At 43.8% G+C, this 523,499-nt stretch overlaps 4 protein-coding genes across 10 annotated transcripts; all 4 read left to right on the top strand.

Annotated features, from left to right (window-relative positions):
• Positions 1 to 100,419: 100,419 nt before the first annotated feature.
• Positions 100,420 to 101,535, top strand: LOC127220683 (glyceraldehyde-3-phosphate dehydrogenase-like). Its single transcript, XM_051182603.1, has one exon. The coding sequence runs from the start codon at positions 100,607 to 100,609 to the stop codon at positions 101,486 to 101,488; it is 882 nt and encodes a 293-aa protein (XP_051038560.1). The 5' UTR covers positions 100,420 to 100,606; the 3' UTR covers positions 101,489 to 101,535.
• Positions 101,536 to 117,821: 16,286 nt separating this feature from the next.
• Positions 117,822 to 402,280, top strand: Trio (trio Rho guanine nucleotide exchange factor). 4 transcript variants are annotated; one of them, XM_051182600.1, is made up of 57 exons: positions 117,833 to 118,074; positions 217,974 to 218,048; positions 224,027 to 224,141; positions 232,959 to 233,151; positions 235,141 to 235,653; positions 236,804 to 236,926; positions 239,746 to 239,937; positions 247,518 to 247,649; positions 255,282 to 255,512; positions 262,453 to 262,575; positions 270,573 to 270,764; positions 286,016 to 286,185; positions 287,147 to 287,321; positions 289,516 to 289,711; positions 290,360 to 290,526; positions 292,310 to 292,429; positions 293,855 to 294,046; positions 294,483 to 294,632; positions 296,113 to 296,227; positions 298,174 to 298,289; positions 302,113 to 302,235; positions 306,800 to 306,994; positions 307,090 to 307,205; positions 307,887 to 307,953; positions 308,466 to 308,575; positions 309,175 to 309,244; positions 309,724 to 309,813; positions 311,529 to 311,621; positions 313,198 to 313,309; positions 314,709 to 314,899; positions 316,715 to 316,816; positions 318,583 to 318,725; positions 319,397 to 319,496; positions 330,535 to 330,778; positions 364,354 to 364,646; positions 365,378 to 365,548; positions 368,030 to 368,125; positions 370,373 to 370,521; positions 372,896 to 372,962; positions 374,661 to 374,764; positions 378,012 to 378,081; positions 379,910 to 379,999; positions 380,816 to 380,908; positions 381,709 to 381,759; positions 381,934 to 382,011; positions 382,835 to 383,026; positions 383,950 to 384,127; positions 385,238 to 386,040; positions 389,840 to 390,087; positions 391,207 to 391,333; positions 391,748 to 391,775; positions 391,963 to 392,125; positions 392,331 to 392,452; positions 395,785 to 395,863; positions 397,399 to 397,599; positions 399,352 to 399,490; positions 399,934 to 402,280. In XM_051182600.1, exons 1-57 carry the CDS (start codon positions 117,918 to 117,920, stop codon positions 400,480 to 400,482), a joined length of 9,294 nt encoding a protein of 3,097 aa, XP_051038557.1. In that variant the 5' UTR covers positions 117,833 to 117,917; the 3' UTR covers positions 400,483 to 402,280. The 4 variants fall into 4 exon arrangements, with proteins under 4 accessions (XP_051038559.1, XP_051038557.1, XP_051038555.1 ...); XM_051182598.1 differs by having other exon boundaries at positions 117,835 to 118,074; positions 391,207 to 391,345; XM_051182601.1 differs by lacking the exon at positions 117,833 to 118,074 and adding an exon at positions 119,026 to 119,105 and having other exon boundaries at positions 391,207 to 391,345.
• Positions 402,281 to 437,818: 35,538 nt separating this feature from the next.
• Otulinl (OTU deubiquitinase with linear linkage specificity like) lies at positions 437,819 to 462,704 on the top strand. The gene is made up of 8 exons (XM_051182597.1): positions 437,819 to 437,985; positions 454,643 to 454,802; positions 454,889 to 454,920; positions 455,025 to 455,116; positions 456,578 to 456,727; positions 458,980 to 459,108; positions 460,322 to 460,591; positions 461,467 to 462,704. The coding sequence occupies exons 1-8, from the start codon at positions 437,925 to 437,927 to the stop codon at positions 461,638 to 461,640; spliced, it is 1,068 nt and encodes a 355-aa protein (XP_051038554.1). The 5' UTR covers positions 437,819 to 437,924; the 3' UTR covers positions 461,641 to 462,704.
• A 25,184-nt stretch (positions 462,705 to 487,888) lies between these two features.
• Positions 487,889 to 512,488, top strand: Otulin (OTU deubiquitinase with linear linkage specificity). Of its 4 annotated transcripts, none has more exons than XM_051182593.1 (7): positions 487,889 to 488,088; positions 495,601 to 495,677; positions 499,155 to 499,249; positions 502,024 to 502,167; positions 506,671 to 506,796; positions 509,043 to 509,312; positions 511,724 to 512,488. In XM_051182593.1, the coding sequence occupies exons 1-7, from the start codon at positions 487,937 to 487,939 to the stop codon at positions 511,916 to 511,918; spliced, it is 1,059 nt and encodes a 352-aa protein (XP_051038550.1). In that variant the 5' UTR covers positions 487,889 to 487,936; the 3' UTR covers positions 511,919 to 512,488. The 4 variants fall into 4 exon arrangements, with proteins under 4 accessions (XP_051038550.1, XP_051038551.1, XP_051038553.1 ...); XM_051182596.1 differs by lacking the exon at positions 487,889 to 488,088 and adding an exon at positions 488,904 to 488,922; XM_051182595.1 differs by lacking the exon at positions 487,889 to 488,088 and adding an exon at positions 494,305 to 494,373.
• Positions 512,489 to 523,499: the final 11,011 nt, after the last annotated feature.

Here is a 523,499-nt window from a genome sequence, read left to right as displayed (position 1 = left end):
CTGGGACTGTTCTAATGCAAGAAAGAAAAAAAAAAAAAATCCACTCTCCCTTTCAACCCTTAGCTGGAATGTAGGTATGATATCTGAGGCATTTTTCTTCTTTTGCTAACCACCATCTAAATCACCTTTTATATTTGAAGAATTTCCTACCAACTAGAACCTTCCATCCCCTACATAAATTAAAAGTATCCACTGTTTTCACAGACATTCTTGTAACTAGGGCAACCAGATATATGCAATCAGACACATTGACCTTGGACTTGAATTGGTAGCTTTTCATGGCCGCCTAAACGTGAGCTGAACAAGGACAATACCAACAGATATGCTGGAGTGGTTGGGAGAAAACCCAGAGTACTGCAGGTAACTAAAGAATACTGAGAGCGGGAGAAATAGTCTGCCTCAGGGAAGAGCTCACCAAGTGGTTATCCAATACCTAATGGTCAGCCCTGAAAACATACACACAACTGTGTGTGTATACAGTGTGTGTATACAGCACAGTATACAGACTGTGCAGGTTATATTCAGGAATGAATACACATGCATTTACATATAGGCATGTAACAAAACAATTAATGGAAAAAAGGAGCCATGAATTTGAGAGACAGAAAGGAAGAGCATATGGGAAGATTCTGGAGGGAGGAAAGGGAGAAGTTATATAATTATAGTCTCAAAAATAAGAAAAGTTGGGGTTTTTTGTTTGTTTGTTTGTTTGTTTAAAGAAGCTAACCACAATACAATACAATAGGCAATTCATTCTGGCAGAGTTGCCTGTGGAGGCCAAAAGCATCAGATCCCCCAAGAGCTGGAGTAAGAGGTGGTTGTAAGCCACAGATGTGGATGCCTCAAATCGAACTCTGGTCCCCTGAAAGAGCAGTAAGCACCCCTAATTGATGAATCATCTCTTAAGCATCCAATAAAATTTTTTTATAATTAGAATATTGGCTTTACACCAAAAATAAAATCTTATGTCACAGCAAGCTAAACACACTAGGTGACTCCTTGGTCTCTCTAAAAAAAGTTTTACTTGTTACAGAAGGATTTAATGAATGGGAAACCTTCCAAGAGGCTCTGGGGGCTTTGCCACCTTGCTGTATATGGCTAGAATCAGAGCTTACCAGAAATCCTATAGCTAAGGTCAGAGAATGTATTATCCACAAAGGGTGTGTCAAGATTTTAAATGTCTAATAGAAACTGTTAATTTCTAATAGTAACACATAATTTCTAATAGTAATGTGTGTGTGTGTGTGTGTGTGCATGCGTGCGTGTGCGCATGTGTGTGGATATGGTAAGATTTATCTGAAGTTGCAATGTTTTAATAAAAGTTATAGAGTTGAATTTACTATGAGTACTTATTGTTTAGCAAATGTTTTCCATCTAAATCTACATATAAACAATTTATTATTTGAATAGCTAGAAAGTGCTTAGTGATTTGTTTTTAACTTGTATGTCTGGTGTGTGTGTGTGTGTGTGTGTGTGTGTGTGTGTGTTTGTATGTATGCACATGTGCACATGAAGGCCAGAGATGGATGTCAGGGGTCTTCTTCAGTTATTCTTCACCTTAATTTTTGAGAAAAGGTCTCTTACTCAACCTGGAGTTCACTGATTCAGGAGGGCTGAGTGGCCTCTGAGTTCTGGAAATAATCCTCCCAGGTTCTTGTATTACAATACACACCAGGCAGTAGTGGCTCAGAGACAGCCAGATTTCTGTGAGTTTGAGACCAGCCTGGCCTACAAAGTAAGTTCTGGAACATCCAATGCTACACCGAAAACCCTGTCTTTAAAAAATCAAAACAAAAACCCACTTACACTCACACACACACACACACACACACACACACACACACACACACACACAAACTGCACCCAGATCTTTTACGTAGGTGCTGGAAATCCAAACTTAGGCTCTCATTCTTCTGCTTACATACTTTATCCACTGAGCCATCTCCTCCTTGCCCCAGGTTGATTTTCTTTAAATAAGGAGTAAGTGCCCAAGTTTCTGATTATATAAATTAGTCTCACTTTGTATGTTTTAGATTGTGCCTTCAGGTATAGTCTCAGATTATTAAAACAAACAAACAAACAAACAAAAAAGTAAAAAAAAAAAATCCATCCACCTACAGCCTGCTGGCACTTGGATAACCTTGTTAATATTTTTTAGAAATGGAATATTAAAACAATCTGTTGGCCAAATTGAGAAAAGTCTATGTCAAAGTTTTATTTTGAAATTTCTGTAGGAGAAAAAGACAGCCAATTCAAAGATGTTCCTTCTGTTGGAGATATTTATAGAAAAGCAAAAATTGACAGTTAATTTAAAAAGATCCAAATTTTGGAAATAAGAAAGAACACTTAAGATTTCTGAGCCTTGGAGTGCAGCAGGAAAGATTGATGGAACAGAAAGGTTGGTTCTTCAGGGACATTATCTTATGAAATAACATCAATCGGGCACACATTGTCCTCCAGCAGGCCTTCTGTCCAGTGAAAATGGAAGTGATTTCTGCCTGATCTATTAGGTCACTATAAGCGTTTTGTTGTTGTGGAAAACAACCCCCCCCCCGCCCGCATTACACATTGATTAAAAATACTTTGGAAACCCCTGTAATTCTTGCCCTACCTGTATCTTCACTCACTGTTAAAAGTCATTCATGTATTATTTCATGTTTATAAAAGTATCATATTTTTAAAATTATTATGTACAATATTATGATGCAATATAAAACATGTCTATTGGTGTTAGAGCCCCAAAGGCTGAAGTCAGCTAGGAAGGTGTCAGGCACACACAACCTTTCAGAAAGATTTCCTAACCTTCTTCAAGGGTACCAGAATCCAAACAGGAGTTACACATTCTATCTTCAGGAGCTTCTGTTCCAGTCATAACAACAGATATATGGGCTCTTAGAATAAAATAAAGCAACACAACTCCAGCCTTGCAATGGTTTACTAAGATGCCAAATATATACATTAGAAAAGAAGACAGTCTCTTCAACCATCAAATGGTGCTGGAAAATTTGTGTATCCACATGTAAAAAGGTGACACTAGATCCCCATTGCCAACCCTGTACAAAAGCAATCAAATATCATAATATGACCTAAGATTTAGAAAATATTGTATCAGGCAGTAGTAGCACATGCCTTTAATCCCAGCACCCTAGAGTCAGAGACAGGAAGATCTCTGAGTTCAAGTCCATCCTGGTCTACAGTAAAGCAAATGCTGGTGAGGATGCAGACAGAATGGAGCCCTTACCAAGTGAGAATTTTAACTAATCCAGCTACAATGGAAATTAATATAGGGGTTCCTCAGAAGACTAAAAATGCATCTACCATATGACCCAGTTACATCTTACCTGAGTGTTTCTCTAAATAACTCCAACTCAGGATGTCACAAAGACACTGCCTCTCGATATTTATTGAAGTGGTACTCACAACTGTTCATTTGTGGTGACAATCTGGTGCCCAACAACAGAGGAATGTAAGGAGAGCATGGTGGGGGCACACAATGGAATTTTTTATGCCATAAAGAATGAAGTTATTGGAAGGAAAAAAATGATATTATCTCAAAAATGAAAGGAAAAGAATAACAAAGATATATCATCCTAAGAAAACTGGCAGCTGGGGATGATCACATCAAGTCAGTCCCAGGAAGACAAATGTGCCTGTTCTAATGTGTAGTTCCTTGACTTTGTATAGTCACATAAACCTGTCTGTGTGCTCATATGAATGAATTAAAAGCAAACTTGTATAGGGGAACAAAGGGAACCAACCAGAGGGGGAGGAAGGATGGAAGCGAGGGAGGAAGGGAGGGAGGGTGAAGGAGGCGGGGATGAGAATGTGCTCAATGCACTATATGTGCTTGTATGAAATGTTCTTTCACACAGCATCATATACAATTTATATATGTGTTGATTTTTAAAAAATGTTACCAGATCTTGTTTGGGATAGTTTTCTTTCTCAGTTGCCATTTCAAATTTTGAAACTATGTATGGCATCTACCACCACTTGACAGAAAAAAAAAAAAAAAAAAACCTGTAGAAATACAGCCAGTCTAGCATAGGATTAAACTGGGAGAGGACTATCAGAAAGAGAATATGCCAGCGAATTACTGGAATTGGGCACTTAGAAAATTATCTCCTGCCAACAAAGAGGAGACTTTATCCACAGTGTACATGTTTCATAGTCTATATCATCATTGCTAAAGACTCAAGCCAGAGAGGGAAAGTGAACTTCAAAAGGCCTCACCATTGTCCAGATGTTTTATGAAAAGAAAGTGAGGCCCGCTCTGCGTGGCTTATGGGAAAAGCAGGTACAGTGAGAAACAGAAGTGTCTCAAAAAAGGGACCGTCAGAGTGTCCTAGAGGCAGGGCAGAGGCATGCTGGCACTCCCTGCCACCCAGATGTGCCCTGCTTTGAGCTCCTGCTCCTCTGTGTGGCTCTCTATAGCCCTTCACTCATCCATGCACAAGGCAAAGGAGCTGCTCTGTGATGTCCATGTTGACAAAACCTTAATTTGAACAGATGGACTGTCAAATGTAACCCTAAACCCTAAAGAAATAATCCTGGGTCTAGTACTAAGCTTGGTTCCATCGTCTGGGACCTGTAAGGCCAGCAACAAGGACAGTCCCACCTCTGTGGGAAGAACAGTCCGAAAAAAAGCATGGGAGAGGCAGGTACACAAAACAGTGGTGTCCTGGCACACCCCAGCTGGCATTCCAGAACACCGCAGCCTGGGGGCCTAACCAGCCATATTCACTTGCTCACAGAGAGTCATTGTAGTCAGTTCAGAAGAGGGCCATTTTCCTGGCTCACAGATGGCCTGATGGTACATCTCCTCACAGTTTTCCCCAGTGCATGTGCATATACACGATACATTTCTCCTCATTTAAAAATAACAAAGCCGCCACTGCCAGTCCTGGCAGATTACAGCCCTATATTTATGAACTTGCTTACCTTTAATAACTAACTCTCTGCAACTTCTGTGTCCAAATACTAAGGGCTAGAACTTCCAGATGAATTTGAGTAGGACACATTCCTACTCAAGTGTCTCGATGGCAGGTGTCTTTGTTTCTTTTCTGTTTCTGTGATGTGATTTTTAAAAAAAAAAAAGCCTGAAAAAAGCACTTAGGGCTTGGGGTTTATTTTAGCTCACATTTCAAAGTATACCATTGTGGCAAGGAAGTTCAGCCATCAGGAATTTGAAGCTGCAGGCACATTGTGTCCCCAGTCAGAAGGAAACAGTAATGGATGCATGCATGTTGTTCTGTTACCTTTCTTCATTTACACAAGTCCAGAATCCCAGGCAGGGAATGGTTCCACCCACAATAGACAAGTCTTTCCATGTCAATTAGCATATCAAGATAATTCCTGACAAATATACCCAGAGGCCTATCTCCCAGGCAATTCTAGATCACTAGACAATTAACACTAAAGACCAGAGCAGGTGTCTAGTGCAAGCCAAAGGGGTGGCTGTGGGGATGTAGAAACTCTCCCTCTGCCTTCCAATCTCTGCTTCACGCTGCCAGGGTTTTATTCATCCACCCATCCATCAATCAACCAGAACCAGGCACTGCACACGGAATAAAAATGAATGAGATACCTCTGTCCTTATGGGTGCCCTTAGCTAAAAGAGGAGGGCGATGGGAATGTACAAAGATGCAGTGCAACACTGTGGCATCATGAGGCCTCTGTGCAACACTTCCTGGATTAATGGGACCAAGTACCACTGGATATGCCAGGGACCAGAGATGTGCCACAGAGGCCTTTCTTCATAAAGAGTTAAGACCAACTTCCCCCTCCACATTTCTTCAGAGTCCTTGATAATTCTGTGTTGTCAAAAGTTTTTTTTTTATTTCTTCTTTCTTTCCCTCCCTCTCTCCCTCCCTCCCTTCCTCCTTCCCCCCCTGCCTTCCTTCTTTCCTTTTAGGAAAATTGAAACCCCTCTTCACCCTGCTAACATTGGTTGCATTCCATTTGACTCTGTAACGAGGAGCACTTGTAAATACCACTGATCTTTGTGAGCAAATCACAAAGGTCACAAGGTCATGGAACATCCAAACATGCCTACACAATCCATCGGCTCTTAACTGAAAATCAAGTTGCCATATTGTCGTTGTTCCCAAAACTCTCAGATTAAGAGGCACAAGGACAATCTGAGTTTAAAACAAAACAAAAACAAAAGAAAAAAAAAACATTTAAGTAATTTAATTACCAGGCTAGAATTTGAGGGAAGCCCAAACAATATATAAAGACTTAAAATAATACTTTGTTTTAATACAATTTTCACACCTTAAGTTCATCTTGGGCCCATGAGATGGTTCAGAGGGTAAAAATGCTTGCAGTCAAGACTGATAACCCGAGTTCAAACCCAGAATCCACTGTGGAGAGAAAGACCAGCTGGTCCTCCTCTGACCACTACACGCACACTGTGGCATGTGAAAACTTAGGTAGTTTCACCTTATGGCATTTGTCACTATTCCTAATGAGACAAACAAACACAGGTCATTGTCTTGGTTTTGTGGCCAGGCTAAGGAGATGAGAACAGGTCACTGGGAAACCCTTTCCTCCTGGGGTTCCTCTGCAAAGCCGTTGTTTTCAGACCAACACAGGACAGTTCAGCTCAAGCTGTACAAAGTCCCATAATTGCAATGTCCTAAGAACTAGGCATTTGTGAAAACACCAGCAGGAGCTGGGCTCAAGTGTATCCTTCCCTGGTTTGGAAAGAAGGGATTTGCTAAGTAAACAAATGGTGTCTACAACATTTAGTTAAACAGAAAAAACTTAGCTTGTTGAATCCTTCTGTAAGTAATTATGTTTTTCAAATATTTGCATGCACTCCAGAGGACTATGTATTCATAAATCATTGATAGGATAATTGGAAAGCATTCTTATGTATTCATCAAGTGAGGATCCCCGTGGGCTCCTGCTAAGCAGGGCTTTGCTATCCTGGGCAGATTACTGTATTTACTTAAAAGTAATAAATATTGTACCTCTTCTCTTAACAAGCTGAAGTTTCTTCCCCTGGATTAGTGATAAATGCTTTTTTTTTTTTTTTTTTTGTATATTTGTGTATATATGTGTATATATATATATATGTATATATATGTGCACATATATATATATATATTTTTAATTTCATTTCATTATCTGACTTCCTCTTACCTCTCCCCTGCAATTTTTCAGGAGTAAACACAGTGGGATTCCCTCACAGCTATCAGAGCCTGCTGTCACATCACCTTAGGGGTTAAACTCCAGCCACCAAGCCCCATTGTTCATCCTAGGAGGCTTCATCAAGTAGGATCCACATCAAAGTGAGCCCCTGAAGGAAGAAGTTGGCCAGGGAAGCCATGGCAATGTTGTTCATCTCAGTCCCTGTTTCACACTAATCCCGCCTTTCCCTGGTCACATTTGAAAAAGGGTAAATAAAGGAATGTTTCTTTTTTTGTGTGTGTTAGGTATTCTTACTTATTTCACTTTTGTTCTCCAGCATGTCATGAGTAAATCATTTATGAGTGACATCATTGTTTGGGAAAACTCACTGCCAACAACCACACACACCATGCTCCTTCCCATTTCCAAAATGTTCATTTCTTTTCTTCCAAGTCATTGAAAAGGTGGCTGTGAATATTTTGTTACAGATATAATCAATAGTAACATTAAAATCTTGGGAAAATTGCAGACTTGGTTCAGGTTAATGAACACGATGATCATATTTTACTGTTTTCACTGGTGGAATTTATTAAATGGGTATTTAAAGCATTATAAAGAAACACAACTCCGTGACTATAAATAATAATTTTGTTAATATAAAATGGCACATGTTCCCTACAATGTGGCATAGTATACCTTCTGGATTAAGTGAGCAGAAGGTACTACAAGGTTCCGTGTTCTCAATTTATTGCATTATGATTTCCATTCGCTTAAATCTGAGCCATGATAGGGGGTGTAATGAAGAGGTTAATGTTCACACTGCTTTGAGTGTGCATATTTTAACAAGATGTGGTTTGAAACTCTGCAGAGCACAGATGGTCGATCAAGTGAAGAATTGTGATGGATGGAAGATCATATCAGAATGCTGAGCCCAATTATAAAATCAAGGAGCAGTTGGGTTAGCACTCACCATATTGTTGTTTTGCTCACTCTGCAACCAAAAGTTAACCACAGATGACGTCACCACTCAACAATATATCCATCGATGCTGTGAGGACTCATCTTCTCTGCATTCTTTCTTCCTTTTTATTTTTTTTTAAGAGTATAAAGTGTGAGAATCCAGTAGCCTTCCCCCATTCATGTTAGAGAATATTTCTAAGACCCTTCCACACTCAAGTCTGGCAACATGATGTTCAGCCAGTCATTGAGGCCCTTGGAGTTACTGGCTTATTCGGTTTCCATCTTTCCTTATCATGTGGCAATACTTCCAGAATTCTCAGAGATGGATAGAGCATCTCTTTTTGACAACTAGTCTGTTACTATCTTAAGTTTTGCTTTTGTTTTTTCCTGTTGCTGTGATTTAAAACAAACAAACAAACAAACAAAAAATGACAAAAACAACCTAAGGAGGAAAAGATTTATTTTCAAGGGACCTTCATGGTGAGAAGCCAGGCCATCAGGAGCTTGAAGCAGCTGGTCACATCACACCCACAATCAGGAAGCACAGAAGACTGGATGGAAACTACTTGTTCTGGTGGAGGCTTCACCCCAGCCCCTGGCATCCATAGACCCAAAGAGTCTGGAATGTTCTAGGGGAAGTTCCACCCAAGCCCCCTCTTCTATCTCTCTCCACACCCTGCTGCATTTCAGAAAGCATGCCAAATGATGACCCCCCCCCCCCAGGGATGTTCAAGGCCTCTCCCACAGGGTATTTAAACTGCCTCCTAGAAAACAGACTCCTCTCTGGGGGCTGGATGGCCATCCAGGAGCACTGTATCCATTAAACCTGGGCTTTTTCTAAATCGGTTTGATTTGGTCTGATTTGGACTGCTGCATCGGTGGAGAGGCTTATCGGGTGCAGAAACTTTCCACTACCACCAGTTCTTTTTCCCCATGTATATGGTTCAGGACCTTGTCCAGGGAGTAGTGCCACTCACTTTGTGATGTTCTCACCACTTCTATTATTGTAATCAACATAACTTCCCACAGGCATGGCCAGACACAGGTCTCCCGGGATTCTAGGTACTGTCAGGTGAAAATTTCCACTAAGCATCCCACGTTCCCTGCTTATGGAAAGGGCTCACTCGTGGAGCTTGCTCTTTCCCAGACCTTGACATCACAAGAAGGAAAAGTACAGGAATCTCCAACCAGACCAAAAGCTCTGCTTGAGACCTGGTCAGCTGGAACTCTCTTGTTCTAGACATGGGGTTGTCAGCTTCATGTCTCACCTTGCTTTGCACAAGCCCTGGTCTGGTAAGGTTCAGCTTGCTATCTCAGGAACTTCAGTCCCTGGCTCTTGGATATTTACATGGGAGAAAATAGGAACTTCACATGATCATCTATGTAACCACAAGCTAAGACATGGGAACATGTTAGTGAAGATAACCTGATACTCAGAACCCAGGAATGTGAATTTCCTATTTGACATCTTCCAGAAATGATCTTTTTTATTTTTATTTATTTATTTTTCCTGGAGACAGAGTTTCTCTGTGTAGTTTTGTAGACCAGGCTGGCCCCAAACTCAAAGATCGGCCTGCCTCCACCTCCTGAGAGCTGGGATTAAAGGTGTGAGCCACCAATGCCCAGCCAGAAATGATCTTTAAACTGTGGGGTTCGCTATGGAGAGGATGAATAAGAGTGGGAATAAGGGAATAAAGTTTCTACTTCATAAGGTCAAGCTGTGTGGCACCACACATACCTACCTACCTACTTCAGAACGGAAACACAACAGGCCAAAGTAAAAAACAGCACCAAAGTCCAATTTGGTGAAACAATGAGTATTTATTGGAGCTACTAACAGGTGCAAGGGGGGAGGGATTACTTACAGGAGCCAGGATAACTCAAAAGAGCTGATGTTTCAGCAGAAAGCTGATGGGGCATGTTTTTCTGTATATATGTTTCTCTTATTGGTTGATAGATAAAACACTGTTTGGCCAATAGAGGCAGGAACATAGGCAGGGCTAGGAGAGGCAGAGAGAGACCATGGGAACTGCCATAGGAGAAACAGGTCTGGACACTCTCTGGTAAGCTAAGACCACATGGAAATATTTAGACTAATAGAAATAGGTTAATAATTAAGGCAGAGCTAGCCAACAAGAAGCCCTAGTAACGGGCCAACAGTTTTATAATTAATATAGCATCCTTGTGTTTATTTGGGGCTGAATCAGCAGCAGGACTAAGCTGGAAAGAAATACCAGCAACAAAAAGCAGCTTAGGTAGTGACTAACAAAACTGAGGTCCGAGAGAACTCTGCACAACTTACAGGCAGCTCTACACATCCTAGACAGCTAATCTCCTCCCCGGTGTTGTTTGTGCTTTTATAAAGCTGGGAAGGGACTTCCAGAATCTTCTAAGTTTTCATTTTTCTATACATTAAAGTCTCATGAGCTTGCTCATTATGTTGGGAACCAGCAGTCTGCTGACCCCGCACCCCGACGATGGGCCACATGCTCATGGCCATGTCTTCTCTACATCATGACTTATCTAGCTGCTCAAGCTTTACCTGACTGCCAGGGAACTCAATTATGCACGTACCAAGCTTGCCTCTCTCTTGCTCTCTTGCTCTTTCTCTCTTTCTCTTTCCTCTCTCTCTCTCACTCCCCTGCTTTCGGTTGGCCACCGGCTACCCCCCTTTCTCTCCCCTCTCTCAATAAACTCCACGTGGGCACTGAGTCTCGTGTTTGTGTTTGATAGGCAATAGTTGTAGCAAAAGAACAACACATTCCATCTGAGGGAGGAACTGCCACATAGACCATGGGGTCTCCTGATACTTCTTTTGCTAGAATAATATATCATTGTGTTGGGTCTCCCCCCCCCATAACTCAGGCATGTAGATTTTAGTTTCCCATATCTAAACTCTAAATACTAAAAATACTCTATTTAAGGAAAAATTAGGGACATTTATTTCACTCTGTGTCTCTGCAGGTATCCTATGCTTTTCTTGCCCACTATCCCTCTGCAATTTGGGGGTGCTCTGTTCTCCACTGCTCATGAATCCTAAGTCCCTTACCTCCTGAGGCTTTCACTTAACTATATTCCTGTTTCATAACAAGATACTGAAGTCACAGAGACATGGTATTTTTCCCATTGTACATTGAATTCTCTCTAGAACTGTGTAAAAAGTGAGGAGGGAAATGAAGAGAGCAGGATCTAAAGATAGAGACAGAAAACCCAACACAAACTCTATCTCTCCTACTAAACACAACCCCATCAGTTCTGATGCTAAATGTCAGGAGGGAGGTAAGAAAATGCCTTAATGCCTTGATTTCCAACTTTCTCATCACACCACAACAATAAGCACAGCTAAAGCTCCTGTGACCTCTGGAGGTGGGAAATCCTCCCGCCAGCAAACAAGCAGTAACTTCTGCAACTGACAGCAGCGGGCTACTTCTGTTCAGTTCTCACCTCTCCACATGAAGACACTGTCAGAACCCAGAGACAGCAACTTAGTCCTAGGAATCCCCCTCCCCACTGGGACTGCAGATGCCCGTCACCATACTAAGTTGCTTCACCAGTTTCTGATTAGCCAGCAGGGAATTGGGGTTCCCTTGAGCCACTCTTTGAGTTGAGTTCATTTGTTTGCGTGGCCCACAGAACTCTGCAGAACACTAACCATTTCCGGTTTATTTCAGAAGACACAAATGGAGACATGTGTAGTCTGAGACACTGTGTCTTCCCCAAGCATGCCAGCCTCAGCTATCTGACAGATTTCCTTGCACCATCCTTTGCAGTTTTCATGGGAAATTCATTGTATGGTCACGATTCCTAATGATTCCTAATAGACTGGAAAGACAGCACAGTCTGTTGATACAGATCCTTCTTGGACTCTATGTGCACTATTCTTTCCCCCCAGGGCATAAAGCACTCCTCTGGAATGAGGGAAGTTGCATGGCCTACTGTGCACCAGGAAACTTCTCCATGTACAGATACACAAACAAAAAAATGCTGTACATACTTGGTCGATAGTGAAATGCAGATCATAACCACAATAAAATAACACTTCACAGTCACTGGGATACAAAAAAGAATTTTGAAAAAGCAAGTGTTTGCATGGTGATATTCTGTTTATGTTGTAACAAATTAAGCTTGCCTGAAGATCAGAGTGCAGAGTCAAGCCACTAGTTAGCCATAGAGGCCACACAGTGATAGCATACACCTTTAATCCCAGCAACAGGGAGACAGAGGTAGATGGATCTCTGTTAGTTCAAGGCCACCCTGGGATATACAAATTGATCCAGTCTAAAAGAGAAATAGAGCTCACACAAAGGCGATCCTAGCAGTTGGGATCACATGCCTTTAATCCCAACCCTAGGAGAAGAAGACAGGAAGTGATATGGCTGGGAGGAGAAAGGACTATAAGGCAGGAGGAGACAGGAGCTCTGTGCAGTCTGAGCAGTAGTCAGTCTGAAGCAGTCTAGGCAGGCAGCCTGAGGATGTAGTCTGAGGAGGCATTCTGAGGGAGGACAGCATTGGTAGAGGTGAGAATTCTAGTGACTGAAAGCTCTGCTTCCCTGGGCCTTCAGCCTTCACACCCCTGATAGCTGACTCTGAGTTTTTACTATTAAGACCACTTAGAATTCATGCTACATGTTTGTAAAGGCATTCACAAATTAGAGCTCTTGTTCATTAGTGCTGTAATTTAAAGTCAGTGCCTTCACTTTGGCAGGTAATTCAACAGTTCCTCAAGATACTAACTGTAGAGTAATCAAGTCATGATCTAGCTATTCTTTCTTGATAAACCAAAACATGTTTCATAAGAACTTAGACTCATATGTTCATAACAGCATTATTCACACCATTAGAAGGTAAAAAGAACCTAAACTGTTAAATAACACTCCACTGTGTAGATGTATCATATCACCAACCCACTTGATGAATGAATAAACAGAATTCCAGCTATGCAACGGAATGTTCTTCCCTTTTCATCCCTGAAGAGTGGGCATAGAGTGGGCCCTGTATGGTGACTCTGTGACACTTTATTGAGTCAGGGCAATAGGGACAACTGGGTGTTGTGTCCTCCTACTTCTTCCTCCATCTGTTTCTCCCACAAGCCATTTTAGAAAACCATGAGCCACCACTTTGGGTTGGCAAGATGACTCAGTGGGTAAAAGCACTTCCCACACCAGCCTGACAACCTGTATTTGATCCCTAGGACATACAAAACTCCAAGTGTGGCAGCTTGCATCTCTACTCTCAGCACCTCTACAGGGAAATGGGAAGTAGTAACAAGACAGCGGACCAGAAGCCAATGAGTCAGACAGCCTCCAGTGTGTAGAGCAGCACAAACAAGAAAGACATGACCCTAGCAAGAGGAGAGGAGAGAACCAATTCCCCATAGTCACCTCTGACCTTTACATGTGCACCACATGTGCACACACCCTCATGCACACATGTGCACGCATGCACACACACACACACACACACACACACACACACTTGAGCGTACACACAAAGAAAAACAAAAGAGCCACCACACTAACCCCTGACTCCACAGGTAATGGAGCCTTCAGTAGTAAACTGACAACCGAAGAGCTCAGATTTCTTACCTCCTTCTTCAGGCTTTGGGATGGGAGCAGAGAACTAAATGCCATCCTTGCAGAAGGAAGGAAGGGTGAAAGAGAGTGTGGACCTGAGAAGCTAATGGGGCACTAATGCCTAATACCCACAATGCACAGGGAGAAAGGAGTTGGGCCCAAGACAAGTGATTCTGCTTTGTAACTGCCTAAGTGCTGATGGCCAGAAAAATCTTAACTAAGCTGAATGATTCCACAACAAATTCCTACTTTCCTCCCACAGCTGGGTTCTGAATGCTGCTTGACAATCGTTCTCCTAATCACCACATGATTTCCTTTCCATCCCCTCTGCAGCTGTTAGAAACCTCCCCACCTCCACCCTACCCTCCTGTTCCTTCACAGAGGATGTTGTCTCTGGAGCAAGGGGGAAACCACAGGCTACTACCACCATCAGCACCCTCTCTTCAGCTAAAAAAAAAACCATTGCTTATGCTCTGACTTGGCTCAGCCTTTCTCTTGTTTTCTCTCAGGGAATGTTCTAAAGAAGGTTCCTAAGAATCACCCTCCAACCCTGGTAATAAATGTACATATGTCCTGTTCAAATCCTGGCACCATCCCTATCACCTGGATGGGCTTGCTAAAGAAGCATGAACTCTCTTTGGGGCTAGGGAGGTGGCTCAGTGTATAATGAGTTTTCTGCACATTCACAAGGACATGGGTGTGGTGACATATGCATGTAACTTCAGTGCTTGGTTGAGAGAGAGAGAGAGAGAGAGAGAGAGAGAGAGAGAGAGAGAGAGAGAGAGGTGGATCATGGAGGCTATGAAACAGTGAGCCCTAAGTTCAATCACAGACCCAGTGTATTAAAATGAAGAACAATAGGGGCTGTGGACCTATGTTCAATTCCCAATACCCACATAGCAGCTCACAACTGTCTGTACTTCCTGTTCCAGGGGATCCAACACCCTCACACAGACATACATGCAAGCAGAACACCAATGTCTATAAGATACAAATAAATAATTTTTTTAAAAAATATAAAGAACAATAGAAAGAAAACACCCAACAGCCACCTATGTCCTCCACACATGCATACAGGGAGAGCACACAAATACATACACCACACACACACACACACACACACACACAGGCATGCATGCACATGCACACCTCTGTTTCATTGTTACTAAAACAAGTTAAGAGGACCTACCTATCTCATAAGACACTTGTAAGGACATCATCTCTGCTGTCTGTGTTGTAGGTTTGAAATATTTCCCAATGAAATGTTTAGGCAGAGAACACACATCCAAAGCTAATGTCTCTGAATTAACAATTATGTCTTAAATAGCTACCGCACTAAGCACTGGGGATTGTACTGTAAACAGAGTAAACAGAAAACAGCGCCTACCTTCATGGAGTTTGAGGTCTAGTTGGGTAGACCACAAAACAACACCTGAATTGTAGATATTTAATTTGAAAGGAGAGGTTATGAAGAAAAAGACAATAGTGTACAACAAATGGGACCTAAGTAGGGATACTTCCCTGAAAAAGTGGCAAACAGAGGTTACAGCATCAGGGGAGTGGTGAGTCATTAGCCTTCAGAGGAAGTGAGTCAAGACTCATACATCTGGAATGCACAAAGCAAGGGGAAATCAGCAGGGACTGGTCATCCGGAAGCTGTGATGGAGAGATGTGGCCCCGTGGATGGGGCAGGAGGCAGTTATAGTCACTCACAGCAGAGTCTGGGGAGTGGAAAGGATGCAGAAGCCAAGAGCATTGCTTAGGACAGGAGAGGCAAGGTAGGAAGAAGATGTATGATGGTAACTAGAGGCCACAGCTCCCTTCATCCTATAGAAGAGAGATAGCAACCAGTTTCTGGAACTGTTAGGGACCCAGGCCCAGAACTCAACCAGGAAGATCCAAGCAGGAAGTTTTCTGTTTAAGTGACTGTAAAGCATCATGGGATATCCAAACCTTTTTACCCCCAAAGACTCTCCCACATCCATGTCCCCTTCAAAATGCATGCACATCTAGTGACCAAGCCATGCCACCCACCCATTGAATCTGTGTTGTCTTTTTCATTTCTTTCAATGCTGTTTCTAACTTCCCATCCATCATTTCATCCTCATTCACTCTGACTTTGACCCTTCTTATTTGTTTATCTATTTTTCCCTATACTGCCCAAGGCAGTCTCAAACTCCTGAGCTCAAGTGACTGTCCCACTTTAACCTTCCAGGTGCCTTGAATCATAGACACATGCCACCACACCCAGCTTGATCTCTGCCACCTCACTGAAAAGACTCAGCCTACTGCCTTCTTGCAGCTGATTCCTTTCAGCCTTTTTCCTACCTGGCCTGGCCACACTGGTCATCTGAGAATGTTTCATCAACTTCCGCACACCAGTTTCCCTTGTGTCCCTCACCTTCCCTTTCCCTAGTTCCTGTATGGGCTTCTCTTCCAGTGCCCTTTCCTGGTATTCTTACAACCCTATAGGCCAGTGGTTCTCAACCTGTGGGTTGCAACCCCTTTGGGGTGGAATGATACTGTCACTGAGGTTGCACATCAAATACCCTACATGTCAGATACTACAACTGGTAACAGCAGGAAAATTACAGGTATAAAGTAGCAACAAATTAATGTGATGGTTACAGATCACCCCAAAGTGAGCACTGTATTAAAGGGTCACAGCATTAGGTTGAGAACCACTGCTCTATGCACTTCTCTGTCTCCCCATGCCTGCTTTTAAGTAGTCTCATCTATTCCTATGCTTTCTGCTTCCTTCTCCCCCCCCCCCCCCCCGACTCTACACCAATGTATTCAACACAATTTTGTGGTTATTACAAAGAGAATTGTGTTCCCCAAGAGACTTGTGGGAGTCATTACCTCCCACACTTGTTAGTGGGGTTTTATTTGGAAACAGGATCATTATGGATATAATCATTTTTGTCATTCTGAATTGGGGAAGGCCTAGAAGTCAAGGGACTGCTCGACTTTTAAGAACGGACACATCTGGCAACATGTGACCCACTGGGTAATGACAGCAGAGATTAGGCAGATATGTACATAGCTAAGGAAAGACAAACTCACAAGCTAAGAGGTAATCATGAAACAGACAGTGTGCAAGCATCTCCAGAGGGAACACAGCCCTACTGACGCAACGGCGCCAGGCTTCTAGGTACCCAAACACTGAGGAAATGAACTTCTGCCCTTCCAAGAAACTGAAGTTCAGCGTCTTTCGTTTCAGCTGCCCTAAAAACAATGTTTTATGTCTGCACTACCCAGTATGACAGACAGCCTCTGGGCACAGGTGACTCCCTAGTGGAACTAGTGTGAAAAGGAAATGCATTTCAGGTTTTATATCCTTTTGATTAACTGAAGTTTACATAGCAACCTGGGACTGGTGGCCTACCATATTGGACAGCCTGCAAAGTGCCTACAGAAGGATCTTATTCACAGCTTCAATGTGGACAATTCCCACTGAATGTTCTCCCCTCAAAGCTTCCCCTCAAAGATGTCTATTCTAGCAAGTGCTCCAGCTAGAAAGTATAGGCATCCCCTGTTACTCCCACCTCCAGCTCTACCAGGACCCCTTCCTATGTGTGCCTCCCATTTCCTGCACCATGAAGCTCTTTCTGAGCTGGTCTTGGTTCCTTCCTCCTGCCCCAAACATAACCCATTTGCTCTCTACAACCCATTCTTGTCATCATTTGCTGTTCGGTTCCTCATTCCATACCTCATCCTAGCCAAACACCAGTCACTCCTTGGTATTCACAATTTTAGGATCTCACAAAGGTACAAAGACCCCTTATGTAGAACCATGTACCATTTGTCAATAACCTAGACACATCCTTCCATGTACTTCGAATTGTCTCTAGATTGCTCATGGTACCTGACTGAAACTAAATACTATGTAAGTAGTCCTGTGATGCTGTATTGCTTAGCGGGTGGCAACAAGTTACAAATAGGTCTGGCCTCTATGGAGGCACAACTTTTTCTAATGTTGTCAGTAGACTGACGATACAGACAGAACACAGAACTCATGGAGGCAAACAGTCAGCTGTACTTATCTTTCCCCTAGCTGAAACCTTAAAATACTATAACCTCTTTTGTATATGCTTATGCTGCCTGAAGTGTCCTGCTGGGGTCCTAAGTAGAAATGAAGCCTTCTGTCTTCTCTGTCTCACCATAACCTTTTGAATGACAGTCTATGGCTTCTATTTGGTATACAGTCAGTACCCTGTAATTATCTCATGAATGAATGAGTGAATGAATGAATAAATGATAAGAACAAAAACAGTATCCGTTGCTAACAATGGTAACCCACACTGTTAGTTGGGGTAATTGTTAACATTGTTGCTGATTATGGGTACTAGAAAAGATAACAAAAATATAATAAATTAAAATTTTCCTGGGGTAACACCCAAGTGCTACTAATTACAGTTATTTACGTGAAGCCTTACTTTAATGCCCAATTATCAGACAGAGCAAGTAAGGATTATGTATATCATTAAATGTAGTGGATCCACTCAATTGAGTTTTATTTCATTATAATAATGAATTATACATATGCTCAGATTACGTAAATTATAGTTATGTCTGCTGTTTGTTCCCTGAAAAAACTTAGACTCCTAAATTTGCCCTTTTTCACACCCTAGTAATTTTGATTTTCTTGTCCCTTTTTGTGGCCTAGGCAACAGAAAGGGAATAGTCAGAAAGGTTAAGTTAGTTTGGTCAAGGTTTCAATGGCAGTAAATGATGACTTTTGAATGAGGTCCTTTCATTCTCCCTAAACTTGGTTTATTCCTAATGAAGCATGTTCATCTGGAAAGCACATATAGAGGCCTCTGGTAGTTCAGAGCTACAAGGCTTGACAGTATCAGACAAGAAAGGGGTCAGTGACAAACAGTGCTGTAGAGTCCCCTCCAAAAGCAGATTACCCACTATAGCCTGGTGCCTTAACTCCCCTCCTCTCCTTCCCACCCCTCCCATGCTAGTGAGCCCAGTATTGGCACTGAGTCAACTCCCAGCTGAGCCCAATCTTTACCCCATCCCCACTGAGGTGCTAGACTTCTGAGTGAATCTGTCTCCGACCCTTCAGACCAAACCAGCCCATCTGCCAACCAAATACCACAAGTGCCCTCAGTCAACAACACACATCACAGAAGAGCTGAGCAGCTGAGCCTGACCTGAATTCTTCACCCACAAAATCATGAGGCATAAAAATGGCTGCTGTTGTAAGCTTGGAATTCGAGAGATAGATAGCCAGCGATAGACCACAAGCCACAAGTTCATTTTATAAAGTCTCTCGCTTAGGAGTGCCAAACAAATAACCAAGGACCAAGCTAATAAACTATAGTAATTAACAAAACAAGTTCCCTTCTCTTTCATATGGCAGTCCCCACACAGAGACAATGACAGCAATTTTGAATTTCAAGCAAATAGCCTATCTGTGGACCTATCTCAAATGTCAGCCATAAAATAATTTTCCCTTTGCAATTTATAAGCCCTGGCAGAAAGGAGCTGTCTGTGAGAACCCAGCCAGAAAACCCTTGGACAGACATTCTGTTGATAATTCTCCCGTTTCCATTTTTAACACACAGAGCCTTTCACTATTCAAGTCAACTTTGAAAGGAAACAAGATAACATCCGTTTCCACCGCTGTCCTTCCATGCATTTAATAGCACCCAGATACACAGGTCCGTTTCCCTGGAGTTTCATGTCATTCAAGCCCACCTTCTGGTGATCCTAAGACGCGATGGCATTTTCTATAGCACTCCATCTAGCAGTGCAGGCCAGGAATGCAAAGTAGCTAAGGAGGGATGGACAGCAGATTCCTGTAAGTAACCTCAGTGGACCAGTTACCCAAACTGCACAGCACAAATGCTGCAGCTGTCTGCCTGGGCACCACGGTATTTCTGATGAGGCAGATAATGCTGATGATGTAAGAGTCTTTTCTTAAACAGTGAAATTCGAGAAGGTGAAAACGTGGCGCTGTTGGAAGATGCTTTTCCTTGTTTGGGGAACCATATTCACAAATGACTAGGTTAGCCACAGTTGTGGGTTTCCTCAGCTCTTTGAAAATCCACATTCCTGTAGAGTTCTTCGTGAAACCTTGCAGTTGGCTCCCTAGGCTCTTGGTTAGCTCACCAGTCTGCCATGTAAGTAACTGAGCAGGGAAAATGACTCAGGGCTCTAAAGAAAATCTAATTGATTGGACTAAACCTTGGAAAAGAACCTAAATGAGTCATTGTATCCTTCCCCCTGCCTCTGGGCAGCACCACACCTTAGATCGTTTGAGCCAAAGGAAAGGTAATCACATTTTTTAATAAAGCAGTCAGAGAGGAGTCACGAACAATATTACTAAATCCCACTTCTATATATAACTTCATCCAAACGAACCAACACGACATTACAGAGTTGGCCCCAACACCCTAAGGACAGAGCCAAGAGCCCAGCTCACAGGGTGCTTTGGTTTTTAAAAGATGGCCCTTGGAAGCCAAAGAGCTAGGGAAAGCCATTCTCCAGGGGAAGCAGCTGTCCAAAGCCAGGGTATGGTTTATGAAATAACAGATGGGTCTGTCAATCCAGCCATTCTGCCTTCCACACCTCACCTTTAGTGCAGAGGAGTAACTGCAGGACCACATGCAGAGACTTGGGAAAAGGGTGATAAAATCATACATGAAACTTCCTCCTCATTTTGGTTTGTATTTTGTTTTGTTTTTTAATCTATCTTTTCCCTTTCTTTTTCCTAGTGTTGTGCCACACTAGGTAACAATGTTTCACCGACACTAGGTAACAATGTTTTACTTTTTTGTTTGTTTGTTTTTTGTTTTTTTAATTTAATCTGCTACCCTTTACTAATAAACCTACCCTTTCCAGATACCTGGCAGGTGCTCAGTAACCATTAACTGGCAGCCCTAGACCACCAATTAGTAATGAAGGCTGTGACCTCCCCTTCCCTGAGGACAGCAATGGACCAGTTGAGTAGCTGATCTTTAGAGCAGAATCCCAGGCTGTGGGATCAGAGTCCCAGGCGGGGGGGGGGGGGGGGGGGACCACTCTGCCCTTACTTCCTGTCTGGGAACTATCTCTAACTAAAGACCACGAGAGACCTACCACTGAGAAGAGCATTCATACTGTTACTCTCAGCAAAGAGGCTGCCACTCTTTCTTCCTAGGGAGAAGTTTGAATCCCCAGAACGGTCCTTTATCCAGGACACAACTTCCCAGCCTGTACCCTACCAGTACCCTCAGCAATCTGACAGGCCAGCTCAGTCAGTAGCAGAGCATGAGATTCTTAATCTCTGGGTTATGGGTTCAAACTCACATTGGGCACCAATATATAACATGAATAATAAAAACCCAGAGACAGATATTGGGGTTCAAGCTGAAGACTGGAAAAGCACAGCCGCCAAGCCACCAGAGAGCTCTGACCTCTGCCAAGGCTGGGGTGATCCTGTCCTCAATGTGGCTGAAGACTAATTTCCTGAAAATGAATGTAAGCTCTGAGACCCTGCTCCTGTCTTATATACCTTTCTAGTGCTGATATTTAAGGCATCCACCACCACTTCCCAGCTTCTATGGCTAACTAGTATGGCTGCTGAAATTAAAGGTGTATACCACTACTGTCTGTCCTCTATGGCTGTGGCTAGCTTTGCATTCTGATCTCCAGGCAAGCTTTATTAAATCATAAACAATATATCACCACACATATTCTTACCATGGCCAAGGTCAAAAAGTTGCAAGTCCAAAGGCCAGCTTATTTGCTCTGCATTTATTGTTGTTAATATTTGAAAGTTGTCAGAATGACGACGGATCGTGCATGAAAAGTTCCAACAAAATTAATAGAGCTGGGAGGCTGAGGAGGGGGTTGCACATGTAGATGACCTGACAACAAGAAGTGTCACACACTGCTGGGGTATGGCCAAAAGTCAGAGTGTTTCCCTAACACTCAGGAGGCTCTGGATTCAATTCCCAGAACCATGAAGAAGGGACAGTCAGAAGGAGGAAAGCCCACCGAGACACCAGACTTGTACAGAGGCCACCACAACCTCACATAGAAAATGTTTTTGCAATGACATCTGCCCAACTGCCTATTCCACCGTGAACAGCTGCTGCCCTTGCAGTTGCAATTGACTTAAGGGTCAAGGGTTGCCATTTCAAAACATGTAGTTCTTGTCAACTTGCCCTCAAATAATCCACCTTGTTCTTAAGCTCCTTGAGTAGGAGCAAGGTTCACTATGACACCTATATTTCCACTAAAATCTATTACTTTGTTTGTTGTTTGTTTGGGGTTTTTGTTTGTTTGTTTGTTTGTTTGTGAGACAGGGTTTCTCTGTAGCTTTGGAGCCTGTCCTGGAACTGATGGTCATGTAGACCAGGCTGGCCTTGAACTCACAGATATCTACCTGCCTCTGCCTCCTGAGTGCTGGGATTAAAGGTGTGCGCTACGGCCACCTGGCAAAAATATATTACTTTGAGAGATCATTTTCCACTTGGCATTTAGGTTGATATTCTTAATGGCATGGTTTTTTAATATGAAATATCTAGTAATCATTCAAAGAAAGGTTTGTAGCTACTGGGTCTGGGGATAGGAAGGAATTTGGAGAGACTTCCTAATAGGGATGGAGTGTTTTCCTGGAAAATGTTACAGCACTGAGTGACAGATACAGCCATACAACACTGGGCCTATGCTACATTCACAGGAACTCCATCAATGAGTGGCTCACTTATATAACTTCACCTTTATTATTTTTTAAACAAAAGCAAGTTACCCTTGAACTATTGTTCCTCCGCCTTAGCCCCCATTAAGTTTTTGTAAGAAAAAAAAAAACTTTTAATTGATGGTTTCAACTATTATATTTCTGGCTTCTCTTGAGGAACTGGAAGACCTTCGAAGCTAACCTTACCCCTTTGTGTGGTAACCTTCAGCGAGTATTGAGCAACAGCCATCTGCTGAGGAAGGGGCATTTGCTGTTCCTGCTGCCCTTTTGCCTTTGGAATTTCTGACTCCTGCTCCACCCACAAGGAAGCCACTTATTTACTCCAGAGAGTAAGCCAAGTCCCCACAGAGCTGCTATGTGTGGAAGAATGTAAGGCAAGATCACAAGTCAAGACTTGAGACTAGCCAATGCAAAATGAAACAAAGAGGCCCCAAGACTGGGATCCGAGAGTCACAGACACAGGGAGACCAGTGTGTTCCTATGTAAATGACTGGAGCAGTACCTTTCTCACTTTCCAGCCCATTCCATCCTCTAATCTGCCTTTGTTTCCCTTTCCAGTTCTTCCTACATCCTGACTCATTGTGTGTATTTGTTGATTAGGGCATTCTTACCAAATCATCTCAAGATGGCCTAAACAACAGAAACCTATTGGTGGAGACTGGAAGTCTAAGATGAAGGTGCTTTCATGGCCGTGTGCTCTCTCAAGGTCCTCAGAGAGCAGGCTTCCCTGGTCCTTCAGCTTTTGGTTCATCCAGGTAGCTATGCCTTGACCTGTAGCATAGACTCTCCCATCTCTGCCTCCATCTTCCTGTGGCTTCTTTCTGTCTGTCCCTGTGTCTCAAATCTCTCTCTCCTGTTTCTCCTAAGGACACAAGTCACTGGGTTTTAGAGCTACCTTAATTCCAGGATGATGTCGTCTAGAGATCTTTAATTAAATCTGTAGACATTGTTTTCAAGTAAAATCACATTCACAGGCAGATGTCAGGACACAGACATACTTTGTGGAGACATAATTCAATTCACATTGATGTTGACCTTTGGCATGTTAAGTAGAGACTTTGCCATTTGATTCCATGTTGGTTCCCCACAAACAAGGCCTAGCACATGGGTGCTCAATAAATATTCCCAAATGCAGAATGAGACTGTAGTTAGAAGCATGTTTGGCTCAAGTCAGCCAATAACCGATTCCATGAGAAGGCACAATGATAGCAATCCAGTTCTGATAAGGCAAGGATGAATATCAACTGTACTCAGGAATGAAACTGCTATGTATTTATTGTCTCCTAATGGAAGCATTTCTTCTTGGAAGGAGGAAGGAAGGCCATAAGAAATCAGGAAACTAACAAAACTTACAAGTCTCACTAAAGAAACAAAAATCTCAAGTCCCATTCCCAAGATTTTACATATGTTGGGACAATTGTTAAGGAAGGAGAGAATCTTCAGTGAATACCCATAGGTTGGACAGGGAACCCCAAATTACTCACGCCAAAGTCATGTAAGTGATTGTAATAAACTCCTCATGGTCTCTGATTGATTCTGAGTTAATTGCATCATATCTTTGCTGTTAGTATTCAAGGCATCTGTACTGTCCTGCCCTTGGGGGTCTAACAGGATAAGCCCTCAGCTGCAGACACTAAGAGGTCCACCTGTGCACATTCACTATGTTCCCTTTTAAAAGGGCCCTTCCCACCTCCCGTCTCTCTGTCTCTCTCCCCTCCCTCCCCCCTCTCTCCTTCCCTTCCTTCCTCTCTGCTTGTCTCTTTGTCCCCCCCACATGTCTCTTTTCTCTTCTGCTGCTCCTGTCCCCAGAGGCCAGTCTCCCACCTCCCCACCCTCCTTTTCCCATTCCCTTTCCCCTATTTTTGTTTTTAAAAGACCCTCTACAAGAGCTCTGTTGCATGGTGCCTTTCTCTCGAGCAGTGCTTTTAAAACTACAACAATTGCCATTTGCCAGAAATTTATTCAGCTGCAAGAAGGTGACTCCCTTGTGCTCCCCTTGAGTATGATCACTACTTTGGTTTATAATCAGTGCCCTATATTAGGGGAATGGATACTTGTTCGTGTCTCTTCAGGAAAAGTCACCCAGTGCATTTTACCAATTATACAACAAGGTACCAGGCAGCAAGAGGAGTGGCCTGGCATGCTTAAGAATTTTGTATTAATGGAGATTCCTGACATGACAGTATGACAGCGTACACCTAATCTTCATTGAAGGCAGGTTCTAGACAAAGGAAGAGCTTAGAAACTTTAGGAGGAGTTCAACTTGTCATGAATTCCTGCTGGGGTGATGACAGAGTCTGCTACAATGCCAGCTCAGACTTCTGTCTTCCTGCAGGAGTGATGGTCAACCAGCCACCTCCTTCAGAATCACTGAGGGGGAGGGAATTAGAGATGCACACTCATGGGTCTTACATTCAAACCAGAGTCCCAGGGATTCCTTCTCAGAGCTTCCTCTTTCTGCCAAGCTCACCTCAGAACTTCCAACATTCTGATCTCTGAGACTATTAAAGCCTGGGGATGGAAGAAACATAAGATCTTCCTATGGTAAAAAGTAGGATTCTGTTCCTCCTGGATTGAGAGCATCTCACAATACTGAATATTGGCTCTAGCCACTGCCCTTAGCTCACACAGGTAATTGGCTGACATACCCCAGTGTCTTCCTCCTTATTTTCATTCTCATACTGTCACCAGAGTTAAATTATAGCAAGGATGGCACTATCTCTGCCTTTTATGGTTTTTCCATCATCAAAAATTGATTGCCTGCCATTGATTGCCCACCCAACATCTGCCTCTTCTTTGTTTTGTAATGATTTCATGCAGTCGTTGAGGAGAAAATGTGTTCATAGAAGGGTGAACCCTACTAACTACTGTAAGGAACTGAGATTGAATACAAATCCAGCAACTGGTTTGGTGCTTCTCAAATGGGACATGAAGGGCATCTACTGAGACCATCTAGGGAAGACTCTGTAACACAGAGAGCACCTCCCCTGGTGCTCTGGTTTAGATGCATAACACCACTAAGGTTCTTTAAGGGCACTAAGAAGATTCTTAGTTATCTTGATTGTCTTCTCCCTATTCTAGGGCCATGGGGGAGGCTGAATGGTCAGATCTAACTCTAGAAGGATGAGATTTATAACAGCTTATTAGATGTATATGCTCACAGTCTCAGCAGAAAGAACACCATACCCTGAGGAAGACATGTAAGTGGTATTGTCTGAAACGGTGAAAGAGGGGCTGTAGGTGGCTGCCTTTGTAGCACCAAGAAGCAGGAATGCCCTGGTGCCCAGAGGAGAATGATGTTCTCTTCTTTGGACAAGTCTGGGGTCTAACAAGAAACTGGGACATTCCTTAACTGGAGATTAGCAGTAGTAGTCCCTCCCCCCATGATAATGTGAGTGGCTGGGCTGGAAGGGCTTATGCATGAAGCAGAGCAGAAGGGGGCACTTCACTTTGCTTCTTACTTTATATATCAAAGCAGCAGATAGCACTGGACCTTACAAAGACAGGCATCCTCAGAGAGCTCAGATTCACTTGAAAGGACAGCATGCCAATCAAGCCCACCATTTCATTTCTGCTTGAGAATCTTCTCCCACTGTGTTCCCCCTACCACCCTCTATGATTGAACTCACAACACTTCCAGTGCAGGGAGAGGGATGGTGGGAAAGGCTTGAGATGCTCTGTCTTCCAGGTGGATGCTTTGCCTCAGTCTGTGTGCAACCCAGTAGATCCAGGCAGGGGAGGTACCCAGAGGTACAGCCTCAAGAGCATCCCTTTACATTGACTTTTTCTGGGTCAGTATCTCATGCTTCCCAGTCACTCACTTCTGCTTCAAAATCAGTTCCCAAGTAGGTCATTTGAGACCTCGGGTTTTATGGAAACCCAAAAGTAAGTTCCTATATGGAGACACAATTCTATGAGGACATGACATCTTGTGAGTTTGAGAAAACAAAGTTGAGGGTGAAAACAGATATGCTGAATAGGGTAATATCAGAGCATAAGAGTTTTTGGGATGGGAGGGGGTCCCTGGTGAAAACACTGAGTGTCTGCTTGCTTGCTTGCTTCCTTCCTTCCTGCTTTCCTTTTTTCCTTCCTTTTTTCATGACGGGCCTCCAAGCTATCTTCTAGGAGACTTTCTATGAATCATCCTAAGTGATCTTGATGATGATCCAGGACCTCCACATTAGTCACAAAAAAGAATCTTAAGTAAAAGCAGGATGTGTCCGTAGTTGTGGTCACTTCATTGCGCTGGAATCTTGCAGAGGAATGCCACAGAAGTCTTGCTGGTACATCACCTGTCAAAGCCACCCTGGAGTCACAGCGTGTGATGAGTGTAATCATTTCATCTCATCTTTGGCCATTGTCACCCCATCTTCTTGTCTCCAGCTGTCACCTGGATCTCAGTAACATAACCAGAGATATGAAATTGTGAGGCAAATTCTTTTTCATAGCTATAGAAGGACAATTACAGTCACTAACAATGAAGTTCCTCTTTACCGCAGCCTTTTAGAAATCAGCCACATTCAAGTGTCTCAGTGGTGTGTCCGCTACTGCCATGCAATTGTCATGTGAGATTTTTATACAAAATATGTAAAATGAGGAATGAGATTCTGAGACTGAAGAAGGCAACTCCCAGTTACTCTCTGAGCTCAGACAATAGGGCATCAGAGGCTTTTTCTTTTTTTGCTGATTGGACAATACTAATAGTTGTTTAACAGAAATGCTCACAGATGTATGTAGATACCTCTCTTCTTGCTGTAGTGAAGGTCTGAAGGGGTATAACCCATCACAAGGGAAGCACAGAAGCTGGTGTGGCTCTGGCGGCAGACTTGTGCAGCTGGGATGATTTACCCCCTCACCTTGGTGGGACAGGAGCAGACAGGAAATAGGCCTGAGCTATAAAAGCTCAAGACATGTTTCACTGACCCAGTGGAGGTTCTACAACTTTCCAAACAGTACCGCTAAACTTCCAATCATTGGGAGCTGTCCACATTAAACCACAAGAGTCAGAGAGCTCATGTAACCTCCCCGCCAAACTTCTACAAGATACCCCTCCTATTTCATATCCTCTTTTTTTTTTTTTTTTTTTTTTTTTTAATGACTCAATGAGTACAATAGCAGCTGTCCAGATGCAGTTGGGTGTAAAGCCATCCACAGGAGCAAAGACAACCTAAAACCGGCAATGATCTGGAGAAAACTGGCTCCCTCTCTCACTGAGCTATCGATTGGTAGTAGCTCTCAGCTACAGCTGCGCTTCGTGACCCCTTCCCCCTGTTGTATTAGTTCTTACTGCTGCTATGACAAATTATTGCTATTTTGTGGTTTTAAATAATACAAATATGTTTTCTTGCTATTGGTGTAATCACAATCTGAAATTAGTTTCACTGGTCTGTAACCAACCTTTCATCAGATCAATATTCTTTCTGAAGGCTCTGTTGTTGTGTTTTGTTTTTTGTTTGTTTGTTTGTTATTGTTTTTGTTTTGTTTTGTTTCATTTTGTTTTTCAAGACAGAGTTTCTCTGTGTGGCTTTGGAGCCTGTCCTGAAACTCAATGTGTAGACCAGGCTGATCTGGAACTCACAGAGATCCACCTGTCACTGTCTCCTGGGTGCTGGGATTAAAGGCATGTGCCACCACCTGGCTTCTTTCTGGAGGATATGAACAAGAATTTGCTTCCTTCCCTTTTTTGTTTTGTTTTTTGCTTGTAGAGGTTACTTTCATCTCCCTCCTGTAGTCCCTTTCTCCAACCTCAAAGCACATCATCTCAATACAGCATCCTTCATTATATGCTCCTCTCCCACTGACTCCTCATGTGTTCTCTCTCTTACAAGAGCCCTGTGATTACAACTAGAAGTACCCCCACCTAAAAAACTTATGCTAAAACCCCACCTAAAAAACCATGCTAAAAACTTATTAAATAAAAATTGCACTTATTTAATTTCTCTCTGTGTGTATATGTATGTGTACATGTGTGTGTAGTCACACACATGGAGGTCAAAGGAAAATTTACAGGAGTCAGTTGTCTCTCATTCTCCATACAGGTCCTAAGGTCAAACTCAGTTCACCAGACTTCAAAGCAGGTGCCTTTATCCTCTAAGCCCTCACACCAGGCCCCACCTTCAGATCCCTAATCACATCTGCAAAACATCTTAGCCAAAAACACTGGACATGGGATCCAAGGACTTTATACTTCCGTGGGCCTCTCACTAGAAGGAAGCTATTTTGTCAGTCTGGTGTACCCTAGTTCATATTCCAAATGAGCACAAGCTAATGAGTTCTTGAGAGCTGGGAGAAAGTATGGAATTCCTCTCTGTTAGTTGCAGGGTATGTAAAAGAACAATGTATAAGAGGACAAAAATTCTTCCCAGGCAGTGGTGCTTTTAATCTTAGCACTTGGGAGTTTGAGGCTAGCCTGGTCTACAGGGAGAGTTCCAGGGCTATACAGAGAAACCATGTTTTGAAAAACCAAAATAAATAAAATAAAATAAGACAGGACAAAGATTCAAGCTGTAGAGAGGTGCAGGTGCATTGTAAAACCAAGGATGGATTTGGAGACAGGGGTAGGGGTGGGGGGAGAAGACAATGGACAGGTCTCTTTTTAGCACAGCAAATAGCTTCAGCATCTCCTCTCTACCATGCTCCAAAGAGTGGTGAATCAAGTATGGCAAATAACTTTTTCAGTCATAGCCAAGTTCTTAAGAAGTAATAGGAAATTCCATGGCTAAAAGGTAAAACCAGAACCTAAAAGTCACAGGTTTAAACAGGAGCTGATGCAGACAGTGCTTTGAATGGGAGAGGAAGTGAGGCTTGGGAACCATCGAAATTGCTTTATGATCTACACATGGAGAAGTCAGTGAGACTTGGGTCCTTCCCAGAGAGAGGATTTTACATATCTCTGGAATAGTCTAAGAAACAATGGTGCCATTGTCTCAGCAAAACTGTAAGGAAACTTACTGCATAACTGAACTGATGAAAGAATAGTAAGAGCTTTGATAATGAATTTTAATTGGGTTTGTCCTTGCTGTGACTCAGGGTCTAAATTTTGCATGATTTTTATGACCCCAGTAACTGAGCCAAAAAAGCAATTAATGTAACAAGTGGAATCCGTCTTCTCCAAACGTACTCTACTTCAACTGATATTTTCTCTGCCCAGATTAAGACATTGTTCTTCAGAAGGAACAAATGGAAATGCATAAAAAAAAAAATCCAAGGGTATTATATAAACATGACGTAGCAGACAGAACTGGCTGTGAATATAACACACGATGGCAAAGAACCAATATCTTATAGAATAATTTTGTTTTGAATTCCAAAGAACTTTCCTTGAAAGCATAATGTTTACAAATATTTGTTACAGAGCTTAGAGAAGAAATTAAATATCTACTTGGTTTGGAGAAAAGCAACTGGACAGAGGAAAAGAGAGAAAGAGAAACATACTCACAGACCCCAGGGGGAATTAAGAGCCTAGGAGTGGAACACAGGAATGATAGGTACCACCATCCCACAGACAGAGATGAGGGCGTTTGCAGTAAGAATGTCTAATTCTGAAATATTCTTTAAATGAAGAACAAAATACAGAGGGGTTGTTTTGCTTTGGGGTTTAATAAAGCTATGCCAAACATAAGTCAGCAATTACTACCCCTTTCGATAAACTCTGTTTATTTCCTAGGAGTGGCAGTAATTATCCAACATGCAGAGGCCTCAGTTTAATCTTCAGCACTGGACAGGGGTTTGGAGCTCAACCTCCATCTCAGGCCATACACAAAAGTTAATGTATACAAATGTAAGACAAAAATGCAAAACTTAAAATTATTAAGAAGGTAGATAAAAATCTTTGTGATTTTTTTTTTTACTTCAGGTATAGATCTCTTGGCCCAACATAGGAGGTATTAATTACAAAAGGAAAATAAAATGGGGGCTGAAAGATGACTCAATAGGTAACAGCCTGGGCGATTCTTGCAGAACCTGAGCTTGGTTCCCAGCACCCACACCACACAGCTCACAACCACCTGTAACTCCAGGTCCAGGAGGAATCCTAACACCATCTTTTGGAATTTTTCAGGCCCTAGCACTCACACATTCACAGATGCAGATACACACATACACACATATTTAAAAGTAAAAGCTAACAAGAAAGAGATGATAAAGAAGATTTTATGAGAATCTAAATTTTCAAATATTGAAAAAAAACACTAATAAATCTTACAACTGAAGAAATATTTGAGCAAACAAACCACTGAAGAATGTATGCAAATGCCCAAGCAGGGAAAGAGAACTGAGTTCTACAGCGAGGTGTTCAGGAGAGTCACCAAAGTGTAAAAAGATTGATGGCACAAGGTGATGGGGATGACATGTTGCAAACAGAACTCTCACAACTTCCTGGAAGAAGAATAAAATGTCACAATCACTCTTTAAAACAGTGTCTTATGAACTTAAGAATAGGTTTAACCATAAGACCCAGTGATTACACTTTCTAGATATTTGCTTAAGGTAAAGAAAAAGATGTAAGGACTGGAGAGATGGCCCAGCACTTAAGAGCACTGGCTGCTTTTCTGGAAGACCTGGGTTCAATTCCAAGATGGCAGCTGACAACTGTCTGTAATGCCAACTCCAGGAAAACCAATATCTGCTCTGACCTCTAGTCACTGAACATATAGGGTGCACAGACATATATGCAGACAAAAACATCCACACATGTGTACATAAGTACTTTTTTTTTAAAGAAAGGGTATATCCACATAGTGCCTTTACTTGAAGTTTCACAGTAATTTTACTCAGAATTGCCAAACCCCAAAAGTATCCATCCCTCAAAAGATTAATTAATAAACAGATAATGATATAGTCATTAAACAGAATGTACTAAAAAGACTAAAACTTTCCAGTATACTCAACTACGTGGGTGAATCTCAGAAACATTATACTGAATAATCTACTATTGCAGTTAAATGAGGATCAGGATAAACAAATAGGCCACATAGATGTTTATTCAGGGAGAAATAACTTACAACCTAAACAAATAAACACCAGCAAGTTCCACGGGATGCTCTCCTCTCCACGACCCGCCAGCAAGAGAGCATCCCCCGGCTCCTCCTCAGACCTGCTTCCATAGGTCATTTCCGCCCCTGGCTCCACCCCCCCAACAGGCATGGTCAGTGCCACAGAAGGAGACAAATATCCCACTACAATCTACATCATGAGAATATATACCATATGATTCCATGTATTAATTTTGATACAGGAAAACCTAATACAGAATGGCAGAAATAAGATGAACTGACTTATCAGGGATATTTAACAATATAGGGCCTAACGGGAAGTTCTAGAGAGATGGGATCAATCAATTGTACAAGTTGATACAAATACTAGAATTCAACAAATAAACATCCCTCATACATTTCATTCTGTGTAAGTAGTTTCTCTATAAACATGAGTTCACTTTTTTAAAAGAAGGAATGGAAAAACCAACCAGTGCTGGTGGTTTGTACCTACAGTCCCAGCAATATATGCCTGCTGGATTGGATGTAGAGTGGGAAAGAAAGCAGAAACTTGATACTGACCCTTTTTGCTTGGGTTTTTAAAACAAGGTCTTTCTATGTAGCCTGGCAGAGCAAGTTGGTGCTCACTGTGTGCCTTGGGCTGATTTCAGACTTGCAGCAACAGTCCTGCCTCCAAAAGATTCTGTTTGTATCTCAACAACTGGAAGGACAAAGTTGCAATTCATAAGATGAGAGAGGCTTTAGGAGAACCCATACATTTTGAATGAATGTGTGTTTATCTTTAATGTTGAACAGGTTAGAGCTATGACTGACTGCTTGACTGACATTCAAACATCCATGCTGTGTAAGAACAGGTAAGACAGGGGTGTAAAGAAGAAGACATCAAGGAGGAAGTAGAATGTGAGCGGTGTTTATACCAGGGACTGAGATCACAGTTGGGGAAGGTTTGCAGGCGCACACTCCCACAGCAAGCAGTTATAGAAGAAGAAGCAGAAAGGAAACGGAGAAGAAAGGGAAAACCTAGAAAGTGTGTGGGCCAGGACAGGCAGGCCAAGCAGCGGTAACCTGAGTCAGACAGAGGTGCTCACTTCCAGTACCTGCACTTATGGGGCCTTCTCTGGGAAAATAAAGACTTCTCAAGGACAACCTAGGAAGGAAGGAGCCACAGAGGTGAGGGAGGACTGATAGGAACATGCAGGCAGCTGAGAATTAGCTGAAAAGAGGCGTTTGTCATCACCAGAAAACACAGCATCACCTTGAGGAGTGAGATTGCTTTTCTGAGTGGAAATGGAGCATGATAGCAACAGAGATTGTTTCCAGCAAGCAAAGACTTCAGTGGCAAATTGCAGAAGTCAGATTGTCCTTCTGCACATCTAAGTAATGATTCTGAATTTTCAATCTTCAAGGCAGTCAGGGGAAGATTTAACCAAAACATACCATAATCACATATGAAAATCCTCCAGGCAGTGAGGGGGAGATTTAACCAAAACATACCATAATCATGTATGAAATTCTCAAACAATGAATTACAAAATAAATTATAGATCCTTGACCTTCAAATGAAGCAATATTATATGAAGTTGGCCATCTTGACGGAGTATGATAGCATATGATATGGACAGAACAATGTCCAACCTACTGGTTCTCCACCAGGAGTGGCTTGCCTACCCAGAACACATTTGACTTCATCAGGCAGCTATTTTACTTCTTACAACTGGACAGTTGCTACTGACTGTGGTGGGAGGGAGCCAGGCTGTAGCTGAACATGCTACAGTGCACAGGATGAACCATCTTCAGGAAAGAATGATGTGGTGTCCAGTATCTAGAGCACTAAGCTTGAGAGATCACAGGCAAATCCAAAGTCCTTTCTAACCACTCATTTTCTTAGAGAAATAACTACCTCTTAGCTGGCCCACCTCAAATTTTACATTTCCAAGGTCATTGGCCTGTTGATTCCTTTTTGGTGGCAGAGCAGCCTGACCCCATAGTCTGTGCCTGTTAAGTAGGCTGTCCTGTGCCACATGGTCAGTCAAAGCAAAAACATGAACTTTTGGGTATCCAAACCCCACGTAAGAGGCTTCAAGGAGTTCTCATGAGAGCTTCTCTTCCTCCAAACTCTCCCACCAACTATTCTCAGGAGAATGACTACATTATCAACCCTGTTAGATTTTCCTTCCCCCAGGGAGCAATCTTCGGAAGGACAGGTAGGCACTCTCTAGCACGAAAAATAAAAGACCCACAGACAGGCATTGGGGTTCAATCTTCAAGCTGAAGGTCAGAAAAGCAAAGCATCCAGCCACTAGCTTCTTCCCTCTACCTCAGCTCAGACTAAAGGGGCGATCCTCAAACTGCTCCCGACTTCACTGCTACTCAGATTCACTCAGACTGCTATGCTCTCCTCAATGTGACTAGAGACTAACTCTCAGACTGAATGCCTCTATACTTTTTATACCTTCTCAAATCCTGGGCTTAAAGGTGTGGGCTCTGATTCACTCTCTAGTAGCCCAGGGTGGTCCTGGACTAAGATCCATCTGCCTTCCTCCTGAGTCCTGGGGTTAAAGGTGTATACCACCACTGCCTGATCTCTATAGCTTGAGTCTGGCTTTGCTTTCTGAATCCTCAGGCAAGTTTTAATAAATAGTAAATAAAATATATCACCACAGCACTCCATTCTGTTTTTTTTTTTTTTTTTTTTTTTTTTTTTTAAGATGGCTCTGCAACATAGCCTACCCCAGTAGTGTGCATTGCTGAAGCTGGACAAGGAGTTTGACTTCAGTATATCTCACCATGCTCGTCTGTAAGATTCACTGTTCACTGTGCATGTGTTACAAATTGTCGAGAATATTAAATGATTTTATGGAAAGCCCTTAGAATGTGCCTGTCACATAGTAGGTACAGTATATAGCTGTTTCAAACATTCACAGGAAAACTCTGAATGGACCCTTTAAAAAACCTGGCAGAAACCCAGCTTCAGAAAAATTAGCAACAGAAGAATTGCAGCCTCTGCAGTTTCTTTTCAAGGGACACAAACCATTTGAAACTGAGCAAGCATTAATAAGAAGTTGAGGAGTTGAAAGTATAAGTGACTATTAACTTGGTTGCCAAGGAAACAATCCAGGTTGGGGTGTGGGGGGGGAGGGAAGATTGTTATGGAGGTCAATTTGGAGTCAGGAAGCAGCCCGCAGGACTCTGTCCTTCTTCCTGGCCACAAGAGGAGCAAAGAAAGCAAAGAACCCCACATGGTGTGCAAAACACGAGCATGTGGTTTAGAAAGAAAGTCTCACGTTATCAGACAGACAGACAGACAGACAGCCTTGTGAAGCTCGGGATGTCCCATTAGCCCCATAAATTAGCTACTTTTCACATTTCTATGGCAGAGTATCTGACAAAAGCAACTGAAGAAAAAGTGTTTTTTGTTTGTTTGTTTCGTTTCGTTTTGTTGGTCACATTTTAAGAAGGGATGTAGCCCATCATATGAGGAAGGCATGGCAGGGGACCCCTGAGGCCACAGGACCCTGCATCTACAGCCAGGAAGAAGAGACTGATGATGACTAGTGCTCAGCTCGCTTTCTCTTTTTCCGTGTTTTTTATTCAGTCCAGTAGCGCCCCAGCCCATGTGGTGGTGCTGCCCATGTTCAAGCCAGGTGGAGTGGATTGTTCTTTTGGAATTTTTGGCGGGCACCACCTAGCTCCCAAATAAATCACACGTGAAGGCTTATGTTTAGTTATGGATGCCCGGTCTTAGCTTGGCTTGTTGCTAGATAGTTTTTCTTAATTTTAATTATCCCATCTACCTTTTTCCTCTGGACTTTTATCTTTCTTATTTCTGTATTTCTTACTTTCACTCTGATTTCATGGCTGGCTGGGTGTCTGGGTGGCTGCGTGGCTGGTGGCTGCATGGCTGTGTGGCTACGTGGCTGGCCCTTGACATCCTCCCCTCCTGTTATCTCATTATCTTCCTCTGCCTTGGTTCTCCTTCTCTTTATCCTCTCCCGCCAGGCTCCTTCCTCACTATTGGCCATTAGACCATGAGGCAGGCAAGGCGAATCACAGCTTCACAGAGTTAAAAAAAAAAATCAGCATAAACAAAAGTTATGAATCTTAAAATAATATTCTACCATAGTCAGGCCTGCCTTTCTCCCTTAAACTTCCCTGGAAAACACTCTCTCCGGTGTGTCCCCTAGGCCAGTAGACCAAACAAAGAAGGGTGAGGTGGAACGCTGCAAAGCAGTGAGCAGAAGCTCCGGCCCAAGGAGGCTGAGAGGAACACAGCCAGCTGTTGTCTCAAGGCCCCTCCACACACAAACGCCAACTCAGAGAAAGCTACTGTGTGAGATGGTTTTCTTCTTGCTGCACGGAAATCCCTCACAGGAACAACTTGAGGGGTGAAGGGGAGGATTGATTTAGGTTTCAGAAGTCTTGGTACGCAGTTGTGGGGACGACATGGTGGAGTCCGTGGTACTAGAACCATGTGACTTCACATCCCAGCCACAGACAGGAAGCAAGGAACACAGACTACAATCCAAGATGGGTTAACACTCCAAGCCCCACCCTAAGGGGCCTAAGTCTACCACTTAGGACCCATCCTAAATGTTCCACAAGCTCTCCAAACTGAGCCTCTAGCTGAGAATGAGGTGTTCAGATACATGAGCCTGTGAGGGCCATTTCGCATTAAGGTCATGGTAGCTGACTATTTCTCCCAATATTCTTTAAGAGAAGAAAAAGCATAAGATGAGTCATGATAAGAAAGTGTTATGGAGTGGTAATATTTCTGAAAAAAAAATTTTAACACATTATTGATTTGGTGTGGATTTTTCTATTTTGATAATATGTATACTATAAAATTTACTATTTTAAAGTGATTCAAGTCATTAATACATTCATTAATACATTGGATGAGCATCAACTAGGTCCAGAGCATGCTCATAAGTAGGCACATTAGCCATCACTGATCCTAGATAGCTTTCAGTGACCTACTCTCTGTTTTGATGAATTTACCTATTCTGGACACTTCATGTATGGTCCAATGGGTCTACTTTTTCTATTTAGCTTGCATGTCAGATTCTAGCCTGTATTTGGATGTTGATCCTTTTTGTAGCAAATTTAATATTCTGGTACATACATACACTGAATTTGATTTGAGCCATTAGAAGCTATTGCCAAACTCAAAATGAGAGACAGTGTTGGTTTGCCTGGGGCAGGAGAACAGAGAGGGATACAAGTAGACAGATTTGAAAGTCACAGTTGGTGAGAGAGGAAGGTGTCAGGCTGGCACCAAGGTAACTGTATTGCTTCTAGGACTTAGCTCTGGGTTTTGAACTAGAACAATAGAATCTGCTGTAACTGCTTTGTAAGGAGGGCATTGTAACGAGGAGTCTACAAGATTCAAAAGATCATAGTAGACTCCAGGCTTCAGAAACAACTCCCTCCAGGAAGTGACAGGAAGGCTCCAATGCAGTGCTGACTCTGTCATGTCTGTCCTGAAGAACACAGAAGGGACCCTGTCCCGCTCTTCACCTCCCTTTACACACAATCAGTTACATCTGATTAGCAAGCTATGTCACGTGTCTGAGTCTTGGCAGTAATCGGGCCTGGGAAATGTGGTTGGTTTTATTTTGTGCTTTGGCTTTTATTCTAGGGGAGATAGTATCCTTGAGATCTGTGGCTGTTTTAAAGGGTACATACCTGCTACAAAGGACTTACATTTCATCTAAAATATAACTGAAAAAGAAAGAACATAGTTAAAAGACCTGGATTTCAACACTTACTAGAAAGCACTCGTCATCAAGGGAATGGAAGTGACAGAGGACAGTCAAGGAAAATGGAGATGAAGGAGTCCAGAAATGAAACCACAGACATAATCAGTTAATGCTCAAGGACAGCAGCAAGAAATCCAACAGAAAGAAGTGGGTCCTTCAACAGAGGCTGCTGGACCAACTGAGCAAGCATCGTAAAGAAAAAGGATCTACACTCTTACCTCATACTACAAATGAGTCGTAAACTGAAAAGTAAAAGTTAAGCCTGGAAAAGAGAGAGAGAGAGATCCTTGTGAGCTTGAAGTAAACAAAAACTCTTAGCACACACACACACACACACACACACACACACACACACACACACACACAGCAGAACCACTAACCATCAAAGAAATTATTGAAAAATAGATTCATTGAAGCTGAAGGCTCCTCTTTTTTTTAAAAGATACCACTGAGACAATGAAAATTCAAGCCACCCAAGAGTAGAAATTTATACACATACATTTCTGTCAGTGGACTTGTATTAAGAACATATAACACGTTTATAGCTCAACTACAAGAAGAGAAGCCCCTCAGATTTTAAATGGGCACAAGATTTCAACAGACTTTACTAAAAGGGATATGCAAATGGACAACGGGCACATGAAAAGATTCTCAACATCATTAGTCATCAGGAAAATGCAAATGAGAAAGACGAAGTGAGCTCGCAGCATACACCCACTAGAGTCTAAAATTAAAGAGGCTGGCACTGGAGTGCTGGCGAGGAAGCAGAGCAACTGGGGGTGGGGATTCGCTTTGGAAAACAGTTTGGCAGGTTCTTAAAAAGTTAAACATACACTTAGCGCATGACCCAGGAATTCTGCGCCTGCATACCTACCTAAGGAAAGTGAAAGCCTGTTTGTTCAGAAGATCTGAATACAAATGTTTACAGTAGCGTTCTTTAATGAAGTTGTGCTAATCCCTACACTAAAATGCCCACATGCAATAATATTATTAACATCTCAGTAACCTTTGCATAGTGACTCTAAGCTACCCTGCCATTCTTCTCACAGAATCCGTAGGTCTGAAAGAATTTGTCATAGTAGTCCTCTAATGTCTCAGGGTTTCCCTTAATCATTTAAAACATCCAGCTGGACATGGTGACACATTCCTGTGATCTTAGTACTAGGAGGAGGACACTGGGGACCCTTGAGTTCAAGGATAGCCTAACACCCCTTTATCTGTCTTGTGGACACAGAGAGAGAGAGAGAGAGAGAGAGAGAGAGAGAGAGGAAGGGAGGGATGGAAGGAGAGAAGGAGGGTAGGAGGGAGGGAGGGAGGGAGGGAGGGAGGGAGGGAGGAAGGGACAGAACTCACTAAATAAATGAAATGAAACATCCACAGTACTTGGACAGTTGTTAGACTGTGCCAGAAAGCCATGGCAAAATTGGGAAACCATGAGGCTAAAATTACTTTCCAGTGACTGAAAGAAAAGTGATGGGCTTTGGATAGGCCATCAAGGAGTTTTCTAGGTGATGGAGTTCTTCTAAATTTTTACTATGGTGTTAGCTACATGTGTGTATAAATTTATCAAAACTCATCACAACATACTCCCAAAATTTTATCGTATGTGAATTATATCTCTACAAGGCTGACTTAAAAATAAAATTCAAAGCTTCCATCTTGGGTATGAAAACATATCTTTTGAACACACACATCCAAAGGCACACACACACACATACACACACACACACACACACACATACACACACTCTGCCAGTTCCAGACTCTCAGATGGCCCCATGATTGGCCCCATGAACTGAGAACTAGCATTACCTCTATCCTCGCCTCTCTCCTGACCCCACTAGTACTCCATTAACACCAACTGAAGGTATTTTCACTTTTAGTCCATTTGTGTTCAACGTCCATTGGCTTAACTGTATTGAATTTGTTGAGACTCAGTGTTTTCTGGGATAGGATGTCATTATTACTAAATTATTACCTTGAGTACACCTTCTATACAGCCCACAAGGCAACCATTTTTATTGGACATCTGCTTTTCTGAAAACAAAAACAAAAAAACAAACTGGCAACTGCTTTTCAGTTTTACTTTGTGTAACCCCTCAATATGGCTCAGATGGCTCAGAGGTTAAGTAAACTCACTTGTTACATGGGTACTGGGGAGGGGGAACAGGTACTCAGGGAAGGTACAGGTACTGGAGGGGACAGGTATTTGGGGAAACACTAGGATCTGCATTTCAGAGTACCTGCCAGAGGAGCTCACCTCTCAGCCATGGCTTCGTGGTCCTGATCTAATTGATACAAAGGAATAGAACATGCTGATGGGAATCTGAATTTATCATATACCAAGTGTGCAAGAGTCCTCTCTCCTCCCTGGGGGTGACAGGTGATAGCGAATCCTCTTAGCTGCCCTCTGGCTGCACCATCACAAGTACAATTCAGAAAGATTTTCCAGGAAGGAAAATCAAGAACCATGTACTCTTTTTGGTGGGCAAAGATGAGACACCCGATGTCTGCTTTTTATTAAATGACAACTAATCAGTAAGTATCTAAGTACTGGCAATTCATGGGCTTAGATTGTGACCATGTACCAGGTATTCACATGACACCAATTTTCCCGAACACCACAGCTGTCCTCATCAGGTAAACACCGTTGATGCCATATCATCTACCCAATGCCATGCCGATAATCTCTCTGAGCTCATCACAGTAACCTGTTCTTCAAGCTGGTGGTGAAATTAGTAGTGACATGTGGCCTGCCTAGCCAAAGAGACATGAAGAGGCAACAAGATCAAGGCTGTGGAAAGAAAGGGGCTCTGTCCTCTCTTTTGGTTCCAAGCCTTGATGGGAGACCTGGAACTGCTTATAACCTCCTTGTTCCCAGGTCAGCCAGCAAATAATGACAAACTAGATGACCATGAAGAAACACAGAGAGCAACGGGCCCTCCATAGCTGTCAATCTTCTTCCCCCACCCCCACCCCCAGAGCTGTCATGCCTCCAACTTTCCACCCAGGCACCACAGCAGATGTTTTTGTCACTAAGCCAGTTTGGTCCATCACTCGAAAGAGAGACCTTGCTGATGCCTTTGCTGTCTCTGTGCTACTTGGAACCACGAGTGAGTAGGCAGCATGCTCTATTTCACACTGCAAGATTGACTCAGGTTGGATTGGGGTAGCTATGTTGAGCAACCAGGTCACATCTTTCACCCCACAGCTGGTGACTGGTTGAAATGATCTTATCCAGTTTGGTTAGAGGAACATTAATGAAACACTCTAGTTTTTTTAAAATAAGAAAGTTTAAATTTGGCCCATTTAAAAGAGACAAGCAGGAAATAAATGCCTGTTGAGTGTGACAATGTGTGACACAGATGTTTTGCAGCAGCGGTCTTATCATGACATAAAGTCCAGCTGAGTGCATCTGTTTGCACATATTACATGAAACAGCAACATCTTCAGATGCATGCTCAAGCAAAACTGGTCCTTTTCAAGTAAGACGCGTGAAGAAGAGCTTCTGAGAAAGATTGCTTCCCTTACAATTTTTCTTAAATTCCAAGCCAGTAAGATGTGAGATCATTTCTTTCTATATTATAGTCACTAAATGTTTGGGTTTGTGGTTTCCCCCATTAAGGTCTGTGTTTTAAGGACACAGAGATTTGGGACAATTTCTTAGCTAAATGATTTTGTCATCTTTGGAATATTTTACAGCCAATGGCTTTATCTTTGATTGTGTTCTGGGGCTAAAGGGGCTTAGACAGCTGTTAATTCATTACACTCTTCCAGCAGGAAGCTCTCTGCTTTTAGTACCCCAGAAGCACTTGCACGCTCATCTTTGAGATGTCTTCTCTGTGCCAGGGAACTCTTCCTGGATCTTATATAAACCTTGAATTCTTCAGTTTAAGCTAATTTTCTCTTTTCATAACCACACAATTGGCCAAATCATCTTTCAGCCTGCATTAAACTGCAGGGTCCCTATATCAGAGCCTCTGGACAAACATCTCTGTCCGTGCTCACTGGACACCACAAGCTACTGAGTGACTCCTTCAGTAACTATGACCTCAGGGCCATGGCCTAAACCTCTACTGATGAAAATCTATAACTAAAGTGACCTCTAGTCTTTGTCTGCCAGTAGGTGCTGGTGAATGTCTGTTGCCTATACAATTATTCAGATTACACTCTTCCTGTCATCCTGGTAGCATTTGGTTTGTTTAATAAACTATAGAAGTATATTTAGGAAATGAAGAATAAGGATTTCTCTTGACCTCCCAATATAGTCATTACATCAGAGGAATACAGGGGTGAGATAATTGACACAGCAATTCAGGACAGAGCACTTTAGAACTACACTACAGCCTGGGAGCCAACATGAACAGGGCTAAGGGGCCACTTGAGATTTAGAGGTGTTGAAAGTTTAAAATATCTTCCAGATTATGAAAGTGTCATTTCAACATACAATGTGAAATGGGTCATAAATAACTTTTATATTGAGTTTGTGTGTAGTTTATTGGTAAAATGCCTTTTTTGTGTGTGCAAAACTATGGGCTCAATACCTTACATAAAAATAATAACCACTACATTAAAAATATATCTTGGGTCCATTGAATTAAAATTATACTTATTAAAATAATTAATATATGTGCCTGCAAGATACCTCAGCAAGTGCAGGCTCTTTCTGTCACACCTGATAACCTAAGACCAATCCCCAAGTCCCACATGGTAGAAGAACTGACTCCCACAAGTTGTTCTGTTATCTCCACACACACACACATACACACACACATACACATAGGCAAAATAAGAAAATGTAATAAAAGAAGTTAATAATTAATATACTATTAAAATTTAAATATATTCTCAAAAGTATTTATACTTTTAGAATAGCTCCTTGCTTTGGATTGATATGATTTAGTAACTTCAAATATGCTGTTTCAATGTGGGGTCTTTGGGGAATGATTAGGAGTAAATAGGACCATCTTGGGAGAGGCCCCATGATTGAATGCCAGTGTCTGTCTAAGCAGATAGGGATCCCAGAACACACTCACAGTCACTGTCTCCTGTCACATGATGCTTAGCAACTCTTGGAACTCTGATGTTGAAAAGGCCAACACAAGATACAGCTAACTGATCAACCTTAGACTTTCAGAACCAAGAGCATTGAATATGTTCTTATAGTAACAAAAATGACTAATACACTTGTGATTTGAATGAGAATGCCCCCACAGACTTATATATTTGAATGCTTGGTCCCTAGTTGTTGGAACTATTTGGGAAGGATTAGAAGATGGGGCCTTGTCAGAGGAAGAATATCACTTCAGGTAGCTCAAGGGTTCAAAAGTGCATGCCATCCCCAGTTAACGCTCTCTCTCTCCTCTTCTCTCCTCCTACCTCTCTCTCTGTCTCTCTGCTGCATCTCAAGATGTCAGCTCTCAGCTACTACTCCAGCATCATGCTTGCCTCCTGCTGTCATGCTCCTTGGAATGATGGTCATGGACTCTAACCCTCTGGAACCATGAGCCCCAACAAACTCTGTCTTCTGTAAGTTAGCTTGGTCATGTTGTCTTCTCATGGCAATAGAAAATTAACTAAGAAACACAAAGAAAACACTGCTTGGAAATTGAAATTCCATATGAGGAATTTTCTTCTGGATGCAGCAGTCCTACACCAAGCACATCTCTCCTGGGAGTGATGCTAATTTTGTTCTCCTACCACACACTGACCTCACTGTCCAGGGGTGGATGGTGAAATCTTAGATATTACTCCCCCAAGAGGGTGTTTGCCTAGTGACCATGCCATTACCCTGTAAACCAACAATGCCTGGCATACACAAAGGAAAGACTGCTGTCTATTCTCAGCACTGCTGCAGTGTAGTCTTAGTTAAAGCATCACCAACCTCAGGAGGCTCCAGATCTCCCATCTGTTAAAACAATCAAAGGCTGCAGCTTCCTGACTACTGAGGCCCTCTTCCTGCTCTTTCTAAGAGGCCTGAGCCGCTAATGAACCCTGTGGCTATTGTGTGGGTGCTCATAGTCTCATGATTTGGTAAGCATCCTTTGTTGCCTATTAAATCATACCCTGTATGCCCAATCCTCATTGATATTGTCCTAGAGCACCACCAGTTCACATCTCTTCCCACCAAGGCCAACATAGAAGCTGTCGGATTAAAACTGTTTATGCAGGTGACAATGCAGGTTGGACTAAAACATATAGGATTAAGAAGAGCTTTAAAACTGAGCACTAATGGATCCATTACAAGCTATTAAGCAAAGTAAGAATTACCTTGAAACAATAATTGTTTTCTCTTTTCTTGCAAATGTTTTCTTGGAAGCCATGCATATATTTCCATACTGGCTACACTGTGGTTAGGGAGATATACGTCTCACCAATGACCCCACACCATAATAGTCACAGTGCTGAGGCAGCACTGGTATACATGAGTCTGCATGCCTTGCAGCTATTTCATTTTTCAAAGAATAACTTTAGTGGATTTCCTACAGGTGGCTCATGAAAGTCATGGCTAGAGCCAACTCTGTGGGTCAAAGGTGTTTCCTAACACTCCTCATGTTTCTAAGGCTTGCCAAAGACCAACTACATGACTGACTCCCTAAACAGCATGGAAAATCTGTGAGGAAGGAGGATGGGTGTTCAATGACCTGGATGCCCCAGAGGATGTAGGAAATGGCATAAGGAAGTGGGAGTCCCAGACACCAGGGGGCAGAGTGGGGCTCAGACAAGATGAGCTGGCTAAAGGCAGGTAGAAGCCTCCCTGGAAGGAAGATCAATGGGAGACAAAAGCAAAGACAACACAACTCACTTCCTGTCCATCCCTGCTGCTTCCTGCCCGTGCCCTCTTCCTTTCATCAGAGTTATTAAGTAAAGGCCAGAAATAATCTGAAAAATTTGTATGTCTATAGTGAATTGTTTCCCCCTGTGTCACGTGGAAAGGATTACTCCAGTAAGAACCGCGGGCCTCGGTCTTGCTACCTTTCAGGTTTTTCTGACCACTTGTGAGGATGCAGGAAGGGGGCTACAAATGTTTGAAAAAGGATACCCTGCTGATTGGAAACCAGGTATCAGAATGAATAATGCAACAGGAAAATATGATGGATTGAGAAGGGGAAACATACTGTGAATCAGAAAAACAGATGGATAGAGGAAAGGAAAACATAAAAGGGAAGAGAGGCCAGAGGGACAGAGGCCAGCAGGTCTTGGCAAAAGTAAATAGTTCAGGTCACACCTTGTAACTGAAATGAGAGAGCCAACCATTTGTGCCCATGTGTTCTCATTCTAGAATAAAGTCCCCTGGGGAGGGAAAAGCTAGAACAGATGTCTTGGCAGTAGCAGGTACCTCTGGTCAAAGGCTGTAAACTCAGCCACCCAGGAATTGAGGGCCCTGTCCAGTAACTGAAAATGGGAATGTGCTGGGGTTTAAGTCAACTTGACACAAGCTGGAGTCATCTGAGAAGAGGGAACCTCCATTGAGAAATGCTTCCATAAGACTGAGCTATAGGGATTTTTTTTAATTTAGTGATTGATGGAGGAGGGCCCAGCTCAATGTGGCTGCTGCTGCCCCTTGTCTGGTAGTCTTGGGCCCTATAAGAAAGCAGAATGAGCAAGCCATGAGGAGCAAGCCAGTAAGCAGCACACTCCATGACCTCTGCTTCAGCTCCTGCCTCCAGATTCCTGCCCTGCTTGAGTTCCCACCCCGATTTCCTTCAGTGATGAACAGGATATGGAAATGTAAGACAAATAAACCCTTTCCTCCCCAAGTTGCTTTGGTTCATGGTGTTTCACCACAGCAATAGTAACCTTGAGTAAGACAGACCTATTCAGAGCCAGGTCTGGTGACACACACCTGTGAGACCAGCACTTGGGAGGTAGAAGCAGGAGGATCAAGAGTTCAAGATCAACCTTAGCCACATAGCAAGTCTGGGCTACCATGTCTCAAAATCAAAAGCAAAGCAAAAGGTCCCTGTTCTTACCGCACTATGCTGCACTTAGATGCATGCCTTAGAGAAGCTTTGCAACATATACACAGTGAACGCAGGGGAAGATGCAGGAAATGAAGTGAAAGCAGAAACCTTGTGAAATATTCCTTATTAGGAAAATGGGTGAACAAATCGTGGCACATTCCTGATGTACACCTTGCAACAACTGGAAGTACTGGACTAGATTTACACATATAAATGAGGGCAAGTATCAAACACAGGTGCTCCTCAATTTGCCATCTATGTCCTGATAAACCCATTACAAGTTGAAAATACTATAATAAAAACACATTTAATACATATCACCTACAGAGCATCCTAGTTTAGCAAAACATACACACACATGCACACCGACACACATGCACACACACATAAACATGCACACACACATATGCACATGTACACACATATATGCATACACATACACATGTACACTATATATACACACATGTACAACATACACAAATACCCATAGACACATGCACACACACATACACACTGTAAAGCTTCACTCATTTCCTGTTGTGACTGTGTAGTTGATCAGGATCTGTGGCTTATTAGCCACAGGATATCAAGAGAGATTCATAGATACCCAAAAAGATAAATTTCTATTATATATGGATGTTAGCTCTTGAACTTAAGACATGTGTATTTCATTCAGAATAACCATAGAGGAGAGGCACCTAGTAAGGGACCAGAAGGGAGGAAGGGTTATTCCAAGGAAGGGGAAATAGAGTCTAGTGTTGTGAAGAGGTAAAAGGAAAACTAAAATAAAAGAATTAAACTGAAGGGGTTGGAGGGCAGGGTATAAAAGTGAATATGGGGATGGAAAACTTACACCAAAGGCCTTTTAATCAGCCATATAGAAACCTATTATTGTAGAAGGATATATATATATATATACACACACACACACACACACACACACACACACACACACATACATATATATATATATATATATATATATATGTAAATGGTGACTACATTTATATATATACATGTAGTCACCATTTAGTGGGGAAAACAATGTCCCAAAGTAGACATCTTATGCCATCAGGTAAACAGCCAGTACCAGGAATGGGCTACATCTTGTTGAGTCATTGGTTAAAAGAGTCCCATAGGCCCCACCCTCAGCCCCCAAACATCACAGGTTATTGCCAAGGCTTTTGAATGCTCTCTGTAATCTGATGCTAAGACTCTATTGATGAAGACAAACAAGGTGAAATCAAGACAGAGCCCAACTGGAAGCTTCAAGCCTACTGACCAGCATCCATGGTGCTGAAATATGTTTTGCATGCATCCAGAGGAGAAAAGTAATCATCAGTATCACCCAGATTCATACCCTGTGCCCTACATCAGAGACCTGCCTGCCAGAAACACTGATGCACAAGTTACTCATGACTTCTATCTGTGCTCTTGTGTATTTTTAACACTTCAAATCATCTAAAGAAATGAGAGAACTTAAATTGGAAACTTGGCCTGATGTCTGAGTGGTAGAAAAGTCAACAACTCCCTGGTCTGCAGATCCCTTAGAAACCCACTCTCACTCTTCTTCTGTTTTCTCTCTCCTTTTATACACACACACACACACACACCACTAACACACACACACCACACACACACCACTAACACACACACACCACTAACACACACACACCACTAACACACACACACACCACTAACACACACACACCACACACACACACCACTAACACACACACCACACACACACCACTAACACACACACACACACCACACACACCACTAACACACACACACACCACTAACACACACACACCACTAACACACACCACTAACACACACACCACACACACACCACTAACACACACACACACCACACACACACCACTAACACACACACACACCACTAACACACACACCACTAACACACACACACACACCACACACACACCACTAACACACACACACACACACACCACACACACCACTAACACCACTAACACACACACACACACCACTAACACACACACCACTAACACACACACACCACACACCACTAACACACACACACACACCACTAACACACACACACACACCACTAACACACACACACCACTAACACACACACCACACACACACCACACACACACAACACACACACAACACACACACACCACTACACACACACCACTAACACACACACCACACACACACACACACCACACACACACCACTAACACACACACACCACACACACCACTAACACACACACACACCACACACACACCACTAACACACACCACACACCACACACACACCAACACACACACACCACACACACACCACTCACACACCACTCACACACACACACACACACACACACCACTAACACACACACACACCACACACACACCACTCACACACCACTCACACACATACATACACACACCACACTAACACACACACACCACACTAACACACGCATACACACACCACACACTAACACACCACACACACACATACCACACTAACACACATACACACACACACCACTAACACACACACACACACACACACACCACACACACACCACTCACACATATACACACACACACCACTAACACACACACACACCACACACACACCACTCACACACATACACACACCACACTAACACACACACACCACACTAACACACACATACACACACACATACCACACTAACACACACATACACACACCACACACACACATACACACACACTACTAACACACACACACATACACACACCACACTAACACACACATACACACACTACACACTCACACACACCACACACTAACACAGCTCACAGAGAGAGGGTGGGGGGCATGGGTAGAACATTAGCTCTTTCAGCCACCCGGTGAGTCCAGGTATGTACAGAGCACATGAGACTCAGGAGATGCAGCACACCTTCCTGTAGTAGACAATGATCACCAGGGTAAATAAAGACTGATTACTTTTATACAACCTCAGTAGCCAAGGAGGCCAAGGCACAAGCTGGCCATCACTTGAAATGGGGGGGGGGGGTGAGCTTAGGAGTTTCTTTGTCCAGGATAGCACAAGTTCTTCTAAATTAATAAATTTCACAAATACCTTTAACTCTTCTTGAAGAAACTAATATCTGAGCTAGTATTTTACAGACATGATTTCTTCTGATTAAAAAAATAAACAAATAAAGAAAATAATAAAAATCTAAGAGCTGCCTGAGTTTGATTCCTAGGACCCAAATAGTGAAAGGAGATAATCAATTCTCCTCTGACCACTGCATACACACAGACAATGGCAAATGTGCCCACACAAATACATGCACACACATACATACACACACATTAAATTAATTAATGAGTTTTAAAAGCATTCTAAACAAAATCAAGAACCCACAACAAAACTCAGAATCATTGAGTACCTTTCTGGAGAACAAGGTAGCAAGGAAATGATGCCTAGAAGGTCCAAGCAAACTGGTTCTTCTAGAAAAGGCTACGATTGTTGCAGTAACAGCTACATCCTTAAATCTCTGTGTTCCTCCTCAGAAAGCACAATGCAGCAGCATCTTATTACCCCTGTGGCCTCTGCAAACTGATCCTCCCTTAGGTCCTCCAGAGTCTGGTGGCCCAGCTCTTCTTAGACTGAGGCAGCACCTTCTGATCTGTGCTTTTGCCTTCCCTCAGTCTGCCTGTGTCTTAATTTCCCTAAACTTATAAAGACATCAGTCTTAGATGTAGGCCCACCTCCAAGCTCTCACCTTAGTTGGATTACATCTACAGTGATGCTATTTCCACTCAGTGTCACATTCACAGACAGACAGGTTCAGAATTTCAACACAGCTTCATAGCTGCAATTTTGCTACTGTGACAAATTGTAATGTAAATACCTGATATGCAGGATACCTAATAACTGACCCTTGTAGGGTCCAGACACACAGGTTGAGAACCACTGGCTTAGGGTGACAAATAACTGTGCTCCAAGCTCAGTCCCTTAAACAGTTTTCTTTTTCACAGGCTTTCTCTGTGTAACAGCCCTGTCCTGCGACTCACTTAGTACTGCTGGCCTGGAACTCACAAAGTTCCACCTACCTGACTCTGCTTCCTGCATACTAGTACTCAATGTGTGTGCCACCATACGCAGGCACTAAACAGTTTTCTAATCTCACCAAAGTCAGAGCTGAAGATAGTCCCTGGAGTTATTTGTACAATACCCAATACTTTGAAAATGTTTCTGCTGGAATTCTGTCTGGTGTCCCCCATCTCCCTCCCCGCCCCCTCTACTTCCCCTATTCAAATATTCAAATTTCTACTAAATCCCACCACACCAAGCACAATCAGGTCAGGAAAATTACTGTAGAGTGAAGTGTTACCGTGTAAGGTCAAAGGCAAGTCAGATGGAAGGTAGGAGGGCAGTCACTCGCCTGCAGCCAGCAGGGCCGTCCTCTCCTCCTCTGCTCTCAGGGGTAAAGACTTTCTCAGGTGCCCTTCATCAGCTCAGATCCCCAAATGCACATTGTGGATATTTGCTAAGTGGCTCGTGACTAACTGAACGCTTTGTTACGCCTCGGCTGACTTGAAAGCAGTTAATTAAAGGCAACCTCACTTATCACAGAACTCGACCCTTGTGTGCACCCACTGGAGAGAATAGTTGGGTAGATGTTTCTCTCTAGCAGAGACTGTTGGAACAGATTGGAAATGCCCCGTTAGGGTGAGTTCTCCTTTCATAGTTGCAGAAGTTCCTAACATATTTTAACCGCACACACAAACACACATTTGAGGTTAATGATTTCTTAAGACCTGCTCTGACTTGGAACTTCTCTCCAGTGGCTCTCCACGAGTTGGCAAGGATACCTAAGGCCTGCAATCTTCAGGTTTTTACCTCAGCAGTTTGCAGAAATTTTAATCTCATAATTTGTTGATACGGATCTGGGGTGTAATCCGGTAGCTCCAGGCATGCTTAGGATGCCTCCCATCTCTAGAGGGTCAGAGGGAGGCTAGGAGAAAAGAAGGAGATGGGAGCAGCCATTGATACCCATACAAGATTTAGGAGCCCAGAAATTTTTATGTAAGTGTTCTGTGTCTCAACATTAACCATGTTAAGAATTTAAACTAAAAATGTTTTTAATTTTGTTATCCTTTGAAAATAACAATTATAAAACCACTCTGAGCACTCAGGAGACAGAGGCAGCCGGATCTCTGCTAGTTCAAGGCCACCCTGAGATACAAGTTATTGATCGAGTGCAAAAGAAATACAAAGCTCACACAAAAGTGATCCCAGCACTTGGAGAGATGCACCTTTAATCCCAGCACTAAGGAGGTGGAGACCAGAATGCATATGGCTGGGTGGAGAGAGAAATATAAGGCAGAGGGGACAGGAGCTCAGGGTAGTCTAAGGACAGGATCACCTCTTTGGTAACTCTAGTGGCTGGCCACTTTACTTCTCTGATCTTTCAGCTTTCACCCCCGATAGCTGACTGAATTTTTAGTATCAATTAGAATTCATGTTATAAGTTCCTGCCCTAACTTCCCTGGATGGTAGAGTATAGGCTGTGTGAGAAAATAAACCCTTTCCTCCTCAAGGTGATTTGGGTTGTGGTGTTTTTAATCACAGCAATAAAACCCCTAATTAAGATACCACGAGCCTCACACATGTGACCCTAGAATGAGAAGGAAAAAAAAATGTCCCCCCCAGGAAAGATGCTTTGGGCAACCATGATTCTGAGAACCACCATAGCCTTGAATGATGTGAATCACAAAAATCATGAAATCCAAATGGACAACAGATGAAATTTAAGAAAGATAACAGGAAGCTGGGTGTGGCAGTAAACATTTGTAATCCCAGCTTACAAAAGGCAGTCAGGAGAATCAGAAGTTCAAGTTCAGTCTTGGCTACATAATGAATTCAAGGCCAGGCTGGAGGCTACCAGACCCTTTCTCAAAAAGGAGGTGTGGTGGTTTGAAAGAAAATGGCCCTGAAAGGGAGCGGCACTATTAGGAGGTGTGGCTTTGTTAGAGTAGGTGTGGCCTTATCGGAGGAAGCACGTCTCTGTGGAGGCCGACTTTGAGGTCTCATACAGGTTCAAGATATCAACCACCCAGTACACAGACCACTTCCTGTTGCCTGCAAGATGTAGGACTCTCAGCTCCTTCTGCAGCACCATGTCTGCCCACACACTGCCATGTCCCACCATGATGACAATGGATTGAATCCCTGAACAGTAAGCAAGCCCCCGCCCTATTAAAAGGTTTTCTTTATAACAATTGCTGTGATCATGGTGACTCTCCACAGCAATAAAAACCCTGACTAAGACAAGTTGGGTGGGGATTGGAGGGAGAGAATACGGTTGGAGGAACCTTCCTTTCTAGATCTCACACACACTCTACTTTCCACAGCAAGTCACTGAAACATTTGGACTTGTGGAAGATGGGTTATGGAAGGGGGTGGGGAGCTGCTTCTTTTCAGCCACAGACAGCATCAACCAGAAGAAAAACTTAACAGAAAAAAACCCTTACAAATCTTCTCAAAACATGTCTCGCATTTTGTGTCTGTTACAGTTTTCCAATACTTGCAGGCACAATAGAAATCTATATAATCATCCCATTCATTCACATGCTACTAATGCCACAAAGCTCTGTGATGGACAGAGAGGGCTGGTGAGCCCTTCTCCGGGGTTATTAAAACTGCTGCTGGGAAAATGCTAATTCTTCAAAGCCATTTTTCTAGCTTGAGTTTCCTGTTGGAAACTCAATCCCATGTTTAAATGCCCAGGTGCATGATTTCGTATGTGTGTTGAATAATGGCCTCTGAGCGCGGAAAAATCAAACAGAATTAGGAAAAGCAATTGCTGGCAGAGATTTTCATTTTGTATTAGTGACATGAGATCATTCATATGCCACGGCCCTTCAACAATTCAGCATTGTGGAATTAGAAACCTTTCTACAAGTCCACCCTAGAATTCAAAGCGTTCATTTTCTCCCTATTACTCAAGGTGAAGGAAAGAGCTGGTTTGAAATGAAGGCAATAACAAGGTAAATGCAGAAGCCATTTGCTCAGTGAAAGACACGTGTATTTTTTTTCCTTACAGGAGGGAGCAAATATTTGATTTTAATTACTTATGTAGTATAGAGGTGTTGGGTCTGGGTCAGGAAAACCGAATAACATCAACAAAACACAGTGAAGCACCAGAGGGAAGCAAACAAGTATAACAAGGGAAAGTATAGCACAATAAATGAGCAAACGCAGCCTGTGCTACTCAGTCCCCACAGTGCTGTCCTTTCCTAGCTCCCCAACACCAACCCTGCTTTCAGGGTTCTTCTTCAAATATCTGGAAGCCCCAAGATCCCAAGAGTGGCATCCTTAGGCAGGCTATACATTGCAAATTGTCTATTCCCAATGAAATACACAATAGACACCAGGAGGCTGCCCCTGGCCCTGTGGCATACAGAAACCGTTTTCAACGTGGGGATTTCTTTTTGCTCCTGACTTACCAAGACCTTTGGGACACAGTCAAATGAGCCCACATTTGGAAAGCCCAGGGCCCAATGTCATGTCTGCAGAAAGTTAGTAAGTGGTCTGGAGCCCTTAAAATAGCCTCTACAGCACTCCTGAGACTCTCTGCCCTCGAACAATAACACCCTGGCATCTGTCTAATATATACCCGGGCTTCTGAGTCCAGCTTTACAAGCTTGAACTCCCAGCTCTAACAAATAGCATCTTGCCACCTCCACTAAGAGCCTGCCATTTGGTGCCTTGGTCCTCCTTCCTCTGTATTGTTCTGTCTTGTGGCTATCTTCCTCATGAGTCCCCTGTTCCTAATACCACACACACACACACACACACACACACACACATACACACACACACCGAACCTGCCCCTGCTCCCGGATGAGTGCTCTCAGAAGTCAACTTGCCTATTCACAGGCAGTTGCCAGAATGTCACAGCCACTAGGAACTCTCAGACCCAAAGGATGGAAATTCGGTTCCATAATCCTTTATCCTCAAGTCACAAACATTCCCAAGCCTCAAAGGGGCTCCTCAGCCTCTTCCCTGCTCAGAAAATCAACAGGGCTTTCAAGGTTTTATTGGTTTTTTATTTTGTTGTTGTTTTGTTTTGTTTTGTTGTTTTACCATTAAGAGAATAACCAAAATGTACACCTCAAGTCCAGCGTTACTGGTCGGAACTTTCTATGCACCTTTTTTCAAAAACCAATCCAGGGTCTCAACCGCAACTTAAGCACCCGTGCTAGCTCTGACTGATCTAAGCCTCACAACACTGTCATGGGGGCTCATGAACCATGAAAATGCTGGGTTTAAAACTAAGGAACTGGAGATACGGAGAGGTTGAGAAATGAGTATGGTTAGCACAGCAGAGTTTGAATTTCAAACAGGCCAGGGACTCTGGAATCAGAACCAGCCCACAATGAACGTATAATGAGGCAAGGGAACAAACGGCTTGGATTTCTGGTTTATGCTAATCCATTATTTCTTTGAAGAAAAGCTCAGAGGGTTATTTTAATCATTCATTTATGTATTTAGTACTTATGGTTTGGGGTTTACGTGCCTCACAAAATTAATCAAACAGCTATAAATAAATATACTCTGTTCTGGAACCATAAATGAGACATTTAATTCAGAAAGGTGAAATCTGTGAGCCTCTGTGGGAGCTTCTTTTCCCCCAATAACTGATAATTACAAATGGACACCTCCAGGCTGCACCCCAAGGATCCTGCACCATCCCTGGTGAGGATGAGCTCCAATGTCTAATCCCTATGCTTAAAGCAGAGCAATTAACCATGAGTGATAAGGGTCTAAGCCAGTGTGCTGCCTGTTTATTTAGAAACTATTTTTGGCCCCTCCTCCTGGGATCTATACTAGGGTCCTTGATCCTGTCAGACTTAGAGGAGACCAGGCTGGTCCTAGATACCCCAGGTAAGACACTGCCCGCTGCCCACCCCTACCCAATAACCCCAGACTGCACACACCACCTCCCGACCCCACCACCCCTGACTCCATATTCTGATCTACAATTTCAGAAGAAGACTTCCACTTTTTTCAGAAGCCAGGTCAGATCTATGGACCCCGAGTCCCCAAAATCAGAGGGGACACCCTACTGGTCCTGAACACACACCAGTCACCAGAACCCTTGGCCATTTAGGCCAGAAGACCAGAGACGAAAGAGAAACCAAGGAATAAAATACCCATCTAACAAAGACAAATGCAGGAATCAACACCTAGACATAGAATCATCCCAAATCCAGATGCCTACATGCCAGGTCAAGAACATAGTCAGTAACGGAAAAGGCAATGTAACTGCACCAGAGCCCAGCTATCCTACAACAGCAAGACCTAAACAACCCAACACAGCCGAAACAAAAGAAAAGGACATTAAAAATGATTTTGTGAGGATGATAGAAGATAGAGATTAAAGAAGATATGAAAAAAAAACTCTTAAAGAAATAGAGGAAAAGACATAATAAAAATTAAAAGAAACCAACAACCCCCCCCCCAAAAAAAAGCCAAGAAAAAAACAGATAAAGGAAACTGTTCAAGACCTGAAAAATGGAAAAAGAAGCAATTAAGAAAACACAAACAGAGGGAATCCTGGAAATGGAAAATCCAGGTAAGCAAATAGGAACTATTTGCTATTAGAAGCAAAACTGTCAATCACCATAGATGTAGAAAACAATATATTTCATAACAACATCAAAATTAAGCAGTATTTATCCACAAACCAAGCCCTAGTATACTAGAAGGAAAATTCCAACCCTAAGAAGTTAACTACCCCCACAAAAACACAGGCAATAGATAATCTCACACCAGAAAAACCCAAATAAAGGAAACACACAAACAGACACACACATAAACATGTATACACGCTACCACCAACAACAACAAAATAACAGGAATTAATAATCACTGGCCATTAACATCCCTCAATATCAATGGACTCAATTCAACTAATGAAAAGACACAGGCTAATGGATTAGTTATGAAAACAGGATCTGTCATTCTATTCTACTGCATACAACACACCTTAACATCAAAGGTAATGTCCATTACCTCAGAGTAAAAAGTTAGAAAAAGATTTCCAATCAAATGGACCTAAGAAGCAAGCTGGTGTAGTTTTCCTAGTATCTACCGAAATAGACTTCCAACCAAAATTAATTGAAAGAGAAGAGCACTTCATATTCATCAAAGGAAAAACCCACCAAGATGCTGTCTCAATTCTGAACATCTATAACCCAAATGTAAGGGCACCCATATTTGTAAAAGAAACATTACTATACCTTAAATATAGACACATAGAACTCCACACGATAATAGTGGGAGACTTAAACATCTCACTGTCACCAATGGGCAGGTCATCCAGACAGAAACCAAACAGAGAAATAAGGGAACTAACAGATGTTATGACTCAAATGGACCTAACAGATATCTATAGAATATTTCACCACCTGGAACTGTCTCTAAAACTGACCATATACTTGGCCACAAAGCAAGTCTCAACAAATACAAAAAAATTGAAATAACCTCCTGTATCTTATCAGACCACTATGGATTTCAACAACAATAGAAACAGCAAAAAAAAAAAAAAAAAAAAAAAAAAAAAACTACAAAATCATGGAAACTGAACCACTCTATACTGAGTGACCACTAAATCAAGGAAGAAATAAAGAACGAAGCTAAAGGCTTCCTAGAGTCAATGAAAATGGATTCAAAACATCACAAACTTATGGGGCACAATGAATGCAGTGCTAAGAAAGTTCATAGCACTGAGTGCCTTCATGAAGATTTTGAAGAGCCTTCATTCACACTATCGACTTAACAGAGCATCTGAAAACTCTAGAACAAAAAGAAGCAGACACACCTAAGAGGAGTAGATGGCAGGAAATGATCAAACTGAGGGCTAAAATCAATAAAATGGAAACAAAGAGAACAATACAAGGAATCAATAATAAAAGGAGTTGGTTCTTCAAGAAAAATCAGCAAAATAGATAAAACCTTATCCAAACCAACTAAAAAAAATCAGAGAAAGAATGTCCAAATCAATTAAATCAGTAGAGAAAAGGGGGACATAACAATAGACTCAAATGAAATAAGGAGAATCATTGGATCATACTTCAAAAACATGTACTTCACAAAATTGGAAAATCTATAAGGAATGGATAAACTCCTTAATAGATACTACTTACCAAAGTTAAATCAGTATCAGATAAATAAGTTAAATAGACGGGCAACTCCTAAGGAAATAAAATCAGTCATTAAAATCTCCCAACCATAAAAAGCCCATGGCCAGATGGTTTTAACCCAGAAATCTACCCAAATTCCAAAGAAGAACTAACACCAGTATTCTTCAAATTATTCTACAAAGTAGAAACAGAAGAAACATTGCTAAATTCTTTCTACGAGACCAGCCATCCTGATACACAAACCACACAAAGACTCAATAAAGAAAGAGAATTACAGACCAGTTTCACTCATGAACATTGAAGCAGAAATGTTCAATAAAATACTAGCAAATCTAATTCAAGAACACATCAGAAAGATCATCTGACATAATCAAGTAGGCCTCATCCCAGAGTTGCAAGGGTGGTGGTTCAACATATGAAAATCTGTCAATGTAATCTACCATACAAAAAAAAAAAAAAAAAAAAAATAAAAGAAAAAAAAAAAAAAAACCCATGATCATCTCATTAGATGATGAAAAGACCTTTAACAAAATCCAACACCCCTTCATGTTAAAAGTCTTGGAAAGATCAGAGATACAAGGATCATACCTACACATAATAAAAGCAATATACAACAAGCCAATTGCCAACATCAAATTAAATGGAGAGAAATGCAAAGCAATTCCATTAAAATCAGGAACAAGACAAGGTTGTCTACTCTCTCCATACATATTCAACATGGTACTTGAAGTTCTAGCTAAAGCAGTAAGACAACTAAAGGACAAGGGGATACAAATTGGAAAGGAAGAAGTCAAAGTATTTGCAGATGATAAAGTATATGTAAGTGACCCCAAAAACTCCAATAAGGAATGTCTACAGCTGGTAGACACCAGTCAAGTGGCTGGATACAAGATTAACTCACAAAAATCAGTAGCCCTCCTATATACAAATGATAAATGGACTGAGAAAGAAATCAGATAAACACCCTTTACAATAGTCTCCAATAATACAAAATATCTTGGTGTAACTCTAATCAAGCAAATGAAAGACCTGTGTGACAAGAATATCAAATATTTGAAGAAATAAATTGAATAAGATATCAGAAAAGGAAAGATCTCCCATTCTCAAGGATCTAGAGGATTAACGTAGTAAAAATGGCCATCCTACTAAATGTCTAAATGCATTCTACAGATTCAATGCAATCCCCATAAAAATCCCAATACAATTTTTATAGACCTTGAAAGAACAATATTCAACTTCATATGGAAAAACAAAACAAAATCCAGGATAGCTAAAACAATTCTGTATAATAAAAGAACTTCCAGGGGTATCACCATCCCTGATTTCAAGCTCAACTACAAAGCTATACTAATACTAATAAAAACTGCATGATACTGACATAAAAACAGACAAGTGGATCAATGGAATCAAACCTAAGACTCAAATTCATATACCTATGGGCACCTGATTTTCAACAAAGAAGCCAAAATTCTACAATGGAAAAAAGAAACAGATCAGTGGTGGCACACACCTTTAATCCCAGCTATCCATGAATTATAACACAAAGTCGCTGAAGTTTCCATGCTACATTCAGATGGACGATGCCCTCTGAAAGAGAAGAAAGGGCTTGAACCTGAATCTTCTATCAATTCCAAATGACATCAAACACAGGAATTATTGCATTTTGCTGTTTTGTTCTTGTACATTTTTCTCTCTGGGAGCAAAGATCTTCCAAGGGTAAACCTATTATGTGATAGGGTGTTCCTGCCTTGTTTAGAGTAAGCCTACTACTTACATGGTTTATATTGTGTTGATGGCTTGATGCAATCAGTTGATAAATAATGAGGTCCAAAGTATGATCATTTACAGTATCATCAACTTAAATTTTTATATAAGAGTCAGTAAAATGTGTTTCAGCAGAGTGTCCCTCGGAGTGCTCATGATAATGTTATTAAACCTGAGTTATTGAGCTTGTGGGCAACATTTTCATCTAAATTAATATGATTCAGCCTAAAGGAAAAAGAACATATTAACTAAGACTCTTTGGAAAAATAGCAAATTCCAGGAGCAGAAAAGGAAAGTACAGCATGAGCCTGGGAACGCTTGATATGCCAAAAGCTATAGCAAGTAAAAATATGATTCAAGGACCCAGGAGCTAGCTTTCAGGGTTTCCTGGCTTTCCCTAATATGGGGCAAATTGAGCACCAAAATATACTATTAATAATGTGTTCTATCCTATAATCCACTGAGTAAAAAGGAAAACTGAATGTCCATACCTATCGAATAAGTGAATGAAGAATGGGAGGTACTAATTTAGTAAGATGCTATCCATCACATATAGAAAATCACCAGAAGCACAAAATCACCCTTCTATAAAGAACCTAATAATAAGTTGCCATTGCTTATCCCTACAGGACTGGTTCCAGGCCTGAGGAAACAAAATCCCCAGATGTTCAAATCCCATATTTGTAGTTGCGTAGGTTTGTATAGACCTGTACAGGCTTTTGCTCTTTAAACCCTTTCTAGGTTACTTACAATGTGTGACACCACATAAATGCTAAGTAATCACTATATTAAATTAGTCACATCACAAATGCTAAGTAACACCTGCACTGGGTTATTTGGGAAATGACACCAAGGAAACACCTACAGGCTCAAGAGATGCAATTTCTATCTGTGGCTAAGCAGACCTAGCATATGACATCTGTAGGTATGGAGGGCAAACTGTCTTAGTTCCAGGCAAGTATCAGTGACACTGGGAAGTAGAGTGAGTATATGAAAAACAGCGTTTTCTAGCAGATTACTTACAAATTATAAGGGGAAATGACTTTTAGTCAGGAGGCGTTGAGATGGTTCAGCAGGCAAAAATACTCATCTTGCAAGCCTGACCACTGGAGTTCAATCCCCCAAACTCACATAAAGGTGAAGGAGAGAGCTGATTCTACAAAGTTGCCCTCTGACCTCCGTAGGCACTCTGTGGTATACAGCCACTTACCCTCTGCAGAATATGCACCCCACCCTCTCACATAAAGTCACAATTAGTAAAATTTTAAAATCTTAAAGAAAATTTGCAGACACTACCTTAGTCAAGATCAAAGTCAGTGCCACCAATCATGGGACAGACAGACATAACTGCCTCCCAGTGTCACACTAGGAAGAACATATATTTCCCCATGAAGTATTTTGCCCCAAATGGATAGCTTGTGTACATTCATTTGTAAATGTCATGCTAAATCAAAATAAGGGAGAGCCTACCAAATAGCTGGCTTTATAAGTCAGTGTAAGAAAAATGTATGCTTTTTCTGCCTCAGCCTCCTGACTGTGGTTATAGGAATACATCAGCACACCTGCCTTCTAATCTCACCAAGTCTGTAACAGGAAGGGTAATGTAAACTGAAGAATTATTGTTGTTTAAAACTGAGGAAAACTCTACATCAGCTAAACACAAGGTAGAGGTTTAGACCAAGTTCAGGACTGAACTGGGAAAGCAGGCAGGGATCACCATACAATTGTTAGACAATAATGAGGTCTGAACAGGAACTAAGTGATACCCATATCGTCTCGGTGTTAAAGACCCTGGATTTGCTATCTGTACTGTGGCTATTGAACAGACCCTCCTGGTTTGGGGGCAATATACCCTATAGTGTTCATGGGTAAAGGACACAATATTTTCAACAAACTCAAATGGTTCAAAATAAGCAATATTGATAAACATGAACAATTAGTGAATATGGGCAAAGTGAATTCAAAAGTTCTCTGTGTAGTTTTTGCAACTTATTAAGTGGGCCCTTAACATTCCCTTCATTCACATGTAGTGTCTCGAGGATACAATACCATTTTTTGAATGAACAAAGATGACCACTGTCATTTCAGGATCTCTGACTGAGTATGACCACTGTACCATGGACTTGCACTACAATGTCTGGTTTGTCTTTACCATACCACAAAAAAAAAAAAAAGTAATTTTAGAAAGGCTGACTAATATGTTAAGTGACAGGGCTGCCCTGTCAACATGCACCCACACCACTGCTCTCTGTGACAGGTGCTCTTTCCTTCTCCATATTTGTTGTATGTGTGCCATTGTGCCATGGGGCAAATTTGGAAAACAAGATGATAGTGAAGAGAGTATGAGCAGATACCTAAAACATGGTTGTCGTTTTAGCTGCATTTACCCTTTAGAATTTCTGCCATTATTACGAGGGAAGGATGTCTTGGATAAAGTGTTGCTGGTCAAGGATGATGAGAAACACTCAGGATAAGCCTCCAGCTAACTCTCATCTGAATCCAGCCTAGGCCAGCCAGTTCCAAACCAATCCATGGTTGCATCTTATTAGATGTGGGTTATCGCGGTTAAATAAGGATCAGAATAAACAAATAGGCTGAATAGATGTTTATTCAGGGAGAAATAACTTACAACCTAGACAGATGAACACCAGGAAATCCAACCCGATGCTCTCCTGTCCTAGACGCTCTCCTGTCCTAGACGCACCAGCAAAAAGATTTTCCCAGCTCTCTCTCCGACCTCCTTCCATAGGTCACTTCCGCCCATGGCTCCACCCCCCAATGGGCGTGGTCAGTGCCACAGAAGGACTATCTCACTACAGTGGGTTTTACAGTGATATCTCAAACAATACTATAGAGAAAACTAGATAACAGATACAACTAACATTTCTGAAACCCCAAAGATACACAGATAATGATATGAGGCAGGAAGTTCTACCAGATGTGAGTTTTTTGGGTTTTTTTTTTTTTTTTTGGGGGGGGTCTCTTTTTCTTTTGGATCCTTGTATCGTTTCTGCACCAAAGAACATTTCCAAATAGGTATAGCCTTGTTACACCCCATGATATGATAGCTCTTGACCCTGAATATCCCTTGTATATTTTCTTAACCATGAAGCAAATGTAATTTAGGGCACAAAAGGTAACTGTTTTTTATTTCATTTTTCGGTAATTGGTAATCATGACATATTTAATTAACTTTTTCTGTTTACTAGCTTAGTCAAGTGGTACTACAATTTGTCAACTTAATAATTATAAGAAATATTCAATACACATGGATTTTGAGTCTTATAAGTAGGAGCATTGATTGAATAATCACTAGTGCTTAATGTTGGATGGGGGAAAAATCAATTATCTTAAATTAGAGTGAATTTTCCAGTATGGACTTTTATTCATCTGTGTCCTGAGATGCAAGAGAATAGATTTCTTTTTTATTTGATTCTCTGAGCTCAAAATTAAAAAAAAAAATACCTGTTCTTAAATTTTAGAACTAAAGCAAGTTTCCAATTTAAACCTAAGAATAGGTTAATTTCCTCAATTCCTGAAAATAATCTTATATTTATGCCATAACATTGAAGACTGTTTCTCCTACAATAATGAAGAATTATTTTATTTAGTTCTATTTCCCTGAAGAGTAAATCCTATTGCAAAAATCATCTTGGCATCTCAATTATAGCACAAATGGTGAATCCTTGATTTTGTAACTCTCATTTTGGTTATGCAATGGTGCCTGGTATACTTTGAGATAAGCAAAATCTAGTAAAAGCAATGAACATAGGTGGTCTGGGAAGATGGCTCAATGGATAACTGGAGTCCAAATGCCCCCAATCTATATAAACTGCCTGTGATAGTGTGCATCTATATTCCAAGAGCCCTTAAGACAAGATATAAGACAAAGAGAATCCCGGAAGCTTGCAGGCTAGCAGTGAACAGCAATAGATTCAGCCTCAAAAATGCTTGAAGGCAAGGACCTAAGGTCACATATCCCCACCACCACCACCCCTAGATAGGCACTGCACATGAAGACTGCACTCATATACAAACAATTAGACACAAATACACACTACATAGACAGACACACGACCAATGTTGATTATTTTCAGATGAGGTATCTAAAAACAAAAGAAAAGGAGAGAAATAGCAGGAAGAGGAGGAGGAGACAGAAAGAGGTTGAAAAACAGAAATACAAAGTTAATACCCAGTCAAAAACATGCTGTTTCGAGTACGAGGTGATCCTACATTCAAAACAGCTGGACAAAGCAGCCTTACAGACTACAGCCAAGATTTCTGAATCTTCTTCGAATCCCCCATGACAGCGCCCCTTATCAGCAGGAAGTAGTTTGGAAAGAACAACGCCCAAATTCCCAAATATTGTCTATAAATGTTTGTTTTCATTTAAATGGACTTTGTTATATAAAATAAACTTAAAAAATTTTAAAAAAAAAAATGCTGTTTCTTGTATACACAGTATAGAAGATTCTACACTAAAAGAATTTATGTGTTTTTCTGTCTTGGTTGGTTGGCTGTTATTTGCTTGTTTGTTTTTGAGACAGAGTTTTGCCATACAACCCTCGATGGCTGACCTAGAACTTCCTGTGTAGATGTGCTAAGGCAGCCTCTGCCTCTCAGAGGTCTGCCGGCCTCTAAAGCGCTGGAATTAAAGGTATATGCTGCAAACATATATAATGATGTACTTCCTAAAACACTGTCTCAGTGTCTGAACACTGAGTGAGGTTTTCCTCCTGTGTATGAGTAGGTGATAATTTACTGACACATTTGGAGACATTGTTTACCTAGCTGAAAATGTTCTTTTTCTGTTTTATATTCATGTAAAAGGAGAAGGCAAAAGGTGTGTGAAGTAAATGGTGGGAAAACAAACATTCTTCTAAAAGAATAGAACTCAAAAGTTTACTGCTGTCTCATGAAAAAAATACATGAAGCATATATTTGAACTAATTTCATGATAACACAGCTCCTGGTAAATGACTGGAGAGATACAATTAATTTTTACAAGGTAAACGGCAGAGTCTCCTTTTATGCCATCATGAAAAACAGTCTTCTGCCATCTTAATTAGATAAAAGGAACTGTCTGCTTCAGAGATTAAAAGCAACTGATCTTTCCGAAGGAAGACGCCCTGCCCCAGGCCTTCCAATCCTACTGTTTCTGCATTATGTCCAAGCAAGATGCGTATCCAGAGGCTCAGGGAACATTACAGAAGAGGGGGCAGAAAGAATGTAAAAACCAGAGGATCAGGGAGTTTGCTGTGAGACTGTCTCCTAGCAGTGTCACAAGCAGTCTCCATAAAGTCTCACCAACATGACTGCCCAAATGTGAGCTGAACAAGGATGACACCAATGGACATGCCAAAGTGGATAGAGAAGAGCCCATCAGGCCTCAACTCTAGACAAGTTAGGAAAGCTTCGAGCAGGAGAGGTAGCTTCCCCAGAGAAAAGCTCACCAATTGGTTATTCAGAGCCAAGTGGTCACCCTCAAAAGCTATACACATAACATGGCCGGAAGATGTTAAACTTAGGAATACTGTATACACACACACACACACACACACACACACACACACACACACACGTGCCATCACAATTAGTTAAAAAAAAGAGGCTATGAATTTGAATGAAAGCAGGGAGGGGTATATGGGAGAGTTTGGAGGGAGGAACAGGAAGAGATTATAATTATAATCATAATAATTATAATTACAATTATGCCATAATTATCTTAACCTCAAAAATAAAATTAAATTAAAAACAAGAAGCACATTCAAATTTTTTTTTAAGCAACAAGAAAAATAATGGCAACAACTGTGGTAAAGTCCTATTATATGGCTTCCAATAAACAATTGTAAGACACAAGATCGTTTTTTATAACAAAGGAAATCAGTACTTGGTTTTATATCCATTGCAGAAGAACGGTGTTTAACAAAAGTTGAAGGCTTTATATGAGATGTAAACTGAGAAGCAGAATGATTTCATTGGCTCAGCTCATTGTTTGATGGAAGCCATCAGGCCAGGGAAGGCCAGGCAGGACAGGGACATGGTGATGGCGAGGGTATAAAGCTGCCTGCTCACTTCTGTATGGATAAGAAAACAGACCAGACAGGAAAGAAGGTCAGGCTATAAGCCCCAAGTCCACCCCACCCCCAAAGATCCATTTTCTTCAGCCAAGCCCCACCTCCCAGAGTCTGTTCAAAAATCTCTCAAAATGCTGCTGGAAGCAGAGGATCAAATTTTCAAAAGCAAACCTCTGGGCGTCAATCTTACACTTAAACTGTAACTATATCAGAAGTGGCAAAATATCAAATGTGCACACATACAGACTACACTGTGAGGCAAGGTGAATGTCTCATTAAAAACTCAGGGAATGCACAGACATCCACGGTGGTTCAAGAACTGTTGGAATAAAAATCCATCAACAGGCTGGGTGGTGATGGTGCACACCTTTAATCCCAGCACTTCCAGGCAGGGGTAGGTGGATCTCTGTGAGTTTGAGGCCAGCCTGTTCTACAAAGTGAGTTCCAGAATAGTCGGGGCTACAAAGAGAAACTCTGTCTCAAAAAGCAAATAAATCTCCATAATAGAAGTTTTGTTATGCTAAAACAGTGGCCTGAAAACTGAATATATCTGACATGAGTTTGTAGATACTTTAGCAAGCTAATAACTTTTGCTCATTATAGTAGTCTAGTCCTACTGGTGTTTGTAAGTTAGTTAGCTATCTTTAATGCTTTTAAGGTTCTTTTCACTTTCTGAGTTCGGGTTTGAAAGTGACAAGAAAGACACTGCACCCCACTAATGTGAAGTGTCAGGACTGCCTACCCACTTGACTGGGGGGTAGGTGTTGCTCTCTGACCTCTTATTACATACCACAAATGATTTGATATTTGAACCGAGCAGTCTTCTTCCACGTGAAAATCCATCTAATTGTGATTTCAGAGCTTTCTTCACTTAACACTCACTGGCTGTAGCTAACAGAGACTTTGAAGTCTTTTATCCTTAAGCTATAATCTAGTGTTTGTCATCTCCAAAACCCTTGTTGAAATTTAATTGCAGTTGTAACAGAATTCAGAAGAGTGACATTCAAAAGACAAGTAGGCTATAATCTAGGGCCAGAGAGATGATTAAGAGGTTCTGAACATTGGCTGCTCTTCCAGAAGACCTGGGTTCAACTCACAGCACCCACATAGTGGCTCACAACCATCCATAACTTCAGTTGCAGGGAATCTGAGGAGCTCTTCTGGTGTCCACATGGTGCACAGACCTGCATGCAGATCAAATACCAACACACACACACACAAAAACAATTTTAAAAACTCTACTAGGATTACTAAATGAGTTCATCAATGTGTCAAAAGGTAAATATGTAAAATATCAGTTTAGAGTCTACACTATGATACATAACAATCTAAAATTTAAAAAATTAGGAAACCATAGACAAAGCAGAGCCCTCAGAAATTAACAGAAAATAACACTTTGATAGACTACATCAAAATTTAAAGCTTCTGTGGCTCAGAACAATGTAAAGAATGGAATAAATAATTGCAAACCACATATATGGCAAGGGACTTGTAGCTAGAATATATTGAAAACATTAGAAATCAGTAATGTAAAGAAATAAAACCAATTTAACAGGCTAAGGTCTTGAATTGATATTTCTCCAGAAGGATATGAAAATCACCAATAAATATGAAAAAAAAGATGCTTGAAGTCATTACTTATAAGGGGAATATAAGTCAAAACCACAATGAGCCATTATTTCCCACTCACTGGAATGGTCAAAACAAAAAAGACAGGCAATAACACATGAGTGTGACTAGATAAAGAAGTGGGCACCCTCTTTGTTACTTGCTACTCCATAGCAACTTCATATAACTCCTAATCCATTTTCTGTGTCTGTGGATTTCTTTTTCTGGACATATCCATAATCAGAACCACACAATTGGAATGTAAGCTGGTGCACGACCTAGGAAAACTGTCAAATAGTTCCTAAAAATATCAAACAGGAAGTTACAACTCAGTCCCTCCATTCCTAGGTACTTAACCTAGGAAACTGAAAACACTCGCAGTGGCTTGCACACAGACATCAAGAGCAGAAGTATTCGGAATGGCCTTTCAAAATGTGGAGACCACTTAAATACCTATCTATTGAGAAGTAGATCAACAATGGGAGGTTTTCCTTAATGGAATATCATTCAGAAATTTAAAAACTGAGGTAGTGATATCCACCAGAATAGGAACAAATTTTAAAAAATTCTGCTAGGTTACTGTCCTAAATGATCACAAATTGTGTCATTCTGTTTTTGTGGTATGTCTAGAATCAAGAAATCCACAGATGTAGAAGGTAGATTAGAAGTTATATGAAGTTGATAAGGGGTAGGAAATAGGAAAGAAGGAATTACCATAACACTGGCCTGTGGGAATATCCATGAGGCATTTTCTTAATAGCTTCATGATGAATGAGAGGCCCAGTCCACTATGAGTGATACTATCCCTAAGCATGTGGGCCAGGTCTTTTGCAGAGTGATGGAATGTTCTAAAATTGTTGTGGTGAACACTGAATGGCTGTGAATAGACTAAAATCAACTACATGCTTGAAGTAGCATGAATCCTGAGTTTGCATTTGCATTTACTAAATAAAATTAATCTTGGGTAAGGAGGCTGAAGTAGCAACTAGTTGACAGAAAGTCATCATAGACCATCAGAGAGCACTGCGGGGAAATAGACAGACACACTACAAGCAGCAGGGAGGGATTTTTGAGTGGTGCACTTTTTGTTTTGGCAGAGTAGAAGGACCAGCTTTTGGGAGACACCAACAAGGAGAGAAGGTTAGGTAGGTGCTACTCAACCTCTCTGAGATAGCAGGTTTTCACTCCAGCCTTTGTGTCTCAAGTTTTCTTTATAAATGCAACAGCAAAGATTTAAAGCTAGCTTTAGCAACAGAGCCAATGCCTGTGGGAAAAGAATTCCCGCCAGGCTACAAGTTGATGGAGCAGTCAGGCTGGTGCCAGACAAACAGGGCAGAAACTGCACAGCCACAATTGCTGGCTGAAATAGCAGTAGATTAAGGCACAGTTACTGCACCAGAGATAAAACAACAATAAAACTATCTCAGAATTTAAAAAGAAAAAACAACAAAACAAATGACATGGTGGCTTATTCCTGTAAATTCTAAATTCTAACACTTGGGAGGCTGAAAGCTCATGATGGAACCTAAGGTCAGCTTGGGCTGCAAAGTGAATCATATCTCAAAAAAAAAAAAAAAAAAAAAAAAAAAAAAGAAAGAAAGAAAGAAAGAGAGAAAGAAAGAAAAAGAAAAAGAAAAGAAAGAAAAGAAAACCCACAACACAAATGAACAAAAATACCCATACTTTACCATGTGTTCTACTTTGGAGTAGGTGTGGCCTTGTTGCAGAAAGTATGTCAATGGAGGTGGGCTATGGGGTTTCAAATGCTTCAGCCAGGCCCAATGTCTCTCTCTCTTCCTGCTGCCTGCCAATCCAGAAGTAGAACTCTGGGCTCCTTCTCCAATACCATGTCTGTCTGCAAGCTGCCATGCTTCCCACTATGGTGATAAAGGACTAAACCTCTGAATATAAGCAAATCAAATTAAATGCTTTCTTTCATAAGAGTTGCTGTGGCCATGGCATCTTTTCACAGCAAAAGAACACTAAGACATAAAGGCAGGAACCTGTAGGTAGGAACTAAAGCAGAGACCATGGGAAAATGCTAATTACTGGATTGTTCCTCCTGACTTGCTTGGCTACTCTTGTTATACAGCCCGAGCCCACCTGCTTAGGCATAGTACACTCACAGTGGCCTGGGTCCCTCTTCATCATTAAGCCATTAAGAAAATGCCTTGATGGGAGATGGTGCCAACTGCCTTTAATCCCAACACCCAGGAGGCAGAGACAGGTGGATCTCTGTGAGATTGAGGACATCCTGGTTTACAGAGTGAGTTCCAGGACAGGCTCCAAAAAAAGGAGGGAAGGAAAAAAGGAAGGAAGAAATGAAGACAGACAGACAGACATCACCACAGCCCACAGCCAAACTTATGCAAGCCATTCTTCACCTCCTCCCTAGTGACTGCATTTGTGTCAAGCTGATATTTGATGCTCACTATGGCAGTTTGGAATCTACTAGAAAAAGAAAAGAAAGAAAAGGAACTATGGCAGCACTTGATTTTATATTAAACCTCTGTGTTGTTTCACAATTGTCCCTTGCTTCTGAAGTAGAATCCATTTTTTTTTCTAGGTAAGAGGGAATTATGTGCCAACTCAGGCACATGTATTGCTTAACCTAAGCTCATGTCCATCATGAAATTCTCACCTACCTTTGACAGTGAATGGTTTAGGGGTGGCAGGTGACCCTAGCCTGGTGTTGATACAGAAGAGGAATCTCCCATTTAGAATCTTAGAGAGCTAAAAAAAAAAAAAAAAAAAAAAAAACTCGCTTTTATTTAAATTTCATTTTTGTGTAGAAATGGCTCTTGGGGAAATAGGCATCACCTACACTGCAGACAGAAAAGCTGCCCATTGTTGTTTCATTAAACTTCTCTGGAATCACTTGCCTCTAGGCCTCTCATAAAATGAGATTTATTAGTAAACCTAATTGTTTATACCTATCTTATTAGATAGGCTGTTTATGATAGCCAAAAGCCCACTCTTTTTCTCTTAAATAGTCTCTCTCTCTCTCTCTCTGTTTGTGTGTGTGTGTGTGTGTGTGTGTGTGTGTGTGTGTGTGTGTGCTCTGTAAACTCAAGGTCAGCCTGATCTATGTAGACATCCAGGTCTACATAGAGAAACCCTGCCTCAAAAAATTAAAAAAAAAATCATACTAGAAAGAAAACTGCCATTTTTCCTCTTTAAGTTTTTTAGGAACTAAGAAGTTGTAAAATGGTCTATGTTATTAATTAAATCTGCATGAGCTGGTAGGTGTGGGATTTACACTTGTTTCATAATTGTTATGTAATTCTTCTTATATTCAATTGTCTTAGTCACAATAATTTAACCTAAGTCAATGCAAATTTAACTGTGAGATAATAAGGTCACTTCAGAGTTTCTGTAGTGATAGAATGAACACCACAGAGGTAAACTTAACTACTGTTGTTCAGTGTTTATATTTGTGTTAGGTAATTCATATCTATAATAATAATAAAAGTTCAGTGTAGCCACTTACCAGTGCAGCCACAGCTGATAAACTCTTTTTTAAGGTTTTATTTATTTATTATGTATACAACGTTCTGTATACAATGTTCTGCCTCCCTGTATGCCTGCACACCAGAAGAGGGCACCAGATGTCATTATAGATGGTCATGAACCACCATGTGGTTGCTGGGAACTAAACTCAGGTCCTCTGGAAGAACAGCTCCGTGCTCTTAACCTCTGAGCAATCTCTCTAGCCCAAGGTAAACTCATTTTTTAAAAATTAATTTCAAATCTTAGGAATGGGTTTAGTGAGTTGTTTAAAGGCAGGCCACTAGCCAAATCCCTGTGAGGTCATAATAATCGATAACAATGTTTATTATTATTGCTGGGCAATGGCAGTGCATGTCTTTAATCCCAGCACTCAGGAGGCAGAGGCAGGTGGATCTGTGTGAGTTCAAGGCCAGCCTGGTCTACAGAGCGAGTTCCAGGACAGGCTCCAAAGCTACACAGAAAAACTCTGTCTCAAAAAAAAAAAAAAAAAAAAAAAAAAAAAGTGGCTGTGGGAACAGACAGGACAAAAAGCCTCTGTTTTACACATAATTGTCAGTAAGTCAGTAACTCTAGTTTCAGTGGATCTAAAATTTACTTCGGACCTCTGAGGGTACCAGGAGCCAGAAGACATATAGTGCAGATACATATACATATACTCATACACATTAAAAATAAACACATCTTTTAGAAAGAAAGGAATGAAAGAAGGAAGGAAGAAAGAAAGAAAGATGGCTCAGCAGTTAACATCATTGATTGCTCCTCCAGCGGTCATGAGTTAAATTCCCAGCAACAGATGGTTCACAACCATCTGTAATGAGATCTGGTGCTCTCTTCTGGCCTGCAGGGATACATGGAGGCAGAACACTATACATAATAAATAAATCTTTAAAAAATAAAAAGAAAGAAAGTATTCCTTTAAGATCTGTTGAGATGGCTCCTGGCATAAGAGCATTGGCTGCTCCAGCAGCCAACTTAAGCCTGGTTCCTCTTACCCACAAGGTCATTCAGGTTCAGGGGATCTGACACTCTCTTCTGGCCTCCATGGGCTTCTGCATTCATTGTGAGGTACAGAACTCACACAGGTACACACACATAAAAATAATAAATATTTTTAAGAGTATTCCTCAAGAGAGATAGACGTACACACATTTGGATCAGCCCAGAACAATTTATGCCTCAAGTCACTGTCAAAACATGAGGTCAGCTGGAGGTTAGTTGAGTTGGGTGTAATGTTAACAGAGAAAAATAGCCTTGGTAAATTATCAGAACTGACACTTGTGAAAACAAGGTAGCTGAGCACACACCCAAGGATGTAGCCTTTTATATCAGAGGGTTTCACTGTGAGGAAGGAGAACTTCTTAAAACTATCCAAGATGCAAAAGAAACAAACAAGGAAATAACTGTAAGCCCCAAGGTCAAAAGAATCAACTTCCAGAACTCCTGCAAGATAAAATGGCTGGGCAGATGGGTTTGCACCGGAACAGAATTCTGTTCCCAGCACCTAGGCAGTAGCTCACAACCATTCATAAGTCCAGTTCCAAGGGATCTAATGGCTTCTTCTGTTCTCATGGGAGACCAGCTACACACAAAGTGTGTATATGTAATGTAAGTGAATATTCAAATACATTTTAAAACTTTTTAAAGAAAAAAAAAAGGAAATGTATACAAAGTCTAAGCACAATAAACCCAGATAAGGATAAGAACTACCCACAAGAACAAACAAAAAGTACAAATTACAAATCTGCAACAGAGACTCAACATTCATCTGTTAGCAAAAAAAAAAAAAAAAAAAAAAAAAAAACCAGAAAACAGTAAGTTCGAGGAAATATCTCTAGAAAGTATACATTTTGAAGGGGGAAAAAAGTGGAAAAAAATGAACACAGCTTAAAAATACAAGTTACCAATATTCAAGGAATAGAAGTGGGCAGAAACACATCTTTGTATTCAACAGAGGCTGTCTCTCTCCCTCAGGTGGGCTTTTTCTCGGGATTTAGGTTCCGAAGCTCATGGTCTCATGGTCACACAAACTTCTGCTGAGTCAGCAGCTGCTGGTCTCATGAATTTGAAAATTGAACTGCATGGACCGCAGAGGCTGCATTGTAGAAAGAAGTTTTGTTATGGGGAGCTGAGGAGAGAGAAAAAGGACAGAGCTCCTAGGTTACAGGATGGAGTCCCAGAAAATGGAGTGCCTTCAGCAGATAATCTGGGCTAGAAACAGGTGAGTTGAGGTCTGGAAAAGAGGCAAGCTGGTCAATCTGGTTGACCCAGTCAGCAGGTGTCCTTGCATCTTTCAATTTGGATCATTCCAGCCTCCAGGCAAAGGTGCTCTTTAGGAAAAGAGATAACAAGAACCAGGAAACAGAGTTCTTCTGACACACCTGACCTTCAGGACAAACACAACTGCCAACCATACCACCCAACATTCCTGGAATCCTAAGAGACCAAGAGGGACTTTTCATTCTAATCAGGGGTAAAGCCAACCAAGAAGGCATTACTGTCCTAAACATACCCTAAACTCTGCAGTGCCCAATACCATTGAAAACTCTACTACTGCATTTAAAGATACAGATTAATATCAATCCATTAATGGTGGGTGATTTTAATATCACACTTCCTCCAACAGACAGGCCATCCAGACAAAAAATAGAGAATATCAGAATTAACTGACATCATACATCAAACAGACTTAGAAGATATCTACAGAATGTTCCATCCTAATACCAAAGAATCCATGCTCTACTCAGTAGCACATGGAAGAGTTTCTAAAATAAACCCCATCCTGGGACACAACACAAATTTTTACAAATTCAAAAAGGTTGAAATCATTTCTTGTATCCTATTTGACTACAATGCAGTAAAACAAAGGTGAGTTACATCAAACAAATCTCTAGTAAGTGTACAAATTCATGGGGCTTAAGCAATTTTTTAGATATGATGAAATGGGTCAAGGAAGAAATAAAGATAGAAAAAAAAAAAAAAAAACTGAAAAGCACAACACAACCCTGAACAAGGGAGAGCTCATGGACCTCAAACTGATAGCTGGGAAACCAGCATAGGACTGACCCAGGCCCCCTGAACATGGATGTCAGTTAGGAGACCCAGGCAGTCTATGGGGCCTCCGGTAGTGGACCAGTATTTATCCCTAGTATACTAATGGACTTTGGGAGCCCATTCCACATAAAGGGATACTACCTCAGCCTAAACACATGGGGGGGGGGAGGGCCTAGGCCCTGCCTCAAATGATGTAACTTTGATGACCCCCTATGGAAGGCCTCACTCTTCCTGGGGTGCAGATAGAGGATGGGATGAGAGGTCCTGTGGGAGACATGGGAAGATAGGAGGGAGAGGGAACTGGGATTGATATGTAAAACAATATTGTTTTTAATTTAAATTTTAAAAAAAGAAAGAAAAACCACACACACACACACACACACACACACACACACACACACACACACCCCAAAACCACTGGGAATTGGTGAAGCAGGTACTGCAAAAGAAATTTTTAGCTCTAAGTGCCTGTGTAGAACAAAAAAAAAAAAAAAACCAGCAGAAAAGGGGGCTGGAGAGATGAGTTAGGGTTCACAGCACTGACTGTCCCTGCAGAGTACCCACCTTCAATTCTCAGCATCCACATAGTCACTCACAACCATTGATAACCCCAGTTCCCAAGGCTTCAGTGTTCTCTTCTGGCCTCCATAGGAACCAGATACAAAACACATATATGCAGAAAAACAAAACAAAACAAAACCACTCATGTGAAATAAAATAATTCAAAACAATTTGAATCAGAAAAAAATAAGATAAATAAATATCTTAATGATGTAGCTTTGAAAAAAATTGAAAAAACAAAATCAAACCAAAGCCAAATACAGTTGATGGTAAGAAATAGTAAAAGAGGACCCAAGTTACCAGAATCAGAAAAAATAGAGAAACATTACAATAAACACCAAATAAGTTCAGAATATTCTAAGATGATATTTAAAAAAAACTGTATTCTATTAAGCTAGAAAACCTAAAAAATAGATGAATGTCTAGATTCAGCCAAACAATGAAAATAAAACCAAGAAGCCTAAACAGAACCATAACAAATGAGAAGATTCGAAATAGTAATAAAAATCCTTCTATATTAAAAAATAAATTCAGGGCTGGATGCATTCACAGCAAAATCCTATCAGATGTTCAAAAATCTACCTACTATCACTCTCACACACCAAAATTAGGTAAAACAGAAAAGAAAAAAGAAAGGAAGGAAGGAATATACCTGATGAGCATTGACTCAAAAATACTCAATGAAATACCTGGAAACAGAATACAGACGTCAAAATGAACACACACCTGATCATCTCAATAGATACAAAAAGAGACTTTGGCAAAAGTCAACATAACTTCATGATAAAGGCCCTAGTGATTGTGGGGCTAGAAGACCATACCTCAACACAATAAAGCTGTATATGAGAAACACACAGCCAGCATCATCCCAAATGGAGAAAAGCTTGAAGCAATCCCACTGACATCAGGAACAAGAGAGGAATGCCCATTATTATCCCAACTCCATTTCAGTCTTGTGCGCTAAATACATTTGCCCTTATACCCACAGAGAGGAGTGTAGCCATCATCCCTCAAAATGGAAACTTCTCTTTGCAACAGGTAGAGACCTTTACAGAAAACTATAATCAATCAAAACACAGAGTTGTAGAGCCCAATCCCAATGGGTACATCTACAAAACAACTCCTGCCCCTAAAGCACAGAAGTGCATGGAGGAGCAGGGAATGGCAAGTGCTGTGAAACTGTACAGGTCTTATAGTAAAGTCAGAAGCTACATGAAGAAAGGCTCACCTAACCATGAGCTGAACAAGACATTAGACATATCAAGGAAGGTGGGAAGGCAAGGCACAAGACCTCAACGCTACACAAAGAACTTGGGGCCATTAACAGATGCTGAGAGCAGAGATCTTCCCAAAGGAAGAACTCCCCAACTGGTCATTTAATCCCAAATAATCAGCCTTGAAAAAAATGCATGCAAGTAACATTAAGCAGACCAAGCAGGCTGTGATTAGAAACACATATGCAGAAACATATATACATGTAACAACAAGTAATGACAAAAGAGCCCATGCATTTGAAAGAAAGCAATAATGAGTATAAGGGATGGTTTGGAGAGAGGAAAGGGAAGGGAAAATGATGTGATCATAATCTCAAAAATTTAAAAAAATCAAATAAGAAATAATTTGAAGAATAGAACATTGTCTTCTGCTTGATGGGTAGGAAGTCTAAAAAGTTAAAAAAAATCTATGATCAAATTGTGAGGGTTAGAAATAATATATTTACTTTGCTATAAAAAGTTGTTATATGTTTAAATAAAAACAAGTGACCATTAAAAAAAAATGAAGGAAAAGAATATCTAAAAACGCCCTCCCCCTCCAAACTAAAACACTTCGGTGGGATGGAAAGATCAGAGACTGCTTCACACAGTCCTCTGGGTGCTTGGCTGGATGAAAAGCGGCCCAGCTCTCTACCTGAGAGAAATTAATCCCATTCAGTCTTATGTAGATTGACCCATTCAAAGGCAGATGGTGCTCCAGGCTCTAATTGTTTTAGAGGGAAAGACACTAATGGTTCTTTGGGAATGCAGAAAACTTTACCGAGGACTCTAACCTCTTGGCAGCAGCGTTTAAACCAGTGGACAGAAATTACCACACTTCTCCCGGATAAACACGATCCAAATCCTTGCTTGAGGACAGTGATGAGCATTTTACTTACTTTTCCAGTCTGTGGTCTCAGGGCTGCCTGTCTATACGAAACAGATGGCCCAAAGTATTTTGTTCCCCCATCGCCAATGCACAGGCTCCTCATCGATCCTTTTTTCTTTCTTTTTAACTTTTTTAAAATTTTATTTATTTGCTTTTGGTTTTTCAAGACAAGGTTTCTCTATGTAGCCCTGGCTGTCCTGGAACTGGCTTTGTAGACCAGGAGGGCCTTGAACTCAGAGATCCTCCTGCTTCTGCCTTTGGAGGGCTGGCATTAAAGACATGTTCCACCCAGCTGTACTTGTCTTTAAAATTTTTTTTTCTAGTTTATAAAGATCTTACCTTCTTTTGTTTCCTATGCAAAAAGGAACAACAATTTTCCTGATATCTAGTTCTCTAGAAGGATTTGATGAGCAATCTCATGAAGACAAAATGTGCATCAGACCTGTTGGGATGTAGATGGATAAACTGTAGTGTATGAATATAATAAATTCATTGAATAAATTCTCATTGAAGCTTCGTTTGATAATGTAACTTTCATTCAAGGTAGAAGTATGAAAAATAGCTGGGAGGCAGCAGGTCACGTTTTTAACCCCAGCAGACGCAAGTGGATCCCTGAGTTCCAGCCTGGTCTACAGAGCCAGTTCCTAGACAGCCAGGATCACACAGAGAAACCCAGGTTCAAAAAACAAAACAGAAGTATCAAAAATAAGGAACATGTAGATACATTTCAAGAGGCACAAGAAAGACTTAATGGAAAAAGTATTCATCCATCCTTGTGGGTTTCCGCACTCAGCTGCCTTGGTTACTCCTGGTATTGTCAATTTTCGTTTTTATTACTCAGTTCCATTTTGGGTTCTTTATTTTTCTGTGGCAGATTAAACATATGAATGGAAATAAGCAGCTTTACTTCTCTTTGTTTTGCATATTTCATTATCTATAGATAATATTTCATCCATTCTGAAATATTCTTCAGTCACTTCATTTTTTTTTAAATTTAAAACCACATTTAATTTTATGTGTAACAATACACTTCACATATTAAGTAACACAATAGTAGAATGATTTGATAGGGTTTAAATGTTTTAGCTCATGATCACTTCATTTACCTTCTCTCCAAGATATACGAGGGAGCAATTTCCCTAATCTACCATGTCTTTTGTTTTTCGGTTGGATTTGCTTTGGTTTTGTTTTCAGACACACTCTCCCTTTGTAGTCCTGTGAAGGCTAGAACTCAACTAAACAAACCAGACTGACCCTAAACTCATAGAAATCTGCCCTCCTCTGTATCCCAAGCTCCAGAGTTCAAAACATGGGGCACTATGGCACCACAGTTGGTCTTTGTTTGTTTGTTTGTTTGTTTGTTTGTAATGAATTCATTTGCTTTGTTAAAGTAAGCAATATTTTAATCTTTAGCATAATTTATAAATAATCAATTATGAATTAAGTATTTCACTGGCCATGTTAGTTTCATATGCTTTCTTATTTCTTAACTTCTTATTGAAAATTTTATGATAGGTGTGGAAGGTAACACACAGCTGTAATCTAAGCACCTAGGAGGTACATGCAAGAAGAATCAGAATTTGAAGCCAACCTGGGCTACAAAGCAAGAGCTCATCTCAAGCACCACCACAAAGTAATAACAATAATAATAGTAATAATAGTAAATTTATACCAAGTTTTTTGTTGTTATTGTTTCACAAATTTTAGTGGACATGAATAAATTCTGACAAATGCATTCATCTAGGAAGCTGGCACTCCAAATCATTGTTTCCTATTTTTGATCAACCACCTGTCCTGGAAGTGGCTCTATAGACCAGGCTGGCCTTGAACTCAGAGACCCACGCTGATTAGTTATGTACCACCAAACCCAACTATTCTCTCCTTTTATATTTCCAGTGACTTTTGCCCAGGATCACACAAGGAAAATTCATCCACATTGTTGTGTGAACCAATAGTTTGTTTCTTTGCTATCTAAATAGTATCCCATTGTATGAATACATATATTAACATGCAACTTGTTTATCTACATTCATTCCATCCATATTGCATGGGTATGTATAATATACATACATATATATTTGTTTATATAAATTGTCACAAAGTAAGTCTGCATGCATTCAATATATGATATGACATATACAAAAAAAATGGTAGCCTCTGAGTAGCATTTGTTGCTTCGATCTCTAGTACATCATCACTGTCCTATTCACTTGCCTTTCTCTTACTAGCTTGTTATACTTGGCATTAGTTCACCTTAGGGAACAATCTCTCTGACTTTCCAGTTTTTACTTTATACAATACAGCATTTTCTTTTGTGAGGTATCCACTAGAGAAGATTGCTCAGACATGGGCTTCAGCCAATGAAAAGTATTAGCTGGCCAGTCACTACATTGGTTGTTTGTGATCCCACTGTAGCCCTAAGCCTAGGGCTTAGGTTGACATATTCCAGTTAACAAGAACAGTTAGCCAGAAGCAGAACTACAAAAGCCAAAATCTCAAGGTTAGTACATTTATAGACTTTCCCAGAACTATGGACTTTGATGGATTAGGTCTTTGTTTTTTGTTTTCACAGATGATGTTGTCTACATGCTATGTTTTACAGCCTGAATGGTTCTTCCATAATGGAGTCAGTTGTGCTAAGGTCTGCGATCTACTAAGGACTAGGGTCTCTCCTTTATGTTATGTATGTACTTTGTGTATTCATGTGCTTTCAGTTACTAGACTTCAAGTCAGGATCCAAATAATATTTAGATTTGTCTGGTGTATAGTACTTAGTAAATGGCTGGCCTATGAGAGCTGACTAAGTGTGTCTGTTATATAGTACTTAACAAATGGCTGGCCTATGAGAACAGATTGTCTACTACATAAATGAATAAATAAATAAGTTAACATTTCTCACAAAAGTAGCATCAATGGCTCCCTATTTTGTAGCTTATCACTCAAAATCATGTACAAGATGTTCTAACCAAGCTTTGCACAAGCATCCTATGATTTTCTATGTGTAATTCCTCTTTTCCTATTAATGTATGTGTAGACCTCCATGCCTTACCTTGAATAGTGTTCCCACCTAGTAAACACACATATTTGTGTACACATACACACATAATCTCTATTCTGCCAACTTTATGTCACTTAGCTAGCCTGATGACCTGAGATGGAGCTGTGGGACCCATGTGGTGGAAGGTGAGAACTAACTCCCAAAATTTTCCTCTGATCTCCACATATGCTCCCTGTATACACACATAAATAATTAAATGTTAAGGGTGGTGGTTTGGGCTTCTGGAAATCCCTTCAACCACCTTGGTCAACATGGACCAACTACAAACTACAGTTGTAGAATGTGCCCAGTAGGGGGAGTTGTGTCCATAATCTCCCACTGAATGTGAGGCTATTCTATAGCTGGGGAGATTGAAAGAGGCCACATTTACAGGCCCTCTAACAGAGTATAGAAATAGACAACACTTCAGCTACCCCCTACTCTAAGCTTCCACAGACTGGGATGTTAGTAGTTGCAGTACTAGCCAAAGTGCAACTATGTCATCCCAAATCAAAAAGACACTTAATTTTAATGTGGAAGGAGCATACTCTGTTTGCCTCCTCATTAAAAACTAACAACAACAACAAAATCAAAACAAAAAAAAAACATTCATAGATTGATAATTAAATCTATGTTGGTAAGTTGGAAACAGTAATGGCAAATTGAAAATCTTACCTCTCATAAGTAGAAGTTAATTTCAAAGAAAAATAAAATCCATTATTTTTTGAGCCCATCAACTTCTTTTCTCTGCTTCAGTTTTAGAACTGTGTTTTGCACATTTTACTACACAGTAGTTATCTCTATAACTCTATCCAGGCTTAAGATACCATAGGATCCCATCTGACTTGAATGTTAGTCATTGGTTCACATGATCACACCAGAAGTAAAATCATCTGGAAAGACATCAATTGTGTGACATCTCCAGGAAGAAAAAGATAGCTCATGGGGATTTCATGGAGTTCAATCTTCAAAAGCCTAATACAGTGGGAAGATACCTGTTTTTTGCACCGATTGGAAGAAGATCCAGGGCGATGAAGTCAGAGGCCAGAATCGTTAGTGATGAATCAGAACCCAGGACCTAGTGAGTGGGACCTGTTTCATATATGATGCTCTTTTGTCTTGTAAGACATTTGTTGCTAGGAATGGTGTCCTAACCAGATTGCCTAAGTCCCTTACAAATACACTAAGAAGGCAATGCAAATATTGGGCTCTTCAAAAATATCTAGAAAGACAAGTAGACTTTGGTTTCTTAGGATTACCTCATAGGCATACACTGTTTGTTTGTTTTAGAATACAGACTTTCTATGTAGCCTGAATGGCTTTAAACTTTATGTAGTCTAGTCTGGCCTTAAATTTACAATGTCTAGCTCACTACTTTTGACCAAATGTATTGAGGAAAAAGCAAAATTCACAATGGGCATTGTACCAGTTAGTGTAGACTGTATTTATTTCCTTATATTTGTTTGGACAGTTGAGAACAGTCAAGGAGTTTTATGATATTGGGCAACTATGCTTCCCTCGAATCTCCAATATAAATGGACAGCTCACATTGTATCAGAAGCAATATAGAAATGTCAAAAACGTATCTTAAAAACAGTGCTACAGCAGGAACCAGGTATGACACACCTGTAATTCCAGGCTGACACGGGAGGATAATGAACTCTAGACACTATCTCAACAATAACAAGGAAGATTAACACTATCATGCTGGGGATAGAGGTACAGTTCTGTGGTAGGACACTGATCCAGCATGTGTGAGTCCCTGGGTTCCATTCCCTGAACCCTAAAAGCATCAAATAACTAACAAGTAAATAAACAAATCAGCAGTGCTTGATCGCAATTGCTCTAAACATTTATGGCTTTCCTGGTGGTAGATTGCAACGTACCTGACAAATACTCATACATTTCAACACAGTATTGTTCTAAAGGGGTATTCTATTGTGATTACTCTCTTGTGCATCACTGAAGAAAAGAAAGATAATTTAAAAGTCTGTCCAGCAAGTTCAGTGTTTAGCCCTAACCTAACCTATTTATTTGTAATTGTGCCAAATTTTATAAATTATCTTTAGGACTCCTCTTGGGAACAGGTTTGTATAAATTCAAATTAGATATTAACTAAGTGGCTGATTTAGTCAGGAATAGAACTCACAAGTCCTGGGTTCATCCAAAAAAGATGCACGAGGCATCATCTGAGATCCCAGGGGTAAGGCTGGTGAGGTAACTCTCGGAAGAGAGACAGCAGCTTCACAAAAACACATCTGTTCTTTCCTGAACTGTCACTATTAAAAATTAATCTAAGAGTTAAGGTTTGGAAAGAGGTAGGAGGATGGGGATCAGAAAGCAAGGAGCGCCAGACAAAGATGGTTTAAATATTTATGATTTCTCATTTGAAATGAGAAAAAAAAATCTCTATTTTCAAGACTCAGAGTGCCATGGTAATTAATACTTCCAATACTTGCTATTAAGCAGGATGGGTTTTGACTTCAAAGGAGCATGTGGGGCAAAGCATCAGCCAATGCAAAGCTTGCTTAGCTGCAGACCTGCAGTGTCAGTCTCATCAGACTACAGACCAGTCCTTCCAGTGGGAACAGTGAACTGGTGGGTACAGTTTTTTTCTCAGCTGTAGAGTGGACATTGAAATGCAGGCATAACCTGGATAGGGCCCTGGAAGGTTCTGGATAATGCTTTCAGCTGTGGAGGCTGGAAGGGAAGGTTCTTTTGCAATTCCCTTACATCTCCTTTTTCCTCTCTTAAGTATAGAATGGATGCCTTAAATATAGACATAATGAACATAGTCGTCTTATATCTCCAGGTAGAACTTGAGAAAGGAAGCTGTACCTTGAGGATGTTAAAGACCAAAAGGTACCTGCACCCCAATGACTGTCTTGTCACACCCACCTGAACTACTACCTAACTTGGAATATGTTTTACATAACAGAAAGATTCTTACTTGGGCTTTTACTATTAATTCATGGACACAGCAAACTCAATGGCCATTAGAGGTTAATTCCTTCCATCTGTCTACCTATCTATCTGTCTATCTACCATCTATCTCGCTCTTACTCTTTAAAAAAAATCTGCTCTTGATTCCTTGATTTCTTAGGATAGGACCCTCAATATCTCCATATTACATAACTCTAAAAGATATTATGCATATATAGTAGTATGAACAACCCTTGCTTAGATGATGATAAGAAATAAGTTCTTGGCCCTTTCTTTGTTGAATGAAGTGGAGATCTTGCTTCTGATCATAAATGTAAAGACAGCCAGGAAACTTTTTTCCTGTCCAAAAAACAAAAACACGATAATGGTAAAAATAATGACTATCACCTTTTTATGACATAGCTTATTGTGTCATGATATATTCTACCCCTGGAGCACATGGTAGTAGTCTTAGTGTTATTCTGATAAAGAAATTCAGGCACTGGAAGGTCGAGTGATTTGCCCAGTATCTCACAGTTGGTAAAACAGAATTTGAAAACAGGTGTTATGTAACCCCTGGACCCACAAACGTTCACATTTAATTGCACCTGCCCCACTCAGTTCAAAACAGGCAGTGCCACTCTAGATGAGAGCTTGATGACGAGCTCCTGGGAGACAGGATACTTGGTCTTTCCACTGCTCTCAGAAGCCCAGTGCTCACAATACTATTTGGCATGTGATTGGCATGACGTTATTATTGAGTGACCGAAGGAAGAATGTGAGCATCAATAACTACAAAAGATGACTCAGGAGCCCAAGAAGGGTGTTTATGACGATGGCTGTAAAATTGCTTTTGGGGCTACTGTGTGTATTGGTTTGAATAAGAATGACACCCCTCCATCCCCACCATGGGGTCAGGTATTTGAATACTTGGTCCCTAGTTGGTGGAATTGTTTGGGAAGGGTTAGGTGGTGTGGCCTTGTTGAAGGAGGTGCATCACTGAGGGCAGGCTTTGAGGCTTCAAAAGACCCCCGTCTTTCCCAGTCAGCTCTTTGTAGCTTGTGCTCTCAGCCACTGCTCCAGCACCATGCCTGCCTTAGTGTTGCCCTGCTCTCTGCCAGGATAGTCATTGACTGTAGCCCTCTGAAACTCTAAGCCCCAAGTAAACTCATTATTCTGTAGAATGCCTTCATACTGGTGTCTTTTTGGCAATAGAAAAGAAATGAAGACACCATGAGAGACTGGTCCAAGCAGAAACACTCACTAAGTCTGCACCACAGACGTTTGCCCTGGAGTGGCCCCAGACTGGGTCTCTCAGGGCTTCTCTTCATTTTCCGTGCACAGTTCAGTCCTTTCATACTCTAACATATACTTTTAGTGTTCCTAGAAGAAGGAAACTACACACACACACACACAAAAAAAAAAAAAACATAAAAGCAGTAACAAACCAGCTATACACCTTATACAGCTATTATTCTGTGCCTAGACTCAACTCAACACAATTACTTCTTATTCAGACTAGCTCAGCATGTTGCAGCCTAACTTCACATCACCAAGAACGTTAGTCACTTACAGAATTTCCTTTACTGGTGTTGTGTGAACTTTTCCTGAACAAATAGGATGAAGGAAGACCAAAGAAGAAATTATTTCACCCAAGTCTTGCTTGGTGAACTAATGAGTTTAATTGGAATTCCTTGCAGGTGCATGGAAAACTTACCAATGGCTACACCAGTGAAGAAAATGTCCTCTCTCCCTCCCTCCCTCCCTCCCTCCCTCTCTCTCTCTCTCTCTCTCTGTGTGTGTGTGTGTGTGTGTGTGTGTGTGTGTGTGTGCCTATCTCTGTCCCTCTCTGTCTCTGTCTCTCTCTCTGTGTGTGTGTGTGTGTACCCCTGTCACAGTTAACTACCTATAAATACTCAGGAAGAACATGTCAGAATAACACAAGCTCCTCCTCGCCACACACAAGAGTGGTAACAGTCCTGGTATTGTGTAGGTTTCACCAGGATAATCACAGCTGCTGAGAGTTCAAGATAACAAGGATCATGTCATGGTCAGAGGACATGTGAGGACAGCTGGGTTGATGATCTATGAGCCTCTCCTCTGAGGCTTGAACTTCTTATACTTTGTGTCTTGGTATCCAGAGGGCCATCTGAGCAGTAAGTATGTTACAAGGCTGGGAATGAAGCCGCCAGATCAGGGAAGAGTTTGACTGTCACAAGTCTATTTCCATTGCATCCCATTGGCCTGCCCAGATTCCAGGAGGTAGTGAAATACACCCCTTTTCCATGGGAGGAGTGGAAAGACCACATTGCCGAAAAGAATGTGGGATGGGTGATGTTGTTGCAGCCATCTTTGGAAGCTATGACCCATCACACTCTGCCTTGGCACTAACCTACACCAGTCCAGCTGCTGTTCCATTTTTATATCATTGGGAGTTTAGTTGGGCACAGAATAATATTCAATTTATTTTGTTAACTGTTGCCAAGGTTACATCTTAGGTCTTAATTGTTATTATTGTTTCATACCACTTTATTTAATTTCTTTTGTTTTTGTTTTTTCAAGACAGGATTTCTCTGTGTTAACAACCCTGGCTGTCCTAGAACTCACTCTGTAGACCAGGCTCATAGGTTCTGGTGTATTCATAAAGTTGCTTATAACTTCTCAAATAAGGCCACACCACAACCTACAAACACATAAGTGCAAACACTTCACTGAACGAAAACTTACAAATGAGGAGACCTCTCTTTCCAAATGTACATTCTGACAGTTCTTTCTCAGCACCCATGTTCCAATAAAGCTGGACTCGTCGCCAGGTGTGGTGACACAGGTCTTTAACCCCAGCACTCAGGAGGCAAAGGCAGATGGATCTCTGTGAGTTTAAGGCCATCCTGGTGGTCTACAGAGTGAGTTCCAGGACAGCCATGGCCACACAGAGAAACCCTGTCTTAAAAAATGAAAACAAAAGCAAACAAAACAAAACTGACCTGGTCATTTCCCTCTCCTGGCTTGGTTGGTTCTTTCTCAGTGTATGCCCCGCTATCCTCATGTAGATCTCTTCCTCACATCCGAGTCTCTTTGAGCATCTGTAGTACTTACTGCCTGCTTCTAGACTCTTTGTTTTCCTGGAGTCCTGCTTGGGCTTGTTCAACTCCCTCCCCACACCTTTGCATAACTGGGCACATCACCTCCCACATGACAGATGTTCCATGGATAGATGTGCAATTAGATTGAACATCCAGGAAAGCTATTGTCCTCATTGCCATCATTTCCTCTAAAGGTCTGTGTCTCTTAAAAAGTCCCTTCTTCCTCAGAGACTTTCTTCTTCCACACTCATCAGTTCAACAAATTCTGGCTGGCATAGTCCATGTGCCAACCCAAAAGTATCTTGAACATTGTGGTAGTTTGAGTGTAATTGGTCCCCATAAGCTCATAGGAAGTGGCACTATTGGGTGTGGCCTTATTGGAGGAAGTGTGTCACTGTGGGGGTGGACATTGAGATCTCCTTTGCTCAAATTGCATTCAGTGTGACACTCAATTTACTCCCTGTGAAGATGTCTCTAGCACCATTCTGCCTGTATACTACCATGTTCCACCATGATGACAATGAACTAACCTGCTGAACTGTAAGCCACCTCAAGTAAATGTTTTCCTTTGTAAGAGTTGTTACGATCCAAAAAAAAAAAAACGTTATTTTAAAACATTTTTAAAAAGATAAAAAAATAGTTGCTGTGGTCATGGTGTCTCCACAGCAATAGAAACCTTAACAAGACAAACATATTTGGACTTACCTCATCTCTATGGGTTAAGTTATCCTACCAAACAAAACACCTCACTTGTCACATTTTTATTATTATTTTGTCTCCTTGAAGACCCAAAGAGATGGTCCTTGATTTTAACCAAGGCTGTTTTGCAAAGATTTAAATGTAGATTTCACAAGAAAAGTCTACACTTTCTCTTCTCCTCCTCCTTTTCATCTTCTTCCTCTTTGTCATGCTAAGGATTAAAACCACTGTCCCCACATTTCTGCACATCATTAGTAGGCCAGATGCAACTGCCTCTGAAATGTTGCTTTTTCTGATTGCCTCCACAAACATGGGGATGTTGGAGTTAACCCAGAATCTGAGTTTGTTCCATCTACACTGAGCTGGGGCGACTCACCTATGCTTTTCATTCATTACCCCTAGACTCATTGTCCCTACGTTTTTACTGGCCAGTCTTTTCATAGGAAAAATAGAGCAAATGAATTCCTTCTGTGGATATGTCACTTAGTGTTCTTCAGAGTCATTGAAAGGATTAGTAGAGCTGTTTAAAGGGGATTAATTGGTTCACATTATTGGAAACATGGAAGCCCCATGAGTTGTCATATCCAAGAAGGTAAAGTAGGAAGGCCAGTTGTAAGATGCAATAAGAGACTAAGGACCCCCAAAACCTCAAGCTTCAAGACCTGAAGACAAAAGAATATCAATATGTCTCAACTCCAGAGGAATAGAAACAAGAAAAGATTAAATAAATAAACTAGAAAAAATAAAATTAATCACCCCTTTTTCCCAATCTGGGACTTCAATGGATCGAATGATGTCATCTACTTTGGTGAAGACAATCTTCTTTACTAGCCGCTTGAAACACACACACACACATACACACACATACACACACACATACACACACACACATACACACACATACACACACACATACACACACATACATACACACACACATACATACATACACACACATACACACACACACTCTATCAGTCAGCTAAGTGGATATCCCTTAATGCTGTAAAAGTGACATGTAAAATTGACCCTTCCAATGGAAGAAATCAGGAGCACCCATTTCAAAGTAGGGTAAGTGTTCACATAGGTAAAGGAAGGATACTCACTCCATGCCACTGTTACCTCAGTCAACGACAGGGCTAATAATGGTCCTCAGTCCAGAGAGCTCTAAGAGTACTCAGTGAGTTAATTCACCTACAATGCGCAGCTATGCTTCATGCACAGACAGTTGTAGAAAACCAGGTTTCTTTCAGTGGCTGAGTTGCTGTCTTCAGTCTGTGAAATATAAAACACAGGCAGCCATTGCTCTGAACTGAACTCCTGCACTGGGCCCAAGAGACCAGACTAAAAGAAAAAATGAGGTCACCCATGCCTAAGTTGCAGGTCACTGACCTGAAACTAAGCGGTTTAGCTAACCTTTTGAGACATCAGGATTAGAGCGACAACAGGAAAATTTCTCAAACAGGCCAGTTTTAGTTGGCATGATAATGGAGTTCAGTCCTTACAAACAGCAACAAAATAGCTGTTAGTTTTTTTATTTTCTTGTTCTGTCAATTTCTCCCACCTTTCAAGGAAAATCATTTTGAAAGGATTAGTCACCTTTTCCTTCTTCTGCGAAAAAAAAAAATTCAACTTACTCATTGAGAATTTCACATACATACACAAAGTGTTATGATCATGTATATCCCTATTTCCCTTCCTCGACATCCAACATGCCCCTCTTCCAAGCTCAGGAGATATATATATATATATATATATATATATATATATATATATATATATATATACGCTACTGTGTCCAGTTAGTATGGATGATTGTATACACATGGGTGTGTACCATCAACAGGAGCATGGGCTACAACCAGCTGGCCACAAACTCAAAGAAAACTGACTGTGCCTCCACAGAAAGCACCAGGCAGGCTGTTAGTAGTAGCCTCTCATCTAGGAACTTATTGACTTGATCATGCACAGGTAACCACAGCTGCTTGTGAGTTCCTGAGTCTACTAGCCATATCAAGTTCTGAGAATAACAGTCCAAAGTACTCTACCTTCTGTAGTTCCTGTTTTTTCACGTTCTCTTCTGTAGTATTCCTTGAACCTTGGGGGAGGGTGGGCTAGAGGCATTGATATGAACATTGCCTTTAAAGCTGAGCACACACAGTACACACACAGTAACTTGTTCTCAGAATTTTGACAGGCTATAAGTCTCTGCATTAACCATTGCAGAAAGAAATTTCCCTGACCGATGTTGAGAACATCCCAAACGTGGACATAAACGTATTTCGAAGGCAGTTTGAGAATGTGACTCTTTAGAAAAATAGCAATAGTGGGTTTTCCCCTAAAACATATGACTTCTAGAGCTATGAGATTTTGACCAGGTTTGCAATACCAGGCACGAATTCTTTCCTGTAAAGCAATCCTCAAATTCAATCAAATCTGGTAGGCTACCCAATAATGATTATGCCACTATTGCATTAGTGGGTGTATCTTACCTGGTAAGTCACAATGCATAGTACCTTCTGGTATCAAAAAAAGCTAGCCAGTACCTTAAATGCCCTTCCCTGATAATGATATTGATGACTACCTTATATGCCATCCTAGAGTAGCTGATGGAAGCAGAAGCAGAGATCCACAGCTAAACACTGAGCCAAACTCTTGCAATCCAGTTGTATATATAGAGAGAGGAGTGATGAACAAAGGAGTCAAGACCAGGCTGGAGAAACCCACAGAAACAGCTAACCTGAACAAGGGGGAGCTCATGGACTCCAGACTGATAGCTGGGAAACCACCATAGGACTGACCCAGAACCCCTGAACGTGGGTCTCAGTTGAAAGACCTAGGCAGTTTACAGGATCTCTGAGAGTGGAACCAGGATGTATCCATGGTACACGAATGGACTTCGGGAGCCCATTCCCCATGGAGGGATACTCCCTTAGCCTAGAGACACAAAGAAGGGCCTAGGCCCTACCGCAAATGACTTGACAGAATTTGATGATCTCTCCTAAAAGGCCTTACCCTCCCTGGGAAGTAGATGGAGGATGGGATGGGGGATCAGTGAGGAGCATGGGCAGATGGGAGGGAGAAAGAACTGGGATCGATATGCAAAATAAGAAAAAATATTAAAAAAGAAAGAAAAAAAAAAAAAAAAAAAAAAAGAAAAGAAAAGCTACCCAGAAGGGAGTAAGTTACCTGGTCAGTTTGAAATTGACTTCTCTGTGTTTTGCAACCAAACACTGGGGTGTTTCCTGGCTATATATATCATGTGTGTTTGTGTGTGTGTGTGTGTGTGTGTGTGTGTGTGTGTGTGTGTGGTGTCTGTTTATGCATATATATACATATATACATACATACATATACATGCATATGTATAGAGAGAGATCATGTCCAACTATAGAGATCATTACACATAAACATTTATTTACTTTATTCACAACTGCTAGTAAACAAAATCAACCTAAATGTCCATCAATAGATAATGACAATGTTGCATGTATACACAATTGAATTTTATTCAGCAATAAAGGCAAATAAAATCATGATATTCACTGGTAAATAGATGGACCTGGAAAAATTATACTGAGTGAAGTAACTCAGGCCCAGAAAGACAAATGCCAAGCATGTTCTTTCACCTATGCTGATTCTAGCTTCAAATCTTTGATTTTATATGCTTAACTTGGAGCACATGTTAAAACCAGGAAACTAAAAAGGAGCCATTAGACAAGGTATAGAAAGAGGAGTGACAAAATCTAGGTAAAATGAAAGTGGAGGGTCCTGGGGGTGAAAAGGCTTAGGCAGGGAGAAGTATGGGCAGTCAGAAGGTTGGGAGAGGATTAACCAAATGGAAGGATGCATGAAAAGCCTTATGGAATCCTACTGTCCTAAAACCCAATTTAAAAACTATCATTTGAGGTATTAGTAGGACACATGTGAGTTGCAAGAAGGGAGACTGGGTCTTAGAGGGTTAAGCAAGGATTTGAAGAGTGGGGTTGAATGGAGGAATGGAGGGAGAAGAGTTTAGTCTAACAAAACTAAGGATTTAGGGAAAGGACTTAGGGAAACCCATTAGGTTGTCAGCTAATTTTGAAATATAACTTGTTTGTTTGCTTGTTTTGTTTTCTTCGAGACAAGGTTTGTCTTGTGCAGCCCTGCCTGTCCTAGAACTGACTTTGTAGACCAGGCTGTCCTCTAACTCACAGAGATTCACCTGCCTCTGCCTCCTGAGTGCTGGGATTGAAGGCGTGGGCCAGAAATGTAACTTTTTAAAAGGGGTCATGAACAGAGGTATCCTAGGTGGGTGGACAGTGCTGCTGCCAGAAGACATGGGTATTAAACAAGCACTTCAGTGCCAGGTGTGGGTACCTTAAATGACTTATAGGTTAGGGAGGCCCCAGAGGTCTTACAGAATGGTACAAGCTATTGCATGATGCTCGTTTTGTTCTTCATTTCTGCTTTGTGCATCTCTTCTCCATCAGTAAAAGCAAACTCTTCTGGGGGCTTGTTGAGCAATTGTCCAATATTATAGAATGAAATGTTAGCTGAGTCTATAATCACAAATGAAAGCCAATTAAATGTTTAAAGTAGAGTTTCCTACTGTTATCTTTTTAACAGGTCATGTTTCTGGGAAGCAGAGTCTGAGACAAGCAAAGGCATGATTTCAGATGCAATCCCAGGGAAAGCAACTTCAATTCAAGCTGTCATGGAAGATCGGGAGTGCAGGGTTCCCGGGTCCAGAAATCCTTTGCACTGATTGATCTCTATCCTTGCCATGCAGGTCAGCTCCAGGGGCCCATGGGAAGTCCTCTGAATAGAGTGGCAGGTGTGAACCTTGAGAAGCAAAAGCACCCTGGAGCTGATGAGGATGGAACAGGATTAGAGTTACTCAAAGCAAGGCTAGTGAGGGACCTGTCACATGCCCCACAGCAGCCACCTGCAAAGCCCTACCGAAGACTTTCCTTGTGTCTGGCCTTTTCTCTCTCTCTTTTGCCCTTCCCCCTTGTTTTATAGTCTAGTGTATGGCCTACTTTCCACCAGTTCAGCAAATGTTTACCGAGCCCTACTATGTGCTGAACACTGTGCTAGGACTGGAATATACTGATGAACAAATAAAAAAATCTATGCTCTAATGGAAACAGATGGTAGGGGTAAATCTTACGACTTTTTAAATGGAGACTAATTTTTAGAGATAGCCAAAAGTCAAAGAAGACATAATTAATTCCACAACAGCATTTTTAACCATAAGTATATTGCAATTGTAAATTAGTGAGAGTGGTTTCCCTCCAAGCCTAATAGACTAATAACGTGGTTAAATAAGGATCAGGATAAACAAATAGGCTGAATAGATGTTTATTCAGGGAGAAATAATGTACAACCTAGACAGATGAACACCAGGAAATTCAACCCGATACTCTCCTGTCCAAGTCACGCCAGCAAGAGAGCTTTTCCTCGCTCTCCCTCTGACCTCCTTCCACAGGTCACCCGCCCATGGTTCCACCCCCCAATGGGCGTGGTCAGTGCCACAGAAGGACTATCCCACTACAGACTGATCTTTCTTGTCTAACAATTACCATAAGAATATATATATATATATATACATATATATATATATATATAAATGATAGAGATAGAGGGATGGCTAGTAAGGAAGATGCTTACCTTGCAAGCATGAAACCTGAGTCCAGGTTCCTAGCACTCATATAAAAACTGGGCATGGCAGTATGAACTTGTAACCGCAGCAGTAGAGGGAACAGAGCTTAGGAGAATGAATCTTAGGAGCTCACTTGCCAGTCAGTGTAGCAGAAAGAGCAAACTCCCAGGCCTAGTGATAGACTGTGTCTCAATAAATGAGGTAAAACTACGATAGAAGAAGACACTGGACATCAACCTCTGCCTCTACACATGCACATACAAGCAAGTGCACGTGAGTGTGCACACTTACAAACACACACACAAACAAAAATAAAATGACACAGGCAAGCACACCACCAAAATGTAAAAATAATCACTTAATCACCTATAATTCCACAATAACTGATAATATTTGGGATTTTTTCTTCTAGTGTTTTCTTTATGTCTCACTTTTCCTCTAAATTTGAAATATTTAATATTTAGGATTCCTTTCTGTCTTTATATTTTCCATAAGCACAATACCACAGCCTCTGTGAGGAATATTTTAATGACCATATTATTTATTTTTTCTTAGATAGTGCCTTACTATGCACACAGTGTTGGAAACTTGGCATTCTGCTAACCCCGCCCCTACCGATGAGCAGGGACTCGCATGCCTCCCCTCCCACCCCCCACTCCCCCATGTGGTCACGTCATGGTTATGTCACTTCACGTGTTAGGGGGCTCTACCCCGGAAAGACTCAGCATGTGCGAGCTTCCCCTTTTAAACAAGTGACCCTCCCCCTACCTCCCTTCTCCTGCTCCTGGTTGGCCAACACCTGACACACACACACACACACACACACACACACACACACACACACTTATTTCCTCCACCAATAAACTCTGTGGGCACATTGAGTCTCATATTCGTGTTTCATGGTCTGCAGCTGCAGCAAAGGAGCAACACACAGCCTGGCTTCAAGAGATCCTCCTACCTCAGCCTCCCATACGCTGGGGACTATAGGCATCGTAATGAAGTTGTAGTCTTCTCTAACTCATTATTATTCATTCTTAAGCTTCTGGCATTCTTTTCACTATTAATTATTGAATTAAGTAAGCCACAAACACTTGTGAAAGATGAATACCTACTACATTGGGGCAGTGGGGCGCTAGCTCCTGGGGATTCCTGTAAAGGATAACTCCAATCTGGACCCACAGGTTTGTCTCATCGCCTCAAGAAAACTAGTTCCCTTTGGGGACAGTTTCATATTTCACAAGTTTAAGTTCTTACATATTTACAAGGAACCCCCCCCCACAAAGAATTCCTAGAATTTGATATCTGTCTCTACCTGGCACCATTAACAAGCTGACTCCTAACTAAATCCCCACTACGTGTGTTCTGCAGTCCTTGGAGGAGAGTGACAATGATGGACAGCCATTCGCCAGTGTCACCCCTACTGCAACCTCAGCTGACCCTGAAGGTCTGTCACCATGGTTTTCCAGGAAGCGCTCCTTGACGCTGGCTCTTCTGGAAGCCCCTCCAAAGGCAGAGAGGTCCATTAGACAAGAAGTAAGACAAAGACAGCTGGGAAAATCCACAGGGAAGGAAATCACCCTGTGAAAGACTCTGAGGCCAGAACCTTTGAAAGCCTTGGTTAACTATTGTTCAGAGACAAAGGGACCAAGCTGCTGCTGGTTTCATGACTCAGAGGTCAGTATCTTGGCCCTGTGGGGTGGGAAGGGACACAGAAAGGCCTGTGTCCCCCAGCATGGCTGGCAGCAGCGGATGAGGCTCCAGCTGAGGTGCTGCCAAGAGCCTGGGTGTCCTAAAGAGGCCGTATCCCCCAGGAGACCAGGCCATAGGCACTAACAATGGTTCATTAGCTTTCTGCGGCTTCTGCCTGCTTAACTTTGGCACTTACTGCGTGTTCCACAGTCACACGCCTAGAAATCCCTAGAAACTGTTGTTAAGTGGCTGCAGGAACTTTCCAGGGGCCACCAGCATGCACCCCTGGCTGACACAGCAGGAATTTTCCAGGGCCACTTGCATGCGCCTCTCCCAGGCTGGTGCAGCAGGAACTTTCCAGGACTCACCTGCTTTAATGACCCAACAGAATCTCTTATCTTGCTCCTTATAAGGCTAGAAAAAGAAGACCGTTTATAAATACAGGAATTGTGCACTTTCGTGACTGGTTACAGTATCATTTTCTTTGGCACATATTTGGCATCCCCATGACACAGCACTGTGGATGAAGAGAATAAGATTACCCTGCAGGGAATGGCTGCTCAGAGAGGACTACGCTTCCAACCACTGTCCACAGATCTCCCTGATGTTTCTGCAATATATCAGAACGTGACAGTGATACTGCCCATCAAGGGTCCCCTGGCACACAGGCTCACTTGGATGTGGGCATGGAGGAGGGTCCAGTGAGGGTCCTCCAAGATTCAAAGTGGCAATACTTTTTCTGGGCTCAGCCCAGTGGCTTTAATTTTCCCTCAGTGTTGAGGGAGAAGCCATTCCTTCAAGGTACCATCTAAAACACAGAAGAAACTAGGATGTCACTAACAGGAATACGCAACCCTTTACTGTCAGAGCACTGCTAAAATCGGAGAACTGAAAATATTGTAACACCCCCCCCTAAGAAACTCTAACTAAAGAAACGTGGTGAGGGCCTTGTGACAATACAACCTCATCTGTAAGCTAAGAAGCCCTTAAGGGAAAGAAAACAGGTGAACTAAAGTTCTAGTCTGGTAGCAACCATGAAGAGCAGCGATCAGAGGTGGGCTTCCAGAATAGAGAAAATAATAAAACCATAACAGGTATTCAGCATGGCAGAGACTATGAAGGCATGTTCATATACAGCTGGCATCTAGAAAGTAGGTACTTATGGTTTAGCATCTGGTTCTAGGATGATTACACATATTCTTGCTGGCTAGGAAAAGACTGCTGTCCCAAACCAGCTAGTCTGATCTCTTCTTTTCTCCCCCCCAGCACTGGATGCCAAGGATGAGCATCTTTAGGCTCCCAGTAAGCTTTTGGGGTACTAGACAGTTCACTTATTCACTATGCATGATCCTCCTCTTCATACCTCCCTCAACTATGGAACTATGGGTGGCCTCAACAACAGCACAGGGAAATGCTGAGGCATCTTCCAGTGGTCTCAGAGATTCAGGACATTCATCCTTCTTGGAGGACACACAGTAACTTCTGAATCTCAACCCTAACTATACATGTATGCTTAATGGCAAGACCAGACACCACATTTAAGGCTTTCTTGGTCCTTAATACTAGGAAAATGTGAGTAGCTGAACTATGCTTTGGCTGTGTAAACATAAGTCTCAGCCAGAGAACATTTAAATAGCATGTAAATAGTAGAATAAACATTACCTGAGGTGGAGGCAAGATGCTTGGGACCTTCAAATCCACTAGAAGCCACACCATGTAGTGGAGGGTTAGGATAATATTTCCTCTGTTTGGCTATTTTCTATTTGTATAAATTCTATTAACCAGGTTCAAAGACAGTATGGGAAAAGATATATGTATGTATGTATGTATATGTATATATGTATGTATGTATGTATGTATATGTATATATGTATGTATGTATACGTATATGTATACATATATATTGTTCATTCACTAGAAGTGATTAAGTTTTCCTACCTCCACAACAATATTGCCAAGAGACAGAAATCTCTGTCTTTGTGTCCTATTTCTGGAAAGAGACAGCAGGACCTTGACACTTTAATAAGGGAAAACATTTCATTAGGGCCGGCCTTCAGTTCACAAGTTTAGCCATTGTCCTCATGGTGAGAGGCAAGATGGCAGTGTGCAAGCAGACATGGTGCTGGAGAGCTAGCTGGGAGTCTTACTTCTGGATCTGCAGGCGATAGGAAGAGAGACTGACACGGAACTTGGCTTGAACATTTATTCCCAGTAATACAGCTCCTTCATCAAGGCCACACCTCCTAATAGTGTCACTCCTTATAAGCCTATGGGGGTCATTTTCATTCAAACCACTGCAACCTCTAAGAGCTAAACCTGTCTCTACCACATCCCATCAATTATAATTATTTTTTCATGATACTCTTGCACTTCTACCATGTGTTTTAAATCTTGCCAGCAATCAAGTACATTGTCTCATTGTCTTGACAGTAAACCCTTCCATTGTATCTTTAGTGACAGAACTCCAAAGAGCTGAACCCCAACTCTGGTAGCTCCCTTCCTGCCCTCAGCCTCCCCTGTTTTCAGGGTCACCCCTTATTGTTTTCCATTTGATAAAAATCTTGTAACTTTTTAAAAAATAAAAACCTGAATTCAAATCAAATTACTATTCTTAATATGTCAGCATCTGCCATTTCATTCCATTATGGTGTGCTGAGTGTAATCATCAAGTTAGCCCTGGGTCAGTCAGAAATGCATACTAAATATTATTTTTTGACTAAGAAAGAAAGTCTTTCCTTGCTTGTCCTGAAGCTAGATTTCTTCAAGATAGGAAAGCCAGTTTCTATCATCTCACAGAGCGCTACTTGGAATAAATGTGTTATTTTTCATAACGTAAATGTGCTGTGATGGCTATTTCAATGCAATCAGTTTCTTCACATTTTATCTTTATGCCTTACAACTCAACCAAGTTAACATCAGTGAGTGGCTTAGTCTCTTTGTGACACGAGAGACCATCATATAATTGCCCAAGGCATGCCTTAACTATCCAGAAAAATCTCCAAGAGCTGGAATAGCCCATCAGGTCTGGCTAAGACAGCACAGCAATAATACTCCAGAGTATTCTATATATGGGCTTCAGTGGGAGTGAGTGAGACCTTGGACAGGGGAAGGCAATTCCTCAAGAGGGTGACAGCTGAAGGCTGTCTGCTGACCTTGCTTCCAGCAGCTCAAGCAATATGTCTTTCACTGGAGAGAGGTCTGGACTATGCAACATGAGGTCTACCATAAACACACAGTGCTGTTAGGAAAGACATGCAAGAACAAAGGACATTGATGAACAATGGACTGGGAAGAGGACAGAATCAACATAGAGCTCCATGGCAACATCCAAGGGACTTACCAAGCACAGTTTAGGGGCTAAGAGAAACTGGTGCAAATGGAGTATAAGGGTTTGGGACAATGGACTGCAGTGATAACATTTGTAGTGGGCCAGAGTATAAGTAGCTTGGCATGATGGTAGAGATTGAGGAAGGTGAGGCTGAAGGGAAAATGTGGACTGGACATTGTCTGACATGATGAAGAACAAGAATCCCAGTAGGATTGTAAGCATGAACAATCTCCTAAGATGTGTACTTCAAGAAGATTGTGAGTGTGGCAATATGGTAAATAATAAGTCTAAGTAATTCAGGTCAGAGGTGAAGGTAGCCCATGGGGATGAAAAGATGGAGACAGATCAAAAAGATTATCTGGTGTTAACATCAAGTGAATTGAAAGCTTTGCTGGATGTAAGAGGGACAGGTGGTGAGAGGAGCCAGGATAATAGCCTGATGCTTGATCATGGCATTCACAGATATGATGGCCATTTCAAGGAAAGGAGTACAAAAAGATGACAACTTTTGGATGTGTTGTGGTCCCTCTGTCTGTCCACTACACAGCTGCAATATGAAGCAGAATATTGGGAGCAGTTCCTGTGTTCAGATGAAAGCTGAAACACTATTAGCATCCTTTTGGAAAAAGACATCTCTTATACATTCACATAAACAGAGAGAAGAGATGAAAGTTCAGAATTACTGAAATTATCAATATCACTGATGATCAATAGTTATAGGGAGAGGAGAAAAGAAAGACATGGGAGAATTGGGAGGAACACAATTTAGGATAACACAAGCCAAGAGCATAGTAATTAAGGATCCTTAAAGTTAGTAAAAGCATCTGTGGATTTGTAGGGGCTTAATAAATGCTTTCTATTGTCTGTCCCTAATTGTATTCTGTAGTGACTATGGATAGTAAAGGAATCGGTGTTTGGAGAACTGACTACTGCCTTCGCTTCTGATAAGGATGGCAGTGGAAGGCGAGGCTTAAGTGTGTGGCAGCAGAGCATGCAGTGGCCTGAAATTTGGAATCCTGGCACAGATAATGGTGACTGAGCACAGGTCTCCTCACAGTGAAGTAAAAGAAGCACAGGGGAGAATACCAGGCATAAAAGAGAGAGGGGATTACCTTCCAAAATTACAAGTCAAGCATGTCATTCCACATGGACAAAAACATCAAGACTGCAGCACAACTATCTCAAACTCTCCCATTCGTATGTAGACGACAAGGACCAGAGAAGGCCCGTTGGTTGTCACTGATGCTGACGAAAACCAGATGCAGTAAGCTGGAGGATGGGAGATGACCAGGCTGCTCAACACTTTCAAAAAGCTTTGTTATGACAGCTACTCCAGAATGTAGAGCTAGTAAGGTCTGTAGAGTTGAGTTTAACCTCATTAGCATCTGCTAAAACAATCTAGGTCTTTGGAGCTGAAATGTCCTGATGAACATCCTAGGTTCTGTATACTAAAATACAGAAATAGAGCCCTGAAAATGTGTCCTCTGAAGTTTGGTTTTAGTAAACTGATGAGGAATCTTACCTGGGCCAGATCATGGAAAGCCAACGGAAAGTTAGTCTCCACCCCTAACTAAGAAGCTCTTGACAGCTGTCGGCCTGGGGGAGAGAGGGTCAACTTTCCTTAAGAGCATGGCCCTGGGTGGCTGACCATGTTCCAGTGGATGGCTCCATATATATGGGCAACACAAATTGGATTTCATGTGTAATTTAAACAAGAGAGAGAAAACACAAAGTTAGGAAGGGTAGGAATGTAGAGGGTAGGTCCGGGAGGAGTTAGGAAAAAAGTGAGGGTTAATATGTTCAAAACACATAGCATGAAATTCTCAAAATTCTCAATGAATTAATAAAAATACTGTGGTTTTGAAAGTCAGGAAATAAAATCAGTACTAGTATCTAAGACATAAATGTTTCTTTTCAAGGGTATTCATTGTTACAGGTCCATGACACAGGTAAAAAAGATGCTAGGAACTTGAAAGAATGTAGACCAACTAAGGAAACACTCAAAAAAGAAAACTCTCAACTGGAGAAAGAATATGTGTTAGCCAAAGGTCTGTACTAACAAGTAGAGCCTTACATCTCGGGGACTTAGTAGAAGTATATCTTGCTCATGTCACTGTTCATTGCAAATGGACATGTAGTTTGCAAGGCTGATAAAGATAGGGGAAAGAGAACAGAGGGTATATGGATCCTAGTGTACAGAATCAATAATGCCATAACCCTACCTACCTGCTGGTCTGTGGTCTTTGAGCCCACAGAAAGGAGAAAACTGACCCAGGTGAGCATCAGCATATCAGTCAAAAGTCCATATTGGCAGACTGGTCCCCAGTGGTACTGTAGGAGATGGTGGAACCTCTAACTGGTGGGACCTAGAAGGAAATGTTAGGTCAGTGGGGTATGCTTTTGAAGGGGATACTGAGCTTGCAACCATTTCCTGCTCCTCTTTCTCCTATGATGCCATGCAATCAGGCCTCTCTGCCATACACCCTTCCATGAACTGCTGTGCTGTTACAGGCCAAGTGTAACAGGGCCAGATGACCACACAGTGAATCTTCCATACTCTCAAGCCAAAATAAACTTTCTGACATTATCTTGGGCATTTCATCACAGTAATAGAAAGCTGACTAATATACCAGCAAAGAATGAAAATGTCACCTAAATAAAGTAATTCCTTACTGGCCCTGTGGTCATTCTTTAAGGCACAAATGTTAAAGGGAAAAAACAGCATGGAAATGGACATCACATTCTACCTCATTAGACACACAGTGCCCAGGACATTGGACTGACCAATATCCATCAGCAATTCTATTAATGCCTGGAGAGTCTTGACATTTAACAGAGAGAATAAACAACAAAAGGCTGTTTCCTTCAAAGGCCGAGAGGTCCTGCCTGGCTTTACCCTCTTCCTCCTGTTTTCCCACACCCTATATTTTTGACTGCTGGTTTGCAGGCTATAATCAGGGACAAGAAAAGGAGAGGGCCTAAAGAAGCAGTGTGGCTCATCTGGGCTAAGACTGGCCCCTAAGTGTCTTGGTTTGGAAGTCTATGACTTTGTTCTTTCTTTGCAAAGGGAAACACGAGAAAAGAGATTTGTTCAGCCACACGGGTATGCCTCACACCCCCACTGGGAAGGGTTTCAAAGGCCCACCTTAGGGCTTGCATGTGTGCTGAAACCTCTTTAAAAACTTTTTGTTGCCAAACCAGAACAAGGTAAACTGAAGAAAGGGTTTGAAAATCATCCCGTGAGAGGCAACAACATTCCTGCCCAAAATAAAAGACGAAAATCAGATTCTGTCACTCAGGGTCTCAAAGGGGAAGTATTAAGTATTGACTAAGTCTGCAGGGCATCGAAGCAGCTGCTATGTCAGATGCAAAGCACGGCTGAGCTAGCCCGGATCCCTTGGCATTAATGGGAAAGAGTCGTGTAAATGCCTCAAGTCGTTCTAAGAGAAAATGACTCTGAAGAGAGTGACAAGAAAAGGCAGCCTGGAACTGGAAAAGAAGAGGTTCTTTATCCCAGACATCATGAGCAGAGGCTTTGAGGAGGACTGAAAGAAAACCGTGGGCTGATCCACACCCGCTAGGTATGCACAAGGCTGAGGTCCTGGCCTGTGTGGATCAGGTTGTTTCCACAGCATCACTTACAGGTGTGACTTTTTAGGGCAGAACTGTCAAGCTTCAGGAACATCCTCTGGCATTCTGCTTGGAGCAGCTTCCACGGCTTGGATTTAAAATAGGGGCCCCGGATTGAGGATACAACTCAGTGGTCGCTTTCCTTCTCATTGTGACAAAACGGGTGATAGGAGTGACTTAAAGGAGAAGTTTATTTTAGTTTTTGAGGTCACAGCCTGTTACAGTGGGGAAGGGCATGGTGATTTGAGCTACTTCATCCTTGGGAGCAGGAGCTTGGCAACAGTGACTTATTCATATGTTAATGGATCAGAAAACACTAAGTATGATGGGAAGAAGCCAGGAATATTAAGTCCCCAAGGACCCAGCCCAGTGACCCACCTCCCCAGAATAAGCACTTTCTCCTAAAGGTTATTGCGATGGTTTGAACAAGAGTACCCCCATAAGCACATATGTTTGAATGTCTGTTCCCCAGTTGGTGTTACTGTTTGGGAAGGATTTGGAGTCTGACCTTGTTGGAGGATGTGTGTCACCAGGAGAGGGCTTTGAGGTTTCAAAAACCCACACCATTCCCAGTTATTTGTCCTTCTCTGCCTCTTGGTTGCAGGTCAGACAAAAGCTCTTAGCCACTGCTCCAAACCCAGGTCTGCCTTCTTGTCACCATTGTCCCTACAGGGATGGTCATGAGTTAACTCTCTGAAACTGCAACTTCCCACTGAAAGCTTTTTTTTTTTTTTTTTTTTTTTTTTTATGTTGCCTTGGTCATGGCATTTTGTCATAGAAATTGAAAAGTAACTACGACAGTTCTCAAAACTCCCCCTTTCGTAAATAGTGCCACCAGTTCAAGACCAAGTGTTTAAATACAGGAGCCTGAATGGACCATTTCACACTCAAAATTATGTCTAGCATGCACATGGCTCTGGATCTACTCCCAACATCACATTTCATCAATCAATCAATCAATCAATCAATCAATCAATCAAATGAAGTCCCCAGGAGACTCTGAGGTTTGAGACATTAGCAAATGGATCTTGTCTTACTTAGAGTTCTACTGCTGTGACAAAACATCATGACCAAAAAGTAACTTAGGGAGGAAAGGGTTTATTCAGTTTACACTTCCGTATTGCTGTACAACACCAAAACAAGTTGGGATAGGAACTTGGAGGCAGAAGCTGATGCAGAGGCCACAGAGGGGAGCTGCTTATTGGCTTGCTTCTCATGGCTTGCTTAGCTTGCTTTCTTATAGCACCCACCAGCCCAGGGATGGCACCATCCACCATGGGCTTGTCCCTCCTGCATTGATCACTAATAGAGAAAATGCCTTACTGCTGGATCTCAGGGAGGCATTTCCTCAAGTAAGGTGTGAAGGCTCTCTGCTCCTCCCTGTTCTAGAGACAGCCGCATCTTTTCGTGCAGTGCCAGCCTCGTTTCTGAGACACAAAGGTGAAGGTCAGAGTGAACGGATTTGGCTGTATTGTACGCCTGGTTACCAGGGTTGCCATCAATTCTGACATAGTGGACATTGTTGCCATCAGTGACCCCTTCATTGACCTCAACTACATGGTCTATATGTTCCAGTATGACTCTACCCACGGCAAGTTCAAGGGCACAGTCAAGGCTGAGAATGGGAAGCTTATCATTAACGGGAAGGCTATCACCATCTTCCAGGAGCGAGATCCCACCAACATCAAATGGGGTGATGCTGGTGCAGAGTATGTTGTGGAGTCTACTGGTGTCTTCACCACCATGGAGAAGGCTGGGGCCCACTTGAAGGGTGGGGCCAAGAGGGTCATCATCTCTGCCCCTTCTGCTGATGCCCCCATGTTTGTGATGGGTGTGAACCATGAGAAATATGACAACTCCCTCAAGATTGTCAGCAATGCTTCCTGCACTACCAACTGCTTATCCCCCTTGGCCAAGGTCATCCACGACAACTTTGGCATTGTAGAAAGACTCATGACCGCAGTCCATGCCATCACTGCCACCCAGAAGACTGTGGATGGCCCCTCCAGGAAGCTGTGGCGTGATGGGTGTAGGGCTGCCCAGAACATCATCCCTGCATCCACTGGTGCTGCCAAGGCTGTGGGCAAGGTCATCCCAGAGCTGAATGGGAAGCTCACTGGCATGGCCTTCCATGTTGCTACCCCCAGTGTGTCTGTCGTGGATCTGACATGCCGCCTGGAGAAAGCTGTCAAGTATGACGACATCAAGAAGGTGGTGAAGCAGGCATCCGAGGGCCCACTGAAGGGCATCCTGGGCTACACCCAGGACCAGGTTGTCTCCTGCGACTTCAACAGTGACTCCCACTCTTCCACCTTTGACGCTGGGGCTGGCATCGCTCTCAATGACAACTTAGTAAGGCTCATTTCCTGGTATGACAATGAATTCGGCTACAGCAACAGGGTGGTGGACCTCATGGCCTACATGGCCTCCAAGAAGTAAGAGCCCATCCTGGACCATCCACCCCCAGCAAGGACATGAACAAGAGAGAAGCCCTGGCTGCTGAGCAGTCCCTGTCCAACAACCCCAGACACTAATCTCCCTCACAGTTTCCATCCCAAACCCCCAGAATGAAGGGGCTTAGGGAGCCCTGCTCTCTAGAGTCCCATCAATAAGGTTTACTGTACCTGTCAAAAAAAAGGGGGAAGGTGTGAATTTATGTTTTTTGGAGCCCTTTGGGAGGCTCATCAGACTTGTTGAGAAAGGAGGAGGGACTTCAGCTGTGAATAGGTACAGAGGGACAGCCCTTGCCTACAAAACAGAAGCCTGCATTCTACTTACCTGTGGTCCTTTCTCAGATTTCCCCAGCCCACAGAAACAAATAATATTGCATGATCATGAATATTCAATGTTTATTGGCTAGCTAACTCACTATTACAATGCAGAATTCTAAACCCTTGCAAATTAGCCCTTGGCACCAAAGTGCTTGGAGAAATTCCAGGGGGCTCTCAGGTATGTGCCCCTCCTGCTGATGGGCATGCCCTTTCCTGTCCAGCACACCCACCAGGTCCCTCCAGAAGCTTGCCTTGAGTGACTAGTCCAAGCCCTTGGAAGGCTAACTCCAGCTATAGGCTGCAAAAGAATGAGAGTGGCTGGCTGGCTCACCTTGCACAAAGGGATTTCACAGTTAAATGTATTTGACTCCTAAAGTGTAGCAGATTTAGTGACCAGCAGTTTCTGTTTTCGTTTATGGCTGCCTCTGTCTTTGCATTCAGGATGTTGGACTGTATGAAGCTCATTCTCTTCTCTATTCTCAGCTCTTTGCCTTGTTTTAGTCCATGTGGAAGCTTTCCCCTGTGATAATGTCTAGTTCCAGAGGTGCTTGCAGAAGTCTCAACTAACAGGCTATTACCCCCACTGCCTGAACTTCAGAACTGTTCTAATTAGCTGATGCTTTCAACTCTAAGATTCTTAATTCTAAGACAAATTCAAAGGTCATTGCAGAAGATGATGAGTGCCCAGAGAAGAAACGATTAGAGTAGATGAAAGCAGGGTAACACCATTGAGTGATAGTAATAGTCAACGTTCATTGAACTTTTCCTGTCCTCGGCACCTAGGCAGACCCTATTCAACAGTCACATGAATGATGTTAGAAATGAAGCTATTCTCATTTGACAAGTAAGTAAACTAAAGGTAAACTTCCTAAATGTATTTTGTTTTATTTTGTTGAGACAAGGTCTCACTATAGCCTTGGTAGCCTGGAAGTTGCTATGTAGACCAGGTTGGTCTTTAAATCAAGAGATCATACTGCCTTTGTCTCCTGAGTGCTGGCATTAAAGATATATGGCACCATGTCCCACTAAATTTCCTATAGCTATACAAACACACTAGCTAATTTGGTGTTATAGTATAAAAGGATATCAGAAAGAAGATGAATTTTAATGGAGACAGTCTTTCCCTTTTGCTAACAATTGAGGAGAACTATTGGATATGCCTATTCATCTGTCTCTCAGAGCCATCTGGATTTGCTACTTTTATTATTGCTTTGACAAAATACCTGACAAAAAGCAATTTGAGGAAGGTTCATTTTGGTTCACAGTTTTGGGGGGAAAGAACCTGTCATCATGGCAGGGAAGAAATTCCAGCAGGAATATGATCCGACTCCTTGTATGGCAAGGACAGGTTAGTGTTCATGCTTTCTCCTCTTCCCCCCACCCTTTTTATGCAGTCTGTGACTTCAGACCATGGTGCAAGGCTGCCCCCATGAGATGGTGCTTCCTGCATTCAGGGTGGGTCTTTTCTTATCTGTGAAATTTCTCTGAAAATGTTCTCATAGGCACACCCAGAGGTGTGTCAGCTAGATGATTCTAAATTCAGTCAAACTGACAATGAGGATTAACCATCACCCCACCTATCACACAATTATCCATCCATCTGTTTGTCTATCCATCCATCCATCTTTTCATCCACATCCACCCACATCCATCCATCCATCCACATCTATCACACAATCATCCATCCATCCATCCACATCTATCACACAATCATCCATCCATCCATTCATCAACATCAATCACACAAACCACTCATCACACAATCATTCATCCAACAATCCATATATATGGATCCATCCATCCATCTCCTTGCCCCCAATACTTTTTGGAGAAGAACTCAAAACAAACCTAGGGTAAAGAGAGAAGTAAAAACAAATTTAAAAGAATGAAAGCCACAACACGAAGTGTGATTTATTGTAAAACTGATGCAAATAAGCATACCACTTAATTCTGAGCGTGTTGACTTCCAAGGTATAAAAAGAAACACCGTGCGCTACAGTTTGCATTAGCTCAGGAGAGGAAGCACAGCCATCTGTCAGCAGAGATAAACTTTCCTACTACCAAAGTCTAAAAGAGGGAACACATGGGTTTTTATTTATTATAGGGAAATTAAGTAACATAAGGCCAGTATCTTCAAATGCAGCTTGTGCATAATATAAAAATCTACATTACTTCTGTAGGCTTCCAGGGCAACACGATTTGGACATGTTCTGTCTAGGGTAGTTTTTGGTATTCCAGATTGAGGCTTCTCCGTAGTTTAATACAGATTCATGTTACTAGCACTGTAGCCTTAGCTCTGGCTTTTCCACCCTTCCTAGAAGAGGGGAAATAGAAAGGCAAAACTATGATGCTTAAGAAGATGCTGCTAATGTGAGGCTTAGGATGCACAGAGTGAATGAATTAGAACAAGAAAAGATTTTAAATGGATTCAAATGTCAATCTCATCATATGGGCAAAAATTACCAAGATGTATTTCAGGTACTAGATAATGGCTGCCTTTCTTGTGTCTGCATGGTTGGGAAGAGCTGATTAGATAACAAGGACAGCTTCATTCTGCATGTGGGAGGTAACTACCTGAGTCTCTTCCCAGGGAAGAGTCTGTGTCTAGGAACAAAAGGCAAAGGAGGTGGAGGTGACATCTTCTACATATATGGACTGCAATATGTGTGTGAAGTATATTGCGATCTGAAAGATGCCATTTTGTTCCATTGTCTTCAAGGATTCCTGCCTAAAAAACGTTGTGGGTTTCTGGCTGTCACCCTATTACTTACCTTGGTATCTCCGAGCTTCAAACTTTTCTTCTAGTCATTAGGTGACCGTGGATGGCTATGTTCTTGTTGGAACAGTGCTGGCTTTTACTTCTTCCTGTGTATGTGCCAAGCCTCTCCTCACTTTGCTACTGTCATTGGCCTAATAATTCCTTCATAACAGTGCTTCACAACTATGCCATATTGTAGCACATACAGAAAACAAGCGTTATTTATCCAGTACACTGGATATGTCAGGGCTGGAGAAAAATGGCTCTGGGGCCGTCTATGTCCTCACTGGATTGCACTAATGTACTCAAGAACCAATAAGCTGACATTCCCACAAGCTAGTCTGGGCATCCCTTGAGAGCTCTGATCTAGAATGCCAAGACAGTTCTTTAACTTTATCCTGGGTCACCAGTCCCTTCTTCAGTCTACCCTGCACACATCAGTTAGCTTAATGTCCTATTCAACATTTCTGATATGTTGATGCGCCACTCTACTCTCAAGCAGAGGGCCCCTCTCTCAGGATGGTTGTTGACCTGGAAGTCAAGACCTGCTGCATTTTGCCCTGATTTTTCTTTCTTAGGATCATCTACTCTCAGGTCTTCTTAAATTCCATCTACTCTTCAAGATTTTTGATAGGTTTTGCTGGGCATGATGGTGCACACCTTTAATCCCGGCACTCAGGAGGCAGAAGCAGGTGCCTCTCTGAGTTTGAGGCCAGCCTGGTCCCTGGTCTACAGAGCAAGTTCCAGGACAGCCAGGACTACACAGAGAAACCCTTGTCTTGAAAAACAGAAACAAAAATATAAACAAAAAATTGCAATTAATCATGTATGATAATTTGAATGTAATTGGCCCTCATAATCTCACAAGGAGTGGCATTATTCGGAGGTGTGGCCTTGTTGGAGGAAGTATGGCACTATGGAGGCAGGCTTTGAGATCTCATGCATGCTTAAGCCATGCCCAGTGACACTGTCTGCTACCTGTTGCCTACATATCAGCTCGTAGCAACTCCTTCAGCACTGTGTCTGCCTACATGCCACCATATTCTCTGTCATAGAGATAATGAACTAAAACCTCTAAAACTGTAACCACCGCCTCAATTAAATGTTTTCTTTGTAAGAAGTACTGTGATCATGGTATCTCTTCATAGCAATAGAAACCCTAACTAAGACATCATATCCCCTTCATGGTGCTGTCCAATAGTTGTTCTTTCAGTGATAACTTGTATTTAAAACCTTCTCTCCAACTTTATGGTCAGTCTTAGCATTTCCCAAGTTCCTTTTAGACTCTTAAGAGTCAATGAAATGTAAGACTTAAATCATCAAATTTAGGAGATTCCATTAATTCAGCACTCAGGAGGCAGAGGCGGGTAGATCTCTGTGAGTTTAAGGCCAGCTAAGTCTTTATAGTGAGGTCCAGGCTAGTCAGAAAGGAATGCTGCTGGTTGTCAATGCACGTACATACACATATGGCCAATTTCCATTTATTCTGAGTACAGAGTCTGTCTTCTTCATCTATTTAAAGCAACATATTATACTTACTCTTTGTATTTCAAGCCTTGGCTTTTGACCAGCAGCAAATGAAACCCTGATCTAGGGCTTCTTCCCTCATGACCTTTTTAGGGTTTCTTTGTTCTCTGAATCTCTGGGTCCTTTCTGCTTACTTGATATTGTATTCCCCCTTTGAAATCATAACTGCCTTGTTAAGTGACTGACTTACATCTTTCCAACTGGGTCTGCTCACTTGTGTTTCATGTCAAAGTCAGGCTTACAGAGCTGTTGGTTACCCTTTACCAACTCATGACTATCAAACGCTGGAGCAGTACATGGCAGAACTAGCTGTTCTGCTTTGGCCCAGAAGAGCTGCTGTCTGTTTTCTGCACTGTTCTGTTCTCATGAAAATGGCATATAGGGACATCCACAGTCTCCTTTTCCTCTTGGCTTCTGGGTGAGTGTAGCCAATGCATAGCACAAGCAAGGAGGGTGGGACATTGACTCTCCCGGTCCCCTTCTTTGAAAGGTTGGGGATTACCTCCAAACTATTTCCTCCAGTAACTGTAGCAAGAATGGTTTTTAGAAGCTACATTATCAACCCCATGCTCCACCATCTCTGGGAATTTTCTGTTGCTGGTTTTCTGTTTCTTCTCTTATTTTGCAACTTCTTCAGGACTTGACTGAAGATAGACTGTCATCACCAGCTGCATTCTCTACCTAAAACTGCAGAGCTTGATGGAAACAATTGGCACATGCTTCTCCCACCGGAAAGTGGGTGAAAGATCTCTACTCCCTGGCTGGCTGTTGGAGGCTAGCGCCATTTATCACAGCCAGTCAAAGACAGCACCTGCCATAGTGGATGCCAGCTGGCCCTACAAGGACTGCACTTGAGGATGGCAAAGCTCACGTTCACACTCCTGAATCTCATGGCACTTGGTGTTTGCTGTCTGTTGGGAGGAACTTTATATGGCAGATACAAGTGCTGCAGCACTGCTCATTTCCGATTAGGATGTCCCCAATTTGCCTTTTTTGAACATTTCCTATAAGTGGAATCTTGCAGTCTTTGTCCTTTGTTTCTGGCTTCTTTCACTTAGCAGAATGTTGTCTTGGCGTGCCCGAGTACAGAAAGTATTGGTACTTCCTGTTTATGGATGCGTAATCTCCCATCATATGGAATGACAGCTCTTTATACACTCATCTGATGGCATTTGGAACGCTTCCACTTTTTGGCCACCCTGAATCACAGGGCGGTGGATATCTGCATACAGGCTTTTGTGTGGACATATGCTTCCTTTCTCTTGGATGTACATCCATCATCGCCAGCTCATATGGCAACTCTATGTTTAACTGTTGGGTTAACTTCCAAAATGTTTTCTGAAGTGGATGCACTGTTTTACATTTTTGACAGTAAGGAACAAGGGTTCTACTTCCTCTATATCCTTGCCACTTATTCCTGTCTTTTTATTTTTACCACTCTGGTGGGTACAGAAAGGTAGATCACTGTGGTTTGGTTTGCATTTCCCTCGTAGCTTATACCATTCAGCATCTTTTCATGTATTCATTGACCACCTGCATAAGTATCCCAGATCTCTTCTTCTTCTTTTTATTTCTCTCTTTGAAAAAGGGTCTCATTGCTCAGGCTAGCTTTGAACTCATGATCCTACTATCAGAGCTTCCTTTGTGCTGCAGGCATGGGCATGTGGCACCACACTTGGTTTGAATATAGTCTTTTGGTATCTAATTCCCTACCTAGAACTTTAGGAACCAGGTGAACTTCAGATTGCTGACCTTTTCTGAAATTCATTAAAGGTTTAAAATTTCTCAGATATGGGAGGGCATCACGTTGTTAGCGCTTTTCTTGTCCCAGCATATCCCATGGCTGCTTTAGCGCAGACACTATCTTAATTATTAAACTGTTGGCCATGGCTAGGGCTTCTTATTGGTTAGCCCTGTCTTAATTACTAACCCATTTCTATTAATCTATGTATTTCCACGTAGTCTCATCTTACTGGAGAATGCCTGCTGCATTCTTTCTTCCCAGTCCTTACATGGCAACTGTCTGGTGGGCTCTCCCTGCCTACCTTTCCCAGAATTTTCCTATTCTCCTAGCCCTGCCTATATTTCCTGCCTGACCAATCAGTGTTTTATTTATCAACCAATAAGAGAAACAAAAGGATATCCCCATCAGCAACATGGTTTTGCATGCTCTGAGATGTTCAGCATTTCCAGTGACATCCTTTTTGGAAGCATTTGTTCATTTTCTAATATTCTGATGGATCCACACACCTCTCCTTTCAGCCTAAAAATCACCCGAGCTTTCTCTTACAAGAATCTGCATCTGTCATCTCACTTCCAGTAAAGATAGCCTTTAGCAAACACCCAGGAGATCCAAAATTCTAAGATTTCTGTGGCCCACTGACTAAATTCCCCATTTGTCCCCCACCCAGCCACAGATACCTTGCCACTTCTCCATGTACTTCTCAGGTCCTCTTTCCCTGGGCCTATGCTCATTTAATTTTCATCCTTTCCAATCCAGTTGTACCGTTACATTTGATGGTGCTCACTGCCCTAGCCCCTGGATTTCTACCTTTCCCCTTTGTTGCATATATCACTCTTCCATCATGAGATTTGCATGTTCATTTTCTGCCACACACCTTGACCTCCCTTGGAAAGTGAGTCTGTGAGGCAAGAGGACTGGTTTACTTTGTTCACTCTTGCAGACTATATAGAAGGGACTGTGTGAGCAAGTCAGGTCTTCTGGAATGGTCCCAACTGGACATGGAGTCCTTTTTATTTATTATTTTATTTTGTTTTTCAAGACAGTTTTTCTCTATGGCTTTGGAGCCTGTCCTGGAACTAGCTCCGGAGACCTGCCTCTCCATCCCAAGTGCTGGGACTAAAGACGTGTGCCACCACTGCCCGGCTATGACATGGATTCTTATAAGCTTTTTCTATGCAACAGACACTGTGATGGTTAGTGCATAGTCTGTGGCCTAACGCAGATAACTCATCATCACTCTTACGGATGACCCAGAGTGGACATTTCTCAGGTTCTACTCTGGACAGGAGTAGCAAGGCCTGCCCTGCACAAAGGAAAAGTAGATGCTTTTCTGGTTGGAGAGTTTTGTTGCTCTTCCCCTTCCATTATCCCGAATTACTCTGAGTTGATGTCCTGCAACCCCATCAATCTTCTCTAGGAGGGTTTATGTGATAAAGGCTTAAGGTGTAAGCACTCCTGGGAGTATTTAGTCCCTGCTGGGAAATCTTGAAGACCAAATGTTGGTCAGGAGTGAACTGATCTTGCTAGGTAGAATTTCAGATTCTGCAAATGTTGATGGAGAAAACAGTGTCAATTTGGAAGCCTTTAAGTTACTGGCAGGGAAGTAGAAGTCAGTGGTTCTTAACTGCTGGAACATTGATCGGTGCCAAGACAAGATGGTAATGGTAAATACGAATAATGTCCCTTCTAAGACTTACTTCATTTCTATAACAGTAATAACAAAACTTAGCCACCTCTAAGGATGAGCTCATTTCAGAGCCAAATCTACCTTCATCTTTTGGTTATGGTATTGTTGGTTTTCTCTGTTACTAAACCGTCTTTCACAAGTGACCAGCCCAAATACAGGCAGGCAGAGTCACATAGACACATATTGTTTCCTTAGTGACTTTGCCTGCCGTTGTGATAAAATGCCCTGACAAAAGCAACTTCATGTACATTAAGCATTATTGTGGGTCACAGTTGGAAGTCATGGTCCACCAAGGTAGGAAAGTCAGAGCAATAGGGACTATAGGCAATGGGTCACATTGCATCCAAAGCCCAGCAACAGAGTGATGAATAAATGCTCAAACCGCCCATGAGCATGTCCAAACACTTATATCCCAGATGACTCTAGATCTCATCAAGTTGACAATTGAGATTAACCATTGTAAGGATTCAGGCATTTCGCTGGCCTGCCCATCATCTGGCAGAATGCACTCAGGGAGTACTCTGGTCAGCCCAGGGTTCCATGAGTACTGGTCTGCAGGCAGGTGTAAAGGACCCCTTTAAAAGTCAGACCCTGCCCACTTATGCTTTCTTCCTCTCTTTTGCTTTCTCTTTTACTCTCTCTCTCTCTCCTGCTTTTGGTTGGCCACCAGGTACCCCCCTCTTCTTCTCTTCCTCCCTCTTTCTCCCCCTCTCTCCTCTTCTGTTCCTGGTGCCCCTATGCCTCTTCCCTTCTCCCTCACTCCTCTTTCTAAATAAACTCCTCATTCAAGCTCTATCTGCCTCTCGTGTTATTCCCCCCTGCAGTCACCCTCACCTGTTATGGAACTTGCTATGCTCCCCCACATGGTGCCTTACCTTGGGACCCCACTGGGAACCACCCTCCACCCCTCTTCTCCAGCTTATATGATTATAACTGTAACGAAAGAACAACAACCATATTACACATCCATTCACCATCAACCGCATCCTCATCATCAACTTCATCATCATCATCAACCTCTTCATCATCATCAACCTCATTGTCTACCTCCTATTTCCCCCCATCTACCTCCTCATAACAGGTTCGTTCCTCATAACTCCCTCTTCCAGTCTTCTCTGCTGGATTTGTATATTGAGAGGCATTTCAAATACTGGAAATAACACAGATATGGAAAGTGTTTATCAATCAATCCTGACTGCCAATCAGCAATTGTTGGAGCTCCAAATTTATGAAAAGAGACACAGAGCAGGCTTGCCTTTAGTTTAGATTTTTACTGCTTTGTAGTTTCATGGCCACTCCCAATCTGGAAGTCTAAGAACCCAGGTTTATCAGGGAATATTGTTGAGCTGTCTTGGCATGACCCTAGCAGATAAAGAGGCTGTAGCCCTGCGGGTGGGCACTTCTTCTACCATGTGTTTCTTAATCTGGTTCAACACCAACTGGAGAGCCTCCAGTTCACTTAGGCTTGCACATCATGGGACAAAACTGTTGGCCATTAGAAAGTGACCTAATATGGTACTAACATTCTAGGCTCATGCCCTTGATGAACTACATAAATCTGGAGGCTCCTGGTGTGTGTGCCTCTGAGTTAAACTTTGTAGCTATGGTTCTACAATTTGGATGGAGCTGGGGTGTGTAAATTAGTGTAGTTAGATCTTCAGAGAGGGCTATCATAAAAGACTGAGGTAATTACCTCTCTGGTCTCTTTGTCTTCCTCTCATACGGGCTCATGTGTGAGAGGTCCTAGTACCTTCTACCTTGATATAACATAGCCAGAGTGCCTCACCAGAGGCCATATTAATGGAACTACTCAATTCCGATTTTAGGCCTTCAAATTGTGAGCAAAGCAAACCCCTTTTCCTTACAAGGTAGCCAACCATAGATATTTAGTTATAGTAACAGGGAACAGAAGAATACAGGTTCCAAACTGTGGCCAAAGATCAAGTCACCAATTAGACATTTCCATTCCCCCAGGATATTCTCTCTCTCTCTCTCTCTCTCTCTCTCTCTCTCTCTCTCTCTCTCTCTCTCTCTCTCTCATTCTCTCTCACTCTCTCTCATCCAACAAATATTATCCACAGATGTCTCTGTTCCTAGAATTACAGTCACTCCCCCAAAATTACTAGACGTGTATTGGCTTATGTACTAATTTTTTGGGGGCTACTATGACTGGTAAGTATTAACAACCAGGAGACTTTAACAATAGACGTTTATCACTCCAGGCTTCTGGAGATCTCAGACTTCTTTAATTCACAAGACTGAATCACACTGAGGGCAGAGCCACGATCCCTCTGAAACCAGTAGGGAACCCTTCCAAGCCTCTTCATTGATTTGGTGACTTGCCAATAGCCTTTGGCTTAGATGCATCATTTTAACTCATCTTTGAGTGCTATTCTCCATTCTTGTCCTCACCAGGCCATCTTCTTAGAAGGACACTGCTTCAGCATGGTCCCAGTCTTGAATATATCTGCCACATTCTTATTCCCAAATAAACTTACATTTTAAGATAATGGAGGTTATGAGTTACACTGAACTCAATATAGCTTTTTGGGAGTTGGAGACAAACAGTTCTACCCCTGTTGAGTAGGAAACAAGGTAAGACAAAATGTTTATATTAAAATAAATACAGACGAATGAAAAGAAGACAACAATTTATGTTTGTTTTGAAGAAAAACTCCACCAACTTCAATGACATGTTTGTCATGTGGTGGCTCCTTGGGGTCCCCTCCCAGGCTCTCAAGGCAATAACCATTTCCCACTTCTTCACTTACCCTTATTTCAAGGGTTCTTTTGCTAACAAAAAAAAAAAATTGTGGGAAACATCAGTAAAGGACTGTGTCTGGCTCAGTCAGTAATGCTTGCTATATAAGCGTGAGGACCTGAGCTCAGATATCCATCACCAGCATAAAAACAGTACCCACATGGAGGTCTGAACCTCTAATCTGAGCACTGGGGAACTGGACATGATTCTGAGAGCTCGGTAGGTAGCAGTGGTCTCCAGGTTCAGTGAGAGACTGTGTTTCAAAAGTGAAGTGGAGAATGGTAGATAGACACCTGAAGACCATCAACATTGACTTCTGGACTTCCTACATACCCCAACATACATGAACACACACACACACACACACACACACACACGAACTATGACTAGTCTATTAGGAAAGAGAAGGCATATACTTCAACCCTTGACATAAAAGCCACTTAACCAAGTTAGGGTGTTCAGTTGCTTTTTCTTTTTAATATTATTTATTCATTTATTTAATTATTTTATGCTCATTGGCGTCTTACCTGCATGTATATCTATGTGAGAAGCCCAGGGACTGGTGTCATAGTTGGATGTGAGCTGCCATGTGGGTGCTGGGAATTGAACCCAGGTCCTCTAGAAGAGCAGCCAGTGCTCTTAACCACTGAACCATCTCTCTAGCTCCAGGGGCTCCCTTTTCTTATGTCATGGGCAGTCCAGAGGTGGTCTCCTCATCCACCTGTACCATGTACTCTGTTTGACAGTCAAACTGTGGCCTCATTACTTTCACCAGTACGCTGGTGTTTCTAAAGTTGAATACAAAAGACAAAGAGCATATGGATGCTAAATCTGCCCTTTTGTTTGTATGTCATGGGGGTCAATACCCAGTTACATGGACACCAGGAATGGGAAATGCAGGTTTTTAGCTGGGCTTTGTGTCTCCCAAGGAGCATGGCATTGAGTAGACAATTGGCACTGTCTATCACAGAGGGTGTTTTGCATTTTTTTTTCATGTCTTTGGGCCCTCACATAAACTCCAGGTACAGAAGAAGCATACTGGTACCTGCATGCTAATCACGAAAGAACACTTCATCTATGCAGGACACCAAACACAAAACTTGTAAATCATAGAATGTGGCACACTATTAAATGCCCAAATGACTGATGTGCAATTCAGAGAAGGGAGAGATCAACTCGAGTTATGTAGGAGCTTCATGAAAGAGGATGAAATTGGAGCCGGATTTTGAAGGTTGGGCAGGATCAACAGCAGCTGTCGTGAAACCCTGTTTAGATCTTCCTGCACATGCTCAGATGTCAGGGAGGGCCTGCATGTGTCCCATGCTCACACAAACATTTTCTCTCATTCCTTTCTTAAACTGAGTACCTGAGTTAGGAGAATTGGCCAGAATTCCTGTCCCTAGAGTATAGGTCTTTTCTTGCCAAATACGCACCAGTCATTACCTGTCCATCCCAAACCCAATGCCCTGAGCAGCACTTGCCATTCTGTTATGTTACCCTTAAGGCCATCTCCCTGAATCTGTCTGTCCCACTCAGGAACTTTCCAACACGAGTTAGTTTTTTGCGGTTGTCATTTTCTAGGTTCACCACCAACATGGTGCCAATCTGCCTATGGCTGTGTGATACCATCTAATTTGTCCCTCTCATCCAAACAATTACCATATTCTAAAATTTTAAACTTTTCTCTACCATTTTATTTTGTCAGAAGAAAAGTGACAGTGTATTTACTAGCCAAAAGTGGGATTACTATAGGAGGGACACAAAGGGAAATGTTGGCCCTTGGCTTTGAGTTTTAAGAGACACCTTTGGAAGCCCTGGTAGAAAGAACTGGAAAGAAAGGTTTGTTGGATACCAAAATCCAAGTCTCTTGAAAAATAGGATGGTTACAGCAAAGCAAACAGAAGAGGAAGAAAGGATGTTGAGAGTGGAATTCAGGATGAGTAAATATTTTCTGCCAGGTTTGGGGGTTGAGATGGGTAGCATTGCATCTTAACATGGGTCTCCGAGAAAGCCTGTGCTCAGGAAGCCCTGAGGATCTAAGAAGAGATTGTGGCTGCCTTTTCCTGGAGTTGGGCTGGGACTGAACACCACAGTGAGCAGCTGAGAATTTTCCTGATGGATGCCGGCTAATCTGAGCTCCCATGGATGTGTGACATGTAACAGTAAGAATGGGCCTCAGACATACAACACTCAAAATCTGGGCAGGATGTCCAGGTAGAGAAAAAGACACCCCAGCATGGTTTGTGATGTCCAGGGATTGCGTAGTATCTCTCCGTTTTCACTTTGAAAGCTTAGCCATGTAAGGGAGGGAAGGATGTTATAGATAAGAATTAACCAAGCGAAAAAAGTAGAGAAACATTGTCAACATACCTGAACTGAAGGCCCATGAGGTGTGGAGCTGCTGGCTTGTTTGTAAGAGACTGCTCATCTGGTTAAGAATAAGCTTTAAACATACTTTTAAAAAAAATCTTAAGCAAGGTTGGCATTTACTAAAAAGTTGTGGAGAGAGTTCCCATGCACCCCAGACCCAGTTTCTCCCACTTTCTCATGCACTGTGGGTTTGCTGCTATTGACTAACACCCATATGCTACTCAGATCTTCTTAGTTTTAACCATAGGAACTTTCCTAGACCCATCAAGACAACCACACTGAGCCCGAGTATGGTGGCATGTGGCTGCATTCTTACTAGTTACACTCCTAGCACTTACAAAGCTAGGGTGAAAGAATGGAGAGTTCAAGGCTAGCTTGGGTGAGAGAGTGAAAACTCACCATAAAACAAAACAGCCACAGTAGCAAACAGCCACACAGACAGGAGGGACTTCTAAAAGCACCTTACGATTCTCATGGCTGCGACTATTGATTAGCCTTTTCTGATTTTTGGTGACATTGAATGCTTAAGAGAGTGCTGGTGAGGTAGTTTTTAGGAAGTGTCTCATTTTGTAGGGTGTTGTTATATTCGTTTGGAGTTAGGAATTTTGGAGGGGAAGATCGCAGAGGTATTATTGTATGTCGTACCCACAGTCACAACCACTTACTGCTACCTAAGTTCACCCCAATCACTGGGCTAGGGCAGGGTTGTGGTTTCTCTGTTGGAAGTAGCTCACCAATTTTGTTCTCTTTGGAAGGGAAGTATGCACAGCTTGTATTTCAGGAGAGAGGAGTCCTGCTCTCTCTCATTTAGGACATAGCCTCCACATAAATTACCTGTAATTCTGCTACATTGGGAATTTGTCTATTTCACCCTATTTGCTCTTCACGTAAATCAGTATGAACTGAAAAATATTTATTTTGTGTTTATAATCAACAAGTGTTGTGTTTTCTTACTCAAATTGTTCTAGCTCTGGCCACTGGGAGCTCTTTCAGTTATTTCCTATGTCTCTTGGGAAATCTTTATCTCTCGTGACTTTTTTCTTGCGAAGCCACTTCCTTACCTTCTGGCACAAAGAATGTTTCAGGATCATGTTAAGTATACCCTATCCTACAGCCAGAACCAGCCATTTCCCCAAGGAGCTCTGGGGTTTATTTATTTATTGGAGAAAAAGTATTGTATTAAAAATAAGATCTGAGGGGCTGGAGAGATGGTTCAGAGGTTAAGAGCACTGGCTGTTCTTTCAGAGGTCCTGAGTTCAATTCCCAGCAACCATGCAGTGGCTCATAGCCATTTATAATGGGATCTAATACCCTCTTCTGGCTTGCAGGTATACATACAGAGCACTTGGAAATAAATAAAGTTATACAAATATCTGAGTGCTTTGGAAATGGCTTGTATATGGTAAAGTTCTTGCTCTACAAGCATGGGTAAATGAATTCAGACCCTTAATATCCCCATTTAAAAGCTGGCTGTGGTATTTTGTGCCTATAATCTCAGTATCGAGGAGGCAGAGACAGAAAGATCCTTGGGTATCATTGGTCAACAGTCTAATAATCAAGGAGTTCCAGATTCAGGGAGAGATCCTGTCTCCAAAAATAGGTGATAAGTGATTGATGGAGTTAGACATTTCGTATTGACCACTTGCATCCACATGAACATAGACACATGTCCCAACAGATATGAACACATACACACACAGACACACATACACACAGGCACACACATGAGAGAGACAGAGACAACAGACACAGAGAGAGAGATCTAAATGATGGGTTATTTTGAAATGTCTCCAGGCCCAGTCAATTTGCAGAGCAACAAGACAAAGGCACATATATGTACTATCTTGAATATACAGTCATGACTGTAGGAAACACACACCTATAGTAAGGTGAACACGAGTTTCTATTTCTTCAGCCCTCATCCTGAACGAAACTAAGCATTTTAGCCTACTCAGGCTGCATGTCTGAGACTCCCAAGGGAGAAAGACCTGGTGGCTGCTATCTGCTGTTCATTCATTTAATCATCGCTCTCTCGTTAAACATAGGTAGTGGTGTAGTTTGACGAAATTTGTTGATCTGTGTCCTCCAGTATTTGATCTTTAATTATCTTGTACCCGTTCATTCCTTCATGGCACTCATCTCGCAGACTTGACAAGAAGCAGAATTTGACTAGTCCACACAACTGACCTGACGAGCATTTTTTTTTTTTTTTTTTTAATGGTTCCTTTCCTCTGGTCTCATCTGCCTGCATTATTTTCCCAATACATCTGGGTAGCGCGAGGACCCAATACACTTGCGGGATTCCCCGCAAGCCCCATTCCTTCTTTCTTTCTTTCTTTTTTTAAATCTAAGGAGCCGGTAGACTAGAGCAGATAATCTGTTTCCATTGCCTCTCTGCTAATTCAGCAACTATGGAGCCCGTGTCAGCGCTGCGCCTATAAGGGAATCACCAGCCCTGTGCCCTGGTCACCGGGCCCCGCGGGTGACATAAATAATAACGAAATTGCTCCAGCGCTAGGACCGCTTGCAGTGTAGGCGCGAAAGTCCTGGCAGGGGGCGCAGTGCCGGGCCTGGAAGGCCAGAGTGGGTCGATCATACTTGTTCCTGCTCCTCCCTGGCTTGGAGCTGCCCTGGAGGAGGAGACCTAGCCCGCTCCACGTTCCAGCAGCCACTCCATTCCGCCCTCGGGCCTTCCAGACGCGGCCCCGCCCCCCGCGATCCCGCCCACTACAGGCCCCGCCCACCCACCGAGCCCATGTTCCGGCCCCTACCGAAGCTGTCCGGAAATTGCCGAAACCCCTCTTTTTCCTTCCTCTCCTTTCCCTGCTCTCCCTTTCCTTTCACCGGGGCTCCCTCGGCCGTGATTTCTCCCTCCCCCTCCTTCCTTCCCCATTGGAAAGCAAGATGGAGGCTCGCTGCTACTGCCGCCGGCGCTCGTGATCGCGGAGCTCCGCCGGTCCCGGCCGCCGCCCTCGAGTGTCCGCACCGCTGCCCGCGCCCCGGCCGGCCACGCCGAGGCCGTGGCTCGGCGCGCCCGCCCCGCGCCAGGCTCGCGGCTCCCGGGCGGTGTCCTCGTCTATGTGGGCGCGCTCCTCGGGCCGAGCCGCCGCCGCCCGCCGCCCCGGGGCTGTGCGTCCGCGCGCCGGGCGCGGGCAGCTAGGTGCTCGGTGCCGCCAGGTCAGGCGCGAGCAGCTGGGTGCGCGGAGCTAGGGGCGCGGGGCCCGAGGCGGGCGCGGCCGCCGCCGAAGCCATGAGCGGCAGCAGCGGCGGTGCCACCGCCCCGGCCGCGTCCTCCGGCCCCGCGGCGGCGGCCAGCGCGGCGGGCTCCGGCTGCGGGGGCGGCGCCGGCGAGGGCGCCGAGGAGGCCGCCAAGGACCTGGCCGACATCGCGGCCTTCTTCCGATCGGGTGAGTCCCGCGGACACCCCGCGCTTTCGGCCGGCCCGGCGCGCCCCGCTCTCCGGCCCGGTACGGCCCTGCGCGCTCTCGTCCCTGTCGCCGCAGCGGGGCTTGGCGACCCACGCCGGCGTGTCAGGTTGCCCAAGCTGCCCGTGTGCTGCGGCTTGTCCCGGGCGCCTTCACTCGCTTTCCAGGCACTCGCCCCTCGTGCCAGGGGGGGGACACCCTTCGCCCTCCCGCTGCAGTGGCCACGGCCCGGCGGGTTGGGGCGCCGGCTCTTTGTCTCTTGCTGGAGGGCCGAGGAGGCGGCGGCGGGGACGGCGTGGGCGGAGGCCGGTGTCCCGGAGGACGAGCTCACCGGGGCCGGGGACAGGGGGCTGTTCCCTGTGCTGGCCTTAGTGCCGCTGGTAGCTGGACCACCGATCCCATTATCAGCGAGTGTCTTGGCTCGGGGCTCTAGCCTGTCATCTCGCTTTGGCGTACGGTCCTGTGAAACGGGGCAGCCATCGCACCTCAGCACAGGGACCGAGGACGGTGGCCAAGCTGAGGCGGCGGTCGGCACCGCGAGGTCGAGCCATTGTCTCTGGGGGAGGCCCGGGAAGGACACCTGGGACCGTGGTGGCCCTGGGGTGAGGTGCGGGGCCGTGGGCACTGCGTGGGTGGCGTGGACTTGGAGGCAGTGCCGGGTGGCTCAGGGTCCGCTCTGAAGAGCCGGGGGTGGCCGAGGAGGAGGCTAGCGTGGAGCCGGGCGGGAGGGGCTCGGGTGTGCGGCTCAGGGGGCGTGACAGGGCGTCCCGGGGACCCCGGTGACGGCGCCTCCTCCTGGCCCGGCCCGGCCCGGCCCAGATCCCGCGCGAGCCGGGCTCGCGTCCGCGCGTCCCGCGTCCCCGAGTGCAGTCCGGTCTGCTTGTGCGTCCCGGAGGCGGCCGAGGGCAGCGACGGTGGCCGGGGGCCTGCATCTCGGACAGCAGTCTCTAGCGTGCTGGTCTCGGTAGTGAGGATGCAGACTCCGCGCTGGAGAGCAGGAGCCGGAGGCCCAGGTCGGGTCCCAGAGAAGCAGGCGGGCTGGGGAGGGCGCGGGGCGACTGTTCGCTGGCCTCCCGGAGGTCGGCTGGGAGAGCCTCGGGGCCTGGTGAGCGGCCTGCACCGAGGTGAGCGCGGAAGGCTGATGGCTCAAGCTCTCGGTGGCCTTTTTCAAAGTCAGCTCCCAAACTGGGTGAGATCAGGGCGACAATCCGGGTCACTGGAAGCTAGCGATTGAAGCCACCAGCCTTGGGCGAGGCAGAAGTTAGTAGGGCCGTTAGATACCTGGTTCAGTTCTGTCTTCTTGATCTTTGTCTGGCAGGGTTATTTTTGATTCATCTTAACTGATTGGTTATGACTAGAAGTGACACATTACGGCTCTGCGGTGTCAGCTTGGGTTTAATATCCTCCCCAGTACTCCGTCTCCCGTGAGGTCCTTCCAGAAAGAAAGCAGAGGTTTTGAAAACACCAACTCCTTCAAATGAAAGCTTTGACAGATTTTGAATCTATTTTTTATTTTTTTGGTGTGTGGCTAGCTCGGTTGAGCAGAACTGAGCCATGCTTCCTCCATTCCCAGAAGCTATCGTTTGTTTGCTGTTTTCTTTTTTTTATCATCTGTCACAGAATTATAGATTTTATGCAGAAATCAGCTTCGTGATGATAGAAGGGTTCTTGTGCCCTAGAAATGGATGTTTTTTTTGAGGGGGGTGGTGAGACTATACTTTCTTATGTCTTGTGAACAGTTGAGTAATGGCTTGTTTCCAAAATTCCCCAAAGGCATGCTGGCCTTGATTGTCTCTCCTTACTCTGTTCGCTGCTCTTATTTTTTCGTAACCCTGGGTTGCCTGTTCAGTTTAGAGGCCTGTTGAAGTAATGCCACTTGCTCCTTTATTCCTTTATTTCAACCTCCAAAGTACTAGACAAACTTCGTTTTTAGTTAATTGACTCATGGTCAGGAGCCACGGTAGATTTGCAGTTGGTGGCCTCAGAAGAACTGTCCCATCCCAGGGATAGTGTGTGCCCCTTTTAGTACTTTTTCCATTCCAGGTTGCTCTGAATCCCTGCTCTAGATCTTAGTAGTTGGCATCTGGGCCAATGGTATCTAGTACAGGATGCAAAGGGGCTGGTAAGTTTGGCATGGGTACCATGGTTGTATTGGTGACCTTGGCTAGGGACATCATGGACTAGAGCACTTAAGGCAGGAAACCCCAGGACATATTTGATTGAAGGTGAATGCATAGGAGTTGCCAGATCCACCTGTATTGTCTTTAAGATGTTCGAACAGGGAAAATATGTTCCCATTGACTGGGGAGGACCGGTAGGGTGTGAACAGCTCTCCAGGGTATCTGATCCTGACTCTGAGATGCCAACTGTGTTGGAGGAGACAAAAGCTTTTTATTGCTTACCTTTACCTTCTCAGCCCTGCAGCTATAGTTGTTTGGCCCCCTTTTCTGCTTGTTCCTTCTTGCTTGTTTATTGAGCTTTATTTTTGTAGCTGTAGATGAAACTTGTCCCTGTGGTAGGATGAAAGAGAAAGATGTCAGCTTAACAGAACTTTTTAACAAAGTAGCTCAAGAATAGAATGAGCTACAGTGTTACTTTTTTCCCTCTAGTCAGTGGAGGTGTTCCAGCTAAGATGATGCCACCTGCCAAAATTTGAAGGTGGGTGCTGGGGACAGGGTGTCTACCCTAGAGGGAGGGGAGAGATAGCCCTTGAGGACTTTCCTGTGAACTTTGTAGTTCCTTCACAGCTGTTAGTTAGTACTTGTACATTGTGTTTTAGTTTTTCTTTGAATTTCAGGCCATTAGTCATCCAGCATCCATCTCCCTTAAGGCCTCATCTCCTATGCTGCTGTTTCATTCTCCTCTAAATACTTTGTTAAAGAAAATTCCTTTTTCATTTAGGTAATCCCGATCAGCCACTCCTAGGCTTGGCATATACTGGCAGCCAGCAGGTTTTTGATTTTTGCATATGTCAGTGGAATTTGAACTTCACCTTTCTTTGTTCAGAGTGGACCATTGAAAAAGACAAGGAAAACTTCAAAACCAAACCAAAACAAAGAGCGCAAAATTGAGCTGGACCAGTTTTTGCATTTTACAGATGAGAAGGAATCAGACTCACAGGGAGGTTGTTTGACTTTCTCCCAGAGTGGAACCGGGTAGAGGTGGGATCAGGACTAAGAAGCCTGATATGACTCTTTCCCGGATGCCTATCATGGCCAGGATGTTGCTTACATTAGTTCTCAGTGCCTCTGGGACCAATCACTTTTATTGCCAATCTATTTTGGGTCCCTGTCCTTGTGGCAATAAATCATTCTTTCAGAGCTCTGTATTTAACCTTGCTAGAGTGTGTGTATGGGGGGGGGGCACTTACATAAATGCATTATTTTTAACCTGCCTAGCATTTGGTTGGTGTTAAATGAATGTGTGGAGAACAAAGGTTTGGGGTTACTCTGAAGCCCTCACACTGCGTTTCTTTCTTATTAAGTCTTATTCTGGATGCCTCTGTGCCGCCCTCCTCCCTCCTCCCTAGGACACCATGAAGAGACTTGAGTGTGCCACTTGGTGAGGGAGCAGCGTGCATGCTTTCTTGTGCTTTGATGTGATGGTTTCTTTACCGAGTACCTGCAAGCCTTTCTTCATATTTATGCTCTTAATACCAGTTACGGTGCAGGCTGCAGACTTGTGTTGTGTTCTGAAGCCTGGAAGCTGTGGCTACTTTAGGTTCTAAAACAGTGACTGTGTTCTGAAGTAGGTCCCTGGAACCCTCCCTTGCCTGAAAAGGAAAGCTGAAAATAGTGTTCGATGCTAGTGAGTGTTGGTCTGTTTCTTAGGTAGCCACGCTGCTTTAGAGGGAAGTGAGGAATCTAAGAAGAATAAGTAAATAAGCCAATCCAGATGTGACTTTCGAGAAATAACATGAGATCAGTAAAATCATCGCTTTCCATTGAGATATTGCAAACTAGTTTATTGATGTAGGGTATTTTATTTTTTCCCCATTTGCATCTTAACTGTCTAAGATTCCAGTAAAGATTTAGTTGGAGCTATTTTAACCCTTTCAACTTTTCACCAAGAGTTTAAAATGAAACCAGTGGTGATGTTCAAAGTGAAATGTGTTTTAATTAAGATATTTAAAGGTATGGTTAAAAAATGTAAGGGTTTCTCTGTAGCCTTGGCTATCCTGGAACTTGCTCTGTAGAACAGGCTGGTCTCAAATTCATAGACATCTGCCTGCCTCTGCCTTCTAATTGCTGGGATTAAAAGTGTGTGTCACCACTGCCCAGCTTTAAAAAAACTTTAAACATTATGATGAATTTGGAATTTGTTCCTGATTGAAAGAGGTTATGTCTGAAGTTATCAATTTAAGTAAACTATAGCTGATATTTATTTTGTTTACTTACTTTACTCCTGCACTGAGAAAACAAAATTTTAATCTCATATTCTTGGCAGAATTCCAGGGAAAAGTCAAGTTCTTAATCAATAGCCACACAACTTATGTTGATAGAAGTGAGCTCTGTTATACTATAAAAAGCAGCAGTGGTGACCTTCCTCATCAGCTCTACTGTGCAGTGGGCTTCATTGCCTTAAGTGCATTATCTCGACAGTACCGCAGGCAGACAGGTCCTATGTGGACAGTGAAGAAAGCATCTGGGTAGCAATTTCACATTGGCAGCGGAAGGTGTTTTCTGCTTGGGTGTCCTTTCCCTCATTCCTGCTTCTCTGGCCTCTGCCCCACACACTTGGCGATTGAGCTCTCTGCCTGGAGCACAGGTGTGCACTGTAGCTTCTTGCTCTTAATTTAATCTGATGGGGTGCAACAGCCAGGAGGGGCTCGTGGCTGGAGCAAGAGCCGCTGGGGAGCTGTTGACTGGATCAGTAGTACAGGCATGAATGCACCCATGGGAAACTTCTCAGTGACCACCGGGGAGCTGGCTGCTTTTCTTTTCTGCCGGAGCCATTCTGGGATAGTCCATGCATGTGCCTCTGAATTGATAGTGGGGGAAGGCTCTGAAGGCCTTGGTGTGCGGCTGTCTCCTCTGCCTTCTGTCCCTGAGTCTTCCTGATCTCTGGTGTTAGATTCTCCTCCCCCAGAGAAGCCATGTATTAACCAACACTCCACCAAACCCCAGCAGAAGACTATATCAGCTCCCTGCCAGCTTATAGAGGCCAGTTTATCTCCAGTACAGCTCTGTTGTGATGTTACTAGTCGTCACAGGGAAATCTTCTCTTAACATTTATGGTTGGTATGTAAATATTCAGTTTGAGACTTTATTTTTTCCTTTTTCTTTTCCTGAGAAAGGGTTTTTCTGTAGACCAGGCTGGCCTCAAACTCACAGAGATCCACCTGCCTCTGTCCCCTGAGTGCTGGGATTAAAGGTGTGAGCCACTACCACCCTGCTTTGAATTCTTAGTCAATAGTAGAAAAATTTAATTTCCTTCATAGTTGTGTTTTGCCTTTAATTTCCTCTTTCTATTCCCTGCCCATGTAAGGAAGCCCCCGAAGGTCCAAATAAGGAGCCCGTATGCATGTCACAGGGGTGAGGAGCTGGTGAGAGAGGCTCACTTGGGGTTCAGTGATCAGAGAGCAGCAAGAGGATGGTTCTTGAACTGTCTCTGTGCTGAGACTTTGCCCCCTGCGGAGTGTTTAGTCTGGTGGCACATGTGCTGTGGAGGCCAAAGACCTTCTGTGGATAAATGCACTTGACTTTTAGAATACTAGCCACATGTCTGTGATTCTCTCAGGTGGGGGTTGCAAAATCACCTATAGACAAGTGTGATGCATTAAATACATCACCCCATTTGGGTTTTTCTTGGGGAAATAAAAGTCCCTCTCTGGGTTTGCATGAGAAGGGTGGGTTGGGAAAATTGTCTGGCATGTCAGTAATAAGGTCTGGTACTTAAGGCACTGGTCACGTGTCTTTCAGTACTGCCAGCTATGCTGCTCTAAGTGTCCCCTCTCTGGTGTTCTTTACTGCTGTACAGCACGACAAGCAGGGTAGCACACCCAGCATGGTCTGCCCAGCCCCAGCACTCCTGGCATTGAAGAAGGCTTTCTAGGGATGAACGGCATTTTCGGAGCCAGACTGTTCCTGTCTCACTGTCTACAGAGCATCCCTGGGTTTTCTTTCTACCCATTTCTCATTCTGAGAAGGAGTAAGGGAATTGTTGATGTGTCCATATCTCCCTCACGGAAGACTTGTAACCATGAAATAAACAACTGTTCCTGAACTTGCAAATATAATTCACATGTGTAGGTTACCTGTAAAGGATAATCTCTAATATTTTGGGGTAAGAATTTTTGGTACTTTTTTCTTCTTTGGTTTCCATTTTTCATTTTGTTCCGCTTTCTCTTATACTGACCCCATAATACCTTTCAGTTTATTTATTCATTTAACTCTGTGTGTGTTTGTGTGTGTGTGTGTGTGTGTGTGTGTGTGTGTGTGTGTGTGTGTGTGTGAGAGAGAGAGAGAGAGAGAGAGAGAGAGAGAGAGAGAGAGAGAGGGAAAAGGGAGGGAGAGGGAGAAAGACAGAGTGAGAGACCCAAAACCATACCTATTCTGAGTCTACCACACAGGAGCCATCTAACACCAGCCCTGCCCTCCAGGGAAGGCTGGTAGTCTGTTAGTGTTCTGTCTTCCACTGGCCACTTAATGCTGTGATTTGTCAGGTCCTATGTAAGATGTGTCATGTACCTTTTTTCTTTGAAACTAAAATCTCCTCTTCAGCATGTGGTGCACTTTTGGTTACAGATGGTGTTAGCATCTTCTGAGGGTGAATGACCTGCCCCATTTCACTCTTATAAAGACACCTGTTCTCTTAATTTTCCTAACAGAGGGAGAGAGTAAAATGACCTCCCTGTATGCAGCATCCTGCAGAGTCTGTGTTGTCAATTTAAAATTTAATACATAGATCCTTGGTTTTTGCCGGTCAAAGCTATAATTTAGCAGTGTAGTACCAAATAAAAGCTGAGTGAAAGATTCCAGGATAAAGCAAGCATTTCTTCCCCTGTTTTTGTTTGGGTTCTCTAATTTCATTTCTGTTTCTTTTTTCTTGCCTAATTACAACAGATGCTACTTCTACAAAGATAACACAAGAAGCCCTAGATACCCACGTGAGGTGTGATGGCAGTGTTTTATTCTGCTCACATCCATTGCAGGGAAGCCTTGATTGAAGTGTTGATCCAATGTCTTTGGCTGTCTGGACTGGATCTAAGTGCTGGGAAATGTCTGTGGTTGTACATGCAATGTTGGCAGGATAGGAAGGGCAAGGCCAGCTAGCCAGGGGTGTTCCTTAGGCCATCACCATATTATACATTATAATGAGTTCTAGGGCTTCCTGCCTAACTTAGGCAAAGAACAAGCAGTCATGAGAAGGACAGAGGTCTGGGGATCTTCTTTTGGAGGGGCAATTTTGCTAAGTGGCTGTGGCTGTTCAGGCTTGTCTGTGTAAAGGTATTTTGTTGTCTGCACTCTTCCTTTGCTGTTTTTCATGTACAAGCAGACTATGTTGAGATTCAGTACTTAAGGAGGAGGCTCATTTCTCCCTTCTCTTCAGTGAGACAATTCTTAGGCATCTGTTTTAGACTTTTCTATCTGTGGAGTTCCTTTTCACCAGACCCACTTTTTCTGGTCTCCTCATAGTTGATAGACAGCATGATCCTTAGGGATTTTCAAAAATTTTTCAGTTTTCTTAGTATTTGACAATTTCCAGAATTAAAAGAACAGACTTGGGTGGCTTTTAAGTATGTAATTGTGGGTTACTTCTGACCCATTATTACACTAAGTCTTTTATTTCAAAGTAACAAGAGTAATACAAAGGGCAGGTCCACATCATCTTAATTGAATTGTAGCTTTTCTGTTACTTTTGCCTATTTGGGATGTTTAGTTGCCTCTGTGTTCACTGTTAATTACATTTAAAGTTAGAGTTACTTGGAAAGCAAAGAAACTATTTTGAGAGTTCCAAGAAATTATTTTGAGAGTTCAGAACCTCTTACTCTGCAAAGAAAGGCTTTAATCTGATTTCCTACTAGTTTCCATTTCTCTGTTCACTTTGTCTCTGTGTGGATTTAGATACATCATTTTATACTATTTTGATTCTGAACCATTTGAGTGTAAGTGTGATGATGCCCATTGCCTCTAAATCAGTGGTTCTCAACTTGTGGGATAGCAAATATCTAGCATATCAGATATTTACATTACAATTCATAACAGTAGCAAAATTACAGTTAAGAAGTAGCAATGAAATAATTTTCTGGTTGGTGTTGCAGCATTAGGAAGGTTGAGAAACACTGATCTAAATGGTTCTGTATGTGTTTCTAAGAATGAGAAAATGTCCTGGTGAAATGATGAAGATCAGGAAATTATTGTTACTGTTTTTGTTTTTGAGACAGGCTTTCATTAAGTAACCTGAGTGGGTCTTGAACTTGTGGTCTTCTTGCTTTAGTGTCCCAGGCTAGGATTACAGGCCGGCAATACTGTACTTTGTGAGTACAATAGCATCATATAAATCTACCAATTTAATAAAATTCTATTTGCTCCAGAAATGCCCTTTTAACAATTAAGAAAAAAAATGATGGTCCATGATCATTTTAGGATCACATATTACTTTTAGTTTTTAATAGCTCCTTGGATGCCATTAATGAGGACATCTTAGTTTATCTTCTCTGTTACCTTGATATTAGTGACTATTTGTCCTGATAACTGTCTGTCAGTTTGAGATGTATGATTCCTCATTCTATTCAGGTCCTGGAGTTTTTGCCAGGAGGGCTTCCCAGACAGCCTGTCTAGTAGCAATCCCACTGCATCCAGCTGCCTCACTGTACCTAGCTGCCCTCTGCATCTAACTGTTCCAGTGTGGTAGTGTCACCTTCATTATTCGGATCAGGTGGTGACTCCAGGTCTCTCTCCCTTTGTAATTACTTAGCATTTTGTGGGGAGATAATTTGTGGCTACGCAAAACCCTCTTTCTTTCCTTAGTTGTGGCGTCTCTTGTAGATTTTTGTCTGAACTACTTGTTTCTTGGTGGTTTGCCAAATGGCGATTTTTCTAACAGTATCATTTTTGTTATTGTTTTTCCACCACGAAGAAGTGGTTTTGCTTCTGCTTAACGTAACGTGTGTTGATAAGTATGGCCTCATGAATTGCTTTCTGTTAGTTATAGCCCTGCTGTCGTTACCTTTTTTGAAGCCCAAACTGTCTGCAATTTGAGCAGTGGCCTAGGGATCACTCTTTTACTTTTCATGACCCGTCTCCATCATTTTATTTTATTTTTAGCTGTTTCTCACTTACTTCATGGCACAATAAATAGTTCAAGGACCATCTTGTTTTTCCCTTGCCCCAGCCCTGATATCAGCCATTACTGACTGACTCATTTTAGCAGAGTGGGCACTAAGTGTGCTCATTGCCTGTAGAACCTCTCAGTGGACTGCACTCATGAGTATGTGCATAAATACTGCATAACCAAACACATATTTAACGTAATGACACAGTTGCATTCATACTCAGGTCTCTTTCTGCCCCTAACTGGAAGAAAAACCATGTGTTAGATTCAGGCAGCTGACTTGCTCACAGGGTTCTTAGTCTTGTTGCTTCCATGTTGGTGACTCTGTTTTGATGGTGAGGTGTCTGGCTTCTCTTACTTCACATGCAGAAAATAATTACAGAATCCATGCCTCTACCAAGGCAGTACACAAATGTCCATCTTCAGGTTGAAAATGTTGGTCAGCTTTTGTTCTGCATAGAACCTTGTGAGGTAGTCATCCAAACAGACAGATGAAGTCATGATCTTCAGTTCCCCAGAGGCTGCCACACTCCATCTGCAGATTGCTTTCCCACGATGCTGAAGTGCAAAGTTGGAAATAAAGAGTTGCCAAGAAGGAAGGAGAGATTAATTTCAAATAGATATGGTTTACTAAAATGACACCTATTGTGGGGAAGAGTTTATCATCTTCATCCCATTGTACACTAATTGCTGGAGAGAAGAACTAAGGAAGGTATTAGAACACTAAGAATATCTGATGAAGTGTCCGTTGGAGTGACAATGGCTGTGAACCGATGAGGTTGGATTGGGCACATCTTATCTCAGGACGCCAGTGCACTCTGTAAGTCAGGAGTCATGGTTTCAACATGCAGTACCTGATGCCTTCCCTTGACCTTACAGAGACACGTGTGGTAAATGTAGTGCAGTGGTACTCCTGGTTTGGAGTGTGAGTTTTGGGAAGGATGTGAGTGTGGACATGCGTGTGCACATATATGCACTGAGTTCTAGAAATCATAAAATGGTGGGTGAGATTTTTGTCTTCCGGGCAGAGTATTTGCTCTTCTGGTATTGTTTATTATTTTTTTTTTTGCATTAAATCATAATGTGGAATTTTTGATCCTTGATTTGAGGAGGTGGGCTTAACTTCATAGATTGTGTTCTGCACTATCTATAAATATTCTCATTCTTGTTAAATTGCATTCTGGGAAATTGGGCTGCTGTCCCTCCTGAAGTCCTTCATACGACTAAAACCTTTTGTCAGAAAAGGATGGTGGTTTCTTAACCCTGTAAGAGAGGTTTTTGACGTGAAGCTGGTGAGTAGACTGAGGGTGAGCCACTGCTAACAGGCCAGGCGTTCTTCAGAAAGGCTTTTGTATTTGAGAATGGTCATCGTTTCACAGCGGTGTGAATATGAAAACCACAGAACTGTATTCTTTAAATGAGGTGAATTTTATAATACCTAAGGTAAGCTATAAAGAAAAGGGGTCTGGATGGTAGATCCTCAGATGTCTTCAGTTTTGGGATGTTTCCTGTGATCCCCTTTGAGGAAGGCAATGATAATCCGAGCTCACAGGGCTTTTTCCACAGCGTTTTAGGACAGACTTGAGGTTACTCCATGGACCGAGTCCTCCTGGAAAGCAGCAGTTTCTGGCAATAACTCCTCCTCTGACATGGCCTTGTGATTTGATCCCAGTTATTGAGTTTTCTACCAATCCCTTATTGTTGTCCAGGAATGGGGAGAAATCACTGTATTTAACAGGAGATTGTGGACCTGATCAGACCTTTGCTTGCAATATGGTGGCATATTTAGAATTTTGTAGACTTTGGATTATTTTTTTAGCAAGTGTTAAAATAATTGCATTTCCTTCCTACTGATGGCCTCAGACCCAGTGAGTTTTTTGTTTGTTTGTTTGTTTGTTTTGTTTTTTGGGGGGTAGGGAAGATCATGGCTGGAAAGGGTGAAACTGGCTATAGTTGAGTTTCCGACAAAGTTATGGTGAAATTGACATGAGCAGCATTCTGTTGTGTTCCTCCTTCCTGATGAGAGTGATATTGTCACAGCCAGAGCTTTCCACCAACGCATCTTATACACCATACACTGGAGTCACTTTTCCTCATTTAACATGGGGACCAAGATATGGAGTAGTTTGTTAGATTCCCAAATAGAAACCATTAATTTGCAGAAAGGCATAAGTACTCAGTGGCAAGAATATTCTTTGTATGTCCTGTGGAGTTCAGTTGACACGTTGTACAGTGTATTTTAGCCTCACCTGAAGGCAGAAATCTCAGGAGGAAGACAGGATTTTGTGAGGCTTCCCAATTTCTTTGGGGTGTGGTTTCTGAAAGAATTGAAGCTCCAAGACTTTTTGTTCTTGCAGCCCTCTGAAATTCTGTTCTAGTGTATACATTCAATGAACATAAAGCAGGCTGGAGGGCACCCGCTTTGCAGTGTCTGCAAAGGGACCAGAGGTGTAGGGCAAGAGCCTCTTCTTAGCACAGTGCCTCCTGTTGGGCGGTGACCTTTGTGGATGCATGCTCTGTCATCCCTGTTTCTTAGTTCCAAATGCCTAGCTTAGCATTAGTTAGCACTTGAAGTGCTTCTCATCTTCAAAGGCCTTTATGGGCATTAGTTAATATACATGACACTGTAATGAGTGAGCTGTTTATCCCTGAGCAGCGTCAGTATGCCGGGTGCCATGCAGCTGGAGAAGACAAAAATATTGTTCTGTCCAATGGGAGTTTATAGTCCAAAGAGGCAAGATGATTAGGCAGGTTCTCTTTTGGCCTCCTTTTAAACTGTGCTGGGGAATAATGTAAAAGTTAAAATTAAAGAGATGATCGGCGAGCACAGGCTATGTAATTGAAATTGCCCTCAAGGTGAAAATGAATTTTGAGATGCTCTTAAAAAGACATAGTGCATTAGGTCTCATTTCTCACACGTTGGTTGGCAGAAGTGATGTCTTCCTCTGCTCTAGACTAGGGCAGCAGTGTAGACCAGGCAGAATCAGTCTCTGTTCTCTTGTCCTGCTCATCCTCAATGCCTGGTTTTATTTGCACTGTATTGGATGTTGTATTACAGTGACAGTCGCATGTGAGGGCTGGTGGATTTCTGAGTTGCAGACCAGATCCGATTGCTCCCCTGCTTTGGCAGAGCCAGGCTCAAGGGAAACTTGAACTTGTTGCTCTGTCAGCACATCCCACATTGTGTCCAGCACTTCCTGCTTGTGCTTGCTGGTCCCTCCCCCTTTGTGGTTTGCTTTCCCGATGAGTTCTGCTGCCTTTGGGAAGCTGCACTTGTCTATCCTGTGCCTGCTTTCTGTGGTCCATTGGTCTTGGCATGGCACTGGTGTACAGCTGACTTTGGCTCTGGTTCTTTTGTGTTGGAATTATCCCTTCAGTTATGAGTGTGAGCTGCTGGGACCTCTGATCCCACTGTCCTCCCAGAGAAGCAGAGTAAACAACTCCTGAGTTATACCCATGCTTCCTTAAGTCAGACCAGTGCAGTTCCTGGACTTTAAGACACAAGATCTCTCCATCTAGTTCTAGAATAGAGCCCTGAAATGTGTAATCCAGATGTAGACACATGTAATGAATGCCCATGTAGACAGGTCCTCTAAGTTATGCCTTAGCTTAGTTGTGGACCCTGGGAATATATCTGTCCAGTTATGCTGTAATAAAGAAATAACTGAGGCCAGTACTTATCAGGAAAATATGTCTATTTACCTCACAGTTTTGGAGGCTGAAAGTTTTAGCCTCAGGCTCTGGACAGGGCCCTTAACTGCTCTACAGCTTGGCAGATACGTGATGATGAGAGCACATGCAGGCAGTGGAAATCCCCCTGTAAGACAAGTGATTCAGGGTTCAGGTTCCTTGTCCATAGCTACTTCTCTCATGAGAACTAACTCAGGCTTTCAGGAGAACTACATGAATCCCTGTTGATAGGCAGTACTCCCAGTGACCTGGGGATTTCTCATTAGGCCCCACCTCTTAAAGATGTATCCTTTCTCAGTATGACCACACTGAGGATCAAGGCTCTAGCTGATGTATATATTCTTTAGGTATAAGACATTCACACACTCTAGCAGAGACCACAGTTAGTATTGAGTACGGTGCGATAAGAGCAATTGTAGATTCCTTCCATCAGTGTACCTGCAGCACATGAAGAGCCTGAGTACCACCATCTATGAGGTATGCTTGCTTTGTGAAGGAAAAGACACAGTTGGGCCCCCAGCTAAAGAAAGTGATGGTGTTGCCATAGAGATGTTGCACAGTTCAGAAGGAGACCAGAGTGATCACATCGTAAATGATCAGAACAGATGGCTTGTCATCTACGTTCTCTCAGCCCAGACTCTTTATACTGATACTCAGAGCACGGCAAATGTCAGTTCTTTGTTCATTTACTGTAGAGATGCCAGAGTTCATACTGAGTAAGTTTCCAATTGGGTGATAATATGCCATAGACACAGTTACAAGTGATGGTGATGTAGGGTGGGGAGATATTTGAGGAATCTTTAACTCTACCGATAGAACACAATAATTCATACGTCTTTCACTTTCCGCTTTATAAATTTCACACCGTATCATTATTTTTTTTCTTTTTGACGCTGGTAAATCAAGCACAGGGTCTTGTACAAGCATCCCACCACTGAGCTACATTCTCAGATCCTTCTCTTACTATTTTCATAGCACCAGTCAGGGCTGTATATACATACACATACCACATATGTGTATTTACATGTATGTTTATCTGGTGAATGAAATGTGTGTGTGTATTTTTTGTTTTAAGGTAAGGTCTCAGTGTGTAGCCTTGGTTGCCTGCCTTGAAACCATACTTCTGCCTCATCCTCCCAAGTGCTGGGATTCTGGAAGAGCACCACCAATCGCTGGTGCCTGGCCAGTCAGGGATCATTTCCTGGCTTGATAGAAACTGAGATATGCTATCAGAGTTTTGTTTGCAAAAGAATATAGTAGTACCATTTTAGGTTTAGACAAAACAAAGCACTGGTCATTATTAATATAGTTGTAAATTCTTATGTGCCGAACACACTTAGAAATCTTAGCAGGCTTTCCTAAGTTCATTCTGTTGGGTTTCACTATGTGTCATCCATCAATACTTCTCTGCTAAAGGAATGAACAAGTAAGCTTTGCATTCTCCAGACCTCCCCGCATTGCCGATGTATGACTGTAGGTTCTTGTCTATTGCACCTCTGCCCACCGAAGGGCCTTTTGCTTGTCTGTTCTGTTTCTCAGCTTCTGGGTTCCCATCTTCTGAGCAGAGAAGCAGACAGCCAGTTAGCTTGGCTCTGTTGGATGTAGTAATTCTTCTCTAAAGCCTTATCAAACTATCTCTGGGTTGCTGAGGGAATAATTCACACCTTGGCTAGCTAGCATGCAGCTTCTACATAAAACCAGGATTTGAGGCTAGCCTGGGCTAAATGAAACAACAGAAATCGCTACTACTGCCACAGCTGCTGCCACAGCTGCTGCCGCCGCCGCCCCCACCATTCATTTGGGAACAGTTTTAACAGAAAGCCTCAGCCATTAGAGGGAGAGAGGTGTGGGGGTAAGCCACAGTGTCTTGGGTCAACACCACACACTCACTACTTGGCAAAGTTGGCAGAGCTGCCTGATAACTATGCTGCCCCAGAAGGGGTTAGAGCCAGTCCGAGTGAGTTAGAAGGAAGTTGTCCAGATGTTCAGATGCCTGGCTTGGAGAGGTCATTTGGTGTTGTAAAAGTTTGTGGCTTTGTTGTGTCTGCTTTTCCTCAGAGTACTTCAGGAAGATTCAAACCGTGGCCTCTCAGCCAACCAGATCCCTGTTTCCTCCATTCAGCCTCTTGCCCCACTCACTGGTGTTGCTAGGACTCACCTTTCCAGTCAGTTATTCCCTTGTCTGTCACTTACTCCAGGAGAAACTTCCTCATTTTGTGTTTAAGTCAGACTCAGCGTTTTACACATAGGTCCCCTGCCCTGTAGTAACGGTATCCGTTTACATGTTGAGTGACTTAAAAAGTATCAACAGCATGTAAGGCCCCTGAGAACTGTTGTCAGGCGTCCACTGAAGCAGGATGGATGGCCTCTTCGTGGATGTGCAGTGATAAGGACCCCTGTCCTGGTAAAAAAGGACTGTCTGAAGAAAAAAATGGGTGAATTCCAGTGGTCTCCACCACCCTGCACTGCCCTCTTTAGCTTAGCCTCCCTGTAGCCATATTTTATTTCCCAGTTGTCCACTGTTCTTTCTCAGACTCAGTGTTTCATCTACTTCTCAAGGGGACGGACTTTCCTCGTTCAGGAGAGTGCTTCACCCATGGGTCCCTCTTCCTGCCTGTCTTTGCCCGGAAGGAGGCTCCTTGAGAGCTGTGTTGACCCTCCTGGTGGTGGTGTCATTCTTAGGCCTGTGTCCTGTGCCCTGTGCCTGGGTGTTTGGGCCTCCAGGGGCTGCTGGGTGGCCAGGGGCTGCCAAGCTCACCCACCCATTCTAACTGGCTGAAGTGTTTCCTTCCCAGCGTGAACACTTGAGTTTTATTTTCTCATATGGTTTCCTTTCTCCCTTGTGTTTATCTTCTCTTTTTGACCCTGCTAGGTGACCTACTCCACTCATGCGTGGCTGGTCACAGAGCAGGGAGGCAGAGCTAGGAGGTTTTTTCTTTCTTTTTTTTCTGAGCCAAGAATTTAGCAGAGGTGTCTGTAGTTCAGTGATTCTCAGGCTGTAGGTCATGTCCCCACAGGGGTTGGGAATCAGATACCCTGCATATTTGCTATTTATATTACTATTTGTAACAGTATCAGAGTTACAGTATGAAGTTGCAATGAATTAATTAATTCTGTGGTTGGGGAATTGTATGAAAGGGTCTCAGTGCCAGGAAGGTTGAGAACCACTGCTGTAGAGTCTGATAGACTCTGCTTCAGCTCCTAAGCACAGTCATAAACTGGGAGGGAGCTGCGCCCACTTAGTCTCCATCACTCATTTCCCTCCTGTCCCTACCCATGTGCCTTGTCGCCTGGCAGCCACTCCACCCATTCCCATTCTTGAACTTCCTTCTTTAACCAGTGTTGCCTGTTTGTTATGATCCTGGTAAACTTGGTTTAGCACTGAGACCTGATGTTGTTATTCTTTTGGAGTACTTTAGTCCATTTTGTTAAACTGTGTTATTTCTTGAAGATGATTTTGACTCACCTCTGCCCTAGCACACATAATTTCTCCCCTATATTTTATTTCTAAACTGTAATTGTCATTGAGAATGAATCTACTACTGTTTGTGCCTCTAGTGCTTGAGAATGAGCAAGGAATGCTGTATCCCCAATCTTGTGGTGGGGGGCAATTCCCTTCCTGTCTCTGGAGTCAGGTGTTCAGTGGTTAACCATTGAATCAGCAGACTTGGGCAGAAGTCCCAGACATTTTATGGTATGGTGTCGTCACTGATAAAAAATTTTGTGGGATCGGGAAGAAAGGAAGAGAGAGGGAAGCAAGCGAGCGGGCAAGCATGTTCTTGCAGATGAGTGAGGGGGAGGCAGCGTGTGAGGGAAGGGTGATGGAAGAATGTCCCCTGCTTGCTTGGCTGAGGTCCTGTTGCTGCTGTTGACCGGCTCAGTTTTGTTCACTGCCGCTAATGAGTTACAGTCCAGCTGTGTGCCAGCTGACCCTTGATTGGCAGGTGCACTGTGGACCCAGTTGGTTTTTGCTGACTGATCCACTGATCCCTGGGATCAGTCAGCAAAGTCCAGCAAGTAGTGGCTCATGGAGAAACCTCTGACCAGGTTTCCTATAAGATGTGAGAGCTCATTGCCCGTGGATGCCTTTTTTGTGTCCATATCTTAGTGATCTCATAGTGGCCAAGTAATTTTAGGGCAACAATGGCACTGGGAAGACCTCCTGAGCTCTTTGAGAATATTTTTTGTGGGAATATGTCTCATGAGTCAGTTGAGAATGTTCCAGGCCCCCTCGTCTTCTTCTTTGCACTCAGTTCCACTTCTGGGACTTTGCCCCACTCCTCCTGGCTCCCTTGAGGCTTTATTCCTGTCAGTCCGACAGCAGGCCGCAGGGTCTTTTAAAGTGACGTGAGCACATATGAGGCCAACCCAGTTTTTCTCATAAGTAGGTCATGTTGTTTCTACTAAGTAGGATTTCAAAAACTCCTAAAGAAAAAGTATTGGGTGTGTGTGTGTGTGTGTGTGTGTGTGTGTGTGTGTGTGTGTGTGTGTGTGACCAGCATCTAGTCTCAGCCTTGTTTATGGGGGGCTCACCAGGAACATGGTGGTTTTTTGGAATGCCTGGGTGAGCCGGAATAGCCACAAGATTACCAGGGCCTCCTGTGTCCACACTAGTAGGCCAAGTGGTAGGCCTGACAGGAAGGAGCACATGGTCCTTGGAAGCTGGTGACCTCGAACCTGCATAGCAAGGGCCTATTCCATCAGCACTGTCTCCAAGGAGCGTGCTTGAACTGAACTATGAACTCTTGCTTTTCCTAGAGAACAACTTAACTCTTGCAAGTCTTCCTGACTAAGTCCTTTATCTGCAATACCAATCATCTGATACTAGTGTATCTACGTCCTGGTGAATCAGGAAGGGAAGAAATTACAGTAGGATTTATCAGCCAGTCCCCAAAAGAATGGGAATAATTCTTGGAAAAGTTTTCAGAATTCTGATATTTTTAATATTGCTGGGAATCCTGACTAGCTATCGAAAGCAGCTCTGTTCACAGGTGTAATATTCATAACTCAGATTAGCAAAATGCTTTATCACTGGTTCAAGGGCTGGGTCCTCAGGTATCCTGTGTCTGATTTGTAACTGAACTTTTTGTATAGGTTACAGAGCAGAATGCAAGAAATATGCTTTAGGAAAGTTTATAAGGTCTCCCAGTAGGGGCTTGTCACACAGGTGAATCCCTGAGTGATTCTCAACATGTACCATCTTTTAATTTAGTTAGTTAATTCATTGTTATTACTTTTTTGATTTTTGTCTTTTTGAGACATGATCTCACTATGTAGCTCTGGCTATCCTGGAACTCATTGTTCCAGCGTGCCCAGAGAATCTTCTCAGAAGGTTAGCTTTGTCACAACTGCTGTTGAGTTCTGCTTTTTGTTGTGGTATTGGAGAAGAGTGCATGGTTTAGGTTTCCTGACCTTTGTTCTGGGCAGAATTGGAGAGAGCTTTCCTAGTCTGCTTGTGTTCCCCACTTCAGTTGCAATCTCAGGGGTACTGAGACTGCCGTTTTTTGTTTGTTTTTCCTTTTTAGATGAAAACTCCCATTTTAAATCTTATACTGTCTAAGCTTTCTATTGCTGTGATAAAACACTATGACCAAATGCAGCCTTGGGAGGAGAGTGTTCACTTGAGTTTTACCACATTTTGATCACCGTCCATCACCAAAGGATGTCAGGGCAGGAGCTCAAAGGCAGGAATCTGGAGGATGGTGTTGATGCAGAGGCCATGGAGGAGTGCTGCTTACTGGCTCGCTCTATGGGGCTTGCTCATCTTGCTTTCTTAAAGCACCCAAGACCACAAGCCCAGGGGTCAGGCACTGCCCATAGTCAGCCCTCCCACATCTGTAATCAGTCAAGAAAATGCCATCACCAACTCCCCTCCCCCAGTCTTGCCCAAAGACCAGTCTGGTGGAGGCATTTTCTCTGTTGAGGTTCCCCCTTTCCCAGTGACTCTAGAATGCATCAAACTAGCTGGTAGCTATACTGTGCCCTTCTTCCACATGCTTATTTTCCACAGTATAAGAGTTGCATTTTTGAGACCTTTCCTTTAATTGGGTGTATCTTAGTGTCTTCCACACTGGGTACAGATTTCTGTTAACAGACTAGGATGGTTGGTGTGTTGAGAGGTGGGTTTGCTGCGGAGTTGCAGAGAGTAAGTTGCCTTGTTTTATACATTCTTATACATTGGCTTCTGTTGTGGGCAATTATCAAGCCTTTGGCATTCTTTTTATTACACTGGAGTGTTTGCCTTATTCTCATAAAACACAAGGTGGAATGCAGCGTAACTGGTTTGTTGTAATTCCAAACAGCAGTGTTAAGAAAAGTGTTTCCAAGTGTAATTGTAATTTTTTTTTTATTGGGTTTATTCTGAGTTTCTTTTCTGTTCTTTTCTTTTCTAAGGAGGACCACCCACCAGTCGATTCAAGTCTATCTTCGGAAATTTGAAAGTCATAGCACTTTACCACTAACTTGAAAATGTCTATAAGTTGATAATATTTGGATAATTCAATTGTGCTGAGATGAAGAGTAGATTTTGGTAACTAAAGCATTTAAGGAGGGGTTTTTAATTCAAAGCTAAGGATGGGCAGTTTTCACAAAGCAGGAAGTTGTTTGAAGAATCAGGGCTTAGCTGATGTAACAGAGCAGAGGAGGGTGGGCATCAGAGCAATTTTTGGGCACTTAGCAGATGATCTGTGCAGTTCATTCATGTGTCAGACAGACAGACTTTGTGCATATGTCAGACAGACAGACCTTCTGCATATATCAGACAAATGGACCTTCTGTCTTTGTAACTTTTCCTGGAAGGCTTTTTGTTTTGATTCATATTAGACATGGGAAAGTTGAGAACACCAATTCTTTGTGATAAGTTTATAATGTAAACAGTATTTACCTTTTTCCTTTTGCAGCATAGTAGCTTGGGTAAATTGTGAAGAGAAATTTTTGGTTCTGTTTGCAAGTTTGTGGGTTTTTTTTTTAACCTTGTACCACTATCCTTTGACATAATTACTAATTAAACAATCATTCATTCACTTATTTATGTATTTATTTATGTATTTATGTATTTATGTATTTATGTATTTATGTATTTATTTATTTATTTATTTATTTATTTATTTATGAGGCTGGAACTCACTCTGTAGACCAGGCTGGCCTGGAACTCAGAGATCTGCCTGCTTCTGCCTCCCAAGTGTGGGATTAAAGTAATCTAACAGTCTTTATTGTTCATTCATTCAAGGCATTTGGTGAGCACAGAGTATGTGCTAGGTAGTCAATAAAACTAAGACTTCTAGTAAAATTGATTTGTAGCCCATGAAGTGTGTGTGTGTGTGTGTGTGTGTGTGTGTAGCTAGAAAATTATATTTCAAAAATATCTTTATGTATATGAGTGTTTTGTCTACATGTATGTCTGTGTATCACATTTATTCCTGGTGCCTGTGAAGACCAATCTCCTGGACAGTTGGGAGCTATGATCTGGGTGCTGGGAATAGAACTTGGGTTCTCTAGAAGAGTAGTCAGTGCTCTTCAACTCTGAGCCACCTCTCCAGCAAAATGTTTTATTACCTTCAGCTAACTGCATTAAAATATTAAAATGGAATTTAGTACAGGCCATCTACAAGATAATGTACAGTCTCAGTGACAGGTGATGTAATTGGAGCTTGGCTGTCAGCATCCCGGTTCTTAAAGGGTATCCAACATTTCCCTGGGCTCAGGTATTATGAGGTTATTTTGGGGATGGTCTGGAAAGTCTTAGAAACTTATCATATTAGTAATGCTAAGAATATTTGGAAGGCACAAACAAGCCAATATTACCCAAGAAAACAAAGAACTCAAACATTTGGTTGTTACTACTTCAATGTGCACGACCATAAAGAAAGAACCAGTTTATATTTAGCAAAGAATTATGTACACAGCAAATTATTGTAAAAGAAACAAAATATTTTGTAATAGCTTGCTGAACAGTACCATTACAAGGAAAGCCTGTTGGTGCTGCTTCTCGTTGGCTGACTGTAAGAAATCTGAGCAAAACTTGCAGGATTGTAGTGTTTGAAAGACTCTAAAATTGCACACAAGTCAGCCAACTCTAAACTGTGTGTGATCAGGAGGCACAGGTGGGGATAGCTAGCGGGGGGGGGGGGGGGGTGGCACAGTTGGAGTTTTTCATCAGATGCAGGCATGCTGCTGGAGTATGATGCTTAGTAGGCTCTTAAATAATTGTGTCAACAGGACTGTCTTAAAGGGCTACTTAATTGAAGTTCCTGGGTTTTGTTGCTGCTATGGCTTGTGTTTTTTATACTTGAGCTTCTGTGATTAAAAGATTAGGGAGTGAGAAGAGGAGAGAGTAGGAGAGGGAAAACAAGATGACCATACTTAGGTTTTGAATAAATGTATAACCAAGTAGCATTCAAACATTTTTTTTTTTTTAAGGATTAAGAAATAGGAAATGAAATACACCCAGAAGTAGCAAGGTCTGTACAAACCTAGCATCTGGATTTAAGCTGAGCTAAATTACAAAGTCACCACATTCACTGTCATAGCCAGTGACAGGAACCCTGTTGTCTTGGACACAAAGGCTCCTGTCTTCTGGGTGACAGTCACCCTCAAGTGTCAGTCAGGGTAGACCAGCATACAAAATGAAGCCCTTTCTATGCAGAACTGGATTAATGGAGTGGGCCACTTGACAATGGCTGATTAAGCCACAACACAGCCAGGCGGTTGCAGTAGTAAGAGGAGTAACAGTGACAGTGTGGTGACTGCACAGTGAAGGGCAGCATTGTGTTTCCGCAGCAAAGCAGCCTTAAGGACCCTTGGGTTCAGCTAGGCTTTTAGGTTTCAGGGCAAGGCAGTGGGAATGGTAAGGTTTCTTTCTACATCTTGTAGGTGAAAGTGTGGGTTCACAGAGTGCAGCAGTGTACAGACAGCATCGAGGCAGGCGTTGTGTCTGATGCTCTGGATGGTCCAAGAGTGGGCTCCAAGCAGAGTCTGTTGAGGGATCTGTGGAGATGAAAGTGGGGTGGAGGGTCACTGCAGCCTGCATTATAGGCTAGGTTCAGCTGGCCTTTCTAATAGCTTCCAGACTTTTGCAAGTGACAGGCCACCCTCCCCACCCCCTGCAGCCTGTTTACCGTGGTGATGTTACTAACAGACACTACCATTTCAGAAGGCGAAATGAGGTCACTTGAAGGATGTCAGGAGAAGCAGTTGGAAACATGAGTATTGGAGGAGTCCTGCCTGTCATTAAGACAGCATTGAGTGACAGCTAAGGCACCAGCATCACCCACTAATACCTGACACTTCACTCCGGGTTCCCGTTTGCTTGTAAACGGAAAATGTTAGTTAGTCCTGAGCCAAAAGTTCGGAGGTCCTCCTGTGCTGGTCTCTCTAAGTACAGGCCGCCGTCATCTGGGTGTCTTGGTTGTGCTATTAAACACAGTGCTGAGCAACAGACACCAGGGCCACCGGACAGTTCTAGAAGGGTTGTTCTAGGGAAGTGAAACAAAGGTTATCTGCAGATACTGTAGCATTGCCAAAGGATGGATTTTTTTTTCTTGTACTTTTAAGAGAGATCCACTTTATAATGCTGCTGAGTTGTTGATGTGTTACTGGAGTGGTGGGTTTTCATTTCCCAAGTGGAGTAGATATACTTGTAGTTCCACAACTTTTGGCACCTGACTCAGTAGAGTCTTGGTTACTGCATTGAGGAACTGTGAGTTTAGCTAATCCCAGAGAGGGAGCTGGCAGCTTTGCTTCTGTCCTAGAGGAAGGCTATGGGGAGGAGCTGACAGCCTTGCCTCTGGCCTAGAGGAAGGCTGTGAGGAGGGGCTGGCAGGCCCTTAAATAGCTGCTTAACCTTGTTTTTGTTTCCTGTTTGTCTGTGAAGCTCTACTCTGCACCAGTCAACTTTAGCACACTTTGTGGTAAGAAAGGATGGACTCACAGCTCCGAACATTCTCAGATTGTTGCCCTTTTAGACAGGTTAGAAGGAAACACAGCACTCTGGCTGCAACAGAGCTTCAGGTCCTCCTGAAAACAACTTGTCCTTAAAAAGGAACCTGTTCATTCAGAAGGAGCAGTCACAACGCAGAAGGAAGCCACACACACACGCACACATGCACATACACAAATAGCCGCAGGTATTTGAGAGGCAGAATGGGAGGAGGATATCAGCCAGGATGTCATGTCTAGCTTGGATAATAAGTGAGACCAGGTGTCAGAGTAGTGACAACAAAACTCCCAAGCATGAAAACAGATGCGGTATCCAGAGCAGATGTTTGTGTCTGGAGTCAAGATCCATGCCTTGTGGACAGGAAGGAAATGAAGTATACCTGTGTTTTATTAGTTTCTCATGGAATCGAGCATTTCTTGTAACTGCTTGCCCTCTGTGGTTATTAGGATATTTTTCAGATTATGCCAGCTATTGCTCATCTTAAAATGTAAACTCATTTGCCACTTCAGAAATTTAGCATTTCCTAAATTGACAGTTGTTTTTGTTTTTTGTTTTCTGTTTTTTTTTTAAGTTCACATACTAATGAATGTGCAATACTTTAAAATCTTTTGACTAGTTTGGAAGATGTAATTAATTGGGCTTCTAGTTAAGTTTGTCTGTTTGGTGTGTGTCCAGTACTGAGAAGTGACCTCTGTTTTACTAGACTGAACTCACTAGATACAGAGCTCCTAGCACTCTTTGGGATGGAGTTCACAGGGTTTTCTGTATGGCTGTTAGGATTCCAGTGTCTTCTAGAGGTTTTCAATTTTGTTTCTGTTTTTTGTTGTTGTTTTTTTTTTTTTTTTTTTTTTTTTTTACTTAAAACTATGCCCTTTTCTGAATTTCATTCTTTGTATGTCAACATCTTAGAGCAGATACCCTTTCTGTTGTTTGTCTTTTGTATACATTCTGTATTTGGAGGGTCCATTCTAGACTGTAATGTGTTAGAGTATTCTAGTATATGAGTAGACCTCGGTGGTGTTCAAGCTCAGCTGTGGAAGTGTGCTTTGTTTACACACCTGTGCTTCTGAAGGTGAGGAGTGGTAGGACTCAGGTGCAGGTCCGTTCTGCTCTACATGGGCATTTTTTTATTTGTTGGTTGGTTGGTTGCTTTTTTGAAACAAGGTTTCTCTGTGTAGCCTTGGCTGTCCTAGAACTAACTGACCAGGCTGGTCTCAAACTCACATAGATCCTCCTGCCCATCAAGTGCTGGGATTAAAGGTGTGCACCACCATCACCTGGCTAACTAGGCATTTTAAACAGCTAGTTTGTCACATGGCTGTTTGGATATGCCCATATGTAATAATGTAGCCTACCTCCTGTGTCGATATTGAAAACCCACCTATTATGAATCAGCAAAATTTACTGGAGCCATAAAATGTATAGGCTGTGTAGACCACAATGCTGGGTTGAAGAAACAGCCCTTATGGCAGAAAAATGTGCTACAGCTCACAAGCTGTCACCTTCAGTCAGGGTGGCTTTATGCTGACTTCAGAAGATCAGAGAACAATGTGTTGCTGGCTAAGGATGTAGCTTAGTGGTAGACATGTACTTAGCATGTAGGAAGGAGCCCTGGTAGGGTTCAATCCCCAGCAGTGCAAGCAAACACTTGCCCCCGACCTGTACAAGGAGTTCTTAATTGGTCTAGATAATAAAAAGCAGAAGACAGATATAAAGAAAATGCTGAGAGATCAGAGAGATGAAGGAGCAATCCACTGCCATACCTTACCACGCCTTACCTCCTTAGTGTCTTAGCAGACTAGTGAGCAAGTTCCTGTTTCTCCCTGTTTATATCCTGTTTCCACCCAGCTATCTCACTTGCTGTCTGTCTGTACAGACCTCCAGACCTCTATGGTTAGCTAGTGGCAAGCTCCATTCTCTGACCTTCAGGCAGGCTTTATTTGTACAAACAAGATACCACCACACTAAACAAAGCCAAACTAAACCAAAAACAATTTACAGTTAATTCTTTATAAAATGGGACTTTAAAATTCCAGGTTATGCTTTAGAGACTTTAAAATTTAGAAACATTGACATTTTCAAAACTAAGTTTTTCATATTCCCAAGCAAACTAGAATCAAACATTTAGTTCTTTATAAGGCACAGCCATCTGTGTTCAATTCTTTATGGATTTCTCTCTCTCTCTCTCTCTCTCTCTCTCTCTCTCTCTCTCTCTCTCTGTGTGTGTGTATCTCTGGGTATGTGTATATATCTGTGTGTGTATATATCTGTGTCTGTGTGCGCATGTGTGCTGTGACTTGGGTGCAGAGGTCAGATAATCAGATAACTATTGGCAGTTGCTGATGTTGCTGCAGGGTCTGCTGTGCTGTATCCTTCAGGCTAACTGACCCAATAGCTTGGTTTCCTGTCCCTGACTTCCATCTGTTCTAGGAGTGTTGGGATTACAGTCAGTCTGTCTGCCTTTCAGTTTGTTTGTGGGTAGGGGGTGTGTTTCAAACTCAGGTTGGACAGGGTTATACAGCAGGCACTTTTAAACCAGTGGAATGTCTTCCGGTCCTTGCCATTGAACAGTTTACACACCTGCAGGATTGATGTTATGTATGTCCATTTTAGAAACAAGACAATAGACCTCAGGTTTAGTATTTGCAAGGGTAGTTTCAGATCAGCAGGACAGATAGGTTAGCCTTGTGTCCAAGCTATTCTGGAATTTACTTGTGTTGAAAAAAATTAATATTTGCATCTAATGTTTGGGGAAAAAAAGAACCTTTAAAAATAGTCTGCCACAGTTAAATATTTCTTTCAGTGTCTTACATTTTGCAAGTTCAGTGCCTTCAAAGATCAAAGGGCACATTTAAATTTTTTTTTTTTTTTTTGGGAGCACATAGTATGGGAAATATTGTTTGTTTGTTTTTTAATAGGGTTTCACTCTGTAGCTCTGGCTGGCCTGGAATTTGCTTTGTAATCTAGGATGGCTGGCTTTAAACACACAGTTATCTCTGTTGTGGGGACTAAAGGTGTGTGCCACCATGCCAGGAGGAAATCCCTTCCTTAAGGAAAGTGTCCCACACAGATCTTAGTGCCTGGCATTTCTGGGCTTGGGCTGATACCCGCCCTGCCACGTGCCACTGAGCCATCCTTTCTGGGGCCTCTATCCTATAAGCTGGAAGATCACCAGGTGGCAAACTGAAGAAGGAAGTAGAAAAGTAAAAGCAGGTGAAAGGTGGAGGAGGGGCAGGTAGGGAAAGCCTGGTAGGACTAATTGCATTGCCCCCCAGGCAGTCTGAGCTCTGGGCCACTGACTACTGTCTCCTGCTGTTTCTCCTGGGCTGCCCCTTAAAAACAGTCTCTTCCTATTGATTACTGAGAGCTTGTCTGCCAAGCACCCCTATGCAAATCTGAGGCTTGTCTGAAATACTCCAGGACAAGGGTCTCATGCTTTACCTAACGTCGAGCCATCTCTTTAGCCCCTTTTTGGTTATTTGACAGCTACACTACCAAATAATTTTCTGAGCTTATAGAATATTTATTTTCCCATGTAGAAAAAAATTCATTTTCCTTCGAAATGCCTCACCTCAGGCAGAGATACCTTTTGGCCTTATTGCTTGAGATTTGCCAAGTAGAAGCAATGGAGTTGGATATGTGATGCTAGGACTCAGATCAGAGAGAGGTCGTTTGTCAGCATAAGAGTGGGACTTGAAAGGGAGAAGAAAATGAACCATATTCTGGTCTGCTGACCTGCTGATGTTTGCTGAGGTTCAGTGTTTGAGTCAGGGTTAGTCTTGTGTACTAACTGTATGCTGAGAGCACCCCACCCCAAAGTATGATGCAGTTAGAACGCTCCCCACTCCTGGGTGGGGGAAAGGTGACAGGTGTTACTGTCTAGTCCTGATTACTAAGCTGGTCATGGGATGTTCTGTCCAAACAGAGATGCTTCTGAGAATGTTGTCGCTAATCATTCTACAACTGTACCTTTAAACTGGATGGTTCTGTTAGGTCCGGGTGGATGGTGACTTGCCTTACTGACTGCAGTGTGTAGAAGTAGAGAGTCACACTAAGAAATTTATGACTAAGTGACAGTTTCCTGTGCTTTATACTTTGTCTTGGCCAAAGTGATGTTGGTTCAGTCATGGACACATAATGGTGTGGACAGTTTTCCAAGAGTGGGTCAGAGACATGATGCTGAGTCAGAGACTGAGCCAGGAGCATGTGTCCATCCCACATCCTCTGCACAGCTCATGAAGTGGCTGGATTGGTTGTTTTGTGTGTGAGCTAAGTGTGACTTGAGCCCTGAATCAGGATTTGTCAGCACTTGAGACCTGGCCTGCTTTCACAGCTCCTTCATGAGAGCTGAGCCAAGGGGGTCTTTGTGCACCCTCCAACCCCACAGGACCACAGAGGGAGCATGGCAGAAAGGCTTGTTCACTGTGGGAGGTGGAGGAGAGGGTTATTTTGGCCATTGTCCCTGCTTGCGCCTGGGCAGAATGTCAGAGTCCCTGCCTGGATTTCCCCTAGTAAATTTGGCACTCAAGAGTGACAGAAAGTCTGGACAGTAGTTAGAGTCCCCAAAGAACACCCTGACAACTTCCTTATTGGGTGTTAGAGAATTTATTCCACACTTATCCTTAATTGATCCTAAAATTAAGCCTACCAATAAAAAATATTTCTTAATCCCGAGAATTCTTGTATTAGTTTAAGCATCCATAAAAGCTCATCAGAGTAATATATGCTGAGACATCTGTTTTGTCCCTGTCTGGAACACACACACACACACACACCCCTATTTAAGTTCACTTGAGTGGCAATGGTGTATGTGGGCACATCTCCAGATAGCACTTATGTGGAGGGAGAAAGGCCTGTGAGTTACATTCCCTAGGTTGCTGGCACGTTCTTGCAATAACCCAGATAAGAAGGTAGTTACATGCTGGTATTTTGAGCCTATGTGGCCTAAATTTCCAGACTTACCATTTCTTCCTCTTTGGAACCTCCTGTCCTCATTGGATGAATAAAACGTTTGCTTTGAAGGAATGGGCAACAGAGGATGGCTGACCTTAACACCTTGCCTTTTGTGATCTTGGTAAGCATATTGCAGTAGATGACAATTGTGCCTGTTCCTACCTAAGTGAAGCCGCCCACAGATGTGCTTTTGGAAGATCTCCTTTTTAGTGTTTGTCGATGTTAGCCACAGAGCCATCTCCTCCACCCCATTCCTCAGTCTCTTACCTGTTTGCAGGGCACCTAGCCCACAAAGCCTGTACTGTGCTGTGCTGGGAATTGGGCTCAATGCTTCCTTCATTATATACATAGCTGCTCTTCTGTGGACCACACCCTCAGCCTCAGCTTTCCTGCTAATAATAAGTGATGAGGCTAGAGAGATAGCTTAGTGGTCAAGAACATTCACTGTTCTTACATAGGATCAGAGTTCAGTTTGATGTTTTTTCTTATTGGCTAATGAATAAAGCACTGTTGGCCTATAGGAAAGCAAGATAGGTGGGACTAGAAGACAAGGAGGATTCTGGGAGATGTAGTAGAGAGGAGTCAAGATGTAGGATGTGAGAGAAGAGGTCCTGACCATCTCTCCAGTAAGATAAGACCGCGTGGAAACATTTAGATTGATAGAAATGGGTTAAGACAGAGCTAGCCAATAAGAAGCTCTAGCCATTGGCCAAGTGCTTTACAACTAATAGAGTCTCTGCATTATTTTGGGACTGACAAAGTTCTGGGACCAGGCTGATGGGAAAGTGCTCGTAACATCAGTTCTCAGCATCTACATGGCCATTCACTACCACCTATAACTCCAACTTCTGGAGATCTGAAACCCACTCTGGCTTCTGTGGACAGTCACATGCATGTGTGTGTGCGTGCATGCACGTGCGCGCGTGCGTGCACACACACACACACTATCTATAGTATCTTTTTGTTTTTTGTTTCTTGTTTTTTAACAAACAGTTTATTTGGAGAGGATAGGAAGGACATCTGTTTTCTATAGACACCATATTAATATCCTTAGTGCCTGGAAATATGTCTGAGAACACTGTGAAGGAAAAACCCTTCCAGTGGTTGGCATAGTTGAAATTGTACCAGTACCTTTCTGAGGGTTTTGGCTTTTATAGAAGACTGGAGTTAGAATGTTCTGCCTCACCTGATCACACACCATGCCAGAGGGTGCTCTCTCACTCATTAGCTGCATCTGCTCTCCAGGGGATGCCTGAACCATCATTCTGTAGGTTCTCCATCTGTAGAACTGTAGTGGTCCTCCAACCACATTGTGGAGGACTGCGATGGGAGTGGCATGTTTCAGGAGGGACACCTTATCTCAAATGCCTGCAGTGGCTCCAGAGCACCTGCAGTGCAAAACTTCTGACTGTGGGACATTCAGTTCCTTCCAAATACTCCAACGTCAGCCTTCTCACTTTGCTTAATCTACCAGTATCAGGGCATGTGAAGAAGGCTGCAGCCAGGTTCAGAGAGGGAGTAGACACTATGATGGTTACAGGCCTGTGCTCTATGTAGGATAAGAAAGGATTTCGCCTCTGCTAAGCCTTTCTGTGACTCTGCCCCTGTTTCTCTGATGTATGGCCATTGTTCCATCCCTTTTAGAGACAAAGAAGTAGATACTTTATTGCTAAGGACCTTAAGGCCATTAAGTGTAGTTACAATGCGGTCTAGACTTGGCTCCAACTCTGAAGTCTATCCCAGTTTCTTCTGTAGATATGCATCTTCCTCAAGGGTTACTGTTTGTGATGTCAGCCCTGGGACATGGCTGGTGCCACGATGCAGGTAAATTAGTATCTTTGGGTTCCAGCCTTGAAGGTGTAACAGGAAGCAGAAGATTCTGAGCTTCGGACACATTGGCTAAGATGGGCTAGTGATGAGATAGTGTTAGGTGACTCTGCAAGACTGTGACTCAGTTTCCTCTTTAACAGCAGTGCCAGTAAATACAAATAATGGAAGGGCCCTAAGAGACTTTTGCAAGAAAGACTGTTCGAAAGGTGCCAATTAATTTTTAAAGAATATTGCATATATTGTTTGGGCACACATGTGCCAGGGTAGAAGTGTGGAAGTCAGAGGATAACTTTAAGAGTCAATTCTCTTCACATGAGGCTTGGGGATCCAGGTTGTGAGGCTTGGCAGCCCTCCCTGCTGAGCCAACTTCCTAGCTTCAGAAGGTATCAATTTGTAGACTACACATCGAGAATAGTCAGTACATCTCCTGAGTATTTACTTTAGCTGGGGTGGAGGGGGAGTTATCCTCTCAGCGCGCATACAAACTATTACTAGTTAAATATTTCTCTGACCTCAAAACAAAATAAGGCTTTCTGGCCAGATACCTACAGAAATAAGGCTTTCTGGCCAGAGAACAATAGCCAACAGTGCTTCTTAATTGTGAGATATATCATATCCCCCCCCCCCCCCCCCCGCCATACAATAGGCTTCACTTCAGACCTGTGCTGGATCAACTCAGCTGTCTCTCCTTCATTTGTCAAGGGACATTTGGGAACACAGAGTTGCCAGCCACCATGCCTCACCTTTCAGACTCTCCAGGGGAGGGTGTTGTTTTGTTACCCTGGGGGACCCTGCCACCCACTAATGTTTAGCAGTCACTGTTTGAGTTTATTTTCACATTAAACATTTATTTTATTTATTTTTTTAAAAACTTGATCTGAGAGGCAAGGTTTCTAAGGGTCAGATTGATTCCAGACTTGAACCTTTACACTTCTTTTTGCATCTCTGGTGTAGCATAAGGGTGTACTAAAGGCTGTGGATGGGCCTGGAGTCAGGGTTTTCAAAGCTGGTTGAGCAGCTGGCCAGAGAATGCTGCCTATTCACACAGCGACTTCCCTGTCTGCTGAACCACCCCCCCCCCCCAGCCTGCAGAGACTGAATGCTATGCAGCATTTATCCTGGGGGAATTAGGAATGTTTTTTTGTGAGGAGCTTGCTGCTCACCTTAGCAACAGCAGGAGAGTTTGGAGAGTTGGAGGGAATTCTTCCTGTGCTCAGACAGATGGACAGATAGCTAGCTGCTTGACAAAGGGGTGTGCTGAGGTTGCACAGGCATGCTGTTCCACAGTTTTCCAGTCGTCAGGCTGCAGACTTTTAATTTGGCCGTGCCTTAGGCTTTGAACAGGTGTTTTTTGTTTTTTCAAGATAGGGTTTCTTTGTAGCTTTTGGATGCTGGCCTGGAACTTTCTCTGTAGACCAGGCTGCCCTTGAACTCACAGAGATTCATCTGCCTCTGCCTCCCAAGTGCTGGAACTAAAGGCGTGCACCAGCACTGCCCTGCTTGAATTAGTGCTTTATTGTTTTTTGTTTGTTTGTTTTTAAACTGAGAAAATTATCAGGCTCCATCCAGTGTGCAGGAACATGCTGGCATTTGCTTTCTGTTAGCTCTGTTTTAACTCAGAGCTGTGTTGATGTGGGGAAGTCCTAGTTCCCTTGCTGACCATTCTCAATACAATGCACGCCTATTTCCAATGTTCCCGAGTTGAAGTCTCATGACTAACCATGTTCTCTCCTGTGTCTTTCATTACATACCACCTGGGCAAAACCCCTGGTGCTTCAGTAAAGAAGCTGTGGGTAAGGGAAGTCTGAGGGGGAAGTCATTCACATAGTGCTGAACTTTTCAGGGTGATTGCAGCTCTCATACTCCCCTGCAAGAGCCTTATTCTGCTGCTCAGTCGTGTGTGGGGCAGGCACTTAGACCTCCACTTTCCAGCTCTAGCCCTCAGTGCCAGGGACACTGGCAGTGTGTAATTCACAGTCTGCAATCTTTGTTCAGGTGACCCCTATGGCCTCTGATTGACCAACAGTTCCAGGGATAAAGCCTGTTCATAATTGAAATAATTCACATTTTTCTGTTGGCTGTTGGGCACTGTTATTTTTTCTGTCTGTGTAATTGCAGAAAACTCCTGGGAGGTCCTATCTAGAAGATACATACCAAAGGACAAAATCCAGTTAAGTGAGAAGTACAGATGTCTGGAATTTAGAAAGGATAGCTGGCCAATCTTACCTGGTTGCTTATAGTGAACTTATAGTGAATTTTTTGTTGTGTTTTCAATGTTGAGCTTCTGCCTCATGGGCCCTTTGGGTCTCCATACTGAATAAAGACTTTCTGTGGCTCAGCACACAAGGATCTCAACTCCTAGATTTCTGTAGTAGATGACTATAAAACTTAGTCATCATCACTTTCATGAGTAGATGTGCCCTTGTGTATAACAGAAGTACCCAGTAGTTCAGAACCTGAAATCTTTTCAACCTTCAAAACAGACTTTGGTGTGTTTACATACATTTCTCCACCCTTCAACAAAAAGCTGTTATTAAATATGGTGTGGTTTGCAATTTGTAGCATCCGGAGTGGCTAGAAGGCTGGGCAGTGGTAGTGCATACCTTTAACCCCAGAACTCAGGAGGCAGAGGCAGGTGGATTTCTGTGACTTTGAGGCCAGATTGGTTTACAGAGGAAGTTCCAGGACAGCCAAGGCTACACTGAAAAAACAACCTGTCTTGACCACCCCCACCCCCACCCCAATAATGGCTAAAGTGCTTGAGAGAGAAAGAGAGAGAGAGAGAGAGAGAGAGAGAGAGAGAGAGAGAGAGAGAGAGAGAGAGAAATGAGCCATAAAAAAAAAAATCCTTGGAAATGATTCTGAGGTAGATGTACAGTAGGTCTTAGCAGATCAAGGTACGAATGAGAAGACTTGCAGCCCAAGGCTGACTGGGTTGTTTGACTTTCTGTCAAACTTGACATACTTGAACTCTGCTGTAGCTCAGAGATCTCAAGCAGAGATTTCTTCATCTCCAGGGTCCCTGGATATTGAACACCCAGGCAGGCCTCCCTGATTCAGATTAAACTCCTCTTCTTCACATCCCTACCCCTTACTTTCCTGACTTGTAAAAGCTGATGAAGAATGCTCTTTGAAGCCAACACAGAGAACACTGGAGGTTTACAGGAGAACATGCTTCTGTCTTAGGTACCGGTTTGACTCCTAAAGCCCAGGACTGAAAAATAACCCTGAAAAGACATTGACTGCACCCACTTGCCTGCCCTTGAGTTGGGTGGATATCCCGTTTTCAGTGGGCCAGCCCTGATGGTTATGCAGTGACACAGTGTGGGAGTCAGTGGGCTCCCATGTCATGCTGATCTGATGGGTTCCCTGCTCACCTGCCACCTCCCCTTCTGTAGAGATGCCTCCCGGCAGAAAACCTAGAACAACTTTTGGGGATATTGCCAATCCTGTGCCAAACACTCAGCAAAGGGTGCAGTAGGACCAAGAGGGCATTGACTGGGGATGGCAAACAGGTGGTGGGTGAGAGGGCCTCTACCACTGAGTGCGCTGCAACTGAGCTGTGTCCTGCCCAGGATGATGCTTGCGATTATTATCAGAATCATTGTGTTGTTTTGCTCAACACATGAGTGTGTATTAAACAGTTGCAACTATGCTAGGACTTTTTAATAGGTGATAAGCTGTCTTCTGTGTATTTGACAGTATATAAGGCTTGTCTGTAATTCTTTAGATTGCTTTCTACTGGTGTTGGGTTTATATTTGGTATACTGCACTTGGGATGTTCTGACCGAATGACTTCTGGGGAGTTAGGAAACAAAGCCTCTGTAGATAGATAGCCTAGCTGTCTTATTGCCTCTCTTACAAATGGGTTTCTTTCTCTCATGGGTAAAATGAAGTAGCCAACTTGGTAATCTTTGAATACCAGTTGGACAGACCAACCATTGGAGGTGGATAGGTAGGGAGGTTGTGTGTGTGTGTGTGTGTGTGTGTGTATGTGTGTGTGTGTGTGTGCGCACGCGCGTGCACAACCGCTCAGGAAGTTTCTCAGCCTTTAATCACAGAACACTTTCTCTGTTTTGGAGTCCCCAGGCTGTGAAGAACTGCTGGAGCTGACTCTTGGTTGTGCTGTAGTAAATAGTTTCCAAATATTTTTCTAGGCAGCTTGGTGCCTGGGTGTTTTTAATAACTTGAAAATAGACTTTCAAGAGGCAGGCCTAATTAGCACTATTGAGTAGTGTTTAAATGTTGACAAGATTCATGAGACCACTGGAAAAGAAACTGCAACCTCAATCAAGTGTGACATTTTTAACTAGCTCTTGGTCCTTAACACCACTTGGCCTGACCATGTTTTTCTTGCCTCATTGTCAGGCATTCAACTTCCACACTGGCCTCTCCGATGCTCAAACATATTCCTTTTTTAGAAATAAAGTACCTGGCCTCTGTGATACAGAACTATGAGTCATCCAGTGGATATTAAAGAACTATGAAAACATGCTTCAAGATAGTTTTTCAACTTGTTCCAGAGCACAGTCTAAATTTGGACTCATTTGAAATTGAGTTGAGTGGAAGGCTGGGTCCTTGATACCCATGGGAGCATTCTGGTTGATACGATCATTTAATGGCCTGGCCAGGGATGGGGTGGGGAGAGGGACATGGATGGGGATGGGAGGGACAAGCAGGCTCAGCTCCACCTACACAGCTTTTGAGTTTGTTTATGTTCATTCAGTTCTGGCTAAAACAGTCTTTAGTTCCTAACAAGTGTGCTGTGTCTCGTGGCTTTTTCATACCCTGTTTTCATGGTGGATAAGTCCATGTTTATTTGAAGTTCTTTTATTGTTATTATTAATTTTAGTAATACTCAGGCATGATGGACTGAATGCAACTGCTTAATAAACCTGAGAAATGTAAATACAGGAAAATTATAAGATAAAGATTCTTGGCCAGAGCAGCCCATGAAGATGAATGGAGAACTTGGAGGAGTGACAGTTTTGGTCTTTATTACAGATACATGCTTCCTACCTGCTTCCTAATTCTAAACATCTCTCATACTGTCAACAGGGACTCCAAATCTAATGCCCAGGCCCCCCCCCCCCCACTTAACAAGGGAGTAAAGATTCCCAGGAAGCCATCTGGAGCTGGTTTTGTTTTGTTGGTGGTCGGAGCTGTTGCTTCCTATGTGTTGTGAAATTTTGCTTCTTTGGTTCAACTCATTCTGAATAGTGTGGTATGTGGCCTGTCACCGTGGCCCACAGAGTACACCTGTAAATCAGTGTCTTGAAGATCTTTGCACGAAGAAGTGTGCACAGTGACCTCTGTCAGCTTGGGCAGCTCAGCCCGCCTAAGTCATGCATCCTGTTGGGAGTTTTAAGATTGATAACACAGTGAGCATCTGCAATGGGCTTTGGCATTTACAGTTGTGTTTTATGTGGGTTCTGCATAGCGCTCCAGCTTCGGAAAAATTGATGCTGATGCTGTGACTCTTGAAGGTTTTGAGGGGTCTTGGGTTAGACAGCAACTTTGGAGTTAGTCAGTTAACTTTGGAGGCTTCTGACTACTAATGTGATGATGCATTTGCTAGAAGAACCATGGCAAGATGACTTCAGGAAGGGGGAAGGAATTACTGAAGTAATGACAGGAAGGTAGATGCCTGTCTTCCAGGGGTCAGTGTGTTTTGTCACTGGAGTTTTCATTTGTCTGTGGCTGAGCTGTCACACACTTCCCTGTGCCAGTAGGAGCTGGAATCTGCCTTTGCCTCCTCCCCATTATACTTCTCTTCTTTTGCTGGGACTGGAACCTGAAACCGTTGATTTTTTACAAATGCAAATTTTGTAAAATTTCCAATGCTCTAATTGTGAAAGTTGCCATCCCACCCCACCCCCAATTTTAAAAAGCATTTTGTGAAAGGACAATCTCCACATGACAGGTTCTGTAAGTGGTGTGTGATTTCAAGTGATCTTACAATAACCAGGATGCTGCTGACCCTGCTGGTTTTCATTTCATATCTGTCCCCATTTTATACTCAAAGAAGCAGGCACAGACAGCCTGGCCATGGAGCTCACTGACTTCCTTTAGGGATGGAATGGTGACAACCTGGTTCCCCATCTCACTTTGAACCACTTAGCTTAACTCACTAATTTTCAAAGTGGCAGGCATGAGCATAAATAAATAATTTGTATAGATCATGAAATCAGGCCCACTCCATTACTTTTCGTGAAAAGCATCTCTAGTTTTCAGTGTTCTTTCTTCCTGTGTTTGCTTGTTTGTTTGTTTGAGACAGGGTTTCTCTCTGTGGCCTTTGCTGTCCTGAACTTTCTCTGTACCAAGCTGGTCTAGAACTCTAAGATGTGCCTGCCTCTGTCTCTGAATGTTGCAACTAAAGACGTGTGCCACCATCACCCAGTTTAATGTTCTTTCTTAATTTTCTCTTTTGTACATGCTCATTATTGTTAACCTACAAATAAGTATGGACAGGAGAGACAGTGTCGTGGATGCTGCAGCTTTTGATTTCATCCCTCAGCAGTTTCCAGGTTTATGGACCAAATCCCATGTTGTCAGTGCAGTTTGTGCTTTCTGTCTGGGGTGGTTTGGGTCTGAAGAGCCTGGTGATGTGGCTCAAGCTGAAACGCTTCGAAATGAATACTGCTATGCACAGTGAATACCTATTTAGCAGTTGAGCTTAGCTCATTGTAGTGATAATGTTTTTCCATGAATAATTCTCTTCTATTGGTCTTGGTTTTTTTTTTTTTTTAACTCACTCCAGATCTTATGTGTGGCCATGGTTTCCCTTGAAATAATCACACAGTTTGCTGGTTCAGCAAGGCTTACCAAAAGTCAGATTACTTTTGCATTACATTTAATTCTAATTTTAGTTGTAAGTGTGTTGTAGTATTAGTGTAAAATGTGTCTAATGTTAAATTAGTGCATCCCAGGCCCCAGCCTGGTGAGGATGTTGGTGTGTACCTGCTCTAGAGTACCCCAGGGCTGATGTTTCTGTTGCTGTGGTTGATAAGACACCTGGTATGACATCCCCAAAGCTGTGTTTATTGAATTCACACTAATAGCACCACCCTAACTAAAAGGGGTGTTTGAAAACGTTTTCTTCATCTACAGAATTAGTTTGGGGGCAGGGAGATAATCCTGAAAACACCAAAGAACAGTTCTTCTGTTATACAGTGAGCATGTGTGTGGGGGATGATGCTGGCTAATCCTCACCTGAGACTGTACTCATGACCAAGTCACTGAATGTGTTCCGTTTACATATGAGCATAGTGAACTCCTTTTGTGCTCTTATGGATGGTGTGTGTGTGTGTGTGTGTGTGTGTGTGTGTGTGTGTGTGTCCGTCTGTCTGTCTGTCTGGCTTTCTCCTCTGGCCAGTTTAAGTGGCAATAGGCCCATTTGGTATTGTCAGCAGTGAGGAGCTGCTGCTGGGAGCACTGTCACAGGCTGGACTGTCATAATCAACGAGCTGGTTTCTATGACAGAACTGTGTATGTGGAGAGAAGACTTCCGATTTGGTCAGATGCCGGTTGTCATTTGGAATAGAAGTATGAGAAATCTGTTCCAAAGGGAGCTTCCTCATTCGCCACCACCACAGCATTGCTAATTCACAGCCCTCCTGAGGTTCTAAGCCAGGGCTAAGGTTGGCTGGGACGGGAAGGCCTGGCTAACAACAGAGATGATCCAGTTCAGGCACTCTGAAAAAAGAGAGGGAAAATGCTGCCCATAAAATCAAGTATTTTAGTTTGGTTTCTGTTGCTGTGATAAAACGCTGAGCAATAACAACTTGGGAAGGAAATGGTTTATTTTCATTTTACAGCTTCTAAGTGTGTCACGAAGGGACTTGAGGGCAGGAACTTCAGACAGGAAGCTGGAGGCAGGAGCTGAAGCAGAGCTGAGTGCTGCTCACTGACTTGCTCTGCACAGCTTGCTTAGGCTGCCTTTTTTTAATGCAACTCCTAGGAACACTTCCAGGGTGCTATTGTCCACAGTGGGTTGAGCCCTTCCATATCCCTTACAATTTAAACATCTCCCACAGGCCAATCTGAGGGGGGCATTTTCTCACCTGAGGTCCCCTCTTCCCAGAGGACTCTAGCTTGTGTCATATTGACAAACAAAACAAAACAAAAACAACCCCCCCAAACCAAAAACCCACAAAACTAACCAGTACAGCTACCACTTACACAAATATTTTAAAGACCAGTTTTGGTGCACCTCTTTGTTACATGATTAAAAAAAAAAAAAAAAAAAAAAAGATCATTTACAAAACATGAGTGGCTATGAGAAATCTGTTTCCTCCAGCAGTCTGAGTCAGCTAGGCGTGGGGCAGTGAGGTTGGCTCTGTGAAGTCACCATTGTCTCAGACTCATGCTCCTTTTATCATTTATTTTTTTTTTATGTCAGCACCGGGTCTGTGGGGTCTGTCTCTCTTGCTGTATTGTCTATGCTGGTCTTGAATTTGTGAATGCAAGTGACCATCTGCTTCAGTGTGCAGTTCAGCACCTGGGGTTGGTAGTCCTAAGTGCTACAAAATGCATGCTGAGCAAGCCATATGAGAGCAAGACAGTGAGTGAGCTGTTCTCTATCAGCTCCCAAGCCCTGGTTCCTGCCCCAGCTACCCTCAGGAATGAACTGTGATGTAGAATTAAAAGCTGAAATATCTTTTCCTCCACACCTTGCTTTCACTCACGGTGCTTTATCCCAGCAATAGAAACCCATAAACACCAAGCCTCTGCCATGTAGGGATTACAGGCTTTCACAACCATGTCTTGCTCTGACACATGCACAGCTAATCAGTGTCAGTTAAATGATTTGGGTGCATGATGCCTTAGGATAAACACTTCGTTATCTCAGTGTCTCTGCCTCATTTTCACACATTTGAACACCTGAGCAGGTGTTCAGGGCATCGACTTGTGGTCTTCTAATTCTGTGCAAATATCTACTTGCATTCTAGTAGAACTTGTCAAATCTTAAAGATTTCTTAGAGCAAATGAACAGCTAGGGAAGTATGTGGAGAAGTATCTGGGATCAGACACATGTGGTCACTGGATACCTGTGGCTTTAAAAAGGAAGTGGGTAGCACTGTTCCATAGTTGTTCAATCAGATCATATCCACAGAATTGCTTCTAGGATTCCCTCACACAGGTAACAGTACCTACCCTTTGAGATTGAACATATATAATTAATAACTAGCACAGCATGCTTTCTGAGGGGTGCTGCCTGACAGAACAGTATAGCTTCTGCAGTAACTCGTCCTGAGTTGCCTTATAGTCTTCAGTAGAAGCAAAGTACTTGCAGAGTGTTGATCAATAATCTATCAATGGCATGGCTAGAATCTGGCTAGTTCCTTTGTGTAGGTGTATTACATTTTACATTTACAGCATTTACATGATTTAGGAATAAATAAAATTAGCATCTACAAATAATCTTGATGATCCTGTAGTATATGTACAGTGAATATTATTTTCCACTGTTTTTAGAATGGGCATAGCAGTCTGCCGATGCACCATAATATTGTTAACTTATAATGTAATTTATAGTATTTCCTTAGATTATTGAAATCCACTCACTCTGACTGTACAGTAAGTGGCCATCAGGATGTCTGAAGCAGCCCCAGCCTGGGCAGCTTTGCTTCTGAACCTAATGGTTCTGTTGCCACAGGAGCCCTGACTGGGCTCTTTGATTCAGCTTTAAGTAGTTTTTTTGTAGCTCACACTAATGTTGTCTTCCAGCATACTGAGGATGTGGCCATGTTGAAAATCTGAAAAAGTAGGCATTCAGATATAGCAAGGTGTCCGATCTCTAGAGAGGTAGATGATGACTACAAAACAGTGCTTGTATTTGTGATACACGGTACTTGCCCAGCACCAGAAGGTATCCTTTTCCTGAGGTCAGCTGTGGTCTAAAAGTATTGATTGGGAATAAAAAAAAAAAGCATAATTCATCTTTTCCTTTTTTTCCCTTTTTTTGAGACAGAGTCTCACTATATAGCCCTGGCTGTTCTGGAACTCACTGTGTAGACCAGGCTGGCCTCAAACTAACATAGATCCACCTTACTCTGCCTCCTGAGTGCTGGGATTAAAGTCATGTGCCACCACCACCCAGCTGTCATTAGTATTTTCAGCTGTATGTTTTTCTGGAGAGCATGATGAAAGCTCATGCTGCCCCTGCCCGTGCTCTGTCTGGGATGTGAATCGGCTTTTCTTCTAGTGTATCTGTGCTGTATGTATTAGCTGCCTGTTTACCCACTCATTAGCCATCCTGGGTGTAAGACTGACTGTTAGTATAGCACAGTGTGTGCGTATAGTGTTCCATGCCATTTGGGGCTTCAGGCATGATCTGGGATTTTGTCACATGTCCCTGGGATAAGGAAAGTATTATTTTATACCTTATCTTATTTAAATAGAAGAGATGTTCTGTCCCTGACTTCTTTGAAATCTGCTCTACAAATTATTAACGAATGAAACAGTATTATGGTTTATTATGCTGCGACAACAGACTGAACAGTTTAGTGGAAGCCACTTTACGGAGGCTCTGTTAACTGAGCTGAGTTCCGTGAGGTCATCACCCATTCTCATAGCTAAAGTTTGGTTGCCCTTTTAAAAATGCATCTATCTATAGTGTAGTTGGTTTATTGATATACTCATTGATTGGTTTGTCATCATCATTATTGTCATTGGCTTTGTTTTATGTTTTTAAAAACTGAGTCTGGCTGTGTAGTTTAAGTGGGTCTCGAGCTAACTGTAGCTCAGCCGGGCTCAAACCTGCAGTACTTCCTTTTGCTTCAGCCTCCAGAGTGCTAGTGTTAAAGGCACATATCCTACTCAGGATGGCTCGGTTTTTGTGATCATGGACAAGTTAAAAGCACTTGTAAGGCTCAATTTACTCTAAAGATAAAGTGTTGATTATCACCAAGAAGCAAATGCTAAATACACCATTGTGCTTCTCAATAGCTTGTGGGCTTTTTTGGTTTGTTTTGGTTTGTTTTTGAGAACTTCTAGAAATCTTCCTAGCTTTCTGCTGCTTGCTAGGATGAAACAGAGCCTGCTGGCAGATATCAGAAAACTGCTCTAATTATGAGGAAAATTTTCTGTAAACCATCTTCCTGTGCAGCGTTTCTAGGTGGCAGTTTTGAACTTTTGTTGTGACTACTTGGGTGTAGCCTTCAGGTGACCTATCTACAGGAGAGGTACATAACCCTATGTGGTGACACAGAGGGATGCTCCCTGTAAAAGGGCAAGCAAGCATCTTTTAGTACAACTGTGCTTTACTTCCATTTTTCTCCTTGAGGGAAAATTTACCTATAGGTACACATATATAGAAAGGACTGTTTTAAGTTTATCTCTTTGGTTTTTTTTTTTTTTTTTTTTTTTTTTTCAGTACAGGGAGGGTTTCTCTGTATAAAAACCCTGGCTGTCCTGAAACTCTCTTTACATACCAGGCAAGCCTCCAACTCAGAGATCTGCTTTCTTCTGCCTCCTGAGAGCTGGTAATATAGGCATGCTTCACCATGCCTGGTTTAGTTTCACTTCTTATTTGAGGGCTTTGTTTACTTGTTTTTGTAGTGAACTCAGGGCCTTGTGAATTGTGGGCAGGTGCCTATCATTGAGCTACATACCCATCTGTGGTATTCACATTTTTTTCGAATTGATCATAACTGGTCTATATTCTGTTTATGTATAAATCATGATAACATTAAAATTATGTGTGTCTTTTTTTAAAAATAGTAACTTGCATTCTAAGATTGGTTGACTCTTCATGTCTAGACAGTATTTTCAAATAGCGTATTGTTTGCCATCATCCTGTCCCCTCATTATGGTCCAAAACAAGAGGACAGTAACTGTTTGGAGTGCAGAAAATGCTTTGTAAACTGCTCATGCAGTTGAGTAGTCCAGAAGATGGTCTTGTATCACCATATGGGCTTTCCGTCCTCAGCTGTGGAGTATGCCATGTTGGGAGAACATCCTTTAATTATTACCACACTATTGTGATCAGTTTATGTGAAAGTGCATGCTAACATTCACACACATTCTTAGAGCTTTGCATATTCCTCACTTGATAACAGTGGCGCTAAGAATGTAAGCCTTTCTGAATATAACAGCAATCGTGTGTGTTTATTGCAAGGCTCTGGGTACAGACTCTAACCCCAGCAGTCTTATCTTTTCACTATATAGCCAGTCTTCCTTTTTGTGTATTGTCTTAGACCTACATTTAAGTGAGCCCTCTGGGTTCAGAGAGACAAGCATAGCTTTTGTTTGTTGCCACATTAACCATCTCTGTGCTGTTAAACCAGCAAGTAGCATTGTCAAATACCTCTTTACTTAGTGGCATTCCTTAAAAACTTGAGTTCCCTTTGTCCTTTGTGGCACATTGTCCTGATCCATGCTGTTCTGTGTGGAGCTACAGGTCTCTAAATGTGTTTGCATGAGTGGGTGGCTTATTTTTCCTTTGTGTTATGGCTTTATTTTTTAGAATCTTGGGTGGAAGTAATGAGGCAGATGTTGTACAGCCTTCGGTTGGCAGTATCATAATTATTTTGTTTCTTTGCTGCTATGCAGGTGTCTCAGTGGGGAGAGGTAGAGAAGGGTGAGCGCAAGAAATGATACATTTTCAAACTTAGTATTAGGTTGCTATGACAATGTCTGTAGGTGTCTAGTTAGGAACTTAGTTTTTGATATTTGAATGAAATGAATATTTTAATAGAGGAATGGTGTTCTTGGTATTCTACTGAAATAAATAGGCACATACCTGAGCATTTAGGATTGAGGTGGTGGAGTTGGCAGTGATAAATAACATACAACACATTTAATAGGAATTCTGTACAGACTGAACACCCTAACCCAGAAATCTTGAAAGGGAAATGTTCTTGGGTGTTGATGCAATGCTCTGTGATGGACACTACCATGCTTGCCATCACATGCCACCTCACCATCAAAACTGAAGCAAAGGATACCTTATAATATTACTTGAATTGTGAATGAACTTTACATTTAGACCTGACTTCCCACTCCAAGAAATCTCATTATGAACATGTGAATATTCCAATACCTGAAAAAAAATAGAAACATGACACATTCTGATCCCAAACATTTCTAAATTTAACCTGTAGAGTCTTACGATGTTTTAGATGTGTCCTCACAGGAAATTTTCCACCATATATATATATTCACACACATAATAAACATTTTTAACTTTTTTATTTTGAGATAACTTCAGGTTTGCAAAAATGTAGTAAAACTTTTACAACCCCCAAAAAACCTTATATAACTTTACCTAACTATTTCAAATGTTTGTATTTTACCATAGTTGTTACATCATTATGTCAGTTTTAGCATTAGTTAGTCATGTCCCTAATTTTTGTATACTTTCATTTTATACCATGTAAATCTTTTTCTTAGACACTGAGACTGATGACATTAACTTTGGTCAGGTAGCTAAATGGTAGCTGCCAACACCATTGGAAAAATTTCCTTTTTCACAATTTCCTATGGGGACTTTCTTGGGAAATGAGCAAGTATCTTTTCAGACTTTCACCCGTTAATTTTATACCCTCTGATGATTCTTGACTATAACAGTTGTTCTAATGGTATTTGCCAAATGCTTTTTAAAAATTCCTCCATTCTGCGTTTTAACTTTTTTGCTCTAAGAAGCAGCTTCATTGTGATTTACTTACTGCAGAATAGGCACAGATCTTTGTACTGTATTGATTACTGATTAGTATTGCTGAAATTGCTATACTAGGCCCAGTTTTCACATGTCTGCTCATTTCTGACTTCTACTGATCACTTTTACTTTGGGGTCTACATGGTTTGAGATAGGAGATAGGAGGATCAGTGGTGGAGTTTTTGTTAGATTCTACCCAAATGTAGCTATCTATTTGAGTCCATTTAAGACTTGAAAACCTAAAGCAAGTAAATATTACTGAAATGTTGGGGTACTACTAGTTTTCCCCCCTTTTTGATATTGGGCATTTATTATATATGTCACTTACATCAAGGAAAAGACACTTTCTGAGAACAGTGAAGATTTGCTGTGATTGGGAATCGGAGGCCTCTCAGCCTGAACTGGAGTCACCACACAAATTTGCACATGTCAGCTGGGGACATCCATGTTTTTCAGGATGCTTAAATGTGAACTGCACATCTGATGACTGGATAGAATTAGTCTGCATTTAAAAGGTAGACAGCCATAATACCGTGGCTCAACCCTTTCTGGCCCCACTGGAGGTGTCTGCTGTCGGGGGTGGGGGGACAGGTGGGTTCCCCAGGTCACAGTTCTCAGTTAACTGTCTTCCAGCATTGGAGGTCTGCGTGAAGTGTTAAGGAGCCTGAAGACATGTAGCATCTCTTTACATTAGTGCACACTGCAAGGTTTTATTGCCAAAAGTTGTGAAGTACCCTTGGCCATAGTTGATGGTCACAATTTCGGGGAACAGGTGCTTTCTTGGTAGATAGCAGTTCTGAAATGCCTCCTGTCTGTTGTGTAACTTCTCTGTTGCCTGTAATTGTGAACTGTTGTATGAGCTGAATGGAGATGTAGCAAGTATGTGCTGATCATTTGAACTTGAGGACTTCTCTGCATGAAGGCGGGCCTGTCACGAGGAAGATGTTGTCTTGTATGTGTCTAGCTGATGTGTGTAGAAAGCCAGGGCAGCTTGCATTGACTCTCCAACATGTTCTGCATCCCTTTCTGCTCTCAGAGCACCTGGTGCTGGATCGTCACTTGCTGGATAATTATGGTGTATATCCAGGTGCTGCCTGAATGTCCTCAGCTTTTGGTTTAGCAGTCTGCTCAGCACAGGGCCACGAGGAAAATTAGAAGATCCATTGCCTGGTTCAGACTGTCTTGTAGCAACAAGATTCCCCTTGGTCCGTATTCCTTTCTCTTTTCTCGTCATTAAAGAGAACTTGCTAGTCATTTGTAAGCAGTTCTAGCAATAATCAGGGCTTTTGGTGCATGACATGGAACCTGTCTCTAGCCAGTGAGACGTGTTTCAGATGTCAAGAACTGTTATGGTTTGGAGCTTTTCCTCCCTTCCTCCTCTGGCCTGTGATGACAATCTGCTTGTGTTTGCTGGCAATCAGACCTGTGTCCTCGGTTAGACACAGAAGACTTCACTACTCATGGGAGTAGCAGTAGTTAAGGTAACATTTCCCCACAATTCTCTAAACCCCAATTCCCACAGGGCAGTATGGAAGGCCAGTTGACATTTGCATATGCTGTGTTGTGCTGTAGCAAGGGATCCTAGACTTAGTGGATCTAGGTTATTCATGCTAAGGTGCACCTGCTTGCTTTGTTTTTGAAGATTATAAGCAAACCCTGTGATCTGGAGGAAAACACAGTCTCTGTGTCTACTCAGTAGTAGCCCCTAAAGAGATAGTGTCTCTGCTTGAGCGATGTGCAAACCCGAGAGAGCTGTGGAGAATTGACTTCCAAGATGCATTATGGAAATACAGAGAAAATAAGAAAAGACACTGCAATTCGATGATCTTCCAATTTTGAAACATGTATTTTTAGAGTTATTTCTGTAAACATGAATGCTTGTATAGAGGATATCTTAAAAATTAGATAATGCTCTCTCCCGCTTTCTAACATGATTTAAAAAAATAGAAATACTTTTTTATTTTATGTACATTGTCATTTTACGTGCTTGTATGTCTGTGTGACCTGGATCTGGAAATTGAACTCAGGTCCTTTGGAAGAGCAGCCAATGCTCTTCTCCCCAGCCCTGTAACATGGTGTTTTACAACCTAGCATATTGTGTCTATTTCCCTCCTCATGTCCTGACTTCACAGTCTTGCTCCTGCCTAGCACTTAGTTTTGCTAACTGTAGAATTGAAAACGTGGTGATTTGAGAGACAGAGAAACAGTGATTTCAGATAATCTTTGCAGCCTCTCATTCAATGGGTTAAATTGTCTATGGTGACATTTTCCCTCAGCCATAGGAAAGCAACAACACAGACTTGCCATGGAGCTGGAGCAGCGGGAATTGGGGCTCTGAAGAAGTTGGTGTGCTAGGGCATTGCTAGGGTGACTGTAGTCCGAACATTGCACATCAGTGGGGACCTTTTCATTACACTGTGACTGGACTGTGTGAACCTTGACCTACCTCCTTCATGTCCTTCGGTCAGGCCCACTATTTACTGTAGCAGGCTGACCTCCCAATGGCCACTTTTGCTTGTACCTGAGACCAGATCACTCTCTGCTCTCCTGGCATCCTACCCTCCATCTTGGGACTAATGGTAGGAAGCCTCTGGAAATATCTGCCCAACATAGCTGGATTTTAGTCTTTTTTTCTGATGTGACTAAACTCCACAGTAGTATGGCTCATTCCCAGGCATCACTTTTGAAAGGCACCTCAGGTCAAGTGTTTCATGTTTTACAAAAGGCAGTGGAGAGCTATTTATAATGATAGAATTTGCCTTTGCTTTGGGGGAAAAATCAGTATCTTTAGATTTTGAATTATTAAGAAAAAATTGCTAAGCAACCTCTTGACTGGGACCTCCCTTTGGAAAGGCACTAGGTGTCTTATCTTGCACCAAAGAAAATATTATTCTTGTTTTGAATGATTTAATAAGCTTATTGTTTGACAATTTCAAGGATGAGCTGCTTTCAAATAGAAGCAGCTCCCACCTCAGGAGCTAAGACACCGTTGGAAACCATTTCCACCCCAGAGGCATTCTCAGAGCTTACTTAGATGACACCAGAGCAGCTTGCTGGGATGGTGGCATTTTGTGTCCTTGTGGCCATTTGTTTTCTGCTCCTTCTTCTTTGCCTACAGTGAGTTTACTAAAGTACTGGTGACAGTGATTTCCAGTTGGTATCCTGAGGTGCACTTCATCTTGGGACAGAGCATTCCCTGAGAGTAACAGTCTTAGTTAGGGTTTCTATTGCTCCGAAGAGACACCATGACCATGGCAGTTCTCCTAAAGGAAAACAGATTGAAGTGTCTGGCTTACAGTTTCAGAGGTTCAGTCTATTGTCATCATGGCAGGAAGCATGGTTTTGTTTAGGCAGACATGATGCTGGCTACATCTTGATCAGAAAGCAACAAGAAATGGACTGAAAAGCTGGGTGGTATCTTAAGCAACAAGAAACCTCAAAGCCCATCTCCACAGTGACATGCTTCTTCCAACAGGGCCATACCTACTCTAATAAAACCACCTCCTAATAGTGTTACTCCCTAAGAGATCATGGGGGCCAGTTACATTCAGACTCCCACAGTAGCCTTGGTAGAATGCTGCCCCTGTGTCAACTTGATGGTGAAGGAGACAGACTAGATGAGTTAGAATGAGTTCAGACAGGCTTGAAGGAGAGAATACAGCTAGTATGGAGAGCTGTGGAGTGCCCAGAATGAACGGCTGTGTCTGAGGGTCCTGGTGGCCGGTGTTCTTGGTGCATCTTTCTGCAGATGAGGTTATGAGGGAACGTTTCTTATACAAACCGTTTGTTTTTAAAGGCAGAATCTCACTTTATAGCTCAGGTTGCCATGGAGCTGTCTAGCCCAGGCTAGCTTTAAGCTCACAGCAGTCCTCTCCTACCTCTGCTTCCTCAGGTGCCTGGATTACATGTGTAAACCTCACATGTAAACAAATTTGACTATTTTGTTTTCTTCTTTTGACCTGGAATCGCTTCTTTTCAAATTTTAATATTTTGTTCAAAAAGAATAGTTCGCTGAATGGTTTTCCAGAGACTGTGCCCTAGGCTATCATAGGCTGTTTGAAAAAGAGATCCCAGAGTCTTTATCCTGTCACTGCTAATCCGGTAGGTATGTTGGAGCAAGTTTGGCTCCTCAGTGATTACCTGGAAGGCCTTTTTGGTAAACAGGCTATCCGTAGAAAACAAGAACAAAGCTTCATTCATGTTTGCAGAAACATTTTGCCTGCTTAGCAAAGTGAATAAGCTGCAGATGCTCAGGTCTCATACTAGTTCTTGTAGCCATACATGGAGGTGATTGTTTTTCTGGATTTACAGAGTGGACTCAACATTAAGACCAGCTCTCTTGTGTATCTATATGGAAGCTTTATTAAATTCCTTTTCTGTAGTCTTAGAATAAATAGAAGTAAGTTCTACAAATGATCTTTGGAAACTGCCATTCGAGACAGTGATCAGTGATCTCTGCAGGTAACATGAGTCCCTGTGAGCTTCAGTGACCAAGCCTGGGAAGGGCACATCCCTGTCCTCTGCAGCAGAGTATCTGCCAGGGCAGTTGCCTTCTTGACCTGGAGCAGCAGCTGTCTGAGACTTGGTCCTTTTTCTCAGTGAGCTGGGAAGTGTGGGCTCTTGGTCTATTGGGAAAACTTGAGCAGAAATGTTGTCGGCAAGGATTCAGGGGGTGTCGTGGGGTTTTATCAATCCCATACTGGTAGGTGAGTGTCGTAGTTACTTTTGTGTTGCTGTGAAGAGACAATGGCTAAGAGAAAGCATTTAATTGGGGGCTGACTTACAGTTGAGGGCAAGTCCATGACCATCATGGGGGGCGTGGCAGCAGCAGGCAGATGTGCTGTAACAGTTGCTGAGAGCTCACGTGTTGAGACAACAACGGAGACAGACAGAAACTGGCTGGCCAGGCATGGCTTTTGAAACCTAAAAGCCCAACCCAATGACACACCTCTTCCACTACACCCCCTAATCCTTCCTCAACAATTCCAACAATCAAACATTCAAATAGACGAACCTATGGAGTCTCATTCAGACAACCACAGGGAGACTTTCCCCTTTTCCTATTTTGCTATTACATGATACCTCAGAGATATCTGGAACATTAATTAAAAGCCATCACCACATGTTGGGAGGCTGGCAGCCTCTTTTCAGGACTGTGATGGGTATTATGGATGTCTGCATAACTTGGTAAAAGGGCTCGAACTTGTCAGGAATGATAGACTCTAAAAAGGCACTCAGGCGTTTTACTTTTGGGAGACGCTTGTTTAGAATTGCTTGTCTTACTTAAAGCCAAACAGGTGTTACCTATGGTTGTGCTGCTGCCACATTTCTCCTTGCAAAACTGGCTTTGCACTGCCCGTCTTTGCACTGCACAGTTGCCAGCTGCTTGGGGTCCCTGAGAGGAAGCAGGACACGTCTTCTTCTGTGCTAGTGCATGAAGCAGGAATGTGACCCTGCTCTTCTACAAGTTGTCTAGGTCTTCGTGATGAGTGCAGCTCAGTCATAGGAATATCAGTTACCATGAGCAGATAGACTTTGATGGCCAGAGTAAAGCAGCCCGTGGCATGGGAGTGCTTGCTTGAGTACAGTGAAATGTCTCTATTTAGTCCAATAATTAAAACACGAATGCTAGAGTGGTTCTTACAAATGGCCGTTCACAAAAGAAGATGGTGGGTTCTGTGCTTGCAGGTGCTCAGTGCTGTCCCTAGTGACACACCACCCAGAGTTTCAGACACAAAGCCAGGATAATGGCTACAAAGTAAGGGGGAGCCTTACTACTAAATGTAGTGTGGTGCCACCCCCTGTCTACCTCAGTCCTGTACAGTGGGGATGGGACGAGCACACGTGGTTATTCTGGTGATCCTGTGCTCTGCTGCTGTGTGGGGATTGTGTGTTAGAAATGATTTGTCAGACTTGATAGGCATCTGGCGACTCTGGGGCCCCCTTCATTCTAATCCTTATTTTTAAGCTCCTTTTCCCCCTTCTCTGTATTTACAGTGGCTGGGGGTAGAGATAGGTGTAGATGTTTGCGGCATAAAAGGAAATATTCAGAGAAGGTGCAGAGGTATGTTGTCCTACGTCATCAGCTGCTGCCAGAAAAATCCAAAGGACCTCCTTGTGTCATTGCAGCTGCAGGAAGTATGCCTCTAGCCTGAACGCTGGGGGTGTTGACACAATGCCAGGGTGTCTCCTCACACTGTCCTTGGCTGCTTTTGGTGGACTGGAGAGTCTTTGGGAGACAGGAACAGTACGTGATACACAGGAACAGGAATTGAGAATTCATCAGGGTAATGAAGCAGCTCTCTGTCTGATTCAGAAGCACCTACCCAGCCAACGGCCTCTCAACAAACATGTCTTCACTGCTCTTATTCAGAGTGGTAGAGTGGCAACTCTGCTCATGTATCTGGAGTGGACTCTGGCTGAAGGTAGAGGATTAAGTCCCTGAAAACGTTGGGACTCTCCCACCACTAGGGAAGTGGAGACAGGTGCATCTGTGAACTTAAGAAAGGCCAGGGTTTCAGAGTGGGACCCTGCCTGAAAAAGAGGTGTGGTGGTGGTGGTGGTGGTGGTGGTTAGAGGAATCTTCTAGCTATAGTGACTACTTCTAAGTAATGAAAAACTGTATCATGCCCTTCATATAATTATTTATTTTTATTTAGTTATTTTTATTATTTGGATACTATGTTGTTAAAAACACAGCATGATTAGTATTCTGGAAGTAATGTTTAGGAAAAGAAATGTTTAAAAAAGAAGAAGAAGAAGAAGAAAAATCCTCACTAAACCAAAATAATGTTTTGTGACAGTCTTTTCTTGGGGAGACAAAACACACATACCTTTGCTCACCCAAGACGGGGAATTGAGGCTGACAAGAGTGCAGATACCATCAGCATCTGACAAGGGATCTGGTGAATCTGATTGGTCTTAGGCGCTTCCTGAAGCCGACTGGTTTACTTCCTGCCATATAGAGATTCTCTGGAGTCTTTCACCTCTCCTTAGACCTGTGGTTTAACTTCGTAAGCATCCTGTCTTAGGCCCTCACTCCCAAATGACTACACCAGAAACATATACCTTAGTGGATCCATATTTTGGCTGTAAGTCTCAATGACTTTGCATTCTGTGAACTCAACGTGTACTCAGAGTTCACAGATATTTCTTGGTCTCAGAAGTTTCTTCCTGTGAGCCTCTCCTGGCCTCCTCTTACTCCACTTCTGGTGTTCATAGGATGGATATAGGACAAATCTCCAGTGTCAAGTGTTGAAAGAGAATGTAGAGAAAAGACCGGGTAACTTACTGGTGAGAACATGGAATTGTAGCCACTTTGGAAAACAGTTCACACATAAGCAGCAGTTCCTCCTAGGTCTGCTTTGATGGACAAGAAAAGACAGACATGTAGCAGCAGCTCTTAACAGCAGAACAAAACCCATCAAAATGGCTACCAGGTGAAGGGGAGAAGCAAAATGTGGTACATTGGAGCAATAACAAGGAAGGAGCATCAGACACATGCCGGTTAGATTGGACAATCTCAGCATTATGCTCGGGGACAGAAGCCAGACCAGAATACTGTGTTATTGTGTGGTACTGTGTATGTGGCAGATGAAACTGGAGAAGCAAGCAGATCATTGGTAACTTAGAGCTTGGAGTCTGGAGGGGTTTGACTATAAAGAGTATCTAGGGAAGACATTGGAGTGGTGCTTGTTAAACTAGCTTTGATGTGAGGATGCCTCCATACTGGTCTTTATGTGAGGACACATCCATACTGGCCTGCTTAAATAACGAACCTAATAGAGTACACTTGCAACAAGGAGGGGGTCTCATCCTGTCATAGCAGCCAAGTTTCAGCCCGTTAGAGGTGGCTGGTCAGACACAGTTCAAATAAGACAGTCCCTTGTCTGCAGCCTCTGATCCATAAATGCTGTCTGTTCACAGGTGGGGAGTAGAGCTGTCTGAGTCTTTGATTTGTGACTCACCATGCTTAGTTAAACACTACTGGACTATAAAGATTTTCTCATAACACAGGCATTCAAAATTCCGGACAGCAGTGTTAGTTGCACAACCATAAATTGTCTGCTTTACCAATCCACTTAATGTGGGTGAACATATTTAAATGAATAACCAAACATATTAGAAGTATGGTACTTTACAAAACCCTCTGCCTCTTGCTGGTCCTGAGACATACATTACACTCCTGTTTTCAGAAGAGGAAATTAAACCAGGTGGTTGCATTCCCCTGTTCTGAACACTACACCCAGTTTGCTGAAAACCGAATTTTTATAGCTTATTAATTTGGGGAAGTTGAGACTCCCCTGAGGCTACTGAGGTGACTGCTGAGTAAAGTCAGCCGGCCTGGGATATCCAGCTTCCTAGTGAACACTCTTCCCATTTGTGCAAGCTTTACGATGACCCATGGTAGTCACACAACCATGTGTTCAGGCGTTTATCAGAGCCCACTCACAGGTTTCACTGTTCTGTTGTGTCTGGAAGATGCTGTTTCCCTGGAGTCATTTATCACTTCTGGTTCTTAGAATCTTCCTGCCTCCTCTTCTGCACAGGGGACAGGTTTGATGAAAACTGCATTTTAGACTAAATGTTCTTATGTTTCGTACTCTCTGTATTTTGCCCACTTGTGGGTCTCTGTAAACTCCCACCTACTACAAGAAGAAACCTCTCTGACAAGGGTTGACTGAAGCACTGATCTGAATATAGCAGAATGTCATTAATAAATAATTGAAAGAATTATCTTTTTATTGCTATGTTCTTTTGCCATAGCTGTTCTCAACCTGTGGTTTGCTGTTACGAGTAGGTTTCCACCAACCTGGTCCCACAGCCGCGCCAGCCCCAAATAACACACAGAAACACTGTATTAGAGATAAAGCTGTTGGCCTGTTACTAGTGTTTCTTATTGGCTAGATCTGTCTTAAATATTAGCCCATTTCTATTAATCTAAGTATTTCCACATGATCTTATCTTACCGGAGAGAGGGTCTGGAGTTGTTCTCCCTCAAGTCTCTACATGTTGAATCCCTTCCTACCTCCCCCGAAACCTTCTTGTCTCCTAGTCCCACCTATCTTGCTTTCCTATTGGCCAACAGTGCTTTCTTTATTCATTAACCAATATGAGAAACATATTTACAGAATGACATCTCCCATCATCTCCTCTTTTCTGTCTAAAATAAAAAGAAGGGTTTTAACTTTAACATAGTAAAATATATAACAAAACAGTTATCAAATAAGAACCACAGTTAACAATGTTCAGTCTATTAACATTTAGCAAGATTAAAAAAAATATGCCATCATCTATCCTATCTTTGTTTGTCTAAAGTCCTATATGTAACTTACCTTTAATCCTAACTAAGGAAAACTATAACCGTAACTATCTGTCTTCAACTCCTTCAAAGACCACAGAAGGATAATATATGAACTCTAGAAATGACAGAGACAACTGGCTACCTGGTCAGGCACCTGATATTCTTCTGTAATGTTTCATCTTTAGCCAATAGGCCATAGTGTGTCTGGCAGACTCCTCAGCAAAGCTGGAAACTTTAAACTGTCCATCTGTATTGGCAGTTTGTTAGTCACTTTTCTCTGTGTCCTGTAGCTGTCTTGTATCAGCCAGCAGTCACTTTCCTGTGGGTCTTGTATGTCCAGTTTATACAGCATAAAGTCAAACAGTCCAGACAAGAGCATTATCTTGCCCAAATGGCTAGTCTTGCCATAATAGGAGTAAACTCCATAATGAGTTTCTTTGATGTCCATGTTCCTTTCTGATGCAGGTGGTGTTGTCAGGAGCAGTTGTGCCTCACTGTCAAGAAAAACCCTAAACCATTTTAAATTCCATATTCTGTAGGTCTTTGAAAGGTTTGAGGAATGCCTATTCATCTCAAATACATCTCCGTGTATCTAGAAATCCTAACTAAACTATAAGTTTTGACTATTATAGGTAAAACCTAACTAAAGTTTTGACTATTATAGGTAACTATCTAAAATATGTAATAAATTATACATTTTTAAATGAGCTATATAAACACAATACCTAAAGAAGTGGAGAAATATACATATCACAAAATTGACCTTAATTGTATCAATAAATAAAAATCCATTCCAAAACAAAGCATTCATATCTATACCATAATCCCCTTTTTACCTTTAAAGAGATTGGTTGTGGTCCTTAACAATTTATTACCAACCTCATTTAAATGAAAACAAACATTTATAAACAATATTTGGGAATTCAGGTGTCATTCTTTCCAAACTGCTTCCTGCTGGTAGGGGACACTCTCATGGGGATTCTAATAAGATGCAGAAATTCTGGCTGTAGTGGTCTGCAAGGCTGCTTTGTCTCCGCTGTTTTGAATGTTGGATCACCTGGGACACTGTTTTAAGAGGTCTTACTTGATCAAACCATGTTCGTCTGGAAGGAATCCACAGCTTTTTATTTTCTGTGGAAACTAAAATACAAACCCTTTTCCCCAGTAACCTGTCCTTAAATTTTAAAGTCAAAGAATTTTAAAAATATATAAGCTGAATTAATTTAGCAGCATTGATAATCAAGTGTATTGTAGCAATTCTTTGTGCCCCATGTTGGGTGTCATTTTGTTACAAGTAGTTTTCGCCAAAGAAAATTTAAGTTCTATTCTTTATTTGCCAATATTTTTTTATGCTATTTTGGCTAGATCTGCACACACATTTGCAATTTGTTTCTAAGGCACAGACTGGATCTTTTTTATTAATATGTTAAAATCAAAGTCATGAGGGGGAAACCCTTAGTGAAATATAAACACATGAAAGTAAAGTAGTGGATACAGTGTATTGTTTTGCTCGCATATGGTGCCCAGTTAGGACAGAGTGGGTAGCAACTGCTTCTGTTCCTTCAAAAAGCCCCAAGAGGCAGGTTCCTGCTGTGCACTGAATTATAACACACACACACACACACACACACACACACACACACACACACACACACACACACACACACACAGTGTTGGTACTTTTGGCCACATTTTAAGAGGTTAGAATTGTACTGGTTTTATTCTGGCATGCCTTTCAGTGGGAGGTTTGGTCAGTAAACTACTCATTGATGATATAGGTTTATTGCTTGTATGTGTGTGAGGGGTGAGTACAAAAAAATGTAATATATGATAACTGAAAATATACAGCTTGGCTTTTCTTGTTTTGTTTTGTTTTGCTTTTCAAGGCAGGGTTTTAATGAGTAGTCCTGACTGTCCTGAAACTAGCTGTGTAGACCAGGTTGGCTTCAAACTAACAGAGTTTCACCTGCCTCTGCCTCCCAAGTACTGGGATTAAAGGCGAGCACCACCATTGCCCAATTCAGCTGTGTTTTTGAGATCAAGTAAATTATTAGTAATATTGTTTCTGTAAAATACAAGCAAATGTAGGATACTCTTTGTAATCTTGTAACTACAGACAAAGTGGAGTTTACCCCTTTTCTTCTAACTGAATATCAATTTTGTGATAGAAATCAATTATGTGATAGAAAGAGCAAACTGACTTTCTGAATAAAAGAATGCTATAAAAATAGAATATTGGAATCTTAAAAAGTAAAAACAGTTATGAATTGCTGATTTGAGTAGTATTTGTATGTCAAGATATATTTTTTAAATGTACTTGTAATGAATATCACTTTTGGGAGATGGCATCTCTTAAAAATTATTTTAGAATTGCTGGTCCTGTCCTTATTTTTGCCTTCTCCTAGCTTCACCTTGAAAGGAAACTGCTATTCCTTCTGGAACTTGGGCCACAGTTCCAATAGAGCCTGAGGTGGATCAGGCTGGCACTGTGCACAACATGGCTCACATGGAGTGTTTTCCTCTTCCCAGCAAGTGTAGACATGTGCTCAGACATGCCTGTGTGTCTCAGGCGTGTGGGGTGGTTTACCATACCTGCCCAAAGTTTAAATTCTAGCACAGGCCAATGAAAACAGCCGGAGTTCCTGAGGAAGAGCTGGAGTGAATAGGGGGTAAAAATTACAGGCATTACTAGAGAAAGAGCTTTTCTTTCTGTATCACAGGAAGAGCAGGCAGAAACTGGACAGCAAGCCCTGTCCTGGCCAGGGTGCACATCTCCCGATGGCCAGGAAATGGGCTTATTATAGCGGGACTTTATTTTAAAAAAACATGTTATATTTGGATTTAGTTTGAGGTCACTTCAGAGAAATTATTTCTGGTAATGTGTTTGTGTGGTGTTCATCCCACTTCTGAACATGGAAACCCACAGTAGGACAAGATGTGGATGCTGGTGTGTGGCTGAGGAAAAGTGTGCAGTCAGTGTGTGACAGTGGTTAGATTTGTGGTCTAGGGTGCAGAATGAGAATTGCTTGCTGTGACCTGAGGAAAGTTTGTCATTGTCCAGCACCGCTGAGGTGGGGTGCAGAGCAGCCTCAGCTGGGTTTCCTCCAAGACACTTTTGTGCTCCCTGTGGAGGTCAGTGAAGCAAGTATTTACAGCATCATTTCCTAGATGCTTCTTCACTCTAATCCCCCCCCACACACCAAACAAACAAACAAACAAACAAACAAAAGCCCAGTTAACTGTCTAGATGATTCTGGTTGATAGCAGAGGAGCTCAGCTCAGCTCTCCATGACCTGGCAGTGAAAGTTAGCTGTGTTTGTTTGACATATGTTTGTATCAACCTTTTACTACCAGTGTACTGTGTGACATGTTTGAAGATAGAAGTATGGATAGAACTGTGTCTGAAAAGTGGAATTGATTTGGAAAGATTTGGTAAAGGCTGTACAGTTAAAATGACTGGGGGAGGGTGAGATGTGGGGGGGTTTGTACTATGAGCGCCTGTTTCTGGCTCCATTGGAGAGGATATCTGATCATCTTCCTAACCTTTGTGCAAGAGGACTGTGAGCATCACCTCCGGATTCCTGCTTGAAGAAGATGCTGGCCAGGGAGTCAAGGGCATGGAGTGTGAGTCAGGACTGACAGCCTGAGGCCAGATAGCTAAAGTGCAATTTGGCCTTAAACTCTTGTGAAGCAGGGGAGCAGACAGTGTTTAGTGTCTTGCTGGTGACTGCCGCCCCCCCCCCCCAGTTATTTTCTAATTCTTTGAGAATTCTGTACAGTTCACTGTTCTTCCCCCATCCCCTCCCAGATTTTACCCCTCTTCTCTACCCACCCAACTCTGTGTCCTCTTTTGAAGGCCACATGTATATAGGAGGCACAGACAGTACTTGATTGAAGAAAAAAAAGAAAAAGACACAACATCTAGTGACTTGTTTTACTGACTCATTATACATTATCTGACCAAATGAATAGACATGGTGCTGAGAAAGTAGGCTCTGTGCAGCCCGAGGAACCACAGAGGGCCCCCTAGCACTGCTGGGCAGAAACCCACTGTGGGCTGCTGTCGCCAGCTATCAGGGTGGTTTTTCTTTGAATCCCACATGGTCCAGGTGGACTGAACCTTTTGGAGGCTGGAAATAACTTGTTTTTGACAGACCAATAAATCATGGCATTCAGGGGAATAAACAAATTGCCTATGCCCCAAAGGAGATACTGTCTATGACCTAGGGAACATGTTGCCCAGTGTGTTTTTAAAATTGAGTCTCGATGCTACTGTGACCAGTTCACATTGGCTTCTGGGCGCTCCCTTATCTCTTGTTTTCTAGAAGATCATGGAGTGATCTTGGCATGGAAACACAGGCTAATCTACCCTTCAGAGCCCTGGAAAGCTTATGGTAGAAATAATCTGTTGGAAATGCTTAACCGACCACAGCTCCCCAGAAAGTGTGAGGAAATACAGTAGAAGCAATGACAAGCTTTTATAATCCAAACCAGAAATTGATTCCTTTGTCACTTTGTTTCACTTAATTATTTTTTAATGGATAAATTAAACTGAGTGTTACATTTCAGCTTCATGATATAAGACTCCATTGATTGGTCTGTGACACCAGTCAATGTACTGTGTTTTATATCTTCATTTCTGACCAACATGAAGGAGACATCTTAGGTAATAAAACACATCCTGTCTTAAATCATTTGTCCTCGCTTATTGATCTTCAATCAGCAGATAGTGATTTTCATTTCCTTTTATAGTTTTAAAAATGATCATTTTAAATATAGTACCTAGAAAACTTGACAGGCTGGAAGAAAGTAAACTGATCATTCTTTTATAGTGTTTGTTACTATGGTAGAGAGATGGTTCAGTGGTTATAGTGTTTAGGTCTTTCCTCCCTCCCCCTGTAATTTAAAAGGCACCTAGAAGACCCCACTCAGTAAAGATCAGAGACATGAATACAAAGTGAATGGCCACAACATTCTGCAGTTCTAATCTAGAAGAAGTGGTTTGAGGTTCGTCATTACTATTATTATTATTATTAGTTTTCCAATCCAAATCTCCTTATATTCTTTCTAATTCTTTTAAGTTAAAAACAGAATGAGGGTAACACATCTAGTGGTAGCATGCATCTGCCCACATTGCTGACTGGAGTGTGCTGGTGATAGTTCCTGCCCATTGTTCCTGTCGTGGTCTTTCCTTTGTGACATTACTCTGAGGGCTGCTTGTTATTGCTGGTAACAATTACATACTGCTAATGCTTCTTGAGACGCAGCGGCATATTTTGGCTGAGATCTGAAGGCACATTACACTGTGTTAGGAATTTTGTGTTCTACTAGTGACAATGCTAGCAATAAAACCTTGGCTTTTACCCCCTTTAGTTTGATTTAAACATATTTTGTTCTTGTTTTTCTGTAACACCAAGACTACTTTTCTATTCCTGTCCATTCCAAATACTACTGCTAGCAATCCCTAGATTCTCACAAACCATGGGGCCTAATGTATACAAATCCGTTTGTAGCTTCACCAATGATATGGGTTCCATTCCCCAAAAGTGCATGTGGCAATCAAGAAACTAAGTCACTGGTTTTATTTCTGTCTAAAGACTTTATTTAGTTTTGATCATAGATGCCAACATGGACACTTGTTGACTTATGCCAAGTAGATTATTTTATTTATACTTTATTGAGTAAGAGCTTGTATTCTTGACGCTGTTTTGACTCTCACTCTGCCTTTTTTGTGGTTGATGTTTGTTTGTTGTTATTTTTAAGCATGCTATTTGGTTTCTGTGTCCCACTGTTCTCATCTGTAAATTTGTAGCAATAGTGGTGTGTGTAGCTTCTACTGTTATTGTGGGGGTTCACTAATATGTTCTATGCAAAGCTGGGAACGCTGCATAGCTTTAAGAGATGTTCTTTGATTGGTTTGGTGTGGCACTTTCTCCCCCAGGATTGCAGCAAGCAACACAAATCTTTCTCATTATCAGAGTTCTTGATCCTGCCCATACCACGTAGTCCTACAGGCTGACTCTGTCTGCTCCTGCAGAATTTGCAAACAGATTTTGTGCTACTGGAGTTGCCTGTGTGTAGAGCCAGTGGTGGAATTCATTTGTTAGCCATTGTTAGATTTTCCTGCTTGTTTACTTACATGTGTACTTAAAAAAAGAAATGGCATTTTAAGCAATAAGATGGATGTTGTCTTCTTTGGGGGGGATCTGTTGCTGCTTGGCAATAGTATTGCTTGTCTAGTCTAATACTACTGACATGTATGTATCTTATTCCAGTGCATCTCGTGGTGGCTAACCTTGTGGTCAGCTTGGCAACAAGCTGGGAAGAGGGAATCCCAGTTGAGGGAATGCCTGGATCAGATTGGTCTGTGGACATGTCTTTGAAACATTTTCTTGATTGCTAATTGATATCGGGGCCCCAGCCCACTATGGGTGGTGTCATCAGGCAGATGTGGGCCTGGGCTGTATAAGAAAGGTAGCTGAGCAAACCAGAGGAAGCGAGCAACTAGGCAACAGTCTTCCATGGTCTCTACTTAGGTTCTTGCCTAGAGCTCCTGCCCTGACTTCCTTCCAAAGTGTCTTTCATGCATTAACCGTGATAAAAATGCAGTCTGCTGCAAACAGGAGGCTCATGCACTTTCTCAAAACAGTTGTTATTTTTATTAATTATTATATTATTATATACCGGTGAGATATATATGTATATATATTCTGTGCACCATATTTGGACATTACCCAGGGATGCCAGAAGAGAGGGTGGGACCCTCTGAGGTTGGAGTTATAGCTGATTGTTAACTCCAGTGGTTGCTGGGAGTTGAACTTGGTCCTGTGGAAGAGCCACCAGTACTTTTAACTGTCAAGCCATCACTCTGGCCCACTTGACTATTTTAAAACTAAGATTATATAATTAAAACATGTCTTTAAGAAACAAAAACAAAACAGAGGAGTTAACAATAAAGGGAAAGGGCTCCCACTGTTCAGATACAGAGTGCTGATCTGTGGATTCAGGCTGTGGGAGTTGAGTGTGTGAGTTCACCTCAGCTTTCTGCTGTGTAAACTCTGGCAAATTTCTTCTCTCTCTGTGCTTCCGAAGGTAAATTACCCACCATGCAGGCTGTCAGGATGACTCAATGGAAAAGTCTGTTAAAATGCTTAGGATGGTGCCTGCTACATAGTGAGCGTCTAATGAGTATTAAAGTGGTCTTAATAATTGTATTATGGACACATAGTAATAAACATAAAAGGCTGATAATAAGAGCACAGAAGAAATACTGTTCTAATGATCTAGTGTCATTTAATTGGAAAAAAAAATTCTTAGTTTTCCAGTGATAGTATTCGAGGATATGAACCAACCCCCTCCTCACATCTGACCATAAAGTTGTTATCAAAATAATAAAACGATGTTAGCAAAGTTTGTAAGGCTGGAAGGATGGGAGGGCAGTGCCTGGCTCTGCCTGCTGCTGACTTGGTATCTGCTCCAGCATGCTTCATTGTATGGGGCTACTGCAGCCAGGGTTCCAGCCAGGTCCCAGTGGGCTCCACAGTCCTATCTGTCCCCGTGTCACATTCAGCACTTTTACTGGGGAGTCATGAAAAGTTGTAATTTCCAAAGGCGAGGAACTGCCCGAGGCCTGTAAGATCCCATGGGGGCATCCATGGATGCTGACAAGGAGCCCAACGGGACTGTAGTGCTGGCAGCACCCTGAATTCTCCAGGGTTGCTGTGTAGCTGCTCTGTCCACAGACACTGTGGCTCTGCACCATAGTTTGCAAAGTCTATCACAAGTGTCCCAGCTTCAGATGTGGTTACAGGTGAAGAGATAAGTACAAGGTCCAAGATGAATCAGGGACCTCAGGCTGCGGACATAGCATGAGGCCACTTATGTGATGTGGCTTTGCCTGTGTGATGGAAAGTACTCATGGAATTTGACCTGAGCCACAGGGAGGTGGAACTGGATGTAGGGCCAAGTGCCTTGAGTATAAATGTGAGGTGGAGAGATGAAGAATGCTTACTTTTTGCTATAGTTACTTCTCGCTTGTTTTAATCTGTCTGTGTAGTAGGGAAGCTACTTTAGCTCTCTGCCTTTGGAGCCATTCTCGTATTTAGAATGATAATCCAACTTTAGTGCACAAATAAGATCAGAGATGACTGTTCTACTAGGGAACACCTCGTGTATTTGGTGTGGTGTGGTTGGACAGTTCTCTCTAAGCTTGTGGCTGTTTCTAGTTTCCGAGGGGACACTCATAACTGTGGTTCCCAGTCTTAGTGGTGTATCCTTTTCCTATTTGGTGCTGGGCAGACCTGTCTCTGCAGAGTTCCCTGGTGCTCATGGGCTGGATGTTCTCTTACTGTAGTGCCTCCCCTTCCCTTCACCAGCATCCCCAGTGATAGCTGTAAACTCAGAACGTGTAGCCTTGGTGTCTTCACATAGCGACTGATCTTAGGAATGGCATCTGGAAGGGGGCAATGATCTGTTTCTCAGGTAGTGAGGAAATCAGCAATTCTTTTTAATAGCCATGATAGGAAGAAGACAGAGAATACCAGGGTTCACTGAATATCCCTAAAGTTATTTTTATTGAACTCTGAAGCCTAAGATGCTGTGCATGTGTTCACATTCCGAGGTACACCATGGGAAGTGTTTCTCACTGGGACCAAGGTCAAAAAAGGTGGGAAAGGAGCCAATAGACAGGTGCCATCTCTAAGTGTCTTCCTGTAGTATTTACTCTTCTTGTAGTATTTGCTCTGATAAAACACTGTGGCCAAGGAAACTTATAGAAGGAACAGTTAATTTATTTGGGCTCACAGAGGGCAGGAATCCATCATGGAGGGGGCATGGTAGCAGGAGCAGGAAGCTAGGAAAATCACATCTCAATCATAAGCAGAAAGAGTAAACTGGAAGTGGGGTGAGGCCATGCACTCAAAACCTACTTCCAAACTTCTTCCAGCGAGAGTGCACCCTAACTCTCCCCAAACGGCACCGCCAACTGGGGACCGAGTGTTCAAATGCCCAAGCCTATGTGGACATCTCCTTCAAGCCACCACACTGTTGCAGCTTCTGTTGTTTGGAATCGAGATGAACATCAACCAGCCTGTCCTCTGCAGGCTGCTCCTGCCTGAGTGTGTTTTAGGGTCTCCCGGGTTTGCTCCCAATGCTCTTTGTGGCGGTCTGTGGTGGAGCTTAGGAATTTACATTTTACTGGTTGACACTGGTTGCTTTCTGTGAATCTGATGCAGTTGTTTATAGAGATACTGGCCCATCTACCTAGTAGGTACTTCATGCATTAAATGTAAGTAAGCCTTGCAGCGCTCCTGAGAGGTCACCCCTTCTACTCAATTTTATGCCTCCAAATCCCCTGTGATTAAGTATGGTGAGTTCCATAAGAGATGTCAGGGGGAGAAGGTGTGTGTGGAAGCCCGCTTAGCTTGTGGTGCCGCCCTAGCTCTTCCTCCTTGGGTGGCATGGGATGTGGAAGATAACTGTCTCTGATTGACGTGTCTCCCTAGTCACACGCACACACAAATGGGGTTGCTCAAAGTGACAGAGACGGTCCTGGGCTTGAAGCCAGTTGACTCAGGAAGCAGTGTCACTGCTGCTTCTGTGACCGACTTTGACACTGGTGTCTTTTGCCAGTGCACCTGGAACCCAGGGAAGGTTGGTGGTCTGTCTCTACCATGTGTAAGTTTTAGTCCCAGCTTCATCTAAGCTTTGGGTTTCTAGTCAGTGGCTTGGGTTGTGGGGCCCCTAAAAGTTGCAGATCTTAAATTCTTTCATCTCTTGTAAAGTAACACTTGTGATCTCCTCTCCAGACAAAGATGTAGAACGATTAAACCAAATGTATAAGATCTATAAGTTTCTCCGGGAAAATGGTCTAAACAGGATCATATGCTGGCACCCCGCTGTTCAGATCAGATTGTATGGAACATGCCAGGCCCCCTGGTGTGCTTTGGGAGCTCCTCCTACAACAAGCCTGACAGTGTGCTAGGAGGTTGGTGTCAGTTGCATTACAACATCTTTCTGGATCTCCTGTTCATGGGGCGAGGGGATGCAAGGGGAGGCTTGTAATAGAAGGGTCCTCAGCAACTGGCCTAGTTGGCCCTGCCAGCATTGCCAGTCTTGTTTTGTAAAGGAACGGGGAAGATGTCTTTCCCTGAGAGTACATAAGTAGGAAGCCATGGCTAGTGGGTATATGTGAGCGTCCTGGAAACTAGCCTAGTGTTGAACTTTGTAGCTCTCAAGATCTTCGGTTTGAAGGCCGTTGTCTAATTGGTGCGTTTGCATCCGTTTCTCTAAATGTGTAACATTCTATGCTCCGATTCTTTAATTTTAGTCTTTATCTGTCAGATTATAGACTTATGCATCTTCTTAATGTATTTTATAAACATTAGTGTTTAATATTCACAAACCTTTGACTTGGACCCATGAGTGACCTATATTTGTCCTGAAAATGAATTTATTTTTCACCTGTTTGAGATCCTAGGGATTGGAGTCAGAGCCACCAGTGAGGTACATCCCAAGCCCCCTTTGAAAATAGTATTAATAAAGATCAATGTTTTTCAAACAAAGCTTACAACTTTGTTTATTTACTTATTTGTTTATACATGGTCTTGTTATGTAGTTCAGATTGGCCTCAAACTCACAATCCTCCTGCCACAGCTTTTGGAGTCCTGGAACTGAAGGACTCCAATACATATTTTTTGTTGTGCTGCTAGATCCTGTCTTTGAGAATTTACATGTCTAATTATGAGTAACATTAATGTATTTGCCTGCCTTCCACTTGTTGGTTATTGTGTACTAGAAGAATGAATTTCTTTCATTTATTTTTAGAAAGTACACACAACCAGATTCCTGTATCATCTTCAGGCCAACTGGACACTGTTCACTTTACGCAGGGTTTCCTTTTTTTCCTTTCTCTAATTTTTAAGATGCAGTGACACTCCACATTATCTTATAAAGTTGCGAGCTGTTTTAGGGTTTTAGGTTATTCAGAAGGCAATGAGGAGGATCTCGGTGCACCGAGCCTCAGGTCTTCTGCTGCAATTAGAATGAAGTGAGAAGAGGTGCTAAAAGTCACAGGGAAGGCACCCATCTCTTTGTGAGCACTCTCAGCCATTCTGAAGGCTGGAGAGTAAATGTGGAAGATGATTCCCCACTTGCGCAGGTAGCGTCAAGCAAATGGAACCAGGTAGAAGGGCAGTAGATGGCTCATAGAGAAACGTATCTCACTTGAGGCAAACGTAATAATTTTGAGGTTGTTTGGATGCACCTTTCCCTTGTGGACCTGGGCAGGCACAGAAACAGTAATAGTAATCATGGAAGGGGCATATGGAAATAGGGCATATGGCCAGTTTTTAAAGGAATAAGAGGAAAAAGTTCTTGGATTAGATCTTGTGTGACAGGACCAGTCTGTGCTCCTTACTTCTGTGCCATTCCGCACAGTGCACGTGACTGAGAGGAAGTAATGCTACCAGAGAACTCACCCAGAGAATGGATGGGCAAGCAGGATGATTTTACTTATGGAGTCTCAAGTTAATAATCCAAAAAATGCAAATGCTGTTGTTCAGGGCAGTCACATAGAACATTCATACCGTAGTTTTCTTTTGCCTAGTCTTGCTTTATTTTAAATTGTGTGCTTATAGAAGATGTAGACTTTCTAATTACAACGTTATGGTTTTAACATTGTCCCTGAAACTGGTGAAGCATGGTATCTGCAGCGACCAATCTGATTGTCGGTGGCTTTGGTAGCCTATCATCGGCAGTACTTAACGGCACACTGGGTGTGGACAGAGCTTCTTGGTGGCCGAAGGGAGGAGGGCAGTGCCTGCTGAAGCTTTGCTCCCCGACTCAGGGGTAGAGGATCAGTGTGAGCAGTTTCCCTAGTGACAGCGCTGCTGGCTGCCAGGCAGAGGAGAGTCCTCTCAAGGCTCTGGGATATGAAGAGCTGAGGCTCATGGGACAGCTTTGGGGAAAACATGCAGAAATAGGAAAACACTGTGCTATTTTAAGAACCCAGCTTGCCAGCCAGGTTGTTTTGTTCCACACCCCCAGTCCATGAGGCTTTTCAGGGACTTGGGCTGTTCTCTTTAAAACCTTCATACTGTGTCACAAACATTAGGGTGTTGGCGCTGAAGTCACCATTTGGAGGGTAAAGTGAGCATGTCATCTGTCAGCCGTGGCTTGAGGAGGAAGTGGAGGGCTAGCACACTGATGGTAATGGACCTTTACTGATGGGCTGCCTGGCATGGAGGTGGCTTTGGAGATTTTACCAATGACCCGGCTGGTTGTATATTTAATGCCATCAGCAGTGTATCATGTGTTCTTGGGACCACATTCCTCTGAACTGTACAGGAAGTGGCAGATGAAGGTGGCTGTGTGAGATAGGAAGACGTGTGTGTAAGGGATTCACCTAGAGCCCAGAGTGATTTCCCTGAGCCTCAGCCAGGAGAGACACGGTATCAGTTGGCTGGAGTCACATTGCAGGGTTTAAGTCGTGTGGCGGAGATTTCTGCTCCTAAGTGTGTTGGTAATTCAGATAGGAGATATGAGGAAGCAGCTGTCACTCGCCTTCAGCTGGGAGGGGCGGACTACAAGAGTGAAGTTAGTTTGCTGCAGACTGGAAGCTTCGTCTCAGCAGAGTCCAGCTTTGCTCCTGGCACACTTACCACATCTGAAATTCACATTGAGTACAGCCATCTCTAATTTGCATGCATTCTCTCATGGAGACCCCCGAACATCTGTGCCCGGGCTCTCCTCTGTGAGGACAGTGCCAACAAACAGGCCCATGCAGGGCTCATAATGGAGGAAGCAGAACCCCCAGTAAGGGAAAAGGAGGGAAAAGATGTGTGTATGTTTTTATTTGTTGGTGCCTGTTGAGTTTCCGGCAAGGGAAGTTGTGCTTGTGTGTCTCAGTGCTGCTGTCTGCTGGAGAGCTTGCTTCTGGTCTGTTTTGTGAGGCATCAGGACAGAGTCCTTGATGGCTGTCCTAATAGGAGAGCCACCCACACACCGCCGAGACCTTTGCCTGCCAGCCCTTCCTGACGTTTCTGCTGGAGTGCTGAGCTTGAGCTATTTTTGAAGCATACAAAATGGTCTGCAGCCAGGACCACGTGAGCCTGTGATTGACAAAAGTATGTCAGACGTTTCAGAGGACAAGTAGCTGGGGAATGCCAGTAAGGCACACAGCAGAACTGCAGCTACCTCGAAGGTGCTCAGGAGCATGAAGGACTGGAAGGAGCCCTCCCCTGTCCGCCTCCTTTTGTGTCCTTCTGTGAGTCCCTGCCTGGCATGACGAGTTGTATCATTTGGCCACACGTGGACTTGAACAGGTACAGATCACATCTTATGACCAAATCCTTTACAATTGTAGAATGATTTTTGGCTTTATAAAAATGTGCATGGTAGGAAAAAGCTTGCTTTCTTATTTAGGTGGTTTGAACATGTATTGTAACTGATGGTGTTGAATCATTCTAATTGTAGGCTGGGGCGAACCACAATTAGTCAGAATTTTAGGTATGTGCTCACGAAGTGAATGGCAGAAATTCGGGTCAGTGTAACGGGACTCAGACTCTCCTGCCTATCTCCTTTATGTTTAATTTTATAACTAATTGTGATATGTATTTAATTGTTAAAAATATGTTTAAGATAAAACTGGGACATGCCAAGATATGTTTGGGCTGGTGATAGCATGGTCATAGCCAGCTTTGTGCTTATACAGTATGTGATGCTTTTGGTGTACTGCCTGAAATATGACCAGTACCTACCCAAAACGTCGGCATTGCATTCTTGCTAGCAGAGAACACGTGGAAGAAGATGGCATCTGCAGGTGTTTATTTAGTTGTGTGAATGTTTAGCTAAGAGTGTGCTGAGAGTGCTGGCATGCCGTGGGAACACAACCTGCCTTCATTCCAGGAGGGGGTGGGGGGCACGGATGGACAGACTGACAACCAGCTCCACTCAGGGTCAGAAGGCTGCCATGAGAGGCACTGAATATTTGTGGACCTGTGGCCAGTCAGCAGAGTACGCCTTGATATGTGTTTTCTCTTTGGAATGTGGAGTGCATGTGGAGAGCTGCAGATGTTCCCCACTGGTGACTCTCATGTATGAGCCATGTTACCACGAAGGCCATGACTTTCTCCGGTGATGAGCAGTGCTCGCTGTACTTCCAACCCAAAGCGGAGCCTTCCCCTATCCACATGGGAGTTACTGTTCTAGAAGAAGTGTACAGAAACGGGCTGGAAATGGTTCCTCTTCATAAGCAGAATGGAGTCAGGCTTTGCGCTTAGGGTTTTCTCCTGCTTGAGGATGTCTGGGAAGATGTCACTGAGTGTGGTGAGTTAGGTGTGTGTTGGGGAGTAGGTATATGGTGGAGAGTAGGTGTATGCTGGGTTGCACTCCCATCTTTGTGACAATGCAAGATTGTAAATAGAATCAAGGAGCAGGAGCTGATGTCTGCTGTTGGATGAGTACTCAGGCTGTCAGTGCATGTGACCCACAGGTGACAGAGCCTGTGTTGCTCAGAGCTTTGAGTTTCTGTCCTGGGGTCTTTTTTATTTTCCTTCTCTGTCTCCTGCCCCACTTTATTTGGTGGTTTCTCTTTCATATCCTTCTCTAGGGTCAACTTTCTCATCTTCATGTTCCAAGTTACTGGTGAGTGTTAATCGTTTGTGAGGTGTGTGCAAAAGAACTTAGGGTAGTTGAAACCAAGGTACTAATATCTCCAGTGTGTCTGTTCTCTACCAGCCTACTCACCTTAGAACCTACTCTTAGAAAGAACGTGGTAGGTACAGATTATTGCACGCCATAATTCTCAAAATGCAGCTACTGCTACTTCCGTTGTTGGTATAGATCTCTTGAGGGTTAATTTTTCAAGACTTAAAAACAATAGATGTCACAAAGGAAAAAGAAAAGGAAATTTGATTTCAATTGCTTGATCTCATCAACCCAGTTTAGACTTGGCCTCAGCAGTCCTTGCCCAGTCTGTGACCTGTTGTATACTAAACTAAAAAGTCCCTTTTAAACAATGGATCTAAAGCACCCAGACCCCTGAATGCCTGTTAAAGCTGGGGGATAGAGTGGTAGCATTATTGCCGCATGCCCTAAACAAGAGCAACCTTGGCTATTTCCAACAGATGCTGCCAGTTCCCATTTATGAATTTCAGCGTTGAGTCATGACCCCTGTTTTCCCAGGCCAGAGGACAGATGCATCTGTGCTTGGACCTTCCAGGCTGTCTGTGGAGAGAAAGCCTCTCTCTGGGGTTAGATTTACAGTCTGTTGCTAGCACCTGCTCTGGGGCTTGCCGAACATGTCTGTTGTTAGGAGCCTCTTTGCACCAAAGAAACATTTACCAACTTTGCTCATTTACCAGTTCTCTGTGTTTCATAAGTGACTAAAACAGAAAACATGCAAGAATAAATGTCACTATGATGCTTCTTTCAAAATCTAATCACATGAGATTAGATTTTTTATTGTAGACTTTTAGGTAGTTTGCAGAAGCACAGATACTCACTGAGAATCTACATGTACACGATTACTCCTGTGAGCAGCATCCTGACCTTTCAGGATAAGGGCTTGATTGTAACAGCCCCAGCCCCCAGCAGCCCCAGTGATAAACACACTTTTTTCTCAATCAGTGGTTATAGCAGTCCTTCAAGCTATCCTCATGGGCCATGGTTGAGTGCTGTGGTGGAGGATAGAGGAAAGACACGGTGATCGTGTCAGGTGGAACTTGGGGGTTCATTGCTGTCTTCCTCAGTACATAGTCTTCCATTCTGGTCCCGCTGGTTCCCAGAGGGAGCCTCCAACAATGCCTTTAGCTGCGTTACTTTTGCTGTAGCTAGCATGCTCTCCACACCTACCTGCTCCTTGGTGAGCATCACTTGCCTTCATGTTAGGTATTCTAGTGTAGAGAGGACCCCTGGCCTGTGTGCTGACCCTCTGGCCCCTGCTGTGTGTCCCCTTGTGCTCTAAGCTGGGATGTGTTTGGGTTTTTATTATTTCTGGTGTTTCTGTGCTGTTGAATGTCAGGAACCTTCCTGTGGCAGGAACTGGGTGTCCCTGTTGGCTGGAATAAAATAGTGTATGGCTGTCTTAGTTAGGGTTTTCATTGCTGTGAAGAGACACTGTGACCACAGCAACTCTTACACGAAAACATTTAATGGAGGGGGTTAGCTTACAGTTTCAGATGGTCAGTCCATTTCCATTATCTTCATGGCAGGGAGCATGGCCACATGCCAGCAGAAGTGGAGCTGGAGGAAAGCTGAGAGTCCTACATCTTGCAGGCAACAGGAAGTTGACTATCACACTTGTATTCTGAGCATAGGAAACCTCAAAGCCTGCCCCCATAGCCTCCAAAAAGGCCATACCCACTCCAGCAAAGCCACACCTCCTAATAATGTCACTCCCTATGAGATTGTGGGGTCCTATTACATTCAAGCTACCACAGTGGGGTAGAATAAATGGTTACTAAGTGAACTATTGGATGTTAACACTTCTGCCTCATTTGTTTTATGTTATAGATATGCCTTTTTTTTTTACACAAAGGCGATCTAAGACAAGTGTTTATCCTCTTAGCTGGGGAGAAAAAAAATTTAAAATTTTTTTTCAGTTTGTCTTTGTTTAGTTAATATAAACACCTAGTAAATGTTGCAGATTGTAAAAAAAAAAAAATCACAGCATCAAAAATTTTAAAGGATGGAAAAATTTAAACATGGAGTTTTTGTTTATTTTTAAAAATATTTCAAAGGGTCCATTAGGTAGAGAATCAACTACAATTGCAGGGGCAAACTTTTAAGTATAGGTCATTACTGAATGAGCCTGGCCAGAGGTTTACAGAGGTGAGGAGATATTCTGTAAAGGGAGGAACATGATATGAAACTTTCAGAGCTGGGTGTGGTGGCACACGCCTTTAATTCCAGCTCTTGGGAGGCAGAGGCAAGAGGATGCCTAGGAATTCAAGGCCTATATAGGGAAGTTTCCAGGTCAGCCAAAGCTATATAACAAACTAACCAAAACAAAAATTGTTTCAGTTTTGAGTGTAACAGGTATTGGACTTAAAGTGAAACATTGTATGTTTTAATGATTGCAGACTTTGCTACAAAATATACTTTGCCCAGGTCATAGTCATACGTGGCTGGCTTCTTTCAAGGTGGTACAGAATGCTTCTTGTCAAAAGATAAAAGATTTGAAAATTCTGATTTAGTGTGTACACTACTTCAGACAACAGTAGTTCTTCCTCATTCCCAGTGTATATGACATTCATTCTCCCTTGCCTTGAGAGTAAGACAAATTTGTCTAAGACATAGTATTTTAAAACAAATCTCAGAAATTTGGAGATTTTGTTATAGGGTTCTAATGAAGGCTATAAGTAAGAACTTTTGCTCTTTTTTGAGGAAACAAACAAACAAACAAACAAACAAAACAAAAACCAATGACCTAGTAAGGAATTAAGAGAGAAAAATGACATCCATATAAAACAAAATCAAATCATAATGGGGCATAATCCTTTCTCTGGCATCATATTAAACTGTAAGAGAGCGTGAGCAGTACATTTTGTCATTAGTAAAACATTTCAAATACTGTTTTTGAGACAGAGTCCCAATAACCAGATTGGCCTTGACCATACACTCCTTCTGGCTCAGCATTTGCAGTATGGATTATCTAGCTATGCACCATCACCACGCTAAGGCTTTTCAGGTAACTTTGATACTTTAAAAGACCATTTTAAATATTCTGCATACTGTCCAAACTCTTATACAAACTAGCAAACTCTGAAAGAAAATCGGTCAGATCTCAAACAAATTCAGACCCCAGTTTGATACCTTGAACACAACAGTTGAAGATGAAGTCTAGTTGTCCTCATTGTGTCCTCTCAATGTATCATGGGATCTCTTCCAGGGCTTGCATTTCTCAAGTGGAGACAGTAGAAGTACTTATGTTATAAGCTAGGCATTTGATGAGTTAATTAACTTTGAGAATATGCTTTGCAAACCAAAAAGGATTACATACATGAGTGTTGGAGATTGTGGCCACCACTGTTAGCTTTTCGTTGGAAATACGCTAGTGGCTGTTCTTCTGGGATCAGTGGTGTCTGCACATGAAGTGAAAATCCCCAGAAATGCAAAAGTCAGCATAGAAAGCCACCGTTGTAATCTGCAAGCCTGTGTTTGTGGAATGAAGCCATGTCGAAGTTGTCTAAAGCTTTAGGGTGAAGGAGGTACTGTTTCTCTGGTTTCACTGATAAAAGGACAAATTAGGACCAGCAGATTGAGCCAGTGTTTATAGGAGTTAGGTAGATGAGCTAAGCTACTTATCATTTTTTTTTTGTGGTGAAATTCATAGGGATGTGCAATCATATTTATTGGACTGTTACAGAAACAGTTTAATAAAAAGTAGTAGAACACTTGCCCAGCATGTGTGAGGATCCAGATTCAAATATGGTATGGCAGATATAGAAGCAAACAGACACATGCACATACATGTATGTAATTATACATATTTTTCTTTATATGTATTTTTTTAAATTTCAAATGTTTTTATACAGAGACTAAAACAGTCTGTAAAAACTGTGATTATAAAATGTTACATATTCACTCTTCAGGGCTCAGCCTTGTATTTAGCTAGTGGTTGAAAAATAGAAATGAATGCTGAGATGGCCATCTGTGTGTTCAGAACATCAGCCACAGCAGTGAGGTTCAGAAACACCTAACTTTGGATACATATACTTAGTTCTCTACAGGATTATCTGCCCAAGGCATTAAAGATTAGGGCCATTTCAGATTATACTGTTTATATCTATACATCTGACTACTACATGTTCTCAGGAAAGATGAAATAGCATATTATATCTCCTCAAAATGACTCCTCCCTATCCCTGTTTGTAGTGTTAGCAATTAGTTACAGGATGAGGTTTTATGTTGAATGTCTTAGTCACATTTTCAAACACTGTGAGTTTGACTGTCTGCTTTGAGATGGAGTCTAAACAGAATAGAGTGCGCCCACCAGGGCATACTTTGGACGTATGTGCATCCACAGGGGTGCACAGTTGTTGTCATAGTCCACTTACAAGATTTCAGCACAAAAAGGCAACCCCAAGCCCTATTCTCTACATCTCATCCAGGTGTAGTCAGGTATGAAGTGACTTTCTGTGTAGATTTTGCTTATGAAGCAGCCTATTTTCATAACGTGTGAAAAATATCTACAGGGAAATTTCTTTCTTGTCTGTTTCCCATAGAGCAACTGGGAACATCTTCATAAAGCAGCCAGAAGGAAGTGGGAACTGCTAGTCTATAGGCCTCACAGAGTTATTCTTTTCCTTCAAGAATAGCCAAGAGACATTTTCCTTTGGCACTAATATGGTTGTCAGTGTGAAAGTGAAGAGATGTTGGGAACTGATGTGATGTAGGTATCAGTGTCATGGGGTTCTTAGACTGTTGCATATCCACTGAGCCTCTGAGCGTCAGGGTTAGTAAAGGCAGGCTTAGCTGGCACGAATGCTCGTGTCTTTGTTGCTTAGGCACTCGGGAGATGTTTGTGCACATGTGGCACACACACCTGTTGTTACCCGCAGTTGTTTGATGGAAATCAACAGTTGTAGCCTTGACACATGTGGAAGTGAACACAGACACAGTTAAGTAAGCAGTGTTAATACCCTCTGTGTGGTCAATGAATTCATGATGGTGTTAAGGGCCAGACTTTGTCTCGTCATTTCCATTGATGGACCATTTCATTGATACACAGTCTGTCGCTGGTTAAGTGATAAGAATATGGTAGGTAGGAATGCAAGAGGATTAGGTTCCAAAGCAAGCCAAATCTGCATGCTTGGTTTGAATTTGAGATAGCTGCTCCATGCCATGTAGTCTGTGACTTGTTATTCTCGAACAGCGTTATTATTTGCTCTGTATCCATTTATCTTAAAAGTGTTGCTCTAACCAGTTAACTAGCCCAATCCACCCTGACTGGAATCCTGCATATGTGGGAAATGCTAAGTTAAAGTTTTCACCATGTCTAATGATTTTATAGCAATGTAAGGAAACTACGGAGTAAACTACTCCCTGAGAATCTAGAGCTTGTGTCTTGAGATGGGCATGTAGTCAATTTTAGTAAAAATAAAACAAAACAAAAAGGTATTTTATTTCCAAGGAGGAGGATGCTGGAGTTGAGCTTTCTAGCCGAGCTCTGGGAAGGATTCTCCACAGCTGTGAAAGTAGTTCAGTAGTTAAATAGCTCTGCGTTTTCTGTGCTACTAGCTTGACCTTGTGCATTCTTGTGCTCATTGCTTAAAAACGTCTGTAGTGGTAGTGGTATTGTCTTCACCACCACATACTGCAGGGGTGTGTAGTCCCAAGCCAGATGTTTTCTGGTGTTGTAGCATCCTCAGCCTTTGGGTTTTGCTGGCATGTCCTGCTACATGGGATTCCTGGAGGCTGCCCTAAGACACCGAGGAGGTACTGAGGAGGTGGATCAGACCAGTCTTTTCTGTTCCTGTATTGAATATAACCTTTTATATCCCATTTAAAAATAACTGTTGCAGTAGTTCTTTTATTAAACTCTTGTCATGTAGGATTCTAATGGATGGTCTTTGTAGAGAATGTATGAGGGTGCAGCTGGGGTTCTTTTGTTAGGCTTTGAAAACTCACATACAGCTTACCTAGTCTCACATCCCATTTCTTTGGTACCTGGACACCTTGTTGCTCGTGTGAGTTAATTATAAACCCTCTCAACCTCCATTTTCGTGGGACTAGGGGAGTTGTCAGGTGCTGGCACCATCACTGTTGGATATGATGATACTGAGTCCTAGAATTAGGTATTTGCTGTCAGACCTGCTTTTCATATAGATGTTACAAAAAAAGGTGAAATTATCATCCATTGAGATATAGGACAACCTGCCCAGGATGTCCAAAACAGTCTTTAAAGTTCGAAATACTAAAGTATCTGGAGTAATTCTATAAAACAGGAATTTTTCTCTGACTTGTGGGCTTAAATTCTAATAGAGTCGAGCTGCTGTTAACTGATTGTCTTCTGGTAGTCATATAGGAAGACTGTCCTCTCTTCTGGTAGCCTTATAGGAGGACTGTCCTCTCCTGGCACCCCTCCCCCACCTTCCCAGTACTTATGTAATTGTTCTTTAGAACACAGTAACTTTGTCCTCCTTCTAGACCTGCGTGTAGAACACTGTGCATCAGTTGGACTGCTGTGTTCATAGTGTTGGTCTGGTCTGTTCCTGAAGAGCATATGCAGTTCCAGTCAGGGACGCACAAGAGGAGTGGCATCCTTTAGTACCTGGGCCTTCGAACACGGTTTGACTTATGATTGGGTACTTGATTAGAGCCTGAACTCATTATTTAATCCTCCCTGGCCTCACTGGGCGCTGTTGTGTCTTCTTCAGAAGGAGGTGGTGTTAGGGCCACTCACCAAAGCCACCTGGCTGCTCTGTTCAGTTTAGACTAGCGTGGAGACCCATGTGCCTTCTGCCATTGCTGATGGGGAGGGCAGCAGGGATGAGGAGACACAATTCTGTTTAGTAAAGAGGAATGGACCGAAGAGGAGAGGTTTGTGTTTAATCGTGAGGAAAAGGCCTTGTGAAATTAGGGCATACAAGGGTGCTTTTGGGCAGTGGGGACAACGGTGGGAGCTATAGGGACATTTCGTTGACTTCGACACATTCACACTTTTGAGGAACCCCATTTTTCTCATTAGAACTTTCCCTAGGCTTTTCAGTGTCCCCAACGTCTTTCTTACATGTTTAGTCTGGCCTTCCTTTTCTTTTAACCCAAATTTTGCTTTTCAGGATTTTGCTAGTCTTTGACTAGCAAGTTTTCAAATAATATTTACTTTAATAGGTATGCATGATTTTGGAATAAGATTTTTAGAAACTCGTGAGATATGAAGTTTAGTAGGTTTATGTAGCCATTGCTACATTGCTTAAATTGATTTATCCTACCATGTAAGTGATTTATAAAAATGAGATCAATGTCCTGTTAAATGCACCTTAGTAGGGATAAATGATGAGAAGTGGGCCTGGGAAAGACCTCTCTATGGGAATCACTGTAGACTGAACCTAGGTTGTTCTGAGGCTTTTCCCTTTTCCTGCACGAAGTCAGAGCCCTATTCTTCTCACTCATTCCCTCGATGTGAACAGATGGAGCATTATCAGCATTCAAACCATTTGGAAGCAAATGCAAGGCAAGCGTGTGTCAGCCAGGCAGTTTCTAAGACAAGGAGCTGTAGGGAGTGGGTGTCATTCCATCCAGGAGTGAGTCCAACATGCTGGTGTGCTCATGAACATTCTCCAAATAGTCTACTGCTCACCATGGACTCTGAGCCAAGAGGAAAAGACCACTTACACGCCACTGCCGCCAAAGGTGACAAGTCTGCAGAGGTGCTTATTGGCTTACATTTGAAGGGATGCTAAATTGGGAATGCCGCCTTGATCTCTCTTCCTTCTGTGTGTGTGTGTTGGGTCTGTTGTGGCCCCTCCCCCCCCCCCCCGTTTTCTCTTCATGCAGATTATCAAAACAAACAAATGATAGTTGTATTGAAGAAAACTCTTTTGAATCTTTCCAGACACCTTTCTCAGGAAGACTGGTGCATATACTCCAATTCCTAATGTGTCCTTTGAGCATCATAAATCCCAGTCTGTCATCAGGAATTAAGTGGCACTGATATAAAGAAACATGATAGAAATGAAGGGGTAGGCAGAGCTTCTGGAAGCTTTGTATAACTTTGTACTGTGTTCACAGACTTTCTGCTCAGTATAACAATGTGCTGAATTAGGCCCTCTTACCAGATGTGCTGGGAGCTGTATGAGCAAGCAGGTAGCATCTGTCTTTGCCCCTGCTTAGAACTAAACTGTGTACTCCAAGGAGTCAGACCCTAGAACCTGTCATGTAATGGGACTATGCCTGCTACACTGGACTGAAACTACTCTGTTGAGAATATGGAGTTGTTTTTACATGGTAGAACTCTGCCTGTGGCAGCATTGAGGGTAGCCAGGCCAGCACTACTCGCTCACTTTGGTGTCTTGGTTCACTCTTCCCAGACATTCCATAGTTAGATTTCCTTCTAGGTTTATAAGCTTAGATACACCAGTTCCATTAACAGAGCAGCCTGCCAGTGCCACAGGTGTGAGATGAGCACAGCTCATTGGCGGGTGGGAACATTTCTTATACCAGTTCAATACATTTGAGCGTCAACTTAAATTATATAGCATGACTCCAGCAGTGCTTTCAATAGTTGTGACGTTAACAAGCTGTTCAGGGTCAGGTGGAGTGCTCACCATGCAAAGGCAGTTGTGAGGGTGTTGCCTGAACTAACTCTAAGCCTGTCCACTCACGGGTGCCAGTACAGTTTTACACGTGTGCAAACAGATTCAGGACAGTGAAGTGACACCAAGGCCACATACTGCCCAAGCGTAAAACCCAGATGTGGAGCGTGATGATGTGGCTTGTCTTCTGTGCCCCCTACTCTGGGGTAGGCTGCCAGTCTACTTAATGCTTGCAAGTTCCATTAGCGTGGCCTCAGGCTCACATGTGGGTCATTTCCATAATGAAGATGGGTGACATCCTCTTTCCGTCTTCAGCTTTGTTTCTGACACAGTGAGAAGGTCATTGCCACAGAACACAGCAAGCACCAGTCAGGCAGATCGCAAGGCTTGGTGGTTGTTTTTTGTTTGAAAACACCATTTAATCCAGCAGTGGGTTTTTCCTTTGGGGATCCTTACAAGAGACCCCAGTGTTGTCTGCCAGTCCAGAGACTTTGAGATTTATGCTCACACACACTCTTTAGTAAATGCAGAGGTCAAGATGAGCTACTCGATAGCTCAAAGACAGCCTAACCTGAAATCCTCTGAGCATTTGTGCTTGGAGAATAAAACAGAAATGAGGCAAGGTCCCCATCCTCTACATATCACTGGACAAGAAGGTGTGTGTGCCTGTGTGCGCACTCATTTGTATGTGTTTATATGTGTGTGTGTGTGTGTTTGTGTGTGTGTGCATGTGTGTGTACTCACGTGTGTGCGTGTGTTAGGGCATATCTGATGTCAGCAGGCCTAGCTGTTTTTCAGGCCCAGCAGGAAAGAAGGGTTCAGGTTAAGCTGTGCCCTTCATGACCATGCCTGTGATGTGTAAGGGCCCTCAACACTACCACTGCTTTCTGTCCAGCTGTTTCCCCGAGGTTTTTCTCGGGGTTAGTATTTTATATGTCTGTCAGTCCTGCCCCTGTTGGTTCTTGTTCTTTCCTGTCTACAATCACCATTGTCTTCCTCTGCATTTGGTGTGGTCAGCCAGCCCATGCAATCCTTTGAAGTTAAATTCACTATTGTAGAAAATATTCTTTAAGCTAGTAACACCCTCCTATCTCATGTGTGTGTGCGTCAGGAGTTTAAGGAAGCTTTAGATGATCCTTCTTTGTGTCTCTGGCACTTTAGAAGGAGTTCCTGTATGGCTGCCACATTGGTTCCTTTTATTGTAAAACTATTCAGAACTAATTAGAAGGTGATTTCTGGAGAGGTGTGTTACGTAGGGACACAGACAGGAACCTTCAGTAGTGGATTCTTTTCTAGCGTTTGTTGTAAGTCAGACACGTGCCACAAACTTAACCAGGTTTATTAAAACACCATGCTGACTTAAGTGAGTGGTCAGTTTACCCCTTAGTTCCGTTCAGTTTTTGTTGTTTGTCTCCTCCCCCCTAGGTTGTGAATGGTTCTGCTGAAGGCCTGCCCTCAGCCTAGAGCCCCCAACTCGTCTAGAGGTACTTGTGAGAAAACCTGCAAAGGCCCCAGCTGAGTCTCCTCGTCTCTGTTCGGCAAACTCATTGATGCGTCAACAGTGCCATATGTGTAGCTGTGCTTGGCAGAAGGATCACTCTCAGGGAGGAGTGACTCAGAGCCCAAAACCAGGCCAGTTTGGCTTGAGTTACCAGTGGCAAGGCATTTGAATGTATAATGTTTTGGACCTATTATTTATGTAAAATATGGTCAGGAACCATTGTGGAGACATGAGGTCCTTGGGTAGAACATATCTTGGGGGCTAATGTCTCACACATGTTGTTAGATCTTCCAGACTTTAACACCTAGGGAGAAGTCTGTGGTTTTCAACAAGACGCTTGCAGGATTGGATGATAGATATTTGATATTTGAAGCAACCAGTTTCAGAAATGCACTTTGAAATTATGACTGCTTTTCTAATTTATGATACACAGTGTAAAATGTGTAGGGTTTCCTGTGTGCTTGACGATCGTGGAGAAGGTTGCCCTGATGCGGTGTGGCAGACAATGTGCGTTCTACACACTTTCTTTAGGGCTGGGAGAGGGGTTGTGTTGTTGTGAGACTGAATAGAATACCTAAAAGTAAGCATCATATGGCCTGTTTTCTGAATTATAAGGGTGTGGACTGTTTTTCAGTGGTCACAAGACTCAGCATAGCCTAGACATTATCCTGTCCTGTATTGTAGCAGCAGTCTGTAGTAGCAAGGCTATTGGAGAGTAAACATTGACCACTGAAATAAATATGAATTCACTCCCTCCCCACCTCGGGTTTATGGAACCACATTTATCCTGGTTGCATCCCTCATGCATTACCCATCACACTGACCAGGAGCTCCATGCCCTGCTGTCTGCTCTCAGTTTAAGGATGAGCTGACGCCTGGTTGGATTGCAGCAAGGAGGGGCAGCTGCAGTTGCTGGAGTTGCAAGCACAGGGAAATCATAGGCAGGTATGGCTATTTTGGGGCGGGGGGGGGGAACCTCAGGTGAAGGCACAGAGTCTGAGGTGGGCCAAGAGGTGGGCAGCTCCAGATAAAGACAGAGCTTAGTGGCGTGGCAGTTTCAGACAGGCAGGGAAGCTGAGGTAGGCTGATAACAGGTGGCTGCTGTTGAATTCTTTACCATCAGGAATTGTGTGTCAAACTCTGAGCAAACACTGACATATTTTTGGCATCCAGTATGAAAAAGCCAGTGTTGTCTTTGGAGAGGAGACAGCATTTGCTGTGGTCAGCTTCCCTGTCGTCGTAGGCTGCTTCGAGTGCACCTGTGGATGTCCGCTCCCACTCTGTGCTGTGCCCATTTGTCCCAGCATTTAAATGGGGCGATTGTGAGTTGCCTTTCACCTGTTGTGGTCCTGGCATGATTTCTTCACGAGTAAACCGCAGGAGTCTGAGCCCTTCTTTCACCGAAGTTTCTTATTTCAAGTAGAGGATCCCTTCTGAATGTGTGTGATAGGATCAGTGTGCGATTTTCCAATGGCCCAGTCTCCCTTCTGTACCATGGAGCTCCTTATTCAGGAGAGTCACTGCAGTTCCCTTCACTCCTACCCTGGGCTTCAGTTAGAAGAGAAAGGCTGGTGCTATTTCTGATGCAGCTGGTAACAAGAGGCTTATTTTCTCAGTGCTCAGTGACAGAAGTTACGAGAACAAGCCGGGGACATTTCTGCTGTAATGAATAGGAGATGCCTCCACATGCCGTTTTCTATATGCTGGTCAGTCGTCTGTGGAGGACACACTTGGACTGACCGATTAGGCACTGGGTGGACTTACTGCCTGGCTGTTTCTCTCTTGTATCCCTGAGAAGAACAAGAGGTGAGGGGTACACAGCGCATGATAGTCTGGCTTCATGCTTCGGGTCTGATGGGCTTAGGGAATCCACAACTAGTGACATGACACATCATAGCTGCCAAATTGGAGATTTGACTTTGCCTAAGCCCTGTTTTCCAAATGATTGGCCGTTCAAGGAGATGGTTTAGGTGATAAGAGTAAATGAGTGTTGAATGTTTTTGGTAGCTATTCCAAACAGAACAAGATCTGCAGTATTCTAATTCTGACATGCATATTTTAGCTTTACAATTTGATTTTCTCTGCATTGAGATGGGGGAACAGTCTTAAACAGTCAGTTATGACTGGAAGTGCATGCATCCTAGACCTTACTCCATGTTCTATTTTAAAGTAGCAAGCCTTCGATAAAGCCACAAGATCACTGTTCTGAACTACTGTCACTGCTAAAAGTATGGCCAGGAAGGAGTTTCCCGTCTGTCTCTACTCTGGGTGACTCCCCCAAAAGTCCATATAGCTGTGTACCTGGCAGTTACCAAAGCTGTGTTTTAGGTAATCAAGGATCCAAAACCATTCTCTGTCAAAAAACCTGCTTCTTGCTTCTTACTCAGAAGCACCCCCCCCCCCCCCCCGTCCTATCTCATGCCTAGTCTCCAACTCTGCCACCTGTTGAAGTGATGGGCAGTATAACAGTTATTTATTCTTCAGCTTTACCCTCCTTTTCATCCTCTGACACTCTGGTTGATTTGGTTCCTTTAGAAAGGGACTGGGGTCCAGAAGAGGAAAAGGTGGCATCTTTTTTTTATCCCTGCATGCATCTTTCAGAATCTCCTCACTCCCAACACACACACACACACACACACACACACACACACACACACACACACACACACACGATGAGTGGCCATTCATTTCTTCCATCTACTGAAGCCCTGGCCACTCTAAGCATCTCTCCTGGCCTTTGCCCTGTGTTGTCTGTCCACACCAGCAGTTTGTGTCCTCTGAAGATGGCAAACAGTGTTACCACTGTCTCTGCTGCTGTCTTTACTCTCTCAACCCACTAAGCCTCAGGGTTGTGTTCATTTAAGTCCAGCAAGGCCTGTTCATGTGCCTGGCACCAGGATTTAGGATGTGTGCTACCTTACCTTTCTGCCCTTGGCTGAAGACACTGGGATTTCCTGCTCAACTCACAGTTGGGGAGTGATTGCTGTTGCTGCTATCGTCGTCTATTACATTGATGTGTGACTGTCAACCTCAGAATTATGGAGATTATCAGATTAGGAAAACTGTAATGACATGGGATTCCATTATGGTGAAAGGTGCAAAGCACAGGTTCACATAAAGCTTTGTTGGTTCTCAAATCCTGCTATGGTAACAACATGTTCACATTTTGCTTTGGATTTAAGTTTACAGGGAAGAAAAGCTTGAGCCTTTTCTTTTTGGGAAAGCCACAAAATTTTATGGTGGATTTCTTACAAGTTATGCACTTGATGTCTTCCTCCCCATACATACATCTATTTTTCATTATTAAGTAAATTAAAAGGTTTGTTAGGCAGTGATTATATTCCCCCCATAATACATCTATTTTTCATTGTTAAGTAAATTAAAAGGTTTGTTAGGCAGTGATTATATTACTAAAAAGGCAGGGTATTTGCTACCATCTCAACTTGGCCTCTGAGATTAGGAAATATTAATGGATCTTCTATTTATGTATAGGAAATCACAGCATTAGAAACTGACAAAATACTAAGCTAAATAAACAAAGGGTTTTGAAGAAATCATGTACATACATCTATAGCCTTCCCTGTCTGTAATTTTAAAATAATTACATGTGGATGCAATAGGCATCCTCACTGCAAACCCTTTTGTCTAGAGTTGCTGCTGAGGAGCTTGCTGGGTATACTTTACAAGTATCCACTGCCAATGTAAAGTGACATAGACGAGTAGGGTAAGATGAATTGATTCAAGCCATTCATTAGTTATGTGTTGACTGTGTAGATTAAATATACACAGAGCCCCAGGAGGTAGACACAGGACAAGTCCCGTCTTGGAAAGAGGCAACTGGGTTCAGGGCAGGCACCAGTTCTGGGGCAAGTGCTTTGTTTTCTGTGCATTGTGCAGGATGGAGCCAGGCTTCTGGGTACTTCTCACCTCTCTTGAGCTGGGCTCTGCTTTAGAGCAGATGGCCATCATGACGTTGGCTGGCACTGTTGTGGTACAGAGCTCCAGGCACTGTGCTCAGAGTTCTAAGGCTTGCCCGTTAGTGCTTAGTGCAGACCCATTTGGACACTGTAAGGAGTTTATTAATGTGCAGATGGTATCACTTGGGTGTGGCTCCGAGCCTGGCTGACTTCTGCAGGGGTCGGAGCTGGGGACTACGTGGGTGATGCCTGGGAGCCCTGGTGAGGGGGATGCATTTCTGTCCATAGCTGTTCACAGGCTGTGGCAGACAACCTTCAGAAACTGCCCTTTGCTGGTTTTAGGCTGCGGGCTGCTGGTTCTCTTCTTCCCAAAGGAGGATGCACACTGGGAGGCAGCATTCTCGGGATATCTTAGAAAACCAGACTAGGGAATTGAATGACTGCAAATCATTTCTGGTTCTAGAGCCATGCTAATATCCTGAGGTGATGGACGTTGTTGTTACAAACCCAATGCTAGCCAGCAGCTGGACCGGGCCTCCTCATTTACCAACTCCCCAGCACTGCAGCCAAGTGTCTTTAGACTAAGAGAGTGGAGTGGGTGGGTATCATTTCACATTGAAAGACAGCTGAACTGACTGGGTGTGGAGGAAGAAATCACCAGCAGAGTGTGCGCCTGTGGGTTCAGGCTTTACTTATTCCTCAATTTGCATTTGTTGAGGTCACACAGCTGAACAGACCCATGGGCACAAATACTGCTGCGGCTGGACAATAAGGTTCCGAATGACTGTAAAGGACAGGTGTGTTTGCTTACAGGACATGTTTTGAGAGCAGGTTTCTTGGTAACAACACCATTCTGAGCTAGCTCCTCCTCCTTCCCCCCCCCCCCCAAGTGAAGTCACCGAAAATGAGTGGAGAAGCACCCTGGACTCAATGGTAGCCCTGCATGAAGACGCTCCCCGATACCAGCTCTTCAGTTTCTGTTGGGAGTGAACCTAGGACAGGGTTTAGGTCGCTCACAGAATGGAGAGCTTGAGTCTGCGCCAAGTGAGAACTGTCTTTTCCTTGCTTTCTTCCCAAGACTGCTCCAGTATTGAAACAGTATGCTTCACAAGGCACAGGGAAACACTGAATATGAACTCGTTAATCCTCTTTGGGGACATGTTTTTACTTTTGATGCAGACGACAAATAAGGGTGATTTAACAGAAAGAAGCGCAGCTCTCCGCTGCAGCTGGGGTGGTGCTGAAAGGATCGAGCAGCCCCTCCTGCAGTTTGTCTGTGCACAAAAGAGATGATGTAATCCCTTTAGCTCTGGCCACGTGGCCAGCATGCCGTCACTTTCTTCACATGGATACCTTACTGTATTGGCTTCTTGAAACCATGCATTTGTAATTAAATGACTTTTCCTTTGTCAAGGCCATCCTTCACCTGGGGTCACAGGAATATGAAAAAGACTATCCTGATTTCAAGGAGGGATTGCACTGGTAAAAATTATGACCAGAGAAATGACTAGAGTGTGTAAAGCCATAGAGCCTCTGTGAGTGGCCGTGAATTAGCATTGGGGGCAGGGACGCTTGGTTTCCAATAGCAACCACATGCTTCATTGTTAGAAAAGTGAAACTCTGGACTTCCAGCCTTTCTCTCTCTTCCTCTGCTTTGCCCCTTGTGCCCACTTCCCAGCATTTGAACCCTGCCCTGTGTTCTGCCTGCGGCCATGCCCATCTCCACTGTCGTGACTGCTGCAATCCTAGTCATGAAGCTGCTGCGGGTTGTGCAGCACTTTGCCCCGCTGTGTGCTTGATGCTTTCATGCATTTTCTCTTTGAATTCTCCAAAGATTCTCTAAAATGCATGACTCACACAGGAGGAAACTGCATCCAGGAGAGATGAAATGACCCGCTCTGTCCCTTCTGACCAAAAAAGATCCTGCATAGAAAACAGAGCAGGGCCAGGAAGACACTGAATTTGATAAATGTATTTTCTCAAAAAGTCAGTTAATAAATAGTCTCTGGGTTCATGAATCCCTGACCACCAAGGCTTAATTGTGCAAGATAGCTCTATATACAAAGGTTTCATTTTTTTTCAGTAGTGTTAGTTTAATGATTAGGTGGTACTAGCATAAAATTTAGGGGATTACAAGGTGGAGTGGAGACATGGCTCATTGCAGCAGGAGCATTTGGAGTTCTCAGGACCCAGGTTCAGTTCCATGTACCCACCCACCTCAGAGGGCTCCTGTTTCTAGTCCCAGGAGCTCCAAGCCCTCTTCTGGTCTCTGTGGGCATCAACACACATGTAGTGCATATACATACACTTAGGTACACTGTTATTTTGATTCCTGTTTCTGTGATGAAACACTGATCAGAAGCAACTTGGGGAGGAAGTGGTTTATTTGATTTAGATGCTATATTGAGAGATTCCAGGGCAAGAGCTGAAGCAGAGACCGTGGAGTAACGGGTGCTTACTGCCTCATTTCCCTTGGCTTGCTTGTGAAATCCAGGACTGTCCTGGGGCAGCACTGCCCATATGGACTGGCCACTCCCACATCACAGTCATCAATAAATGCATAGACTTCTTTCCAAGCCAGTCTGATAGACTGACAGAAGATTTTTTTTTTTTTTTTTGGAGGTTCCTTCTTCCCAGATTTCCTTAGTTTGTGTCAGGTTGACAAAAACTAACCAGTACACACACACATATGTACACACACACACCAAATTGAATTTTAAAAGAATGATAAAGCTTCATTGATCTCATGGTGACAGATTTTGAAGTGAAAACATCTGAGTTGTATCAACAAAGCACTTGGTAGAAACACATGGAAACAACCCAGGCTGTTGGCCCTGCGTCTCCAGGGACCTTCCTAATAAGTGGTGTTGGAACTAATTTAGTACTCATGGGCTGACATAGAGCGACTGAGATAACTCCTATGAAACTAGAAGCAGGGCCCCTTGCCTCCAGGTCGCTGGAATGGTTTCCTTTGTGGAGAATCTGGAGATGGAAGGACTGGATGTGGTGAGGAAGGCTTGTAGCACAGCAGCGTTCCTCCCCCCCCCCCGGCTTTGGGCCATATCTCCTCATACACACCAGGTATGTCCAGCTGGCTTGTTTCTCTGAAAGGTCCCTCTTTCTTGTGGACAGTGGAGGCTTGGGACTATGTGTAGGAGAAAGCAGGATGTGGTGACTTTCTGTTTCCTGAGCCCTTGCCACTGTCCATTAGGTTTTGGTGTTGCGCGCATGTCTCTTCTCTGCTGTCTAGGGAGGTGGGTAATCTGAAGTGCTGAATTTGCCTCCTCCATGGGAGTGCCTCAGGGCTTTCGGGTGGCCTAAGGAACAGATGCAGCCATGGCAGCAGACGGTGGGGGTCGTGGAGAGGTTATTTGAGAAAATAGCACCTGTTTCCTCTCAGAAACTAGAGGGAAGTTAGCCGCAGAGGTGTTTGCTGGAAAGGAGGGACAGCAAACCCTTCTTAGCCTTGCTTTCCTTGGTGGTTAACTGATGGCTGACAGGTGAGGCCCAGGGTTGAGAGAAGCTGGGCAGGTAGCCTTATGACTGTGTCTCTGTGTACTGTGCGTGTCTTTTTGCCAGCTGCTCATAGAAATGGTCATTCCGGTGACTGCCTTGATCCTGTCTGGAAGGTGTCAGTGAAGTCTTAAGAGGAGGCCTTTCTTAAGCAAGCTACTAATCCTGTAAAATGAAGTGTTGGAAGAAAATCCATCGATTTGGCTTTGTTTATAAACAAGTATGTTTATAAAATCAAAGGACCACTTCCCTGCTCCAAACTCCTTAAATCTGACTATTCACGCTGCTGCATAATTAAGAATGGAACATCTTTGTGTTCATGGCATTACAGCTTGCTGGCCGAGCTCACCTGGCAGCTGTACTCAGATACCATCACTTTCCCTTCATGGCAGCTCCTTACCGGCTCTTCCTGTCTGTGTAGTTAGCAGGTGTCCCTGGCCACCTTCGGTTGATATTCAGGACATCGCTCAGATTTTCGAGCCAGGCCTTGTAACTCATTCCCATAGAATGCCTAAGTGCCAGAAAAGTTGAATTTAGATTCTTCAATATGGGGTTCCACTAATATCCTTGATGAGGTTTTGTTTTGTTTTGTTTTTAGTCAGGGTTTCTCTCTGTTGCTTTGGAGCCTGTCCTGGAACTTGCTCTGTAGACCAGGCTGGCTTGAACTCTCAGAGATCGGCCTGTCTCTGTCTCCCTAGTGCAGGGATAAAAGGCTTGTGCCACCAATGCCCAGCATAGATATCAATTCTAAGATCAGTTCTTTTGGTTGTTGCAGTTAGCAAAGTGAACTTTCTCCTTCTGCTTCTCATAGACACAGCAAAGCATTGCTATTCCAGAACTCACCCATTGCAGACCAGCCTCTGGTCCTCAGCCTCACAGAAAATTTGTGCTTCTGTCTCTTGAGTGCTGGGATTAAAGACCCAAGCTACTGCTCCTGGCTAAGCAATAAAACAAACAAATAAACAAACAAAAAACGAAAACAAAACCCAGGCAATAACAACAGCCAAAACCAACAAAATTTCCTTTAAAAAAAAATGTGTGTATGTGTGAGCACATGAGTGCCAGCTCCTCAATTACAGGCAGCTATGAGTTGCCTCATGCATGTGTGCTGGCAAACTCAGGTCCTCCAGGAGAGTAAGTAGTATGTGCTCTCTTAACTACTGAGCCATCCCCTGAGCCCTTAACACCATTTCTTGAACTGCTCCTTTATACCCAACTCCCCTCCCAGATGTGATTATACCCTGTGTCCGGTTGCTGTGAAGAGACACTGTGACCACAGCAACTTTTTTCTTCTTCTTCTTCTTCAAATTTTCCGGTTTTTCAAGACAGGGTTTCACTGTGTGGTCTTGGCTGTCTGGTAGGATACGCTGGCCTCAAACTCACAGAGATCCACCTTCCTATGCCTCCTGTGTGCTGGGATTAAAGGCGTGGGCCACCACTGCTCAGCATCATGGCAACTGTTACGAATAAAACCATTTAATTGGATCGTTTACAGTTTCAGAGGTTTAGTCCATTGTCATCATGGCAGGGAGCATGGCAGCGTGCAGGCAGACATGGTAGCTGAGACTTTTACATTTGGATCCAAATGGTGGGGCACCCTAGATTTCTCTAGTGCTTTCTGGGATGGGAAAGGATGACAACAGATATTTTTATTAAAAAAAGTACCATATGTTACAATATAATGGATCTATTAGTATTCACTTCTGAAATAGTTTCTTTTTAATTATGTGTGCATGTGTGTGCAGTAGCTATGAAGACCAGAAGAGGGCACTTGATTTCCCCCTGGAGTTGGAGTTACAGTCATGAGCCACCCAGTGTGTGTCCTAGGAACCAAATTTGGGTCCTTTGCAAGACCACTATGCTCTCTTAATAGCTAAACCATCTCTCCAGTTTAAACAGTTATTGGAAAATCTTCTGGGCTTGAATCTCTAATATGATAAAGATCCATGAATTATGTGACTATGGTATGGGTAGAATAGTGAGTGGTTAATAGCTGAAACCTATGCAGACTAGCTCAGAATCCTCAAGGCTTTTTAGGGCACATGAAGAAGGCTTCTTTGGGTAGTAGGAGATGAAGGGGTCACTCCAGCAGAATGCCAGGCGGGGCTCCTGTGATGGAAGGATACTCAGAGTGGGAGGTGTGCCGAAGCTGTCCCTGTCCCCATGGGAGAAAGGCCAGAACCTTTTTAGCTTGCTCTCCTGTTTCTGCTCCAACTCACAACAGTAGTTATTGTGTGTTAAATAGGAATTTATGAGCTCCCTGGAACCATAACACCAATTTACAGCATTATTAATCTGAGAAAATGTATTCCTGAAATTGAGAAACAGCATGCCTCCCCCAGTGGTTTGGAAGGTCCATCTATGGCCACTGGAAGTCAGGGACTGAGACATGTAGGTCCCTGACAGTTCCTTCTTGGCAGCTGCTATTCTGGATCTTAAGTGGGAGGAGATATTAAGGGAATTCAGTTAGGATGGAAATAGAAAGGGAAACATCTGGGGTATCCTGTTCAAAAGTCAGATGTGGATGGTGAAATACAAAAGCCCTGTTTTAGAATTTGGAGCCCGAAAGTGATTTCAGATCACTTGGACATTAATTAACCTGTTTGTTTCATTTGTGTTTCTTTTTAAAAAGTTATTTTGGTAAAGGGCAACAAATGTTACATCCATGAAAAATGACTTCTCTTACAGAGAGTACAAGTTTTGGAGAGGAACTAAGAAGCCACGTGAGGAATTTGGGTTGAGGAACTTGAATAGGCACATGAATTTTACCTTCTGTCCAGGGGTGCTCTGGTGAGGAGTTCCAGTTTCGTAGATAGGACTGCAGTGGTGTTTATAATGACAGGCCTCTGAGGTATTGGTAGTTCTAGAGGTCTTAAATAAGGTGGTGGCTTGAGACATGTACACGAAACATACATATACCTTCATGTAATAAGGTCACTCTGGCTTCTCTTTCATATCTAATAACTAGAAGACTTAGAATAATTGACTTGAGAGTCCTGTTTTACTGTTAAATGAGTATTTAGAGTACCAGGGAGGGCTCTAAGTGTTTACTTACTATAAGAGCAACTCCCAGTTCTTCCGGTATTACGGTTTTGAAGGTTGTGCAGCGTTTTGGTTGTAGAGTTGACTGATGCCATGCCATCAGCTTCCAGAAAACCACCTGGTCTGACTGTCAAGGAAAACTCTGTATTTCCTCGTCACTTTCCTGAACTGTTTTCCAGTGAGTCCTGTCTGTAGAGTGGGCCAAGGACAGTGGTTTTGTTCTCTGGCTCACACTACAGAGTGAAGCCAGCAGTAGGGAAGATCTTGCTTGTGTTTGGTTATCTGTTAAAAATGGAGTATAAAGGGGAGCTGAGTCATGCAAGCCCGCATGGCCTCCCCACTTCCTGGAGGTCATGGCCAGATAAAGGGTTCAGATGCAAGGCAGCAGCATTTGGGCCATCGTGACTCTTCTCCAAGGACGAATGGAATCGCTGACACTAATGCACAGGTTCCTGCAAGGGGCAGAGAAGCGAGAGCAGAGAGAGGTTATTTGTTGTTGCTCCTTTAGGCAGTGTCTGGCATGCTCTTGCCATGGGAAGGCAGGGGCACGAAAGCACCCCCCCCCACACACACACACACACTGGTGCAAGTGGGCTGGGGAACTCGAAGAATGCTCTACTATTGGAATTACCTCACAGCTTGTTAGATATCTGCAGTAGTCTGAGAAGGAATGTCCAAGCTGTGTGTCCCGTAACTGGTTGGTTCTTAAAATACCCCTTGGTTGGGGTGGGAGTGTGGCATTAGACAGTGACTGTGTCTTAAAACTGGTCTTTGCTTTGTAAGTAATGGTCCCTCACCTTATGGAACAATAATCTCAGGTCAATGAGCAGCTTTTTAAGGCAGCACTAGCACCCAAGGGTGAGCCCTTCCTCATTCAGTGCTGCTGCCGAAAGTGGCAGTGAGTGGGCTTGTTAGCTTGGGAGCAGGAGTTGTAGACACAGCTCCTCGATGCTCCCGGTTGCAGTTGGAGGAGTGCTTGTTAGGACCCCTCATGGGGAAATCAAGATTCTTGATTTTACCATGGAAAAGAATTTCAGGACCAGTCAGAGTGAGGCAGAGGTGGGGCTGGTAAGGAATTTTGACAGGTTAAGGATGAGTATTGCATTCTCTCTCTCTCTCTCTCTCTCTCTCTCTCTCTCTCTCTCTCTCTCTCTCTCTCTCTCTCTCTCTCTCTCTCTCTCCCTCTCTCTCTCTCTCTCTCTCTCTCTCTCTCTCTGTGTGTGTGTGTGTGTGTGTGTGTGTGTGTGTGTGTGTGTGGAGTCACAGGCCAGCATCTCAAGAGCAGCCATTTGGTGACTTCTGAAGTTTCATTTCAAAACGTTGCTAAGAACTTTTTTTAAGTTTTTGGTAAATAAGTCTATAAGATTATTTCCTGAGGTTCATCAGATAGGCTTACAGGCTGATAAAACCATAGGTCTCAGGGGTTAAACAATGGGTTAAGATTTTTTTTTTTCCTTCTGCGGATGAAGTTTATAGTCTTGTTTGTGAGATTCCCAGAAAATTGCAGGTTTACAGCTGGGAAAGGAGTTGAGGCCAAACTTAGGGTCGTACACAGTTCAGCCTTGACCATGTTCTGTTTTGCCATTCCTTTGTGACATGTCTCTGTTCAAGAGTAATATTATCTTTCCATTGGCAAATTTTATATCAGATTTGTTAACTGTGCTAGAATTCCTGACTCAGTTGTTAAGAAGCCTCAACCAGGCAGTGGACGGAGACATTGCTCCTTTCCCTTCCAGATGCCTTTGATTTTCCTTTCATCCTGCCTCAGTACTTCTCCATTTTTAAATTTTTGTTATTAGACCCAGCTTTGTGGGAGGTGAAGCTATCTTAGGCTCCCCATGGGAAACTTAGCCCCTGCCAGTGTCACACACTGGAAGGCAGGCAGCTGATGCAGACGACTTTGGTCCTGAGCTCTGCTCTGCCTTGGAGCTGGACACCTGCTCTTCTGACCTGTGTGGTGTTGCTTTCTGATGGTGACACCCTCAGTTTTCACTGCTCACTCACCTCTGCTCCTGAACCCTTCTGGACACCCTGTCCCTGCTTCTTTGTCCCTTTAGGCAGTAGCTTGTAACCCTGAAGCAGGAAACTGCCAAGGTCCCAGTGTAGGGCACCAGACAAGTCTCTAGACTGGAGAGCTAGCGAGTGAGTGGGTGGCCATGCCTTACCTCCTTAAGTGTCCCTTTGGCATTCCCACTGCCATCATTCATACCAGGGTTAGTCTGCAAAAGGATTCCCTGTAGATAAGATACTGATGTGACATGTTTCCCTGTGAGTGACAATATTTAGGGGAATTCACTTAACAAACCTCTTTTACTCTGACTTTAAAAAGCCCTTGCTTTTCTGTGTATACAGAGAGGATTTGAAGTGGTAGAGCCTGAGACGATGGAGGGTTGAGGATGGGTAGAGGGTGGAAATGACCCGCTCCTGTTTGTTAGTGTTAGCAGAGGTATTTCTTTACTCAGCCTTCTTTGTAGTGTCTTAACCCTGTCCCAGGACTTGGCAGGAAAGTAGTCACCCGGCCGAGCTGATGTAATTTCCCTGCTTTGAAATGGGGTAGGGCTGGGCACCAGGCCTGAGTGGATGCGAGTAAATTAATGATTTTAACTTTCAAGGCTGCATGCCGCCCACATTGCTATAAAGCTATAATCTTGAGGCAGCTGGACAGGTTCATTACCCATGAACAAAGTTAGGCTGGTCCTGTTGCTTGGACAGGAAGCCAGAATTGCTGCTTCATAAACATTCATATCTCCCGCCACATGGAAAGACCTGGAAGAAAACCTCAAACTTTACTTTTAGAATTCAGCTTAAAATCAGACAAGCGCTGAGTATGAGTTGTTTCTTGAGTTGTCTCTTTTATGGGCTGCAGAATTGCCCTCACTGGGTTTCATTTGCTTTCGAAGTTTCTGGATGACCCACTTCAGTTCCAATTGGTTCCTCACAGCAGGATGAACTGCAACCCACACTAAGAAAACAAACAGAATAGTCAAGGCTAGAAGGTTGATGGAAGCAGCTGTCAGTTTGTGACCACTTAAAAATTTATCTTGGGCCTCCATGTTCAGAGTCAAGAGTCTTATGTCCTTGTCTGGATTTTTTTTTTTTTTTTTTTTTTTTTTTGCCAGTGATGATGCAGTGCCTCAGTGCAAACAGTCGTTGGGTTTGATACAGTGTTTCAGTGCAGACTGTGATGTCTGCAGTTGGGTTTGTCTGGCTAATCATAGCACCTCCATCTCAGATCAGTAACAGCAGTATGTATCCAGATACATATCTGTCAGACTGACCCACTGCATGTAGAGTCAAGGCTATTTGTGGCTCTCATGCATGTTTTATTTTGTATTAGATGACAAGCTTCTTCAGATTAGGACAATGAAGGTTGGGGGAAACCACCCCCCCCCCATGGGGGCGCTTAGGGGAGAGGTGTATGTAAATGTTCTGTGTGAACAAGTAAGTGAACTAACATGGCTCAGAGCTCCATTGGGGGATGAGCTGATAGAAAGTTCTGCCGTGTTCTAGGAGTCCTTCTAGTGAATTTCATGTTGGAATTAAATCTGTGATTATTGAAGTGGAAATAGTTATTAGTATGCAAGTAAACATTTGGTTACTTATATTATTTACCTTATTGATGCATTTTTAAGGGTCAGTGACTTACTGGTGTGTTTTGTAATGGAAGACCTTCAAATACCTTAATTTTGTTGAATATTTAGAAACTTTGGTTTATATATGAACAGGATAATGATCTACATGCTGTTTTTGATGTAACTAATGGCCAGTCAAATTAATTGTTTACTTATTAAGATTCAGCTTTGATTACATTTCCTTGGAGATGGGAAATTCTTGTGCAGTATCTTAAAGGCAGAGGAATTGATAGGCATTTGTCAGCAGGCCACTGGATGCCTGGGAGGAAGTCTCTTTTCATAACCCCAGTCTCAGAGGCCAAGTTGAGAATCCTTTTTTTTTTTAATGTATTAAAAAATGCATTTGTTATGTATATAGTATTCTGTCTGAATGTGTGCCTGCAGGCCAGAAGAGGACACCAGATCTCATTATAGATGGTTGTGAGCCACCATATGGTTGCTGGTAATTGAACTCAGGACACCTGGAAGAGCAGCCAGTGTTCTCCTAGACATCTCATTGTGGGTAGATGGTGATGGCTCACACCTTTAATCCCAGCATTCTGGGAGGTAGAGGAAGGTGGATCTCTGTGAGTTCCAGGACAACTGGGGCTATGTAGAAAGACCTTGCCTCAACAAACAAACAAACAAACAAATAAAGTTGTCTTGCTGTTTCAGAGTGGGCAAGAGTGGGGGTTGGGGACACTGGTGTGAAGATCAACTTCAATAATTTGAGTTTAAATCCAAATGTAGGCTTATCACTGGGGATCATGCCTTGATCTTATGGAAATCTGGACGTCCTGAAAGCCTTGGCTCTGGGTCCTTGATTTCTGTCTCCCTGGTAATGGTCACTAACAGGCAGGCAAGGATGACTGAAGCCGAGCCAGTGTTCTGGGATGTTGCTGCCCATGATCCCCAGCACTCACAGAAGCTCAACTGTGTTACAAATAGTTTTCCCACCAGCCTGGTCCCATAGCCACGCCAGCCCCAAATAACATAGAGACACTATATTAAATATAAAGCTGTTGGCCTGTTATTAGTGTTTCTTATTGGCTAGCTCTGTCTTAAATATTAGCCCATTTCTATCAATCAAAGTATTCTGTCAGGACCTTATCAATCAAAGTATTTCCATGTGGTCTTATCTTACCAGAGAGAGGGTCTGGAGTTCTGCTTTCTTGGTCCTACATGTTGAATCTCCTAACCTCTCTCCGAATCCTCCTTGTCCCACCTATCTTGCTTTCCTATTGCCCAATAGGGCTTTATTCATTTTTACATGTTTACAGAATGACATCTCCCATCACAACTGGTGTTCAGTTCCTGGAGCTGCAAACATAGGGCAGAACCTGTGGGTTCTGTAAGTGGCCTGCCTGTGCCTTCTGAAGCTCAGGGACTTGGGACACATATGTGCTGACAGACAAAGAAGTTCTGTTTTGAGTTGTGTGTAGTTGATGTGGCTTGCTCATTCTTTCTTGCCTGGGCTGGTTACAAAGCCTCATGACTAAAGCAACTGCAGAGAAGCTGACGTCTGATGCCTGCATGCCTCTTGCTTCTCCAGAGCTCTGCACCCTCTTTGCTTGAGAAAGTGCTGAAGGAGTTCTTCTCCCCTAGCATGGTTCACCCTTCCTTTCAGAGACTTAGGGGTAGAAAATAACTTTTTAATTACATTGTGAAAGTCTCAAGTAAAACCCTTTCCAACCTTAAAATGTAAAGGAAGGAGTTGTAATTATGTTACCTACTAGGCATTAAATACATCACACAGAATGTGTCCTTTAACTGCCTGGCCATTGTGAGCTGGTTGGTGGTTTCAGAATATGGTTAGTTCTGTGACTTGGTTCTGTCAGGACCTTATTTATAGACTGGCATTGAAAACTGCCAGCTGCAAAAGGTGTGTTTACCTAGGGTTTAGTGGCCAGTTGGTTTTGTTGTACTTTGTTTTGTTTTTTTTTAAACTTGTGCCCTCCATTGGGGGGGGGGGGATATAGTGCCTTGTGACCAACCCTCTGCCCAAAAGGGAGTACTGGCCAGTATTAGATCATTTCCACACTGCATTCCCTGGGTGCTATGGGAATATGGTGGGTTATGAATCTGGCCCCAGGGTTCCAGTATGTGGCATGTGCACTGGGAACAGGAGCAATGGGAGCCCAGTTTAGTGGTGTCTGTAGTAGGTTCAGAGGGCCAGGGGCTCAGCATGTGGTTGGTGTTGTTTTTAGTTTTACCTGGGAGAGAATAAGTTTTGGCGTGAGAGGGAGGATGCACAGGTGCCCAGATGTCACATCTGAAGGGATCTGTGTCATGTCAGGCAGTCTGTATTTTATGTGAGGGCACCAAGAGGCCACCAAAGAGCACCGTAAAAAACTATGAGGAGGAAGAGCAAAGGAGGTGTGTGCTAGAAACCTCATTTTCAGGACATCGATGGGGCTATTGAACACTGATTAGGAGATGATTACAGGTCAAAGGCCACCTGTGGGGACACAGGCCAGGACAGTGAAGGGAAGGTGGAGGGCAAGGGAAACCCAGGCAAGACTATTTAAAGGAATGGGATGTTTAATGTAGTAATTCAACAGGGTTTCTTTTAGCTATCTATCTTGGTTGGGCTGGTAACTGTTCACATAGTTCAGGGATCATGTGTTAGCACCCTTTAGTCTTTGGATTAGCTTGACTTTACAGACCCATATGTGTACATGTGTACATGAGCAAGATACACATGTGTAACCAGGGTGGTGTTGTCATGCCGTACAGTGTGGCAGGGAGGGGCAGGTGTCTGTGCTCATTATTTTGTAGTTGATAGCTATAGGAATACATTTTCTCTGTATGCCCCTGTTCTAGTCTGGTGATCAGAAGATGAAGGGGGCTCATGGACAGGCAGTTCCTCTTTAATTATGAAGCTGGAAGAGATTAGAATCCCTTTTTAATGGCTTTTTGGACTACTGGCCTATTATGTATTTTTAAATTAACTTCCAGTGCACCGTTAATGCATAGTTCAAGCAACAACAAAGTCTACAGATTGCCTCCTTTATTTAAAGGCATTTCTAATGCCCTAATGATCCTCTGGTCTTTGTGGTAGTTCAGCTTGTCATGTATGTTTTGTGGGTAAGAAATTAAAAGACAGAGCGGTTACAAGTTGACATTTCCTTGAATCAGTAAACGTATGTTGTTCTTTAGTCCTTAACTGTTTCTCTCTCAAACAGGGTGAATTAGCCGATCAGGTGGTTATTAAAACAGTAGTGGTTTTTACTAAAAATTAGCGTCCATATTGTCATGTGGTTTTAATGTAGTAGTCTGTGAACATACCACATTCCTGATGTGTGTGACTCATTTTTATATACAATTTGTAAGTGTGGGGTGTGGCCATATATTTTTGTAAAGACCACACAAATATAAATTATGTGTGGATTTTTTTATATATATTATTAAGAGTGAAAGTTTAATCTTTGGTTCCTAACATTATTTCATAATTAAATACGTTCACAGAATATTAAAATGCTTCCTTCCTTTGAGAGACTGATCTAGAGGTTTGCACAATTAAACCCCCCACGGTGTTAACATTGCCTCCTTGCACTACAGCAGGATCCTACAGGCTCCGCAGTGGAGTGGCTTGCTCTAGGGTGACGTCACCTCTTTCTGCAAGAGGAGCGAGGGCGGGGCCAGCTCTCAGATGTGGAGATTTATCACCCTACCCTTTGTGTTCAGGAGCTCTGTACACTCTCAGTGTCTGCCAATTAACTAATGAGTAAAATTCGGTAATTACCACCGAGGCTCATCAGTAAGCGAGGAGATACCAGCTCACTAGTTAATGTTTTTTTGCTGTAGTTGCTTTAGCATACTGCCTTATTTGTTAGTCTTATTTGTGGTACAACCTGTGTTTCCATAAGATTTGCTGTAGCCTTTCCTGCAGGCAGTGTGACGTGGGGTAGCAGACAGGCTAGCTGACAGGCTAGTGAGACCCGTGAGGTGGCTAGGAAGCAGCTTGTGGGTGACATGGCAGACAGTTCAGAACAAGGCACTGTTGTAACTCCATCAGAAGTGCTGTCTGTGGAGGAGAAATTGGGGTTTTAAATACAGTGTTTTACTAAAAGAAAAAAAATCATTTAGGTGAACAGTTATGTACACCTCAAAATGACTAAAGCCTGCAAGAGGTCCTGAGTGGGCTGCTAAGACACCGTGTTTTAGTTTAAAAGCTGGGTACTCTTTAACTTGATCGGAGATTGGTGTTCAGACCTACATGGAAAGGGCTGTGGGGATAATGAACTGCACAAGCGCTCCCATATCCCAGAGATGCTTCTACCGTGCTGTGCTCCTTCGAGAGAACAAGATGGAGGACTGTTGTTCCTTTTTTTGTCAGTTGCTGTTGAAAGCCTAAGGGCACAGTTGTGACCCAGTGAGTGAGCACTCTCAGTGACTGGGGAGAGGTTCTGTCCAAGTGCCCTGCAGCACTCACCACAGGGTCGGAGGACCCAAAGTGGGCAGTTGTTCTGACCGCTGGGCTGTTAGTTGTTGATGTTCCAGCCACTGCTTCATCTAAAAGATTGCCCATTGCTAGATGATAATGGTGGGTATTTTCCTACCAGGGTGAAGAGAGTAATTTTCCCTCTTACAATTGCAATCATAGCATGATTGAAGGCTGAACACATAGAGCTGATATTTCACAAACTGAATAGAGAAAGTCCTGTGGGACATTGGGAGGGTACCAGGAGGGAGTTAGTGTTTGTTCATTTCCATCTAGCATCTAGAAGTTTTGAATACTTTGCTCCTAGTTCTGTTCAAAGCAAGTTGGCTGAATGAGGAAGACAGAATATTCATTTGCTGAACATCATATTATTTGTCACTTTAAGAAACAGGAAAGCTTCGGGGACGAGGGGATCAGGGGGAACATGGCCTTAGCATTTATCCTGGATTGACATGCTCCTGGCCAGATAGCATTGTAAATATGTAACAGAATGGAGCTGTCTTAAGATGAATATATTGAAATATTTAAATATTCACATTGAGAGAAGAAGAGAGGGGGAGAAAATGAATTTGAAGCTGCAAAGAAGTTCCCTGAGCCCCACTTACACAATAATTTCTGTTGATTGCAAATGCTATCATGAGCATTCTGAACATACTCATTGTTGGCTTGACTCAAAAAGTATTTACTGCTTGTCATTTAGTCTGGGAAGCATCACTGTCTCCGGACTAGCATTTCATTAAATTCTACACCAGCCTCTCTATCATTCTGGGTGCTTTATTGTAGGTTTTATATAACTTAAAACTGGGCACAACTAAATGCCTCTGGTTTTGGCCGTTGACTTCCCTGCCTCCTGTCCACCCTTTGTCTCCATCCTCTTCTAATTTTACCAGATTTCCCTTCTTGGTCCTCTTGTCCATCAGCAGACCCTCTTGGCCATAGAAGTAAAAATGTTCCTGCCTCCTGGGCTCCGGCACAGGTGTGGTGTGGGATATCAGAAGCATCTCTTCAAATGGTGTTTGCTGCTGGGTAACCTCCCTGTGGCCCCGGGAAGAGGAAATACTTCCAGTTGCTGTCTCTGGGTCCAGCTGTGGAACCCTTCTAATTGACAAGTCAAAATAGTTTTAGGAACTGGGTCTTTCTGTGGTGTAGTCTAGAACCTGTGGGGCAACAGAAGGCCGTCTGTTTTTAACTTTTAAGAAAACTTATTTTTAAACAGCCCCACACTCTGTTTTCATAAATAGTTCTAGGGCATGAACGAGAACCTAACTTTTTGATCAGAGGCGCTTTTGTGGTTAGGTTGTTAGCCTTTTGTGTTGTTTATCGAGAGACATGATCTAGTTAATGCAGTTTTAGAAGTTATCTGTGTTTCCTGAGTCTTCCACTTAGTAGGTAGGGTTTTAAAACCTGGGCATGAAATTTAGGAACCACCATCACATTAGCCATACACTAAGTTTCTTTGTGTGTTAATTTCTTTTTTATTTCTTTTTAAATGTATTTATATTTCTTTTTCATAAATTCTTCCCTGTATCCTTTTACTGGACACATGGATATATAACAGTGAAAATGTAACACACTATACATGGTTAGTCTGACCTGCTGTCTTTCCTCTTAGGCAGAGTTCTGTTAAATTGGACGGGGAAATTGGGAGACTGATAAGACTCAATAACTGCAGCTCTGAGAATCTACTGATGAGGTCATATGGGAGTGAGTCTGTGGCTCGCAGTGCAACATGGGGCTTTGAGGTGTTCCAGTGAGCTTTTCTTTCTGCATATTGAGATCAAATCAGTTTGCTTTTCTTCCTGTGTGGTGACTGGGATACAGCAATGCTAGCTCGTGTTACCCACTCCATCGTGGCATCATAAACAGGTGTCATTCAGATGGTCATCAGTTATCATTAAGAAAGCTTTGGAATTAGGGCCCTTACTGATATATCCTCAGCTCTGGATGGAGGGAAGTCTTCTGTTGAGGATTTTGTGATTGACAAGTGATGGTCAGGCTCTATAGTGCAGAGGGCCGTAGACGATGGCGCTCACTTCTTTGAGGGTCTGGTCATGTGGATGGTGCTGGGTGAGCATCGGGTTGTAAGAGTGGTAGGAAGTGTGCATCCTCTTCCCTAAACTGTAGAAAGGGATTTCTCTTCTTGGGCGCCTTTATGTTTGATCTATAGCTGCGGTTCTCCTCATTCTCATGGGGCACCTGCTACTTATAAAAGTTCTCATAACCTGTCTTGTTTATAGTCTGTGTGGACTTTCTCTTGGGGGGCTGTCATGAGACTGACACTTTGGCATTTGACCCACTGCCATCTTCACCTATCCATGGCATCAAGTCCCTGTCATGAGTCACAATGACAAATGCGGATGTTGAGATGAGGTTGAGTTCATTCAAGGGTTTTGAAGGAACCCAGGATGAAATTGCCGTACTCCTGGGCCAGGTGTTTCACCCTCTAGAAATGAGCAGTGTTTCTCAGTCTGGTGGGTTGCCAGCACACAGCAGTGGTGTGTTGGAAAATAAAGTGTCCTGGTGACCTGGAGACCCGAGCTCTGGGACAAGATTATCAGTACCTGGATGGGTCATGCCAGAAAGTTCTCTCAGAATCTTGGTCCTTGCCCCCTGAGTGCTGGGATTAAAGACATGTGCCACCACTGCCTGGCTCAAATATTTTGTTTTTCAGAATCGAAGTTGATACTAGGTTTTAGTCTTCTTTCCCTGGGGGTTTCCCTTTTTTTTTTTTTTTCAACAGTGCAGCCCTGAGTGTAACCTATTTCTTGTTTTAACAGCTATCACAGGCTTGCACTGGGCCTTGTCCTCACTAACAGTCAGAGTAGAGAAAGGCGAACTCAACACCATTTTCCTTTTCCAAGTGCACACCCTGTCTTTGACAAACTCCAGTGCCTTGAGAGAGAATTGACATGTAGTTCAGGGTGGCCTTGACTTAGGGATGCTTCTGGAATTACAGGTGTATGACAGCAGGCCTGATGAGCGTCCATGTGTATAATCGGGATGCTCACTAGAAACCCTTTCATTTAATACCTTTTGCTTTGTAGACTACATCTTTTCACCAGTTCTGTGATCAGGAAAACATTTACATCTTTCACCAAACTCGTGACCAAGATAACATTTTGGATCCCTTTCTTGGAGAGCTATTTTATTTCCCCCAGTGTATCTGTTAGTGAGAGTTTTTGCAGTACTACTTGTGGGTGCCTAGCCTTAGATTGGTTACCTCTGATAGAGTCCAAGACAGTACCCTAAGACCTGACCATGAGTAAGATAAACTTCTGTCCCATATTCCTAGGTGAGTGGACTGGGCATCTTAGATGTTGGCTTGTCTTAAGTTGCTGGCTGCATTCTGCTTTCCCATAAAATTGTTACATGGCTTTCTAAGACTTTTCTGAGGTGGAGAAGAGTTAGTTTTTAGTGAGTGACCTTGGCTACCTTAGAAGTTGGAGTAGAGCAATGCCTTACCTACTGATGTTCCTTGAGGGATACAAGCCAAAAAGTGTAGAAGGAGGGAGCTTTGACCAGTGTGGATTATGCATGGCCTGCCCTGTTTGCCCAGCAAAGGTACTAACCAGTTTGGGAAGACTGAGAGAAGGAGGAGGCTTCGCGCTCCCCCTAGAGGCTTTACTGTGTTATGACTAGCAAGCTTTACAAAAAGCTGCCAATGCTATAGTTTTCTTCGGCAGTTATCTAACTTCTGCAAGGTTAAAATGGAGATTTAGCAAATGATTGGGACTGATTACTTGTTGTGTCATCTGGGAACAAAAAGCTGTGAGTCATTTGGGTTACGGTCTATGGATGTGTAAAGGTCATTAAGAAGATGCTGGGGTCAGAGTCTCATGTGTTCACACACGGTTATGATGAACGTGGAGGTGTTGGCACTGGGTAGAATGGGCATTACATGTCAGTCAGACAGCCCACTGACTGTTCTCTCTCTGTGTCTTTCAGGGTTTCGGAAAAATGATGAAATGAAAGCTATGGACGTTTTGCCAATTCTGAAGGAAAAAGTCGCCTATCTCTCAGGTAAAATCTGTCTTTCTAATCTGCTTTACGTGACTGCTCAGAGTTTGATTAAAGTAGCCCACTTGCCACAGCATATAAAAGCATCAGCATTTCATGGGCTTCTAAAACTCTTTTATTCTTGAAAATTAATGCCCAAGGCAGTCTATACACCATAAGCCAGCTAACACTACTGAGCAAACTGTGTCTGCCTGTCACTCTACAGACATTTGGCTGCTTTGCCCGAGCTGTTAAGTGGAACAGCTGCTTGTTAAACACCTTAGTGCCAGCAATCGGGAGTGTGACTGTGTAGTGTAGACACACTCGGGAGCTTTTAACCTCAGTGTCTTGTCCTGTACTGCTCTTCATTCTCTCATCTGGGAGGGAAAGCTCATGTCCTGCAGCTCCTCTCCTTCAGAGACACCCATGCCTGGCGTTGTTAGAAGTCACATCTTCAGCTGGCTGTCAGTCCTGGAGATTCGACCAGCTGATGCCTCTCCGTGAGAAGACACTTGCCTTTCATTCTTAGCTCTCCCTCCCTGCACAGTGTGGAGATTGACAGCCCAGGCCCTTTGCCCATGTCCAGTCTCCCCTCTCCATAAGGATGGCTGTGCTTCTGGCCTTTAAGGTTTCTCCCTGGAATCTATGTGCAGGTTTACAAGATTGTAACAGTGACTGTGAGCGAGGCACCCCCATGACCTTGGAAGCTCTTCCCTAGGTATCCCTTCCACTGTCTAAGACAAGCATGCCATGCCAACCCGATGTTGCCTGTGGTGGGCTCTCAGGTTTAGTTCACAGCACTGTGACCACGTTGTTCTGGTGTCCTACTTCAGTATGTGTTTAGATGACTGACTTTTCCATGCTATTGTCTTGCCTTTGCTCACTCTTTTAACCCTTACTACTGTTTGTTGATTTTGGAGAAGTAAATCTAATTTGTAATGAATGTGCCTGGTTGTTAAAGAGTAAAAAAAAAAAAAAGTACACACAGAAAAGGGGGCTCCGAGTTATTAGAAATGCTTGAGTATAGACAGACAGACAGACAGACAGACTGACTCATGGATTACAATCCACTAAGTTTCAAAAGCACTGTTTATTTATTCTTCTCAAGTCATTCCTGTTACTTTGTGTAATGGCTTATACCCATTTGTAAACTATTGGCTTTGTACTTAATGTTGGAGTAAGTGAAAGGTCATACTTATGACGACTTCAAGAGGTGTGACTAGGAAGTTCCACAGGTCCATCTGTCTGGCCCACGGGACCTAGGTCTGAGAAGAAAACCCACTGCCCACCTGGTCCTGGACGCTGGAACCTCTGTTGAAACACACTGCTCTTCTGGAAGTGCAGGAGGTGGGCACATACAGAAGGAGGATGAAGATCTTAATTGCCTTCATTCCTTTATTAGGCAGTTAATTCAGAGTTTATTACTATGGCATTTTTACTCCACTGACTGTCAAACCTAAACCTTCTTGCCTTTTAACTAATCAAAAAATGAAGCCATCGGTCTTAGGAGTCTCTCATAAATCTTTAGTGAAAGTTTAATTCTGCAGGGTTAGAGCTTTGACGGAGAGAGATGGTTTGCAGGAACCACAATTAGGACAGAACCCTTTAAATTATTAAGGACAGCAGAGCATTAACCAGCAGGCAAAGCACAATTAAGAGGTGTTGCCACACTCTCAGTATTTCTCAGCTTCTGACTGGAATTAGCTGGGTCACATGAGCTCACGTGACAATTTAGGCTATTGTTATCTTGTATATGAAAGGAAGAGGGAGAAATTGTAAAAATAAATTGATTACATATACTGTATTTTTAGGAAACATTCCAAAGAACAAATAGATTCTCAGAAATAATTCTTTCTTCTAATTTCATTTATTTTTTTTAAAGATTATGGTATAACTGTGTACTATTACAGTGCTTTTAAAAGTAGATTTTAGTGTAGCTATAGGTTGTGCAAACATTACCATAGTCTATTCCTAGAAAATTTTGGTTATTCCTCAAAAAGATGGAACTCTTAACTTTCTCCCTTTCCTATGCCCTCGAAATCACTTATCACTTTTTTCTGTGACTTCAGTGTGTAACACATTAGGGAATATTGTGGCATCTTTGCAAAAGCACTCCATAAATTGGTATTATGTGGCAGACCTCATAATCCAGTAGGCAGGACATTCCATTTTCTAGAATTGCAAAACAATAATACCAAAAATAGAAGTGTTCTTATTTAGTGACTTGTCTAGGCTCAAACCTGATACTGTAATAGCTTGTACTAGCTTGTAAACTACTGGTTTTAAAATTGAAGTGACTAAGATTGTACTTCTGAGTCCAAGGAGAATCAGGAGTAAGTTCCACAGATCCCTCTGTTTGTAATGCTGAGTCTAGGTCTGAGAAGAAAGCCTGCTGCCCATCTGCCCCTGGCCATTGAGGCCTCTGTTGAACCACTTTGCTCTTCCTGGAAGTGCAGGAGGTGGGTGCATACAGAGAGATTACAAGTTTGAAGGTAGCCTGGTCTACATTGTGAGACCCATTTCCAAGTAAAAGGTTCCCCATAGGAGTGCAACAGCCTTTATTAGTTAAACCTAGTTAGAGCTAGAAGGGCTTTAATAAAGGAGGATCAGTTTTTGATGAGTGATTCTGAGATATTGAGATACAATTATTTGGTCAACATCTCTAAAGGCCAGTTAGAATTTCTTGAACTTGAATATAACCATCTATCTCAAAGTCCATATTGCTTTTAAGACAGCAGCATGTGACTTATTTACATGGGATGGGTAAGTGAAATTAAATGTGATGTTTGAAGTCAGGGGGATGGGGGGCTGAAAGACCTCTCTAAAGGCAGAATGTTAATAGTGGGATGGTTCTCAGAGTTAATTAGGCCATGGGGGCTCCTCCCAGGGAATGAGATGAAGGCCTTGGTGAAGGAGGCTTGCAGAGTTACTTCCTGGTGGTGGATGGATCCCTTACCAGAGAGCTCAATCCCACAGCACTTCCACCTTGGACAGAAGCAGAAGAAAATACATCTCTGATTTCCACAAACTACCGAATCTGTGGCATTCTGTGAGTGTATAAACAATGGGATGGAGTCGATGAAGAGGTTTCGATCGGGCAGTGGTTTTGTCTTACTTGACTATGGGCATCTGTGTCCGTGACAGTAATATGTTTGACTATTTTGAGAAAGGGGGAACCATCCTCATAAAACTTCTAAAGGTTCTGTTTTACTAGTTTTTGGCACTTTTTTATTTTGCTAAATTTATAAATTACACTTTATGAGAACTGTAAGAAAGAGCATAATTTATACATAAATAGGGTTCAGTGAGTACTATCTGAGGTTTTGGGAATCCAGCCGAGGTCATAGCATAGACTTCTCTGATGAGAGAAAGAGGCACTAATAACATATGTGCAATGTCAGCTGCTTCATATGGTTCCTAGGGTTTGGACCTAGACAACTGCTGTAATTAAGAGCACTTCTAGTCTTACAATTCTGGTGAGTGAACCCAGGGCACTTCACAAAGTGTTCTACCTCTGAGCCACATCTCCAGCTCTATGAGTGTCCCCTTAAGAATTTCATCATGACATCTAAGCTTCCAGAGGCAAGAGGATAGTAACCAGCTTCCCAGGCTGTCTTTAGAATCTCTGTCCATCTGTATTCTTTCTCTCCTCCACCCTTACTCTGGATAGTTTTGTTATCTATTCTGATGCTGTATCATTGGTTTATAAGTATCTGGTATATATCTATGCAAGATAACTTTAAAACCTCACCATATCAATCCTAGACCCTATTTATTTAAGTTATTAAGTGTGGAGTAGTGGTACTTTTGACTATGGAGACTGACCCCCTCTTCCTCTCCGCCCCCTCCTCACTCTGTCTTGAAAAGGCAGACGTTAAGAATTGAAAAAAACATTATAAACTGTTGTATGTCCTGTCTTAGGGATAAGAGGTATTTGGAAAACTGTAGCCTTTAGCATTACTGTTAACATGCTGAACATTTTTCAGAGATGACTACTTACTGATGGATGCCCAGTCACCCTCCATTCATAGATGCTGCTCCTGTGTGACCCGGGAAGCTTCTGCTTAGTCACCCTTCTGCTCTTTACACTAGAGTGTGAAGGCTTGTTCTTGTTTGTGGTTTACCTGCTGCCATGCCCTGAAGTCCTTTTGTCTTGATTTCCGCTGTGGGAAACTTCACCTCAGGCTGAGGCAGGAGACTTGCCAGGCTCATTATGAGGATAACATGAGGAAGTGCATAAGCCACGCTTGGAGCCGCACTGTGATACCATGAATTGTGCTGCCTGTGATTCGGCATCGCTCCCATTGAATCTCTGTTATAAGTAACTTCTGCGACTGAGCAGTTTAAGTGTTCGGTCTTCATCTGGTCTCATCACCAATTAGAATGCACAGTCATTCTAGGACACTGTAAAAGCCCTCTGATTTTTTTTTTTTTTTTTGTACACAGCAAATTGATAATAAGAGTTCCTTGCAGTGGCTTCAAGTTTGATATCTGGAGAGAAATGACCAGAGTTGTAGAACTCAATGAAGGATCCCCTTGGGAGTGCTGAATTTTCTTTCTATGCGTTTCAGCCCTTTTTGGAAATAATAAAGTAGAGGTGATGATTTTGCCCCAGTGTCCAGGCAGGCTAAGCTGACTCCAGGAGAACCTTTGTTCCATTCTGTCAAGGTCAATGCTGTGGTTGGTCCTCTTGTTCTTGATGTAACTTTTCTGCAACCCTCAAGCTAAGCTGGTTTTACTTTACAGTTTTACTCACCTGTGATTTTGTTTATATATTCTTTTTTTAATTGAAAAAAAATTTTTTTTCATACAATGTATTTTGGTCATGTTTTTTCCTAGCCCCAATTCCTTCCAGATCCTCTCCACCTCCCTATCCCCAACTTGGTTTTACTCTCTCTCTCCCTCTCTCCCTCTCACACTCTAAACAAACGAATCCCCCAATAAAATGCATATAAAAACAAAAATCAAAAGGAATAAGCAAAAGACAAATAAGATCCCCCCCCCCAAAAAAAACCCAAACAATGTAAAGCAAAACAGAAAGTCCACAAAAATACCATGGCATTTAGTTTGTGTTGGCCAAATATTCTTGGGCCTAAGGCCTTCCCTGGGTTGTGGTTAATATACCAGTTGGAAAAAACTAATTTTTCATTTGCCAAAGGGTATCAATTGCAGATAGCTTCTTGGTTAGGGGTGGGACCCCATTTCCACTTCCCTCTTCCTGCTGGGACCCATCTGGCTTGAATATGAGCAGGGCTTGTGTGTACAGCCTCAGTCTCTGTGAGTTATGTCTGCCTCAGACCTGTAAGACACTGCTTCCTTGGCGTCACCCACCACCTCTGGCTCTTATATCTCCTGCCTCCTTTTTTGTTTAGCTCACTGAGCCCTGAGGGGAAGGGTTTGATGAGAACATCCTAGCCACCGCAGTGAGATGCCACAGATCCCAGTCTGTGTAAGGCCAGTCATTGGTGTGACCTTTGAAGAACACTCTTGTTTTTAAGCCAGAGAGAATAAGATTTCCCTTGGTAGAAAAAAAGAAAATTTAGAATGCAAGAGAGGGAAGAAAAGGGGAGTGTAAGGGAATGAGAGAGAGGAGAAGGGAGAGAAGGGGGGGCTAGAGAGAGAGGAGAGCCTGAGAGAGAGGAGCAAGAGAGAAAAGGTTGTTAAGGGAAATAAAAAATAAAGCGCAGGTACCAGAGTGCCTGTACCCCCCTCTCCAAACCTACAGAAAGTGTTTCTCCCTGTGTATTAGAAGAGAAAGACAAGTTCATCTGTGACATCTTCCAGTTGCCCCTTAGAACCAGGAATTTTCTGAGCCCCATGAGAGCACAAGGTGGGCAAAGATGATGCAGACACTAGGGTTTGTAAAGTCCTTTCTGACTGTGGTAGGTTTAGCTACAGTTCTGACCGAATGGATGGGTGGAGCTGCTGGACTTGCGAGGGCACGTGCAAAGTTCTGTCTGATCTTACCTCGCCTAAGTGTGTTCCTGCTGTTTATTTCGTAGGTGGTAGAGATAAGCGCGGAGGTCCCATTTTAACATTCCCAGCCCGCAGCAACCACGACAGAATACGGCAGGAGGATCTCAGGAGACTCATTTCATATCTAGCATGTATTCCTAGGTAAGTTCCGTGTGTCTTCCAAGACGTATGGCCTGCTCTCTAGTAAACAGCTACAGAGTGAGTCTGATTCCAGGGAGATCAAATGGAAGATTAAGGTCATCATCTTTATTTTTATGCCATTTTTATAACCGTTATTGAATTATCCCTGGATCAGGAAGCATAGGCAGGCTTTTATCACTGCAGGGCTTTGAGTGCTGACGGTGAATTTTGGATCCTCTCTTAGCTGGGACTCCAGGATCCTACACGGCTGAGTTAGAAACCAGGTGGTTGTCAGAAACCTGTTCTTTTTGACAGCCTGCACATTTCTTTCTCATGCTAAGCTTCTATGTGTTTCAGATAATCCTTTGGATTTGGAGCATGAAGTGTGTGAGGCATTAAAAATCCTTATCAGCTAATGTACTGGCTTTCCAGTTTGGACACTCCAGTAAATCTGAGGTGTTGGTGGTAGGGAAGGTTTCGGTGTGGATGTTGACCAACACCATGGGCAAGCAGTGTTCTATTTCCCAGAGAGTCTGAGTGAGGAACAGTGATCAGGAGAAACTGCCTCACATCTTACCCAAGGGGACTGCAGCATCTGGTTCTGACCCACTCTGGGGATGTCTGTCTCGTTGAACAACTGATAATGGATGGAAGAAATTTGCTCCTATAGTAAAGTCTTTATTTCATTGTTCCAGTTAGTTTTTAGAAAATAGAGTATATTTAGTCTAAGGGAGTGGCCATGTCTGACATGAGATGGGTGTGTGGAAGCTTGGATATGTGCCTCCCTATAAAGAAGGGTAAATCCTTAGACATTTCCATCCTGAAAGGCACAGGCTAGAGGGGAACATGAACTGCATTTATGGAACAGTCAGGATGAATTTTCAAGCAGCCCAAATTAGGGTGTGTAAAAATGGGAGGATCTGAGATTGATAGTAACTTTAAGAGACTTGCCCTGCAACTGAAGAATATAAAATGTCAGTGTGATGGTTGGTCTGCTCAGCTTGGCTGGATTTTGAATCACCTAGGAGACATACCTTCAGGTGTATTTAGGAGAAAGTTTCAGGAAAGGTTTCACCGCACCACCCTGGGTACCTAGACCGAACAAAGGGACCAGGATCCAGGAGAACCCATGAGTAGCCACGTCCATCTCTCTGTCTCCTGATGAATACACTGTGCCCAGCTGCCAGCACAGTAGAGTCACTCTTGTCACCACACCTTCAGACTATGACTCCGGACAAATCTTCCCTTCCATACATTGCCTTTTCAGGGTTTCATCACAACAGTGAGAAAAGTAGCTTCCACGGAAGTTTGGGACTGCCGGGCACCTCTGCTGTGGCTGCCTGGCTGTGGTTCATAGGCTGTTTAGGAGGGACACAGAAGCAAGTGTAGGACAGGAGGTAGAGAGTCCTGGAGTCCCATGGGCAGCACTCAGTTTGACTTAACAGTGGGGCTCCCTCCCTCCGGGGTACCAGAAGATGATTGTGGGGTTTCAGGATGGAATAAGGATTCCAGTTTGACCTGGCGTAAAAGTCATTTCCATTCTATTGTGGTAAAGAATCTGGCTGTGTTCTGCCTGCATCCTGAAAACTTGAAGCCAAACACAAACGAAAGTCGCAACAGTGTAACCTCTGGGCTGCGATGTGGCCACTGCTTCCTGAGTCCACTAAGGTTTATGGTGAGGAAGCAGAGAAGTATGCAATGAAATTGATCAGTTAGCTGAGGAAGAAATGGAGACAAGTGTCATGGTAAGGTCAGGAACACAGCACCTGGCAAAGAGACCAAGGGGAAAAGACAGCTCCACAACAGAATTCATCGCTCCTCACTTCCAGATGGTCCACAGTGCCACAGCCACTTCTTGATAAGCCAGGATAAAAACTTCCCTTGCTTCAGTTGCTCTTGTTTATTTGAGAAATGCAACTACTACCATTGTATCAGTGCAGTGGGTTTGAGGTAAACGGAGCTCTGCAGGTGAAAGTGGTTGTCAACAAGCTGAGCAGCCTGACTTGAACTCCTAATACTTACATTGTGGAAGGAGGGAAATGAGTATACAGTTGTCTTTTGGTCTTCATGTGCACACACACACCTACACATACAACTAAATGTAAAATGTTTAAGAACAAAAATCTTTTAAGTTGTGATACTAGAATAGGCCCACACGAAAGTATGTGATGTATGACTATCCTTCCCTGTTTAGATTGATGTTAGGGTAGGCAGCTATGCCCTCCTATACCAAGCATTACAGTGGACAACAAAAGTCAGTTTTGTCCTTGATGGTACAAACTGCTGATGATATTGTTGAGTTTTTCCATTAAAATATTCATTGGTATACAGTCACTGTGTGTCTGCAGTGAGCAGGTAACAGAGCCTGCAAGGATGGGCTGTGGCTGTCCCACAGGGGTAGAGTACATGCTTAACACATGCAGGGTCATAGGTTTTATTTGATACTCATTCAGGTGACTCAAAAATAATAGAGCAATTGAAAAGTAAATGCAGCTAATAATTGGTTATCTGGTTACAAAGTCTACATTGGTATTAGTGGAAAAAGTTTACTTATCATTGATACTGTATAACCAGTTCATGTACCAGCTCATCTGGATGACTTGTTCTTTAGACACTATGCATGTGTGTAAAATTATGAGCACACATATAGAAGTAGATAGAACAGTGAACACCCATACACTTATGACTGAGCTTCACCATTTATCAGATTTTACCAATCTTGTTTTTCTCTATAATTTCCCCCTGCAGTATTTTGTAGTACCCCAAACATCATGCAGTTTCTCTTATAAACATTTGCATGCATTTGATAAGTGACTTGATTGCAGTCACTTCATTTCAGTACCTTGATTTACTTTTGTATTTACAGTCCTGAGTGACAAGAAATACCATTTTGTTAGGCTTTGGTTAAAGAGTAAATTAACAAGTAACCAGTGTATTTGTCAAGTGATGATGGAGAAAGCTCTGTGGATTGGAGAGATAATGGTGGCCCTATTGGAGAGTGATGGTGGTCCTGTTGGGGAGGTGATGGTGGTTCTGTTGGAGAGGTGATGGTGGTCCTGTTGGAGAGAGGTAGATACAGTCCAAGTCCCCTCTCTGAAACTCTTCAAGCTCAGTGCCTCCCGGGAGTACTTCACAACAGACATCTGTTTCTTTATAAACAGTAGGATCAATAAATGTCATCAGCAAATTAATAGTGTGGTCATTTTCTTGGATATAGAGGTTTACTTGTAATACAATTGTGTGATCATTTGTGAAAGGTTGTGAGAGGCACAAAGCCTGCTTTCCATTTCTGTGCAGGTTCTGGGGGCCTTTGTGGCCTTTGTCTGTTCCACCAATACTCCTCGGGGATGTGAAGGTAGCCCTGGGCTTAGCTTTTAGCAGGTAGTGTAGGGTTCATGGCTATCTATGGGGAAGTGTGCTAATGCAGCCCAGGACTGATGGCCTGGGAACACTCCTCAGTGACTGCTGTTGGCTCTCTGATATGTGAAAGGTGATGATAACCAGTGTATCTTGGGGTCATTGTGAGTGCTGAGTAAAATTGTTCATGTGCACGTCTCACAGTAATTGGTGTGGAATAGCTGTCTGAGAAATAGTGCAAGAATTTCTTCCTTCCATACTCACTCTTCTGTTTTTCCCTTTGTCTTGGTGCCACTAGGTAAACTAGGCCGCTGCCTTGGCCACAAGTCTCAATACTGAACATACATGTGACTTGTGCTCTTATGGTGTTTGGGTAACTGCTTCTATCCCCTTGAAAAACAGTGGCAGTTAGGGACTGGCCATGCAAGTGTGATGACCAGAGTTTATATGTTCAGCCTGCACAAATGTCAGTTAGGTGTGGTGGGCAGCTTGTGATTCCAGCCTTGCAAGGCTGAGATGGCCGTTCTCAGAGCAAGCTTACCAGTGAGACTAGCCATATCAGTGAACTCTGTGTTTGATTGAGTCACCCTGTCTCAATGAATAAGATGATTCCTGTATCAGCCTTGGCCCTCCACACGCATGTGTACACCGGCACACATAGCACCCACATACATGCAAACATGCATATCCAGACACAGAAGTGGAAAAAGAGAAAAACCCAACAGTTTGGAGTCACAGGGTGAGTCTGTAGGACCAGTTTGTAGTAGCCTTTCCAACCCGTGCCAGGACTAGCCCTGGCAGGGAGAATCTGCATGGCATCATGGGTTCCTGAAGTTGTGAAAATAGCCTTCTTGTGTGGCTTTGCTATTGCTGCTTGAGCTTTAGTTTTTGCTCCCTAAGTTTTTGCTTCTAGGGTGTTTTACCTCCTTAAGGATGTTTTCTAGTAGCTAAATCAATAAGCTCTCCTGACTCCCTGACTCTAGTTGCTCACAAGTAGTGGGAAGACCACTAATGCACTGATTGATGATTTGAGAACACTCAGGAAGGCTTTCTTCATCTCAACTCAGCAAAGTGGGTTTTCTTCTTTTAAGGTCTGTGTCAGAAGGGGCCTAAGTTTTATCTAAGTTTTTTTTTTTGTTTGTTTGTTTGTTTTATAGATGACATGAGTCTCTTAGGTAAAACTACTAGATGAACTAGTTAAAGTCACATTTTTCCTAGATCAGTTTCTGTCTTCAGGAAGCAGGGCTAGGAGACCAAGTTGCATGTGTCCCTTTGATCATGATGTACAGCAGTAGGACTTAGGGTGTTTTCAGGTTACTTCTCTCCCTAGGATACCTGGCTTTGAATGTGAAAAGCAAAATAAACAAACAAACAAACCACCACTAAAGAATCTGTGCCCTGTGCTGTGATTACCACTTGGTGAAGAAGCTACTGGGTGGGGACAGTTTGATGGTAGAGGAAGCAGAAGAGTTAATTCTCCTGTAAGCTATGCAAGCCAAACATATACCTTCTGGATTGTTCTCCAATTGTGCCTATTGTTGATCCTAGAGTTTCAAAAGATCCCTTTTAAGCTGCTTGCAAGTAGAGGGGCTTTACAGTTTATATGGATACTGCCTGGGACCATGCTAGAAGAAAGACAGGTTGCAAGGTATTAATTAATAATACCTTTGTTTACTGAAGACTGATATATGAAATGTAGCCTGCCAAACAAACAGGATAGATTGCTTCAGTTTTCTGTGGCCCTAGGGTGAGCTGCTTTAGCAGGATACATGCTTCTTCTGAGATTTAGCAGCCAGGCATGCCTCCTGCTCCGTCTGGAGCTGCCCTAGCTCCGTCTGGATCCTTTCACTTTCTGTACATAGAAGCTTGGAGGATCACAGGCCCAGTTAGAACCCATGGAGATCCAGGATACTTTGATCTGGGGATGTTAGACTTGGTGAATGGGCCAGGAAGCAGCTGATGCCTGTCCCTGTGATGTTAGCAGTGTTGTGGCCCTGGCCCTGACTGGGGTGGGAACAGCGAGTTCAGCAGTTCAGCAGTTGGAACCACTTTTCAACCACGATCAATTGATAGGCATATGGGAAGTATATTGGTTTCTTATTGCTGTAGCAAAATACCCAACAGGTGAGGATTTTTTAAAAGGTTTATTTCCTTGATTATCTGTGTTTTGTGGTGTGTGTGTGGGGGGGTGCAAGCAAGAGCAGATGCTTGCAGAAGCTGAAGGTGGTGGATCTCTGGAGCTGGAGTTAAGGTGCTAACCAGTTGCTGACTGTGGGTACTGGGAACAGAACCTGGGCCCACTGCATTAGCAGTATGTGCTCTTAACCGCTGAGCCATCTCTTAAGCCCCAGGGTTGATGTTATTTAACTCAGGGTTTAAACTGGTGTCAGTCTGTCATAATGGATCGGGCTGCCAGAGCAGAGCATTTCACATCATGGCTGCAGGAAGGAGCTCAAGAGAGGATACAGGAAGAGGTCAGGGCAGGATACAGCAAGGATGTATTTAGGAATGTTCTTCTTGGAATAATACCATCATCACGATGAACTCATCAAGGGAAGAATCTGTTCATTGGGTCAGAAACCCATGATCTTTTTTGAGGAATACTATCAAATACTGTAACAGGTATACTCTACGAACTCAATTAGTTTACTCCAGTTGACAAGCTTAACTTCCACAGATTCTTCATAACATTTTAAAGCTTCATTAACATTTGGAATATGTTGTAGTTTTCTTTCTGTTACTACAATAAAACACCCTTACCACAAGCAACTTGGGAAGCAAAGAATTTATTTATTTGCCTTACAATTCCAGGTCATATCTATCATTGGAAGTCAGTGCAGGAACTCAAGGGGAAAATCTGGAACAGGAACCATGGAGGGACACTGATCGCTGGCTTGCTCTGGGTCATGCTCTTGTAGCTTTGTTATACAGCTCAGACCCATCCTCCCATGAGTGATGGGCCCTTCCACATCAATCAAGACAGTTTCTCACAGACATGCCTGTAGGCCTATCTGCTGGGAAATCCCTCAGATGACTCTAGGCTATATCCAACAGACAGCTAAAGCTAATTAGGACAGGTGATAAGCAGGGCTGTTTGACCATCTGTTTCCTCTCTTGGGCTTTAAATACTATGCTCCTGTGTCTGCAAATCGGGTTCTTTTGAGTTCCACAATGAACATTTCTGGGATGCTTATGCGACATACCTTCTAGAATCATGTGGATGTCCTGTTGAAGTTTGCATTTGTGAATGTTTGAAACTAGTGATGGTATGAGCTAGCACAGGGAAGGAAATGAGGGACTTGGAGACACTGGAGGGGGAAGGGCAGAGGGAAGGGAGCCAGCCTGTGTAAGAGAGAATGAAGTTAGCTTTGGTTGACATTTGTTTTCTTTGCAGCAGTAAAGGTCTTCTGGACTTTCAGTCAAGAGTAGTTTGGGAAGATCTCATAAGGCAGAAATCTTGAGGGTTGGGTGCTTATGTTAGGTGCAGACCCCTTCCATAAAGCCTCACTGAGAGTCCATCAGGTCTCAGGTATGTGTCCCAGACTTTGAGGTTAGTCTTTACCTGGTGCTGGCATCTACCCAAAGTGGACCGTTGGAGTCTGTCTTGTAATGATAGATTATAATGATGCCTTAGTTCTTGAATCATTTGGAAGCCAGCACCAATTTTTTTTAAAATAAATGTCCTTGATATTATAATATAGATAAACCACATGCTTTTCTTTCTCCTTAAGGATACCTTGACTCTCATTTTTTGTTTGCTTTGTTTTCCTGGTTTTGTTTTGTTTTGAGACCAACTCTAATGTAGCCTGGGCTGTCCTGGAAATGCAATATGTAGTTGAGGATGGCCTTGAACTTTTTATCTTCCTGTCTCTACCTCTGAGGTATTGAGATTACAGACATGTACCCCCACATCTGCTTTATGCAGTCTGGCAGTTGAATGCAGAGCTTCGTTCCTGTTAGACGCTGAGGTCTATCCCTGACCCTCCCCAGTGTATTTAGTATTCATTGTAGATGTACACCATGCATCTTCTCCAGTGCTGAGATTTAATAAAATTAGCAATGTCCGCTGTCTTTCTGAGATGGGTCTTGCTTGTTACCCCTGTCAGTCTCATGCTCGTCTTCAGTGACCACTTTCCTGGGCATCTTTGTGCTGGAGCTGCAGGAACTGAACACCATGTCTGGCTGCAGCTTTTTGTTTAACTGTCAAGAGCCCAGAGAGGAAGACCATCGTGCTCCTAACTCGGTCTTGAATTGTGCCAGGAGCCAGCATTGTTACCCACTACCACATTTATACCACCTGTGCAACCAGATGTAAAGATAAATGCATCATAGTACAGGCACAAACCTAGGTTTTTCTCACAGAGCTGGCCAAAATAATGTCTGGAACCCCCTAGTGGGGCAGGGCTAGAGGAAAGAGTGGACTTTGAAAAGCTCCCAGCTTTGACACCCATGCCAGTGGCTTTGCTTGTGGTTTTAGGAATCCTGAAGTAGTTGCAGTCTTGAACCCGGGCCCTGATGCCTCACTGTGAGGGTGTACCCCCTTAGTGCTCTCCAGGGGCCTTTGTCTGTGGTAGTTACTAAACTAATGTGTTTCATCAGTTAACAATACACTAAAGACTAGTAATGTGGTTGCTGTTTGACAGAATGCCACACCGTATCTATGAAGAATTAAAATCTTAAAGGCTTTTGAAGCTGAATCCTGTTTGAGTCTTTCATTTTGTCTTGATTTCTTTGTGGCCTGGTCCTGTTCTCTTACCCTGTCCAGTGAGGGGGACAGGCATTGTTGAGCTGCCCGGGTAAAAGGGCAATGCATTCCATAGTTCTTGAGATCAGTGTGCGGGTACTTCCCCAGGAAGCTTTCTCTAATATCCAAGCTGTAGGAGCTGTAGCTGGTAGCTTTGTGTGTGTTTGTGTGTGTGTGTGTGTGTGTGTGCATGTGTGTGTCTGTCCATCCCATGTAACATGAGCATGCCTGTTGGAGGTGTATGCATGTTTGTGTGTAGGTAGATGTACTTGCGTGTGTGTGGTCTTGGAAGGTCAGAAGAAGGTACCAGATATCCTGCTCTAATGTTTTTGGCCTTACCCCAGAGTGTCTCTGAACCTGGAGCTAGGCTGACAGCCAGCAAGCCCCAGGATCCTGCTATCTGCATCCTCCTCAGAGCAGGGAATACATGAATGCATGACCACATTGCTTCACACCCCTATCTTATTTTGTTTGTGTAAGTGTTTTGCCTGCCTGTCTTATCTATGCATAGTCTCCATCCATCCATGCAGTAGCCATCAAGGCCAGAAGAGGGTCTTAGATCCCCTGGGGCTGGAGTTACAAATGGCTGTGAGCAAAGAGCCAGTGCCCTCCATCTTTACACATCCCAGTTGTTTAATGTAGGTGCTGGGGATTTGAACTCTGGTCCTCATACTTGAGCAGCAAGTGCTATTACCAACTGTGCCCTCTAACTCCTCAGCCTCTTTCTTTCTCTGTAGTGAAGAGGTCTGCAAGCGAGGTTTCACGGTGATTGTGGACATGCGTGGCTCCAAGTGGGACTCCATTAAGCCACTGCTGAAGATCTTGCAGGAGTCCTTCCCTTGCTGCATCCACATCGCGCTGATAATCAAGCCCGACAACTTCTGGCAGAAACAGAGGACGAATTTTGGCAGTTCCAAATTTGAATTTGAGGTAACATGTTCTGGGTACCAGATCCTAAACTCAAAGGCATGGTGAATAAGCTGATGGATGCTCACCTTGGTGACAGGTCTTTAAAGATCGTATCAAGCTGGGCCTAGATGCCTACTTATATGATAAGTAGAATTGATTATTGCACAAAGTAAAAGGCTTTGTGCCTTATCCCAGTGTGGTGCCCATTGACACAGGGGTTCAGATTTCCATTTTCTGGGGTTAAGGTGTGGGGCTGCTGTACCTTAGAAGACGCCTATTCTTGGCACCTCACTTGAACAGCGCCCCTGTCTACACAGAGCTGTGTGGCTGACGATATGTGGTGGTTGCTTCTTTTGGAGGTAAGGGAAAGGCAGAGGGATTGAGTTTATCCCCTCATTGATAGTGGGGAGAACCATGGGCCGCTTTACACAATGAACCTTTCATTTGTAAAAGTGGAGGTGGTCTTTTTAATGCTGTACAGTTCTGCATGCAGTTAGGCCTGGATGATGGCTGTCAGGTGGTTATAAAAAGTAAACCAAAGCCTGTTAATTTATTTTCTCCCCACTGCAAGCCTCCACTCCCTAAGCCACTGCAGTTCTGACAAGCCTTTTGATGTGGTCAGTTTAATGTGATGATTACAGGAGGAAAGTTTTCCAGACAGCTTGAAGCTTGGCTCAGGTTCTGCTCGGTAATAGGACTGGAGCAGTTTCTCGTAATAAGTTATAACTGTTCCTGGCAGAAGAGCTTTGCCTAAAAATTAGCTTTCAGGGACAAGAACCGCATTTTAAGGTAAATAATATTACACAGTGAGGAAATCAGTTGTTGCACTTGTCGAAGTATCTCCTTGTGTGCACTACTTGATTTTAAAATGTCTTTACTGCTGATTTTTCTATCTGCAATTGGAATTTGATTTTCATTTAAATTTGAAACTGCTTTCAAGTGGTTTAAGTGAAATATATAGACCGCTTTTATCCTTGTTCATAATAAGTAGTAATTATGAGCAATAATTTATTGGGTCTTAGACATTTGCTTAATGGAAAATTTAAAGTGTGATGTACTTTAATTATACATGTCCTAAATAAAAAGTGGTAGTTTGCACTCACAGAAAGGTTTACCAATCTCATTTACTAGTCTCTTACGCTGGGCTCCTGACGGCTCTTGCCCATCATCTTCCTGACAGTTGTCTCTACATGGTTACCAGCCTCTCTCTGTGTGGCTGCCTCTATGGAGATTACTGATAGTCCAAGCAGATGATTGGCATAAGCCTCTTGGACCACTGTAGGCTAAAGGCAGCTCAGGCTTGAGCTGCTCTTTCCAGCCCAGCTGCCTTGCGCTGTTTCTGATGCCCGCCAGCACAGAGATGTCAGTTCTAGGTTTCTGGGTGGATTAGCCAGACTGTTCATTGTCAGTACCAGAGCAACCTCTTCTTCTTTTAATTTGTATCTTACTGCCTTAACCCCGTGTTGTCTTGGAGGCATCATATCCACATCGGTAGGCTTCCCTTCCAATGCATCAGGTCTAGAGTGCTTTCTTAGATTGCACTAAACTCAGGCTTTGTTGGTGTTAAATTGGGATGCAGGGCAGGCGAAGTACAGCGTTGAGACTGCATGGGATTGTTGAGACTGCACGGGTTATTCCCCGTGTCTTTACTCTGTGAAATTACCTTCACAAGTTCTCATTCAAAGCCTGAGGTTTCAGTGAGTTTAAGATTTAGTTCCTCTTCTCATTCCTCAGTGGAATCTAGTTGATTTGGGGCTTGTGAAATTCACCATTCTATGCTGCAAGGCATTCCCACAGAAGTGTTATTGGAATGGAGATTTTCATCATCTAACTATGAGCCACCTCACCTCTGTATTTGTTCTGGGGAGGCAGAACCAGACATAGCCTGGGTTTTCCATGAGCAGGTTGCTTTTAACTTTCAAAACCGGTGTGTGACCACTGTAAGTTACAGGATATTATGACTACATAAAGCTGGTTCAGCTTCTCATACATAATTTTTTTTCCCTTAAGACAAATATGGTCTCTTTAGAAGGCCTTACCAAAGTAGTTGATCCTTCCCAGCTAACTCCCGAGTTTGATGGCTGCCTGGAATACAACCATGAAGAATGGATTGAAATTAGAGTAGCTTTCGAGGACTACATTAGCAATGCAGCGCATATGCTGTCTCGGCTAGAGGAACTCCAGGATATTCTTGCAAAGAAGGAGTTGCCTCAGGACCTCGAGGGGGCTCGGAATATGATTGAGGAACACTCTCAGCTAAAGAAGAAGGTGATTAAGGCTCCCATAGAGGACCTGGATTTAGAAGGGCAGAAGCTGCTACAGCGGATTCAGAGCAGCGACAGTTTTCCAAAAAAGAACTCAGGCTCGGGCAATGCGGACCTGCAGAACCTCTTGCCCAAGGTGTCCACCATACTGGACAGGCTGCACTCCACCCGGCAGCATCTGCATCAGATGTGGCACGTGAGGAAACTGAAGCTGGACCAGTGCTTCCAGCTGCGGCTGTTTGAACAGGATGCTGAGAAGGTAAAAGCGGGAGGGGTGTGACAGCTTGACAGAGGGAAGCTGCTGGGTTGCTGGGTCTCCCTGCTAAGACTGGTGTGACAATGTGAGGAAACAGAGAGAAGGAGGAAAGTAATAGGCCTGTAGTTCCAGCGTTCATTCCACAGAAGGGCCATTCGGAAGCCATCCTTAAATCTGGTCTCCAGTTTTATACACAGCACAATACAGTGCTATTTTAGAAGTCTGAGCTAAAAGCTACCAGTGGCTTGATGAAGAGTGCCTGAAAGGCAGGCCTGAGTGATTTTTTTTTTTTTTTAAAGTATACATTGCATGATTGTATTCTTAAAAACAGTGATTATGTATAGATTTTCTGATATGTGCCCTCTTCTCCAACAAAGCCAGCAAACCCTATTCAGACCTATACTGTGTCCTCTCTAACAAAAGGTGAGTGATGCCATTAGAAATGGGTTTCTAGGTGACGTGGGCAATAATGACCCATGTCCTCGTGTTTTGTTCTGTGTATTGGAGACACCAGCTGGTCAAAGTGAATGCTCCTTCATTACCAGATAATGTGTTCTTTGCAATGTGACAGAAAAGGATGCTGGAAAACAGGAATGGTTTGCAAGCTGTGGACATAGGTGAAGTAATAAGTCTTAACCTGTGCCCATTGAGTTTTGTTTTTCCATGGGCTAGTAAACATACTGTAAAGCGGGGCGGGGGGGGGGGCGGGGAAAGAAGAGGAAAAAAAAAAAAACCGCATTGGAAATTTTTGATCCAGGATGCTAACAGTACTTTTAGATGGGTGAAGTCAGCATCACTGGCTTACATGAGACCTAGTCTTAAAGTCTCAAGACCTTTGAAGTAGTTTGGTAATTTTGTTGTTTGCATTTGCTCAGGTTTCTGTGTGTGTCTTGCACTAGAGAGTGTATTCTTTTAGCTGTTAGTAATGTCTGCAGAGATCCTAGTACAGAGAGATCCCAAAGCCCTGGTTCTAGCCTTGGATCTTAAGAGGGAGAGTTGTGTGACCCTTGGGCCGCTTGTGATCTGCTGCCTTAGAAACTCTTGCTTGTTCTTAGAGGCATAAACTCTAGCAAGCTCAGGGAGAACTCAGAGAAGCCACCCCCCCCCCCTCTCTTTATGCAGTCATTCCAAGTTGTCTTTTTCCTTCTGGTAGATGTTTGACTGGATCACACACAACAAAGGCCTGTTTCTAAACAGCTACACGGAGATTGGGACCAGCCACCCTCATGCAATGGAGCTTCAGACACAGCACAATCATTTTGCTATGAACTGTATGGTAAGCTGTTGTCAGAACCTGCGGAAGATGGGAGACTGTGAGTGGCTGGGGTACTCATATCTCACACAAGCCATGTGGGGCCTTCAGGTGACAATGGCTGTAAAGACGATAGTTGTCACCTTCATTTCTTATATGACTTTGGGCGATCTGTTTGACCTCTTTGACCCTCGAATGCCTCATCTATGAAGTGGGCACATTGTCTTTCTTTGATATAATGTGTTATTTACTCTGCATGTATAAAACACTTCAGTGTGGCTTTCAAGATGTAATTAGTGCTCAAAAATCATAATCAACACCTGCGATATTATCTAATCAAAGTAGGTAGGGAAACTCCTGAAAGTATGATTGATGTCTCTTCCATCTCCCTCCTTCCCTCCTTCCCCCTCCCTCCTTCCCTCCCTCCCTCTCTTCTTCCTTTCCTCCCCTCCCTCTCCTTTCCACCTCTTATTTCATTTTTTTAGATGCAAGCATGTTTTTCTTTTTCTACAGTACACCTGTGTTACTTTTCTCACTTAAACTTCAGTTAAGATATGATCACTCTTACATGCTGGTGATAGCAGTTTGGGAGCTTTCTGGACCTTTCTTGATCCTCACACCTCCGCCAGTCATCAGCCATCATGCATGCCAAATGAGGCCAACTGGCTTTCAGTCATTACTCCTACTGCCTGTAGTGTTTTGAGGAACCTTAGAGAATAAAAGACTAAATATAAGTGCATAAGGAGACAGTCTCTAAAGAGATCCAATTAGGGAATACCAAAAATGACACTCATTCTATCGTAACATACAAGCTTGAGGATGAAGTCAAGGCATAGGTACTTGTAGTAGGGATGGCACATGGCCACATGGTACAGGCTCTGTGTGGGTCACCATGTCCCTGGTTGTGCTGAAAACAATAGAGTAATGGCAAATGGGAAGCACAGGACTGGTATAGTCTGCTTAGGAAATAAAACGATGGAGGAATATGTAATTGCGTCTGTGGATGATTCCTATTCACGGTTCCCCCAGGAGGACCATTTCAGTGGACTCTTCTTCTCACATCCTAACAGTTCTAACCAAGAGCCTCTGCATGTACTCTCCAGAGTACAGAGGCCTTTTCTGTCAAGGAGTCAGAGAAACAGCATTAGCAAATCCAGCCACTTTAAGGAGAGATAAAGGGCAGGAGGAGGAGGAACGTAGATGGGAGTGGAAGATGTTACATCCTAATCTCTCCCCATGGCAACAGAATACCCAAGACCCATAGTCAGAGCAGAGAAGATACCAGCCCAGTTTCCTCATGTAGACAGGGCCAGAGCAGAGAAGATTCAGGGCTCATTTCTCATGGCAAAAGAGTAACTGAGACCCATAGCCAGAGCCGAGAAGATTTGGGGTTCAGCTTTCAGCCATGCTTGCTTGGCTCTTATTTCTGATACTGCCGGTTGTGTGTGGATCAGAGTTGCCTCATGGCAGACAGGGAACACACAAAGGGAAGGGATCAGAGGTCCCAGTGCTCCCCGTAGTGCACACCTACTCCTGTAGCTCAACCTATCTCCTAGTAGTGCCATCAGCTGGGGACAAAGCATAGCATATACTCTACGTGTGAGTTTTTGGGAGCCATCCCAAGTCCCTAGCACGCTGCTTTGAATTTAAAGGAAGTTAGTTAAAGCATCAATAAACCCACAGCCAGCCAGGAAGCAGATTCCCACCTGCTGTCACAGCCTCCTGACGTACCCTCTGCTTCTGCTGTCACTGTGGACCTGGACCTGCATGGTCTGTGAGTGTCTAGAACAGGAATGTGGGATGGACTTGTCTGGCCTCTTAACCCTGTCTGTGTGAAGCCACCCCACCAGGTTCTGGTTGGGGGTAGCAGAAAGGATCATCAAAAGTGGGCACAAGGAAAGACCATAGGAGAGATTCTGTAGGTCAGAGCTAGGACTCGGGTGACCTATGTCAGGGAGCCAGTGCCTGGGCCACACGTGAGGTGGTGGCAGTGTGGCTCACAGGGGTGGAAAGGCAGAGAAGGCCCCAAAGAAGGGACTGGATAGACTGTCTAATTAAGAGTGAACAGCAGGAATAGGACAAGGTCACAGGATAAAAATACACAAATCATCTGGGATTTTTGACTGGGCCTCCATTCTTGATTATAACAACAAACTGAGAGAGGTGTGGAAGCAGGAAGGCATACCGCTGTTTTGTAAAAAGGAGAAAGCAGCTTTTCTACCGTTTGTAAAGCTCTGTGTACTCATTTGTTTCCTGATAGACTCAGGTAGGAATTTCAATAGAGCAGAAGAGCTTTACTTAATCTGAGTGTAGCATCGTTCTTACTACCCCTTAATTCACACTTCTGGGAGGGAGTGGATCCATTCGGAGGTTTTCTGTTGGCACAAAAAGATGGCTTGGGTTTACCCAGGAAGGAGAGCTTGTCTTCACACAAACAGCCCTTAGTTGCTAAGTGTGTATTTGTCAAAGCCCTGGGTTCTTGTCTGGTCCCTTCAGCTCTCTGTGATTGTTTGTCAGTGGTCCTGCCATCCGGATCCTTGACAGTGTTGAAAGCCAGGAAGTGAGTAATAGTATATTTGTGTGGACACCCTTGTGTGTGTCTGATTGCTTTGTGGCTAACAATTATGCCTTTCAGTGAGTTGATTGGTAATTTTACAGTTTTAAAAAACAGAATTTGGAATCTGACTCAGGGTTTATGGGAATCCAGAGAATAAGATGTTGGACGTAGGATGCCAGGTAATTGTGCTTTCCTCACTAGAGAGAGAGCTGTTAGCCAGCTGTCCATTGAGGCTGTCTGTCTGCCTGCCTCCGTCAGTGAACCTCTCCCTCTGTCTTCCCTGCAGAATGTTTATGTAAATATAAACCGCATAATGTCAGTGGCCAATCGCCTGGTGGAGTCAGGCCACTACGCCTCTCAGCAGATTAAGCAGATAGCGAATCAGTTGGAACAGGAGTGGAAGGCATTTGCAGCAGCCTTGGATGAGCGCAGCACCCTGTTGGACATGTCCTCCATCTTCCACCAGAAGGCTGAAAAGGTCAGTACCTGTAACCCCCAGCCCACAAAGCAAGAGCCAGAGCAAGTCTCCCTCTACTCATCTTGTGTAAGTCACTCTTGGTGGTCATCATACGAGATTTACCATGAGCTCTGCTGCCCCTCAGCCAGGTTGAAATCCGCGCTGTTACTTGTCACTGTGCAAGCTTAGGCAGTCACCCTTTTCATCTCTTTACATTTGTTTTGTTTTCTTGCTTATTCATTTGGCATATGAGATTGGGGGGGGGGTCTTTGTGTAGTTCCGGCTGGCCTGGGATTGCCTGCTTCACACTGGCAAGACCCCGCTCCAGTAGCTACACTGCTGGGATCACGGGTATATCCAGTGTCCTATATTGTGTCTGTTTTTCAGGGATTTGTTGTTGTTTTTCCCTTTCCTTTGTAAAATAACAAAACAAACAAAAAACCCTGCAAACTTTCTTGGGGGGATTGTTTTAGAGCATGAAAAACAGCTGCATGTCTCTTGTCCTGCGTGGGTCTGGTGTGTGATAAACACAGGTTGTGTTATCTCTTACCTGAAATGCATGGGAAATGGGTCAGGGTTCAGGATTCTGATAAAGACTGCGGATAAACATCCTTACTTGGAAACTTCAAAATGCTCTGGAATACCTGTCTGGTAAGGTTGTTTTTGTGTAGCTCAGAAGTTTCAGATTTCAGGCTTTCTCCCAGCAGTGTCTAACCTAGAGTAGTAACAGTAGCAGCTTTTCTCCCGCCTTTTCTCTCCCCATCCTCCTCCCTGCCCTCCTCCTCCCTGTGCTCCCTTTATTACCTGCACTGGGATACTGCGAGCTTATAGTGCCCCTCCATAGCTTCCACATCAGGGTGCCCAGCCAGCTATGTGTCTCCTCCGCTGGCTGAGCCTCCTACGATGGTTCTAAGATGTATATACGCCTGGCTTCAAGCCCAGCCTCTCAACGGCAATGTTGAGGAAACACCTTTCCACAGGTCCATGACAAACGGTATAGGGACCTTTCACTGTGAAAGACTGTTGGGACAGGGGTGGATGGTGACTTGTTTAAAAGGCTGAACACTGGTATAGCTCTTTTTTGAAGGGAGAAGACAGCTTTTGTAAGGATTTTTGTGCTGGCTCTGAGAAGGACAGTTTCTCTTTTGTCTCACACCAGCCTCTGTGGACAACAGTTGTCAGTAAAACTGAGTAGAGGCCCTGGCTTGCCTAGGATTTCAGCAAGGCAGTCTTGTGTTGCATAAGATTGTAATTAGCAATGATCTCAACCCTAGAAACCTTTAAAGTGTGAAGCAAGGAAAGAAGCTAGTGGAGTATAAACAGGAAAAAAAAAATCTTAATGGCATCACATGAAAGCGATGAGGGAGGCCTTCAGATTTCACTGCTGGGCTGTCTTACTAACCATGCGCCTAACCAATTCTGTGACCAAGGATAAACAAACCCACCATGGAAGGGGGTTTCAGCGTAGTAGGTTTCTTCTTCGGTATGAACAAGCATGCTCTCCTTGACCCCGTGGCTACCTCTGCTCCTTAGGTTACAGAGCAGATGCACTCGCAATATGACGTCATTGCTACAGAAAGGCAGCTGTGTATCTCACCTGTGTAGTCTTCAATAGCCGTGCTGTGACTCTAGCAACCCACTGAGCCAAGAGGTGATGCAGCTGTTGGAGATTGGAGGCCCCAGAACCATGTAGAGACAACAGGAACACTAGGAGATATGCCAGGCTCCCAAGTCATGACACAGACTTACTACTTGTTTTGGATGCTCAGCCATGGCTTATGCTCCTGTCTGGCTAGCTCTTTTTAACTTAAACTAACCTGTTTCTCTTTATCTACCTCTTGCCTCAGGGCTTTTTACCTTTTCTTACTTTCTTGCTGTCTCTATGTCTGGCTGGCTGATGGCTGCTTGACAGCTGCCTGGCTTCTTGCCCCGGCGTCTCCCCCTCCCCCTTCTTTTCTCCTAGAGCCTAGATTTCTCTTCCTATTTATTCTCTCTGCCCCCCCAGTCCCGCCTCTCCCTCTTTTGCCTAGGTATTGGCTTTTCAGCTCATTATTAGACCAATCAGTTGCCTTGCCTAAGGTGAAACAAATGTAGCATATCTTTAATTAAACAAGTGTAACACATTCTTAAATCGTTAAATACATTCAGCATAAACTAATGTAACATACCTTGGCACAGTTAAAATAATAAATATTCCACAACAAGAAACAGGGCAACTGGCTTGCAGTCATGGGAGACAGTCTATAGTCTTTATGGAGGGATTTAGAACTGTGAGTAAACCCAGGCAATCCATTGCTGCCCTGCTTGTTTAAAAATAATCTAGAAATGTACATACTATGTGGACATCTCCTCACCCATGTTCCACTATTAAACATTTCAGACATGCAGCAAAGTTGAAAGAGGCCGTGGTATTCTTGTTTGGGGAAAATTAATGGCTGTAATTTATAAATTTGAAGGAGAATAAACTAGGAGACTGTGTTACTGAAGAGTAAATGCATGGGATCCTATTTGAGCTTCCCAGTGCTCCAGGTCTCTGCACATAAGTTGTCTATAGGAAAGGCTCAGCTGAGCTTAGGAAGGGCAGTGAAGAATGGGCCCTGCATGTGTTTTGGACCTTCTTGAGTCCTATGCCCAGACACCCAGCACATGCAGGAAGAGCAGGAGGGTAGCTTTGCAAGTGTTTCCTTACCCTCTAACAGAAGAAACAGCCAAGGAATTCTTAGAATACAAGGTAAACTGTGGCACATACGCCAAGTCCTTAAGCTGTTTCATACCACATCCAGAGAGGACCAGAAAAGTGGACACCATGAGTTAGACCTTCATCTCCACTTTGAATCTCATCCAGAATTTTTATAAGGAACTTAAGTCTGATTACAGCACACAGTGCTCAAATTTGTGACCCATTAACTGCCTTGCTGGTGGAAGTAGGTTTCTCTGAGGGTTACATGCCTCAAGGAACTGCTTAGCCTCTTGCCTCTGTCTCTTGCTCTTGTCTTGTGTTGGTGTTCACCAGTGGCTTTATAATTTAGTAAGAATGATGTTTCACAGACGTTATGTTTTCCAAAGATGTTTCCACCATTCTCTCATCTTCTTATTTCTACTGATAATGGTCAAGAGTCAGGGAGCCCATTTGTAGCAGACAGGAAGATGACCTCCAGTGCTGGTGACTTTATGGTAGGTACTGTCTAGGGGCCTGCCTTTACTTGGCTTAGCCATGCCCTCTGGGCAGTCTTTTTATGTTAAGAAGATTTCATAGCAAGTATTTTTGGAATAATATTTTTAAACAACAAATTAAAATGAATTCATTTTTACTATATTTTTAAATCTCTCAAGTTTTAGTATTAAGAATAATCTAGAACTCTTTATCCCCATGTGCTAGCCTGTCACCACATGAGGCTATTGAAGCCACTTAAGGTTAAATAAAATTAAGTAACAGAATCATAATAAAAAATAAGCGTGAATTAAAGGAAAATTGAATGTCTCACCTTGTCCATCATTCACATGATCATATGGCCAGCAGCTGTGTGGTTAGATCCCAGGCATGTTTCCATAGATGATGCACTGTTAGTGTGAGCCAGTTTATGTAGTGTGAGCAAGAACACAGATTGCCTTGTGTCATCTGTGGTTTTAATGGCTTCCTCTGCTTTAACGGTCAAAAATAAATTAACTACCAGTGGTGTGCCTTTCTTACATATTTGCACAGCTCTTAACCAAATGAAATAAGAACATTCCATCCTTCAGTCAGCCTCATGGAATAAATGAGGCCAGAGACATAACTGTCCAATCAGTTTGCAGAGCAGGGTTTTGTGTATGCTCCTAAGCCTGGTCCTTGCATCAAGCTCTGTGACTACAGTCAGTCCTCATCAGAATAGCCGTTCTGCACTTACGTTAATATTCATAACTTACATTCATATAAAACTAACTTTTCATTAGCACAGACAGGAAGAATTCATTTTTAAAGTGATGTGGTTTTATTAGGTTGGGGAGATGGCACAGTGGGTAAAGCACTTGCCACCTAAGAATGAGAACCCAAATTCAATCCCCAGCACTCTCGTAAGGCTGGATGCAGTAGTGCATGTATGTAATCCCACAGTTCCTGTGGTGATACCAGAGTTGGGGCAGGGGCTAGCTCAGCAGCCTGTAGGTGAGCCAGCCTGATGCATGCAAGTGTGAACAGCAGGAGCCCCAGAAAACAAGGCCAGTGCCACATTGTGACAATTATAGTCATACACACACACACACACACACACACACACACACACCTGAATACACACACCTGAATACACACACATACCTGAACACACATACACACACACATACAGCTGAACACACACACACACCTGAGCACATAGACACACATACACACACACATACACACACACCTGAACACACACACACACCCTTGAACATACATACAAATATAAGACAAAGACAATGACTTACACATGATTGTCCTCTTGTGGAATAAACATTGGATGATTTAGGCATGATTCTGGGTTGAATAACTAAAAAGAATAGATTACCACTTCAGTAGCTCTTTGGAGGCAGACAGAATATGGAATAATCTCATATTAACTTTATTTTGAAAGTAAACCTTTGAGAGTGCTTTTCTTCATAGTCTAGCCTTAATAATTCTTGGTTTGTGATAATAACAATACTCTCATGGCATGGGAAAGATTTAGGGGGAGAGCTATATCTGAAAACAGTAGTATAGTAAGAAGTAGGCTGGTGGCATGCGGAGTGATCACCGGCACGTCAGACTGGCTCAACTGTGTGGAGCCTCTGAGCTAGATTCATGGCACATGTTTGGAAATTCTCATATGCCCTGTGATTCCTGTGGCCATTGGAGAAAAGTAAACTATTATAGAATTCAGTTATTAGCTAGAAATGAAAACAAAAGGAGACTAGACATAGAGAAGAACTCTGAGGTTTGTGCTTGAGAATGTTCATCTCCTTTTCAACCACTTGGTTTTTCCAAGGAGGAGAAATCCCCTCTGGGTAATAACTGGCTACTTCAGTCTAGGAAGCTTCAGTTCCTCTGTCTCTCCCACTACCTGTACTAGGCAAAGGCACCAGGAGGTGGGAAGGGCATACTGGGGAGGGGGTAGTTAGGAAATGAATTGCCTGGAGGATCCTAGCTCCTAAGGCACATACGTGCTTCAAGGAAATTAGCCTGCTGAGTAATTGTTCAAGGTCTGGTTTTTGAAGCTGTGTCAGTCATTTTTATCTCTCACCTGTTTGCAGAGTATCTGACTCCTTTTCATCTTCTGTTCCACAACACTTGAGAGAGACAGAGGAGAGAGAGACAGAGGAGAGAGAGAGAGGGATGGAGAGAGAGAGAGAGAGAGAGAGAGAGAGAGAGAGAGAGAGAGAGAGAGAGAGAGAGAGAGAGAGAGAGATCTGTGGCTGGCTCAAGCATGATAGCTCAACAGCTAAGAGTATTAGCTGCTCTCCCAGAGGACCAGGGTTCAATTCCCAGCACCCACGTGACAGCTCATAACTGTCTGTAACTCTAGTCCCAGGGGATCTGGTACCCTTACATAGACATATATACAGGCAAAACACCAAAGTACATAATAAATAAATTTTGGGGGAAAGAAAGACATCTTAAAAAAGAGTTTTCTTCAGTGTTAGAAGCTCTGCCTTTCCCTGTGCTGGGGAGTCCCAGCTTGGCCTGTGCATCTTGCTACGGCCTCTACCTGAGGTACACAGAAACTGAAACATGGCATCAGGTTTTGCATAAAGAAAGAAATGTTTTTATTATGTAGTCAGTCTGAAGGCTTCTGGGATCCTTCTGCGGAAGAGGGAGGGACCAGAGAGAGCCTGGGAGCTTTTAGGTTCCTTTGCCAGGTGTAGATGTCATTGGATCTCTTCACTGGTGTCATGTTTCTCCCCTGAAGGAGAAACGTCTTGTGAGGATTTTGACCTACTGCCATGAGAAGGTCGTTGCTCAAGTTGAGCTGGCTTCCTCTGCATGTCCATTCTTGAAAAGCCCATTTCAAACTATCTTTTCTTGAAAAACAACTGAAGTAATTTGTTGCTTCAGGAATCTGTGCCAGGTGTATCCAGTCCTGTACTGATTTTAGTTGTTTCAAAAATTGGAGATGAATTCATAGAGATTTGATACAGTGGCCTTTGACACTGCTCCCCATTAAATTGTGAACTAGTGTAGCATCTAATTAATGCATGTGCCATAAGAAGCATCTTACCTGCTCTTAGGAATACACTGTAAGTCTGCGTTTAGGGTGCTTGGCAGTCGCTATTGTCTATGAGCTAATTAATTGCTGACTTGGACCTGATGACTTATTAATAAAGGTGGCTAAGTCCAGCCAATTCATATTTGAAGAGGGTTTACAATGACTTATTAATTGGTACTAAGTGCACTAACGGAGGAAGAGAGAGAGAGAGAGAAACAGCACTGAAGATTACTCAGCAGCATCCAACCTGTCCTGATTGACATTTATAGAACACACTACTCAAACACTTAAAATATGCTGGAGTAGTTGTGTGTCTGTATGTGTGGGAGGAGAGGTCTGGAGTAATCTTATGATGACTCTGTTGCTTTGAGAGCTCTGGAAGATGCCATAGTAGTGGTGATGGAAATAATTAGTGGTTCTCGTGGTGGTTGAGGGATCCTTGGAGCCACCAGAAGCCACAGGCTGTCTGGTGACACTGCCATGTGACCTGACTTCAGACCCTGAGGTTCACATGTACAAAGGCTTTTGTGAGCAATCGCTACGCGGATAAATTGTCTGTGTGAAGCTCCTGTGTACTATGAATAACATGAAGGCTGCTGTTCTTGTACTGGAGACTTATACTGCCTTCCCTCTCCCAGCACCCACCCTCTGCCTTCCCTGCTGAGCAGAGACTTTGAGGGACTGACCTCAAAGAGGTCAAACTATTTGGCTTAATTGAATTAGCCTCTTTAATTGGGCAGCTGTGGTCAGCCATGGTGATGGTGGTTCCATTCCAAGCTGAGCATCCCAGGCTGCCACATCACTGTCCCCCTCCTGAAGTTTCCCCTGAAAGCTGGGAGAGTAGGTAGGCTGCCCTCCCAGCATTAGCTGAGTAGTTGGAGAGACTCGGTCTTTCTGTAAGCATGCAAGAGGAAAAAGTAAAGCTTCAGACATCCCCTACTCCTACTGTCATGAAGCCCACCCTGCTGCTCTGGGCCTGAGAGGGGAATGGGGCAGAGTGGCCTTGACGCTGATGGTTGCTGGGGTACAAGGCAGGCAGAAGACATGATTTTGATGTGGACTGGGAAAGCCAGCTAGGAGAGAACAGTCAGACAAGGCAAGACAGTGTTCCTCTGGGACCATGAGCAGCACACACCAAGGGTTCCATTAACTGCAGCTACCTGCACCAGCGGCCCCTCCCGCAATGAGGGGTCGGAGTTCAAGAATCCCATCCCAGTGGAGAATCAGAGCAGCCCATCTGCAGAGTATTCCATGTTATTATTAGCTTTTATTCTCCCTCAGCTACACCATCTATGAAAACCATATTGTCAAACATACCCCTTTCAACCTAAATGGTTTGTGATCAATAGAAATAATAGTTGTGTTTTTTTTTTTTTTTTTTTTTTTTTTTTTTTAACCTCCAAGTACATGAGCAATGTGGACTCATGGTGTAAGGCCTGCGGTGAGGTAGACCTTCCCTCCGAGCTGCAGGACCTGGAAGATGCCATTCATCATCACCAGGGGATCTATGAGCACATCACCCTCGCTTATTCTGAGGTAAGGCTGTGTTTTACGTAGTGCACGAGGCATCGATGTGGTTGCATGGTAGCTGTAAAGCTGCAGATAGAGGTTTTGTGAAGCTCAGCAGAAGCTCTTCCTCCTGTTAAACTGTAGTTATTCATCTAGCATTTGATCCTGATGGGTAGGGGAAGAAGTAGGGGAATAAAGCCTATGGTGGCCAGAAAGCAGTCTTTGCATGGCTTAAGACTTTTGGAAATCAGGGTGACTATATTTTTTTATCTGTTAAATAATCAAAATGCCAGCCTTCTTGCTACATGTATTTGGGGAATATGCTTTGTGTGCTATTTAGTCTAGTCCAATTCAATTTAGTCTTTGTGACTCACCCTTGTTAGAGAAGAAGGGTTAGATGTTTCAGTCAAATGCTCTGGCTTGTAAAACATTCACTGTTTTCCAAGTGTGTAGAACTTGCTGTCTTAGACATCCAGTGTATGAGCTATTTTAGGATTTCTCTGTGGTTTTGGAGGCTGTCTTGGAACTAGCTCTTGTAGACCAGGCTGGTCTTGACCTCACAGAGATTCGCCTTCCTCTGCCTCCTGAGTGCTGGGATTAAAGGCGTGTGCCACCACCACCTCTGGCTTTGAGCTACTTTCATATAGGTGTGACCATAGTACCCAACAGAAACAACCTAAAGGGCCAAAGATCTATTTTGACTCATGAGTTCATGGCTCAGGGCTCTTCTCAAGAAACAGGGAGACAGAGGCTGGAACCAGGGCCAGGCCATACCTTTAGATACCTAGACCTGATGACCTACTTTTCCTTGCTAAGTCTTCCTCCAGATTCCAGAGCATCCAGCTAGTACAGCAGCCAGGGAACAAGCACTCAAGGTATGAGGGCCAGGCACTAAGTGTAACGTTTTCTTTGTGAATTTTAAGGGACTATATTAATATTGTACTTGATGTGCCCTTGTCTCATCTTCTGCTGCCCACTTCTGTATCACGCCTTGTGGTACAAATTTTAGGCAGAGTTGCTGCTCACAGTTCTGAGGTGTATACTGTTACTGTCCCTGCAATATAGGTGAGGACACCAAGACATCCAAGTGACATGACTTGTGCCAGGTCAGCTGATAGAGTGGGATAGCTCTATGAGCCCAGGCAGGCCAGCTGCATATTCCCATCAAACACATTTTTGTCACCTGTCTAGCACATCACTGATAGCCAGGTGAGGTCCTAGCCACAGATAGGTTGTAGAATGTCGTCCTCGCCCACATCTTGTTTACCTGGCCATGCAGATAGGTGTTGGCTTAGTTATGGCTGTGATGAAGCATCATGACCAAGAGCAGCCTGGGGAGAATGGGTCATTTGGCTTACACTCCTGTATCACTGTTCATTGAAAGAAGTCAGAGCAGGAACTAAATAAGAAAGGCAAGAGTTGATGTAGAAACCACAGAGCAGTGTTGCTTACTGCCTTGCTCCTCAAGGCTGGCTCAGCTGTTTTCTTGTAGACCAGCAGCTCAGGGATGGCACCACCCAAGGCAGGCCAGGCCCTTCCTCATCAATCACCAATTAAGAACAAGTCTCCCATGCTTGTCCTACAGCTCACCCTTGTGGAGGCATTTTCTCACCTGGGGTTCCCTCAGATGACTGTAGCACATGGCATGGCACAGTAGGGATGGCCTCTGTGATAATGGTGATGCTCCAAGAAGTAGGAGTGGACTGGAATCTGAGTTTGCTTTCCTGTAAGGTTTTCTCCATTCTCCTTAATAGGAAGCATCCATTCTGTTCCGTGTTGACGGCTGTTGTAAAGCCTCTCCACAGAGGGCTGGGCATGGAGAGAAATGCTTGCTAGGTTTAAGTCCTTCCTTGGTTGGAAGCACATCCACTCCTGTTGGAGTCGCAGAGAACTCTACATGTGTTTCAGTCTGGCCCCTTGTCATGCTGCACTGACAGCTGGCACCACCGTGTCCCTGGGCCCAGGCAGAGCACTGTCCTTCTTGGTTCAGGTGTTGTCCAGTCTCCTTTCTGATAGAGTCACCTTTTTCCCCAAGAAGTGTCTTCACTTTTTTTGAGTACTATTTTCTGTTTTCTCTGGAAAGCCAATTCTGTATTTCTCTATTGCACATACATAGCTAGCTATTTAGTTGTTCAGCTTATTAGGAGCTGTTTACATGAGTGGTAGTACTTTGTACAGTCTTACTGAAGCCTGGATGAAATTTTCATTTTTTAAATCACATTGGTTCATGAGGATTCTGTGGTTTCTCATCATCAGGGTCCTTCCCTAGTGTACATTCTGTGTGGCATCTAGTCCTGACCGGCACTGAAGACAGTAATGAACCTAATACTCACGAGGAAGCCTTGCATGACTGACTACTTGGCTCTTTCTCCAGCACTGCTCTCTGATTACAGAGGTGGTCCTGCACCAGGCAGCTGTACACCCAGTCCTTAAGACGATGAAGGCATTGAGCAGCCTTTGTCCTCACACAGCTGGTTATGCTCTGAGAAAATGCGTGGCAGACAGCAGAATCCCATTGATCTGACTGTCAGCACTCCTAGCTACATACAGAATCTAGTTATTTCTCCACAACCTATAAAACAGGCATCTTGACTTACAGCATATGCCACCTATGCTGTAGTTTTGTTCTGATGTAAACTGGCACTAATAAATCTAAATAATCTAAAAGACCCCAAGCTGGGGTCTTTTTTTTTTTTTTTTTTTTTTTTTTTAAATTACGAAACAGTTGGCTGTTGGCTATGGTTTCTTATTGGCTAGGTCTAACTTAAATATTAACACATTTTCTATTAATGTAAGTATTTCCTTATCGGAGAAAGGTCCAGGGACCTGTTACTCCTCTGGCGCCCTATATGGTGACTGACTCAGCATGTCCCCAGAGAATAGAAGAGAGCAATTTCCTGTTTGTCCCTGTTTATACCCTGATTCTTCCCAGCTACCTCACTCCCTGCCTGTCTGTACAGACCTCCAGACCCCTCTGGTTACCAAGCTGAGGTCTTAAACTGAATTTTCAGCCTAAGAACATATTAACAACAGAACTATAAACTCAAGAAGACAGCACTTTGAACGCAACTAAAAAGATTTTCAGAAAATGACAAAAGCGTTTACAACCAATTGAAAGGTGGTAGATTGGCACCTCGCTCCCACGGTCCCTGAACTCAGACCTGCCGGTGTTTGAGTGTGACACAGTTCTGCTCCCTCTCTTGCTCCTCTCAGTGCAGACGTCTCATCCGTAGACCCATTCATAGTCTCCTACTTTTTAGGTCCTAGATTCTGTCAAATGTTGTATTAATGTGTCTTGGCCATCTCTTTTTGTGACTTTTATGTGTTAGATGGCCTTAAACGTGACAGAACTTCCATTCTCGGCGAGACTTATCCCCAGGCCAAGGCAGTTCCACACTTCCAACTATCTAGGGCGTGTCCTCCTGGCAGGTTCCCCTTGAGATGTCACATCAGAGAGCCCCACAGTTACCCTGTAACACCAAGAGGTGAAAGTGACATAGCATAGCAATCCCCGTCCTCATCATAATTTGTCCCACATCCCAGAACTCGGGAGGCAGAGGTAGGCAGATCTCAGTGAGTTTGAGGCCAGTCTGGTCTACATAGTAAGTTCCAGGACTGTTACACAGAGAAACCCTATCTTGAAAAACAAAACAAAGAAAAAGGCCAGAATGCTTACTTGCTTATGAGGTACCAATGCTTCTATGCTATATAAGCACAGTTAAGAGTATAACATATATATATATATATATATATATATATATATGTATATGTATATGTATATGTATATGTATATGTATATGTATATGTATATGTATATGTATATGTATATGTATATGTATATATCCGTCTTTCTGCACACCACTCACCCACTATTTACATACACACATACAAACGCACACGTGCTATACATTTATCTGCTCATACCCTTATTCACCCACCCATGCACCCACCTATCTGTCCACCCACCTACCCACCCAACCATCCATCCATCCACCTACCCCATCATCCACCCATCACTCACCCATCATCCATCCACCCACCCATCATCCACCCATCTAGTCTACTCACCCACCGACCCCTCCACATGCACACTTACACATGTACTTATAAAATTCTCCATGTGTCTGATTCTACCTGTGTTTTACAAACACGCGTATTGACACTGTTTCTTCCTCCAGTTTCACCAGAGCTCTTGGCAGCCTCCCCACTCCGCACTCATCAGTCCCTTACTGGGCAGCAAGAAGCCTGCTTTCCTTGTGTCTTGCTTGTCAGCTGTGTTCACTCTGTGTCCCTGCTGTCTCGTGTGTAGTGTGACTGCTCTGTTTCCTCCTTCTCTTCTGCTATCCACTCTTGAGGAAGCTAAGGGCTGTCCACCTTACTCCCTCAGCTCTGTATTTTCTTTGTCGGAAAATGAGGAAGACTGGACTACTCTGTTTTTTTAAGTGGTTATCCCCCATCTCACCCCAACCCACCCCAGTCAGTGTTTTCAAACCTGCTTCAGAATGCTGCTCCTTGCTCTGCACCTCAAGAGGTGGCACCTCCACTCTGAGGTTTCTGTAGGGGCAGAGCGGCTGTTGTGCACGTGGCTTCAAAGCCACTAATTGAGTGGTTCCTTGTTTTGTTTTCAAGAGCCGTGGGTCTGCAGCTACAGGGTCCTGTGGGCTCCAGTGTCTGAAGGACGCTGCCTCTCATGGGTCCTCCTGTCTCTGCCCCCCCCCCCCCCCCCGCCTGTCTCCACTTAGTGTTTCATTCAAGAACAGCACCTGCATTTGTCTCTAGCTGTGGGAACCTTCTGATGGCTTTTGTCAGAGCTCAAGCACTTTGTCTTGGTTGGTCCGTGCATGTTACTCCAGCATGTGTCATAGTCAGATGGAGAGATCACTTAAGTCATGCCCATGGCAGACCTCTGAAAGAATCCAAGAAGATGCCAGTGGCCTTGAGGCCCTGCAGATGGTGCTTGCATCCCACAAAGCCGTGAAGGAGTGCCGGGGTTTTAGACTAGGTTCAGTGGTTTTGTGTATTTTGCCCCCCTTTTCTTATGTCTTTGGACTGTCATTCCTAACACTTGTGAATTGACACCACCCCTTCAGGCCTCACTGACCCTTCTCAGGGTAGTATTTGTTGCTCTTTGGTTTGTTGTTGATCTTACAGCCGTGAGCAGTGAAGTCTATGTGTGTCCTCTTTGGGAAGTGAAGCATCTTCCTTTGTGGCTCCCAGTTCAGAATCTGACTTGCTGGGAAATTCAGAGAACTAAGTGCTAGAACTAGGCTAGGCCTGCCCCAGGAGGTCTCTGGGGTGTGTTTTTAGGGCAGCTCACCGGGATCCGCATAATAGACTGTGCTTAGTCATTGGGAGCTACACAGGAAGCAGACCAGTGGAGATTTTATATAAATTTCCCCCTAAATGTTATGATCAAATGCACCTTTGATATAAGTTTAAATTTATCTTTACTTACAGTTGGTTTTTGACAATACTTGTATTATCCCAACTCATGTAGGTATTAAAACATATTAGTTCATGCATATATTAATAGAATGTTAATCTTTACTTGATTTTATTGCCTATCAAGTCCCATAACCCCATATTCCAAGGAAAACAAAGAACAGGCCAAAAACTGACCTGGTTTATCTTTAAACAATTGTGGAAATCTTGCTCTTTGGTAATAAAGACTGATTTTCTTTTCTTTTCGCAGCTGCCTTGTTTTGTGCAGCAGGGTGGCTGTTTGAAAGCCCCCAGGTGGCTTCTAGAAGCAGCTTAAGCATCACTTGCTTCTTTAGTTAAGGATGTCCAGACTGTACCACTCACTGAACAACATCAACTTCATGCTACCTCTTTTAGTATTTAAAGTGTCTTGTTTTTAAGTTTTGTTTGCCTGTGCACTCAGGCATGTGTGACCACATCCATTCTTAATTTTCTTCTGGTTATTGTGCACCATTTTAAAACTTTCTGTACAGCACAGCTGCAGTAGTCATAGGTGCTGCTGACTCACCTGAAATAAAATGTATAGGTAACTTAATCTCCCATGTATAATTAAATGTACATAAGCAGTGGATATTCTGGTTAGACACAGTAGAAAGGTGATTGACAATCAAGCATATTTCAGTTTATAAACACCCAAGTATGTGCCTCTACAATAGAAGACATTAGGCATTCAGACTGGCCACATATGTAGACCTTTTGGGAATACAGCCACTAAAGGTGGCACTAGGGATGCCTTCCATCAGGGAGGTACATCCTGGGAAGAATTGATGGGGAGGGTTAGGGGGGGTTCTGAGTGCTGAGTGGCTCTCAAAGTGAACATGGCCACCCTGTTCCTGGAAAGATCACTGGTACTGCAGGTGGACAAGAGAGGGGGAAGGGCATTTCCTCGGTATGTACCCATCCATCCTTAGCTGAGTGCCTAGGCTCCCAGTCTATCATGGGAAACCCAGGTCTTCCCCTAAGTCATGTAGAATGGCACACAGATTGGCACCCAGTGACTTCCAGGGCAGCAGATACCTCCTGTCTGGTCTTACCCCAGTTTGTTTCAGCCGTCACCGTCTCTTGTTAACAAGGTTCTTTCTTACCCAGTCACTGTCATTTTAAGTTTTGCTATAAGGATGTGACAGATCAGTTACCAACTCCCCAGCCTCTATTGGGACAGTCCACAGTTCCCACAGAGCCCTGGGTGCAGGCTTGGAAAACCTCTGTGTTACATTGTTGCATAGCTACAGGCTGGGAGGATTAGAGGGAGCTGTTCCAGAGCTCTCTGGTGCAGCACTAGGGCTGGGCAGCTCCTGGGTGAGCTGAAGGTCAAGGCAAGCTGAATGAAGGTCAAGGACCGCTGTCTTCCAAGTCAATTTGCATCTAGGCTGTTGTTAGTTCTCTTAACAGAACTCTTGAGTGGTTTCAGGTTTTGGAATGTTGAGCAGGAAAGAAGGCTTTCAGTGGGTACCTTGAGGCACCTTATCTTACATACACACTCCTATGTGTTGTTTTACTAGGTAACATTTTTTTCCCTGTTGCTTGACATAATTATTCATAGTGTGAAGAATCCCAAGTTTGAAAAACACATCCTGCTTATTTCTACATCTTTTCTTATTTCTGTGGATAGTCTAAATGTTTCCATTTAATTGCAATTTGGTAATTAATCACCACAGTATAACACTGTGGCATCATTGCAGTCTTTAAAGTTAATATACCACATAAAGTTGCATTTTTAGTTTTGTTTTAATTTTGTAAAATAAAGTTGCTTTTTGTGTCCATCAGAAAGTTTACTTTTTATTTGGAGCTAGTCACTGGTTCTGACAGAGGTTTTAAGAAAGAGCATCAAAATTGTGATGGCTTCTTGTATTTGCTCATAACAGCTCAAGAGAAAATTCTTGCTTTAAGCTTCAGTTCACAGTTACCCTAGCAAAGCAAGTGGGCTTGCTGCTGTGTGTTACTCTGGCAGATTGAGAGTGGTGTCTCTTGTCTTTATGCTATTGGAAAGTTACTTTATTTTAACTAGGTGTTTTATCTTGTTTGGTTCTATGATGTCATTGGATAATAGATGGATGGATTTACATTTTATTTTATTTACCTGTAGTTGCGTGCATTGCATGCACCTGATCACAGGCTCTGCCTACAGTCTGGGCAAAGTGTACACGCTGAATAACCTCTCCCATGTGTTGTGAGCAGGTGAGCCAGGACGGGAAATCTCTCCTTGACAAGCTCCAGCGTCCCCTGACTCCTGGCAGCTCTGATTCCCTCACAGCCTCCGCCAACTACTCCAAGGCTGTGCACCATGTCCTGGATGTCATCCACGAGGTGCTGCACCACCAGCGCCAGCTCGAGAACATCTGGCAGCACCGCAAGGTGCGGCTCCACCAGAGGCTGCAGCTCTGTGTCTTCCAGCAGGACGTCCAGCAGGTGGGTGGCCATGCCCTTTGCAGAGAGAGCACTAGTCCTGGTCTCTGCCCAGTGATGGTGGGCTCTCCAGCTTCTGACTGTGACCCGGTGCTCTCAGTGTGGCTCTCAGCCACTCACTCTGCTCTGCTGACACCTGGGGGGAGCGTTGCTGTCCTGTCCCCTTCCTCTCACATACGATCTTTTTAATGTGGCTATTGTTCCTCTGAGGTAGTGACACGAATGGTACATAGTAGGTGCTTAGTAATGTGGCAAACGGACTTTCATGGCTGTTCATTTCTGAATAGTCAGCATCTTTTTTTGTGACTTTGGTGGTAGAAAACAGGGTAGGTTGGGGTTCTCAGCCTGCTGTGTCTGTGACTGAAGAGGACTCAGACTGGGGAGGGAGCAGGCAAAACATGACAGAGCTGTGACAATAATTGACTCAGTGGAAATTGATATAACAGTGTGTATGCAGTGCTAGCATCCCTAAGGGTGGCCTGAAGCCATCCCCAGTGGGTGCTCTGGGGTCAGACTTCTCTCCTCTTTGACATCAGTGTGTTCCTATGTACAGCTAGGCAGATTCAGAGCTGTCAGATTCCCAGAAGTTACTTGAGTTAAAGTGGGTTTCTGCTTGGGGACTGGGACTTGGGAGCCGTGCTGCAGACAGCGTTCTGATAGAAGATCCTCCCTGTGGATGTCATTTCGTGCAAATCTGGTGAGGTCACGATGCTCGCAACAGTTCTGTGATTTTTACTTTTCCACCTACTGAGCTGTTTCTGATTGTGTTTTTGAGTTCTCTGGAAATCATGTATATAAAATGCCTCAGCGATGAGCATTCTGATATTTTTACTACTTTTTTTTTCTTTTTTAAATCAGGGGAAGAATGGAAAATGGGGGGAGGGGGAGAGAGGGTTGAGCCAGCCTCCTAGAGGCCTTATGAGGGAATGAGTACCACAAGGTGAAAGCACAAATTGTTCAAACCAGGACAGTTAACAGTTAAGTACATCCCATACCCCTTGGATCTTATTTGGTGACACAGTTGTGAGCCAGTGCACTTACTAACAGCCCCCCCCCCCAGGAAGCAGCAGGAGGTGGTCTCTTTCCCAGACTGTTTGGGGCCCTTATGGTAAGGGAGTTGTTGTTCTCTTGTTTCAATATTAGGGTAAAGCTTCAGAGGGAGGGGTGTCCCACATGGGCGCCCATCGAGGGTTCCAGAAGGCCAGGGTGACTGAGGCAGAGGGACAAACACACCAGGCAGACAGAGCTTGAGTGAAGTTTTATTAGAGAGGGGAGGAGGGGGAAGGGAAGAGAGAAGAGGTAAAGAGACAGAGAGACACGGGGAGCAGTAGGGGTGGGGAGGGAGGGAAGCAGAGGGAGGGAGGGAGAGAGAGCACATGTGCATGTTTGCTTGCTTAAAAGGGGAAGCTTGCACATGTGTACTGACCCCCATATTGCATGATGTGGCCACACCATTAGTGGATGGGATCAGCAGAATGCCACTTTCCAACAGGAGTAATGGCTGGAACTGTGTAGGCTCCAGACGGCACCGAGAAGGAAGGTCCTTCAGAAGAGCTTCAGGGTCCAGCTGTCTGGTCTGGCACCAAGTGCTTACTGTGCCTGAATTTGAAAACAGCACACATTATGTGGGATACAGCCATAATTCTGAGCTCCCCTGTTGAAGCCAGCATTTACAGAGTATTAGGTTGAATGTCAGGAGGAGAAAGTGTTTCCCAAGCACACACCAATACTCCTGTTGACACGCCACAGAAACAGATATTGCCACTAAGGGGAATGTTTGTTGTTGACTTGTAAGGTTTGGACCTGCTAATCTAATCTCTGTGTAGATTTGACTTGCAGCTCAAAAGCTAAAAGCCAGAAAGATTAGTCAAAACAAGTGTGTTGACAGTGGGATAGCAAAACCAGAAATGCTCCTCGAGACCTCGAGAGGTGGGTAACAAATGTTTGTCACATTAGGCAGGGCGGTAAGCTGGGACAGAATGAGCAGAACAAACCAGAGCAGCATCGTGGAAAGATACTAGCTGAAGACAGATTTGTACAGTTGAAAATAATCTGTAAGGATATAACAGCCAGTTAGTGACCCCATACATTCTGTTTGGGGTAATGGAAAGGCATTTGCAGCCACTGTACAGAAAAAAGAAATAGAGAACTTCCCCAGTAGACACTGAATGATTATGGCTTTTTGTTGGCAGCCCTCCTTGAAGAGACTTCTTTCGAGAACCCTGGCCAGACAGTTGCAGGCATCCAGAGAACTTGGTCACAGGGGAATGACTGGAGAGTTTGGCTTAGTGGTTAATTTCCCATAATTTCTGTACAGAAGCAGTTTGGGGTGGTAGGAAGGGGTGTGGTCAAGGGGAGTTGGTCTGGGCCATAGATTCCCTGCAAAAAGGACAGGGCATGGGGAGTGGGATTTGTTGTCGCATGCTTACCCAGCATACAAGTGCCAGCTTCTGCTGCTCATACCTTTAGCTTTGTAGCTTGAATGAGACTTTTACCACTTTTCCTGACAATCACTCGAGATATGTTTCCATTTCCTCATTTCCTATGGAGTAGCCCTCATGAAACGTTTATTTGCATTAAATAGTGGATAATTGTCTTTATGTAAGCCTACACTTGCATTTTTATGGGAAGCTAATGGTGTTTGCTGCCCCATGAAGTCATGGAAATCGTCCAAAGCAGGAAGCTCTCAGACTCCTTTTTCTGCCACTCTCTTCCATTTTACACCCTGTCATATGATGTGGTGATATTTAAGACCATGCACTATGTCAAGCCTACATTTCAAGTTTTTCTTTTAAGGTCACCCTTTGGAGCCTTGTCTCTAGCTTAAAGGGAACAATAATGGACATCTATACCTGCTGCACCTTAGGGAACAGTAGAGATTTAGAGCCCACATTTTTTTAAAGTTTAGAAAGAACAGAGCATGTAATGCATGACACTTGCAGTGGAGTCTGGATCTGGACACCTCCAGTCATCAGATGCCCAAGCATTTCTAACCCGATGCACACATTGAAGGGTCTGAGACAAGGTTTTGACATTCGTTCAAAAAATTTTAAAGTAATAATCACTGAGAGATATGAATCCACACAGCCTGGCAGATGAGATAGAAGAGCATTCTTACAGAAAGCCCTTTTTCAGATTGCATTTGCCTTTTAGGATGAGCAGAAGAGAAGAGTGTCAGAGGCTTGTCTTGCGTGCTCCCTTGGCCCTAACCCAGTTGGGGTATCTACTTTGTTAGTGCAATTCTCCCCAATAGTCTGAATTGTTGCAGTGCAGGAGTGCATTTCTTCTCCTTCCTGTCTGTTACAGCACCTGCCCATCCGCTGTGCAACCAAGAGGCCATAGCCAAAGCTTGAGCACAGTGCTGGGAGGCTGACTTCCTGAATCCACCTCCACAAAGCAACCAAGACCCTGCTGCCTCTCTTAAATGAAAGTGATGGTTGTCCCTGGCTTACTGCATGCATAGCAGTATGCCAGGCCTACCTGGACAGCAGGTAGTTCATAGAAGCACACTTTGCCATCATCATGGTCAACCTTGTCATTATTCCATGATGTCCTTTTCATTATGAAAGGCTTAACATCCAGTTAAGCCATTAGCAGTTTCTTGCTCCTTTAGCTTGGAGCATCTAAAAGTGATGTCTTTGTATTTTTCAGTGTCTTGACCTTGGCGCTGTCATTTGTGTCCACTAGAGGGCACCAGTGGAGAGGGAAGATGTTCCCATCCTGCCTTTGGCACAGTGGAAAGTGGTATAAGCCATCTAGAGTTTTTCTTCTGCTGAGCCAGTTCGCTGAGAAAAAGGGAAAAAGAAAACAAAAAAACTTTTGACTGGTTCTTCAGTTTGGGGCGAGGACAGACTCAAACCAGCCTTGTCTGTGGAGCTGGGATCCCAGCCCAGAGTTAACAACAGTTGGCTACAACTATGATCAGAGATAGCTGGCTGGGCTGAGGTGGTAAAATTAGTTCCCTGCCTTGCTAGGCTTTTTGTATTTAAATTGAAGGGTTTATACACAAGTGTTTAAGATGACATTAATTCCACAAATATATTAACATGAGCTGCCCTTGACTAGAAGGAAAAGCCACACACACTTACTAGAGAGGCAGAAGCCTTGTGGGAGACTCAGGAAATTTAGCAGGGCTCGCTCTGTAGCCACCTGCTGTGACTTTGCTAAAGTGTGTGAGACTTGCACATCTTATGAGTTGCTTTTGTGTTTGGTAGAAACACAGTGACATCAGTAATTTTACATTTCTGTTTGAAAGACCCATTGCTATAGGAAACATGGCTGCTATTTCTCCATGTGATCTACTTATAACAGCTTTTGTTTCCATGCTATATTTCCTGAAATAGTTTTTTAAATTCAGTGATTCGCTCCCTCTAACTTTCAAGCAAATGTTTATCTTCGACATGTAAAGCCATGCCTTGCTTCAAGTCTCTGTAAGTTAACAGTAACCGCTGTGAGGCTCATGGCTCTATGATAGACTGGGGTTTTTGTTGTTGTTGTTTTTAAGTAGAAAATATACTACAAAAATGTTGTTTTGTTTTTAACTCTTCCTCCCCTTCCAACCCTCTGAGATCTTACAGGTAGGTGATAGGTTGTCTACTTTTATAAGGATGATAGGAACATACTTTTATAATTCTAAACCCTTTTCAAGTTCAATATATTTCTTCTTTTTGTTTATTAAAACTTTATTATAAAGAACTTACAAATAGAAACATCACACATTGAAAATAAGCCAGACCCAAAGTCTGTGCCGCCCAGTGGCACAGCAGCTGGGCAGCAGCTGCGGGCTTCATGGTGGACTTTAGACTTCTGTGTGGTGTCTGTCACATGCTCTGAGACAGTCTTTAGGTAGTGTGAAGGAGAGACGTTGCTTTTCAGAGGGGATGAGACGTGTTTTCTAAGGCCTCCTCAGCAGCCCCAGTTCTACTGGACAGCAGTGGGGGAGTGCAGTCCTGCCTGTGCGAAGACCAGTAGCTGAGATGCAGGGAAAGATTTACAGCCTGTGCCATCGAAGGGCCTGACACTCAGGTGTGCTCTGCGCCTGCCTCGTGCGTGTTGCAGTGATTCCTGTGGACACATTTAAGTTCTCAGTGGAATGTGATTCTCAGTGCCCACAGGGAGGTAAACTGAAGCTAAGGTAAAGTAGGGAGCATCCTTCAAGCACATAGTCAGACTTTCTTCAAGCTCATAGTCAGATCATATCTGCAGAGCGGCAGATACGGAAGAGGTGTGTTTGAGAAGGAGAATTGGCAGAACTGGTTGATGAATTAGACCAATGGGGCTGTGTACAGGTGGGCTCTGTGTGCAAGGATGATGACCAGGTGACTGTCAGTGCGCATGCAGACAGGAAAGGATCAGAAATGAGTCACAGGAATGAGAGGACTGCATAGCCCTGGCCAGAGCACCCTCTGCCAGGCTTGCCTTCCCTGCCCCCAACCCCAATCCGCTTTCCTCATGTCTGCCCACAATTCCAAAACCATGTTTATAGGGTCTTGGAGGTTTGGTAAGATTCACCACCATCTGATTTATGTGGAATGGACCTTTGCTGTGCAGAAGGGAAGCTTAGTCAGGCCCTCAGGTGTGGAGCGATGGACAGCATACTGGCCTTACTATGTGTCCACTGACTGACCTTTCTAGATGTTTGTTAGTCCAGCCAGAATACTAAAACAAAGCCATAGTGGACCAATGATTAAACCTGATTTATTTTGACATTAGTAGAGGTTCTCAAACTACTATCTTGTTTGAATATGCACTATGTCTTTTTCCATCCCAGATTATTTGAATTGTGCATTTGGGTACCTGCTGTAGTCCGACCTGGGTGTTTGTGTTCCCTAAAGCCACATGCAGAAATGTTGTCTGCTGTACAGTGATGTCACTGTGCAGAACCTCTGGGAGGTGTTTAGCACAAGGACTTCACTCTTGTGAGTGAGATTAATGCCTTTAGGAAAGGAGCCTGGGAGAACTTGTTCAATTCCTGCGCTTTGTGAGGACCCATGGAAGCCACAGTCTGAGGAATAGGTCCTCACTGGGCATTGGCACCCTAGTCTTGGACTTTCTAGTTTCCAGAGCTGAGTAGACAGTTTTGTCACATATAAATTATCCAGCCCAAGGTATTTTTTACAGTAACCTAATAGAATAAGACAGTACCACAGTCACAAATGTGTACAACGTAAATGACCGGTTTTTTAGCAGTATGCTAACAAAGATATGTAATGCATTTGTAATGTTCTGCTGAACGTTTTAAGAGAGATCACTTGCTTGTTTTTCTGCCACTCTCCACCACAGATGAAGTGTGCATCTGAGCTAAATATTCTGTTACACAGTGTTAGTTTTGTGTGATTTCTCAGGTACAGGAACTGGAACTGTGCTGCTAAGTCCCAGCTGTGAGGACAAAACACTAGCTTGCACTCTGATTAAGTTCATAGGAAGTCTAGCTGCTTTAACACCTCACAGTTTATGTGATGAATTATCCTCCAGGACTGTGGCATATTAGTGCTGTGTTTTCTTCTGTGTTTGGAGTCTTCTAAAAAGATAAACAAAACACTTAACTACCTATTTAAGCTGGACATGAGGCTTTGAATCATTAAAAAATGTGACCTGGTCCAGCATAGCGCTATATCTACCCTCTCACACAATACCCAGTGTGGTGGCTCTGCCATGCTTCTGATAAGGCAAGATTTAGTTTAATCATTATTACATGTGATGTTTATACATAGAACAATTTGCAGTTTTAATATAAAAGCTATTCACTGTCCTGGTGGAGAAGTTGAAGTAACGTGTAATTACGAAGTGATTTAAATGAGTATTCAGGCATTTCCTCTGAATTTATTTTGTTTTGCTTCATGTTTGCTGCAGAATTTTGACAAAGGAATGAATCTTTCCTAGATGGGCCTAACCATGTTTATGGACACCATGTTTATGCTTCATATGGCTGTTTTCTTTGCAGGTGCTGGACTGGATAGAGAACCATGGAGAAGCATTTCTGAGCAAACACACAGGTGTGGGCAAATCCCTTCACCGGGCCAGAGCTTTGCAGAAACGCCATGAGGACTTTGAGGAAGTTGCACAGGTACAACAGCACCTGGAATGACCCCTGTGGGTGGTTAGGAAAGTCACAGCTTTAACAAACCTGAGGCCACTTAGCCTTTGCTAGGTGTTCAAGGTTGTTTGGTGGGGTTAAAATCCATTCAGAATGAGGCAACCACTCTAGGTAGAAAATAGATCTAATTGGTTTACCCCTGTAAATTGTAGTGGTTTTGAAACAAGTTTGTCTTTGATGATTTTGTCATATTTATTAGGTCAAGTTTGTGGCTTTCACTTCACAGCTGAAGAACAACAGCCTTTCTGAGGTTTCTGCAGTGACAGGCTGGCATTCAGCTTGTCCTGTCTAGTTTTGCTGATTGTGTGCTTGGGAAGCTGGAACCGGGAAGGGAGGGTACTCAGAGCCCAGCTTCTGTGCAGTGCCAGTGTTGACTGTGATGCTGACAGGCAGTATGCCTCTTTGACCTGGAAAGTCATACTGAAGCATCAGAGACATGTAAGGAAGTGGAGGGAAGCCGCTTTGAAAGATGTTGTCTAAGTCAGGAGTAGGGGACACATGCCTTTAGGCAAGGAGGTCTCTCAGTTTAGGGCCAGCCTCATCTATATATCAGGACAGCCAGGGCTACACAGAGAGACTGGGTCTCAGACAGACAGACAAACAACCCCATCCCAAGACAGAAGTCAGCTAAGTGGTACAAGTCCAAATTCAGACAGATTATGTTAACTGTAGAATATCACCCAGTCCTACAGACAAGAAGTGGAAAATGGCATCTGCTAGGACAGTGGTTTCTTCAGCACTCACAGATGCTGGAGTCTGGGAGAATCTGTCCTGATACAAAGATGTTGAACCCTTGGATTCTGCACTTGCCTGAATTGTTGTCCCTTAGGGGGACAAAGGGGACTCTGACATATTGTGATTTCCCACTCAAGTGCTTCTCAGAGAGCCACAGGCGTTGACCTCAGTAGGAGTGATGCTAAGTTCCCCTGGAGCCGAAGCCCAGGACAACAGGCAGTTTCCTTCACTTCCTATAATGAGCACCTACAACAGTATACCGCACGTGTCTGTGTCCAGCGGCTACTTGTCTGAATGAATTGACTGAGTAACAAGAGGTATCTAGAGGATGCGATCAGCACTCAGCAATCAGTAAATACATTGTAGATTGGAGGATTACTGTCTGAGCAAAAGATAAATCTAGGAGGCAGTCAAGAGTCAGACAAATCTAAAGATGCTAGATGAGGCCTGAGGGCAACAAGAGGCCTTATGCAGGCTCGTTGGCATTTTTAAATAACCACCAAAAAAAAAAAAAAAAATGTAAAGCCAAAAAATAAATCTCTTCTAAATAAGTGTACAGTTTTGGAAAGGGAAGAGGTATAAAAAATCCAACTGAATCAAAACTCAAAAAAAAAAAAAAAAAAAAAAAGAAAAGAAAGAAAGAAAAGAAGAGAAAAGAGAAAGCTGGCTCAAAATAAAGCAAAAGAAGTCACGACAAAAAAAAAAAAAATCACAAAATTAAGACTAGGCAACCCCACTCCCTTACCTTCCCAGAGCACAAGTAATACAAGATTTAAAAAAAAAAAAATCTAACTATTAGACAGATAAGAATTTTTCCTAAGCTATGGCCACATTCATGGATTTTCTTTGCATGCCCTGGTGCTGACTGGGGGCTGGATGCTCATCGTCAGCAATGGTCAAGGAAGCATACTTTGGATTTAAAGCTCCATTCACCAAAGCCTATCTTTTCCTCAAGAACAGAGTAGCTTGTCATACTTGAACTCTGGGAGGGGAAGAGGGCGGGGCCACCTTGTCTCAGCCCCTCATCCTTGCTGGCTCCTGTGAAGCAAATTGCGGTAACTCTATGGCATCCACACCTGTGCTATACTTGGGTATTCCAGGGGACAGTGGGCTGTTCAAACACCTTAAAATTGAGATAGGAGCTCTTAGTACAAAATGTATTCCCAAAGAGAAAAAAAGGCTGAAAAGTTAGAGAAGAAATTCCCTCTTGTGGTTAAGATGTGTTTTGTCTCGGAGAGCCCTTTGATTCATCTGCAGCATTGGCTTTTGCTTAAAGCTTTTTTATTAAAAGATTTACTAATTTTATATGTTGTCTATTTTGTCTACATGTATATCTGTGCACCAAATGCATGCCTGGTGCCTGTGGAGGCCAACAGAGGGCGTTAGACCCCTGGTCCTGGAGTGACAGTTGATTGTGAGCTGCCTGCCACGTGACTGCTGGGAATCAAGCTCTAGTCCGCTGTGCCTAACTGCCAAACCATCACGCCAGCCCCCTAGAAATCTGAAAGTAGCTCATTGCTTAACCCAGCCTTCCCTTGGGAACCTAGGGAGTTGTGACTTGATGAAGTCGCTTAAGCAGATTAAAAAAGGAAGCAGTGAAAGTGTATGATTCAGTTCTCTGAAAATGTGCTAAATATAGGTTTATTCTGTAGAGCGATTCAAGTGTCCTAGGGAGGAGGAACCCTGAAAGATCCTCTGGAATTTATATGGTGGAAGCGACCCCTAGGCCCAGCCTGACCTGATCAGGTGCCCACCCTTGACGTAGGTGCCCGTCCCTGACTTTGGTGTTTGGTTCAGATGCTGCCGTGACCTCCTCCTCAGAAAGGTCGGCTTACAGTCTTGCAGAGCCAAGAACTCCACGTGCTAACTGTGAAGCTCTTCTTTGTATATGTGTTGATTGTGTGTAGATCTTTGCTGTTGAGTGAACCCTCGCTGGCTGCTGTGTACTGCTGACACACACAGCTAGCAAACCTTTTCTTGTACTACTTTTACAATTAAAATTGCTTTTGCATATGGCTGATGGAAAGGAAGCCGCTCTTTGACCAGCCATCTTTGATTTCTGAGTGGGTGTTTTTAAATTTAAAAAGCTATGATTACAACAGGCAATCAAAGCCAAGAGTAGCCTAGTCCCCGAGCCCTGGCTCTGAGATGCTGACTGTCACTAGTGACTCTGATGGAGCCTGTCCCCAGAGAGGCTCACAATACTCTGCACTTCACCTGGCATAGTCACAACCTGCCCCAAGGTACTCACTCACTCTCCTCAAGGCAGGTCTGTGGATAGAGTTAGGAATTACCCTGTCTTCCTGGATACGGGTCTAAGTTGTCATGTAGCAAAGCACTTCTTAGGTCATCAGAGGGTTAGCAGGTGCCCTCACTGTGTGTGCTAGGAGGATGCCGCATCCACGTGGACATACAGCATGTCCACATATGTAGTATGACCTGACCGTTTCCATATACATAATGAGTTTCCATGGTCTAATAAATTCAGCTTTCAATGTAAGATGCTTTGTATTTTAGTCTTTTAGAGTTAACAGTGGAGAGTTCAGTTCAGGGCAGACTATCTTTAACCAAGTGCTTCTGTCACGGCTGGAGTTATTATTGTCAGTGATGTACCAACTGCCCAGCATGAGTCGGAACCTCAGACCACAGAGCAGAAAAGAGAAGAGAGAACGGGTTTGTGAGGCTGCTCCCCTGGCATGTTTCCTTAAATTAATGATGGCCATTCCTGCTGATGTGCGACCACCAGCCCTCAGCAAGTCACTTAGTCTTTCTGAGTCTCTTTCCTCTTACTGAAAATCTCCCTTTACCAGGTTGCTATTAGAATACATGAGGGAGGAAGAGAAAGGGAGAAAGAGAGGGTGGGCGGTGGGGCATGCATCAATGGCAGAATATGCTGAGACTTCCGACCCCCTGACCTAGAATATCTGGATGATTGAAAATACAGGTTTCCACATGGTCACTATGAATGTACTTTGACACCAGCTGGCCACATTAGGTCCTAACATAGATGATGTTGCCAGTAATTATTCTGCTACGAACCTTACTTTATTGACCACCCCCCCATGCACCCCGGGAAAATAATGGGTTTCTGTGGTCAAATACTAGCAGATGTAGACAGAAGCAACTTGGGGAGGACGGGGTTTATTTGGCTTACACTTCCACACTTAGTCATCACTGAAGGAAGTCAGGACAGGAACTCAAGCAGGGCTAGAATCTGGAGGCAGGAGCTGATGCAAAGGTCATAGAGGAGAGTTGTTTGCTGGCTTGCTCCCCATGGCTTGCTCACCCTGCTTTCTTATAGAACCCAGGACCACCAGCCCAGGGATGGCTCCACCCACAGTGGACTGGGCCCTCCCCTATCAATCATTAATTAAGAAAATGCCTTTCAGTACCCACTTTCTATTATCTAGAAATTTGCATTTCCATTTATTGTGAGTAGTCTCTGTCATCTTTGGTGATAATTGGGCCCTAGTGGCTGAGAGCAAGAGGAGGACCACTCTCTGCCTCGGAGCTGCTCATGTCCCAATTCTGCTAGTTACACAGTGTAGGTTGTTTCTCAAAAAAGAGGAAATGCTTTGGGCTCCATGGCCCGCCCCTAGAATTGTGTCCTTTAATTCCCTGATGGGGATAGAAGTAATGGCTCAAGAGGGGTATCTCAGCCTGGAGAAACGAGGAGGCCGGGCCCTTCAGCTCCCCTGATGTCTGCCACCTGTTCAAAGATTGCCAGACCTGTGGTCTTTGAACAGCTGCACCTCTGTTGATTGATTTGAGCAGACCGAAGTTTAGACACAAGGAGGTGGGAGTAAACTTGTCCTTGTCAAGTTTAGAGTGGCTGCTCATAGCTAGTGGTGATGATAGGGATGGCTTAGCAATTAGCATTCGAACCACTGGCAGCCCAGTCCAGTTTAGGTGGACTCAGGAAGGCTTTGTTACTAGGAAGGCATAGCTGAGGTTTCAGATGCCACTGCTGATGTTCCTGTCTCCATCCTGCCCCCCACCACGGTTCTGTACTGGGGAAAGCCTTTACCTCCTTTGTACAGCCATCACTTTCTTCGAGTGTAAGATGAGACACGAAATGAATGGTTGTGGTTTAGCGTCACTCAATTGTTCCTTTAGCATAAATATTTTTTCAGTGTTACTTTGCTGGCGAAGTCATAGAGAGGCTCTTGGCAATTCCCTGATGCTTTCCTTCTGGGAGCTAGAAAACTCACTTATCGAGCAGGAGAGGTAAATTACTTCAAAGCTGTGGTGACAGTCAGTGAGGAAGCAGGAGGCCCCCCTTTTCAGAAACACACAGGGCTCTGTTTTCCAAAGGGCAGACTGAGCTGGTAACTACCCTCAGTCCCTCACCCCCATTGTACCTGAAGCAGTTGATTGAAATGGCTAAATATAACTAGTCTCTTAACTTGGAGGGCACCCCTTCCCCCAAACAGATGCTGTTTGTCACCCAGAGGACCATTTGCTGGGAGTTTGGATCTCACACTGACAAGTTTAGGAGATGAATTCTTTGAGTTGCCCCTGCAGCCTCCAGTGAGGTCCCTGGGTTAGTCAAAGACATACCCTTGGAGAGAATTTGAGATCCCAGTCTCTGTCTGGCTTCCTGTTTTAAGATAATCCCCTCCCTTCCTTATGACACTAGAGGCCAAACCAGTGGGACCACCTGTAATTGAACTGTTGACCTTCAAAACTGTAGGTGGAATAAATCCATGTATAAAGCCAGTCCCTCTCTGGTGGATTGTTACTGTAATGAAAAGCAGATTCAGAAAATGGGGGCTGCTTCTAATAATGAATACTACTTTGGAATTCAATTACACCCAGAGGTTGAAAGTGTTTGGAGGAGTAAACTAGAAATAGCCTGGGATTGTGTGAGGGATTCTGGTCCCAGGTGGAAGCTGATTTTGCAAGCATATAGGATACAGGGATGACAAGGTCCAAGCAGCTTCAGCAGATCAAAGACCGGGAGTCCAAAGGCAAGTTTTTCTTGGTGTCAGAGTTGCAGACTGTTGCCTTCTAGGAATGGCGCTGCCATCTGTACATGCCTCACAGAGCTGCACCATGCTATCCATTCCCGGAAACTGTCTGGTATCAGAGTGCAGCTCTGCAAAGCAGCCATGTGGATAATGACTAGCGAAGCCAAAGGACCCAAACACTAGGGGCCTGATTTCTTATTGCAGTCTGGAGATTTAGTACTTGCCCTGCTGGGCTTCATCGTGCTTTGACTGCTAACTCCTTCTGTCTGTCAGTTTTCTTCTTCTGGGATAGGACTGTCCATGCTGTTCCTATCAAAGAAGGAGGCCATCACCCTTCCTTTTTCACAAACTTAACTATTATAAGGAGTTTACTTTGAGTCTCAAAGGCATCAACTGCTCTGATTTTGCTCTGTGAGAGATGTGCAGGAGCCATGGGTATCAGGAACAGAGTGCTGTGGTTGCTATAGTATGGTGTGCCCTCCCCAAAGATTTGTGAGTTGAAATAATCTCCACAATGATACAGGAGGAGAGGAGAGGAGTCGGTGGGCGTCTTAGGGTTAGATGCACTTATCAGGGCAGATCCCCAGTGGCTGAATCTTAGTTGCTTTATAAAGAGAAGAGGGTTTGGATATATACACAAAGGATACACACTCACCACAAGAACACGTCCTCAACTATGTTCATAGCAGCATTATTCATAATAGCCAGGACTTGGAAACAACCTAGATGCCATCAACCAAAGAATTGAGTAAGGAAAATGCAGTACATTTACACAATGGACTACTACTACTCAGCAGTAAAATACAATGACCCCTGGAAATTTGCAGGCAAATGGATGGAACTACAAAAAGCCATCCTGAGTGAGGTAAACCAGACCCAAAAAGGCAAATATAATATGTAAAAACTCAGAAAGCAATGGACAACCAGCCTTCAGGCCACAATTCCAGAGAACCTAGGTAACAAAGAGAACCCTAAGAGAGACATACATGGATCCCCTGGGAAAGGAAAAAAGATAAGATCTCCTGCGTAATTTGGGAGTGTGGGGGTCAAGGGGGAGGGTGGAAGGGGAGAGAGGAGGAGGGAAGGGGAGTTGGGGGAAAATGTATAGGTCAACAATAACTAAAAAAGGAAAAATACAGGCAAGAAAAGAGGGACTAGGAGAAACATACATATGTGCATTCTGTCGCTTACCATGCCTTACAGCACCTTGGGACTGCCACCAAGAAAGGGTCAGATGTGGTCCTTAGATCCTGGGCTTCAATCTGTGAGATTGTGTTGCTGGCAACAGAAAAGATGGATAGAGACACCCTTCCCGTGTAGTTGGAGCCTCGCTTCCCATGCTGTCCCAAGCCCCGAGCACCTGACTGAGCCTGCCTCTCCCTCTCCTGTACTCTGAGCCACCTTCCACCCTGTGCAGTGAGGAAACCACACACACCCCCACACCCCCACACTCCCCCCCCCACCCCCGCTCAGCTATAGGAGTTTACGGCATAGGATGAATGAGCCAACTATTGTCCCAGCAGAGCCAGGGGCTGGATTTCTGGTCCTTCCTGGAGGGCAGGCTGCTCTGACTACACTGAGAGTGCTGAGCTAGTCTCATCTCCCCCTCTCCTTGGTAATGCCCCCTTTGAGCAGTTTCCAGGAACAGTCCCTGGCTGTAGCTTATCTGCTTGGGTGAGAAACCCAGCCACAGCCAGGGTTTTATCAAGAATTTAGCAAGTTTATCAAGTAGAGCAGTCTTCAGGGAGCATTGCATCGGTATTCACACTTCACGTCAGCATCTCTACGCTGACTAATTTAGAGCCACTGGAATTCTCTTTTCCTTCTGTGAAGCAGGGAAGAGAAAGCATAGTTACTTTGCCATTAAACATGAGAGAAGAAAGCGAAACAGGCATTTGTGGCCATCGGGTATTTCCTGTCTCCACCTTAGCAAAAAAAAAATCTAACAGCCCTTTCTGAGTCATGAGCCGTTCTGACCATTGCTTAATAATCTGCTTGCCATCAGAAAAGGCCACTGATAGGGAGGTGTGGGCCTCCTGAACTCGTTGCTCCTTATCTCATATATATATATATATATATATATATATATATATATATATATATATATATTTTTTTTTTTTTTTTTTTTTTTTTTTTCCTGTCTAACTTAAGTAAATGATCAGGAGCGCTGCTCATACTCTGTGCTGTTGTGCGTTATGGCTCCCACACTGGCTTGTTTGCTGAATGCTCATCTTCTGTTGCTCTGGGTGTTGTCTCGTGCAGAACACATACACAAATGCAGACAAACTGTTAGAAGCAGCGGAGCAGCTGGCTCAGACTGGGGAATGTGACCCTGAAGAGATTTATCAGGCTGCTCATCAACTTGAAGACCGGATACAAGATTTTGTTCGGCGAGTTGAACAGCGGAAGATCCTGCTGGACATGTCCGTGTCGTTCCACACCCACGTGAAAGAGGTAATGCTTCATATGATGACAAAATATTATGTGGTCAACAGGGTCTTCGAATTTGTTGGAAGGAATCCTAGTTTTGTCATAATGAGAGGCATTGGATGCAAGACGGCAGGCAGGTGTTAGTACAAAATGCATCAGTGCAGACAGGAAGCAAGCTGGACTCCTGCTGCTGACTGTGTCATCACAAGGATGCAATTGTTGGGGTTGTCTGTAGATGGGGGGTGGAGGGGAGACTTGTGGGTCAGGAGATGAGCAGGAAAAATGAAACAATGAGATTCCCTTAGGGAGGACCAGTGCTCCATACACATAACATAATCGGGTCCTGCTGAATGTAGGCAGCATTGCTATGTGTCCCGTCTGTGTGCTACCTGGTCCTGTGGTGAAAGCCAAGATAGCAAGATAGCAGACTACTCTCACACATCCTTAAAAGTTCTATTACATTGCCTGGCGGTGGTAGTGCATGCCTTTATCCCCAGCACTCAGGAGGTAGAGGCAGGCAGATCTCTGAGTCAGAGGCTGGCCTGGTCTACAAAGCTACACAGAGAAACCATCTCGAAACATCAAAAAGAAAAAAGTTATATTCCCTTGTATTGAGTTTAAATATTACCATAGTCAACATGGCACAGGTATCAGTGCTAAAGTCTGTTATTATTGTTTTATTTTACTCTTTTGCTTTTGGGGGGGGGGGCGCTACCCAGCTCCCAAATAAATCACCTGTAGGCTTTTCTTTCTTATGAGTGCCCCACCTTAGCTTGACTCGTTTCTAGCTAGCTTTTCTTAAACTATCCTGTCTTCCTTTTGCCTCTGGGCTCTTACCTTTCTCCATTCTGTATACCTTTCATTATTTCTTACTCTGTGACAAGCTGTGTAGCTGGGTGGCTGGCCCCTGATGTCCTCCTCCTGCTTTTCTGGTTCCTCCTTGATCTCTCATTTCCAGATCCCTCTTTTTCTCCTTCTATTTATTCTCTCCGCCTGCTAGCCCCTCCTATTCTTTCTGTTGCCTTTTTGTTGGTCATTCAGGTTTCTATTACAGCAATCAGGTGTTTGAGATAGGCCCTGCAACACAGCTTCACATAGTTAAACAAATGCAGCCTAAAAGAAATGCAACACATCTTTGCATCATTAACCAAATGTTCCTCAGCATAAATAAATGTAACACACCTTAAAATAATATTCCACAACAAAAGTCCTTTTGTGTGCCTGTGGCAACCTACTTATCTCAAGAGATAATGTTATTTGGAATGTGAAAAATAGGTAGATGCCAAGCACAATATAAATATGTGTGTGTGTGTGTCTGTGTATATATATATATATATATATATATATATATATATATATATATGTATGTATATATGTATGTATGTATGTATATATATCACAAACATTCTACACATAAGTAGTGCAAATAATGATACAGATCATATGCATATGTACAAAGTATTTAGTGGATTTAAATTACATTAGAGGATCTATTATGTTACCTTTTGTCTGTTTTTTGTTTTTTTTTTTTTTTGTTTTTTTTTTGAAGTACGGTTTTGCTATGTAACCTATTCTAGCCCTCAATTCACTATGTAATGCAGACAAGCTGTGAATTTGCTGCAATCCTCCTGTAATCCTCAGTCTCATGAGTGCTTAGATTATATGACTGCATTACTACACCTGGTTTATTTTGTTTTAAGGTGTTTTTTTTTTTTTTTTAATTCAAGTTTTCTTTTATTAGGAAAAAAAAAATGCTCACAAAGGACCTTTACAAAATGCTGTGACATATATGATACTTCTTGGTTCTGAGGTAGATACCAGAATATAAAACGACCACAGCTAGCATCATCCTGTACTCCCAATTATACCACAACAGTTGGTTGTGGTATAATTGAAAATATTTGCAGTGGGTTTTCCCAGGAAACATGCTCAGTGGATGTTCTTCCAGGCTGCTCCTAGCTTGGATGCCTGGCCACTGCACTGACTTTGTGGAGCCACCTCCTACTCCCCCAACTCAGCACGCTCTACACCCCAGCCTCCTGTAGCCCCGTTAAGATTGTCCCCTGCTTTTGACTTGTGTCACATCCATCATGTCTACGTTCTCGCAGTTGGGGCTGCATTCTCCCTCCTGCTGATGTCATTCTATTTACTCCTCCTCCAGGGGTCCAACCCGGCAAGGCAGTATCCCCAGATCAATGCACTTTGCTCCCAGGCTGGGTCTTACTGCCTCCCCTGCCCTGTCCACAGTTAGCTGCTTTTGCTGACATTTTTTTCTAGAATTCTCTACACAAGCCTGGAGTCTCTGTTCTTACGTTAATTGATTTGTGTTAGTTACTCCATTTTTTACTACACACTTCACATCAAAACTGAGAGAGGGATAGGGTCAGAGTTGATAAGGCATGGCAGCCAGCCAGAAGCAGTAAACAGGCTGGATAGCATGCATCTAGCAGTTCCCTGTGACCACACAGGGCACTGATGCTCCAGTGTCTTAGATGCCATGGGAGAGGTGGGAAGGGTGGTAGGCACAGAGGAAATCCACAGCAGATTGAGAGAGTAAAGACATGCCCTGTTCATGCTGCATAGTGTGTGGTACCTACCTGAATTGCACACCTGGGAATCCTCTTCAGTGGCTTAGCAATCCTAGGAACAGGGACAGTGTCCTTCAGGACAGAAGTCTTTGCATAAGTCAGTCTGTGGCGCAGATACCTTGTCTACTGTGTCATGGTTTTCACCACAGGCATGTCAGGACAGCTGAGTACAAAGCAGTTTGCAGAGGATGAGGTTTGTTGTTTTTGTTATGTTTGTTTGTTTAATAGAAGTAGTATCATTTTTAAGTAAAAAACTATTATAGAAGTATTCGGTGGCTGACATTGGCTTGCAAATTATTTTTAAATGGAAACGCCTTTAGTTTTTATAGGTTTGCACTGTATGACCTCTAATGTCCATGTGTCTGCAGGCTAAGAAAGCCCCAGTCCATCTTCTGGGTGACATGTGTTTCTCCCACTCCCGGAGAAAGTTCAGTGGTCCATTCCTTCCTTTTTATAGGTGGGTCCATCAAGGCAGGCATATTTATCTCAATTTCTTCCTCTTGGATGCATATACCTAAGGTATCCCAGGTTAAAGAGATATCTGGTGGCTAGTGAGGAACATATAACAGGACACACATGTGCTAGGTAGGTTACAGTGTAGTCAGGGACTGTATCCTGTAGGCTGGCACTGGCCAGGATTTTCTCCTCCAAGTGCCTAGGCTTCATGTTAGCTGCAGACTCCTGCTCAGAGGATTTGTCTCTTCCTGTGTATACCCTGAGTGCCCTTAGTGTCCTCCTTCTGCACTTCACACGCCCTTGGAGAGGAGGGGATGCTTGCTAGATTCATACTAGGAGAAAGGTTGCTTTCAGTTGTGTTTTACAAACAGCTTATGACTCAGTCCCACTGAAGTTTAGCTGAACTGTATAATTAATTTAAAGTGAAGTTAAAAGTTAAGACAAAGAGCAAGAGGAAGGAAACACATAGATAGTATCCATAGATGTTTGCATGATGTCATCAAGTAAATGACAGATTGCTAACAGCTACATTGTACAAGGCGTTCTTCTCAGACATTTACCTTGAAGAAGAACCTTATCTGTCCTAGGCAAGTTCATGGACCTTTGTAAAAGCTACCTGGTAATGCCCTACAGACCCAGAGGGTGCCTTCCACATATACAGCAATTGTTCCTTGATTCTCTACTGTGTGGGTGTCAGTCCTCACTGTGTGGTTAGTTTCTGGCTCATGAGACAGTCCCTTAGCATCTCACTGTGGAAGGACTCCTCGCTAGCTAGTTCAGGTGTCTGTGGAGCTCTCACACAGAAGAGTGGCTGGTGGCTTGCTCTCTGGACATCAGCCTAAGCTTCTGGCCCAAGACCTCCAGATTATGGTTACTCTACCATAGGATTCTGTGCCATCTGTCTCCTCTGTGTCACTTCTCTATGTCTTACTGTGTCAACGCATGAGCCGAATAGAGTAAAAGCATTAAAGTGGTCTGTGGCCTTAGACAGTCCTACCCTGAGAAGGGTACAGGCTTGACTCTTGCTCCTGGAATAGAGAAAACGACTTATTTCCACAGAAAGTAACTATTTTATACCTTCATGCTAGATTCAGCAGCCTCAGTTTCCCGCTCAAAGCCAGATTTACAAGTATTCCAGAACACTCCCTCCAAAAGTTTTCATGGGACTCCTCACACCTTTCAGGAAGCTGAAGGAAACTCAAGTGACCTTGTCACTCTTTCTCTCAACCAGCTTTTGCCTTGGTGGGGGAGGGGTGTTTATGGCCTAACATGAACACGGGCTTTGTTGGGGAGGACTGGGCCCTCTGCGTGCAGCCCTTCCCTGCCAGCCTTGTTACCTTTTAGTACCATTTGTGACGTTTATCCACATGAGTGCTGGCTATAATTCTGACCTCCTTTGCTATTGAATTTCTTTTTCATTCATTTGTTTGGTCCCGACTCATTCTTCTCTCTCTACCATTGGGAAATGCCCCCTGAACACACTGACATGTGAGGAGCTAATGCCTCAGTGATGACCACAGCTGCCATCACACCTCAGACATTGGTCGTGCTTGCGTAGCCTCATCCAAGCTTGTGAAATAAAACATTAGCTTGCCATCTGATCTGAGGTTTAGTGCCTGGAGTGATATTTTCATTTTTGGATCCAGTGAAGAAACATTACTACTTTCACCCATTTCTGCTCATTCACCTTCATTCTCAGTTATTTCCTGGCTTAATTACTAACTACCTTTGACATTCATGGGCCACTTGATGCAGCTAGGTGGCAATATTAAGCTTGCTGCCAGTTTGTTTCTGGAGCTGATTCAGTGACCCAGCACTGGCTTCTGTTCTCAGAATCCCTGGTCCCCAGGAACAATCACCCCCCCACCCCCTGAACTAGGCCACTGCCATCCTGGGTGGGTTAAGTAAAGAAACCTGGCTGGGCTTCTGCACATTTGTTGCTGAATTGGACACATTTTTGTTTTGAGCAGTGCCTGGGAAAAGAGAACTTCTCATTTTATTCAGGAGTCAGAATTAATGGCCCACCACCCACCTGGAGACTTTTTTTTTGTCTGAATGCCATTCTGACTTCATTTTCATTTCTAGCAAACAAACAGGTCAGCTTCCTTTTTTATGTTCACTGGAGCCAATCCTTGGCTCTCCCAAGGATGCTCAGTGCACTTGGGGAAAAGGAAAGTTCCAGGCTCCTTGGTGTACAGCCAAGCTCCCTGAGATGTTACACTCAGCCTGACCATGTCTGCTTAGTAGCCATGAAATGGCCCCCAGTTCTTGTTCATGTAGTCATTGCTAACTCTGTGGTTCTCTCCTCCTCTCTAGTAGCCAGAGAGCCTGTCCAGCATCGGGTGGTTACCTGTCAGTGCACAGTGCGAGAACCAGTTGCCGTGTGGTGGATTCTCCTCTGGGTGGCGGTTCTGATACAAAGCCTGTTCACTTTCTTCCTATGGCTCTCCCTCAGAGGCCTTGCTCTGCTCTCCATGGAGATATTCTGTAGGCTATACCCTATCACATGGTAGCTGTGTATGTATTCAGCCTCACCACACATACATGGCCGTGTGTATACATACCCACATGCAACATGTTTGTTGCAACTTCATGTGTAAGTTTGTGCACCCAAACCACAGGTACACGGGATCATTCTGTCATCAGAAGTGCCTGAACACATTCTGCTTCCCGTTCTTGCAGAAACTGGAGGCCTGACTGCCCGAGGCTTTCTGGTTCTACATCCTCCTTATAGCTGTCTCCAGCCTCAGCAAGACCCAATATCTCACATCTCTATTACTTTGGGTGTTTCAGAAATGCCAGATAAATGGAGTCCTGGATATTTTTGTGTTCATCTTTTCTACCAAACTAACCCTGGAGACTCACTTTCTCACACACTCTTTCCTGTTTATTGCTAGTAGCATTTCACAGTACAAATATATTCCTCTTTATTTACCACTGATTCATTAAAAACATTTGAGTAGTTTGCAGTTTGTGGTTGTTAAACGAGGGATGCTCTGAACAGTCATGGGCACGTTTTTGCAATAATGGAAGCTTTCATGTCTCTGGGATAGATGAGGGCCCTTCCTCAAGTGCAGTCAGTACAAATGGAGGAAAGAGTCCACCACAGTTTTCTAGAACAGACCTGCCCCGCCATATTTGCACATAAGTGTCCAGCTTCCAGCTTCCAGGAAGTCAGCTTGGCAGTGGGAAGGGTGAAGACCATCTGACTGCCTTGGAGATAGGTCTCACTTGATGAGCTCAGTAGCACAGTTTCTGTTTTAATCTCTTGTTGCATTAAATTATTTCAGGAGCTCTTGGCTTACATACTCCACACAGGAGCAACTGAGCAGTTAAATAATATAACTCAGGGGAAAGAAACACCTTTGGTGGTGAGCATCCAGTTTGACTGTAAGCATCACTTGTCAAGCCCTGTGTCTTTCTGGTTTGGCATCCTCATGGAAAAAAAGAGTATTGCCTTTTATAGGTATGGTTATTTCTGTGAACATGTCATCTGCATCCAAATAATTTACTTTTATAGTGTGACCCATTCCCAGTGACCCAGGACAGGTTATTCTGCTGCCCAAGCTACAGCTCCATTGGGGAGACAGTGAAGTCACCCATACACGTTCTTTGTCTCTTCCTGGCCCCCAGCTTAACTATAATAAAAGTGTTAAAGTAAGATGCAGAGATTTATCTAAGTAGGTTTAAACTGCCCTGAGCCTCACTAATCTCCCATCAACAGTAACTGCCTACTGCCCTGCCCCTCCCTAGCAACCCCCTCACTCTAACCTGTTCTGCAGATCACGGTAGAGCAGAGTCTTCCCTGAAACTAGTGACTCCCCTGTACCCGGCTTCGGACCCCATTTTGCTGTAGACAGTCCTTCAGGGTCCATTCATATTTGTGTGAATCATTTGCATACATCACCAAACACTTCTGATCCCAGCAAAACAAATTTATTTTATTTTTCTCACTTAATCAGCATGAACAAAGTATTTGTGTTGCAAGAGTAAAAAGGTCAGCGTGATGCCATCTACAAGGAAAGAGCTGTTCTGAGCAATTCGTGTATAGCAGCCTTTGTTCAGAGGTTTATTTTATTTTTTAAAAGGTATCTGTTTGTGTGTTCCTGTGTGTGTGTGTGTGTGTGAGAGAGAGAGAGAGAGAGAGAGAGAGAGAGAGAGAGAGAGAGAGAGAGGGAGGGAGAGAGAGGGAGAGAGGGAGAGAGAGCCGTCAGCTATGCACTGGAGATAGAGTGTGCACACACAAGCATGTGCGCTTGGCTATAGTTGCCCATGAGGGACAGAAGGTACTGTATCCCTGGAGCTGAAGTCATAGTTCTGAGTCACCCAACATGGGTGCTGGGAACTGAATTTGGGTACCTTGGAAGAGAGGCATATGCTTTTAACTTCTGAGGCATGTATCCAGCCCCTAAACAACTTTCCTCCTGAAGAATGGTTTAAAACTATGACACAAAATCACGAGTTTTGTAATTTTTAACTATTTGCACCAACATTTTCAAATAAAGAAAAATTGTAGAGACCAGAGAGTTAGCCCAGTGGGTAAGTGTGCTTGCTGCCAAGCCTGCCAACCAGAGTCTTATCTCCAGAACTCAGGTAGCACAAGGAGAGAATGGACTCCTGCAGGTTCACTCTATTTTCCACATGTATGCCATGGCCCGCGTGCACAAAATTAAAGAAATAAATGTTTTTTAAAAAACATCAAATTTTAGGCTAACGAAATTAGAAATTGTTATGGCAAACATTTGACTCACCTTTAAAAGGAAAGTTGCCTCTCACTGTCCTTTGTAAACTCAATTGTTTACATTGCAGCCTGGTTAGTGCTGTATGGAGGGTGAGGGACTTCAATGTGTGATTGGGAAAGGCAGGTCTTCCAGTGTGCAGCTGAGAGTGCATATGTAGTTTTACAGCCTCACTTCATCTTAAAGGGGAACTGAATACTGTTGCTCTCTTACTAGTTTTATGAACTAAGTATCAGCAAAGAATCATGCAGGTCTGGCGCACTGAGAGAGGAATGCAGTGTTCTAGGTGTGTCTCAGACATGTCTGTAATCTTTCTGCTGACTGCTCTTCATATCAACAGAGAGATAGAAAGAGTGATCACCAGTGGATCATTAGCTGGGAACTTCAGAACCACAGTAGCACCACACAAGTTAGGCTTGTAGTCTGGTTTTGTTACCGTCCTCTCTCTCTCTCTCTCTCTCTCTCTCTCTCTCTCTCTCTCTCTCTCTCTCTCTCTCTCTCTCTCTCCCCCACAAAACTTAGAAGCAGACTGGGGAAGGACCAGGTTTTCTGACTGGGCCCCTGATACTCTCAACTCTCATCAGAAAGCTCACTGCATGCCCTTGGCATCTGCCTGGAGCTAGGATTTTGCTTATAAGTGACTGGAATATGCAGAAGACAAAAAATGAGGGAAGGTTTTATGAAAAGACAGCTCTTCCAAGTGAAGACTCAGGTCCTAGACATGGTGGGCAGTACTGGCAGATTCAGTTACTAACTCACCACATTGGTTCAGTTGGCGAACTGTGGGTAGGCAACAGGACCTGCAAGACACCTGACTTCTTCTTCTTTCTAAATAAAGTCCAGCTGTATATCCCTGGCAGGCCTCTCACCAAGTATTCCCGAGTGATCCTCTTGCCTCATCCTCCTGCCTCAGTTTCCTGAGTGCTAAGACACAAATGTATGCCATTGTGCCTTGATAACACAGGTAATATTTTTAAGAAGGTAAATTTTATGCATTTTTCAGGATGATGTTAGTCCTAGGCAGAGATCTAGAGATTAAAGGACAAGTGAAGGACTAGAAGAAAGACTTGTAGGCTACAAAAATCATCTGGGGGTTTTAACAGAAAGCCAGGACTGTCTTTATCCTCCACACTGGTCTCAAGTGGAAGATGTCAGGAAGAAGGCAGCCCAAAGCTGCTTTTCTTGGATTGGACTCACTGACAGGTGTACTGATAGGAGTGGATGAGTGCTCATCTCGAATGGTCTGAGGCCAGAGGATAGCCTGGCTTAATCTCTTGGTGTCAACTCCTGTTGGAGAGATTTTTCACTCAGACCTTTGAACTACAATTTAACCTGTTAAGAACCTTTATGTCCTCATATGACTTCTTCACTGCTCAGAGGAACTTGAGCATGCTTTAGCTTACTCTTTGTTTTTCTTTGGGGACAGACTTGGCACCACAACCAAAATAGCTCCATTCATAGTTTTAATATATAGGTCTGTTTTGAATGAGAACAGATGAGTGTCACATAGGACATGGTTCTGTGTTTCTATTAAAGAAGGGATCCGTGTCTCTGGCTACTGTGCCATGCCCAGAGTAACTCATTTCACTTTAGTTACGGAAACAGACATCTGGCTGCTCTTGGGCTACTGTTTGAGTTGCATGGGCATGCCATTCAGTTCTCCAGCCACCTCGGAAAGGCCAGCATGTTCAGGAGAGTGAGCTGGTATGGGAGGAGCTCCAGGTCTCCTGCCATGCCGGAAGGGATGAAACAGTAGTCTAGGGATAAAGGGACAGACTGTAGAAGTGTGAGGCCACAGCTTCTAAGTTTGAGGGTTTGTTCTGGCAAAGAGGAATTACACTTTGACACAACTCCAAACTATTTCAGGGTGACAATAGCCATTTTTAAATGACCTTGGGAAGGAGGAGTGAGCTTCCCCCAAGTTTGTAGCTGCCAACTGTTGCTGAGGAAAACATTTGATTTGTTCAGGGATGTTGTAGAATAGAAAGACAATGAAAAGTTCCAAATGCCAAGCTCTTTCTTGGGATAACACAACATGCACGATATCCCTGTTGGTCACACAGTTCCTTAGCTGTGTCAGTCCCTGGCTGGTCATCATTGCCATGTAGCCTCAACCCACCTGTCCACAGGTGTCCACACCTAGGGCTGGAATGCCCGTTTGTCACTTCTCACACATGTAACTGCCATGCAGATGCCTCTGTGCATCCCCTTCTTTCTTCCTAGTGCCAGAACCTGATGCTTGCAGCGGTGGTCTCTGATGCTGACCTTGATTTTCTCTGTTCTACCTCTACTCCATACATGTTTTATAACTCAGCATACTCGGGTGTCTTTTATCCCACCACACGAGAGCAGAAAGTGCTTCTGAATCCCTACAGCTCAGGCAGGGCAGCAGCTCAGATTGTGGAAGTGCCATAGGGCGGTCACTGGGGCTGGCTGGCCACCAGCATGGCTCCAGGCTAACAGCAACCCTGTTCCTGGTGAGTAAAGTGAACAGTGGTAGGATAGGCCATCTAAAGACTTCCTGCTTTTATATGTACACAGCAACATGCTTACTTACACACAATACACAGAGAGGAGAAATACACTACAATTCCTATATCAAGACACCAGGCATCTGTGTCAACATACAGTCAGGCATGTGTGTGCAACATAGCCAGTAGGGCATGTGTGTCAATATATAGTCAGCCAGGCATGTGTGTCAACACACAGTCAACCAGGCGTGTGTATCAACAAGGAGTTGGTCATTTCTGGCAGAGGAGTCCTCTGTGGGTGGTGGGAGCAGTTCCCCTTTCAGCCTGTTCCCTGTGCCCAGACTGAAATCACGTGTTATGTGCAGGGCTGGCCCTGCTGCAGGTTGCTCACTTCTGCTGTGAACTCACAGTAGCACTGAAACTGCTCACTTCTGCTGTGAACTCACAGTAGCAGCAGCTCCTGGGCATGATGAGTTTGAGACTTCTTACTCTGTGCTACAGTTTGCACAGCTCCGCTGTACGGAGCGATTGCCTCTGGCAGCTGAGAGCAGGGAGACGGTCTCAATGCAGTGCTTCTGCATACAGAGCCTTTGCAATAAATGGTCACATCCATCCTCATGCACAGCCCTCTCTCTCAAACTGGCTTTGCAGGTCAGTGAAGTTACCCCAGTTCCTATATAGGACTGCAGGTGAAGAACACAAGGGCTTTGCCCAGGAAAACGCCACTCAGCTGGTGTGCTGTACCTTCTTCTGTTAACATGTGTATAGACTACATGTTAACACTGACTGGAGCCTGTATGACCTTCTGGGAGTGCAAAGATTGCTGCTGTGGCTCTTCCTAGGTCTTAGGGCTCTCTTAGCCACAAAAATCCCAGTCCTTTCCCAGAACCTTCAACTCCTCAAAAATTCCCTCTGATGACCTGGTCCCACGGCCGTTTAGTCCCAAATAAACACACAGCGACTTAAATTAATTATAAACTGTTTAGCCAATGGCTCAGGCTTCTTACTGGCTAGCTCTCTCTTAGTTATTAACCCATTTCTATTAATTGACACAAGGCTGTAATGCTCAGACTACATGGCATCTCCCATTCTGTCGACTGCTTCCCTGCCTTCCTCTTCCCAGAACGATTAGTCTGGTAGCCCCGCCTATACTTCCTGACTGCCTACTGGCCAATCAGCATTTATTCACCAACCAATAAGAGAAACACATATTCACAGCATACAGAAGGATATTCCCCATCATCCTTCCCCAAGTGATGAAGAAATGGCCTATGTTCTCGAGGTGAACTATTTTAAACTTTCTCCCAGAAGACAAGGCCTGGGAGGTGTAGAGGTTGTCCCTGATTCCAGGGATGGGATGGGATCTACCCACATTTTTGTCTCAGAGCCTTTCTTCACATTATTTCACTTCTCAAAACCATCTTTCCCTTTACATCCTGGTCTGTGGACAGAGTCCTCTCCTGAGCTTCCTCCCAGCCGTGCATACACATCTGAAGACAGCTCAGAATTAGCCTGAAGGCTCGGCTGTGTCTTTTATGGCCTGTAGGGGGCTATGTGGCCTACACCTATGTCTTGACAATTCCATAGTTCTTAAACAGAACCCAGCTTGCAGTGAACTTGCATACAACATACCTCCTCTCATTGTTGGATAAAAATATGTTTTTACTGTACATTGTCAGCTTGCACAGAAGTGAGTTTTATTTTCATCTTTGGAAAACTTGGACTTAAGACTCTCATAGACTTCTTTGTTCTGAGGCACCTTTGTCATCATGTATTACCTTATTTTAAAAGCTTAAAAATAGGCTCTACTTACCTCAGGCTGCAGTAAGACATGTATTTGTTCATCCTCAGTTGGCATCACAAAGGAAATTGAGTGAGGATATTTCCTGAAGAATTGAGGGAGCAAAGGCCTTTCAGGCATTTGACATCATGCTCTTTATATATAGCCTTGGTCCACTACCTCACTCTCTGTTTCCTTTTCATCTACGCCATCCCAGAATGGCTTCCTGCCGTCTTCTGTGTAGCTCTATCTCTGTGGGCTTCACTGACAGGACAGGTGGGGGAGCACACTGCCAGTGATCACAATGTCCAGAATCCAGGATGTGGAGGGGAAATGCCAGGGCGTGTGTGTGTGTGTGTGTGTGTGTGTGTGTGTGTGTGTGTCTGCCAGGTGGAAGGCTAAAACTTGACCTCTAAATATTCCTGGCACTTCCCCCTAGAATTCAGAGGAAGCAATTTCTATAGAACCAAACAGATTTTTCTTATAGCCTTTCCTTGTACTATAGTATCAGATGCTATTTTAGGGATAAAGGGATTTAAATGTTAAGCTTACCAGACGAAGGAACAAATTTTGGACAACTGAGAGAATACATTAGAATGGATACAGTTAAAAAATACTTAAAAAGATGGACACTTCTATGAATTTTCTTATTGTGAGGTTTTTCTTTAAAGAAAGGCAGCAACAGTGATTTGCTCTGTATACAGTCATTCACTCTGTATATATAATCTTCTCCAGTCTGCCTCACTGCCCCCTGAGCAGGCATTCACATCAAGCCCACAGTCCATAGGAAAAACCGAGTCATAGGCCCAGGTAAGGGAAGCACCAGGGTTTCTGCCCTGGAATGTCCCACTTGGTTTTGAGCTGCAGCAATCATTTGTGGCAGGGACATTTACTCCTGTCACTGTGGGGTTGTGTGTACTGTACGCTGTACACCAGGGCAACTACAAGGGTTGTTTCCGATCACCCCAATATCAATGTGTAGAAGATGGTTTAAGTCTTTTGTAACTCAATGGGCACCTTTGGTGGCATGTGTCTGGACTAGAGGATTGTCCAGCTGTCCCTACCCACATAGGTACCCCACTCCCTCCTCATCCCACAAGTGGAATTCTAGGTTTATGCTACAATGAATGGAGGAGAGCTACCAAGCCCTCCCCAGGGCAAACCAGGTGCCCCAGGCTCATACAACATAGTGCTCAGGAAAGATGCTGAGCGGTGTAAAGGAGTGGTCTCCATTCATTTATGCATTGATATTGCGGGGGCAGAGCCAGCAAAGCACATGAGCTCAGGCAGGAGACACACCTCAGATTTCAGGGTTCATGAAGTTGGTGACTTTTTTCCCCATTGCTTTTCAGCAGAATCAGTGCAAATGGAGAGAGACGCATCTTTATAAATACCCATCTTGGGAGGGTGGAGGCCTGTAGTAGGCATGTGATCAAGTGTGTTTGTCATTGACAAAGCAAGTGGATAAGTTCTGTGTGTGGTTGGTCCCCCACCCTTTCCCCTGCCTCCTGTCTTGTGGAAGGCAGATTGCCAGCTTAAGAAGTCTGCTGGCTTGATCGCCGTAGCTATTGGGTTAAGTATTTCGACTCTTCAGTGAAATAGTGCAATCTATTTTGCTAAGTGGTTGGTTATTGCTTGTAGCAGCATGTGCCCTGTTTCCGTGAGAAAACCCTGTCTGTTTAGTTCATTTGGATCCATTCCTGTAGTTAATTCCAGCATACTTAGCTCATGGAACACATTTGTCTACACAGAATGACTGCATCTTCCATTACCTGTTGTCTTAGAAACTCCTCCGTGGGCATGGTGATTCTTTGGATCCTTGTACCACCAAGCTGGGTCTTAGAGAAGTTAGCTGATTCATGTGGACCACAGTGATAGATGCTTTGCTAAAGAGGCTCTGGAGCCCGGATGGCCTTACTCCGACCCTGCAGGCAGTCTTCCTCCTGTTCAGTACCACTGAGCACTACTGTGCTCTGGAGCGCTAGTGTGTCAGGTGGTACCACTGTGATGACGGTGGGGTGTTGTCTAGAACTGAAACACAGCATAGCGAGCATGTTAAAGCTTAGAGCCAGCTGGGAGATCTTCAGTGCCGTGATGCCGCTCTCCTTCCTGTTATTGTCAGTGCAGCCACTGTGTTGACAATCAAGTTGAGAATGAGGTCCTTATTGACAATAACCCCCCAAGAATGCTGCAGGACATCAGGAAGGGCCTGGCAGGTTGCTCCACCTGGGGCCCGTTTCCCTTGTTCTACAACATGACCTGAACAGCCTTCATCCAAGGCTGTTGTAGGTAAAATTATTGTATGAAAGTTGGTAGTATGCTCAAAACCACATAAACAGTGCAAAAAAAGTCAACAGATGTTTAGTATCTTTAGTAAAATTCACTTCTAGGATCTTAGATAACTTGACTGAGAAATAAGCCTTTTGCCAATACTTTTCTTATTTTAAATTGGCCCACCTAATTTAACATGTTTGCAAGTAGCAGGAGGAACATATTTTATGTATGTGGTAGTTACCATTCAACGAGCAGGTGGTAGCGCAGAATTGATGGTCTAAGCTTTTCTGTGTTGGAAAATATACACATGGAATTCGGGTTCTAATTCCCACTCAGGAGAAGGAAGACCTCCTGTTGACACACTGTCTTACCATAGTAGGATGACCACGCCGTGTGACAGACTGGCCCTGGCTGGGTACTTGAACTGGATATAGTCATCTCAGGAGTACACAGCTCCATCTCACAGTTGTGGTGGAGAGTAGTTTAGCTCAGTGAGCTCTCCTGTTCTCCAAGGGACCTACAGCACTCATGTGTGAGTGGCGGTTTAATGATGGGGTGTAATTCCTTTGCTGAAACTGAAGCAGTAAACACGTCTTAGAATGCCTCTGTGCCTGGCGGAAGTTCCTGTTGTCTGAGAGACTCTTGGTGTTTCCACTGAACTCCATGTTGAGCCTCTGCAAACGGGGAGAGCAGCTTCTCTTCCCTTTCCTTTTTCTCCTTTGTGACAGCCTCTTCCGCTTCACTGCCTGTTTATTTTTGCTCCATGCTGCAGTGACATGTTGCTCTTTTTGTGCATGTGTCCCACTGGTTGCCGGACTCTCGGGGACACTCCTTCCTCTCTTTCCTCCCCCTCCTTCCTTCCTTCCCTCTCTCTGGGGGCAGTCCACCACTGGTACCCTCCCCATGTGAGTGTCCCAGTCTCCACAGCACTCACTCAGTCACTCACGGTGCCCTGTCTGCTTCGCAGCTGTGGACATGGCTAGAGGAGCTGCAGAAGGAACTGCTGGACGACGTGTACGCCGAGTCGGTGGAGGCTGTCCAGGATCTCATCAAGCGCTTCGGCCAGCAGCAGCAGACCACGCTGCAGGTGACAGTCAACGTGATCAAGGAAGGGGAGGACCTCATCCAGCAGCTGAGGTGGGTCTGGCCCCCACCCCTGCCTGGTCCCACACAGAGCCCAGGCTGCACAGCAGGTTCCTGCCCTACCAGTCTTTGAACAAATAGCTCCATAGCTCCAATATGCTCCCCAGAAGGCCAGGGACAGTTTTTTTCTCATCCTGCCGCCATCCCCCCCCCCCCTTTGTTAAAAAATATATATATAATTGTTCACCTTAACAGTGACTAACAACCATCAGAATTTAAATTTTGTTACTATGTCCTCATTACTGTCCTACTGAAATTTCTTTATAAGTGGATGCATTTGTCTCTCTTAAGACCACGTCCTCTGGCCGCAGTGGACCTGCCTGTTAGAGTGTGGCAGCCTGTCCGTCTCTCAGCTCAAAGGCCAGGCGGCCTGCAGGTATCAGGACAGCCTCCCTCTGGGCTCCTCCAGGCAGAGGGCAGGGCCAGCTAGCTTGGCTTTGTTCCCTCTGGAGGCAGATTTGGAAATCCCTTTGATTGGGTCATGAGGGTCACGTGAGGGTGACTCCCTACCCCTAACCACACTCAAGACAGTTGATGGAGTCATGACTAAATAGGCTTTCATGTTGTCCCCTTGGTAAGGGTTTCACTGTGTGCGTTAGAGGCTAACCTCTCAGGCAGGAGGATTGCTGATAGTGCGGTAACCAGGCACCAGCTGGCCTCTCTGTTTAAACTCTTCCAGTGTGGTTTTCTGTAGTAGTTGACATCTCAGGAGAGGGCCACGACAGGCACAGCTTTGTGCCCTCAGGCTCGGTGGAACAGGCTGCTCAGAGGAAGGGGCTGGTGGTGTTTTGCTAGGGGACAGCGCCTTCCCTTTGCTGAGACAAAGTCCCGCTTCCTGCCAGCCTTCTTCCCCTGAAGATTTGCGTTGCCGGATCTGGTGTCTAACAATGTGAGACTTTCCCATTCAATTCCTGTTTGTCTCACTGAAGTCCCCTCTCCTCCTGCCCTCGTGCAGGGACTCTGCCATCTCCAGTAACAAGACCCCACACAACAGCTCCATCAACCACATCGAGACGGTGCTGCAGCAGCTGGACGAGGCTCAGTCCCAGATGGAGGAGCTCTTCCAGGAACGCAAGATCAAGCTGGAACTCTTCCTGCAGCTGCGTATATTCGAGAGGGATGCCATCGATGTGAGTGGTCAGCCCCCTGCCCTGGAGCCCTGCCCCTGGTTCCTGTCCTGGGTCCTCTCCGTTCCCTGGAGCCTCTGCTGAGCAGGGAGACTGGGTGGTCAGCCCTGCACTCTGGGGTGGGAGACTGCAGTGTGAGCAGCAGCAGTAGAGTGTGCTCCTGAAGAGTAGGGAGTGCCACCGCCTCCCCAGGGGCCCCACACTCCACTCTCCTAGAAAGAGATTGGGCTTGCAAGGCCCCGGCTTCTTCTCTTCCTTCCTCCCTCCTGCCCTCCCCTCACACATCCCTCTATTTTCTGTTTTCTCTCTTAATAAAGGGACTGACGGTAGCCTGTGCATTTTAAGGAATAGAAATCGTCCCCCATGAAAGAGTCCTCTAGTTTTCCATAATTTCCACCCCAAAATGGATTTTTATATCGGATATGTGCAGAGAAGAAAGAAATATACACTTCTCTTATCTGCATTAAGCAAAGAGGGAGTGGCTGTGTGCTGTGCAGAGTGGCTTTCATGCTTGATGGAGTAGAGTGAGTCCGAATGAAGGAGGCTGAACGGTCTGAGACAGTCAGAAGGCTGAAGCCTTACAGCATGTGTGAGGCCTATGACCTGTGCCCAGCTGCTTACACAGCCTGTGGTCAGAATCGGTACACAAGCCCTCACTAGACCACACAGATCTAGCCTGTGACTGCAGGGGTCGGAGAGTGCACTATCGTGCGTCTCACTGCCTCCCCTGCTCAGAGCGCTCATTCATACTGCTTGTGGGGTCCTGGAGTGGCTGAGACCTCAAGTGCCACAGAGGTTAGGGGTTGGTGCGGAGGAGGCAGGAAAGGGCCACACAGACTACCTGTGGTTCTCTGGTGCAGGAAGCGCTCTGTTGTGCAGCCCCCTCTGGCCTGCCCATCAGCCTCACCTTACAAGAGGACCTCCTGCGGGTGCCTTCAGGTGGCTGCCTGCCTAGCCCAGCACTGGTTTCCATAAAAGCAGATATATATATATATATATATATATATATATATATGCACACACACATATATATATATATACATATATGTATTCTTTTTTTTTCCTTGTTTCTGGATTTCATGACTTAAAAGTCATGTTGTACAATCTTTCAAACCTATACAAAAGCCAAAAGAGTGGCACAATGGGGCCTCCGTATCCCAGTCCTCCAGGTCAGCAAGACCTTGTTTCTTTGCTCCCTGCCCTTGTTGAATATAGTTCCAGAGTATTTGAGAGAGACTCGCCTGGCCATCATCCTATTCCTGTAGATCTCTGCAGCATAAGGCCATTTCCTTACACACACACAGCACCAGGCACCTCACCCATCCGACAGGCACCTGTTAGCTCCTAGTGTACAGCATGTGTTCGGGTTTGCACAGATGCCTCCATTAGGAGACACACGAGTCTGTTCCTGTGTTTGGTGCTAGCCTCTTAGTTTAGGTTCAGTTCTCGCTCTGTCCTCCCACTTTGTGCATCCATGACTTCTTGACCATCATGGGTTCACTTGTCAAAGAAGCCAGGTTCCCACATTATATATATGTTCTCATTTGAATTTTAGGTTACCGCTTTTTTTCTCTGCTACTTCCTGTATACATAGAACTCAGAAGGAAGACCTGCACAGACCACATTCTGGCTTTGTGCAGGAATGACCCAGACATGTTTTTTTTTTACAGCATCACTCACAAGCAGCCATGACTTGTTACCCATCATCTATAGGGCAGCCAAGATGCCATGCATTGAAGTGGCGACATCCTGATGGCCTTTGCCGTGATGGCTTACCAGGTGTTAGTGATGGTTGCTTGAGACAACCACTTTGCCAGAATTTAAAACAAGTAATTTTCTGTTTTTCCCTCTCCATTTTACAGGTAGATGTATTTATTCAGGTTTCACCTTGAAGTACTCAGATAGTTGCTTTTCTCCTTTCAGGGCTGCTGATATAATTAGTGGTAGAAGACCTGCCCACTATACACTGGGTTCTCGGTCCTTTCCCAATAATAAACAAGTGTCTGATGAGCATAGGAGCCCCTTCAATCAACTCTGTCCATTTATTTCTTTTAAAAAGCATAAACCGGTTTTATTGAAGCCTGCTCTGTATACCACACAACCAAACCCATGTGGTTTCCATGTCCTTTTGAGACAGTTGACGAGATGTGGCAGCGTGCCTTAAGTCTTGATTTGCATAGATGCTCTCCTTCCTCAGATCATCTCAGACCTCGAGTCTTGGAATGATGAACTTTCCCAGCAAATGAATGACTTTGACACAGAGGACCTGACAATCGCTGAGCAGCGCCTGCAGCACCATGCAGACAAAGCTCTGACCATGAATAACTTGACATTCGATGTCATCCACCAAGGGCAGGATCTTTTGCAGTATGTCAACGAAGTCCAGGCCTCTGGTAAGAAAGGTGCTCCATCCCATGCCAGGTGGCAGCTCCTCGAATCACCCCGGGACTGGGATGACGAAATGCTATGGCTTCTGTGACTGTGCCATCACCTGCACTCTACTTCACATACACTACAGTCACACTTAGCTTCCTGCTTAGGAAACTTAGCCTCAAAGTTTTTTGAGAGTCGTTTCAAGTAATAACTTTAATTGTGCAAAGTGATTTGTTGTGTTTGTGAGTGAAATGTAAAGCCCAAGGAATTGTTTTCACATTCTTTTAGTTTCTCTGACCAGCAGATGTCACTGTAGGCCCCTGGATGTAACTATACTCTCATCAGGAGCTTACACAGCAACATCCTTCATGCATTTACTCGCTTTACACATTGTACATTAAAAACTTCCTGAAGAGTGTATCACTCACTCATTTTCTAACAGCTGCTGGGTCCGTTGAGAAGGACGTGCAGTTGCTTGGCTCATCTGGGCATTCTCTTATATCCCAGTGTGCTGGATATGCATATAATGCATCCCTGCCGGCCTGGCCCTCTCTCAACCTGCCCCAGTGGACAAGTGATTCACAAGCCACATAGAGAGAGCCACACTAGCTGAGAGGAGGGCGGGAAGGTGTGAGTTCACTTTTGAAGTCTCCCACCACTGTTCACAGGTGTGGAGTTGCTCTGCGACAGAGATGTGGACATGGCCACTCGGGTCCAGGACCTCCTGGAATTTCTTCATGAAAAGCAGCAGGAGTTGGACTTAGCAGCTGAGCAACACAGGAAACATTTGGAGCAGTGTGTGCAACTGCGCCACCTGCAGGCAGAAGTAAAGCAGGTGCGTGACACTGAAGAATGATGGGGAATCCTAGCGTGTCAGCCTCGGGAAGAATTTCCCATGATCTCCTTGTAGTTGTCCTGATATGTAAGGTTGTACATGCCTCAAGACAGCATCTCATGGTAAAAGTGTTGTCTATAGCCTCCCAGGATGGCTGGCTGAACAATGGAAGAGCTCCCATCTCAGCCACCACAGCCCATGAGGATGGCATCCTTCTGCTTGTTTTACTGTTCGGTGGTCCCCTGCTAAAACAGTACTTCCTAGGCTAAGGAACTGCATGATCCCCCCTTTCCCCTCCACCCCCCAACTAAATTTTTTATTAATCTGGACACGGCCACAGACTACAAGGCTGGGCTTTGCATGAGTTATCTGTACATTGTATATAATACCACAAATGGGGTTGGGGCTAAAACAAAAATGAGCTACATGCCAGTGGGATTTGCACTCGAACCTGTGGTGGGGGATAAAGTGCAGTTCACTGACAAAGGGGCTTGATGGAGAAGTGGGGGTGTTGTATTCTGCACACGGCACAGAAAGGCTTTGTGGCCTAGGAATGCCAGGAGCTTCAGACACAGCCTGGTGCGGTGCAGACATGGGTCGTGTTCACAGGAGAGCGCATGCTCCTGGCACCAGAGGTGGTCAGGGGGCTTCTGCTGTTTTCTTGTGTCCCGTTAGCGCCACTGGTATTTGCACATGTGAAGGAAACACAGCACTATAACCTGTGATTGTTTCTTTTTATCTCAAAAAAAAAAAAAAAAAAAAAAAAAAAAACCACGTATTTAAGAAATGAAGTAGTTATTCAGCATGCCAGCATTCGAAGGCATCAGAAGCCCGAAGGTGAGAGCAACACGTGTGTTAGAAAAGCAGTTTTCAGAACTGACCCAGAGACTTCTGTTCTGAACCGCAGGCTAGACTTGGTATTTTGGAAGCTCTCACCAAAGGCTGGAAGTTGTTTTGATTTTTAAGAAGATTACAAAAGGAAAATATTATGCATGTATCTTGAGGTCTCTGCCACAGTGCAGAATGAGCTTCCATGGCGTTGGTGGCTTCTGCCATCAAAATTGGTTTCTTTCAGAGTCTTCTTGTTTGACCCCTGAGCATTGTAGCACAATCTATTTCACAGCTCGGCTTTTGTGTCATTTAACACCACCACTACACAGAAAGTCAGTGAAGCAAACGGGCTGCCCTTACTAAGCAGGTGACCAGTCTTGCTGTGGATTAGGAGTGAGAGTCTGAACAGGAAATAGCAGGACTTCTCTCAGCTGATGGAGAACTCGCTCAGTGAACAAGTTTGCTTACAACACAGAGCCTGAACTGTTCAGGTCTGTGTTTGTAGAGCTTGCTGAGTGCCGCTGTCTTCTCAAACATCAGCCTTGCAGCAGTCTGGAGCAGTGCTTTTGTTGAGAGCCCTTCAGGGATTGCAGGCTGTGTCTGTAGGATAGTATGGAAGTCAGTGCTGCCTCCCTATGACTTCTCCACCTTCCTGACGCTGTGACCCTTTAATGCTCTTCCTTGGGTTGTGGTGGTCCCCAACCATAACATTATTTTCCTTGATACTTCATAACCATAATTTTGCTACTGTTATGAATTATAATGCAAATATCTATGTTCTCCCATGGTCTTAGGTGACCCCTGTGAAAGGGTCGATCAACCTCCACAGGGGTCACAACCCAAAAGGTTGAGAACCACTGCTCTATACCACTTTACAGACCTATCCCCTCCCCATCCCAGGTGTTTTTACTGGAAGGTCCACTGCTTAGAGTCACCCAGTGTCCTCTTTCAGGTGCTGGGCTGGATCCGAAATGGAGAGTCCATGTTAAATGCTGGCCTCATTACCGCTAGTTCACTGCAGGAAGCCGAGCAGCTACAGAGAGAACACGAGCAGTTCCAGCATGCAATTGAGGTAAGGCAGTGCCTAAGGGTGGACCTAATGACATGGAGACCAGCCTGATAACACTTGATGTGACACCAGCCACTGGAGCCAGCCCTTCTTGAGTGGAAAATGACAGTGCTCATCAGATCCCATTGATTGTGGGAGAAGGAAACAGCCCACAACTTGCAGCCCATTGAGGACAGCCTTGCAGCAAGTGTCCCAGTGGCCGGGCTCCCTTCTCCCCCATGAAAGGGCCTTAGCAGGATGCATGGATTAGAAGTGTCTTAAGTCAGGGAGCTCAAATTGGAATCTTTTACTATCTTGGTGATCTTGAAGGCACAGTCTTACATATAACCATTTTGAACAAACCATAGTGTTAGGGTGTGAAGGGTCTCTCATTGTGACCCAGCACAAGTAATGCTGATGACAAAATTCCGTGTGCAACAAGATTCCTCTTGATGGGTTGAGGGGCACTACTACACCAGACAGTGTCAGAAAAGCCTTGGCTGGTCCAGGCAGCTCTCCCTTGCTGTTATCGAAGCACTGATAACTTTTTTAGGAGTGGTTAATAGTTGTGATGAGTGATCTCACAATATAGGTGGGGCTTCAAAAGGGATGTTTGATAATAGAAACCTTGGTGTTAGCCAGAGAAAAGGCCATAGAAGCCAGCACTGATTGAACCCTAAGGCCCCACTCTGCAAACCTTAATAGCTGCAGCATCAAGGATGTTCTGGTAATCAAGGTCAAGTGTCAGTCATTTGGGAATCTCTACCATGGTCAGTGTTTACAGGGTCATATCCACTATATCAGGTGAAAGATTTTCTTTTCTCTGAGGCACTCGTGTGCCCAAACTGGTGCCCTAACTGCTGGTACCTCGTATTCTAGATCTTTCTTGGAGAGCCTCTGGCATCAGACATCAGGGTTTGCCATGTGATTTTCTTTGCATGTGGCATGGAACATTCTCAGAGTTTTTTCTCTTTTCCTTTCTTTAAAAACAAATCACTGATTCTTCAAAACTCTTTTCACTGAAGCCTAGTGCTTCAGTTGAAAATGAAAATAAAAGTCATTTGCTACAGCCTCCTATTTCACACTTGTTGTTCTGGTGCTTGCTTGTGGTGGCTGTCATAAGAAAGGTGGTAGGAATAATAAACAGCATAATTGAACAGCACTTTAGAATATCAATTGCTGAGAGTTGAGAGTTGTTCCTGTTACTTCTCAAATAGAAAACCCTACAGCTGGGAAACCTCAATGCATTTCATCCTCCATTAGATCAATTAAACAACAGCTTGGTTGGCCTAGAACTACTTTACTAAACTAAGCTGTCCTCCATATTTGCAAAGCATCACAGTGAGTAGTAACTAGCTAGGGTTGGTTATTAGCCATGGATAGCATCCCAGTTTTCATCTTAGCATGTGACACCTTCCTGATGAGCCTTCCTGTCTTCCCTGTGTCTAGAAAACACATCAGAGCGCACTGCAGGTACAGCAGAAGGCTGAGGCCATGCTGCAAGCCAACCACTACGACATGGACATGATCCGAGACTGTGCAGAGAAGGTCGCCTCCCATTGGCAGCAGCTCATGCTCAAGATGGAAGATCGCCTCAAACTCGTCAATGCCTCGGTCGCCTTCTACAAGACTTCAGAGCAGGTTGGGAGAGAGGGCCCACTCCTAGGCTCCTGGTGACTAAGTGTACTGGGCTTTAGGGACAGCTGCACCACCGCTGACATAGCCACTCATACCAAATCCCTCAGGTCCAAGTAAAGCAGGGAAAGCATGCTCTGAAGTTAAAGTTACATTGCTATTTTGGCTGTCCAAGAACAGCAAGTTGCCAAGTAGCTGAGAAAACATACCTTTTCTCTATCAAGGAAATCCATCAAGGCAATGGGAAACTCATCTCTGGCTTTGTATTCTAAAACCCCTCCCTGCCAGCCTTGAGTCCAGCAAACCCCATGGTGGCCTATAGTGTTCTTGGTCCTTTCCTCCTTCTTTGGCTTCCCCTGAGCCCAGGTGACAGTGTTGTCTGCTGTGCTGGTTAAGCAGCAGATGTGAGATGGTTTCTGAGCCTGGCACTTTATTCCCTCAGGTCTGCAGTGTCCTGGAGAGCCTGGAGCAGGAGTACAAAAGAGAAGAAGACTGGTGTGGTGGAGCCGACAAGCTAGGACCCAATTCTGAAACCGACCACGTCACCCCCATGATTAGCAAGCACCTGGAACAAAAGGAGGCCTTCCTGAAGGTAGAGGGCTGGGTCTGTTGGGCCTCGATGTCACGCTGATTGCCTGTTGAGGGCCACAGGTTCCCCTGACTGTCAGGTAGAAGTGATTCTTATATGTTGCTGATACATATAAGATCTCAGAAGATGCAGAAAGATGAAGTGGGGTGGACAGCAGCGCCTGTGGCTGAAAGTGGGTGTTAGCATCAGGAAGCAACCTCTAAGCGAGTTAGTCATGTTCAGACAGACTGTGTTTTCTTCTAAGAAGGTGAAACACCTGTCTCGGGAGGGTTTCATCGTGTTTTTATGTGCATCCAGTTGCTTCACACAGAAGTCACAACCATGCCTTGAAATGGTTAAATTTTTTTTATAGTGGTCAAACGTTCAGAAACCTGGCAGCTGGGCCCATCAGAATGTGGCTATTTACTGTTTGTCACTTTACACAGGTCCGTTTTTCTCATTGCTTCAGCATTCTGATTCCCCTGCCTCGAGACACCATTTCCTGTTGTCTTTAATGCTGTTCCAGGTCTAAAGGTCATCTACTGGCAGAACTATTGTTTAGTCTGGAAAACTGAATTGTGACAATGTATTAGGGACCTTGTAGAGGGCACAGGGATTTTGTTGTTATGTTGGGATGGGGCCACCATTGGAGCTTTCAGGCATTAACTGTAACTCCCAGCTGGCCTCTGTTGTTTGTTTACCAACACCAACTGCCATTAGGTGCTTTCATTTGGAGTTTTGCCTGCCTGTCTTGCTTCAGAATCCACATAGTAGGAATTGAATACCACTTAGTTAACATATTTTAGCTAAAATTACAAAAGAAAAGCCATTTGGGTGAGTTTATAGAAAGGGCTGTACATTTGTGGGTTTCCCTGCCCATCTGTTCTCACACTGAGGATCTACTGTCCATTGATGACATCACTTAGGGGTTCCCTAGTAGATCAGCAGTCGCCAGTCACCCACCCCCACCACAACACAAAATAACCAGCCTCCCCAGGACTTGAGGATTTCCACTAAGAACTGAGAGATGTCTCTGGCCACTCGGGTTCCTTTACTTACATATTGTTTATGACAGTCTCATCTCAAAGGTAGGGGCAGAGAGCCTGGAAGTGTTTACTATTGGTCTGGCGTTTACAGTATACGTACCAGTATATAGTTTTCAGTCTCCCATTAGTCTGTAGACAGGGTGTACTGGGACGCAGACCTCAAGGCCTACTTGGAGAAACCTCCAGTTCCTCTTTGACTAGAGACTAGTGTCTGCCTTCAGTGTCCTGACACACAGCCTATGCACTGAGCAGTCATAACATGATCTGACATCCCCCCTTTTTCTTTTTAATTTTAAATAATACTTTAATCTTTGCATTTTGTAAATCACAAGTTGACCAAATGGCTGTTAGGTAAAAGACTTCTGATACAGCCATATGATATCTCCAACTCCATATACTCAAAAATATGTATCTGCATGAGTCACATTACCAATACATTGTCCGCCATTGTTTCCTAGGCTTGCACACTGGCCAGAAGGAATGCAGACGTCTTCCTGAAATACCTACACAGAAACAGCGTGAGCATGCCAGGAATGGTGACGCACATCAAAGCTCCAGAGCAGCAAGTAAAAAGTGAGCATGCTGCCACTCTGCCTCCCTGTAGCTTGTCCCCAGTGTCCTGCTCATGCTAGTGACAGCCTCATTAGCTGTCAGCTCAATAACAGGATAGGAAGAAATACATAGGCCGGCAACACACTGAGTAACTAAGTATAAAACAGAGAACACAGCATTCAGGTTGATAGTTACTGTCATTGCTAGTTAATATATGTGAGTGAATGTATGGTCCAAAATGAAAACTGTAGTTTATGTGCTAGTTTTAAAAGCTAAGTCAGAAATCACATACCAATATTGTGGCTATGAAGTACTTTCAGTGTTGTATACCTAAGACATGCTTAATTAATAAAAGCAAACGGCAAAGTGTTATATAGTTTAGTATCACTTGACTATAATACAGTTTTGTTTTGTTTTATTACTTGTAAATGGATTAAAAAAGATCTGGGGAAATTTATACCGAGTGTAATTAATAGGGCTGGTGTATATAGACATAAATAGATGAAGCATGAGCTGTAGAATAAGTAGCTGCCTTACCAGTGTCACACAGCTGAAACAGCCTTATTGGTAAACCCTGTATCATTGACTCTGTGGACTGCTGGAAAAATTTTGTTTCTCCTGCAGTCTACTTGGTAGAAAAGGTTTATGCACCTCTTAGAGTAAGGGCAAGAAGATACGGCTGCCTGTTACCTATAGGTATGCTGCCAGTATAACCCTCAGAAGTCAGTCCAGGAGTCAGACAAATGGTCTCTTGGGAACAAGAGCCACCCTGGATCCCTGAAGGCAGTTAACACTGTGCTTAGCTGCTTCTGGGGGAAATTATTACTAATCAGTCAGGGCCAGAAATGAGAGCAGAGAGATTTCTTCAAGCGTGAGTTGCCATTCGTACACAGTGCTTGTGTGGAAGTTCTAGCTTAATATTTCAGTGAACTTAATATTTTCAAAATAGCTGAGCATGGTGGTGTACATCTTTATAATCCCAGCACTCAGGAGGTAAAGGCAGGCAGATCTCTGAGTTCAAGGCCAGCCTGGTCTATAGAGTGAGTTCCAGGATAGCCAGGACTACACAGATAAACCCTATCTAGAAAAACAAAAATTCAAAAATCGAGATGAATATATTTCCTGTGCGTTCAATAACTGTAAATAAAGCTCATGGTGCCCTGCTCCTTGGCAGAGCTATTGGCTACTGATAGATCTGGGAAAGAGGCAATCATTGCCTTCATTAACATGCAGTGATGGTGCACATCTTTAATCCCAGCACTTGAGAGGCAGAGGCAGGAAGATCTCTGTGAGCGTGAGACCAGCCTGCTCTACAAGAGCTAGTTCCAGGACAGGCTCCAAAGCCACACAGAGAAACCTTGTCTCGAAAATCAGAGAGAGAGGGAGGAAGAGAGACGCCATGGCAACTCTTACAACTGAAAAACATTTAATTGTAGTGGCTCACTTGCAGTTTAGAGGTTTAGTCTGTTATCATCATGGCAGCATGCAGGCAGGCATATGGTGCTGTAGAAAGAACTGAGGGTTCTACACCTGGATCAGCAGGCAGCAGGAACAGAGTGAGAGCCACTGCATCTGGCTCAAATTTCTGAAACCTCAAAGCCCACCCCCCAGTGACACACACACTTCCTCCAACAGGGCCACATGTCCTAATCCCTTCAAATAATGTCACTCCCTGTGAACCTGTAAGAACCATTTTCATCAAAGCACCACAGATGCCCAAATGTGTGTAAATTGCATAATACCATCCTTATTGGGCATTTTTGTGTCCTGCCACATTGGCTTCAGAACCAAGGGTAAGAGAATGAGGAACCTGCCTCAGGTGCTGAGAGCTCACACAGGAGCATCATCATTTCTTAGCACAGTCTTTCTTGCTGTGACACAAGTGTGAACATCTAAATGAAAACAAGTAGGATTCTCAGGTGTTTCAATGAGAGCAAGCACCAACATCTTCTCCTTTTCCACCTCAGATATCTTGAATGAACTCTTCCAGCGGGAGAACAGGGTACTGCATTATTGGACCATGAGAAAAAGGCGGCTGGACCAGTGTCAGCAGTATGTGGTCTTTGAAAGGAGTGCCAAACAGGTCAGTGCATACCAGGCTCTCCAAGCCCTCTACCCATGCTCACACAGGAGTGCTCAGTGGGTCAGAGCTCCACCCATGCTCACACAGGAGTGCTCAGTGGGTCAGTGCTCCACCCATGCTCACACAGGAGTGCTCAATGGGTCAGTGCTCCACCCATGCTCACACAGGAGTGCTCAGTGGGTCAGTGTTCCACCCATGCTCACACAGGAGTACTCAGTGGGTCAGTGCTCCACCCATGCTCACACAGGAGTGCTCAGTGGGTCAGTGTTCCACCCATGCTTACACAGGAGTGCTCAATGGGTCAGAGCTCCACCCATGCTCACACAGAAGTGCTCAATGGGTCAGTGCTCCACCCATGCTCACACAGGAGTGCTCCACCCATGCTCACACAGGAGTGCTCAACGTGTCAGTGCTCCACCCATGCTCACACAGGAGTGCTCCACCCATGCTCACACAGGAGTGCTCCACCCATGCTCACACCTCCTTTCCTAGACTGGCAGATTTTTGTTCCAGAAGCCCTCTTTAACTCGACAGTGTGATGCCTTGTGATAAAAAATAAACCCCCTGATGAAAGTGTGTCGCCCAGTTTGTTTCACACTGTATAAGTGTGTTGTTTGGTTTTCCTGAGCTGCCTTTACCTCACACTTAGAGCTTCCGAGAGCAAGTCATCGACACAATTATCGTTTAAGAAGCTTTGTTGAGTCCTGCTTAAGTGCTCATAGCAGCACAGCCGGTGCTTTCCTTGTATTGCTGTATTTATATATTGAAAAAAAAAGTCAATTTTCAGGTAAATAGGGCTAAAACTAGGTAAGAAACATGACAGAAATTCTAATCATTTAAAATAATGAAAAAGCGTTTGGCTGAGGCAGAGATGTGAAAGGGGTCTGTTTCAGGGCGCTGGGATAAAGCGCATCTAAGGAGGCTGTCAGAGAAGATCATTTGAAAGTAAATCTATTCACTTATTTATGTCTTAAGCACTAAGATGCATTTCCTGCTCTTTGGTCTCTGTACTGGCAGAGAAACACAGATTTACTTTCATTCACTGGGCTTGGGCTGGGCATCCTCTGTGTAAATGAAGTGACTGCCTGTGACCCCGAGGGCTGCTCCCTGTGGTAGGTCCATGTTGACCTCTGTCCTGACTGAGACTCCAGTGTGAGCTGTTTGTTAAACCCCCCCCTGCACAGCACCCCCCTTCCTGACACAAAACATTCAGCCAGCTCTTGCTACCCAAGGAGAAATGAAACTTCAGCTTAGGTTTCTCACATAGGGTACAGATTTTGTTCTGGTTCATACGTTAGTTTCAAAGGACAGCCAAGTCCAGAACTCCTCAGCTACCTACAGGTCATGGACCTGGGATCTGATTCTCTGTTGACCTTGCTGTCATCTGTAATGTGATCCAAACAATGGCAGGCTGTGATGTTTCATAACATTCCATTGCATTTCCCTACCGTACTTCTAAAGGTGTTCCACCATGCTTCATGTTATGGAGGTGGCTTTGGTTCCTAACTAGGCAGGGCTACACATCCTTTCCCATGCCTTCTCTCTCAGTTTACAGACAAGGTACACTAAGCTACAGAGAGGCACAGCTGTGAATCTTTCTCCTGGTATTGCCGATGGGGACTGTCATGTCCTGAGCTCTGCTGCATGTGTGATGTTGGCACCCTGGTTGGCATCCACTGCTCACCGAAAGTCATCATCTCTCAGATTTTGCAGTTTTTAAGGGTGACACGCTAAGATTACTAAATGGATACCACTGTTCTTAATGGCAGTGTGGAGAGGTGATGTGGCGTCTGTGGTACCGCCTCCGGGCTGGTCATCCTTCCTGGTTCCACCTCCCAGAGCCTCCCTCTCTTATCTCTACCACTGAAGCTGCCTCTCAGGACTGAGTTCACACTGTTCTTGGTTCTTCCACTCCTCTTATCTGTCCCGGGTGTCTCCCAGCCCTGACCTCTATTTCGGCTCTCAGATGTCTAAGTTCCTGGTACCTCCTCAGCGTCTCTCCATTCGGTCTCACCAGAAGCTAACCTGCACTCCCGAGTCCCTGTGCCCGGGCCTCAACTCTGATTGTCCTCAGTTGGAGTGGTGAGGTGTGTCTTTGATCCCCACCTTTCCTTTGTCCTCCTTGCCTCCCACCTTTGTTTCTTAGTCTAGGGTGCTGTCATCCGCACTCTACCTTCTCCATCCCGCAGCGCCTCTGTCTGTTCTCCTCGTCTCCGTCCCATCCTTTCTTATACAGTACCCATATTTGCTTCTGCAACAAATTCCAGGCTTGCCTGTGACCTCCATGGGCTGGCCTGCTCTCCACAGCCTCAGCTCTGCCCCTCTGCTCCCTCTCCCTGTGGCAGGCCAAGCTGGCCTCCGGTCACACGTGTGCCATCGCCTGTTGCCCTTAGCCCCCAGGTGCCACCTGAGACTCTGCTTCTGGTGGCCTCCTTCCTTCTGACAAGGTCCTCTCATTCTGGCTGCCATCTGTGACTTGATTTTCATCTGTCTCCTTTGCAGTCTGTAAGGTAGGGGGGCAGACATCCTGTTCGAGGCTCCTCATGGAATCTGACTGCAGATTGCAGTTCAGGCCACTGTCATTCCTGGTGCCGGCCTCCACAGGAGCAAACTAACTGATTCGACCTTCTTTTCTATCAGTGATAACATTGTTTCAGAGATGGAGTGACCATCTGTAAGCATGGGGAAGCAAATGTCCAGCTGATAGCTGAAGGGCCCCACTCCGTGGCTTGATTTCCTTTCCTTTTTTGATATAAAAATTCCACAGATGGGACTTGGGGTGGTGGCTTAGGAGGTAAAGTTCTTAGAACTAAATTTAAACCCCAGAACCAACATGGGGGAAAAAAAAATATCGAGCTATGGCAGTGTAGACCTAACAGTCACTGCGCCGAGGGAGGCAGAGACAGGCTTATCTCTAGGGCTTCGTGGCCAGCCTGGGCTACTTGATTTGTCCCAAGCCAGTGAGAGAAACTGTCTCAAAAAAAAAAAAAAAAAAAAGAGTGGGTGACTCCTGAGTGATGACAGCCTAAACTAACCTGTGACCTTCATGAAGGTTCTCTACACATGCAGGAATGTGCACATGCGCGCACACACACACACACACATACACACACACACACACACACACACACACACACACACACTGCCACCGATTCTAGGATACATAGACACACCGATTTTTTTAAATGCTGATTTTCCTTAGCTCAGACCTATTTAGACTCATATGTTTAAACAAGTCTAATTTCATTAAGTATTGGCACCCGAACCTTGCTTCAGGTGTGTCATTACACTAGAAAGGCAAAGTCACGTCTTCTCCTGACTGCTCCCCAGTGTGGAACTTATGCACAGTGTGCAATGGGTCCTCTGCAGGACACCCCCAAAACACAAGTGAACACCAGTCTGGGTGTTTAGGTGGACAAGCACTCTGGAAAGGAAACCCGTGGCCTGCAAAGACTGACCTGCTTCTGTTTTGACCTGAACCACTGTGGCATTAGAAAACTGGTTCCGTTCCGTATGTCCAGATGATTGGTATCACAAGGTTTTCAGACCATCCTTTACCCACCTCTGTGTTCTTGAAAAGAGATGTTGGTTATAGGTTCTCAAACTATCCTGTCATTAGGCCTGTAGGTTCATGGTCAAGAACCGTTGCTGCATCAGTGACAGAATTCTTTTCCCCGCCTTACTCTTTAACCCTGGAGCCATGATACTCCTATCAGCATTATGTCTGTATGAGGGGCTGTGAATGCATGCCAGCCTTGGCTATGTGGCGGGGTGTACAGAAAAGTCTGCTTCCCTTGACCATTTTTGTATTCCTCTCCTCTAGGCATTAGAGTGGATCCATGACAATGGAGAGTTCTATCTTTCCACACATACCTCGACCGGGTCCAGCATTCAGCACACCCAGGAGCTGCTGAAAGAGCATGAGGAGTTCCAGATAACTGCCAAGGTAAATCTGCATGGGAATGGGCTTCTGCTCTGTTAGGCTTCTCGAGCTCTCCCAGCATAACCTAGAACATATACTGCAAGGAAAGGTACTTGTCAGAGGCATCACCGAGAAAGGAAGGCCTGTGACACCGGAGGGATGGCTGCCCGTCAGCTGTGGTGCTGTGATGCCCTTCCCCAGTGGGAGCTGTAGTTTCTCGTTTTGTTTAACCTGTGCCTGTGTTCATCTGATTTCCATGACAACTGCCATCTCTCCTGGCATTTGTTCTGTCCTTTGTGTTATTTCTTGGCTGTCTTCCTCTCATTTGCTTTTTGAGTTACTTCACCAACTCTTGCTGTTTTCCTCAAACACGAAGGGGTGTATTGTCAGTCTTCTGTATTCTGTGTCTTGTTCATCCTCATCATCGGTTCCTTGAAAGTGTCACAGTGGTATCGATCACCACACTCCATTCCCAACATGACCATGTTTACAGCTGACAGAGCCGAGGTCAGCCTCAGTTACTGTTGTTCATGTGTTTGTGACACTAGAGTACTGCCACTTTTCTCCTGAAGAGAGAACTGAATACTTATGTAAGGATTGTATACATCTTGGTGTCACATTGGCACAAATCGTTCCCAAAAGCAGGCTTCCCAGGGGCTGGTTCTGGTTTTTATCTCATGATAGGGTTCGAACTGCTTAGAATTAGTTCCCTTCTTTATGATTTTCTTGTTTTGCTTTTTCCAGAGTTTATTTTTAAATAACATTTGTTTGTGTTGGGCTATACATGCTACATCATACATGTAGTGGTTGAGGACAATTTGTGAATCCTGGGGATCAAACTCAGATTTCCAGCTGACAGCAAGTGCCCTAAGAGCTTGGTTGGTTTTTGGGTGGTTGTGTGCTCTGAAATAGTTTTAAAAATACATTTTTAATAGTAGATTTGAGTTTTTAGAAGATGCTGACAATTATTTCAGATTTAAGAGTGAAAAATAAACGACCAACCTGAATAATATTTTTGTTTACAAAACAAACAAGTGTTCCTATAAAGGTATTTCTTTAAAAAAGAAAGAAAGAAAAGAAGAAGGAAGGAAGGAAAGAAGAAAGGAAGGAAGAAGAGAGCAAGCTGGCTGTGATGGCATGCACATACCTTTAACCCCAGAACCTGAGAGGCAGAGACAGATAGATCTCTGTGAGTTTGAGGCTAGCCTGGTCTGCATGATATGTTCCAGCTCAGCAAGGGCTTCATTGAGAGACTTTGTCTCTAAAATGAAAAAAAAAAACATCTAGAATAACTCTCTTGTGTGGCCCACAAGCTTTGAAAACATTAGGACTTTTTCAAACAATTGGTGTCACAATAGCTACTTTGTATTTTGCCTGTTTGTGATTTTGTTTCTGTAATATTATCTGGCTCCTCCTGCTGACCTCTCCTCCTTGGTTCCCAGCAGTTTCTGAGTTGTTGTATCCCTGGTCCTGTTCATCTTGTACTGAAGCTAGAGAGCTGGTTCCCCAGTGCAGGGAGGGGGAAGAGGGAGGGATGTTGAACACTGGGGAGGGAAGGACTCAAGCGAGGTAGAAATTGCCCACTGCGGAGATTCCAAGAACATCCAGAGAGCAGACTGGTCCGGTGTCTAAAGTGAGGACTGTGGTTTTCCCTTCCTCTGAACACAGCACATTCAGCCATGTAATTCTCATTTTTGTTAGTACAGACACAAAATCACTAATACTGTGAGTATTAAAATTCTGTATGTTTCTCCCATGATCCTTTGATTGGCAAGGAAGTGCCTGATTGTGCACCTAGAGGTAGATCATAAAACAGCTATTTTCCACCGCTCTGTTTTCCGGTCATGTGTCCACCTCCACAGCCTGTTCACAGCCCTGGAACTGCATTGCTGCTGACTTCAATCATGGGCCCACCTTGTTCACCAAGGGAACATGTGTGGGAGGTTTTCCATTATTCCTAAACATTCCTTTCTAATGAGTTTAAGTATGCTTTTGGAAGTATAAAACTGTAGTATGCATATCTTACTTCATGTGCTTTGTAAGCTATAAAATTGTAGGTACCATCTGAACACACTGTTTCCCAAGTCTATAGAAGTATTGTTTTAATTACACATTATGTTAGGCGGAAATGGTGAGGTTTGCAAAGAGTGCTCCTTGCTGTCTTCTTAGATGTATGTTGACATTGTTATGGGTTAGGTCTGAGTCAGGGGCTCCTTGGTTTGTCAGGATAAAGTAAGGTTTGTCTTGGTTTGCACCCATTACCCTGTCTTAGTGTCTCCTAAGAAATCATGTTTCTCACATCCCATATCAAATCCTCAGCTCTCACAGGACAGTGTCCCATCTGTTGCCATAGTTAAAGTACTTTGGATGTTAAAGCCATAAAGCCAGGGAAAATTTCCACATTTCTGTCTTACTAAGACTTCTCGACTTGGTCCCTTTGTCATGCTTAGTGCGGCCATTTCTCCAAGGGTATGTGCAGGTGCCATATGTGTCTGGTTCCCAGGCTTCATTCTTTTGGGGTAGATTTCTATGCCAGGCTACTGTGATTAGGCTCTGCAAGGTTGAGGTCTGAGGAGACATTCAGAACAGCATGCTCAACACAGTCTTCGCACACATCACTGCCTTCTACACCACTTAGAATCTTGTAGTCAGCTCCAAATGTCTCCCTGGGTCCCATCAGTAGTATCCCTAGGGCCAGAGGCCGTGAGCATCTATGGGCACAGGCTGTGCACTCTTTTGGGTCTTACCTGAGAACATGATGAGTAGGGCCACCATTGTTGTAATTTAATAAAAGCAGTGTTCGTGAGAAAGAACCATGTGACAGGGTTCAAGCAGAGGGGTTTTTAATGGGGATAGGGATCATAAAAAGAGGGACAAGGAGAGGGGAGACCAGCCTCCGGAAACAGGAGCAGCAGGAGAGAGGAGAGAGAAAAGAATGGGGTAGAGAAGAAAGAGAGGGGAATGGAAGGTGGGCAGGGCCCTTTAAAAGGGAACATAGTGAATGTGCACAAGTGGTGCTCTTAGTGGCTGCAGCCGAGGATGATCCTGTCAGAACCCCAAGGACAGGCCAGTACAGGTGCCTGAGTACTAACAACCATAGGGGTTCAGCTCATTTTCTCCCACTCCTTAATGTCTGCCTAGCAGGCTGTCAGTCACAATGCTTATGTATTCTGTGTTATGACTACCTACTTCCATAATAATGGCTGGAGTTAGCAAAGAGGATGAGGGTAAATGTTAATTGCTATAATATTCATAACATTGCATATATTACCATAATATTTCATACTAAAACCAGTGTTTGCTATGTAGACTTTTGGAAAGCAATTTTTTGGGTTAATATCTTGCATCTCTCCTTGACACCGTAAGGATGCCAGAAACATAATTGTTAGCAGTATTTTAGAAATCTGGTTATTTCTAGAACTTTCAGGGTTTTACTGCTAGAAACAACCAGATTTCTAAAATCTTTTCTTGTGTGGGGAGGTTTGTCTCAATGATCCAAAATCTAACTTAGTACAAAAAGATTGATAAATTTATGCACACAAAAAATAAATCTATTGAAACAGTACTTTACCACAAGCAAAGTCGTAAGGACTGAAATCCCAGGGCAAGTTTTCATTTTACATCCATTTTATGGTTAGGGTATTGAATCTCCTGGATGTGTTTTTTAAATACCAATTATAATTAAAATGTTTGGAGAAAGGAACTTTCCAGGGATTGTCAGATGGCCCCTCATCTTTAATCACATTTGTCTCCTCTCTCTCTGTCTCTGGAATTGTTCCCGTGCAAAGCTCATGGCTAGCACATTCCGGTTAGAGAAACAGACCAGTGATTGTAAATGGGTAGAATATATCTAGTGTACATATTAAGTAAAATTTGAACACAGTAACCATGGGCAAAGGAAGCAGTGTGATTTTTGGCAAGGTGGGAACGGAAGGCTGGTTTGAGAAGCCTCTGACTCCGGTTGGCGTTTCCTTTTGTCTGTTTAAATGAAGTTGTGCAATGAAAGCTTTTTGTCTTGTCTTGCCAGTCTTTACACTTAATAAACCTTTCCTATTTTAACTAGTTCAGTGTAATTACTGTCGGCCTATTGTGTTACTACTGGAAGTTGGTATGTTTGTGATGTGTTTGTTACTTATAAGCAAGTATTCCTTTAGCTTCTTGGCGGTTTCATTTCTGTATTAATGTCACCAAGCTATATGGCCTTTAATATGGCCTTTTGTTTTTTTACTTATTTATTCCTAGCAATTAAGATACTAAACCCTTAAAGATTTATCTATGCAGCTAGCATTATTTCCTATGGTGGCTTCTACCACAGAGGAAGAGATATTAGTATAACATCCCCTGCTGTTGGAGGGGACATTCTCACAAGGGGGAAAAACAGCAGTCATACAAAAGAGAAATAATTTACACCATGTTAGAAGATGATAAGTCGATGGGAGAGTGGCTGAGATGGAGCAACTGCGCTTTGAAGGAGGTCTGTGGAAGGATTTGGGGCCTTCGATGCAGACAGGGTGCCACTTGCCCTGTGCTTTGGGTTTCTGTCAGCAGGGTTCATGTGCTTCATAGCACTTTCCTGTTGTTTTTGCAGCAAACCAAAGAGAGAGTGAAGCTATTGATACAGCTGGCCGATGGCTTCTGTGAAAAAGGGCATGCTCATGCAGCAGAAATTAAAAAATGCGTGACTGCGGTGGATAAGAGGTACAGAGATTTCTCTCTGCGCATGGAGAAGTACCGGACCTCTTTGGAGAAAGCCCTGGGGATTTCTTCAGATTCCAACAAATCGGTGAATTGCTTTGTACACACTGGACAGTAGTGATCTCGGTCCCCTGCCATCTCTGCTGCTGTCATTAACCGGCCTCATTGACTCTTATTCCACAGAGCAAAAGCCTTCAGTTGGATATCATCCCTGCCAGCATCCCTGGGTCAGAGGTCAAGCTTCGGGATGCTGCTCATGAACTCAATGAAGAGAAACGGAAGTCTGCCCGCAGGAAAGAGTAAGCCAGCCTTGCCTTCAGTGGTGAAGGGAGTGTCAGGCAGCCTGCATACAGGCTGCTGGGCGAGCTTGGCAGTCAAGTGTCTGAGAGCTCACTTAGCTTTTTCAGCTGACTTCTCTGCACCCTGACCTCTTACCCCACGGTTCAGTGTCTTGTCCTGTTTTCTCTGTGCCTTCCTTTCCTAGCTTGACAAATTGTTTGCCGACAGTAGTAGGGGAAATTAACAACTCAAATGTAGGTACTTAAAAACTTTGTAAACTATGCTTACTAGACAAAGATCTCCCTACCCCACACAGTTCCTACTCTGGTATTTTTGTTGCCCAGTGACATTTGGCAACATGAGAGATTTGATTAGCTTTCAGTGGGAACGGGGAGGGAGGAGTGTATCTGGATCCACAAGTATGGACTAAGGCACTGCCCAGCCAACTTGTACCCCTCAGGAGAGCTGAGCAGCCAAAATGTTGCCCTAGGAGTGCTGGTGAAGTGTTTTCAAGTACTCAGACTTAGTAGATGGCTGCCATTCTGTTTTTTATTTACCTCCCTCAAGCCATGAGGTATACTGTAGGTATAATACTTCTAGGCTCTACATTTTATTTCATAAATCTCCATAATAATAGATTATAATAAAGAGTAAAAAGCATATGATTTAACTGAACTGAACAATTCTCTATTCATTTCAAGGTTCATAATGGCTGAACTGATTCAGACGGAAAAGGCTTATGTGAGAGACCTTCGAGAGTGCATGGATGTAAGTCTTCTGCTTGTCCATTCAGATGGAGTTTAAATTTGCTATTTTATTACTATCTGATGCTTGCTATGGGAGTAGACAGTATAGGTTCCATGTTTCCCATGTTCTGTGGTGTTCCAGGAGTGCCTTGGCTCACTGCAGAGATGACACAGCACTAATCCTCTCATTCACTTGTCACATGATAGCCTGGCTGGCATTCTCTTTGTTGAGAATAGCGGCCTAACAGTTATGGCGCCTGATACTGGGTCACACCCTTAGTGTTTGTTGTACCTTGTGACAGAGATTCATTCCAAATGTGAAGCTTGGAATAAGCTAAAAGCTATAGCAAATCTTCCCAAGTGTTAACGGCAACTAAGAAAAGACTTTTTTTTGTGTTTACTCAAAGGGTTCACTCTTTCATACACTCTGCATTTTTTCGTAAGCTTTCAGTCCCTGTTTATAGGCTGTATGAGTGGCTGCTTCTTGAAAGTTTGCAATTTTCTTTCTAATCCCTCTGCTTCCTTCCCTGCCAGACCTACCTGTGGGAAATGACCAGCGGGGTGGAGGAGATCCCTCCAGGTATTGTTAACAAAGAGCTCATCATCTTTGGGAACATGCAGGAAATCTACGAATTTCACAACAAGTGAGTGGTTTTCGCTCTGGGGGATGGTTTATTAAGATCTACACACTGATGACAAGTCCATTATGAGAAAAGATGTGCAGCTAAGTTTAGTAGAGTTCAAAGATTTTGTTGAAATTTGGCTGGAGCCAGTCAGCTGTGTATATTTAAATCTCCTCTTCTACTTTGAAATACAGAGTGTGGTGTTTTTCACTGTGTTCATGTCACTGTAGTGTAGATCAGAGGTAGGCCTTCTGTCAGAAAAAAAACACATGTCTGTTGGCCAGCCTCTCCCCAGCCCCTAGTAACCACCAGTTACACTGGATTCCTAGCATTTGACCTTTTAAAGGTTCTGCATATAAGTGAAATCATGAGTATTTTCTTTCCAGCTACCCAATACTAGTAATCTTCCCAATGGAGGCTGCTAATTTGAAGTTTATGTTACAAGGGATTTGAAGACCAAAGTGACTGTTTACAAATTAGAGTAACTCACCTTAGTCAAGAGCTACAAACTTTGTTAAACCTTAAAATGTAGAGGACACAGAACTTTCCCATTCCTGTCTTATCTTATTAGTACAGTGTTGTCAACATCTTCATAATGGCACTCTTTCTCTGCTCTACAGCATCTTCCTAAAGGAGCTGGAGAAGTACGAGCAGCTGCCAGAGGATGTGGGACACTGCTTTGTCACCTGGGTAAAGGGCCTCCACTACTCATTGCCTCTCATGTGGTGGAAGCCAGCAGGGAGGGCGCTGTGCATTTCTTCTCAGTTGCTGTCTTCTGCTGATTCCCCTACACCTAGAAAAATGCACCTTACCTCACAGAGTGACCCTCTCTTGGGGCCACGGGGATATGGTCTTATTGATCGTACTGGTGGCTTGAACTAGAACACTAAGCAGGCCAAGCCTCCACTTGATGCTAGGTTTGTCCTAGATGAGGGCCCAGTGTGGCTCAAGTAAGAGACTCTTGCCCAGACCACGCCTCTTAGTGTGCTTGCTTTCTTTTGAAAATAGTTTCTTCTGTTGAAGCTCACTGTCCCTTAGTCCAGAGGACTTACTTTCCACGCCAGAGGTTTTCATATTGTGACTTGTGGTTGGAAGAAGACGTCTAAATAAAAAGTTCTTACTGTTTTTTTTTTTTTTTTTTTTTTTTCTCTTTTTTCTTTTTGCTATAGGCAGACAAATTTCAGATGTATGTCACATACTGCAAAAATAAGCCTGATTCTACTCAGCTGATACTAGAACATGCAGGGTCCTACTTTGATGTAAGTAGTAGAGTACTGAAGATGCCGTGAGACTGTCCAAACAGAAAAAATGCAGCAGCACTGGGAATTCTTACCACGGTGCTGGATAATACTCTATCTTCATATAATGGGGTCTTCTTTTATGTTTTTATTACAGTGTGTGTGTGTGTGTGTGTGTGTGTGTGTGTGTGTGTGTGTGTGTACATGTGCATGCACATGCGTTCACATGTATGTAGCTCAGAGGACAGCTTGCAGGAGTTGGTTTTCCCCTTCCACTGTGTGGCTGTCTCCTTGGAGATGCATCTTGGCTCCTCAGGCCCTGTAGCAGGCACTTTTACCCACTGAGCTATTTCATCAGCTCCTGTTCGGGGATATTCTTACATGTGCTTCTGCTTAGAATGCTTCTACAGTGTTAGACGTTATATGCCTGTAAGACATTTAGGTCTTTAATATAGACATACTTGTCACTATTCCCTATCTATAGTCATTAATTTTATATACAAGATGATACATAAAGGATATAAACTTACTAATCTCATGCAGTTCCCAAAATGACCTACCAATAAAGTCCTCCTGGTTTGACTACCAGGTCAAGTAGATGTCCATCGATTGTGTGCTTGAGTCAGCTTGGTATGGGTCTTCTGCTTTTCAAAGATAGTGCAGAGAAGTTGTTTGTGTAAAGGGGGAGGGACACAATATTACTAAATGTACTTTGGGTTTCAGAACTCATCAAGTATGTGGCAGATTGTGCCTGGCAGAAGTTACTACTGAGTACACAAAGTACCTTTAGTGCACAAGGCCAGGGAATGTGGGATAATCCCTCACAGGAAAGTCTGACCTTTACTTTTTCTGTTTCTAATGAGACCTGCCTATGGATGGCCCTGTTACAGCTGTTTATGCTCTGGGAGGACTAAATGTACAGTGATGCCTTGCCCAGCCTAATGCTCTCTTTCCTGTCTGATATTTCACATGCCCCTACAGCTTCATGATTAGATGACACTCAGTACCAGAGCTCCATGCAGACTACATGTATAGAAAGCCTAAATAATAAGAACATGTGCATAGCCAAAACTTTAAAACAAAACAACAACAACAACAACAAAAAACCTCTGTTGGACTAAGAAGATGGCTCCCAGGGAAAGGCTCTTGCCACCTGGCCATAAGATAGAAGGAGAAAATCAACCCCTGCGAGTTGTTCGGTGGCCTCCACATAGGGGCCATGGCTTGTGATTGGCCCCCAGATATATAAATAACAATAAAGAATAAATGAAGTTATACCTGCCTGGCAGATACACACCTTTGGTGTCATTGCAGGTGTCATTTTAAAGACATTTTGGGTTCTTTGGGCACCTTATGCCATTCAATTATCCTTTCACAGCAGCAAGCATTACAGGACACCTACCTGTCATGTGCTTTACCAGTTGTTAACTGGTGAGCTGTCCCTGCCTTCCTGTGAGGAATCCCAACACAGTAGCCTCAGATTTATAAGCACTGTGATTGCAAGATGCACAGTAGGAAAGTACACACTAGACACAGTGTGGACCACCCTTCCATGCAAGGAAGCCCATAGACTTGGAGAAGTTTGTGCTGGTATTTTGACAGCCCTCTAAGAAAAAGTTTATTATTTCACTTGTCATGGATTTGGATCGAGCACTTGTCACTGATGTGCTATTGTCGCCAGTTTTAGTAGTGTGACCCTATGACAGCTTTCCTCTTTTTGCTTTATTTAAATGTAGGAGATACAGCAGAGGCATGGGTTAGCCAATTCCATCTCTTCCTACCTTATTAAACCTGTTCAGCGAATAACAAAGTATCAGCTCCTTTTAAAGGTATGTATGAAGCCTCTTCAGTCTGCTGAGTCTCTTAAATTACACATCACTGTTTTGACATGTATACTCTGTTTATGTGAATGTATATGACATCTGTTCTGTGTGTATGTATATGTGTATGTATATATACGTGTATGTGTATGTATATGTGTATGATGTATATGTGACTTTCTTCACTGCCATTCTTGACCTATCTACTTTCTTATTGAAGCAGTTACATGAGATTGTATTTCCTGGTTGTGCCCCAAAGGTATGATTGGCACTTGCCTATAACATAAAATGGCCTCTGACTGAGAAATAAGCTGTCAGCCTTTGGTCCTTCTGTATCCTTAGACTCCAGCACTGACGGTGGACCAGACATTGCACACGGCATCCTGTACATGTTTAACCCGCAGCAGTGCTGACCGGAAGGTCAGGAGCATTGCTGACACCTGTCAGCTTTGAGCCCAGGTCTGGCTGATGCCTGAGTTTTCCGTTGAATCCACATCACCCCACCCTCCTGCTCTTCCCTGTGACTGCTAGCCATTTATCACATTTTACAGAACTTGCTCATACAGATCCCAAAGGCTTCTGACATTCTGGCCTCAGATAAGTAAGTTTATCTGAAATTGCCCTTACAAAATTTAAGTTATGATTAGTTTCAACAGTATAAAGGTGAACAAACATCACAGATACATCATGTCATTAATTCATGTGTTCTCACTGCATTAACTGTAAAAACTATTTTCACTGCTATTTCATAACTGTAACTTTGCTACTGTTATGAATCATAATGTAAGTATTTTTCAAGACAGAGGTTTGCCAAAGAGGTCTTGACCCAAAGGTTGAGAAACACTTCTCTAGTTTACTGCTGACCACACTGTTATGTCACTCTTGTGCATCACAAACACAAGAGTGTTGTGCTGTGACTAATTGTAGTCCTGGTACCCCATGAAGGTATACTTCAGACCCATCAGGGTGTAAGCTTGCTTTCCCTGCTGTCCTCTTCACATGGCAACTGATGGTCTTTCAAGTAGCCCGGAAGTGGAATTACACACATAGATCCCTCAAGAGGCGTGGCTCATCTGCTAGAGCCTCCCTAAGTACCCTGCACAGAGGATGGGTCATCTGTGGCTTGTTGCTGTTCTGATGCAGGGTCTGGGGAGACAATGACACTGTGGGGTTGTGTGGTTAACAGGGCAGGTGCACTCTGGTATGGCTGTCAGTTGTCCCCAGTAGCTGCTTATTCCTCACAAACAGTAACATTGTGTTTTCTCATTTGGGGACTGTGGTGGTTGACCAGTATGCCAACTTTATCCTGAATTGTGACTAGATCTGTCTTCCCTCATTGTCCTCATTCAAGTAGAGTAAACTCTGTTGCCTATTGAGTAATTCACTTTTTAATTAAAAAAAAAAAAAAACCCTCCCAGTTGGTTAGGTTTTTTGTTTTTTTTTTTTTTTTTTTTGTTTTGTTTTTTTTTTTTTGTTTTGTTTTTTTTTCTTGAGTTTTCATTGATTTCTGATATCTGCTGAGATGTTGCTGGCAGAACGAGCAATTCTGAATCCTTTGCTAGTTCATTGTGTTGATCTTCCTTAGGAGCTGCTCACATGCTGTGAGGAAGGAAAAGGGGAGATTAAAGATGGCCTGGAGGTGATGCTCAGTGTGCCAAAGCGAGCCAATGATGCCATGCACCTCAGCATGCTGGAAGGTAACAGGATGTACCACATCCCTAATGTACAGCGGCAGGATCTCCACTGATACTTTGTGACAATGAGTCATCTTCTTTCTTGACTTGATGAAAACAGCCACATCATTCTACACTCCAGTAGTGCTTTGCATCACCTACCTCATATCTAATGCTACCTGGCTTTCCTGCTAATGGAGTAGTAAATGATGAGCAGAGACATTGAGACCCAAGGTTATAGAAGGTCTTCTTACTTCCCCATTTGCATATCCATTGATAGGTGTTTACCCAAAGCAGATGTCTGCTGAAGCAAATGAATTTAGTGTGTACCATGGTGAACAGAAATTAGACAAATGCATCCAACAGGTATTACAGCAATTCCAATTTGCACCAATGCTTCTGTTTAATAACGCTGCTTCTGCATTGCCCAGATTAGCCTTGCAAAGGGTCCACCCCAAATGCGTGTGCTAGTTTATGCCGTTTTATTGGTAGCATCGAAAAGTGTAGTAATTTGAATGCAAGTGCCACTGTGTAGTAGAAACTCAGAGATCAAGCAAGACTGATCTTTCTCTAGTGTAAAATAACTGATTGAAAAGCTGTTCTTCATGCTGCCATCAAAGGGAGGGACTATTCTGGCCCATTCCTCTCCACCCTCTGTATTTTCTACTTGCTCCAGTAAGCTACAGGACCACATTAACATTCCACCTCACAGGAAGCAGAGAGGTTTGTGGATAAGGAAACCCCACCAGCTGTATGCATTTATTTTTTTCACTTGTCAAGAGTTGGGGTGCCTAGTCCTTCCTAGCAAAGAAAGGGACTGTTGAGTGAAGAGCTCACTTATGGTGGCCCTGGTGGGAGTGTCGACTCTGAAGAAGAGACAGAAATGAAGGAAGTGAGCAGCCTTCTACCCCAGACGCTGCTTTGCTAAGACCTGGTGGCCATGTCTGTGACAAAAGGGTAGCTGGGGAGGCCACCGTGTGGCCAGGCCAGGCTGACATCATGCACACAGCATGCTAGACTCACAGAAGATGCGCTAATGACATTGTCTCCACCGGACTAGAATCAGACTGGTTTGTGGTCAGTGGGGTGGAGTCCTTCTGGTCACAATGAAGGCTGTGAGTGAGGGACAAGGAGTTGGGAGTTAGACCAGACCTCAGATGATGTAAGCCAACAGAAAAGAATGGGAAGTAAAGAATAAAGCTATGAGGATCCCCTGAATTTTTGAGCTTGGGAAAATATATACAAAGTAGTATTCAAGGAGGACTTGTCCTTCATCAGGAGGGCCCCCCACGAAGAGCATACTATCAGGGAGTGGGATTGAAAACTGACCAGGGCAGTTTATAGGTCAAAGTGAGGATGCTTCCTTCTGAGTCTGCTTGCTTTTCCTTTGAACTGACTTGCCTGCTTTTGTTTCATGTTGTAGGGTTTGATGAAAACATTGAGTCTCAGGGAGAACTCATCCTGCAGGAATCCTTCCAAGTGTGGGACCCCAAAACCTTAATTCGGAAGGGCCGAGAACGGCATCTCTTCCTCTTTGAGATGTCCTTGGTGTTCAGTAAAGAAGTGAAAGACTCTAGTGGGAGAAGCAAGTACCTCTACAAAAGCAAGTTGTTTGTAAGTGTTTTTATCTTCTTCAGGTATGGTGTCTGCAGCCTGAGTCCACTAGAGGGCATGCTGGTATTCTGTGGACTTAGGGGTTCTGTTCCTGAGGTGCATAGCTTCTACCTGCAGGGTGAATAAATGCTGTAGGAGTAGATGAAGTCCTGTATTGTCTGGATGCCCTAAGCAAGCCCTCATAACATTTTAATTATCTTTTTAATCCATAAATACCAAATTGTATGCAGGCAACCTTACTGGGTAGTCTTACTACAGATTCACAATAATGAAGGTTTGATTTCCTTTTCTGTTAGAAATTAATTTATGAAAAATAAATGTGTAAATAAATTTGAAATTTTTATATTAGCAAAATATCATTATTAGAGAAAAAATATGTAATAAAAAATAGTGTTTGAAAGATTCCCCAGCCTTATCCATGTGGAGACCATTGGAGTGTTCCCGTAATTTATTTTGGTTCCTATCCCATGTGTGTTTCTGGGAAAAGGAGCCTGCCTGGAATGTTGTATTACTATCCCACACTAGCCAGCCCATGGCTGTGCACTACTGAATGCCTGCTCCCTAGAAGTCTCAAGCCAGGACAAACTCTGGTCCCTCCCTGCACATTGACCTTTCTCAAGGCCACAGCACAGAATTGCTGGGTGGAGGGAATGAGATGAGGTGAAGGTGTTCTTACCATCTAGAAAGGAACCGGAGTGCCATCAAGTCATCTTCATGTCAGATCTCCTTAAACCTTTTCAGACACCTCACATTTGAATGACTTAACTTACAAATTTTGATGATATCTGTAGAACAGGCAAACTCCCAGAAGAATAGAGATTTCTGAGTATGGAAACTTTCTTAATAACAACCTGGGATCTGCAAATTTCTACTAATGGGTTTCATTCCACCATCTTTGGCTGGTACCCTGGTTGTGATTATCATCTGGATCTTGCTGTGGCCTTACATCAGTTAGGTCACACTCCAGCTGGAAATTAAAAAGTATAATCTTGCCAGGTAGTGATTTTACTGCTGGCTTTAATCTGCTCTTGGAGGCAAGCTTATGTGTTTTAGGAATTGATACATCTTAGCTTAATTTATATTTTACAAATTAAGATTCCTGCAGAGGCCGCCTTTGGAGCCCCAGCTTATGAGTCATTTCCGTAGCTGGAGGGAAAGATGGGTTGGATCCCATCATGGGGGAGGGTGCCATGTTTTGTATATATCCCCAGACGAGATTTTGTCTCTTGTTATTAGAGTGCATGATGACAGGCTATGAGTTCACATCACAGATGAAATCCAAAGATTTTAGCCCTTTCTGCCCTCTGTCAAGGTGTGCCACTGGTCAGAGTGGATCATGGGAGCCATTTGAACTAGGAAAAGCCTGTGCTTGTTTCTAAGCTCAGGCTTTGTCTTCAGCACCTTCTGCTTGTTAAGTTCTGTTGCAGTCTCCGGAAGAGCTCAAAGGTGTTAAAGGCAAAAGCATTAGTGTGGTCCAATAGCAGCTTTCCTCCTACCAACTAAAGCAGTGGTTCTCAACCTTCCTAATGCTGTCCCTCATGTTGCGGTGACCCCCAACCATAAAATTATTTTCATTGCTACTTTATAACTGTAACTTGCTACTGCTATAAATCGAAATGTAAGTTTGTGTTTTCTGGGGTCTTAGGTAACCCCTGAGAAAGGGTCATTTGACCCCTGGGAGATGGGAGTCACAACCAACAGATTGAGAACCACTGAACAAAGTGGCCATCAGCAACCAAAGGCTGTTCTTTTTCTATGTCCTAATCCTACCAAAATTACACTGTTGTCTAATAACCTAATTGTCTTTTTATCCAGACCTCAGAATTGGGTGTCACAGAGCATGTTGAAGGAGACCCTTGCAAATTTGCACTGTGGGTGGGGAGGACACCAACATCAGACAATAAAATTGTCCTTAAGGTATGTTCATTTAGAGCTAGGGGTTTGCTGTGTATATACTTATTGTAGTGATAAATACTGGGTTTTGTTGTGGTTGTTGTTGAAATGTACAGATTCTATGTCATTTTATTTGGCTTTTTTTGCACTCTAATGGGATTGGTGGAACACACACACACACACACACACACACACACACACACACACACACACCAATGCAGGTTGTGCAGTTTGGCTAAGCATTTGATCTAAGCAAGGAAGGAGATTGCTTCAAGTCCCCTGTCACCCTGTCTCATACACTATTGGGTGACTTTGTAAGAGATGTGGGAAGGTGACCTATGGGAGGGTGAGGTACAAGCCAACAGCACTCACTATGTGCTTGACCTTGAGTTTGCAAAAAGGGGAACCCATGTATTTGTGTGACCCTGGACCAGAAGTTGAGGTCACAGATGCCAAGAGTATACACAGCATTGGCCTTTTATCATTTTTAGCTTGATAATGCTATTTAAACTTCAGAAACAAGAAGGCTGGTTTGGGGTATTTAGTTTCAGGGTGATAAAAATATTTCTAGAATTTTGATTTCAGGAATAGGGAGATAGCTCAGTCCAAAAACTGTTTGCCACACAAGAACAAGGGAAAAATTCAGATGCCCAGCACACACATAAAATGCAGGGCTTAGTGTTGGGGAGAGGGGGGATCAGCCAAATCAGTGAGTGACCCTGACTCAGAAAGTAAGGAAAAGACTTAGTAAAGATTTCCAATGTTAGCCTCTCTCTCTCTCCCTATCCCTCTTCTTCTCCCTCCCCCCTCTCCCTCTTTCTCCTTCCCTCCCTCCCTCCCTCCCTCCCTCTCTCTCTCTCTCTCTCTCTTTCTCACACACACACACACACACACACACACACACACACACACACACACACACACACACACACACTTGAGCACACAGCCAGATTCAATTTAAACTCTGTTTTGAGTGTACTAGCTTTTCCTAGGAATTGCAAAGAACTCTGAAGTTGTCTCATGTGCTAACTCCCACCTATATTTTTAGAAAATACAGGTGTAATTATCTTTTTGATCTGTCTGGAAAATACCGTAAGTGGTTTTAGGATGTTTTGGGGAGTGTAGCTCATAGATTCTAGGCTGTTGAGAAGAACTAGAGTGTGTTGAGACACTGATGTCTAACCGGCTCTTGTACTGTATCTCTTTCATGTTTCTAATCTGGATTTGGTATCTCTAGAAGCTGAGTTGTTCATCTGAAGATCATTCCCCCTCATCTGAGTCTGTTGACCACCATTGAAACCGCTCTATTTCTAAGAGCTGTATTCACATGTTCACAGCAGATTGTTTTCAGGGGCTGTATGTGAGCCGCCTGGTGGACTTTTGTTAGTCCTGATATTAAAGCCCCATAAAATATAAAGAGCACCTACAAATACATTTCAGATAACTCAACTTTTTCTATAGTTTACACTTGTTAAAATATGTTCAAGACTAAAACTTTTAAATATTTTTAGAGACGTTTGGGTAATACCTTCTGCCTTCCAGGAGGGCCACACGGAAGTGGCATGTGCTTTGGTTCTGGAGTGGTTGAGGTGGTGTAAGTGGTATGCAGTGAGGACGGGAATGTCGCTGTAGGTGTCAGTGAAGTGGGGATGTAGATGATGATGCCAGTCATGTCAGTTGTGAGAAGTCCTTTGGAAACTGGGAAAGATGGGGGCCGGGGGAGACCTGCATGTGCTGGGCGCAGGTGGTGGGAGGGATCCTGCCTCCTGATGGCTCCTCCACCTGCCCAGGCGTCCAGTATCGAGAACAAGCAGGACTGGATAAAGCACATCCGTGAGGTGATCCAGGAGAGGACTGTGCACCTGAGGGGAGCCCTGAAGGAGCCCATCCACATCCCCAAAACTGCTCCAGCAGCAAGGCAGAAGGGGAGGAGGTGAGTGGGTGGCCATGTTGGGAGAGAGCTCCCGTGCTCGGGATGGAGGCGGGCCGTCACCACCGTTTGTCTTGAACACTTAGAGCTTGTGTGGTTTAAGATGAACTGCTTTGTCAAGACAATTGGCTCCACTGGCTGAAAACAAACGAAGGCCATGTACAGTTCCTCTTCTTGCCCCCATCATACCCAAGGCATCGAAATGCTTGATTTTTCATTTCCCAAATGGAAATGAACCTGGGTTGGGGAAGTTCCCTGTGTTGAGAATTCAGCCAGAAGATATGTTAGGCACTTGCCATATTGCCAAGCTTTGAGCTTCACAGGATGGCATGGGACTGCAGAGATGGCTCAGTGGTTAAGGGCACTGGCTGCTCTTGCTTAGGCCCTGGTTTATGTTCCCAGATGTTCACATGGTGGATCACAACCATCTGTAACTCCAGTTCCTGGGGATCTGATGTCTTCTGATCTCTGTGGGCACCAGGCGTGTACATTAGTACTCATACATTCATACATGCAGGCAGAGGACTCGTACGCAGAATAAAATAACTCTGAAACAAAGCAAGCAGAATGGCTTGCCATCACCACAGGAAGGCTTGTAATCTAACATGGGTTTATTTCAGCTGGAAGATGGCTTTTACCAGTGTTGGGAACTGAGCGTTTCTGTGTTCCACTAGGGATGGAGAGGACCTGGACAGCCAAGGGGATGGCAGCAGCCAACCTGATACCATTTCCATCGCCTCCCGGACATCTCAGAACACACTGGACAGTGATAAGGTGAGCTGCCACCAGCGCTGCCCCTTTGGGTCAAGGTATAGTGGCTTAGCATTTTAAAGACAAGTGCTGGGTTCTATTTTCCATGGTAGTGAAGAGACTTCAAGGTTAAAGTAAGACTAATACTAAAGACTCAGAAAAGATCTTTCCACTGACATCCCATCCACCCATCTCAGTCACGTGATTTTATGTCATAGTCTTTGAAGACAGTTTACTTTATATAAACCTTTGCATTTTATTCATAAGCTAGAGAATCTATTGTTTAAAATCAAATTTGACCAAGAACCAAATATGTAAATAGGGAACTTTGTCTGAGGCACGGATGCCAACATCCTCCATGGCAGGCCCTGAGGTTTCCCCTTAGTATTTTTGTGTGTGATACATAGAACACAGAAAGTTCCAGAACACTGGACTGGGCCTTGGACAGTCATGACCACTGAAAGGACATATGTGGCTTTTGTCTAAGGCATTTATTTATGCAGGTGGGCCTCTTTAAAAAATGGCTCCAAATGTCTCAGGGTTGGTCTTTGTTAGAGTGTCTATGGCTGGGAAAACAAACCAGGACCATGGCAACTCTTGTACAGGAAAACATTTAGTTGGGGCTGGCTTACAGTTCAGAGATTTAGTTCATTATTGTCATGGCAGAGGCAAGGTAGCATGCAAGCAGACATGGCGCTGGAGAAGGATTTGAAAGTTCTTCATATTGATCCTGTAGGCAGCAGAAGCAGCTGTGTGCCACACTGAGCATGTAGCTTGGGCATAGGAGACCTGAAAATCCACAGTGACACAATTTCCTCCAACAAAGCCACATCTCCTAATAGTGCCACTCCTTATGGGGGCCATTTTCTCTCAGAACCGCCACATGATTCTTCTTGTAGAATTCAAAGACCTACAGAATAAACTGACAGTCAGTACAACTTGTGAGTCCTGGGTGGTAGACAGAAGATAAGAAAGTCCTGTGTCAAAGCCAGTAGACATGTGTTTTGATGAATGTTCTGTTCCTACCAAGATGAGCATCTGTTCTAACTCGAAAATGCTAGACCAGATCTTAAAAATAAAATGCAATATATAAGCATTTCCTTTCAACTGTGTCAGTTCAGAATTCACAGCTTCTCACTCCCTAGTACAAGCTGGTTTATTACTGCATGGTGACTGTGAGCCTTGGATTCTCAAGTCCCCTTGTACTCAGAGGCAGCCATGCCCATGATCCCTTGTCTTCAGAAGGCCAATGCTAGGTGATTGTTTCAGACCATGCATTGAACAGACTTTGAGGATTCACATTGTAGTTTCCAGAACAGAAGGAAATAGATTTAAAATCCTGCTCCTCTGAATGACCCACTTCCAAAGCCCTTCCAGTAGGGTTCATGGGTTTTTTCATTCTGCTTTTTGAATCTACTGAATAACAAGTCCTAACATTTAGAGTCCCTCACATAGCAGCTGTAGAGGACAAAAAATGTGCTTTTGCTGTGCTCGGGGCTGGCATAATAGTCAAGTCAGGAGATATTTAGTCACTCTGGCAGCAGTAAAAAATAAAGTAGATGGTATGGTCTGCCATTTGGCTTTGTTTAGAAATTTTGTTTAGAAATATACAGTCTGCATTTGGACACGTTCTATTAGAAAATACCAATTGTTTAAGGATTTTGCTTTTAGCTTTTTGGTACCTGAGGGAGTTAGCTTGTCAGTTTTTATGGAACTGTCACTTAGGAGAAAAGACAGACCAAATAATCGACAAGTATAATGACAAGGATAGCATTTACATCCAAGCAACCTTACTGGCCCTTTGTGAATTTCCCTCAAATTTTTCCAAGATATACTGTCATATATCAGCTCTAAACTTACTGTAGATACCAGCTTTAATGTTCATGAGAAATAAATCCATGGAATGAAATTGCAACAAGGTAGATGTAATGTTTTCCCTTGGAAGGCTGGTAATGCCTTTTCTGGAGGTTGGCCAGGGGGCAATATCAATTGTGTTTTGGGGTACTTAACAGGTAAATGGTTGGCTGTGAATATAAAAATGCCCTCCCCATCCTAGAATGGCCTCTTCATCCAGTGATAGGTTTGTACATTGCCCCACCCCTATCACAGCCCTGGTCCCCTGAGGTATGTCTAGTATAACATGATAGGGATTATGTGAACTTGGAGTAGAGAAGATTCTGTTTTTATTCAGTGTGTGAGGATGAATAGTTCTTGACCAAAGTATAGATTTATAGTAATTGCTTGTGTTGCCTTGAGGGTCTCCTGGGATGTTTGGATTTACAAGAATTCCCTTTTAAATATTTTATCAGTGAGGATAGTGAGCCAGCTCCATTTTCTTCATCCAGTGGTGTCATCACTAAAGCCATCACTTCATCACTAAAGTTTGCTCCAGAGCTCAGCAGTCCCTAAAGGACTGCTCTTCATGGCCACCCCTCCCCAGTTTGGGAAGTGAAGCTAGTGCAACTCACAGCACCAGTCCTGGACCCCATAACTCATCACCGTCCTGAACTGGTGACACCCCAAGTCTTTTCTTGTCAATGTGACGCACTTTCCTTTAGTGCTGCTGGGTGAGACCAGGGTCGTTAATAATTGTGAAGGACAAATAGGGATAGCCTGTGGAACTCTGCTGTTAGAACTGAATAGTTGTCCTCACTTCCAGTCCTGTGTTGGGGATCAGAATGACCACATAGGACATACATGTCATTTATAGCAGACACACTCATTAGTCCCAATAAGAAGGTAGGAGTGTTTGCAGCTCACTGTGCCTGTGTTTGTGGGTTCTCCACTCTGGAAGGCTTTCTCTTAGTCATTATACTTGTACTTCTCTGGTCACAGATTTCCGAGTCCGTAAATAATTTAAATGAATGCATTTTGAAAGCAAGGAGCTGCATCTTCTCCTGAGTCAGAAGGTGTAGAGCTCTGCTTCATCCAGCACCTCCTGGTCTCTGGGGACCACAGCTCTTCATGAACCTAAAGCTCCTCTCCACCCTACATTTAAGTGGCCTCTGATGATACAGGCCAGGGTTTCTGGCAAGGAAATAACTTGAGATATTCTGCCTGTTTGACTCAATTTATCGTGTCTGTTTTGAGTTAGCTGCTGTCATGGAATTTGGTTCCAGTTCAGAAATGGGAGGGGAGGGGTCTGTTTTGTGCTTAGTTTCTTATAGAATTCTGAGGGGAAGTTGTCTGCCAGACCTGTTAGTAATCCCCAGACAAGGCACCAGAGGTTTAGGACAAGAGTCAGCTGAGGAGCGGCTCTGGAGACACCCTCTTTCCAGGGCACAGCTCCATTAGGCACAAACTCTATCCCACAAGCCTATTTCCTGTTCAGAGAACATCAGTCTTAAAATATGTCACTTCTTTGTTCCAGATGTGAGTTTAACACCGATTCTTGCTGATATTCACGGTACTTAGGCTGATAAAATGATCTTATGAAAATGTGATTTGGGTTCCAAAACCAACCAGATGCTTTCCAGGGTCTTACCTCATTGCCCCAGGCGCATCTCTTGAGGTAGGGAGGGGGTGCTGACCTAGTGCTGACCCAGCCCTGGACACTGAGATGAAGCCAGATGAAGTGTCAGTCATCTCCTGAGGTAGGGAGGGGTGCTGACCCAGCCCTGGACACTAAGATGAAGCGATAGAGACAGAAATGGAACGTGGATTTAATCATCTGTTGTCTTGTAGCCCTCATTTACACGGCAGACCGGACTGGAGCTAAGTGTTTGGAGGGCACTAAAAAGGAGGCATCTTGAAACAAGATCTCCTCACTCTTACTTCATTAGTCTGTGATTCCTATCATTTAAACCAAGTCTGTGTCATGAGACACAGAGAGAAGTGTGGGAATCAAACAAAATGGCCAGAGTAACAGTGAGGTATCTGGAAGAACCCACACAGGCCAGTGTGTAGATCCTGTGACACCCCCCCACACACACACACAGTGTGCATCTCTTTAGGAGGAGTGCACAATTAGTGTGCAATTCTGTAGGAGGACTGCACAGTGCAGCTGAAATGGAGTCTGTTCATGAACTTGAGCTTACGACAGGAACTATGAACCTGCATATCTTATTTTTATGGGTGCACATATTTTTAAAAGTATGTGATAGCAGTTCTCTTAATGTAGTTGAAGCCCTGTGTCAGGGATATTCCTTTGTGGGCAGTTTTAAAGCTGGCTTGTCTGTCATGTAACCCAAACTACAGGAACTTGTTTGGACTTCTGTAGTTACTAGCAAGTTAGCCTGAAAAGTAGCTAAAGCTGCAGTTTGAAATACAGCTTCCCTGCCATGCTTACAAAAGGAGCTGTGTCTACTTGCTGAGGAAGGACTGTACTCCTCATATGGGACTGCATCCCTGCATAGCAGCCTGCAATCAGGGCTCACCCAGCCCTGCTCAGAGAAGGCACATGACTGCCTGACCTGCTCAAGAGTGTTGTACTTCCTGGGGCCAGGCAAGATTTTCCACACATAATAGAATTCGGTCATTGAGCTCCCAAATCTTCCTCAGGATAGGATGCTCATCCCCTTGGGGGAGGGGAGGGCTCTGGGATGTCACTAGGTCTTCTACTCAAAGCATACCGAGCACACATGTCCAAGTGCAAGCCCTCAAGGATGAGGACATGCTGGCTAGCAGGCCTTGATCTTTTCCTGCTCCCAAACTTGGGCATGTTCCTTAACTGCTCTGTACCAGGTGATTTGGGTTCCAGAACCATAACCAGATCCACTCCATAACCAGATCCACTGCATGCATTAGTTCTGCCTGCTTTGAGATTACACCATCTTTACAGCACTGCATGGTGTTTAAGGAACCTTCCATAAATATTAGTGGTCTCCATCTTTGTGGCATAGAAAGGAGGGAAATAACTAATACATTCGATTAGAAATGTAGGAGATAACCGAAAAGTATGTTTCCATGTAAGTTTTACATGGTATGGCTATAGTTGCTATTGGGCATGATAATAACTCTTAGATTTAGACTTGGGACTCTTCCTTCCTATTAAGGGGTGCAATTGAGTGAAAAAGGTTCTTGGATTCATATCAGTTGTTCAGATTGATGCCTCTCCTTAAAGATGGAAAAAGGAAATCCAGCAGAGAGGAGAGGGAGGTTTCCTGTGCTACACTCACTCCTCACCCCCTCCCACTCCACCCTACCCCACCACCCACACACACACACACACACACACACACAGCTTTGACTTGCATGCTGGTGTGGCATCTCAGGTCTGTGCAGCATGCTCCCATATCTCCTGATGCATGAGAATTAAGGGAAAGGCAGCCTTGACTAGGTCCTGTTAGCAGAGCCTGGAAGCCTAACTCACAGCTGCCTCCCCTCTTATGGTTTTTGTTTGTTTTTCCATTAGTTTGCCTTTTATCTGTAGCTTCTAAATTCATTCTTTTATACCATTGCAATCCATACATTCAGCTCACTCAAGGGAGCCTTCCACGATTTCTAGTCATAGCAGAAAAGCTATGTGTGATCATGCAAGTAAAGAACAAAGGAAGGAGAAACAGCTAGAGCAATCGCTGCTGGTCTTGAAAATGTTTATCACTGATTTACTTTCTTGCTTTTTAAAAAACCATGGTTAAAAAGCTATAACTGAGGCTCCTATTATTGTAAACCATTTGTGTCTTTCACATATGCCTGTGAGTACCCTCCATATCAGAGCCTGTTTTTAAATCCTAAGCAGAAGGTTTTCAAGACCACATCTCCTTGACCTTGGCCTGAAGGAAGCTGTCATCCAAGTTTGTTTGTGAGCCAGGGAGGCTGGCCTTCATACTGTTAAGGTGGGGGCGGATCTGCCAGCCCCCCGTAAAGCTGCCCAGCAGCAGTGAGAACCTACAGCTTGACTGCATTTATTCTGGGTATGTTCTGGCTGCCCGTGGCTGCCTTTGGTTTTGTGTCCATAGCCTGCAGTGGAGCTGTACTCTCTAATCTCCTTAAACCAAGCAATCCTTGTTTGGTCTGCTCTGCATGAAAGCTGCATGAAGCCATGGAACTCTTTTGTAGAGTCTCTGAATGGCTGAATGTAGGGGGCTGTGGAGAACAACTGTTCACACTTGATACACTTTGTTCTCTAGTGGAATGGCCTTTATTATACCACACCGTCCCACCCCACCCCCGCCTTTTCCTTTGAATTGCTCTTGCAAAATCAGCCAGATATTCACTGGAATTGATCTTTAACACATTAGGCCCTGCGTTCTGGAAACAGAATCATTTACGAGAGGAGGGCACCTTCCCCACACCATTTCTCTCTAGCCCTATCCGTACAACTTCCTCAGAATGCATAGCTTGGTGATTCAAACCAGGTGTTGGCTGTTGTCCTTTTAAAACTCTGTGTTCTTGTAGCATACAACTGCCTTGTTCTAGTGTGCAAGTGGGAGTGTGAGAATGTAAAGAAGCCCATGACCAGATCCACTTCATGACCAGACCCACTGCATAACCAGATCCACTGCATAGCCAGATCCACTGCATAGCCAGATCCACTGCATGACCAGATCCACTGGATGGATGTCTCGGCCATGGGTTGAGACAAGGCAGCAACAGCACACAGTTTCTTTGGAAAACAAAAGATAACAACTCAACAAAGACTGTTGAAGCTTCACAAGACTAAAAGATGAAGGGTGTAAACACTACAGTATTTACTTTCCATTCCTCGGGGGAGAATGCAGGGAAAAGACGCCTGCTTTGAGTCTGCTCATACCCTTGGTCTAGATCATCCTGCGTGCCTGGTGGTCCTCTCAGAGGGCAGTTTCTCTGAGAGGGGAGAATATCCTTGGTGATCTCTATGGTCCGTTTAAGGCCAGCTGTTCTTTCCACACTCATTACCACAGGAGTGAAAAGTTGAAAGATGTTTTTACATGTGTCTTCCTGTCTTCGGAAGTGACCTTCACATGGGTTAGTGTGAGTTGTGGGATAAGTTGCACTCTTGAACCAAGCAAATATGCCAGGGAGCTTGTGCTAGAAGTCTATAAAATGTGCAAAGTGAACAGAAAATGTGAGGATTTCCACAGAAGGTGGATGAAAAGGAAACAGTGACCCTGTCAGCTTAGTCAGCATCATCGGGTCAGGTCTTGGGAGTGGGTAAGAGCTCTGCAGACTTCAGGATGCAGTTACCTAACCTTCTTGTTAGGAATTTAGTTCTTCATATCAGTAATGATTTTCATTGCTTCCTCAAAGAAATTGTCACAAATGTCTGCAACAGCTAACAATTTAACAAGTTTCATTTTAAAGAGATGTTTGTAGTTCAAAATTTAAGGACAGATGAGAGATGAATAATGCTGTGGATGTTTTCAAACGCCACAGGGAAACATTATAAGATACTTAAAAATACACAAATCAGAGACTGGAGAGGTGGCTTAGCAATTAAGAGCACTGGCTGCTCTTCTAGGAGACCTGGATTTCATCCTTGGCACCCACATGGTGGTCACAACTGTAGTCCCAGTCCTTAAGGGATCCATTGCCCTATTGTGCCCTATGTGGCCACCACATGCACATGGTACACAGACAGTTCATGCAGGCAAATCACCTATACACATGAAATAAAATGAAAAAACACAGATATAAAATATGTGTGCGTGCGTGCGTGCCTGTGTGTGTGTGTGTAGTTTAAGTGGAGTCTCGCCATGTGGGATGATAATGCTCCTCCCAAGAATAGACCATATAACACAACCCCAGTGCCAGGCATGAGAAATATCTTTGTATGGGTTTAGGAGACCTCTTCAAATAACCAGTGTAAGATACTGCCATTGCCCTTTGCTATACCACAGATCTTGAAGCTAAGGAAGGCCCTATTGCTGAAGACACCGTGTACTTTGAACACAGGACTTGCAAGAATTGATCTGGGTCTGACCTAAAAGCCTCCTCCCCTAAGACTGGTTCTCATAGTATAAGAAGGTGCTATGCAAACTATCAAGGGACAAAGCTGTCAATAGTCCTACCCAGCTGTAAAGTCTAGGAGCCATGACAGTGACTGGCCCAGCAAGATCTCTCCCATGGTGCCCTGTGGCATTTTATTGTGGGGTAGCCAGCAGCTGTCTCCTTGAACTAAAATTTAAATACTTAATTGTAAAGCTTTAAACAGAAGCCATAGGACACTTCTTTTCAGGGAAACATCTATTTTGTTCCTAACCTTAATTGTAGGTCCTTATATTTTCTGATGGGAAAAGCCAATTGACTGACGGATATGAAAATATAGGGGTGATAATTTTAGCACTTTTTGAATATTGTTCTGGCACTCTGTTTTCCTAAGTTCTGGAAAACCTTTGCATGTTTTTTATAGGGTTTATGATTCCTTGTCAGAACAGGGTTGATTTTTGTTTCTGTGCTCTGTCAAGTACACAGATGTTTCTAATCCTTTTTGGTTACTCTGGAAGGGTCTTTAAAAAAAAAAAAAAAAAAAAAAAAAAAACACAAGTGCCTAAAATATAGTCTAGCTCAATTCCCCTTCCTGAGCATCCTTCCCCCGCCTCCACTACCCTTGCTTGAGTTGCCTGACAAGTTGATGAGGCTCTGGAGGAGGAAGAGGCCAGCTCTGGGCTGGGGTGCAGCATGTCCTTCCCAGAGCAGCCAGGGCCACTGGGGAAGCCTGGAACTGTGACTGGAGAATTCTCCAACAGGGCTAGCAGCCAGCAGTCACAGGAGCACTAGGGCTGGACCACCAAGGCCTACAGAGGGCGAGGCTCCAGCTCTGACTGTGGCAAGCCAGACTTCATTGTCCAGCTGCGTGGGCTGGCTCTGTTTTCACCGAGAAGGAAGCATTCCTTCTCTTTGTTGGGGAGTTAACCATTTCCATATCATGGGGTTCTGTGAGGAAAATTCTTTCCCAGGCTAGGTTTCTACGTTTTGGCATTTTAATGGCTTCTTTATCTGTTCAGGGACTAATGTAAATTTTATCATGGCTTTCCCACAAAGGAGTCTGTAAAAATTTAGAAGGGAGCTTAAACAGTCATGAATTTTCCCTGTTACCTAGTAAAGATGCTCATTTTGTCTGGATTGGTGCTTTGTGGTGGGAAGAGCTGTGCTATTTCTGCCCTTTGTGCTTGTCTGGCAGACATGTTTTTAACTCTGAGTTCCCAGACTTTCTCCTCAGACACACACCACTTGGCTAGGGTAGAACAGTGTGCAGGAGAGCTCTTCTGACAGCCTGCCCAGCATTCTGTGGGCTTTGCACCCATTGGTCCACAAATCTTGTTGTAATCTGCAGGCCCTGCTGTGGTAACAGTGATGGTGACCAACACTGTCTCTGCCCTTGGTCCCAACACACAGATTCACAAGAGAATGGCACTACTTTCTGCAGGAAAGGGTAAACAGACACACACACACACACACACACACACACACACACACACACACACTTCATTTCAAAACTGAAATATAAGTTGTTCTAGGAAAAGGCCCTAAGGCAGACATGGGAGCAATTTCCCAGAGATAGTGGATGAGCAGCTTGGAGAAAATGGATGCAAGGGGCTCTGGTGTGGACCTAGGATGCACAGGTCCCATCTCAGAAGTAACAGTCAAGCAGATGGGGTCTCAAGCCTTGTATTAAACAATTGTACCTACGGTTCTAAAGAGGGGGATCCACGTTTTTAAAAGGTCACCCTGATAACATTGTTGTGATGGGATAGAACAGAGAGCTGGGAATACACAGGGCAACCACGTAGATCACGGCAGAAATTCGAGTGAAGTAACCACTGTGGGTTTGCAGTGGAACAGAGTCATTAGAAAGACACCCTGGAGTCCTCTTAACAACTTCTGGAGGAAGAGGGAGATTTATTTAAGTTGGGTGACTTGCTGGTGAAGCATCACCCAGAAAGTAACACCGGAAGAGAAACACAAGTGGGGACGTTATGAGTCATGTCCCAGCTTCCCTGGTGGGATGAACAATCAGGAGTGTGGGGTCATCAGCTGCTGGCACTTTGGGAATGCCAGCATAAGGTGAAGCTAGAGAGTCTATATGGGGTTAGGGAAGAACAGAGGAGATGAAACCTGGGGATGTCCTAAGGATGGAAAGCCAGTCACAGGATTCTTAAGTAGGAGCTGATGAACCCTGTCCCCAAGGAGCTAACAGTCCAACTGGTTGACCTACTAGGATACAAGCCATACAGGGCTAACAGTAGAGGGAGGATTGTAGTCTTATTTTCCAAGCACAGGTCATGTGTGTGTGTGTTCATAAAACTCATGGGTGTGCTACAGAAGACTTGATGACTAGCAATTTGCATTTTGCATTGGGGGGTGAGGGGTGAGCATAGTAAGTAGAGAGAATGGGACTCGGGGTTGAAGGATTAACACAAACAGGTGTGGGAAGGCCAGAGCCGGGGTTAGAGCCAAGGGCACAGGACCAGGTGGGCACATGGAAGCCACTGTAGGAATCTGCTATGATTTGTATGAGTTGTAGATATCCACTCTGTCCTCAGAGTGCTGCATGCTCACTGTTTATCACAGAAAACTAATAAAAATAAAAAAATTTAGAAAAAAAACGCATAAAGATTTCTTAGGGATAAATGGGATGCAATGGGGATAGGGAGGGAGCCAAGTCCTGAGAGGGCCCTGAGGAGAAGCGGTCCAGGGTCTTCGGTGCCCCTTTCTCTGGCACTGCTCCCTTCCTGGCCCACAGGATGCTCGGAGAGCATGTGTGCTCTGCAGTGCGGAGTGCTCACTTACCACTTTGAAATCTGGAGAACATCATCTCACTTATCGTCTATTTCATGATTATTCCCTTGGCAGCCTTTAACTGTTTTTTATTACTTTGTTCTAAGTTTAAAGATGAGGGCATAGCATCTTTAAAGAGGGAGCTAGAATGTCTTAGGGACAAAGATTTGAAAGTGCAGGAGAAACCTCATTGGGCTGACAGTGAACTGTTAGAAAACTCCCCATGTAGGGACTAAGAGAAAGAGCTCTGACAGCTCCAGAGCAGAGGACAGAACATGATGCCCTTAGCCCGGTTCCAGCAATGCCTTTAACCCCACTGACACATTTCAGGCAGAAGGTGCCATTCCCAGCCAGGTTCACAGCTCTGTCGGGCCCAGTGGTTTTGCTTGCTGACCTGTCCCTCTTTCTCTGTCCCTGTCAGCTTTCTGGCGGCTGTGAGCTGACAGTAGTGATCCATGACTTCACGGCTTGCAACAGCAACGAGCTGACCATTCGGCGTGGCCAGACCGTGGAGGTTCTGGAGCGGCCTCATGACAAGCCTGACTGGTGTCTAGTACGGACCACTGACAGGTCTCCTGCAGCAGAAGGCCTTGTACCCTGTGGCTCACTGTGCATTGCTCACTCGAGAAGTAGCATGGAGATGGAGGGAATCTTCAACCACAAAGGTAAGCGTGGGGAAGCCTAAGGGAATGCCCAGTGAAGCCTTGTCTGCCTGGCAGGTCAGCACACAGGATGCTCCTGTCAGTGTACCTGCAAGGCTCTGCAATGGCAATGGGTTCCAGCCTTTACCACACTGTGATGTTTTATGAGGTGGAACAGGGCAGGACGTCAGCTTCAAAAAGGACAGATGGGGGAGGGGAAAGGGGAGGTGTTGGCTCCTCAGGGGGCAGTGCCATGCATAAATGTAGAAGAGCAGGCACCCATTTTCTTCCAGTTTGCTTGTAGTAGGCAGGGGAAGCCCCAGGTGAGGGAGGTGGGACTGAACCCAGCCTCTTCAGAATCAGATTTTCACATGGCCTTTCTGTGCTGTCGTTAAATTCCTGGAGGCCAAATTTGGGCCTGGGAGTTTTTTGACCACTCCATTTTATAGTTGTGTAAATGGAGAGTCTGGGGCTATCCCAAGCTCCACAGTAGCATGCCCGGGGACAATGGAGCTGTCCCTGAGAGGTGAAGAAGGCCTTCAGTGTGCCTGAGCAAAGAGGTGGCTTTGGGAGACCTGGTTTTAATAATTGCAGAGCGTGTTGCATTCCCAGGCAACTCCAGATTTCAGAGATGGGGCAGAACTGCTTTTACGTGGGTGTCAGCATTCCAGTGAAGACCGTGAAGGTCTTTACCCCACATGGCCAACATGGAGGCTGCAGGGCTAAAGGCTGCTGAGTGTGTTGTCCTGATGGAGGTGTGCTGCAGATGTCAAAGAATGCTAGGGTTTTATAGAAAAGACTCTACATGTTGAAATGACATATGCCACAGAGGTGGCAAACAAACTGTGTTGTTTAAATTAGCATCTTTTTATTTTCTCCAATGTGGCTACTAGGAAGTTCAGACAACAGACCTAGCTCATGCTGTGTGCCCGTTCAGTGTAGCTAGCTTACTTGTTCATCTTGGTGAGAAGTTTCTAGAGACTGCCTGCCCTGGAGGAAGCAGTGTGGTTTTGCAGCCCATCTGAGTGTGCGGAGGGCATCATGGCCCCTGTCAGTCTGTTGTACACATCTGGAAAATGGGTAGTTCTTTCTGCTTTGGAGAATGTCTCTGCCTTTACTTTTCTGAGTGAACATCGTTCCACTCTGCTGTGTTCAGTTTCTTTTCCACTAATTGTAGAATATTCTAGCAGCTTCCTCCATGCTCTCCTCATGTCCACCCTGACAGTCCTCCAGCTGCTGTGGTTTCAGTCCTTTGAGCTGAATGAAACTTACACAGGACACTGCAGTCAGCCCAGCTCCCTTGTTACCACCAAGCTCTGGATCCCCAGGGTCCCGATGTGAACTCAAGGTCACTTAGTGAGAAACAGGATGAATGAGACTAAGAAAAAGCCAGGGATCGTTTTTCAGCTGTGGGGGACACTTCAGGTTTAGAGCATCGTGGGCCTCTCTAACCTGGAGCTAGGGTTCAGGAAGAAAGTCCCCTGACATTAAACCATTCTCCTCCTAGCCCACAGCTGGCTTCAGGCTACCTGATCATTTTAGTCCTTGAGTTTGGATTGGAAATAAAGTTTCTGTGTCTCCCTGAGGAGCCCTGGTGAATTTGAACATGCTCTTGTACTAGAAGACTGTGCCTTTCCTGCCCTGTGCTCTTTACTTCCTGGTGTCCACAACTACGGCTTACTGAGGGGAGAGGGGAGGGGAAGAACCCTCTGTACTCAACGCACCTGACTTTGTCCTGAAAACTTGTTTTTGTGTGTGTGTGTGTGTGTTTGTTTTGGTTTGGTTTTGGTTTTTGTTTTGGTTTGTTTTTTCTTTTTGTACTTGTTTTTAAGTGGCCATTTTGTTTTTCTGCCTGAATGTGTTCTATGATGTCAAGCTTCTGAAACACCATCTGAGACTTAGCACTCTGACCTTCCAGGCAGGAAGGAGAAGCAAGTTGCTTTCTAGTCCTGGTCTTGGCAGCTTTTTATTTTGTTACTCCATGTCCAAACAGCTTAGCTTTCCATACACTTTATGAGTATAGCTCTGTGGCCATTGGGGATTCCCGTGAGCTGCCCAGATCATCTGGGGTGATCTCCCCATTCACTGTGAACAGAGCTGGGCCTCGCTTGGTAGCCCTGCAGCTTGACTAACCTGGGAACTCTGTTGGACAGAGAGAATGCCTGGGATTAATGACAGCCAGGTGTCCTGTCTCAAGACATATGTGTATCTATCTATATGTTGATTTTAGGAAGATAAAGGTGCAGCTTGCATACAATCAACTTAAAAATGGTTTGCATTTCAAGATGTTTTTGAGTCTGAAACTAGACCCTACTGTGAACATTGCCCCATCGAGAAAGCTTTCCCCTGTGTGTGCATGGGGGCAGGGGAAATTATTTTGGAAAATTGCATTTCTGCTATCCTCTGCAGACAGACAGATTGCCTGGGGTGTTGACATTACCCGGGTCCGGCTGCCATTCTTCATAGCATCTTAGTCACCAACTCAGCAGACAGTGCCTGGACTAAAATAGAATGTGGCTTCAGCAAATCCATGCTTGGCCAGGCTTATCTGTCTGTGGTCTGTGCAGACTGCTGTGACTTCGGCATCTGGGGCTGGCCTTGGTGCAGAGGGCCCTGCTTTTGCTCCCAGCATATACAGGTACACCTCACAATGAGCACCACCAGTGGCCTTATTCCCTTGGGAACAGGCTTTGACTAACTGGAAGTAGGTGTTGGGTAATCTCTGCTAGGCTCCAGTAAAGAAACCCTGGTGATCTTTCTTTCCTAGTGTCTCAGCTTGCACAGCTTCTGTTACTGGTCACTGAAGTAACAGTATCAGAAATGTCTGTATTTCCTATGAGACCATCTCAGAGTATCCTCCTTGCCTTGTAACACCTCCACCTAGGCTGTTCTTACGTATTCATTCATTCAGTTATTTTATGTGGCATTAGGATTGAATCCAGGACTGGTGAGAGCTAGGCAAGTGATCTACTGGCTCTACCCCAGTCTACTATTTTACTTTTTATTTTGTGACAGGGACAGGTCCTTTCTCACTACATCTTTCCACCCCTTGGTCTCTCAAGTTACTCACCTTTACTCTGTAACCCAGGCAGGCCATCCTCCTGCCTCAGCCTACTGAGTGAGTATCGGGTATTACATGCCTGAATCCTCAGAAGCACTTTGTTTTTTCATGACCAGGAAGATTCTGGTGCATTTCACTGCTATGGGAGGGCTGCAAACCCCAGGGTTGGGTTTGAAAAATTGAGGATTTGTAGGAAAACATGGTGTTGCCTGTGTGGCTCAGGCAAGTTATTATCACTGACTTCCATATCTGCAATACAGAGTGTAAGTTTGTTACTATTGTTAGTTTATTGCTGTATCCTGATAAAATGTAAATTTGTGTCAGGATACTCTTGGGAAGTCCTTCCATGGCGCTCACCAGTTCACTGCATCTGGGATACCACCTAGACAGCCTGTATCTAGGCACGAACCCCCCCCCCAGCGCTGCTCTCCCACTGCCCACAGCCCACTGCCATACAACATGGTGTATAGAATAAGAAGCTGAATTTGGAAAGTCCCCCTCAGCCCCCGCACAACTGTTTCACCAAAAGTGGGGCTTTGGGAGAAGACCTGTGGGGACTGAGTGGCCCTGTGGCTCTAGCTTTGGTGGGGAGTGCTCACGGGTGCCTCCTCCTGCTGGGAGCCCTGGATTCTGACCACTTCCCTGCTGATTTTGCATCCATGGGATCCATAGGCTTGGTCTTACTGTGCTTGCTAGCGCTGCCATCATTAGTTTATGTTTCTTAGAAAGTTTTTCTGAATAAAGCCAATTCAAATCTTACATCTTCTCCTTAGGCCAGCCCATAATGAGATGACAGGTCGACTTTCTGGTAGTGCTTTGATGTCTCTAAAGAAGAAAGAAAACAAAAGCACCTACTTGGGAAAATCAGCTACATCTCTCAAGGTGTTTATAATTATAGCAGTTTCCCCCTCTCCTTTGGAAGAGAAAAATAAGGAACACAAACAAGAGAAACAAAAGCCCTTGTCTGGTGACTGAGGCTGTAAACTAGAGGCTGTAACTCAGCATCTACCCATTACCACAGCAAATCATGTATCAAAGCAACTGCCTGTGGCCTCTGGCCTAACCACAGAACCTGTGGAGACCTGGGCGGGTCCACATTGGTGAGAAAGCACAGGATCCCCACCTAAACGCAGTGACGTGTGGCTGTCATCAGTATCGGGTGGCCCTTCTTTAATCCAGACTGAAAGTAAGGAAGTCTCCTTTTATTTAAGGTGGCCTGAAATGTAGTTTCCCACCTGGACTGCATTCTCTCCTCTCTCCAAGTCCACCCTCTTATTGATGGTTTCACTTCTTTGTTGTTGGTCCCACTAACCTGTTCAAATCTAAACGACCCAAGTTCCCTCTCCTAGTGCCTCTCCATTTGCTAACTGGTGACATGGACACATAGCAGCAGCTATCTTCCTCATGTCCCGCATGATCTCTCGTAAACGACATGTAACGTTGACATGACCTGTAGTCATTTTTGAGTTTACAGTTCTGTGCATGAGTGCCTTCACAGCCTTGTGCTCTATCCATAACCCCTTTCACCTTACAAACCTGATTCACTCTACCCCCAAGGACCCCCAATCATTTTCTCTCCTTGCCAGGTACTGGCAACCACCTGTTACTTTCAGTCCTTTGGGGCCTGGCTTACTTTATGTAGTATAATATGTTTAGGGTTTATCCCATTCCATAGTGTTTCTGAATAGCCTTACTTCCAGCTGACCTTCCCCTCTGCATGTCTGCATCACTTTGATGCACACGCTGTCCACAAGGGCATCTCCATACCTGCTTGAGTCCTTACTGTGAGGACTGTGGGTGTCCAGTGGGATTACTGGACCTCGAGCTGCTGAACAGTGTCTTTCCACAAGGCATTTGTTGGGCTCTAATCCCCAATGCATTGGCCTTTACAGGTGGGGCACAAGGGCAGAGCTCTTGGGAGCAGAATCAGTATCCTTATGAAGGAGCCATAGTGACCCCTTTTGCCCTTCCACCAAATGAGAACACAGGCATCATCCCTGAGGAGCAGATGCTCACCAAATATGGTGTTTGCCAGCACCTTGATCATGAAGTACGCTGTCATTAAGTACTCATTTTAAGATAACTTTGTTGCAGCTGCAGGTATAAATAAAGGGATATATTAATCCCACCTTTAACTTTTTGAGAATGTCATCTCTGTCTTACTGGTTTTCTGTCAATAATATATTTCAAATACATTCTCTTTTCTCCATCTCTGCCATTGCCTCTAGACACCTGATACCCCAGCCTTGCTTCTTGCCTATTCCCCCTGCACCTTGTATAAAAATCCCATGGCACAGCCCCTGTTGAAATTTCAGTAGCTTTCTATTGACAATAGAATAAAATCCCATTTTTCTGGCCCCCTAACATGTCCCACAAAACCTTTGTATTTCCAACATAAATATGTTCACCCACAGACCCTGTCCCCTTGGTGCAATGTATCACATAACAGAGGAGAGCCTTCCCCTGCTGCTCACCCCAGACATCACTACCGGTCTCATCTCCTCAATCAAAAATTTTTTGGAAAAGCCTCAAGGAGAAAGCCATTTGCCCAGTGGTTATGTGGAAGGGAGGTTCAACAGAATAAATCTTGATCTAATTCAGAAGAGTTTCAGCACATTGGAACAGCCTAAAAAGAACTGCAGTTTTAAAACTCTGATGATGACCAAAGACAGAGACACTAGTAGAGGAGCTCACTGGGAAATCTTTAGACAGATTTTAGTGAGTGATGGCTGTGGGTGTCAGGCTAGGCTTGAAACATTACAGCAGACAGAACTACAAACAAATAGTGGAGTGATAAAGAGCAGGAAAGCTCACAGTGCATCCCGTGCTGAAAGGTAACCATCAACCGAAAATGCACAGTCACCTTGTAAGGTGGGTCACAGAAGAGTGTCACCTTGAGCTCTACTCCTGGGATTCCCCATCTGGCACAGACACCCAGCAGGGTGTAAAGAGACAGACAAGTAACTTCCTTTGTAATTCCACTGGTCAAGTTCTTTTTTTAACTTTAACATTGTACACTTTACAGATTTATTTACTGGGGCCATCACTTGCAATTGAAAGAAATGGATGCCATTCTCAGGGGCTGCTCCTGAAATGACTTGTAGTTTCTTCAGGTGGATGGTCCAGGTCTGGTGCTGGACCTGTGATCTCCACAACTAATTCTGATTGTGACAACAAGTGGAACCACTATGTCAACATGAAGTAAGGGTGTGTTTCCACTGAGGTGCAAATTACAGTGTGTCTAAGGGCCCTCCCATCCTCCATAGCTACTTTCCGCAAGTCATCCCTGCCCTCACCCTAACTAATGTCTGGACAGATGAGGTGAGGTCATGGCTGTGCCTGAGGACTTGTGGATTTAGGACGAGGCCAGGTCTCCCTTTCACTCCCACACCCTCCCCACTACCCCATGTTGTACAGATGAGACCCAGGGGCAAGACCTTCCCTGAAGTCCACAGATGGGGGATGGGAACTTCATAAGGTCACCAGGTATGTCTGTACCAGGGAAGCCACACCCACCCAAGCTGTCTGTACTCCCATCTGACACTGGAACAAAGGGCACGCATGCCAATGTGTTTTTCCCTTGGAGAACAAGCAGTAACAAAGACTTCTGCACTCCATGCAAACCACATTCCCAGTCCTCTGGACAGCCTCTGCCCTTCTGGTCACAGTATAGATGGTGGACGCACACTTGCCCACCCCCACTCCCCGCACCCCTCACCCCTGCTGCAGAGCTCTGGTCCTGCCCCCCCCCCCACAAAATAGTAGATTTAAGATGTGGATGGTTGTCCAGCACCAAGGACCTCAGTAGCACATGTCCAGTCCAGGCTGCACCTAGGGCACTAAGCTCAGATCCATTTCTGGAGCTTCCTCTGGCCTAAGAATGACTTAGAGCGTAGACCGAACTCCAAACTTCTTCCTGGGAGCAGCTCCTCAAGCAGGGATGGGCATGTGTGGCTACCAGTACCCCCAAGCCTGACCCTCAAGCATGTCCTCAATGATATCTCCAAGATTTGCTTCCAGTCACCCGCCCAGAAGGTGACTTGTAAGCTTCCTATCTCAGATGAGACAGAAATAACTTGTGACTTTTAAATGACCCAAAATGGTTCCAAAAAGTGTAGGGTATCAGAGTTTTAGTGACACTAACAAATGACTCCAGTGTGTTCATGCGTTTGCATCTTACCACGTGGTCACAGCCATCAGAGAACACCCTGGGTTCACTAATGCACAGGCATTTCAAACCATACCTGCCCACATAGTCTTAAAAATACATACACCAGGAGATCTGTGTGCAGCTTTTCAGTTCACTTGGAAAGAGCCCCTGTACTCTGTTTGAACAGCTGCTAATGTAAATCCCTGTGGGAAGAAAACCTGAAGAACATAGAGTGGCAACAAGAATTAAAAACATCGTCCCTGAGCCCTGCATATCCAAGACCGAGCAATCAGTCCCAGACCTGTGATTAAGGAGAGTTTTTTTTCTCGGAGCTATAATTACAGAGCCACACAAGCGGCTATTATCCCGCAGAGAGCTTCATATTGGCAGCCTTTTCCCATTGCAGCTTTACATTGAAGTTCTTCTCAAAATAGGAACAGGCATTGACAGTATCCAGATTAGGTCATCACAGAAATAGATATCGCCAAGGCATAAACAGTGAGTGGGAAACCATCTTCCCACACCTGCTTCAAATGGCCATGGCTTAATGGGCACAGTGATGCACACCTGTAATCCCAGCACTCAGGAGGCAGAGTTGAAGGCCAGCCTGGTCCACCTAACAATACCCTGTCTTTATTTAAGGGGGTAGGGAGCCATGGTGCTGGAATTAGGGGAAACAAATAGAAACTGGTGGGCAAACGTGGCAGGCACTGGGCCTTTGGGACCTACTCCCACTTCTCAGTTTCTGGAAGATGGACTTTAAAAATCCCTCATTTCTGCCATTGCATAGACATCGAAGTACAGTTAACTAGTCAAATGAGGGTCCTCCTTAAAGGTGTATATTCTAGCACTTAAAAACTGTCAAGACTCAGAGGATGCCTTTGGTAAGAACTTTCCACATTCAGTTTACTTTTTCTTCAGGTTTCATCAGGTATGTAGCTGGCAGTATAGTGCACCCATTGTCTGTTTCCTTGGGCTTGCCTTCACTCCTGGTGCATCTCTGAAAGTATTTGATGGACTATACTCAAGCTTCAGGGGTGGGTCTGGCTGACTAGATTATGTGCCCCGGTGTTCATGGCGGTATGAGAGGATATTCAGGTTGGGGTCCTAGAGTAACTCCCTGTACACAATAGCTTTGAAGTGCACAGAGAGGGGATAATGCAGCTGAAACCATCCAGTTATTTTGAACTATTAGAAAGCAAGCCTGCATCTTAGAACAAAATCATAGTATTTGTTCCTGGTAAATCCACAGTTGTGCATTCATGGGAAAGCAGGAGCAGGCAAGCTCAGGTCTACTCCCAGACAACTGAGAATAGAGAGTGCTGCCAGAGATGGTTGCTTGAAAAGCCCTTCAAATAATAAACACTCTGTCCTTATCCCATGCTTGATTTGGAAGTTTTGGGGAAATCGTGACCTTGAGTAGTCAGCAGTGTGGAATGGTCATGCTTCCTGGAGTGTTCTGGAATCTGTTGATCAGCCCACAGTGGGATGCTCTGCTAAGAAAAGACCTCGGTAGACACCCACACAGTTCCCCTGGAGTCCATACAGAACACAGGAGGAGCAGAGGGCAAAGGTCTGCCCTTTGGACCCAGCCTCCCATACCCCTTACGTCCCCCCCAGAATCCATCAATAGACACAGAGGGTGTTGGGGGGCGGGGCTTGATGTTAGACTTGAGAAACTGAATCCTACGGATAGCTGAGGGACTCTAAAGGAAGGAGACAGGAGACTGTTGAGACCACAGAAGAGTTGTCCGGCAAGGGCCCTGTGTGTGAAAAGTGGTTTGACTCATGTCATCATGTAGGAACATCTATAACTCTGTAAAGTTTGGAGAGCCAAGAAGCTGCTTTTCTACACACTTTGAGAACAGGCAGGACATCCACACTCTGTAAACTATTGCCATTTATTCTGCAAGGGAGATCCCTAGTTTGCACCACTTCCATTAAATCCATAATAAAGATGTAAACACTTTGGAGAGATTAACATAAACACTTCCATATAGATGCCTGGCCTCTCGGAAGATCTATCAGAAGCCCACCTGATGGACAAACACTGGGACAGATTCATGATTCAGTCTACATGGATGATTTTAAGGAATTACTCCCCTCCCCCAGGTGGATAAAATGGAATATAGAGGATTCAAAGGGCTTAGTATATATCAAATCTTATGGATTTTATGGAAGTAAAAATTATATTTAAGTAAATGCCACTTCCTAGCAGGCTCTACTGAGGCTTGTGCTTACCTGATTAACTTATGAATCGCTCAAATATTTTATTTTTCTCCAAAACTTTATTTCTCCTTTTAGCCCATCAATTCTATTCCTGTAATTTATAAATATGTATTCCCATGAATCCAGTGATCGGCATGTTGGATTACCCATGCTTGAGAGGTCGATATGTGCCTCTGTAAACATGGGTCCCTGTATGCTTAGAGCACTACTCATGAAAAAGCAACAGAGTCCAGCTACAGAGGAGTCAGGGTGGGGGATAGATACAGATTCATTTATAGTTGCTGAAAAAGCACCAAGAGTGTAAGTTAAAAGGAGAAAAATAAAAAGGTATTTAGGTATATGTGGTAAACAGTACTGTAGAAATAGACTGAGTTATACGTTGTGTTTTATTTCTGAAATGTTTTCTATCTAGAAGAAAAGAGTTAAGTCTTAAAATGTTCCTTTATTCTCTCTAGAAAATGGGGCAGGGGAGTCACTGAAACTATGAAAAGTTTTTTTTTTTTTTTTTTTTTTTTTTTATGAGACTAGGTCGACACCTGACTGAGCCTCTACTAGATGTGCTTGGGGGCAAGTGACTGGAAACTGCTTGTAACAAACAGACCGTGTCTGTTATGAAAACACATGTCAGGAGAAGAGAGTGTTCATCCACTAAGCTGCCATCACAGAGGTCCAAGCCATTGGCTCTGACAGAAGTCTATTCCCTTGAAAGCCAGTTGTAGAGGTGGGAGTCTAGATAAGGGGTTAGCAGACTGACTCCCTCTGACACCTCAGGCACCGGCTTACAGGCAACCTCCCTCCCTGGCCTCCTTGTATACACACACACCCCTGCCGTGTCTGCATCTAAATGTCCCTGTTCCAATGCTGTCAGACTAGATGTGGATTACCCTACACACAGACCTTGCTTTGATCATCTTGGAAACTGTCTCATTCCGGGATACGGTGTTTATAACTTGAGCATAAGGATTTGAGACACATTTCAGGCTGTCACAGGTGGGCTTTTGGAGCCTTAGAAAATTAACAGTAAAAACAGAGATGGGGTGGGGGAGGACAAACTGGGAATTTAAAGTGCCAGGCACTGCACGGCTGTTTTTACATTTCATCCTGAAGAGTAATCTCTGTGGCTTGAGAGTGTGCGTACGTGTGTGCATGCGTGCATGAAAGATGGGGAGGGGAGAAATGGAAGCATAGCGAAGTTAACTAACGTAAACAAGCTCAGTGCCTGATATACAATGGGTTTTTAGGAGCAGGAGCAGTCTCTTTGAAGCTTTAATCCAAGAGATAACTGAAACCTTTGGAGGCAAAGTCGGCTGCCCAAAGCTGGTGTGTGAAGTCCACTATACCCAAGACTTGCCCCCCACCCCCATGGCTGTGCACTCCTAAAAGGCAGGGCCCTTCCACAGCCACCCAAAATGATCAGTTATCTGAATTATGACATGACCATTCTAAAAGCCGAGCGCTACCTAAAGAGGCCCCTTACAGGAAATGTTTCTCCTCTCGGTGCCTCCTCTTCCTGTCCCCCCTGGTTAGTCACAGAATCTGCTCACAAGCCACTCATGAGTGTGGGAAGATTGCTTTCCTTATGTGTCTGCAGGAGGTAAAGGGCCTGGCCTGGCCTGTTCTGAAACCTCACCCCATGGTCTCTCTTCCTCTATAAAGAGCTAGAGGATTCAATTTCAGGGCCTGTCCCTGTGAGTGTGTGATGTAACCTCGAGTTCTGAGCTGTCACAGAATGGAGGTATCAGCAGTACCAGTTGCTCTAAATTCTGGGGGTCGGGGTGGGGGCAGGGTCACCTTTTTTATTTTAAGAGTCTGTCATCTTGCAGATAACACACCATGCTGAGGCACCAGGGAATGACTTGACATAAAAAGGAGATTCTGAACGGTTTGTTAAAGAAAGGAAAACTCAAATCGTTTTTGAAAGATAGTAAATAAAGCAGTGAAAGGGGGCCTGCCGGGTTTTTGGCTCGCTGTTGCAGGGGCCTGAATGCCCATAAAGGTGCTTTTGTGGGCTGACTCTGCACAGAAGCAGTGGGAACTCACATGTGAATGGGGCCCTAAGAAGCGGGGTTCTGTCATTCCGGTCCCTACCCCCCCCCCCAGAGCAGGAGGTATTATCTTGGGGGAGAGAAACCGGAGCAGGCTTCCCGGGACAGGAGTATCTTTGTGCGTGGAACCTGAGAGACAGCATCGAGAGCCGCAGCTGTGCTTAAGGCCAGCACTGTGGGCATATTGTGCAAGCGGAAACATGGGGAGAGAATGGGGCCATAGAGATGGCAGGAGGAAATGACATGGGTCATTCCAGAGACCCAGCACCCTCAGTCCCAGGGCTGTCTGCTCCTGATAAGTTGGGTTTGAGGACCCCTCAAAATAGCCAGACTGTGACTTTGCCTGCCTCTCTGGATAACTTTTTCATGTTTCTATCACTTTAGCTATTTGCAATCACATAGCATACTTGTTTTTTTGTTTGTTTGTTTGTTTTCTGTTTTGTTTTTTTAACGTTTACTTGAAATAATGTGGGACTTACAGGAAAGCTGAAGAAATAGAATTCAGGGTTTTTTGGGTGTCCCTCCCCTCAAATTAGCATCACTCATAACAGTGCACAACACAAAAGGGGCAGCCGGGGCTTACTGGCTCCTTATGTGTAGGATGCCCCCACTTGCAATTTATTTAATGGTTTCAGAGCTACTGTATCTGGACCATTGTGGCAAGAACAGCACTGAAGCTGTTGTGCCAGGACCAGGGGAGAGGCCTGCTGTGCTGTGCCTTGTCTGCACTGGCCCTCATCACAGCTTTAAACCCTCCACTCCCCGGTTTCTGACTTTCTGATGGTAATTAGTCAATGCCACATAACAATACAGTTTTATAAAATATGCAAATATTCTCTCTCATCTTGCTTTTCTGCTGGGGTGTTTGTTTGTTTGTACCTGTCTGTATTTCTGCCTCCAGCCATGATTAATGCACTGCTAGCCAGTAGTAGTATCTACTTTTCTCATTCCTTCTAAACTTAGCAAATGGGGGGTTTTCTGTAAGAAGAAGCTATTTCTTTATCACAGTCATTTATTTAGTTAGATATCTATTATGCAAATTTCTGGTATACTCAGGACTCTCCCACTTCCCAACAAAATTCTAGAATTGCGTATTAGGAACTCCTTCTGGGAGCTGTTGCCAGGTTCCTGTCATGTCATGGACATGTCCTCACCTCCTGGTACAGTGAAAAATCTGTGTTATTGAGGGCACCTTCTTGAAATCATCCATTTCCACAAGGAGCTGTCCTGGTCCCTTCTATTGCAGAAGGACTTAAACACTAAGTTCTGCAAGATGGGGCATTTATCTGAGGCCCTCCCAGCAGAGGTGAAAGGAAAGCTAATTTTCGCCCTTGATTGTTTCCTTCCCTCTCCTTTCTCTGTGTGTTTGTGTTCACACCATATTAAAGCCACTGACTGTGGCTGTCTGGTGAGGATACCTCCCAGTCTTCTTCCTTTCCCTATGTGTGACTTCTCTCTTTGACAATAAAATGCCTGGGTACCATTATCCACATTTGTTCAACCATTGTTAAGCTTGTGTTGTGTCCTAGTAGAATATTTCCATAGCTAGAGTGCTCACCCTGCCCCTCACCAGTCATTTTAGGATGGCTACTCTACCTTCCTATGAGAAGCCAGCCTCCCTTTCACTCTCTTGGTCTGGGTTTGCAGTGTGCAGGCAGGATGTGTTTACAGAGCTGGTATGCTCAGCTCTGTCCTTCCCCTTCTGCTCTGTGTGCTGGTTCATGTGTTACTGTGTCTCTGCTCTTCTTTGAGCACATAGGCACACACACCTCACTCCCCTGTTAGTTTGCTAGGACTACATGACAAAGTACCACACTCCAACTGATGTATGTGGATTACAGAAATGGATTTTACCACAGAAAATCTATTTCTGGAGGCTAAAACTTAAGATGGAGCTATTGACAGTGTTAGTGTTTTCCTAAGCCTGTCGCTGGCCATTGCCTGTAGTTGCTGTTAGTGAGCATGCAGACTTGACCCTGCCTCTCTCTCCTGATCTCCTTTCTATAGGAAAGCCAATCCATGGGCTTTGAGTTTATCTTTATGACTCCTTTTTGTTCTTGTTTGTTTCTTAAGCTAGGATATTGCCCTATAGTAGCCCAGATTATCACTGTGTAGTCCAGGCTGGCCTTGAATTCATGGCATTCTTTCTGTCTCAGCTACCCAAGTGCAGGATTACTGGCATGAGCCATCATGTGTAGATCCTCAGGACTCCATCTTAATTGCCTTTTTGAACTCTGTCTAAAAACACAGTCCTATTCAAGGGCGTTTCATTGTGTAAATTTGGAAGGACGGAGTTTAACCTATAACTTTCTCAGTCCTTGTAGATTGTATGTATTTATTTAGGGTACATGTGAAATACAACAATGATTCTAAGAGTTAAAACTCAGTTTTCTTAAATATACTACTCAAATTATGACATTTATGACCCAGTAACCACTAAATGTATAAATACCATGTCCCAGTAAACTCATTGCAAGTTGAAAATACTCGAAGTTGAAAGTGCATTTAATATAGATAGTTGGTCTGCTAAATATCTCATTTACCACAGCCTGCCTTAAACAGGCTCAGAACACTTCCATTAGTTTGCAGTTTGCCTAATCATCTAACATGTGGCTGTTGTATGTCTCATGTAACACGGTGGCTGTTGTATGTAACACGGTGGCTGTTGTATGTCTCTTGTAACACGGTGGCTGTTGTATGTAACATGGTGGCTGTTGTATGTAACACGTAACACGGTGGCTGTTGTATGTTTCTTGTAACATGGTGGCTGTTGTGTATCTCTTGTAACATGGTGGCTGTTGTATGTAACATGTAACACGGTGGCTGTTTTGTGTCTCTTGTAACATGGTGGCTGTTGTCTCTTGTAACATCGTGGCTGTTGTATGTCTCATGTAACATGGTGGCTGTTGTATGTCTCATGTAATTCTCTGAAGGCTGAGCTTGAGGGAAAAGTACAAGCGTGACCAGGTGTGCTTCATACCATCAGAAAGTCAATCCCCAAATCCCGACTTACATAACGTTCTAAGTGAGGGACTCATTGTACTTATATCCATCATTTGTATCTCCCAGCATCCCTTGCATTTGGTTCTCATGAGCAAACATTATGTCTTTATAACACTATCTTAGAAACATGATGTCTTATAACACTATTTTCTTTGTGACATTCTAAATTATATGCCTAGCCATAAAATTAAAATGTCAAAAACATGAAAAAACACCCCAAAACATTTTTCTTCTTTTAAAACTTACCTTTTTATTTCTATATAACATAGATATTTCTCTGTCCAGTGCCTGAAATGTTTGCCTAACCCAACTCATTTATTCCTGCAAAGAAATAAGACTCAAACAACTCAGTTTTATTTTTTTTCAGAGCCCACTTTCATGAGCTCTGAAGTTCCTGGTCATCCAGCCTGTTGTCCTTACACTTTGGCTGGGAAATGTCTCACTGCAGACAGACTCTTGAATACACATAATCACATCATGAGAATGGATCCAACACTATGACTCCTGTCCATTCCCAGAGCTTAGTATCCTACAGGTTCCTCCCTCTTCACCTAACATTGTCACCTCTGAAACAGAATTCGGGTCTCTTGAATCACCAACATCTGCACACACATTCTCTCTCTCTCTCCATCTTCTTCCCATCCCTTTCTCCCTCTCTCCCTCCCTGATAACAAGCCCCTAAGTCCTATATATTCCAATTCTCACAACAGAGTTGTGGTCCTCTGTCCATGACACCCAAGTAGGAGGAAGTAAGAGTTTAAGTATTCTTTCTAGGTGTTTGGTCGTTAGGACCAACCCCATGCCTTCTGTTTGCTGACTTCCACATTTCCCCATACAGTGGATTCAGGGTCAGTGGAACCTCTGCCTAGTACACCTTCTCACTTAACTAGGTAAAGGGCCCACTTATACATGAAACACTCCAGCCCCAAGCTTTCATGAGCATCAGAAAAATGGGAAGAGAATGCTCCCCGCTCCCCAAACCTCTTTGTCCTGCTGTCCTCTAACTTCCTGGCATATGTAAGCTAGAGATTTGGAGAGATCCATCTCTGGGGAAATGTCCCGAACATCTGCAGCCAAAGTTACTGTACTCACTTTTAAGCTTCAGCCCCTTTTCTCTGACACAGAACCTTCCATTGCACATGAGGTAATGCATTGCCCTGACAACTCGTGCTCTAGTTTTTAATTAATAGCCTGTGTTTGGCAGTTGGTTTTTTTAGACAGGGAAAGGTAAACCATGTAATAAAGTTGGTAAGTGAAACTTTAGAATGTCAATTAACTTGATTTCTGTAGATGGCAATTTTTAGTGCTTATTTTGCCAACAAACAGGTTATTTATTTGGTAATAAAGTTCCCTTTCCTTGTATAAAAACTGTTCTGTGTGGATTGCACCTCTCCCTGAGTTCTGCAATAAGCATTCCATCTGGATCCATCACACACAGGCCCATTACCAGGAGAACAATCCTTATGCCTCACTTTTGCTCTGTAAGAATACAAGGCTCGTTGTGAGTCTATAAATGCCAAATCCAAGCCATGAAATTAAAATGTGAAAAACATACAACAAGCCCTATTTTGTGGCAGCTTGTGTTCAAACATGGGCCTCTGAAGCTTTTTTTTTTTTTTTACAAACTATGTATGGACGTGTCATATAATTTTTTACAGAAGCCCATTGCTGTTCCCTTGTTTTCTTTCTTAAGAAATTTTGCAGTGAATACAGAAAAGATGTGGGAAAACAAAAGAACACACTAATAGAAGGTCCTGCACACCAGTTGTGAACATAGAGACTATTCCAGATTTCCCCAAATCAAGAGTGAACCCTCATAGTCTGAAGGTCACACACTTGCCATGAGGAGCAAGGGCCCAACGTGATTCAAAGGGAACAGTCCTATTTGAACTGTCGTGTGTGAGAGACAAGGGTGAGGACGCATGGGCCCTGTCAGTGACAGCTGTATAGGCTAGGAACATTCCCAGTTTCCTCAGGAGACAGGAATGGGAGCCTAAGATGTGCTTTGATAAACATGCCCTTACACATCACATATAAGGGTATTTATTTGCTCTTGTCTGGCTGCTTCCTGCAGGGAGTAATGAAACTGTTCTCAATACATGTGGAGTGTTGCACTGCCCAGTGATGTAACCAGTTGGCTCTCAGACCGCATTACGTCTCTTTTTATCAGGTCTCATCAGGAGGTCTGTGAGAGGACCTCTCTCCAGATGTACACAAAGCCCAAATCAGTGAAGCTGTCCAGAAAACCCAGGGCTGGGAGGACATCTGTCACTTTACAGCTCACCAAGTAAGGAAATCCAGTGCTGGATAGTGCAGGAGAAGAGAGATATCTGGTTCCCAGGGTGCCTTAAGAATTTCCTTGAGCTCCAATTAGAGTCAGTGTGGTAGAATATAGTCTGTGCCTGGCTATTCCCACATGTGAGCCCCAACTGCTAGGCAGTGCTCAGAAGCCAGCCTACAACAGAGGAGAGCTACACTCATCAGTACAGGCCATGAGCCGCTGCTATCAGCTGCACAGCCCCTGCCTTTGCTGCTGAGTGAGTGAGTGCTCTGGCTGTCCTGTGAGGAGAGATACGGTCTGGGGCTCTGGACCGTTAGATCCCCACTCGCCATGCCAAACGGAATTAAGCCAGTTAACACGCTGGATTCGATTTCTTCTGTCGGCTCAGCCTATTGCAGTGGCAGACAACCAGGCACCTGCAAGTACTGGATCCTCGACCTAGGTACGCTCAGCTTTTATGGATACTCAACCTGCACTTCTTACTCTACCTACTTCCTTCCTGCCGGCTGCATAAGCAGTTAATGTGTGTTTGGAAACAGAAATGTTTTGTGTACTGATATGGAATTTTTCTGTGCCTACTGCCTCGTAAAAGGGTTGGGTGGGAATGGCTCATGGGAGACCCTAGAAATATGGCCAAAGACCAGGATCAGTGCTGTGCTCGGGCATTAGGTGCCTGGAGGCATTTCTAAGTCTGGGCACTGCAATAGATGATCTTTTTATCTCTGAAATTGCATATAACCAGGCTTATGTGATCTATAATCCAGTTCCCTTCTTATGACTGTAGCTGGCTGGTTTGGTGTGTTTCAGCTTTAATGTATTCTGGGGTTTTTCAAACTATTTGAAAAAATAATAGTGGTGTAGTACTGGTGTTTAGAGTTTGTCTTTCTCTGAAGAACTACAGTGTGTAAGATTAAGTCAGGTTGGAGTAATGAGTTCTCTAGCCTCCACGGTCTGTATTAAGGGAGTGTGTGTGCGGTAGGTCTGCCTTTGTCCCTAAGATAGAGAAAATCAAGGAAATGGGATCCCTACAAAGGTGCCGGGAGAAGCTCCAGTTTGGGGAGGATAAAGGATATAGAATGTCCAAGGGAGGGAAGAAATAGATCTGCCCAGTGCCTACAGCACTTTTCTTCTACACTTTTCTTCCATCACCTCTGGCCATTGGCAACACCATGCAACCAACACAGTGATTTCTCAGAAGCTATCACCTACTTCCCAGGGTGGTTTCTGCTAGAACATTGCCTGCTTCTCTTTCAATATCTGCATTACTGGCTTAAGCCACGTCCACACATGCACTTCAAAGTGGGCAGCATGATGTAGGTCCAGGGGGAGCTGCTGAGACTCTGGGCACTTCTCATTCACCGTAAACTTGGCTGGGTAAGGATGAGTTGGGGTGAAGTGACCCAACAAAGGAGGCATATCTTGGGCTAAGGGGGCACTGAGAGTAGGCGTTCAGCATTTGAGAAGGGGTCCTGCTACCTCTGGGTGTCTTTGGGAGGTCAGAGGAAAGCAACAGACTTGTATTTGATTTATGGACTCCTAAGGAAGTAAATATCGACCCTGTGAGTGTTCTGTTGGCCTCTTTAAACATGGTTTTCTTTATTTCTTTATAGATTTCATGCACAAAGCTGTCAGTATTTTAAGTCGCTGGCAGGTGGTGGTAGTTTTTGTCGTCTTTGTGTTAATTACACTGTCTCAGAGTGGGTTTTCTTGAGAGGTGATGTCCTCGCTATGTGAGGGTTTGTGACCTGGATCTACCCATTAGGGATACTGGGCTGTAGGCATTCCTGTGGTGGGAAGATGAAAGCAGATGAGGCATGAGCTCACTTGATTAAAAATAACTGATGCAGAAAAAAAACAATTGGTAATGTCAAAGTCTGATGCAAAGTCTGGACCACTAGGGAGCTCTGGCTCATGTGCAAATTACCTCATCTCCTTGAACTTTATCATCTTTAACTGAGAAGTGAGAGCCAATAATGCATCCCTCCTGAGTGTCACTGAGCAACCCAGGCATTTAATGCATCTTCAGATATAGCATCTTTTTTCTGTAGAGGGACCTTTGAGTCCCAGAAGGATGTACTCCTTTAGCAATTCTTACTAAAGGATATTACTAGACTATTTTTCATAATAGAGGATGATCATAATATTGTATTTCCTATATATATTTTTATTCTGATAATTATTAAATTTTAAAGAAAGCCTTAAAGGATTTTTGTTTGTTTGCTTGTTTTTGAGAAATGGTTTCTCTTTTTAGCCTTGGATGTCCCAGAACTCACTCTGGCCTCGAACTCAGTTCTAGGATTAAAGGTGTGGGCCATCACCACCAGGCAAGAGATATTCTTAAAGTTGGCACCACAGATTTTAAAAAAGTTGGCCTAGATTTTAAAAGGAAGAGAAAATGCTATTTCATGCTGAAAGATGGATAATGGGGAATGAAAGTACAGTTTGTCCCTTCTACTACTCTCCAAAATTTTACAGTAACTTAAGGCACCTTCCCCAGCACTGTATCAGCGTGGTATTTATTACTCACTGATTCTAGTTCTCCGTTGATTATGGGAGGTGATGTGTTCATCAGACTTGAACAGAAATAAAAGATTCTCACTCATAGCCAGGAGATAAATTCCAAAGCTTGTCAAGATATCCGGAGTGGTCACAAAGCATTTGTAGATCATCTGAGCATCAAGCTTTGGGGAAGGCCTGTGTCCACTTGTAGCACAGTAAGCAGGGCGGCACCCTGCCGCATGGGGAATCTGTTCTGCTTGGAGCTTCTACACGGAAGCGTAGTTCACTTTCTGATGTTGCACTGTGGTACCTTACATATGAAAAAAACAAGTCCAGAACTGTCAGTACAGTGCTGGCACACACCTAGAAACCCAGCATTCAAGAGGCCAGGGAGTCTTGAGTTTCATGCCAGCCTGGGCAACCTAGCTTTTATATTCTTTTTTTTTTCTTTGAAAATTTCATAACAGTATATTTTAGCCATATTCCTCCTGTCCCCCAGCTTATCCCAGATCTCCCTATCCACCCAACTTGATGTTTTTTTTCTAAAAAACAAAATGTAATAAAAATGTGTGTGTGTGTATGTGAGAGAGAGAGAGAGAGAGAGAGAGAGAGAGAGAGAGAGAGAGAGAGAGAGAGAGAGAGATTGATAGGCCCAGTATCATTGTCCCCGTAGCTGTCAGTTGTGAATAACTTCTTGACTAGGGGTAAGATTTAGTCCCCACTTCTGCTCCTTTGTGCTTCAATTTTGCTAGGCACTGTTTAAAAAAAAAAAAAAAAAAAAAAAAAAAAAAAAAAACCCTGTAACTTATCTTTTAGGTAACTCCAGTGCAAGCACCCAGTTGTATAAATAAGATGGTGGAGCTATTGAGTAGTTCATTCTGAAGTAGCTACACCCATTTAGGAGCCAGTCCAGTGCTATGCATATCTCCTGTAGTAGAGTCTCTGGAAGAATCCACCATAACAGTTAACAAATTCACATACGAAGTGCTATGTGTTTTGGAATTCCAAATTTGGTTTCAAGTCTTTCCAACCCTTTCCTGAAGAATAGGAACACTTAGAATATTCACTTAAGTGTGAATAAACAAAAACAATATCCTCCTCAGGATTTTTTGGACTGTGGAGGCTGGCTGCCTCACATAAACCATGGAGCAGTCTAAAGTTTAACAATACCTCCCACACTTGAATACTACTAACTCCATAGGCAGTGGTGGTGTACACCTTTAATCCACTTGGGAGGCAGATGCAGGTGGATCTCTGTGAGTTCAAGGCCAGCCTGGTCTGTAGAACAAGTTCTACAATATCTAGAACTACACAAAAGAAATCCTGTCTCGAAAAACTTTAAAAAAAAAGAAAGGAAGAAAGAAAAGAAAAAATACCATTAAGTCATTGAAAGTTTACAGTATGGTATATATATTGCCCAGGGCACCAGGGGATAGGACAACACTACAGAAACCAGAACTGATAGATCGCCCCTATGCAACTCTACCCAAGGACTTTGGATAGGTCCTTGTTAGTGCACTGCTCTACAGTTCCATCCCCCCTACCCGTACCCCCTATCCCCACCCCCCGGCCCCTTACACTCACCTGCCCTGTTGGTTATTATGCTCTTCAGAAGTGTCATTAAAATGTGTTTATTGTGGGTTTTTCTTTTTAAAGCAAAGTACATTTACAAAATAATTTTGTTCTTTTCTATAGGAAAGGTCTTGCATACTGGATGGATAATATATCCAGGAAAAATGTGAAATTTTGTCTCATTGTTATTTTACAGTGAATGTCAAATTTTGAGATACAAGTAGATATTAGTAATCAACAATGGAACCCCCTTCTTCCTTGCATGGAGCCTTAGCCATACCGAAGTCCAGCTGTTGAGCAAAACATGATTTCTCCTGGTCTGGAATTGACTTTGCTGGACAGGGCAGGCATCTTGCTGGTGAGCTGCAATCTCTGTTTGCTGGTGTATCTAAGTATATTGCAGCAGCTAGGTTTGAGGGAGAGCACAGATTTATGACTTTTCATTCTGAAGAATTTGCTCCAGGTGCTCAGAGTTGGCCTCTGGGGTGAGTGAGGGAGTCCATAAACACGCGGAGCTTGGAGTAATGAGCCTTGGAATTTGTCCAGGGGGCCCTGATTTCCTCTTCCCGCCTGCAGGAAGGGGGGTGGGGTGGGGGACCGGGCAGCCACAGACCAGATGCTCTGGTTCATTTTTTGTGGTTCTCTCCTAAGACCATTCGAATGTGAGGGACCAGATCAGGATCCTTAACTGTAACAACCAGAACTCTCAGAGGCGTGGGAGCAGCGAGAAGAGTCCTCACAGGCAGCCCCTGAGAATGCTGGGATGTCTCCCCTAGTCTTCCCCAGTGCAAACCAATGTCTCTCTCATTGATACCTTTAATATTTGACCATGTATTTTCCTCATACGCACAACGGAAAATGCTCCTGCATTGCGTCCTACAGTTAACACTCAACTCTGTAGTGAAAATGAACTCACAACTGTCTCCTGGAAAAGGAAGACTGTCTATCCTCCCTTTCTCTTTTCTCTCTTTAAGCGGATGGGGCCAGATGGCATTGAGTCTCAGACTCGGTCGCAGGAGAGAGAATGTGCTGTGCGGTGGTAACATAGGAACGGGAAAACTGAGTGTTTTTCGCTTTGTCTGTCTTCAGCTAGAAAGAAAAGCAGCACAGCGCCCCCGTCGCAGTGTGTTCCACCCCAGCCCCACGCAGAGGCTGTTTGATTGCTTCCTGTGGTTGCTGGATCCCTGGAGGTGGTGCTGCCACTTTATCACAGGGGCACTGATTAAAGCCAAGGACAGGATCCTGCTTTAATTGGTGTTCCTAGCAGAGGCGGTAGTTCTTTTCATTCCCTTTGTCTCCGAGCCTGCTTTGTTTCTTCCTGGAATAATTCCAGGCCCCTCTCCCCTCCTTTCTTCTCACCAGTTACCAGTAAGTGGCTTGAATAACACAGAGGGAAGAGTTCTTATAGGAGGACTTTGTTGGTAGGAATAGATTCTTAGAAAGCTGCCTGCTTATTCCTGAGGCCCAAGAAGCAGGGGACAGACAGAATTTTCTGCTCCAAAGACAGGCATTCCAGCCTTCTTTTCATCCTCCCTTGGTTTGTGCTGCTATTGTTTTAGTGTGTGATAACCCCCCCCCCCAAGAGGGAAACAATAGAAGTCACTAAGTGATGACTAAAAGAGAAGCATATCACTTGGGCCTGTGAGTGAGGTGGAAAGCAAGATGATGTAAAGTTAGGGGTGGCCAGCATGACCCTGGGTATGCTTTCAGGTGGACTGCGGTGTGTGCATGTCCACAGGCTTGCTGGCTTTTCCTCCTGGAGACTGTGGCTGTCAGTTGTGTTCATGTGTGCTAGTGAGCTCTTAGCTTCAGTTGCAGCCCCATTTTGCCTTTGTTAATGTTACTAAAATGCAATTTAGAGGGAATTCCTAATGGATTAGGACTCCTTTGTTTCTTTGTTTTCGAACTAAACCAGAAACTCCAGAATATGTGCTGGATATTTGCTTTGTGGTTTGGGAGAGAGTGATCTGCTTCCTCCCTCTACACAGCTATAACTCTTCTAAACTAATACTCCATCCCTTGAGACTGAAGCCATAGTTAACCCACCCCGTGGAGAGGATGTGGAGAGTGATAATACTTGGCAGGCTCACTGCAGAACATTCCATGGCCTCCCCACTGCCCCTTAATGATGTATAAAAACGAGCATATTGGTACAGGCTCTATGACAACATTTATAAGTTTGGACGGTTCATAGCTGGCTCATTTATGTGTATGCTAATGCAATTCAGGCATTTTTGAGGCAGTAAAACATTTCTCTTTGCTGACACTCTGAATCTGGTTTTAATTTTAAAAGAATAATAATAAATTTATGTATAAACACAGCATAGTTTTATCACCATTTCAACTAAACCACATAATTTAACTGTAGAATGTCCTTTTAAACCAGGTTGTATTGGATGGTCTTTGTATGTCCCTTGCTTCTCATGAAGACAGGTTTTAGCTATTAAAAGCATCTGCCTTCCACCCAAATTCTAGATTTCCCCTTTAACAAGGCAAGCCAAGTGACTTCATTCTTTTAACATGTGAGAGGAAGACAGTAACCAAAAGTATAAATGTTCGTTGTGGAAAGTGTCCCAGATGTAGGCCTTCTGTATGTAAGATTAGATATTTCAGAAGCCGTTGTGACCATGAGTTAAGTATCCACAATCCCTAACGGCATTAGAGTCTATGAAGGCAGAGTAGTGTGTGGGTGCCATGTGACTCTCTGTTATCCCCAAATTCACTGTGTGTTCCTGTAAATGATGAGTTGTGTGTCTGTTCAGGCAACAATAAACACTGCAGTGCCCTGGAAATGACTTCACAAACAGAAATTAAGAATCAAGGCACTGTTTCTTCATGAAATACAGAACCTCCTTATCCATCTTTGAACAGTGAACTAAATACGAAGCAGTCCGGTCCCTGGTTTTTTTTTGTTTGTTTTTACTGCCTCTTCTTTAAGTGATACAGAGGCTCTCCACCTGACAGAAACACCAGATGCATGGCAGAGCATTCAGAAGGGCTCCTGCTTGGGAGCTGAACAGTCCAGGGTGTCACTCTGTCCCTGTGGTGGTGGCTGGATTTAGGTGGGATCTCCTCCAGCATCCAGAGCCTCAGACGGGGCTCAGCCTCAGGCCTCCCAGGGTTCCCAGGAGCAGGGTCCCACACAGTTCAGCGTGGACATAATCAGGCTTCGTGCTGACCAGAGAACGTCCATGAGAGCCACTACAAAGGCATTACACATCCTTCCAACCCTACCCAGCTCCCACCCCACACACCAGTGACTACTCACATCACTGGGTTGGAGGGTGACAGAAAGCTGTTTGTTGGATACATACATGTCTTTCTAGTCTTGTTTTATTGTTTTTAGGGGTGTGTGTGTGTGTGTGTGTGTGTGTGTGTATATGCGTGTGTGTGCGCACACATGTGTGCGCACGCACCCATGCATGCAGCACTACTATCTTGACACAATCTGCTTTTGATCTTGAATCTTAAGACCCTACCATTAGTCAATGGGAAAATGTTTCCTCAGGGACTTTCTCTCTTCTCTGACAATTTAGATGTTTGTCTGCAGAAAAAATCCTTCTGTTCATCTCCTGCAAAAGCACATGGGCCTGACTCACATAAAAAGTACTGAAAACATCTTGGTCATTCCAGATGCCAGAAACAAGGGCTAGAAAATTCCTCCAAGTCAGTTTTGTCTTGAGTAGAGAGGGACTGCATTTAGAGGTGAGCTCTAATCTCAGGCGGATCAGCAGAGGAAGGGGCGCGGGGAGCCACAAGTTTGACTGTTGAGCAGCATTTGTGTGTGCCTATCAGCTGAGCAGAGATCACCTGCTTCTCCTGGGCCACTGCTAGATGAAAATAAGAAAGGTGGGCAGGACCTCTCGAGAGGCTGATAGGAAGAAGATGCCTCCTCAGCTCTCTGCCTCTCAGGAGCCCGAAAGTGCCTACTGGAGCTAGTTGTCCCTTAATGTTCATCTTGTCTTCTTGTCACCATGGTTACCCTCTTCAGAGCCCTGATTGATAAGTCCCCCTTTGCCTGGAGGCAGACAGCCTGGCCATAAGCCATTCACCTGCGGCAGATCTGGGACTTGGAGAGCCCTGCTCCACCATCCTTGATTGGATAGAATACCTGACATCCAGGCCTGCTCAACCTGTCCTTCCCTGGCAGCTCTGCATTGCCTCGCCTCTGATGTATTTTCAAATGTCCGTTTTGGCAATGAATGAGATCCTGTGCATCTGACTCGTCAACTGCAGGAGTGTGCCGTTGTTCTTGTTGTCTCTTCATCTGAGTCTTCGGTGATGACATTAAAAGGGGCCTTTGAAATGAAATGGCCTCTAAACTACAAACACTAACATCTAGCCCCCTTCTTACAGGATAATCTGAGAGCCGTGTTTCCTGATGTTTACTTAATATTCAAGGATGTCAGGAAGAAAACTGAGGATGAGACCTATTGCGAAGCCTCTGAGTGTGCACAGACCCCAGATGGCCCTATTTTGGTTGGGTTTTTCGGGGGCCTCACTCTGTATGACCTAGTAGCACTGAGACTAGGGCACAAGCCAGGTACATACGTGTCTGTGTGCTTACACACTCAAGTACCTATGCCTGGCTGTGGCTCTCAGCTTTCATAAAGAAAAGGCCTTAGCATGTCTTTTGGGTTGGTTTGAATTGATGTCCATGACTATTTTGTGTTTTGGGATTCAGGGGTCATGAGAGCTGGGGAGGGGGCACTGGTGTAAGGCTCCCCGGTGAGTGTGTGTGGGGGGGTGCTGCAGAGGGTCACTGCATCTGTTGGTCCTTTATGCACATTTTCTCAGGCTACAGAGACATGTGTTCCTCATTACAGCATGATCCGTGGCATTGCTGTGCTGGGGCCTCTAGTGCAATCTGGGTTTTTATTTATTTATTTTTGAAGGCAAGGAAATTTATCCTTTTTCCCTTGTGTCCTCTGTGCTCACTTCATATTTGATGTAGGCACAAAGTTCACATTTTTTGCACCAAGGATCCTCTGGGCACCACAATATAAAGTATGTAAAATGAACCTTGAGTTCTTTCCTCACATTTTCATTCATCGCCCCTCTCCAGACTCAGTGCTTCTCCACGGCTTCTGCCTTTGGAAAGATTACTTCCTGTGCTATCACAGCATCAGCGTGGCAGTCACAGCCTAGCGGTGTGTAAGAAAGCCATGGAATGCTTGGCGGACAGTGTTCCGTCATTGCTACCACGCTGATGGAGCCTTGGTGCCAGGGGACAGATTAGGACTCAGCAGGACCCTCTGTCAGAGCCAGGAAGCTGGGATAGGAAATATGTGCCAAGCAAGGAAAGTTTCAGATACTCACAAGTGGAAGACAGATCCTAACTTGGAAAAATGACCATGAAAACACATCTGTCCTTGGCCACCAGAACCCTGCCGTGTCAGTGAGCAGGCTCTTTCTTAGTCCTTCAACTGATCCCCACGTGTATTCCCCACCATTATCTCCAGTATTTGCCAACTGCCTGACCGTTGTAATCATCTCACAAGACAAGACATATCCCTGAAGGACGCATCTGAAGGAATAACTTACTTTTTATGTCATTTTGAGGGAATCTCTAGGGCACTGTGGTGTCTCTCTCTCTCTCTTTAAATAAGAAAAAATGATACCTTGATTCTAAAAACAGAGACTGTATCCCATGTATCCCATTTGAAGAGTGTGGAGATGCTGTGGAATGTTCTAGTCAGTTCAGCTACTGTCGAGCCTGTTCTTTGCCTACTGAATACTGTGCATCTCTGGTTCAGCATGCACAGTGCCAGCTCCCTGGTGTGGCTGTCTGTGAATAAAAAAGCTCTTCTGCATTCAACTCTTGATAAGTCTGGCACAGAATGATCTTGAAAGCCTGCCCAGCTGGCCTCAAGCTTTAGAAAGGAAGCCCCAGGGTTGTCTTTCTTAAATAGTAACCATACCTCCTGTTACAGGCATGCCTACATGAGCTGTAAATGAGTCCTGTGCTTTAGAAAATCCTCCTTGAGTTATACTTACCCTAACTAAATAGTAAAGACATCATGGCATAGTTCCTCTGACAAGTGTTCTCCAACACACCCACAATGGACACCAAGATAGAATCGTGTTCATTAATCAGGAACTGCAGGTTTAGCTCAGTGATGAAGTGTCTGCCTAGGAATGTGAGACTTGGGTATCTTCCCTAACACCCCCCTCCCCTTCTTCCTCCTCTCCCTCTCCCTCCCTCCCTCCGCCCCCTCTCATTTGGGGATACTGCAAGAGAATTTGGAATGTGAGACAGATGTTTGCTGGAAAGTGTCCCAGGGTTAAATACATGCATCTTGTGCCTCTTCACCCCTGACTGGGCAGATGCAGAGGATGGAGGGGACAAGGCCTTTGCAGTCCAGGCTGCTCTTTCCACTGCAAACCTTGAAGTAGATCATCTTGTTCCATTTCCCTGCATCCCTACTTGCTCTTTGCACTTTCTTTTTTTCTATGCAAAAAATGTGAATATTGCCTAATATCTGTTAGGTTATAATCCCACCCAGCAGAAGGAAAATAATTACCATTTTACACCTCGAGGGACTAAAGTAGAAAGCCGTGGGCTTTAAAGACACTTACACCCTGCAGGTGACCATCAGGGTTGCAACTCTAACCTCATAGCCTGCCTGCAGTTGTCTGCAAGCAGCCCCCTCAACAAATACTTGCAGGACCCCTGCACATGCCTCCCTTCCACCCCACTTGGATGCTGTTGAGACTGTGAAACCAAAGAAATGTAGATTTGGTTGAGTCATTTTCAAGCTCAGAGTATGCAGTTTTTAATTCTAAAAGTTTGTTAAACTTCCTTAGTGACCCAAGCGGCAGGGTCTCCGAGACATTTTCCCATTGTGGAAGTAGGAGAAAGCTGGAAAAAGCAAACAAAAACCCCTCATTTTTCCTTAGTCTTCAGCTAGCAGGATATGGTCCTTTTTTTTTTTTTTTTTTTTCTTACATTTTTAAGTGCTTTTATTAATCACAGCTGTCCAGATTTATAGACTAAGAGTAGAAAGATTTCTCCTCCCCTTAGGTTCAGCCCTGTGTGCACATGCTAAAATCTTTCTTCTTCTTTGGCTGTTTTTTGTTTGTTTGTTTTGTTTTGTTTATTCTGTCTCCATTTTAAAAGGAATCCACTGGAGCCATTGTGTGGCCTCAACCTCAGGAAAGACGCCACATACCTGAGATTTCACCCCCACACCGGCCCTGGCCAGCCGATGGTATATGGTGGTGTCTTTGCTGTGTGCTCACCGCAAGGGAGTTTTAAGCCCACTAGAATCCCTTTTTATCCTTTTTAATAAGGGACAGCTTTCTTTCAAGACAGAAATAGAATAACGTCACTGTCTAGGTCATTTCAGCCTTTTTTTTTTAGTATTTTCCTACACACTGTGCTTGCCATTTACTCATATTGCTCATGAATTCTGGGTATTGTCAGGATCTTGCTGTTTGTATAAAATACAATGCACTCATTTCTGTACCACCAGTTAATAAAGATGCTTCATTTCACTCCTGTTGTTTCTTCAAGACCCACCGCTGCCCTGTAAGGTGTGGAAACTTGGGTACACTGATCTATCTGCCTGGATCCCTCTGAGAGAGCCTAGCCCAGACACAGGCTTTCTGTGACACCCATCTTAGGTCCTTTTTCTGTGCCCAAAGTAAGAGGATTCTTTTCAGATGAAAGAAAGCATACTCCAAACCAGGCAAGAGTTAAAGGCTTTCCTACAGTCTAGCAAACCAGGCAAGAGTTAAAGGCTTTCCTACAGTCTAGCAAAGGTCTCATTGGGGGGGAGGAGCAGAGCAAAGGTGAGGGACTGAAAATGTGAAACAGATGTGTCTGTCAGAGCTGCAGGGCCAGCTTAGTCCTGAGCCATCTCTGCCCCGTGTGGTAAGTGTTTCCCTTGGTCAGTGCCACTCACGTGCACCAAGCCTAGGCTGTGTCCCAAGAAAAAGCAGTGTTTAACAGCAGGGGGAGAGGCAGGGACCACAAAAGAAAGGGGTCTACTAGATCTGGTTTCCATATAAGTGAAAATTCACAACTGCGTGTACTTCACTGAGGGCGGAGACCACCTGTAGTTATCCCAGAACTGACCACAATGTGCCACACTTAGGACATCACTGTCCATAGTAGTAGACTTACATTATCAATCAGTGTTGTTGGGGTGGGCAAACAAATGAGGACAGCCTATATCCAGTTTATTGGCTCGCCTAGTCATCTTTGTTCTGCATATACTTACTAAGCCCCAAGGTGTACCAACCAGTCTATTGGCAGTAAAGCTCCTGCCCACACAGTGTCTACACTGATGGACTGGTTGTACATCAAGGGACTTCCCTCCTGAGGGTTCTCCTTGCTGAGCCTAGCAGGCTATATAGACACTTTACAGGCAGGACACCAGGGTGTGGAGAAAGGAAAACTCAGAGTTCAGGTTTGGCCGTCTTATGGTAATCCACTTACTGCGGCATCCACCAGAACCTCCTGAGAAAGACAATGTGCACTGTATCAGTAACTTTAGAATTTTCACTCCGGGTTCAGAAAAAGGATCTACAAGTAAGCAAAGGAACTAAAATCTGAGGGAAAAGGGAATTGACTCACACAGTTTCTTCCCTGCATCATGTTCCTTTCTCTCTCTCTCTCTCTCTCTCTCTCTCTCTCTCTCTCTCTCTCTCTCTCTCTCTCTATCTCTATCTCTATCTCTCACCTCTATCTCCTCTGTTTCTTTGTTTATCCCCAGTTCTTGGGGGTACAGGTATATATATGCATTTGCAACAGTAACTCTTTTTACAATACAATGTGAGGCTTGAGTTTCTCAGGGTCAGCAAGGCAGATAAAATTTACACACACAGCAATAAACTAAAGCTGCTAGGAGAAACTTGTAGCATCAATTGCTTAGGGTTAGGACTATAGGTCAAAGAGAGGGTCTGTGTTTAATTTTCACAAGAAACAAAACCTGGTACCTGCCACACTCTGGCCTCAGTGGTGACACAGGCCTTCAAGAAAGTTTACTTTTCCCTAGGATGAACAAATGAGCTGATTACCTTTGTCTTTTCTTAGGGGAAACGGGAGGGATCAGTAAATCTCTGAGCTAAAGTCTTGGGTTCATAAAACAAGAAGTTTGAGAATCTTTTAGTGCAGGGTTAGTTTAGGTTATAGCTTCTCTATCTGCCAGTGAGGTAAAGGTAAAAACTATGCTTATTTTTTTCTATCCATCTAGGTAGCTATGACTCAACAACTTTGGACGTGTAGAAATTCTATGTCCTTGAATATCTGGGAATGTCTTAGATGGGATGTTTTTTCATGGGCCCTAAACACTGACCAAATGTCTGTCAATAAAAATAATACAGGAAGGCAGATCTCTGCAATTACAATGGAGAGGGGAACAAGGACCTGATAGTGGGAAACAGGTCTCACACTTAGCTCAGGGATGTAATCAATAAAACTCCAAATGCATGTGAGAAATTGTTCCCAGTGAATGATCAGATGGTGCTGAACTGTAGTAAGGAAATCCCAAGTTTGTTATGGAAAGGAATAAGCCACAGGAAGAATCTGCAGCAAGACACAGCCAATTCATTGGCAACATTATAACTCCAAGTACAACTTTTGTACTGGTTTATTCAGAAGAATCCTTAATTCTTCCGAGTTATCTCACGATATGATGGCTATGTGATCTTGCGGCTTGTAGCAGTGCTGACCAGGAGGTGGAGTCTTTCCGAAGGGACTGCACTGTGAGCTGTCTGCTGAGTGTGAAACCAAGAACTGTGCCAGGAACACAACTGGAGGGCACAAGTGCACTAGAGAGGTGCATCAGGGCCCGTGGTGTCTTTCCAAATGTGTAACAGTGAACTTGATCTCCTGGACAAAACATGTTCCTCAGAAAACTAAGACAATAGCAGATACTTTACCACATTCTGCTAATGATTGTGCTGTTTTCAAATCATCTTGAAGCTTTTTAAGCTGATGATTTATGCACTGTGTCACACCCTAGCACGGAGCAGCTATGCAGACTGTTGCAATCTTCAGATTTAGGCAAGAATTTTGATAGTTTTAAAACACATACACATATGCACAGTGTGTTGTTGCAAAGGATAGAAGCTTGAGGAATTTGACTTTGTGCTTATGAACTTGGAGATTACTTATCTGTTTATTTTCCCATTGCTAATAACCAGAATTCTGACAGACGTATCAGATTTACACTAGATACAACAGGACATCTGCAAACCTTAAAGACAGACGAGGATATTTTCCCTCAGCATCTTCAGATTTCTGAAATGAAACACTTCAAAGTAAAATTAAAATTGAATTTCTAATTCCATAATGTCTGCTTACGCTGGTTACATTTTCTCCAGTGAAGTAAAAAAGAGTCACTTAGTGACATGATGCATCAGAGTTCAGAAGAAAGCCTGTCCCTCTACATTCACCAAGTCAAACCCCTTTGTGTCTGCCTGCTGACCACATGCTGTAGGAGCCTTTAAAACATTTAGTTGAGTCAGGCATAGTGACTTATCCTTGTAATCCTGGTACACCTGGGAGGCTGGGGTAGGAGGTTTGTGAGCTAGAGGCCAGTCTGAATTGTAAGCAAGACCTTGTCATGGGAAAAACTGATTACCAGGCCGTCCACCTGTCTGGCCTTATTATGGTCACTGTTCAAGAGGCCTGAGCTAAGGACTGCTGGCATCGGTGCTCTCAAACACCAGGCAAGGAGGTTGACCTGAACTTCTCATCTTCTCCTGCCTCTTCTGAGTTGCGCCTGACAATGGCCTGGTGTGAACACAGCTAGATAACTGTCACTAAAAACAAAATAAATAGCCAGATGGTGGCACATGCCTTTAATCCCAGCACTTGAAGGGCAGAGACATGCAGAAGTCTGTGAGTCTGAGGCCAACCTGGTCTACAAAGTGAGTCCCAGGACAGCAGGATGGTTCTACAGAGAAACCCTGCCTCAACAGAACAAAAAATAAATGAATAAATATAATAAATAGTAAACACATGCACAGGTATGTATGCACATACCATATGTTACATGCACAGGCAAACGGGTTATTTCTTAGCAGCTATTGATTAGTTTTGAACCAGTTTGCCTCTGGGAAGAAAAAAGGAAAATTTTAAGCATGAATGATGTATGGTCATATCCTCTACCAGCCCATCTTGGGCAAAGAAAAAATGAGACAGCTGTTCGATGAGCATCAGCTGTGTCAAGTAGCTTCTAGAGCCCTCATGGGAGTTGTTGGCACTACGTGTAGCCACAGGCTTCTGGGCTTAACACTCTATCTAGAGTGCACAATGGTCTCTAGTGCTGTGAGGCAAAGAGCCTATACAGGTATATGTGTAAGAGTGCTTTCAAAGATTAATTGTCAGACATTTTCAATACTGCATAGGGTCTAAGAAAATAAGCACATGGCCAGTGGTCTTCATTATTACATCTCCTGAAAGCAGTCATTCAATTCAGTGTCATTTTGGCAGAGGCCTCACGTCAGGTGCTTGGAAAGTGGCCACTCACTCAGCTCCTGATGGCTGGCTTTCAAGTTTTTGGAAACATTTCACCTAACTCTGGATTGATTTAGTCATTTTTTCTCTTGAAAGTATGTCATCCCTGACTTAACTGTGTTTAATTTTGAAATGCAGTGAGAAACTTGATATGGACACCCTTTCTGTAGAGCATTTTGGTTACCCCTTTGATTTAAGAAATGTACCGTCTTTGTTATAATTGCTAGTATTTGCTCAAGCAGATGAGATAACATTACTAAGGTGCCAACAAAGAAACTGTGTCTGCATTCCCTATGAGAAAGCAGCTATGGGCCTCCCAGGCTCCCCACTAACCATACTCTTGCCTTCATCGCGTTGGTCCTAAACATGACCTTTACAGATAGGTGCTAGAGTCTAACCTCTTTCATTGGGTGGGTGGGTCTGATGGACAGAAGGAAAATAGAGATTGATATTTACTGGTAGTGTGTCAAACTAAATTATTTCTTTGATTAATTAGTTTATGATCACTTATATAACTAATGCTTTAAATTTTTTTTCTCCAAATTTTTATTTCCTGATTTTACTCATCAAGCAAATGGATTAGAAATAATTTCAAATTATGCCTGCCAGTGTCTTATAGTTTAAGTAGCTCATGATTTTATTAATTTATGTGTATGCCTGCATTATGTCTGTGCCCCTTGGATGTACCTGGTACTTGTGGAGGCCAGAGGAGGGTGTCAGATCCCTTGGGACTGAAGTTGCTTGTAAGCTGCCATGTTAGTGTTGGTAACCAAACTTGGGTCCTCTAAAAGAGCAGCTGGTGTTCTCAGCTGCTGAGCCATCTCTCCAGCCTCAGTTATGACATTTTTAATCTAAGCATTGAGTTGTGGTAGCACATAGTTTTGTATTGGGAGGTAGACAGGGAGAATCAAGAATGCAGGGCTATCCTCAGCTTATCTAGCAGGCTTGAGGCTAGCCTGGTCTACATGGGACTCCATCTCAAAGACAAAAAGGAAGCAACATGATTGGATCTGTGCAGTGGCCACACTGGTCTTTAATACTGGTGACATGAGTTACTTTTGGAAAAGAGGCATTTCATCTCAAGAAGGATCATCTGAGGTGGAAACCCAGCTTGATAATCATCCTAGAAGAGAGAATGTCTGCCTCTCCTCATTGTTTCAACATCTGGGTAAAGACAACAGTCCATGGGGCATGAGTGTGGTGACTAAGTGGTGTACACTTGACCTGATGCCAGGGAACTTCGGTCCTGTTCAGTAAAATGCCTTTTTTCTTTCTTCGCATCCCATCAGATTCACTCTCTGTCTCCAGTAATGATGCCAGTCCACCGGCCTCGGTGGCTTCTCTTCAGCCCCACATGATCGGAACACAGAGCTCTCCAGGTCCCAAGCGGCCAGGCAACACCCTGCGCAAATGGCTCACAAGCCCTGTGAGGCGGCTCAGCAGTGGCAAGGCTGATGGGCACGCGAAGAAGCTGGCCCACAAACACAAGAAGAGCAGGGAAGTCCGGAAGAGTGCAGATGCTGGCTCACAGAAGGACTCAGACGACAGCGCTGCCACCCCACAGGATGAGACCATTGAAGAGGTCAGTCTGTATGGCACACTTATGACTGTAGTCACTTATGCCATTGGAGTCCAAAGGCTAGAGCCCTCCCGGTGCTTTATTTCTTTCGAGTTAAGTGTACTTGCTGTCTTGAGAAGTAATATTGGTTTGTTGGAAGCACCAGTGTTGCATAGCCCCATTTAGGTTTCTGGTTTGCAAACTGTTAAGTGTGTGAACATGCTGAAAGTTGTTAGAAATGCCAGTTAACTGCTTCCCCCCACCACCACCACCATTTGGAACTCTCCGCGTATTCCTATTCCTATGTCACTAAAGTGGAGACATGGAGATAGGACATCAAGGATTGGTTTTCTTTTTTTTTTTTTGCTTCCCTCTTGTCCCAGGAAGCTGAGTTATACTTGGAGAAATCATCCTTCATGTCCCCAAGCACTGACAGGGCCATTGGGGACTTCAGCTTGGGCTCAAGTTCTGCACCAGCTTTTAAAAAAGAAAAGAAAAAGACAGTGACAAACAGTGGCACATTTGTTTGATCTCATTGCTTCATGTGTTCTCTGTTTTTCTGTAAATCTGTGTTCTCTCACTAAAGCTAAAACTCAAATTTGTATGTAAGTAGAAAACACAGGAAATGAATATGCACTTGATTCTGGCCTCCCTAGGCTCTTCTGATTAACTCTTGAGGGCCCAGAGTCTAATCTGTAAACTGGGCTTGGTTTTCATGGCCCAGCTTGAAGGAGAAATTGTTGTTTTGATTTCAGAGAGGACGGAACGAGGGCCTCAGCAGCGGCACACTGTCCAAATCCTCCTCCTCCGGCATGCAGAGCTGTGGAGAAGAAGAAGGAGAGGAAGGTGCCGACGCTGTGCCTCTGCCCCCACCCATGGCCATCCAACAGCACAGCCTCCTTCAGCCGGACTCGCAGGATGACAAGGTAAAGAAAGCCGCACTCACCCACCCCAGAGGCGGAGCCCATCACTGGTTCTATGCCAGCACATCTCAAAGGCCAGGAGGTGCTGGGATGTGGGAGCAGGCGCTGGAAGCCTGGTGTTTTCCCAGCATTCAGCTTGTTTATGTCTGAGAAGTATGAATAATAAGTCCATTTAGAACAAGCACTAGGCCAGCATATGCTGCCCCCATACCACGTGATCGTGTAAATATGTTCAGTCTATTTTAATGATGCTTCAGTACTTCTAACATGTTGTTCAGAGTCCCCAGAGAACAGCAATCTCCTGCAGCCCTGTTCAACACACAGTAGACCGTCATGTTTCCTCCATAATGTGTTTTTGCACATGGATTTCTAGTTGAAATAAGGGTGTGTTGCTCTCCAGGTACTTGTCCCCAACATGCCACGTGTGCTTGTAGGATTAGAACCCTAGCAAATTCATTGTTACACAATATTAGGAGTCACCTGAGCCATGAGGCTCCTCTTTGGACTGTACAAAGACTTCAAGCCATGTCTTGCTTTCCCTTCACTTCTTACATCATTTTACATTATTTTATCCACTCCAATTGTAAAATCTCAAAAATACAGTATCAAAAAGGGAAACCTATTTAATGAAGCCTGCCCACCCTCTCGGCACCCTGGCCCCATGGTGACCTTCACCACGCCTTAGGTGCTAAAAATAGAGCTAGGAAGTAAGTCATCGCTGGTTTTTTTTTAATTGTTGTTCTTTCATTTTTGTTCTGTTTGGCAATAATTAAGTTTTCCAAATAAAATGGATGTGATTTCAGTCTTTTTTTTTTTTTTTTTTCACATTTTTCCCTTTCCCTTTCCTGGCTCCCTTATTGATTTGTCAGTCACTTGCTAGATTTGTCAGCCTGTGTTTGCCAACCAGTATGTAGGACAGCAGTGAAGCCACCACACTTGGTGCCGAGTCTTAAGTCACAACCCACACGCCCCATGTCCCCCACAGTTGAGCACAGCCAGAGCACTTGGGTTCTGAGGTTGCTGGCTGTGTGCTGCAGGGCCAAGCTTCAGTCTGTCCCCTTAGAGTTAGTATCATCCTACACACAGGCCAATCTGAAAGAGAAAGTGCCCGCCCTCAAGCTCTTTGTGTAGTGACTGGCCAGGGAGCCAGCTATGTGGGTGTTATAACATCTCATCAACAGTTTTGTAACAGTCTAAACTATTAGCTTTTTCAAAGCAGCAAAATAACATTTCTTAAATCTGGGTGGTTATCCAAGCAATGGGTAGCAGGCCTTATTGGTTTATTTCCCTCCCTTAAAAGACTGAATTGCTGGAGTCCTGTTTACTGGAATCATTTATTGCTTACCATGCAAACTGGTTGGGTATTATCAGGAGCAAGTCTTCATTTTTACAAACGTCTAGTAATGCTCCCAGACAGTCTATTAACTTGAACTAATTTTTTGTTTTGTTCTGTTTTCTCTTTTTGTGAACTCTCGCTGCAGCATTATGTTGATTTGTGTTCCGTGTCTGTTTTGGCTCAGTTTCCTTACCTTTCCATTTGAATTTTTTTTCTTCGTTTTGTTCATCTCATATTCTAAATTTCATTAGAGCAAACCAGTGTTTGTTTTTGTAAAGTACACATTTTGGCCCACGTATGTAAAAGCCTGTTGTAAAACTCTGTCCGCATCTCTGGGACAGCCAGCCACGTGTCGCATGCATCTCTGCTGTCCTTAATATGAAGCAAGGTTCATATTACCTATGCCCCTCTAACCCCAGCTACTCTCCAGCAGAAGTAATCTGCAAACAGTGTTTGCTAATTACTGAATCTCAGCTCAGTAGCCCGTCCCTCAGATTCCCTTACTGTCACCCCATGACGCCCTCGGTCTAGCCATAAGTGGCATCTGGTAGCTTGTGAGGCTTCCGCTCTTCTGTCCTCTGAAGTTAATCATTGGGGAAATGGATGGCACAGGAAATGGTGAGCTTGTCCCCTCCCCCATCTGGCCACTGCACCCTGGCTCCCTTCCCTTTCATAATCCCATAAACACAGTCAAACCATTGTTAGCAGCCCCGTTCCATTTCTCAATTATTTGGGGATTCACCCACTAAACCTTAAGCCTCTTTCTCTCCTGCTGACCGGGTTCTGTTTCTCTCTTCATAGCGCAGTGCCTAAGCTAGCACTTGCAGAGTTACCGTTAAGATGCCCCCGTACCCAGTCACCATTCTCAAAAGCATTATAGCGTTACATGACTGTGGATTAAAAACAGACATTGTCTGCTTCCCACATGTATCCTAGACAGGTTTTATTTAATGTTTCATGTCAGAATATTGTAAATATGAAAGGATGACTCTAAATAAATGCAAACAAAGACTAAATTGTGGTCTTTTTGTCTGGACTTACTAAAAAAAAAAAAAAAAAAAGCTGGAGTTTGCGAGGGAATGTACTCTCAGTCCCATGGCTAACGTGAGACCTCTCCTCCCCGTTCTTTGTCTTAACTTCTCTCCTAGGCCTCTTCGAGGTTACTAGTCCGTCCCACCAGCTCTGAGACTCCCAGTGCAGCTGAGCTTGTGAGTGCAATCGAAGAACTCGTCAAGAGCAAAATGGTAAGACCCCACACACACCCCACACACATGAGCAGTAGGGCTTCCCCTGTCAAGCAACAAGTTTGTGAGTCACTGCTGCCTGGGCACAGAGGTTTGCCTTTGCCTGGGATTGCTCTCAGATGTTAACTGTGGCTACAGACTACTCTCACTATGACAAGGATTGAATCTAGGGGTTCATCCCTGGCTATGAAGGACTCCCAGAATGGAAAAGCTGGGAGAGGACAGGGTCCAGGAGATTCCAAGTTCCAGCAGTTGAATATCTATCTTCATGTGAACACATCACATTTGGCACTTACATAGCACAGCACACAGAACGATGATTGACAGCTGCAGTGCTTTATATGGGCCTCTATTTCCAGACTTTTGGATATGTATGCATGGCTGACTTTAGCATCTACCCTGAGATGCTCTGTGAGGTACCCCCAACTCCTCTGTGTTTGTACACACACACACACACACACAATTGCATTTCAAAGAAGGGTTTGTCAAAGACCTTCCCACAAAACATGGACAGTAAAAGGATTTCACACGGGATGTATCCAGCATCCCTGAGTCTCTACACTGCAACTTTGTGCTGGGGGCTTCCTTGTCACACCACAGACAGGGTGGCCATCCACACTGTCACAAAAACATATGATCTATGTCACCATCAGAATGGCACCCTCTCTGGTGCCATCGCAGGCGGATCACACTTGAGGACAAGCTGCCAGAAGTAGCCTGAGACTCAGTTGTTTCGGGTCCAGGCAGCTGATGCAGATTCAAGGGCTTGTCTCTGTGGACACAGATGAAGTCTGTGAGTCCTTTGCCCTCTCCTATCTTTCTCTTTTCTCTTCTTTCTCATTATTCAAATGAACAGAGTTCCATCTAATGAGTCCCAGCTGTCTAGACAGCAGAGGGCAGAGTGTCCTCCTCACCCCCAGTCTTGGCTTCCTGTCATCACCCACCTGATCCATGAGCACGACGCAAGCAAGCCCTGACACTCGTGGAAGAACATGTACTTCTAATAAAGGTCACCTGCTGTTTATTCATCAGAGTGCAGTTTTTGTTAACTAACTTGCTGTCCTGATTTTCCTAAATAAGAGCCCTAGCTGGTGTGATTTCCCAGCTCTGTGAGCTGCCTTTCACAAGGTTGCACATGCAGACCTATGTTATCAAGCTCTCTGATGACAAAGAGTCTGTTCCCATTAAGGGAAGAAAACAGGACACATATTAGTAATTTCACTTTACTAATAGCAAGCTAAGGCAGTGACAATAAGTGCCCCTATGCTTTTGTTCTGTTTCTCCAAATCCATCTATTTTCCATTCTGTGGATCTAGCTGGAAGCTTGGGGAGGTTTTAAAGTCCCTAGACACCCAGTGAATCAGGTGAAGAAAGAACTGGTAAACACCAATTAGAAGGTCACCAGTAGGTAACCAATGTCACATTAATCAACAGTGCTTGGCTCAAAGATCTTTTTGAATAGGTTCAAACTCTGCATGAGGTTCTACAGGGGTAAAAGCTCATGACCAATATCCTGCAGCATCTGACATCTGAGAGGAATCTCTCTCTCTCTCTGTCTCTCTCTCTCTCTCTCTCTCTCTCTCTCCCTCCCTCCCTCTCTCTCTCTCTCTCTCTCTCTCTCTCTCTCACACACACACACACACACACAAACAGAGACTGATTTAATGTTTTTATTCTAATTTTTTTGTTTACCTAGCTCCTCTGACTCAATATGAGTTGTCCGTGTTGTTTTAAAAATTTATGTTTTCATTTTATGTGTATGAGTAGGTTTTTCTTTTTTTCTTTCTTTTTTTATTTTTTGGAGGGGTGTTTTATTGGTTTTGGGGTTTTGTTTGTGTTTGTTAGTTTGTTTGGTTGGTTTTTGGGTTTTTTGTTTGTTTGTTTTTGTTTTTTGGCCTGTATATCTGTGTGTGTGTGTGTGTGTGTGTGTGTGCGCGTGCGTGCGTGCCTGCACGCACTTGTGTGTACACCACATGCATGCGGTACCAGCAGAGGTCAGAAGTGGTCTAGAGCTGGTGTGGGGATTCTGGGCCTAGAAACTGAATCCTCTGTAGGAGCAGCAAATGCTCTCAACCCCTGAGCATCGCTCAGGCCCTCTGACTTTTTTTTTTTTTTTTTTTTTTTTTTTTTGCAATATAGTTTGATCGGTTGTTAGAAATTTTGTAATTTTCCAGTTACATAGTCACATCTTTTGTATCTTATGACTTAGATTTTCTTACCTTAACATCAGCCCTAAATTTCTTTCAGGCACTGGAGGATCGTCCCAGCTCATTACTTGTCGACCAGGGAGACAGTAGCAGCCCCTCCTTCAATCCCTCAGACAATTCCCTCCTGTCGTCCTCCTCACCCATTGATGAAATGGAAGAAAGGAAATCCAGCTCTCTAAAGCGAAGGCAGTAAGCAGCGTGGACACCCTCACCATCCTCACTCCCTCCCAGCTGTGACACCTGAGATAACCAGAGATCTGGGGCCTCCCATGGGGGGGGAAGAGTGTGTGTGTGCGTGTGTGTGTGTGTGTGTGTGCATGTGTGGGTGTGTGTGTGTGTGCATGTGTGGGTGTGTGTGTGTGCGTGTGTGTGCGTGTGTGCATGCGTGCATGTGGGTGTGGGTGTGTATGTGTGTATACATTTATGTTTATAGCATATGTATGTTTATGTGTGTATGTATATATATGTGTGTGTATACATTTATATGTTTATAGCATATGTATGTTTATGTGTGTATGTATATATGTGTGTGTGTATATACATTTATATGTTTATGTGCATATGTATGTTTATGTGTGTATACATTTATATGTTTATAGCATATGTATGTTTATGTGTATGTATGTATATATGTGTGTATGTATACATTTATATGTTTATGTGCATATGTATGTTTATGTATGTGCATGTATGTGTGTGTGTGTGCATTTGTGTGTGCATTTGTGTGTGTATCTGTGTATACATTTCTATTGTTTTCCATGTCTGTTACACTTTATAAATAAGAACATTTCATGACAAAGATATTGTCTGTAGTTTGTGGTAAGAAACTCCTATACTTTCTATGTTTATGTAGCCATGAAGAAAAAAGAAGGCAACATAAAATTGAATTAATATGAAGTTAATCAAAATGTGAATATTTCAAAAATGTAGCTTGGTAGCAGTGTTTCTCGGTTCTTGTAAAACCAGTAGTGGTGATGAATGTCCTCAGTTCACACCAAAGGCTTAAACTTAGTCTGGATGAGAGGGAGCATGGATGCTGCTTGGGGGTTGTGTTTGGGTCAGTAATAAGTCCCAGTGACTTGAATGGCACCGGGCACATGGGAAGTGCCAGAGTGATGTTGGATGAAAGAATGAAAGAGAAATTTAGAATATTTTTGTTTTCCCCCTGTAATACTCCTTTTTTTCTGTCATTCAAATAATTTTTCTATAGTTTTTAAAGTATAATTATATCATTGTCCTTCCTCCAACCTTCCATACCTACCCCCAAAATTCATGGCCTCTTTCCTTTCATTATTATTGAGATATTTTTTATATATGCACATAAATATATGAATACAACCCTCTGAGTCCAGCTAGTGTTGCTTATGTGTGTAGTTTCAGGGCCAACCACTTGATATTGATGAACCAACTGAAGGGGACAGCACATCCCTCAGGTTGGCTAATTTTCCCTTTCTCTGCTCTCCTTAGTTTCCTGTAGTTCTTTGACTAGGACTGGGGCCCTGTGAATCTCTCCATCCCATACTAGCGTGTTCATTGGTGTTAGTTACTATTTAGGCCTTGTCTAGGCAGCCATGTTGTTGAGGTACCAAGAGCAGAGCTTCCCAGCTTGGCAACAGACTTCCTTGTCCTCTGGCTCTTCTAACCTTGCCGCCCCTCTTCTGCCGGGCTCCCCAAGCATCAGAGATATGGTTGTGTGGTAGAGGCATCTGTTGCAGCTGGGCACTGTCGCCATCTGTCAATGTTTGCTGCATTCTGACCAATGTGGCTTCCTGTGATGGTCCCCATCTGCTCTAAAGAGAAGCTGCTTTGATGAGGGAGAGATAGGCCTATCTGTGTGCATAAGACCAACTGTTTAGAATGCAGTGAGGAATTAAACTAGTTTAGGAAAGGGGCTGTAAGACCCTATTACCCATAACCTCCTTCCTGTGGGAGGTCCTTAAGTCCAGTTATCTTGGTGCCTCTAGAGATACCTTGCCATGTTGGACGTCATCGTTGTTGTCTGTAAGCATCAGGAGGGTTATTGATTGTCTCTCCTTTGGTAGCTTCCATAGCGCCATCTGGTTCTCTTAAATCTAGTCCTCAGGTAAAGGCGCTCATGTCAGACCAGCTCAAGTCCTCCAAGTCCTGTGCCCCAAGTGAAAGGTGGCTTCAGCAGTAGAGACTTATCTTTAACATCTGGAGGCAGCCAACTGGCCTAGGGACTGTTCTCTTTGTCATTACAGACAGATACACTTCAGTGTGGTGTACACTTTAAATATCTGAAATAGAAAAATTTTCCTGTGCGGCTACTGAAGCCTAAAGTGACTTCATTAAAAAACAACTGCAGCCCCTAATGTCATGCCTCCATAACAAAAGTATGCCTGTGTGTCTTGTTATTTTCATTTTGTGCCATCGATATGCCTGTATGTGTACCTCAGTGCTCACAGTCGCTCACTTAACCTGTCAGACCCACTTACGTAAATTTAATATATTGTTGTACAGTCCTAAGAGAAACTATTCCCACAAAAGCAAATCTGTACATGATAATTCATTCAGAAAACAGTCTGTATTTCTCTTTTCCTAGCTATGTTTTACAAGAATTAGTGGAGACAGAGCGAGACTATGTGCGGGACCTTGGCTGTGTGGTTGAGGTATGTATCTTCTGAAACTTCATAGCCTGAGTCATCAGGGAGGAGCTGTTTCACAAAGCCTTAAAGCTGTAGCTAGCTGTCTTAGCAAACTATATCCAATTATAAAGAATTTTTTTTTTTACCTAGTACATCCTGATGTATACTTTATGTGTAATTAGGTTTTTAGATTACAGCCAGCAGTTTTGTAATTTTTTCATATTTAAATTTTACCTTTAATTAGTTTGTAAGATTAGATGTCACAGAAACAACAGTAATATTGGTTGGAAAGTCAGTGTGTCCAAGCTACAGATTCAGTCCATTCTGAATCCCATACACTACTGCCTCTGGCCTGTGCCTCTACCGGGGCATTTATTTATAGCTGTGCACAGAAGAGCTATACCACCACTTTCAGTCAATAGTTTTTACTCAACACTTTGTAGCTACAACCAAGCGTCTGCCTTCTGTACTAGTAAGTTACAGGCAGGAGCATGCAACAAGCTCAATTCATCCAAAGGCCTGGTTGGTTGGTTGGTTGGTTGGTTGGTTGGTTGGTTGGTTGGTTGGTTGGTTGGTTGGTTGGTTTTCATATTGTGTTCTGAAGCCGTGGCTAATTTAGAACTCACACTGTAGCCCAGGCTGTCCTCAAACTTGTGGCAGTCCTCTGGCTTCAGCCTGTTGAGTGTAGTAATAGATATGAGCAGCCACAGCTGGATCTTTTTTTTTTTTTTTTTAGACCTCACCCAATGTTTAGCAAAGGCTAATCTTGGCCTCATAACCCTCATTCCTATACTTCCCAAGTGCTGGTTTTACAAATTGTGCCACCACCCCTGACTCTAAAGCAGAAGAATTTTTATAGTGCAAAAGGTTATTTTTCTTTCATCTTTGCTCTTACGTGCAGAACCATACCTTTTGGGTACTGCCCATCTCATTGAGAGTAGCAGCTGTTGTGCAGTAAGTAGTGTTAGCTCAGTAGTTTTGCTTGATGTGCACACAGCCTGGGCCCCATGCTCAGCACTGCTGAAAGGCAATGGTGAGAAGAATCACTGCAATTTCCTCACATAATGTTTAAGATGCTTGGCTTTTCTACAGTTATTGTAGCAATAAGGTTTCCAGTATAAACTACATCTCTTTAGAACTGAATGGAAGTTTTATTTTGTGTTTCAAAACAGGGTCTTGCTGTTAGCCTAGAATGGCCTCACACTCACTCTCCCCGCCTCAGCTACCCAAGCTGTATGTAGTGCGTACCATATCCAGGGTGTAAAGCGCGTGTTAGCTGTATAGTCAATCCACCTGTGTTCACATGCAACTCATAGAAAGAATGTTGTCTAATCCTCTTCAGTGTGTTGTGTAACAATCTCAGAAATCAGTCCCTTTGTTTATGATATAAATCCTAAAAACAGTGGGACTTCTGACTGACCAGCTCTGTTTAGTAGCTGACAGGATTGCTTGTTTTATGGAACCATATCTATCTTTTCAGCTAGTTAAGTTCCTTGGGAGAATTTTCATTTATTTAAAATGTTACATGGTTCAAGGAGAGGCATTTACAGCAGTGGCTGTAACAATATATTTGAAGCAGTAGGTAAGGACACTTTTCGTGCAGGTTTTTGGCTTGTTCTTAAACAAGACAGTGTGTGTCTGTGTTGTGTGTTATGACTGCTAATCCAGTACGAGATGCAGACGTTTCAAGTTATGTGCTCATTTATACGCGTTGCTTTGTAGGGCTACATGGCACTTATGAAAGAAGATGGTGTTCCGGATGACATGAAGGGCAAAGACAAGATCGTGTTTGGCAACATCCATCAGATCTATGACTGGCACAGAGAGTACGTAAGACACCTGCCATGTGAGAGGCTATCTCTGGCCTGGCCAAGGCTAAAGGAAAATTTTAAATTCATTTAGTTCTGTAACCTGCGTAGCTTCATGGAAGGAGTCCGAATTAAGGACAAAGTGCTGTACTATTGTAGCATTTTATGGCAGGGGAGTGATTTATATGTTTTTCATGCTAATCTGTGCCAAGATGCCAAGTCCCTAGACAGTGGGGTCATGCCCTACCACTATGTGCCATTTACTTCCTTTTTTACTAATTAGCTTTTTATCATTATAACCAAAATACCCAACACAAACAACTTTGTGGAAGGAAAGATTGAGTTTGGCTCATATTTTCAGAGGGTTTTCTCAGATGGCTCAGCACCACGAGCTCTGGGAATGATATGATGACACTTGGGATGAAGGTTTGTTTTGTCTCATAGTTTCAGAGGGTTTGCTCTGGCAGCAGTGTGGAAGGTAGCTCAGTGCTGCCTGTCATGCAACCTAAGTTCCCGCTTCCAGAAACTGTCTTGGGTTTAGCAGGGATCCTGACTTCGACCACATAAACAATTTCAGGATGTGTTGATGGAATAACAAGTCAAAGGGTCAAAGGAATTCTTGCTATACACGGGTCACAAGAATAAGATGTGTATTTTTACTGTGAATGTGGCTCAACTCACCTGTGAGGTTTTTCTCTGAAACATGCAAGTTCATACATGAGAAAGGAGCACTTCCCATAGCATAGGGAAAGCATAGATAGAAAGTGCTGGTAGTCATTCAAGTGAAGTTAAACTGGCCTTTGCATAGGTCCTTAGCTCTTTCTCACACACGCACATATCAGTTAGATTTATTGAATTAATTTTTCTCTTCTTTCTTTTATTCATGCTTTGAGCATTCCATACATGTATACAATCTCTCGATCATATCCATCCCCTCTCCCTGTAATTTCCCTTAGACAGCCCCCACACACACATAGCCCCCTCCCAACTTCGTAGCCTCTCATTTCTCTTCCCCTCTTCATAGCTCACCAGGTCCAGTTAATGCTGCCCATATGTGCGTGGGTGGAAGACATCCATTGGAGCATGGGAAAGCTAGAAGAGGCCACACCCCCAAGAAAATTAGCTTTCCCTACCCCCAGCAGCCATTAGCTCTCAGCTAGCCTTGTTGGAGATCTGTCTCGGGAAAGAGAATGCTGTCTCTATGGAAGCAAAACTCGTTGCGGTTTTGCTAGTTATGTTAAAATTCTTGTGTCTGTGCCAGCAAGCAATACAAACCAGACCCCAGGAAATGAAAAGCTCTTTCCCCTCCATCTGTCCCCTTGGTTTCCCTGTCTTTCTGCCCTGCTTCAAGTCCACGATCATTTGTCCCCATACACAAAGGAAAGACATTGTGGCCGCAGGAGCATGTAGTTTAGGAGATTCCTCATCTCGTTTTGACAGGAAGCAGAGAGCAACAGGAGGTGCAGAGGGTCTTCCAGCTGTGTTCCAGCTGTGGCCCAGCTCCTAAGTTTCCTGTGACCTCCCAATAGCACAGCCCAACTGGGCATCAAGCATTCAGAGCAGACCCTCTCTGTGTCTCCATTCTTCATCCACATACACAGCATTATCTCCTTCATACATGGTGACCAGGTTAATATCTGCATAGCACGGGTTAATATCTGCATAGCACTCAGCATTCTGCACACAGTGAGACACTGCTTCTCAGTAGAGTGGGGGAAAATAAAATAAAATTTCCTCACACCTATCTTAGACAGGGGAGGGCTATGGGGAGCCACTATAGAGGTGCTTGCTTTGGCCTGGCAGGACTTGCCACCATACACACCTGCCCCTCTGTTTATAATTTGAAAACTCTTAATTGTCTAGGGCTGCTTAACACTGGCCACTGGTACTGTAGTGGGTTTCCAGCTGCAGTCTTCTGTCTCCATAACCTGTTCAGGCCTCCTGCTGTCTTGCTTTATCAACATAGCCACTCCCCTGCTGAAGCATACTATCCTCCTCTGCAAAGCCCAGCTCATTAAAGCTGAGGCTGGGGGGGAGGGGGTCAGGAGATGGCTCAGTGTGTTAAAGTCCATGCTATACAGGTGTGAGAACTGAGTTCAAATCCCTAGCACATGTTAGGTGGGAACAGAAACTTTCCTGTAATGTCTCCACAGGAGGTGCAGACAGGATCCCAGGGCAGAGCTGGCCAGCGAGTCTAGCCAAATCAGTGAGCTCTGGATTCAAATAAGAGACCTTACCTCAATAGTTAAGGTGGGGCAGCATCAAAACAGATACCCACCACCAGCTTTGGAGTTCCACAACATGTGCACAAACATACACTTGCCCCCCCCACACACACACATACACAGCCATGAACATAAAAACATGCACACACAAGCAAAATGATATATAAAGCTAAGGCCACAGGCCCGCTTAGACTTATTCACTAGGCCTGACTCCTCTGCTTGAGCCGTTTCTCTAGCCATCAGATACATTTGTGCTCTTTAAGCTGTGAAATGTCATACAGGTGTAACACGGTGTTACAATAGGACATTTCGAGTAGTAGTTTGTATCCTGCTCTTATCTCTCTAAAGAGAGCATAAACCTTTGAAGTCACTTTAGAAAGCTTTTCATTTACATGAGTTCAGTAGCTCGGGCAACTTTAAACACAACTCAGCATGTGTTCTACAGACTGTGGGCTTACCCGGAGTGTAGTGCATCCACTTCAGAAAGGGGTATGTGGGGAAGTGAGCTAGCCAAACACAACTTGCAAAATATAAGCATACATAAGTGGTAAGGCGACAGGAGTCTTAGGAAGAACAGGGCACAGCTGTGCTGTCACTATCCTCTGGTCCCATATAAGCCTAAGATTTCTAACGAAACTTGATGTCCATGATATCTGAGAAAATTTCATAAAGCTGACACAGGTGAAATTGTCTTATGTCTGTCGCCTAGTTTGATCATAAAATGATCTAAAAGCAATCATAGAATGGACTTCCACAAGTTTGTGGGTAAGAAGACCAAATTTTCAGAAATGGAAAGGACCGATGCTTTGGAACATTTGTTTTCCATCAGCATCTGGCAGGATGTTAGTGCATGTGTCCTTGAAAAAAGCTAAGACAAGAAATGTTAATTGTCCAGAGGAATTGAGGGGAAGTTTCTTCTCTGCCTGGCTTACACTTGTGAAGTATGAACTGTAGTCTTCTTAGTTGTCCACCTCTGCAGAGGCTGAGTCTACAATTAAGAAGACAAGTTGGTAAAAGTACTGATATTCTTCTCTCCCCAGCTTTTTTTTAGGAGAGTTGGAGAAGTGCCTTGAAGATCCAGAAAAGCTAGGATCCCTTTTTGTAAAACACGTGAGTACAGAGGCAGTGTTTACATTCTATTTTCTATTTTTCTATTACTGGTGTCTTTAGTGACTTGAAGATGAGGCCACTTGACATTTATAAGTGTGAATGCTGTCAGTCATGTGAAGTTTTAATCCCCTGTGTCTTCTCTGCTTTCTCACTCTGGACCCTGTCTGGCTACTTGGATTGCAACAATGCAGCTTGATCTAGGGCTCCAGAGCCAGGCAGGTTGACACAGGGTAACCTTGCAGGTATCTGAAAGCAAACAAGTCTTTGGTAATTATGCATCTGATCATACCTGTAGTGGCTTGATGTACTAGCCTAATATATGTGTGTATCTAAAATAAATTATATCTATGCAAGTTGTTTTAAGGGGGAAAATCACTATATTTTCAAGAATAATGAGGCTTTTACATTTTTACATTATCTTTACTATCAAGCTTAATAAACAGAAGGTAGGTTTCATACCTGCTTCTGCATGCCATACATTGTAGAATTCTGTTGTTGTTGTTACTGTACAACACTTGAAAAAAGTACATCTTCACTCAGACAGTAGCTAGAGATGGATGAATACCTTAAATATCTTTTCAAGTATTTGTAGGTAGTTATCTTTGTTAAAAGATAAGTTCTTAAAGGTCAGTACCAAGGTACAGGCTCTGAGGGCTGTGTGGTCTTCTCCCTTGCTGTTTATTGTCTGTGTAGCTGACTTGCCTTCAGAGTCCTTTGCTCCGTGTAGTCTTGAGAATCATGAACCAGGCAATTGGAAGCTAGCTGCTGACCTGGCGGGTTCTTCCAGGTGTTGGTATAGTTCATCACACATTATCCCAAATCAGACTTTTAGCATCATCACTGATACTTCAGGAGAGTCTTGTCCAGCCAAAGCACATGTTTTCCAAAATCCTTTTTTTCTTTCCTCTTGAATGCTTTTTTTTTTTTTTTTTTTTTTTTTTTTTTTTGCTGTTTGCCTTTGCACTGCCAGCTGTGTCTTGCCTTGAGATGGCAAACTGAAGAAAATGTCTACCAGATTGCAGAGTAAAAAATAATCACAGTGCGTGCCCATCATTCTGTCAGGTTCAGTTAGTGGTTCATAGCAAAAGCCGTCATCGAGCTCATATCCGTCACAGGTGCTCTTCCTTAAGGCGGTGGCTGAGCAGGCAGGAGAGTTAAGCAGATTTCCATGCTGACATGACGGTGCTGAAAGTATGTGTGTGCCATGTTGGAGTTTTAATAAGATGAGTGACTTTATGACTTCATCAGTGACGTGCTGAAGTAAGGCTGCCGTTTGCTACAGCAGATTTGCAGTGGAGACAAAAACTCTGTAACGCCAGTGATTTTCCCCACTGTGGGCCTGTGGCACATCAGTACAGATGTCAATGCCACAAAAGGGCAACAATATCCTAGTGGTGTTTTGAAAGTGATTTTTGACCTAAGGGAACCACAGATAGGCCCATGGACCACCAGGGATCTGCATACATAGCCTTGAAAGCCATCGAATTAGCAAGAGGCGCATTGCCCCTACTTTCCCTGCCATGGGATTTGATATTAAAGACTTATTGAGCACAGACCAGTCACCAGGACTGCTGTCAGCCTGGATGTAACAGAACTGTGTTCTCACGCTGCCAGTGATACTGCTGGTACAGTGCAGTAAGGATTGGGGCTGTACCAGGAATGAGAGCAGAGGGCTGTTTCCAAGCCCAGAGCTAGGGTGGCCTAACCCGTGGAGTCTGAAGCAAGCTGCCATCAGTGGCAGCTTTGCTCTAAGATGGTGTGCTCCTGTGTGTGCTGGCGGTCTGCCTGAACTCTCAGTGGTCTAATCTGTTTGCCTTTTCACTCCTAGGAGAGGAGGTTGCACATGTACATAGTCTACTGTCAAAATAAGCCAAAGTCTGAGCATATTGTCTCCGAATACATCGATACCTTTTTTGAGGTAAGACTCAGCATAGGAACAGGTGATTTCTGAATCCATTACTATTATTGTGATTATGAGACGTATAAGAGTCACTGGTTTTCCAGGACAAGGAATCCTCTTTGAGCTGGCCTGAGCGATTTGTGTCCTGATGCTTGCTTTATAGTCTATAAATCTTAGAAATGAGTGTGGACTTAGAACCTGCCATTCAGAAGGCAAATGTGCTTAAAAATGAAGGTTTTGAGCAGTGTTGGCTCATCCCCAGGATCTCTGCTACATGGTGGAAAGATCCCAGGTTTAAGGCTCAACTTGGACTGCATAGCAAGATAAACTTCACCCTGTATAACTTAATGAAACCCTATCTCAAAATAATATCCAGCATTCTTAACCACTGAACCATCTCTCCAGCCCTGGGGAAGAAATGGTTTTTTGTCTTTATAATTTTAAGGTTCATTACAAACTCAGTCATTCAGATCTGGACTTCTTTCCTAAAAATGACATATGTGTTCATGTGAATAAAGAAAACAACTGAAAACATGCCTTAATAATCCAAGATTCCAAAGGCTAACACAGGCTAGCCTGTGTTACATACTTTACCCCCTAGAGTGGGCACGGCAGAAGGAAGCCTTCAAATGAGTAGATTTCTCTGAAAACCCACCCAGGAAGATTCAAACCAAACATTTACATCCTGAGGGATAGGATGCTTTATCACCTTTTTTTATTTTGTTCTCTTATCATTTGGGGTATTGTAGTTAGGTAATTATAAGGGATAAAATGTTGCCTTTTAACAAACAGCACTTGAGGTGGTTTGTTCTGTTATTCTCTTAAAATCTCCAGGACTTAAAGCAGCGCCTTGGCCACAGACTGCAGCTCACAGATCTGTTGATCAAACCTGTACAGAGAATCATGAAGTACCAGCTGCTCCTGAAGGTGAGGCTGAGGGCAGAAGCAGGCTCACAGTCACTCTGCTGCAGGGGTGGGTCTTCCTTCACCTTCCACGCCTCCAGAGGTGTGGGAGAAGGGTCTCCCTGCCTCCTCAAAGAGCTGTCTTGTAATTCTTTGCATTGGGACGACACCTTTATGTGATTCTTTCACTGTTTTGTTCCTGTCAAGTCTGAATCAAAGGGTCAGTCCCAACAAACTGTCTTGGCCAATTGCCTTGGAGTGGTAGTGATTTTTCTTTAGCTCTGTCAACCTTATTTAAACATATGTGTGTTTTATGTATATGAGTGTTTTAACTATATGCATGTCTGTGTACCACATGCCTGGCACCTTTTGAAGACCAGAAGAAGGTGTGGGAACCCCTGGAACCAGAGTTACAAACAGTTGTCAGCCACCATGTGGGTCCTGGGAATCAAACCAAGGTCCTCTCCAAGAGCAGCCAGTGCTCTTAACTGCTGAGTCATTTCTCCTGCTTGTCTTCTTGGATTCTTGACAAAACTAAACTTTGAGTCCCCATGTATCTATTCCTGGTGGCCTAGCAATCACTATGGATTGCTTTAGATTACTAAGCTCCATCAGAGACGATGTCACCCGAAGCTTAGGGCCTGGGAGTAAAGAGAGGCCAGCTGATCTTGGGATAGAGTGGGAACCAAAGATGGCTTCAACATCACGATGCCTTTGGGCTGCGGTTATGAGAGGAGGGAGTGAGAATGTGGAGTGAATGTGCCAAACCGAGGGCCAGCTGCCACGCCCACCACTTCACACCTCTTCCTTCACTTCCCTCACAGGACTTCCTCAAGTACTCAAAAAAAGCCAGCCTAGATACGTCAGAATTAGAGGTATTTTGTGGGCCTGCTGTACCCCTCCCACCATGGGGTCTGGTTCGGGGAGTGGTCATGGCAGGGGAATGGGATTTCTGTACCCTCTCTGGAGAGAAACTAAAATTGGAGGTGCAGTGGAGGGTAAGCACTGAGAGGAGCTTGAACTTTGACTCTCTTTCTCCCCACCCGCAGAAAGCTGTAGAAGTCATGTGCATAGTACCGAAGCGGTGTAACGACATGATGAACGTTGGGCGGCTGCAAGGATTTGACGTAATGCAGTTCTTCTCTGAAGGGCTCCTCTGCCTCCTGTCCCTTTCTTTCGTCCTGGACTGTTTCTCTGCACATGTAGAAAGCTGGTCCTTCTGTTCCAGGGTTTTTGTCTTCTCTCACTCTCCTTCAATGTGACTGAATTTCTTGCAGCCACTTTTTGGTTTACTTTGGGGAACCTTCCTCTGCTGGAAGCGTTAGAAGCCATCAGGGCTTTGGTTTGTCTCTGGCAGCATCTGCATCCTCTCCAGGCATCAAAAGCCATGAGAGCTAGGGATGAAGGCTCCTGCCCTTCTCTCATCCCTGGGAGAGGGACTTCAGGATCACTGGGTTCTTGAGTCTACCCAACTTGCACAGGTTGCACACTCTGATTTTTACACTTACTGTATATAAAAAAGGTGAATTGAGACCATAATCCCTCTTCCAGTTGAGTAAGGAGCCCTGAGATACTTTCATGTTTCTTGACACCTACTCGCTCAAACATTAGGGTTTAATGTTCCAGGTCCATGTTCCCCAAACTGAAGCTCACAGTTCGTTCCTAGAGGGCTTCTGCTGACACACTAAGAGAAAAGGTTGGCTACCTTTTGTCAGAACAACCCCTAGAGAAGCCCTTTCTTACTCTGATTCTGAAGCTATTCGTTACACAGGGTTGACAAGACTTCTAAGTAAAGAATTGCTCTGCTCGGAGCTAAGAACTCATTACAGTAAAAGAGTAAGCGCCTGGAAGGACATGTCATTCTGTGGGAGGAAACCAAAGAAAACAGATCATTGGTCACTGAGAGTGCAACGTCTCCTCCCCTCTCTTCCTCCCCTCTTCTTTTTTTAGGGTAAAATTGTTGCCCAGGGTAAACTGCTCTTGCAGGACACATTCTTGGTCACAGACCAAGACGCAGGACTTCTGCCTCGATGCAAAGAGAGGCGGGTTTTCCTCTTTGAACAGATCGTCATATTCAGCGAACCACTTGATAAAAAAAAGGGCTTTTCCATGCCAGGATTCCTATTCAAGAACAGTATCAAGGTAATACTTGTCTGCGAGCTTCATATGCCAGTACATTACTGTCATGCTCTGTTCTGTGGAGTTGGTTCTCTCCTTTTACATTTGTGTGGACGCTGGGGATGAAGTCAAGTTGTCAGGCTTGTACAGCAAAGCCCTTTACCCGTGGAGCCATCTCAGCAGCCCCAAGGATGGGACCCACTTCTAAACACAGTGCATTTGTGTGTCGTGTTCACTGTATACATGTAGCCTGAGAGCCCTTTCATTAAGTAGTTTGCATGAGCACAGGTCTTCACTGCAGGCCATCACATGAGGCCCTTACAGTGATTTATTGGTTTTAAATTTCAGAACACTGTGGGCTTATATGTTCAGTTAAGGAATCTTTTGGTTCCTAAATGGTTCCTGAAGCTGTTCAGCTAAGAGAAATTCAACTAAAAAGTGGTTGTTGCCATGCCGGCATAAGATGAAATTCACTTCAGACTTTCAGTTTGTGGTAAAACATGTATAACATAGTGTTTACCATTTTAACTGTTTTGGGGGAACAGCTCAGTGTTATTAAGTACATTTATGCTGTGGTACTGCTCAAGTCTCAAGGGCTCTTTTCATTTGCAGAAGTTAAACTCTCTGCCCATTAAACTTCACATCCCCATTGTCCCCTCCCAGTAACCCTTGACAACCTCCATGCCCCTTTCCATCTCTCAGAGTTTGACGCTTCCAGGAGATTATGCATAGAGAGTCTTAAATATTTATACTAGTGTATGTGGCTTACTAAAGTTGACGGTTTTCGAAAGTTTGACCATATTGTGGCGTGTATCAGAGTGTCCTCTCACATTAAGGCTTGATAACACTCCACAGCAGGTATATGTTTTGTTAGCCATCCTTCAGTTGGTAAATGTTCAGGATGCTCCCATGTCTTAACTGTTGTGCAATGATTCACTGTTTTAAAGGTGAGTTGCCTTTGCCTGGAGGAAAATGTGGAAAATGATCCCTGTAAATTTGCTCTGACATCAAGGACGGGTGACATGGTGGACACCTTCATTTTGCATTCATCTAGTCCAAGTGTCCGACAAACATGGATCCATGAAATCAACCAAATTTTAGAAAACCAGCGCAACTTTTTAAATGGTGACGTATCTCCTTACAGCTGTGTCTTCTTTGTTTAAAGTTTAAGTTTCTGCTTCTCTGAACTCATTACATGTTAATGCAATAGAACTTAATGTCCACCATACCTCTTGCAGATTAGTGGGCTGATAATTTGTGTGGAATGCCACATGTTTTTGGTGGCTGTCAGGATTTGGAGCAGCCACTTGGCTTTCAATGTGTGCTTCTCAGAATGTATTGTTACATTCTGCCATGCATAGATTATATACTATTATATAACATGTATTATATCAGGATTTGGAGCAGCCACTCGGCTTGCAGTGTGTGCTTCTCAGAATGTATTGTTACATTCTGCTGTGTGTACAGTGTATACTACAGCTGCATCCTAAGAAAAGGAAGCTGATCAGACATGCTGGAAACACTAGCAAATATATTGCACACCCGGTTAAAAAGCAAGTCATAGGCACACACAATAGTGCATTTCTATAACCTTAGCACTCAAGGAGGCCAAAGCAAACACAGTGCAAATTCAGGACCAACCCTGCCTGTAGATAGACCAAGACTAAACTCCTCACTGTCTACAATTCATGTGGTTGTAGAGATGCCCATAGCTGTTAACTGCCATCTGCCTGTCCCTTCCTATCTGCAGTAGTCCCTATGACTGCCAGTTTCCACTCTCATTTTAGCTTGGGGATAACAAAGAGTTGGAGAATACAGTTGGGAGCTAACTGTGTGTTGAATCAGTCCTGACTGTGACTCTTTCTGCATACCCATGTTCTGTGTCTAAGCCAGGTCCAGGGAGATGTTGACATGCTCCTGTCTGCAGAGAGCCCTCTGCAGGACATTCTGAAGTCAGGAACAGACACACTCAATGGGTGGCACTGTTGGTCCGGTCGTCATCTGCCTGGTGTTTGCCCTAGGCTGCTGTCTAGTTCACTGGTTGACCAATTAATGTTAACCCCTGCAGTCAGAATGAGCTCACGTGACCACAAGCATGGACCTGAATCAGCTTACTCGCTCTCAAGCCTGCTACTTCCTTCTGATTATATGTGACTTGTTTTTTTCCTACACTTTGCAGGTAGGATTTTCTTGGTGCCCCGACTGACTTTGTTCTTTTGCATTGCTTGGTTCCAGCCTTGACATCACCCATCGAGTACCAGAGGAACCATAGCGGGGGCGGCGGCAGTGGCAGCGGGGGCAGCAGCGGCGGGGGCGGGGGCGGTGGCAGCGGGACCTCCAGCGGTGGCAGCGGTGGCCATGGCAGTGGCCCCAGCAGCTGCAGCGGCCCCAGCTCAAGCAGGAGCAGGCCCTCCAGGATCCCACAGCCTGTCAGACACCACCCCCCCATGCTGGTCTCCTCTGCAGCCTCAAGCCAGGCAGAGGCAGACAAGATGTCAGGTATGTCTGCTCCCAGCCCCTCACTGCCTCCCCCCAGCAGCAGCCTGGCCCTAGAGGTCAGCCTTGGCCAACCCAGCAGGCTCCCCCTGAGTGGAGACTCCGAAGGTCTTGAACGAGAAACAGAGCCCATTCCCAAGATGAAGGTGATGGAGAGCCCCAGAAAAGCCCCTGGGAATGCTTCTGGTACAAGCCAAGACGGAAACACCAAGGATGCCCGGGGGAGCCTGGGTCCATTGGCTCTGGGCAAGACTAGGCCAGGGGCCATCTCGCCGCTGAACTCTCCTCTCTCCACCACACTCCCCTCTCCTTTTGGCAAGGAGGCCTTTCCTCCCAGCAGCCCCCTACAGAAGGGGGGCTCCTTCTGGAGCTCCATTCCCGCTTCCCCTGCCAGCCGGCCAAGCTCCTTCACCTTCCCGGGGGACACTGACTCCCTCCAGCGGCAGACGCACCGCCATGCAGCCCCCAGCAAGGACACGGACCGCATGAGCACGTGCTCCTCGGCCAGCGAGCAGTCCGTGCAGTCCACTCAGAGCAATGGGGTAAGAGCGCCAGGGAGCCTGCGCCCGTCCACCCCACCGCCTCTGTCCCGCCAGCTCTTCTAAGCCTCCGTACTAACTCCGGCTCTCCAGCACTGTGCAGCAGCAATCACCTTCCTCAGTTCTTCTGTGCATTGTCTGCGTAGACACGTCTGTGGCCTCTGTGTGTGCACTCGTGTCCGTGCCCCGTGGCGTCGCACTGGCAGCCAGCCACCAAGTGAATGCAGCCACCTCTAACCCCCTGTGGGACCACGGACAGCGCCTGCTCTCCTCTCTACTAACTTGCTTCTCACTTTATTCCTGTCTCCTTGAGAGAGTGCACCATTAACTTCCTCTGTGCAGCCTCTCTAACTCTCTTCAGTTTCTGATCAGCAAAGCATCTTGGAACTTGCTTTTTAGGCCCTGCCTTCCTCACACTTCTTTTTTGTGTTGTTTTGTTTTACTTTTCCCCTTTGAAGGGGTCTTTTTTTTTTTTTTTTCCTGTTCTCTATTACTTACAATGAAATGTGTACACTTTTAAGCTTTTTGCTCATCGCTTAGTTTTGCTCTTTTATGGCGTAAGTTATCTTTGCAGCTTTTTTTAGTCATCTAATGAAAACAAAAAACAATTTCCTCAAGAAAATATCCAACAACAAATCAAAGCAAAATAAAATAGCATAAGGGGGCAGGAATCTACCCAGTGGGAACGTTTCCTCCACCCTAAGTCTCCTGGAGAGACACTGGCCCAGGCACCTGGACACCGACTTCTCCAGAGATGGCTGGGCCTCAAGCCTCCAGCGAGGATGCCAGGGGCAACTCAAGTGCCTCTGCCATGGGGTTCCAGCTCCTTTTGTGGTCACTTGCATTGTGTTCTCAAGCTGAAGGGTGTCTCTGCTGGGTTCCCTCCCACTCTGTGGCCTCGTCACTGTCCTCCAACTGTTTCCTCCAGGGCAGATGACCTGGCCCATAACACTCTTTTGAAGGCATGCGTGAGTGCACAGAGCTGTTCTAACGAGTGTATGTTTGATCGCTTTATAAATTTTTAAATACATTTCCCTAAAAGGGTCTGTGTCTCTCATTGTATATATATATATTTATATATAAAATCTAGCTTTTGCATGTCTCTTTCCTCTGGACTTCTATTAATCCCTCATTTGTACTCCTGATCTTATCTTCTTTTTCATCAGGGATTTTGATTATTAACTCAACCTTCATCTTTATTTGTGGAAGAAATTAAGAAATGGGTCTTGATGTTTTTATTTACACTTAAGTTAACCACTAAATGGTTAGGCAGGTGTTCATTGGAGGACATTTCCCATGTCCTTGTTATGGACTCTCCATTCTCTACAGAGTGAGGGGGTTTCCAGCTAGATTGGAAACTCTAGGTGGCCAGGCAGACAGCCTACTGACAATCAGCCATACCTAGTTGTCTGCTCGGTTTACCAGGCCTTGTCTCAGCACTGTGACCCATACAGAACGGGCCTGCTGACAGCTCCTATACCCTCTAATACTGTACATATTCCCAGTAAGTTGAGAAGAGCTTCAGATCTATGTCTCCTCGCATGGCCTGGGATAGGGGCACAGCTCCTCCCTCGGGGAAGGCTCGGTCCATCACATGCGGCCAATGACTGTTACATTAGGAAGTGGCCTTTGATTTCTGACTCTTAGCACTACCTTTGTGGAAGGCAGCTTGGAAAAGGAAACTGACAGGCTGGATTTTAATTAGAATGAGGATGTGAAATGCCCTCTTGCCCTCTTCCTGGCTCTGGGTGAAAAGGGCCATTGGAGCTCTTAGCAGTCAGCCAGTGAGCAGGGCCTCCTTTCCCATGACTGCCTCTGGGAGCTATCTGGGGTTGCAGAGAGGCTGCTGCATCTGTCCTCTACCAGTGCTCCTCCTCCCACTCCAGGTGGCGCCTCGTGCTAAATTCTGCTGAGGTTGGGGAGGGGTGAAATACCTGGCCCCAAACTGACTGGGCTGGCCTGTCTTCTGTGCCGTTAGCCGACTTTCCTTCCTACTGCAATGTGAACATCAGAAGAGCACACTTTAGAGTCAGCCCCAGCCCCGCCTCCCTGTCACTGGCTGGGTGGCCTGTGCACACTTGTCACCCTACTCTGAGGGGAGGTGATTGTGCCCTGCCTCAAGAAGATTGTGGGAACTGAGGAAGGCTGAAATGCCCGGTGCATGTGCTGGCCAGATGTGTATTTGGAAATGACAAGAGTCATGATTGCCGCCCGTTACTCCAGATAGGAAAGCAGCCCGCCGTAATGTTCTAACCAGGGCAGCTGTGGCACAGAAAGGTTTAGGTTATGTTTCTAGGACATTTGCCTCTGACATCCCCAAACTGCTGGGTCCCACCATGTAAAGCAAAATACTATGGTGCAAGCTAAAAGAGCAAAGTGAGCATGCGTGCATGGCACACTTTCAGCTGAAGGGTCTCAGGCAGGGAGTGTCACCTTGGGGACAAGAGCATCCGACCCATCATGAACACAAGCAGGAAGCGCTTCTGTGTCCACAGAGCTCCACGCACAGCCCATCCATGCAACTCCCAGTAACTGGCTTGTTGGCTGCCCACGTCTGGCCTCTCAGAGAAGAGCCTGTGGGCCTGATGTCCCCTCAGCTGCCTCAGAACAGAGTCAGCTCTTGCATGGTCTGACATGCTCCAAAGACCAGGACTGAGAAGGGAGGTGGTCATCTCCCTCAGGGTGTCCCAGAGCACAGCATAGACTTTGAAATCCTGCCCCCTATAGACACCCTAAAACAGCAGTGTGCAAACATGTGAGAGTGAGCTCACAGAAACCAGGGCCCAGAGGCCATTCCCCACATCCTAATATGTGATAGAGGGGACTTGGGCAGGATGCCGCTCAGGAATCAGCAGTGGTTGTCACCTTTCTCCTTTCCTGGACAAATAGGCAGTCAGGTGAGAGCCTGGGGCAGAGACTGCCATTTGTGTTTCGTTCACTAAGTTTGTGTGCCCAGGCTAGCAGCCTTAAGAAACCAACTGGGTTTTACTTTTGCAGTCTTGACTCGTTGACCGAGTTACTGCACAGGTGTTGCAGGCCAACCACATGTCAGTCACTGACCAAAGAAGCTGAATGCTACTGAGACCTCAGGATAAGGGCAGTGGAAGATACCCCCACAGCCACTTAAAGGTCTCTTCCCTAAAGCTTGAAGGCAGCAGCTCTGTGACGATATGCCATATGTTGCCAGACAAGAGCGACATGAAGACCCCTGAGGCAAGCCCGGTCAAAGGATCATCCACTGGGGGACGTGAAGGAGATGAAGCGGCCATCCCTGAGAGTGGAGTGTTAGTTGATTGGCCTTCCAGATGTTCCACTTTCTTTGGGGAGGTGATAGTCGGGGAAGCAAAGGTTAGGCAGACAACAGCTGTAACCTGGAGTGCACATTGCCAATGAATGTCTTATTAGGAAGATTTGGGGACATCTCTATTATAATCTGTAAGGGAGCCAAGTGGCTACCCCACAGCCTTCAAAGTTAAGACTTGTTTGAACTTGAAACAACCAACATGACGTCGACTTGAGGACTGAGCGGCTTGTGCAGGGCACGGTGAAGATCCAACTCCACCAGGCTCCCAGGGCGACAGCACTGAGGTGGATCTTTCGGAATTGTCTCTCGGTGGCTGACCAAGTTATTGCAAGGGGGGCATTGAGCTGAAGAGAGTGTGAAGGAAGAGTTTAACATCTCCCTGTCTGTCTGCTGAGCCCTTCAGTGGGCCGGTGCCTTGACACACGGTAACCAGTGGCTGTTGCTGTCAGATCTCGTCTCAGTCCCCGTCCACCCTGTTTTCTTCATCTTTCCCTCCAGAGTGAAAGTAGCAGCAGTAGCAACATCTCCACCATGCTGGTGACACACGAATACACAGCAGTGAAGGAGGATGAGATAAACGTCTATCAAGGAGAGGTCGTTCAAATTCTGGCCAGTAACCAGCAGAACATGTTTCTGGTGTTCCGAGCCGCCACTGACCAGTGCCCCGCAGCCGAGGGCTGGATCCCAGGCTTTGTCCTGGGCCATACCAGTGCAGTTATCATGGAGAACCCCGACGGGACTCTCAAGTGAGTGCCAACAGTGAAGCAGCCTGAGCATGGGCAGCTGAGGGGATGGGAGCCATTACAGGGAGTGTTTGAAAGCCCTAAGGGAAGAAACCAAAGGAGAGGCTGTGTTGTTCATGCCTCTAAGTGAAATGTGTGGCCCCCAGTGTAGATGGGCTGTCCTTCTCCTGACAGATTCTCCTTAATACCTCTTTCATTCGGGTCACTAAATAATCCCTGAAGACCTTAGGACCTCTGAGGGACACAGGGTTATCATTGGCAGGCCGTAGAGAAAGAGCTATGTGATGGCTTTGCCATCAGCCCTTTAATACTCAGAGGTCTGTTGACTTAAGCCTGGAGCCAGCCTTGCTGCATTGAGCATTATATTAAAGAAAACCATGTCCATACTGGTCTTTTCTCTTCCTGGAACCTCCCTGAAATGTGAGTGACTAGGCATGTCTTTCCCAAAAAGAGAACAGCATTGTTGCTTGAAGAGGCAGTGTGCCTGGCCACGCGGGTACCTTCCTTAGGACTGGCCTCCTACCTCCCTAAGAGTTCAGGACCCCTGTGCTACAGCTCTCTATGTCATCCTTGGCTTTAGAAATGTAAGAGATGGAAGTCCCTTGTTATACTTTATTTCTTCAACATACATTTGTGAGCCTGCCATTAGATTCTTCAGGGAGACAGACCTCTGGGGTAGGTAGGCTGTGAGCAGCCCGGTTAGAAGGTAGACTTGCAGGGGACTGACTCACATAATTGTGGAGATAGGCAAATCCAGACTGCTGATCCCCAAGTTGCCTTCATAGACCTTTAACTGGATAAGGAAGGGCAAATAACTTCATCCATCCAGATGTTCCTGACAATCAAAAGTTCCCACAAAAAACAAAACAAAACACTAGGAACATTTAACTGTCTCTGCAGTGTGGCCCGTCCAATGGTTTACCTATTACTCTTGTATTTTAATCTTTAATATTTGCCTGCGGGATTGCTGGCTTTGTTGCCTGCTTCTTGAGTAAAGCTGTGAAGTTGTGGTCATGGGGTCTCTGTCCCTAGAGGCCTTCAGTTCCTCTGTGATGCTTCCCAGTGTCACCTGCTGACTGTGGGGAAGGAGGGATAGGAACAGTGTGTCCTTTTCCTCCCTAGGAAGTCGACATCTTGGCACACAGCACTCCGTTTAAGGAAGAAGTCTGAGAAGAAAGAAAAAGACGGCAAAAGGGACGGCAAGCTGGAGAACGGATACAGGAAGCCACGCGAAGGGCTCAGCCACAAGGTATCTGTGAAGGTGCGTGTGAGAAGCCGGGTCTGGTGCCACTCCGAGAGGAGGCTAGGGAGGGTGAGCCGCTGTAGGCCCTAAGTTAGAGCCTGCTTGAGGACGCTCTCCCCTCTCCCTGGGGCACATTTACAATGGCTCTGTGCAGTCAGTCACTTAACTTACACCTGCACGTATCACCTGGCCATGTGCAGCTTCAGAGAATGTGTGATGAAGTAGCATGTTTGTGAGTAAGAAGATAAACTCTAGGACGTGGCAGTTCCAATGCGTGTGACAGCAGTACAAGGTGATTGGTCCTACTTGATTCCAGATAAGCCAAGCTCTTCCACCAGTAGCTGTAGCCCTGGAATCAGAGTAGTCTCCCGGAAAACAGCTCCTGTTTTTAGTAATGCCTGTTTGCCTTTTCCATTTCAGCTCCTCAACCCCAGCTACATCTATGACGGTGAGTCCTGTTGTCTTTCCTCCAGTCTGAGGGACCACAGACCTGCCGGCTGTCTGTCAGAGCACCGTGGCCCCGTACGGGGCTACTCTGTGGTGCTCTGGTTTCCACTCGTGTGTAGAACCACCCTATAGAGGTGTAGAGAGATGCTGAGGATAACTGGCATTGACCAAACTCCCTTACCTTCCAGTTCCCCCAGAATTCATCATCCCATTGAGTGAGGTCACGTGTGAGACAGGGGAGACCATTGTTTTCAGATGTCGTGTCTGTGGCCGCCCCAAGGCCTCAATCACCTGGAAGGGCCCCGAGCACAACACTTTGAACAGTGATGATCGATACAGCATCTCCTACAGGTGAGGGACCACTCTGGAGCAGCTCGCTGGCTAGGGCCATGGTTGATCAGTAACTGGAAATGCACTGTCGGAATCATCTCTTTCCTTTGTCACCCTGGGCATGTAGTCTGTGGGAGAACATTTCATATGTGGGGAGGGAGATAGAGCTGGTGCCAGAAGGTGCTGAGCGTTCCTGATGCCTAGTGTATCTTCACATGTGCCACAGTGACGTTGGGGAGGCCACTCTGAAGATCTCTGGTGTGACCACAGAAGATGACGGCATCTACACGTGCATTGCTGTGAACGACATGGGTTCAGCCTCATCTTCAGCCAGTCTGAGGGTTCTAGGTAAGCTACCTGGGGTGGAGCACCTCTGCGATCTCTCCTGAAGTCTGGTGTGTCTGCCACACTTGGTGTGCTAGGAAGCTTAAAACAAAAGGCCGCATGTGTGGATTTCCAAAGAGGCTCAAATAGCAGGCATTTGAGTGCCATTGATCACTTGAATCACTGGAAACTGGTCTGAACTGGAATGCAGTGCTTTGGTGCCCAGGTCCTTTTATGCTGGGGTTAACTTGGTTCGTGAATCATGGGAGTGAAAAGTGGGAAAAGAAGTAGTATCTTCTAGGCCTGTCTCAGACCCCAGTACAGCCCTCACTCAGTGAGGCGTGTACTGCAACAGCTCGGTGAGTGTTCCCAGGGGCCTGCTTGTGAGTGGCCTTGGCACCCCCACATCCCAGCAGGATGCTGTGTTCTCTCCAGTTAGCCTTGAGCCCTGTGGACAGAATCCTTCCAAACCCTCTTGGATTCTTGTGGTTGCATTTGACATGGAGGGGTGTTCAGAGCAGGGCATGTATGGACTGGTTTCCAGCAATACCCAGAGGCTAGCCGTACTACCAGGCAACTGCAAGTGCCCACCTGTCCTCAGCTGCTCTGGGTTTGGAAACTGCCTCCAACAGGGACAATAAAATCCCCAACTAAATGGCGAATTGGGTTCTAGAGTACCCTATGTGTAGACAGTAAGCCTAATTTGTCTCATATTTTTACTTTATTAAATCATAGAAAGGGTGTGTTGTGGCCATGGATGGGACTGTGACCTAAAAGAGACCAAGATCATGAAGTTTAAAGTAAAGAACCATTGATTTTTCTCATTTTAAAAAAGTTCAATAAATTGTAGAGTTGGTTCTTAGTAAGCTACTGCTGACAGCTCAGAGTGACAGAGCTGTTCATCCCTTGGGGAAAATAACAGAAAAGAAAATAAATAGCTCTTCCTGTCACAAAAATCTTCAAGGTCTTTAGAAAAATGCCATCTTGTCAGATAGGCCACTAGATCTTCTTACTATTTCCAGACTGCACCCTGTGAGAAACCACTTGGTGTTGCCATGTCTAAAAAGACTGGCCCTCTGGGCCAGAAAGCCAGAAAGAGCTGGGGCAATACTCGGGACACAATCCTGTTACACAGGACAGCTCACTCACTGGTGTGGACTAACTAGCAAACATTCAAACCCCATACCACCAAGGCCTGCAAACCAGGCGAATGAGTTCTAGGCCAAATTAAGCTACAGGGTCAGACAGACTGTCTCAAAAAAGACAAAGGCAGGCAAGCACTCCAGAGCAACAGGAATGCACAGGTGTCGAAAAGGATCACTGAATAGTGTATACACTCCAGAGTCAGTGACTAAGATGAAGTCCTCACTGCCTCCGAGGGCCCTTGGGTGAGGATTTAATATTCTCTATTTTGGATACTCTGGTGTTGGTGAGATGCAGAGATTAGAAGGTTCTATACAGCCATACCAACACAAGAGCTCCAGCACTGGCCACCTTGGCCAAGGAGTGCTGGTGCTGGGAGGTGTTTGTTCCCCATGGGAGAGGCGATGTCCACTCAGTGACCCAGGGCAGGAACATAGGAAGGGACCACAGCCCATAAGGCCTTGAAAGATCAGTCATATTGGGTGTGATTTAAGGAATGTGTGTTTGCTGATAACTTGGTAAGCAAAGGGAAAGGAGGGGTGAGCCAGTTCTGCCTGAACTGGACTAGAACATCAGTGGAGAAAGAAGAGCGGGTGAGTAGGGTCCGTAACGCTGGCCACTCTGTATAAGGCTTGAGGGGCTGCCTGGTGGCTGAGGTACTAGGTTGAAAGTCACAGACTTGTCAGGTATGTCACTGCACACCTGTAGTCCCAGCACTCAGGAGGCAAAGGCAGCAAGTTCAAGACTAGCCAGAGCTAATAGAGCAACCTCATCTCGAGATAGGGGGAAGAAATCATATGCTTAACAACTCCTTTTTGTTGTGTTATTTTCTTTGGAAATTCTTTCTGCAAACAGCTGTCATTTTTAATAGCTTCTTAGTTAGGGGTGGATTCTGTGCCCACCTCTCCTCCATGCTGGATTTTTTTTTTTTTTTTTTTTTTTTTTTTTTTTGGCTTGAGCTTGTTCAGGTTTTGTGCATGCTATCACAGTCTCAGTGAGTTCATAAGTATATCCACCTTGTTGTTTCTGGAAAATGCTATTTCCTCAAAATTGCCCGCCATCTCTGGTTCTTACAGTCTCTTTGCATCCCCTCTTCCACATAGATCTCTGAGCCCTGAGAGGAGGGATGTGATATAGGCATCCCAAGTAGGACTGTGCGTTCCCAAGTCCCCCTCTCTGCACACTGTCCACCTGTGAGTCTCTGTACTACCTGCCTTCCACTGCAGGATGCTTCCCTGATGAGCACTGAATGGCCCACTGATCTGTGGGAATAGCAATGTCATTAGGACAGACAAGATTAGAGAAAACATCTGGTCTCCTTTGGACTCATATAATACCACATTTTCTATTTAACAAGTGACTTCCAACTACATGTATGATAAAACTGTGTGCAACATATTTATAACTTACATACTCTAAAAGACAACATTAAGAAGACACAATGCACCCTCACCGTCTGAAAGCTGTCTGGGAAAGCAAGCGTAGTTTGCAAGCTGTGAGTCTGGGTGAACAGGAGGGACTGACTATAAATCAGCTCTGTCAGGCTAGAGAGATGGCACAAGGGATAAAAGCAACTTGCTATACAAGCATGGTGTTCTGACTCCAATGCCCAGAACCCCATAGCCAGGGATGGTTATGGAGATGCCTGTTACCCCAGTGCTATGATGGGCAAAGACAAAAGGGTGGCTGGGGTTTGTCAACCCAGCTTCAGACTCAGTGAGAGGATATCTGTAGGAAGTAGGCAGATAGTGACAGGAAGGAACACCCAGTGTTCTCCCCACGAGCAGCACTACCCACTAGAAACAAGACTCAAGTCCAGTTTTACATTTTTAAAAGCCAATTGATTTCACTAACATTTAACTTAATCTAATATATCAACAGTAATTGATTCTAATGTGGAATCAATACCTATACATCATCATGAGACATTTCCAACCTTCTGTCCATGTTAAATCCAGGGTCTCAAGCATGTGTCTTACTGTGGCCTGTGGACACATGTGGTGGCCATATTGGACAGTACAGGTTTGTGATTTCTGATCAAGAAGCTCTGCTTTGGTCCACTCAGGAGCTGACCATGGTGACTCAACACCTGTCGTGCCAGTACTTGACAAGCAGAGACAGAGGATCACCAGTTTCAGGCTGCTGACAGAGAGTGACGCTATTATTAAAGGAAAAAACCAATGCACTCAGGAGAAATGGTGTTCTTTTTGCAGGTCCAGGGAGTGATGGGGTCATGGTGACCTGGAAGGACAACTTTGACTCCTTCTACAGTGAAGTGGCTGAGCTCGGCAGGTATGATGTGAAACCCTGAGCCGCTTCCACAAAAGTAAGATTGCTCATTATCCCATGGTGGATGAACAGAGAATGTTGCCATCAATAGGACTGTCTTGAGTGTGGCATTAGTGGCAGAAACAAAAGAGAGGAAACATTTCTTCTAGCTCGTGTTTTTAGAAGGTTTCAGTCTATCCTGACAGGAAATATAGCATGCTCTGTCATAGGGAACGTGTGGTGGAAGCTGTTCACATCAAGGCAGAGCAGAAGCAGAAAGAAACAGCAACCAAACTCATGTTTGAATGTCAAAGGCCCACCCCTGTGAGCGCCTCAGCTAGACCTGCTCCTCGTGGCTTCACCAGCTGAAAACTAAGCATTGAGAACATGACCTTATGGGACCAGTAGCACCTTAATGGGCTTTAAGCACTGGGAAGGGATCAAAGTAGACTTTAGGTAGGATTCCCAGAATGAAGGCCTAATGCCATGGGCTCTCCATTGATGGGACAAGCTAGTTTCCCCACTAGCTAGGTGCCGCTCGCGAAGGAGTTCAGAGAAGCGCACACGCATGCTTTGTAAACTTCCTTCTCTCAGATTGCCAGTTGAGACATGCTGACTATGCACTCGTGGCACAGTTATTCCTAGAGTCTTGAAGGGGTTACACCTTGATCTGATGGAGCATCAGGCAATTCTTGACTGAACAAAGACGTTTGAACATAAAGAGGCTGCCTCTCTCCAGCTGAGGTTGCCAAGGCCTGGGAGGCTCATCAATGTCACAGATAGACAGCCCCCTTCTAACTTCTGGCTGCCTTCCTTACTACACAGCATTCACCCACATGTGTCCCCAGGCAGGAGAGGGTCAAAGTAGACTGCTGATAACAACCCTTTGGGCGAACTTTCGCTTGAAGTCTACCATTCTAGTGGCCACACTGGATCACGTGGCTTCTGTGGCGTCTACCCCGTTTACATATTGCTGAACATCAAGTTTCACTCCCACTTGGTCTTCACCGTAATGGTGAGCCAGTCCTCATAACACTGCAGATTGACTGGGTAGGTGTGTTTGCCCATCCTTCCCCGGCTCATCCTCACTCATGTCTGAGTCTTTAAATGGATGTAGAACTCTTTCTACATAGACATTCACCCTAGGCTTCCCCACATAATGGCGGAGACGTCCCAGAAGAACAGAAGTAGAGCTTGCCCAGTCTCAGAAACCAGCAACTGTACTCTCTCCACATTCCACTGCCTGGCAACTGTGGGCACTTACCATAGCCTCTGAATGGTGGCATTCTATAGGGGACAGAGCTGGAAACTGTATGGTGGGGCCAGGGTTCCCTTGAGCTGTCACTGTCACCGCACTCAGGTCAGGAAGCCCAAAGAATGCCCAGTCCCAGCATGAGAAACAGATGCTGCCTTTAGGAGGGAGGAATGGCAGCCCAGTAGCTGATTTGACACCGCATCCCTTCCACACAGGGCCCAACAAAGTAAGGTCTGTGGGTAGATGTCAAGTCACCATCCCACAGAGGTGGTCCCATGCCCTTTCTCCTTGGCAAATTTTACAGGGGCAGATTTGCTGTGGTTAAGAAATGTGATCAGAAGGGAACCAAACGAGCGGTGGCCACGAAGTTTGTGAACAAGAAGTTAATGAAGCGTGACCAGGTCACCCATGAGCTCAGCATCCTGCAGAACCTCCAGCACCCCCTCCTTGTGGGCCTTCTTGACACCTTCGAGACCCCCACCAGTTACGTCCTGGTTTTGGAAATGTATGTACCCTGTCTCCCCCGCCCCTCATCCTTGCCTCAGCTCCCAGAGCTTTTGCTCACCCTGTTTGTTCCCAGAGAAAACAGGCTCTGTGGTTTTAGAAGTCTTAGAACTTCTACAAAGACAGATTTATTGTCAGAGACTACCATGTTGGACCCTCCACTCATGGCACAATCATCAGAGTGCTGGGAATTGAACCTGGGACTTCTCCAAGAATAACCAGTGCTCTCAACTGCTGATCCATCTCTCCAGCAACCTCATCCTTGGTATCTTTAAATGCACAGCCACTAGAGATCTGTTGTGAGCTAAAATTATGCAGTGTGTATGTGAAAAACCAGTGTCCTAGCCCAGTACTGGCCTGAAAGCCCCATGTGGAAGGCTCTTTGGTAAACTTGATGACCTCCAGTTACTGCCCACCTTCCATGGGGATTCTGAACAAGAAAAAAGATCCTCAGAGTTTAGCAAAAAAAAAATCAGCACAGCCTTGGTCTGAAGTTGCAGCTCTTTCAGCGGTAGATTTACTTTATGGATGGGGTGGGATGCTGAAGGGAATGTGTTTATTTTGTAGTGCAAAGCTGGTCCCAGGGCCTCACGTGTTCCTGGCAAGGACCAGACCACTGACCTATACCCCCAGCTCTCCGACTCTTATTTCTTTTTATTGGAAAGTTGCATGGTGTATTACTTAGCTAGTTTTCTGTTGCATGACAAAATACCATGACCAAGGGCACTTAGACAATAAAACACTAAATTTAGAGGATCACCATTCCATAGGGTTAGAATCCGTGACCATCATGGCTGGAAGTATGGCCGCAGCCATGGTGCTGGAGCAGTAGCTGAGAGCTCACATCTAATCCACAAGCACAAAGAGGAGGAAGAGAGCTAACTGGAAATGGTGTGGGCTTTTAAACCCTCAAAGCCCACCCTCAGTGACATACCTCCAACAAGGTCACATGTCCTAATCCTTCCCAAACCGTTCCACCTACTGGAGACCAAGCATTGGAACATATGGGGGCCATTGTCATGCCACCACCGCAGTGCAGCCTCGTCAGACTGTTAACAGAACTGCTTTCTGTGAGGGACAGCCGTAATTTCCCACTAATGACCACTCCTTGCTAGACAGGTGGTTGATCTTCCCATAAACTTCTGTTTTGGAAACAGTAAGTGTTCCAAGCAGCCTCCATCCAATAGAGGCTGTTTACACGCCTTGGGGCCTCAGGAAAGTTCCATAGCTCCCCTGCCCATTTTCTCATGTCTAAAATGGGGCAGTGCAGCACCCTTCTCCGGGTATTGAGGTTGAGTGAATAGATGCCACTAAACGTTTACTTTCGAACTTTGTATTACTAAACATTAGTTCGGATTAGGGTAACTTTGGACTAAGCATGCATGTGTTGCCCTGGCATGTGGTTTTTATAACATGATCTCATCCTATCATCATGTGGCATGTTTTATGTGTAAGGAAGCCTAGGCTAAGAGAGGCGGTGACCCCTGTTCTTGCCGCAGTTATTTACATCCAGATGTCTGCTGGGCATAGGCGCTGCCTGGCAGCTTACCGTAGCAACACACAGTGAGGTTCCAATCCCTGACTCCAGCTCTCCCCCAGCCGTTTCCCCACGTGGATCTTCTCAGTGTGGGGCCAGGAAGCCCCTCCCTGTACCATGCCATCCAGTGGAAGTCCAGCTCTGAGAATGTGGGCTGATTTCTCCCTAAAATGGTCTGCGAGTTGAAAGGTGACAATTGTCCTTCTTCCCATATAGGGCTGACCAGGGACGCCTTCTGGACTGTGTGGTACGATGGGGAAGCCTCACCGAAGGGAAGGTCAGAGAGCACCTGGGGGAAGTTCTGGAAGCTGTCCGATACCTTCACAACTGCAGGATAGCACACCTGGACCTAAAGGTTGGCAGGCCCAGGGCTGGGCAAAGGCATGGGCTTTGAGAGCACTAGTATAGATTCCTTGACTTTCCCTGAGATGCCTTCAGTACTGTTCCAAGCTGGGAGGTCCTAGTAGTTAAACCTGTTGGGTCTGGAGACATTTAGGAAGTTCCTGTCAGTGCTGCTGAGTTAGCATGGGACCCACCCAGTCCAGGATGCCTTGGGGAGAGAAGACAATACAGTGCTCAGAAAGGCCATTTAGACCCTAAAGCTGAGAACTGCTCGCAGCTGAGCAGAGGGGGCTTTTCCTCTCCAACCTGTTCTGTCATTGGGCCAGAGAGCTTCCTTAGGTGACACTCACCTACCAGGTTTCCAACTCGCCACTGGATCTGTCTGCCTGTCTGTCTGTCAGACTGAGCATGAGCTAGGGATGTCTGTCAATGATGGTGTCTCTTCTTGTGTTGCAGCCTGAGAACATCTTGGTGGATCAGAGTCTGGCCAAGCCAACCATTAAACTGACAGACTTTGGAGATGCTGTCCAGCTCAACACCACCTACTACATCCACCAGTTGCTGGGGAACCCCGAGTTTGCAGCCCCAGAAATCATTCTTGGGAACCCTGTCTCCCTGACCTCAGACACATGGAGTGTTGGAGTGCTCACCTATGTGCTGCTCAGCGGCGTGTCCCCCTTCCTAGATGACAGCGTGGAAGAGACCTGCTTGAACATTTGCCGGCTGGACTTCAGCTTCCCGGAGGACTACTTTAAAGGAGTTAGCCAGAAGGCCAAGGAGTTCGTGTGCTTCCTCCTGCAGGAGGACCCTGCCAAGCGTCCCTCGGCTGCACTGGCCCTGCAGGAGCAGTGGCTGCAGGCAGGTAATGGCAGCTGCAAAGGCACGGGCGTCCTCGACACGTCCAGACTGACCTCCTTCATTGAGCGGCGCAAACACCAGAATGATGTTCGACCTATTCGTAGCATTAAAAACTTCTTACAGAGCAGGCTTCTGCCTAGAGTTTGACCTATCTTGAAGTTCTTTCTCATTCTCTTTCACCTGCCAATCAGCTGTTAATTTGAATTTTGAAGAGGAAACCAAACCAAACTAAGTGACCGGCTGCCTGCTGTTCATCGTGTGAAATTGCATTCCAAGTGAGCTGTACTCAGTAGCGCTTGGGCTCGGAGCTGCAAGCTGCGCTGGGGTGGAGGACCTTCAGTTACACTCTGCAAGGGCAGAGATCACATCGCTGCATCACAGTATTTTATTCAGGTTTCTGCAAAAATAAATAAAAAGATACTTTTTTAAATGAACATGGATAGAATTTTACAAATTTAACATTTTCAAGATTTATTCAAGGAAACATGCCTATGTTCAAACCACTGGTGTTACACAAAACAAAGATACTGTGCATTTCTGGGAAAGACTCACCAGGTGGCAGCCACTCCCATGGCCTCAGCCAGTGCTTGGCGTCCACCTGGCACAGAGCTTTGCCGGCTGCCTCATCTACGTACATCTCGCCAAGCACAAGACTTGGCTTCTGAAATAATGTACGTTCAACCTCAGTCTTTTGCATAAAATAGAATGAATGGTTTTGCTCTGATGAAATGTAGGCCTTACATGTATATACAACTCTTCCTGCCTTCCGTCTGGCATCCTCCCCCCACCCCACCCCTCCCACCCACCGCCTGGGCCTTCCTGTGGGGGCGGCCAGAGGTGCCTGCCCATCCAATGAAGACTTTGGGTTGGGTCCAGCCTCACTGTCCCCCCCCTCCCCAACCCCATCCCAAACCGTCCATCAGATTGTTGAACGGTATACAGTCAGATGAAAATACTGTAAATGCACTCATTGGGGGTTTTTTGATTTTATTTCATATCATGTGCAATGTTGTGGCTTTAACATTTTCTGCAACTATTTATGAAGACTTCTGTTGTACCTGTAATAAATATATAGAAAAAGCACATACTTCGCCAGTGAGCTTTATGGTTCCGTGTGTGTTGGGGATGGGTCGTAGCCCTGTGCCATCAGTTCGAGGACACTTAACTCTTCGTGAAAATTGTCAGTTTTGAGGACTGTAAAAAGTGATTTCATACTCTGAAAATAAAACTGGATAATAGGATAATGTTTTAAATTTTATTATGCTATTATTCAGAATGCCAAAGTATTATTTTTTCCCAAAATCAGTCGGAACATTTACTACTTTTTAGACTTTTTGACATTCAACTTTCTGTATAAAAATTGGCTGGATTTTCAGCTTTTGGTAAGAAAGCCAATTAAGTACTGGCCACCCTGAGGCTGGTACCCAGTGCCCGAGTCACTGTGGCAGAGCTGACCCTGGCGTGAGAAGTCCTAAAACATAAGAAGTTGGGTTTCTGGCACGCTTGAATTTTTTCTGGATGTCTTTTTATCTTTATTGTGTGAAATACACTAAAAAAAAAAAAAAAAAAAAAAAAAAAAGATCAGCTTGCTTCCCAAGCCAGCCAGACATCTGGGTCTTGAGCCATAAACTGGCAAAATTAAGCTTTGCAGTTTCCGATGTATTTTATTTATTCTTTTGTTGGGTTTTTTGTTTGTTTGTTTGTTTCTTGTAAAATTGTACAGAAACTTTTTAAAAGAAATTGGATTCAAAAACTGGATGTGTATCCGTAACCTCATAACTTTTATTTGTGTACTGTTTCTTTTATCATTTCAGTTGAATTTTTACGTTATTTTTTGCATGTATATTTCTTTGTACAGAGACCTTACATGTTTACACATTATGATGTGATGTAAATATTTTATTTTGCCATCAGTTATTTTAAAAAATTAAACATATTTGCCTGATTTTGGTGTTAGGCTTTTTATTTAAATTAATTACTGCTAAAACAGAGAGGTCCCTGAGAGATATGGGGGGGTCCTTTTGGAGGGACGGGGCAGATTGTCATGCTGTGAGGGTGAGCTGGTTCAGGCTTACAGTCAGACACAAACACACTGCTGGGGTGTGGCCAGCATATCAGCTGCCTTTGCTAACAGAGCCTTAGCTCATCTGGTGCACCCTTGTTTTCCTGGTACCCCGTTCTCCTGGTACCCTTGTTTTCCTGGTACCCCGTTCTCCTGGTGAAGGGAGTTTCATTCCCGCCTGTTTCCCTTCTGCTGTCAGCATCTCCCTTTCTCCGTCACTGATGTGACCTCTCCTGGTTCTTTTTTGTGTTTTCTTCTGAGATAACAACTTGTGCCCATGCAGTAAGTGAGGGCCATGGTGAAAGGCCCTTGGGAAGATTGCTTTGTCATGCTTTCGAGATGTTTTTTCCCTTCTCTGGAATATCAAGATTCTAGCCATTCTTCATGTTACAGTGTGTAAATCCTTGAAACCCAGAGGCACTTTTTATCTGTGAGGTGGGAAGAATCACAGGATTTGGGCAGAATAAGTTATGGTATCTTCTTGTAGCAAGTGTCCATTTAAAAGGCATTATGTCACCTTCAAACTTTAGAAAGAAAGATGCTATTTGAGTGTACATATATTTGAGAGAGACCTCATAGGGAAGGTAACTTTTGAAACCAGTAAAAATCCTTCCAAGATTTATCTATATAAATAGATCTATAATTTATATTATATAAATATTAAGCATATATTACATCATATGTAATATATTGTAAACTATCAGTTATATATTTACATGTGAACTCTTCACACAAAATACTGTCCCCTGGAAAATAATCCATCCTTGCCAGCAGATCTCTGTTTTGAGCTCCACTTCACATAAATGAATTTGACTTGGAATTTCGGGGTTTTCATAAAGTTTTTAGTTTTAGGTCATTCTAGCTTATATGCAGTGATGTTATGCACCCTTACTCCAATGGTAATATTTTGAATTCTGACACAGTTTCATCTCAGGATACTAGTATTGAGACAGCCTGTCCATCATCAGATGATCCCCTCCTGTTGCCCTTTGATGGCCACATCTATCCTCCCAGCAAGCTACTTATCTCATGGAATTGTCATTAGTAAGGTGACAGGCTTACCTATTCCAGAAAACCCAGGGCTGTTTACAGAGAGACCCTGTATCTAAATTTTCCAATTAAAAAAAAATAATAATTATGTCAATGCTTCATTAATTTTCCAGCAAGTCTGCATGGGCCTAGAGAATTGTGTGTGTGGTTTTCAATTACAGTAACAAATCCCTTCACCAGTGTAATGGTATTCAAATTACCTGTTTCTTATTCACTGAATTGCCATCAACTTGTATTGTTTAAGGAAGAACTGATCAGCTGTGTCTAGCCACTCAATTGTTTAAGTATGGATTTCTCTTTCATTTCTCCACATAGCTTGCAGGTTTGTTGTTTCATACCTCCATACTCAGGACTTACTGTGTCACTTAATAGATTTCTTTTTATCCTTGGCAATGTCCCATTCTGTCTCTAGTGAGTCTCTTCATTCTGGTATGTACCATTGGATACTAATGTAATCCATCTTTATTTTTTCTCTGATTTATGTATTTGTGGCATGTCTTTTTCCATCTTTCTTTCCATCCACACTGTCAGTATGTCCATCTTACTATATAGAAGTTTCTTATGACAGCATTTAATTGGGTCATGTTTTGTAATCTTCCCTACTCATCTTTTATTATTGTTTTTAGTCTATTATTTTGATAGATGTGTTACTTGCATATGTGCATGCAATGCCCCTGGAAGCCAGAAGGGGGCATTGAATCCTCGAAGTTACAGATGGTTATCAGTCACTGTATGAATGCTGGGATTTGAACCCATGTCCCCTGGAAGAGTACAGTACCAATGCTCATAACCACTGAGCAATTGCTCCAGCCCTGTTACTTACTTATCTTTTTAAATAGATGTTATTTGGATCATTTCTAACTAATGTAATTATTGACAGGCTAGCACTTAAATTTACCACTTCATCTTTTGGGCCAACTTGTCTTTCTGATCCCCATTTTTCTTTTTTGCCAAACTTCCTGAGGATTACTCTAGCCCACAGCCTCACATCCTCTTTTGTAGGCCTCCCACAAACCAGTTCAGAAGGCCCAAGATCCATAAGTTCTAGTTTCTTATAGCAACAACCCAACTCTGTAGTACCACAGTTTCTTGTGTGTGTGTGTGTGTGTGTGTGTGTGTGTGTGTGTGTGTGTGTGTGTGTGTGTGTGTAGTCACTAGAGTTCCCAGACCTGAGGAATAATTTACACAGGTCCCCTGTGACAACTAAAGAGACAATATGGAGACAGGCATCCCTTGAGGGCAGTTGACCTTTGCTCTGGGATGCCTGGGAGATCCTAATGGCCTGCAGGGAAGGTAAGGATAGGATAATGGGCTGTGAGGGTGTGTTAATTTTAATGTATTGTCCCCCTAATCTCATAGGGAGTGGCACTATTAGGAGGTGTGGCTTTGTTAGAGTTGATGTGGCCCTTTTTGGAGGCAGTGTGTCTCTGTGGGGGACAGGCTTTGAGGTTTCCTATACTCAGTGATACCACCCAGGGTTTCAGTGGACTTCCTGTTACCTGCAAGATGTAGGATGCTCAGTTACTATTCCAGGACCACATCTACCTACACACTGCCATGCTCCCTGTTGGTGATAATGGACAGGACCTCTGAAACTGTAAACAATCCACCCCAATTAAATGTTTTCCTTTATAAGTGTTGCTGTGGTCATGATGTTTCTCACAGCAATAAAACCCCTAATACAGAGATGTTAACAGCTGCAGTTGCTTTCTGTAAAACGTGCTCATTGCTATGGGAAAGGGATGAAATGGTCTTTTTATTACTATATAGCGAGAAAGGAAGAAACCACTGAGAGAAGTAAAAACAGTTTTCCTGCCCAGCTGTGGATTCCATGGAGAATTATCATATACACCTCTCTGGCGTATGCCTCAAAAACCTCACTTTAAACCTCACCTTGGGGGCTGGAGAGATGGCTCAGAGGTTAAGAGCACTGGTTACTCTTCCAAAGGTCCTGAGTTCAATTCCCAGCAACCACGTGGTGGCTCACAGCTATCTGTAATTGGGTCTGGTGCCCTCTTCTTGTGTTGAAGCAGACATGTAAGCAGAGCATTGTAAACACAGTAAATAAATCTTTAAAAAGAAAAAAAAAACCTCACCTTAATTCCCTTCTGAATGGCATGCTGTATTGGCTCTAAGGCTGCTGTCCTTCTGCTAGTGGGGAGCAGGGGTGGTGTAAAAAAAAAAAAAATGAATTGAGTCTCTGATTTTTCTTCCAGTGGATTCAAACTCCACAATAATAAGAGCTAGCAACACCAAAATGAGTCAATAAGAGCTGTTTTACCTAGTCCTAATTTCCCTCCTGAATGGTGCTGAGAATGTAGGCTGGTTACACTGGCCCCTAGTTGGTATCATTAAACACAATCTTGCTGTAGTGTGTGGCTAAAGACAGGCAGCCTCTCAGTCGCTCACGGCCTTGCTAGGCTCTACCTTCCTCATGCTACATGCAGGCACTTCCAGATTGCTGGCTACTTGAGCTCCAAGTATGAGCAGATGAGGCAGAAAGAAATCGCAAAGGCCAGAGGTCTCAGGGTACCCTGCCATCTTCTCTCCACCTTGCAGAGACACTGAGATCTTATACATACAATGCCCAGGGCTGTTTGTTGGAGTTAGCAGGAGAGGGAAGCTTAAGTCTGGGATCAGCCCTCCTCTTAAAGCTTGTGACTTTATCCTCCTAAGACAGGTCTGGAAACCCTGTTTGACTTTTTTTTTTTCCCCCAAAAGCAAGAACCACACTGGTGTCAGTTAAGCTCTGCACATTTACTATCCGGTACCTTTCCTGGGACTTATTTCTTAGAGAAGTCTTATGCAACCGTTAGCACCTACCACTGTCTCACAACACGCAGATCATGTACTGCAAAAAACATCAGTGAGAGACAGCAAGTGAGATCTGACCTAGCACCGTGGCCTGCTGGGCTTTGCAGAGCACACACTGAGGACCCGAGCATAGGGAGGCGGGGCCTCTGCTCTTGGGAGGGACCTGGACTTTAAATGATTGCTAGAACAGATTGCAATGATTGCTTTACAGAGGTCTGAGACAACAGTTGAGCTACAAACCTGGGCAGGTCCTTGAGAGGGAATCGGCCTCCACAGGTTGGAGCCTGATGTCAGGCTGTTCCGGCAATGGTCTGGTGCAGAGGGCAGGACTCTCCAGAGATTGGACCTGATAAGTGTTTGCAACCCTGACATCTCTCTCTCCCACTGGCCAGTTCTCACTTAATTTCAAGAATGTTGCAGCAGTAATCTTGTGTCCTGTTCATCTTCTGCAGGCAGACCCATTCAGGGCTTCTGTCCAGCACTACCTCCCAGCCCACCCCGTCCACCCGGAGTGAAGGATAAAGGTTTGTAACTCAAAGCCTCTTGTGAAAGTTCAAGAAAAATAGGGATGATAGCCAACTGCTGTCAGCACCACCAACCAAGAAAAGCCAGACCCTGCTCTGGTGGAAGGACGAGAACCTAGTCCTCACTTTTACACCCACCGGTTCCTTCTGACTCCATTTCCTCCTGCTAATGAGCTCAAATAGAAAAGTCTGTCAGGGCGAAGGCTGCAAGGCAGGATGAGAGACACCTGGATGATCGCTGGAGAAGTGCCCGGGATATACCACCAGCAGGCCAGGCGATGCTCTGCTTTCCATATTGACTTTTAATTGCTTGTGCCCAGAGAAAAGATGCAAAGCATCTAGCTTTTTTTTTCTAAACATGAAAATCACCTTATAGTGCTAGCCCCTCCTAAAAAATGGATTGTCATCAGAGTTCACCGAAGGCAAAAGGAAGTCACGGGGCCTTGATTTCCTGTTTCAGTTTTACAGCTGAACAGGCAGAATAGGATGCATGACTGAGAGTGGGCCCCTGTGACAGACCTTCACTTGCCTAAGCTCTGGCCTGCATTTCTTTGAGGCTTCTTCTGTGGGAGACAGGAAGTCAGTGACCACTTCTTCTTACTGCAGGCTCCCCAGAGCCACCTCAGTCAATTTATTCCTTTCCATGGGACACTCCAAACAAACCTCACAGTTATAGGAGCCAGTATTCAAGATCAGGGTATGAGCAGGAGAGGCGCCCGAGAGCCTCTTACCCCTCCCTCCCTCCCTCCCTCTCTCCTCTCTTCCTCTCTTTCCTTCTCTCTCTTCTTTGTCCCTCTCTTGTCTCTCCTGTCTCTCCTCCTTTCCTCTTTCCTTCTCTTCTTTATCCCTGTCTCCTCTCTCTCCTGTCTCCCTCTCTTTCTCTTCTTTTTCCCTCTCTCCTCTTTCTCCTGCCTCTCTCTCTCTCTCTTTCCCTCTCTCCTCTTTTTCTCCCCTCTCCTCCCCCTCCCTCCCCCTGAGATCCAACAGGAGACTCCACTCCTGATTCTTCTGCATTCTCGATGGAGACATGTTTTGGCTTGTAGTCACATTCACTGTCGGGGCAGCACCTTCAAGTCTCCTTTGTTCCGGCTTCTTGTTACTTGCATCTATGTCAAATGTATCTTTGTCCCCCTTGTCAGGGACACCTGTGATAGCCTTTGAGGACATCTGGATGGTCCAGAAAATCCCTCCATCTCCCACTTACTAGAGGACCTTGTCTTCTTGCTGTGCTCCAGCCCCTCTGGGTCTTACAGTCTTTCTGCCTCCTCTTCCGTGGGTTCCCTGAGCTCTGAGGGAAGGATTGGACTGACACATCCCATTTAAGGCTGAGTGTTCCAAGGTCTCTCCCTCTCTGCTAATGTCAGGGTGTGGGTCTCTGTTTGTTCCTATGTGTAGGAGGAAGCTTCTCTGATGATGGCCGAACAAGACACTGATCTGTGAGTATAGCAGAATGTCGTTAGGAGTTATTTTGTCACTACATTTTTATCTTTATTTTAAACCAGTGCAGTAGCATGTATGTGGTACATTTACACAATGGAGCATTACTCAGCTGTTTAAAAAAAAAAAAAAAAAGACATTGTGAAATTTGCAGACAAATGAATGGAGCTAGAAAAAAAGATCATCCTGAATGAGGTATTCCAAACATAAAAAGACAGATATGGTATGTATTCACTTACATTCGAGTATTAGCTGTTAAGTTAATGATAACCAAGCTGCAATCCATAGAACCGCAGAGGACAGGTATAGATTAGGAACTAGAAGGAACAGATAAATGTCATTAGGAAAGGGGAATAAAATAGGAAGGGGGGTCTGAAATGGGAGGATCAGGTAGGGAGAGGAGAGGAGAGGGGTTTCAGTAAGGACTACAGGAAGAACCTCAGAAAATTGAGGGGGTAGTATGGAAATCTAATACTGTATAAATGTGTGTGTGCATGCATGCGCGCGCATGCGTGTGCTCTAAATGGAACCTCCAAATAATGGGAGAGAATGAGCCCAACTGGCCATCTCCTGTCACCAAAGGAAGCTTCCATTGCCAGGATTGGGTTATGTCTAATTGAGTTGTTGGCCAAAGGGACCCTACTGGAATCCCCAAACAATCAAGACTATTGCCAAGACCATAGGTTGCCCTCCACAAACTGACAGGCCCCACTGCTGAAGACAACACACCTACACAACTCATTGAACATGGAGATGTTTGGCTGGTGCCTGTATAGAGTCTCTACCCCTATGTTCCAGCATCTTTGACACAGGAAAGTACTCTTGCATGCTATCAGGTGAGACATGTAACACCAAGCCAGCCACCAAACCTCTTCCCACCATGATGTTTAATCACCTACAAGACAGACTAGGGCAAAGGTGGCGCAGCCCTTGTGGGAGCAACCAACCAGTAACTGGTCTGACTTAAATTGCAGCACTTGGGAGGCAGAGACAGCAGGATCTCCATGAGTTAGTTTCAGGCCAGCCTGCCCTACATAGTGAGTTTCAGGCCAGCAAAGACTATGTATAGTGAGATCCTTGACTCAAACAAAATAAAACAAAAACCAGAACAATCCAGGTGTGGCAATGCACACCTGTAATCCCAACTCTGAGGAGAGGGACAGACAGACTGCTAGAGCTCACTGGCTGGCCAGCCAGCAGAATCAATATCCTCCACATTCAAAGGGAGACCCCGTCTCAAAAAATGAGGTGGAGCCAGGTGTGCCTTTAATTACAGCATTTGGGAGGCAGAGGCAAGCTGTGAGTTCAAGGCCAGTCTGGTGTGCATCTTCATAGGAAGTTCCAGGGTAGTCAGAGCGACACTGTGAGACCCTTTTTCAAAATCCATTGAGACAGACAGACAGAAAGACACACACACACACACACAGCTTAGGCTCCCACCCAGGCCTCTTAACTGGACCATCTACTCCACCTTTGTGCACATTGAATCCATTGCCCATTTCTTTGCAAAATCATCACAGAACACAGAAACCAGATTACATGCCTCCCTACCAAAGCCTCCCCCTAGGGGTGGGGGTGTTTCAGTACTGTGCGTACGATGCCCAGTGCCCAGATCTGGATCCTGTAGGACACATCAATCTGGTATCTGCCTGGAATTCTTACTCCTTCCACTCTGACCACTTAGACAGAATGCCATCTTACTTAGGAGCTTTGCACCTGTGTCCCTCTCTATCCAGACACTCTTGGACTCAGTTTTTCTCCTAATCCTCCACCTAGAAGTCCTCGAACTTCCCAGAAGTGACTTACTTCTTCCCTTGAAAAAGGTTGTGTCTCCTTTAATCTGTTTTCCTTCTTCATGGTTGTGGTTGGGACAGCAGGGACCTCAAGGTCTATGGCCTTTGCTGAGCCCCATGCAAATGACACTCTTCACCCTTCCATCCCTCGTGTCCCACAGTCTAGTTTGTAGGTAACCCTTTCTGAACCTTAACTGGTGTGTGTGTGGTTTACTGGTTTGGGGGGGTTGTTTTTGGTTTTTTAGACTTGTTTATTTTATTTTATGTGTATGAGTGTTTTGCCTGCATGTATGTGTGTACCATGTGCAGTCACAGCTGGTACATCTGGAGGCAAGAACAGGACATTGGGACCCCTGAAACTGGAGCCACAGAGGCCATGAGCCACCAGTTAAGTTTTTGAACCAAACCTGGGTCCTCTGCAAAAGCAACAAGTGGTCTTAACAGCTAGGCCATTTCTCCTGGTTCCAGTTTCCTTGTTTCAGGACTGTCTCTCGTTCAAGATTATTATATTCCATGAGGGGAGGGAGCACTCGAACCTAGAAATTTCTGTACTATACATACTTCCTCACAATTTCAAGTGTGTAAATCCTTCCTGGACCCTACACTTCCCAAGGTGGCTGTTGCATTTGAGAACTAAGGTGAGATGAAGAACCAAGGAACATCATTCAAAAGTCTTAAGTGTTTAGGGGATTTTTCTTAAAATTCTTTCTTTTTGGGGGGCTGGAGAGTTGGTTCAGTGGTCAGGAGCACTTCTTGTTGTTGCCAAGGACTGGGATTTAGTTCCCAGCACCCACCTCCTTGAGCACAAGGCAGCCATCAACTGTAAATGGCTATTGACTGGCTTAAAATGAAACTGTTGTGGGGGGATTTGAATGGGAATCCCCCCCCACACAGGCTCAATATTTGAACATTTGGTTCCCAGTTGGTGAGGCTGGGAAGGATTAGGAGGTGTGGCCTTGTTGGGGGAAATATGTCATTGGGGGTGGGGGTTGAGGTTTCTCTTACTCTTTCCTCCTCCTCCTTTCCACTCCTTCCCTCCCTCCCTCTCTCTCTCCCTCCCACTCTGTTGTTGATCAAGATGTGAGCTTTCAACTGTTTCTTCACTCTTCCATCATGAGTTCTAAGCCTCTGAAATTGTAAACCCAATTAAACTCAGTGTTTTAGCACAGCAATAGAAAAGTAACAGAGAGTTACTAAGGAAGTGACTTTTATTTCGCATGGATTATTTTTAACTTAAATACATCCTAAATTAGACCCTCCTTACCTGTCATAGGTAAGCTTCCAGAGGCCTCTTGAGTGAGATGGTGCCTCCCCATGTTACTAAGCAAGTGAAGGCTCTTTTCCTCCTTTTGGGAAAAACTTGCAGATAGACTGGGCATAGCTTCCTTAGTGTTACCTCTCTGGCCTTTGAGCACCCGCAGCCCTTGGCTCTAGAGTCACGTTCCTGCTGCTATCCTACGCCCTGAGAGCCCGTGGTCTCACCTTTGAGCAGCCGATGTCAACAGCTCTGTCAGCCAATCTTGGTGGCTCCTTAGCAGCAGCTAGAGTTGGTGGCTCACAGCAGCCCTCTGGAACTCTCCCAGTGGCCCAAGTCAGTTGTTCCCCATCCCTTACTGTACTCCTTCAGCTTCTCAGAGCCCTTCACCTCTGCAGTTCACCCTTGGTCCCTCTCAGAAAGTCTTCAGCCATTTGGCAGCTCTTAGTTGTACTTGAGGCTAGCAGCCTTGATGCCGTTTGTTCTTTGTGTAGCCACATCAGCTGACCACCAAGGTGAGGCTCACCAGGCAATAAAAGAAGCCCAAAGCTATGCTGCATGGTAACAGATGCAGAGGGTCTTTCAGAATCTCCCTGTAAGAGTGAAGGGCAGTTGCTTATATAGCTAGAGAAAGGGGACAACATCTGTACATAGTCTACTCACATAGTCACACATTCTGAGCAGGGACATTGGGACTACTGTCATGGGGTGGGGGGAGGTGCTCCTCCCCGACTCGAGTGGGGACACTTCCGAAGTGAAACATCCAGAACAGCTGTGCAACAGGGGCATCTGAAGCTGCCATCTTAGCAACCTCTGGAGCTGACACAGTGGGCTCTGCAACAGACTACTGCGATTTCTGTGGCCACAGCCAAGTCTCCAGGGATGTTCAGAGCTCAGTTTCCCGGGGCAGCCACAAGCAAAGCAAGGTCTACTGATGTTGTGAAAGCAGCCACACTGTCATGATGACAGCCTGCTGGACTCTGGGAGAAGTGGCTGGGCAGGTGACAGTGAGAGGATTGTGGGAAATGATTGCTTGATTGACAGTGAGGTTGAAGCTGAAGTTGCCTCTGTGTCTGATGGAACTTAGTCTCTGTAAGAATATACCAGAATGAGTCTGGACTCTATCACTTCACTGCCTGATTGAGATTGGTCACCTGTTTGAACTTGGAGGCAGCTAATGGAGCTCACTCTCATGCTCTGACAACTTCTGAATATGAAAGAATGTGGGGCACTTGTAACCAAGATCTGACTATAAAATTAGCATCATCTCCAAGTAACTTCTATGCAGTCTTCAGCTCCAAGCATTGCCTTACACGATAATGTTTCCTCTGGAAGGATGTCACTTTTCCTTCATCTGCCTTGCTTTCTTCAGGAAGTGTGGTTGGGACTGCTGTGGCCTTGGAGCCTAAGGGGAGAGGCCTGTGGTCTGACTGTCTTCACCTAGGGTGTGATCCATGCAAATGGAGCTTTCCCTAGGCAAAGAGAGATCTGCTGAGGTACAAGACACCACATTCTGTCCTGAGCAGGACTCAAGAACAGGGCTACAAGAGTCCAGGAGGAAAGAGAGATGCCCGCTGGGAAATCTCCCCCAGAAAAGAGAGATCTGGTTTTGAGAGGGGCAAGTTATAGGTATGAAGAAAGTCCTGGTGATGTGGGTCACTCAGCCAGCCCAGCATTTGGGGGACGTGAAGCAAAGGGACATATTGAACTCATCAGGGACGGAGGAAGTATTCTGCCACCCCCAAACAATACTTGCTTCTCTGCCCAGGATAGCCAGGTATCCCTAGCAGACACCTGAATAGAGCCAGCTCTGCCTAGGGAAATTTTATTTTATTCCTTTTAGGGGGTGAGTGATTGAGCCCCACAATTAGAAATGAGGTTTTATATATGAGCCCGTGTATGAGTGGTCAAGCTCCAAAGCTTGGAACTGATGAGACCCTTTCCGAAGTAGTGGGCTGTGTGCAGTACACCAGCCAAGATCTGGCTGGGGACAAATAGGACCCATCCAAGTTGTAGATGTCGAGTGTTTAACAACGGGCTGTTGAAGTATAGGCAGGAACAACAGAACTGAGTCCCTCATGTGTCCCTTGTACAACAAGACTTCTACTCAAGGGAGGTAAAAAAACACTGAAGCAAATCCATTGGAGGGAGGGAGCTAAGGAAATCAACCCCAAAGTCTTCCCTCCCTTGGCCCTCTTGTGTGCCACCGGCAAACTTTGTCAGAAGGCAAGAGACCGCTGTGATAAAAGTCCCTGGATTTGAACCTCTAAGGCATAGAGAGGGCAGAGAGACTACCTAAGGGACACTGAGAAAGAGGTAAGAACAGAAAAATATGTGCAAATATAGCGCTTGTCTGAATGGCCAGAATCCAGAACCCTGAGAGCAGTAGGCAGTGGTATGGGTGTGGAGCAGCAGGAAGTCTCATTTCAGATGGGAATGCAAAGTGATTCAGCTTCTGTGGAACAGTCTGGGTGCTTCCTACAAAACAAAGTAAGCATTCGCCAGAATCCAGCAAGCTCGCTCTCCAATGCTTTCCCGCAGAGGAAAGCATCCACATGATGTGGACACAGCTTTAATCCACATGAACATCTATAACAGCCCCTTTCACAGCTGCCCAAGTTTCAACCAGTCCAGATGTCCTTCCATAGGTAAATGTGAGACAGAAGAAAGGTCCCATCTTCTGGGGCATGGAGCCAAAGACAAGCCCTTGAAGATCTTCCCTGTCCATGATTTCTGTCTGGGTAGAGCAATACAGCCAACCAATTGGTGACAAATGAACAAATTGTGAAATGTCTGAAAATATAATAGTAATCAGCATGAAAAATAAATATTAAATAAGCAAGCTATCAAGCTGTAAATGACATGGGAGAAATTTAAATTCATAACAGAAAGGAGCCATTCTAAAATGGATACATACTGTGTGAGACTGGAAAAGGCAAAGACACAGTAAAAAAAGACCAGTGGTTCAAGGATGAGGGGAGGGAGGGGCACATAAGCAGAGCACAGGATTTTGAGAGCTAGGAAGTTATTCTGCATGCTATATGATGGTATAATAACAGACTCTTTTTATATTGTACACATACCAAAACATTGAATGTACAGCACTAACAGTAAATGCTGAGGCTAAGTATGGCTGTGAGTGATGATGGCATGTTAGTGTGGCTCACTGACTCTAACAAACGGCAGGCCCTGGGGCAGGATGTTGACAGTGGGGGAGACTGTGTATGTAGGAGAGGGTGATAACGTGCAGTACTCCCGGCTCAGGTTTGCTGTTAGCCTGAAACAAAATTTTAAGTCTACTGTCCGGAATGGCAGTATGAAGCAACAGCTCCCAGAAATGGCAGGCAAAGGTAGAAACTGACTGTAATTTACAGTGTTCTGTGTGACCCAAGCTCAGAGTATTCCATGGAGTGGCATCAGAGCCGAGGCTGAAGAGAGTACAGAGGTGAGGAGCAGCTGGGAGAGGGGGGAGAAATGCTCAAGGTATATTGTATGCAATTTTTAAAATGGACGATAAAGCACAAATGTATTTTTAAAAGATGAATGTGTGAAAGCAGTGCATTAGTAGAGAGAAACTGGAAACCTGGGCCATGTGCAATGAACAGAGCATCTGTGAGACAGACCCACGCTCATAGGTGCTGTGTCAGTGTCTTGTGATAGGTCACGAAGCCAGTGTTCCAGTGTTTCAGGGCCTCACACTTCCTCCTGTCTCTCTAAGCGTGTACCTGTGGTCCAACTGTTTGAACTGGGACACAAGAGCCTGGAACTCCAGCAAGAATCTGGCATTCACAGACGCATCTATGGTGGAAAGACCCTCCTTCCTGGCTTGCCTTTCTCATCTGGGCTCAGTTCATAACCATCCAGTAATGGAGTTCAGTCTGAATCAGTGGCCTCTCCTGTCTGTATCTGCCCGTCCTAAAGTACTCCTGGATGTGGATACCAGGCCAAGCTAAGAATAGTAGAGTGATTTCTAAGAAGGATTTCAGGACCAAAACAGTGAGGAAGACATACATTGGGATGGATGCACAAAGGACATACACCTGTGGAAATAGAAGGCAGGATGGGAGCCATATCCAAATGGAAGCCATCATAACTAGGTCTTCTAATTGCTTATTTCATCTGTGGCCTAGTATTTCTGTTCATGTATAGTTACAATGGATAAAGAAATAAAACGCATTTCTTTGTTACGTGTGTGAAGGTTCATGTGCAACATGGATGATGGGAGAGAATCTTAGGTGTCATCCTCAGGAACTCAGTCCATCTTCTTTGACACAGGGCCTCTTATTGGTCTGGGGCTCGCTGGTCAGGAAGGATGAGTAGCCAAGGAGCCCCAGCAATCTTCCTGTCTCTGCCTCCATGTGAGTCAGTGCTGGGATTAGAAGCTCTTACCATCACACCCAACATTTTTACATGGGTTTGGGGTACAGAACTCGGGTCCTCATACTTAAGAGACAAACACTCCACTGCCTGAGCTATCTCTTTGGCCTCAATAAAATACATTTCAACCTGAAACAAAAGGACTAAGAACCCAGAGTGCCGGGCTACATCCTAGACCCACTGGCTTGGAATCTGCACTTGAACAAGGTCCCCAGACTGTGTACTCTCATTGAAGTCTGAGAAAGTCACAGAGTAGGTGGAAGACAAAGTCAATCATGTTTACATTGCTGTTCATAAGATCCAAGGGTCAAGTCATTGTCACCAAAACATAGAGACAAATATGAAATCTTTTAACTTCACCGGGCCAAGTTTTACAGTGACCAAGACAAGGGTGGAGAGTTAACTGTGAACACCAAGCAATGCCAGAATCCACATCCTGAGATTGCTACCTGGGATTCTGGAAATGTGTTAGGAGTAAGGTTGGAGTTTCATGGGAGCGGCAGTGAGTCAGAGTCACAAGGGCCTGTAGCCACTTTCTCTTTGTACTGTCCCTAGAAGTCCTATCTCTTCAAAGGAGGTAAACACGCCATGCTTTGTTAGTTTTCAGTGATAAACACAGCAGAACGCTTGTGCACAGTACATCAAACAATGTTCTCCAAGAGGAAGGCGGTTTTAATCCACAGATTACAGCAGCAACTTGGAAGCAAACCGAGCCCTTTGGCCAGGGATAAGACTCTTGGGAAACCCATTTCTTGAAGGTGCAGTCAGCCAAGGCCTCGGTGGGAATAAATATGATGCCTCTGTGCTCCAAACACAGCTGCATCCATTCTTGACTGAATTGATGATAAAAACTGCCACCAAAACCCCTGTGCATAGCCAGATAGAGACATTTAATATTTAACTGCTAATACTTAATATTAAGCTACTCGTAATCTCTATTTTCTTAGTTAACACCTAATTTTAAATAGGCTAGAACTAGAATTTGCACTTCGTTTTCTTTCTTAGTGAGAACTTCTACCAGTAGAGGGTGTAATTTGGTGATGGATGTTAGGAGGAAGTTAAGAGTTATGACACAGAGGGCATGAAGGGACCAGGATGTCAAAGGAGAATCAGAGCCGCATCTGGAGCTCTGTGGTAAAGGACATGCCCAGCATATATGAAGCTTGGGTTGATTCACACACTTCTAAAGCGACTGGGGTTAGGGCGGGTGGCATCAGTGTTCTTGTTAATGTGCACAGGTGATTCCAAGGGTGGGGGTGAATAAGAGCAAAAGGGCAAATGACATCTGGGCTTCAAATCAAGGTAACCATTTCATTCCTGTTTGAGAGAGACCTTTCTAGGTTTGGTTTGGTTTGGTTTGGTTTAGTTTGGTTTGGTTACCCTTTAAGTGTGTGTGTGTGTGTGTGTGTGTGTGTGTGTGTGTGTGTGTGTGTGTTTGTTTATGTGAGTATGTCTGTATATGTGTTTGAGTGTGGATGCCAGAGGTCAATGCTGAGTGTCTTCCTCTACTGTTTTCCTCGTTATTTTTTTATTTTTTTGAGACAGGGTGCCTCTATGAACCTGCAGCTTACTGACTCAGCTAGGCTGGTGAGCCAGTGGGCTGGGGCCAGCCTTCTCTGCAGTCGCAGTATTAGGAATACAGACATATGCCACTGTGCCCAACTTTTACTGACTCAGGGATCTGACTCAGGTTCTAATACTTGCACAGCAAACACTTTCCTGGCTGAACCATCCCAACCTTCCCAGCTTTCAACGTTCTGGGAAAGCCTTCCCTGCAGGGTAAGCCTAGACAACCCGGTATTCTCTTAGTCGGTGCCAGAGAAATGAGTGGAAGGCATGCACAAGAACACTGATCTGCGCTCCCAGTTCCTGGCTCTGCAAGTCAGCCACACTTAGCCAGCACTGTCTGAAGGACATGCTGGGAGAAGAAAAGGCCAGTGCTGGGTGAGCAGTCACCTTCTTCACTAAGAATGATGGTTTTTTTTTCCAATGAGTACTACCTAGCTGTTTAAAAAAAAAAAATGACACCTTGAAATTTGCCAGCAAATGGATGGAACTAGAAAAAAAAAAAAAAAAAAAAAAAACCATCCTGAGTGAGGTAACCTACACCCAGAAAGACAAATATATATTCACTCATAAGTGCATAAGTGGATATCAGACATAAAGTAAAGGACAATCAGCCTATAGCCTACCAGAGAACCTAGGTAACAAAGGGGACCCTAAAAGAGACACACAGGGATTCACCTAGGAAAGGGAAAAAGACAAGATCCCCTAAGTAAACTGGGAGCATGGAAGGCAGAGGGGAGGGGGAGAGGGGAAGAGGGAAAGGGAGCAGGGAAAAATGTATAGCTCCATAAAAACAAGAAAAAGTGAATTTAAAAAGAGAAAAAAGAATGGTGCTTTTTGAATCCCTGTTCTTTGGAAGACGTTTCCATGAAAACATAATTGGAAATATTTCCTCATTTTGATACAAGCGTTCGGCAGAATATGTGCATGCCACCATTAACTGACATTATGCCCTTTTCTCATCTTACCTCATTAACACGGAAAGGAAACTCAAAACATGCTTCACAGTAGCCTGCAGGTGGTACTCATCAAGTTAGGTTAAGAGACATTTACTAAGGAATTGCGTGAGCTCATGCCCCATCTCTTAAGCTACTGGCCTATTGTCCCTCCCAATCTCAACAAAGGCCACCGAGTGGGGTCAGTCACTGGCTCTCCAATGAGGGAAAAGGCATGGGGGACTTCAAGCAAAGAGCCTCAGTAACCTGCAGAGACTGGCAATAAAAGCTACTTGGAATCCAGAGCATCAGCATCAGGACCTGGAAATGATCTTGCCTGTGATGGAGGCTCCACCATGCCTGTTCCTTCCAGGGGCCCTTCTTGGTCCACGCCATAACATCATGTTTCCTTTTCTACGTGATGGTGCTTCTCCCTGGCTACATACATCTGTCTGCTCATTCCTCACATTTCCTGCACTGAAGGGATGGGGTTGGGAGGAGTAGCAGGGAATGTAAAGGAAGCCCCTGTCCTTCTTCATTCTGCTGAAATGTTCATCTTCATGACCTGTAAACATGAAGTCTTGTCCACATTCCCATTGTCAGGATAATAGGATAGAAGGGCTGGGTTTTGTTTTGTTTTTCCGGGTGTTGTTGTTTGGTTTAATAATAATCTATCCATGAACATGGAATCAGGCAGAGCATCTTCAGCCTCCTGTGTTTTAGGGACTCCTTCCTGGCTGGGGTGGGAGGAGATGGAGACAGACAAGCAGAGAGGAGGGTGGGAGGGAGAGAGAAAGGGAATCTGACTGTGGTAGTTTAAGTGCTAGATCAAGCCATATCTAATGCCAGGAACCAGCCAGAGGAGTCATTCATATGAGACAATAAATCTGTTTTTCATTTATAGCAATCTGAGTTACATCTTTCTCTGTCACTCACCATTGCATGAAAAGGAAGAGTCCATCCATCCATTCACTCATCCATCCACCCACCCACAAATGACAGCTTACTGGGGTTATTTAGTGGGTTCTATGATAGATTAAAGTAGGGTTCTGATTTTAAAAAAAAAAAAAAAACAGGAAAAAGGTCAACTACATTCTCATCCTCTCAGGGCCCTCTGTTGTGTACCCCAGATTATGTGGGTTTGATGCTCCCCAACATCTGTACAGAAAATGACTCTCCCATCGGTCTGTTCCGTATCATACTCTGAGTAACAACCTTAAGCACTTAACAACAGGACAAAGGGCATGACCACACATGTCAATTGTCTTTGCTTCTTCAGGGACTACACTGACATGCGAAGCCACATGTGCCTCTCTCCTGTAACTTTGCAAATGGCTAAACTACAAGAATGTCTGGCTGCCCTTTCATAGCTAGGATATCTTCAGATCACAATACCGATGTCCATCTCATGGGACAAGCCTGCACATTCCCTGGCAATTGTTCTCTGTGCTAGAAGTTGAGCCAGGACACTTAGGGAGGTGTGGAAAGCACCCAGGAGCTCCTCACTCAGCCTCTCAGAGAGGAAGCCCAGCAGACAACCTTAAGTGATCATTGCTCAGTTTCCTGCCACTTTCCAGAAGGCCGAGGGTGGGGAACCTTCTGGAAAGTCTGAATAACATATTGCCCTGGCTGAACCTCTGATGGGACAGAAGTCCAGAGTAGGCTGAGCCAGAATGGTGACAGAAGGCCATGTGGCACTTGTGGCCGACCCTTAAAAAATAAGTCCTCTGCAGCTATCTGGATTCTGAACAAAGGCAGGGTCACAAGGGCTGCTCACATCTCACCTCCAGTCTGAACTTCACACAGAGCTGTCCTGTTACCACAAGAGAGAGATGCAGAGACATTATGGTTCAGGTCCCCTGTCATATCTGCCAATAGTCCTTCCTACTAGGACAGTTCTATTCTGTGACACAGCGAATAAGGAAGCTGGTTTGAAATGCCGGCTCAGGAATTTTCTTTCTGTTCATCAGAAATGGATGCCCCTCCTTTCTCCATCTTCCTCCTCTGTTTCTTCTTCCTCCTTCCTTCATTTCCACACCTTCTTCCCCATCTCCCTCTTCTTTTCTCCCCCCTCTCCTGCCCCTGGCTTCATGACTGACTGCACACTGAAACTGAACCAAAACAAACCTTCCTTACACTGCTGCTATATTGAGAACAATAACTAAAACACCATGAAACAGTGCATGGGTAAATGTATTAAAAATTTGCATACAATTGCTTTCAGCTGATGAGCATAAGATATAAATATGTTTCCTTTTGAGTTTCATCTTCAGATAGCTCACTGTATGTATGCAACCATATCAAAACACAAAGGGATCTAAAATTACTTCTGATCTGAAGCATCTTTAGGTACTCAACCTAAACCGAGGTCTGGAAGCAGCATTGAGTTTGAGGGTGTCCTTTTCCAGCCTCTTGGAAGAATAGCTATCTCCCTCAACCCCTACTTTTGACATATAGTGCTTGTCTTCCTGAGGCTAGGTTACTTCTTACATAACTTACACTTAGCATAATAATTTCCATCCATTTTCCTGACAATGTTATGTGTTAATTTTGTTTTGTGGTTAGATAAAATTTCATTGTATATAAATGTCACATTTAGATTATACATGTGACATGTACCTCTCCTCCAGTGAGTAACAAAGCCCTGTCATGTTTTCTACCAGCATGTATGAAACCATGGCAACCAATTTGTTGGCATGGAACTAGCTTTAAATCTCAGACCCTTTGTAGTTCCTGACATGCGTATGTACTCATATGTTTTAATTTTCTGATTCCTATGATAAAAGATACCGACAAAAGCAACTTAAGGGAGAAAGGTGTTATTTGGGTTTGTTATACAAGAGTACAGTCCATCACTGCAAGAAAGCCAAGGCAGGATCTTGAAGGGGCTGGCCACATTGTGTTCACAACCAGGAAGCAGAGAGCGATGAATTCACACTGCTACACAGCTGTCTTTCTCCATCTCTATGTCCCGGATCCCAGCCAGGGAATGTGGCACCTTCAGTGGGTGGGTCTTCCCAGTCAATCAGGGTCAGCGAGATAACCCAACAGGCATACCCACATCCCAAACAACTCCAGATTCTGCCAAGTTTACAATTACAGCTAACCATCTTCTTTGTATAATAATATGAAGAATGACTGGTAGTACTGAACGGTGGTTCTGCCTGTGAATCCCAGGCACTTCTGGGAAATTGGTACATGTTTCACTCCTGTCACCTCACTGTGTTTTCATGCATGTACCTGGAAGTGAACACACATATGTGCAACACACACACACACACACACTAAGCCAAGGGCAACTGCCAGCATCTGCCCCCCCCCACCCCTTTTAACCAAAAATTATCTCAGGGGGTGGGATCTTGGGGCTGTTGGGAACACTGACATGGAGATCAGAGAATGGAGCTAAAGGACAGTGTTGGGACCTGCATTTACTGAGTGCTGTGTCCCCCCAAGTCCATAAGTTGAGCCCTAATCACTGTAAGATGCCGTATGTGGACTTTGGAGAAGTGATTAGGCTGTGAATGTAGATCTGAATGCGTAGAAAATGCACCCCCCCAAAAAAAAAGGTTCCCTTGCCCCTTTCACAGGATGGCAAACACACCCATCTGTGAACCAGGAAGCTGAGCTCGCACACTGAAGTCGCTGGCACCTTGATTTTAGACCTTCCAGTTTCCAGAGCAGTGGGAGGTGAATTTGCTAAGCCATTCAGTCTGTGATTTGCTATAAAAGCAACCAGAATGGGCTAAAGTACAACCACACAGGCAAATGTTGTTGCTGCAAGACCTTAATAAAAAATTACAGGGGGGGGGAGGGGATAGGACAGGAAAGGGGAGAAGGAGGAAGAGAAAGAAGAGGAGGAGAAACCGAGGTGGGGCGGGGGAGGGGGAACCTTGAGTTCCCTCTTCCCTTCCCTGCTTTGCCTGCCTGGGTGAGGGAAAGGTCCCTGTGACACTTTCAGAAGTTCTAAACACAGAGACTGAGACGTCTGTGCTTCTCCAGCTCCTCTAACACTGCGGACAGTACATTACAGAAGTTACCCATTCGCCTCCCATAAGCCACACGCAAATAGATTTCCCCCTCCCAAATCCCCAAAGCGCAGTTTTCAAGCTGAGCCTAATTACCTGAGTCTCTGTGGGAACTCCCGTGGCTTACAAGCTTTGGGAGGAAGGATCTCAAACCGGAAGGCTCGGTCTGAATGTGCTTCCTCTGCTGCTGAGGCTGGGGTTCCTCTCTGTGAAGGCTTGGTGGCCACAGGAGGCCCTGCAGGAGTGGGTTGAGGAGGGACTGGCAAGCTTTGCCATTTGCCAATGAAAGCTTCAGAGTAGCCCCAAGCCCCGACCTGAAGTTCCTTGGTCACTGACAGCTGCTTGAGAAAAGAAAAGGGAAGAAAGGAAAAGAAAAGAACAACCAAAACAAAATGGCCGGCTCAGTTATAAGGAAGTCAGGCAAGAAGGCAGTGTGGTGCTTGGTTATTCCACACTTTGATTCACTCTTCTAGCCGCTGTTGAAATGTTCTGTAAGTCTCTGTTTCAAAGCAAACCAGTTGGAGCCAAGTGCTCAGTGTGGTTAGGGCAGTTCCTCTCTGGTTTCCTGTTCTCCTTGCAGGGTGACATTCCCGTCAGTGCTGGCCCACCAGCCTCTTACCCTGTGATGAGCTAGCCTGTGCTCCTCCATCCTTGCTTTTTGTTTTCTAGCTGGGGTAGAGGGATCTCCCCACCCTCTGGGAAATAGGGCTGTGGGCCCAGGCTCCTCTCTTTGAAAGCACAGACAGTCCAGACCACAGCAATAGTGTCGCACATACAGAGAGTACACAGACAAAGTGTGATCTGCAGAGTGGAACCTGAGCCGGTGGGGACAAACTTTCCAACAAGTTCCGTTTGTGACATGCTCTCATGGCAACTGTGGATCTGCAGTATGTACATCAGTCTTTCTGAGGGCAATGGCCAAGTGACCTTTCCTTGGGATTCTACTGCCTCAGTGCTGCCACACTGAGGATCACACACCCAGCATATGAATCCTTGGGGACAAACCACGTGGAAGCCATAGGAGACAGAAAAACACTGGGATGAGAGCTGTGTGAGTGAAACAAAGAGAGTAGGCTGGAAATCACAGGCTCTGTTGACCTTAATATCAATGGCTTGTGCACACATCCAAAAGGACTTGAAAGTTGGAGGGAGATTTCTTAGGAAGATTTCATCAGAAGAGGGAGAGGGGTGAGAGACAGCAATGGAAGTAGAATTCACTAAAATCTTTGAAGGAAAGCTGACTGTCCAGCATTCTGGCCTTCATGGGGCTCTTTTTTGTTTAAAAAAAAAAAAAGTGAATTTGTATGAGTATTTGCCTATCTATGTAAACCACCAGTTTGTCTGTGTGTCTTTATGTACACCACATGCATGCCTGGTGTTAGCCAAAACCAGAGAGGGTGCCAGATTCCACAGAGATGGAATTTCAGATAGTTATAAACTGCCATGAATGTGCCGGGAACCAAACAAGGTCTTCTGCAAGAGCAGTAAGTCCTCTTAACTACTGAGCAGTCTCTCCAGCCCTTCATAGGGTTCACTATGCAAGCTCCGAGGTAGAGGCAGAACAAGAGGCCCAGACATTCTGTGGGTGCTGACCTACAGCGCATGCCCCTGTCAAAGGCAGGCAGAGAGGCTCATGTCTGCAGCTCTACTGTCAGTACGTGAGCTCTCTGTAGGGGGCAGGCGTATGGTTTTATGAGAATGAGAATGAAGAGAGAGTTAGCAGGTGTGACAGGGTGAGAAGGACAGGGCAGAGATGATCTGGCGGACGCTGCCAGTGAACTGCTTTGACTTCCTGACAAGTAATGGTTATCACGAGAATCACATTCTACTAACCACATGCTCTGCTTATGTTGTATTTGTTAGGAATGCATGGATTTCTGTAGTTTTGCTTGCCCATTCCTCTTCCTTCTCCTCCTTTCTTTTGGTAACAGACTGGTCTGTCTACTTCTAGAACTCTTTGTCTCTTATCTGGGGCTGTTACACACAAGGCTGATGACACTCTAGCGCTAGGTCAAGATCTATATAGCAAGTGGTCCTGAATAGTGTGTGTGTGTGGGGGGGGGGTGCCTGTGGGGAGGGTGCCTGCCTGCGTGTGTGTGTGTGTGTGCGTGTGTGTGTGTGTGTGTGTGTGCGTGCGTGTGTGTGTGTGTGTGTGTGTGTGTGCTCACGCACACGCTGCTTGTGGACATATACAAATGCACACATATATATGTTGTTTAATATGCTGAAAGAAAGTTCCTTTTATTCTGAGATTATGTGTGATAAGTATCATATGATTGGTGTGGGGTCCGGTAGTCAAACAGATACTGACAGAAACAGGGACCGAGATAGAAGATATGGCATCATGTGACTTATTGGGAACAGTTATGTTTGGAGTGAGGCTACCCCCTTGGACTTGCCCGTTCATTGAATCAATGAATTCATTTTTTAAACTATGGTTCCTCTGAAATCCTGACTACATGTTATTGCATAAGCAACACTCCACAGTGCTGCTTTTGTCATATCTCCTGGGCAGACGTGTTCATAGAGATGGTGATCTAGGCTTGGAGAGGCCTGCATCTTAATCCATTCCTGTCCTGGAGTGTAGACTAGGAAGAAAGGACAGTGGCAAGCTGCTCTAGGACTTATGTAACTGAGAAGTCTACCCTTGGCCTTCAGGGATGAAGTGTCATTGACACACGTCTTCCCATTGTTGGAATCAGCAAAGGTCAGAGACAGCCAAGAAAGAAGACCTGTGTCTACAAGGTTCCCTAAAAATGGGAACTTTGATTTTACTCCAAGTGAACTCATGGTCTCACTCATAGCCATTGGTTTTAATGTTTAAGCTTTGATGTCCTAAGGTCTCACCCTTGAACTTGAACGTGACGTTCAGGGTGTGAGCTGGAACCTGGCTCATCGCAGCTTGCAGGATGACTATCCATCAGCGGTAAATTCCAGGCCTACTACTGAGATGAAAACATGTCTGAGAATGTCTGGGCCATCTTCCTGTGTAGATCACTCCTCTCTTTCCATCTTCCTTCTGAATCATGATATTTCATTGTATTTGAAGACAGTTATCCCTGCGGGAGGCATGAGCATTTTGGCTCTTGCCTTGTATTTGTTTGCTGGCTTGTTTTAATAGGTTAAGATAAATAGCTGGGTGGTGGTGGCACACACCTTTCATCCCAGTATTCAGGAGGCAGAGGCAGGCAGACCTCTGTGAATTCAAAGTCAGTCTGGTCTACAGAGTGAGTTCCAGGACAGGAGAAACCCTGTCTTGAAAGGCAAAACAAAACAAAACAAAAACCCAGATAATTATTTAATTTTATTGTTGAGGCTGTGAATATGTTGTTTTAAAAAATTTATAAGACAGTAACTCTTAAGCTTTGTCTCTCTAATTTCAACAATTTTAACTGAATTCTTATGGCATTTCTACTCATATTTCCACTCTGTTTCTGACTTGATAGGTCCACTCATCCAGGTGACCTGGTGACTCCCTGATCAGCATATGGCCCAGAACTCCTGGACTCAACTGATCCTCCTGCTTCAGCTCCCCAAGTATCAGGGACTACATGCATGCACAACCACACCCAGTTTCCTTTCCTATATCTAAGCAATGTGTCCTTTCTACTCTTTATCATTTTAGACATTATCTCCTGGCTTCCTGTTACAGAAGATGAGCCTGGGTCCCTGATACCCTTCCCCTCCTGTGCTCTTATCTTCACCATCCTGCCGAGATAATATGACACAATATTGTTAGTCTTCTTCTGACTAATGTTACTATCGCTCACCACTGAGCCAAGGAGCATCATGTAATGCTTCCCTCCTCAGACAACTGTTTGTGCTTCCTGGGAAGGTAGAGGGTCACTGTCTCATTTTGTTCCCTGGATTTTCCCTGTACCAACATTTAGCATTTTTTCCCCCAAATACAACAGTTGCTCTAGAAAGTACTCAGAATATTATTCCCCAAGTGCTCACACACAAATAAGTGATAGCAAGTAACCAACTCTATGCTTCTCTCTGGGTCCCTCCCTTCTAGAAACATCAGGCTTCCTGTTTCAGTCTGGGTTGATGGCTCTTACAGTATGTGCACAGCAGGGACCTGGCTGTGGTGTGATAAGTTCCTGTATCTCTCTTTGCATCACCTGGTCTACCTGGTGTCCTACTTCATATAGTAAGATAGCCAAAGAGGCTTGCTAATGGTCAACTCTGGCAAAAGTGGTGTTCTCAATGTAAATGCCCATGTTCCATACCCATGGTAGGTCCCGATTGGTGTGGTTCATTGGTCTTTTATTCACCAAAGATATGGCCCCTGTACTTGGCATCTTCTTGGGAGGACCCATATCCAAGGAGGCATCACTGTTTTCTAAAAGGGGCCAGACAGACTAACTGTGCATCTCTACTGCAGGGCTGAACCAAGAAAAGATAGGTGGAGTGGCAGAACCTTGGGAGCCAGAGGACCAGGGTTTTTTCTAGTAAGTAGTTGCCTAGCCTTAGGAAAATTGATTGGTATCACTTACTTCAGTGTCCATGCCTCTCAATGCTAAGAACTAGATTGGATTTCACAGTCTAACCAAGATTCTAAGTTTCCCCTATTTCAACAAAGTCTTAGCTTAGGGGCTAGGAATGGCTTAAGAGTGGCTAAGAGTACTTGTTACCCATACATAAACACTGAGTCGAACTAGAAAGCAGATGCAGATAGATGGAGAGGACAAGACCAGGCTGCAGAAACACATAGAGACAGCTTACCTGAACAAGGAGGAGCTAACGGGCCACCAGACTGATAGCTGGGAAGCCAGCATGGGACTGACTCCGCCCCCAGCCAGAAGGATTGAGCAGTCTAAGGGACCTCAGACAGTGGAGCCAGGATATATCCCTGGTGCACAAAATGACCTTGCTAACACATCTCCCATGGAGGGATAACTGCCTTAATCTAGAGACAGGAGAGAAGCCCTAGTCCCTACTTCACATGACCTGTCAGATCTACATGACCCCAACTGGATGGCATTCCCCTACATATGGAATTGGGGTGGGGGGATGGGATGGGAGGGTGGTTAGGGTGCATGTGAGAGAGCAGAGAAGGTAAAAGAGAGAGAGGGAGGAAAGAAGGAAGGGAAGGAGGGAGGGAAGGAGGGGGGAGAGAGAGGGAACTGGGATCGACATGTAAAATAATAAATTAAATTAAAAAAATGCTTTGACTCCAAAATTTAAGTTCAAGGACAAGTTACTGGGGAAAAGGATTTCTATTTTTGTTTCCACATAAAATGAAAAGATGTGGATTCCTTCCAGACTAATGTGGTTTGATCAAGCCAGACCGCCTGAAACAGAGTATCAGGTGATCCTACATTCAAACCAGCTGGACAAAGCAGCCTTACAGACTACAGCCAGGATTTCTGCATCTTCTTAGAATCCCCCATGACAGCGCCTCTTACCAGCAGGGAGTAGTTTGGAAACAACAACGCCCAAATTCCCAAATATTGTTTATAAATGTTTTGTTTTCATTTAAATGGACTTGGTTATATAAATAAATAAATAAATAAATAAATAAATAAATAAATAAATAGAAAAGAGTACTTGTTAATTCCTCTTCCAGAGGACCTAACTTTGATTCCCAGAACACACGTTGTGTGTCTTACAACCATCTGTAACTTCAGCTCCAGGGGAGCCAATGCCTCTGGCCTCCCAGAACACCTGTACTGGTGTGTGCATACATACCCACACACAGAGCACACACGTCCACATAATTAGAAGTAGTAAAAATGAATCTTCCTTTTACAGCTCTGATTATAAAGGATGATCTGACTCAGACCTAGTTCACCAAATAAGAGAAAACAAATGTGTAAGGCAACAATCGGTGCTCTGAAACAATAGTTCCATTAGTTAAGCTTGTACTGCGAATGCATCAGGCATTGCTGAATGCTTATTTGGGTTATCCCATCTTCAGTTCCCAAGAGCTCTCTCATGTTCTGTGGATGATCCATTTCAAAGCACTCCATGCCATCCACATACCTTGATTTCATCTGTACAATGGGCTTGTAATCTTCCCTGCTTGGTGATGATCAAATGAGGTGATGGTGCTCAGTAAGCTCTGAGATATGCAGAAGTAATACCTGACATTTAGTACATTTTATCAAGATCATCATTCGAGCTTCAAGAGGAGGAGCATTCTCTCTGCTCAGTGTCTCCTCTGCGTCTGCATCCCTCCTGTGAGAGATGTTTTCCTTATTGCTCAAACAAACAAACAAACAAAACAAAAGCAAGCCAACAAACACCCTGACAAGCATGTTAACAGAGGAAGGATATGGCTTGACTTGTGATTTAGGGGGGATTTCGATCCATCAGGACAGGAAGGGATAGAAGCAAGCAGCTCAGTTAATGTCACCAAGAGTGCAAAGTAGTTGGTTAGAACCTGGCAGCCAACCAGAAAATAGAGACCAGACCAGAATCAGGAGTGGGCTGTAACTTTCAAAGGCCCACCCCAGGGACTGAACTTCACTCTTTAGGCTACAGGCATCCCTTTGGGACTGGGGTTTTCCAGCCTTCCAAAACAATGTCATCATCTGGTGACAGTGGTCAAACACATGGGCCAAGAGAGATCACTTCAGATTCAGGCCATACCACTTTATCAAAAACATGCATTGTCATTTTTTTGTCTACTTGGAGTCCTTCTCCAATTTAAATTGCGCTTTAGGTTAGAAAAAAATTAAAAATGTACTAAGGCCCTCTGTCACTGTCCACCGTTATCTACCCGGTTTTATCTTTGAGTAATGGTTTTTTCTCTTTACCTTATTTTATGTAATTCCGGTCATTTTTAGACAGCTACTGGTGTACTGTTGATCTTTATTTTCCTTGCCAGTAAAGATTAATAATCATATGTAAAATATTCAACATGACACAGGAAAGATTGAATGGCCATTTGTGGTATTCCTTCCATCTTTTTGATCTTACTTAGTGTATTTCATGGTTTCTGGCTCTAGGTAACCCCTGAAGCTTCATTTGAATTGGTTAAGTTGTGAGAAACTTGCATGCAAAGAAAAACATGGGTAGCAAGTAGAAATCCACCAGGGAGGCTTTTGGGCAGAGGTAGCCAGTTGGCCATTTAGAAGGCTTCCTAGGTTGAAGTCAGCACTACAGTGAATAAACCAAAGGATTCTTTTGGTGTGTTACAATTAGATCATACAATCATGTACTAACTTCCAAAAGCCAGCTTCTAGGAGCACCTGCCATTGACTCATTCATTCATCTACTCACTGATTCTGCAATGTTTGAAGAGATGGAACACCTCTGTGATGAAGATAGTGGGCTTTTTCTACTCTGTGACTGAGGCTCCTTGTACCAATGCCTCATTCCATTAGTGTGGAGTAAGATAGCTTCATAATTTGACTTTCAGCACCCCCTAAATGAAGTATCATTGGAACACAGCCATGCTCACTTATTTATCATTCATTTCCACTTATTTATGCTGGTTGCAGCAGTGGAGATCAGCGATTGACAGAGAGAGAGTGTGGCCTGCACAGCCTCAGATGCTGACTACCTGACCCTTTAAAGAAAGTGCACTGCCGAATTCTAGAACTGAAAGCAAGAGTGGTAGATAGCCTATTTCACAAGCTATATCAATGGTGCATCAAATCCCAACTACTACCGGGTTCAAAGGTCAAACTACCCAAGGAGGATTCTCTATGATACAGCAAGCTTGTTAGAAGACACTGTGTTAAATCAATAATTAAAGATTAGATCAGTCATAGAAATTTTATAATGTTTGGAAAATAAAAATAGTCTTCAATCCTATTACTCACACATACCAAGTAATTGGGGGAATTTATTCTTTCAATTTTTTTCTGTATCTAGTTTTTCCTGTGAGTACCCTGGTTTCCATCTTCAACACCAAAAACAACCACACCACACCACACCACACACACACACACACACACACACACACACCACAAGGCATGCTGACTTCCTTTCTTCAACTTCCTGTGTTGTCTCTTGTTCTCTTACACATGTCTCTGGCATATATAATCTTCTACAAAGCTCTTCCTGCAATTTATGTACACTATGAACTTTCTGCCTCCAAACCCCACAGACCAAATAAATCGATTTCTTTATAGTATGAAGGTGTATTTGCTGTAATGATGGAAAACAGACCAGTGTTCTGTACAGACACTAGTGCTGTTTTAGTTGCAACTGGTGAAAAATGTGTTGCAAACATGGTTTAAACTAAAGAAACCAGGGAGGAGAAGGATTTGGGGACTTCACAATCTGCAGATACAAGAGAACTACTGCTTCAGGTGTGGAAAAATGTGTTGCAAACATGGTTTAAACTAAAGAAACCAGGGAGGAGAAGGATTTGGGGACTTCACAATCTGCAGATACAAGAGAACTACTGTTTCAGGTGTGGCTGAATCTGGGAACTCAGTGTGCCTGGGGTCTTTCTCCATCTCTTGGATTTGATTCTCCACAGTCATTCCATCATCAGGAAGGTGCTTTCCTCTAAGTCCCCAAAGGATGCAGGTGGCGTCCTCATTTCACCTTTAACAAACAGAAGAACCCTAGAGACAAAGAGATGAGTCTTCCTCAGTGGAGGTGTGTCCCAGTGTGTTATGATAGGACAAAGTAGACAAGGACATTTGTAAACAATAATAGATGTTGCTCTCACATCTGGAAGCAAACCAGAGTGCCAGCAAATTTGGTGTCTGATAAAATCTCACTCTTTGCTTCAGAGCAGCTGGTGCCTGCTGCTATATGCTCACTTGACAGAATGCACCGAGAAGTTAGAACATTTCTTTCTGTCTGTTTTATAAGGTCAAATCCCATTTATGAATGCAGATTCCTCATGATGTAATCACCTCCTGAAGGTCCCACCTCTTAATACAATTGCACGCAGGCTAAGCATTAATTTAGGGAAGGGGCGCACTGCACAGTGTCATTCATTTTGAGACTGAATTTCCATTCCTGCCTGGCATTTTAATCTTTTAAATCTATAAGTATTTAAATCAAGTATCTAAGGAAATTTTTGTCTCATAATTATAGTTGTTAGATCAAACAGGGCCGAGAAATCATATGTCTGTCTGTCTATCTATCTATCTATCTATCATCCATCCATCCATCAATCTATCCATCCATTCATCCAGAAATTAAGGTCCATAAAGAATGATGATTTTTTTTCCATTGCCATTCAAGCTGGTAGTGGAAAGACAAGAATCTAAGCTGCGATCTCCTACCACCACTTTCCACCTTCTTGCTTTTAAATGTCAACCCCAGAACTTCTTTGTCCTGCCAGCAAAGCAGTCAATGAATATAGTTTGTCAGCCCAAGGGCTCTCCCCAAATAAGCAGGCCTGAGAAGAAGTCTAATCTATCTGTTTCCAGCTCTGAGATCTACTTTAGAAATGGGTGGGGTGGTGCAGACAACCACAACAGCTGTGCTTGCCTGTTCCCCTTTGACTAAATACTAAAAATACGGTTTTTGTTTAATCAGTGCTTGTGTCCAATAAAGTTTTTCAAGATGTTGGAGCTTGTGGCCCTCCAGATTGCTTTATTTGTCAGAACATTTAGCAATACTCTCTTTTCATTTGTGTGTTTCATGTGGTCAGATGTCTGCTGTTCCTGCCATCTTAGTATATTTCCCAGGCATGAAAGAGGAAGTGTTATCCACTGGGAGGTGACTCTGCTGACAATAATGTCTGAGCACTCAGCCTGCGGGAAAGAGAGACATCTGCAGCCCTGGGTGTTTGGTAAAGAAGACAGTAAGCACAGAGCTTCATGAAAAGATGCGGGCCATGCCACGAGATATCATGCAGAAGACCCAAGTTAACAGTTGTCTGTTCTTGCTCTCTGGAGCAGGACTTGGACACCTGGGGAGATACTAAGTGTGGCTAGGTAGTAGGATGACTTGAGGGGAGGTGAAGGTGGGATGGAGAAGTTAGAGGGAACACACTTCTTCATTGGTCCAGAAAGGACATTTGAGACTGGAGAAGCCAGGGAAGTCAACCCCGAAGGTACAGAGCCAGGGATTGCCAAAACCAGGGGCTAAGTTCAGAGACAGCAAGTCAGCAGGTGTTAGGAATTTGAGGAAGAACAATGAAATCTAATTTCATAAAAATAGCAATTGAAAAAAGAAGGATATCCTATGTTCTGTTCTGCACTGCCTTGAAGTCACAAAGTGCTCCGCCCACCACCCACACATCTTCAATTCCTCTTGGAGATCCAAGCAGACTCCCTCTACTACCAGCCAGCTCTTAAGCTCTCCCTGCTACCCGCATCTACACTAAGAGCCAAGGCTTATTGGTTCCAAGATGCAAATGACTAATAAGGCAGTGTTGCAACTTACCTGCTCAAAACACTTTACAGTTATTGTGCTGTTATCCATTTAAAACTCAAAACCACATTTTGAATTGTGGCATGGAGAGCCCTACTGGGACAGGTATAAGGTCCCTAATCCAGCAGCTACCCATCACCCATAGCCAGGAACAGCAGCTCTGCCTTGCTACTGTTCCTGCCCTCTTGTCCCCTTTCTCCAGGGAGCTCCTGCTTTTTCAACCTCCACAGGCTTCATGCCTGTGGCACATTGCTGGATGTTCTAGTCTTCTCCCAGTTAATGCTCATCTTGAAAAAAGAAAGGAAGGAAGGAAGGAGAGAAGGAAGTAAGGAAGGAAGAAAAAGACCACATTTAACTTTTGGAGACTTGTTAGTTCCTGAAAATGATTTAACTTACATTTCTGAGGAATGCTTCCCATTTAGCCCTGGAAGCAGGGTTCAAGCCCTAGACTGTTCTTGCTAGCTGGATGCCCTAGCGAATGACACAGTAAATCCTCTGTGCTTCCATTCTCTATCTATGAGTGGGAATAGTGATAGTGCCTATCTAAGTGGAGGTTGTAGGCTTAGAGAGGTAACACTTTTAGACACTGGGTCTTTCAAGAGCCAGGTTACACTTTGGAAGCATCATTGTCACCATTGCCACTTGACTTACATACTGGTGTCTCCTATGAACACATTGACCCTCACTGATTTGGGCATAGAAGATGTTGTACTTACTCAGGACCTTCATGTAAATAAAAAATAATAGGAGACACAACACAGAATACAAGGACAAAAAGAAGAGTTTCTCACATTCTCAAATACAAGAACATCAACAGTGATGGTATTTTGTAAAGTCAATGAATGGTCCAAAGACCTGCATTAATATTCTCCAAAGAAATCACACACACACACACACACACACACACACACACACACACACACACACGTAGCCAATAAGCACATGGTCAATACATCATTAGAGAAATCACAGTTACAAACATAAGGAAGTATCACTTCACATTTGATAGGTTGACAATCATTAAGAAAATAATAATACATGCAAGGGGAAGGTACAGCTCAGAAGCACAGCATTTACCTAATAAGCTTGGGCCCCTGGGATGGCTCCATACTGAAATGATGACAATTGATGATGATGACGATGATGATAAGTATAGGAAAGGATAAACAGCAATTAGAACTTTTATCCAATGCTGGTGGGAGTATTTCCTAGTATGGAACACTATATGGTGGTTTCTGAAAAAAAAATCTGCATAGAAATATCATATTTTCCAATAATCTCATTCTGGGGCTGTGAAAACATAGACTCAAAGAAGTGTGTATCCATCCCTGTTCAGAGGAGTATTCTGTACAATGGCCAAGAGTATCTAGCGATCACCTATTAAAGAACAAGATGTGGCATTTACATAGACTGAAAAGGAAGCTCTCAGATATACCACCATATGGATGAAGTTAAGAGATGTGCTAAAAAGGAGGGTCCAGCCACAAAAGGACGAATTCTGTGTGATTCCGCTTACACTAGGGATCTACAATAGTCAAACACATCAATGGTGATTGGCAGGAACTGGGAAGAGGGAACAGTGGGAAGTCAGTATTCAGTGGATGTCAACTTTCCATGTGAGAAGATTTAAAAAAAAAATCTGGAAGCATATGTTTGGTGATGGTTGCATCTCGGTGTGAATAATATGTTTGTTCTCTGAGACAGGGTCTCATTCTGTAGCTTTGGTTGGCCTGGAACTTGCTATGTAGACCAGGCTGGCTTTGAACTTAGAAATTAGGCTGCCTCCTGAATGCTGGGATGAAGGCTTGCTTAGCACTTGTCTAATATGAATGTTATGAATGCCAGTGAACTGTATACCTCTAGGCAGTCACATGAATACTTTTTAAGTTTCTTATTATATTTATTTGCTTATTTTTAGTGTATTTGTGCAAATGCATATTTGTATACAGGTGTGCCATAGAGTATTGTGTGGAAGTCAGAGGATAACTTACAGGAGTAGGTTATCTCCTACCACTTGGGCCCCAAAATGGAGCTCAGACCATAGGCATGACAACAAATGTGTTTACCTAAGCCACCTTGCCAGCCCATTTTGTGTTTGCATATTTAGGCACGCCCACAAAGACAATGATTAGAGCTGAGATAGTTGGAAGTAAGGATAAGCTAGGACTTTTCACACTTTCTTGGTTGGAAGCCTGATATTGCCTTCACTCACACATTCATTCAAGAAATTTATTCCTTGAATACTGACGAAGGCCATTGTATGTTACATTCTCAGTATGCAAATTGTAACAATGGACCCCACATCTCCCTTTGAAAATTTCCTATTAGAAGAGAATGTTTAATTAGAAGAGGATGCCAGTCTGTAACCAAATACAATGAATGAGTTCACATGTTGGCAAGTTCAAAGATGAAAGTAAGGGGAACATGGGAGTTATTTCCAAAGTAATGCCCTCCTCCTCCAACAAAGGAAGTGTAGGGCTTTTTATTTCAGGAGCCATTATGTAGGAAATATGAAAGTGTTTAGCAGTGGGCACATTCCTGAGCATACTCAGTTAGGAATACCTATGTGAACATGTTCCATTTAAGTTCACTACTTAAGAAATGATAATAGACATACTCAGGGGCATGCCTGATTCAAGGCCAAAGAACACCACATGATTGAAAGGCTAAAATAGACAAGAATGCCTGTGTATAGACAGCTTACCATATAAAGTTTAGGCAAAAATAAAAGTAAGTACGCTTGGAAGGTGTGCTAACGTAGGAGTTGGTTCTTAAAGGTCCCTGCCTCACTTACTGGGTAATAAATCTACCAAGGAACCTGCAGTACAAATGATTTGTAATGATTACAGGAACGAAGTGGAGCAGATTTCACTACTCTCATGATCAACATCACCTTGTTCTAGCCTGAGGCTGGCCCCATACACGAATAAGTAACCCTAAGTAAAATGCATGGCTTGACAATAGCAATGGAAAGTACATTTGGCAATGTCTTTGATGGTCCTGGACATTTGCATTCCATTTTTCAGAGTTCAAAAGGTCAGAAAAACAAAAATTCCAATGAGATTTTGGGTATGTCTGTCCAGATTCCCTGTCTTGCTCTCTCTCCTCTCCTCCCTCTTCCTATCTGTTCCTAACCTATCATGCCACTAACCTGCACAGCCTTTGCTCTGGCCCCTCCAGGGTAATGGTTAGTTCTTGTACCATCTCTTCTGTGGGCATTCTTGAGTGGACATTTTGATGACTGGATGTATAAGAGGGTATGAGTAGAGGCTGTTGATGTGAAGTTTTTGCTGAGCTAAATCTTTAGCCCTGGCATGCACATTCCTAAATAATCAAGTTGTGAGCTCAGTGCCAGGAATTTGTTCTGTCCTACCAGAGTGCTCAGTCTTTTTTACAAACAAACAAACAAACAAAAACAAAAAGGAGCCATCTTCTTGTTAGAGATGTTCAGCCATCTCTACCAGCATTAGTTTTAATTAATGTCAATATGATGTTTATATGTGAAGCATCATTCCAAGGGGTTTATACACATTCAATTCCCATGAAAAAGAAAACTCTGTAAAACCGTCTTATGGACCCCACTTTATAGGCAAGGAAACTAATGCACAAAACTGGTTAATTTATGAAGACCATACAGCTGGTGTTCAGGCAAGCCTGGTGGTCTGACTCAGGCCGCCCACTTTGCTTGGGGAACACAAAGGAACTTCAGAGACAACCATGAAATCTTAAATGGGGATTAACTGAAGGGATTTTGGCTAGTCTAAACAGCAGTGTTCATAAATATTATTTTGTGGGAGGAGGGGAGGGAGACTGGGTGGCTAATTTGTTTTGTAGTTGAAAGATTCCAGTAAATTTTATTATACCACAAGAAATTAGACTCGGTTCTTTCAGTTTCTAGAACAGGCAATTTGTTCTGGTCACTGCTCATAACCTTGTTTAGGTTAAACAGACCCAACATCTTCAGACATTAATTTTGTGTTAGTAGTTGTGTTCCTACACACGAAAGGGATGGTTTATGGCTATAGAAAACCACCCCATTCAATGTTAAATATCTGAGTTAGACAAGAGGTTTTTTTTTGTTTTTTTGTTTTTTTTTATGTTTCTAAACACACAAAAAACTTGGGAACATTTTTTATTGCCTGCTGTGATTCTCATGCTGAAAAAATGTTTGATTGACTGTGGTCAGATCTCAGTTTGAATTCTGCACCAACACTTGATGGGCCCCAGTAAACCGTGGTAACACTAGCAATCTCACAAGCAAGTGTGGGGATTGGTGAAATACATATATTAATAGGCAAAATGCACACCCGGGGCACATGTCCCGTACCAGCTCTCCTAATTGCCGAGCATTTGTCAAGGGCTGTTGATCTGACAGGGATTTCCCAGGCATGACTAAATCAGAGGACATAAGGTCCTCTGATTCTTTGTTCTGAGACTTGGGATGTTTCAATAACTTGTTGACATTGCCCTAAGGCTATTGCACTCTAATAAAATTCCAAGTCGTTTCCACATCTTTCTTTGGTTATGGAGCTTATTTTCCCAGCTTATGTTTTTATCTGGAATCCACTTACTCTGGAGAAAAAAAGGGAGTGCTCATCGGAATTTCAATTTTCTTCCTTTTTCTTCTGGGGTAAAAAGGAAAACGAGGAGTCCATCAAATTAGGAAATTAGGAGCAAAAGAATCACTTGTCTTTTTCTTGTTGGGTCATTTGCCTCTCTCTCTCTCTCTCTCTCTCTCTCTCTCTCTCTCTCTATCTCTCTCTCTCTCTCTCTCTCTCTCTCTCTCCCTCCCTCCCTCCCTCCTTCCTTCCCTCCCTCTCTCTCCTCTTAAGAAATTATTTTCTAGAGCTTCTTTCCGTCAAGAAAGCACTTGTTCCGTCCCCTAGCAGTTCCAAGCATGTACTAGCCGGTTCTGCTGACCCACGAAGTAAAGGCGAGGAAGCCTGCCCCCACGTAGTGGACTAGACCCCGGGGAGTGCAGATGCTTCTGGATGCCAGTTTGTCACTCTCTGGCGCAGACCGAGGTTTGTTCCTTGGCCGGGAGGGAATCGAGGCGCCACGGAGTCCTGGACGGGGGTCATCGGTCCCTCTGCCCATCGGCGGAGCCGGGAGAGGACACGACCGGAGCAGGTGGAGCGCCCCGGGTGTCCCGGGAGGAGCTCCGGTGGCCGAGGCGACGCCTTCTCGGCAGCGCTCGGCAGCGCTCGGCTGGGCTTCGGAGCTCTCCACGTCCCCCACGCCCCCGCGACCTCCACTCGGACCTCTCACGGAGACTCCGCCCCAGGGTCCGCCCCAGCTTCTGACTGGCCGCGGTGCGCGTCAGTCTGCGCTCCAGGGCGGGAACACCGACGCTGTCACGGCGGTTGAGCTCCGGATCGCGGCTGCGGGGAAGCGAAGTGGGGCGCCGGGCTGTAGCCGGGCGGAGCGTGCGCGCGGGTGGAGCCGCGCGGCCCGCATGGAGGCGCCGAGGAGCGCGCCGCGGGAGCGGGAGCGGGAGCGCGCTCGGACCACCGCAGGTGGGCTCCCGGGTGGGTGGGCACGGTGTCGGGAGGGTGTCGCGGCGGCGGGGAAAGGCCAGGGATACCCGGGGTGCTGGTGGAGCGGGGGCGGCTGCAATTCGCGCGTGGCGACCTGGGTGGCATCTGAGTCTCCGCGAACCCGAGAGAGGCGGGGTCCGTCGGCGAGCACCCGGGCGCGTGGACCCGCCGCCCACTGGTGTCTTCGGGGAAAACTGATTTTGTTGTAAACTAAGATACCGGGGGTTCGCGCCTTGCAGAGGATGTGGCCCACAGTTTACAGCATCCAGAATTGTAAACCGCAGAGAACACTCTTGACTTAGAGAACGCACCAAGGGGACAGAATGGCAGCAGGTCGCTGTAGCTGCTCTGGCCCTTACACCACGGGCTGGCTGTCCTGTCTTGGCTCCACAAACCTTAGAGGTGAAGGGTGTTTTTCCTTCCTATCCATCAGCTGTGTTGTTGATTGAGTTCTCATTGTCAGGGGAAATGAGAACTTCTAGGTCTTGATGGGCCACGTGCCCGATCCTGTGTATCTCTCTCTCTACCACACCAGGAATGTGAGCCCAGTGAAGCCTAGCAGCATGTGTTCTCACTTTGGGAGCACTTGTGGGGTTGTTGGACACCAGCAGTGCATCTTAATTGCTGGTCTAGGTCCCAGCAGGAGTTTCTAAGTGACACAGCAATGTGTTGAGTGTAGTAGAGACAACACTGTTCTAGGAGTCGAAACACTAGACGTCAGACCACCCTAGAGTATCTAGGTGGGAGTTAACAGCTATTCAGAACAATCACTCATTCGTGAAATAAGTGTGCTCTACAAGTTAATGCCTATGGCCTCTCCTGGCCTAGAAGTCTGTGGTTGACATACCTCTTCCCTCAAAAGTTTGGAGAATGAACTCATATTTTTAACCTTTATGCACCCCGGGTTATTATAAAATTAGCCAAATATTTCCTGTGGGTGTATCCAGTTAAACATTTTTATTTTATTCCTTTCTTCCCTTCTCCCTGCCTTAGTTTGTCAGAGAAAGGAAAGTTGGAAACAGAGGTAAGGACACAGCTGGAAAGGGCTGGTGAGGCTGCATAACGCCTGCTTTGGTGTAACATAACCAAGAATTTTTCTCTCTCTGCACGGAGTTTAAAGTGTGTCTGTGCTGTGAGCCCAGAGAGTCCTTTCATTTCTTCCGGTCTGTGGGGTCTGCAGTTTGTTTGCAGAAGGTGAGACTCAAGGATCAGATTATGGGAAATGTTCTCCTTCAAAATATAACTGCCAAGGACTTGGGAGCCTAAGATGCTCGTTATTGCTAGGTCTATTTTGTAGGGGTTGAGGGGAGACCCAGTGGTTTTAAAGTCATTTACTCAAGCTGAGATGGAGACAGCCTGCTATTTGCTAAGAGAGAAACATAGATTCACCATTAAGATAATTAGTAACAGCTGGGCTGTGGTGGAACATGCCTTGAGCTTGAAGTCAGCCTGATGTACAGAATTCCAGGACAGCCAAGGCTATGCAGAGAAACCATGTCCTTGAAAACCAAAAAAAAAAAAAGTAACCCTTGAAAGATACCAAAGAGACACCAGAGAACTGTTAGAGACTTAAAAAGGGGTTTGGGGTAACCTTTTAAAACTATTGTTAAAGTGTTTTAGTACTGGAAGTCACAGGACACACATCTCTGTATAATATTACTAGAAAGATACCCTTAGAATCTCCAACAAGGAAGAGGCATCCTGCTCCAAAGCCTAGAGAAGTCACCATCACCTGTCAGAAGGATATGATGGCACTGTACACTAAGTTCATCTTTCGGCATCTTTGGCAAACCTCTGTGTGTTGAGGATGACATGTGTTTTTCCCTACATCTCTTGCTTCATGGTCCTTAACTGTTGGAGGGTTTGAGGCACTGCTGTGGTATCACTCACTGCTGCCCCTAAGAGTCCTGGCAAAGGACACATACTCAGCTGTGTTCTGAAGAGCTACTCAGCTCCTGGGTGGGCCCAAGGGTGGGCTTGAGAGACAGAATGCCCAGTGTATAATGGGGAAATCCCATGAGCCAGGTCTCATGTTCTAGCCACATTCAAAGCAGCATTGCTTTTATTATTTGTATTATGTGGCTATTGTGGATAAGGTTTTTGTCTGGGGAAAGTATTTTAAAGTTAAACCAAAATTTGAAAAGTAATGACTAGTACTTTCTTTTTTCTTTTTCTTTTTTTGTACTCCTTGTGTGTTAGAGCCACTTACTTTGTATAGAGTTGTCATGGCTGTTTGTGGCTCATGGTAAAACCACTAATACTCTGTGCTGCTACTACCACTATCATCCTTCCTTTTATTGTTTAGTTACTGATTGTTTAACTCTATGTTAAGAAACCAGTGGAGATCCCCCACCTCATATAGATTATTTGGATAACTAAAAGGTATATTCCAAATATTCTGGGTTCCCTTATGCCCAAGCCCTTCACCAGGCACTGACCTTGTTGGTGGAGGCAGCCTGCTTCAGGGGTGATCACAGGTAGTCACAGGGCAGGTAGGTGAGTTCAGATAGTGAGCTTGTCCGTGTTCACAAAGAGAGGCCAACTGGGAGAGTTATCAACCAAGTGAGAAGTGATGCCCATGGTGTACATGCTCCTTACGTCCATGGGATCTACTGAGGATGGGTGCTTATTCTGGAACCAGTGGCTGCAAAGCCACTGGCCTCAAGGAGCTGCTTGGTGAGTGGGGTGGTCTGTCCATTGATAACAGGCCTGAGACAGATATGTGGGGGTGTCCCAAGTCCTGGTTATAATGGCAAGGAAGTATTTTCCTTCTTTGAAAAAAATAGTTTAAGGACTTAAAGGAAAAAGAAACCCTTCTGTATCACACACACACAAACACACACACACACACACGCGCGCGTGCGCGCGCACTGGAATGTTTTAAAAACTAAGAATCCACAGTTGTCATGTTTTGCTCTTTGTCCCACTCCCACACTTCTCTTACATACTGAGATGATGAGCCAATGACATGTATCCTATTTTAAGCCTGTGTTTTATCTAGGTAGAGATCCTTGACTGATGTAGGTACTGGTGGGAAAATGTCTTTTTACCTGTCTTGGATGGCAAAACAGAGTTCTGTTCACCAGGGAGACCTCTGGTTCTCAAGTGGGGTGAACACAGTGGTGTTGGGCGCTTGTGTTGTCTACATGCTAAGCAGAGAGACAGCAGCCATAGAGGCAATAGACACATGAGCAATTCTTCCAGCCATTGTTCTGTGACATTTGGAACCATTGTAGAATATGTAGAGAGCTTCCAGTTCCAAGTAGCTCCATGAGGCAAACACTGGCCAAGGTCTCTACTTATAACAGATTCTTAACCATCATCTACCTAGTCCTGTTCTGAAACAGTCTTGGTGTCTGTCTAACCAAGCCCCGAAGTCCCCAAGCCCTCTTTGTCACACTGAGCCTATTCTCAGGGAAAAGGGCAAGTGCCATTTTTATACCACTGTTTTGGGTGAGGGGACTTACAGGCAGGGTGTCTAAGCTTCCCATGGCTATATGGTTCTTTCTTTATGGCTACTAAAAGCCACCAACTTTTGGGGGTTGGTAGACTGGTGTATTCTGCTGGAGGTTCTATCTCTCCTGTCCACATGACTCATCTAATGAATGTACAGTTACTTAGAAAATTTGTTTTCAAAAGCTGAGGTTGTGCCCAGCATGGTACCCTACCACGTCTTTAATCCCAGCACTTGGAGTCAAAGGCAAGTGGGTCTTCATGAGATCAAGCCCATCCTGGTCTACATAGCAAGTTCCAGGCTAGCCAGGGTTCCATGGTAAGACCCTGTCTCAAAAAGAATTGAACTTGTGTGCCCATTTGTTTGGTTGCAGTTAATTTCGTGGAACACTGATGTTTCTTTATAACAAGTTAGCAGGAATGTTTTTGTGTGTGTTCTTGTTTTCCCAGTACCCTTTTGTTCTAGACACAGTATAGAAAGGCAACAACAAACTTTCCTGTTTAATTGTAGGCAAAGCAAACAGGTGGCATTGTGTTTAAATTAAAAAGATGGTAAAAAGTTTATATTTATCTCCAAGAGTTGAAAAACACCATCTGTCGTTACTGTTGCCAGGATTCCTAGGAAATAAAGAGTTCAGGAAGTGCAGAACATAAAATATTATGGCTGGTATAGTTCTGAATTATGAATTTCATAGCAAATCTCTCGTTGCTATATTAGCCACGTGACTACAGCATTTTTTTTTTCTAGAAAGCCCTCCCCAGCTGACACAGAAGAGGAATATTGTTGAAAGTTGAGGGCTGGGGGAGCTTGGAGAAAATTCAGTTGATAAGAATTTCCCTGCAAACAAGAAAACCTGACTTTGGGTCCCCAGCATCCACACTAAAAAGCCAGAAACAGTGGTGTGCACTTGTAACCCTGGTGCCGTGGAGGCTGAGATAGGGTCCCTGGGGCGTGCAGGGCGTGCAGGCTAGCTGAGTACCTGAGCTTGATTAAGAAAGGCACCTTATATCAGCCTATGACCTAAACACACACACACACACACACACACACACACACACACACACACGCAAGGGAAGGGAGGGAGAGAAAAAGAAGGGTTGTGTACTAGCATCCCATCATTGTGGAGACAAGCTCCCTGTCCTCTGTGGAGGTAGGGCAACCTTCTTGGATACATGCCAGTTTCTGAATGTCGTGGGACTCTGGGTGGCCCTAGAGCTGGTGGTGGAAACTCACTGGAGTTGCAGTCTAGGCTAATGCTAGAGTGCTTCCCATAGCGTGTAGTCTCCCAAGTTTAACAGAAGTGAACTAATCCTTTCCTGCCTGCTGCTGACACACCCCTTGGTCTTAGGATAGCACCTGTTACACTGAGAGAATATTTTTATGATCTGTGACAAGAAAACCTCTGCTGACCTTCGGGCTATGTGAAGTTACAGGGAAGCAGTGCCCCTGAATTGGCCACTTAGATGGGTTAAATTCTGCAGTGACCAGAATGGCCAGTAAGAAAAGAGGAAGTGGGAAGAGTTGGGGAGACAAATGCAGTCATCCACCACCTCCGTGTGAAGTGCAGACGGCAGCAGTGCCAGCTTGGTGCTGCTTTGCTTGGTGTTTGCAAATGTAGCTGAAGAGTAGGTGGGCTGCTCACCTCGGAACGGGAATATGACGAGTGAACTAAATAATACAAACGCCAAGTCCCGTACTCTTACACCTGAGACTGTGTAGGACTCCCACATAGCAATCCCTTCCTCTGAGTATGAAAGTGAAAATCACTTCAACCGAAAGGGTTTACATCATACTGTATCCATAGTACATTCGTCTGTTTTGTGTTTTAAATATTATTTGTTCAACTCAAGTTTGGGCTCTTAGATAATCTTTACATTAGAAGACTGTCGCCTGCCTTGTGCCTTCTCCCAGACAAGCCCCACCGACAGTAGTTCCCCCCCCCCCCAGTTCTTCTCTCTGTGTGCACAAGGCTCTTTATCAGGACCAATGCATTCAGGACAACTGGTTATTGGATGGGTCTTCTGTCCAAATCCAGGGCATCCCTGTGGCGCTAGCTTTGAATAATGTTTTGAGCTTGGTTGGAGGTTCACAGCTATTTAAAATCCTGTACCTTGTGCACCAATGTATTTATCCCTCCAGCACAATACCCAAGCATGCTGAAGGGAAGAAGTATCTGGAAGAGGGGAGGTGGTGAGTAGCAGGCTGGCCTCCTCAGACCCATTCCCAGGGGAGGCAGCTGAGGCCCAGGCACATGGCTCGCTGGGGCCAGACTCTGAGTTCCCTCCAAATTCCATGACATTCTCACAGGTAACCACTTCACATTCTCACTTCCCACTTTGGACTTACGTGGGGTGTACTATTAAAGGAAGAGAAACACACTGGTGGCTCACACTTCTGACTTGCTGGAAGACTAGCAGGCTAGGTTTAGGTATAGTGGGTAGGAGAACACCACCAAATGAATGAATACAGATCCTCTTCTATGTTGGAGCTCAGTAGCAGCAGCTAGCTCCCCAGGCCTGGGATGGAGTCCATGGTAGCTGGAGTCTAGGGGCTTTTCAATTTGTTTCTGTTTCTCTTCTGTTCTTTCTGCTGTGTTTCTACACTGAATGTGTTCCCCCTACCTCCCCCTCACCCCGTCTCTTTTCATACTGAAACATGGATCATCAGTCATCACATTTACATTCCAGTTATCAGAGAGGAAGAAAACGAGGAACCGGTCACTCTTGATGAATCCTTTCTGTTTTTTCCCCTCTCTTTCTCTCTCTCTTCCATCCCCCCATCCCCCCCCCGTGTGTGTGTGTGTGTGTGTGTTTTGGGGCTGAGGCTTCATGTAATTTGGGCTAATGCTGATCTCTTTATGTGGCTGAAGATGGCCTTGAACTCCTGACCCTCCTGCCTCAGCCTCTCCAGCCCTAAGATTCCAGGTGTTCTCCACTATTCCTGGCTGATGACTCGGTTTGAAAGTTGAGCACTCTGTTCCATGTACAGTCCACTAGCACAGCTGTACCAGCATCCAGAGAGGATGGAGCAGGCCTTTCCCATGAGAAGCCATTGGCCCCCATTAAGGTTCAGTGTTCTGTCTCTGTGATGGGAGAGAATAGACTCAGGGTAAGCTGGCTAGACCATGCCACGGAGACCTAAGTGCTGGATCCTGAGCTCACAGGTGCACTGGCTCATTTGGCCTGCATTTACTAACCATCTTCTCTGGGCCCAGAGCATGAAGAATGCAGGTAGCCCCAGTCCTTAAGCTGCTCACAGTGGAGGGAGATAGGCCATCAAACACAAACACATCTGTAAACCCACAGATGCTGGGAAAGGACATCATGTGCCTTGCTGAAGAGAGTGGGTTTGCTAAGCCCAGGATTGGCAATGGGCCAGACAAGTGACATTTGAATTGAGACTGGAAGAAAGTGTGACCTAGGCCATGGAAGAATGTTCCAGACGGAGGGAAGAATGCAAGCAAAGTACTGGTAGGGGAGTGCTGGGAGGCACCAAAGGCCGGGCAGGGAAGAGGGAGCCAGGATGGTGACCAGCCATCCTGACATGCCCAGAACTCAGGCATGTGGCAGATATGTGACTTGCAGAGCTAAGACTGGGAGAGTCCCAGGAACACTGAGATGAGTTGGCCCCCGCCATGGGTTATCACAGTGGTATCTCTTCCTTCATTACTATTTCAGAAAAGATTCTTTTTGGTTAGAATAGTTCTGCTATAAAGGATTGACTTGTAAGCTGAGTGAGCCTTTCACTCGGCAGAAGGGAGGGAGCACAGGACAGACGAACATTCAGCTGTAGTTAGAGCTCTGGGCAGTGCTAATTGTCTGTCTGGGTTTGTTTCTCCATTGGCATTTAACTGGAGTCTGGTGTGTTTGAAGGGACAGAAATGGCTGGGGATGGAGGGAACCCTTGTGCTCTGTTTTCCAACACTGTTGGTATATTGATACCGCCTGGAAATGTCAAGGGAAGGATGGGCACAGCCCAGTCAATCAGCCCGAGGGCAAGCCGGCCTGACTGCTCCACAACAGGGCCCTGCAGTATCAGTGTGCATGCAGGTTCCAGTTTTCCTCATAGGACACAATCCGACTTCAGAGGAACTGAGTCCATATCTAAGAAACCCCGAGGTGATGCTAATGTCCCTGCTCTATTGACAGAATGGTAATGCTCTACTGGGGTTTGGTGAATTTGCCTTTGAGGCTTTAGGCTTATTTATGGAGAGCAGAACATAGATGTATGCACGGTAGATGAGTCTTTGGGTGAAGATAAGCTAAAGATGGGAAAGATAGACAGTGGGTCTTCTGCCAGTGGGCTTCCATTGAGCCCCACTTGGGGAAGATCTTGACTTCTCAGTTAGACCTAGGGTGTGGTTGGGTGTTCCAAGCAGCTGCCACACTGACAGGCACATGTATTCTTGGTTACTGAACCCGTTCCTGAGGCCTCTGGTTAGGAATGTTCCATAGTGGACACGCCCTTCTTTTCCTTTCCCACTCCTGGTCTACAGGTCTTTATTTCTCCCTCACTGGCTGTCAGGATGTGGGTATTTCCTATCAATAAGACCAGCCATGGTCAGATCTCCAAAACAGATGATAACATCTATCAATCTATCAACTTTTTTTTTTTAATGACATTCCACACTAGCTCCAGAATACAAAGCAGATTTGGGGAAGGAAAGCCAATTAGAAGGATTAGTAGCTATTACCAATAGTACCCAATGAGTCTGGTCACTGGGAGGATTGCCACCATCAGAGTGTGACTTCAGTGTCATGCTCATAAATAATCACATTAGACTATAGCAGTCTAATACTAAGGCTCGAGGGTAACTTAGACAGGCCAGTGACATGAGACCTAACAGGGGTAAACAGTGGGCCCTGCCTGGCTCTCAAAGCACAGGATCTGCACACATGATGCAGATAACCCATCCCATATGCTGGCTGGAAGTTTGGACACCACTGTCAGAGGGTGAGGAAAGCATTAATTCCCCTCAGAGGCAGAGAAATAGAACCTGTGTTTGGCTAGATGGGCTTTCTCACCATCCCTTAGATGGACTCACTTCCTAAATGCCAGGCATTCCTCTTAGGAAGTCAGTGGGCTTATACTCCACCTCTACAGATTGTTAGTTCTGCAGAAGAGAGGAGGGCCAGGGCTGAGCAACCGGAGAGAATCTTCTAGACTCTCTGCTCTCAGGAAAGAGCAAAGAGAGAGAAGGTGGTAGGAGCCATGCCCGTCATCTAGGAAGTCTTTCCACCTGGGATGTTGAGGACTATTGACTGTGGGCTCTGACCCTTCTCTCCCTTCAGAAGATGAAGCCCTAGCACAGGACCAAAGGACTTCAAGTTGACACCCAGATTTGGGAATGGCAATCTATGGCCTCTTGGGCTTTTATTGGGTTGCAGCTGTGCAACACATGATCCAATCTCAAGATGCAGTGATTCAAATATCATCAAGGGCAGAGTTTGGCAAGCCATAGGTTTTAGGTCTCTGAAGAGAACAGTCAGTGGAAGACAGGGATGTAACTAGGGTTGAGGGCACCCTACCTGAGTCAGAACATGAGGTTCAAGTTTTGACTCCTATTTCTTTTCTCTGGGCTTCAGTGTGTTCACCGCAGAAAATGAAGCAAGTATGACACAGCTCCTTCCATGAGCAGAACTACTGTGGATGGAGACCCAGAACTGCTTCTTGTTCCCACTGTGATCTTTCTATTGTGTATGATCTTGTCTCCTCAAGCAGGGGACCTTCCTCAAACAGCCTTGCCCTTGAATCATCAGTTATTCATTTGAGGAACACTGATTGGCACCAGGACTGGCTAGACAGATATATGGGTTCAATGGGGTGTTCTTTATCTATGTTTTTTTTATTTTTGTTCTCCTCCCCCCACCAGCACTGGGGTTTGAACCTAGTTCCCCATGCATGATAGGCAAACACTCTATCTCCAGCCATCCTTGAACTTTAGAAATCATGATAAACTTATTTTCTCTATATATATAAAAAAGTACTATTAAAAGATTCAGCATTAGTCTTAGAGGAGTTTTCAGGCTAGTAGATAAAGCTATCATAGGTGCACAGAACAGGCCTGTGGTGTGTACAGGAAAGGTTAGTGTGACAGAAGAGCCCCTCCTCATGGACAGGATAAACTGCAGTGTGCACGGAGTGGGCCTGAAGCATGCCAAGAGAACTGAGTGTACTCTGAGGCCTGGGAGCCCTCTTCTGCCTAATGTGCTGGCTGGATTCAAGCCTTGGAGGTGCAGCAGAATTCTAACGCTTGGTCTGTACTTCTGTGGAAGACGGAGAAAGCTGACCCATGAAAGGAGTCAGATTTACTCTTTAAGACTCCAAGTAATCCGCATTGCAGACTACGGTCACAGATCTGATCCTGTGTCAGCCCCCTGATTCAGACCCACGAGGGCCTTTGCTTAGGACATAGCATATTGACTGAGAACCTCAGTAATAGACCTTGGCCGCCTGCATTGGCCTCCCTTGCTTTCCTTGCCTTGCTAGCTCCTCTGTCCTGTGACCTTAGATCACACTCACAGCCCAGTAAAGCTTTCCCAGCCTGACCTTTGCTGCTTTTCAGCCCTGTTTCTGCCTCATGGAGGACCTTGGTGGGCTCCAACTGTCTGAGTCCATCTGGGAGTCTCTGCTGCCAGTGGCGGATGGGAGTCTCTGCCAGTGCAGTCCAGCTGTTGGGACAGTGGTGGATCTGTTGAACAGCCTAATCTCTGTTGATAGAATGAAGATAGACTTATCAATAGGGAAATGATCAGGAAAGGGAAGTAGATGCCTACAGAAGGGAGTGTGTTCCCAGCAGAGAGGTAGGCAAGCCCTGGCCATGGCGGGTGCCGGTGAGATTGGAGCAAAGACTTTGCTGAGCAGATCCTGGTGGGATGGTGCTGCTTCATGTTGTTTTGATCCAGCCTCAATTCATCACCATGTATTAACCATTGGGTCATGATTTAGGGCCATCTAGGCTATGTGATTTGTTCAAAGTCTTGAATATAAGAAATGGCAGATGAAGACAAGCCCCCCCCCCCACCGCCCAACCACACACACCTCATTTTACAGTCACTTGTCTCCCTCCCTGGCTGTGCTACACTCCCACAGTTTCATCGGAAAAGAATGATTACTTTGCTTTTTTTAATGTTACCCTGTCCGTACCTACAGCTTCTGTGTTTTCATTGCTGGTGGGATGTCAAACCCTACCATAGTTAGAAAATTAAACTTAGCTTTAAGATGACAGGTCACTTTTGACAGTCCTGTAAGATCGGCAGGGTGAAACGACACATCTCCGACTTACAGTGTTCTTAAGGCACACACACAGACCTCCCTGTGGCAGGCAGGAAGTGATTTCCGGGGGTATTGTGGGTACTTTCAGTTTACTGGGAGTCTAGAGTGAGAAGGCTGCATGGGAGGAGACTGGCCTGCCTGCTTGAGTAGGTTGTGTGTTTCACCGCTCTACATTTTCAAGACAAAAACCTTCCACTTAGTGGTTCTCTTCCTTGGAGAAAATAACATGGGCCTGTAGTTGTTGGCTTTACTGCTTCTCTAAGGGGGAGAGTTGGCCTTTCTTAATTGAGAAGAACTAACACCTGCAATACAAAGTAGAAAAGCTCTCAGCCTCACCATGTCAGTGAGTGACCAAGACAGCTTTCTTCCAACCATAACACCATAACCTTGTTGAGAATATCTGTTGCTTGTGAATTTAAGTTATAGTGTTATAACATGCTGCATTTTATTTAAACATGAAGATCTTACCCACATCTGTTTCAATGCTCCCTCAAACATTAAAACACCATTGCCTTTCCCATCCTTCTAACCCAAATTGTCTAACATTTTTCCTGGCATAGATAGTAGCCACTAATAAACCATCACTGCTTGGGAGGTCGTGGGGCTGTATGCAGATGTGGTGTTGGTGTGTGTAGAGAGATAGAGCCATGATACTGTCCTGTGTAAGACTGGAAGAGGGCTGAAGACATAGCTCACTGGTGGAGTGTGTTTGGTTAGCATGCATGGTTCAATAGTTAGTGGTTCAATCCCTAATACTGGAATGTAGTTGACACTGAAGACTGTGGTAGCCTATGGGGAGGTGGAAAGAAAGAATTATCTAGAACAGCTCTGGAAGTCTCAAGGTGAGCTAATGTTGCTGCTGAACTCGCCCAGGAGACCTGCCCAAGGTTGCTGGGTGGATCTTCACTTAGTTTCTGACTTTTCAGTGTCTTTTACCTTTGTTTTCAGGATATGGTGTTTTCCGCCCCGTTTTGGGTTTCCTGTTTTAATGTTTGAATTTCTGCAGCTTTGATATGTTGTAGAGAATGGAAAAAAAATCTAAGAATTTTACCACTTGTACATATACACTAGAAAAAAAAAAAAAAGACAGAAAAGAAAACCCAAACCTAGTGCCTTCTTATACTTCCAGCCAGTTGTCTCACTTGTGATGGAATGTGATCACAGACCAGGATGTAGGGTTAGATGTTTGTACCTGCTATAATACATCAAGGAGCCTAATGCCTGTTTCCCCTCATTGTTAGGGACACACTTTGGTCCTGGTAGTTTGGGAATACATGAGACATTTGTTTAGGAAGGAAAGAAGGAAGGAAGGAAGGAAGGAAGGAAGGAAGGAAGGAAGGAAGGAAGGAAGGAAGGAGAAACTCATTGTATAGCCCAATGGTTCAGTATGAAAAGAGAATTTTGCTTTTTGTGTCTCTTGATAGGCACGAAAGCGATTCATATCCCTGGTTCCTGGCAATGTCTTTCTTCCCAGCCTCCTCTCACATCCCACCCTTCCCAGAACTGTCTTTGCCGAACTTGACCTGCCCACCCTCCCTTTGTTCTCACAGTATGTGAGATGACTGTGCCTGTGGAGGTAGAAAATTCTCTCTCCTTTGCTCTCCTGAGTCCCACTCATGATCTGGCAGCACCCCTTTCTGGGGCAGGGGATGGAAGTTGGTGGTGATCACAGAATTGTTTTTGGTAGGGAGGGGGAACCCTCTTTAACTTATGTCTAAAATGTTATCCCTTTTCAGCTGTGTTTGGAGAAGTGATATTTGACTCAGTAATAGTGCATCAAACTTGTCCTCATATTAATTTGCAGTCTTGCTATGGTGTTTTATTTTTCTATTTATTGGCCCTAAAAGGAGAAAAAGGTGTGTGTGTGTGTGTGTGTGAGAGAGAGAGAGAGAGAGAGAGAGAGAGAGAGAGAATGTGTGAGTGTGTATGTGTGAGTGTGTGTGTTTATGAGTGTGTGTGTGTGTGAGTGGGTGTGTGTGACACACAAATGAGGTCAAAGCAGGATGTCAGGTGTCATCTGTTGATCTTTACTCTCCAGGATGTCGGGTGTCTTCTGTCGATCTTTACTCTCTCGAGATAAGGCCTCTCATTGAATCTGAGCTCACTGTTTTGGCTAGGCTGCCTAGCAAGTAAGCCACTGGTGTCTGCCTGGCTTTGCTAATGCTGGGGTCACAGGCACACATGACAGTCGGTGTCTAGCCTTTGTGTGGGTTCTGGGAATTCAAACACAGGTCCTCATGCCTGCATAGGAGTGCTCTTACCCACTGAGCCTTCTCTCCAGCTCTGGAAGAGGATTTACATTTATTCCCATTTACTTGTCATTCTTATTACAGTGCTGATTTGAAAATGCATTCAGTTTGGTAATCTCAGATAGGAGGACAGCCAAGTGCTCAGGCAGGCAGCTCCCAGAACTACATGGCTGCTGCCTTTGAATACTGGCTCTGCCATTTGTTGGCCAACTCCTATTAGGTAGGTGCTTAATCTTTTTGTTCCTGACAGTCCTCTAATCTACAAAGCAAAGGTGATTATAGTAACCACAATGAAAATAGCAGCTAGTGTTTGTTGTGTGCTTAGTGAGAAAGATACTGTGGCCAGGCCTTCCCTGACATTTCCTTGAAGGCCCACAACAGTTTTGTGCCTTCTACCTTGTGACGGTAAAATGCACAAGCAGTTACTGTGCACTGGGATTCATTCTATACTGTCTTCTTTCCTAGATTTGGAGATGGAGGTAGAGGGAGGTTCCACTGAGGACTTGGAGCTCCTCTGTGGCACTGTGGGGCTCACAGGCAAGAAGGGGGTAATTTATGAATTAGAGGGAGGTTCCACTGAGGACTTGGAGCTCCTCTGTGGCACTGTGGGATCCACTGGCAAGAAGGAGGTGATCCATGCAGCACACCCAGCTACTTTGTTGAAATGAGACAGAGTTCTTCCTACTCTTAATATACAAGACTTGCTCCTAGTAACATTGTCAGAAAACAGCTTGTATGGATCCTTACATAGCTGTGCTTACCTGCCATCCTGCAAAGTTCCATCCTACTTACCTACCTCTGGATGACTCCCTTGTACCCACACCAGAGCCCCATGGCCATGCTCCTTCACCCTTTGTGGCCTGGATTACTTAACTAAAAAAATGTGAGCACATAAGATATGGGGTCAGCTAATTGTCGCTCAGCCTATAAATGAATCAAACACAAGAAGAACAGTTATCTGCACTGGGTTGTCAGGAAAAGCCTTATTCTGAAGAGAGATGTCCCAAGGGGCTGGGTGGTCCCTCCCATGGCATCTGACAGCTGAGTAGTGTTTATAGCAGTGACTGCAGGCTCTCCACTGGCCCTAACACCTACACAGGCACACCAGTCTGTGAATAGTGTCAGATACTGTACAAAGTCCCACCATTAAAAAGAAATGTGACTGGCATGTGCATAGTGAAGACACTCATTCTCTGATCAGTTCAGAAACACACCCTACATCAAGCAGTCCCAGGACTGGGTCCTCTCAATGTGGCGGGAGGGGTGCTCCCTGACCAGTTTTGGAAGCTAGCACCTATCAGAACTGACAGTGTGCAAATCCTGATCCAGTATTTCCTCAACTTTGAGTTATCTGTAAAGACAAGCTGCCAGGACTCCTTAGGGGATGTTAGTAATGGATGCTGAATGCTTGCCCATGCATTGTTTGTAAAGACTGCAGAACTGTCCAGATGTTCATCAGTAGGCAGTACACACAGGACCAGCCATGCTGACAGACTGGGCATTTGTTACAGAGTGTCGTCAAGGCTGGGAAGCATGTTCAAGACACTGGCTTCAACCCCTGATAAGAAGGAAGGAGTCATTCTGTACATACAAATCGTGTGTCATGTTCCATTGTTTTAAAAATATTTTTTACAGGTACCACAAGTTACATATTCATAGATAACCCTATCCTGTGAAAGTAATTGTGTGTGTCAGAATTACCAGTAGAGAAAACCATCTAAAATAATAAAAATCTAAAATTATAGATGTTAAACACAGGATAGCTTTCTTTTAAGAATACTTTTTTAGGATGTTTAAATTATTAAGATTTATTTTTATTAGTTTTATTTAGGAGAGGGAGAGAGAGAAAGAGAGAGAGAGAGAATACCATGTATGTACAGGTGTCTACAGAGGCCAGAAGAAGGTATGAGATTCTTTGGAGCTGAAGTTACAGGTGGTGGTCAGCCATCCAATGTGGATGCAGGGAACCAAACCCAGGTCCCTTGGAACAGCAACAGGTGTTCCTAACCACTGAGCAACCTCTCCAGCACCATGGTTTTGTTTGGTTGGTTGTTTTATTTTGTTTGTTTGGTTGTTTTTTGTGTATGTGTGAGTGTGTGCCATGTGTGGACATGTATCAGTGGAGGCCAGAAGAGAGTGTTGGCTCCCCTGGACCTAGAGTTTCAGGTATGCTCAGAACTGGGGTCCTGTGCACTCCTAACCACTGAGCCATCCATCTACCTAACTCCAGCTCTGTGTTTTTAAACAAATTATTAAATCTCTGGGAAATTGTTAATACAATGATTTGAGCAGCCAAATAACTTCTCTAGATAGATAAACATTTTAAAAATCGTCTCTTAAGTAATGGGAAGTATATTTTAAAATTTGCTGGTTGTTATTTTTTTTTTTTTTTTTTTTTGCCTGATTTGTTAGTATATTCTTCCTTTATTGGGAATATAAATACACAGATGACCAAAAATGATGAAATCATAGGTTCCATGCTGATGAGGGTTTTATTGTAGTTGGTCACTGGAATTTTACTCAGTGATCTCCTGTGGAGGAAATTATTTCCAAACAAACCCCAGGAGGTGTGGCCACTGTTCAGAAGTCCTCTTCCTCATTTGTACTTCAGCTTGACACATGCCCAGGCAGAGCATGATGGGCAACCTCCTGGACACGGCAAAAGACAGCAAGCCCATCCTCTGGTCCCTCACCTCTTAGTTTTTTGCCTTGATGGACCAGGAATCATGGTGGGCATTCAAAGCAGCCGCTGATATGGAAAGTGGTATCCGTGCTTCTGCTGACTGGCTCACTCCTGTGTGACTCAAGTGATGCTGTGACCCACACTGCTTCAAAACAGCAACGGGCAATGGGTCACCAGAGCCTACCTGGCATGAACCCAAGAGGTACTCAGCCAGAAAAAGTGTGGGCCCTCACTGTGCTGGAGCTTCTGAACTCCATTTCACCTCTTCCCTGCAGGGTCATCAGCACTTTATAGTCAAGAAAAGTCAGATCAAGATAGTCAGGTGTCATAGCTACACAGGCTCCATCATAGAAACAGGATTTGAAGTCAGGGTTCTGAAGCCCATGCTCCATATGTACATTACAGACTATTAATTTTGCAGAGAAAGATGCTTTGTGTGTGACACTGATCATGGGAGTAATTACATGACTCTTTAATTTTTGGATTTAGTGTTTGAATCCTCTAAAACATGTATGTAGGTCTGGGAGGATGTCTCAGTTGGTAATATTTGCCTCCTAAGCATGGGCGTGTGCTTATAATCCCAGGACTGAAGAGGCAGAGACCGGTGGATCCTTAGGGCTTGCTGGCTGGCCAGTCTAGTCTAGCTTAGTAGGCAAGTTTAAGGCCAGTTAGAGACTGCATCTCAAAGAAAATCAAAGGTGCCTGAGGAATGGTGCTAGTAATTGTCCTCTCTGTCTCTGTCTCTGTTTCTCTCCCCCCCTCTTCCTCCCCCCTCTCTTTCTCTCTCACACACACAGTATAACTTTGTACTTCATATTCACATTTATCTGTGTACATACAAACATGCACATATATGTACATACATAAAAACATGTATGAATCAATAATAGGCACTTGGGGGCAAAATTATCCAATGTGTCATAGTCCCTTAAAGCAGATGTATAACTCTGATATGTATGTCTCTTTGTTTTGTAGGAAGTGACCAAGTTCACTCCTGGATACTAGTTACAAGCCAAGTGGTTAGCACTGCCTGGAGAGTAACAAGGGCCTCTGTGATGATGGCCATGTCGCTTCTGTCAGCTTCCCTCTGCTACTTCAGAATGCTGCATCTATATTTAGGGCATCGACTGAAATGGTAGGTCACCCTGCCATCTTTCCTTTTCAAAAACACCCTCACCCTACCAAATGTTTTATGTATAATTGTTTCTTTTATATTTTCAGGTGGATTGGCTATCTTCAGAGAAAATTCAAAAGTAAGTACTTTAGTGCATATATTTCCTCATTCTTAAGGGTAGAGAAGGCTAAAGAAAGGAGAAGAATGGGAGATTCAGCAGCCTGTTATTTCTGTTTTGCCCAGGAAACCTCAGTGTGGAGGCAGAAGTAGATTTACTCGGCTATTGTGCAAGAGAGTGGAAAGGAGAAACACGGCGTGCCAAGCTGATGCGGAAGGTACATCTGCTTGTGGGGGTTAAGGCAGACGGGCAGGGTCTGTGAGAATCAGGGTGCATTCTGTTCCATTTTGCCAAACCTGAAGGTCCACCCGCACCAAATGGGGTATAAGGTAAAGTTGCAGCCCAAGTCCCCCTCCCTAGATGTCTCTAAGATGTTCAGTCAAGCTGAGGAGAGGTGGGCTAATGGGGACAGCTTCAACCGAGTATTTGTCACGCTGAGGATAGAAATCAATTAGGTCTGTCACTTGAGGAAACATGAGAACTGCAATTTCTTCCTTTCTGGCTTCTTAACTTCTGCATGTGCTGTGCAGACTCTTCACTGGAGGAACCAGACACCCTGGCATAAGTACTTTGAGGAGTTTTAGAATGTTCTACTGGACTGATCTTGGTAAATATCCCCAACAGCGCTTCCCACTCCTCTCTTGAGCAAAAAAAAAAAAAAAAAAAAAAAAAAGGAGGGAAAGGTCCAATATACACTTTCCTGCAATCTTAAAACTATGCAGTTTTTCACTGGATTAAGTTGTACTCGTCACCAGCTGCAAATAACCTGTCTTCCAGGATCAGTCATCTAAACAGATGCATAAGAGTCACTTAAAAACCCCATGCACAGGGCCACTGAAGTGGCTCAGATAGAAAGCACTTGCTGTCAGTCTGCTGATCTGGGAGCAGGAGAACTATTCTCCACTTCCAAGTGGCTTGTGTGACCTGCACACATACCCAAACACACATACACACACACACACACACGACCACCACCACACAATATTATTGATGGTACTATAGTGATGATGATGATTATAACAATAAAATTAAAAATTAAATAAGAAGCTGGAAACATGGATCACCTGGTAAGAGTACTTGCAATGTGTACATAGGACCTGAGTTCAGTTCCTGGCACCTATGCCAAGAAGCTTACAACTACCTACCTGTAACGCCAGCTCCAGGGAATCCAACAGCTTGTTTGGGCTTTGTGGGTACCTACACTCATGTGAAAACCCTCCCTCTACACACACATACACACACACTCTCTCTCTCTCCCTTTCCTCCCTCTTTCCCTCCCTCCCTTTCTTTCTCTCAAATACACATCATTTAAAAATAAATCTTCAGCCAGGCATGCCTTTAATCCCAACACTTGGAAGGCAGAGGCAGGCAGATCTCTGTGAGGACAGCTTGGTCTACAAAGCTACATAGAGAAACCCTGTCTCAAAAAATCTAAAATAAATGAATAAATCTTCAAAAAATTGTCTTAACCCAGAAAAAAAACTTTAAAAACTAAAATTACATGTACAGTCATCATGTATCACTGCTCTACTTACGTGAGTTACTTGGGAACCATATCCCTCACTGTGCCACTAAGAACGTCACTCTCAGTGTGGACACTGCTGCTCTGTTCCCTGAGCTCACTCTCACCAGCACCTGATGCAGTGGGGTTCATCAGATCATTCTTGTGTACTGGCAGGCATATGAGGAACTGTTCTGGAGGCATCATATTAAATGTGTTCGGCCAGTGAAGAGAGATAACTACGATGCCCTCAGGTCCGTGTTGTTCCAGATCTTCAGCCAAGGTCTCTCTTTTCCATCGTGGATGAAGGAAAAGGACATTGTGAAGGTATGATTCCCCACTGGGAACATGGTCATGTGGGGGCTACAGGTCCTGGCTGGGTAGCTTTGTGCTCAGGATCCTCATGCTGAAGGAGCATTGACAGGCGTTTAGCTGATTCCCTCTGTCATTTGCAGATAAATCATCTCCCAATGCTGGCATTCTCAATTTTGTTCATTTTTAATGCTCTCAGCTTTTCTTGGGGGGGGGGACATTTGTCCTTTGTAATTAAGGAGGTCCGGTGACATGAACCTTCTTACTATAACATAAATGTTTCTTAACAGATGCATACAGATCGTAGCCACCACCCGAAGGTTCTCTCATGTATCTCTGTAGTCAGTTGTCCCAAAACACAATTCCTAATCTGTTTTCTGTCCCTATGGTTTGCTGGTCCCAGTGTCACAAGAATGGAATCATCTATTCAGCCTTTCTAATCTGGCTGCCTTCCCATAGCAACGAGCATCTGCATTTCCTCCCTGCTGTTCCACAAATGTAGAAGTCATCTTTTTGCTCCTTCCTGACAGTCCTTTATATGAACAAAACAAGCTTGACTCACAGTTCAAGGGCATCTGGTTTGTTTCCAGTGCTTAGCAACAATGAACAGGGCCATTAGGAATTGTCTTATATGGGGTTTTATAAGTATGACATCTGTTTCTTTCAGGCAGTGTCTCAGGAGTTAGATTCCTGGTGGTATGGGAGGTGTATGCTTAACTTTCAGAGAAACTCTCACATTGCTCTTCTTTGCATTCCCGCCGTATAGTATTAAGAGTTATAGTCGCCCCATATGGCTGGTCACCAGCATTTAGTATTGTTGGGTTTGTTTATTTTTGGCCATTCTACTAGGTATGTTTTTTTTTTCTTCTTATTCATTTGTGTGTGTGTGTGTGTGTGTGTGTATGTATGTGTGTGTGTGTGTGTGATGTGGGGGAAGGGAGCACACCATAGTGCATGTGGAAGTCAGAGGACAATCCTGTGGAGCTGGTACTCACCGCCCACCTCTACATGGGCTCCAGAGATTGAACTCAGGTCATCAGATTTGTACAGCAAGCTCCATTACCCACTGAGCCATCTTGCCAGCTCTCATTTGCTTTTAATGAGTAGATGCTGAGTGTCTTTTCATGTACCTGCTTGTGAATCCCTATCATCTTCTTGGAAAGTTCATTTTTGTTCATTTTTATTGGATTGTTGTCTTCTTATTGTTTTGAAATCCTTTACATATTTTGAATATGAATGCTTTATTGGATATGTGATTTGTAGATGTTTTCTTCCAGTCTATTAATTTTATCATTTTCTTAATAATTTATGGCAATATATTCTTTTGTACTTATCTTATGTATATGGGTGTTTTGCCTACATTTATGTTGACACACCATGTGCATGCAGTGCTGGTAGCAGGCAGAAAAAGACAATGGGTCCTATGAACTGGAGTTAAAGACAGTTGTGCTCAGACCTGAACCCAGGTCCTCTGGAAGAATAGCAGGTACCCTTAACTGCTAAGACATCTCTCCAGCCCCAGCCATATATTCTTGATGAACAACATGTGAATTCTTGTTTGGATTCTGTTTGCCCAATTTAGGCAACAAGCAATATGAAGTATCCACATATATGGTCCTGTGTGTTCTGTCTCCTTGATACCTTTTATTTAAATTTGTTTTCAGTAGTTCTGTTTCATAGCAAATACTTGTCAAATAAGTGTTGTATGCTAACTCTGCTTCAAGTTAACTAGAATAAAGAACATGTCAGAAATCCTGTGTTCAAACCTCAAGCTTGTGGGATAGGTTTGTATAGACATCATAGTCTAATCTTTGCATAGCCCAGAATTTAATTCAGGGCTCTGTGAAGTTAATGACATTGTTGTTCATTTATAGTGGATGATGAGACAAAGTCCATTCTCAGCTGATGAAGGACAGCCAGGTTGGGAAGCATACTGCACCATTGTATACCCCATCTGCTACTTGGTGTGCCTGCTTTTCTAATGCCATTTGATTACGGACAGTTCCTAAAGGGTTACATCAAGGGCATATGATATTTTATCTAAAAAACGTTGTTTCTATGGACATAATCCTGGCTTTAGATTTTTGTTCAGACTCTACAACTCACTTAATCCACAAATCTAAAACGAAGATGACTATTGCTTTTCTCTTAACTGACTTTCCGAGGATTGCTGCATGAGATAAGATTGTGTGCTGCTGCTGCATTCCAGATTGTGGGTGCTAAGCACGGAGACACTAATCATTGTTGGCATCTACTTCCTTTTCAAGCTTCCTGAAAAACTACTCTTTTCTCAAGGCTGTAACTGGATCCAGCAGTACAGTTTCGGACCTGAGAAGTATACAGGTTCCAATGTGTTTGGAAAGTTACGGAAATGTGTGGAATTATTGAAGATGCAGGTGAGTGTGGAGGGAGAATAAACATCTCGACCACAACCAGCTCCCTGTAATGAGGGGCAGATCCTGACTCGGCATAGGGAAACAGAACTGAGCGCGGAAGGCCTCCTGCTGGCCTCCGCTTGCTTTCTCTTACCAAGTAGTAAGCCAGAGTTAGTGTTCTGTGTGAAGATAGCCTGGGGTAGAAGCTTCAGGGGCTGCACTGGAGACTGGACAAACGAAGGGACTTTGTTTCTAATATGGTACAAAGTCCAGACCTCAGAAATGCCCTTCTGCAGGCATCCTGCTCACACAGTGATGGCGCAGGTGCAATAAGTAGACCGAAAGGTCTGCCTGACTTAATAATAACAGACTTGGGACCATGGAAAGTGTGTGGAGCTTATCTCTTACTGGCTGGCTTATCTGGGGGAAATGCTTTCTGAGTCATAGTCTCTGAAAAACTGTAAATAGCATATACCCTGCAGGGTTATGGTGAGGGTGTGAGTTAATGCACATAGGTGCTGTGCAGAGTGAGCTTAGGCAGCTCTCTCTCCCACCATTCTTCCCTGCTGTAGCCTTTGGATGACCCCATGACCCCAGGCTTTTTAGAGACCTATTGGACACTTTACCTAGTAGTGGTGTGTTTTGAGAAACTTGATTTTATTTTGTTTCTAATATAAAAGTAAGGTGCTTGTGTGTTAGTCTGATAGCTCAGGCTTCTCATATGCCATAAACTGAGGGCTTAAACAACCAATGATTATTTCTTGCAATTATAAAGGTTTGAAGTCTCAGATCAGGAGCTCAGCAGGCAGTGACATTTGCTGACACCCTCCTTCTAGTTTATAGACAGGTGGACAATTCTTTGTTTTGTTTTGCCATTACCTGGCAGAAGGAGAGCCGGAGATTGCTTGGCTTCCTCTTAGAGGCCCACCTGTCCCATTCATGAGGGCTCTAACCCTCAGAGGCCAATCACCACCTAAAGGCCTCGCCTTTTCAGGCTGCCTCCCTGATCTAAGACATTCAGCACATGAATTTGGGAGGCAGGTGAAAATCCAGCCCATGGCAGTATCCTTATGGTTAAAAAGAATCCAGTAGTCCCAAAAGACAAATGTGAAAATGTAAAATGCTGCCCTCCTCCACTGCCCTGCTGGCTCCCCCTTTCGCTGATTTTGTTAGTACTTCACAAGTTGTACAGTGGTTTGTCCTCCTCAGCTCACCCTTACCCCTGTGTTTGCAGTGGACTGAGTTTAGTGGGATGAGAGATTACCACAAGAGAGGGAGCATGTGCAACATGCTGTTCTCCGACGCCATCCTGGAGTATAAGCTGTATGAAGCTTTGAAGTTCATCATGCTCTACCAGGTCACAGAAATGTATGAACAGATGAAGACAAACAAGGTCATCCCCAGTCTCTTCCGACTCCTGTTTTCCAGGGAGTCCTCATCAGACCCTCTGAGCTTCATGATGAATCACCTGAATTCCATAGGGGACACCTGTGGATTGGAGCAGGTGAGTGGGACTCAACGGTGTGTGATCCAAGATGGCTCGGTAAGGCTTGAACCTGTGGGCCTTTAGGGGTTATGTGTAGTAGTGAGGAAGCCAGCTGCAGAGAGGGGCTGGCTGGGATTGCTGGCCCCACATGTGTGAAAAATTAGCAGGCCTTGTTGCTGGCTACTCTGTCCTGTGAGGTCAAGGACCCTTGGACCAGAGAGGGCTGGTTCATAGAGCCTTGTGACCACACAGATACTAACTGGGAAGAGGCCACTCAGAAAGCCAGATCATTGTGGGGAAGCATTTGGTTACCTGCCACAGATAAAGGTTAGTGACAACTGTAAGGTCAGAGAAAGCCCTTCCCCATGATAAAGGTCTTCCATTTACTTGTTTTTTATCCAACATCTTTACTAAGTCAAATTGGTTAGAAAGCAGTGCAGTTCTTAATAGCAAATGCTCTCCTCCCCTCTCTTCTCCTTTCCTCTTCTCCTTCTCCCCTTCCATCCCTTCCCCTTTCCTTTTCCCCTTTGAGATAAGGTCTCACTCTGTAGCCCAGGCTAGTCTGGAACTCACTATGGAGCCCAGACTGGCCTCCAGCTCATGGCAATCCTGCTGTCTCAGCTCCCCGAGAGCAGAGATTGAGGCTATGAGCCACTGCCCTGGCTTGAGCATTCCTTTCTGATTCTGAACAGTTTCTCCTGATTCCATCTCACTAGACAGACATGGTCCTGCCCTCCTTCCACAGCACAGGCATTTGTCCCTAAGCCATGCCCAGGTGCTTTATGGGTCACTCACTCTGTTACAGAGTGGGTCATTTCATAAACAGTAGCAGACCTCATCGTGGTGGGAGTGTATAAAGACAGTCTGTGACCTGGCTTTCATCTTGTCCCCAGATTGACATGTTTATACTCGGGTATTCCCTTCAAGTAAAGATAAAAGTGTTCCGACTGTTCAAGTTTAACTCCAGAGACTTTGCAGTCTGCTATCCCGAGGAGCCTCTCAGGGAGTGGCCAGAGATCTCGCTGCTGACTGAGAATGACCGCCAGTACCACATTCCCATCTTTTAAGTCTGCGGAAGACTAAGCATCGACTCTTCTCAACGACAGTGGTCACACTTGCACGAGTGTTTCTGAAATACCCACAGTAGCATCTCAGCCAAGGAGGGCACCAAGACCTACGGGGACACCGGGTGGAGAGAGCCAGGGTGTGTTGCCTTTCTCCTTCAGTGATTTCCTCCACAGCAGCTCACATTTGGGCTTTGATCGGTTGGCTTTGTAATAGGAGTATCACAGCATCATGTGCCTTTATACATAGAGAAACTTAATGTGGACAGAAATGGGGAGGGGAAAGGCTGACCTCAGCAGCAGGGACTTTTTTTTTTTAATCTCTGACCTTTGTGTTCTATGGTAAGAATCTCTCTGGGGATTTGGGATGTTCATAAATAAACAGGGCTACGTTTTATAAGCATTACCTTCCTGGGATTCTTTGTTGTTTACTAATTTTCTGGAACTACCTAACTAATGTTAAAATACCGTGTGTGCAAGAAAACCCACAGAACCAGTTAACCAGGGCTCACAGGGGCTCACAGAGACTGAACTGACAACCAGGGAGCCTGCATGGGACTGACCAAGGCCCTCTGCATGTGCATTACAGTTTTGTAGCTTGGTCCTCTTGTGGAAACTCTGTTGTCTGCTTTTGGGATTCATTCCTCCTATGGCGTTTCCTCATCCAGTCCTAATAGAAGAGGAGATGCCTTGTCTCATTGCAACTTGAAGTACCATGGCTGGTTGATGTCCATGGGAGGCCTGCCCTCTTCTGAAGAGAAACAGAGGAGGAATGGATGGAAGGGAAGAGAGGAAGTGTGTGTGGGTGGGGGGAACTAAGAGGAGAGGAGGGAAGAGAAACTTTGGTTGGGATATAAAAAACAAAAAATAAACAAAAATAGTAAACATCATGTGTGTGTTTATATACATGTGAGTTTATATGTACATACATACATGTATTCATATATACACAAACACAACCACTGGTTTGTAATATTGTATAATTTCTTTATATCTACTTTTAGGGGGAAACTGTTGAGTCTGGTCAGTTTATATCAGTTTATTTAAATAAAAGAAGGTAAATCCTATGGATTTAGACAACTGTGTAGTAAGTACTTTTTAAAACTGTCATAAAAACATTAAGCTATACTTTATTTAGTCTTTATTTACATTGCTATTGAGTGAGTAGAATCTTGTGATTGGCTGGGCAACATCTCAGGTACAGAAGGGTCTGTGTCATCCTAGAATCCCTGAGGACTTCAGTTAAACAGCAAAAGAGACTTGAGTGCAGGTGGGACTAATGAACCAGCAATCCAATCTTGAAGGTATCTGTGCACCTGAGCGTTCCAGGTGGCTCTGGTGTGAAGGAAAGGCGTATAAGGAAACGAGTTCCTGCATCACAGCACACCAGCTTTGAAGACAGGAAAAGGCCACAGGCAATGGGTGCTGGGATCTCTACAAACTAGAGAAGAGCAGAGACAGACCTTCCTCCGAGCCCTAACACCATGCTTTTGGCCTACTGGTGTCTCAGTCACACCTCTAACACGGTAGGATAACGGGTTTGAATTTAAGCCTGCTTCTGCTTTGTTTGGGGTAGGGGTGGGAGAGGGTCTCTTAATGCAGCCCCAGTTGCCTTGGAACTCACTGTAGACCAGGCTAGCCTCAAGTTCCTGAGTGCTGGGATTAAACTTGTGTTCTGCTACACCACGCCTGTCTTAGTTAAGGTTTCTATTGCTGAAGAGATACCATGACCACAGCACCTCTTATAAAGAACAACATTTAATTGGGATGGCTTATAGTTCAGAGGTTCAGTCTATTATCATCATGATGGGACATGGTGGGGTCTAGGCAGACATGGTGCTGGAGTAGGAGCTAAAAGTTCTACATCTTGATCTGCAGGCAACAAGAGACTGTGACACATTGGGTGTAGTTTGAGCATATGAGACCTCAAAGCTTGACCCCCCACAGTGACACACTACTTCCAACAAGACCACACCCCTAATAGTCACCTCCCTATGGCCAAGCATTCAAATACATCCATCTATGGGAGCCATACTATTCAAACTACCACATTTCACACTCTGGCTGTTGTTGTAGAATGTTATTTTAAGATGTGTTACATTTGTTTAAGCTGTGGAACATTTGTTTAATGATGCAAAGGTGTGTTGCATTCTTTTATGTTGCATTTGTTTAACTCTGTGAAGCTGTGTTACTTTGTCTGTCTAAAACGCCTGATGGCCTAATAAAGAGCTAAAGGGCCAGTAGTGAGGCAGGAGAAAGGATGGATGGGGTGGGCAGGCAGAGAGAATAAACAGAAGGAGCAAGAAAGGGAGGGGACACTAGGGGCCAGCCATGGACTAAGAGTGAAAGTAAGATATACAAATGTAAGAAAAGGAAAAAGCCCAGAGGCAAAAGGTAGATGTGATGATTAAATTAAGAAAAGCTGGCTAGCAACAAGCCAAGCTAAAGCCACCTCTGTGTGAATGATCTTTTTGTTTGTTTTGTTGGTTGGTTTTGTGTTTTTCGAGACAGGGTTTCTCTGTGTAATAGCCCTATCTGTCCTGGAACTGGCTTTGTGGAACTCAGAGATCTGCCTGCCTCTGCCTCCTAAGTGCTGAGATTTAAGGCATGTGCCACCACCACCTGGCCTCTGTGTGAATTATTTGAGAGCTGGGTGGCAGGCCCCCACAAAGAGCCAAAGAGTCAAAAGAGTAAATAACAACTGCAGGCAGCCATGGGTTTGTAGTCAAAATGTAATGCAAAAATGCATTCAGTCCAACTTCAAAAGTCTCCATAGTCTAACAGTCTCAAACTGCTTTTCTAATCCAAACTTCCCAAGTCCACATTCTTCCGAACAAAAGCATGGTCAGATCTATCACAGTGATACCCCAGTCCCTGGTACAAACTTCTGTCTTTAGGTTTTATTGTTGTGAAGAGACACCATAATCATAGCAACTCTTATAAAGGAAACATTTAGTTGGAGATGGCTTATAGTTTCTGAGGTTTTAGTCCATTATCCTCATGGCAGGAAATATGGCAGGAAATATGCTGGAGAAAGAGCTGAGTGTTCTACATTTTGAAATGCAGGCAACAGGAAGAAGAATGGCTGAGACTTCAAAGTCCACCCCTACAGTAACAAACTTACCCCAGCAAGGCCACATCTCCTAATATAGTTCCTCTCCCTATGGGCCAAGCATTCAAATATATGAGCCTATGGGGTCTATACCTAGTCAAACCACTACAGGGAGGGGAGGGGGTAATAGTAAACAGATAAATATCTGAAGACTATCTTTTCCACTTCTATACCTAACTACATAGATGGGACTGTGAAGGTCAGAGATATTACATAATTTCACAGTTTTTTTTTTCTGTTTATAGAACTTTATAATTGCTTTCTTAAGATTTACTGTGTGTGTGTGTGCATGCGTGTGTGCACGCACATTTGGGAGTGTGTTCATGCATACAGAGTGCCTGTGGCAATCAGAAAAGGGCATTAATACCTTGGTATAGGTGTCACAGGCTGTTGTGAGCTGCCCATTTTAGGTGGTGGGAAACTATCACATGTCCTATTCAAGAGTAACAAGTTCAAAGGGCACTCTTAACTACTGAGTTATTTCTCCTTTATATACAGTTTCTTATTTTGAAGTGGTAAATCTTACCTCTTAAATTTTGTTGACAGTAATGATCATATAGAATTGTGGGTAAGGTAGTGGAATCTGCAGTCTGGTTGCTAAAGTTCATCATGAGTCCAGATTCCAGAGGATAAAAGACTAGATGCAGAGCTGGCAATCTTCATGTCCTTTAGAAACTAGTTCATTACTTGGGAGTTTGCATCAATCTCAAGAATCTCATTCTGGCTACAAAGGGTGTCTGTTGAATTAATCTTAATCCCTGAGTGTATCCAGAATACATGCCTGGGCTTCTGCTCTCATAGATGATTTCCTAAAGAAAATAGGAACTTGACTTGTTCAAGAATTCAGTAATAAAAACACTTCACTGATCATAAGTGATATGAGTTATTTCAAAAGTTGTCTGTTTTTTATCATGTGCATGCAAGTATTCACCAAGTTTTGGATGAGAAAATTATCCTAATAAAGGCAATAAATCAGCTACATGTTTGTTAAATAAATATATGAATGAGATAGTACAGCAGAGACTATGTTTCCTATGCAGGTGCTCACAAATTGTACATAATAAGTCTATAATGACTACCATAACATATGGAAGTGCTAACAAGAACAAAACTATAACAGAATGATCACTTTTAGAAAACTTTAACTTGTTCCAAAAGTACGGCTGTTCCTGGGGACCTGTCCGTGGTGCTGAAGAGATGGACACAGTGTTCAAGGATACTCTAAATCCCTGGTACATGTTTTCTTCTAGGTGTCTGTTTGCAGTGACAGCAGTATAGATAAAAATCATTTGCTAGGTATTATTTTCTATTTTTAAAAATTGAATGGATTTAAGAATAATAGCTTTACCATTAGTTTACATACTGATAAATTCATTTTTGTCATGTGTACAACTCAGTAGATTTTAGTGTGTTCATAAAGCGTTTGAACTGTCATTCCTCCATATTTTTACTACCACAAAAAGTAATCTTATATCTATAGTGATAACTCAATATTCTCTATCCCTTTTCCTCTGGCAAGCATAAATCTATCTCCTATCTATGTAAATTTGTCTATTCTGGATATTTCATGTAGAGAGAGTCATTCGGTGTGGCTTTTCATGATTGATTTCCTTCACAATTCAAGTTTCAGGGATTGTATTTGCATTAATATGAATCAGTACTTTGCTGTTTTTAATTGACAGGTCTGTTGTGTGAACATACCACATTTTATTGATCTGTTCAGCACTTGGTGGGCAGTTGAACTGTTTCTACTATTTGGTTGTTATTTTAAGGGCTTCCATGAACACCCATGTGTAACTTCTTGTGTACATTGTTTTCAGTATTTTAAAGTGTATGCCTAGGACTGGAATTGTTGAGTTATATGATGCTTTTAATGTCTAGATGAACTTCCAAATACCTTTCCAAAATAACTATGCCATTTTACCTTTCCATTATGGGTGTATGAGGGCTCCAATTTTTCCACATCCTCACTGTGCTGCTTAATTCTGTCAGTGTGACCCAACCTATAATCACCTAAAAAAAGCCAATTGGTGAATTGTCTAGAACAGTTGGCTTATAGGCATGTCTATGGAGGATTGTCTTCACTGCTAATTGATGTATGAAGTTCACTGTGAACTGCATTTTCTCCTAGGTCAGGCCCTGAGACACATGTCTAGATGACCAGGAAGTGGAGAGTGGATAGCCCAGAGACCCAGGATCAAACAAGACATGACTGACAAAAATGAAATAAAAGTAAATAAATAGAAAACCAATACAATGATTCCTCATAATGTTCTTCTGTACTCACAGATGGGTGCTTGTCCAGTCTTCATCAGAGAGGCTTCCTCAGGCAGCTGATGCAGAGCCCATAACCAAACATTAGGCAGAGACAGGGAATCCAGGTTGGAGTTCCCCATCAGGTCCCTCCCCTCGAAATTCAGGGAGCACCATGGAAGAGAGGGGAGAAGGAATTGTGGGAGCCAGGGGATGTGAGGACACCAGGTCCAAGGAAGCAACTAAGCAGGGTTTGTGAGGCTCGCGGAGATTGAAGCACCTATCACAGGGCTTCCCTGGGTCAGCACTAGGTCCTCTGTATATGTTATGGTTGCTGGCTCGGTATTTTTGTGGGTCTCCTGACAGTGGGAGTGGGGTCTCTCGACTCTTGCCTTCTCTCAAGGCCCCTTTCCTCCTATCAGTTTGGTTCACCCAGCCTTGATATGAAGGTTTGTGTTGGTTTTATTTCATGTTCTGATGATGTCCTTGGGAGGCTGGCCTTTCTTTGGGAGTAGACGGGGGGGGGGGTGTGAATCTGTGGGGAGAAGGGTGGTGGTGTATGGGAAACTGGGAGGAGTGGAGGAAAGGGAAGCTGTGTCCAGAGAGAGGGTTGTGTTCCTCTTACTACATGGCAGGATAAGTAACAGTATCTAATGAGTAAAGCAAGATTAGTGTTCTTTCCTTGAAAGGCCCAAGTGTATTTATCCAGCATTTATATCAAATTGAGAAAGTATCTTCCAGCTCTCACATTCTGTGCTGAAAACGTGTTTTCCTATTTGCAGTTTCCTCTATGCCTCAGGGAATGCTCTCCCTCTTACTAAAAGCATCTTTCATTTGCAAAATGTTCAGCCCAAGCACAGAAACACATTCACCTGGAGTTTTCAAAGCTTTGGGAAGGAATTAACTACAATTATTATGATATCTGAGAGCTATAGCCCTGATGGTTATGGATGTCTAGTAGGGTAATGGTCATAACTATGCCAGAGATAACTGCTATTAAAAAGAACAAATACAAAAATATCTAATAACTAATAACAATAACTAATTGATTCCGAATGAAAAATCGGATATTATTACTACAGGAACAAGGCTAGGTATGGCCACTGAATGACATAGTCCTTATCAGGGTGCCGCCACCTGTTAGCAGAGAGACTAATGGAAAAAACCAGTGCTGACAAAGAGTTTTTATTAGTCTCTGTTTAAAATCAATATGTAGAAATTATTTTTCATAGGCAATAGAGTGGTAGAAGTTGTCGCGTAAAGTGTAGAAGAGCACAGAATGTTACATGTGGCATGGCCATTTGACTTTCAAAGACTGACAGATGGAAGCATGGGAGATAGAATTAGAGGAGAAAGAGCAGGGACAGGGAGACCTTAGTGATTGTACTGGCTGGTGTTGTGTGTCAACTTGACCCATGCTAGAGTCATCAGAGAGGAAGGAGCCTCAGAGAGGGAATGCCTCCATGAGCTCCAGCTATAAGGCATTTTTTCAATTAGTGATCAATAGGGGAGGGCCCAGCCCGTGATGGGGGTGCCATTCCTGGGCTGGTGGTCCTGGGTTCTATGAAAAAGGAGACTGAGCAAACCATGGCGAGCAAACCAATAAACAATACTCCTCCATAGCTTCTACATGGGCTCCTCCCTCCAAGATCCCGCCTTGTTTGAGTTCCTGTCCTAACTTCCTTTAATGATGGGTTACTGTGTGGAAGTATAAGCTGAATAAATTCTTTCCTCCCGGTCTTAGTTAGGGTTCCTGTTGCTGTGAAGAGACACCCTGACCACAGAAACTCTTATAAAGGAAAACATTTAATTGAGGTGGCAGCTTACAGTTCAGAGGTCAGTCCAATGTTATCATGGCAGTGAGCATGCCAGTGTGCACACAGACATGGTGTTGGCTACATCTTGATCAGTAGGCAACAGGAAGTGGACTGTGACACTGGGTAGTACCTTGAGCATATGGGACCCCAAAGCCTGCCCCCACAGTGACACACTTCCTCCAACAAAGCTACACCTCTTAATAGTGCCCCTTCCTATGAGCTTATGGGGGCCAATTATATCCAAACTACTATACCCTCCAACTTGCTTCGTGGTCATGGTGTCTCATTGCAGCAACAGAAACCATAACTAAGAGTGGTTAACCTCAATTATAAAACTGAAGGGATCTAGGATCACCCATGAGGTGCATCTCTAAACATGCCGGTGAGGAACTATGTTGACTGGGTTAGTGAGTTAGGAAGACATGCCCATTGTGGGTAGTGCCATCTCTGGGCTGGGACCCTTGATTATTTAAGGGGAAGAGAGTAGCCATTACTCTCTCCTCCTTGATGGTGGATACCATGTAACCAGCTGCCTCCAGTGGCTAAGACTTCCCTGCCATGAACTGTCAGCATAAACCCTTAAGTTGCTTTGTCAGGGTATTTTTATCACCAAGGAATTTGGGGTTTTAGTTGCATGCTAAACAGTCCTCAAAAGTTGCTTCACTTTGTCATCCCAGCAATCTGGTGAGGTGCACACAGGGCAGCAAATCGACTTTCTTTAAGAAAACCAGCTGCCAAATGACAAGTTCCAGGGCTCCAATCGAGACTCTTAATCAGTGCTGGCCATTTTTGTGAAGGATTTTTGTTCCACTACCAATTGTCTCACGGTGAGAAATGAGAAAAGCAAACTGCTAGGTTCTTTCTATACAGGAAAAGCAATTTTGTCCATGTTTCTTTGCCATGGACTCCAGGGACTTATGATGCCATCTAGTGTCCGTGACTGGACTTACTCACAAAGAAGCCCTCTGTACTCTGAAAAATGTATTTATTCAAGGACCAGTGAAGTCACAGGTTATGTGAAGCCCAACACGTTCTATAAAACTGTGTAACCTTGTAGACAAATAGGAAAGAGATGTAGGCCTACTTCCAGAGAGTCCCACACTGGTTCAGGTTGGAACTTGATGGAACAGTGTATTAAGATGCTTTGTGAATTGTAACATTCCGGGCAAAGGTTAGGTACAGTTACTGTTTTATAAGTACTGGTCCAGATCTGTGTCACTGACCTAGGAGGAAGTGCCACCCTAGCACATGTAATTCACAAAAAGCAAGGGTTTGCAATTTATTTTACCTTGGAGAGGGGACAAAACTAGCATGCAGGAGGCATGTCTACTAAAAAGCATTCGTTCCCAACCTGGACCCACAGGTAACTAAAAGCAAGATGGAAGTCCCAACTTTGCTTTTATTTTATGTCTGCCTGCTTTACTTTGGCTGAAGCCCTTAACCCTTCCTCGTTTACGACCTTGGATTGTAGGAACTGTAAAAGCCCACAGCACAGAGCCTTATGTGGGTGAAAGCAATGGTATAAGAATGTAGGGCTGCACCTGGAGCAGAAGTGGTCATCTCCCGAGACCCATGGAACTTCCCAGGTGATGGTAGTGAAGTGATCAGGATTTCTCAGACCAACTTAGAAAACTAGAAAGGAGGCTACAGTCAGCCAAGCATACCGTTGTCAAAACTGCTTAATTATCAGCAGGGGTAGGCAGCTGTGACCCCTCACATGTGGGTAGATCAGGCAGCAGAGAAAGGTGAATAATGGTGCTCATGTAACATTTCTGCCTCTTTCTCCTTTTTGTTCAGTCTAGACACTCGGCCCATATTTAAGGGAGGGCAGAGCCCTCACTTTGGCAACTCCAACAGAATAGGCTCAAATGCCATTCCCAAAATGCACATTCAAGAAATGAGTAATGTTTTGAGTGGTCAAGCGAGAGTTTGGTCAAAGAGACCATGGGGTGAGGAGACAGATGGAAGGATCTAATAGCCTGTCTGTCTTCGGGTACTGACATGAGCTTTGAATTTAGACAGAAAAGGGATTGAGAGGAGGGACAAGACACCCACAATTAAGCTAGGTGTACTCCCTTGGTGACTCTTAGTTCTGGTGTTGCAAGACTATCTTAAGCCTTTATTGTTTGAGGGGATAAAACTGGTTCTTGGGAGATCACTGCTGTTGGGTGCAACTTTGTTCTTATGGATAACTGACCATATATGGGGGATGGTCTGTGTTGGGAAGCTTTGCTGTCCCAAGAATCCTAGGTGACTTCAGGTTTGGGTCCATAGATGTGAGCCTTCATCTTTGAACTGGGATTAAATGGGCTGGATGGATGACACTAAGCAACTAGCATTCCAGTGCAAGTGGGACCTGACCTAGCACAAGGGCCCTGGCACAGGATGAAGGCAGAGATGCCAGGTTTTGGGTACTTTGCTTCCAGCTGTTCCTGGTAATAAGACTTAAATCTTTAGCTAATAGTTCATCTCTAAGTGCTGGCAAGAAAAAACATCAGGGCTTTCATACACAGGCCCCTGGGATGTCACTAAAACATGGAGTTATTTCAACTTGTTTAGAAAGTGGTTTCTGAAAAACCATGAATTTTGTTTAAAAAAAAAAAAAAGGCAGGAAGGACACATGAAGCAAAAAGAGAAATATGGAAGTTATCAGCACTGAATTTGTTTTAAAGGAAAATGCTTTTATCTGAGAAAGAATTTTGTATGGTAAATGAAATTTTGTTCTAAAGTAAAGGATTTTTACAAATAGAAGATGAAATTTGAGGGCAAAACTAGAAGACAAAAGTATTTCATAGGTTTGTGGAAGATAAAACTGAACCAGAGTGTCTACTTAGCTATTTGTGGAGGGATATACCTCTGATCCTGGCACTGGGGAAGCTGACAGGCAGAACTCTCCGAATATGAGGCCATCCTGATTGACATTGCCAGGTCTAGGACAGCCAGGGCTACAGAGTGAGACTTTATCTCAGTATCTTGTATATATGTGTATATATATTTGTACTAAACTTAGCATAATGGAAGTTATTAGCAATTCCTTAGATCAAAATTAAACATTAACATCACACTAAAACATAACTCCTGTCTTAGTCAGGGTTACTATTGTTGTGATGAACCACCATGACTAAAAAAGCAAGTTGGGGAGGAAAGGGTTTATCGTCTTACACTTCCAGATCATAGTCCATTATTGGAGGAAGTCAGAACAGAAACTCAAGCAGGGCTGGAACCTGGAGGCAGGAGCTAATGCAGAAGCCATGGAGAAGTGCTGCTATTTGCTCAGTCTTCCTTTCAGAGCCAGTGCCATTGCCTGGGGTACAACCCACTATGGGCTGGGCCCTCCCACATCAATCACTAATTAAGAAAACGCCCAATGGGCTTGCTCTACTGTCAGATGTTATGGAGGTATTGTCTCAATTGAGGTCCCCTACTCTCTGACTCTAGCTTGTGTCAAATTGACATAAAAGTAGCCAGCACACTTCCTACTTACAACACTTAAGTGCTTACATTTCAACAACAAAAACAACATTAACAATAAAAACTGGTTTAGAGAACAGGAATTCTGTTTCATCCCTATACTGAATGGTTTGTTTGATTTGATGATTAGATTTTGTTCAAATGCCATTTTTTAAAGTATCTTCCCACTAAGTTGAAGTTTTCCCTTATCAAAGCCATATTTTATCAGTAGAAAAAAAATCTATTAGAAAGAATTATTGCTCTTTGGGGCATCCCTGATAAATCACACAGTAATAGTGGACTACTTTAGTAAATATATATTTAAATCTATTTGTTAACATCTGTACTATTGTGTAGAATTTTCATTGTGTTCCTGACCTTCATTTAGTCTGGACTGGTGATTAACTGAACAGACACACTCAGGCGCGCGTGTGCACACACACGCACGCGCGCACACACACACACACACACACACACACACACGCACGCGCGGCTTCATCATCCACACTTATTTGAGTTTTCTAAGTCTAAGATCTATCTCACTTGGAAAACATCAGTTACCGCTGTATAATTACTGGGGATTCTAGAAAAATAGGAGCCATTGTGCTGAAGGGAAATATATTCTATAATGGAAATCTTAAAAATGATAATGGAAAATTTTTTAAATAATGAAAACTTCAGAATTGGTTGGAGTCCTTAAATAGTCATTTCCCAGGAAATGGATAACCAAATGAACTCAGATTTCTGTCCACTTTCCTTTGACACTTTAATTTAATTCTAAATTAAAACCGGGTCATTTTGTCCATTAAAAAAGACATTGTACTGAGAACTCTCTTCAGCATGGATGGAAAGGACCCTATCAAGTACTTCTACCCACTTCTATGTGAGAGGACTTCAAGGGACAAGTTCTTGGATTAAAATTCCTGCTCTCAAACTTGTGCTAACTTCTGGGGATACACACACATGAGGACTTCAGAAATGCTGGGTGGTACTCATCATTCAGTTAGTACCTTGCCCACTGAGTACTCAGCTTAGAATCCCTCATCTCTAGTGACTCTCTCACTATTGTATTTATGTTTAGATAGTCTAGGATTATCAGAGAAATTTAGAATCTGCTGTAGTGTATTTTCCTAAATGAGAGATACAATACTGAGCTGACTTTAGGATGACAGTATTATGTCCTCTCATCAATCATGTTCTGTCATGCATGTTGGTTTATGAAGACTGCCTATCTTACTAAAGCACACCTTCATAGTCTATTTTTTTAACCTCATTTTTTAGAGACAGGGTTTCCCTGTGTACCGGCTATCCTGGAACTTGCTCTATAGACCAGGCTGAGCTTGAACTCACAGTCCTGTATCCCCAGTGCTGGGATTAAAGGCATGAGCCACCACCACACCCAGCTCATCTTCACTTTATAAAAAGACTCATTCTTGTCATTACATTACAAATTTCCCATTAAGTATAATTTGGAAGAAAAAAAAACAGCTTTTACATGGACAGAGACCTATTTTAAATCTTCTAAAATGATTTCCAGTTGGGGATAACTCAACATTAAATTTAAAGGCAGTCCCCAAAACAATAACACTTTCTTGCTAAGAAAAAGGGAAGAATATTAAATAGGTCCAACAAATTGGATCACCATGTTGCAGCTGGAGTTTAAATGTTAATATACAACAAATTGAAGGTTCTGGGAAGTCCTGTGGGTTTGTTCATATTTCTGCCTACCCTACTTGGACTCTATTCTAGTTTGAGATACCCAAAGATTACTCAAATCATCAACAAAACAAAAAATACTCCAGTGACAATATAAGTTTGTTTTGCTTTAATCAAAATTGGTTTACTGGTTACTTTTCTGTTTCTGTGATAGAACTCCATGACGATGGTAACTTACAGAAGGAAGAGTTTACTTTGATTTACCATTCCAAAGAGTCCATGATGGTAGAGTAGACACACGGAGGCTAACACAGGAAGCCAATAGCTCACATCTTGAACCACAAGCACAGAGAAAGCTGTTTAGAAATGGTGTGAGTCCTTCACCTCTCAAAGCCCACCCCCAGTGACGTACTTCCTCCATTAGAGACACCTTCTGAACTTCCCCAAACGATACCACCAGCTGGGGACCAAGTGCTCACACACATGAGGCTATGAGGGACATTCTCACTCAAGCAACCACAACTGGCCAAATGTCTGAGCCAAAAAGACCTCTCTGGAGAGACAGGTAGTGGGCTAGGTGTTTTAGGGCAGACTGAATCTGCTGAATATAATAAAGAAGACCATGGCTTAAAAGGGGGCTCATTCAAAAACAGGAGGTATAGAGAAAAGTGTAACTCAAACAACTATGTAACTCGAGAGCCCTTGTTTACCAATCAAATGGACCTTCAAAGTATGTTGTGAGATATCTGTACACTGTGTAAAGATGTATTTGCTGTGATTGATGTAATAAAAATCTGAACAGCCAATAGGGAGGCAGGGGGTATAGGTTGGATTTCTGGGGAGAGAAAGGATGAAGAGGAGGAAGCTAGGCACATGGAAGAAGCCAGAAGACACAGAGAGGAAACAGGTACAAGATGGAAGAGAGGTGATAACCACGTGACCAAACATAGATTAATAGAGATGGGTTAATTAACTTAAGTTATAAGAGCTAGTTAGGAGCAAGATTAAGCTACAGACTGAGCTTTCACAATTAATAAGAAGTCTCTATGTCATTATTTGGGAGCTGGCTGGTGGGACAGAAAAAGACTGGTTACAAAAGAGGCCCACAGTGTAAAACAGATATTGGTTACTTCTGGATTGCTGAGAGAAAGTACGGTGATCAAGACAACTTACAGATGAGTTTGTTTTGGTTTATGGTATGATTGGGAGGGAGCTTCAGGGGCAGGGGCAGGAAGCTTGCACTGTCAACAACAGGCAGAAAGCGGAGAGAAAGTACTGGAAGTGACAAGTTCTGTTTCCACTGACAGACTTCCCTCACTTCCTCCAGCATGGCTGCTCCTCTAACCCGCCCTAGACAATATCACCACCTGGGGATGAGCATTTAAATCCCTGTAACAGTTCTCATTCAAACCTTCATACAAATTAATAGTCATATTTTGACAGTAAATGGATGGGCAATATTACAAAATTATCCCTGTTAGAGTCTTACTCCCTTTTGTGATTTTAAAATAAATAAAATTTTGTTATGCTCATAAAATCCATAGAATCCTGGCTTCTCCACAAGTCTAGCCTATCACTAATACCTAGCCTATCACTAATAATTAGTAGGTATGAAAGGAAATTTTCATTAGGAATTTAAAATGACAGTGTATTATCTGATTTCTTTTGTAATGTGAATATACATTTACCTAAAAAAATGGAATTTGGTGTAACACTAAACTAATAGGAAAAATGAAACAATTAGTTAAAAATAAGTTATAATAATGGTGGGCATTAAGATCAAGCTTCACTAAAATTATAAGTAGATACTCTGCATGAGGCTATGGCTATAAAATCAAACTTCCCAGAAGAAATCCTAAAGTTATAATAAATTATTTCAAATACTCCAAGCACCCATAAAATATTTTTCAGAATGTAAACAACTATAAACATGGGAGAAAACGCAATAGCCACTCTGGTAAATAAACACTATACCATTTAGAGAGATTAACATGTATATCTGTTTCATAAGTCTTTACTTTGTAGCCCATACATTTTCAACATTTTAGTTTTAGGTATGACATTCACAAATTCATGTAAAACTTATGCTAGATGCAGTAGACAGGAAAAAAAAAAGGAAGGAGGGAGGAAGGGAGGGACGGGAAGAAAAAAGCCCCCAGGCCATGATGGTCATAATGTGACTATGACCATTGTGTATTCCTAGCTGGCCTAGAACTCACAGAGATCAGCCTGCCTCTGCCTCCTGGATGCTGGGGTTAAAGATGAGTGCCACCACTGTCAGATCAAGGATGTTTTAATGGCTATCAATGGTTTCCTTTTCCTTGAAACTTATCTCCTGGCTGTGTGGGAAGGGATATATATGTATATATAGGAATACACACACACACACACACACACACAAACAAGTAAGGGTGTAGACCTACTACTGACTTTATGAGATCATAAGTATAATCACTGATTGTCTACTAAAAATTCTGTGGATATCCCTAGATGCTTAATTTTAAGTTATATAATTTATATGGTATTATAAATAAATGGTATTTTTGTTTGGAAATCTTTCATTATTTGAAATTACTTGAAAGTTTTTACTTTATATAATTAATAGTGGAAATTTAACCAAAATAATACATTGCAAATTTTGATAATAGTTAAACACATATGGTAACATTTTATTGAATACATCTCTCTGAAAATTTGTTGATGAATACTAGTTATTGTTGGAAACAGATGGGGTTTAGTTGCAATTCTATCTCTATTTTGGAAGACATAAGTACTGAGAAAGTCAAACAGTTGCAAATGGAGGCTTTTTTTTAAACAAAATCAGTTCTTTGATTTTCTGAATCCCATGCCAAAAATGCAGTAGCTGGGGGCAGGAAGATGGTCCAGTGGGGAAAGTGCTGACTGCACAATCATGAAGGCCTGAGTTCAGACCTCCAGCTCCCGGGGGGGGGGGGGAAGCTAGGCAGGGGCTGGAGAGGTTGCTGGGCTGTTCAGAGCACCCTCTGTTCTCACAGAGAACCCAAGTTGATTCCTGGAGCCAACATGGAGGCTCAAGACCATCTTTAACCTCAGTTCCAGATAATTCAATGCCCTCTTCTGGCCTCCAGCTGGCACCAGACACATGTTTGGTATAGACCTACATGAAGGCAAAAATGAATAAACATTTAAAAAAAAAAAAAAGTGTGACCAACCATGGTGTTGTGCTCCTGCAATCCCAGTTCTGGGAAGCAGAGGCAGGGGAATCCCTGGGGCTCACTGGCCAGCCAGTCTGTGTGTCTTAGTTGCTTTTCTAATGTGACCAAGACAACTTGTTGATTGATTTTATGTTGGGAAATTTAAGTACTTGTCCCTTACAGCTCTCTTCCTTTCCACCCAGCTGTAGAACTCCCGTGCTCTCAAGGTTGATCAAACCAGGTTGTTCTCATAACTTTTCAGTGTTCAGTGCCCGTGTCTTGACCCCAGGTGTGGGTGGTGCATGACTTCCTCCTATGCTTAGCCCATCCCCTGGCTTGGGTATATAGCCCATTACTCTCTGTAATAAAAGGCAGCAGCTTCCTCTTCACTCCTCGTGGTGGTCTGTTAAGTGTTTCAATCCAGACATGCTCCGCCAATCTCGGTACTCTGGCCACGCCAGCATGGCAATTTTATATGCGGTTTTGTCTGCATGTGCACCTACATACCAGAAGAGGACATCAGACTCCATAAGACTACATTTTTAGATGGTTGTGAGCCATCACGTGCTTGCTGGGAATTGAACCCAGGACCTTTGGAAGATCAACCAGTGAGTGCTCTTCCGACTCCAGCCCAACAACCAAAGCAACTTATAAAAGAAGGGGTTTAACATGAGGTTCATGGTTCAAAGGGTTAGAGTCCATGACCACCATGGTGGGGAGCATGGTAGCAGGCAGGCATGGTGCTAGAGCAGTAGCTGAGAGCTTACATCCTGACTTGTGAGCATGAGGCAGAGAGCTAACTAGGAATTGATTGTGCTTTTGAAACCCCAAGCCTACCCCCCAGTAACATACCTCCTCCAATAAGGCCACACCTCCTAATCCTTCCCAAACAGTTTTTCACTGACTGGGGACCAAGCATTCATATATCTGAGCCTATGGGGGCCACAATCATTCAAATCATCACACAAAGCTATTTAGTGAGCCCTGGGTTAAGTGAAAGATCCTGAGCTCAAAAAATAAGGTTAGCAATGTTAAATGGAGACTTCTGATTTCAACTTCTGGCTTCTATAGATACACACAGGCATGTATATTGCTCATATGTACACACACACACACACCCATTATATCCATACAATAGCAGGAGAAATTACTATATACTATTTTAACAATTTTAGATTCTTCAGATTTGTTGAAAACCAAGAATTAGAAGCCATCATTGCAAAGAACATTCAGTTTTAGAATCAGTCGTGCCCATTTCTGAGGAGGGTCATAGGATAACCATTTAATATCAATCTTCAGTCTAAGGAGAGTGCTAGGAAGACACACTACCTTGTCATGAGTCTGTCACCCAGGTGATTGAGATGCCACCAGCATTCCTTACTTTATGCCATGTTTTTTGGTCCTCCCCCACCTGCCCCCCACAGAAAATCTGAAGAGCAAGTCTTGTGTGAGAGAATTGGGAAGCTGAGAGGCTAAATCGCTTATCCCAAATCACACAGTTCTATTTCTGCTACACATTACCTTTACTGTCCATTCCAAAAGTACATTTAACAGATGTATTAGCCAAGACATTTCATGTAAACACCAAAATTCTCATATAAGAGCAGAAAGACCCAAGACTGAAGGCTAGGTCTTGGTACCTGTTCTAGCTGCCAGTGGCTTTGAAAATAATGCAACGAGATGTGCCACACCAAATCCAGGGGATTCTGTGTGACAAGTTCCACAAACTGAGGCGATAACTTCAAAAGAAGGTCTCCTGGCGACGGTTGTGGAACTCTTGGCCAGAGGAAAATATTGAGCCATAGTTCTCTTGGCAATCTCTGTTCCTGTATTCTTTTTCTCATATTATCAAAATGCTCCTGAGAGCCCATGCTGACATTTTAAACAAAAGATACAAAAGGAAAGAGAAAGCTTACCTACTTTGAGCCCCACATTGGGATCTAGCTGTCATGGACCATCCCAGCCGGGTATGGGGGTCCCTGGGATGAGGGTTCTCGAAGACTAGGTGGGTAAGGATTTGGCGGTGACAAACACAAACAAACACAGAGGCAGTTTGAATCTGAGTGTATTTTGTAGCTTGTAAGTAAGGCTTTTTATCCAGGATAAAAAAATAGCTTCTCAGAGATTGTGTTCATTGAAGCAAATCCAGATAGAACAAATAACATCATTGTTGTTAGGTACAGTAACCTACAGCTTATTTAAAGCTAACAATACATCAAGAAATTATTTAAGGCTAACCACAACTACCTGCCTATTTTTTAAGACCAGGTTAGTAAATCTTTATGGTCAGTTATTGTTTAATATTTGTTGCCTAGCTTTTAAAAATCTTTAAAATATTGAGCTATTTTGACTTTTATTATCAAAAGACTTTTTTTTAACCAAATGTTTAAACCTACTCTCATTACACATTTACAGCCATATGAAGTTTTATTGTTGGGAAAGTTTTTTATCAATATTATTGTACTTATGTGAATGGTGTAAATAATTTTAAAAATGCTAGTTACCTAGAGATGAGGTCATGGTCAGTGACCACGTCTCAGGGGATGGTTTCTCATTTATATCTTTTGTTTAAAATGTCAACATGGGCTCTCAGGAGCATTTTGATAAATAAGAAAAAAAATAGAAAAACAGATTGTCAAAAGAACTACAACTCAATATTTTCCTCCGTCCAAGAGTTCCACACTGTTTCCAGGAGACCTCCTTTTAAAGTTGTCGACTCAATCTGTGGAACTTGTCACACAGAATCTACTAGATTTTGTATGGCAGAAATGCACTTTATGATGCAATTATATATTCATTTCTTTGGAAAAAAAAAAAACCTCAATCGGATATCATTCTAAGGTTCTGAACCAAGGAGGGAGTAAATACAAGCATTGTGGGTGGATCTTACACTAATTTGTCCCATGGTATGATTTTATAAGAGCTAAGATTGACAACTCACCTTATCCGTGGGGATGTTGCAATAGTAGGTGGTGGGATGGGTCATATGAGAACCACTGACCTTATCCAAAGCTGCTTCACAAGGTTAAGGTTTCTGTAAGCAACACACATCACTTTACCCATATTTTCTTAGGAAATGTCTACAATCTGCATCTCTAGCTTCTTCTGAGTTCCAGTGCAAGGTATGAATCATGAACTTCCTTACCACAGGAAATATGTGCCTTGTCTTAAAAGGTAAGTGCAAGGAACTACATCATGGTATAATTTTAACTGGCTTGAGTTGCTATAACAGCCTTCAGTTCTGTAGCCTGGAACTGTGACCAAGCTGACAGTTTCTGGTGGCTGCCCTTTGCTGTGTCCTCACTTGGCAGACAGAGTAAGCTGTGGTGTCTTTGTCTCTTATAAGAGCACCAGCCTTGTCGTATTAGAGTCCCTGCACTCCCATATCTTATAACCTCGGCTAAACCCCATCACCTCCCCATCACCTCCTCACCCAGCCCTGTCTCTCAGCACTCACATACATCAAGGCTCAGGACTTGAGCATATGATTGTGGGGGAGACCCACTTCAGTTCACAGCACATAAATCAAGATTATCTTCTGCCTGGATAATTTCTAGAACAAAATTCTGTTTAAGTGGACTGGTTTAATCTTTCTAGAACCCAAAGTCCATGAATTACAACGTTATCATTTTCTCTCATCTGTTTATGGATGAAAGTTTCATTTTCACAATAGAATAAACTTCATTATGACCCATACTTCTCCCAATAAAGACTCTTGGGGAAGTTTTGGGGTTTCCAGGTGAACTAGCACTATTATAAGGTTTTTTTTTTTTTTTTTTTTTTTTTTTTTTTTTTAAATCTGGACAATTCTTCTGTTTTTCTTTTTTTCTTGTATGATTTATTTCAGCCTCAGAACTGCAAAGGCACAGGGTTTTGTTTGATCATCTGCTTTTTTAAATTATTTTTTATAGGAGCATTCCATAATGCTAAAAATGGAGGGGATCTTTCAAACTGATGAGTGGGATTCCTACAGTGGTTGATTTCTAACTGAAACTAACAGTGCTTCCTGTTCAGGCTGAGTATTGCACATCAACCTGTGAAACAAGAATAAACTAAAAAGTACCTTTCTGCTCAGCACTCTACAATTGATATGCAGAATACGCTTAAGATCTCTTTTCATTGCTGTGGCTTTGGGGAAGTCCATAACTACAAACCACAGCTTTAACTTTGCCATAAGAGTTTATGATGTTGAAAAGGTGTGATGTGTGTCGGGGGTGGGGGGGGGAGATGGGGGATGAGGGGGTGGATAGGAGTGGGGGTGGTGTATCTAACTTTTACTATGTTAAACAGAACTAAAAGTCAACAATTGGAACAGTAGAATGGTCCAGCAGTGTTAATTATAACTAAGGATTGAAAACCTCAGTGGAAAAGAACTTAAGATCTTTTACACAATAGCGATTCTAAGCAAGCACACCCCCCACCCCCCCACCCCAGGAACACAAGTGGCTGCATTAATTGGAGACGATGGCAAGTATCAGCTACCAAGTACTTAGAGATTACTTAACAGTTAATGCAATTCAAAGAGAATACTAGAATTGAGGTCCTCTTTAGCTGTCCCATTATATAGTCTTTTATTTAGTAACACGGTACTTTTTATGATTATTTATTCACTTTGGTAAATGAATAGGCTAGTTGTTATCACAGTTTATGAATTTTTAAAATACCTTAAAATTACATTTGTCATATGTGTGTGAAAATATGCATGTGGGAACATATATGGAGGTCAGAGGACAACTTGTGGGACTTGGTTTTCCCCTTCCATCATATGGGTTCAAGGGGTTGGATTCAGGTCATCAGTTTGATGGCAAGTGCCTTTACCTGCAGAGCCACTTTGCTGGTCCTGGACTTTCTTCTCATGAAAAAATTAATTTAGGTTTTTTTTTTTTTTTTACTTGTTTAGTCAAACACACATACAACTGAGTCTTATAAAATATCAGTTAAAAATAAGCCTGTTCTCAACAACCATGCTGAAGAATCTCATATGTTTCTATACATATGTATGAGTAGTAGTATAGAACACATGCAAATAGAAATTTTAAAAGGTGAAGTGCAGTTGCAATAATTAACACTTAAGTTCTGAGACAGTGTCTTGGCAAACACCTGTAATCCTAGCACTTGGAAAGTGGAGATAGGACATTCAGTCCCAAGTCACCCTTGACCTACACTGTAAGCTTGAATCCAGATTGGGGTCCAAAAAGTCCTGTCCCAAAAAGCCAAAATTAAATAAGAAATTTAAATGAAGCATACAAGAACACTACAAGTGGATATGCTTTACTATTTTGGAAAGTTTGGGTTTGAACATATCATGACAAGGTGATTTGAGTTTGATTTTTGAAAACACAACAGACTTGGGCCAGGGAGATGCCTGTCACATAAGCCTGGAGACCTGAGTTTGGTCCCTTGGGATCCACAGAGAAGCTGAGAAAATGGACTCATTAAGTTTTCCTTTTATCTCTGCATGCATGCTTGTCCCTATTCATATTATGTACACACACACACACACACACACACACACACACACACACACACACACGTTAAAATTTTAAAAATACAATCAATTTCAGAGCAGCTTTTATTTACAAAAATATATTTCATACAGAGTTCTCATATGCTTCCCATCCAGTTTGTTCTAAATACTAAAGTGTTTGTGTTTAACATGATATGTTTGTAATCATTAGTGAATCAATATTTACACATATAGTTCATTGTTTATTTGGGCTTTGCTTGTATAACTAACTAAAATGCCTTTTTGTGTTAAAGGGATATCATTGCATGTTTAGTTACTGTGCCCTTCCATTACCTCTGGCTATAATGGTGTCTTAAATTGTTTCCTTTTGAAGATCTTGACAGTTCTGAAGAATTCTGTTTTAAGATTTACCTTACTTTCATGTGTACGCGTGTTTGTGTGTATGTATGTATGAGTGTTTTGAGTGCAGTGTCTGAGGAAGTCAGAAGAGGCCTTTGGAGCCTTTGGAATTAGTCACAGGTTGTTGTGAGATAGCATGGTGGGTTCTGGGAAACTCAGGGCTTCTGTAAGAACAGCAAGTGCTCTTAATAGCTGAGCCATCTCTCCAGCCTGGTCAGATATCTTACAGGATGTCCTTCTTCTCTTCTCTGAATGCCCCCTCCCCCATTATTCTGGGACTGTGGGCTTGGGGAGGAACAGCACAGAAGTGCAGTTAGATCATACCAACACTATTTACTGGCAACATGATTTGGCACTGAGTTCAGACCACATAGTAAAGTGGTATTCTCAGTGTTCAATTCTGACCAACATCCAGCATTCAGACTTAAGACAGAGTAGTTTTCCACAGAGAAAGCAGAGCTTTATTCCAAAGGCTGAGTTTGTACCGTGATTCACCTCTGTGTGCCTGCCAAAGATGAAACGGCATCTAAATATGCCAGTCCCACGTCAAGCACAACTGGATTTGCAAGCTCATGTGGCCCAAGTGGCACAGTGATCTGCTTACTAGTCTGGACCTGCTGAAGAGTTTTCTCTTCTCCCACTGGGCACAGAGCCTGCCATCCATCCCCATGCCCTACTTTCTGTAGGAAGGGCCAGATACAACAACTTTCATCTTAGAAGTGACATCCTGACATCTTAAAATTTCACTGAAATAGAATCTGGGGGAGATGCTCCTCATCCATGACACTGAAGCATTACCAACAGGTCCAGGGCGATTGCTACTGACAAAAACAGAAGAAACTCCCAGGCAGGTTAGGGGAGTGTACCTGAAAAGGGCAGCTCTGCTTCTTGTTCCTGGCAAACAGAAGCCAGAAGCTGGGACTGTTGTAGCTGTGGTTCTGTCCTTGCTGGAGGCCATGAGTGTTCAAAACATTTAGGGACCTTAGATCACGTTCTGGTTTCTTACCTTTTTTCTCCTTTTATATAAAGTGATTGTTCATTTTGTCGAGCTGATGCAACCTAGAATAGCCTGGAGAGGAGTCTGGGTGAGGGGTATCTGAGTCAGATGGGCCATACGATGTATGGAGGAGATTGTCTTTATTAGGCTAGATCATGGGAAAAAGATACAGCCTAAATGTGGGCAACACTGTCCCTAATATTGGGTCATGGACTAATTATGTAAAATGGGAGAAAGTGAGCTGAGCACAGGGAAATACATAGTATTCTCTCTCTACTCTTAACTAGATGTAACTAGTTGCTTCTGGTTCCTGCTGCCTTGACCATCCTGCAGTGATGGAGTGTAACTCAGAACTTTGGGCCTAAATCAACTTTCCCCCCTAAATTTCTTTTGGCAGGGTATTTTATCACAGCAATAGGGAATATAAATAAGACATATAGCAACCTATGGAGCTGAGCTGCCTGGAAGCTGTTAGTTCTGAAGGTGTGCCCAAAACTCCAGTCCACCCACTAGAATGGAGAAGCATATGAACAAGTCATGCCTAGGCATGTTGCCCTGATCAGCTGACCTCCCTATGCCTCAACTCTCCTTGTAAAGCCTTACTAACAAAGACCTCAGTGACCAGCTTTCTTGGGATTCCCCTCCTGCTTACTTCCTTTGTCTTGACTGTCTTCTATTAAAAACATACTTTCTAATCCTCACCCTTAAGTTGTCTATGAAATTCATTCTGGAAACTATTGGTTTGGGGTGGCATTGGTGGATGTTGTTTTCCCAAGATTTTAGCCTTGAGCCATGAATGCTTGAGGTGAAACAGCCTCTGCTGAACTTAAGGATATCCCTCTCTTTCTTCCTATTTCCCGACTTTCTGCCTATTACCATCATTGTAATGGATAAGTACGGGGTTTTGTGGGAGGGAAGAGTGAACATGGAGGCTGCTGTGTACTAAGTACCCACACAGAAGCTTATTCCTAGTCCTTCCCATTGAAAGTAAACCCTTCTGGCTTTCTTTTCAACACGCACAGGAGAAAAAAAAAAAAAAAAAAAAGGTGTTTTCTAGATCCATAGCTAGCAAATGATTGATAGAACTAAAAGTGGAATTAACACATATTTGAGCGTGTGACTTCAGTGTCATTGTTCAGGATCTGCTTGTGTTCTCTAGATGATAATATGTGAGCAGGAAAGGGATATAGTGCTATTACCACCGATGCAAATTTCAAGTCTGACCGGGCACTAATCTTTGCAATCCCTCCAAGAAAGGTATTGCTTCTGATTTACTTATTGCCTGGCCAGAATTCCCCAGATCGTTCAGCTCTTGGCTAAGTCTTTGGATGCTTCCTAGTGTATATATTCTCGTAGTTCTCATACTTTCACTTTCTTTAGTGTGGACACTTCTGGGTGGATGGGGGTTAAGAGAGAGAGAATTTCACTCAAGTTCCTCTCACAGTGGATTTCCAAACCCACCTTGTAGTTATTTGCCAGGTTTAACATAACAGAAAAAGATCTATTCCATATTTAAACATACCATGAAAGTATTTTTTTTTAAACCTTTGAAATAAAATACTGAACCCAGTATTTTACCTGTTGTCATAGTTAGGATTTCTAATGCTGTGGAGAGACACCATGACCACAGCAACTCTTACAAAGGAAAACATTTAATTGTGGTAGTTTGCTTACAGTTTCAGAGGTTTAGTCCACCATTGTCAGCATGGTAGGAAGCAAGGCAGCATGCAGGCAGACATGGTGCTAGAGAAGGAGCTGAGAGTTCTTACATCTTGACTCACAGGCAATGAAGTTTGTTTCACTGGGCATGGCTTGAGCATAAAGGAGACCTCACAGCCTAACTCCACAGTGACACACTTCCTAAAACAAGGCCACATCCACTCCATCAAAGCCACGCCTGCTAATAGAGCCACTCCCTCTGGGGGGGCATTTCCTGTCATACTATCACACCTGTTAAGCCCCTTACAAGCATATTTAGCTTGGTAGAATTTAAAATATTCACATCTTGAGCCTTGCCTTAATTTCCTGGGGTTGTTAATAACAAAGTACAACAAACCAGATGGCATGAAACAGTGGCCTACCTTTAAAGTTTTGGAAGCTCTAAGTGTAAAAGGAAATTGCTGGCAGGACCAAGCCTTTTCTGAAGGGTCTTTGGATAACCCTTTTAACTTTCTTAGCCCTGGCAACTTCCAGCATTCTTTAGCTTACAGCTGCATTCCTCCAGTCTCTGCCTTCTTCCTTCTGCCATTTCTATGTTTGTGTAAGCTCTCTCCTCTCAGAACACCAGTCACTAGCTTTATGGAACATCCTAATCCAGCAGGATATCACCTTACCTAATTCATATACAAAGGTTCTTTCCTGTGAAGTTCCAGATGGACATGAACTGGGGTGGTGACATACTATTTAACCTACCACAACCCCACATCCTTAAAATCCACAGCCAGTTTGCTTATCCTTTTACGCTTTGAATTTCTAGCACGTGTGTTTCTTACCCTTAAAAAAAAAAGACAAAAGAATACCTCAGAGTTCTTTGTCTCAAAAGACATTCTTTCTATAGTTTACCCTCTGATGTCCCCACCTCCCTAAGTTTATCTCCAAGTTGTCTATACAAAGAACAGTTTCACCTGAAAGAGAGTAAGAGATAGTTTATTCTGAAGCCAGATCAATATGAGGTACCACAGTTCAGGAATACAGACTTGGGTAATCTCAAATACGTTCCAGTATGGTAACCCTTTCATAATTTTTTTCGTTTGTTTTTATAGTAACAGAATGAATAAAATAGGTATTTTAAAATACTTTGATGGGAAAATCAAGTAGATGGAATAAATATTTGTTACAGGTCTCAGGTGCTATCTGATATTATTCCCCGTTCTTGGGTTGGTGAAAGAGGCTGTACATTCCATAAAGATTTACCTAACAGCCACAGTGAAGTTACATCAATACAGAGGCTGGCAATCAATGGCTATTAAGGGGAACTGAAGATAGCCCAAGCAGCTTGTTCCTAATCATTCTAGCGCGGCATAATCAAAGTAGTGTTAGTCAGCCTTGTAGGGTGTTTAACACTAGTGTTCTCCACCCCCAACATTAATTTAGCTCTATCCTTTAACTACAGGCAAAAATGATCTTCCAAAATGATCTCAAGAGCACTCAACGAAGACCAATCCGCCTTGGCTTTTTACTGACCTGACTTCCCGCGTCAGGTAAGATCCACTGCCATCTACCTGCTCTGCTCCTGAACCTCCTGCAGGCTTCCGATCTGTCCCTGCCACGCCACGCTCCGCGCTGTGGTTCTGCACTCAAGGGTGGAGCTAAGCCTAACTCACTCACCTACTCACCTTGGCGTCTGCGCCCCTACGGCCTCGGGGATGAAACATTTCATTTCAGCTCTTGGAAGCCTGCTAATACCAGCCCTTTGCTCTCATTCTTAAATCACAACCACCCATACGAAGCAATACATTCAGAATGACACACAGTGCTGCGCTTGCTCAATTGTGGTCCCACAGCCGCCGCCAAGACCACGAGGGCTCCGGCGGCAGAGCTGTCACTCGGGAAACGGTGCCAACCGGAGTTTTGCAGGGACGGAGGCTGACGTTCGGAACCCTGCACTATCAGGGCCTTCTATCTCCACACCGCCCGGCCTGGGGGGTTCCTGCTCGACCTCCCATACCCACCCACTACTCCCGCCTGCTTATCCCAGGCGAGGGGGACGCGTCCGCGAGCGCTATCCGAACGTGAGCAGCGGACGTGTGGCGCAGGCCAACTCGGGCTCCGCGATTCGGGCAGTTCTGCGCAAGCGTACCCCGCCTCCGGACACCTCTCTCCCGCCACGCCCCCTCGCCGCGGGCCAAAGGGCGCGGGGCGGGGCCGCTGCGACGCTACCGGAAGCGCCGTGCGGAGCCACCTCGCGAGGCGCGGGCCAGCGCAACGTAGCCACGGCTCCCGACGGCCGGACCGCAGGGCCCGGCGTGGCCGCCCATGAGTCGGGGAACCATGCCTCAGCCTGGAGCGTGGCCCGGAGCGAGCTGCGCCGAGACGCCGGCGCGGGAGGCGGGGGCCGCGGCGCGGGACGGCGGGAAGGTGACGAGCAGCGCGCAGCCCCGGGCCGCGATGCGGTGCCCGGCCGAGCAGTGAGTGCGCGGGGCGGGGCGGCGCGGGCGCGGCGAGCCGTGGGGGGCGAGTAGGACGGAGTCGGAGTTTGGAGCTGGGTCACCCAGGCCGCCCTGCTCCGGCTTTGACAGCTGTCGGTCCCTAAGGTTAGAAAAGCTCTGGGAATTCGGGGAAGAGATCCGAAGAGTCTTAGTTCATGACCGACTCACTCCCTTAGCTCTTTCCTCCTACCTAGCTCGGAGGAAGTGAGGTCGCCCCTGTCACCGCCAGACCTGCCTACCTCGCTACGCCTTTGCTCTGGGAAGAGTGTTGCTTGCACCTGTTGGACAGACTTTGGCAACAGGCTAGCCCCTCTGCAGAGCCTGGCGCGGTGTCGTCCGGCCATTGCTTTTTACACACAAACACACACACACACACACACACACACACACACACACACACACACACACACACACACAAATTAGTGCGGTTTTAGAGCAGTTCCTTGTTGGCCTAAGTCAGAAGCGCTTACATTTTGCGTGGTCTGGAGCTGTTTGCACCTCAGAGTTCGTGGCACGGTTACATATGCCTTTGGGCTTACAAGATCAAAAGCTCAGCCAGCCAATTTGACTGACTTCCTTTATTTAATTTTTCTTTTTGACCGATTGATTTGTTTTATGTGTAGGAGTGTTTTGCCTGCATGTGTGTCTGTGTACCTCGTAAGTGCCTGGTGCCTGAGGAGGTCGGAGGAGGGACTTGAACCCCAGGACTTACAAATGGTTGTGAGCCACCATGTGAGTGCTGGGAACCGAACCACGGAGCCATCTCTTCAGCCCCAGACTAATTTTCTATTGACCTGAAATTTAAATTGTAAGGTAGGTCTAAATAGTCCTTCAGCGTTCTTTGAATCTCCTAAAAAGGGGTCTTTTGAAGCCTTGTTAATGGAATAGCTCATTTGGGTAGTGCATTTCGGTGGGCTTCTGTTGCTTTTCTTTACTGAGCACCCAAGTGTGGTGGTAATGATTCGTGTAATAAGCTAATTGGTTACTGAGGGAAGATTTAGGGTAGGAGGCCTTAACTTTCTCTCGGAGTGCTGCCAGCTAGGCTGGCATTTTAAGAGTTAGTGACATTGGCAGTTAGCTTTGGGACTTGGAGAGCTTTTAGCTCTTTTTTGGGTCAGCTTTCTCTAAGCTCCAGGAGTAGTTGCTGGATCTTCTGAGGCTAATGAATCAAGATACCCTGGCTTTTGCATGAAATATCCTGGTTCCTAAATAGGGGCCCTTATTTTTCTTTACATTGAATTCCATATATAGGTCTGTGGGTGAGTTGGTCAGATTTATGGCTACCAAGTTGAGGTTGCATAGGTTAGAGACCTAGGGTATCTCTTGCCTCTGCTTCCTGCTCCCTGGCCCAAGTTGGTTCCCAGCTGCTCCTACTTCCCATCTTCCTCCTGTCCTGAGCCCTTCCCTAGATGCCTGACCTGTTCAGTCCTCAGCAGTTTCATGTGGCTTGCAAGACACCTGAACGTTTGAGAACCACATTCTCAGAAGTACACATAGGCTTTTGGTAGGTTTTCTGGTGTGGTTCTCACAAACACCTTGGAAAATAGACCTCAGAGGAAGGAGTACTGGTAATAGTTCTTAAGCTGAAAGCCTAGGTTTGTCATCTTACACTTGAGGAAATAGTTGCAAGTTCTACAGGCACAGCTTGTTGAGGGAGACACAGGTAGGGGATTTCAAGACCAAGTTTCCTGATGCTTGGTGAGAGCCCCCCCCCCCCTTTTCTTCCTGACTCAGCAGCACTGGACAGAGGCATGATTTATAAGGACAGCAAATTTTACCATCCCCCCCATGTTTGTAGTTATGGTTTTATTGGCTTAAATTCTTTTCTTACTGCCCATGTTGCCTTTAATTATCCCATTCTTCTTTGAGTCTTCATCAGGTGGGAAATGAGGTTAGTGTAACTAAAAGTTACTGTTTCAACATCACACCACTAGCTAGTTTAGCTTTCTGAATCAGCATTATCCAAGTAGTTAATTGGGCTGATTTTCTTTGTGAGGCTTTCTTAGGGTCATGTATCATAGAAACATTTTATAGTTTACAGTATAATAGGTGCATAAGTGATAGATACAGCCTTGTAGTTTGAGTGTAAATTTAGATTAATATTGTGAAGAATATGCTTTAAAAATCTGTTTTGGAAAGATCTTTCTTTCCACTGGAATCACTGAAAAAAATGTTTGCACCTTAAAATAGGAACACAGTAAGAGTAGATATGATTTGAGATACTTTATGTAGTCATTTTTTACCACATTTGAGGGAAAATTAATTATGAATACAAACTTTAGCCAATCTCCTGTAGCTGAAGGGTGTGATGAATGGCTCCAGTGCACAGGCTGCTCTGATTTCTGTCTAATAAACTCACTGCATTTCACAAGGGAAAGACTGGGGGAGAGGGGCACATAAACCACATGTATACACTGCTGGCTGAACAAACCCCAAGATGGCTCGCAGGAAAACTTGGGGTCTCTTTTGAAGACCAGATTAATTGACCTTCTGCAAGCTCCCTGGCTGCTCATGTTACTCTGTCTTATGCTTGCCCATCCTCTCTTGTTTGATTCCTGCTCTATCTGTACAGTATCCTTAGACAGTTATATCACACTCTTTTTTTCAAGGGTGTACCCAAATGAGAAGTGGTTAAGGAATTCACAGACTGCCCCACACACCCTCTCAGTCTACTTGATTATGAAACTGGAGTTGAATCTGGGATTCATAGTGTGTGGGCTATTCGTGGAGGTATACCAGTAGTCTGTGAAGCAAACTGTGTTTCCACTCTAAGGTATGGATTCCTACAGTGTCTGTAAGCACACACATACCCTGCCTTACAAGTGTTAAGCTGTTTTCAGGGATTGCCAAGCCCACTGTTATGATGTATGTTTTCTTACCTTGCCAAGTCTAGTTCTCAGGGAGCAGGGTAAGAATAGTGGTGGGGTAGTAGTGGATCCCCTTCCCTTTCCTCACCAGAAGTAGAACCTACACCTACATCAGGAATTCTCTATGATGTCTCCAAACCTCACTGTTGATTCGGCTGTGTTGTCCTTCTGCAGTTTTGGAAGTCACGTGGAAAAGCATGAGATGGATGTGGAAAGTCCACTACAGAAGTGGGTGGAATTTTGGCCTAGGTGCTGGTACTTTCCTGCGTTTGCTGTGTTGTTTATCCCTTTCTGCAGTCACTGAACAGTGGAAAAAGGCGAGGTTGAGTGGTCTTTACTTTTCCTGTGTCTGTGTGGGAAGACATGTTGACTGGTTGACTCTGTCTCAGCAACACTGCCTGAGCCATTAGTCTTCTAGGACAGACCAGGTTATGTATGAACAGCAGGGCTCCAATTTAGAACTGAATAGAAATACATACTCTTAGATAACTATTTTGGGGGCTGGAAAAATGGCTAGTGATTAAGAGTACTTGCTGCTCTTATATAGGACCTGGTTTAGGTTCCCAGCACTCACACAGTGTAACTTACAACTATCTGTACCTCTAGTGTCAGGGTATCCAGGACCCTCTCTTGGCCTCAGGTACCAGGCACACACTTGCATTTAGTGCATGTGAGTGCCTTACTATTTTATACACATAAAATAGTAAGATCTTAAATACATCTTTTTCTTCTAAAGGAAAGCATCCATTTTAGAATCTTTTTAAAACAAAAATATTGACTTGTAGGTTGTGTATATAAATTAGAATTGACTGTTGTCATTTCATGTCTTGAATCAGGAATTGAAAATACGGCTTCACAGAGATCTGCTTCACTGAGCTTTGCTGTTAGTTTGCTGTTTTCTTGGAAATATAATTTTGTCTGTACCAGTGAGCATTTATAAACAAGTCTTAGCTGCATTTAGTGGTCCATTCCTGTAATGCCAGTACTCTGAAGGTAGAGGGGTAGGATGCTCAGGAGTTTAAAGCCTGCTCCAGCTGTGAGAGAGCCTGTCTCAACTCCCTCTTATCTCACATTCTTTCTCTCTCTCTCTTACACACACACACACACACACACACACACACACACAAAATCTTTAAATAGTTTAGTTCATGAGAAAATGTGTAAATAGTATTTAATGGAACTTGAAAACATATACTTTCAAATAATGCCATGTGCTAAACTAGGAAATTTCTAGTTAGGAATTACTATCGCTTTGGTTTTAAATGTAACAATTAAACTACAGTTTAAATGTAACTAGCATGTCTAGACATTCAGTCATTTTTCTCTTTACTGTTTTATAGCTGTCATGTTTTATGGGAGTGAAGTTTTTGCTGTGGTAACCATCTGAACCTGTGGGGTTTGTGGCTTCTGTTCTTTACCAGTAAAAGTTGCCATCCTTTTAGAGCTGTCATCATTAATGACTTTATCTTAATATCCCTTTTCCTTGAATTGTTTCATTATCCCTTCCCATTAAAAAAAAAAAAAAAGACAAGACAAAAAACCCAGACCTCTGCCTGCTTCACATTGCCAGCTTTAAATATTATTTCCTTTTGTAGTTGTCTTCAGTGTAATAGTTTGACTCTTAAAACATGAAAACCATGTTTTGTTCTAATGCAGAGGACAAAGCCCCTGAGCTTCAGCTGCAGCACAGAGTGTCTCAGTGGAGCCATTTGATTTTGTTATTTGCTGTTCTAGGGAGTGAGCTCCAGAGACTGGGGCATCTTGGGCAAGTGCTCTTTTTTCCTCATCGCCCTCAGGGGGGTGGGCATTTCATCCCGGCCTTTACATGCTTTCTTTTCTGACTGGGTTGATCTTCATTCCTTAAAATCGACATATACCTGTTCTCCAAGGAAACACAGCTTCCTAAAGGTCCTCATTACAGCTTGCCTTTGGTGGCCAAGGAAATTCAAAAATGCTGTTGCAAGGATCTGGGTGAACTGCCTGCCCAGTTGCTGAAGCAGTTGTAGATGCTGTGGGCTCTTGAGCAGCTTCCACTTTGCTCCTCTTGTTAGGACTGTGTCCTGAACCACTGCCTTTTACTGCCACCAATTCCTGCACCCTTTTGCCGTCCCTTTGCACTCAGCTCTCCTGTCTGTTCTGCGGTTCATTTCTTTTAGTTCTCCTATTGGTCCTTGTAGGAATTTGTATTTGTAAAATGCTTCTTTGGATTGCCCCCTCTGGGCCTTGGGGTTGTGATTATGTTTTTGGTTATTTTGTAAATTAAGAACAGAGACGGGGGGGGGGGGGGAGTTCATGCAGGCTAGCCACAGAATTTGCCTGAAATGCAAATGTATGATAGGCGGTTAGAAGTTAGCTGGAAGAGGAACCGCAGAACATACAGATCTTACCAGCCTTCTCATTGAAGCTGAGAAAGCTGAGGGCAAGATTGGGGAAGTGTTGTCCAAAGGCAGCTTCTGAGAATTTAAATATATTAAGAAAGTGATTTGTTTCAATGACTGTTTTAGAGAATCAGGATTTCTCTGATAGCTATAACAGAAAGATGTTATTACATTTATGAGAAAAGAATGAGAACATGTGGTCATATTTTATTTTTGGCCTTTGATCTGTTGTTCCCATGCATCTGTTGGCTTTTAACTTTGGCACAACCTCTGTGGGTGACATCATGCTGTTTGCTTGAAATGTCACTGGAGCATGATACTTGCTCTCTTACCATCACACTGCTAACTCATATGCATACATATACACTAGGGAAAAAACAAGGTTAAGAAAGGATCACCGGGAAAAATCATTTATAAGTATTCTTCCTTGTCAATGGATATTGAAGATTGATAGTAGCTAACTTTTTTGAGTACTCATTATTTTAAGTTTGTTTTTTTTCTTTAAACAAGAGTCCTTTGAAGTAAATACTCTAGTAACTGCTGTACATAGAGGTAATAAGGGCTGGAATAAATGGTAGCTAAGCCCTGCCAGTCTGGCTTGGTGCCCACAGTAACTGTTGCTCTCTGTAGAGGGCAGGGCCATACAGCAAGTGTCAGGATGTGGTAGCAAAGAGACAGATGAGGATTCTGAAGCTGTTGGGATGAGAACACCTATAGTAAGATACAGGTGTAAAAGTGCAGAGTGCTTGTGGCACTGTTGGACTGAGTTCTGGACAGTACCTAGAGGAATAATCAAATCCATGCTGGCGGGATATGGTGGATATGGTGGGTGTGTGCATGTGTGTGTGTATTTACACATATATATCTTATAGATACATGAATAGTCATATATATGACTGATAAATATATTAATGACAAGGTCTTTCTATACTCCAGGCTGGCCTTGACTTCAAGATCTCCTGCCACAGCTTCTTGATTTAAGTACTGGGATTACAAGCATGTACCACCACATCTACAAGGTGCAGATTTAGACATTTGTTCCCTCTCAGTTGGGAAACACTGGATGATTGCATAAGGTTCTGATTAGATTCCCACTGCACTCCACTCTCTGGCACCCTTCTGCATCTGTCCTGATCTGCTGTTCTGTCTCTCAGCTCTGTCTGCCAGGCCATGCCCACAGATAGAGATTAGAAGCAGAAGTACCCTGCTGACTTACTTGGTTCCTTCTGTTTGAGCCTGGCACCTCTTCCTGGATTCCATTGTGTTTGAAACTCCTCTCTCCCAGGCTTCTGTGAGCATGGGGCACTGTCATGGGGAATCTCCTGATTTTTATGCTCAGTGTGTTGCTATTCCTTCATATGGACTTGCTTCTTTTAGTTTCTTAGAACCTTAGACTTCCTCCTGGCTTACTAGCTTTTATTGCCTAGCTGCTGCCCCTCTAGCAACCTCGGGCTTCCCTGCCTGCACAGTTTGCCCCTCTGCTTCTTACTGGTGTTTCATATACACATACTTTGCTTTCAGCCAAGATGGTTTGTGTTCTGTTCCCTTTATTGTTATTTTGGGTTAATAGTATTTTTGAGGCCCTGGGATTAACATTAAAGCTGTAATGTGCTGAGCAGATCTAGCCAAGCCTCTGAATATTTAAGGGAAGGGAGACATTGTCAAAGTGGTAGCCCCTACTCATTATCTTTGTCTAGAATTTTCCCCCTTCCTAATACTAATAGTTCTCTGAAAGTGGCTGCATTCTTAAAGAAGTTAAAGCTTGTGGGAACATAGCAGCATCTGGGTGGTTGGTTGATTGCTGGTTAGGGAACAGCAGAGGCCTTGAGAATTTTTAGCTTAGGGGATTGTAATAATGATCCTGTTTTTAGAGTAGTTGCTTTTAGAATTGCTTGTAACATTATGAAAGTCGACATTCCTGTTGTAAATGCTTTTATTATCATGATTTCTGTTCTTGGAACTTGGTGGAATCATTTCAGGAGTGTCATTTCAGGAGGTACATGCTGGTCAATTTTAATTTAGGTTGCCTTGGAGTCATGTGAAATATGAATGGTCCCATTTAAATGAGCAGTTCTGAAGTGGAAGAGGTAGAGCATCCTAGGACCCTATTTTATTACTGTGGCATCCATGTATGAAAACAGTTACGCTTCTGTGTTATAAGCATTTCATAAGCATCTGTATGTTATCACACATTGGGGAATGTCAGTGAACAGAGTTTGAAAATATCTACTTTGGTGTGATTTCAGCGAGGAGGACATGTACCGTGCTGCAGATGAAATAGAAAAGGAGAAAGAATTGCTAATACATGAAAGAGGGATATCAGGTATGTTTGGAAATGTTTTGTTTGTAGACATTTTTTTGTTCATAGAAAATTCAGTAGGTTAGTATATCTGCCTTCATGAAATGTGGCCTGTCTTTCCTAGGGAGTCCTTGCATACATGTAGTCCCTTCTACATGAATTACTCAATTTACTGAGATAGATTTAGGGAAGACTTTTCCTTGCCTCTGTTGACTGTCTTCTCTCTGTTTATTTCTTTACATTCTTAGAAGAGTTTGGGTGTGAATATACTTTTCATTTTCAGTTGTATGATGTTTTGAGAAGTTAGCTATACACAGGTCCTTGTCTGAGGAAGGCCATAAGAATCTGATTTAACTACAGTAAAAAGGCCTTGTGCTTTGTAGCACCAGTTCTTTTGTGGTTATCCATAGTCTGGGCCGCTCTGTTAGGGTTGCTCTTCTCACTCCCACCAGTGCTCCTGGTGTGGACTTGGTGCTCCTCCTGCCTCCCTGGCCAGTGGTGCCCTTCCATTGCAGGCAGGCCTGTGCAGAGGCTGAGTAGAGACTGCATAGCGTGTGTATGGATGCTGCTGGCTTTCTCATTGTGTCATTCACGTGTTAGCTGCTTTGAGAACTGGCTTCTATTTCATTTACGGCTAACAAAAGTGATAATTTAATTAGGATACATAAGGTTTTGATGTTTTCTGAATCTTCTCCAGAGCTGGTCTGTTCTTCCCCATGTAGCAGAAATGTTTTGTAGTGGTTCTCCGTAGAACTGCGTAGGGTACTCAGTCTCCATGTCTGTGTTGTGTTGCTCTCCATTACTCAGGACACAGTGTTGTTTGGGCATTAGGCTCTTCTGTGCTTACCCATGTTTGCCTATGCTGTAGAATCTCTTCTTCTCTTCCACTTTCTGGGCTCTGTTGTGATTGTCTTCTGGCCAGCATTGTTCTCCACAAAGACCCAAGCCTTTTAGTTAAGCTGTGACATGCAGCTTCAGTCTGACTGTGCTCCTTATAGCTCAGTCCTGCTGAGTCCTCACTCTTCCTCAGTGTGCTGTAGCAGCATAGCTTCCTCCACCACGGAGCTCAGACTGAGACAAAGAGTGCTCTCATTCTCTTTGTTGGTGAAGATACTTCATCAAACTTAGCTCCATAAAGGCTTTCTAGACCTCCTATGTGGCTTTGTAAATAAAGACTTATTGGGTCTTTTCAGTTTGTTTGTCCTTGGTAGCTTTCATGCAAGTGCAGTAATGTGACAGAAACTATATGCTCCCAAAACCCAGGTTATTTTCTACCAGACCTTTTGCAGAAGAATTTTGGGATTCTGATCTTAGTCTGTCTTTTAAGAGTTCCAGTTTCCTGGAAGAGTCCCAGTTTTGTTTCTTACTCTTTCAGGTGTGGTTATTGTATTCATCACTTATGTGATGCATAAGGTCCAAGCCTTAGTTATTTGAGTGTCTGCTTACCACTTTCGTTTCTTACTTCCCTTATTTAATTTTTTTTTTTTTTTTTTTTTTTTTTTTTGGCAATAAAAATAATCTTCCTGGAAGCAGCAATGGGAGCCTGTGTAGTTTACAGTTAGGAGGGTATTGTAATCAGTGAGCTGATGAGGTCAGGTGTTGCCTCATCCTGTGCCTCCTTCTCTTAGTCTAGTCAGCCTGTGGGAACTGTTGCTCTCCTCTCAGAGATAGTTGCCCAGTGGAATTCAGGTAACATTACACTGTAGCTGTAAAAGTACTTCATTTTCCCAAGCCTCCTACCTCATACAGACCTCTGATTCAGGAGACAGGACTAGTCTTCTGACTTGGTTTTTTGCCTTTATAAGACCTCTGGACCAGCCACCCTGTGACCCGAAATATTAGGATTCCCTAGCCTTCCCTGCCCAGGGGTCAGGAGTGAGGACAGCAGAGAGGAAGGCAGGAAGGTAACCTTCCTGCCTAGAAGCCTCCTCCTCTGCTGGTAGAATACTTTCTGGCCAGGCTTACACCCATGTCTGACAAGAACTTATGGCCTAGAAAGGGTCCTGACTGTTAGCCATTCTTCCTGTTTGTGGAGGAGGTGAGTGGAAAGGCAGATACTTGGGAGTACTTCTTTTCTCTGAGCAGCCTCTTAAAATTATTTCTTGAATTTCAAAGATGAAAGGCCTTTATTTAAGGATTGGTTGTACAATAGTGAAATTGTGGTCTCTTCACTTCTAGCGTAACCTTGATGTAGTCCATAAAGAAATACATCTGTGCTGACTGTTCATGGATTATTTTCCCCTTCTGTATAAAGTTGATTTTTCTTTAAGAAATGATGACTGATGGTTTGTTTTAGTTTTTTGTTTGTTTGTTTTGAATAGGCAGTTTTATAATATACTTAAAAACAACAAACAAATTGCTTTCCCTCAACTATAGAAATGTTGGTGCTTCTCGGTCATTCTGGCTTCTGCCGTACACTGGCTTGTAAATGCTTGTGGTCTCTTCTCCTTCTGTAGAAGTCTAGTCAGGGCAGCATCTTTGTCTTCATTATCTTTATGTTCCCAATTCTGGCACAGTGCTCTATACAGTTACAATTTCAGTGAATATATGTAGAATCGAATGAAATACTTATTTCATGTACAAGATAGTCAGGGTTTCTGTGTCCTGGAGTACTTTAGGTTCTCCTCCTAAAACAATTGTTAATATCTATATCCTTAATAGTTAAAAAAAAAAAAGAAACCAAGTAGAACCCAAGAATTTGCCTACTTTCCCTTTGAAATAAATTGTCATAACAAACATGTACATTGTCATAGGTGTATATCAAGAAATCAAACCTCATCTGTTAAATCAAGAAAATCTTATTTAAAGCCCCAGATTTAATCCTCAGTACACACACACACACACACACACACACACACACACACACACACACACACGAGAAGAGTGCTGGGAGAGAAGAGAATCTAAAGGCATTAAAAAAAAAATCTGGTAACATTTGTTTAACCCTGAGGTGTACTAATTTTGGGGGACATAAAAGAAAGTCTGTGGATTAGCCAACAATGAGAGGTCTGTTATTTTTTGGCTTATTAGGGAATTGTAGTTTTTAGGTAAATATAAGTATAATTTTTGTTAGGTATTTCCTCTGCCTAATAGATATGAAAAGTTACAGATGGTGGAAGTATTTTCTCATGGTTCATGTGCTTGCTTTTAATTATAAAAGTGTTCATAGATACCCATGGGTCAGACAAGTATGAGCTGGGGAACTCCTGCAACAGTCTGAGCATAAGAACGGCTACAACCTGATTAGCTGTTGTGTGGAGAATGGGTTGGAGGGTGTGGTGACAAGGGGGGACCCATTGAAAGACCACTCTGGTTACTGGAGGTGGCATGGTGGTGGCCTGAACTAGAGGTATGGGCGGTAGTAGGATTCAGGAAATTTTAAACTAGAGAAAGAAAGGACTCCCTTCCATCCCCAGTAAAGCAGTACCATTATTTCCATTATTCTTTGGTTCATTACTTGTTTCATTTTTTATATTGTTGCCCATTTTGATTCTTCAACAGAACCTAGGTTAAGTGTGGCTCCTGAAATGGATATTATGGACTACTGCAAGAAAGAATGGAGGGGAAATACTCAGAAAGCCACATGTATGAAAAAGGTACAGCCAAGATGCACCTATTTGTGTTCTTCAAGCCATTTGTCATAAGTTACATATCATATTATGTTTTTAGACATGGGTTAAGACAACTGCTATAATAAGACAATGCTGTAAATATTGGAGTTCTAATTTTAGAGATGAGGAAACAGACTGCAAAGATAAGGACTTGTTTGAAGTCATAGTATTAATATAGAAGCAACATCAGTTCTTCAGTAACTTAATTTCTTTAAATAACACATAGCAGTGCTATTGAGAATTGAGTCAATGGAGATTTTCTTTGAGACATTTGGGGGTGCCCTCAACTTGATATTATAAAAGCCTCAAGGTGATGCTATACCTCCTGTGTTTGAACACATGCTGTCTAAATCCTAGGGTATAGAATTGTCCTGTATTTTCTTTGCAGAGGGGTCTTGAACGTCTTTCTTCATTTAAGCCAGGAGCTATCTTCACTTAGTTTCTTTGCATATACTGGCAACACTAATGCAGTCTCCAGGAGAGTGGGATTGTAGTGGAAATGTAGCATACCCTATGGGCTCTACCTGCAGAATGTACCCCTATCCAACAGTGTTCCTAATCAAGAGGGTAAACCATGTGATACTGCTACTGTAACACCATTCTTAGCTACAAAACTGGCAGTGTCAGACTTCTACCTAGTATTTAAGGTTGTATCTTTTGGTTACTTTCCCCCTTGGGTTATTTACATTTTGAATTTGAATATATTTCTTGTGTTTTAGAAATATTGACCAATATTTTTATTTTTATTATTTATTTTTGTGTATATGTGCAGTGTCTGCAGAGGCCAGAGAATACATCGGATCCCCTGGGACTGCCACATGGGTGCTTAGAATTGAACCCAGGTCCTCTGGAAGAGCAGCCAGCACTCTTAATCACTGAGCTATTTCTCCAGCTCTTATTTGATAAAATCATATGTGGTAGAGATATAGTCTTTGGGTTTTTGTTTTTGTTTTTTTTGCTTAGGGTTTTAAAAGTTTTCAAAATTCAATTAGTTTCCCTCATAGCTTTTTTTCTTGTTTTGTTTTTTAAAGAAAATATTACTCATCTTTTAGGGTTCACCTCAGGTCCCTTGGAAATCTGAGAGAAAGTGCCAGCTGCAGCCCTATTTCTTCTAAATCTGTATCCTAGATCACAAAATACCCCGGATCTTAGTATCACCCAAGGTGAAAGACTTCCCTTTTAGAGACCCTGTGCTGACAGCATTATCAGCTACCCAGGGCTTCCAAGTTGTCTCCCAGGAAGCTGAGTTGAACCATGAGTCTTTTCTTATCTGCCCAAAAATGCCTTCACTGACTAGTAACTTTATTCTGCTGTCTCAGTCACTTCCAAAGACCTGTTTCAACAGTTGGCAAATTAAAGTCCAATGCTGAAGATACTCAGGTTACCCATTTATACCATATTTTGGAACTTAGGAGAGCATCGTTCTTGTCTGGGATTTATTTCAGGGAAAGATGTGATCTATCAGTAACCAGATCAAAGCAGCCATTTAGAGGTACAACTCTGAGAGCTGTGGTGGAAACTGGCTAACATCATTGCCTGTTAACTTCGATTCTTGATTTTATGTTAGTCCTTATTTACCTAATTACCTGTGTTTAGTTTCATATGAATTAGATTGATCTCTGAAGTAATAGATATGTTCCATGTACAGATCTGTAAGACTTTAATGGAGATGGAATTTTCGTATCCCCCATGATGTAGCTATGGTGTCAGACTTTGTCCTGATACTGTTTTAAACAAACCTGGACTTCCAGTCATGAGGTCACATTTGTCAGCTGTGTCACTCTTCTGTGTAGAACAGTGTCTGTGTTACACCAGCAGCAATGTTATACATCTCATGTTCACTGTTTCTCTAGATTGTATTGTTGTCTCATACTTGACTTAATCTCTTTTTTCATTGTGGCTTGTTAGCACAATTCCCCTGCTAATACTCAGTGAGAGCCTATATAGTCCAAGTATATAGTAGGATATTCCAGCTAGGTTTGTGTAAGTGCACTCTGATGTATCTGTCCACAGTGATGACATTGCCTAGTGACTTTTTCTTAGAATGTATTACCACCACTAAGTGACATGTGCTTGTATGTGTATGTATACACACACACACACACACACACACACACAGAGAGAGAGAGAGAGAGAGAGAGAGAGAGAGAGAGAGAGAGAGAGAGAGAAGAGAGAGAGAGAGAGAGAGAGAGGAAACTCAGGATTTTGTATATGATAGAAATACTTCGGGTTTTCCCTCCTTTTCCTGTTGTCTTTATCAAAACTTGGGATTAATTAACCAGTGAGTGGCAAGTGCTCCCTCAGTTGCTTAGGAAGGGGCTTTGAGGGTGGTTAGTGCTGAATGATTAGTTTATTTTGTATGTCAGGTCTGTTGCATTTGTTCTCAACCTGTGGGTTGTGACTTCCATGGGGGTCACATATCATGTATGCTGCATATAAGATATTTACATTATAATTCATAAAAGGAGAAAAATTACAGCTATGAAGTAGCAACAAAATAATGTTATGGTTGTGAGTCACCACAGCTTGAGGAACTGTATTAAAGGGTCACAGCATTAAGAAGATTGAGAACCCCTATTGTAGATGCTGAGCTTTCAAATGGAATTCTAATCAGATATTGGAGTGCCTTGCATGAAAGACTGGGCTACTCTTGTTTTCCCACTTCCCATTGCTTTAGGACAGTTTCTGTAGGGGTGGAACTTTTCTTGTGCTCTCAAGCCAGTAACCACCATCTGAACTTTTTGATGTTTCCTTCCAAGGGTTATGAGGAAGTTTCTCAGAAATTTACATCTATAAGGCGAGTACGTGGTGATAATTACTGTGCGCTGAGGGCTACGCTGTTCCAGGCCATGAGCCAGCTGGCGGAGCTGCCCCTCTGGCTGCAGGACCCGGAGCTCATGCTGGTATGTTTCAGGGAGTTCTTGTGAGAAGACATCTCTTCTGCTCATGCTGCCTGATGGTGCTGTATGCAGCATGATTTCAGTGTATGGATTTGTTCAATTTTGCATGTCTGAGGTGATCTTGTATATTTAAAAAAGTGACTAGAAATAACCAATGTTTTCCAGAAGAAAAAATGCTAAATTTAATACAAACAGTTAACCTAAATTAGAGACTAGATGTTTAGAATTCATAAAAAACATATAGAAACAACTTGACTTTAGTATTTAGCCAGGATTTTAGGTGCAGTTAAAAAATTTGTACTATTCCCATGGTGAAATGTTGGCATTAACATGGAGAGGCATTTCCTGGCCCTGGCTGTCTTTAGTGCTTTAAGTCTGCCACCTGGTAGAGTGTCCTTGGGATATATGCCTCCAGGTGTCCCGTTATAAAGAACATCACATAGTGACATTTTGTGTAGTGGATTATAAAAGGAAATTTTATAAATCCTGGCATTAGTTAGCATGGCTTTGCTGTTTTTTCTTTACACATGAGATAAAGGGCTTTTTGGAATGTGGAGGTGGGGAGAGCTTAATTCTGTAGCTCAGACTGGCTTCGAACTTGTGGTTATCCTTCTGCTTCAATCTTCTGTGTGCTGGAGTTACAGGTGTGAGTCATCATGCCTGGTTGATAAAAACATGGCAAAGATGTTACTTCTGCGTGATCTAACACTTACCAATAAGCATTTCCTAGGAGTAAGTTAAAGTGCCAGTTGCACTGATCGCACTGATCTGTATTAAGTGTAGTGAATGAGTGTGTGCTGACTAACTTGTCCCTGTTACGGGCTTCTTACACAGGAATGTACTGTGCTTTCAACACAACGAGTAAGTGGAATGAATGTGGGTCACTATAGGCTTAAATGACACATTAGTATTCAGGCATCTGTACTGGCCTGTCCTTGGGGTTCTGACAGGATACGCCCTCAGCTGCAGCCACTGAGAGCACCACCTGTGCACATTCACTATGTTCCCTTTTAAAAGGGCCCTGCCCATCTCCTATCCCTCTCTCCCCCTCCTTCTCCCTCTCTCTCTCCTTCTTCCCCCCCCCCCCCACTTTCTTCTCTCTTCTTCTGCTCCTGTCCCTAGAGGCCAGTCTCCTCCCTTCCCTTTCCCCTTTTTATGATCTCTTACCCTATTAAAAAAAACAAAAAAACAAAAAAACAAAAAACCCTCTGCTTGAACCCTGTCGAATGGTGTCTTATGCTGCTCTTCTTAAATTATAACACATTTACCTTTGTGAGGCTTTTTAGATTCCTGGGCTTATTTGACATTGATTTTAAATTTTTATACTTTGTAAGAGCTTTTGATGCACATAATATCCTAAATGCCACATTTGAAACAGGTCAGGTAAGCAAGGTGGGGTGGTGCATACCTGTAATCCCAGCACTTTTGATGGTGAGGCAAAAGGATGGTGCCTTTTTAGGCCAGCCTGGGCTACATAGTGCAGCATTTTCTCAAGACCTGCATCCCCTCACCCCCAAAAGGGTGAATAAATAGGCTACATTTGATATTGATCAGTATTGAAATGTGTGCCTTGTAGGAATGATGTGGCTGTCATGTGGTTTTCCTTATTAATTGGAGTAATGTACAAATAGCTGTTAAATTCCCAGTGGCTCTGTGTGGTTTCCTCTTTCCCACAGCATCAAAAGTTTGCCTGCAGAGTCACTGTTCACACTGATTGGAGTTTGGTTCTGCTCAGTCTCTGATGAAGTGACTTTTTCGTTCTCGTGCCCTCAGAAACTTAAAGTGGTTTGGACCTTTCTTAATAGTTTATTTTGCTATTCCTAACACAAGTGAAACGCTGGTCTCCAGCTCTGTTCAAGGTGCTAGGAGAGGTGGGTTGATAGACAGGTGAATGGTTTTGCTGGAGATTCATGGAATGAGCAGGTGTGCAGTTGTCTGCTGCCATTAGCAGACTGTGTAACGCTCATCACAATGCCAGGACATCAAAAGGAGAGAAGCCGGGCTCAGCAGTCCTCCATTGAAAATGACCCTGTGGAAGGGACCTTTGATTCTGCTCAGCTTCTCTGACCTTGCTGTTTTCCTGGTTAGGAGCTAAGCTGTGTCTTCCTTGCCCCTCTTGACATACAGCTGTCCCCTTTTCTCTTATCCTTGCTTAGGCTTCATGTTTGATGTTCTTATTTCTGTCCAGAACCCAACCTGCTTGACTGCAGGAAGACCTTCTGACTCCACCCACAACCTGGAGATGGCTGCCAAAGCTTTTTAGTTTTAAAGTATACTGTATTTTTAAAGATCTCTGAATGGGCAACACTGTGACAGCATTTGCTAGAGAAAGATCCAAAGCTCTTTGTGATTTCCTTTGGGGATGATACTTTAGATACTTGCAACTGTCATGTTATCAAGGTACTTGTTAGCGAAAACGGGCTATTCTCTAGGTCAGTCACAAGTGATGTGTTTAAGTGACCTAGTGATTCTTAAACACCATCGTTTTTTGCTTTGGTCTGTCACTTTCTTTTGGTTTTTTGAGACACAATTTCTTTGTAGCCCTGGCTGTCCTGAAACTTGCTCTGTAGGACAGGCTGGCCTCAAACTCACATTGTCTCTGTTGGTATTAAATGCCTCCGCTGCCACCACCTGGCCAGTCTGTTTCTTGTATCTCTTACTTCAACAGAAGGCAGGCCTGTGTGCTTACTAGAAAGGAATGGTGATCTATGTGGACCCCATTGTGACCCAGGAAAGCATTTAAAGTTCTGTTTACTTCTTTGCAATAAATAAGTCCAACTCCATTGTTCTTTTTCAATGTGTGTGCGTGCTTGTGCTCAGGCACCTGTGCCTCCCCTCCACACAGTGTGTGGAGGTCAGAGGACAACGTTGTGGAGTTTGCTTACCGTCTCCATTTGTGTGGGTCCCTGAGATTGGACTCAGCAGCAGGTTTATGTGGCTAGTGCTTTCTCCCCACTGAGCTGTCTTGTTGGCCCTCTAACCTACTAGTTCCTTTCCTATGTTTTATTTTTATTTAAAAATTTTTTTTTGTTTTTACTTTTGTCCAAGCTTCCCACATCTGGAAGTATATACCCTGGACTGATTAATCGCTTTATCAACATACTGACTAGTGAGTGAGTTAATGAAATGAGAAAATTAACCTGTTTCTCCCAGAAGTAACTGAGTTGACTGTTGTACCTGCTTTTTAGGTAACTGTCCAGTATTACAGAGTTCTGGGCTTCCACTTACCAGGTATTTTTTGTCTGATTGAGGTTCTTGGAGCCAAGTTGTAATTTCACTTGGCTGCCACTTGAGGGCATGGTAGATTCTGGTGATAAATATGAGACTAAATTGAGAAACTGCCTGTCTGTGTTGCAAGAATGTGGGAAGAGTGGGCCTGTTACAGCTTTAGGTGAAGGTCATTTATCATGATAAGAGTGACTGCATGGCTTTCCCCCTTTAGTGATGCAGAGCACCGTTACTGTGGTTCTGAGTTTTATAGAGACGAAACCATCCTAGTTGCACATGATTGTCACAGACAGAGAGCACAGTCAGAATTACTGTCAGGGGTGTGCCTTTCTTTTCTTTTCTTTCCTTTCCTTTTCTTTTTTTTTTTTTTTTTTTTTTTTTTTTTGACTCCAGGGATGAAATCTCTACTTATAAAATTTTAAGTGTGTGTGTGTCTGTTGAGCCATCTCACTGGACCATAGAGGTGAGGTGAAATCTTAGCAGTGCAGTGACATGCCCATACCCAGCCCAAGTCTATGGTTTTTATCCTGACACACCCAGGACTGTTGGGAAGGAATACTTTCCCATGCTGTCATCCATCAAACTGGCTTTCACGTTTCAGATTCTATTGATGTGTAGGGACAAGTGAAATAGTCTGTGGAACAAGAACAATGAGGACCATAGCAGTTACTTGTCCTTCTGTCAATAGTAAGGAAGGTACAGCTCCCTTACCCTCCCATTGCTGATGAGTCCCCACTCACCTTTTCCAAGTTATGGTGTTGGTTAAATGTGTGTGTTAATATTGCTTAACTGACAGGTCTTATGTTTTTAGTGGGTTGTTTTTAAGAATCAGAAGTTAGGTTTTGCTGTCTTCTCAGGGAAGGAGCAGGCTTTGACTTGATCATGGGCCTTCTGTGGCTACAATTACCTGTCTGAGTACTAATGAGTGGTAAGGCTGCTGGTGGGCCCAGAGCCAAGGTGGTTACTGTGAATACCCAGTGTGGGTCGTTCCTCAGCTTAACCTCATGTTTGCATGTTATGTCCCTGCCTGTGGTTGGTGTCCTGCATGCTGCACTCCTGTGGATCTGAACCAAAGGCATTCAGTCTGTGACAATACTTTCTGAATTTGTGACTTTGGGGTTCAGTTATCCATTCTGAACCAATAGGATAATTGCAGGATTTAATTCTGGAAATTAAGGTAGGTTTTGTGTAAAGGCTTTGTGGTATCTCCCTTTTAGGTTGTGTCATAGATATCTTGCAGTATTGACACCTCTTTATCTCTGTTTCTTGATATTCCAGTTACCAGAAAAGCTGATAAACAAGTATAGCTGGATCAAGCAATGGAAACTTGGACTAAAGTTTGATGGGAAGAGTGAGGACCTGGTTGAAAAAATTAAGGAGTCCCTTGCCCTGCTGAGGAAGAAGGTTTGACCTGTGTAATTTCTGTCTAATAGGTGCAAAGCTTTCCCTTTCATTTCCCCAGAAGACTCAGTGCTCTAGGCTTATTTCTTTATTCATAGTTATTTTGCAGTTTATAAAGAAAGAAAGTTCTTTTTGTCTCTTGGTTCTCATAAAAACCAGAATGTGCTGGTTTCAGACAAAATAATTCTGTTCTGGGGAAATTGTGTAGTCAGTATGTCCAGGAACTGAGTTTGATCCCAGCACTCATGGAAAAATTCCAGATAGGGTGGCACATGATTGTAATCCCATCATTGGAGAGCAGGCCACAGGATTATCTCTGAAGCTCACTGACCATCTATCCAGGCTAGCCTAATTGATCAGTGACAGACCCTAAGCTCCACATGCGTGCATGCATACATATACACCCTTACACATGTGCACACATATACACCCTTATACATGTACACACATATACATGCACACACATTGAAAAATAAAACTTTAAAAGGGCATACATTCTTCCTATAAAGTCTTTCGTAAAATGGTAAAACACCATCATTCTGTGTTCCTGGAGGTGATGAGATTATATATATGTATCTCAGATAACATTTTTATTCTGCCATATTTATAAATTTCAGGGTTATCATTTAGCCATATTCCCCTTTTAATGATTTATTTTGTGTTTGCATACTTATATGTGCATATGGGTACTCATGGGTTCCTGGAGCTGAAGTTAGAGATGGTTGTGAGCACCAGCATGGCATCTGCTGCAAGAGCAGCAAGTACTCTTAACTGTGAGCTCTCTCTCCAGCCCTTTAACCTACATTCATATTCTCAGTGACCATTGTGTGTTTGAGTTCTTTCCAGTTACTCTTAGATTTTAAGCCTGCCCATATGTGTTAAAACTCTTTTTCAGGAAGTAGATATAGTATCTTGTCTTTTGAAACCATCCTGAGAGTTGTCTGAACTTGGTCTGGTGTCCATAGTTCTGCCTTTCTGTGGTAGAGTGCACTGTCAGAGCACAGTTATCTCTTTGCCTGTTAGAGTGTAGTGTGTAGTGTTTAGGGGTGAGAAGCCTGTGTCTACCCAGCCATTGGCCTAGTAGAGTGGTGAGTATGGGCTGCAGCTCTGTGAGAGAGGGAGTGATGAGTCTGGCAGCTCAGCTGCTGGATTGCAATTTCTTTTTCATATTTGTTAGGGTCTGTTAAAACTGTTAGTTTTGTTTTATTATATATGTCCACTGTAACTAGACCCTACCTTGGGGGAATGTGTATGTGATACCACTTTACAGTAACATTAAAATTGCTCATTAATAATCTGTGCCAGCACAGGGTGGTGGTGGTGCACACCTTTAATTCCAGCACTCACGAGGCAGAGGCAAGTAGATCTCTTTGAGTTCCAGGCCAGCCTGGTCTACAGAGTGAATTCCAGGATAACCAGGGCTACACAGAAAAACCATGTCATGAAAAAACAAACAAACAAAAAAAAAAAAAAAACCAAACAAAAAAAAAAAAAAAGAAAGAAAAAAGAAAACAGATTGGAGAGAGTTATGAATAGTTATAATTGTTAAAATTTCACTCAAGTATAAAATCTGGACAAGTGTTTAATGTTTGAAAGCAATGCTAATTATTGCTTATTCATAAGGACTAGTATTTATAGTGACATCTCTTTTTCATGGTAACAGCGATACACATATTTACTATGTTTTCATTTTCATTTAAAGAGTTTTCTTATTACCTGAAAGCCTTTATTTTTATTTAGGAGTCGAGACTTTCTGATTGAATTTATTCATTAGGTACATATTTTTAAGACATTGTAGGGGTAGGTTTAATGAACCAGTATTTAGGAGATCCCACAGTCTCCCTTGGCAGTCTTCCATTTTAGAGGCTTGCTGCATATTTCTGGGGTAACTTCTAAACCCTCTTTCATGTGTAGCAGGCATATATCTGTGCTTCCTAGGTCTCACATACTCTGTCAGGTGTCTGTCTGTTGGTGTTGTTCTCCTTGCTTGGGAAGTTAGCGAGTCAGCATTCCACCTCATATCCCTGTGCTTCCCCTTACTGTGTTGTACTTGTGTTTCACATTGACCAGGGAAGAAGCTCATGTAGTCTGAAGAATCCCATTGTGTGAGGTGAGAACTGGAAGTTGTTCACATTGACATGTGTCTTACCATCCCCTGCTTGTGAAAATCATCTTGTACTCATGGTGCAGAAGTATGCCAGGGATTTTCAGAACACAAATTGTGATTGTGACAACTTTTCTTATTGTAGTGGGCAAGCCTGGCTGAAATGAAAACTGCTGAAGCAAGGCAGATAGCTTGCGATGAATTGTTCACCAATGAAGAGGAGGAATATAGCCTCTATGAAGCTGTAAAATTTCTAATGTTAAACAGAGCCATCGAACTCTATGATGATAAAGAGAAGGGAAAGGATGTCCCGTTTTTTTCTGTGCTCTTGTTTGCTCGAGACACATCAAATGACCCTGGACAGCTACTGAGGAACCACCTAAACCAGGTGGGACACACTGGTGGCCTTGAACAGGTGAGTTGTGCCTTTTGAGAGTATTTTATCTCTGTTAGCCATCAAATGGACTCTCACAGTTTGTAGGCCAGTTCAGGAGCAGCTTCTCTAGGTTCTTCTGTTTCAGCATTTCCTGCCATTCAAGGCTACAGTCTTGACTGGGGCGGGATGATTTACTTGCATGTCTTACACGAATGACTTTTTTGGCAGGAAACCTCAGTTCTTCATTGGTAGTCAGAAGGAGGATTCAGTTCCTCACTGCACAGGCCCTTCTCTGTAGGTCTGCTCATGGTGTGGAGGAAGGTTCACACTCTCACTTACCCCTTATTTGTTAGAAGCTAGTCACTAAATATATTTCCTTACTCAAGGGAGGGGAAATGAAGTTCTCCCTATGTAAGGGAGGCATGCCAAAGACTTGTGAACATAATTTGTTAGTTCCCACCCTTATGCGGACCCAGGATTGCTTTTGCAAAGTGATGGATAAGATTAGTTCTCTGACTCTCTGGGAAGCTAAAATATTTTATAAAGCACTAGGAAGAACCATTTGTGGTATTTATTTAATCTTAGCTGCTGTGGCCCATAGAGCCTGTCCTATTTCCTGTCTTTTATAGAGGCTAAATTTAGGGTATTGTGCAGATACTTAGTGCAGTAGTGTCCCCTAAGCAAAAAGTCAAGTCATCTTATTGTGTTCACTCTGTGTATTTCTCTAAAAGATGTTAATACTGTGAGTGTGTGTGTGTGTGTGTGTGTGTGTGTGTGTGTGAGAGAGAGAGAGAGAGAGAGAGAGCGAGAGGGAGGGAGGGAGGGAGGGAGAGGGAGCACGAGCTAACAACTAAAGTAACATTAAAGTTCTGAATCTAACCTGCTACCTTTCTACTTAGACTCCTGTACCTAACTTATCTGGAAAGGCCCAAGTATCAGGACAGATACTTCAAGAAATAGAGTTTCTGTGAGTCTTTTTGGCAGGTAGACATCTATGGAAACCTATTCCATTGTTTTGCTAAAGGAGTAAGAAAGAGCAAAAGACTGGTGGTCTTTTAACTGCTAGACCAGAAATATTTAAGATTACTTAAAATAACTGTAATCAGAATGTAGCCCACTTATGTCTCCCGAACTGTAGCAAAGACCTTGGGGCAAAGAGTCTAGTAGGATTTGGTCTGCATGCTAGACTGAAGTTAGTGTTTTCAAAGTCCCAGCATGCTCTGCTGCAATTGTGAATCCTCTTTTAACAATTGCTTCTTTTGAAATATAACTTAAGCACCATTAATTCTTCCTTTTAAAACATTATAATCCCCAGGATAGTCTGGTTGTCAACCATGTTGAAACTATAAAGAAACCCAAAGCCCAGTAGCATGAGACTTCTATCCTCTAACCTTATGTAGTTATAATCTTCTTTCTGTCTATAGATCTGTCTATTCTGAACATTCTTAGTAATGGAAATCATATACTGTGTGGAATTTTATGACTGGTTTTTTGACTTAGCATAATGTCTTAATGTTTTAGAATATATTGGTGCTTCATTCCTTTTTATTACCAGGTAATATGACATGGTATGACAATATCATATTTTACTCATTCATCAGTTTGAGTATTTGGGTAGTTTTTCTATTTGCTGTGAATATTTATTGACTCATTTTGTGTGTGTGTGTGTGTGTGTGTGTGTGTGTGTGTGTGTGTATTTCTCTTGGGTATATGTCCAAGAGCAGAATTGTTTTGGGCAGATGGTAATGTTGTGACATTTTTGAGGAGCTACTGTACAGATGTGGAATGTAGCTCAGTGCCAGAACACTTGCATAGCATGCATAAGGCCCTGTAGCATTGCCAAAAGAAGAAAGAAAATACCTGCCCCATTTTACATTCCCAGCAGCGGTTTATCATGTCCCATCTTTGCTTGTCTTCATGATGCTTTCACTGCCTTTTAAAAATTGAGATGAAGTTCAGAGAATATAAAGTCTGTGATTAATTGACAGTACATTTTCAGTCCCCATGTTTTTATCACTCCCAGCAAAAACGCTATATTCATGGAGTAGTCACTCATCTGTCTTTTTGATTATGTACATTCTTATGGATATGAAGTACTGTCTCATTATGGCTTTGGTTTGCTTTTCTCTATGGACTTATGATTTAATGTGGTTATTGACTATTCATGTATCTTTGGAGCAATGTCTTCCAAGTCCTTTTTATTAAATTTTAAACTGGTGTTTTAATTGTTGATTTGGGAGCATTCTTTACATGTTCTGAGTATAAGTCCCTTATCAGATATGCTCTCAATTCTTCATTACCCCTCCCCTTGACTAGGCTCAAAGGGGAGGAGAAAGGTTGCAACTAAGTCATTGCTACTCATTGTCTGGGGTAATGGATGCAACGTGGTGTTAGGCCCCATCTTTCCCAGTGGCTTTCCTCAGAACACTCATCTGCTTTTTCCTTCTCAGGTTGAAATGTTCCTTCTTGCCTATGCTGTTCGATACACCATCCAGGTGTACCGGCTGTCCAAGTACAACACTGAAGAGTTCCTCACTGTCTATCCCACAGACGCCCCCAAGGACTGGCCTGTGGTGACCCTCATAGCAGAGGATGATCGGCACTATAATATCCCTGTCAGAGTGTGTGAGGAGACGAGTCTGTGAGAGACACTTGTGGACAGCCATGTGAGGCCACATAGGTGCACATCAGTGCCTCCTCCTGGGGCCCTTAGGTGTGTGGGTCTCCAAGGGCAATCTGGGGGAACTCTTGGGCTGCTGGAGCCAAGCTGGACTGTGATGTTCTGAAGACTAGCTGCTGATAATGAGAAGTAGCCCAAGTCTTCACTCATTGTTCTGTTACACAGTGTGTTTCATTGGGGGCTCCAGCATATACCTTTGGAAGGTACAAACTACGCCACCATAAGGCAGATGCTTTTGTGTCAGAGGACACTGGAAAGGAATATGTCCAATGAAAGTTCTGATGGTAAACTAGTGTTACTTTTTAAGATAGTAGTTTTGGTTTTGATTTTTATTCTTTTTATGGGGATGGCGGTGATGGGTTCATTAGTGGTCTTCCTATGAGATATGTGTAAGTGGTGAGATCCTGGAATGGAGAGTTACATTATCTTTTGATGGCCTCATCTGCTTTTGGAGGAATGGGCAGTGAATTTATATGCCAGTTAATACTATTTTAAGTAGACTGTCTCTTAGAAGATTAAGAATTGGGTCCCAGAGTAGATTTTTTGAAGCTCGGAAGAGATACAAGAAAGAATGGAGGGGAGTCTAGACACTGATTTCTGAGCCTTGGTGCTCTGCATTGAGGGACCCTGTTGACACATGTGTTCTAGAGCTGGGGTTGTAGGTTCTCATAAGCTCCAGTGGCTATGATTCCACAGTCAGAACCGAGTTTGTTTTCACCTCTTTATAGAAGTGGAAATCAAAAGTGTTACCTAAGTTGATATGGGGCTGAGCTGGCTGCTGGGCCTCCTTTGCCCCTTTCATGCTGTTGAAGATCTCACAACCATCAAACCCATGTAACGCATCCTGAGACAGGATGAGAGACAGCCAACTATCTGGGATGTCTGATAGGCAACTCAAAGCAGAAGCACAAGGTAAGCAATGCAAACGTAGTTGGAACTTCTTGGGCAGCCAGAAGGAGGCAGCCATGCTGGCAACAATATGTCTGTCTTCATGGCATGAGACATGGTCTTGACTTGGGCAGGGATGAGTGGGAGAGGGCTAAGCATGGGTTACCTTGGGGCTTTTGTTTCCCTTGAGGGCCATAGCCCATGGTCTTTGTTCATGGGGACCAGACACATCCCTCTTTAGTATTCCATCTATAGCACCCAAATCAGTTCAACATTTTTGGTGCTGTTATCCTGATGCATTGAACTTAGGGTAATTAAAGCCCTTAATTTGATCCAGTTTCATATAGACAATAAACAACTTGTTTTGGGAGGTAGGACAACCCTTTAAAATATAAATTATCATTTCATTAAAAAATTACATCTTAAAAATTGACTGAGGTAAGAAAACTCAGGATATACCAAATCTTGATGTAGTATTTCTTCCATTGCCTCATGAGTAAATTACCACATTTTGTTAACTGATTATTGATTAGAGTGCTGGCATCAAATGGTGTTCTGAATGTGTGTGACTGTTAGAGAGGCTCTGTGTTTCACTGTGAAATGCTATGGGTCCCTTGAGTGAGGAGCCAAGTTAAAATAATAGTGGCTTACTGTTGACTTGGACACTTTATTTTGTTGATTGTAATTAAATAGTAGGAAATGCCTGCCATTCATGTTTGAACAGTTTTGAAAAGCAGAACCTGAAATGTTTAGATCATTTCCAGCAGGAGTGATGAACTGTCCATTGGGCTTGAATCACTGTTGAATTTTAGTAGTGCCTTTGGCAGTACTCATGCTTCTCTGCATTTTAAAGACATCTTAGTAACTTGAACTGGACTTCTGGGAACTTCTTTACATTTAGTATTTCTTTCTTGTTCCTGTTTGTGATATTGTTAGATACAGTTCCCTTGTATTATGTCACATGATGTTAATGTTGCTTTCTTCAGAGTATTTTCTGATTTTCTCACTCACCTGCGCTGATTGTGGATGTGCAACATCTGTTGGTTGATTCATTCATGACCACCATGATGAGGTCATGGTGGCAGCATTAGTGCCTCTGACTTAGAATTTGGGTGTATATGAGTTTGATCTGAGATAGTTGCATTTCCTCCTGTTTGCATAAGGAAAAATTCTTTTTTTTTATTCTGAACATAATTGAATTTATATAGTTCATAACATATTTTATAAAATATAAAAATATTTAAAATTGGATTATACTTAGAATAATTTTGGAATAATGCCCCAAATGTTCCCAGATTTATACATTATATTTATAGCCATTGATGATTTATTTGATTTTTTTATTCCTGTTTATTTGCCACAGGCATTACATTGAATATGCTCCCTTTTTTTATTATTTTATTTTATTTTATATAACAGAGTCCAATTAAATGAAAACAAACATTTATACACATATTTGGGAATTTGGGCGTCCTTCTTTCCAAACTACTTCCTGCTGGTAAGGGGCGCTGTCATGGGGGATTTAAAGAAGATTCAGAAATCCTGGCTGTAGTCTGTAGGGCTGCTTTGTCCAGCTGTTTTGAATGTAGGTTCACCTTGTACTCTGTTTCAGGTGGTCTGGTGTGATCAAACCACATTAGTCTGGAAGGAATCCACATCTTTTCATTTTCTGTGGAAACAAAAATAGAAATCCTTTTCCCCAGTAACTTGTCCTTCAACTTAAATTTTGGAGTCAAAGCATTTTTTTTAATTTATTATTTTACATGTCGATCCCAGTTCCCTCTTCCTCCCTCCCTTCCTTCCTCCCTCCCTTTTACCCTCTCTGACCTCTCACATACCCTCTAACCGCCCTCCCCTCCCATCCACCCACCCCAATTCCCTATGTAGGGGAATGCCATCCAGTTGGGGTCATGTAGATCTGACAGGTCATGTGAAGTAGGGACTAGGGCTTCTCTCCTGTCTCTAGATTAAGGCAGTTATCCCTCCATGAGGGATATGTTCGCAAAGTCCTTTTGTGTACCAGGGATACATCCTGGCTCCACTGTCTGAGGTCTCTTAGACTGCTCAGTCCTTCTGGCTGAGACCCATATTCAGGGGGGCCTGAGTCAGTCCCATGCTGGTTTCCCAGCTATCAGTCTAGTGGCCGTTAGTTATAAGGAAAAATTCTTAAGTGCACAGAGAAGGATTCATCCTGTTCTCCTGTCTAGCTGTCAGCACTTTGATTATACTACAGAATATTCAGTCATATCTGATGAGTTTTTTCTGGAAGGAAAATGACATTGCATGCCTTTTGCGTATTTTTTCCTTCCAGTTTTAGTACTATTAAGTAAAACCTCATACCACATGAATTGATAAAACTTCTGTTGGAAGAACATCTGTGGTTTTGTTTTGTTGTTAATTTAGTTGATTAATTTTGACTTTTGCAGACATAGCCATCTTCTAGCTTTCACCTCGTGAGAGCTGTGGTTGTAGGTATTGCCACCGTAGTATGTATGTTTGTGAGTTTTTATGCGTTGAAGCTTTTTTCTTTTGATTTTTGAAGTGGCTCTGTGTTATTCTTCCTGTCCCCTCCCACTCACCCACTCATGCTCTTTACCTAAGAAATGGCAGTCTTGTTTTTGAAGGTGTTCTAGATGTTTTTGAGGTGATAGAGCACCCATGATGAACCTCTAACGGAGAATAATACATGTGCAGGACTGACATACACTTCCTGCTATATATACTTTTGATGTAAAAATTTAATTTGATCAGTTTCCTTTTTGTCTTAAACATTACTGTGAAGGCAGGAGCATATTTTTTGGGAGCATGAACCAATCAATCTTGCTTGTAGGTATACATAAAATAGTTAGTTTTGCTTTAAGATCTGTTGGTCCTTAAAAAAGAAAGGGAGGAGGAAGAAAGAACCGCAGTAGAAATAGAAAGCCTTCAGTGTGTGATTTTCATCTGAAAGAAACGCCAGATCCCCAGTTTGTCAAAGGCAGAACACAGTGTCAGTTTACAGTTTCAAGAAGGTCTAAGGAGCTGTGAGAGATGAGCTGAAGGATGAACTGGCTTTAAAATACACAGTAAAATGATGTCTTTCTTAGTTTCTTTTCCTGTTGCTGTAATGAAAAGCTCTGACAAAAGCAACTTAAGGGTGTAAAGGTTTTTATTTTAGCTCAGTGTTCAAGGATCCATCTTGGCATCGAAGTCAGGTGGCAGGATCTTGAAAGAGCTAGTCACATGACATCTACAGGCGGGAACCCAAAGCAGTGAATGCATGCTGTTGCCTAGTTCCTTTCTCCATTTATACAGTTCAGTATGCCAGCATGGGAATAGATGCTCTCACCCCAGTGAAGGCGGTCCAGATCATCTGTAGGCATGCCCAAGAGGTTCATCTCCCATGGAAGCCTAGATTCTGTTAAGTTGGCCATTAACACTAACTGCCATACTATATAAAAACAAAAGCAGTAGATGCCCAACAGTCTAGTCTGTGCTTAAATTATAAAAGATTAGAACTCTGAATGAATGTGAAAAGTTAATGAAAATATATTCAGTTGACTCCTGCCTCTCCCCTCTATTTAAGTCCTTTATTTTAAAATAAGTGAAATATTTAGCGCTTAACTATTTTAAGAAACCTTGTATTTCATTTCTTCAGATGATGGGAGATCTGCCCTGTAGCAGTTGAATGAATGTGTGAGTGAAGACATTCATGAGCCATGAAAAGCACCAGATTCAACTGGTTTAGGATCTAGTTCTATGCCCTCTGCTGGTTTTTCCCAATCAGTGAACACAAGTCCATATAAAAAAAAGGACATTGAGCTCAACATATCCAGTCATGATCGTCATTTCCTAGTAACCATGGGTGCTTAATCCTTAATTTTGAACTTCAGAATAAATTTTGTGATTTTCATTTATCTATTGAGAATTGCCTTGATCTGGACAACATAAATGGTGCTAAAAATATGGCAGTCTTTACAAGAATGCAGTGACCACTGTAATACTGTGACTTCAGAGTAGCCAAGATGAACATATATAATGAGCTCCCTGTCATTTCCATTCTGTCCATGAAAGGGCTTTGGCCTTGTTAACCTGCATTTTAACAGCTTGAGGAGGTCAGCAGCCCAGCCAGCCTTAGATTCTGCCTGTGGGGAATTCCTTGGGGGAACATCTTGACATGCACTTATGAACCATGCGCTTATGAACCTTGCTGTGCTCTTGCCACCTTGATTAGCAAAGTCTGCTCTTGGCACACTGACATGGCAATGTTGGTCAGAGGTTCACTGACTTGAAAACCATGCCCCCTAAGCTGCGGGCATTTGGGCTCTTGCTTCCTCCTTATGAACTCATCTCAGATGCTTGGCTCATGGGGTATTAATTTCCTGTGGTTTGTAGTGTCTCTTGTCTTCATTGTTTGAGGCTGAGCCTCCTCTGGGTCTTTGCTTTTGATCCCTTTAATACACTCAGATGCCAAGGATTGTGAAAACAACTAAAAATAAACTTAGAAAACTCAGAAGCCTGCTCTGTTCCTGTGGTTAAATGTCTGCTTTTAAGGACTGTGGCAGACTGGGACCTGTGCTTTGACTTTCTGGCATCCTGTTGAAGGCCTGTCCTGTGCTGAAGTCAACTCTGATGTCTCTCTGCCTTTGTGGGCAGAGGGATTAAGATTTGGTGTGTGTCATTGGGCAGTGCTTAAGTTAGAAGGCAGGAAATGATCAGCAGGGTGCCTGAAGGTATGCAGTTTTGGCTGTGGATCTGGGCTGAACAATTGTTCCACTGCCTACTCTATCCCAGATGAGCTTGATTTAGGTGAGTTACTGACCTTCCCTAAATCTTTCTTTATCTTGACCATGCACAGTCAGTCTCAGGTGGTGGTGTGGACTCTGGGCTGCCTGCATGACACAGATGTGGAGAAAGATGCCCTCAGCCTGCAGAACAGGCTTCCAATAATAGTCCTTGTCACATGTTTGCTCAGGACTGGCTGCTGTTCCCTGAACTTCTTTTATCTGTACTGACCATTCTAGTTCCCAGAAATGCAGCTGGAAGTGGGATAGCAAGAACTTGTGTGGAATTGTCACAGAAAATGGGTAATGGAAATGGGAACAGAAACCTCACTTAGTAGAGGGACCAACAAATTTTGTAGTTCTCAGAAGCATCTCTTTAAGAGAGCAGTGTTCTGTTACTAACAGGAACCAAGAACAAAAAGATGATAATAAGAGAGTGCTACAACTTACTGTTGATAGCTCTGACTCTCTGAAGTTGGAATCTGGGGAAGGAGGCAAGAGATAGAGCCTTCTATCTACTTCAATGAGTATTGACCTAAGCCAGCCTCATCCTCCGGGGCCTGGCCACCAAAGCTTAGCTCACTTTCTCTCCTGTTGGGGTATATTTAGCGGCCCTTCTACCCTTCTGCCTTTCATTGAAGACTGCCTTGATGCTTCCTCCTTGTAAGTTCTGAGTCCAGTGACACCCAACAGTCTGATGATGGAACAGCCTAGAGATAACCCTTTCTCTCCAGCTAGTCTTGTTACTGACATGGCCAGCTCTGAGCCAGATGAAGACTTGCTGCTTAGCCCCATCATGCTCGGCTTCTCCAGGCTGGACAGTGCACTGACACAAAGGAACCATCCTTATGAATTTTCTTTTGTCCGTTGTGCCCTTATGGATATAAAGTGTCAGTTCTAGTGTTGTAGATACACAGTGCCTAGAGTAGAATGGCCAGTCCAGAAAAGCAACATACTTACCAACCTAGTAGGTTCTAGAACTTTTTCTGTAGTACATGAGGGTAAAACTGAGTGAGTTTGTGTGTATGTGTGTGTGTGTGTGTGTGTGAGTGAGTGTGTGAGTGCACGCGCATGCACACACACGTGCACCAGTGGGGGACACAAAATACCAGGTGGTAATATCTTGTTGCTGAGGGCATGTAGGCCTGGAAAAAAAGACTGTTGTAGAGGCACATCTAGCATCTAGCCCACACTTAGCTTGATGACCCACATTTTTGAAAGAGAATTGGCTCCTGCAAGTTGTCCTCTGGTGATCCCCCCCCCCCCACACATACCAAAAGAAGTTTAAAATTAATACATTTCAAAAGAAAAAATAAGAATCCTGGGGAGTAACAGGAGTGGGATGAAATACACAAGTGTCCACCTTCCTCTACCCAGAGCTACCCTTGACACCGTCAGAAAGGAGGAGTCAGAAGGGTGTGCTTGGCTCCCTGTGAGTCCTCTGTATACACTGTATACTATATATATCCTATATACTGAGCCACACAGGAAGGGATGAAATGACAGTGATTGGGAGGTAGGGCAAAGGTAGTGGGACCTTGGTTGTTTGTAGGTGATGCATGAGACTCATCTGGATAAGGGTGTCACGAAAGTAGGGAGCAGTGCAGACTTGCCCCATGGTGCCATTCTTCTGGGAGGAAAGCTACTGCTACTTAGGCCAATGCATCTCCAAATTCTTTAGACTGAGCTCACCTTGACACTAGCCAGATGGGAAGATACACACGTTCCTTGGTGGAAGCAAAGAGCATGACCTCTTAGTGTTTCAACAGTACAGTGGGCATGATGATATGTCTACAATCAGTGTTTGGAAAGCTGAAGCAGGAGGATTGAGTTCCAGGCCATCCTATGTTAACGAGACTGTATCTCAAAAGAACAAAGCAAAGAAAACTCACAGTATAAGCAAAATAGAAGACATAATTAAAAGATGAACAGTAAAGAAGAAAACTTCCAGCCTTAAGGAAATTAATAGGATGCTTATAACCATAGGGATTATGGGTATGTGATAATAAAACAATACAACATGAGGAATTTGAAAAAGTCATCTTTTAGGTTATGATGTCATAGGACTTTCCTCTCCAAGGATTGTGGATAAGACTTCAGGTGGCAGGAGGAGGTAGGTTTTCTTCTCAGACCTGCCCAACATTGGGACTTTCATTAGTAGGACAGAGAAAAGTTGGAGGAGAGTTCAGAGAAGGACTGCCAGTATGAAGAAAGTGGTGGGAACTAAAAAAACCATGATGCAGGAAAACATCTTAGTGAGATAGATCATATTTATGACAGGAAGTTGGGGGGGGGCTCTTGTTTGAAGATTTTAGCTACAGAGGTAAAGGGTCAAGCTTACTATGTAAATTTGGAACATGCAGAAACCAAGTGACTGGTGAGTAAATAGATTAATGATTAGGGTAAGAAAATCAAGAAACTACAAAGAACCTAGCTTATACACCAACCTTTAATCTACTGTTTACCGGAGTCTCAACACTGTGGAAGAATGACTCCTTGGAGACTTAATTTCATTAGAGCAAGGAAATGTGGATTGCTGTTCATGTGCTGACCTTAGGAATAAGGTCATTTTCCCACTGTCAAATTGCACACTGTGTTCTAAAACTGGAAATGTTGGGGCAGGAAGGAGCCTAGACTGTGAGTGGGCAGATGATCAGAGGCTGGAGAAGTGTGGAAGGCCGTGCTATGGGCCTCAGGCCTCTAGGTTGGAAGCTTCCCTTCAGTGAGTGAGTGAGGGTGTGCTGGTGTTGGACAGAACCTCTTGTGTGGCTCTGTCAGGTTTCTGAAACTGACATCTTAGTCATACCAGCTTTAGATGGTTACTTTAGTAAGATACCACAGGGCAAAACAAAGTGCATCATTGAGTACAAGGAACAAGGTAGACTATAGATGTGGCAACTCTGGGATAATGAGCCTGCTTCATGGTGACATGCCTGACACTGGAGTGGTAGCTCCTGTGATGTATGGCCTTCACCTTCAGATGCTTGGAAACACACAGCCTTTTAGGAATCAGAGTCGTCTGGACTAATAATGTTCTCTAGTTCCAAAGGAGACCTCTCCTGGACGCCTGGTTGGAAACCACTATACTGGAGGCAGCTAATAGGTCTAGAGTTAGGAATAAGTGTCCCCCCCTCCCCCGATTAAAGAATTAGAAGGCAGGAGTTTGAAAGTCAAGATCAAGGTTTACTCAAAGTGAAGGGACTGGAGTACCCTCTTGGGGTTCTTGGTCTCATTGAGTGTTTTATTGAAATGGATCAACTGGGAGCATGGGGACAGTTTCGTAAATGCTTAAAGGAACACTCCCAGAGTAAGCATACTGTAAACCTCAGTAGTTGCCTAGAGGAGAAAGGAGAAGGAAGAAAGCCATGCTACACTACAGCAGGCAGCCTCATGGTGGGCAGAGGAGCATTAGGGAAAACAAAACAAAACACAGAATTCCAGAGTACTGGGAAAGGTATAGTTAGCATCCTGCCTGTATTTTAAAGGAGACAGAAAAATGGGAGGTTGTTGTACCTTTTGGAGAAAGGACCCAGCTGAACCCCAAGGCAGCTTTGAGGGACTGGGATGGGGGCTGGGGTTCTGGGAAATAGAAGTACAGTATGTCATTAAAGGAATTTATTCTGCCTATCTCTTCAGCCTGGCTTAAGGTAAGTCTGCCTTCCTCTGATGCTGTGCACCCATGGTGGGACTTTACTGCTGCTGTTAGAACCAGTTTTAGCTGGTCTGTCTCCATTACTTTTCTTGTTCATCAAGGAACTCTTACTTCTGGTATAAAAATACTTGCAGTTCTTGTTGTTTCAAGGTCTGTATTAGTTGACATTTGTTTCTACAGAAGTAGATGTCAAGTCTTGCTAGTAAAATGCACTTGGAACTACATGGCCTAACTGAAAAGAGGTACTATATAAAAACATTCACCAAGTCCATCCATGTGTATCTGTCTGATAGCTATCTCTAAAAGTATATCTCTCCTTTGCCAGGCTTTGAGGGATTCTGGTTCTTTATAAATGAAGGAGAGATAGCTTAGTGGTTAAAAGTGTTTTTCCTGAAATAATGAGGACAAGAGTTTGGATCCCAACATCCACTATACAAGCCTTGGGGGTCAGAGACAAGATTGATGGATCTTGATGGCTTCCAACTTGGGCAATAGAATTTGAGCCCCTGGTTCATAAAGAGATCCTGTTTCCAAGGAAACAAGACAGTGATTCTGGACTCCTTGTTGTGTGAACCTCTACACTAAAGTGTGCATATGTACACAAAGACAGGCACTAAATGAACATCTTAAAAATTCATTACTAAAATTTTTGAAGGTGCAAGTTACAATTCTGGAACCACTTGTACTTAGTGGAGAATTTGTGCTTTTTCCAGCAGGGAGCCACCGCAGTTAGAGCTAACAACTGACCTTCCATCTCATGAAGGGAAAAATGAAGTTAAAAGTCTACTTGTCTATATTTTCCCTTTTGAGATCAGTCAGTAAATTATGCAATGAATTGTGTTTCCTGACTTCTAAGTGGAGTTTGGGTTGTTTTTATTACAGTCCTGTTTCTCTCCTCCTTAGCTTTGGTGTGTTCATTTTAGTCTCTAGCCTTTGAATGAGCAGGGGACCCTGGCTTGCTTACGTTTTCCTTCAGATTTCCACTACATCCTGTTTCATGTGTGGTTAGATCAGCTGATGAGTCACCTGATGTTTTGCTTCTTCAAATGACAAAAATAGAGGCTCAGAATAACCACACAGAGAAGTATCTCTCATGGTTTCCAAATACATTGCTCAAAACCATGCTTTTTGATGCTTCAAATACTTTTTATAAAAGAGCCTTGTGTAGGGCTTGTGTGGGAAGGCAGAAGAAACCACTGAGTTTGCACAGATAAAAGTCACCTCGCCTTCCCAGGTCCTACCAGAGACAGCATTATATTAGTTATAAAAGTGTGGGCAGCACGGAGAACAAGAAGAGCCCTCTCCTGATGCTGGGCAGGTTTCATTGTAAGTTTGGCAGTTAGCTCTCTTGTAATACCCTAGGCCTGACACCTGACAGGTTACCACAAACCAGCACATAATGTTCCGATCTCACTGTTTACTGAAGCAGGGAAAAAAATCAGTACAAGAAAACATTTTTCATATATATATATATAATTATATATATATATTATTTTACGTATAGATCCCAGTTCCCTCTCCCTCCCATGCCCCCCAACCCCCCTCCCATCCCATTCCCCCCAATCCACAGGGAGGGTGATGCCTTCCAGGAGGGATCATCAAAATCTGTCAAGTCATTTGGAGTGGGGTCTAAGCCCTCCTTCCTGCCTCTAGGCTAAGGGAGTATCCCTCCATGGGGAATGTGCTCCCTAAGTCCTTTCCTGCACCAGGGGATACATCCTGGTTCCATTGTCAGAGGTCCTTTAGACTGCCCAGGCCTTCTAACTGAGATCCATGTTCAGAGGTCTGAGTTGATCTAATGCTAGTTTCCCAGCTATCAGTCTGGGGGTCCATTAGCTCCCCCTTGTTCAGGTCAGCTGTCTCTCTGGGTTTCTCCAGCCTGATCTTGACCTCTTTTCACTCTTCCCTCTCTGCAACTGGATTCCAGGAGTTCAGCTCAGTGTTTAGCTGTGGGTGTCTGCTTCTGTTTCCATCAGCTACTGGATGAGGGCTCTATGATGGTAGATGAGTTAGTCATCAATCTCATTATCAGGGAAGGACATTTAAGGTAGCCTATCCACTGTTGCTCAGATTGCTAGTTGGGGTCATCCTTATAGGTCTCTAGACATTTTTCTAAAGTCAGTTTTCTCTTCAAACCTATATTGGCTCCCTCCATTATGGTCTCTCTCTCTCTCTCTCTCTCTGTTGTTGTTCTCGTCTATTCGTTCCCCGACTCAATCTTCCTAGTCCCACATGTTCTCCTC

The sequence above is a fragment of the Phodopus roborovskii genome, unplaced genomic scaffold (assembly GCF_943737965.1).
Source record: "Phodopus roborovskii unplaced genomic scaffold, PHOROB, whole genome shotgun sequence".
NCBI lineage: Eukaryota > Metazoa > Chordata > Mammalia > Rodentia > Cricetidae > Phodopus > Phodopus roborovskii.
This window is presented reverse-complemented; position numbering and strand designations above follow the sequence as displayed.

Coding starts and splice junctions, on each gene's coding strand:
- LOC127220683 (XM_051182603.1), top strand. CDS start 100,607: ATGGTCTATATGTTCCAGTATGACTCTACCCACGGCAAGTTCAAGGGC.
- Trio (XM_051182598.1), top strand. CDS start 117,918: ATGAGCGGCAGCAGCGGCGGTGCCACCGCCCCGGCCGCGTCCTCCGGC. Junction 236,927..239,745: donor ATTTTGCTATGAACTGTATG/GTAAGCTGTTGT, acceptor TCTTCCCTGCAG/AATGTTTATGTAAATATAAA. Junction 314,900..316,714: donor TCTACAAAAGCAAGTTGTTT/GTAAGTGTTTTT, acceptor CTTTTTATCCAG/ACCTCAGAATTGGGTGTCAC.
- Otulinl (XM_051182597.1), top strand. CDS start 437,925: ATGGAGGCGCCGAGGAGCGCGCCGCGGGAGCGGGAGCGGGAGCGCGCT. Junction 437,986..454,642: donor GCGCGCTCGGACCACCGCAG/GTGGGCTCCCGG, acceptor TTTGTTTTGTAG/GAAGTGACCAAGTTCACTCC. Junction 459,109..460,321: donor TGGAATTATTGAAGATGCAG/GTGAGTGTGGAG, acceptor CTGTGTTTGCAG/TGGACTGAGTTTAGTGGGAT.
- Otulin (XM_051182593.1), top strand. CDS start 487,937: ATGAGTCGGGGAACCATGCCTCAGCCTGGAGCGTGGCCCGGAGCGAGC. Junction 495,678..499,154: donor ACATGAAAGAGGGATATCAG/GTATGTTTGGAA, acceptor ATTCTTCAACAG/AACCTAGGTTAAGTGTGGCT. Junction 506,797..509,042: donor TTGCCCTGCTGAGGAAGAAG/GTTTGACCTGTG, acceptor TTCTTATTGTAG/TGGGCAAGCCTGGCTGAAAT.